The sequence below is a fragment of the Talpa occidentalis genome, unplaced genomic scaffold, assembly GCF_014898055.3.
Source record: "Talpa occidentalis isolate TD23 unplaced genomic scaffold, MPIMG_talOcc4v2.1 talOcc4.6, whole genome shotgun sequence".
NCBI lineage: Eukaryota > Metazoa > Chordata > Mammalia > Eulipotyphla > Talpidae > Talpa > Talpa occidentalis.
The window spans coordinates 9,199,799-9,689,534 of record NW_023604972.1 but is presented as its reverse complement, the minus strand read 5'-3'; the positions used below and the strand labels follow the sequence as shown (position 1 = coordinate 9,689,534).

The 489,736-nt window shown below is 39.0% G+C and overlaps 1 protein-coding gene across 2 annotated transcripts; it reads right to left on the bottom strand.

Annotated features, from left to right (window-relative positions):
- Positions 1-2,352: 2,352 nt before the first annotated feature.
- Positions 2,353-307,842, bottom strand: SLIT2 (slit guidance ligand 2). 2 transcript variants are annotated; one of them, XM_037530425.2, is made up of 37 exons: positions 307,040-307,842; positions 304,222-304,293; positions 303,013-303,084; positions 291,144-291,215; positions 129,849-129,920; positions 117,411-117,482; positions 111,927-111,998; positions 108,898-109,061; positions 106,533-106,671; positions 92,074-92,145; positions 91,517-91,588; positions 84,174-84,245; positions 80,385-80,528; positions 80,109-80,272; positions 79,164-79,187; positions 75,560-75,710; positions 72,942-73,016; positions 71,172-71,315; positions 67,435-67,578; positions 65,638-65,804; positions 64,637-64,769; positions 61,185-61,253; positions 59,089-59,160; positions 58,516-58,587; positions 56,931-57,002; positions 54,748-54,911; positions 45,118-45,242; positions 44,882-44,979; positions 43,522-43,661; positions 24,723-24,816; positions 19,629-19,766; positions 18,668-18,908; positions 17,257-17,387; positions 9,383-9,537; positions 7,140-7,431; positions 6,258-6,469; positions 2,353-4,588 (listed from the first exon to the last, which is right to left on the bottom strand). In XM_037530425.2, exons 1-37 carry the CDS (start codon positions 307,216-307,218, stop codon positions 4,347-4,349), a joined length of 4,593 nt encoding a protein of 1,530 aa, XP_037386322.2. In that variant the 5' UTR covers positions 307,219-307,842; the 3' UTR covers positions 2,353-4,346. The 2 variants fall into 2 exon arrangements, with proteins under 2 accessions (XP_037386322.2, XP_037386324.2); XM_037530427.2 differs by lacking the exon at positions 79,164-79,187.
- Positions 307,843-489,736: the final 181,894 nt, after the last annotated feature.

Here is a 489,736-nt window from a genome sequence, read left to right as displayed (position 1 = left end):
TGGACTTCCCCTCAAACCTGTCCCCCACCATCTCTCCTTCTATCTTCGTTCTAGATTCTACATTATCCTTCATGAGCTTAAATGTCACCTCCTCAGTCATTCCCTCGTCTTCCAGGATGAATGTGATTCAATCCCTTTGCTGTGCTTTTTTCTAGCATCCCATCATTTTTTTCAGGGTGTTTATCACATCTGAAGTCATGTATGTTTGTTCATTTTGAATTCTATCTATTACCCACTGTCACCTTATCTCCAACTGCACAGAGTAGCTGCTCTAACTCAGCAGAACCAAGATCTGTGCCATCTGAAAGATGTAGCAAAGGTTTAGCACAATTTCTTGCACATAATAGGCAATAGGCAATAAAAATTTACTGTTCAATCATGTCCGAGTATAAAGAATTAAGAATGAAAATAACTTCTGTATTTTATATAGTTTTATACTCTTTCTAGAAAGCTTTATATAATTTTTATAGCTTGCATACTGCCACCAACCATTCTTTTGAAATAGTGGTCATTCTATGAGGCCAATGATACTATGATTCTCAAAATCTGTCCTGATTCTCTGACAGTAGGCTTTTAATCACTTTTTTAAAAAAAATTATTTATGCATACAAGAGCTGGGGTACAGGCCAGAGATGCATGGGGTGAGAGGACTCCCCAGAGACAGAGTAGGGAACAGAACAGGCAGACTGACTGAAATACACTGCTGAGGGGAGCAGCAGGCAAGACAGGCAAGGTCTGCCTCGCCATGTGGGTAGCTCCCTGGCCGGCCGGGGATCAAATTCGTGCTGCAGAGGCTGTGGATTGCCTCATAGTGCAGTGCTTAACCCCTTGAGCCACCAGAGAGGCCCACTTTTGGTCACTTTTACAGAAAGGATGCTGCTGATAAATCAAGTCATCCAAAAAAGAGGAAGCTCAGAGCAATTCTAAAGCCAGGGTTAATCTATTATTGCTTAGAAATAATTTCAAGAAATGCATAGTCAAAACTAGTTCCAAAGATTGAGACTGTTTTTACTTAATGGATACATCTTAAAGTGAACACATGTCAAATCTTAATGATGCCTTACCCAAGTGACAATGTAAACACATCAGAGATGGTTAATCATTTATCATTTCAGGCAAGAAATGTATATTATTAGTGTAGTGGCTCTGATTCTGAAACACGCAAATGTTTTTAGTTCTAACAAATTGAATTTTGTTGGAAATTGCTCAAGAATTGTTAGTTTTCTATTTAAAGCAATCCTATAGACAAGGCTTTATAAGTAAGGAGTCTTTTATAACATGAATAATTTCCCTTCATTTGTCTCATTTGCTAGTAATTATTTCGTTATTGGATTTTCTCAAAGAAGAACTCATATGCAGAAAGTAGTCCCATCACGAAGTAAACAATCTCTTAAGAGACTTGCTAACTCAGCCCAAATCCTAGGCAGGCAAACATAATTCTGTTTTGTGCCTTTATAAGCAGGAAGGAGAAAAAACACAGGCTGTGAACTACAAGACTTCACTTTTTTTTTTTCCTTTAAAAAAACAAAACAAACGTGTCTAATCTAAGTTACTTAAATCCAGATGATCAGTGGTGAGAATAATTTTATTGTGGACATAAGAATCCAAGCTTTAACGTACCCTATTAGACATTGGTAGTTATTGAGCTGCTGCCTTTATACTTTGTACACAGATACCGTGGTCTGAAATGCCTTATGTGCATTTAAGCTCCTCTGTTTTTGAGCTATCCCTGCCTGTATAAAATAGGACACACAATCACAGAGGTTTGTAGTGGGAGACAAATGGGATATTTCATACAGGGGCCTTGGCATGATACCTGACATGAATAAACCCGCAAAAGAACAGTGGCTATTAAGGTAACACATACCTATAAACATACCTAAATCATACCATCTACACAGGTGTTTCTTTGCTTAATGAATGATCCACAACCCTTGGGGCGGGGGGCAACCAATGAGAACAGATAAATATTTTACAATGATTACATAATATTTGCATAATTAAAATGTAGAAAAAAAAATAAAATGTAGATATTTTACACTCAGACTATGAAAAAGAGAGTGGCTACTAGATGGGAGGAGAGGTTGAGAGAGGATGTGTGAGAGGGTGTTGGCTCTGGAGGTTTGGTGGAGGAGGGTGAGAGAGCTATGTGCATGTGTTGAGGGGTGAAGTTTATTCCCACAATCACAGAGTTATGTACATATAAACTGACTGACAGAAGCCTCCTATCATGCCAGGCTTCTATCAAGCCTTCTAAGGATGGTTTGAGAAGTGTAAGAACAGGCAAAATTAAAAAAAAAATAGCTATTTTTTTGAATAAATAAATAAATGATTTTTGATGAATAAATGATTGGCATTTGTGTACGTGAGACAGAAGGCGTGTGTCTATGAATGATTTTCTTCCAGGGAAATGAAGAAATGTTAGCATGGCAGTGAGCATTAATATTCTATCCAGCCATGTTCCTTGTGGTGAATTTCAACGTTACTTAACTCCTGCATGAGACTGCCTGTGACAAAGACACTTATTGTTTTCCAGCTGGTTCCAATTGAGGGGAAAAGAAGAACAAAACCCAAAACACCATTTATTGTTCAGTTAGACTCTACCTTATAATTTTTTTGGTAAGAAATTAATTGAATGTGCACTTTTTCCCCAGCAAAGATGGTGTTCTTTTAGCTCTCTCTTTCATGTGGTCATTGCAAACTTCCCAGTTAGGACAATAAGCTCATCTCAAAACAGTGGTAACAAACAAGTAGAGATTTTTTCCCCCCCAGCTCTTTGTCTCACTCTGATGAACAGATTCTTAAGGAGATGGCCCTAAATATTGCACCATTTCTAAGAAAACCACCAAGCTGTTAATGAAGTAAATATCTGTTTAATTTACAAACATCAGTAGTGTAACTGATATTAGTCTGGAGAAAGACAAAGCACACTGAATTAGACATGTACATCTAATTTCCTTTGTAAAAAAGCTTTTGGAAAGACACATTTCCATCTTTACAGGGTACCCTGGGATTTGAATGAGGGAAAAGCACAGTCCACTATAAATCATTATTAATTCTACATTGTAATTTAGCAGCAAACATGTTAACATAGGAACATTAAGGTAATAAAGGCGCTTTATTGTTTGGGAAAAAAAAAATCACAGTTCTTGACATTACAGCCTTTTCTCTTCCCAACCCATCCCCAATAAAAGGGCAAAAAACATCAAGGAAATATTAATTTGTAAAGATCTACTCTCTAGTGTTGATGCTGCACACCATTTCTGTTGTGAGAAAAGTGGCAGAGGGGCCACTTCTTACTGTACAAGGACGAGCACAGACTATCTCCTGTCTGCCCCAGTCCCGGATGAAGCCAGTAGGTCAGTGACACCAATGGTCAGATGTCAAGGTAAACAAACAGACCAATACATATTTATCCCGAGATAATATCCTATGTTAGTACTATTGCCAACCACCCCCCCAAAAAAAAATCCTGATTTTTAAGTTTGAAAAATGTACAAAAATATCAGGACAATTATAAATTAATATATATTAAAGCATCAAGAAACAGCAAAAAGATGGCCTAAAATGTTAAGTACAATGTACTTTGATACAATAAATATTTCTCATTGAAACTGAATACTGTATAGGGTTGTTTAGAACTCATAGAAACAAAAATTCATATTATTACTAATTTATTTATCAATAATCTATTGGTTCTTTATCATCTCCTTTATCATTTATATTACAAAAAAAATTAATACTGGAAAACGGTAGATGAACACTTTTGTGTGCTTCTGCTCACATGCTGACATTTGTAAAGAAGATAACATTGATTTCAGCTCGCCCATCTCTGCCCTGGGAATCGAAGACCCCAGAACACTTTCTCTTTTGCACCAAATACTCCCCGACCCACTGGCTCTGTGTGGGAATTCTGGGGTTCCAGTCCTCTGCTTTTACCCTCATTCACACACCTGCGCTCCATCCGTCCTGGTGAACTCACAAACCTGAGCGTGCAATCCCCCTCAGGCACAGTGGCTGTCTCTCTCTCTGGCGACGAGCTTCTGCTGTCTTCAGCATGTTAGACGAAGATGAATCCGAATTGACTGGTTGTCATCTAGTCCTGATACCTCCAGCTCTTTCTTGATCCTTCTCCAGCGGAGGAGAACTTGAGTTCAAGCATTTCTCTCTTTTTTTTTTTTCCAAATGCAGAAAAAATTCTCTATTCTCATAATAAAAATAAGTCTGTTCTGTATTTTACAATATATTTCAAATATTTCCACTAGGAATCACTCATTCGTCCAACAGGGTCGAGAAGTGTACATTTTCCAAAGCCCAAAGCTGCCCAGGGTCGGGGGTGGGGGGATTTAGGAGGCGCACTTGGTGCAGCCACATTTCACCACCTTCTCGACCTCGTCCACGAAGGAGGAGCCGTCTGTGCACTCGAAGGAGTATTTCCTCCGCTTGCTGCGCAGCGGCCCGCAGCACTGCCCTCCCGTGCACCCGCCCCTGCACTCCAAGCGGGACACCTTCTTGGTGGTCTGGCAAGCCGCGTAGCCCTGCTGCTTTTGGTAATAATCTCTTATCCGCTCCCCTTGACAGGAGATTTCTAGAAAAGAACAGAAAGCACAGGCACCTTAAGCGCAGGGGCTGGAAGTCATGCAGAGTGAACTGGCAACTCAACTTCTGGAGGTGTCGCTGGCGCTTCTGTTGGGAGCTGTGGCTAGCCCTGCAGGCGGTCATTTCAGGTTTTGGGGCCTGGTCTCCCAGCCAGGACCGGACCACAGACTGTGGGGCTGAGTCCCAGGCACTAGACCACCACAGTTGGGGTCTAGAAGCCCCAGCAAGAACTTCGCTGACGCTCAGGCAAGCGAGCGCAAAGACGCAGATTTGTTTAGAGAAATAGATATAAGAAAAAGTTTATTAAGGAGAAAGGAACAGAAACAAAGTGTGACGCCCAGGCCGGTGGAGGTGGAAGCAGGCCCGGAGGGGCAAGGAAGCTGGAGCTGTGCCTGGGAAATTCTCTTCTTTGTCTGATTATTCTAGAGCCCCGATCTCTTTGTGATTGGTTAGTTCCCGGTGCTCTCACTCACTCTGCCTTAATGCCTCTGGCCCAGAATGACATCTTGCATCTCAGCCCATATTTTAGAGTCCATTTTCTTTATCGTCCTTGTTGGGAAATGTCCTTTTGCCCCCCTAGTCTGGAGTTTGATTAGTCCCCTTTGGAGTTTGTTGCCCTTATCTCTGGAAACTTCCCTATTCCTCTGAGGTTTTCCCTGTTGTATTCTGACCCTAGAAGCTATCTGCTTGCCCTATGACTCAACACGTTCAGGGTTATGCTTAGATTACAGGGCATAGCCTGCTGTTCTCTGAAAAATACTCCTTTTTTGGTCTAGCTTTTCGGCAAAGTGAATGCGATCTATGTGGACTATAAATACTATGCTATTGGACTGACAAGAAAATTGGATTCCTAAATCTTTTCCTTTATTGCAAAAAATACACATCTCTTGTTTTTACACAATGAACAGCTGGTTTTGTTTACCACGGGGAGCAGTTTCAGAGAGTCTGCAATTTAATTTATTAGACCTGGAGTTTAATATCATTCAATCTGTTACTTAATACAAGTAACATTCCACTAACTTCATAAATTACCCTAGTACAAACTAGTTCAAAAAGAGACATCTGCAGAAAGCCTCCCGGGCACGTTCCTCTTGTCACCTCCCTCTGATACACACAACAAAATCCACACAAGCTGGAGGCCAGGCATGCTCTGAGCTTGCAGACAAAAGAGAAAGGTGGGCTAGAACATCAGCCGGCCTGACCCTCTCACCTGCATAATTTATTGCGAGCAATCAGTGGATGCTCAGGTCAAAGGGAATTTTGTCCTAAAAACTAGATTAGAATGATAAACTCCCTCGTCTCTGGGGCAGATGAATCAACCTCTTTATGCACAAAAACAGTGGGGAGAGTTAAGAAATGAGCCAAGTAGATGGGCTTCTACATGACATAAAAAGGAATAGTTTCACAGCCAATCAAGTTGTGAGAAGCATCCAAAGGCTTTATGCAATCCTGCAGTGGGGGGTTAAGGTATTTCATCTCTGGTGCCTTTGTGGGAAATGATTCAACAGCAGTGACTGCAAGTAGCGCAAAGATCTGGCATTCCTGACATTCATTACTCCAGCTCTCTGTCTCTCTGTCCATGCTCTGTCTGTCTGTTTTCAAAGATGGGGTCCCTTCTTGCTTTGCCATGAAAGAGAGGTGCCAATGGGGTCACATACCTCGGTCACAGCTGTCCCCTGTGTATCCACTGCTGCATTCACAGTAGGGCTGGCCAAGGCCCGAGAGCCTGCATTTCCCATGCTTACACTTGATCGTCTGGCAGGGGTTAAACAGATCCTCCTCTTCATCACAGAGGACGCCCCCGTGGCCCTCCAGGCACTTACAGCTGTAGGAGAACGCATTGATGGGCAAGCAGGTGCCGTGCACGCACCTACAGTGAAGAGGAGGAACACCAGGATGGAGATGCCTCGGGCCAAAGAAGATGTGGTGCATAGACACAGTGGAATACTACTCAGCAATAAAAAATATTTCAAGGAACTCTTGCCAATGGCAACAACATGGGTGGAACTGGAGGAGCTAATGCTAAGCAAATTAAGTCAGAAGGAGAAAGACAAATACGGGAAGGTTCCATTATACGTGGCATACAGAGAAACAAAACAAAGGCCAGACTAAGCCAAACCAATAACCAGCCCTGGACATCAGACTGAGGAATTCAGGCATCCAGAGGGGAAGGGGTAGGGTGGAGAGCAAAGGTGGGGAGGGCACCCAGTGGACTAAGGTGGAGGATTTATGGGTGCCCTGGTGGCAGGCTGGGTGCGGTGACGTACACCTGAACAGGTGTGATCCTAAACCCTGAAATCATATAGATTCTTGTAAACCAATGTTGCTTCAATGAGACGAACACATTTCATCTTAAAGACAGGAATGTAAAGAATGGAGGGCGGATGATGGAGGAAGAGGAGGCGGGCTTTTTACTCTTCCCTCTCTCTCAACCTCTCTCCGTCCCTTTCTCTCTTGCTCTCCTTCCCTCCCTTCCTTTCTTAGGTCTTGCTTTGAAGGCTGGGGTCTATGTGTTTAAGGACCAAGCAGCCCAAACTCACTTGTTTCCAAGACAGGGGTCGTTGGTCCTCTGGTCGCAGAGGGGCCCGGTCCACCCCTCCTGGCACTCGCAGGTGAAGCCCGCTGGGCTGCTGGGCTGGCACGTGCCGTGGGCACACACCCTCTTGTGGCAGGGCTCACAGCCAGGCAGGATGCCGGCTTGCATGGGCACCTTCCGGAAGTCCTGCAGCTCGCTGTCGATGTACAGGTTGCGGATGCAGCCGTGGAAGCTGGTGCCGTTCTGCCCGGGCGCCTGGCGCAGAGCTGCAGCCACTGTGTTCTTCCCGGGCATACCTGCGGAGGAGACCAGGTCAGTGGTCAGGGGTTTTGGGGGTCCTCAGCCCTGTACACCCTGTCCCTCTTCGACCCCTGCAGGGCGGAAGTTGGGACACTTTTCTATGAGAATCAGTGCTGAAGAGCATCCGTGCGCGGGCCGCTACTGTGCAAGCTGGAATCACATGGGGCTCTGAAGAAATACTGATGTGTGGGCCTCACCCAGAACCTCCTCAGTCAGAGTATCCAGGTGGGGCAGGGGAGGGAGGGGTGGGGGTTTTGTTTTTTGGAGGATGCTCCAGGCGATTCTCATGTACAACTAGAACACACACCTAGTTTGTTGGTGGTCAGTGTTTAATTTTAAATTTGCTGCAAGCAAAACCTTACACAAAATATATACACACAGCACCTAAAAGTAGAGCTACTGACCCTAAAGGCAAGATTAGGAGTAGGGATGGAATCTCTCTCCCTCCCTGCATGCCAACCTTGACATACCCCCCATAAGCCTCCAGCTCCCACAGCACAATCCTGTCCCTCAGAGATGAGGCCCAGCGCCCGATCTCAGGCAGCTGCTTGGCATCTCCCAGTAAGCATGGGTAAGTATTAGACCAATGAACTCCCTCAGTTTACCGTTAGGGTTCAGTTCATTGTGTTTTGAGGGTGAGAGCTGGAGTCCACAGTGACCATCACCCCTCACCTGCCAGATTCTAAGCTACCAACAGCTCCGCACACCCCTGCAATGTCCCCAGTTCCCTCGTGGATCCGCTGCTTGAAAAGCTCACCCCTGCTTCCTGTCAGGTCGGCACTTCATTCCCTTCATTTTTTTTTCTTGCTAATTGAGAGTGAAGCCTTCATGTTTCCAAGAAATTGAGAATATAAAAAATTCCTCCAGAAACAAAACTTGCAGTCTTTGTATATATTCATGCCACTCATCTGGGAGCCCTCATTTGGCAGGGCTGAGGAATCTTTCCATGGCCTAGGCCAGACCCTGAAATAGTTCCTGGATGCCATCCTACATGAGGCCAGCACCAGGTCGTTGAGGGAAGGGTGGGTGTGGAGGCCTCTGTGCAGCTTGCACTCCCCAATCCGGCTTTCCAGCTTTTCTAGGTCTGAACCACAGGTTAAGGGGGTTCAGGCTGGGAGACCCCCTGTCACTCTCCAGGGGGTTGGTTTGTTGTTGATAAAGACCAAGGGCCTCACACTCTCTGGGTTTCGACTCATGACAGATCTCTTTTCCCATTCCCAGGAGCTACGTTTGAGTTCTAGAAGGCACCCAAGCCACAAAGCTAGCTGCACAAACCATAGGCTAGAGTTCATAAGTTTGTTTTTGATCTGTGTGCACTTGAGCCAGCCCCTCTCTTGGCTTTATTTTCTCATCTGAAATGTGAAGGGCTGGACTAGAGCAACAGTTTGTGACACAAGCTCATCAGACATCAGGCCCATCAGAGCTGCATGTTCAGAAGATTCTCAGGCCTCATTGTCTCCTCACCCTGAGATTGTGGCTCCTAGGACGGGGGGTGGGGGTCTGAATGGAAGGGGGAGAGCTCAGGTGATTCTAAAGGTCCACGGTCCTATTTTACAGGTACAGGATTAGGTGTCTTGGCTTTGAAAGTTTCATGGGTTCAGGATTGAATCTATGTCTGTTTGACCTTGAAACTGGGTTGCTTTGTAGAGGAAGGTCAAAAGGACAAAATGTCACACTTTCGAGAGAGGACTAGCGGCAGGAGCTTTTTGTGCTGGAGTCAGGTCTTCCATCATCTCCTTCAGCTGTGAGCTCCATGGAATCAGAGCCAGGACTACAAATTGCTCTCTTAGCACCCATCCAAGGTGCTCTCTCTTCTGTCCCTGTTGTCCATCTTTCAATGATTGGTTACTGCTGGCCCAAGCTGTGACACCAGGCATCAACAGCTTCAGAATACATCTGTAAGGAGAATCAGAGGCTTTGGGAAATGGATATTAGAAGAGAACTTACCTCCTACATAGAGTGGGGAGTCAAAATTCAGAGTCGACTGCTTGGACAGGTTGGTGATGACTTTAGGACTGCCTCCATCGACGGAGAGGGAGAGACTCTGGTCCAGGGCGAGCAGCTCCACAATATGGAAGTTTCCATCATTGATGGTCTCCACGCTACAAAGGAAAAACAGCTTAGCAGAGGCTTCCATTTTCTACTTATTCAAGAAAAAGAAGTTACGACAAACCAGTAAGCACTCCTTGGGAAAAGATACGCTTAGTGAACATTAATCGAGACCAACTCTTCATTAAAAAAATGAAAGTATTTTCAAGGATATATGATCAGTTTCTACTTCATAGGTACATGTGCAAAGTAAGTTTGGTGTCCCCATGGAAGAAGTGGAAGGACATTCTCCCAATACGTAGAAATTACAAGGAGTAATTTATGCATTTGCATTTAAATACTTCATTTGTTCTGATGCTGTTACTCCAGTTGTAATAAAGATGAGGAACCATGCTTGTATCTAATATACTCAAAGACATTGCTCTTAGGGAATCACTGGCTTCTTCTCTCTTAAACACAGTAAATTAAGTCTTATCATAATCAAACATGCACACAAATAGAGGAAGAAGCAACTAGGTAGGAGCTCTGTATTTTTAAAAATGTGCTAATGGATAACACATTCTTATATTCCTTACATTTTTCAGAGGGATGCCCATCAAATGATACTGCTGGGAAGACGTCTAGGTCAGCAGAGGGGGCATTAAATGACATCACATAAGATGCCCGACATAGTCACAGGCAGGGGGTCTAGTGATGATAGTGCTTCCTCAATTTCCCTTGTAACTTTCAAGAGTCAGGTTTAACAACTAGTATTGTCACCTGCTAAAATCTTTGAGAGGGCTTATGGCTATTTGTAAAAGGATAAAACCAAAGGATTAAGAAACTGAGACAAATGGAAAATGAGGATTGAAAATAAGCTGAAGTTGGGTGCAGCTACTAAGTAAACCTACATAATAATGTTAAAGTGGGTCGTTAAGTCTAACAGGCATGTTACAGCAGCAGAGATGAAAACAGGGCCAGTGTTAAAGAATTAGCAAAAAAGCAATCAATACCTAGGAATCTACTTACCTTTCATCTTGAAGCAAAATATGGTAATAATGGGAGTTTGGGTCAAAAGTAGGCAGTGAATATTAAAATAGCTACTGCTTGGGGTATCACTTGGAAATATTTCAAAAAAGCCTCAATAATAGAAATAATGGGACCATATGATAAACAGATGTGAATGCCTCATATTCCCTATATTAGACAACTACTTCACTTTCCAGACATTGATATTTAAACTCACAAATAGGTCAAACTTGGAAAAGTACAGAAATATGTACTGGTATTTTAGCATAATTCTCACCACAGAAATCTAACCAGATTCACTGTTGCCTGAAATAGAAAATGTTTGTGATTTGACAACAATATAAACCAATCTGCAACATGAAATTCCAAATGTGAAAATATCTGAAGTTAACTTAAGTGGTGGGAGGGTCTCTATCTTTGAGTCTATCTCAGATATCATCTTTTAAAAAACAAATGTTAGATAAGTCAGCTGTGTCCATCAATATGGAATGTCAGCCACATCATCTACACATTTAATTCCCTCAACACTTCATTCATCTAAAATCAACAGAAGAAACAATACATATGGAAATCACTTTCTAGAAAATCTTGCACATCATCACTGTCTTCATGATGCTGTTGTCCATGGGGGAGCTGAGTAGGAACATCCACTAGCAGTTAAGTAGGCAGATTTTACAGTCAGATAAACATGGATTAGAATTTGAGTCTTGCATTTATTAAATGTTTGACCTCAGATAAGTTCATTGCTAATAGATTTCATTTGTCCCTTGAATAAATACTGATAAATATTTCTCCCTTCTGTGGCTAGTCTGGAGGCTATATGAAGTGATCTTTTAAGAACGCCAAGTGTCTACATGTAGAGAGTGCAAATTTAGTTGTTATTAGCATCACCACTACTATTGTCACCATGTCAATAACCCAATGTTTACTACTAATTGTAAGATAATCCTAAAGATTAGCAGAAATACAATAACTCCATTGGGACATATTGCCCAAGTTACTGTATGTTGGAGTTAAGTTAAACATGAAAATAAAGATTAGACATACACAGGGGAGTAGTCAGTTTGTTTTCCTTGGTGACCATGCACAAATCTCTAAATGGTTTTATAAGAATATTGTAAGACCAGTGACCTTAAATAAATTATTACTGTCAATAACGAGGCTCTCCTTTTTCTTTTAGAATTGCAAAGACTCACATGTCCTGGGCAATGGGTCCCCGTGGTTACCCACTATACCCACTGGTCTTAGACAATCAATCCAGGCATATCATTGTCAGCACTGGTATTTGGTATGGTACAATGGAATAGCTAAATACCTTTAAAGGTTCATTCACTTTAACGCAGTGTTTCAGCTGGGAAGCTGTGGTCACAGGTAGTTTCATCATGAACTCCATTACTCTTTCCTTTTTTCTTCTATTATCTATTTTTGAGGGCATGTCTTTAACACCTATGAATTGTAAGCTATGTTAAGTAAGGGCCATGTATGATTTGTGTATTCTTTGGTGGATCAGGGAATGGCTGGTAAATAGTGAAATAGTGGACACCTGATAAATATATGATAATATAAGGGAGTGGTATTAAGGATGACAGATTTTTTTTTTTTTTTTTTAGCAATACCAGCTATATTATAGTTACAGATAGTCCAAAGGCCTCAATCACAACTAAGACAGGATATCTTTTTGAATTTTCATTTAATTACAAATTTTGGAATTTCCAGTGGTGATAACCTGGCGGAAGATCAATTTTGCTCAGCTTGCCCTAGCTCTCATGACATGTGTGGTATTGGGCTAGTGTGACTTCATTCAGGTAACTTTTCTCTGCTTCTTTTTCCTCATTAGTGAAATGCAAATACAAAGACCAAAGAAATACATAGCACCATTATGGGTTGGTTCTCTTCTAAGAGCTCTGCATACATGCACCTTCTTTCAGACTCGCAACAATCCTAAGAGTTGAGCACAGGGTACCCAAGGTCACGTAGCCAGCAACTAAACAGACTTCAAGTCAGGCTCCAGAGCATGTGCTATCAATGATTAGGCATCACTTTTATAGTCCAAAGTAAACTGGTGATTGTCAAGCCAGTTGTTACATGCTAAAACTGAGCCATCATCTATTTTGCAGCCAATCACAGTTATCTTCTTCACCACTTGCAATTTGTAACATCCCATAAGTATTGGTAACCTCTCGCTACTCCCCAGAGAACTGTTCATTTGATGACTCACAAAAGTTGCAAGTGAGCCAGTTAACCTTGAGCCTTTCCACTGGGCACATAAATTGCATTTATTACTGTTATTATGTAATTTGGTTTTATTACACTCATCTATTACCTGACATTTTGTTTTCTTGAATTTCTAAATGGATGAATTAAAACAAAGTGGTGACTCAACTATGTCCTGTGGTTTGCTACAGGAAAAAAAAAAAATAAAACTCAGGGTTTAAGACAAGAGGGAATCTAAATTGTCTCTGATTTTTTTATATCTCAGGACACATTAATGCCATTGTTGTATTTCTCTCAACCATAAATCATTTCAGCAGTTTAACAAACAGGTCCCTTTGCTGATGGGAGCTCCAGTTTTTTGCCTTAAAAAATATGAAGTATCAGTTGGCATATTCTGCGCAATGGAGTAGGTTCAGAAGCCACACAGAGTCAATGAATCATTTCATTTTGATATTTCTGGGCTGAAGATACTTTGTCACGTCATACTTCATGAAGCAGGGATGGCCCTAAAATATTTCCCTGTAAGCTTCTTTACATCAATGGACTAGGAAGCCAGGGGGAATTAAAGATATTTTTGTATATGCATAAGTGTTTTGAAAAGGATATTTCATAAAATAGCTTTTCAAATAAAGTTAAATTTTAATAAGTGCTTTTGAAACTAATTAGTTAAATAATATTGCACTAAAACTGAAGGACACTTATATTTTTGAGCTGTGTTGAGAGCAGTGACATTTGCACTTGGGTATTTTTTTTTAATAATTTTTTATGCATATAAGAGCAGGGGTACAGGTCAGCGGTGTGTGTGTGGGGGGGTGAAAGGATTCACCAGAGACAGAGCGGGGAAGAGAAAAGGCAGATCGACGGAAGTACATTGCTGAGGGGAGCAGCGGGCGAAACAGGGGAGGTCTGCTGCGCCATGTGGGTTGCTTGCTGGCCAGGAATGGAACTCATCCTGCAGAGGCTGCGGATAGCTTCACAGGCTGCGTCTTAACCCCTTGCACCACTAGGGAGGCCCTACACTTGGGTATTTATTCTTTAGTATTGAGATAAACTGAGCATAATGAGTATCCTCAAAGCTCCAGAATTATGAATTTCTGTGAGCCTACTATGTGCTGAGCCCAATGTGAGGTGTTGACATTACCTCCAACTCTCCTAATCATATATAAGAAACAGCTGTAATTTCAACTGCTCAGATAAGGATACTAAGTAGAATAGGTAAAGTTCAAGAGTATAAGCTGATGAAAGGGTGTCTTCCCACTGGCATATCAACAACTGCTGAGAGTTTATCAGGCAAATGAGAATAGCGTCATTTAGTGTTCATTTGTCACGCATTGATTCTTCCTCATTCCCTCCCTCCTACACCCCTGCTTCCAGCTCTTCTCTTTTTTCTCCCTCTCCCTTTCTCTTGTGATAGTAACATCCATTATGTGAAAGCACCAAGTTTATTTTTCAATAAAATTTGAGTTTTTTCCCCATAACTTTTATTTTTAGAACCAATGTCTCAGGGTGAATGACCTGTGCACGCAGCGTTTTTATGTCTTCAGGTGGATCTATAGGATAAATTCCCAGAATGAACTCCATAGGTCACAGAGTAAATGTGTTTGTAATTTTGAGAGCTCCTTCCAAACTGCCCTCCACAGAAATATGAAATAGCCTATATGTCCAGGGGTAAAGTGTGAAGATCGAGGATACACTTCGAATCCGCTAAACTCCAGTAAGATACACCAGAGAAATCCCCTGCATCACTAGAGGGCAGGTGAGAAAGAAGATGATGTGGATGAGGAGTGAGGACAGGGCTGAGTTGAGTATTAATTCTCACAGGGGCCTTAGGGGGAAGGTGCTGTATTATTTACAGCTATGGATTCTAAGACCAGAAAGATTAAGTACCTTGCCTAAGATTACATACAAGTAATTAGCTGCGTCTACATCTAAACATCTATCTTAGTCACTATATTACTACTTGTCAAATAGTAGATTCTTCTAGTGTATTGAAGTAATTTGCTCTCTGTAGTCTCTATTTCACAAAATTGGAATATTGATACAAAATATAGTATAGGTTGCATTTGTATCAACTGATCAATTAATCAACTATTTTACCTAATTCTAGTTAATTATTGCTATTATTCTTTTACTTAAAAAGAATGTGATTCCTTTTTCTCTTGACTCTTGGATCATAAACTGAAACCAAAAATTAAATGAAAGCTATACTCCCTCTGGACCTCACAATAGATTAAATAACCAGCAAGCAGAAATTTCCACTGGAAGTGGACTTCTGGTTCATTTTTATAGATGTCACAGGGGGATGTCTCTGCTGTTTGTTAGGGGGAAAGGATACTGTACTCCAGCTCATAATAAGCTCTTCACAGTAAGTCCTCATTTAAAAGATCACATGGGTTTTTGCATCTTCTATGGAAACATGTTAGCTCCATTTTACACGAACACCAGGCTAACCTCAGGAACTTTGCTATGGTTTCTGAGAGTTCTATGATGTTTCACTTCATAAAACAAAACAAAAGATTCAATAACAAAAATTAACCACAAAATAAATGCTCTGAAATCTTTTTATGAGCTGAAACAAATTAAGGCTGTATAATTCATGGTCTAGCAATATCCAAAAAATTGGCACTAATTCATCACCACTTGGTGATGAAATAACTATTGTATTCCTCTTGGAAACCAATAATTATATGTTCGGTACCATGCTCTAAATACCCCCAAGTGGGTTTGCTTACCAGCAAAGGGTTTATCAAATTCCATTCAAGGCTATAATAACATCTACTTTCCTGTAACTATTATGAAGGATCAAATAGGAAGTGAAGGCTGTTGAAGCATGTGGATAGAATTTGCAATCAAAAATAATAACATCAATACTATAAAGGCCAGTATTTCCGCTTTATATCCTGATCGGTGGCCATAAATTTGTTGCCAAGTATGTTTGGTCGACAGGTGTGTTTTGTTTCCCAACTCGGTGGGGTTGGGAAAAAAATGATTGCATATCAATATTTAAATGAAAGACTCTGTATTTAAAAAGTCCAGATTTCTGCCTTTCCTTAAATATTAGGAGTTTCTGGCAAAACCTGGCAGATCTATTCACAAGCCAGCGCCTGGTAGAAGTGAATTGGCTATTGGTCCTGTTTTGACAAAAATTTGCTTTGTGTTCTCGTCAGTTTCAGCAGCTCCTATTTTCGCCACTATCCAGGCTACTTGTAATAGAGGGATGCTTCTCTCAAAGGTTAGAGCTTTTCAAAAGTCACACGATGAGAACATATTATTTTCTTGCAGCTGGTCTGCTTAGTTCCTTTAAGTTACATGCCTGGAAAGAGTTGTGTCTAACTGTGTGACCTTGCTCTACAAGGGGGTCATTATTTCTACATGGGAAGGAATGAATGAGGTGACCTGTCTGCAGACAAGAGAGAATGGCTGCTGAGCTCCCCCAGAAGGGGCTCTGAAGTTTCACCTAATGCAGAAAGCACTTTTATAGAAAACGTAGGCCTTATAAATACCATCCCTTCCATGCCCTTCACGTAACATTATTACCATGGTGTTATTAGAAAAGTTCAGAAATGAATGAGATTATCTATTGGATGTACCCGTTAGTTTGTTATGTGTAACTCCAAGGGCTTTGCTCTTGAAAGCTCAGAACAGTGAGCTTTCAATAAATATGTGTTACATGTGTGGCAATTGTAAATTACTGGTCTAGGTGCTTGTAGCTGTTTTTTTAGAGCTGCGCTCCACTCAATTCACCCAGCTCTGCACCCTGGAGGTTCCCATGCCAGCTAAGTACCAAGCTCCGCAAATTCCTTGTTTCCTACAACTGTTCTGTCCAAAGCTGGGCAGGAGATTGTTGGGAGAGTGAGGCCAGATACTCAAAACCAAGGGTCCTGGGCCTCCCTGGTGATGCAAGGGATTAAAGACAGTGCTATCAAGCTATAGCCAACCACTGCAGCTTGAGTACAATCCCTAGCCAGGGAGCTTCCCACATGGCACAGCAGACCTCTCCTCTCTGCCTGCTGCTCCCCTCAGCAGTGTATTTCAGTAGATCTGCCTGTTCTGCTCCCCACTCTCTCTGGTGAATCCTCTCACCCCCCACACCTCAGGCTTATACCCCAGTTCTTATATGCATAAATAAATATATCTTAAAACAACAACAACAACAAACAATCAAGTGTCCTTTCTGAGGACTGAAAATGCCCTCCACAAGGTCACAGCTCTTGCAGGCTGTCCTCTCCACAATTCCTTCCCTGAGCATGCATTTCTAAACAGCTCCCTGCCTCACTGCATCAAGCATATGCATAGTAAGAGTACCCCCCATTACCAGCTCCAGCCTAGTCTACCATCCACACCTATCCTTGTGAACAGTCCCTTTATAAATCTTTCCTCAAATTAGCACCTTGAGTACACCATCTTGTCCCGCCAGACTCCTCACAAGCACACTTATCCTAAATCCTGCTGCAGCCAAGTCATTCCCTGCCCCCCATCCCAGCACAGCAGAGAAGCAGCTTTCACTGAAACAACTGTTTCACCTTTACCAGTAACCGAGAGATCTTCACCTGTAAATGGCAGACGCGGGGTGGGAGCCGGTGTCGTAGCTGGCGCGCACGCGGCCCCGGTACAGCTCCACAGCGATGTGGTCCTTGTCCCCCTTGTACAGGAGGATCCCACTGTCCTCATCGGTGGCGATCTAGGAGGAGGCGTCCTTCACATTAGTAGGACATAGCATCATCCGGACATAACTCATCAGAAAGGAACAGTCACATAGTGAAGAGTTCTGACTGGTTTATTTTTATCTGATGGCCACAGGAAAATACTAATGCATGTTGTCATTAGTGGAAAGGTGACCTGCTCCTAAGCTATGCTGCTGCAATACACTCACAAGGAACTTTGAAAAGAACACTAAAGAATATTGGTGTAACCCCACAGGGTGTGCAAAGGACTGGCTTTGCTGGATACATGCAGCTACCTGCTCTTTTTGCTTCTGTTAGCGATTTTATCGATGGCACATGCAAAATTGACTACATTGAGGAAGACTGATGTTCAGTCCATATAGAAAACAAATAATTTATTATTGTGGCATGTACAGAGGGAAATTTCTGATGTTTTTGGGCTTTTGAAGGACAGTTAGTAAAAGTTAGGACTTAAGGCCAGCTACCACTGGTTACTCCCCCAAACAATCCAGTGTGGCAAAAGCTGCAAGGTCAGGGGACAGGCTTTTTGAGAGAAGACTTGCCTGTCTTCTGGGATCTCTTACCCATATTTCTAAAGAATTCCCAGCCTCACTGGTGGGTCAGGTTAAACCAAATAAGGGTTTACAGGCTGTTGGCTGAAGTCATTTGAATTCCAAACATATTAAAATATCTTTTTCACCAGGTGAAATAAATATGCAGCCCCGATTTGTCTCATGTACACTAAAGCTGTCCCCTCAATCTAGCCTAATCTCTTCCCTCAGGGTCTGAATGGCCTGCATATCGGTACACAGTGACTTAGTCAGAGGACATACAATGAAGCTTGAGTTTATTTATTTCATTCCAATTCTTAAATGAGCTAAAAGGCACTGGCTGCATGTGTGGCCCAGGTGTGTTCTGTCTCACCTGTCCTCTTCTCCCCTGCAGGATTCCTAAGAAAGGCCTCCCCTTGTGCACAGTCTGAACCATAGAGCATAAAAATAAATGAATAAAGTGCTTTTATGTTAGCACAAAGCAGAAAGCTATCTTGTTGCTGTGTGTGTGTTTTTCACCAAGCAGTGAAAAAAAAAATACCTACATCCCCTATAATTTTGAAAAACACAGATATTAGAAGAATATCTGAAGCTTTTCACACAGTAGTATTTTCTGTATTGGGCTATAAGGCTTGTCACTGTGTATTTTACAAACAGTACCACTTACAAACTACCAGAGCTGCTTATACTTCAAAGCTTAATTGGCATAAAACCAGGTCAGTTCTTGCTAGTGAGGGAAACCTTACCTGAAGGGTGATATTGGTTTGGGGCCGAACTTTGGCTGAAGGGATTTGAAGATAAGACTCTTTGTTGACAAAGTTCACACTGACCAATTTTTCACACTTCTCTCCCTGGTAGCCAGGCAAACACTGGCATATTGGCTCATTTATCCGGATGATGCACTGAGCTCCATTCTGACAATCAAAATGATCACAGGGGCTGGTACGAGGGAGGACCATGGGCGGAGAGAACTCACAGAACAGGCCACTGAAGAACAAACAGGAAAAAATACACTGATTATTGTGAGTTGAGTGATGTAAGATCTTAGCTCCATTTTGCTGTGCAGAGCCTTTTAGTGTGATGTGGTTCCAGCTATTTGTCTTGGCCTTTGTTTTCCTTGCTTCTGGAGATGAATCTTCAAAAACATTTCTGAGGCTGATGTCCTGGAGTCTTTTGCTCATGTTCTCTTTTATATATTACATGGTGTCAGGTCTTATATTCAAGTCTTTTATCCATTTTGAGTTGATTTTTGTGTATGGTGTGAGACAGTAGTCTAGTACATATACACAGTGGAATACTACACAGCAATGAAAAAGAGAACTCCATGCCATTTGTGGCCACATGGATGGAGCTGAAGTTATTATTCTAGCCAAAATAAGCCACAAGGAAACATATAAATATCAGATGGTTTCACTTATATGTGGAATATAGAGAAACAAAACGAAAGGTCAAGAAAAAACAAAACTTGCAAGCTGACCATAGATCTGTGGCATCCAGCAAGGGAAGGGTGTCATAACAGAGGAGAGAAGAGCATAAGGGAATATGCTGATGGGTCATAGGTGACATTGTGGTGGGAGAACTATGGGGGAAACACCTCAGGGGAGTAACTGATTACTGTACAAATGAACAATAATATGATAAGTAAAAAATAAAAATAAATTTTTAAAAAAGACCGAACTCCAAATACAGATACGTGCTTCCACCCACCTGTAACCCTCGGGGCAGGTGCACGTGTAGCCATTGACAGCGTCGGTGCAGTGGGCTCCGTTTTTACACTTGTTATCTTGGCAGTCATCGAAATCAATGTCGCAGTGCTCGCCGATGTATCCAGGTGTGCAGTCACACCTGTGTGAGCAAGCAGGTAAAGTTCCAAACCCAACTTAACAAGGATAAATAAAGTGGCTGCTTATCATCTAGAAACAAAGTGGCACCATCTTTTAAAGGACCTATTTAGAGCAGGGTCAGGGAGCCCCCCACGGAATGGTGTCTAGAAAACGGCCCTGCTCTGAAAGTAGTCCAGGCTTCTCACGGTGACGCCCCAGGGACTGCTGTTTACCTTAGATGATATGAGTATCCATAAGCCAAATAAGAATAGAAAATTGCACTTTTTTCCTTTTATTTCTTCTTCTGTTTGTTCTAACCCCTTTCTTTTCTCCTTCCTTCCATTCTTTTCCTGCTTCCTCACCTTTTTTTCCTCCTACAGTTTAGTTGCTTATGCTTTTCTCCTCTATGTCATTTGAGCCACTGAGATGATAACAATGCTCTGTTATAAAACTTACGAAGATTGTGAAGCTTTTTTTTTTGTAGGAAATAACTTTTTTAAACTTTCAAAGAAAGTATGACAGAATTTTATGAGATTCCATTTCATAAAACAGAATTTTATGAAAAATAAATATCTTAACATGGCAACAAATATGTTAACATCTAACTCGCAAGGAATCCAGATAATCAATACAGCAGAACAGGGCAGCTCTTACAAGGTGGGGTAGGGAACCTGATAAAGAATTCCAGAGGCTGAACTTCCAGGTAGCTTTTCAGTCTGTCTGTCTGGTGCTGTGTGGGCAGGAGGGGACCTCAGGGGCATTGAAAGGGAAGAACTCGGGGTGACTATCCAGCTGATTTTCCATGTACCAAACCTGGTCCCAGACACTGCATATATGGTTCATGGACTCTCCCAAAAGCCTGTGCCATTGGAGATCCCCTTAGCCCCACTCTGTGGGCGAGGACACTATGGGACAAAATAGCTGCAAATTTCACCCAAGGACACTTAGCTTGTGAGAGTTACCCCCAGGGATTGAATCCCATCTGACAAGAGTCTGAATCTGACTCCTGCACGGTGCTGTCAGAGAGCGGGCTCCTCGGGGCTTCTTTTTAAACCTGTCCTTCTGCAGGGCTGACCACTGGCTTCTCCAGTTATGATGCCCCAGGCCAAGCAGGGTGGCGCCTGTGGTGGTTTGTAAACTGTGCTTTGTGCAGCCACAAGAGATTGTGGACCCCTGTAGATAGAGCCTTAGAGCAGGAGGGGGCTTCAGGCAGCTTCCCTCTGCCCTCCGCCTCCCCAATACTTTGCTGCTGTGATTTATTAGTTTTACACACCGAGCTTCCATGATTGTTTCTATTTTAGATTTAAGAAAAGGTCCACTGGCTTTAAAAAAGAAATAAATCAGACAACTAGTTTGGCTTTTGCAGTTAGAACTGCCTGTGTATCCCGGGTTCATCTCAAGTGTGTATAATCCTGATGAACATGAATCCTGTTTGCTTCCTCCTCTGTAACAAGAACATAATAATTTCCATCTCCTGGGTTGAAAGATGAAATAAAAACACTATGTACAGTGTTTAACAGAATGCATAATCAATACATGACAGATATTTCTCAATTATCTTCCTGGTTTAGTATTTACTAATTATCCACTTTCCAATTTCAAAGCCATTAGGATTTAAGTGAGTGGGGATCATCTAAGACACCCAGGTGAACATGGACATTACTGAAAGGGAAGGGTTTTATCTGAAAACGCAAAATCTGGATTTAAGAGCTACTGGCGAGCAGATGCAATAAAATAAATGGGAGTGCATTATTTTTAAGGGGAACAAGCAGCTCCATGTGTAAATTAAGAAATAAGCGAAGTTTATGGCAGATGCATGTTTGTTCCACAGCAAGTGGTTTTAATGCCAAGTCATAACCATACAAACAAGTCTGAGTTAAATGGATCCTAAGCGGCCATCTATGCTATCAGCTGGACAGACAAGGCCTGGGAAGGGCTGTTCCATCCATGTTGCTATGCGCAGAGCTGGGAAGTGCTGAGCATTAAAAGAAAGGAGACGTGGTTTGAAACACTGAATTATTTATCTGAGAAAAGAAATCAAAGCCGAGATAAGAGGAGCACACAATCATGACAGCCGTCGTCTGAGAGCTATTTCATATTTCCTTCTCGACAAAGACTGCTTTTTCAAGTCCATTAGAACTTGAAGTCATATTACGACCAGCACTTTGTCTTTCTTTTGCTCTGCAGACTGAGTTTCCAAACAGGAAGAAAATATTTAAGAATTCCTTAAAGTTTGTATGATCAACAAACCTATAACACTCCCTCAACTCGACTGCTGGTCAAGGAGTGGGAGAGAAAGCAAAGAGTATAAAACATATGGTTTAGAAGCCCAAAAGCTGACTAAGTAAGATGCATGCTGGAAAATACTGTTTATCGCATATCACGGTTTAAAAAGATCTCGAAGCAATTTAGGAGATTTATGAGGAATATAGTAACGGAAGGGAAGTCAAACCAGCTCTGTGAGTAATAAGAAAATGAAGCTGAAGCAACAGTACAACTGGCTCAAGCAACATTTGTCAAGAGCAGCTTCCTACAGTTTTGGTTTATATGTCCATTTGCTTTTTGCGACTTCCTTTCCATCAACTTGCAAATCTTTCTAAAATGGGAGGAACAGCACACACAACAACTTAACCTGTTTTCTGCTGAACTACACACAGCTGTAAAAGAAGTTCACAAATGATCGCCGAAAACAATGAATTCCCAAATCAGCCGAAACGCCACGCAACAACATTTAATTGCTTGCACTCTAATGGACAGCAATGCAAGATACTGAATTAGGCTGGTTTCTGGAAGATGAACTCCCTTATTTTAGAATGGTTTCTATGAAGTTTTACTGCTACTTTATCTTATAATTACAATGCAGTAAGCCCTGTGTAACCTGAACAGCAGATAAGCAGTTCTTGCTCTTCAAGGTAATTCCGCTGAGAAATGAAAATATTTGTTATGTAAGTGATGCACTTTCGGTTTGCTAAATTCAATTGTGGCCAAATCACATTAGGACTTGAAATAATTTACACACAGGAGGAGCAAGTGCAATGCAGAATGCTATATAAAATAAAACTTTTAATATGACTGTGGATTTTTTTTCTACTTCTGTGCAGGGTTGTAAATTAAAATAGAATGAAAAATAGAACCAAAAATTATTTTCCTTTTCAATGATGCATCAAGTGGGATCAGCAGGTGATGACTAAGAATACCTTCAAGTTTGTATGATCGCCAAGCCTATAATACCAGTGTGTCTGTATACTCTCAAATGATGAATTTTAAACCAAATCAAATTTTAAAATTTCTCTAAAGAAAACTTGAGGATAAGCATTTCATTCAGATTCGTATTTGAAAGGCAGTGGGGACATGATACTGGCCCTGCCTCCCTTCCTGACCAGAGTAATTTTTAATTCTCTGAATGTTATGGGGCTAAATTGGCATCATATCATTGAGAAGATGAAATATGTGAAAGCGAGTAGCTACAAAACACTACAGAAGCATGAGTGTAGGGTAAGCAAAAATTATCAGGATTTTCTGCCTTCCTGCCATTACCATTAATGATATATCTCTGTGGTCCTACATGCATGCTGGATGGTGGGCACCTGGAGTAGGGTGTGGGCATGCATAAGCGGGTGCACCTGGACTGAGAGACTGGGCTTATAAGGGCGGTGTCCCAGGGATGTCCGCCAGCAGAACAAGAATAAGAGCAGAACCAGTAGAAGCAGCAGAGGAGAACAGAGCCCATGAGAGAACGCTAGAGCGCCCAGAAAGAGTGAAGATTCACCAACTCCTGGCCCTCTGCTTGCTGTGCACCTGGGTGCCACACTACAAATGGTGTAAAAACCTCAATAATAGCCTGAAAAATCGACCAAGGGTTCCAGGACTCCCCTTTACCCGTCTGCCTAGATCACAGAGATCCTGCCCTGTGCCTTCCTGCCCCTACAGTGTGGGAATAGGATCACCACCGGCCCCGGCCCAGGACAGGTACATGACAAATAGGAGGCAAAGGAACAAATAATGCTACTTGCTATTGGTTTCATGCAAACACAGCCAAGCCCTGAACCTGCACATGTCATTCTTGAGCTTGCATCAATATAAGAAATCAACTAATGTTAAGAAATGACAAAAAGTCCTAGAGGTGGCCTGCATCTGAAAATCACCCAACTGGGAAGTGCAAAACGCAGCTCCAGCTCCATGCAGTTCCAACTCCAGCTCCTCCAACCTGGAGGTCTCTGGACCCACGTTCGACCTCTCTGGGCCCGGGTTTCCTGATGCTTATGATGAAGACTTTGAAACAGAGGGCCCTAAACTACTGCCAACTCTCAGAAGTTGCTGTTGGCAGACCCCCAACAAACCTCAGGATGGCAGCAAAAAAGTTATGGAATAGGATGCCAAGCGCATCTCAGGAAGATGGCTGCAGAGGAAAAAGAAATGATTTCGAAGGTCTGAGTTCCCTGGAGGGAGCCCCCAACCGAAGTGATGCTTTCTCATTCCAAACAAGACAATCAAGGGGCACTACTAATAATCACACGGAGGCCACAGACACATAAACCTTGACAGGTCCCGGGCCCGGGGACATGACTATAGGGCCACTCGGTCCACCTTGCCTTGGCTAACGTCCTGCAATAGGGCATCACGTTCTTAGTTTTATTCACTTAGATTCCCTATTTTGACTTGGACTTAGCTGCAGATAATAAAAGCACCTAGCAACTAGGACACATTTGTTTGGCTTTCAAATAAATTTGAGTAACAAAGTCAGGGGCTACTTTACGTCATAAATGGAGCAAAAGGAGACACCCCCTTTTATTCTTCTCAGTGTACCACTCAAAGGCCCGTGCTGTATGTGAACATTCATAAAATGACCACAGACAGTCTGTTCCTGTCTTCCTGAGCAAGGATGTGAAGACAGGTCTGGAGAGGAAGGTGGAGACAAGGTGTTTTTAAAGGAGAGGCCCATTCCCACACTGTGAGTCCCCGGGGGACTCTGACTTACTTGAAGCCCTTTGGTGTCAGGATGCACTTGGAGTCGTGCTGGCAGGGGTTCAGGTCCTGGGCACAGAAGTCCAGCTTCTCCTCACACAACTCCCCTGGAACATGGCAAATGGAGTTAGTCAGCAGAAAGGGCTCACAGGCGTCCCTCCGGCAGGCCGCATGTGGGCCTCAGAGGTGAGCGCAGCTTGTGATAGGATACTAAAGCCACCCAAGACATGGAAGCAGAGGATCCAAAGTGCTGGTTCTGCTGCCAGGTTGTCTTAGGGCTGAGGCCATGCAGCCATTGTGACGTGTGAATACTGGGTGCCTGATAGTTCAAGAAAATGCTACTGGAATCAACAAAAGGAAATTCAAATATTTTACATTTCTATTGTTTTAGTTTATTTTGGACTTTTAATTGAGGTATAGTGCTTACCGAGAGGATAAAGGAATAGTAAATGAATATTTACAAATTGAACTTATTCATGCAGCCAGCAGCTCTGTCTACAAACACACTATCTCCCAGCACCCAAAGGCCTTACTCCAAGCGTGATGACTATGGAGAGCACCATAGGGGGTCATGCCTGTGATTAACATACATGAAATCAACTGGTATACCCCTGTTATGTCTGACTGCTTCTTTTGCTTGTTTTAGATTTGAAAAAAGAATCCTCAACCTCTCAGTCTCAAATGTTTTTGTAAGTCAAGAAGACTTCACTGTTGTTTTCTTTTTCCCCACTGCTTTGAGCATTACAAGAACTCAATGAACTACGCTTTAGCTACATTCAACCAGAGAGAAAGCAAAAACCAGTAAGAGAATCAGTCCAGATAGAAGACACTTTTGCTGAGTATGAGCTAGCTCATAAAGCAAAACTGTTTGTCAATCAATGAGTATAGCCACAAATATTCTAGACACTGCTAAACGGCAAGTCTGACAATGTCTTAGGAAATTTCTTCAGATATAAATAGCCTGGTTATATTTTGTTTTCAGATGATTATCATTTTAGGGAGAAGACTTCCTTAAATATTTAGGTGCTGCTGGAATGATATAAAATAAAGTTTCTTCTTTTCTACCTTCTAAATTACAGTTATTTTATAAGCAATAGATGGATGAATAAAGTTACATGTCTATAGGCTGCTGTTAATTTCTTTCTTTCTTTTTTTTTTTTTTTTGCATTTTATAGCACTGTTTTATTAAGAGTGAACCCTTACCAGTATTCTTGAAGTGTAAATGATGGAGAACTGAAGTGTCAATACATTAGGGATCATGTATAATAGATAACATTCCTTAAGTTTTCTTACTGACTTTATACAATCAATGTATGTATTCAGGCAAACTGAATTCCTTATTAAGCAAACATTTTTGCATATGCTGCTTTCTCTTCATCTTTCTGTGCCTTTATCTTTTGTTTGACTTTCAGCAATTCCACTTGGATAGCCTTATCTTCTGGTGCTATCTCCTGAGCTTTCTTAGGTCAGGCTGCTGTTAATTTCTAAGAAATTAGTAGAACTTTTGTTTAAAGTGGGTAGATTTAAGCAGCACTGGTTCAAAAATAAAGAGTTTGTAGCAATGGCCTCTCTCACAAGACTGTCCTATGGTAGTACTTTTGTTAATTCTGTAGAAATAGCTGCTTGACAATTAAAATGGAGTCATTTACACTTCAAGGACCTTCTTCTTTGATGCAAATATACAAATGCACTCATCTAGTTGCTGCGTTTATTTGGTGTATGATAAGTTAGATTTTTTTCCCTGCCTTTTAAAGTGAAATAATTACACAGAAAGTCTCAGATATTTCTTCTAGACTTTTAATTTTTTCTTTATCTCTAAATCTGTGATATAAAAAGTTTTTAACAATATATATATATGAGCTATTTTTAAACAGGGTTTATTTAAAGCTTTTCATTTTCAATTAGTGTTACCTTTGGCCATACCTTTTGATGGAATTTATTCATTAGAATTTTTCAGCCTGCCAGGTTGAAATCATTTTCAGTTTTCTAATCAGGTCTATCTGCTTGGATATAGGCTATTAATAGTATTCTATATCCAATGCAGTTTGTAAAAATTGCTGATAGAGAAGGACCATTTGAAATCTATAATGAGTGTCATTCTACGTATTTTTCACTTTATACTCAAATAAGAAATTATTTTAAAAATGATAAGGAAAAATGTTTCACTTTTTATTCACTTTGATCCAATCCAAACCAACCATACCCAATCAAATTGAGTTCAGCTAAGTCAGAGTTCATATGGATTTATTATACAGTGCTGTGCTAGGTCTGGGACTTCAAGGATGGATATAATAAGACTCTGCCCTCAATCAGCTTCCAAACACTGGCAAAGAAAGTCTAAGCTGGAGACAGAATATAGAGAATTCCATGTTTAAGAGAAGAAAACAGAGTAGACCCTTTACTCTCAACCAGGCATTTCTTTATAAACATGATATGGAAAGGAATTAAAAAGAAGAGGGTAAATGTTGGCTAACCAGACTGCCAAATCTTTTACCAACAGCTTAGACTAAGAATGGCAATTTAAATTTTAAAAACTACATCATTTTCAAATATTCTTTCTGTTATAAGGAATCTCTTTTAAGACTAGCATAGCAGAAATATTAATCCTTGCTAAATATAGTGCATAACATTGGTAAAATTGGTTTATTACTTTATTTATTAAAGGGGGGGATTTTATACTTCTAAAACACAATGATGCAAACCAATGTTTCTTTAATAAAAAAAAATTCTTCCGGAACTATTCCCAAACATTATATTAACAAATATTACAAAAGCATTTTGTGCATCCTGTTACTACCTAGCTCATCATTATTAAAGCCCCATTTTCTACCCTATGGACTTGTCATCTGTACCTACTCACTACTTTGTGAATTTATCTGAAGTCCATGCCTGGGCTAACAGTGTTTATTTTTTTCCTGTTTAATATCTTTAATAAGTTCTGTTGTCCATTTTCCCATTCCATCACCCCTTCTTAATGAAATAGCCTTAGATTTTTTTCAGCCTTCCAACATTTACATGCCATGTTTGCTTGAGCCTGTCTTATGACACATATATTAATAATTTATTACATAATAATTATTTATACAGTAATTACTATATGTTAAGACTGTGCCAGACAGTTTTAAACAAGGTAAAACCATAGAATCACTTAATAGCCCTGGCAGACACCCTATAGGTAAGCTGTAGGGCGGTGGTGCTTTGCACGCACTGGATTCTGCTGACTTTGTCTCATCCCATCTTTGACTGAGATCACTGAGAACACCATCCTTGGCATGCTTGACTTGATAGCTTTCTAGAGTATTCTATGGTGACAGACATAGTAAAGTAATAGTTATTGAAGGAATGATTGATGCTTTTTAAGAATTCTATCTTGTTGATCTGAATTAAACTTGGACATTCCTTCAGTCTTTAAACATTTTTTTTGTTTCATCACTGCTTAATAATTACTCATAATTAATACTAAAATAGCTTATGTTTCTGCCCTTTAGACATTACATTAAATTTTCCCAGAATAAATATTAAAATAAATGTTTTCATTGGAGTATTTTTTTAAATTTCTTCTAACTATATTGGATTATGATATATTGGGGTGGAGGGAGTAGCTTTTAAGTCTCAAATTGTATCCCACTGTGGAAGATTTAGGGGTTTGGTAGAAAATGGGGAGCACAGCATGGCCCATGTTTTATATCTACTTCTTAACTGGTAAAAGAAGACTGAATATCTGCAAGCTGCATTGGTTTTCCAGGAAGAATGGGATTAAAATGAACCAATACTCATATACATTCAGTAACTATTAAACTATTAAACTCTTTTTCCCCAACCTCATTGTATTGAGAGGGCATTACACAATTTTCTTTTGGTTTTCATTTTTGATATATGTGTACTCAGAGCCAGTCCAGAGTTAGTGGGGAAAAATATCAAAGAAATATAATGGAAAATAACCGAATTTGCTTTTGGATCATCCTGCATTCCCGAGATGATAAAGGAGGGGCTGACAGAAAGGAAAGTAGGAGAGTCCTTCATTCTACTGCACATTGTCAACAGTTGCCATCTGCTACCCTCTAGGCAGGTCTGTATGTTTGACTTGGCACCAGGAAAATTAATCAGCCCATTGGAGTGGGTAAGGGCAATGTGGTTAAACAGAGATTAAATTTCATGAACTCCTCAAGAGAGAGGTGTCTACCCACACCTCGACTCCATAATCTGTTTCTAACCCACTGCACTAAGTTGCAGGAAATCCTATTTATTGGCTTTCAGCGTGATGCTTCTCAAAGTCCCTAAAGACAAAGCAAAAGCAGTAAACACAATGGTTGCCTGGTATTTGTGACTATCCTTTTGATCAAACCAGCAAACTAATTTCACTCATGGTTCTAGTTTTCAGCTTTCTGTTCATGAGAAGTTAAAGAGTGTGGGTCTATATGTTTGTGTATGTGTGGGTGTGTGTGGCTGTGTGTGGGTGTATGTGTGTGGCACACACACAAAGTGGTCAAGATGGGAATTTATTGCTTCTTCTATAGAACACGAGATTCATGCACGAAACACTAACTTGTGAAGGAAAATTAACACAAGACCTAAATGGAGGTGACATTTTTGCAAGAAAAGTGAGGTCCATTTTCTTTGACCCCTCTTCCTGGTTGTGTTTGTTGGGCAGCTGTAGCAGAGAGTGGGGCTGGAAATGGCTCTGTTCTAGTTATACCAGCATAAGCTTTAATCAAAGGAGGCAAGAGTGATGGCTACCTCCTAAAAGACTGGGATTCCTCGAAGTCCACTCTGGAGGAGTAGATAAAGTTTGTTACTTACTGAACATTTGTAAACATGGTTTTTCTGAAGAATATGAGGTAGTGGTAATGGAAACACACTTCCTGGCTGGCTCTGGCTTATTAACACTTTTGCACCAAGGTAACTGCCAATAGTGTCCTTAGGCACTCACACGGATGTTCTGGTTTGGGTGGTAAATCTTAGGTCATGTCTAAGATGGAGCAGTAAAGGTGGCTCATCAAAGTTAACGTTCTGTTGGATATGAAGAGTGAACAAGCATGGGGAGATCCTAGGGAAAAACTACTCTTTCTGACTGACAGCACATTTGGGCCACTGGGTTATAACTTGGAATGGTCTTGTGTAATTTATTCAATATAAAACAGCAGAATGGTCACAGAGAAGTGAGCCATTTTATTGTTCTAGGTCCATGTTTTCATCTGTAAAATGAGGTTTTGAAATTGAAGATGTGCCAGGTCAACTATGGTTCTAAAAAGTCATGAACAATAATGAAAATACTTCTAAAGAGATGGATAATGCAGATGGCAAGATTCCAGAGGGAGCACCATGCTTAGCTGTAGAAACGTTTGTTACTCCATCCACTAGTAAAATCAAAGCATCAGCCTATGCCTAGAGCCATGAGGTGCCCATAATGTAACTATCACTGCAAGAGGCAGGAACTTTAATGCATTTGGGGGTAATTATGGGAAACTGTACCTGGAGTTGGCTTTGACTCTTGCTTCATTTCACATCCATGAAGTTAGATGATTTTAATACCCCTTCTTTCTTAAACATAAGGAGCCTATCCTTCTACCTTTTTGTACTTCCTTCAAGCATCTTAAGTCACCTTTCTTCAAGTATCCTAAGTTTACATTTCTTATTACTAGGTTTACTGAAAGAGTTTTAGAATTATTTTACAAACTTCTTTCACGATACCTAGAGGGATCTGGCTATAGTTTTTTTTTTTTCAGATTCTTACTATCACCATCTATTCTGAGTGCCAACTATGTAAGAAAGTCTGTGTTAATGCTATGAGTATAACTGTAAACAACAAAAAAAATGATATCTTTATTAACATGGGGTTCATACATAAAAGGAGAAGGAAAAAGATTAATATTTACTAACATAAAACTGCCTCTGATGACTGTTAAGCAAAAAATTTTCCTGGTGCTCTAGAAAGGGAACTGAGTGTGAAGGTGGCATTTCTGCCTGGTGAGAGTTGGATGTGAGGATGAAGAGGATGAAGCAATGGTGGTGCTCTATGCCGGAGGCAGCTATGAGAACATGCGCTCTGGAGCTGGGAGTGTGCCCAAGAGAAAATGGTGCCAAGAAGGCCATCGAGGTTGGCAGGGCCCAAGTAGTACAGTGTCTTTGTTCTATGAGAATGGATGACATTGAAGGGTTTACGCTGGAGGATGACATCTGCACTTTGAGAACATTCTGCCTTCCATGGAAGATGGATGGCAGAAGGGCAGGTACACCTGGAAATGAGAGATGACTTCGCTTGCACTCAGGTGATGAGGTACAGGAGATACAAAGGGCATGGAGGGATGCTTAGGAGGCAAAATAGGTGGGACTATGTGATGGATTGGTGGGAGTAGGGGGAGTGTGGGAGTTGTGTGGGGTTTTAGGTTTCTGGTATGTGTATTTGGAAGTATCTACCAGTGACACAAAGAATGCTGAAGGAAGACCAGGCTTTCTAGTGCAAAGATCAAGAGTTTTAAATGCAGTGGCATGGTATTAAGGGTGGAATTGTGTGCTCCCTGAGAAAAAAATGTTCGAATTGGTCAGCACCTCAGAATGTTGCTATATTGAGAGGGAGAGTCTGTATGAGGTAACCAGGTTAAGAAGAGGTCTTTATTGTGGGTCCTACTCCGTTATGGCTGCTGTCCTTATATAAAAAGAAATCTGGCATAGAGGGAAGACAGAATGAAGAAATTCAAGGACACCATGGCTAATTATAGGCCAAAGAGAAGATTACAAGATATTTTCCTCAGATGCCCCAAGGAAACAACACCGCTGACACCTTGACCTCAGACTTCCAGCCTTCAGAACCTCAAGACAATAAATTTCTGTAGTTTAAGCCACCCTGTGTGGGGTGCTTTGTTAGAGTAGCACCAGCATATAAATACGGGTGGTAAATTCTATTTTTGTGCAGGTTTCGTGTAGGGAATGAAACTTTTAAGATGCCATTCATTTTCTTTTTTTATTGTTGTTCTCATGTGTCTCTTCTCTCTTTTGTCATTCCATGTGGATGTACTCTCTTTTGTCTGGAGTTTTCTTTCACGTGTCTGAGCTTCTGCGACAAGGGAAGGAATGTCCCTGATCATGGTCTCTGGGCTTCCAAAGAGCCAAGGGCTGAACCTGAACACAGCACAGCAGAATATGAGAGACCTTAGCTGCTGCTGAGGCCAGAAGATCTCTGCAAAGCATGTGAATCTTGCTTGTCTTGGACCAATTGATCCTTGGCTCGTCCCCAAGGGGAGTTGATGTTAACAGCTATGGTGTGCAGAATGGGGTACCCAGACAGTGAAGACCCTCCTTTCATGATGATGTTAAGGTAACAAAGGCATGAGAAGAATGAACTACTGTTTTATTCAATGTGAAACAGCAGACTGGTCACAGAGAAGTGACCCATTTTATTGTTCTAAGCCCATGTTTTCATCTGCAAAATGAGGTTTTGAAATTGAAAGAAGGAAGATCAGGCTTTCTAGTGCAAAGAGCAAGAGCTATAAATGCAGTGGTATGGTATTAAGGGTTGAATTGTGTGCTCCCTGAGAAAAAAATGTTCGAATTGGTCAGCACCTCAGAATGTTGCTATATTGAGAGGGAGGTTCTGTATGAGGTAACCAGGTTAAGAAGAGGTCTTAGAGAGGAGAGAGTCTAATGCCTTGTTTTATCAACTTTATAATAAATTTGAAGATTGTCTTGGACTTGAAATATAAATATTACAGTCCTGAAAGTCTTGTATTATTAACTTAAAGGATCAAAACTCCTAAGTGGAGGATACTTGAATCTTGTCATTTCTATCATTTAAATTTTCTGCACACACAGTCAGCTTCTTAAGATTGTTCTTTAGAAATGCTGGATTAACACACGGCACCGTTGAGAACACTTAACTGTAGTGATTTTCTGGCAAATCAGTGACTAATGGACATGTCATACAATCCATGGGATTTAACAATCAATGTTTCCTGAAACTAACAAGAATAGTAGAAAAGGAAGTGGACAACTTATAACAGGATTCAGTTACATGCATTCTGGTGTGACAATTTTTTATTGGACTAAAATTAAAAGCTACTTTAATAATTTTCATTATATTGGGAAAATATTTTTGGAGAACTATATGTTGAGCTGGGCTCAGCAAATGAATAAAGGATGAGAATGACAAGATCCTTACCCTGTTGAATTATGATCTAGACAACTTACACAAAGATGACGATGAATGCCTACCTTTCCGTTAGTGACTAGATTATGGCAGAATCCTGACTTAGAAACTGTTGGAATGACTTATTATTACTTTTGTTTATTATTGAAAACACAGTCCCCACATTCATTTCTACCCTAAAGAGATTTGTTCTCTATGTAAACTGTGTTAATCAGAAAGAGGGAATGTCTGAAGTCATTGGATGGATGATTAATTGACCTCTATCTACCAAGAAACAAGGACACTGGCATGCCTCATCTAGACTTATTCAGTTCTCAAAGTCAGCTTAACAGAAAAGAGGGGGATTTGGCCCTGGATTAATAGTTCTAGAATTTTCTGTTTCAAATAACTCTGTTTGAAAATATTCATTTGGGCCTCCCCGGTGGTATAAGGGTTAATTAAGTCTCAGCACTATCAAGCTATGGCCAGTCACTGCAAGTGAGTTCCATCTCCAGCCAGGGAGCTAACCCATATGGCAAAGCAGACTTCTCCTGTTTTACCAGCTACTCCCCTCAGTAGTGTATTTCAGTAGATCTGCCTGTTCTGCTCCCTACTCTCACTCTGTCTGGTAAATCCTCTCACCTCCCCTACCCCACCCCCACCAGTTGTTGTAAATAAAAATCAAATAATAAAATAAATAAAAATATTCTTAAAAAATATTCATTGTATTACATGAATGGAGCCATAGGAATACGAGTAGATTTTAATTAATATGTACCTTTAATTTTTCAGAAAAATTAGTCTTTTAAATTCAGGTTGGGCAGGTCTATCTATAACAAAAATAATTTTCGATATAGGTACATGGCATTGCTAGAATATTTAACTGTGGCTTCTGCTAATGGAATTAGATTAATATTTTTTTCTCTGAAACAGAAAAAAAAAAAATCTGAGTCCTGCATTCATGAAAGGAGTGAGGAGGATTCTGGGGCTTCATAAATGATGCAAAAGTATTTTTTTAAAAAAAGTATTTTTTTAATAGGAAAGGATCATTAATATTGATAGAAATGGAAAGGGAACTGATGACAGCAATCTGAATAACTGGACCAGAATTCCAGTGTTAAACTTAATCTGTTGTGACATTTTCAAATATACTTGTAACGAGGGAGGAAGTCTGGTTGAATTCCTGACAGAATCACCAGGATACAGACTTTTGGAGGGTCAAATGCATCATTCTTCAAATATTTGCATTTTAACCCCTTAACTTGGCTTATGAAGAACCTGAATAATGGTGCTAATTTTACTCTCCTTGAATTGGGACAGCAAGGGAAGGTATCAAAAAAGCAACGCATTGAATAAAATAAATAAGATTCAATTTCTTTAAGGTATACCACTCTAGGATAAGGGATAGATATCTTTATGTTTCTGTGCTTCTTCCTGCCCATTGCATTAAACAGCAAATTGTCTGGCACAAAGTAGATATTCGATGGCTATGGAAAATATGTAAAAAATAGCATTTATTTGATTGCTGCTTGAAGGAAAATACTTTCTAAATGTTAATGAAGGAGACCCAGCTGGCATAAGGGACAGTGAAAAGAAGCAGAGAGAATAAAGAAAATTGGTAGCAGATTTGCCTTCTGAAGTTCCAGCCTGAGGAATGTCTTTGCAGGTAAGACTAGAAATGTGATCTCTTGGCCCTCAGACACCCCTAAAACTCATCTGCTAAAGAATGACCAGTTCCACACCCAGAGTATGAGCTCAGGATGTGAGGAAGCATGTCAATGCTTAAGTTTGAGAAAAGTTAAGATACAAGGATTTGGATGATTCCGAGGACAAAATTTTAAATATTCCATCCAATCCTATAAGAAAAATCTGCACATTTTCCATTTGTTCTTTATTTGAATTAAAAAAAATAAAGCTGTCTCCTTTCCTTTTGAATGTATCAAGGAGCCCGATAAACTGTGGAAGAGGGTAAACAAAGCTGATGGGGTTATGAGAGTCAACTCAGGACAGGTTAATTAATTTAGACCAGGAAGCAAAGTGTTTATATTTTCTCCTCTTATGCTGAACCAGGTCAGCTCTATCCATTACATACGTCACCTCCTCAAGGTTATAATCCCAGGCACCAGAACACATTACCAAGGGCAAACACCCATCTTCAATCTGAACACTGGGTGCCCTTATCAGTGATGATGGTAATAACTGTCTTCATATCCATCAGTAAATAAAGAATAATTAATGGACAGTATGTTACTGTTTCCTATGTTTTTGCAAAGCCAACTCTTACTTCTTGATTATTTCTATCAATAATCTGATAGGCTCTACTTATACCATCCTGAAATTTGTCTGATCGTGTAGAAATAGTTAATTGACCTTAAAAATATAGTCAATAAACTATCCAGACCACCCTCACATCTCTAAACTTAATTAAATCCCGTCATTAGTCTAGAAGTATAAGGAACTGATCTTGAGGGGCTGTGAATTCTTGAAAATCCATTAGCCATTGATAAATGGCCTTTGCTGGCAAAGGAGTACAAAATTCAACATGTGCATGAAGGGGACCTTGCCACAGAGTAATCTCAGGGGATAAAGTTTATTGTAACTTTAGGAAAGCTAAAGAAACAGCTGAGCTGGATATTTCAAACAAGGAAAGTCATTTTATGTTCCCAACTTTGTTCTAGATGATATGAAATGGATTACTCCAAAATAATGCCTCTTTGCCAGAAAGTTTGATTAGTCTTCCCATTCAGAGGAATGTGTTTCTCTTTATTTACATGCTCATAATGGAATTATATTCTGCTTCTAACTTTCTTGGGATATGAGAAATGATGGCTTTGTACTGGAGAAATAGAACTGACCTAATCTGAACTTGCAGTGAAGGATGAAAGCCAAAGTGTTGACCTGGTGGACAAAGGTAATGTTTTATGCATTTCTGTATGACTTTGTATGTTTAGCACTGTGTCCTCCATAAAGTATTTTCTCAATAAATGTCTTCTGAATTTTTCAAATGGTAAAACTTAGTTCCCAAATAAATAAACCAAAGAGAAGGTGTTTTTCAGGACTTCTTCACTGGAACATTGAGGCTAAATAATGCAGCCAATTCCAACAGCTTCTGAAACTGCAGAAATACTGAACTCCCCTTTCAAAATAAATAAATCCAAATTAGGTTGAATAAACTTGGTTAAGCCCAATTGTTCTCTGGGGCTCACTGAGCCCTTTCTACTAACTAAAGGGTAAACAGGATTTTTAGAATGTTTCCTGAGATTCAAATGCATTGAAGAAGGCTTTGAACAGTTGGAAGATACCTTCAAGCCCTATAGTATCAGGAGGCTGAGAAAGTATCTGCTCTACTTAAAATAGGCTGTGGGTATGACAGTAACTATACTGACTTTGGTATCTAGGCCTGGAACTATTAGAGGCAGGATAGTAACAGGAATCACCATTATTAAGAGCTCATAAAAATAACAAAATAATACCAAAATCTAAAAAATACAGCCAAATCCAAGAGTTCCTTAGCTTTCAAACACCTTAACAAGTCAAAGGTGAACAAAGGGATGAAGTAAAGCTAAGATTTAGTCCCAAAAACATCTTCCCACTTAAAGTAAGCATGGAAAAAATAATTATTTAATAAAGTAGTAATGAAAAATACAGAGAGAAGTTTCATTCACATTTTTTTTTTCATTGTACTTAAGGGAGAGGTTTTTTTTTTTTCCTTTTTATCAAAATCCCCATAAAAATTCTTAAGCCATTAGGAATGGCATCATCATTTAAACCAAGTTACCTTCATGAGGATGGTTAAAAATAAATGATGTATAACTTAGAGATGTCACACAGGGCAGAGCCTGCCATTTCTGGAAAATATACATTTCACATTTGAAAGTGTTTTCCTAAACATTCTTTGATGTTACTCTCAAACATCTATGTGAATTGGAACAGATGTCATTATCCCTGTTTCACAGAAATGAAACACCAAAACTTCAAGAGGCTCCAGAGTTGATAAATTCTAGTGCCGGGAGGAGAAAACTGAGTTTGTCTCATTAGCTGCACAAATTCATCAGTATTCTACCTGCCCCAGTGAGGGAAGGTGGCCTAGGCCTCAAGGGAATGAATTCACTCATTGTACAGGCATTGATTAGGCATTTGCTTTTTTTCATGTGAAGATAAAATAGATGGGTTGTCTGACTCACAATGTTGTGGCTACAGTTTTACTCTTTTCAACCGTACATAAGGGATAATTTCTTAGCACAAGTTGAAGAGACAGCAGAAGAAAAACTCCTGGGGCTCAATCATTAGTCAGAATCACTGTGGGTGGGAAGGGATGAGTCTGGAAGATGGCATCAGATCTGAAGGGGCTGGTTCCATGGGCCTCGCTGCCCTGGGGACACTTAGGTATTGGTGTGCGCAGGATTCCTGTTTACAAAGCGTGTGTCCTCAGTTGCCCGATTTTTCTTGGTTTTAATCACGTCCTTAGTCAAATCATACATCCCTGAACTGTTTTGCACGAAAAATATGTCAGCTAGTAACAAAGCTTCTTTTTAAGAAAATGACTTTCAGTGGTGTGAAGAAATTGAAATTTCTAGTTGTTTTAGTTTTAAAAATCAAGAATTAAAAAAAAAAGGGTTTGACTGCTTTTTAAAAGCAAATTCAGTCAGAGTGAATTCTTGGGAAATAAAGGTCACCTTTTATAAACATAAACATGAAATCTAGTCAGCACTGGAGACCATGTGGTGATTTAAGACCCTCTCACACAGCTGAACTTGTCTTGAGGGTATAGACAACTATTAAGGATATGCTCAGGGCCTCCCAGGTGGTGCAGTGGGTTGAGTGCCGCACTGTGAAGCCTTCGCAGTCTCTGCAGTGTGGGTTCGATCCAGAATCCCACATGGTGCGGCAGACCTCTCCTGTCACGTCCACTGCTCCCCTCAGCAGTGTATTTCTGTCAATCTGACTGTTCTGCTCCCCGCTTTGTCTCTGGTGAATCCTCTCACCCTCCCATGCCTCTGGTCTGTACCCCAGCTCTTGTATAAAAATAAATAAATCTTTAAAAAAAAAAAAAAAGGACATGCTCAGTGACACAGTCATTGCTACTGTGTTTCTCAGACAGAAGCAGATCCTAGAGACCCTTCCCCAGACCTCCAACTGCTTTAGTACTTGTAACAAGACAAGATGACTTTTGACCAAGGCTGGGACTGGAAGCCATAGTCTGCAGAGAACTGCACAGATTATAATTTTTACATTCTAAACTATGAAACCATTTTCCACCTTGTTTCTCAACTACTTAACTCTGCACATAGAAAGAGTCAGTGGCTAAAGTCAGTAAATCTCCCAACAACACAAGAGAAAAAACAAAGTCCTTAGTGAGAGGAGACCTGGTGCGGCAATATAATGAATTTCCACATCAGCGTGTAATCCTACTGCAAATGCTTCCTGCGCTCCTGGAAATGTCAGGATGAGAACACATGTGCCCCTTTTAGCATGCTGGGTCTGCACTTGGCACTGGAAGACTTTTGGTAAGCTGAATGAGGTAAAATCCAATGTTGTTATTAATAATCAAGGGTCTTCCAGATCAAATTTCACGAAAGTTCCATGATGATTTCCCAATAGACATTTCACCCCAATCACACTCAGATTTCCTTCTAGGATGCTGATGAATTCGGGAAGCCAGGTGGGCCCTGCCTAAGTCAATGTGTAGACACGGATCCTTTTATATTTTAAAAATACTGCCTAATAATCATGTAATGAGTTTGGGATTGCCAATTTGTGGATCACTCTCTTGGGCTTTGTCATATCTATTCTATAAGATATTTTAACAAATATTTCTATCTTTCAGTATTTTTCATGTTTCAATTTACTAAAGATAATAAAGTTATGGGAAAACTCCCATTCTGAAAAAAATTCTATCAACAGTCTACTTTCTATACTAAACGACCTACTTTTTTTCATTAAGAGATTAATACATGTTTTTAATATCTTTTTAAAAAGTAAAAATTACATAGACAAATAGAAAGTATGAGTCTATCCTTTTAGTCACTCCTTTCTCCTAATCAGAGAGTTCCTTGTAGACTCTATTAAAATTAACCAAGTATTTCAGTTTTCCTTTTATAGTGCTTTAGAGTGGCAGGACTTCCCATCTATCAGAGGTCTGGATGATTGACTGGACATATTGATTACAGATTTCATATTTTGTCAACATTCCTATTACCATACACACAAGAGAATCTATGAAGCTTTCTAAAAAAAAAAAAAAAGAGGGAGACTATAACAAAAATCGTAATAGACTTAAAAGGCAACTAACCTTTTTCCACCTCATTCAGATTAGCAGCTGGCAGCGACAAAGACAGAAGAGACAAGAGACTTTTTACATTGCAATACAACAGTGGAGCACATGGAGCCGGTGCGCAGCATTAAAACACAGAAGCCAGAGAAAGAGCAAACTGAAGCAGGGCTTGGATTTCTTACCTACAGGAGGGCCAGACGCACAAACATGGAAAAGGTGAGGCAAAGGTGAGGCCATCGCAGGGGGCTAGAGACCTGTGTCTAAACCAGGTGATCAACAACTGGCAGATTTGCCATTTTAAAGTGTTTTAAGGTATGCACTTAACAATTTGTGTGTAGACACTGGGGATTTGGAAAAAACAAAGAGATAGTGGTACAAAAAGGAAAAAAATTAAAATGGTCTGAATATTTTCCACAAAATAATATCTAAACCATACTCTGATCAGCTTGCACGGAAATTTTCTTTTACTATATTGATGCAATCCCACTAGACGGTACCATGGTATAGAATGGAATCAGCTTTGGATCACTTTTGAAAGTAGTCCAGTGAGAGCAGGGTTAACTAAGAAACATAATCTTGACAGAGCAGACTGACTTATGCTCTCAGGAAACGTGCAAAAATACATCTGTCAATTCAACACCTAAATTCATACCAGAGTTTAAGAAAAGGTGTCAAGATTTTCAACGTGGAAGGGGTACAAGATTAACAGTTTTCATTTTTTATAGGTTTTGAGTTTGTGTAATTTAAGGAATCCATGGAAAATGTACCTCCAAGAAATTACTTATATTTAGAAAGGATACAGTCATGATTACCAAAGAAATCACAACCCAAACCAAAGACATAATCTCTCAAGCTAAACTTAACACCCTAGAGTGGATTTTACAATTATTTGTTTAACCATCCCAAGCCTTATTTCCTCAACCCTTAGCCTAATGATTTTAATTGAGAATCACAGTGAATTAAATTTTCAAATCTTAATTTTGTCGGAAACCTATTAGAAATTAAGTTATGTGTCATATACAGCTTGAAGGGGAGGTGATGAATTGACTGAAGCACAAAAAAATAGTACTTAAATAGGATGACTGTTTGATAAAGCAAGGGTTAGAAAATAGAAAAACAACAATGTCCATTAAACTTATGTTATTAATCCCTGAGGTAGAATAAAAGCAGAGTTTAGATAGTCTTTCAGTAAATCAATAACTATAAACCATGATATTTGGTCACAAGGGCTTAACTAATAAACTTTAATGCATTCCCAACAGTGGTTCATTTTTGTTTGGAATATTTCTAGTTGTGTTTTATAGCTTGCCCATCACATCATGTTTTCTCTGTCAAATTTCTTGCAGATCTCTGAATTTAGTCCATCAACATTACATCCATTCTGACTCCTGATGTGAGTTCAATCTAAAATCTTTCATGATAATAACGAACAAAATTTTCCCACAAAGGTTTACTTGCTACCTCTGAAAGAGTTTCAGTTTTTCACTGTCTGCCTTTGGGGTACAGAGTACAACAAATTTCAAACAGTAAAGCAACTTATGACTTGAATGATTTTTAAACAATGGCAACATTATTATTATATTCCCTCAGCATGTCAGGGTTTCTGTTCCCAAATCTCATGCTCATTAATCAGATTCCAACCTTAAATCTAAGACAATATGACCCTGTTATAAGAAAATTCCTCCCTAACTACTTGGGTGAGTAGGCAATGAAATTTTCTAGAGTCCACTTACTACTTAAAATTAAAGGCTGTTTATGTGTCACTGATTTTAGAATCTGCAGATGGATATTTGATATTTTGTAAGTGAGCTCACTTCACATATGGAAAAAAATATTAGTAAGGAATAAGGCAGAAACTTGCCTCTTTGATATCTGCTCTAATGTCAAACTGTCAAAACTCTTTATTGCCCACAAGAACCAGCCCAAAGTTACAGTGGTGGTGTCTTCATGGTTCGGATGTTATGAGCTTTCTGTAAGTTCGATATTTTTGTTTATCCCTTGCCTGAATGAAGACAAATTGATATTTCCAACTAAAAATACGCCAGAAGTCTCAGGATATGCTGATAAGCACATGGCTCTTGAGAGACAGCTGTGGCAGGTAGCTTTTATAGATGTCACCTCTTGCTAAGAAGTCATTCTGCTTAGGTTTTACTTTTATGATATTTCAATGAAAGATATGACATGGGGAAATGTGACTTTGCAACAGTTCTCAGGGAGATGTATTCCCCTGGATCCTGTCAGATGGAGAAAACATGTTCAAGAGGATCAGGGATAGGGAGGGAGTTGGGAAATGAAAGGTGAGAAGGTCAGACACAAACACAGAAGAAATGGGTAAGGAGAGCAGATCTAAAGCAGATGCAGGCAGTCCCCCGCAAAGCTACTTAGAAGGGTCTGCCACCTTATATAAATTATCATCAAAAGGCAGGTGAGCTCCTGATCACAGGAGTGCTTGAAAGTCCAGGTTTGTATGAGGAAATCAATTCCTGGTAAATTCCAGATAGGTTCCTGGCTTCTGTGCTCAGAAGGCACTGGATAACCAAAGTGTGTTTGGATAGCATGGGTCTGGTGCGTTCTGCTCAAAATACATTGGTTTAAAGGGGGGCCTCCAAAATTATGTGAATGAAAGCCTTTCTATAATGACTAGAACAATGACAGGAAAGGACTATTCTATCCTAAGAAGGGGCAAGGTGACAGATTTGAGAGCAAACATAGGGGTTATGGGGACAAGTCTACTTTAGCCCACCCAATAAAACTCAGATTCTCAGGAGAGTTAATAGTGTCCAGAATCTGTGCCTGCAGGATAATGGCAAGTATTCGAGGTATGATACAGTCACACTGGAGTGAAGGTCAAAGTTAGGTAATGCCTCAACTCTCCACAGCCACTTTAGAAGGGGTGCCTCGGGAACAGACTCACTAGCCTTTAGGGCAAAATATCAAGAGCATTCAAATTCTGCCCTCCAAAAGAGTTCGGGCTTCATGAATATGTAGTACAATACTCAGGGATACAATATGTTCCAGCGTCTACTGGAGATTCAATCTGATATTTCTTCCTATGACATCAGGTGCTTCACTCATATAAAACAATCATATCACGGAAAAGGCAGTTTCACAGACCCTCACAACAGAACCCCAATATTCTAGCTAGCATTTTCCCATCAATGGATGGGCCTGTAGCCTGTGGCGTTGGCCCCTCTCCCTGGTTGCCAAGCTCCTCAAGAGTCGCAGTGACCAGTCAGGTCCAAAGGGTCTTCATGACTCAGGGGCCACTCTCCCCATCTCCTATGGTTGTCAGGATGCAGAGAAGAAAAAGCTGTTTTAAGAGGAGGAGGGTCCAGTTTGAGGGACCTCTCCATTTTCACCAATCTCACTGTTTAATACCCTGCTCCAGTGTCTGCCTCTGCTTATCAATAGTTTTCCGGTCGCTGTGACTCTGAATGTCAGATTTGAGCATTCAAAAAAACTTAAATTTCAATAATCTTCTAACTTATCCCTGAAAAAGTTCATCATACAGATGTGCTTTCACCTTTCATGTTCAGAGATGTTTATTTCAGTCATGTACATGTTTTGTTACCCCCTGCTATTCTTAAATATGTATTAAATTATGTGAAGGTAAATATCATGAATGAAAACCCCCAGCAAAATGAAAATGGTCATTTTAATAAAGTAACAGAATAGACTTCTCCATTTTTTTCTTACAAATAAAATTTATATCTTTTCCTTCTCTCTATCAACTTTAAAACCAAGTGGTTTATTAAGAAAATAGGATTGTAACTGAAATTTCTTGTTTAATCACAAAAATCAATCAAAATATATATGCTGACATGATAGGCAAGTCATAAACTTGATGTTGACTTTATAGCAAATTGGTTTATCCAAGGAATAAGTTTAACAATTTGGATGGCCTTAGGAAATTCATCACCCCATTTTTCTGACAAAATGTCAGAAGAAAGTAACGGTCTCCTAAGAATATCCAAAGTGCTCGATACCTTGCCAATTGCATTTTATTTTGAAGGATGTGAGTTACTAGAGGAAAGACTCACTAGTAAAGAAACAACTGATCTCAAATACTTAATTATGTTTTGTCTATGGAAAGAAATGCCCTTTTACATTAGCACTGGTGAGCTGACTAGCGCAGGGCAAGTGCTTTGCATGAAAATCACATTTGATTGTGGGACTGAAAGCTATAGAATTGCTTTTTTTGGTTGGAAAGCAATACTTGATGATAAATGTCCATGTTCTACCTGAGCTTGCCAGGTGTTTTGTTTGATTGACATATTTTTGCTGTTTACACAATATCTGGTTTCCAAGACATCTACCAAGATAATGCAATGGTTTCTTAACCCTATACTGCACCATGTTGATGATGCTTCATGTGGATATACTCATCAATGGCATGGCCTTTCTCATTCCCCCTACCTGTGTACTCAGGTGGACAAAGGCATGTGTAGTTATTAATTCCATCGACACATGTAGCATTATTTTCACAGTCATTATCTTCACAGTCATCAATGTTGACTTCACAATTTTCTCCTTCAAATCCGTCAGCACAAATACACCTAAACATCAGAAGACAAGGCAGAGATCATCTGCTGCATCTTAACATCATACAGTCTAAATCTGGGAAAAAGTTAAATGTTCTCATTAACTACAGAGCTTTTCACTACAAAGAAACTGGCCCTTAAAATGCCTTTAAAGGACATAGTATAAGCATTCATTGAGGGTACTACCCTGAAATCAGAAACAATATGAAAATGCATGCCAGCAAATGGCCCATGGTCTTTCAGTCAATAGATGCAGTATATATGCAGGTGTAAACACACAGGCAGCTTACCCTACTGCCCTGACTATCTTTATTTTAATTTGTGTTCTACAACCCTAGGTTCTTTGCTCATTAGAGAGGAAGAAGTGGCTCTGATTTTTAAAATTGTGACAATGATTACGCTTTGTGTCTCAAGTAAAAGAATACATTGGAAAAGAAAATGTTGTTTTACTTAAAATTATGAAACCTGAATATTCTCTGTAAGTCTGAACAAGTACGGTTTTTTCACACTGGCATAAATAAAGCACTGGGTGTTTACTACTGAGAGCTGTCAGGTTGATCTTTGAGTAAAGTCTTGTTGCAAAGATAATTTCATAAGGGGATGCAGCAATGAGGTGCATTTATTATAATAAGTGATATTTCTAACCAGTTTTAGTGGTAGATCTAGCATTCTTATGAGAAATTATTAGTGTCATTATAAGATGTACTTCATGAATTATGAAGTACATCTGAAGTAATTGTTCAGTATGATTAAATAACTCCAGATTAAAAATGTTCACAGCATGTTTTTCTACTCAGATTGTGGCTTGGAAATGAATCATTAATTTTCTGTTTCAGTGGGACCTGCATCTTATCATTACATACTGTCATTAAAGCAATACACAGAACAATAGATGGATATATAACTTGCAGTAAGGGACTAGTTGGCTATTAATTAGCATAAGAGAGCCACCACTTTGTCTTGACCTAATCTGATTTGATTAATATAATGTATGCGTGGGCATGTTTTTACATTTCTTGGTTGTGGACCATTCTGAGCTAAGCATACCATAATGTCTCCATTTGTTTTTAATATTGTAGTATCTCTGACTGGGGATAATACATATTGTCCCTCTGAATAGATTCCTAGCATTCTTTTAAAAATAATCTCCTTTCATGGAAAAGAAAAATGTGTATTTGCTTAGTTATTCATGCTTCACTACTTTAGACACAAAAGATCACAGAGGAAGAACCTACCAGAATCCATCTTTGTCTCCTTCTTTTAAGCGGCAAGTTCCTCCGTGTCTGCATGGGTTACTGATACACGCATGAATTGGGACATCACAGTCCTGTCCCTGGAGAAGCAACAGCCAGTGGAGTCAAATGTGAATAAAATAGTTCTCAGCACACAGAGAAAGCACAATAGAATTATTAAGGGTCACCTAAGAAAGCCATGTTTTCAGATTGTGGTCCCCGCAACAGCTTCCACTGACCTTGAAACCATATGGGCAGGTGCAGCGGTAGAAGTCCACGGGATCACTATTACAGGTGCCATCGTTTTTACATGGATTTGACAAGCAGGGATTGCATTTAGCTAGAATATTGACATCCACGGGACCTAAAAAATAATTGAAAAATGAGAAGCTGATGCTTTCCATTTTGATGTACTTAAAATGTCTCCAATGACTTCATGTCAGAGTAAATTCTGGATAAAAATTATTGGTCATATAGCTATGTATTTGTCTCCCATGACAAAACCAGAAATCAGCATTATTGTATTATGTTCATGAATGCAACAGGAGGTCATCTCACTGGGAGGTTCTGTGAGATGATGTCAGGTGGGTTAGGAGGCTAGTTTTTGACTTGAGTGTCACAGGGTCCACCTGCTCATAGGCCAGTGACTGATGTAGATGTTCCCAGGTCATTGCCTTCACCTGAAGCTCAGGCAGTAACCATCAATTCAAAAAGAGACTTTGAGTGTGTGTGTGCGTGTGTGCATGTACGTGCATGTGTGTTAGAAGATGGTTGGAGAAATTTTATGAATAAATACAAATTCATCAGTGCAATTAAAAATATCATAGCATGCATCTGCCTTCATAACCTCAGTGCTGTGTTTATATGGGAGATACAAAACAGCGCCACTTCTACGCAAATTAAGATAAACCAAAATATTATCACCATCATTCTCCGCAAGTCCTTTTGATTTGCTAGCACCTTAGCACAGGTGTATGATGGGGGATTTCTGTATCTTCTTTGAGATGATATTTACTTGCAACCTCATCTTTTTTGGGATACACTTTGAAAATCCTGTGAGCCATGAAAGATCTAGACCACATGCAGATTCAGTTGTAATCATGTTCCTCTGGTGGAACATATTTACTCCATAAATGGCCACCAATGTGAAAATTGTACTGTCCTCAATAAAATATGTGTCACTGGTGTTGCTTTCTGCTCGGCTTGTGGTAACTCATTAATCTGTTGTTAGGGAGCGACTGATGACATGCTGCCCCTGCCATCCTGTACATAAAATACAGTTTACAGCATAAACATTAATTATGCTTTTGCTATCACCAGCCTCTCAGCAGCTTTATATCCTCATTGGAACAAGCTATGATAATTCCAGAGTCGATTGTACAGAAGCCCCCACACCCCCAGCCTCCATGCCCCGCACACCATCAAGACCCTAACCTTCTAAGGTGCCTCTATCCAAAAAGTGGTGTGAGTGCTGCTCAGATAAACTACAGTCTGTCCACTTTTCTAAGAATAGAGTTGGTTTGTGAGTTGTTAGTCTAGTGATAGAAACTCAAGTATGAAAGACAATGAGTAAATCTGGGACCCAGAGAGTCCTCAAATCCAAGTGCTATCTGACCTTGGGAAATACCAGCAATTTCATGTTGTGGTTTGGGAGTAAATTCAAAGATGACAGTGTTCTCTATTGTTTAGTTTTTCTATGAACATCCTTACCCCGTAGAATTTTCTACATCGAGATTCCTATTTTATAATCAGCTCAATTACGTTTCTAAGGTCGACTATGTTAATGGGAAGGAGTGGTGTTTGCTTCTAGTGACAACTTAGTCACTGGGGGTAGGAGTCTGGACAGTGTCACCTTTATTTATTCTTGGTAACCAGAATAATTAGCATCACCTCTATATCAAATGATAGTTGGAAAGTTGTTAGGATTAATACTGAAGTGAACCACATAGAAATTTAATTTCTCACCCCTTTCCCAACCTACCCAACCTATTTAATCAATTAAGGGCAAAAATGGATCTGTTCAGCACACTGGGGATGAATGGCGGCAGTTAGTTCCATTAATGGAATACCCCACAACAAATGGCTTTGGTTTGCAGAAGTTATCTTACTTAGCCTCAGCAACAGAAAAGGAAATTGAACTGTTAACGGGTCCCTTAGCCAGGCTAGGAGAAAGAAGACTCAAACTTGGAACAAAGGTGGGAGATGAAGCAGCGAGGAGTGTATACCAGCAAAACAGCCCCTTTACAAATGTTAAGGCTGTAGACACCTATCTGGCTGCTTCCCAAGACCTTGAGAAATAGTCTTTTGGTTTGTTTTCTGTGCTTTCAACCTTGTAAACATGTGGTTTGAATAAAGGCGCTCAGGGTTGGCAGGTGCTATGTTTATTCTGCGGAATGTGACATTTTTCAAAAATTCCATGTGATTTTTTAGATGAGAAAGTAGAGACTCAAATAGGACAAAAGCTAGTTATGTTTTGGAGAATTTAATATCCAGGTAACAAAAATGCCAGGCTGAAGTCATCCCTGCCCAGTTTGGCACATTGTTGAGATTTCTTAAAAAAAAAAAAAATATCCACTGAACTCTTTTTTATTAATAATCACCATTTGATTTCTCCAATTTTTTCCAGGACCAAATTTGCTTTTTTGTATAGCTAATCGTACCCGTTCAATGATTTTCACTATCTGGAGTTTCTTCTGGGTACATAAATGAGATGGGTGACTCTGATTGTTTAATTGAAGGACTCAAAATCACAATCTTTCCTATGTTCACAGCCTCTGCTGACAATTTCCTGAGATCACTGAACTATTTTGATGGCAGCAGGATTGGGAACATATAGCAAAATACTGAGTGTTAAGTTCTTCATGTTGGTTATGTTCACAAATATACTTGACTTTTTATTTTTCCTTTTACCAAGTCAGCTCTTCAATGATAATTTATTTCTAGTACACCAGTTCTGAGTCAAGGGTAATTCAAAGATGTTTGCAAAAGTCATTTAAATTCCAAATAGCATTTTCTGATATGCCCAAATGTGTTAACATACCATTAATTTCCCTATTTTATTTAGATAATAATTTCATATAACTACAAATGCACCTTACAATGTGATTTTTACATCTTCTAAGTTTATGTAAATCTGCTTATTTATATATTCAATCTTTTGAAACTATCTCCCTTGTACCTAGCACTTGCCCTCATTCATCATCCCAGACATAATTCTTCTTCCTTTTAAGTTTATCTTCTATCTTCTCTTTACATTTATGATTCATTTTTCACCAGAGACAATTTCTGAGATATTCTCTTGCAAAGTTCTTATTAAAAGGATATGACATCTTTAATCTGTTTCTACAATAAGGAGATTACATCAGAGCTAAAGGGAGAAGCTAAATAGAGTCATATCAAATGGCAGAAGAGTTAGCATAGCTTTCTAGATGCCAACACTTGTTGAATTTTACACACTTGATTAGTTCTAGGTGAAAAGAAAATATCCAGGGATAGTATATAAAAGTCCCTTATCATAACACATTCATCTTGGATAGAGAAACCAACATCCATCAACCCAAGTTAGTAATGCAGATTTGTCACTAAATATGAAGTTAGGAGAATAATACCAGCCATTCCAATGGGTGGGTTTAAGCATTTAATGAGATACTAGTGAATGCTGAAGATGGTGAGAATGAGCCCAGGAGTCGCAGGAAGTTCTGATACTCTTCCCTAGACTTCCAAAGAAGGTAGGCAGTGGGGGGAAAACATAAAGTGATTTACTTTAAGAAGAAAGCCTTCCTCTACTTGTTTGGCCTAATTTAAGCACAAAGGCAAGTTGGAGTTTGGCATTTATTCACTCACCCCAAGTTCACTGGCCACCTTCTGTCCACACCAGGAACTGCTGCTGACTTTGGAGAAATTGTTGGGGAAAAATTATCAAAACTATGGGGCAATGGATGTGGGTAGCAAAAGACCTCTCCTGAGTCACAGTACCCAAGGTTAATGATCTTATGCTTTTGAGGACTGCAACTCTGATTTGTAGGGTTGGGACGGCATCACCAGATTGAACAGTACAACATTAAGAAGAGGTCTCTTTGATATGGCCTTAATATCTGGAAAGGAGCTGTAGCCTGCTTGCTGATACAACTTCATTGACCATCAATCTTTCCTCCTTCCAAAAGTTAAATGGCTGCAAGAAATGTTAAATTATTGTTGACACATTAGGCCTCATAATATATGCACTACAGAGGAGAAAAGAAATCTAGTTTTAGGGGTGCAGATGTCACTGAAATGAAGGAGGCCAGTCTAGGTTAACTGGGTTGATTTAAGATTTGGAATTGATGCACGAAAGCTGTCTAGCATCAGCTATATGGATTGGAGGTGTGTTTAGCTTAATAATTCAAAAGGAATATGAGCAAAAAGTTTGGTTAACAATTTGTCTTTGTCAGGTACTTTCATCTGTAATGGAAGAACCGCTGGACCTCAAATCCATTAAAGCTTGTAGGCAGACTTGCTTACTTGACTCAAATCACTAGCTATGCACATGACACCAATATCGCCACCCACTGAGAATTGTATCTCACTTTGATTTATTACTAAAAGCTCCAGACACAAATTTCTAACTATATCCCAGAGTCTGCCTTCATTCTAGCATCCCTCAGAAACATGACTCAAATTACAAAATCCTCTTGCACCGCCCTGTATCAAGTCAGAGGCACATCAAAAATAACAGCATTTCAGAGAAAATGAAGGGAATATTTGATGTTGAACATAATTAACTAAACCAATGAGTCTATGCTCCACTTGCTAGCACAATACTGCATCTCTTAAGCATTTGTATGAAATGCATATTTTAACATAATTCCATCATTAGGTCATTCATTTAACAAATATTTATTGAGAGTCTACTTTATGCCAGGCACTAGGATAAGTTTTGAAGATTTAAGGGTTCAAAGCCAAATGAGATGTACAAATCTTTGGCAAAATCAAGGCTTAGTAGTAGTGATACACGTGTGTGTGTGTACGTATACACAAAATGCAGTTGTACAAGAGGATGTGTTTGATTGGGACACTCATTTTGGAATATGTGTTTTATGTTTCTGCAAGGTTGAAAGAGAGAAGAATTCACAAAGTAAACAGGGAAGTGGAAATATGAATCTAAATTTCAAAAGAAAAGTTATAGCTAAATATTTGAAACCATAGGTTGAAATCAGCTGAGAATAAACAGACACAACTAAAAAGAGGCTGTTGATATTGGCAAGGTGGTTTCAGGGGAGGGTGGAGTTGGTCTCCATAGGATGAGGCATGAACATCAACATCCTATACATTTGCATTACATATGGTTAAACCAAAGCATATGGCTGAGCATGACCCTTTGGGATCACAAGCCTTGGTCATTTCCTACATACAAATGTGACTTTAGGCTAGTGAATAACTTCTTGAGCCACAGTTAAAAGGAGAGTAGCAATAATTAATTTATGGCGTTATTGTATCAGAGAGAATAGGGGCATCAATTATTTAAGAGCAGAAAACTAATTGCTGGTTTGCATCACCTATTAAAGTCTGGTAAAAATTTCCTCATTGTTTTCAAGATTGAAAGAGTACAATGAAAAATAGCCCTTTTTTTAAGATGACATTTTTGGCAATCATATACCAATCTGAATATTTTCATTGGATAATGATTACATCATAATCCCCTAAAGCTAAGGTTGTTTCAGTTATAATTATGTGCTAGTGATACTGAATCTGAAAATGTATAAAACATTTGATCAAGTTATAAGCAATGCTTAAAAATTGATCTAACTAGTTAATTTTTCTTCTCTTCCAATTTGAGCTAAATTATTTCATTACCTGCACACTTTCATTCAATGACTAAGGATAGTATCAACGTAAAATTCTGAGACACAAATAAAAAAGACCTCAAGCTTATTGAGATATGCCTCTACCCCCACCAAGCAAAATGTTAATTTTGCTGAGAAAAATGACAATATTACAGTATTATCACTGAGGTGGGAAATTTCCCCCAGGAATTACAGAATCCAGAGGCATCTCAAAATATAAAATTAGGGAAAGAGATCAACCATGTCAGGGTGGAATGTTCACCATCTTGAATCTATCAGCTCTGGGTTTCCTTGACACTATGCTTGGCCTTTAAACATCTAATAATGAAGTCCTTGGGACATCGTCTTCCAGATTCTTTATATCCAAGCCATCACACATCCTCCATTTATCTTCTTCCCTCCTCTGCACAATCCTCTCATTTACACCTGACCCATAATCTTCTGGTGACTTCACAGACACAGTGGTTAACACCTCATAATTGCTTGGTGTGGATATAGATCGTTGGTATTTTGTACATACGTCTATCATTCAACTGCCATATTGCCTTGGAATCATCTATTTCATTTTATGTGTTAGAACATAAGCTCTATGAGGGCAGGACTTGTTCTCTGTGTTCAATACCGTATTAACCCCTCGGGACCATGACTGGGGCATAAGGAGCTTGATATTTGTTGAATGAAAGAAGACTGCACATTCATTCCCATCAGACTGCACAAAAGCAGTAAGAGGAAAGCAGAAATGAACAGGATTATGCATTCTAACCTGACTGACTCAATCTAAACTCAGACTAGGCAACAACCTCTGTCTTACTGCCGATGTTTTGATCTCTCTAATTTTACCTGATGTTTGGAAGATGGGGTTAGGACATTTGGGCTACAACATCAAGTTGGGACCACCTACTTTCCATTCAGGAATGCTCTGACCTAGGCATTAGCTGAACATGCTATTGATACACTAGTTCACCCAGTTCGTTTATTTCTATTGCATACTGAAACTATGAGATTATACCGCACAGGAAATACTCTGAAAAATGTAGGCTAAAAACTGTACTGAAAGAATTAATTACTCCAAGTAATAGCGTAGCCCTTCCTAGCAGAGAAAATATTTAAATTATATTTAAATATAGCTATGTAAACATGTCTTCAAAGAAATAATATTTATCTTCCTGCTGTAATTTGAAATCTCATATTTACAAACCTTAATATTAGGAGTATGTATTACATGATTTTCATGAATAAAATTAAACATTAAACTGGCATAGCTAAGGGACTAGTTAAATTAAAATATAAAAAACACCTCAAATTATAAAATATTGAAAGAAGCATCAATTTATTGCTTTCAAGCTCATAAAGTATGTAAGCTCAAAACATCCTACTCACTAGATCTCCTAGGATGAATGATTTTAATTAATAGATTAGAATGCTTTGCCTTCTACCAATTCATTTCTTATGAGTGTACATCATTAGCAAAGTATGTGAGGGTGGTTCAAAGCATCCATTTTCTAAGTATATTTCAATAACAGACTGGTAATCTTATTTATATTGATAACTTGTCTTGAGAATATTTTTATCGAAAATTATAAAGTAAGCTCTGCAGTCAGAGCTTTAAATTCCAGTTAGCTGTTGTTATTTTATTGCTATTAGTGACAGTAGCAGTGGCAGAGATTCAGACTGAATTGTCATAAATCTTGAATGAGAAGAGATTTAAATAAGATAATGAAACATCACAATATTTTGGCCAACACTAAGACAAATGCTGACAAAGGGAATTATGGATTTCAGTGCTTGCTAACACTCTGAAATGAAGGTGTAAGAATGCTGTCTAAATCCTGAAGTCTGCGGAATGCACTTACACTGCATTTGTTGCATTCTGAATGTCTACACTGCTTACCCACTATCTTATACCCATGCTGTTCGCTATCTGGTTTAGAGCATACCTTGAAGTACATGCTGATTGGATGACTTAGTAAATACTAAGCTGCTAGAGTTGAGTGAGAGATCTAGGGCTTTATATCAGCTGTCAATTAGCAAGTCTCAGCTCAACTGTTTCCTGGTGGCCCTGGAACAGCTCCAGCATTTTCCCACCGCACAGTTCTGCTCCAGCAGGTCTACCCGCCTTCAGCACTGTCCTCACACTTGTCTGCTAGTCTAAACAGCAGACTGACTCACTAGCAAGATTCAACCTTTCACAGCCACCTCTGACATGACTTCTTCCTCTTATTGCAACCACACTATCCAATGTGGTAGACACATGAGGCTATTCAAGTTGAAATTAAAATTAAATAAAATTAAAAGTGCCATTCCTCAGTTGTGTTAGCCACATGAGCAGAGCTCAAGAGTAACGGGGGACCAGTGGGCAGTGCAGACAAGAACATTTCCTTCACTGCAGAAAGTTCTTTCAGGAAGCACTGATCTGGATGAATTTTCTCTCAAATATATTTTCATCCATGCTAAAATGCAAGCACACAAGATGCTACAGTCATTAAATTAAAAAAATCAGGTCAAATTGGCTCGCTAAATTTTGAATTAAGCAGACGTCTATGTGTGCATGTACGTATAGATGCATTGGATTATTGAGAACATTTAATGAACATTTAACAAACAAATGTAAACTATGATGCTCTGAAAATAGAATATAAGTTTCTAGCTTTACTCAAATTTGTGTTGTCATAGCCTATTTTTTTTACAAGAAATATTCCCCAGGGGACTCTAAGCTTTGAGATATGCGGACAAGCACCAGCATTTTTCAAAAAGTGGATGAGATTCTGGGAGTGGAAAATTGTAATAGTTTGCTTTCTCTCGATTTCCCCATATCATCTTTCTAAAACAAGTTTGCCCAGAAATAATTGAGCTTTTAATGCCAGTTTCTCCTTGTCTAGGTCCTCACTGATAATCATCTCCACTCTATAAAAGAATCACACACCTCTCAGCCCACTGGAAATTATCATCATCTTTCCCCCAGGTTTGCCAGCCATGGAAGGTGAGACGCTACTGGAACCTTCTCTGTGCTCCACACCAATAAGGATTTAGTTTTACGCATAAAACCTGTTTAGTGAACAAGTGTTGACAGAATCTTCAAGAATTTCTCTTTACCCTCTGATGAGGAGTGGCTCTCTTGAAACAAACATGCATTAAGAACAATAATAACCTCCCATTCTATTTTTTATGCAAGGAACCTCAATCCATATATATGGCCAGAAAAGGTGGAAAAATAAAACGAATTTAAGAGTGGTTATCTCTATGTACTGAGTCTAATGTTTTAGTTCTGGCAGTAATAGAATGCTGCTTTTTGCTTATATTTTCCTGTTTAGATTTTCTTTATTGGGCCTATAATACTCTTGTAACAAGAAAAAAAAAACAAAAAAACTCTGTCCTGAAGACACTATTTAGAGGTCACAAATACATAAAACAAAGAGAAAGAGAGGGATGAAACCAAGCAGGACACACACAGAGCCACCTGGAAGGCCCACAGTCAGGAGGTAAGGCGGGAAGGTTTGGCCCAGACACTCGTGGAGGCTTATTTTTCCTTACCCGGCATCAGGAAGCCACAGGGCCCTGGCAGCCCTGGAGCAGGGCCCACGCAAAAAAGGCACAAGCAAAAGCAAAATAATTCACTTGTTAGAGGCCACGAGAGGAATTTCCAGAAATTGTATACTCGTCATTTTTTTTTTACTTTTTTTGTAATATTAAATATGCTATTTTATTTATTTATATATTAGTTTACTTTTTTGTTCAGGTAGCATTGGCTTACACTGTTATTTGTATTTTGGAAGTAAAAGACACGCCTCCCATTTCTAGTGCCATTACCATAGAGCTTCCACCACCAAGCACCCACAATTATTTATCTCCAAATTACTATTTCTGAGCTCAATTCGAGGCTCTTCACTTGCATCTCGCAGCTCCCGCCCAAGCAGGGTGGAAACAGTCATTAATGATTGGAGCTTTTCAGCTGAACCTTCACATTCCAGCAACAAGTGGTTTTCTTTCTCACCTTAAATAAGGCAGACAACTATTGTATACAGATGTAGAAATGATTCCAAGCCTTACCTTGACAGGTAAACTTTTTGGAGGGAGTGGTGAGTAACAGCTTATCTGCCATTTCTCCAGGCCCAGCACAGCGAGCGATCCCCGGCTCTTTATATTCCGACTTGACCCAGTCGGACAGCCACTGCATGTTACAGTCACAGTAGAGTGGGTTGGCTCCAATAGCTCTGAAAAATACCACCACAAAAGCACACATGGTATGGAATGTTGTTATTTCCCAGGAAATGTAACTCAAAGCGATGCCCCAGATAAAATCTCTGTGGATTTATTGACAACGCCAATTCAGAAGAGCATGGAGATACTATACTGTTCAGTCCCCATTCACCTAAATTATTTCAGCTGAGATCTAGTGCGTTGCCACTAATGTTCATGCCTATCTGGACTTTTGAAGGTCTCCTTCCTTCTTGCACCAATTACTTAGTAAGTTCACTAAGCCAGATCCTGCAGATCCAAACGTGAAGACCACATTTCTGTTAACTCCAAAGAACTCTTTTCTGCCAAGGGATTACCATATTTTCATACACGTGAGTAATTTTCACTGTAAGTGTAGTTGGAAAGTATTTACAGGATGACTACGAAGAGAGGGTAACATTTCTGGGGACTGATGGTTAATCAAGTTAATGCTTTTAGCTAATTAGTTTCAGTTGGGTAGAAAAGGTTGTGGTGGATGATTCAGGATAAAGGAACAAAGTCTCAGTGTGTACAAGAACAAAGAGAGGAAGATGAAAAAGGACATAAACAATAAAGAGGCAAAGCTGGTTCGCCAGAGCGACCTGGCCCTTCATTGTCCCTCTACAAAGCCTTTCATTTCAGAATTTTGACTCCTACTCACATGAGCAATAGTAACGACAGTAAATATAATCAACATAATAGCTAACATTTATTGCATCATTACTGTCTGACAGAACTGTGCTAAGCTACTGACGTGAAAAATCTCATTTTATCCTAAATAGCAACTCTGTGAAAGGTTATATCCCTATTACTACAAACCCATGTTACAGATTAGGAAACTGAGGCCAGGTCATAAGTAGTAGATGCATAAGGTAGCATTTAAAAGCTGATTAGTTCTGATTTATCATGAACTCCAGAAGAATGACATTTCTGTGTCTGGAGTCTAAACAAAATTAACCTTATTATTTGTTAGAACCCTCCTCGCCAACAGTATGCTTGTAAAACCATGATACTTTCTACTTGATGATGCTCAGATATAGCCAGAAATTGACGTAAGCCATATAGTAGTCTCATATGTATATCGGATTCAAACCCTTCCTCTAAATTAAAAATAAGCAAAAAGGTGTTTTTGAGACATTTGATCTCATCTCTACTGACAGTCCTTACTTCTCCTGGAGATGCAGGTTCTTCCAAACTTGGGTTTGGTGAATTTTGCAGAGAGGGCAAAGCCAGGAGAGAAAACAGCAGGCAACTTCTGGGGAACTAGAAGTCAACTGAGAGGGATGTTTACGCTGAAGCAGATTCTTGCCACTAGGTGGTGCCAACTTCAGCTTGGCTGGGAAGACTGGATTCTATGGCTGTTACCTGAACTTGCAGGTTTGCCAATGTCTTAATATTACTGTTAGATCCCATTTATTACATATTTTGAAATCGTTTAACGAGATTTCTAGAAATTGTGGAGGTTCAAATAAGTCATTATGAGAAAGAATGTAAACGGAAACTTCATCCAATGAGCCCAGGCTACATTCTTCATCCATGTTATAAAGTCTTGCCCCTGTCTAATTTATCCTGACATACTGCCACACTGAGAAATATCTGCTAAATAAATGAATTAGCTGGAGAAAATCAAGATAGGCTTCGTGGAGCAGGTAACATCTGGAATGTGAGTTGGACAAGAAATGTCTGGACAGACTGAATTAAAGGTGAGCAGATTTCTAGAATCAGAGAACAATAAGAGAAAAGATATAGACTAGGAAATTGAAAATCCATGTCTATAAGAAAGGACACTTTTAGCTAAGCAAAAAGAACTCAACTCAGAGGACTACAGGTCGGAAGGGTAAATTAAAGCTGTCTTGTAGAAGTTATTGTATCTAGGAAACTTTAGATTTTCATTAAAGATGGAATAGATCACATTGAATGAAGTTATAATAAAGGTGTGAGAGAGGACTATTTGTTCCAAATTCACGTGCCAGGGTGTTTGACCCTACACCCATATTCATGAGCAAGGTACTCACAGGTGTGATAATGCAGAAAGATCATTAAATGCACCATCAGGCACAGCAGAAATGTCATTTCCATGCAAGGAACTAAAAGAAAAAAAAAAGAAAAATGAAACCTTTTATATCTTGGAGCATTCACCAAAAATGTCCAGCATGTGTGAGACTATAATAGACATTTAAAGTCAGTGCAGAAAAGATGATCTATTCAATAAAAACAATTGGTACAACTGGGTTTCGATTTAAGAAAACAAAAAGTTCGTACCTACCTCACATCATATGCATAAAATAAATTCTAGATGGAAGAGTTAAAAGTAAAAATAAGAGTAAAATGTATTAAAGGAAATCTAGAAGAACTCCTCTTTATATATAAAGAGCATTGGAAAGCATTACCTAAAACTCAGAAACCATGATGAAAAAGATAAATTTTGGCAACATAAAATACATCTCTAATATAAAATATTCCCTATCAGACAGATAATGGGAAATATTTGCCACATAGAATACAAGGATTAATTTCTTTTTAAAAAGACCTGCAAACTTAAGAGTCAGCTTGCAGACACATAATAACATCCATGTTAATAAGGAAATGACAAAGTAACCACCCCCCCAATGGGAATGATAGCATCAGGCTCAGAGAAAAGAAACACAAATGCTCCAGCAAATTAAAACAAGAATGGAAAATAATGTCCAATGTGTCCTATGTCAAAAATGGAAAGATTAATAATACTCAGTATTTGCTAGTGCGCTTTGAAATGGGGGCCCTATTAAACAGCTGGTGGAAAAATAAATTTGTAAATTGAGCACAGGTTGTTTGGGGGACAGCTGGATGGTTGCTTTTGGTTTTCACCAACGTGCCTGATCCCAACCTCCCCGTGCAAATCACTGTTGACTTAGCACAAGTACACTGAGATGAACATGGAGAAGATGCACACAAGTACTTATGGGATAGTGCAGAGGTGGATTAAACTGGGTGAGAGTAAAATAAGGATCATCAGATGAAACCACTTACAGTTTCTTCACCTGATGGAAATTCTATCTCTGAAGCCATGGATATGATACATGATGAAATGGAAAAACTCTAAAGTATATTGTTAAAATCAAGTTAGCCAATGCAGGACTAGAACAAATGCAACTTGTGGTTTTTAAAACTAATACAGCCAGTGGCACGCATATATCACTATATAAAAACAAAAGCACATAGAAGAGGACATTATACTGTTAATATGAGGGCAGAGGATTGGGATTAAGGATTATATTTTAGATACTTTAGAATACATTTTATAGTAAAGATTGCATGCATGTACTATGTATTGTAAAGAGGTTGAAATGTTCTCTATTCTTCAAAAATGCATTGGACCTATACACAACATACATGCAGTATTATACGTTCTCCAAAGACAATATTACAGATGTTGTCCAAACCAAAACTACTGAGCAATGATAAAGTGTGATTTTCCTCCTTTGCAGCTTGTGGTGAATCCTAAAGTATAGATGGTAAACTACTCAAAGTCAACAAAGAAATCAGATCTTTAAAAAGACAATCCAATCCAATGAGGAGATCCCCGAAAAAGGGTCCTTTCATCGAACACATGATGCTTACAGTAATCGAAGAGACTTCAAACCGTCGAAGGTTCGAGAAGGAATACAGCGCAGCCGGTTGTAACTAAGAATTCTGAAAGCACACATAAGCCCATTCGTTTTACTCAGGTTTTCCCCAGTGGGGATAAAAAACAAAGCAGTCAAGAAAAGGGTTATTTTGGTATCTCCCAAATTAGGCATATTGACACATTTTATATACATCTCTGATCTTTTCTTACTTAACTCACTAAGGCCACACATCAGTATTTATTCCCCAGACAGCCTGGCACACCGCCTGCTTCTGCCTGAAGCTGATGCTTCAACGAAGCCCCCCAGAAGAGGCCGCCTGCCCCCCAAGCCTTTCTGAAGACTCTCTCCCAAACCCATCGCTCAGGCTGACTATTCTGTTTTTCCTAGAACCTGACACTTCTTGTAACATCTGTATTTGCTTATACAAGTTTGACTCGACTGTTCCTCCCAACAGCGACCGCATTCCCGGAGAGCAGAAACCATCTGTCTTGTTCCGGGAAAGCCAGCGCTCGGACAGGCCTTCTGTCCACTGAACTCATCCAGCATCCCGCACGCCCACACTCACAAGGTGAGGAGCTGAGTCATGTTGCTGAAGCTCTGGTTAGACAGGGTGCTGATTCGGTTGTTACTTAAGTCTCTGCAAGAGAAACAGAAAGGGCGAGATGAGACTCCTGGCAAGGAGGCTCTTCTTGGAGCGGATCCTACAGCACTGCTGGAGCTCAGCTGTCACCTGACACAACGGGGCGTGGGAGTCCCCGGGACGGTCTGCAGTGTGACTCATGATGTGTACACTGGCCTGCTGAAATGAGAAGGGGCTGGGTGCCCTGAACTGGCCATGAAGTGTGAGCACCAGCACGGGTTCACCTCTGAGTAGCATTAGAGAAAGGGTACCTCTGATATTGCTGTGTTCCCCCCATATCCCTGTGCACCCCCTTATCTCTCCACTCCCCCATGTCCCTCTTTTCTGTCTTCTGCGGACTTGACATTCCCCAGCGGTTCAGCTGTGCGCCGGTGCCAGAGCAAAGGCATGTGAGGGCCATTCACAGCAGATACACTTTTATGGATAAGAAAAAAGTCCTTTACTTTTGAAAGTTATTTTATCTTCATTGGTACTGATGCTCATTGATATACATTCAAACTTATGCTGTCCATAAATGACCCACTTCTGTTGATGTGACCCTTTGGAAATTGCAGCAATTTAATGGTTTACTTAACAGAACAAAATGTACATCATCAGGGGCCTCTCTGGTGGTGCAAGGGGTTAAGTCTCAGCACTATCAAGCTATCACCAGCCACTACAGCATGAGTTCGATCCCTGGCTGGCCAGGAAGGTAACCCACATGGCACAGCAGACCTTTCCTGTCCCACCCGCTGCTCCTCTCAGCAGTGTGCTTCAGTAGATCTGCCTGTTCTACTCCCCACTCTGTCTCTGGTGAATCCTCTCACCCACCGCATCTCTGGCCTACACCCCAGTTCTTGTATGAATAAATAAATAAATCTGTTAAAAAATGTACATCATCAGTTCTAGCTGCTACCATAGAGAGGCAGAGTAAGACATCTTAGGCGATAGTCTCATGTTCTTAATTCAATCATTTGTCCTTTAAACAGTCCTAGATACTTGCTACAAAGTGTTGGACCTGCCCATGATTTTAAAGAATACTGGAATTGATCTACAGCATTCTGACTAACCTCAATATGCCCAGAAATGTGATAAATGTGACATTTTCTGCTACCAGTTTCTCGAATTCACTAATTAGGAACAAGACTTCTTATTCTAGGAGTAGCACAAATCTGCCTCCCAAACCAGCCATATTTAGTCTAGAATCAGATAAACTTAAAGCTATTTTCTCTTTTCATACACGATCACTGATTTTTCTGTGTTGTAAGAAGCTTAATTAATTATCAACAAGGCAATTCTAAATGTGATATTATATATAATAATGTTTAAAAAAATAGATTGTGTACACAACTAGATTGAAATGTTCATATATTTAAGTATAATATTGTATTCACAACCTGAGGGCAGTGAAACCTTATTTGTTTTAAGGAAAAAAGAGATGTTATCTTAGGACAGCAAACCAAACTGAAAAAAAAAATCAATGTTGGGAAATTTATACTCAAAATGTCAGCATCTTTGTCATTTACTCAAATATTGTATACATAAATACGGATTTTATAAAATAATTTTTCATACTGGAAGTCCATAACTTAATTCATAAAGTATTAGATAAGGGAATCAATCCTAATAAACTAGATTTATCATATACATTCAGAACAGTTATTACCATCTACCATCTTTGGCTTAAGAATAAAAGATTATTTTCTGTATTGTTTTTCCTTGGGTGGTCATAAAATAGCCCATTTTCATGATCAGTAAGAGATCCAAATTCACTGCATTTTTATAGTTCTTTGATGCTTAGGCTTGATCGTATTTGTACTTGGAACAGAAATAGAGGCGGATCATTCCCCAAGCTGCACCACGGTCTAATTTATATTCAATGAAGATGTAGCTGGTGATCCAGAACAGCAACCAGCAAGGAGAGAAGCCTCTCACTGTAAATGATTTATATTATCTGAAAGGTACACTAAATCTTCTGCCCCCTGCTCTCCCCCATTTTCATGAAACAGAATAAGGCAAAGATGCAAAATTACATTACTTACATAAGTGTTAAGTGTTTGTAGTTAGAGAGGTCCTTGGGAACCAGTGTGAACTGATTCCCATCCAGATACCTAAAGATAAGAAAAAAAGATTATTTTTCTAAAAGTAACCAAACTGGTGCACCATAAAAGTACTGACAATATTTTACTTTGAATTGAGACAAAGAAACACTTAGCAATTTTTGCTTTAAGATGTTATGTCCCTACCTTATGGGGGTATGCCACTGTTACCTTAGTTAATCATAAATTAATTTTTTAAGATTTATTTATTTATGCATACAAGAACCAGGGTACAGGCCAAATGCGCGGGAGGGTGAGAGGATTCACCAGAGACAGAGCAGGGAACAGAAGAGGCAGACTGACGAAAACACACTGTTGAGGGGAGAAGTGGGCGAGACAGGTGAGGTCTGCTGCGCCATGTGGGATTCTTGCCAGCTGGCTGGGATCGAACCAGCACTGCAGAGGCTGCAGACAGCTTCACAGCACTGTGCTCAACCGCCTGCGCCACCAGGGGAGACCCATACATAAATTAATTTTAAAAAGATGTTGTATCCCTCCCTGGGATCATTATTTAAAAGAAAAAAGAAAAGAAAAAGCAGAGTGATCCCAATCCAGTGAATTCTTTTGTGGATCAGTAAGATCAAATTATAAACCCACAGAAAGGCTGGCGTGTTCAGCTCTTTGCTGTTTATCTAGTAGATGAGACATGTATCCAACCAGTTGTGTGTCGGTAAGAAAGTCCATTCAATCAGACACATTTTTTAATCAGTCACCACTTCAGATGTGTTTATATGAGACACCATCATTTTGCATTCACTATCTTCAGAACCTTATTTCTGAGGGCAAGACCACTCTTTCTGCCTTAATATGTATCAAAAGACATAAACAACAATGGATAGTTTGAAAGAGATATTTTGGGATTTGAGCATAAATAGATTGAAGTTAGAATACCTTAAGAGTAGTTTTACCACAATCCATCTTCTTGGTGCAAGTAACTTTAAGCAGTTTCATAGAAAACCCTAACATTTACCACCTGCACCACGATCGCACAAATATGTAAAAGTAATAATCAACTAACCATCTACAAGCAAAATTTTCCTTTCTAATTACAGTAGCAGAATAATCAGAAAACAAATAGACTTTGGGCTAACTAGAAAGACATAAAACTAAAGGATGCTTTCCTGTTATACCCATAATATTATAAAAAGAAAAATCCATCTCTTCTCAATCTGCTCTTTACAGACACCGATGATGAAGAGTAATGAGGTCTTTCAGTGATTTGGCTCATCTGGCTACAGATGTGCCCACGAAGCACCTGGTCCCTCCTACCCCTACGTGGTGGTCGATCTCTAGATGTGAGGTTGCAATGAGTATTTTTGCTAAATGTAGAATAGCTGACACATTGCTTAAGATACCAATTTACCGCAAATATTTCAAGATGGAAATGGTTATCCAAAAGGAACAAGTGATCAAAATATGTGAAAAATATTTGTTTACCATGTATATGTTACGACTCCTTAAGCGTACTCAAATTTTCTGACTTATTTCAACTCTCCCTTTCTTTTCGCAAGCTAAGTTTCTGGTACCAGTAGAGGGCAGCATAATCCTATCTACTTCAGCGCATCCCCTTTATGCCAGAGAATATAACAACACTAAAGAGATGCAGAATGCAGGCTATGGGTGTTTACACGCAAAACAATCTAACAGGGAAATTATATGGAACTGATTAAAAGTAATGGGAACCATTTGTTCAAAATTGCTCACCAATACATACATATTTTTGCCAAATTCTTTAATAATTTAATGTAATATGCACACAAATTTTTCTAATACATGCACATGTGTTACTGTAGAGAAGGATCCTGCCAACTTGGTATGGGGTCTAAGAATAAGCTGTTGGGGAGGTAAAACTAGAACTCACCAGAGATAGTTAATTTTTTTTTTTTTCTGATCTCTGTAACACTGTCTTTAGAAACGAAAATACTGTTTTAGTAATTTGTAGAGGAATAGATTGGAGATTAGAATCTGATAAAAGAAATAGACAGCAGAGACAGGACATGAATTAAGCAGGTTTTCATATGTCATTTAATAGGAAAATTAAAGAACGTTTAAAATCAGCTGGCGGGAATTAGGTAAAAACTAAACAAAACAAACTAAAATGAGGGTCAGTCAAAATCACAGAACCAATTTAGAATCAGGGATGATCTCAAAAGTTTTAGAGTCTTAGGTGGGGTTTTTGTAGAGTCAATGTTCTGCTTATAGAATAATCTATAGGTACCCAGCAGGATGGAGGGTAATTTTCTGACATAAATACACATTAAAATAAGAATTAAATATTGAATTACACACACACACATACCGGTACTGATAACTAATTTACAGCTCCAGTGGCAGCAAGAGAAACTGAACTCTTTACAACAATTCAAATCTAAAAATCATACCAACTTTCTCTGTGCTGAATGCAGGATTAGGAATTACAGAAGTGCACATAATTTGAAAATAAGTTCTTTGAAAACTGAAATGACATCTTAAACCTCATGATGCCGCACTTTGCTCATTTGGAACATTTAGATCCATCTGCACCCATTACATTTGTACTTAAATCACTCTCGATACATAGTTCCATATAGACAAAAATAAATGGAGGCAGAATGACTCAGCTGCCTTCCAATAAGCATCTGTATATGCTGATTAGTGTACGGATAAAGGCCTGGAAGGAAGCATGTATGCACCACATTCAATCAGTTTGTACTTTGATTTATATTCCATATAAAGCATGAGGCAGCTAAGGAGGTGTGGGTAGGGTTAGGATCTAGATATGGTATGTCAACCATGTAATTTGTGGTTAAATGTCAGCTATGAAAATGTTAGGAAAAATTAGCCCCACATCCTTTATGATCTAAAGGACTCTGATTCCAATCCAAAGGGCAGTAGCTCTTTTTAGGGGTAAGGATTATGCCAGCTTCTTCCACATCTCAGATATTTATGTCTTCCAGGTGGTGAGCTCTTCTCCCAGGGGACATAGTGGGAAAGAATAATTAACCATATGGAATATCCCAGATGCAGTAGATAAACTAAAATACAGCATTTCCCAAGGTGCATTCAATGCAACATTAATCTTGCAAAGCGCTCTGTGAGAAAAGGGCTATTGGGACAAGCAGGCATGGGAGCTGTCTTCTATTTTACTGTCCTCTCCTGGAAGCTCACCGTACACCTTAGGATAACAAAGGCACTGAGAAATCCTACAGTGAAGAAAAGAGAAACACTCAGCCAGCATTTCCCAAGAGCATCTGAGCAAGCTTTTATAGTATTTGTTTAGGGTTTTCCATGATACTAATTAGCGCTCCTAGAATGCGGTTTGCAAATAGGACTCTAAAGATTTTTGCCCGGTCTCCATTTCCCTGGGTGTATGAAAGATTAATGTCTAAGGAAAGGGGAAAAACAGCTCTACTTACAACTCGGTGACATCTCTTGGAATGCCTTTGGGCAAGACCTTCAAGCCCTTGTTGCTACATCGGACGACGGTGTCCAAGCAGGTACATTCGGTAGGACAGCGGGAGAGCGGGGAACAGCTGTTGTCATCATTTCCTAAATGACCAAAAGAAAAACAGGAAAATCCAGATTGGTGGCTTTGAAGATGCTAGAAAGAATCATGTTCCTTTAGTTTAAGGGATACAAGAATCTTGTGTTATCATGGTTCCAGGTACAGGCCTTTGTGTAGTTATAAACTGACACTATACCTTCTGTTTCGAACTGTTTTCAGACTGGCTCGGGCAGAGCTCCAGAATATAATTTACAATTTGGATTGTCAATATGAGTATAATTGTTTTTTTTTTTTGTTCAGTAATTTATACAAATTATACTGAATTCTGAAGAAAATTATATGGAGACAAACATGAAGAGACACTGATTAATTTGAAACTGAAAGCAAAATTCTTTGGGTGTCTCATTTTAAAATACAAAGTTCAAATAAGAACTCTATTTTGCTGACAACAGAAATAGAACCTGTTCTCCTGACTTCCAAGTTTTTATGAGAATCAAATGTGACGATCTACATAGAGAACGCTGAGAACTGAAAACTACTACTTTAGTAGATGTATCAGAACTTCTATTTTATAATGCAATTCATTTCCTCATTTGAAAATGATAATTCCTAAAAGGGATGCTTAGGATCATATGTTAGAAAAGTTCCATAGAAGCTCTGTAAATAGTATCCACCACCAGCTGGAAACTGGAATATCTTCTGAAACCCACAGAGACACAACTGGACAGGGATGGAGAAGTGCAGTCTGAGAAAGCACGGGTGCCAGGTCCCGGGCGGAAACAATGCAAAAGCAGGACACAGAGCCAGAGATACCCCATTGCCAGCTGGGGTCTGCAGCACGCACACAGGATGCTATCCAGGAGGGAAGTCACGTGGACGCTGGCGACGGAGGATTTGGCCCGATTTCCTTACCATCGTCACATGTGAAGTCCTGAATGGCCACGTCCTGGATGGGGATTTCTTTGAGGAAGTATGGCTTCTGACATCGAGGGTTTCCGGTGACAATTCTTTTCTTCCTCAGCCATTCTCCCAACCACGCCAGGTAACAGTTACAGTTAAAAGGATTGGCCAGGAGATTTCTGAGAGGGGCACAGAAACAAGGCATGGTTGAGTTTAGAGTTTCACTTTCTTACGTCTCAAAGCCCCACCATGGCGGTCGGGAGGATTCCTTCTCATTTTTTGCATCTCACCCCCTCATACTCAATCACACATAACAGATGGGCCGCATTTTTTGGCTAAAATATTTCTTTGGAGCTTAAAAATTAACAACAACACTTTCATTTAAGAACTCTGCAAATAAGGTCTTGAGGAAAAATGAACTGAAGGCAGCAATTTAGGGTTTAGATGGTGGATCCTGATAGGTATCTCATTTAGAGATAATTTAAACATGTCAGAGATCTGACTTGCTGTCAAACTTCCCCACAATGATAATGCAGTAATTTAATATAAAGATGAAGGCTGATTACCTTATATTATTGAGTTTAACCTGACAACAGCTATTTCATTAATTTGTCATTTCAAGATTTCCATCTCTTATTTGCTCCAGAGAATAGGTTTCCCATCTAAACTGACAGCTGAGTTGATTAAATGCCAGTTATAAAAATGAATTTACTTCTCCAAATCTCAATACTTTTGGCATCTGACTACTTCAGCACAAACCTATTGACAATCCCATTATTTATAAACATGCCATCTTTAATATGCACAAATTAGTCACTCCATGTAAAATGTCACATTTTATGGGGAAAGAGGATTAAGTACTTTGCTGATGGATAGATGGTTCCCTCACATTATTTCTTCAGTGACTTGAGCTATGTTTAATGCAGGTTTTTTCTTCTCTAAGTACCTTTTGAGGTAGATGAGTATATTTCGATGCCGCCATTACTGGGAAATCTTATCAGTGATAAGATACATAATTTCAAACACTGCTTTTTCAATACTGACATACAACAGATATGAAATGCATTGTTCCGAGGTGTTTTTTTCCTTTTATGCTTTCTGAGTTCTGTCTATAGACCTATAAATATCTTTTTTTTCTCAAACTGTCTACATAAAATAGTCTTGTCGACAATCTCAATGTATTTGTTCAATATTTTCCTAAATAATAACTGCTAGTGAACAGCTTTTATTGTTGGTCTGGCTGTCCTAATGTATCTCCTGTCATTACGAATGATGCTTTCGAGCCCAATCAGAAGCAATGTCCCATATCAACTCTGTTGTTTAAGATACTTATATTGAAAGGATACGCATGAGAGACCACCGGGGAAAATCTGCATTTCCTGTATTTGCAGCACAATCATGTTAAAATAAGATTAACATTTAGAAATCAGGCTGTATCATATTATTAAGAAAGAGTTGATGGAAGGATATATAATTTTTGTTCAATTTTAATATAAATGGCAACATTTTTAGAAAAATAATATTAAGTTAAACATGAAAACATGGTCCTGATACATAAGTTCTTGATCACTTTGATAAATTAAATAGTATTTTTTACTATGTTTATAGAGGTAATATTGGTTTACAACGCTGTTTTACAACAAGGGCATGCACAACTCTATAAATGTATGCTATCACACCAGGCCTACGTCCAACGTTTGAGCACATTTTTTGTGATATGCCTAATAATGCATTAAATGCTATCACCAGAAGCAATAAATATAATACACTGGCTGGAATGCACACATGCAGACTATGTTTCATACTTACAGAGTAGATAAAGAATGGAGAGTATCAAACGCCCCTGGTGCAATCGTAGTAATTTGATTATCATATAAAGAAAGCAGACGCACAGAACTGAGTCCTATGAAACTGTCATTCCCTACACAGCTTATGCGATTACTTCTCAACATCCTAGGGGGAAAAAGAGAACATTGTTATGAAGATAAAGCATCAGGCAATCCATTTTGCTTACCTGAGGACCAAAATAACCTCTCTTTGTAAACATGTAGCATTCATTACTGTTCTCAGAATGTTCTCTTGTCACTGGCAATTGCTGTGGACACACACAGACTCTTGTGCGAGCATAATACATTCAGAGTTGCCAATGATGACACTCAGTTACAGAAAGCACTGTGAGCCTCAGCATGGCCTTCAATCCCACCTGTGGGGGCAGAATGTTTTCAGTTGATGCTGTATTTGTGTGTGTGTGATTATGTAATGTCCTAATTCCCCTACAGCTCTCCAAGCCCTTGAGGCCCTGTCATTTGTGTATTTACAGTAGCTTTACATCTGAGGTTGAATGGAAAAGAAGTAGGAAAGAATCAATACCCACAGGAGATAAATAATGAGGGTATCCTCAGGATATACACCCAAGAGTCTGTGTCAGTGTGAGCCAGGGGAGCAAACTTAACTGAGCATCCACAAAGTTTGCACAAATTATCTACGAAAACTATTTCATTGTTCGATGCTGAGACCCTAAAAGGAGGCATGAGCTAACAGGTTCCAGTTGTTTCCCAAGAAATTTAAACAGGTTTATCTTGCAAACGTTCTGACCCTATTTTTTCGGTCCCTGTCAGAATGGGATTAACACTGTTGTCATTTCCTCAGCATCACTGCTAAAGTTTTGGCTCCACTCTCAGTTCAAACTTTGCTGAAATGTTTGTTTCTGGGGCTTAGTAAAGGAGCCCAAAGCTTCTAAAGCCCATATAAAAATGAATAGTAGCCATAAATCTTATTCAGAATTGCTGAAAAGTCTGCTGATTGACCTTAGTTTTTCCAGACAAGGAAAGCAGTATGTGAAAGACACCCCAAAATACATTAATAGAGATTTCCCTTAAGTTCCTATACTGCGCTGTAGTAAATAAGATATATCAGCTTTTGTATTTTGCTAAGTCCCAGATAAGAAGAAACGATGTTGCCCTCCTTATCAAGGCATCCTTTTATCTTAGGAAACAAAAGTGCAGCAGCAAAGCTGCTGTCCATCCACCAAAGCGTGTCCATCCACCCTATGCTTTACCATCAATAATAAAGAGTGCTGGGGCTTCATGTTAGAGTCACAGACCCTGGGAGGAGTTGAAGAAATCTTTGCTTTCTGTTTCTGGAAAAACCCATAAGCACACATACGTACTTTATTTTGCCTGTAACACTGGGGGGCCAAAGACTCATCCAAATACGTACAAGTACCAGGAAGAGGATTATTTGTCCTAAAGCATTAAAAAGTCTAGGGCTTGGGTGTCTTGTCAGAACCTTTACAACTCTAAGCTGAAGGATACGCTGACAGGAACTGATATGTCCTGGTGAACCTACTATGGGTCTTTGGAAAGTGGAGCTTGGTTTTAAACACTCTATACTGCTTGTTCCGGCAAGTGGGATTCAGGGGCAGGACCGTGCTTGGGTGGGTGTCTAAAACACATGAGCACAAAGTCATCAGAAGAAATATAATGGAGAAAGTGAAAGTAGAGCTTGTCTCAGGCAGAGCCCTGTGAAGGGAGCCTGGCAGAGGAGACCACCTTGGGGTGTGTCAGAGGCTGAACTGCATCCTGCTGAAATTCCAACCTAAAAACCCTAACACCCAGTGGGGTAACCATATTTGGAGATAGGGTCTTCAGGGAGGTAATTAGGGTTAAATGAGGTCTTGTGGGTGGGCCCTTAATTGGTAGCACCTGAGTCCTCATAAGAAGAGGAAGAGTCTCTTGAGCGCTCTCTCTCTCCCGCCCCCTTCGGTCTCTCTCCCTCACACATGCACAGAGGAGAGGTTAGACAAGGTCATAATGAGAAGGTGGCTAACTGTGAGCCTAGCAAAGAGCCTCCCTGGACGTTCTCTCTGCACTGTGATCTGGGACGTCTAAGCTTTTGAACTGTGAGAAAACAAGTATCTGTTGTTTATGTCATCTGGTCTCTGGTTACTTGTAGTGGTGGCCAAGGCAGACTAATAGAAATGGAGGTACAGGTTCTCCTCCCCCAGTTCACTCCCCAACAACCCCTTCAAAAGTTTCCAGTAACCAGGAGTCCCCCAGCTGCCCTATAAGAGGGGAGACTTGTGCCTGCAGCAGGATCTATGTTTTGGGGGTCTCCTGCGATGATCTGGGGGCGGGGCCCAGAGCACTCAGGGACATGCAGCCCCCTGCAGTGTGTGTTCTTGCCTTCTCCGCTTGCTCCTCAGTATTTATACAACAGATCAAAGGCCCCTTGGAAGGGTCAGCAGGTAGCAGGCTGGTCCTGCTGGAAGATTCAGTGGTTTGATTTCAGCCTATCCCTGGATGCTAAAGGAGCACATTTCATGTGTCTGTGAGGCTTGTTCAGCAGGATTTGAACTTTTTTTAAAGATTTATTTATTTTTGCATAGAAGAACTGGGGTATCTCCAGGGGGTGGGGTTGAGAGGATTCACTAGAGACAGAGTGGGGAGCAGAAGAGGCAGATCCACTGAAATACACTGTTGAGGGGAGCAGCAGGTGAGACAGAAGTCTGCTGTGCCATGTGGGTCAGCTTCCTGGCCAGGGATCGAACTCCCGCCTCAGCAGTGATAGCGCTAAGACTTAACCCCTATGCCACCAGGGAGGCCCAGGATTTGAATTTTTGATGCTTTAGCACCTCCCACTGGCTGGGGAAGTGCCCTTCCCTTCTGCATCTGAAAAATAGCATGGGCTGTTGTAAACTGATGGGCTTCTGGGCCATTAGTGACCCAGGTGCAAGCCTCAGGGCTTATGGGGTGGGGTAAGGGCATTGCTCCACTGCCCTCACCAAGGGCTGTTTCTCAGTTACACACAGTTTCCTTCATGGCTTCCAAAGATTCTTTGGTTTGCCTCTCTTCCAAGCTTCAAACCACCACTTTTGTGAATTACGTAATTGCAGACTTTAGAGATAATAAAATCTACATAAATATTCTGCAGAAAACTGAAGTAACTCAAAGTGCTATCCTCCTGTTTAAACCAATCCTCATCTCCCTGGGTCAACAACCAGTGTTTTGGAAAAACAGAGGATTTTTTTCCCCCAACCCCTCCAGCCCTCTGCAAGTAGACATAATTTGGCATACATATATATTTGCATATACTTGAAATACATAGTAAAAAGCTCTGTCACCAGCATGTCTCTATTTATTTTCACTAAGACCTTGCAGGGGTAGACACAGGCAATATCCTGATCAGCTGGGATTCTGCCAGGGCAGTTAGAGCAGATGCTGAATTTATGCTAGATGGAGGCATTTGAAGAAAAGGAGAGCATGATAACTCTGAGAAGAGAGTGGAGCTAGATCTCTGCAAGATGTAGAGGAAGGATGGAGTTTTTCACTGAGGAAGCAGCAGCCAGAAGAGACTCTGGATCACTTGTAAGAGGCATACTGAAGTCAGGGGTATTAAGGAACAATTTGCATCCATAAAATGTGTGTGTGTGCGCACATGAGAGAGCGAGAGAGAGGTGTGACAATGAAAGCAGGCTCTCTCTCTGTCCTTCTACAGTTATGCCTACAACTCTGTGGTAGAGAAATCACAATCCAGATCATACTTACAAAGTTTTGAGGCTTTCCAATCCCTTGAACATCTTATGCTGAACATTTTCCAGGCGATTACTCGTGAGGAGAATTTCATTAACACCGGATGCTCCTTCAAATGCTCCCTCTTCGATGTCTGTGATTTTATTGTTGCTAAAGTTTCTAAATAAAAATGGTCGAAGCCAAGATTTTGAGCAATGTCTTTCTAACAATGAGGACAAGGAGACAATATGCTTGAGCATTTTCTTCTACTGAACAAAGCCTTCCACATTCTCCAAGCTCTTCATCACCCAGCATTCCCAAGACTCTGAAAACACACCCCCTTCCTATCTCATCAAACCAAAGTAGTGACACCACTAAGGGGACATTTATGGGGGAAAAACACCAGCACAATCAGTACCGAGATGGCCCAGGGATAAGTATAACATTCTTGAGGTCAGGTAGTGAGTTGTGTGAGCCTTTATGTCTGCCACAAAACTGATTAAGAAGAAACAGTCCTGATTAAAACCGTGGAAAGGGGCCTGGCCTGGCCTGGTGGCGCAGCGGTTGAGCGCTGGGCTGAGAGGCTGTCCGCAGCCTCTGCAGCGCCGGTTCGTTCCTGGGCCGCCGGGGAGGGTCCCACAAAAAAATAAATAAATAAAAACCGTGGAAAGGAGTAGAAACTAAAAGAAGGCAATTGCATGAGAGAAAGACGGACAAAGTGTGTCAACATTAAACAGCATCAGAAAGGTATCTGGAGATACAGAGAGGTCCTGCTGGAAGATTACTGGTAACTTCTCAAGAACTCATGAGCCCACACAACCAACTAAACTGTCAGTATTTTGCCTGATATGAAAACATCACAGCACTTGCCCCAAGCACCAGAGGACCCAGTGTAGGGAACACATTTTTGTACATTTTTTTCTCGTTCCTCATTGCTTGCTGCAAGGCTAGGAACACCTCCTAACTAGAATCATTTTTATATATCATTTGAATTCCTCTCAGAACACTGACTATATAGTTGCTGGTTAATAAATATGCATTGAGTTGAAAGGCATTTTATAGCTAAAAGAAAGAACAGTCGGTGAAAAAGGGGGACAGTGAAGAAGTCAGGTCTTTGGGAGCAGCTACAAGCAGCTATAACACGGAGCCAAAGTGAATCTGTCTGCGCTGATGCTTGTGGTTCTGTGACTGGAAGCCACTGAGTATGAAAGGGGCCTCCACGAGCAAAGTGCCACTCCTCAGATGTGGAGGGTGCTCCTTGGCTCTCCCCCTTGGCCTCTGTCCCATCCCTGCCCTTCCTCCTCAGCGGAAGGAGGAATGACTGAGTGTTGTTGAAACTGCTGAACTTATAAACTTATTTTAAAATATGAGTTGTGGACATGTAGTAACTCGGCTGAGTTACCAGGGCAGCTTAGCAATCTTTACATTTGACTATCTTCTAATGAAAGTTTAATGAAGCAAAAAGTCAAAGAGTTGACATGAATGTGCTGAAAGAGAAACAACAGTGTGGTTTGGGGAACAGTCAAGGAAGTCACAGAACATTACTGAGCCCGTCTCTGAAGTGCTTAGATGGCGGATTCCTGCTGTGGCCACATCACACCAGCTGTCTCAGTGAGGAGACGTGGCTGGCATACTAGGAGAAGAGAGGATCAGGGTCCTCTCAGAGATTACCCTAAATTCATGTCACTGTATGGAAATTCTCTGTGTCTTTTCTAATTTCCAAAGGAATCTAAGTAAAACCACAAAGGATAGGAAAAATACAACAAAACACTAAGAATTTAAGAAGATGGCTAATGCACGGCTTACATTTTACGTAACTGAGGAAGTTTCTTGAAGATTCCTGTAGCTTCCAACACTGTGAATTCATTATTATTCAGACGCCTGGGGGGGAAAAAATTGTCATTACCAACAGTGAGGAGGGAATTAATTTTATTCCTCATACAGAATGTTAATGATTTTCCTAAAGAAAATATAAGATACACACATAAGAGGAAATTTGTGGAAAGTACTTATATTGTTCCATTTTGCTCAAAGGATCCAAACAAAACAAAGTATGTTAAAAAGCAAAAATTCAATACTCTGTAGAAAAATTTTCCTCAAACTTTTTTAATTAATATCCCTCCACCAGAGGTGCCTTGGACCATTTTCTCCTAATCAATTTCTTCATAATTTAATTAATAGCTTTATTGAAATACAACTCACATGGCTTAAAGCACGTCCTTTTGAAGTATACAATTCGGTGGCTTTTAGTTTATTCCCAAATTTGTGTAGTCAATTTTCAGAACATATTCCTCACCCCAAAACCCCAAATGTACCCACAGGCCCTCCCTCATCAGCCCAGTCCTTGTTCAGCATTAATTCACTTCTATCTCTGTGGAGTATCTTATTCTGGACTGACAGGTAAAGGGAATCCTACAAATGACCTCTGTCTTTTGGGTCTGGCTTTTTTGACTTTGCATAATATTTACAAGGTTCAACCAGGCTGAGCAAACATCAGTTCTTCATTCCTCTTTGTGAGGGGTAAGTTCATTGCATGAACATACCACATTTTAATTATGCACTGATCAGTTGAGTACTCTGAACATCATCAGAGTTGGGTTTGCTTCTACTTTTTATTATTATGAATAATGCTGCCATTAACATGGCTGTACAAGTGTAGGTGTAGATATTTATTTTCAAGTCTTGTAGAGATCCACAGGTGTGGACTTGCTTGGTAAATCTGTCCCTCACACTAACAGCAGCTAAATTATTTCCAAGGGTTGTGCCATTTTACATTCTCCCCAGCAATGGATGAGGAGGGCAATTTCTCTCACCTGTCATTGTCCTTTTTTTGTTGTTTTTATGGCCATTCAAGTGACTGAGAAGTGTTACCTCATGCATTTCTCTAATCCTTAATGATGTTGAGTATTTTTTTCATGTGCTAAGTGGCTTCTCACAGTTCTCCTTCAGAGACACATCCATACAATTAATTTGACTGTTTTTTCAATTGGGTAATGTACATTTTTTATTGTTGAGTTATATGAGTTTGTTACACATTCTGAGTATGAATTTCTTAGCAGATATAAGATTTGCAAGTATTTTCTCCCCAGTACTGATTTTTAAATGTATAATAAATTCTTAATTTCTTCAAATCCTCACAAAACCTCTACTGAAGAATAAATTAGGCAATATTTTTTTATAAAATTCTTGATTGCCAAGTAAGCCTATTTAAAGCATTATCACACTGAAAAGATATAACTTGCATTATTTGTAGTCTTATTGGAAACTAGCATTATTCCCTACGAGATCATATAATTTGAGTGCAGGGCTTTTCTTGCATGGTCTCCAAACATTTCTGAAAGTACTAGAGCTATGAAATATTCATGAATTAATTGAAATAAAAATACATCACTATAACCATAGAGTAGTTAGCTTCGGCCATCTGTTTGAAAGCATTACAGTATTTGTAATCATCCAAACTCCTTAAAATTCATCAAGGACAGGCGTGAGTATAGGCACAGTGGAGATAAACTGTAAAACACGATCCCAGTAATCAAGGGGATATCACCTAGTTGAAGATAAAAGGATTCCATAGGCACCAAGAGACAACTAACTTTACAAAGCAGTCAATGCCAAACACCAGATTGTGCTATGCAAAAACATGGCTAAGATGTTCAGAAAACAAGATTCCACCAGGTTTTCCTTGAATTTTTAGAACCCCAACATTAAATGTCTTATGATTATAAATAAGAGCATAGCACATACACACAATTCAACAAACAAATACAGCACCTATTATGTGTGAGGCTCTGTGGTAGGCTTATGAATACAGGTGCAATCACAGTCTGCCTTTTCAAATTTTCCTACTATCTTCTATGCTATAGGCTGTTCAGTAAAACAAACAAACAAACAAACAAGCAAACAACAAAAAAAAACTACCCTCTGTTCTTTCATGCCTGATAGTCATGAAATCCTTCCACCCAACTGTGAGTCAATGAGTAGTAAAGCAGATCAAAAAGAACCCTCTGGTTGAATTCATAATAAATATATTCAAAATGGTGATGCCTAAATTACTTTATTTGATTGTTATAAAGATGAAATATGTTCAAAAATCTATTGAGTCCTCAGAAATGGGCGTGGGTCTAAGTAACACCCAAGAAATACATGTCAAGTGAATGTTCTTCCCTAAGCAGTATTATGAGCTAATGCAAACTTCGAGAAGCTAATTAACATCTGTGGTTGTATATTGGGCCAGAATGATGAAGTATGATAGCCTCTAATCTATTTTTGCACAAAGAAGAGTTATGCCAATGTGTGTTCATGAAGATTAATGCAATGATTGAGCCTGGAAGGCCAAGACAAAAATTCCAGCGCAAAATTCCAGTGCTTACTGATGCTCCCATTCCCTCCCTCCCATCTGGGATTTTGTCGGGAGTTGAACTTACAGCTCTGCAGTGTACTGGGGAATGTGGTCTGGGATCTTGGTGAGTTTTTGATTGGAGCAATCTACAGTGGTCCCTTCACAGCGGCACTTTTCAGGGCAAGCCAAGTCTGCAAAGCAGTCCCCACTTAATTTTGATCGATAATCTTCTGTACCTATTGAGGATTCAAGTCAAAAAAGAAAGGATACTGAGTGGAAAGGTTAGAATAGTTGTTAATTTGTAGGAAGAAGAAAGTAAGATAACTATAGATTATGCAGCAGGGAGACAACTTGGGGAATTTTGGTCAATGGATGTCAGGAGAGGGTTAAAACAAGGGCTTGGAATTTGCTGGAAAAAAGAGTAACCAGATTCACAGGACAGGAAAACATTCATAGAGTTGAGCTTTTCACAGCTGTACTTTCTGCTGATCCAGTGATGAGCCATTCTAGCCTATCACACGATGGCTATTCGTTGTTAAAAAGTTGATTTTTTTTCTCTGAGTCGAGAATTTTAAAATGTGTCCAGTAATAAACATCGTCCTAGATATCATTTTAAATCAGGGCTTTCAAGGCAAATAGATGTACTCAGGTTTTAAAATTTTCTATGGACTTTTATTATTCTCTCCCTCTCACATAATCTTCAGAAATGCCTAAAAAGCCCTCTTTTTTTATTTGGATTTTATAAAAAGAGACAAGTAAATCCTGATTTAAGCCTCAGCAGCTTGTCATGCTGTAGAAAGCTGCGTGACGTTCCATGGTGCTTGACGGAACCATGTTTTACTCATACCTGGCAACCACATGGTTAGATCAAGCACAACAGAAAATCTCGCTACATAATCACTACACCATCCACTAGGCCAAGGGGAAGACCGAGAGGGAAGATGAAGGAAGCAGGAGAAAAGCTACAGACGTTCTGGAAACATAATACTGTTTACATGACATGCATTCTTCCCGCAGAAGGTTTACGACCATAGTAAGAGTATTACTACCGAAGATTTCCTGGAAACACAAAGAAGGGGCTATACGGAAAGATGTCTCCACGGTTCCTCAGAACTGCAGAATGGAAACAACAGCTTTCGGGAACAACATCCGGGAAGAAGTTCAAGGTGAGCTACAAGGACAACAGAGAAGCTCAAAAGATCTGTGGTTTCTTCTTGGGGGAAAAAAAAAAGGTGCAAGAGACTGAGACTAGAAGAAGGTACAGCAGGATTGAAAAGGGAGGACATTATGTTTCAGATCAGACACATTTACTTACAGCCAAAATGGTGAATTCCTGCAAAAGTAAAGATCACCAAGAAGGAAAAGAAAGACAGAGCAATCCCAGTTTAGAATAATATGCATTTATATATATCTTTATAAGTAAGGTTTCTTCCTTCTTTCCTTACTATGGCAATTATAAGGGAATAGCATGAAATGACAGGGATTGTCATGCTTTGTCAACTTTCATAATAATTCTTGGAAGCATAGTGGTCTTATAAGAAAAGCAGTGGCATACAAGATGCATAGCACAAATTAAGTTCATGTCGATTCCTTTAAAAGATGAACTCTCTGCAAGATAGATTTTCTTTTGAGTTATCACTGCAATATCTGGAATTCCATAGAGCATGGTGGCAGGCAAGTAAACATGTACAATTAAGTGATAAACGAATCCTGGAGCTCTTCAAGGACTATCGTTAGCACACTGGATGAGTCCTTAGGTTGGGGCTTACATGTTTTTAATGACTTTTCCACTTTATAAATCATGTCACTTACTGGAAATGGAATCAGAATCTCCTAAGAAGCCTGCAAAGCTGAAAATAATAGTTTCACTACATTTGGCAATTAATGCCACACAGCATTATTGCGCTCTGTGTTGTGTTGTGGTTTAAGATGTAGCTTTAAACGTGCAATGAGCAAATACTGGAACAAAGTACATTAAGTATCTTACATTTAAAATAATCTGCATTGAATGCAATGTTAATAATGCTTATTTTGGATTGGCTTTTTATGCAGGCTCAAATTTTAAATAAAATTCTGGGGGAAAAAGTGAGTGGAAGTCCAAAGAATTATTTTGAGTTCTCACTTGTATAATTATTATTTGAAAATACATAAATTCAATGATCAGAAACCGACAGTTAAATTATGATGTCTGATATAAAAGACATTTTCCAAAAACTATTTTGGTTGCTATCCATAAGAAGGCAAAATTGTATTAGAATTTATTTAAAAAAACCTTTATTTTCTTTATTTGGTGAACTGGAACTCTTAGTCTCTAAATTGTTAATAAAACATTTAAATATAATAGAGTGACTAATTTGGTAACATCTATATTAAATGTAATTTTGGGGTTTATGTCATACTAATATATTTATTCTGTGGGTAGTCTGGTGTTTAGAATATGTTTTTTTTTTTTTTCCTGAGTAAGTAATAGCTGTCAGATAACTGTTTAATAATTGGGTAAAAATAATGAATTCTAAAGACCAATAAAGATCACCAAAAAAGGTCAATCAATTGTTCTTTTCAACATGTTACCTCTCATGCAGTCAATGCTAACATATAAAATATTATTGGTCATTCCATCTCAAAATAACTACTAAAAAATCTGTTAAATGCACAAATTATTCAAATTAAAATTTAATACTGGCAAATGATAATAGAGGCCAAAATAGAGACTAAACCCAGGGCTCTTTTTCAGAAAATAAGTATGGTTTGTAGACTAATGCTATAGAAATAACTTTTTATTTATAGCTGTTAAAATGTCATATGGAATATACCCAGGAGATATTATAACTAGTCAATTACCAACATATATTTTTATATAAAGGTTTAAAACAAACAAGGCAAGAGGCATTTTACACAATTGGCAGGCAAGGAAAAATTAAGTAAAGAAACATATTTCAGAGAGCTAGTTCTAGAATCATCAGCCTTAACAGTGTTAAAGCTGTAAGGGTAAAACTTTTCCATCACTTCACTAGCAACATTTCAGTCAGCTACTTCTGATGCTTTCAGCAGGAATGTTCTGGGAGTTTATAGTGTGACTCCAGGTAAGTAAGGGTGTGAAGTCACAGGCAACTGACAGCTGCTTCTTTTCGATAGAGAGGGAAGCAAAAGGAAGCCAAAAAAGCAAAAAGGGACACATTTTTAATATGAAAATGTATCTGAAAAGTGAGTCTCCAGATTGGAGATGCCAGTCTCTGCGTGGTGACTGATTTCATGTAGAACTAGCTCTTTGACAATAGAAAGGCCTCTGTCTTTAAAACCAGCTCAATAAGCTAGATTTTAAAAACAGTTGGAAAGGTCAGATATACAACAAAAAGAGAGAAAAAGATTTAAATAGAAAGCCATAGGTTCAAACATTTTAGTTATTGTGATAAATTTTAGCTCATGTGCCAAAGTGAGAGAGAGGAAAAAAAAAAGTGGGCGTTTAATAATAATGTATATATGTTTAATATCAGAAGCTGCATGCAAAGGTCAGGTTTGTTTTTTTTTTTTTTCAGGAAACAGCTACAAATGATCTATGCAGAAGGAAATCTAGCTACAAGAGTACCCACTGTACTTTCAAAAGCATGCATATCAAAGTCTCAGGAGCTACAGTTTATAAGGTGAGGAAAGGGTGTCTGCAGTTAGTCCTACTACCGAGCAAAACCTACCTGGAATGAAATACTGCTCTTTAGCTAAATAAAAAAAGAGAAAAAAAATAGAAGATGCACCTGAATGTCAGCAAGCAGAGATATGAGTTATATTAGATTAAGAATGAACTAAAGTTACTATAGATAATTAAGTGAAAAATGTCTATTCACAGCAGTGGCTGAAGTACAATGTACAGTGAGTAGTAAATCTAGAACCATGGACAATAAACAGCTTTATTTTGATATTAGCTTTTTAGTATGAATTAACTGCCGAATGTGAAATATGCCTGGAATAGTCAGGTTGCAGACTACGAAAAATACATACAATGCATTCTCTCATAAGAAAATGAAAAAGATTAGGCCATAACACACAGTGAATTTCAATGAAGGGAGCTTTCTACTTAATATTGGTACAGTGACTCTATATTTAGCCTATCATAAATAAATGTAATGGCCCCCAAATGTTTAAAGATGGTCTTTTAAGAAAAAAAAATAGTCACAATGCCAAATAAGAGAATGCAAAATGAAAAGTGGCATCTAGGGTGAGAAATAAAAGATCAGGGTCATCTCCCCTCTACCTTGTAAAGTCTCAGTTCATTTTCTGAAGAAATGATTGATTACCTGAAGTTGCTCACTGGAGAATGATACAGTAAACACGAGATTTAATAGGCTGAAAGGACATTCTGAAAGATCTAAAATCTCCCGTGGAGTTTGAACCACGGGAAGAGAGTATGAAATATCCAGGCATTGTTTTCTCTTGGCTGGTAGCCTACTTCTGCTGGATAGAGCATTAAACTGTTACCTAGAGAAGTGCTATGAAGATATGAATTGTTCTCTCTACTTTTTCTTTATGGACTGAAGGATAAAAAATTCTACAATCTTTGGTAATTCAGTGGCAAGCCTAGGTCTCACGTAACCACTATTTTTGGGAGCGCTGGGGAAAGGCCACGCGAAGGCAGAAATTACCTGAACAACGGAATTTCTTGCTTTTGATCTGTCCGATTCTTTTGTTTGCCAGACGCCGGGGGCTGGTGCAGCGGGCACCGCTGGTCTCGATTGGGTTGGTATGGAGATAATCCGCCAACCACTTGAGATGGCAGTCACAGATGAAGGGGTTCTGGGCCAAATGCCTTTCAGAAACACACACAGGACACTTTTATACATGACTTGCAATGGAATCAACTCTCAAATTCAAAGTGAAAATGAGCATCATCCAATTTGGCCCACTTCAAGCACACATACATTGTCTGGATGGCCCGGAGAGGCGAAAAGGTCCCCTTGGCGATGGTCTGGAGCTTGTTGTCATATAAGGACAGAAGGTTCAAGTTGTGCAGGTCCTGAAAGGCATCTACCCGAAGGCAGTTTATCTTGTTGGCATTCAGTAATCTGTTTGATCAAACAGTTGTAGAATTAAAGTGTAGCATCTCATTAATCCACCTTCACCATTCAGTGCTTCTTGAGAAAACCCAATCAAGAAATAGATTTCTTTTAACCATAGCACTAACATTTTGTCAAAATTTAGGTACCAGGGACAGAACTGGGATGATGCCTGATGTATCAAGGGACCTGTGGTCTAATGAATGCCTAAGTCTAGTGGTACTTGTACATTGATCCATTAAACTTATTAATTCTATTCTACAGAAGGTTCAGATTTAGAGCAGGAGATAATGACAGGTGAGACCTAGCCTCTGCTGTCCAGGATACCATCCAAATATCACAAGATTGGATCCTCTCATGTCACTCCATGAAAAAGAAATGTTCTTAAAACAGCAGGCCACAGAGATTCTCCTAGAATTCACATCAGATATGCTACTGCTCTTGGCAGGAGTTTCTCAGTGATCCTGCAATGTGCAAAACTACACACGACTTCCAGTTTATGGGGTAAACTGAGTCCCTACAATCGCCTGGAGGACCCTGTAGGTTCCTTGGTGCCTCATAGACCTGCCATCTTCAAGTTCTCTCCTCCCAGCTAGTTCAGCTCCAGCCACACAGGCCGCACACTGGTCTACCTTCCCCAGTGCGTAGAATGTTCTCCCCGCTGTCTGCCTTGCGCTTTGCCTTTTTCTAAGCCTGCTGTAATCTGGTCTTCTCAAGTCTGCCCTGACCTTGCTCTTAAATGCAGTCAGACAGTCTTTGCCCTGCCTCAACCTATCACTCTCAATTCCTTTAGTTTGATCTACTTTTTCTATTAAGTGCATATTTCCTTCTGCAATATATAGGATTTCTATCTTTATTATGTTACTGCTGTCATTTGCAGGTTCCTTCCCCCAACGACACCCCAGACAGCAGGGATATTTGTCTACCTTGTTCCCTGATAGTTCCATGTGCCTGGCACATACTTTATGCCCAATCAATATTCACTCTTGAACGGATAATCTGCATTCCTCTTGGAGTGACACAGAACATGGCCATATTCAAGGCTCTCGAAGTATGTTAGAAATAGCCATTTAATGTGGTTTAGCACAATATCCCATTAACTTATTTTTTTCCTCTTTCAATATTCTCAGTCCATATTCTTTGGCACTGGCGTTTTCAGATCAAACTTGGGCCGGCAACATTCTTACTGGACATATGTGATTGAGTCTAAGCTTTCATTCATGCTCACCCCTGGGAATATACTTGCCCTGCTCTACACTTTTTTCCACTTTCTTGCTTATTATCACAGATAATAAGATATCACAGAAAATAGAGACTTTTCCAGGACACAATTTCCACCCAACTAAAAGAGTCCTCTCTCCAGCCCCAAAGGTATCATACAGTTCAACCTAGTCTTGTCACCTGTTTCATTTAGGTCCATTGATTTCTACAAAGGCTATGAAGTCTCCATCGGAAGTGATTTTTTTTTTTTCTGGGGGTAAGGCGGATACCTTCCTCCATCATCATTAAGTTCAACGCTGTGATACTTAGGATTTTAATAAATATTTAGTTAGTAGTGCCAAAAATGTGCGCTATGTGATTTGGGTTATATGAGTTAATATCTAACATTGAGAAATACTATCTCTTCTGACCACAAAAATATCTATCTTTGATTAATATAGGGAATTCCAGTTTTCCTTGCTGACTTTTTTAGGAATTCCATGCACATGAAATCTGTGATTTCCTCTTGGTGATTCTCATGAAAATACTTTTTTAAAATCCCCCTGTAAGAGCTATAGTTTTTTTTTTTTTTTTTTTTTTTTTTTGGATCTCCACAACAGTTTCTTACAGTTTCTTAAAAGCTTAGAGGCCTAATTTGAGGTCTGCACTGATTAATCTCTTATCTCTCCATACCGACAGCTCTGTATTACATCAGCTAACTGAAGAAAGGCGCTGGAGAGCAAAATAATTAGGACAAGGAGAAAGTAGGAAGCCTGAGGACAACTGGAAAATGTTTTGAGCATTTTGTACTTAACTTTAAATGTATGTGGCCCAAAAAAATTATGGGGGCGGGGCGATAAGAAACTGGTACCTTCTTTTCCTGTTGTCACCTGCCTGCTCCCAATACCTCATCATTTCAAGCAGATCTGAGATGCTTAACCTAGCCAAGTTCTCAGATAACTTTCAAGAGACACTCATATCCTTTTAGACCTGGCAGGCTGAAGTATTGGATCTTAATCTAGAGATACAGCATTATTCTGAGGGACTGAGCTGGCTTTTTAAGTAAGGCTTAGCTACATGTAGACCCCAGGGTCTCTTAACACGTTATGTCAACTATCAATAGATGTGTGGAAATGGAAAGAAAGTGCCATCCTGAGAGTTGGTACCAGGCAGGATAGTGGGAGCAAACGATCCCAAGTCAATGACAAGGAGAATAATGCTAAGGAAGACTAGAAGAATGACAGAGACATAAATAACAAGTAGGCCCCACTTGGCTATAGTATCGAGCTACACCTGTGATATATATAGAACAATTACATTAAATTTCAGAAAGAATATTTGCTAACTCCATTGCAAGGCTTACAAAGTAATTTGAAACTCAATGTCATTAGGTCACAAAGGTCAATATTTATCACTCCTCATTGTTCCTTTATAAAATCAATGTATTGGATTATGCGGTATTAAAGAGAGAGAGAGAGGGTGGAGGGAAGCATGGAGGGCACTACACAAACTTAAATACTTTTATTAACAATTTGTTGTGTGTGTCTATATATGAGAAGTAAGTTGAGATATAAAATATATTGCTGGGTGATGAGAAATGTTTACAATGTGGGTAATAGTATGCAATTATGATCATGTTTATTAAACAAGAAAAGTATTTAAAGAGTTTGTGGGATCAGGGATACATTTTTACCAAAGAAACAGTAATAACCCTAATGTCAACAAATGCATATACCTGAAAAAGAAAATAACATTGGGAATTTAAGATTTTTAAAATAGGCTGACCGTGAACTAGTTAGGAGAAGAAATGGCAGCATACTTATCTTGTTTTCCACAATTTTAGGCCTTGTGTGACCCAAATCAGGACTCTGATACATGTTTGGTGATTGGAACAGAATTTGGTGACCCAGTAGATTAGCATATTTTATGTTAGATTAGCATATTTTAATTTTCTTTATATTTCCTACTGTCTGACCAGCATAATCTTGGAAGACATAATCCAGGGATTTATTGATAATTCTTTTACTGAAGACTAGTATGAATATCTCAGCTGTGTTCTGGCCTACTGCCCCCACTTTTATGCTGGGGAGCAGTTTTAGCACTGCTCCTGCAGGTTCTTTGGACAAAGATGGGTAAACAAATCACACTCCTTTCTGACTACTGTTAATTCAAAAAGAGAATATTCACAAAGAGCAGGGATTGGACAAGCTTTAAATGATAGGATGCAGACATTTACGCTGGCGTGGAAATGAAAGATTGAAACAACTTCAAAATGTTGTCCCTTCAAATGAATAACCATCGTTAATGTGAGCTCCACCAAACTAATTTTTTCCATTTCATTAAACTATGTTATTTTGGGTTGACTATTTCTGAAGTCTCTGTGTAATAAGAGATGGTACACTGACCACAACATAATACTTAAGTTCAGCAGATAAAAAATAATCAGATACTCACAGTAGCTGTAAGGAAAATAGTCCTTCAAATAAACTTTTTGGGAGTTCTGTGATTTTATTTCCATAGAGGACACTGAAAAAACATAATTTAAATTAAAAAAAAAATCAGACACCAAACCAGCATACCAAATTCATCCAAAACATATGTATTTGGGTATATGGGAGGTTAGTAAGAACCCTGTAACTCATGAAAGTTATAGTCAGTAAACAAATTTCAATTTGCAATTTTTTTTTTTTTTTTACTGATTACAGATCAAATGTATGCTTACTGTAAAAAGTTCGGAAAATATAGAAAAAAAAGAAGCATAATATAAATGACATTAGCTTATATTATAATTGTATGATCCTTTCAAAGAAATGTCCACTATTAAAATGCCATGTTTCTTTACACACACCACACACACACATTCTCTCTCTCTCTCTCTCTCTCTCTCTCTCTCTCTCTCTCTCTCTCTCTCACACACACACACACACACACACACACACACAGGGTTCCTAGGTAATGAAGGTTTACTGTATATAAGAAAGGAGAACACTAAGTGTAGAATCTATTGCTCATTAAATGGATGGATTTGGGGCTTATCATTTTGGTAAACAGAAGTGAAAGGAATCTACACAGAGATAAGGTTTTTGCTTGACATACATATGTGTGCTTAAGAAATGTTAGATCTGTGAAGACATTAATCATTAATACTAACACAGGGAATTTCTTCAATGAACAGTCCTTGTGAAACATGAATAGGAATCTTCACCATCTCTACCTGTGATCAGTTGCCAAGTGATCAGTTACGAAGTGATCGTGACCCAGCCCCTTCAGTACACCTGGCGTCCACTACAGGCTTTGGCAGGTAGTGACATTACAACATTGATGAGTGAAATGAAGACAAATTAGCAGGGGGGAAATTAAGGAATAAATTAACAAAAGGGATGAATAGGGGAATTTGATTGACAAGCAAATGGAAAGGGACTCATCATGTTGCCTATTAATAATAGGTCCATATGCAATAATGCCTATCTGTTTTAGCCCACAAAATAGGAGACCACAGTGATGTGTAAAAAAAGGTAGAAATTATATATTTAAGGGAACAATTTTGACATGTCAAAACTCATAAAATGTTTATATTGCACTTTTACTCTTAGGAAGTTATGAAAATAATCAGAGACAAATGCAATATTTATATATAAAATGTTAATCATGGCATAATCATGACAGTGAACATTTAAGTGCAAATAAAATTTTTCCAAATCCCATACAAGAGAATGGGTTAAAATACATATTTCAAATTCATAAAAAACATGTTGTGGAGAATAGTGACATGAAAATGTTCATAATATAAATTACGTTGAGAAAATGTAAGATAAATGTGTCTACTGCAGTATGATTTCAATTTTGTTAAGAAAAATACATACATGTCTAAATACACAGGCAGAAAGTGGAAAATATCTGGATGGTCAGTGATTTGCCATCCAGAGGTCATATGAATTTGTGTCTGTATTTTTCTTTATTTTCATAGTTTTTCTCAAAGGAAATATATCACTTTGAAAATGAGAAAAAACTTTGGGGGAAGAAATAAATACGTAAACTTGAAAGCTAAAGTGAGACTCAAAATAATATATTTGGCAGCAGTACCTGATTTCTGTTAGAAAAGGAGGAAAATAACAATACAAGAAAGATGAGTAAGCGTGAGAGGAAAGCTGTTTCCTTTTAAGACATCAGTGAGTAGTGGAACAAATATAAAATATGAAGAAAATCCTCAAGGGAATCAATAAAACTGCACGCTATGTTACATTAAGTAAAAAGACATTCCACTTGTATATATTCCAGTGGTACAATTATAAAGAAAAATTCATATGTATTGAATATCGATGCTTTTTAAAAAATGTATGTTGATTAGAGAAGTAACAATGAAAAAAAGAAATCAAAGAATAAAATAAAGAATTCCAGAGCATCAGGGTCAAGGGGGTAAGGGAATTAAAAAACAAGAACAGGGCCTCCCTGGTGGCACAAGGGGTTAAGACACAACCTAGAGGCTGTTTGCATCCACTGCAGCATGAGTTCAATCCCTGGCCAGGGAGCTACCCACATGGTGCAGCAGACCTCTCCTGACTCGCCCGCTGCTCCCCTCAGCAGTGTGTTTCAGTCAATCTGCCTGTTATGCTCCCCACTCTGTCTCTGGTGAGTCCTCTCACGCCTCACACCTCTGGTCTCTACCCCAGATCTTGTATGCATGAATAAAAATGAATCTTTAAAAAAAAAAAGGCAAGAACAAATTTATCTGTAAGATGAGGAATAACTAAGAGGCAGGCTTTAGGAACACAAATGAGTAGACCAAGATGGCTTCCATTCAATCCCTTCATTTCACAATAGATATGAGACACATCTTACGTGCCAGGAACTTTGCCAGGTTCTAAGCTTGGTGCCCAGTTAAACTGAAGCCAACATTATGATCAAATGTTTGTTATCTGTCCATGTCCCAGGCACTGGTAATACAGAGATGAGTAAGAAAGGGCTCAGAGAACAACAGCAACCCAAAGGGCGATTTTGAATACTGAAGGGATTTTGTAGTTTGAATCTACTGAGATTTAACCGGAAATGAGGTGCACATAAATTGTGAAGTATGCACACAGAAATAAGGGGGTGAACAGTCTCAGTATCTTCTTCCTTTGGGATTTTTCTTCAAAGGTTGGTTCAAATAGCATGGAGGAAGGACTGTTGAAGAGATGAGTCATGTTACTGTTGCAACATTTTTTCCCTAATAAATCATTGTTTTCTTTAAGATCATGTCAAGAGAGGTAGGTGATTATTGTCAGTGAGACAACTTCAGCACACAAGTGGAAAAAAGGATGCAGGCAATGTACCCGTGTAGGCGTTTTCGGGTAGAGGGGCTATCAATCATAAAAATATTATAATAAAAATGCTTCAGAGATGTGATGGGAATGAGATGTCTCCACAAAGAGGCCTGAGTAGTTTACTTAATCACAGTGCAATCAAAATGGTAGCCAGGAAAAAGGAGTTAAAATATAAAACATTCAAAGATGAGGACAAAGACATTGGACCATAGTCAAGAAAACAGGGCCAAAAGCTATAAAAATGAGGGAAAGACATGTCATCTCATAAAGATATAAACGACAAGAAGACCAGTGAGAATTTGTGCTACAGTTATAAGAGGGAAAGAAAATGTAAAAAAGAAATTGAAAGATAAAAATGAATTCAGCTGAAAAGAAAATAAGTACATGAGGGATTTGTATACTATCATTCAAATGCCAAGAGTGACAAATTGGGTTGCTTCTCCATAGTTGTCTTATGCATGGCTTATATTCAGCACATTGCACGGTGTACAACTATGCTGATAGAGCTATTTTTATCAACCTTTGGCACAACAGGGAAATATTAAGGTAGCTCTTGTAACTGCTACTTGAAGAAAGGGCAAGAATGCTAAATCCAGTTTCACCCTGATGAGTTTCAAGATTATGAGAGTAGGATATATATGGCCGGTCTTTGAATTGTCCTATCTTTTTGGCAGAAGACAGAATTCTGATGAAGAGAAGTAAGTCCAAAATGGAAATGTGCTCAATGGCTCCCATGAAAAAGATGCAATAGTCAGCCTTGACCAAATAAGTGTGAGAGAGCTAGCCTTACAAATGAAGATAAATGTATGTTTGAGAATTAAGATACTAAGCAGCTTTTAAGAGAATCCATTAAAGAGAAAATAGAGGATGCTCCATGTTCCTTTTTACTGCCAACCAGTAGCAAACGCCAAGATACTAAACAAGAGATGAACACCTGTCCTAGAAAAGACTAGAAAATGCAGCCATCAAGTCTGGCAGTGGAGATGTGGTTGGAATTTGGGAGCTAGTAAGGGAAGCAAAGAAATCAGAAGTGATCTACAATCTTTTTCAAAGAACACATGGGGAAAAAAAGGGAAACAAGACCATGGTCTGAGGATCTTGGGCATAAAATTTCTCTGGAATGAACACAATCCAGGCACATATAAATTAGTAAATAATAAGGACAAGAGTTTGCTGCATCTAGGTGATTTGTTGGCTCTTGAATATTTCCGCTGTTTTAACAAAACCAGTTGGGTAATAAGTGTACCCCCAGGATAAGGCCCAAGGAACTGCTATCTTTTCAGTTATGTGCCTAGGAAGTGTTAAAGCCAGTATTTTTCTAAAGTCGTCTAGTGTCCAAAGATAACCCACTGTGCCACTGTATCTCTATGACATCCTATTTCATTAATGTGAAGGGAGGTTTCCAACTTGTAAATGGAAAACAATTAAAATGTTTATGGACAATGCTAAATAAACTAGTATGTACTGAGTTGTTAGGAAATTACTATTAAATATTGCAGAAATTTTGTTGATGTCACAGTGAGAGCAATAAAATGTCCTGAGGACAAAATGGTTCAATATATGCACATCTTCTGAATGATGATAACTTGTTAATAATATGTAACATGTTAATTAATAAAATATATTAATATATAATATAATGTTATGTAATAGTGTAATAAAATTAAAATATTCATAAAATAAATGCTAATGCATTTATTTAATAGAACTTTATAAAATATTCAACAAATCAAATCCAGCTTTCTCTAAAATACACTATTTTGGTAATTAAATAACAAACATTTTAAATAAGATGCAGTGGAGGTATTTAGCATCCTATCATCTTTAAATATTTTCCCTTTTTAACAAATAGAGTAATTCAATGAAACTGGCTCTCTACTTGAGTTTGTAATTTCAGAAAGACATGGTAATTAACCTATCAGGTTGAAGAGAAACTAGTGTAAGTGCAAATTTGATTTTAAAAAGAAGCACAGTTCTTGCAGTTGTCTACACACTCCAGAGTCCCCTCACGTCTATGTGGCTCACTATTAGTGTCTCCAAGACCACGCCTTTCCAGAGAACCTATCAACACATTACACTCCTACCCCTTGGCCACATCCTAAACCAACCATATTTCTCCCTTACTTTAGCTTCAAATATCTGCTCCCCACCAGCCACAGTGGTTTATTTATTTTTAATCTTTCTTGAAACACCAGGTGCCCAGCTATCACAGAGCCCAGGATCGAGCTGCTCTTTCTGCTCTATCTGCACAGGTCACTGCTATGATTTGAGTCTTCAGTCCTTTGCCAGATATCCTTTTCTTGGGAGGAGCTTGTTGATTCAAAATATTTTTTTTAATTTGTAATTCTTTAAAATGTCAGCATTCCCCTCCCTGGCCTTTTTTCATCAGATCTACTGAGAGCATTTTTTCATCAGATCTACTGTGCTGTTTGCCTATTATCTGGTTATCATGGGTCCAGTGCCACGAGGGAGGGGTTTTGTGTTTGTCCACTGGAGCTTCTTCAATCTTGACTAGTACCTACCACACACAGAGGCTTCACACACTATTCCACATTCCTGTGGAAAAGCAGACTGTAGGTCAATGGACAGGACTGCTGTCATTCTGTGTGGTGCTAACAGATTTTATGTAGGTGAGAAGTAATCTTTGGAAGGTCCATTCAAAATGTGAACACAATGAGGAAAATGATACCAGGTCAAACACTTGGACTTGCTCTAAGACAGCCCAGCTATTTGATTCTCTCCTAGGCTGTGTCCCTCGCAGGGCTTGCTATGGTTACCCCAACTTCTACAAAACAGTTCCCACTCTACTATGCACTGCTGTTTTGAACGACAATGTCTCAGACTGAAATGTAACTGCAAAGGAAAGATCATGCTTTTCTGCAGTTTTCCAAAAGAACTATGTGACTCACAGCTGTGATCACGAAGATGCAAATGCCAATTCAGCAAGCATGTTCTTCTACACGTGCTATTTCATTTCATTTTTATTTGCTACTAGTTTATTTATTCAGTCTACTACATAACATTTTATAATAATTCATTATAACTATATTTACCTCAATACATATAATCTATTGTAATAAAGGGCAGTATATTCTACTTATTATTTCCTTTAGTTTGCTTCTGATTATTATTTATTTAATTTTCACAATCACACAATTGTCAATTAAGGCAATAGAGCTTCATAATAAAGTACGCAAGCGAGCAGATATAAATAAAGATTTCTCTACCCATTCCTGTCTTCCTTTTCTTTGAGGTGCAGACACTTGACAAACCAGGGACTTGTATATGGACTTGAATTTTGCTCTGTTCTTCTGGACCTTTTCTATCCCACATTAAATACTATTATTGTCCAGGATGGACTGCACAGCACTTTACGGACAATCTGATGGGGAGAGGTACTTGAGTTTTGTACTGAACTTGGTTATTATAGAATCTGACAACCCACCCTGAGAGCAATTCATGACTGCTCTCTATATTTCCTGCCAACAATTGTTCCTCTGGTCTTGGACTTACTCTGGTTAAAAAAAAAAAAAATCCCAAGACAAAAACCAAACAAAATGAATCTCTGCACATATTGCAGGAGAAGTGACAGTTTTCTACTTTCTTTCTTCAAGGAAACATGTATCTTTCTGACCAGATACCTATGTGCACAGGTGGGTGTGCCCCCAAGTCCTTCCCTTAGTATGAGTGAGCAGAAACTGTTGAGCTGGGTCCTGTGTTGGTGCACTGTGGGATTCCACCGGGACTTCAGAATCCCTCAACCTCTGAGCTAATTTACATCAATAAGGGCACTTGCCTTGGCGTCAACTCTACAAGCAAACCAAAACCACAAACATGCTCACCTCTATTTTCTAACTTAAAAATTAAAATTGGAAATAAAACTCACTTTGCTTGGTAGATTCTTGAAGATTTCTTCACCAGTGGGAGGAGTAACAGTTTTATCCATTTATTTTAGAACTTCTTTAATTTATATAGTTATCTCCCTGAAAGTCCTTTTGACATTAAAAAGCTGTCATACTTTCTTTATCTCTGCTCTTTGAGATTAAAGCTGGCTCTTTCACGAAGGGGATGAGTAGGGAAAAGTAAGCAGCTCTCACTGGTCATCTTTAACTATTCACCTGGCATCATTCTAAAGGGGACTGATACTGTCTCCAGAGACTGGGGCTATCTGTTTAGAGATTATAACGACACTGGTCAGAGTGGTCTAAAATGAACATCTCCTCTTTATTTCCAGAAAAAAAAAAAAAGGCCAATAAAGGGGTTGAGACTTTTGCTCTCAAAACAGCAAAATTATCAAGTCCTAAAATACATACGCCTAAAAATGGGCTGAACGGAGTGATAGGTAGCAGTTCTCCATAAAGATGACACAACTCATTCATGATTAATAGGACATATCATTCACATTAAAAACTTTAAGAAGTATTTACAAATTTAAAAGAACAGAGTCAAGATTAGATGGACGATTGCTCCCCCAGGGATGTGGTCAATACTCACAGCGAATTCAGAGAGCGTAGACCTTGGAAAGCATCTGGTGCTAGTTCCGAGATCTGATTATTGCTTAGGTCGCTAAGATTAGAAATAGGGTTAAATTGAATAGAATGTCAGTGAGATTTACAGCAGGAGAAAGCTATTTATTGCCTTCACATGTTCATTTTACATCTGTCCATACTTTATAAAATTTGTAACATGAAACTTCTGAAGCATCCTAAATTATTTTAAAAATCACACATTTTAATCAATGGTTGGCTAATTGCTTAAATTATTCTCAAAGATGCTTATTTTTGAAAACAGAACAGCTAGACTTGGGTTGCATAAAAGCTGACCACACACAATCAGAGTTGTGTGAATCGTTATGTTAAATGACAAAAAAATTTTTAAGTGCACAGTTTAGCCTTTAACATTAAATAGCATAGAACCTGTCATCAGGCAGGCATCACACTTATATATAATGTGCCAGACACTTAAATCTTCATTCTTAAATGGATGTCATGGTATGGGTGTGACATAGATAATTTAAAAATTACATATATTCCAGAATAGTATTTACTCACATTCGTCTAAGCTTTTTGTAGGGTGAGAAAGCTCCAGGCGGGATGACCTTGATGGAATTCTGTTCCAATCGTCTGCAATGAAAAACCTCCATTTTTAAAAGGCAATGGGAGTGCTCTGATTTAAGCCCAGGATTTATATCATAAAGCAAATGACATGCTCTTCTCGAGTGATATTTTCTTTTTATCCTCAAAAATAATTCAAATTATGGGCCTCCCTGCTGGACTAGGGGTTAAGAGTCACCACTATCACCTTTAAGGCCCAAGTTCGACCCCCGGCCAGGGTGCACAGCAGACCTCTCCTGGCTCGCCCGCTGCTCCCCTCAGCAGTGTATTTCAGACAATATTCCTGTTCTGCTCCCCACTGTCTCTGGTGAATCCTCTCACTCCCTGCACCTCTGGCCTATATCCCAGTTCTTCTATGCAAAAATAAATAAATAAAAAGTCATCTAAAAAAAAGCTGAAATTAGTTGTGCTCTACACATGACTGGGAATAAAAACAAGGAGATTACATAATACAATAAAAATATTCTGATTCTTTGGCATTACTTTAGGTATTATTTTAGGCACTATTTAGGTCTGACATTGTATAAAAAGGAAAACACTTAGAAAGAACTAACTTTTGAAGTACATTTTAATAACCTCAATATCAGTAAGAAAAGTATGTAGTAACAGAGAAGAGAGGTCTAACATGGTTTAGAGATAATTATAACTCTTCCACAAAGGAAATTATTGTTGGGGATTAAATTTTATAAACCTTTTATTTCCTCTATAGAAAGAGTATTATAGGTTGAAATAAAATATGTGGGTTGCAGAAATGTCATTTGAAAGTTCTTATGCGACAAAATCTTCAGTTCTAAATCCATATGTGTTATGGGTATTTTCGGTAAGACTGTCTGGACTCCATCAATTCATTATGTGAATACTGCATATGAAAATGACTGCAGCAAAGTGCATTCATACACAACTGAAGTAATTTTATGATGCACTAAAATCAGAGAGTTGAAAATGACTCTCTGCTATTATCTACTCTATGGTTCTGCTACCAGAGAGTGACAAGATTTTATCCACCCAGCTATGAAAGACACAAAGTTGATTTCATTAAATATTTTCTTAAATATTTCAGTCCAGAAATATTTCAGTCTATCAAGAAGTGTTGGCAATCAGCCTCATTTCTATCCTAATGGATACATTTCTATCTCATTAATACATCCTAATAAACATTTTTCATCCCTTTCCTCACTTCTCTTCTGATCTATATCCCAGTAAACTGACCCCTATGAACCACACAATCCAAGTTCACTTCTCAGCTGGTCCCAGTGAGCCTTGGCCCATGAGAGGCACTGGTGGAATACTGAAAAATGGGAAGAGGGAAGAAGTCAGGATGTTTTCCCCTGCTGTCCCCAGGGATGCTGTCAGCAGGTTCTCATCTCCTTCTGGGACACCACCTTCTTGTGACCTTGGGGTACTATGGCTTCCTAATCTCTCTGTCACCTACTACAGCTGTTTAATTCATTCCTCATACCAATTGTGAGTTCCATTGTCCTTGGATTTAAATAGATACACATTTATGTATTTAAAAAAAACACATCAGGGCCTCCCTGGTGGTGTAAGGGGTTAAAGTCTCAGCACTGTGAAGCTACCCACAGTCACTGCAGCATGAGTTCGATTCCCAGCCAGGGAGGTGACCCACATGGCATAGCAGACCTCTCCTGACTTGCCCACTGCTCTAGTCTGCCTTCTATGTTTTCCCACTCTGTCTCTGGTGAATCCTCTCACTCTCCCTTGCACCTCTGGCTTGAACTCCAGTTCTTGTAGAATAAATAAATAAATCTTTAAAAAAAAAACTATATCAACAGAAAGGTATAAACAAAGACATGCATCTATGTATCCATAATATAAAGGTATATACAAATATATTAGGCACATTTTATATATATGCATAAAATATGTATTGTAAAATATGTATTTGTAGAAGACATATATTATCATTTTTATTGAGTGCAGGTAATCCTTTAAAATGTATGCATTAGCAATATTTAATGGACATCCAATCAAAACAAACACAATATACTTAGTAGGTTAAGGCAAAAATTGGTCTTTCTGATCTCCAAGTCCTCCTCACAGGATCCCCAATTCTTTAACAGTCTCAGCATTCACTCTCTGACCTCATCTTTATGAGCAATGGCTTCTCAATCTCCATTGCTCTTGAACCCCTGTGGCATTTAATATCACTAACAATTCTTCTTCCCTTGGATGTGACACTGTCCTTGGTTCTCACTCTACTTTTCTTTGCAATTTATGGTTTCACTTTTTAATACCCTAAATTGAGTAATCTCAAGTTTCTTGCCCTTTCTCTATCACACAAAGGTAAAATCTCTTCTCTCCCACCTTCAATGCTGCTCATGATATTCTATTCCAAAAAGCAGAAATTCTGCATTCACATTAAAGAAAAAGCTTATTTACAAAACATGAAGGGGAAAAATGAAAATCACCCATAATACATTTGGAATAGTGAATTTTAGAGGTTTTTTTGCACACACATATCTTTTATACAATTGAAGTTTCATTGCATAATTCTGAGTTGCAGTCATTATATCAAATACATGGTGCTAAAATTTTTGGAAGACACTTTTAGCATGTTCATAATATTCAACTATCGAAATGGACTATACATCTTTAATTCTTCCTTATTAGCCATTTTGGTTAATAATAATTTATACAACTTTAATACTGTTCAATTACTTTAAGATAACTGAAGTGTGGCCAGCCTCCTTATGAAGCCTTCCTTTATTTTCTCAGGTATGATTAGTTGTTAGTTTTTCTCTACAGACCCAAGGGCACCCTCTTCTCAATGCCTCTGTTCTTATCTCACTGCAGGCTAATCATTTTTCATTTATCCCTCCTTCACCAGGTTGTTGGCTCCCAAGGGAAATATTTACCCCCAGGAGACAAGAAATTAATCATATAAAATATGTGAATTAGGTATCCAGATTATTTATCTAGGCTTTAAGAAAGGTACTTTTTTCAAGAGTTCTCTGTGTAGCAAAAAACATTTAAATCATCTCACTGTTACATTATTGACCAGAACATTATGAATTGGTGGTTTAAAGACACATTATTTTATTTTTTTTGCCATGATCTATTCTTGCAGTTAGAGTCTAAGAAGTTTAAAATGTAATCAATGAAAATATAGTGAAAATAAGCTACAGATGGAATTCTATTGACCAGAAGACTTTCTTCAACTGTAGGTCAATGAAACCTCATTTCATTTTGTTAAAAATGTTTTCAAAATAATGTAGCACTATGATAAGGAAACAGTAAAAATGTAAGGTACTAATACATTTTTTAATAGAAATGTGAAAATTAGTCTTAAAATTTCCTTTCATAAATAACATTTCAGGTTCCTGAAAATAATATAAAGAACCATAAATCATTCATTCATTCATGCTATAAACATTTAATGGCTACTCTATGCAAGATATTATGGTACATAATTAGAATTCAGTGGTGATTGAAAGCAGACAGGTTCATATTCTCATGGAAGTTTTATTGATAAGCATTTAGTTTTGCAGTTAGATTTCCAAGCTAACCTAAAAACACATTTTTAGAGAGTACTAAATTCTCATATTAATAACATAAACTCACAAATGTGGCCTCACTAATTCTATCATTTAATCTAATTGAAGAGCTTCCTAAGAAACTTCAAATTAACATTTATGATTTTAAAGTCAGAATGTAAAGTACTTGCAGTGATCATCACTCAACTACACTAAGTTTGTGTTTTGTCTACAATTAACTTCACTGATAAATAATCCTACTAAAGCAAACAAACAGATATAAGTGAGACTAGAAGCTGTATGCACATTTATTTAGAAAACACACATTTAAAAAATGTTAAAAAGAATTAATGATGAAATAATATTAAATTGTATATGGAAACAAAATCGTTCAAGCATAATGGAGTGACACAGCATATCCTGTTCATGATTGCAAAGGACTATGACTTAGTCTTCATATTGCAAATCATTTCTTTGTAACATATGGACCAGAAAGCTAAACAGTGACATGTACAATGGATTTGCTTGCTGTTTTTTTAAAATTAATCTATTTACTTCCAACCTTGTTCCAAAAAAAAAAAAGTGTTTGAAATAGAGCTTATATAGTTATTTACATTGACTCAGCAGCTAATTGGTTTTTATGGCAGTCTCAGCAGCCCATTAAGGCAGAACATAATTGCCTCCTTCATTCAAAGAGACAGATTCTAAAGCAACAAAATATTCTACTACTGACAGATGTCAAACAATAAATTTTAAAACATCTCAAAATGTCCATTTTCTCTTCTCTTTCGGAAAAACAACAAACAAAATGGTACTTCCTGTCATTGCTTGGTCTTTAGGACCTCACTCTTCATTACAAGAGCCTTAGGATAAATTTTATAAACTACAAACAAAACATCACAAATGGCGTCCTTTGTCCTACTCTGCAAAGAGTTTGGGAAAGTATTTAAATCAGGTTATAAAAATAAGCAAGTGAAAATGTTAGACTTTTCAGGTAAAGGCTAAAACAAGGCAAGTGAGATTCATTTTCCATCTTTGCTATCCTCTAATCTTCTACTTTAATAGCATAGAATCTGCTGAATTTTATAGAGTGCAAATTTGAACTCATTGTTCCATGAAGAATCTAATTAAAAACATTCCAGGGTTACAAAAACAGATAGCGAGATAACAAAGATAGATTTGCATGCTGTGGATAAAATTCACCATCACTAAGAGTCTTCCATAGTCTGGTCCTTCATCAAAAGAAAGTTTAATATTTTGAATTCAAAGAAAAAATAGATTTAGAAAACTGAATAATGGAAGAAGAAAATTCTAAAATAACACATAGTATAAAGAAGCCTAGGCCTTTTTTTTTTTTTCACGTAAAAGCCTTTTTATCCACAGAAAATATGTAAAAAATTCCAAAATATCCCATCATCGTATGGGCACAATATTCCAATGCATTGATAATGTACACACACATTATACAGTAGTTTGCTGTTAGCACGTCATCAAATCCAGAAGGAAATTTTAGTGAGAAGTTCAATGAGATAAAAAAAAAAGTTTTCTAACTACTCCAATCAAAAAATTGCCAAAGTATTTTTAGCCAATAAAGACCTTTCCTCTCTACTCCATATATTTTGTTCTCTTACTTTCTAATTACTAGCTTTTAAAAAACTCATGTGTCTTTATACTTTTAGAATTCCTAAAGAATGAACTGCAACCAATTGCTTTTTGCTGTCAGTTTCAAAGATTTCATAAAATAGAAAATTATCAGTAAGTCTTTAATATTGCAGACTCCTAGAACATGGAAATGATGTGCAGGAATAACGGGGCTCTGTGTCATAGAAAATATTGACTCTGGTTATCAGTGAGCAGATCTGACCTCAGTAGACTACAGCATCCTCTGGAATGTGCAATTAGAAACTCCAGCTAGTTCTCAAGACACTTATAAGATATTAAACAACATAGTTTATGTTAAGTGACAATTTCAGCTCACTAGTATTCACTTCCTTGGCATCCCTTTCAATATTTTTCACATCAAATTATTTTGACAAGCCATAGTAAAAACAAGCAAAATGGCATTCACATGTCGAAGCTAAAATAGTAGCTCTTCCCAGGAGGTATTTAACTTTCATATGTATAATATTTTAATCACTAAAATGTGTAGTGATTAAAATATTTTTTATACAGATTTGGATTAGATTCAGAATCTGCCACTGATATATATTTGTGGACCTTGCAAAAGTTGCTTTGCTGCTCTTTGCCTCAGTTTATTTTCTGAAAAAGGAGGGAAATAAACCTATATAAATATTTTGGTAAAAATTATGAGATGAATGAAAAAATATAGTATTTTTTTACTAGCACAAAAATGGTAAAAGAATAAAAGTATGAGTTTATATACGTGGATATATGTAATCACACATGTAATATATGGCCTCATTCTAGCACAACATATCTGTTATTACATGCATATATTATCACATGCATAGGTGCAACACATTATATAAAGGAATACATCTGATACTTGATTTTATATCTAATGTGAAATAAATACCTATGGCTCCAAAACAAATTAGTGGTACATTTTTGCACAGAACTCCTTAACTGTATACAAAGCACATGGACCCATACATCATTCACACTGAGGCTTGGTGGCCATTTCCATGATCAACATGATTCAAATAAAACCTTTTGCCTCATTTAGAAGTTGTTTCAGAAATTCAAAAAAGTTTTAACAACACCGGTGAAGTAAGAGTTTGGACTGACTCTATCTGTAACAGACAGCCCAGATGCTGATTTTCATGGCAATAAAACTGACAGTTCTTTGCATTTTCCCCATCTGCTTTTAAAATAAATGGCAAAAACAGCTGCGAGAGAATGCAGGCTAGATTTAATGGGGTGAAGGGGGCTTGCAGAAAGACTTTAGCTTCTGAATCTTGGAGTACAGACATTCTCAACATAGGTAACATCAGTTCAGCACTTGGAAATGAGGCAGCAATATTGCTCTGACATTAGGGATTTTCTTGCCTAGTATATAATAATTCTAAAGTAAGTACTCTATATTTCTGGAATGTTACTTCTAACTCTAGCAATGAATGCAGGCTACTGAAATCCTTCATAGATCCCTACATAAAATGACCCAAGATACTTTAGATTGGAATATTATTTCTGTGATGTAATTTCAGTCTCCAGAAATCTGTAAGTTTAATAAATATTTTCAGCAGCTGAGTGAATATTGGCCTCTAGAGGGACATTCTTTGTATGTAGCTAGCATTTTTGCCTTAGGACTGTGTCCACACTAATTGATTTTCAGCCACCCTGTGTTGCGGTGACTTGTGTTGCTGAAAATTGTCCATTTCCTTAATCTTACTTCATTTCTTGTGATGTCATTCTAAGGTACATTTCCCTGAGTGCAAATTCAACTGATGTCTTTATAGTAGAAATAACTCTCCATCTGGTCTTTAAGCATTTAAAGCGAGACAAAAATGGTGTGTGTGAGAGATAGAGGGAGAGTCTATCGACTGTACATTTCAGGCAATGACCTTTTGAATGAGTGTTACCGTTTTCATGCATATTCATATTCACGGCCCAAATGCACTGCCTATCTGCAATCGCATGGCTTAGATTTAGGGAAAAATGGGCTTAGGCACCTGGATCACTGATTTCAGGACAGTGTATAGACAGATTGCCCTAAGGCCAATAACAAAGATTACATTACACTATTTCATTAGCAGTCCAAGAATGAAAAACATTTAGAAGTTCTGCTGCTTTGTTATTCATTAATAAGTAAAACCTCTTGGACATTTTCCACAATTCAGGAACTGAGCTAAGTCTTCCATTTGGCAATCATTTTACTTTGAAAAACAATCTGCAAATGATCTTTATATAATACTTTTGAAATAGTATTACTCAATGCATCAGTAGCACCCACACTGAGTTATTGTCCAAGCAGCCCATTCTCTTCCAAGAGGTTAGATAACTGTGACCACTGGAAGTATTTGAACTATAGAAATTTTAACTGCCTCTCTTCAGCTGATTATTTAATCATAAACCTATACCTTAATTCCTAAAAATCAAAAGGCAATTTCATTCATCTGAGAATACTTTGATTATGCCCCAGCTGTCTTCATTTTTAATTTTAAAGTCTACACAGATCTTAGGTTACATCTGATGATCTGATGGGTTTCCATATTTCCTGTAGAGGTTTATAGAGAAATTGCCAAACAGCATGAGAGTCATTTCTTCAAATAACCGCCTGTCACTCTCTGCTGCTCAGCCTGCCTCCCCCCAGCGCTACAGAGAATGTTCTTCTCATTCCCAGTGGGCTCCTTCCCTCCAAACTACTATGCACTTTGTTAGAGTGATTTTTCTTTCTTTTTTTTTTTTTAAGATTTATTTATTTTTATACAAGAGCTGGGGTACAGGCACAGGTGTGGGATGGTGAGAGGATTCACCAGAGACAAAGCAGGGAGCAGAACAGGCAGAAGGACCGAAATACATTGCTGAGGGGAGCAGCCGGCATGACAGGAGAGGTCTGCCTCGCCATGTGGGAACTCCATGGCCGGCTGGGAATCCAACCCGCACTGCAGAGGCTGAGGACAGCTTCACAGTGCTGCGCTCAACCCGCTGCACCACTGGGGAGGCCCTAGAGTGACTTTTCTAACTAACAAACCTAACCTCATTATCACCCTGTTCAAAATGTTCCCGTCTATGCCACTGCCACCAGGACAGGTAATTCTTCACCATTAGGTTATACTTTATGTCCTACCAATTTATAACCATTTTAATTTCTCAAAGATAAACCACCCCTCATTTGTGGCCTTTGTACATGCTCTCTCTTCTGTCTAGAAAGCCTCCAATTCCTGTGCCTGCAAATCACCATCCACATGCTTGAAGATTTTCTGACTCCCAGGCTAACCAAGGTATTCTCTGTGTTCCCTGTGCATTTTATCACTTGCCTGCAAGTAATAAAACAAGTAGATTCTGAGTCCTAAGAAAGTCAACAAGAGTAAAAGCAGTAGAACATAAGGATAAGCAAGACATACTAAATTGTTACAATTTACGGAATTTTCTATCATGGTTTGAAGAGGTAACATGTCAAAGAAATCCACAGTAGCTTGAGGAGAACTAAATGTGCATTAGAGCAATCTGACAGATCTCACTAAAAATTTTATACCTTCAGAAATTAATTCTGAGGATTTAATATACAGAGAATCAACAGGCTATGAATGACTGTTGCCATGGATGAGAACAGGTAACTTGCCCCAGGCATCACATCTGCAGGAAGACAGGTTTTCAAATGCAGATTTCCAAGCAGCTTATAGGTGGCAAGATTCCAAAGGAACCACCATTTCATTCCATTGAACCTAATATTCTGAGAACACCTTCTATTTTTCCCATTCTATCTTCTATTCATTATTCCATATTCCTTTGCCGATTTTTTTTAAAGATTTATTCATCTATGCATACAAGAACCAGGTACATGCCAGAGACATGGGAGGGTGAGAGGATTCACCAGAGACAGAGTGGGGAGCAGAAGAGACAGAAGGACAGAAAACACTGCTGAGGGGAGCAGAGGGCAAGACAGGAAAGGTCTGCTGCGCCATGTGGTCTCTCCCTGGCCTGGTCAGTAGTCAAACCCTTGCTGCAGAGGCTGCGGACAGCTTCACAGCACTGTGCTCAACCCCGAGACACTGGGGAGATCCTTTTTGTCAATTTTTTTTAATATGAAGAATGGAGGCTTGAAGCTTCTCCAGATTGTGTGCTCCTGATCCCCTTCTCCTGCCCCCAGCACTGTCCTTCCCCTACCCACTATGCTAAGTGTTTCCTAGGGTAGTTTAAAATTAATCAAAATAACAGATTAAACTGTGGTTCATTCTATGCAGACCAAATCCAGGCAGGCATGAGAATAGGTGGTGAAGAATAAGAAACTGACACAGTAGCTCTAGATAAGGAATAATATGAAACAGCTCTTGTTTTTGAAAATATTCCTATACCTTAGCACCCTGCTCTCTTAGGTTTCTTCTATTTACTTTTCATACATAGTTTCTTCAAGTTTCCCTGGTCCCGATGTCAGCAGCCTTTCTCTGTGGTTTTTCAGGTATCCCTTCTCTTATATGCCATCAAGTTAAAGTCATGTCTACCTTTCATTTGCAGCTGGATCGAGGAAGCAACATGATCTTTTGAGTCAAATAGATAGATGACTGAGGCCAGGTTAGCCACTGAGCTAACTTTTTTTTTTAAACAAGATTTCTTAACTTTTTTTGAACATCATCATTTTTTAAAGAACAAAAGTCGTCAGTGTTTGAGGGATTTGAGGTGAATGTGTTGAGGCTTCATTCTGCAGGAGAAATGACCTTACAGAAAGATATCTATGATTTATCTCTAAAAGCAAATTAATTATTAGAGCTAAAAAAAAAGAGGATATGTATTAAATACTGTGTTGGTGAGCCTAGAATAGAGACACATGTACAGACTGGAATCCAAGCCAGCCTGGGAACCGGGAAATTTAACAAATGCACTTTTAGTGCTACAGCCCCAATTTAGCTCTTTTCACTAAACGTACTATTCATTTAACTTTGCTCTTACAGATTTCACACTTGCAAGGCATCTTATTTTCCCCTACCTAGGGAGAACTGGCTGCTTCTTCAGTTTTTTTTTTTTTTTTTTTGGCTAGTATTATTTAGTACAGATCCAGCCTCTGAATCAATGAATTTAGTGTTTAATTTTAAATTATTCATTCAATAAATATTTATCTTCTATTCATGAAGAGTCTACTATGTCCCATGTACTAGATTTGTTAATGGGTGTGCAGTGTTGATCAGAACTGGTTCCTAACTTCACATAGGACTACTTTATTAGGAAACAGACATACTGACACTCACACGATTACAGAATAATTAAGTGCAATCAAAATAAAAATCTATTCCAAGCCTAGAAATAGAAGGGAAGGGATCATGGACCAGAGATAGATCATTAGGATAATGAGGCCCTCTTTGAGAAAACCATATAGCCTGTGTCTCTTCATTTGTTTCAACTTTATTTCATTTCCATAACCACCACAATCAAAGGTCAATGAGAACATCAAGTGATATAATGTATATACCACAGGCATTAGATAATAGCTTTTTTCTATTCCTACTTCTCCAAATTACTCCAATTATGACTTCTAAAGATTTTTTCCCTCTATATCTTAACAAATAATTACTTGGGCAAACATCAACAGCATGAAATTGTAGTGCAAACACAAAGCAGAAGAAAGGCTGTGAAGAAATTATACTGATAAACTTTAGTAAAATCCAGATTTTAAAATTCTTTGAAAAAATAATATACACACAATTTTCCATTCATCATGTATTAAAACCTGGAATCTATAAAAATAAAAAAGCTTGATAGCTTTATTTCCACATTTTATGAATCCTGCTGATGTTCCCTATTCTAATAAAAATATAAAACAGTAATAAAAGAAACTAAAGTTACTAAGCTGGTAAGTTATGCCACTATAATGAACTGTAATGGGGGTATTTTGTTTGAGTTTAAGATCAATATGATTTATTACCAGATGCTCTACTGATAAAGCTGATAATGTAGTAATCAGAGAAGTAAAATTCACCTAGAGTTTCACATATGTTTTCATCTCTACTTATAAATTTAATTTATTGTAGCTTTGCTTGATACACCAGCTCCTCAGTGTAGGAAAACCCAATGGGACACATTATTTAGTACCGCTTTAATGTTACTAAATTCCACTATTACACAAAATCTATAGAGCATAAGAAATGGGAAGAAAAAGCTCTATGATAAAGAATAAAGACTGTATGGGATAAACAATTTTTAACGCCTCCTATTATTTTCAATCTGTTATATAATTCACTTTCCTCCTTTTGTTCCACCACAACAGCATCTTGCCCTCCTTTTCTGTGATCAGAACTTGATCTATCCCCTCCAGTGTCCAGAATGATCTTGCTCCCACATAACTATCAGCTAACTTTCATACTCTCATCGCTCAAAACCCATTTTTTCTCTCTGACTTTCCAATGATTGGAGGCTTCTACATTTTAAAATAAATCCAAGTCTGTCTTTTAGAATGAGAGTTATCTTTCATTTACCTATTTTCTCAGCCAAACTCTTCAAATTCTTCCTATCTGCTCTCTCCAGTATTTATCATTTACATCCTCTCTTTCCTTAATACTCTGAAAAATGACATACTTACCTACCACTCTTTCTTGAAGCCTCCAAGAGCTGGTCCTATTCTAAGCCCCATTCTCAGTCGTGTGGCTGGCTCACCAGCAGGAGTATCTGATTCTGCAGAATTATTTCTCCCAGAATTTCCTTTGGCCTTTCACCACAGTGGCCCTCTGTGGCTTTTATTGACTTCTTTAGGCTTCTAAATTTTTCTTGATCTCATTTCCATTGTCCACTGGGTCATTTTCACGATTCTCTATGTTTTTTTAATAATATTAACTACTCAAAAATTGTTGCCTTAAGTCCTCCTGCTCCATATGATTTTACTCTGTATTAATTTAGTTCCTCTAAATATGTCATTGGAACTTCAGAATAATGCACATTTTGTTAATCACCATCTTCCTTTCTAGTTTTGGTCTTTTTTCTCAGCTTCTTATATGGGGGTGTTACAAGTTCCATCTCCTCCTCACTCATACTGGAAATTCTGGCACCATCTTTGATTCCTCCTGACCCCATTATTCCATTATCTCAACAGACACAAAATCCCATTAAGTTTGATCTCAACTGGGAGTCACATCTGCTTCCACATCATCATCCTATGTCACTACTAGGTCCTGCTCTGATGGCATCTCTTGAGCAACATAATGGCCTCCAAAGTCTGTTGTCTGTTATTCCCTCCTTTTCAAACCACTGTGCACAGCTCTCAGATAACTTCTTTTTGAAGATCCAAATTAAGACTTCTATGTTCAAATGCATTCCAATAGAAGACAAAGATCCTTCACCATCAAAGCTCTCCAAGAATTGGTTCCGTTCTAATCTTCCAACTATTCTTTCTTACACAAGTACCAGTCTAATTGAATTCTTGTGCAGTAAGTAATGTCTTGTTCTTCCATCCTTATTATCTATGCTCATGATGTTCTATTTGAAAGCCATTTTCTCATGTCTGTCCTCACATCATACTTATCCTTCAATGCCTATTTTATATGCTACCTTGGACGTGACGGTACCATTTATTGAATGATCATCATGTGCTAGGCACATAAAGCTCTACAGGTGTCAATCATTGTATTTTAAATTGACAAACAACTCCTAGTTTCAGATGGGGAAATAGTCTCAGGAGAATGAGCAATTTATTCAAGGCATCCCTGTTGGATGGTAGGTAGGCCTGTGATTCTAAAACTTTCTGAACCTAGTTAACCACTGTAACTTGCCCTTCACTTACTGCTCTTCATAAATACCCTCAACTTCATTTGTTTTTTATAACATTTATTACTCTGTACCTCATTTCATGGCTTTAATTTACATGACAAATGTTCTAGTTACTATGTGGACGATCTCTGGAGAGCTCGTGTCTTTATATATTATGTTTACTTCATAAATGCTTATGCCTGAATGGGTAAATTTACTATTCCTCTATTAGAAATGTACCATGTGTTTCTACTATCCACTTCATCATATATTAATTACATCTTCTGATGAAGTAATCAGTGATTTTGAAATTAGATGCAAATGTTTATTTTCCATGATGTCTCCACATGAACCACTACTCTAAATAAGTTCAAATGTACACTCTCTAAAACAAAATGCCCATTGCCAGCTCTACCTTTACTCTTATGCTTTGTTTTTGTGGGCTGTCACCTGCCTCTTCCCAAGCAATGCATGAATCTTTTTTCAAAGTTCAGCAAAAGAAACTCAAACTTACAAATGTCTCCATAGGCAAGTGACTATTACATTGATAAATATTTGGAGAGGATAATATTATTTTATGATACATTATTCAATAGCTGTCAAATCTCCACAGATTCCCAGGTCTCTACAGAAGTTCATTCTCATATTGCAAAGCTTTTAGCACACTTGTAAAAATTACTAGTGACTGTTAGTGGGTCTAAGCGTATGAATGAAGGTTATTTTCATATAAAGTAAACTAAAGCAGTTAAATCAGAAAAAATGGATAAAAAATTTTAAATGACTTAATTGTTTGTGCCCACTCTGTAGGGCTGTCACAAGAAGTTGATCCTATACTATTATTTCAACAAAAAACACACAAAACTATTCATGGAGTTAAAATTTAAAATTGGCCTCTAAAACAATACCATGATTTTCTTAGTGAATACTGATCTCAAGTGTTCAGTTCTCAAGATGGCAAAAACAATCCATTTTACATCTTATGTGACCTTGTCTTCTCCATGTGACTTATATCTGGCAAGGACATAGAGATGCGCACAGTAGCATTTATAATATTATCCTTCTTTTATTCTTCATGGTGGATGGTATGAGTTCAAACAAAATAGGGAAGCTTCATTTTAGAATGAGAGCTCTGGAGTTCACAGAATATCATCAAGTTCTCTCGTTTTCTATGATGCATCGTGCGAGCTCAGCCCTTATAATCCCCTGACTCTAAGCTAGAAATTTACAGGAGGAGCAGGTCTGCAAATTTCTAGTGGTCGGAGTGTGCACAAACACTCCTATTTTCCTTAAATAGCCTTAGTAACACCTTCTCAAGGGAAAGGCAATCACTGCTTAGCCTTAACATGCATTCCTTTTAATTCTACCTGTGCTAAACCAAACCCTAGTCACTTCAACAAGATATTTAATTAAACAGAGTCAAGGTCAATACAATTCTGAAAGGAACATTTGTTTAAGCTAATTGATCAGATTTGCCTTTGATAAGCCCAGCATGTCCTAAAGAAAGTCACAGAGAGGCACAGGGGTGAGAGGGGATTTTGGGACACATACATTTCCGTGATGGTCTCTGGCAGATTGGTGGGGATTTCAGTGAGACCTTTCCCTCGGCAGTCGACGATATTATTACTACAGGTACAGGCAGCTGGACAGTGCAAAACACTGCAAGAAGGAGCCATAAATGACTGGTGACCTGAAAAAGAAAAAAGCAGCCAGCAGTTGTACTTTTCCTCTTGAGTACGTAATTGCGAAGCATGCAAATCTATGTCAACGAACAAGGCATGTTATTAAATGGAAACACATTTCTCTAAATGCCTGATTATAAAGCAATCCAACGCGACTAAAATACATTTTAGAAAACATGGATTTGTATGTTTCATGGAGATGTAGATGAAGCAAATGAGACTTTAAAACTACTTACGACAATGATTTCTACAAGACAGGTAATTAATTGTGAGGAAGGCTAAATTCCAATTCAAAACTAGAACTGTAGTCAAAATTAGTCAACATTCCAAAAACAAGGCAACGATTTCAGACTAGATTTCATTTCTAAAAAGCTTAATAGAACTTGATCTTTATTGAACTTATATAGCTTAACATTATCTCAAAAAAAAAAAAAAAAGGAAAACAGTAAAATTTCCATCTTGGTAGATGTAAAGGTTGATCTAATGAAGTAATCATGTACCAATTAAGGTGGGAAAATGAAAGCATGCTACGTTTGATGTCTTATTTTGAAAAGTTTAAAATCCCCACTTTTCTTTGAAGTTATTTATTATAATAATTTACATCGTGTCATTCTGTGATTGTTAATCTACATGGTCTAAATGTATCGGTATTATGAAGGTACATACTCCAGGTACATGTTTTTATGACTCAGTATTTGAAAACAAAACTAGTTTGAAAGGAGATTTTACTGTTCGAATGACAGGGGGGTCAGCAGTGTCGTGCCAGGCCTAGTGACCAGCGCAGGGACAGAGCCTTGGCCAGGGGACACCCAGCCAGGAAGTCTGCAGCCAGTTCCCAGCTGGAAACCTGGCCACAAGCTCTGGAACTTTACATAACAGTCTCAGTCTTAAAAAGAAGTGTGAACTTGCCTTCTTCCTCTTCTATAAAACGGGAAGGAAAAAAGCGAAGAGAGAAAAAAGTGGTTAGTAACAAATTGTTAGTTGCTTCATTTAAAAAAAAAAAGAAAAGCAATCAGATTTATTGAGAACATTTCATGACACTGTAAGAAAATTTTCTTTGGATTATAAAAAGTTTGGGAAATACATAAGGCCCAAAAGATCACAATGAAATGGAATCTTGTACTAACTCATCTCCTTCCTTTAAGAAATTTTATTTACTACTTAGAATGTACCATATATTTAAAAAAACGTGTTTTATTATATTTCAAATAGACACTTCTGAAACAAAAACAGACCCATATTTATGAAATAAATTATATCAATATGGATCAATATAATATTAACATAATTTTATAAATATGTATATATGTATGTATTTATGCACATACTCTCCTTGGATTGAACTATAAAACCTTGGACAAGGTTGCATAGTATCTCGTTCTCAGCACTTTAATCTCTAATATAAAGATAATATATTTCTCCACAGGTGTTACAAGGGAGGTGAAATGAAATCAATATTTGTGAAATATTTACACTGGTGCTTATGCCCACAGAGAGAGCTAAGAAAACCTCACCTGCTGACATTTCACATCACCCACAGCTTAGTTTATAGTTTTCAGGTGTTTGTCCCTAAATTCAGTGTGTATCTCTCTGACGCAGAACTGAACCACCACTACATCTGCAGCATACACAAAAAACTTGTCACTGCCACTCTAGCTGAACAACTTTTTTTTAAAAATATTTACTTATGCATACAAGAACTGGGGTGCAGGCCAGAGATGTGGGTGGTGAGAAGATTCACCAGAGACAGAGGGGGGAGCGGAACAATTGGATCCATTGAAATACACTGATGCAGGGAGCAGCAGGCAAGACAGGAGAGGTCTGCTGCACCATGTGGGCCACCTCTCTGGCCAGGGCTCAAACTCCTGCTGTGGTGGCTGCAGACAGCTTCATAGTGCTGCATCTTAACCCCTTGCGCCACCAGGGAAGGCGCAGAACAACTTTTTCAAAATGTCTAATCAGGGAACCAGGATTAGTGGCTCATTTTTCCAATTGTTAAAATCAAAGTGGACCTAAATTATTACTTAGAGGGAAAATACTGAGTAACAAATGGAACTACAATCAAAGAACATCTCCCAACTTCCCCGGAGTGAAAAGCTTAAACATTTTCATCCTCACTGCGGTACAAGACATCAGTCTTTGCCCACTGTTCACACACAACTGAGGAGGTGCTAAGGAGGGAGCAGCACACAATCGGACTGGGAAGATGGACCCAAAGCCTCTTGCTTTCTTACCACTGCAGACAAATTCTCGTTTCTGGACCTCGGCCACGTTGTGGCCCCGCAGGTGGGCCGGGCCCATGCACTGGGTGTACAGGCCTACGCGGGGCCTCTGGCGCAGCCAGTCGGACAGCCAGGCCAGGTGGCAGTCGCAGTACAGGCTGTTGGAATGGAGTCGGCTGCATGGGGGAAGGGAGTTGGGAGCGAGAAGACAGAAAACAATTATTTCAAAACGAAAACGTGGTGAATCACGATTATCACTTTGTTTCTTAACACAGAAGAAGTTAAAGCTCAGCAAGTTCTTATTTTTTTTTTTAAGATTTATTTATGCATACAAGAACTGGGGTCCAGGACAGAGGTGAGGGGATTCACCAGAGACAGAGTGGGGAGCCGATCAGGCAGGCTGACTGAAACACACTGCTGAGAGGGCCAATGGGTGAGTCAGGAGAGGTCTGCTGCACCATGTGGGTCGCTCCCTGGCCGGGGATTGAACTTGTGCTGCAGAGGCTGTGGATAGCTTCATAGTGCTGTGCTTAACCCCTTGCGCCACCAGGGAGGTCCTCCGGCCCCCGCCCCGGTCTAATTATTTTTCTAAAAATTAAATTGGTTTAAAAGTAGAGAATTAAGCCTCTCTTCATTTATCTCTAGGCTAAGCAAATATACAGGAACTTGAACATGGCCATAAAAACCTTTCAACCCATGTTCATTCAAAGTGGTAAAGAGAAACAAATACAAGAGTCCGCATACTGGACCTCAGTGGGGCTGGGGCTGGGGCTGGGGCTGGGCATGGGGTGGAGGGCGAGGCAGGGGAAGGTGTGTGCATAGAAGTCGTGGCACCCAGTTTGAAATATTAGTTAGTCTTGTCATTATCAGTCTCTGCAGAAACTGCTTGCAAAATCTTTTTAGCAGGTCACTTTCATTTTTTGCTGAACAAGTCAGAATAATAATTCAATATAAAACACTTCTTTCACATCTCTAGTCTGATTTCCTTCTTTTTGTTTAATCGCAGAAAAGGGGATTAGCTGCTTTTTGGCTCTTTTGAACTTATCCTCAAAGAGCAGGAACTGAAATTAAAAGACATAAATGGCTGGGAGTGAAGGAATTAAGTGAGACCCCTCTCGCCTGGCAGGAATCCACGCCAAACCATGGATATCTTCCAAACGGCAAATAGCACTTCTCCATTAATAAAATATCAGACAAATGTATCCACTAAATTAGGTAAATGACTTCAAACTGGCTTTTATGTTTTCGCAAACTAAAAAAGGGACATCCAGAGCTATAAATCAAAGCATCATTCCCAGAACCATCTATGATACAGTAATACCATTTTAGTTCTTTTTAGCTGATGTGCTCAATTCTAACCCAATAACAGTAATGGATATGAAAACATGGAACTCAGTCCAGGAAGGTAATTGGAACATAAAAATGGAATTTTTAAGTAGCAATGATAATACACAATAATGAAACAACCAAAGCAAGGAGACTGGGAGTTAGAGGAGTATTTTACATTCTCCTTGCGCTGGTGGATAAGGAACAGACTGTCTTGTGTCCAAACTGGATGGTGCATTTTGGGAAAGCTGGGTGACCTCCAGCCTAGCTTGCTGGGGAATCAAAATACCACCCATTGGAGGTGACAGTAGCAACATTCCACAGCATTGTTCTCTAAATATTTCCACCTCATCCAAGCATATGACAATGACTCAATTAGGTGTGCACAAATTTGAAATGAATAAAGAACATAAACATTTAAGAAACCTGACTAGTAAGAAAAACTATAGGGGATTTCTACAAAAAAAATAAGGCACATTATAAAAATTGCAGGTGATGGATGCTTTCACAGTTTTAGTGGCTTTATTTGTGTAAGGATTGAAAGCTGGATCAATTTGTTTTCTAAAAATGAGTTGCAGTTAATGAGAAACCAATTTCATCAAATATAGTTAGAATGAACTGGACAGATCTGTCAATCTGATAGCCTTGAGAAAACAAAATTTAGTTAAGTCTGCATACTTTTAGAAACCTTTTATTTTGCTAGATCATATTCCAAGGAAATGATAATGACATGCTATTGCATTCAGAGATATATTTAAGTGAGAAAAACAATCTAAAGTTGGTATTACCTAATTCATTATAAAATTAGGTGTACACAGATTTGAAATGAGAAAAGAACAAAGTTAAGTGAACAAAACAATTCAGTTGATGTGTTTTACTACAGAGAGAAAATAAATGTAATATTTTCCAGTTATAAACTATAATATAAAAATATTTTGAAAATCTAATAAAAATTTATTTACCCTCTTCATAGACACATTTTTCCCCCAGGAATTCCAGTGTCTTTTTTTCTGTTTCTTATCTTTTTTCACATATTTTATACTATATATTTTTTTAAATCAAGGTGATTCTGAAAACCAACTCTAAAGGGATATAGCTCTGAAAATATTTTAATAAAATAGCCCCACCCTGGGTTTTTTAGGATTAATTTTCCTCCAACAGAAGAAAAAATAGCTGTAATAAATGTTTTATTAAGGAACCATTTTTATTCACCTAAACATATATTTTAATGTCCATCTGTAACCCCAGAAAAGATATTTTTAAATATAAATGCTGACACAACCTTAATTACAGAGGCAAAAGAGGTGATGCTGTTATTTTATGTTACAAAGAATGTTGGAGAACCAGTTTAGCTTTATTAGGTCTGCTTGCCATACAGTAATAAAATCATAAAGATTTACCATTTATCATTTCTGACATCCAATCAAGGAGTCTTCCATTTCTTAATGAAATGTGACCTCCACAATAGCTCAAAGTAAATGTTTTTGCTCACCTCCAAACTTCTCACAACACATACCAGTTTAAAAGAGAGCTTTCAAGATTGCAGAATAATAGTACATTTACTCCAATCTCATATCTAGAACTTTTTTTAAAGTAGTGTTTTCATTATCTATCCCACAACAAACTAGGGGTCCTGTGTTTGCTTATGAAAAATATCACTTAAGGGGAACCCTGAATTAATTACATTGACCTTCAGATATATTGTGACTACTTACAAAGTCCGAAGTTTAGGCATATGGTTGAAACTGGCCACAGAGAGTCTGGTAATGTTGTTATTGTTAAGAGTGCTGTAGAAAAAAAAAGTAAGACAATTTTAGATGTGAAAGTTTATTGCTCATTCTACATGTAGAAACAGGGAGAATTTCTTATCACTATGGTTAAGCAGGGCAATTACCCAGCAGGGATGGCATAAAGGCACTGAATTATACACAAGATGACGAATGCAATTCACACTTTAACATATTAACATGCATTTAATTTTATCAAATATGTATTTTAAATTTAAGCCTTTTGCAACAGATCTTTGCCTATGTACATGTTTTACATACTATATGCCTGCATGTCTATTTATGATATTGGTTAAGGAATGAGCACAAGACCATCATGATTGGAAAAAGTGAGCCTTCAATGCACACTACAAGTGTCCACTGACATATGAATATATTTGAATTCTCCAATTGAATTATTGCAGCAATAGCATAAACAGGGACCTAAGTCCCTGTTGAAATTTGAGTAGTAAGAACAATAGCTATATTTGCTCCCTGCATTGGCTGGGGACAGAGTGTCATGATGTGGTGGTGCACTCAAAACTGTAATCTACCCCACCAATCTTTAGTTGCAGCTGCAAATCCTGCCTTTAGTGTAGTGCTGTGTGGGAGTGGTGTCTTGAGTCGGGAAGGTGGCATTGTGGGAGGCAGAGTGAAGAGAAGTATAATTCTTCCACGGTTCAAATTTTTCCTACTTTTCCCCTAAGACAAGAAATAGTCATTATATTATTGTTATTATTTCTTTTTATTCTATTCTTCCTACTGCTCCTCCTCCTCCTCATTCATCCATCAAATATTTCCTGAGTGGCTTTTATTTTATGACAACGTGGATTATTATAAAAAATAAAGAAATGAATCAGGCATACGTCCTGTCCTAAAATAGCAGATGGTTCAGTTGGGGGATGTACTGCAAGAGTCACAAAAACTTAGAGTTAATAAGATTCAGAAAAGAGATACATTTATTTTTCTCCATTTGGAGAAGTGCAGCTGTGACAAGCACATGAGAAGACAGTTGTGGCAGGGGTGTGTGGGCAGAGGGGAGGTGGGCATAGCTGGAGCATAGAGGAGATGCTCTATGCAGGCCGAGAAGCTCAGGGAAGTGGACAAGGTCAACGGTGCAGCTGGATGGAGTATGAGACTGCAGAAGAGTCTGGAGAAGAGGTTGGAAATCCCCTTGTCTACAGAGGCCAGGTCGGAAACATGAATGAGAGAAGCAGGTTGTGTGTAAGGAAATGCCATGGAGAAAAGACAGATGGAGAAGCCTCGCAATGGGGATGAGCGGACCTGTGGAAGCCAGCAGTGATTTGTCCGTCGTAGTAGGTATCAGGCAGCTCCAGTTGACTGCTGCTTTGCTGTGATGGAAGGCTGCCGAGCAATTTGATTTTCCCAAGAGAAGCCAGACATGGAAATTTTTAGATGGACCGTCCTACTATTTAAATACCGGCAACTGACTCAAATATTTCAAAGAGTCTGCACACCCGGTCTGTTTGGGCTCAGCAAGATACACTGGCCTACTTTGGGCCAGTTGGTGGCAGTGGTTATCAATGGAGGGATATGAGATGTTTAGGGTCTGAGGGATTAACTTAAACTTCTCAGTAAAGTAGGGCACTGTGGCTACAAGTCTAGAACACATACTGTCTTGCATTACTATCCAGTTTTGCAATGTACTGAATGATATAAGAACTAATCCAAGTGATTTGAATTAAGTCTCATAAAAAAAAAATCCCACATTAAGAAAGACCTATAAAGCATTGAAGTTGTTGGCTCACGTTATCTAAAAGCCTCTAGCATTTTCTTGCACTCAAGCAATATGAGGTGTTTTTTTTTTAAAATGCCATTAAAATATATCCTGATGTTTGAACTAAAAGGTTTCACTTCTCAAAGGGATTTGCTTTTAAATGACTCCATTCCCACCCTGAAAATTTATGCTGACATTCTATGGCTAAAATCTTCACAGTACAAAGCATACTGAAACGTGACTTTGGGGCGAACATTTTTTATAAGTAATTCATACTCAGCAGACATGCATTAATTTTGAACTATCGTTTGTTGTGAATTACACAAAAGAGAGTTTTCACTGAACACTGAAGCCAGTGACTATCGATTTGAAGTCTTTCCTCAAAATGCGAATTCACATACAGTCATGAAAGAAATAAATTATCTTAGTATTTTTATGTAGTATGCAAATGTATATATTGACCTATATATTTGTGAGCATTTTTTCCCTGTATACAAGCAAGTCTATTTCTATGGTCAACCTCAAGATTTTCTCTTTGTAATGAGAATGATTTGCTGTACAAAGGACATTTCCGCGCGCTAATATGAAAGGCTCATCTTGGTAATCCTGTAGGCTTCTTGAACTTATGTCTTGACTTATTTTTTATATCTTTAATGTCAAGCACAGGATTTGGCAGAGCGTCTGATATTTAATGGTTAGGAATCTCTCTGTTTCAATTAAATGATGCTCATTCTATGGAAAAGAAAAAATAATAAGCCATCTAAAATTAGTCATTCAAAGGATATATTATTTCGTTTCTGACATTAGAAGCCAAGAAAAAGAAAACATAGACTTATATTCAGTTTGCAATGTTATTTTTGACATGGTATCTGCAAATTAAGAAAATAAAGTTTGAAATCTTACCAACTGGAATTCTGCAATAAAATCATTTTGCAATATTACCATGTAAGCGCTAAACAGCCACTTTGCTTTCATGTACCTTAACTTTTCCTTCTTAATCTTTACACCCTCTCTCGCCTTCTTTCCATCCTTATGCCCTCTCTCCTTCCTTCTCTTCTATCTGTCTCGACTATCCATCTTAATCTAACATATTTTTTATTACTGCTGCAGGAGATTTACCCCCATATTTTCCTGTTTAGCCTCAGCATACTCACACATTCACAAATGGTTCATGGAGCTAAAATTTAAAAAAAAAAAATCTTATACGTTGGGAATCTGAAATTTTAGGTGATGTCCAATTTAATGCTTCTTTATAATTTTCACCTAAGAAGAAAATTGCCCTAAGAGTGATAAATGATAAAATTTGAGGGTAACTTTTTTTAAGAAGCCCCCAACCAGATCTTTACAATAGGTGAACTTTTGATTTACTTGACGAGAGATTTGGATTTGATAAAATCCAAATTGTCTAGTATTTTATCCAATTTTGCCTTAAATTTTTCATCAATGAATTTTCCTCAAGGTGGTATATTATTATGAAGATTTTAAAAATAGCATATATTTGAAATACTGCTTGACTTTAAAATTTTTAATATAAAATATTTAAATCCTTTTGAAAGAAATTCACATTTTCTTTTATCATGTGCTGATTTTAGTTAATTTCTTTAGTAAACAACCATTGACAGTTCTATGTCTCTCTGAGAACTATATATTAAGGGCCTCAAAAAAGTTCCCAACATTTTGGGTTTTAATTTTAATTCCATGAACTGTAAGATGTTTATCACTCTTTGGTGTATTTCATGATAGTGGGTCTTGTTAAAGTCACATTTTAGATATTTTGCTAAAACCATGAACTAAATGTATGGGGTCACTATGTTTTTATGAACACAATCCCTCTAAATAATGATATTAGTTGGTAACAAATAAGCAAATGCATAGTCATTGTGTTCGTGGGTAAAGGCCAGCACATACTGGGCACAGGGCAGGCTCTGTATTTATATATATATATATATATATATATATGTGTGTGTGTGTGTGTGTGTGTGTGTGTGTGTGTGTGTGTGTATGGAACTCAAATATCTGAATATATTTTATATATACACACATATATGAAACATCCCACAGCTAATAAGTATTTAAGCTCTTCACTTAATAAGAACGTGCCTTATGGCATTTTAATCCATCCACAACATTTAGAAAATTTTCCATAAGTTGACTGACCGCGTTCATATGCCCAGTTTGGAGCACTGGATTAGTAAACATGTTTGAAGGTTTGATGAACTTCGTCTACTTACATAACACCTGCGGTGGTCCCGTCATATGCAAAGTGAAATGATACTACGATTTTGGTACCAGACTACTATCATGAGATCATTGTTGTATCTTAATTATTCTGACCCTGAAATAATACCGATGTTCCTAAATTTAAGATTTTAAATTTGAGATTTTAAATTTAAGATTTTAAATTTAAAAAGTGGCCCCATAATTAGCATGGACATGGTAAGTACTTTGAATGTTTTTCCTGTAGAATAAGTTAGACTGTAGTCTACAGAAACAGAAGGGACCTCTGCTGTGGTTAGAAAGCAGTGTATGTTCTTACAAAACAGTATCTGAGTCAACGCGTCCTTACATGTCTTTAAAAATAATAACATCACATGATACAGCTAGAACTTTGAATAATTTTTACACAATTCAAACCAAAATTATACAGAAAATATTGCTAGCATAAGAGAAATATTAAACTTTTCCAGAATGACATTCTGGTTCTCAAACGCAATTTACAAAGCAATGGAATATTTTTTCGAGGATTTAAGAATTCTGGATAACTTTAAAAGTGAACTAAAAATGTAAAACCTCTTCACACGGAATTTAATTTTGGATTTCTGAGTAAATTGAGTCAAGGGTAAATTATGACATAAAAACTATTATATTTCGGGGAGAAATGTATAAGTATATAAACTAGAAATGTTAATCTTTCAGAAAAAAAATCCCATGAATATATTGGTGGCTTACAAGTTCTTAGTAACTCTAGTTTCCATGAAAATAATTTTTATTATAATTAATCATTTCATTAAAATTGTTTTCTTATGTCAAAAGTCTGTAGAGATTACTCAGTTGGCTCTAACCAATTTTGTCAGCCATGTCTACCCAGCAAGGAAAGAGAGAAGAAGCCAATTACAATTCAAATCTGTGTGTTGTGCTTTACAAAGTCAGTAGGGAAGACTTTAAAACGGGTCAAATGGGTGGTTTATAACAACTAGCAAGTACATTCCAAAATAGCCTTACAAAGATGTGAACCAGTTACCTGGTTAAAAACAACAATTTAAAAGGAGCAAACATCTTTATATTACATAGACACTGAAAATATACCAACATGTCAGTTACTAAAAGGTTCATTTTTTTTGTTTTCATTTTCCCTAAATATGATGTTCTCCTCCTATACAGCAATTCAGGGATTTCTCACACATCCCATAAATGAGAAATGCTTTATTGTAAGAAGAAACACTTCAGGGAGAATATGCGTGACTATCTGAGGATCCTTCTTAAACAGTCATCTCTAGTTAAACATACAGCCACCAGGTTTTGTCCCTACATTTCAACTCTGGTCTATAGCCTCCCTGCATTCATCTCTGTAGGAAGGTTTTGCTTTAGCAGATCATTTCAACACGAGATTTGAGGCTGGCAGATAAGCTGCCACATTCATATTCTCCAGACACAAAGCTCCTGGTGCAAGAGTAAGAGAAACAAGCAGTACTCACAGCACTTCCAGGTCCCGGAGAGCTCGAAATGCCCCGTCTTCGATACAGCTGATCTGGTTGTAATCCAGTTGCCTGTGAAATAGATTAGAAGAATAGATGTAAAAACCTCAGACTAGCAGGGTTTGGCGAAAGCCTGTCTCCTGGAGGCTCCAGGAGACCCAGGCCACACGAACTGAAATGCTCACACACACACTTCATCTGCTTAAGAATGTCACAAGCCATCCTGGTCTGGATGCCTCCACTGAAATCTCTTTTTGTTCTGAACTGTCTGTGCAAATAGCAGCCCTTGGAAAGCTCCAGTAAATAATAACTGCACCTTATATTAAATGCCATAGGAATGCAATTTCATTACATCAAGAAAAGCTATCCATTAAGAGCTTTCAGCGTCATCTTGCTGAAACAATTTCATTAAGGTAAAGGCCTGTAAATCACTTAATGTCACAAGCACCCCCTCAGTGACCTAACGGAATCCATTTATCAGAGAAGCCCAGCTGCATGTTAATTTCACTATCCGTGGCAAGAAAAAGCAAGACTACTTTTAGGTTTTCTTCTTTAAAAAGCAGTTTTCCTTCGAAAACTCCAAATCGAGAAAGAGAAACGACATCCCTTAGAGCTCCCTGCTCTTTCCAACCAGAAATATACTTTCAAAAGCTAACAGTTATTCTATAGGAATATAGACTATTCTCATTATTTGCATTATATGGCATTATATGTGATTTTAAAACATAGTAAATACAGTATATTTTTCAGTTAAATAAGCTTCCCAAATTACCCCACTCTCTAGAAAGTACTTTTTAAAATAAAATATCATGCTTTTCTCAAAGATGCCAATTTCAGCCCAAATAGTAAGAAACAAATACTACAGCAACATGGTTAAAACACTACTTATATGTAGGGTAAAAGTTTAAAAATTTTATCGGTTTATGCTAAATGATAGAAAATTCAAATAAAGGAACCTTCTCTGGTAGTTCAAACACATTTGTTGTTAAAATTCAAAGATGAAAAAAAGAAAAGCTGTTTCAAACTTGGTCAAGTCTGCTTTTTTTCTGCCATTTGTCTTTGGAATTAGAATTTCCTCATTCATAGTTGGTTGAAATGAATAGTTAAGTATTCAATCCTCTCTGTTATCCTTTTATTCTCTACAAATAAGCTGTTGTGTTTTAAATCAAGTTGCTTGATGCTTAGCGATATTGTTATTCCAGTAAAGAAAAAGTGCTTTAATGCTTCACTTGAGGTAGAAACAAGATGTTTGATGAAATAGGTGAGTTGTCAGCTCTAAATGCTTTGGGAAAGAATGTATATGGCCATGCTCATCATAAAAATGAATCCGGTCCTGTTTCAAGTTCAGAATTCAGAAAAAGAGCCAATTCACACTTGACTTCTGTTCTAAAAGAACAGTTTAAACATTCCCATAAAATCTGTTTCCCTTACAAAACTACTGAAAAAAGGTGCAATGATTTTATCCAGTGACTTTCAGTGGGGCCTCCTCAAATTCTTTACTTTAGAAATTACGGACATAAAGAATCCCTCATGAAATATACATCTCATTTTTAAGAAGGTCTCTAGGGGCCACGATCTTAGACAGGATGTCATGCAAATGGTACATTGTAAGACATGTGATATAAAAAAAAGCAACCCCCAGAGAAGTTGCCATTTTATTGCTTTTATAACGTTAAGGTTTTCTCCAAATAATAACTACCATCCTCGCTACTGTAATTGCCTAAAACATTTTTCTACTTATTAGGAAGTAATGCAGATGTATAATTTTATTTTCTAAGACTTTTAAAGCCTCATGATGTAATATGACTGTTGCAGTTCCAAGAAGACACTTACATTTTGGAGCACTTTTGATTTTTTAGATTAAATTCATTTAACAATTAACTTAATAGCCTTTTTATTTTAAAGTTCTAAATATATATCTACACTACTATTCTCTAACCTCTTGAACAATTTATCAAAGCCATTTAAATTAGTACAATGGCATGAAGTGTTACCCTTGACACACTACAAAAGAGAAATTGTTTCCAGACAAATTGGCAAAATCTTTTAATGCTATCAAATTTGCCTAATGCAGTCTCCAGGTTAATCTGTAAAAGGGTGAGCTGTGTGTTTGCCCATATCTTATTATCCTTAGCTGTCAATGTATAAATCAGTGCTGACACAGCTTCTTTTAAATCATGCACACTATACACAAAGTGGAGCTCCGACCAAGCCAGAAAGCACTCAAGCGGATCTTGTCCTACAAGGACGGAAAGGCTCATGATTTCAGTCAAGCACCAGAAGTTGAGACACGGCTTGAAACTTTGGTGATTTCATCCCTCTTGAACACTGCTCCTAGTTACATGCTTCTATGGCTTCTTAACAGAATCCTAAGCCCTGATTGGCGCTACAGCATTAAGAATACTTGATTACTCACATAACCACAGTTGCCCTTAACAGTTTTCAAAATGCCATCATATCTCAGTTTGTCTGTCTTCCCAGAAGGCAGGTATGGGATGAAAAAGTTACCCACAAGAAAGGGCAATCCAAAGCAAACAAGGGAGTTATTTTTTCATCAATTGGTGGCTTTTGTTATAGTCGATGGAATGTTTATGGAAAGTGATGGGCTCAGGAGAAAATCTCCCACACAAACCTCCATTTGTCTGCAAATGGCTCAAGGTAAACAGTGTCAAACCTCGGTCCAAGCACAATTTATTTCAGGGTTTCTGGACAGTTTTTCTGCATCTTGTTTCTCTCATTCTGCAGCTTCCTTCTTCACTACCTTTCAATCCCTGGGCACTCTTTCTGTAAACAGGAAACGGTCTGTTCTCAGCCAGGCATTTAGTGAACGGGCTGACCTTGGAGATGCTATTTCCAATTGTGCCATGAAATTATTCTGAATTAAGGAATGGGCAAGAGGAGAGATGTTTTTCATGACTCCAAAGAGTGATGTTACAAATTCTAGAGAGGATGCATGGTAAATTTGGGAACTTGGGGATATTATGGGCATGAAGGATAACAGAGAGAGCTTTGAGATTCTTTTCTGGTATAAGGAGACTTCCAAAGGGGAAGCAAAACAACATTTCTCTATTTCCCGGAGAGAAAGAATGTACAGTGAGTGTCCGCACAGGGTTCCTTCAGCTCCCCAGGCGAGAGATCCTGGCACAGATTTTCTGTCTTTTCATCCCCATTTCTTAGCTCCAACCCTCCTTGATTCTGTTCATATTCTAAATGCTTTCTCCATCTAAAACTCCTTCACCATCCTAGTTTGTAAGGGTGTATTTTAAAGCAACTGCTGTATCTTCAATTTTAGGAAAATGACTGTGTTAAGAAAAAGAAGAGCGGCTCTTCAAGCTGGCTGTCGGCAATCACATTTTATGATTCTCTTTTCAGGGGCAGCTACTCCTCTTCTGATGCTCTAGAACAATTTTCATGTTTACTAGCACTGGTAAATTTAGTCTTAGACATTGAGTGTGATCACAGAATCCCTACCAGCAAGAGGTGTTACTCTGTGCTTCACACAGTCATTATTTCTAAGGCCTGTCTGTTTTCTTTACACTAAAAATAATTTAATCTTGTTTTAGATCTTGATTAATTCTAGGTATGAGAGCATAGATGTAATGTCGCTAAATATAAATTTTAAAAATAGGGCAGTAAATGACAAAAAGGCTGAACAGTTACTTACAAGGCATTGTGAAATATTGTGGAGAAACTCCCTCCTTTCCTTTAAAGTTTTTTTTTTTTGGGGGGGGGATTTCCTGTTTTCATTTTTTTACAATTTGGAGACCATATTGTGTTTCAGTACATACATAAAACTTACCTTCCTGCATTAACTTTAGACAACACATATTTCTTAATGCAGCATCTGAATAATAAGATCTTATTACTAATCGTTTTTCTTTTGGTAAGAATTAGAACACTGTCAATACATTTAATTCTGAGATAATACTGAACATGAAAGGGCTTTAGTGATTTCTAAGCTAGGCCACGGCTCTCAATGTCTCAACAAAATTAGTCTGGCGGTGTTCTGGTGTTCCTGTTTTCCTTTAAGGTACTGGAAATAGAAATTCATTTCCACATTCCTATTGCTGTTGTAATATGGCAAGTTCCAAAACTTTAGTTGACACAAAACACATTTAATTGATGAGAACAAATGTGAGTGAATAACATTTTGCTACTTGCAAAGAACCCTGATGAAACACATATTTTGAAAGGCAGAACAAGAGAAGATGCCGTGAAGGACACCAACACATTCTGTGCCATTTCTTTCCTTGTATGTATCAATTCAAGTCACTGTAGTGCCTAATGCACCAGTCTTATGCTGATCGTGATTTAATTCTGAGATAATACTGAACATGAAAGGGCTTTAGTGATTTCTAAGCTAGGCCACGGCTCTCAATGTCTCAACAAAATTAGTCTGGCGGTGTTCTGGTGTTCCTGTTTTCCTTTAAGGTACTGGAAATAGAAATTCATTTCCACATTCCTATTGCTGTTGTAATATGGCAAGTTCCAAAACTTTAGTTGACACAAAACACATTTAATTGATGAGAACCAATGTGAGTGAATAACATTTTGCTACTTGCAAAGAACCCTGATGAAACACATATTTTGAAAGGCAGAACAAGAGAAGATGCCGTGAAGGACACCAACACATTCTGTGCCATTTCTTTCCTTGTATGTATCAATTCAAGTCACTGTAGTGCCTAATGCACCAGTCTTATGCTGATCGTGATTGTGTAAGAATAGTCTGAGACCTAAGTTATAAAAATAGAGTAAGAATACTGGTGGTAAATCCATATAAATGAATCTCTCAGGCGTTTCAGCAGCCATATCTCTGGTCTCAACACAACAGCAGTCAGTGTTAAGCTGGGCATTGGTAGAGAAAAGCAAGGTAAAGACTATACTGAGGAATCAAAAATAATTAAAATTATTTGAGAATTAAATAATGTTTCAAGTAATAATTTGGTTTTTTCCCACAGGAATAAAAATATCTGAATTTTTTACTGGGGTAATTTATTGCATAAAGTTATATCCACTTGCTAATATGTTGGGAGGAAACTAAAGTTTGCTCAAAGAGAGAGAACAGAAATTGGAGGAAAGATAGCTGAGTTGAACTTCATGTTCTGATAACTCTAAGTAAACAAACCAAGGTGGTAGAAACTGAAACTGACAATAATAATCGCTAATATATACTGAATACAGGGCAAATGGCAGGGGCATTCCATTGGACATCTTGTTATTCCTCATGATAACTTCAACAGATAAATATTATCATCATTTGGATTTTATAGATGAGACAATGAACTTCACAAAATTCAATAACTCATTCAAAGTAGTAGTTTTGGTGAAAGCTTGATTTGAATTTAAATCTACGTATTGCTGAAGCCTCCACACAATACCCAAGTTGGTAGGGAAACGGATTCTGGAGCTATTCATTCTTCAAAAGGGAATTTCTGTTAAAATCACTAATGGTCAGGTTTAAGGATAAAACCAGTAGATGAAGAGAGCTATAGAATTTTAGAGAAGGAAGAGATTACCTCAGGCTGAAGTAGTTTTGTGAGGAAAAACCTTATCTTTTTTTTAAGGGGGTAAATGGGTAAAATGCACTAAGATTGACAATAAAAGAGAGATTCCATATAGGAAGGGAAGTTTCAGTTGCAGAGTTGTAATGAGAAGCACAACAATGTTCACAGGAAATGTTTGCAAGAGAGAGGCCATTCTTACTTGAGCAAAGAGCAGATTCAGTGGGAGAGGGAGCTGATGTCTGGACTGAAGTGAGAATTTCAAGACTCATCAGAATGTCTGAAAAGACTAGATGTTATACCATTCAATAATAATCACTGCTCTCTTAAGGAAGAATCTACATTCCTAGAGATCACAGAAAACTATGGCAATATTCTGTTCTATCCCCAGGGTTTTATCACAGTGTCTGTACCATTTTCTTTTTAACCAGTAGTGATGGAATGAGAAACAGTGCCCTGTGAAAACAAATTGAACTGCAATGTTGAAATTACTTAATGAGAATATACACTGGAGATCAAAATTCAATAGCAGGCCCTTGCGACGTTTCAGAGGTAGCGAAGTGTGCTGGCAATGGAAAAGCAAGGACCTACAGATCTGTTCAGTCTCATGGACAACATGGCAGGCGTTAAGTTCAAGCCAATTCTTATTTTATGCATGTATGAACTGGATTCCCAATTAATCGACCAAATCTTATGTTTTGTTTGTTTGATTTTGTTTAGGAAGTGTCTATGAAGATATATGTATAGATTAATTTTTACATCACAGATGCCATCATTGAAGAAAAAGTAAGGTGCCCTAGATACAAAGAAAAATGCAAAGTTGAAGAGCTTATTAGTAGCCAATTTGGCAGGACAGGAGGAGAGTTTCACAATTAGCATGCTTTTAGAGTGAGTATAAACCAAGCAAATTACAGGACCAGGGACAGCTCCCTGGGCGCTGAGGGTGGCATCTTCTGCGTTCAGATAGTTAAGTATCCACACAATGGATGGCTATGGCTCCTGCCCACAGGGACTATTCTGGGAGATGGCGGGAGGGAGCTCTTGTCTTCTAATATGAAACCCAACTTCACTGATGAGCCATCAAAAGGAAGAGTCAACACTACAGGTTTGTTCATAAGGTTCTGTGTCCCACTGAGGATCTAGGGCTTTTAATCTGATATTAAGGATGGCAAGCCCCTTGGGCATTGACCCCACCTACCCTTCAAAGTCATTTCTGGCTCAGGTTTATGGAAAAATACTCTAGGGAGGAGCTGGGGCACTAAAAGTTACAAGTCTACTTTAATATCAATGGATCTTATTTTTGTGATAAGCATGTAAATATGACACAAAATGTAATAAACTAAACATGAAAACGACCTGATTACAAGAGAAGTTTTTATAATCATGATGTAACTTATATGACAAAGCTAAGGTAAGCTTTGCATTTGCATGGTGAAATAAATGATACACTCTTTAATTTGTTCCCTATTGATTCCAAATTATGAGAACAACACTGGTCCCTTATCATTATGAACTATGAAGATGATAGGGGAAAAAGATATCTGTGGAAAGATATTTAAAACTAGATAAAGCATAAAAAATCAAATGCATATTTCTTTTTGGGTCTCATATACATATAGAACTGTGAATTTTCCTCCTATATTTTTACTCAATCCATCAATAAAATGAATAAAAGGTGATAGAGTTCCAGAAAAAAAGAAAATTTCTAAATAATATAAATAATTATGTAACAATATATACAGATTGACTCCCTTTCCCTGTAAAATCTTGCTGTTGCCAATAATCATTGCACCCCAAATTGGATGATTTGTTTCCTAGAAAGTCATAACCATATATACTTGTTTCCCAAATGACACCATGACTTACTCAAAGAGAACCAAGCTAAATAATATTATCACTTAAGCCCTAGTCTATAAATTAATGAATGTGAAAAAAGGATAAATATAAGTATTTTCCCTAACCTATTTTTTCCCCTAAGCAATTTTCTTAGAAAAGGAGAGTAAGACTCATTATAGATGTAAAGTTAATGGAACTGACACAATGCAAGCAAATATAAAGTGGATATTTAGTCTCAGCACTATAACTGTTATGGCCTGAGTTAGATCCCCAGCCAGAGAGCTGATCCACATGGCGCGTCAGACCTCTCCTGACCTCTCCTGTCTCGCCGGCTGCTCCCCTCAGCAGTGTTTTTCAGCAGATCTGCTTGTTCTGCCCCCCACTCTGTCTCTGGTGAATCCTCTCACACCCCATACCTCTGGCTTACACCAGTTCTTCTATTCATAAATAAATAAATAAATCTTTAATAAGAAGACTACACTTTGAGGCTGTACTGCAAAGAAGAAAAAAGGCAGGTGTGGTTTACTTTAATACAGTATACCTAAAATAAAGCTTGTTGGAATTTAAGTATTCATATTAAACTCACAAAGGAAATTACCAGTCAAGTGCATGAGTTTTTGTGCTGTGAATAAGTCATTATTTAATGTTTAAGTTCACATATATGTGCACTTGTTTTGCTTAAATCTGGAAGAACTATAACTAGGAAAGTAGTTTCATTAAAATAAGAGATTTCTAAGAAAATTTTATACTCATAATGTACATGCTTGGAGAATAAACTCACAATTCTCAACAACAAAGCAAGATTTAATTTGAAAATTCTTCTGTATTATTCAATTAAATAGAACACCATGGAGATACTTGTAAACCAAAGAGGCACAAGGTGGTTTGTCTCTGTTCACGATTTGATCAGAGGCAGCCAAAGCTTTACTGCACCAGTGTTAAAAATACTAAACATATAGTCAAGGTTTATAAGAAAAGCCCCGTAAACACTCATTATCATCATGGCGAGGCGATGGTTACTAATGATATGGTATCAATACTTTAATTCATACTTGATTGAGGATTACAAAAACACAGATGTGAATCTTATGAAAAACTGCCGCCACTGACTATTACAAGCACTATCATTTAGTTTGATATCTTAATACACTCTTATTATTCTCAGAGCTCACCATCTAAAATGTCAGGAAAATAAAGTAGTTTAAGTTGCAGCGGGTTTCGGTAATAAAATAAAATATGAAGGGCTTTAACTCAGTTAAGAAATTAATAGAGATAAGCAAAAAAAGTTATGAGAAGTCCTCCCTGGAGATGGTTAAATGCAAGACAAATGTCCATCTGTCTAGAACAGTTTGAGTGCGTCTTTGCCTAGAGGAAGGGGAAGAAGATGTGCTAATTTGCAAAATTTTTACAGCATCAATTTCTTATTGTCAGGAGGCTGCCTTGAGCCTATTCAGTCAATCCACATGATTAAAGCAACCGCTTCCAGTGACAACCCTCTGATAACGAATTTGCTTTGAAGAGGCCGGAATATAGCAAAAACAGTCAGGCTCTTGCACGGCCTCCAACTGTCCCTTCTGACCATGCTGAAAAAATACTGTGGGAGGCACCTGAAGTCCATATTCGTTCTGGAAAGCCCTCTTTTTTTTTCTCTTTTCCTCTCTGAGTGACTCAGAACAGTAGTTGTCCTGTCAAGCAGGGCAGTCAAAATTGCAAATTCACGTTCACAGCATATAGGACAAAGTACTTCTTCCCGCACTGAATATTAAAAATGTTAATGTCTATATGTCTATATTTATGGGCTTAATTTATTAAGTTATTACTTGACTGATGGTTACTATTTTGATAATACTAAGAATTAAAATCTACCCTCAGCTCTAACTATATTTTACTCGATATGTTTCTAAACTTTCAATGATAAAACTCCATCCAAAGTCTCAGGAAAATGAACTCTTTAAAACCATGTAGTTTGAACAATTTTTAATGATGGAAAAATGCACTGCAACTGTAAAATTCTATAAAATTGCAACTATGATCATTAATTAAATAAAGATATATATACACTGGGATAGTTCAATGTTGCTCTCCTGGGCTTTGGTGTGAAAGGCAGACAGAATAATGGGAATGAATTGTTCTTTTACCATCAATATCCAGTATCCCATGTCCTCTTTAACTAGCCCTTTTCTTCCCTGGGAACATAAACCTCCCAAGTTGGATGCCACTATATTTAGTTTGCTTCAAATCCAAATTTGGATTGCCATGCTTCTTAACACTGCTGTAATCCAGATAGTACAGCTTCACCTTTAAAAAGGGGGCACCATTCAATTCCTTACAGCCCCCCCCAAAAAAAAACTGCACTAAAAACTGTTTTAATCCTCCAAACCAGTCAAAACCCTGAAATTAGGCCTCTTAAAAAGTTCTAACTTTTCAATCCACCCTTATCTGCCACTTGTCAATACACAATATGCACCAATCTCCTCAAAGATTTCTTTGTATTTTTTTCAGAAACTTATTTTTATAGCATTCTCTGATAATGTCATATAATATTTTTCTTTCTTTTTTTCTCAGCACCTAGAACATTTAATAGCTTGTTTATAAATCACTGTCTTATGTATGTTCATTCAGTGCTTTCTGATATATTTTCTCTTTTTTCTTTTAGCTATATGCTGAACCAACCCATCAAAGACTTGGGTCTAACTTACTCATTGCAATGATGCCTTATTAATGTTCAACTTTTCTGTCTCCCTTCTGTGCCTTTTTCAGTGCTAACTTATAGCACTGACTACTGATTACTTGCCCTGGGAAACTGTACACTCCATTTCATTGCATTTTAATATTGTAAAAGGTCTCTCACAGATCTTCCCTCATAACCTCCCTATTCCAAACAATTATTAAATTCATTTTAGAAGAGTGAAAACTCAGTCAAGGTGACTTTACTGATTTGTCATATCTATAAATCTATAACTAAATACCCTGAGATTCCAGTCCTAAACTCTGATCACCATATATATAGGAAATGCCTTTGTATTTGAGGGAGAAAATGATACATGTGGGGAAAAGAGATTTTCTAAAATTCTGCTAAGTCAACCTTGCATGCTGGCTAGCATTTCACTTTTCCTTTTATCTGCAGTTTTAAAGCCACATTTCAATTTTTTTAATTTATATATATTCTATATCTGTTCATTTTGAAACAATGTTTGCTCCACACCCCCCCCTCCAGGGGCAAAGAATGGGAAGTTCTCCCCATAGAATTTCCTTCACCAATTCACCCGTGCACCATCACCACAGTCCCCTGTGCTCCACCAGCCCCTCCCTCCCTCTGATCCCTCTCCCCCCTCCTCCCCTGCAGGATGTCTCTGGTTTATAATTGTTTGTAAAACCACATTTTTAAAGCATACTGGAAGAGGAAAAGAATTCCACCATGACCAGCAGCTCACTCCTAAAAGTGTACTTAACTATGGATTGCATATGGACTTGGATTCCCTGAATGCTTTTACTAAGAAGATTGAAAGCCACCTGTTTGGGGGATTTAGAGAGAATGCTATCTTAAGGTTGCAAATGGCATTCCCATAGGGGGTCAACTGGAGCCAGCACTGCCCTTTGACATTTGACAGTGACATGACATGAAGGGGACCTGAGGATGTGTTACCTCGATGTCCCCCACACAGAGGCTATCGATACAGAGATCATCATATTGTTCTGTCCACACGCCATGCAGAAAGGCAGTTAGAACACCCTCCACCTCCCAGAATCTACCTGAGAACCTCTCCACGCCCTCCCTAGAGAAGATAACATGAAAGCGAATACAATGCTTTTATGATATGTGAGCGCTTGTAAACACTTTGGGCCAGGAAGTGAATGGCTCTACATATTTATACCTGAAAGTGTCTTTTTCTGCCCCTACTTGTACATTTAGAAAGTACACGTTTACAACAGTCAGAAGCTGCTGTGTTGTGAATCACTGTCTTTGACGAGGGAAAACATCTGTGTCACTTTCACTACTGGAAAAAGTAATGTTCTTCTCACCATGGAGAATTCGGAATATAAGTTACTTCTTAAAAATGTGCCTGCCTGGCTTTTGACCTGCTAAGAAATATTGAATTCCTGACCGTTAATCTCAGCACACAGACCATCTTCCTCCGTAGGGTCCAGTGAATGTAAAAGTAAGGAAAATATTCTGTTCCTGTACTCATAATCAAAACCCATTATTTTCAAAAGCTAATATTATGATTTAAAATATAAAAGAGTGTACATTAACAATATTAGGATTGCCACTGAGATTATTAGGGCTACGAGCACATAAAAAACACACAATCTATAAAAGATATCAGATTAAAAATTTATCAAGGGAATATACAAAAAAAGCTTTATTTTTCTTCTTTTTCTTTATAAAAAAGGTGAAATATTTTTTCACAAAAGTAAAAGGAGAAAAATGTAAGAAAAACTACTTACACAAAGAAAAAATACTTTTTTTTAATTCTCACACATATGGTTCTTTTTTTTTTTTTTTTTGTGGGACCCTCTCCAGCGGCCGGCCGGGGAATGAACCGGCTCTGCAGAGACTGAAGGCAGCCCCGCTGCCCAGTGCTCAACCGCTGCGCCACCAGGGGAGGCCCTCACATATATGGCTATTAATTAAAATAGTGATCTAAAGCCTATTTTTAAAAAAGTGGTGGCTCTGGGCTACAGGTATCTTAAACAAGAAAATATTATCTCCTTTTTCCAGAAGAAAAGTTTATATTCTCCATTTCCAACAAACACTGATAACAACTGAAGAGTTATTAAAGCAAGCTGGCAGTTAAAAGGAAGAAAATGCACAGTAAATTCCTTCTAATCAAATCCTTTCCTTAGATTTCCCAAAATTAATCACAAGGTTTAAAGAATGCATTTGATAAGTTCCAACTAAGTTCCAAAACATCTTCTAAATGAGAATCTCTTTAGATAGCTCAGGAAGCAATTTAAAATTTATTGTTAATAAGCTCTCCTAACCGAGTGTAAAATTATCTAGGCTTTCAACATTTTTCATGACACCTTATTTAATATAAATTTACTTTGAAAATGAATAACTTCTAAACACCATTTTAAATCAAATAAAAATACTTACAGGTTTTTAATGTCCACCGCCCCACGGAATGCCTTCCTTGGAATTGCCTGTATTTGGTTTTCACTGAGATCACTACAAATGAAAGAAAAGGAAAAAGATGATGCAATTTAATATACAAAATTATTTCATCAATATATTTGAGAAAGGGTAGCACACTTCTTTAAAAAAAGCCAAAAGAATACTAAAAGGATCATAATTAAATCTGTAGCATTAGATACAATTTTAATACAAATATTTTTATTTCAAATATCAACTAAATGGTTGGACTAAAAAGTTTCTTGAATGACTTTTCCAGATCTTTAATTTCATAATAAATTATAAAATATGGGTCTCTTAAATTTAAGAATTGGTTCAATTCCGTGTAATAATGTATTTCCTTAAAGCAAATAGTAAGTTGTTCATAACTCAATTTTAAGGTGTTCTAAAGTTTTAGTACCTGATTTTTCTCCAACATCTCTGACATAACTTATGAAGTATATAGACAATCTGCCTGTTTTAATGTCCTAGAGAAAAGTGGGCAAAAACTGGTAAAACCTCAGCAGTGTGGCTAAGATTTCATAATATTTTAAGTAATATTGAAAATGCAATGTGGCAACAATGGCCGACAGTTCCTACATGAAAAATTAACGTCAGGTTGATTTAAAACATTTAAATAATTCTACTGTAACCATAAACACAGACTGTCTATATTTGCATTTTAATTTAATTTAGAAAAACATTTTAATCAAGCAAAAAAGCCCTCTCTGAGTTGGCACGAACTTTGTAAAAATCACTCATGAGCTAGACTATTATTTTTCCTTTAGCGTTCCGAAGCAATCTTCTGAGCTCACACAGTATCGTCAGCTTTAACAAGGAGGATGTAAATATACACGGCAAAAAAGGTCTATGAAAACAGAAAATGTTCATGGAGTTTAAGTACTACTCTCACATAGCAGCAAATTGACATCAAATGGATAAATGATTAGAGCAAGGATGATGCTAAAATTATCTTGAAGATTCTAAGGAAACTGATGCTCATACACAAAAAAAAACAAAAACATGAAGCTACTGACCACGGGCACAGCTGGTGAAAAGAGAGGTGTTCCCCAAGTACCAGGAGGCCTGCTGCACGGATGCACCCGCATCCTCTCCCCCAGTGCTGCTTATGACTAGAGCTTGCTGTTCACACACTTGTGGCCACACGATAGAGAGAACTGGCAGGTACGGAGATTTAGTGTGTGGTCTTGACCTCATTAGCACCCGGTTTTAAACAACTGAGGTCTGCATTTATATCTCAATATCTGCAACATGCAAATAAAAAAAAAATGTTTGCCAAGCAAAATTTGTAGAGAAGGAAATACCACACTATTTAAAGGGTAAGGGTCTTTAGCTAAAAATAAATAAAAAATAAAAAAAGAGGCAAAAACCCACACACTTTATTTCAAATAGTAAATGTGCAATATGTGCTTCTGCAGAAGATAAAACAACTCTCCATTTCCTAAGTGATATGGCTCCATTACTGCTTTCAGGAGTTTTAGTAGATTCCTAAGAGTAATAAAATTTCATTTCCTTAAAAATTGCTTATTTCTCCAGCTTGTCATTGATTCAGACTGACCTCCTTCCTTCACTTAATTAACACTATACATTTAAAAGCCCTGCTGCTAGAAACGGTGTTGAAAGGGTTGCCAAGAAAGGAGAAGGTAAAGCAAGCGAGCAGGAGAAAGAAAAATGAGAAAGCAATGAAAAATGGGAAAGTGAAAAAAGGCTGAATTCAAACAAATTTGAACCTATCACGTTCCTAGAGCGAACAGTATTTCTACTGTAGTGCTGCTCAAGTGAATATGTTCTCATCCCCTTATTTTTGCCACTTCTTCTAACACAAAGACTGTTTTAGAGACTGTGTAGGTGGGAAAAAAAATGGCAGATATTAGCTTCAGACCCTGCCGCTTCCCACCACCAGCTAGTCTCAGTGCTGCTCATTTGCAGGCAGTTTTGACCAGGTTTGTTTTTTAAGGGATGTGGGGGAGCTTTGAGGTGGTTTCTAGAGACATCACTGAAGAGCAAAAACACACAGAAGCCTGTTCTTATTTCAATCTCAGTGCTTCTGGTTACCTTCAGCAGAATTCTAGAAAATAAACGGGCTTTATTCTGCTAACATTTTCCAATTTTTTCTTTTTACAAAAGAGAGAGAGACTGTTAGTCTCAGAGCCTCCTCATATGCCTAAGGTCAATGGTTTATGTGTGTCTCCTCCCCATGCACACTCCCTCACAGACCATGCTACGGGCTCTCTGTTCTGTGTCCACCCACTCGAGTGGACAACTCTAGTTACAGTCCCTTCATCCATGACAGGAGAACGGGACTGAAGACATTTTCAAAATGCATGCAGCAGTCAGAATTTTAGAACTATTACCAAATTTGATCTAAATTTCCTTCGGTCCCCATAAGTATCTTGTGAAATATGAACAGCAGGTCCTTAAGCAACACCCTATTGCTCAAAATCATTTTGTTCGAATATTAATGAGACAAAAACAATCCTGGCCAATGTAGAACCATTCAACCTTACTGTAGGGATCTGATTCCCTCTATGTGGTTTCCTTAAAGTTGTGGTTTCCAAGAACCTATCAATGATGTTAAGTGAGGCCTTTCTGTATTATTATCCTGGTTTTACAGGTGAGGAAACCCCTTTGGAGATATGAGGGACAAATGCAAACACAGAGATAGTTTGTTAAAGTGAAAGTACAGATACATGTGGAGTCAAGATTTGGGTATTTCTGAAAGTGAAACCAGAGGCTACTTAATCACTTTTGATCAGGTCTTTCTGTGGCATAGAATCATGAAGGCTGGGGCCTCTCTGGTGGCACAAGGGATTAAGTAGCCACTGCAGCACAGCATGAGTTCGATCCCTAGCTGACCAGGGAGCTGCCCACATGGTGCAGTAGACCTCTCCTGACTTGGCCACTGCTCCCCTCAGCAGTGTATTTCAGTCAGTCTGCCTGTTCTGCTCCCCACTCTGTCTCTGGTGAATCGTCTTACCCCCACACCTCTGGCCTGTACCCCAGTTCCTGTATGCATAAATAAATAAATCTTTAAAAAAATAGAATCCAGAAGCCTTCTGTTAACTCAGGCACTTACTTTTGATGGATTAGAGTATATTAGATCAATGTCTTATAATTTCTACATATAATCAAGTGGGAACTACCCGTTATATCAGTCGAACACAAATTTATTTCATCTACTAGCTGCAAGGCATTGGCTGATGTTGCAAGAATTACTGAATGACATAAGGTCCATTTTCTTGTTTCAGGAATTTTCAAATCCAATAATGAAGATGGGGCAACTAGTCAAATAAGAAACCAAATAAGAAACCAAATGAGATAACAAATTACTGAGAACCTAAAAATGTAAGAAAACAGAAAGAAGAAAGGTGACGTAAATGTGTCATGTTGTAAAAGTAGAAGGCGGGGTGAGGGACAGCATTTCTAGTTAAACACATGAAAAACCCAGGCCCAGAGCTTTTAATGGGGATAGTTTTGGTTTGGTTTGCTTAGGAGGTATAACATATAGTGGAGTGACAGGAAATGAGGTTGGAAGGAGAAGCCAACGGTGTGATGGGTAGACATTCTGGTACCAATCTGGGGAGTGAGTTCATATCAGCAGACAAATGGCAGGGAAGGGACAGTGGAGGATGCAGCAAGACAGAGGTTCTTGTCTTGATTAAAATGGTGATGGCATTTAGACGACCATACGGAGTCAGAGACTTGAGGTTGGAAGACCAGAGGCAAGTCTTTTTTGCTAGTTGAGGAAACAAGTGATAATCTTGAGCAACATAATAACCATTGCTTGCTTGCTCTGGGCAAGATAAGGGATGCAGCATCTCTACTGTACACATAGAAAAACTGCAGAAAATTAAGAGTGCTGTCAGGAATGCAAAAAGAACCAAAATCTAGAAGTTGGCTGTATGTGGCTATGGATTAGGCATGGGGAAAAGAGAAAAGTTAATTTCAATTTGGACTAGAGGGATGGTTACCAAAATGAGGAAATCAGAAGGGCAATTTGCAGTATTGATTATAAGTTCAGTCTTGGAAATTTTTTTCAATCTAGTTAGGGAAATGTGACATACATCAGTTTGATGACAGCAAAAGTAGCCTATGGTAATAAAATATAAGTGATCATCTCAGAAGGATGATAGAGGAGATAAGTAAAGTAAGTCTTTAGAGGCTTGATTGATTAGGCTACTTTCAATACAAAATGGGATCTTTTTGGATATTGATGAAAATATGATAGGACTCAGTAATTCTCAGCCTCTCGTGCAGGAGAAGGAGGTGGCAGGTGGTGGGTGGAAGGAATCCAAAGAGAGAGAGGCAGCATGTCAGAGAGTTAAGGGTGTAGATGGGAGACCCTGACTACCTAAGACTGAATCCTAGCTCTGCAACTTACTAACCACGTGACCATCGGAAGGCTGCTTACACTTTCTGTGCCTCAGTTTATTCATCTGTGAAGTGGAACAGTAACAGCACCTACCTCACAGTACAGTTAGGTAGAATCATAATGTTCATACTCTTAAATGTTCATAATCTTAAATCACGAAGTACATAGTAAGCATGACAGGGGGTTACCCTTATTCTACTCGGAGACTGAGAGGTGCCCCCGAATGTATCAGCTCTATTGCTTGGGGACCATCGTAGGCAATGTGAGATGTCACTGATGGGAATGCATTGTTCTGTGAACGTGTGGAAGGAGAAAAATGAGTTAGAACTACTGAGTTAGTGGGATGGAGCTTCCAAGGGAAGAGTTTGTAATTATATCAGTCTAGGTAATCGACTGTAAAAGTGTGTTCGGAGTAGGAAAATGGTTTGATGGAGGTTGATTTCTGGGAAGATTAATCTGGAAATTGAATTCTGAGCAGGCAGGGACAATGGGCAGAGACGTGGTGTTGAGTAGTGTCATAGCAAAATGGTGAGCCACCAGTGAACTAAGCAATACTTTTGGGAGAAAACTAAGTAATAAAGTTGAGAGTGGGGCCCAGGTCCAAATATAAGGTTTTTGATATGTTATGGGGTTGTCATCTTGGGGAGAGCTTAAAACCACAAAACTGGTAGGAGTAAGGGAATAATAAAATACAAAAGGTGTCTGGGGAAAACAGGGAAGCAATTGGAAAGGTGAAACTGAAGTTGGGCAACTAGATTGGTTTTGTAGTTTTGGGGACACAGATAAGTGGGAGGATATTCCACGCTCACGGAACAGTAGCATTAACATCATTAAATTGTCCACACTACTAAAAATCATCTACAGATTCAGTGCAATCCCTATCAAATTCCAATGGTATTTTTCCACAGGAAAAAAAATAATACTGAAATTTGTATGGAACATAAAACACCCATAAAAGCCAGAGAAATCTTTAAAAAATAAGAACAAAGCTGAAGGCACCAAATTTCCCAAATTCAAATTATATTGCTAGAGTAATTAAGACTATGGTATTGGCATAAAAAGACACATCCACCACTGGAACAGAATAGAGAGCCCAAAAATAAACCCAGACATCTATGGTCAATTATTTTATGATCTAGCAAATGCTGGCAAGAATATGGGGTTGGGGGAAAACCTCTTGTGCACTGTTGTTGTGAAAGCAAATTGGTATAGTCTCTCTGGAAAATGGTATGAAGGTGTTTCAAAAGATTAAAAATAGATCTACCACATGATCCAGCAATCCCACTTCTGAGTCTATAATCAAAGGAAACGAAGTCATTATATCCAAGGGATAGCTGCACCATGATCACCGCAGTATTACAATAATCTAAACATGGAAACAATGTAGGTTTCCACTGATGGATGAACAGATAAACAGATACACACAGACAAATAATATAAGTGATATTTTCTTTTTTTAAGGTTTTATTTATACAAGGCTGGGGTACAGGCCACAGGCACGGGAGGGCGAGAGGATTCACCAGAGACAGAGTGGGGAGCAGAACAGGCAGACGGACTGAAGACGCTGCTGAGGGGAACAGCGGGCGAGACAGGAGAGGTCTGCCACACCATGTGGGTATCTCACTGGCTGGCTGGAAATCGAACCAGCGCTGCAGAGACTGCAGACAGCTTCACAGCTCTGTGCTCAACCTGCTGCACCAAGGGGGAGGCCCAGTGATATTTTCTTTATAGGTAATGAAATTATTCATATGTTAATAAATATTATTATAATAAAATATTTTTATATAATGAAATAGTATGAAGTCATTAACAGGCAGGAAATCCTGGTTTCCAACAAAATGGAATGAATGACCTTGAGGGTATTATGTTAAGAGAAGTAAGTCAGAGAAAGACTATGGCAATACTGTATGATCTCACTTATATGTGGAATCTCAAAAAAAAAATCATATAAAATGAGAACAGATTTGTAGTGCTAGAGGGGTGGAGCTTGGGGAAAATGTAAAGCTATAAACTTCCAATTACATGATTAATAAATTTGGGGCAAAAGATGTATTGACTGTTGTTAATGACACCATGTTATGCACCTAAAAGTTGCTAAGAAAGGAAATCTTGTCACAAGAATAACAGCTGTAACTATGAGAGGTGATGGATGTTAACTAAAACCACTGTGGTCATCATTTTCAATAGATGCACATCTCCAATCATTATGTTGTATTCCTTAAACTGATACACTCTTTCATGTTGACTATACTGCATAAAACTGGGGGAAATACCTTTAAAAAGGTTACTGCAGGACCTCCCTGGTGGGGCAGGGGTTAAAGACAGCTCTATCAAGCTATCACCAGCCACTGCAGCATGAGTTCGATCCCCAGCTGTCCAGGGAGCAACCCACACGGTGCAGCAGACCTCTCCTGTCTCGCCCGCTGCTCCCCTCCGCAGTGTATTTCAGTAGATCCTTCTGTTCTGCTCCCCACTCCCTCTGGTGAATCCTCTCACCTCCCACACCTCTGGCTTAAACCCCAGGTCTTAGATGCATAAATAAATAAATTTTTTTAAAAAGAAGGTTCTTGCAAAAGCTCAGGCATGGTCATTTGAAAATTCCCACTAAAATTAAAAATCTTGACGTTCTACCTACTTTATTCATTTTGGGGAAGGACAAAGATGTGAGCAGAACTGGAAAGACTGTCCTGTCCTGACAGTAACCTTGATAGGGAAGCCACGAATGAGGGTCAGCACTCAGCGGTTTCAAGTAGAAAAGGCTTATCATCTCGCTCTTTACCCAGGTGGAATGACACAAGTCAGAGAGCCAGGTCTGCGAAGAGGTCCTCGTGCTCATCAGTCAAAAAACCCCAGAATCTCCCAGGTTTGGTCCTCTTGTACTTCATTCAACCCAATTCCCTTATCAAGCCCCTTGCTCCCATGCTTCACTGCCATGGTCACTGGTACCACATCCGTCACTGATTCACACATGACAGCCTGCAAACTGATCTTGGTCTTGCTCTATGATTCCTCCATGTCCTCCCTCCACACTGGCATCACATTTATATTTTCAAAATTGAAATCAGGCCAAACCAGCTCCTCCTTGACTCTTTCTCATCTCACTTGAGAGACCAGCCTGACAGTTGTTCAATCCCAAGCTGTGGCGTCTTCTTTGCTATCGCATATGCTTCCACAGCCCACGTCCAACCCACCAGCAAATCCTCCTGGCTCTCTCTTGAAAAGACCTTCCAAATATGACAGGTTCCCCTGTTCCCCTGGCAAAGCCACCGACCCCTCTTGTCTTTAGTTTCCCTATGGCCTCCAATTCTGCTTCTCCCCTAGAGCCTTGTCTCTTCCCACATCGCTGATGAGAACTCTTCACTGGTGTCCCTTCTCTCTGCAAGAGAATCACAAAGCATCGCACTGGCCTGCAAGTCCCCCAGATAAACAGGGAGGCCTCGCTCCTTCTATGGCTTCACCCTATCTCCTCTACTCCCTCCACTTCACACTCCTCCCACCACACGGAACTTCTTGGAGTTTCTTAAAAACTCCAGACAACCTGTCACTCCAGGGACCCTCCCTGACACTGGCTGTGCCTCCCTTTCCACCTTGGTTCATTCAGGAGTCCCATGTTCTTCCTCACCCTTTATAAAATCACCTTTCCAAATCGCTTAGCTTTTGCACACTCGCTTCTTGTCTTAGGCAACTAGTTTCCATCACCATGAGAGGGGGAGTTATACATTGTTCAAAGCCCAGAACAAATAATGTCTTCTTGAACATAGTTTTTCTTCAGTTCTCCCAAGGAGCCTTAGTGCTTAAATCTCTGTAACTTATTAGTTGGGATGCTACTTGTGATGCGATGCAGGGCACTTACCCTCTGTCCCCTTGTTTATTTGTAAAACAAGCTAGTATAAATAGCTCTTAGGGTGATCCTGCCTCATCTCAGCAATAATATCATCACTAATACAAATTAGTGCTGACATAATGAAATCTAAATATAATTATTGCATAATTATAAGGAAATCACAATTATAAAATGTATCGATTATTAGGGAGTCACTGCTCACTCGTCTGTGTCCTTAAAGGGAAACACACACATTTATTACAACACTTGAGAAATTTTAGCTGAATTCTCTTCTTAGATAACTTTCTTGCTAGTGCTAGACAATATGATAGATAAAGGCAGGGGTTTTAGGTCATCTCGTTTCTGTAGAATTGCTGGCATATCACAGGCTAGAAGAAGGCGAAGATTCGTGTAAATGAGGTAAGGAAAGAAAAAAAAATTGACAGAAGAAGCTCACAAAACTTGGCAACTTGCTGGAGGTGTGCAGCGAAGAAAGAGAACTGCGAAGTGTAAGCCTGTGTGTGGAATCCTGATGAGTAGTAAAATCTAGTACTAGAAACACAACAAGGAGAAGTCAGGAAGGATTACAGAGCTTCTGCGAGGACTTTAGATACACCGGTGTCAAGGCAACAGAGGGGAGGTGAGGGGTAATGATTTATAAAACCCATGATGTGAAACTGGAGCTCATCAAAGAGATCAGAGAGAAACACAAACTAGGTTCTTTGGGCCACGTTGAGAACTGAGCTATGCACCACCTATATAAACCTCCTTACAGCAGGTCTGCAAGGACAAATTTCAAAATTTCAGGTTGTCATCCCCATGAACCGATGCTTGTTGTACCCAGAAAAACACTTCCCAATGCGTGAAGAGGTAATCTGGAAGGTGGCGCGGAGGGACGGGCTTGGAAGAGGGTTGGGCTGGGGTAGTTGGATCTAGTTCATAAAACCATGTCACTATGTGAACCTAGTTAAGTTGCTGAGATTCTTTGAATCATATTTTATTATCCCATACTCTAGGAAAACTACTGAGTGCTGCTGGGGCGGGGGTGACTGGGAGGACAGAGCAAGGTGGTTATTCCACGTGGAGGGAAGTGCCATGTCAACCTTAGCAAAGGCGCTCACACACGATCCCTCTTGCATGCCCACCAGTGCATCTCAGTGCACGTCAGGAATTATTTGTTCAGGGCCATCCCTGTGACACAGGGGTTAAGTCTCAGCACTGTGAGGCTATCTGCAGCCACTGCAGCACAAGTTCGATCCCCGGCCAGGGAGCTACCCACATGATGCAGCAGACCTCTCCTGAGTCGCCCGCTACTCCCCTCAGCAGTGTATTTCAGTAAAACTACCTGTTCTGGTCCCCACTCTGTCTCTGGTGAATCCTCTTACCAACCTATACCTCTGGCCTCTACCTCGGTTCTTGTATGCATAAATAAATAAAATAAATCTTAAAAAAAGAATTATTATTTATTCAGGGCAGTGCCAAAAACACTGTAGTTCTTAGAAATAAAAGATTAAAAAAAATAGCATGTGTCAGCTCTCAAGGAGCTCAAATTGAGAAAGAAAACAGACAGGAAAGGTAATTATACTTCTGAACTGGTAAAAATATCAGTAGGAAAATATACAAAGTCTTAAAATAGTAAAGGAGGAAATATTCCTTTTGCTACTGCTGTGTTATTGGGAATGATAATAACTTCAAATTTTAAAAAAACAACTGTGTCAGTTTCCCAGTTTATGTATGAATGGAGTCATATTAGATCTAGCTGTATATCTATGTATGCACACATAGATGTGCATATACTATATACATATTTTATATGTACACCGTGCATGTGCTCTAACATGCATATACATACATTTTTCCTCCTCAAGCCTTTGTACATGCATGCAGCCCTGCCTGGAATATTTGCATGTTATTCTTCACTTGTTTAATCCACTTGCCCATCCTTTAGGGCAGAATTTAAATAGTCTTCCTTCTGAAATTTTTTTCTGAAATACCCTAATACTGGAGTGGGCTGCCTTCCTCTTGTTCTTGCAGTGTTATATTTAGCTGACCTATTGGTTTGTAACTTCTCCCTTACTTTATGACACATCCATCCCACAGAGCTGAAAATTTGATTGAATAATTCATAATTTGTCCCTAGTGCCTAATACAGTGCCTGGCTGTAGTCACTAAAACATCTATAAAAATGTCCATAACTGATTATCAAATTAGTACTATATTTATTGACATTTAGATTCTCAGGCACATTACTTATTTAACAGGCAATTGATGTCTTTCTTAGTATATATGAAATGTCATCTTCTACTCTGGTAAATTAAGACCATGATGTACTTATTCCCTGGCTTCCAAAGATATGGTAGAAATATTCTGTTGGTGACCCAAATATCTTTACTGAGATAAAGGTAATGAAAAGGTACAACAATTCCTTAGGTTAGGTACTGCAGATTTTAAAGGGAAGGTAGTCACAGAAAGACTTAATTTAATCTAAAGTATAGTCTCCATCTTAGCTGATGGACTTAAAAACTCATTCTTTCAATACTGGGTCCAGATATATATGTGAGTTCCATGATTTAGTCACTAAAATATTAATGCCAACCAGAAAACAGTCATTAACTGAACACAATCCCAAGCCTTCATGTCAATAAATGTGCTATTCATTTACTGAGACATATCAAAAAATGTAATTCTATTTTCTTATCAAACTAATTACAGTAGAGTAAGGAAGATCAGGTTTGTATGTAAGACTTCTGTATAGAAGCAAAGAAGAACCTATGTTGGCATGCAAGTATAAATAAAATAATGAGATACAAGGGTGAGATGGTATTGAGCTGATCTTAGGAAAAGTGCCAGGGATGGTTTGGTAAGAATGGGATGTCACTTCTAGAAAGAGACCAGCACAGGAAGACCCAAGACAGAGGTATGTAAGGGTAACATCACTGAGGGTGAATAGAAATAAAGTAGAATTTTGCTCCATTTAACAGTTAGAAGGAAAGACAAAGGGCTGTGTTAGGATCCCCAGACATTTGAATGAGATGACTGCAGAGTTCTCAGTTAATCTAACACACAATAAGAAATAAGATGATCAAGTAATTAAATAAGGATCAAGTAATTAAGTAAGAGTAAGCAAAGGGTTCAGGAATCTATGTGCACCACTAGAGCATAGAGAGCTTCAGACAGGCACATTTTGTTATTGTTTCTCCTCTCTAGTTGTTCTGAAATGTGCATACGTCAATGAAAAGTCAATGTCATTACATACACTCAATTCTTAGCTTAGACAAACTTACTTCTTGTAAAGAGAGCCAACCCATCAGTACTTCTTCCAGAATTTACAGATTTCTAATAACTAAAATCAGTAACTAAAAAGTTATAACTAAAGTTAGAGTTTTGTTAAATAACTAAAAAGTTATTTTTAATAATTATGGAAGTTTTCAATGGAAGATGTCATAGAAAAAAACACCTATACAAATCAAGCATTCATAAAGATAATTGGCAAAACATCAGATTTTGACCCCTAAGAGAACAATTCTAAAGTGCATTTTAACAGCTTACCAAAACATATTTTTTTAACCAGTAAGCTTTTACCAATTTAAACTGTACAACTCAATGGCTCTAGCTTATTAATAGAATTGTGCACCAATTACCATAATCTAATTTCAGAACAGTTTTATTACCCCCCCAAAAAACTTTCTACTCATTAACAGTCATTTACCTCCCTCCCATGTTGTATCACTTTATTTTTTATTACCCAAGAATGTTCCAGTGAATAAATATACTACATTTTTTTGATCTGTCCTTAGTTGATAGATGCATAGATGCAATGGACTTTGTAAAGCAGTTTCAAAGTTGATAAATACCTGTGTTGGAGACTAAAATATTTACTCTAATCTTTGGGTCCTTCTTGGAAGTTCTGGACCTGCTTTTACATTCCTTAGTATCACAGGAGTCTGACAGTTAGAGGACAGTCACCAGGGACTGGCTACTTATTCAGACCATTTGATCCTCTCAGATACCACCCTCCCTTTGAAGACCTTGTTTGTCTTAGGTTTAACTCTGTACATCCAATTATAGTATTATTCCCCAGATTTACAATGCATGTTAAAGTCTTCTGATATTGCTCAAAAAACAAAAAAGTATAAACTATAGAAATAGCTCTTACATGTTTTGAACTTGGAGTAAAGCAGTTTTCAAATTTGGGAATGATGTATTTTACAGTCACTACTTTCTCTCCAATTAATATTTCCAAATGACAGAGTTAAAAAATTTGAAACTGCATATATGTGCTACACTATATGTACACACCCATATACGTGTGTGCTTGTGTATATCCTAAATGTACATGTGTGGCAGAGAAAAAGAGAGTGAAATAGAAAGAGATAAAGACAAGGAAGGGCGGAGAGAAATAGAGAAAGAGAGACTAAGAAACTCACTATATGCAAATGTCATTTTATGTATACATATTTATATATAAGATATATATTAGTCACATAGATAGCTTATTTATATACTGCAACTTAGAAAGGAAACTGTAAACCACAATCCAAGAAACATTTTTTTTTTCATTTTAAAAAGATATGAATGACTTTCAATTTAAAACAGTGCTTTATTATGTACTTCCTAAAGTAATTTTACAAGACTCACTTGAAGTAGTCTCTGGAAACTTGTCCAGAAAAAAAGGAGATAGGAGAAAATAACTGTCAAATATGTTTGTCCTAAGTACTCTTTATAGACTCTCCATTCTATTTCTAAAAATAAAATAAAGGCAACTTTCAAAAATATGCTTTTTAAAATCAGCTTATCTTTGTTTTCCAACTTGTAAAGATTTTTGAAAGGTAGAATGTAATGGAATGGTGTTGAAATACTGCATCAGCTCTTAACAAAGAGCCAGTGCTGCAATGCTGCTATTTTATTGCATGCAACGTATGGTTTCCAGTTGAGTATCCCATTAACCTCAGAGTGTAATGATATCATTTTAATTATATAAATTGAAACAGCAATGTATAATACCTATATCATGTAAAAATGGATTTGCTTTATGTGAAAGTGTCTAAACTATCTTTCACTCTGAAGCAATAAATTTGCTTTAGATGGCAAACCTGCCTGTAAATTTAATTACTGGTAATTTTATTTTCCTCCATGGTTTAACCTCTCTCAGAGTCTGACCAGGAATATCATAAATCTGTATTTCCATAGACCACTCTGAAAACTACTGAGTCATGATAAATGAGTATTTGCACAGATTTTAACTTAGAAAAGCAAATAAACATAAATATGAGTGGGAAATAAAGTCATTAGTACTGAAATTCCTGTTTGTTAAAAAGCGTAGCTTAATTAATGAAACTCCTTTCAATCAAATAGATAATCATAATAACACATTTCATGGAAAAGAACTCTTTTCAAGTATCCAATAATCCAAAAACTGTATGGGAATATGGGGAAAATATAAGAGAGAGAGAGGTTTGTGCTCATTCACGAGAATAATTCATACGTAGCAAAATTTTGTAACACAGTCTGAATTACTGGGAATTGGAAGAGTAGCTCCAGGGTCACATAGCAAGGAAATCATGCAAGATTTGGGGGGCAACTGGGAGGCACAGATTTGCTCCCCATCAATGCTTTCTATCCTTCCTTAGAATTCCCAACAGAGTAGCTATTTCTAAAGGGAAAAGAAAGGAAATGTGGCTATGAAGAGAGCAAGTCAGTGCATTTCACTGTTAATTCAACATGACACACACCAGGTGAGAACAATCCTGGGCCTTCCTGAGAGCAGAGAAGGGGGTACAGGGTGCTCCAGGGTCAGGCCACACAATCCAGGAGGCTGAAAACAACATTTGGGTTCTGACACCGACTGGCGTCGTTACTTGAAATGTCATCCCAAGTCCGAACCTTCCCTCCTTCATCTGTAAAATGGGGCTGATGAGGTTATTGCTTGGAAGAGCTGAGATGAATCTGTGCCAATCTTTGCAGAACCCGCAGCAAAGAACAAAGCACCTGACAAACACAGATACACCTGCTGTGTGTGGTTCCATCTGCTTCTGTCTTTTTCCACCACTTTAATATGGACTTCTTGGGGACTTGGTCTCTACCTTCATCATACAAGAGTTTTCTCCTAGATGTGCCATTTATTATGTCTATGACCTTGAACTCATTTTTCTTTTTTCTTTTTTAACTTCTCTAGCCTTCAATTTCCTATTCTTTAAGACTAATATTTAGAACACATTTCATAGGGTGGTGGGGAGATTATATGAAATATTTAGCACAGGCTCTCATACATACTAATAATGCTCCATAAATGTTACATATTGTCATGGCAATGTGGAAAATTATAGCAATAGTCAGGATTCTGGAAGATGAACTATAATTCAGGTAAAATTTTCATGCAACAATTATATCTATCAAGGTAGAATAAAACAGAAAAAAAGGCTTTTTCCACTTAAACACAGTATCTGTGAATTATATTGCTGTCATTATCAATAAATACTTAAAACAATCCCAGTAAGCACTGAGCTATTTTAAGATACATTTTAAATTCAGGAAATTTAAATTCATCATATACAGTTTCTGAATTACAAAGGATAAGAGGTTCATAACCCATATCCGAGCATGTCATAATAGTCTGAATGTAAAAAGCCATTTAATAATTTTTGAAAGGCAATCTTAAGCTAATGTTTCCCCTTAATGCACAAACCACCCTTGATTATGCGGCTTGCAGACATTTTGAGGGAGATCCAAAGTCACAGTTTCAAGATAGCAAGATTTCTGAACTCTATCTAGAAGAGAAGGAACCACAGATCTGAGATGAAAAGGAACTTCTGGTTCACAAGATGGGGATCCACCCCACATGAACCTTCATAGATGGAAAGAGTCGTGAGCCCAGGTCTCCAGCACCCCTGCCCAACGATGCACCCCCCCTTCTACCCCCAGCCCCAGTGGACTTCCTCCAGGCAGGGAAGGGAGGGTGCTTCTCATCCACATGGCCTGCCTGCTCAAGTTTACTGCATAGATATGCAAGGAGAAACCTGCCAAAGCACAGAAAGGGAATTAAAGATGTGGCTGCTGTAATAAGAAAGAAAGGGAGAAGAGCAGAGAGTATTACAGAGAGTGGGCAAGACAGAGGTGGAAAAAACAAGAGCGGAAAAGCCTAGGAGAAAAAAAAGTATGGCAGATTCAAGCAAAACAAACAAGACAATAGCAACACCTCCAACAGAATGATCAGCGCTGCATCAGTGCATTTCTTTTATATACTTAGACATAAGTCTTTACATTGAGACATTGTTCTATTGTTTGCCATGTCTCTCCGATTTAAGATCCATACCACTGAGAAACAAGTAGTATTATCTCCAACACAGAGGGGTAAAATGATTTTTCTCCAACACTGAGAAAGGTAAAATGATTTAACAAGTATTGACATTTCACAAGTTTTGGGAATATAGAAATGAACAGGACGGAGCCCGGTTCCAGGAAGCTAAACCGAAAATCACTGGAACTGTATTTGTTCTGAATTTGCAAAGGTGCAAGGGTCTGCATGAAAGAAAAAGCAAATGTTCCTGAATGATGTATATTTTTTAAGACACTTCCACATCCACTCCCTAACGCTTCTTTATTTAACGATACAGGAGATTCTGCAATTAGAACAACTAATCAGTTCTACTTGGAACACCTGAAGATGATACAATTTCAATGAGACACAATTGGTTTGAAAATTTCTAACATGACTCAAAGACTTAGGATGTTGGCGAGCTGTCCAAGGGGTGGTCACTCATTTGAATGAAGGTCTTTTAAAAATGTTCATCACAGCATTCAGTTTAAACTGATGAAGAATGGCGCTTGAGCACCAACCCTTCCGATGGTGCACTTTCAAACTCTACTTGGATGCCAGGATACACCCAGACACAATTTTGCTGTGTAAGTCAATCTGCTGATCACCAAGTCAATTCTGCCCCATGACTGTTCCAAAAAGACAAATATATCAATTGGCTACAAAAGTACCGCGTCAAGTGATACGTGCACAAACTACACAAACTACACGTAGTTATAGTTAAAATGAACCCCAGCAGAGGCAGGGCTCACATTTCAGCCTGCGAAAAATATTCATTGATAACGTTATTCCTACACATACTTGTCCTTTACTTGTGTATCAGCAGGAAATTAACTGACAAAGTATGAATAGTTTTTTTTTTTAACAAGATGTTGGAAATTTTTATACCTCTTAAAATTCAACCTATCCTTTTCTGACTAGTGGTATTTCCATTTGCTGCATTTGCAAGGAACAGAGGGACCAAGTGCCAAGAAGCAGTGTCTGCACTGACTGATTCAGACTAAACAAAGTCTGGGGATTAATTCCTAGGAAATGATAACCTTCACGTTGAGAGGGGAGCGGAGGGCTTTTATTTACCCCTCACCAGGAAAGTCCTAAGATTCATATCAGAAAGTGGAACTGAGTGACAGTGGCTGACAGTGGGCTGGACTTCAGGAGAGATGATAGAGGGGCAGATGTCTGCTGAGATGGCAGCAGAGCTGGAACTATCGAGTTTCAGACCCTGTCCCTGACGAGGGCTGCGAGGTGACTTTTAAGACTAGAGAGAAGTAAAAGCTTTCCGTGACAGTTAAAAAACATGGGTATAGATACACCCAAAAACTAATACACTTTTTAATTGATTTAATTTTTATTGAGGTTATGTTGGTTGACAGCACTGTATTTGACTTAGCTTCATGTCTGTTCACTTATGTGTCCTCACGCACACCCACCACAAGGCACCCATAACCCTCTACCATGGTCCACTGGGTCCCCTTCCACCTTGTTCGTACCCCTCCCTACCCCCTCTGATGGCCCCAGATCCGCAATCCTATTTCTAAGGTTTGCTTTAGTTTAGTTTTATCTATTCCTTTATTTTGTTTCTTTAGATTTTTGTTCCCTCCTTCTGACTTATCTGTCTATATTAATGTTAAAGTTCTTGGATGAATTTGAATATGGGCAATTTTTTTGTATAGATAGATTATGCTGAGACAAATAGTGGGATTTTGTGTTTCTTTTTATTGAGTTGCTCAAGTTAACTTGCCCCCAAACATGGATTCAGATGCTCCAACTAGATTATAAATTTTGAAATACACAGTACATATACTGTGTTGAAGGCAGGGGTGTATAATTCCAAATCACATGATAGAGTAACTCTGTGGCTTTTCCATATACACTTAAGAAATAAATAATTATCTAGGTACAAGTCTTTATAATATTTTGACTCAAGAGGTAAGTTTGCTAACATTAGGAAAAAGTAAAATAAATTCTATTTGTATGATTTGCATAAATAATAAAATTAGTATACCCAGCTGGATCAAGTTTTCCTAAATCAGGAACATAAGAACTAGTTTCCTGTAGAGATCTTTGAAGATAGCACATGGTCTCTATCTAGATGGAGTCACTCATTACCTGAGAGAGGGGTAGGATGGGATAAAGGGCTAAAGATAGGTCCAGGTTCTTGCTCCAGTGGTTATCACTTGCTTTTCCTGATACTGGTGACATGTACCGCCAGACATCCTGGTAGAACACAACTGAACTGTAAATGATTAAAATGTAACTTAGAACATCAAACTCCGATACAAAATTATTTTGTTATGTTCTGTTTTTAATGACCACACAGCTTGGTCAGTTGGATGGGATTTCACAATTACTCTTTTTTATATATATTTATTTATTTATACAAGCACTGGGTACAGTCAGAAGCGGGAGGGTGAGAGAATTCACCAGAGCCAGAGCAGGGAGCAGAACAGGCAGACTGATGAAGTACACTGCTGAGGGGAGCAGCGGGTGGCAGGAGAGGTCTGCGCGCCATGTGGGACCCTCGCCCAGCGGCCAGGGATTGAACCGCTGCTGCAGAGGTTTGCAACCCAGCGCTTAACCGCTGCACCACTGGGGAGGCCCTCACAATTATTCTTGTAGCATCAGGAGAGAGAATAAGCAAGGAGACATTCATTTATAAAGAAGTAGGATGAACAGACAATGAAGATTCAATTTCCCAAATGTGATCAAGTTCAGACTTTAGCTAAAGTACTTTTTCTTTATTCAAGAAACTAAAGTTGATGACGTTGAAAAAAACAGCTATAGTCTCTCAGTTACTCTTTCTGCAGGTAAGACATATCCAGTCATGTTTGTGGGAATCCAAACAAAAGCACTGAGCTGTCAATCCAGAAGTAATCACAGCCATGGGCTCCAAATTCTATTTTAGATTGTTTAGCAGCAGTTTTAAATTAAATAGCTTCAATAGTTTTATTTTTAATTTAAAAATATGCTAGTGTTTATGCCTGTTGTCTTTTCCCTATAATGTTCCTAACTTTTACTTATCACCTATTATTAATTCATTAATAGTCTAGTTAATATTTATACTCTCAATGCCCTATTTTCTTCTTTTTTAAGTAAATCAGTTAAAAGATATGTTTTCTCTGTTAAATTAGGAAACAATGAAAGAATATGAAACTCATACATTGTTGCTACTTTTTAAATAATCTCTCTGAAAGAATCAACTATTTCCTATGGACAAAATTGTCCACTTAATAAAAATAAAAATAACCATCTATACTAAATTTTCTAATAGACCTACCTAGATTTCTTTCAAACCGTAGGCATACAGTATATTTTTGTAGCTGCTACTATTAACAATTAAAAACAAAGTACTTTTCAATGAATACACACAATGAGTAAATTATATGAAGTAATGAGTCTTCATTGATAAGCAAGGAATCTTCACAACTCAACATGTAAATTGAAACTGAAAATCCTACTGGGAATCTTATTTTTGAAGGGAGGGTAATTCTTAAAAATCATACTTTGGGATACTTCAACAATGGCCATTGGATACAGGTGTAGCTTTTACATAAACAATCAGGATTATTGGTCCAGGTAAATCAGAGTGCTTTAATAGCACATTGGCATCAATACATATTTTTGAAAAATTAGAAAATTCCTATTTTTCAAATCTTCCCAAAAGACAATGAGAGCAAAGTTAAGCAGATGAACACTGACCTATGCACTCTCTTCGCTCCCAAAGTGTAGGTACAGAGTTAGTAAATTCCCACCCTATAAAATTTGTTTCCTTTGGACCAATCATTTCTCTTTCTTCATCTTCTCTTTCTTAACATCTCCTCAATGAGGGAGTTTTGTGGATTTCTCCAACACCATCTCCCATTCCCTTCTCATCAAACATCCAATATGGAACTAGTTGAAAAATTCCAATGACTCTCAATTGATTGCTTTGGTAATCAATTGCTTCTGAATTCATTTCCTGCTTTGTTTAGTCTGTATGTGTGTCAGAGAGAGAAACTGAGAAACTGAGAGCAAGAAAGACACTCTTTTAGGTTTTACTTCTTTCTGAAAAATTGATTCTTTCAGCAAGTTATGCCATAGCAACCAAAGATAATCACCCCATATTCTCTGCACCTTTTCACCAGCAATTTGTGACCTATTTCCATCCATGAAACATAGAACATGGTACCTCCTATGAGAATTTCTTAACTATTGCCTCCATCTTTTCCTCCCCTAATCAAGAAAGGATGTAATTATAAACAGCCTTATAATAAGGATAAACTTTAATAAACTTTTCAAAATGAAACTTCTTGGCTATTATAACTTTTAAATCACAAACAACATACTTCACAGCTGATCACTACAGAGCCAGTGAAAAGTCTGACTCTTTCTTTGGAAAGATGGTTCCATCTGCCTGATCCTTCTCTTGCTCATAGACACACAGTTCTCTCGCACTCAGCCCTGGTTGCTCAGGCATTATGCTGCCTTCTCAGTTGAAAGGGAAACTGGGGACCTCCCTGGTGGTGCAGGGGTTAAGTCTCAGCGCTATCAAGCTATCACCAGCCACTGTGGCCAGAGTTTGATCCCCTGCCAGGAAGCTGACCCACATGGCGCAGGACCTTGCCTGTCTCGCCCGCCGCTCCCCTCAGCAGTGTATTTCAGTAGATCCTCCTGTTGTGCTCCCCACTCTGTCTTTGGTGAATCCTCTCGCATCCACCCCTGCACCTATGTCTTAGACCCAAGTTCTTGTATGCATAAATAAATTAAAAAAATCTTAAAAAGCAAAGAAAGAAAAGGAAACCATTGGGCTTGAAGCTTGCTGCCAAGAAAACTAGGCGTCTTTATGGGGAGTCCTAGAAAGTCAGAATCATATGGATGGTATGTGACTAACAGGGAACATGTCGGTCTGTCCAAAAAATGCCTTCCAGGGAACAGCTTCCTCACCTGCAAGTCACCTTCTTAAGCAAGCATCCTTTGGGGCCACCCGCTGGTTCTGTCTTGCTCACAATTGCCCTTTATTACCCACGCCGTGGCTCAACCCTTCATTTTTCTCCTGCCTTTGTTCAGGAAAATATTCACAGCAATTAACAATAACTCAGAACATGTAGAAGATATTTTCATCTATGTTCTCTTATTTGATAAAGAGGAGCTGGGTGTATATTGGATATTGCGAACATTGTTTTAATGGAGTTACCTATTCACTCTGTTCATATGGAAAACAGATCTTGATTTAGGATTGTAATACTTTGCATCTAAAATTTAATTAATGACCTGAACAGATAATTGGCAGAGGGGTCTTTTTGATGTAGCTATTCATGTAAAATAATGCAGTTTCTTTTATCTGTTCTTAATTTACCAATTTGGATTTACAAAGTCCCTATGTTTAAAAGCTGCCTGATTCATTTCTGGTAGAAAAGAAATATTCGGATAGTCTGTCTTGCATACTGAATTTGCTTTTTCTTGCCTCTAGACTGGCTGGAAATCCTGGATACAATTTCAAACACTTTCTCCAAACTTCCCTTACTGTTGCTGCCTTGCTTTTTCTGCATAATCCACCCCTTAAAAGCATCCTTTCCTTAGAATCACTCCCCATTCCTAGGAGGAAGTGGTGTCCGGGGCTGATGGGAACCAGGTGTCATTGCATTGAGTGGTTTCCTTCCTTACTGCAAAGCAGACAATCTGAGCTACCAGACTAAAAACAAACCAAGCAGAAGAACTAAGCTCAGGGCTGAGCTCTGCTGTTCGTGGGCTTCCTGCCTCAACCACTGGCCTCCAGAGACGTCTGCCTTAAGTGGGCAAACCACTGAGAAAATTCCCATCTGACAACTGCTGCGAAGAAGGGTCAAAGGAATTAACCCGCAGTTAAGGAGGCAAGGGTTTGCTTAAGTACTTGAGGCACAAAGGCAGTTGTGCACACAGACTGGAGCAGCTGGTTTCTGTCTCTGATGGAGAAAGAGCAAGAGAATGATGACTTTTAGACAAGAAGGGAAAAGTCTCGATGGCACAGATGAAACATCCATTATGGGACGGGGCTCTGCCTTCTCTGCCTCGTTCAGCCCACTCCACGGCCTTAGGGGCGTCTAGAGGAAACCAGGGGGGTAGGGAGCGGCTTCATCTGTCCAAGATTGCAAAAAAAATAGGAGTAGAACTTGCATTTGAATCTAATGTTAGAGAACTGAAAGTTCTTTCCAGTGATCCTTATGTTTTATGAGGAAAAGGGAAACTTAGAAGTCTTGGAAACTCTTACAAATTCTGTGGACCTGCTCCTGGAAAAATACACATGGACACACCCAAAAAGTCACATTCATGTTTGTAGCTGGGGCGTGAAGTCCAGACCCTAATAAATCCCCTGAAAATAAAATGCACTGCTGTTAATGGGATAACAGCAAAAACTGGCTGGTGACAGGATAGAGACAATAATGTGGAGAAGAAACTGTAATGCGTGAGGGAAAAGAGATGGCATAAGTCTCTTTCGGTGTTTTGACCCTAGGTAAATCCTTTTCAACATGTTCTAGAATGTACATCCTTACAATTCCTTTTTTTCTTTTTTTTTAAAGATTCAATCATCTATGCATACAAGAATTGGGGTACAGGCCAGAGGTGCGGGGAAGTGAGAAGATTCACCAGAGACAGAGTGGGGAGCAGAACAGGCAGACTAACTAAAATACACCACTGAGGGGAGCAGCGGGCAAGACAGGAGAAGTCTGCTGCGTGGGACATGGTTGTGGGCCATCTCTCTGGCCCACAATCTTTACTGATCTTAAAACATTACAGTCTCGATCGTGGGTGTTTTGGTGTTGGATGTGGTGAGGTAACATATATCTGAAGAGGTGTGGACTTAAGCCTCTAATCACATATATCGTTATCGACCAATGTTAAGTCAGTAAAAAACAAAACAATTATACAAAAACTAAATAAGTGAAAAAATCTTTTTAAAATGGATCCAAAATAATCCTAAAAACCAGTAGTGAGATGCTGAAAATAAGATGCTCAGGTCAGAAATAACTCCTTTTAAGGTAACACATTAATACAAAAACAAGATTCTGGAAAGTAGTCATCAAGCACATTGAATTACTAAAGCAGAAAACAATTTATCATTTTAATAGCAGATAATCTAGTAACAGGGCTGGGCACAGAGCTCTCTGCGTTAATGGCAGGAGAGGGACGAGGATGGAGGAACCAATGTGATGGTTAGCAGGCCGGGCTGATGGTGCTGCCAGCACTGCTGAATCACCCCACTGCAGCTCCTCTCATGGCCTGGAGAGGGAGAGGACACTTATTTATTGTGTCCAAGTAATGCGGCTGATGCATTGCAAATAAAAAGAGAGGACACGTTTTGGTGGCTAGACAGTATGCAGTGACATCTCAGAGGCTGTGACTCAGACAGGCAGTGGGGAGCAAGTGCAGAAACAGTGGCCTGGCGGTATCAGGGAAAGCGTCATGGAAAATGTGGGCCTGACACACCAGTAATATTTAAATGCAGGGGAGGGAAGAGACAGAATGAGAAACTGGCAAGCTGACTTGAAAGAATTTTTCTCTTAAAAATAAAATTGAAAAATAAGTACATTGTGATTAAAAGAGTGATTAAACCTTTCTCACTTCGACTGTCTGGGGATATTACTGTTACATCACTGTACACTGACCATTCAAATCTATCCATGCACCCATTCTCTCTTCCTCCTTCCATCCATCCATCCCCCCTCCCTCCATCCCTCCATCCCTCCATCCATCCATCCTCCATCCATCCATCCCTCCATCCATCCATCCCTCCATCCATCCATCCATCCTCCATTCATCCATCCCTCCATCCATCCATCCTCCGTCCATCCATTCATCCATCCTCCATCTATCCATCCATCCATTCTCCATCCATCCATCCATCCATCCTCCATCCATCCATCCATCCATCCTCCATCTATCCATACATCCTTCCTCCATCTATCCATCCATCCATCCTCCATCCATCCATCCATCCATCCTCCATCCATCCATCCATTCTCCATCCATCCATCCATCCTCCCTCCATCCCTCCATCCATCCATTCTCCATCCATCCATCCATCCATCCTCCATCCATCCATCCATCCATTCTCCATCCATCCATCCATCCATCCATCCCCCCTCCATCCATCCATCCATCCATCCTCCATCCATCCATCCATCCATCCATCCATCCATCCTCCCTTCATCCATCCATCTATCCATCCATCCATCCATCCTCCCTTCATCCATCCATCCATCCATCCATCCTCCATCCATCCATCCATCCTCCCTTCATCCATCCATCCATCCATCCATCCATCCATCCATCCATCTATCCTCCATCCATCCATCCTACACTGCAATGTGATCACAATGTTATCCATTTGCAGCTGTGAAGCCCCGTCATTTACAGTTTATGCCAGGATTCTAACATAGCTGCGGCAGCTGAAGACCAGAAAAATATACCAACTTGGGTAGTTATCACAATTGCAAAACCTGAAAGAGCTTTAAACACCAAGTAAGCTGAGATCCCTCCTCCCCATACACACATACCAAAGACAGCTTTTAGAGAAAACAGGAGAATAAAAATAAAACCAGGTAACAACATTACTAGGCATTGATGGCTTTCTCTCCCCGTGGCCTCGATGGCCCTCCTTATTTGAGCCAACCTTGTCCTTTTCCATTCCCTGCAAAGGCAATGTGGCCACGCTTGGGTCACATAATCATTCTCTATAAATCCCCTCCTGAATCTAGGAAAGTCTGTCTTCCAATTCATTGGGAAAACAGAAGCACTTGGAAGAATCTTCCATTCCTTACCTTTCCACATAGACAAATGTGTCTCTACCTAAGTAGTCCAGCCTGGTTTATTCTCATCTTGGAGAATAACATCCTTTGCCCACATTAATTAACACTGACCTATTCTGGCAGGTGTGAGCTAGTGTTCCTTTTGTCCTTTATAGGTAACTGATGTCGCTGCCAAATAATAGTTCCCCATCAATCCAGCAGCTGACACCTTTGTCTCCTGTGTCTTCCATGAATGTCTGTCTGTCCTTATCTCCTGGCTCTGTTCTCAACACACTGGGTGAGCCATTATCACCCCCATTTTCTTCCTTTTTTTGTAGGAAAACCATTCCATAATGTCACTCTGCAGGGTTTCTTCACTATCTCATTGTTGTCAAGGCTCCAGTTATTCTCAGTTATTACAGGATACCTTCTCGAACATATACTTCTTGCACCTCAGACCGACTAGTATATAGCAAATGCCCAACACACTCTTACTAATCATGGTTAGTAAGTCAGGTGTAATCCAGTTAAGTCACATTTTTAGTTTCTATTTTTACCTTCTCTTCTATTGTCTCCCAATAACTGTGGCCAAGATACTTTAACCATGGTTCAATAATGTGTGATGAATGAATGAATGACAGATGCACTCCATTGCCTTGAGCTAAAAGCCATCTGCTTGGACCAAAATGCATTTAAATTTTATGAGAAAATGTATCATTTCCATGTCTTGTCCCCTAAAGCGCCTACCTCTTGAATCTTTAGTTTCTAAGGTTCTGTCCCAGAGAAATATTTTAGGTCTTTTCCAAGAAGGCAGCTCTCTCTCATGTGAAAAGAAATTAAACCCAATCTGTTTGTGTCTGCACACAGGGAAATGGAAGTCAAAATTTCAGTGGCCCTTTTAAAAAGACCAAAATGAATCCTCTGTGCCATACTCAATATTTCATCTTTTAATAAAAGACTTTCTAATCACCAAAGCTGTGTGCACATGCACAAATAATGTGAACAGTATATGCTGAAAATGTCACTGCATTCCCTGATATATTTCTATAAAGAACTTGGAGATTTCCCAGGCATGAGATGACCTATGAGAAACCAAATTCTATTCAATTCCAAGATTCACATTCGAGAGACTTACTCTAGTAACTTCTGAACAACTGGTGCAAGGAAAAGCAGCCTTTCTCTATTTCAGTAAGTTATTATTAAAATGTTCACTTTCCTTTATTGCCCTGAGCTCTTGCTCTTGTGTGAAATAGACACAGCCTATTATATGTCTAAACATTGCCTAGAAGTTTATCAAGGACACACGAAACTTAAGCATCATCTCAATAGAAGGAACAATTCCGTGGACTAAGCTGGCTATCAGGCAAGCCTTCCGAAATCTTTTTCTTCAGGCTCAAGAGACATCTCACACTGAATATGACAAGTCTGCTTCTAGTCCACGCCCATATCTCTGACCCCATAGCACTTCAAACACAAACAAAGTCATCTCAACCCTGTAATACAGAACTTCCCAAGTCTGCAAGGTGTGAATTTGCTCCTTTTCCAGTTTCACATAGTAGCTAATCCATGCTCCACAACCCTCATGAAACTGGTCCCCATAAAACAGCCCCCCCATTTGGCTAGATGCCTTTGTACATACCACCCTGTCTAGCTGCGCCTGTCCCCACACACACCTCCTTTCACTGACAAAGATCACAAGCTCATTAAAACCCTATGCTTTTCCAGCCATTTCCCCACCCACCCACCCACCCACCCCTATAATATCTATGTTTTTCTTCTTTTATTCCAGAACAGCAACTTATGCATATCTTGACTGAATCATTTCCTTGGTTGTAATGTTGTGATATTCTTGTTTCATTAAAATGATTTATAAAATATGGGGTGGGTTCTCAGACTAGGCTAAATTATACCCAGGACATAATAGGAGGTACATGGAAAAATATTTTTCTCAATAATTTTATGGTCCTTATAGAGTGGAAATAAAATAGTTAAAATGGAAAGTTCTAGGTTGTTGTACAGTAGATGGAATGTTTGATAATCTACAAGGGAATTATCACAGCCAGTGACTCGTGAGCAGAGAGGACAAACTTAAATAAAATTCTGTTATGCAGGCTTGGAACTAATTCTCTTCCAAGCAATTCTCAAGGGTTATGTAACACCGTTAACTCAGAAAGACAGAGACTACTGACTATGAGTGTGTGCGTGCAGAGTGTATGTATGTGTGTGTGTTTTGTGAGTGTGGACATGTGCACATACATGTGTGTATGTGGAAGGGAGAGAGAAAGAGTGTGTGTTTGGATGGGGGCACAGAAACATTGATTACCACTACAGCTATTATTGTACAGCAAAAACATGTTGAGAGCAAGGGAATCAACCTGGACATACTGTTATTGGCATTAAAATTGCATATTTGGGGCAATTTTGAATAAAAGATTAAAAATGCCCTGCAAGAGCTACAGAAAGTTGATTTAAGGAAGTGGCCATTTGTGTGTGAGGGCACAAAACGTATCAGTATAAATGACATCAGTGACTGTCATAAAATCCAGGCTGTTAAAGAAGTGGATCTATCTGCACCAGGACTATTACCCTTCTTTGCGATACTGACCACCCCAGGTGGTGAGATGGAGGCGAACTTCAAATATTCAATATTCATATTCATATTAAACTATTGTAAAATCATACTGTTGAATAGTTAAAAGTTTGCTGTTTATAAAGATAATTGTTTTTCATATGGAAGCTTCACTCATTTTAATTATTCCTGCTGTGTCCCTGAGTACATAGTCTTGTTAATGCAAAATTAGATATTTTAATCAGGGGAGGGGCACAATTTCAAATGCAGGGAAAATCTGTGCTCAGATGTAAGAAACTATTACAATAAGTACATTTTGAGTTTTGTCTGAACATTCCAGCCCCTTTAATAGTGAATCTGCTAAAAATTATGCCTACCCCCCTCTGAAATGGTATAGTATAATTAAATGCATTTTAGTTGGAAATTTAAGAAATGAAACACTCTGAATATCAGCTTACATCACACTTTACAACTAAACTCGATCTGTATCAATAAATTGAGCCACAAAAGAAACCTCTAGAATTGGAAATCACCCAGTTTCTGTATCCATCTGAGAAAATGGCAACTTCCATGGAAGAGGGGATGTTGTTCAAATGACTTTCTTGAAAAGACGAGATCATTTGAGCAAATTTTGTGCATTCTCTGTTTTATTCTTTGTGTGGCTTTCTCTTGCCCCGTACTTCAGTATTTTCTTAGGCTGTATGCATCGACTGAAGTTCACAATATACTATGCTATTTACAGACCTGCAGCAGTCAACATCTGTAGAAAGGTTTCAGAAATTGATTTAAAGTCTGCAACATAAGCATATCCAATTCTAATGGCACACAAAACTATATATCTTCTTTGGGAGACTGACACATGGATCCCTCTCTGACTGGTGATAATGCATCCCTGCCAAGCCCAGATGTAGTTTCAACTCCAGGGAGATGCAACCTAATGATGGATTGGTATAACCTGATCATGCTAACATTTGTATTTGGAAACCCTACAGTGTAGTACTTGACAATATATATATATATATTTTTTATTTCCCTAACCATGTTTCTTCAAGTATATCAAGATGTTCTGCCAGGATGACAAGCATATGATTGAATTTAATGGTATATAAAGATATGGCAGACTGCTTTCCAAAGCAAAATTTCATAGTTGGAACTTTTACCAATTAATTGCACTTCTGGCAACCCCACTGAAAATTAAATTAAATGGTGGAACTATTTCATTAGAAAGCTTTGGCAAAATAAACCTAATGGATGGAAAGCTCGATGTAATTAAAAATGGCAGGTGAGTTGCTTGCTGGGTATTTTTAAGTCACAGGCTTTTTATTTATGTCTTTCTTTCCTGCTATGTAGTGAGCTTCTCAAGGGCAGGGTCTGAATTCCATCTGTAGTGCATAGCAAAGTACACCATACAACATAAGCATTTAATAAATATTGCTAAATCCATATATAGATTCAGATATCAGTATATTATGAGTTTTGGAACCCAAGTAGAATCAATGAGTTTTGGAATCTAAAGCTCCTCTATTAATGGAATTAGTGGCTTTTATGGATTGAATTGTGTTTCCCTAAAATTATGTTGGGCTTTTACGCCCCAGAACCTCAAAATGTGACTTTAGAGAAAGGATCTTTACAGGGGTAATCCAGTTAAAGTGAGGGCATTAGGGTGGGTCCTGATAAAATATAATTGGTGTCCTTATAAAAAGGGGATGTTTAGGAAAAGAGACAGATCTAAACAGGAATTTCCCACATGAAGGTTAGGACAGACACACGTGATTTTTCTGTGCAGCCCAAGCAATGCCAGAGACTGTTAGCACCTGAAATAAGGGTGAGAGGCATGAAATCGATTGTCCTCTCAGCCCTCAGAAAGAGCTAAGCCTGCTGACACCTTGATCTCAGACTTCCAGTCTCCAGGACCGTGAGATACTAAATGTCTGTTGTTTAAGCCACTTAGTTTATTATAATTTGCTGTAGAAGCACGAGCAAATTAATGCAATGGCGTAGAACAAGTCACTTAACCTCTATGAGCCTTATCTGTGGGATGGAAATAGTACCTCAGCACTGTGTTCAAAACACGGCAAGTACCCACTAAATTATGGTCTTAAAAATAATAAAGACAATAATATTCCAGCCTTTTATGAGCTGAATGCTGCTTTGCTTTTGGAGAGGTAAGACTTCATAAGCAGGTAAGACTTAACAATTAATAAGACTTAACCCCCACAGGCTAACATTCTAGTGAGAGAAAACAAACAACTGCAGTTAAGTAAACAATAGAGTATGGTAAATGATAAGACATCTATGGAGAAAAATAGAGCAGGGAAGGGTAATATAGAATAAGGTGTGGAAGAAATCAAATTTAACAGTCTCGTCTGCAATGATAAAATCTGAGAAAAATATCTTAAATCATAGGAGAGTAACAAGTCATGTGATTAACTGGAGGAAGAACATTCGAGAGAGAAAGAACAGAAAGTGCAAAGGCCCTGAGGTAGAAATATCCCTGACATATTTCAATGACAGCAAGAAGGCAAGAGTTGTTAAGCAAAGACATCAGATTGAGAGCTAGAGGAGATAAAATCAGAGATAAAGTCTGTGAATTAGAAAGAGATTATGGGAGTTCAGGTAAGGCAGCAACCAGTGGTCAGATGGAGCCATGAGGCTGTTTGAAGTCACGGCCAGGTTATGAATGGAAGAGCGGAGGACATGGACTAAATTGTATTAAGCAGAATTATTCAGGGTACTCTTTGGAAAATTACAGGAAAGCAGGTAAAGTAGAAGCATAAAGTCCAGTGGGAGGTTATCTGGACAACCAATAAAGCAGAGACTTGTAGCAGCCTGGAACAGGCAGTGGGGATGGTTATAAGCAGTAAGATTCTGGGTATATTTTGAAGGTAGAGCTAGTGGATCTGCTTTAGGATTGGTTATGAGGTTCATGCTTTTAAACAGAAAGCCAAAGATGGCTCTTGGCTTTTTAACTCGAGAAGCAGAAAAGTAAGTAAGGCAAGAGTCTGGATTTTTAGAGATCAGGACCTGGCTAGAGATATAAATTTGGGACTCATTAGAGAATCCAAATGCAAGAAACTGCATGAGATCACTAAGTGAATGAAACAAAAATCTTACATTTATTAAGTGCTGACTGCATTCCAGGCAATTTCCTAAATGTTTTACATATGTTATCACATTAATCCTTGTAGCCAACCCTAGAGTGATTCAAGAGCTTGCATTTTCCATTCCCTCTCGTTTTTAAACTTTGCCTACTTGGACAAAAAATGCTGCTTGTTTTTCATCAGTTTAAGTGTTACTGATCTTGGGCCAAAAGAGGACAAGAAAAATGTTTTGCATCTGAAATCGGGGTCAGCACACTTTTCATGGAAAGGACCAGAGAGGAAAGCACCTTAGGCTTGGTGGTCACCCTGGACTCTGAGGCTGAGAAACCTTCCTCAGACTGCATGTAACAAAGTGAGCAGAGCTGTGTTTCATTGAAATTCGCTGACAAAACAGTCTGCCTGTTCTGTTCCCCGCTCTGTCTTGGGTGAATCTTCTCACCCTCCCGTGCCTCTGGCCTGTACCCCAGCTCTTGTATAAAAATAAATAAATCTTTAAAAAAAATTCACTGAAAAAACCTGGCAAAGTGCAGGATTTGCTTAAAGGCTGCAGTCGGCAGACCCCTGATCTAAATGAATGATCTGCATTAAGGTGATGTTGCATGTTGATAAAATCAGAGACTCATATTCGGAAAAGGAGTGTGACATTTTTCAATGAACAAACCACTCTTAATACTGAGTTACATGCTTTCAGATTTCACATTGCAGTGTTCTTAAGACTTAGAGAATCCCCAAATCCAGGAAATTTCATCAAAAATATGACCTGGTGGGCCCCTCCAGAGAACTCCGGATTTTTCATACAGAAGGGTTCAGTGATGGAGAACTATAGAAGAAAGGGGGGTTGGTGCAAAAGTTGATCCCTTCTTGCCCAGCAGTAATGCAGTTTTACCCAAAGGGTTTACAGAGGTGGTGGAACACTGGGGAAATTAATGGACATTTTTGCACAAGATCATTTTGTGTATTTGAGTGTATTGAGTACTGGAAAATTATCCATAATGTGAAATCTCACAACATGAGGACTTTTATGATTTGGATGACTCCCATGAGCAAACAGTTTTGTTTGCTTGGATCCTAAGTTCAACTTAGTGAATTAAACTCTGCAAAAAACATGGCACATAGCCTGGTACAAAACAGACACTCCACTGACTGGGTTCATGTGCTCACTCATTGCAAGCAAAATCTGCCTTGTGCAGCTCTTCCATCCACTCTACAATGCAGTTCTTGATTAACTTGCCCTTGTTCTGGCTAATCTGTATATAACTTTTCTTCTTCTTTGTCTGCTAACCATTCTACAAATGCCCAACAAATTGAATTTCTGACTTTTGTACAAGATCTGCATTAGTCACATTTTAATGCAGAATGAAATTTGCATTTGGCCACAATCCATTTTTACCTACCTGAATACCTATGGTTTCATGTTTTGCCCAGCATGGGCCACTATGGCAAAATACCATCGTCTGAGTAACTGAAGCAACGATTTTTTTTTTTTATTATTTTTTATGGTTTTGGAGGCTGAGACATTGAAGATCAAGGTGTCCTCAGACTTGTTCTTGGGGAGGGCTCTCTTCTGGCTTGAAGACAGCCACCTTCTCACACTGTTTACTACAACCTTTCTCTAAGAGGTTAAATTTCAAATTGTATCTTAAAACTTAAACCAGAGACTAAACACGTGATGATGGAGTCTAAGGATTTGAAGAAGGAAAATGACATGAAGTTTTATTATGACATAAAAGAATAGATGGATTCTGTCTCAAGGGGAGAAAGGAATATAAACAAACCAAACTCCGGGAATCTCAAAACCCATTTGGGTTCTTTCTTTAAATTAATTAATATGTCCTATTTTAAACACACACCATTATGGAGGGTTCGCTGTTTTCCTTGTCCAACCAGTCCTTTTGTCAATTTGTCTTTTACCTTTAGACTGATCGTGGAAGTCCTGTTAGTATGAAGCCCCTGGACAGCTCATGAAGCATGAAAGCCTGCTGTCTCCTGGGCCGGTCTTAAGCCAAAGCCAGGCCAAAGGCACCTCATAGGCCTAGCAGCCTTTGATTTGCTGAAGATGCAAAATTCAGAAAGTAAGTAAATACAGTATATGGTGTCCACAAACACAGAGCCTCTGAGGACCTGACTCCTACTATTCCTTTAAAAATATATTTTAATTTACAAACAGTACGAGTACCATTGAGATCACAAGTTTTTAAGAAGTGGGGAATGAGAAGGGAGAATATAATGTGGCTATAAAGGAAAAAATATTCACTCTGTAATTTTTTAATTCAAATAGTTCTTCTTAAGTGTATTCCACCACAGTGCAGACTCTCCAAATGAGAGCACACCAACCTAAATAAGCACTTTCATTACACGGAGAACACACCCCTCCCGTTTCTGTTTGCAAGAGTCTTTTTAGCAATTAAAGTGATGAATTTATTCAAGAAAATCCTATTTTGTAAAGCGTTCTACTTGTGTATTTTTTTTTCCAGCCTGTAAAATGCCTGATAAGAGCTCTTCAGATTTTCCAAAACATTCTCTTTATATCACCTTGTGAGAAATACTTTGAAGGCAGCATTTACCCACTTGGAACACAAGAATCTGGGTCCAGGAACAACACCCTTTACTCAATAAAATTAAGTCAGTCACTTTTCTTCACACCTCTGGTGGCCAAGGCTTTTTAATTTTTTTTAAAGGCAAACAGTCTACAGCGATGAATGAAGCCCCGCGGCCCTTTCATAACATTCGAGCTGATCAGGGCCCTCGTGGAGAGGTCTTACCTCATTTCCCACACATTTTCTGACCTATTTTGTCTGCCTTTTCTCAGAAGGATTTTGCTTGCTCCACTGTCGACTAAGCAGTAAACTAATTATCTTGTTCAAATCCCTTTGTAACACCCCTAATCCTATTAGTTATAAGAATGTCTGAATACTGATTGCAAACCTTTTTTATTCTTTCTTTCTTTTTAAAGAGAGAGAAAGGTCCAGAGGTTGGGTCTGGGGGGAGGGGGGAGGGCCCAGCCAGTTCACTGGACTGAAGCAAAGGCAATTCTGGTCACTCAACATCCCAGGCCACTGAGCCTGCAGAAAACATGCTCAGTCATTCACTCATTCATTCACATCCTACGCCCCCGCCCACCCCACTCGCTCACAGTTGGGATTCAATAATCATTTCTGTCCATCTGCTCAAAGTCAAGGTCTGAGCATTCAGACGAGAGCTCTGTGAATCCTCCCTGGCCAGAGACTCGGCTTCACTCTCTTTCTTTTATCACCATTTTAATGAAGAGGGTGAGGCTATCCCAAGAAGTCAAAGAAGCCATACTAAGCAGAGGAAATGAACAAATGTTACGACAGACCTCTAGCGGCCCTGCGAGTATTAACTTCTTGTCTTCAAAGACCTCTCACAAGCCTTGTTAAAGGACTCTCTCTCCCTCTGTAGAAGACGCCAGACCCCTTGCCTCCCGCTGTCTATTACTGAGGGAACTTTAATCACGTTTCCTTTTTTGTTCCCACCGGGGTAGGAGCCAGACTCCGGGAAAGCCTGCAGTCGGAGGCAACGTTAAGGAGCATGAAATTTATCTGACTTCCATAAAAGATGGGCTCTGCCCTTCCATTTCTGCTTCTGCCGGCTCTGTCTAGGAAAACACAAATACTTTATTCACAGGCATGGCGCTACCTCCAAGGATCTGGCCGCCCTACATTTCCTCTTCTCCAAATGTTCTCAGCATCTAAAGGCCACATCTTTACATTAATAAAACAGGGTCTGTCCCTTGCATGGCTTTTTCCTGACAACACCAGGAAAGATCCTTGTAGGAACTATCTGGAGAGAATACGACATGTGTTAGAAGATGATCGCTTCTTTGACAACTTTCTGGGGGCTGAGAAAAAAGTGATAAGTAAGAGGAAAATGCAGGTTCCTTACCCCCTGCTGAGGATAAAGACTGCCAAGATGGCATATTCAAGTTCTAAGTGCTTATGCTGTGTCGTGGTTGTTATCTCTAGTCACCAACAGAGTCTGCTTCCCACACAAAAGGTTGGGTTTCCCCTCAATATGCTCTTGGCTAAAGGAAAGAGTTCCCTGGGTGTCCTTTTGTGTCCAAGGTGCACACGTGGCTGTCCGTGTCAGGGAGAGGGGCTACTCGTTGTGGGAAGGAAGGCTCTGCCACTCCGAACCATATGGAAAATGAAGGCCTAAAGAAAGAGCTCAGTATCCTTAGCAGCAGTTTTACAATAATGAAAACGCAGGCCTGGAGGTGGTGAGCAAGTTTTATAGATTCTGTTATTTGACAAAGAAAGCCTTCTATACATGCTCCAGAAAGCTGTGTACAACAGGATGCACGCACACACAAGCAACTGTGGTAGGTTACATTTAGGGCTGTTCGTTCTCAAAAGATCTGGTACCGAGCAAGAAGGGACTTAGTCCCAAGACCCCAGCAAAGGAACACCCCGTCTCTGAGATGGAGCATGTGCCTGAGCTCCAGGGTGCACAGCTCCGCTGCTTTCTCCCTGATGCTGCAGCAGTGAGTGCATTGCTGGAGAGGCCCTAGTGTGTGTCTTCAGAAGCATTTGCAGGCGGGTACAGAGAAGGGGCCAGAGCCACATTTCACACCATGCTTCAGAAAAGTCAAGGCTTGAGCTCAAGTACTGAGGTTGGCTCCAAAACCGCACGCATGATCGTGCACACGGCTCTGCACTGTTCTAGCTTACTGGAGACTAACCAAGTCTCAAAAACTGTGTATGTGTCAACAAAGCAAAAACAGATGAGCTTTGGGGAAAGGAACTGAGCTAAAGATAATACCGTTTATATTGTACTTCTCATTGCATGGTTTGTGTCTCTTCATTTTTGTGTGTGTAGAAGAACTGGGGTGCAGCCAGAGGTGTGTGTGTGGGGGGGGGTGAGAGGATTCTCCAGAGACAGAGTGGGGAGCAGAAGAGGCAGATCTACTGAAATCCACTGCTGAGGGGAGCAGCAGGGAGACAGGAGAGGTCTGCTGCACCATGCGGGTCAGCTCCCTAGACAGGGATCAACCTCAGTCTGTAGTGGTAAAAATGCTGAGACCTAACCCCCGAGGCCACCAGGAAAGCCCCTAAAGACAATGTTTTAAAAATCATAAGCCGGGCCTCCCTGGTAGCACAACGGGTTAATACGCAACCAATGAAGCTATCCACAGCCACTGCAGCACGAGTTAGGTCCTGGCCAGGGGAGTGATCCACATGGTGCAGCAGACCTCTCCTGACTTGCCCGCTGCTCCCCTCAGCAGTGTATTTCAGTCAGTCTGCCTGTTCTGCTCCCCACTCTGTCTCTGGTGAATCCTCTCACCAACCCCCATCTCTGGTCTGCACCCCAGTCTTGTATCCATAAATAATAAATCTTAAAAAAAAAAATCCACATGAAGACATAGCTGTTTAGTATTTATTTAAAACAAATGGTTGATTATGACATGGCAGGACTAAAATACCCAGGGAAGGCTGCTGTCTGCAGAATGAAATCTGTAAATGACCCAATGGGGCTCTACACCCCCTTATTCACTCCCCAAGTTCACATCTTCTGACTTTCTTCTTCACTCATTAATCATCTTCCTATATCTCAGATGCACCAGCTGCATTTACACTGCTGAGATTTTGCGTTTTCTGGGCTCTGTGTGATAGTATTTTCCTCCAGGAGGGCAAATGCTGTTCGATTTTTGACTCATTCCACACATGTTCAACTCTGCTCACATCCTGTTCTCCGAGAAGTCACCCCTGACCTCATCAAAAATAGCTCTTCCCTGTTCCCACTGGTTGCAACTCAACAGTTTCTTTTCTTTCTTATTGTCATCTGAAATGATCTCAAATTGTGTTTTTTGAGATGTACCCGCTTATTTCATGATGACATCTGGGGTCTCCCCTTTAGAATATGCATGTAACTTGTAAACATGTTCCTTGGTGGCCAACACTGTCATCTGCTTCTGTCATGTTATGATTTCTACCAAAACAATTTGCTGAACATTTGCATGAACCAAATTTGCCAATGAGAATGACTATGTCTTCCAACCACAGGGTCATAATTTAAATTAGAATCAACTTCTCGAACTTTAGAAAAGTGAAGGTTGCATGCGGGACTCCACAGGACCCCACGAAAAAGGACTTTCTGCCTTGATTACAAAACCAAGGAGCCAAGAGACACCACCAAGGGTAAAGTCTTAAAGTGACATTAAGTTACTTGCCTTCTATTTTCATGACAAAAGCTCCTCCTCAGGCCCAGGAAGGACCCACAAACTGCATGTGATTAGGAGCTGCCTGATCCTAGGAAGCAGCTTCAAAAAGAGTCAAAATCAAAACAGCCATCTGTGTCCTGAAAGGAGCTGACAGTTCCGAAGGAAAACGCAGCAAATGCGCTGGTTTCTAAGACACTAAGCTCCGTAAACGTGAAGGAGAATTGAGGCGTATTCGCTGAGTGCAGGTCCAGGCCAGGGCTCCTGCCTAATCCCTGACTGATAGGACAAGGCAGTGACGGGCAGACACGGCCGTGCTGAGGGGTCAGGGGACAGACAGCCAGTTGCCAGTAGGCACATCCTATTTACAGTGAATCTGCACGGATGCTTTTCTTGCAAAGCCAATTCAAATGGACGGCCAGGGAGCCCTCATTTAAAGAAAAGGAGGACACAGAAGGTCCTAGAAGCAAGGCCAGGAATCAAATGGAAATCCAGCTGCTAGTTGCAAGAGTGCAAGTTATGAAATGTTGTATTTTCTTCACCAACGTGCCCCGTGCACCATCACCACAGTCCCCTGTGCGCCTCCCTCCCTCCCGTTGATCCCTCTCCCGCCTCCTCCCCTGCAGGATGCCTCTGGTTTATAATTGTCCGTTTTTGCCTTGTTGTGTTTTATACTGTTATTTTTTCCCCTGATGTCTTATTTGGTTCCCCTATATTCCTCCTAGAAGTGAAACCATCCGATATTTTTCTTTTTCCTTCTGAGTTATTTCACTGAGCATAATTCCTTCTAGCTCCATTTGGGGTGGGGGAAGCAAACATTGTTTAAAAATGAAAAATGATGTAAAAAATACATAATCTTTTAAAAAAATTGAGGAATAAATTTTAGTATTAAAAAAAATAAAGGGGCTTCCCTGGTGGCACAAGGGTTAAGAGACAACCTATGAAGCAATCCACAGCCAATCCGAGTTCGATTCCTGGCCAGCCAGGGAGCAACCCACATGGCGCAGCAGACCTCTCCTGACTCGCCCGCTGCTCCCCTCAGCAGTGTACTTCGGTCAATCTGCCTGCTCTGCTCCCCACTCTCTCTCTGGTGAATCCTCTCACCCTCACCCCCCACACCTCTGGCCTGTACCCCAGCTCTTGTATGCATAAATAAATAAATCTTTTTAAAAATAATAAAGTGTTGTATTGTCTGTTGTGGCCACAGAGGGGCACTCTGGGCTGAGAAATGGCTCTCTGAGCCCAGATTTTAAGTCTCACGATCTTGGGCTGAGAACAGCCAACCATGGATCGTGGGCACCTCCCTAGTGGGTATTAAGCTTCTCCAAAGGTGACTGTCTTCTTGGCTGGGTAACAAAAACAATAAAACTTCAAAATATGTTTTGAGGAGAAGGAAAACAAAGACGTGATTACCATGAATTAGAAGAGTATGTGCCTCCAGGTGGGCAGAGGTGAGGATGCGAGGGGAAAACCAGAAGTTTCCATCCCCTCCTTGAATCGTGGGTCTGCAGGCGTTTGCTTTAAATGAGTCTGAACATTGAATTATTATGTCCAGTGCATATGTGTGTGTGTGCTTATGTGCAGATAACAAGATATTAATTCTCCCGATCACAATTACTTTTCACATTAGGAATTATGAAAATACATATTAAAAGTGAATTTAAAGGCAGTGTCTTGAAGCACAGGGGAAAAGCCTGGTGTTAAGTGTCAAACACGAGGTTTAAATGTACCTCCTCCGTTTCCCTGTGAGACTCTGCAAAGTTACTTCATTTTTCCAGCCTCGGTTCTATTTTCAGTACAAATGGATGTAAAAATACTGAGTGTGCAGGGCTCTGCGTGGATTAGATGAGCGTGAAGGCAATTAGCGCAGCATGGGTCACGGAATGGCCTTGAAATGGGTTTGTTTCTCTCTCCCTCCCCACTGCCCTCTTTAACTCCTTCAAGTTAGTTTAGAAGACTCAGAAATGAATGCAAACATGGGTGAGAGTAGGACAGAGGCCATGCCTGGGGGCAGAGATCTTATGTAACATTTTTTATGGGACTGGGGCACAAAAGACGGAGCCATGCCCTGTTCATCGGACCTCATCTGTGCAGGCATATTTGTGCAGACGGCTGATCCTCTCTGACATTCTCATGGGGCTTCATTGCTAGAGAAGAACGCAAGCTCACCCAGTCTCTCTTCACTTGCTCAAAGACACCAGCAGCATCGCATCACGGCAGCCCCCGTGGAGGCGGGCTGCAGCTGTTATTAACTAGCTAGGATGAGCACACCACATTCAGGCAGCCCTGATGCAGAGAGGTTCCCCACCTGTATCCACTGTCTTTCTGCTTCTAGAATCCACAATGAGAATGCTTCCCCAAGCACCTCTTGCTTTTTTAGAGGTGCAGGCTCAGTATGCCAGAATTCAATTCCTCTTAGGACTTTAGACTTTAATGAAGTGTATGCAGCAGGGGACTGTGTGTGTATCTGGGCAAGTGCAAACTCATGCACACTTGCTGGTGAATGAAAAAGAGTGCCCTGAAATTCTTTTCTCAAATAGGATGCTTCGTGGAGTAGAATGGTGTAGTGGAAACTGTGATGCATTAAGTTCTTGGTCCAGGCTAGGTCACGACCATTTGCAGATGTGGCTACCTGGGATTTTCCCTCTGTTTCCTGCAAGCCTTTGTCTTTGCTTCTCAAGTGAGGGTGATCATACTCTTCCTGCTTATCGACTAGATTTTCTATGGCTCAAAGGAGATTTCATGGTTTTGTTTTTAAAAGAGGCATATTTCTGAAGACAGCACAGCCATGCCTCAAACATGCCCCCGGGTTTGGCTAAAGCCTACGCTAGCCTCAGAGGTTGTTAGGACCCTCTAAATTTGGCTCTGTTTCCAAATTTACTAGTTCAGGACCCAAAGTCAGTCCCTTCCTTCTTCCTCACTGTTTGCTTCTCTGGGATAACAATGACCTCTTCCACAGACAGCTGCTCTGAGGCGCAGATGAAGTAGATGTCTCCACTATTTATCGCCATCATCTTCATGATTAGATGTCAGATAATCTTTTTATTCTGCATCAGTGGCTTTTCAACCAAGTCTCATTTCCTGCTTGCCAGGTCTTCTTTCTTAATGATGAAGGTCTTCCTTCTTTTCCTTTTCTTCTTCAATTAACTTCCAAAACCGAAGCTACACTATTTATCTGTTCTTGACAATTTAAGTTCTCACCTGCACGTAAAGGACCCTCCCTGTCAAACTCTGGAGTCCTTCCCAGGGACACATGACTGAACGTGAGTGTCTCCAGGTCATCTCTGACAACACTACCACTGCCACACCAAGTGCAGCATGATTATTTTGGGAAATGTTTTCTTCTACCACCTTCCCTTACCTGCATATTTTCTAAAGAGTCTGATTCCCCAGTCTCCATGTCCAGTCTTTCCGACCTTTCACTTTGTCCTCAAATAGGGCATTCTAGATCAGCCTCTTCTATTCTGCTTCTGATTCAGTGAAGGTTTTTGTCAACACTGTGTCCATCGGTCCATCGTGCTGGTGATGGTCTTTCCTTCTTTGTCTTCCAGGATCAGTGTCCATCCATGCATGTGCTGGGTGAATGGCTGTTGGCTGGCACAAATCTGGCCCACTAGGCATGGAAGAGGCACGGAGGAGGCAGTGCCCCATCCTTGCCCACATGGAGTTCACAGTCTAGAAGGGAGACTGATGGAAACGTCCTCACATGAGTATGATGGGAACACACAGGTTTTAGGGGAGGAACCAAAGGTGACATTAAAACCCAAAGGCTCAGGGATGGTGCAGAAGATGCTAGAAAATATATTTTGAAGCAAAGGTGGGGACAGGAGGGAACGGCAGGCAAAGCAAGGGATACACGGCAGTGGGGGACTCTCAGCGTTGTTGGAAGTCGACCTGACCTTGAGCTTCTCCGCACACTAGACAGGCAAGTCCCAACACAGAGTATCTGTGTAAAATCTAGTATCTGCTCTGATTTTACCAAGATTCTAAGCATTTCTTAGGAGTTGAAAATTGAACTTGCTAAGTAATTTCTAGTTGTTGAAAGTAGACTTTTCTCTCTGACAAACCGATCTACGAACAGAATGATTTAAACTATGTTGAAAAAATAATATCTGATGCATTTCCATTGTATCCAACCAATAAGCTGTATTTTTCAATGGGAATTTTGCTCTCTACAATATATACCACACACACCTCTGTAGACATTTTTTTTCTGTAACTATTTCGCTTATATGATATTTTCACTTAAATATATTTATATATATTTATATATATATTCTCATATATCCCTGCTTTGCCTGCCACTCCCTCCTGTCCCAACCTTTGCTTGTGTAACTATTCACACACTCACACACACACACACACACACACACAAATAGTAGAAGTTTGGCAATGTTTTTTTTTGGAAGTGATGTTATTTTCTTTTCTGTAACTTTTTTTATTGAGGTAACATTGGTATTTATTTTTAAAAAGCTTGTTGAAAGTTCAGGGGGGTGGGAAACGCCTACAGGAAAAAATATTGACATTTACAAAACTTCAAAGGAATAACAAAAATCCTTCGAAAATGCAAACAAAAAATAGAGCAAAGCGTAAAACTTTGTGACAAAATAATAAAAAAAATCCATTTTTATAAAAAAGAAAAGTCACCTATTAAAAACAAAGTTTTCCCAAGTCTGTCAAGTGAAGGTCAAAAACAATCTAGAAGAAGCTAAAGCTGAAGCAACATTTCATGGGCCATATAATGAACTTCAAACATCTTAAATTTTACAAAAAGTTCAGGGAAAATAAGCAAACACAATTCCTTGGGAAATAAACAAGGGTCCCCAAGGGGTGAACCCTACCTAATAAATCAAAAAAAGCACTTAGCAAAAAAAAAAAAAAATGAATGTGAACAAGGAGAAACACAGACATATGTTAAGACTTGCCAACCTAGTAAAGTCTCGTTCACTTTTCATAACTTGAACTACTGTGGTATTGGAGCAAATGAGGCCACATGGATGTGAAAATAACTCCTGGGCCTCCCTGGTGGCGCAGGGGGTTGAGCACAGCGCTGTGAAGCTGTCCACAGCAGAGTTCGATCCCCGCTTGCCGGCGAGGGTCCCACATGGTGTGGCAGACCTCTCCTGTGGCGCCCGCTGCTTCCCTCAGCGGTGTATTTCATTCTGCCTGTTCTGCTCCCCACTCTGTTTCTGGTGAATCCTCTCACCCTCCCACACATCTGGCCTGTACCCCAGTTCTTGTGTAAATGAATAAATAAATCTTAAAAATAAAATAACTCCTAAGGGGCATCTGGAGATGGAGAGCATGGGCTAAGACCAGGGGAAGTCTCTGGAAGCAAGAGGCTATCTCACAATATCCTAACCAATGCTTCTGTAACTATTTATAGACATATATAAATGTCCAGTAAGGGGATGTATATATTGACATAAAATGCTGCTTAGCAACAAAGAATGCATTTTAAAAAAATTCAACTGGCAACTGAGCTCTACAAAGTCATGTTGGAGTACTATGCTGTAAATTGTAAGTATTATAATAAGTTTAGCCAATAATATGAAATGAAATTTGAAATCAGAAACAGCTATACAACATTGAACATTATTATTTAAATTATTTGAATATTTTAAATACTGAAATATGCCATATACCTTAATAACAAAATATGTAGATATTTGAGTACAACTAAGCATGTTACTGATGATTAAGAAATATCAGTTTATAACAATATATGGCAACTTTTCAAACTTTATTTTTAAATAAATGGCCAGCGCAGTATTTGAAAAAAAAAATCCTTCTATGTGAAAATATTATTATATTTGAAGCCATAATAAGGAATGACACATTTCATGGGCCTTTTGAATCCTTTTAACTTCATGATTTATTTTCTTAAATTATTTTTCAAAATTTGTCTGTTCTAGAATTTTCAGCTGGAATTCAATAGATATTATGACGGGCAGGTAACCTAATTCAAAAGTAAGAACTATCAGAGAACAACGAGACTTTGTCATTTTCTTGAAGTTAAGGTGCTCTGAAATTGATAAGCAGATGAAAGTGTTTTATGACTAGTTTTACACGCTTGATTTAATTTAGCATTCCTGGAAAGTGGCAGTAGTCGATGGAAGAACAGCCAATAAAAACATTGGTCTCCTACAATGTGCTTCTCTGCCAACTCCGGGTAACTCAACAATGAACAAGTGTTTCTACTGATATATTTCAAACACTAATTCTATGAAGCCATGTGAAACATTACCTTTGCCTGAAAAATCAACCTGAAAAAGTTGACCAATAAAGAGAGAAAGAGGTATTACAAGAACCTTAACCATACCGGTGGTATATCAAATGAGCCATATAATTAAAAGTAAAAACTCAAACTTTTAAAGGAACCCACAGTCATTCCTTATGAGTGGTATAAAAACATACATATTAAGCTTACAACTTTGCTTACAAAAGTAACTTTAACATGTAGCATGATGTTTAAACAGGTATATCGGCATCATATTTATCAGTTATAGTTTATGCCACTTGTGCATTCAGTAAACACCTATTTACTGGATGTCTATTACATGCCAATCCCACTTCTAAAGGCTTAAGAGAAAGATCGCCATGAAATTGCAAGCAGTGAGAATTCTACCATTTAGCCACTATCACCAAAACAGTGCTTTGTTCTTCTCCTTGAAATGCAATTTAAATTCTGCTCCATAAATCTGTGTATACACATTAAACACTGTATTTCCCAAACTGTAATTTACTTAGAATTACAGAACTAGAGTTCTAGGGTTCTTCATTTTCATAAATATTCAAATATGTGGCAAAAATGTAGAGAACGGGCATTTGTGATATGTTCCTTAAAGGTATCTATTGATATTTGTAATCTTTCTAAGTCTTTGCCTCTACTTTCTAAACATCTCCCCTTCACCCCAATAAAGCTGGTTTCAGGAAATTAAAAAAAAAAATTAAGGCCCCACCCAATTTTATGATGTCAGGCTGTGAATTCACTCTGGCTATGTCACATGTGCAAGCTGTGAGTTTGCAGGGGTGGAGGTTGGGGGCAGGGATTAAAGGAATAGGGGGCAGCAGCAGCAGCAGACACCAGACAATAAAGAAACTCAAGGGACATGAAACAATAGCAAGATGAAGAAGTTAAGGACACATTATTAAAGCATCCCCCCTTCTAGTAACTTTAAGTAGAATTGCTTGAGGTTGTAGTTCCAAAAAGAAAAAGATAGTGAATACTGCATGTTCATTTCACAGCCATCTTCACGTCTAGCCACTGTGCTGTGTCCTCAGAGAGGCGGGCCCTGGTCAGACATCAGGAAGAACCTCTTCCGCCCCCTGCTGCTCACTGTCTTTCATTACATGGAAATTCTCTAGAGGCTGACATTGAGGGCTCTTCCTGGGAGCAGGGACCAGCCTGATGTGTCCACACCAATGACCCTATTACTTATAGTAATGCCTATGACAACAGGACAAGGAAATGGAGAATTTAACAGAAACACTGACTTTTATGATTATCTTTGCAGTAAAACAAAATCCATGCTTTTGCATCAGTTTCAAGAATAAAGACTTAAAGTGGGAGACTCACCAAAACTGTCTTACCCACAAGAACAATACACAGAATCCTTAGTTATGACTCATTATTTCTAATGTAAGATGCAAAAATATCACTAACAGTAAATGCTCAGGGTGTTATTTACCAAATAGAGCTTTCGCTGGCTCCGTGTAAACAGCAATATCCCTTACCAAATGCCTTCCATACTGTCTTAGCATCTTAGATCGTGCATTCTTTATTACTGGATTTTTTATAAGTTAACACCAAGAAGCTGAGAGTTGATATAAAAAAAAGCGTACATCAAAAATCAAATAACCCAATAAAACACAAATTATGATTGCACATGTTTATGCTTTAGCATCCAATCACTATTTAATATGGTTTTCCCTTCCCATCAGCGCGTCTCCCTGGGCGCCTGAACTTGGACACTAGTCTGGCCATGGCAGGCAGGAGCTTGGGCTTTGGAGGCAGCAGCCTTCCCTGGAATGGTATTTCTACTGCGCGCTATTTTGTAATTCCCTTTCCCTCTCTTCTGCTCCATTCCTTCCCTACCCCTTCCCCTCCTCCTAATTTCCTTTTTTTCCCCCCCGCCTTATCCTCTGCATCTTAGTTTCCACATCTGCAATCCATAACCTCTAGCTCATAGAGTTCCACAAGGATGAAATTAGGCAATGTTTGTAAAACACTTGATGTTTTCAATAAATGATGGGTAACACTTTCGGGCAAAGCTGAAGGCCCCCGAGGGCTCACCACAGTGGCTTACGTAATACTGTGCGTACGAAGTGCTCTATCAATATTTGCTGAATAAATTAATGAATGAAAGACTAGTGATTTGGAATGGGAAATATGACAAGAGCGCCCATAAACATAACATGAATCCCAAAGGCCTCTCAGCACCACAAACTGCCAGAACCCCAAGGAGCCAAGTCACACACCCACAGCAGGAGCAGAGGGACATAGAGGCCCTACGCACAGCATTTGCTAACCCTGTGTGAATGGGGGTGGGGGAGATATGGGTTATTTGGGGGTAATTATTTAGGAAGATGTTGCAATTAACTGTGAATCTACTGGAAGAGGATGAGCAGCAAAGATTAGGATACTAGAGGCAGTGGCTATAGTTTAGTCAGGAATTCTCCATGGAAAGTGCTTGGGCTGCCCCATCTCACTCACAGGACCCACAATGACAGCCACACAGACCCACGCTGACAGCCACACAGGAGCCACAGGAGCCACATGTGTGCTGCACTGAGTTACTTTGGGAGCTGTGGGGCTCCCAAAATAAAGGGAACACAGGCCGGAGGAAATCTCTGGAGGCTGTGACTTATGCAAAGACGTAGAAAACTGTGTGAGATCATAAGGCACATTATAATCAATCCCTGGCTTTTAAGACTAAACTTTAATACATGTAGCCCAGTGACGATGCAGGCACTGTTATAGACTGTGTTATCTTGCGTGATCTAACACACAACGCCTGTTACAAATGTCAAAGGTGGTGCCACGGAATTGCATTTCTACCTGTAAATATATAAATTTGGACCATTTATACTATTTCACACACACACACTTGTGTACACATGCGTAGATCTAGGTGGGTCATTACAGCAGCACTGCCAGGAAGGTGCCATCACTTCCGTTTTGAATACGAGTTTCAGAGTCATTATGTCAAAGTGCTTTAGGTCACACAGGGAGAAAAGGGAGGGTTGTGGTCCTGTTTTTCTGGAACTGGAATCACCATCCCATATCCTTCTCATCAGAACAAATGGGGCCACATGATTTCTGAAGCCCATGGGAACTTTCAGTTTTTCTGAGGGTCTTGTTAAAATTCATTGATAATAATAATTAGCAATGGGGGTTACTAAATGATGTAAACACTTACTAGTGGTAAGTTGATAACCAACCTTGCAGATTCAAGAAAATCAGTGTTTCATTGATGCCAATCCTTTCGCTTCCCACCACAATTCCCTGTTATCTTCAAAGTCATAGAAGAGTGATGAGATCATGTTTAAAATAACATGATGACCTACGCAGACTACCTACCATTAAACTACTATTCCTGGGGTGGCGGGGGTGGGGGGGGCATATTTTCTTTTAAAAAAAGTGTACATAAATCTTTAAAACACGAAATGTCAGAATTACTTTTTAATTACTTTTTAAAATCCTTTTTTAATACTAGCAGAATTTGACTAGATATTACTAGATATTGGTAGTAGACACTAGATGTTGATATTAGGTAATATTATAGAGAGCACAGAAATCCATGTATAACACCCTGCAACTTGCAGAGAGTCCTACTTTGCAGGTCTAGAACAGAATCATCAGTTAGTCTAGGAAGTACGTGTGCAGGCAGGAGTCTGAATAGATGGGAACTCAGCTCTCCAGGCACAAAAAAATGTCACCTTCACTGTCCCTCTCCTTTCCCCATGCCTGGCTACAGTATATTTGGAAAATGTGCGAGAATGTGAACAGAAATATTTTTGAAAAGTTTCAGAATGTGTAAGGGGAGAGAGAAATCAAGTGTACATAGATGCTTTCACATATATGTAAATTTAAAACTACCAAAAATTACGAGCTATGAAAAGCATACACACACAAATTGTGACATTTTTTGGCTTTTAATCCAATCCTGCAGATACTGTAGGAGTATTTGTTTTCCAAGGCAACACTGAAAGTGTTACTATGATGCACTATTTGCAAATACATGGAAACTGAAAGCTTTTCCTAGCACTGCAATCCAGGAGCCTGTGAGTCACAATGGCGCCATCTACTGGAAAGTTACTGAACTGTAAAAAGAGATAACACCATGGCAAGCATTTAATGTATCAGAGAGTAATAGACACTAAATCTTTTCATTAAGAAATTCCAATAATAAGCATTTTCTACTTGAGGGGTGGGGGTCTGAATGTGTAGATGTAGAGTTCTGGGGAGCAAAAAGTTGCCACCATAGTTCGCTCACACTTGTTTTTCTCTTTTAATTTGACATCCTTGTATTATTTTGTTCTTGAGCCAGAAATAAAAGTGACTTTTAAAATTATATTTAATTACTCAAATTTCATGTTAATGAGTAGTTAAAAACAAATTTTGATACGTGAAAACTTAGAGGATGTTCTCAAGGATAACATCCAGTTACTTCACACAGGAAATTCTCCAGTATTTAAAGTCTTTGATGTCTAAGTCTGCAAAACATATAATGTCAGCTTTGAGTCAGTGAAATCAACCTCATGCTTTCACTTCTGTTTGTCAAGGGATCATCTGACGTTTTATATCAAGAGGAAACTATTCAATATATTACATGGTAGACCTAATTGTTACCCTCATCCTGTAACTGGGCTTTTGGAATAAGAATGCGGGTGACATGGTGCATTTCTGAATCATATAGTGGATGACAGATAGCCGCTCTCAATTAATTATGTGTGTTTTATCTATGTTGTAAATTTACTATAATTCATCTGGATTCCACATTTCAGTTTCCATCAATACCCAGAATGTTTCTAGACTACTTTATCTACTATGTATAACCTCAGAGAATTAAAACTAATAACAGTCCTAGAGCTAAAACATGCTGCTAAGTCAGATAAAAGATGTTTAAATTGCTATTTATTTTGCTTTCTAGGTGTAGATTCATCCATTCATAAACTAATTCAGCAGGTATTCTGTTCAAACCGCATAGCATGCAAAATATTGAGTCAAGACAGAACACGTCTCTGTCCTCCCCAGTGGAACATTCTAGGGGGCAGTCACAACAAACACTTAAGATCATTTTGTATACAGGGTTGTTTCATCTTATTGCAAATCATTTTGTTGTGCTTGGCAGATAATGCATCTTTTGACACCAGCAAAAAGATTATGACTTGCTGAAGGCTCAGCTGATGGTTGCATTTTTGAGCAATATTTTTAAGTTAATGTTTGAACAATGATTTTTATACTTTTTTAAACTGAGGTAACATTGGTTTAAATGTTGTATATGATTCAGAGGTATAGGATGCTACTGCACACTTAATAGACTACAGTATAATGACCCCATTTATATAGTAAAGCCCTGAACTCCCAATGTTACCACATTTGGTGAGAGGGCCTTTAAGGAGATAATGTTAAGTTTAATTGATTTATAAGGGGTGGGGTCCTAATCCACTGGCATCTTTGTGGAAAGAAGACAAGACACCCCATCACCCTCCCCTCTCTAATCATTAAAATCAAAAGACAGAGTCACAGGATGGAAAAACAAAACAAAAACATGATGTACAACTATATAAAGACACTGTAGATAACTGTAAATGAAACATAGACTTCCGATTAAAAAACACAAATGAGTTGAAAGTAAAAGTATGAAAAATATGTGCCATGAAAACTTTGCTCATGAGCTCTGAGGTTGCTAACTAGCACCTACCAGGACAAAACAAGACATTAAGACAAAAACTCACCAGTAAAAGAGAGGGACACTTTATAATGATAAAATGATCAATCTACCAAGCACACACAAGATGTTTAGCTGGCTTGCATAGGACAAGCTGTTAGAATTCTGCAATCAAATTCTCCAGTATTGCCTACCAAGTAGCAGTGCTCAGTTAGGATAATGTGGGGGTAGCCAGGCCAGTGAAAGGAAAGATATTAATTGGTTAAAATCAAAGAGAAGAATCCAGTATGTCTATAGGTCAGTTTTGTGCTTCAAAACTTTTGCAAGTACGCTGACCCAGATCACACATATCCTCATCAATTTCTATTGATACTGTTCTCTTTGTTTTCCCTAATGACAACACCAACCAGAAACTAAAACAGAAATTAAGAGGGATGAATAGGGATTGGAGAATTAACTTCTATTATTTGGAAGACAAGCTGACAGTCTATGCTTTTAAAAGCTGTTCTCATCACAACACAAGTGAATCATGTACACACAATAATCTGTATCCCTTTAACTTCTCCCAGGGGAGCAATGATGTATGTTTTCAGACAGCAGCATCCTGGGAATTTGAGAGAACATATGTGAGGCAAGTTTAGAACATACAAAATTCTGACTTGAAATGTAAAGAGTTTGTCTGGTTGGAGAGGAGATGTTTCTAGTGTAATCATCAAAAGAACCTATTTTAGAATAAGTTGCTTACAGATTGTGTTGAATTTTCCATCAATATAATATACATACCTGAAAGTGCACATTATAAAAATACAGCTCAATAAAATTTACAAAACAAATACGTCACATAACAACAGTAAGAAAAGAAACACCACCTATAACTTCCTCCTTTACATCTCTTCTCAGTCTTTTATCTCCCTAAAGAAAACCACAATTGTGATCCTTTTTTGTGATTCTTATTATAGATTAATTTTCTCTATTTTTCAACTTGGTATACACATACACACACACATTGGAATACTATATACCCATGAAAAAGATGAAATCCTACCATTTGCAATATGAATGGACTTGAAGGGAATTAAGCTTAGTGAAATAAGCCAGAGAGAGAAAGACAAACGCCATGTGATTTCAGATTATTACGTAGTATGTAAAGAAAACAAATTGATGAACTAGACAAAACATAAACACACTTCCAGACTATGAGACCAATTAATGTTTATCAGAAAGGAAGGGAAGGGAAAATTGGAACAGAAGGGTAATTGTATGGCGAAGGGTAGGAAGGGACCCTTAAGGGTAAACTTAACCCAGTGTGTGTACATGTGTGTACATGTTGATTCTCAATGATGAGCACCTGAAACTTAAATGATGTTATAACATGTCAATAATTTTTTTAATTAGATGAATAAATAAAATTATAACATACACACAGATTTATAGAAAAGAAATCATGCAGTCTGTATCTATTGCACCTGGCAATTTTTTATGCAACACTGTAAGTGCCCATGGAGTTGTGTGTGTAGTGACAACAAATTTTTTTATCGCTATATAGTAATCCATAGTTTATTTTATCTGTCCCATCATTTATGGACCTTTAGGTTGTTTTCCACCAGAGGCTTTAAAAATACTGCTATTGTAAATATTCTGACATACATCTTTTAAAATATAAATATATATGTTGAGCATATACAAGTGGAATTTCTAGATGATAGGGAATGATCAAGTTTTAGTTATAGTGGATATTACCAATTTTTATCTCCAGTGACAATTTTTGAGAATTTCAGTAGTTCTGTGGTTTCTTGCCAAATACTTGGTGTGGTCAGTTTCTGTTACCTTTGGCTTTAAAAGCCATACTACTGAATAAGTGGTAGTATCTCACTGTGGTTTTAATTTTCATATTCCTGATGAATAACATTATTGAACATTTTAAAATGTGTTTGTGGGCCACGTGCATGTTCTCCTGTTGAAACACCTTCTCACGACTTGTCCTCTCTCTTTTGTTTTATTGGGTTATCCGCTTTTCCTTGTCAGATTATAGGAGTTCATTTTTTAGCATATAATCTGCATATGAACGCTTTAGTGGTTACATGTATTACCAATACTTCTCACACTCCCATTCATGAAATGATATTTTTGATAAAGATGCATTTTCATTTTTAATTGAATCTCAGTCTTTTCCTATGTTGGCGCTCTGTCTCATTTTTTAAAATTTGCCTAGCCATAGATTTTGAAAACATTCATGATATTTTCAAGAAATATTATGACATGGCCTTTCATATTTTAATCTTCAATCTACCTGCAATTAATGTTTGAGTATATTTGAGATAAGGTGTAGATAGAAATTATTTCTTTCATTTGTAAATCCAATCGACATGAAGACTATATTGAAGTAACTATCATTCCCTTGTGGCAAAGGAAGAAAGACCAGGGCTAAGTCAATTCAGATGGGATACATTTCATGTGTTATAGTCACCATTTAGGAAACTGAGCACCAACAACAGCAAATGAACTCTTTTGGGTGTATTATTGTCATCATAATATTTGCCAAGATATTGGCAAGATATCTCTTAATATGTGAAAATAAACTTTCTGAATCATTTTATCATTCAAACATTGGGGAGATTAAAACAACAACATACTCCTCTATAAGAAAGCAAACAATACAAGTTGAGTTTGAAGAATTAACTAAAGGCAGAAATAACCTGTCATATGGGGTGGTTTCCAAAAAAATACGAAACAACTATTTTAAAAAGTACAGCTGTTTTGAGTGTTGGCATACAGATCAGTAGGTTGTAACTGTATAGAAACGTGCTCTGCTCTTTAAGAGCATAAGATTTATGATTCTAGGTTTTCTGGCCAACACCTTCTCTTGTCTTTTTCATTAATTCATTTATAAATTCTTTATCAAGCACATGGCTTGCAAGGTTTTGTGTTAGATTATAGAGAAATAGATATAACGGCTAACACCCACTGGGCAATTCTTATGTACTAGGCAATCTTCCAAGAGCTTCCTTTGTATTAACTCTCATTATCCTTATTAAGTTAACCTTATGAGATCCAGAGAATTAAGTTGTTTGCCCAGGGTCACTAAGCTCGAGCTTAAAGACAGAGCAGGAATGTGAATCAAGGTTGTGCTGTTCCAGAGTCAGAATTTACAATCACCACACTTTTCTCTCTTTTGTTTTGAAAGAGAAGCAGACTATGGAACTGGTGTTTTAGAAAACATTTATAGCTTTTATAAAGAGGCCTTGCTATGCTTGAGAATTTGCTATGACACAGTAGAAACTAGCGCTAAATTCTAAAAAGATGTAAAATAAAGATATCTGACTTTGTTCATCATCATACTTAGGTCTCATTATCTCTGTTGTCATCTAATAGTGTGCCTATTAATGAAAATTGAGGCCACTGGAAAATTTGAAGGCTTTGAAACTTAAGGACAAGTTGTTCAAGTTCATGCTCAAACCCTGCGCTACTATGAACAGTGCAGGGTTCGATTCATCTTTATTGGAGAAAAATTAAAACTTCAGGTTTGCATGGTCCAAAGAATAAATCTTCCAAAATTCACAACTAGTAGGTACTTTTTTTTTTTTCACTAATAAACACAAGGCATTGACTTGTTTTCAATTTCTGCTTTGGGTGATTAACAATTACTAAAACTGTGAACAGCTCTAGCGTGGCAAATTAAAATGTGATTGACGTTTTACACCTGTAAAGGACCCTGACTTTGAGAAAGCTCAAATGCTTTGCTAACATAACAGACCTTATGCCTCTGTATCAATAACATGGCAGACTCTTACCTAGTAAAGTCTTTCCTTCTTTCTTTGAGAATTAGGATATTACTACATGCATGCATACATGCACATGCATACACATGCACATATGTGTGTGCACATGTGCACGTACATGCATGCACACATACACTCATGCATGCATAAAGGTACTGTTACAGTCATGAACACTGAATGTTCCCAGTAGGTTGTCTTCTCACAATTCAGTTTTCCCAATGGTACTAGAAACGGAAATGAAACAACAAATTGTACTCCTGATGAACTAAGCAGAAACTGCTATTCTGTAGGGAGTCCTGGGAGGTCAATTAGTCCATCGTGCAAATAGAATAGCAATCCAGAACGAATGCCCCAACAACAAAGGCACCAAAAAGAAAAATCCTATGGTCTTTTGTAATACTCTCTCCAGTAGAAACTGCTGGAAATTGGTGTGTTTTTTAATATATGAATTTAAGTTGGGATTCATGATAAATCAAAATAGGAGGGTTACTGCATTGCTACATATTAAAAATCTACATTAAAAGATTTCCCCTCTATATGTGGTTTTCATTTAATGGAACTTACTTGCATTTTCTGAATCAACCTATGTAGAAAAGGTATAAATAGCAATATTTTAAATTAATATGGTTTCTTTTTAGTTCTCAAATTGTATTTTTCTTAACTCCAAAACATAAAGTATAGCTAGCCTTCATTTTTAATACATTCAATCACTCTAATCATGTATAATGACTACAAAACATTAACATATTGGGCCTCCCCGGTGGCGCAGCGGTTGAGCGCTGGGTTGCGAAGCTGCCCGCAGCCTCTGAAGCGCCCCTTCGATCCCCGGCTGCTCCCCGGCCACCGGAGGAGGGTCCCACATGGCGCGCAGACCTCTCCTGCCACCCGCTGCTCCCCTCAGCAGTGTCCTTCGGTCCTTCTGCCTGCTCTGCTCCCCGCTCTGGCTCTGGTGAACTCTCTCACCCTCCCGCGCTTCTGACTGTACCCAGTGCTTGTATAAATAAACAAACAAGCAAATCAATCAATCAATCAATCAATCAATCAAACAATCAATCAATCTTAAAAAAAGAATATTAAAAAAACAAAACATTAACATATATCAGATTAGTTTTACATTTACTTACATTAATCAAAGTGTGCAATCACCTGTGAAGTAAGGAACTTTTACTAGCTCCATTTTAGAGATGCAGAAATCGAGGATCAGAGAGTGTTGGAATTTGCCCAAGGCCACTTAGCTCACCAAAGGCAAAGCCAGGATTTATACCCAAACCATCTGGTTCCTGATTTAAGACTGTGGTGTGGGCACCCTTGTTCTAATATAAACCCAAATAGTATTTCTTTTTTAATATTCACTTATTTATGTGTAGAAGAACTGGAGTGTAGGCTAGAGGGGTGTGGTGGGGTGAGAGGATTCACCAGAGACAGTGGGGAGCAGAACCGGTGGATCTACTGAAATACACTGCTGAGGGGAGCAGCAGGTGAGACAGGAAAGGTCTTCTGTGCCATGTGAGTCAGCTCCCGGGCCAAGGATACCCAGAAAGTAGCGGTCATAGTGCTGAGACTTAAATCCCAGGCCACTCAGGCGGCTCCTGGAATAGTATATTTTTCTTAAACCAAATAGCATAAGATTTAAAACTTATGCTATTTACTTCTGTCCTCTTACAATTCAGTATGAAAAGAATGAAAGTATAATAACCTATTAGTGAAACATTTGAAATAAAGAACACATTTCTTATCAATTTTTACCATGTTGAATATTTTTGTATTAGTCAGCTTAACATTAAGCTGCTTATTTATTTTTAGAAAATTATTCATCTGCCATAAAGTACATTTGTATCATACTAAAATTAATCCTTTATTTAATGTTCTTTATTTTGATTCAGTGATAACCTTATGTGTTTACCATGGGTAAAATGTTTAATGAAGTTAAAATATAATCAATTTATAATGCCATTAGGACTTTTGCATTATCCAAAGGCTAGATATTATTGATTGAGCTAAACATAAATAAAATTGAAATATATCCTGGATGTTATATAAAATATAATTAAATATACCTGATCCCAAGGTTGCTGGAAATTCTAATTGATAACGGACAGGAATTCGAACTAGCAGAATGGAATGTATGTATAAATAGCAGAACTAAAACCTAGAATCAATCATACAAATGAATACTATGTAATTTATATCAGGAATTATGGAGCAAAAAAAAAAGAGAGAGAAAACAGTTCATATCTGGGTACAAACCAGCGAATGCCATGAGGCACTTAGGAAATAAAATCCTGTGAGAAAGTCTAAATGATAAAAGACAGCCTGATTTAAAGTCCACAAAGCATTCTCCCAATTCGGACCATAATATTACTGTTACCTCCCTAATGTTCAAACACTAAATTCTCTGTTCTCCTTTTCAAACTCCACGTTCTGGACATGGTACCACCTGTCTCTGCTTCTTTATGTCCCCCCACTCTTGAACGCACTTCAGACTGTGCAGCGAAGCCGGGCTGGATTGATCAAAGCCAGCACAGCCAAAGCCAAAGCTAAGGCCCCTTTTCTCCAGGGGCCTCTCTGCAGAAACAAAACAAAACCAACAAAACCCTGATTTTTCTGGAAACATCCGCCTCCTCCATTGTCCTTTCAGCTTTTCCTAGGTGCTCTATTGGGTTCTTTTTGTTCAGGGCTCCACAGCACTCCTTCAAGCTCTCAGCTACTTTCATGCTAATCACTCTGTGATGTCTCTTTTCACTCAAGAGCTCTTTCTCCTGAGCTCTCTGATTTCATGCCAAGTGGCTCAGGGGCCAGTAGCCATGGGTATCTCGCAAACGCCTCAAACATATATATATCAAAAACTGAAATCATCCTCTACTCTCTCAATTTGGATCTCTTCCCTGGAGACCTACATGAATAAATGATTGTTCTACCCATACAAGTTACACAAGCTAGAAATTTGGGTGCCAACTTTGACTCCTTCCCTTGTTTAGTCTCCCTGCAAAGTTGGTTCTTGATGACACCTAGAATTGTGTGCCCAATTTTGACAACTGCATGTGATTAAAAAAATAACAAAAAACCTTGGAACTCTGTGCAAAAAAAACAATGGATATATGGATATCTTTCTGTTCAATTTTTCTGTATAATTCAAAGTGCTCTAAAAAAATAAAAATTTTTTTTTAAATCAAAGATCAAAAACCTTCAAGAAGCCAAACCACAAAATCATTCCGTCAACACAGCACTTTTGGGGTTAGGAAGTGTTTTCTCTTAAGTATAACCTCCAGCACAACTCTGTTCCCAGGTAGGAAGACAAATGTTCTTCCTGCACTTTTCAATGGGCAATGGAGACAATGAACCTTCGAGTGATTTGGCCAAAGTTACTTGGTAAGTTCCTGTATTCAGCAGTTAAAGAATTTTCAGTACACAGTGGGGTCTTACCTAATTAATTCTCTAATCCTGGGGTCACCCACCAGTATACAATAAGTGCTTAGAAACTGTGAGTTGGAGAAATAAATTAACTGATCATTTAATGCATAAATCAAGTCAGGTCCTATAAAGTCTTAACAAACAACAGGGTATAATCAATGATTAGAAAATAACACAAAATCATATATGATATAAACATGAATTATAGAATTATTCTTTTTTATTTTGATAGGGATTTGCCCTGTATCTATAAATCACTTTGAGTAGTATAAACATTTTAACAATATCGAATCTTCCAATTCACAACCACAAGACAATATCTCCCCATTTGTTTGTGTCTTCTTTAATTCCTTTTCCCTTTTACCTTCTTTATATGTACGCTGGAAGAGATAGAGGACCAAAGAAATACCAGTTCAAGTGATCTTATGAAACTGCTTCCAGAGAAGATTTTCCTTTTTCCTCCTCTCTGCACTCTCTATGTCCTATAAAGTAGATTTTAACATCACATATACAGGCAAAATGCCCCTAATGATGTCTCTCTTTTTTAACACTTTATATGTACACGCATATACACACACCACAAATAATCAGATAAAGTTTAGAAAGAAGGTTAGAGCCAACACATGTCCTGATTTCAAAATATATTCAACAGCTACAGAAATCAAAGTAGTATTGTTTTAGGGCAGCCCCGATATTGAACGGGTTGCCTGGCTGTGGGTCCACACCCACACGCTTACAAGGGACTTATTACAAGCCACCTTCCCTTTGGTGGTAATGGGATTTGGAGTTCCCAGTGTCTTTGGCTTTGGCCTGGGGTCGGGGGTGGAGTCCACAAAGCCTGTATGGAATTAGCTTTAGGACAGCCTTTTCCCCCTAACAGTATGGCATTGCCATTAAGACAGACATATAGACCAATGAAACATAATAGACAGTCTAGAAATAAATCCATGTGTATGTACTTAACTGATCTTCAATAATAGTGCCAAGCTACACAATCAGGAAAGGATAGTCCCTTCAACAAATAGATAGGAAAACTGGACATCCACACATAAAATTTGATATTGAACCAATATCTTATACATACACACACACACACACACACACACACAAAACTAAAATGGATTAAGAACTTAAAAGAAAGATCTGGAACTCTGAGACTCTTAGAAGCAAACATGGGAGAAATGTTTCATGGCATTGGTTTTGTCAAAAATTTTTTGGATGCAACACCAACAGCACAAACAACCAAAACCAAAATAAAGAAGCGGAACCACATCAATCTGAAAAACTTCTGCACAACCAATAGAGTGAAAAAGCAACCTACAGAATGGGAGAAAATATTTGCAAACCATATATTTGGTAAGAGATTTAGATTTAGATTTAGATTTAATCTCTAAATTACAAAAATAACTTCCATAAACCAATAACAAAAAAGCAAAAAAGTACAATAACCCAAATATAATAGTTAATAAACTTAGGGGTTAAGGGCTTCTCCAAAGAAGACATTTCTCCAAAGAAGACAAACAGCCAACAGGTATAATGACAAATGTTCTTCCTCACCAATCATCAGGTAAATGCAAATCAAAATCACTAAGATATTACCTCAGGTGGTTACTACCAAGAACAAGTGTTGGTAGGGATGTGAAAAAACTGGAATCCTGTACACACTATTGGTGAAAATATAAAACGTCACAGCTGCTATGAAAAACAGTATGAAAAGTTCCTCAGAAAATTAAAAACAGAACTACCGTATGATCCAGCAATCATACTTCTGGGTACTTATTCAAAACCATGGAAATCAGGATCTCAGAGAAATGAGCACTTCCACATTCTCAACAGCACCAACCATAGCAACCAAGATGGGAAAACAACTTCAATGTTAATTGACAGGTGAATGGATAAAGAACATGTGGCATATGCATATAATGGAATTTTACTCAAAGAAGGAAATCCTGACCTCTGTGACCACATGGGTAAGCCTTTAGGATATCATTCTAAAAGAAATTCCTGTACAGAATATTTTTAAAATTCCAGCATCATATCATAAATAGTTTTTAAAATGTGGGTTTTTAATGATTTTTTTCATAATTCAATGAAGGCATGAGGTGAGGATTTATCTTATTATAGGATTCTTATTTTCAACAAAATTTGTTCTATCGGAGACCAGTTAACAAGTTAAAATTGTAATTATCTATGTTAAGACCTAGTATGAGTCACCTTTCAAAGATAATATAAGCATTTTTCTTTTATAAGTCAATGATGCCAGTATTATTTCAACTGGCCAAGCAAGAGAATAAAATAATGTCTCACCTCCACACTATTTCTGGAATGCTATTCCTGATAGGTAAATGTCACTCATCTCAAAATAAAAAGAACTTCTCAGCGGTCTCTAAAGTCTACAGGACAAAATCTCAATTCTTTTATTGCAGGACCTTAATCAAGACCCTACCTTTACATCTTTACCTTTAGAAATACCGCCCCCTACAGGTGTCTTTCAAAACAGCCATCCAAAATCTTGCATTTTCCCAGACACATTCTCTCCATTCTTCAAAATTCCAAGTGTGCTGGGATGTGCCAACATGTTCTATGGAACCTTCAAGTGTCAGCTCAGGAATTACCTTCTGATTATGTGACCAAGCAAAATACAAGCTCAAACATGTTTAATGTTTACAGAATTTAGAGAAATTGCAGTTATTCTTAAAATGGCAACAAGGCCATAATTTAAGATCAGTAGATTTCATACTGTTAACTTCAGAGTAAAAGATGATCAGGGCAGGTGGACAGGTGAGTATACAAATAAAAAGCAACATTTCTCCCAGAGACTCTCTGAGCCATCATGGTTCATGATCCAAAAAATCCAACCATCCCACCAACCAAGCCTTGAGAATATATCATGACCAGCTATGAACTATCAAAATATAGAAGAGAAGAAATTCCTCTGTCCAAGACAGCTGCCATCAGCTATTACAGAATTAGACCTCAGGGCTATTTTTACAGCACTCTCTATTGACAAGTGATAAAATTGTATAATGAATAAACAAATGTCCTTTCAAGAATAAATTTTGAGAGCTGTATTTATAATAATACCTTCTGGGTGAATTACTGATATGCAGGGCACTGAGTGTCTGGCGGGACAGTAACACACGGGGTTTTGCTGGCTTTTAATGGAGTCAGTCTTCAGTAACATGGAAACATTGGAAGCTAATGCACCATAGGAAGGTTCAGGTGTTTCCCTCCATATGGCTTTAAGAAAAACAGCACATGTGTAAAGTAGTCTCCATTTATTGAGAACATAGGGCTTTAAAAAACTCCCATTTGAATTGACAAGACTAGTAAATTGTTTGGAGAGGTGTCATATTACAGAACACACAAGGTGTGGGTGTGGGGGTGTGTGCATGTGCATAAAAGCTTGCACTTTTGAAGTAGTAATCCAACTAAGATTCTAAATGTGGTATTTATACAAATTCACATTTATTAAAAGAAACCTTTTAATCAACTTCTATTATCTCCAAGGAAAGACAGATAATTTTTTTAAAAAATTAACATGTGTTCTTGAAATGTGACTGTCGTAAAAATTTTTGAAACTTTCTCTTCCTTGGAAGCTATATACTTTCAAAATTCTTTACCCTGCTGTTTATCAAAAACCCTTTCTACCTGCCTGAGTTTAATCCAAGGCTGGTGAAAACACCATGGGAAGTAACCAAGTGATGGCAGTGCTCACTCTCACCGAGAATTCCTTCATTGTGTAGTTCAGGCTGATCCTGATGCCACTGAGAAAAAGCCATAGTGATGATAATAAAATAATACACCATCACCACCTCTTATAAAGTCATGCTGTGCCAAGGCCATCTGCACACAGGTCCAGGCACAGCAGGATGTGACTAATTCAGCCCTGCTGCCTGCCCTGATACAGGGAACCCCCTCAGCCCACTGATCACCCACTAGCAAATGTTAATGCAGGTGGCTTGGAAAGCAAACAGCTCATCGCAGTTCAGCTTGACAAGCCATGAATTGTCAGTAATGAGCATAAGCATTCCATGTATAAAAATGATGACGGCTTCATCCTCATAGGGAGGAAGCCCCTGCAGACAGCATGATGAAAACACACAGCCTCGACTGGAGAGTCTGGGAAACCCATAACTCACATGCTCAGTCATTTAGTTGACTGTCTATGGACACACAAATGTGTTGCCAGCTATATTGGGGGAGGGGCAAAAAAGTTAGGGTAGCTTCTCTAAATCAACCTAGAGGGTGAATTATGAAACATGAAATAGTCAAGGTTTAAAATTTTTTTCAAGATGCTACAGCCAGCACATCCCCTTGGGTGACACTTGCTAACTGCAGGTGTTAATGCCAACACTTGGACTTGGCTTGCCAGAGACAGTCCTGCCTATGCATCTGATGAATGCTTCCCACCGAGCCCAGAATTCATTCCCAAGGGTCTTGGCTGAAGGAACTAGAAGCGAAGAACTCTAACCAGACTTCAATTTGCTCCACAGACTTTCAAAATGGAAGAAACCAAGAGAAATGCAAACAGTATAAGCAGGAAGGCATTTATATGTCTTTCTGAAACATGATATTTAAGCAAGGCTGGTGCTGAAAATTGGGGTACAATCATTTTCACATGAGCACACACTTACTTCATCGAACTGACAAGAGAGAGCAGAAACCCCTTAAATTCCCGCATTCCTGGCTCTGCTTCAGTACCCTGTTAAATCCTGTAGGGGTCAGCATACTAGTACTGTCAGTGATAACATTTGGATGTGTTTTCCTAAGTTGTCTACAAAACAAATGAAAGAAGTGTATGGACAATAAGAAGTTTTAAGTGAGTCTACCTTGTAAAGTGATCACCTTCAGAAACCTCTCCTGAAAACGTGAGTCAGTTCAGAAATTCTCAGAATCTACAATTCAGCAAGATAACTAAGGCATCAGTTTACCCAAATGTTCTTTACCCAAATATTCTTTCATCAGTACTATAGAACTGAAAAAATCAGAAATCATGCTAAAACATACTTTAGCCATGTACTTAAATTACGCATATTTTAAACAATATGTTTCACAAATTCATTGTGTCGGGAGAATTCCAGGTTCAGCGTAACACGTCAGCCATAAAAGCAATTGATTTGCTGAATAACACAGTCGGCATCTATCAAGAATGTCCTTCTGTGCCAAAGATGATTATGAGACTTGGTCCAATGAAATCCTGGGGCTCTCTGCTCCGGATTCCCTTACCTGTGACCTATCCACTTCACACACTTTGCTTATAGTTCATCACACATCACACATGCCAGGATGCATGTGTTATGTGAGATGGGTTATGTGAGATGGGTTATGAGATGGGTTATGTGAGATGGGTTATGTGCACTGTGGCCAATACACGTTTAAAAAGTACCAGGTCATCACCAACAAGAGGCACCTGAGAACCACATGGACGTTTTCAAAATGCACCAAAAACTCAAACTCAGAGCGTTCACACAAAGGTTTTAGGTCTTTAGAACCAAGTAGATACTTGTGATTAAAGTAACTTGTCTGGACCATGCCTGGGGTAGAGTGTCTTTTCATTCCTTAAATGGATTATTTATGGGTACTATAATATTACCTTTCTGGAAACAAAATTACCTAAAATTATGAATTCTGGGAATGTGTGTCTTATGTTTCAATTAACTTGAAACTTAACTTGAAAGTAATCAGGTACTGTTTTAAGAATGTGGTAGCATATAATTAAGTAATGAATTTTGATAATTTTCAATGAAATAACAAAAATAAAAGCACTCTTTCAAGGTATTATATTTTAGGAATCATATAATTAAGTTATTATATTATAAAAACATGAGCTCTTTCCCAAGATGTTCAACAATTATGAATTTGAAAAATAACACACTAGTATTTTCAAAGTTAAGTTTTAATTATACTTCCTTTTCATACATTTTAATTTTAAAATGTCAATTAAAGAGGCACTACTTCTAGACAAAGAACAGAACAAAAAGCTAAACAAGTTCATTTTTCAACACAGAATGATAGTCATTTTTGTGATGTATTTTTCATAAGACTTTTCAACTCAACCAACTAGGTGGTTTTAGAAACTCAGTCCTGGAACTCCTTTGTCAGAAGATAGCAAAGCTTATACAGCCTGCATCCTAACACAGTCTCCACATCATTTTTTCTATAGTGTTTTTGCAAAGCATTAGCCTTGAAAATGCTGATACTAACTTCCAATCCATGTTAGCGTTTTTATATTGAGAGATGCTTATTGGTGAAGGATAGCTCCATAGCGCCACTTATTAAGAGCATTGCAGCATTCCTCTGCAAACATGACTTACCTAGAAAATCTTGCACTTCTATCAGACAGCTGACTTTGCATTTAATTGGAACAGTGAGGTTACATTTTAAAATGATAAATTCTGATCAAGCAAGATTTGTCTAGTCTATAAAACGGATTTACATTTCTGGCAGGGAGTATTTTGGGGTTATATGCTCATTATTTTTTCTTGATGGGAAATAAGATCAAAGAAATGTGAAGACCCCTAGAGAGTTCTGAACACGATCTTCCTTCCTACAGCACAAAACTTTATGTATCTGACTGTATGCACAAAGCTAGCTGGTGTCCTTAGCTTCAATAGAACGTGGGATCATTTAAGCGAGGAGGTGATCTACTCAAGAGTGGAGAACCAAGCTCATATGCAGGTAAGAACAGAGATATTCAAGGTTTGTCAAAAATCAGACATCCGCCTGGTGAAGAAGCCTCTACTGAGAACAGGACAAGATGAAGGCACCAGTGTGCTGAAATGAACTCTTATCTGTGCCTCATTCTTAACATTCATTCTAGGATCTAAACCCCAGACAGGAACAGCTAATAGGCTGCAAATAAATATTATGCTCATATCTAGTTACTACAGTTTCAAAGGTGAGCTTCTGGATCTTCCTATTTCAGTTTTGAAAAGTGGAACATGCAGGATGAGGCTACATTGTGCTGTTGTGCTGCAGCAATGAAATATTCCTAGCATAGTGAGGACCCCTCCTCCCCCTGCAATGGACACAGCCCCTCCCATTCAACATGTAAAAGGGGAAGAGATTATCTGAGCAGGGCCCTAGACTGCCAGGATCTGCATGTTTAGAACTATTTTCATCCTGATATTAAGAAGTTATTCATCTGCTTTTTGTTGTATTTTTATGGTGATATAGTAGCAAGTCCTCTTTAAGAACAATAATTATAATAATAATATAACTCCATAATAATAATTAAAATAATATATTGATAATGAAATAATACCTCTATGGCTGATTACAGTTGAAAATTACACTCCCATGAATGACTGCATTTGATTATCATATAATTGAAACATAAGCATCAATAGCAACCCACCACACACAAGCACACACACAATAAGGAAACCAAAAACTGGTATTTTAAGATCAACTTAAGAAGAATTAATTTCATTTTTGAAATATTTCACTTTGTTCCTATATCCACAGTATTAGAATGCTAGTTCGAGAGTACACTTCTCTCTTTTCAGTCTGTTTTTTTTTTCTTTATGTTAGTGATTTAAATGTATTGAAAATTTAGCTCTAAAGTCACCACATTTCATTAGTTTATATTCTTATTTTTGAGTTTTGTGAATTCTTTATGTATCCTGGATACAAGCAATCTTATCAGAAAAAAAAATTGCAAATATTTTCTCCTAGCCTGTGGCTTGTCTTTTCTTCTCTTAAAAGTTTTTAAGACCAGAAGTTTTGAATTTTACTAAGGTCCTGTGTTTCACCTTGGTCTTTCAGGACTGTGTGCAAAAGCCTTGTGCAAAAACAATAAACATAGAAATTATGACCAGGGATCCTGAATTTCTCCATGAAATTTCTCCATGAATTCATTCAACAAATAACAAGTACAAACAGCAAGTCACTGTGGACAAGAGATGAAAGGAGTCATCTGCAAAGAGAGAAGCTTAAAATACTTTTATAGCTGATGAAATAAGACACTAGTAATGGTTTATATTCTAAAATGCCAGTCAGGCTACTTTTACCAGCTACTTCTGATAAAAACTGCCATGGATATAAGCCACGATCATGATTGTGTCATGCCATTTTGTTATACCTGCCTGCACCAAGTAGTGCTGTCACCAAAACAACCTTATCCCCTGGGCAATGCACTGATCTAATAGAGATCAGTGGGCATTCTCTGCATTGGAGAATGGACTCACGCAGTCAATCAAATCCTGGCTCAAGAAGTCAGGCTGAGAGGTATCCAAAAAGAGAGCCCCAGGCCAAAAAGAAAAAGAAAAATACCGGATGGTCTCACTCATAGCAGGAATCTAGAAAACTTAAATAAGGGACCAGGAAAATGAATAACTATAAGAAAGTGAAAATCAAAATCAACAAAAAACTATGAACCAGAGACAGTTTTTGGGGGGCGGGGGGCGGGGGGTGGGAAGGAGGGATTGGGGTCAGAATGGGGGGTTTGCAATTGTATGGGGGAATATAAAAATAAAATTTATTATTTAAAAAAAAAAAAAAAAAGAGAGCCCCAGGAAACAGGAAACAGAAAACAGACAGGCCAGCAAATGGCTATAACGACTTGGGAAGTTCTTCTGCATTCTGAACAGTCTTCCAATTTGTGATGGTGTCTGTCAAATACTCATGAGCACATTTTCTTGCTCCCAAGGCTAAAACATGTCTCAGGCCTTATAATTTTTCAAGTGATATGTGCTATATTCTAACATGTTTTCAAAACTGCAAGGCATATGTAAATATGTATGCATACATATATGTACACATAGATATATACGTACACATATGAAATTTGTGACCACCCTTTTAATTAATAACAAATGCTTCTGCTTGTTCCAAGTTCATTAAATAACAGAAGATTTAAATTTGGGCAAGAATATTCTGATCTCTTTAAGCAGCTCTGTTTCCAGGATTATCTTTCAATGGCTGCTTTCTAAAACAATGTTAAACTCTTTTCTTGGTTTGCTTTAATCCATTTATCAGCCTACCACTCTGAATCAATTACTGAAAAATATCCTTAGTGACACTTCTGTCAGTATAATTAAGATTTATCTGAAAATAGAATCGTGTATTTTATTTTTACTCAGCTTTCACAGAGGCATAATTTATGAGAAAAAAATTAACTAAATTTAAGTATACATTTTCTTCCAAGCTTGCGTTAGGTGTGGGTGAGAGAGCAGATAAACTCTAGATTTCTCATTATTCAAGCTGTCCTAAAAATATTCAAACTAACTTCCCACTAAAAAAGAAATGTAATGAGGCCCACATCACAGTGACTGATAACCTCTTCCAAACCAAAAGGGGAAACAGAGGTAACAAGACAAACAGAAAAGTGGTCACAGAACACCTTCTCATTTCTATAATTTTACTCATTTTTGAATCTGTTCTTCTTAAGTATGTAAGCTTTGTCTACTTTTTAAAAATAGGGTGCATATAATTAAAATATGTGCAAACTTTATGAATTAGAAAAAAATTAGGTACACATTTCAAAGAATTTTAACAAATGCATGCAGTTTTAGATTGCCTACTGCTTTATTGGGTTGTCTTCTTATCATTGAATCTTAAGAGTTCTTTATATATTCTGGATAGTTTTTTATCAAACTTTTATTTTTTTGAAAAAAATATTGTCTCCCAATTGTAGCTTTCATTTTCATTTTCTTAACAGAGTCATTTGGAGAAGAAAAGAGAAGGTTTCAGTTTTCTGTGTTCCATAAAATCTTTGCCAAAGCCAGTTAGGATTTTCTTCCATGATTTCTTATAAAAGTTGTGTAATTTTAAGACTATGAAGTCTTAAATAATTTTTTGCACATGGTATTAGTAAGGGTCCAGGTTTATATTTTACATATGAGTAGCAACTGTTCAACTACCATCTGCTCAACAGTTTATTATTTTTCCCATTTAACAAGCTGGTAATTTTCTTCAAATGGATTAATATTTATGGATATATTTCTATACACTTTTTTCTATTTCACTGATATATATATTTATATATATATATCTTTGTGCCAACTCTACAGTGCAGTTTTATTTTACATTAAATCTTAAAATCAAATTGTACATGACCTCAAACTTTGTTCTTTTCCTTAAAAACTTTAATGACTATTAACAGAATTTTTTTTACATTTTTATATTAATTTGGCAATCAACTGGTCAATTTCCACAGAGATAGCTTAGTGCTATTGAGTGGAACCTCACTGAATATATAGATAAATTAGGGAAATGTTACCACAGTAACAATAAAATAATAAAACTAAGTCCTCAATTTGTGAACATTCCATTTTTGTAAATTTAATTAGTCATTTTTTACCACCGTGTTTTGTGGGTTTTAGTGTATAGACATTAGATATACTCCGTTAAATCTATGCACAACCATCTAGAAATAAATCTTATCTTCTGGTTCTACTAATAAATGATATTTTAAATTTCAGTTACTGATGGTTCATTACTAAAATATACATTTTTTATATATCAGCCATGCATATTACAACTTGACAATCCCACTTATCAGAGTAGTTTTTTGATGATTCCTCAATATTTTCTTCAAAAGCGATAACATTAGAGAGTTCTACTTCTTCTTTACTAAGCTGTATGATACATTATTTTTAGATTGATTGTACTGGTTAGGATATTCCTAACAGTGTTGAACAGGAGTAATGAGTGTGGTCATCTTTACCTTGCTCCTAAACTTAGACGAAACACATTTCACCATACTGGCAGATGTTAACTTCAGCTTTCTCAATGATTCCCTTTGGCAAAACTTTTCTTTCATTTACTTTGCTGAAAGTTTTATCATGAATGAGTGATAAGTTTTGTTAAATACTTTTTTAAAAATCTTTTAACATATTGAATTGCAACAACAGATTTTTGAAATGTTAAAGCAACGTTGCATAAATCTTGGGATAAATCTCACTTGATCATGATCCATTCCTTTTTATTTATTGCTATACTGAGGCACTAAAATTTTTAAAACATGTTGTAAATATACAAGAGGAAAACTAATCTGCAACTTTCTTTGCTTTCTTTCCATTTTCTTTTTTTTTTTTTCCGCTAACGATTTTGTCTGATTTTGACAGCATAGGATGTGTTTTGGAAATATTCTCCCTTCTATTCTCTGGAAGAATCTATGGAGATTTGATATTATTTCTTTTTTAATGGTTGGTAGAATTCCCCAGTGAAGACATCTGTCCTTAAGGTGTTTTTCTTTGTATTTGCAGGGTTTTGTGGGGGGTGGGGGGTGGGGGAGTTGTCTTCTAGAAAGCTATAATTTTCTACATATTTTAGCTGAATTTTTTAGGGATGTTTTAGGTTCACAGTATAATTGAGTAAAAGGTACAGAGACTTCTCCTATACTCCCTGCCCTCACACATGCATAGCTGCCCCCATCATCAATATTTCCACCAGAGCAGAATTTGTTACAATTGAAAAACCTATCCCGAATACATCATTATAACCCAGAGCCCGAAGTTTACATTAGGGTTTACTCCTGGCATTGTATATTCATTGGGTTTGGACAGATGTATAATGTGTATCCCTCAATACATTAGTGTATATAATAGTTTCACGATTCCACTACTTATACACCCCCCCAAAGTCTCAAATGGACTTCATACCATCTAACATGTAAAATTAGCCCCTGTATGTGTATCAAAATACTAAAAATGTATTTCTTAATAAAACATACCTATCTGAAAAGATACGTAAACTGTAATCACACAGTAAAGTCAGCACCAAGAAATGCCCCATCCTGGTAAAAGCTGATGGGATTCCTGTCTCCTCCACATAGGTATTAATTATTTCTATTGTGCAATCTGCAAGTAAATTTTATTAAACAATGCTATCTCTGTAAATCTTATTTTTTATAAGCTGCATTTAGGGCGTTGGAGATACTGAGAAAATTGGATAGCTGATGGTACATGGCTTGCAAAAAAAAAATTATGCTTTTTCCAAACATAACTAATTCATTTGTAAACTGTACATTAATCTCTGTGTCTCAATGTAATAATAAACATCCCAGAAAGATTATACCCTTATGCTCTGGGCACTAGGGGATTACCAAAATTGCTTAGCATTTTATTCAAGGTTTCTTAATATATTCATGAAAAAGCAATGAAAAATGAGAGAGGAAGACAGGGAAGGAACAGACAAGAGAGACTGGAGGGAGAAGTAAAGAGTAGAGACTAGAAAGGGGCAGAACTGTTGGGTCACACACCATGCATGGAACAGGGGAGGATGATGCTAAGTGAAATAAGTCAAAGGAGAAAGACAAACACTGGATGGTGTCACTTACACGTGGTATATAGAGAAACCAAAGAGTCAGATAAAGTCAAATCAGCAACAAACCCTAGAAATATGATGTCAGAACTGAGACTACACAGGACCTCCACTTGGGGCCTCCCTGGTGGTGCAGGGGTTAAGTCTCAGCACTATCAAGCTAAACACTGCAGCATGAGATGGATCCCCAGTCAGGATGCTGACCCACATGGTGCAGCAGACCTCTTCTGTCTCACCCACTGCTCCCCTCAGCAGTGTATTTCAGAAGATCTGCCTGTTCTGCTCCCCACTCTGTCTTTGGTGAATCCTCTCACCCCCCACACCTCTGGTCTACATCCCAGCTCTTGTATGCATAAATAAATAGATAAAATATTAAAAAAAAATAGAATTGAGGCTACCAGAGGGGTACAAAAGGGGGCCAGAGATAAGGCGGGGGGGGCGTTAGATGACAGTGGAGAATTGTGTTTTGGTGGTGGGTGTGGTGTGATACCAACAGTTCAAGGGGAGATTCTATACCTCTAAATCACATACAGTTTTGCATATTACTGTCACCTCAATAAAAGCCAAGAAAGAGTGGAAAGCAGAGGAGGAAGCAAACAGTATGAGAGGATATCTCAACGAGCAAAAGACTCCACTCACCAACTAAGGGCAGCAGGAAACTATTGACGTTGAGGCTGTAAAAAGCACTGACCTGCTTTAAAAAAAGGCTATTTTGATATCAAAGAACAGAGAGATGGTTCTCTAGATCAAAAGTCCAAAGGCAGAGTAGTGAGGGCAAAATAGAAAGCAACAGATTAAAGCAGAATTTGACTTCCGTGGCTCAGGCAGCAGCCTTTTCTTTACACAAATAATCAGCAGATTAGGAAAGTCAACCATGCCAAGTCGCCGAGAGCAGACAGCACAACGCACTCCCGCCCCACCTGGTCCTCTTGCCCTCATGGCTGTCCAGGCCAGAGGGGCAGAATGGCTGCAGATGTCAAAGCCACTTTCCTTCACCCCTGGGACCTGATTTCTCTTCTCTCTATGAGTTGGTTGGAATTACTGATTCCAAGTCCCAGCACAGGTTTTCAATAAAAGGCAACCAAAAGTTGAAATTTATCTTTAACATGGGAAATGAGAAAGCTAGCCAAGTACATAATGAAAAGTGTGACTGGAATTTTTCATAGTAACTACCAAAAATATGGCCAAACAGACCTAAGCGGTGGTTGTTACCTTCCAAAGGGCAGCTGCTTCCACTCAAATGTCCCTTCCTCCCCACCCACCTGGCACAAAGCTTTACCTGTTGCACAATACGAGCACACACTTTGTTAACAGGCGCCGCTGTGGTTGAAGAGCGTTCCCCGCCCCTTTCATCTGCGGAAGTTCTGACAGTCCCCAAAATGTGGCCTTGTCTGGCATCAGAGTCATTGCAGGTGTCATTAGTAATGATGAGGTTGTTAGGGTGGACCCTGAAGCCATGTCACTGTCCTTATACAAAGAGGCTATGTGGACAGAGCATGCACAGGGAGGGTTCAGGTAAAAGATGGTCACTGAGGAAAATGACAGAGGACAGAGGCTGGGTTTCTCAGAAAGAATTGAGCCTACATGGGCCTCCCTGGTGGCCAAGAAGTTAAGTCTCAGCACTAAGAAGCTATCCGTAGTCTCTGCAGCATGAGTTTGATCCCTGGACAGGGAGGTGACCCACAGGGCACATCAGACCTCTCCTGTCCAGCTAGCTGCTCCCCTCAACATTGTATTTCAGTAGACCCACCTGTTCTGCTCCCCACCGTGTCTCTGGTGAACCTTCTCACCCCCCTGCACCTCTGGCCTGTACCCCAGTTCTTGTATGCATAAATAACTAATTTTTTTTTTAAGATTTATTTATTTATTTATATAAGCACTGGGTACAGTCAGAAGTGTGGGAGGGCGAGAGAATTCACCAGAGCCAGAGCGGGGAACAGAACAGGCAGACTGATGAAATACACTGCTGAGGGGAGCAGTGGGCACAGCAGGAGAGGTCTGTGCATCATGTGGGACACTTGCGGGCGGCTGGGGATCGAACCGGCACTGCAGAGGCTGCGTGCGGGCAGCTTCGCAGCCCAGCACTCAACCGCTGCGCCACCAGGGGAGGCCCAATAACTAAATCTTAAAAAAAAAAAAAAAAAAAAAAAAATCAGCCATGCAGAGAACTTGGTCTTGGGCTCTGACTCCAGAATGATAAAGCAAGAGATTTCCTAACAAGGTAATGTGAGTGCTGTCTGTGTACCTGTGGCCAATCTTCAAATCACCTTGCCTATATCATTACATAAAGCCCTTCAGCGGGTATTATTCTCTAACCAGCTTTTACACTAATGGGAAAACTGAGTCACAAAGCCATCCATAAGCAGCAGAGCCAAGTCAAGCTCAGGCAGTTTGCCATCACACACACTGCCTCCCTAGAAGGAAAGTAATTTCTAGGAGATAAAGCATCACTGGGTTTTGCTAATGCATCTTTCTTCTATACCTCTCACCCCTGCCCAAAGTCCTCTGGAACTAAACAATTCCAACTAACTCCTAATTCCAGTAGTCTGTCCTGGAAAGGGCTGTGTTACTTCAGAGAAGCACTGTGTGTCACTTCCAGTGTTACTCCACAGAAGCCCATCCTACTGGTATTGTCATTGTTAATTGTTTTACTCTCTCAGTACATCCTGAGCTCTGGAGGAACTAGAACAGGGTGATCCTTGGTCACCTCGATAGCTGTGGCTTCTGGAAGCAAGCCTGGCACATCAAAAGAATTCAACACATTTGTCAAATGAATAAATTCACACTGAAGGAAGCCCTAAGGAATTCTGTAGGCGCTAACTTTATTAAACACAAACCCACATTCATCATATTAAAGGACACTCTTTACAAGGGTTGACACCTTCAATACCAGTCATCACAAAACTTTTATATGAGAAGGGAAATACATTAGTTTCTTTAAGACTTTCCTTCAAAGGAAATGGAATAGACTATCTCTGAAATATTGCAGGCACTAATGAGTTCGGCATTTCAAACACTGTAATTCATTTACACAGCACTGTACATTGAAATACAGAGACACTGAGCCAATGAAAGTCAATGGCAGAGTTAAAATCAGTGACAAAAACTGGTTTCCCTGCGTGTGACAATTGAGGCAGAGTGAGTTGTTGTTTTCCTTCTAGCAAAGAAGAAACATTTGATTCTCCCAGAAAGCTGCCAGACCTCTCTGTTTGTGTTGCCGATCTCAGCTCGCCAAAACACTTTGGCCTGATATCAGTGTTCTCCACACGAGAAGAAGAATCCACAGAGGGAGGCACCCGGACACACTGCTTTATCCCAAGAGCAGGTGCAGAGAACTCACAAGGGAAAAGTGAACTTGGCTTTGGACCAAGATTTAAGTCCTCAAATTTGCATCTCTCTTGGCAGGTTCTGCCTTCCTGAGTCCATCAGCTTTGTCCTCAGTCCAGTTTTCACTGCCTCCCTCCCCAGATGGATACAGCAGTTCCAGGACAAACAGTGGCTTCTCCCCGCTCAACAATCTCTCCTTCCTCTGGTAGCCATGTTTCTTGAAACAACACCATTCCCTTTCCCTTTGAGTTAAGGTGTGGCTCCTTCCTGACATGCAACTCAAAAGTTAGCTCAGACTAAAGATTTGCACATCAGTTAATTAATTATTTGGAGGACTGCAGACTCACATGGCAACACTAGGCAATTTTCAGCCATGATAGACTACACGCGATTCTCTTTCCTTTAAATAAGGAAAGTGAGACTTGGAGAAGTTAAATAACTTGACTAATGCCATTCGGTCACTGGCTAAAAGAGCTGTACAGTAGTGCTCATAACTTTCAATACTTTGTGTGCATTTATTTATTTTTTTCTTTATATGTGTGACTAATTCTATAGCTCAGACGTGCTTAAAACAAGACACACAAACTTTTTTATGTTGGATTAGGGGATCCATTGTAGTTAAAATGGTGACCTTCTACAGTTTACTATGGAGCTGTGAGATCAAAGAGATCCCAAGGTGAATACTCCCTCTCTGCTTGCTGATTTTTGGGATGTGAGCTGGTCTCCTTAAGCCTCAGTCTGCCCATCTGGAAGCCAAGGATGCTTCGTAAACCAGATCTTCTCAGTCTTGGCATTACTGCATTGATTGTATTTTGGGCTGGGAAATTCTTTGTTGTGCAATAAATATCCTGATAGGATGTTTAACAGTCTCTCTGGTCTCCGGCAAGTAGATGCCACAGCACCTCCCCTCAACAATTATGACACCCCAAAACATCTCCAGACTTCTCCTGAATGTCTCCTGGGTGTAAAGTCATCAAGTGAGGAACTGCAGCAGTAAAGATCAATGACTGTGTGGTCATCGAAGTCTTCACGTTGTGTTGGTTCAGCCAACAGCTCAATGGTATCCGTATCACTGCCTTCCGCATGCCCATGCCCCGCACCCTCAGGATCAGCTTTATCTATCATCTTCCCCACACTTAAAGGAGAACCTCTGTACCTATAGGAGAACCTCTGTATCTGTGTCTAGGAAGGAGAGATTTGCTGGATTTGAAACAGACAGTGAATCAGTGTTTCGATTGGAAATCCCCTAACAACTCATCACGGGGAGAGAGATCAGTGTTAGTAGAAGATGACCTGAGGTTAGAAACACTGCTTCACATGTAAATATAATGGCATTTAGCCTCTAACACCTATTATTTACAGAGAACTGGATAGGTAATGGGAAAACAATATTTGTGTATGTAAGTACGCTTGTAATATATCCACATCTGGTCGTTCAGGAAAAGGCAACTTCTTCTTTCCTTAGGTTTATAACATGATGTTTATCCCACTGTAGACACATTTCAAACAAAATGGTATTTCATAATAAGAAAAATATCATCTAAGAGGTCTTTTCAAACTCTAGAGATAAATACTACTTAACATCAATATACTTGGCTTTGATTTTGGTACCAGGATGTTTGAAACCAAGGGTGGGTCAAACATCTCCATGTCCACCACTTTGCTCTTTATCCTACTCAATATTTATAAATACCATGTGTAAAGCTGAGAGAGAGGAAGTAAATATACCAACAAACATCATAAAAATGGAAAATAAAGATCTTTCTGCCATGAAAAGGTCAACATTTAGCTGGATCTGTACTACAGCACAAAGTAAAACACAAAACTGAGAAAATACCATTTTTAGTTACAATGAGAATGTTAGCATTGGAAGTTAAGAATTGGTATGCACTTTTTATACTTTTTAAACTGAACATGACATTATATGTTTTCCATCTGCATCACTGAGAATCAACTCATCTCCGGTGGCAAGGGAAATGCAAGCAAAATAACCAAGCAGGACAACCTGAAACTAGAAAGATACTGCAGTGTGGAAGGAGCCAGCATCAAAATGAAAGGACGTCCTACTAATGGGAGAAGATCTCATGGGCACATCACATATCTGGCAAGGGGTCAATGTTCAAAGTATACAAAAAGCTCACAAAACCCAACAATACAAAATCCAACAACCCAATCAAAAAATGGGCAGAAGAACTGAATATACAAGAAAGAAGATTTTTAAACATATTTTATAAACTATATAAAACCATGATTTCTTTAAAACTTGAAAGAATGGTTTATCAAACTCTATTTTCTCTTTGGGTTCCTTTTTCACTTCATTTTTTCATAAAATTTAATGAGACCAAAAAAAAAAAAAAAAAAAAAAAGGAGTAGTTAGTAATCATGGTCATCAAAATGCAAAGCTCTAAAAGCAGATGAACTTAGATTTGAAGTCATTCCACCCTGTATGTACCAGTTCACATCAAGTCACTCCTCTCAAAATATTTTTTTTTCTCTCATGGATAGAGTGGAATAAAACTTGCCCCATTCCCAGGACTGGCTTGAAGCTGAAACTAATTTAGACTCAGCATTATCACAGAAATGCCTTAAATCAGTTAAAGAACTGATTTCAAATAAATGGGGTTAAATATCTGAACTAACTTTCTTAAGCTTCTTATTTCCATATACTGGATTTGAACACAACATAGCTTTGTAAGACACTTTAAAGAAACAAATGGCTCCTGACTATAACTGCTAACTTTATATGACCTCTTATTTTCTTTATCATATGAACATTTTTTCTATAGAGAAAAACATCTCAATTACCTTCACTGAAAGAATAAAACATATTTCCAGTTTGCATGTTAGCAGTATTTGCTGAAGAAGCCATGGCAGAGATAATATATTTTACTTTGGATGTGATTTTGAATTGCAATTTCGTACTTAAAGTACTGAATGACTCTGCTAGGAATTCATATGAATTCAAAATCTAAAATGGCACTGCCAGATCTAAATACAGCTCATGAAACACTGAAAAGCTGGAGAGCTTTCTCCTCTTACTTATAAGTCAACTCAGTTTTTCTCCTAGCTCATTCCTCATCCACTTCTTCAAATACTAACTTAGATCCCAATGACCAACTCAGGGGCCTGCAGAGGCAGTGAAGGTGCCTGGGACATTAACAGCTATTTTGCCTGCCCAGCATCACATACAGCTGTGGTGGAAGCATCGGTTACATTCCCCCCAACTTCAGGGCCACCAGAACCATCACCTGCCCTAGCCGATCGTAATATTATGATCTCTTCCATGGTGACTGGCCAGAGGGCAGAATTGTGGCCAACAGGGCTAATCACATTCCTTCCAGAAACCTTTGCTAAACACATTTGTGAGCCATTGGGGATTTGACATAATAAAACAAACAAACAAAAAAAACCAGGTAAATTTCAGAACTGCAAATGGCAATCTTCTGCACAATGTGTTGAGGACCTGTTTCGAAATGGATCAAAGTGGCATAAATAACTGGAGAAAGAAAGGCCAGGGCAGCATGGGGCAAGAGAGAGGACAAGAAGAAGGAGAACACAGAGATGAGCACAGAATGACAACAGACATGAGTGCTGACTACAGCAACAGCTTCAGCCTCAGGTTCAGCATGTGCTAGAAGCCAGCTGACCCCAGGCTTCCATGCTACATGAACCAATGAATCATGGAATAAATGTAACAAAACTATATTTCAACACTGGCCAGCGAAGGGGTCCTGATCCAAACAGCCTTCGACCTCAAAAGTAAGACACAGTTACAAAGAGCTACTCATAATTATTTCACCTTTAATTATGAAAATTATACAGTGATGTCCATAAGAAAATAACAATTAACAGGGGGCCTCCCCGGTGATGCAGGGGTTAAGTCTCAACACTATCAAGTTACTGCCAGCCACTGCAGCATGAGTTCAATCCCTGGCTAGGGAGGTGACCCACATGCCCCAGCAGACCTCTCCTGTCTTGAGCACTGCTCCCCTCAGCAATGGATTTCAGTCAATCCACCTGTTCTGCTCCCCACTCTGTCTCTGGTGAATCCTCTTACCCACCCCACCTCAGGCCTATACCCCAGTTCTTGTATGCATAAATAAATAAATCTTTTTTTAAAAAAGGAAATAACAATGAGCAGCTCCTGGGGCCTTGGCCAGCACTGGAGGAAATGGGCCGCCTTTACAGAAATGAGGACGTGAGGGACAGGTGAGACCACGCAAGGAGCACTGCAGGTGGAGGAATGTGTGTGATGGAAGGGAACTGCTGGGAAATGTCTTTCCAGTGACCCAAGACCACCTACTTCCTTCTCCTCTGCCATGTGCCAGGTAGGGGCAGCCATGATAGAGCCAAAGACAGCTGGGAGAGAGCTGCTATGTTACTGAAAGGAAGAAGACACATTAACTGGCACATTTCCTTGTGTGGAGTGTGATGCAAAGCTGGATGTACAGCACACAATATTGTGAACCTGAGGTGACATTTTGGAGAATAAGAGTCAACCTACCAGGGATGGCGTATATAGCAGATGGGCAGAAGGAGCGATACCAAGTTCATGAAGGCACCACTGAGGAGTTGTACTAGCCCTGATCTACCTGCTGACCTCTAGAACTTTCTTACATAAACACCAGCAGTGTGTTTAAGAAACTGCAAATTTTATGTTCTCTTCCATGACTCATTCTTAACAGATATAGAGGATGTTGGGAATTACAGAGCACAGATTAGGAAAAATGAGGGCTGATACCCAGAAGTGAAACATGCATTGGGTGTACAGACACGAATGTCTGTTCTGAAGAGTTGGTGCTTGTGCTGAAGTATTGTAAAATGATTTGAAAATGATCATTCAACGTAATGTTTAGTCAACTGATAGGCATGAGGAAATAAGAGGGGAATCTGGAGAGAGATTGGGACCAGATTGGGGAAGACTTGAAATAGGACTTGGAATAATAGTATCAATTTATTCAGCAGTGAGCATATAAAATCTCAACCCAAGTGTGAACGAAACAGGCTACCTTAAAGATGACAGTAAGAAGAGCTTCTGGAAATTCTGTTACATCCGTTTGTAAAACAGAAGCACTTCCCAGTACACTGCACTCAATAGTTTGATTTTGTGACCTCCTAGCACCTCAACTCACCCCTGAAAGTTTATTTTAAAAATTAACTTTAAAGTATTTGAGTTATAAAATTCAAAGCCCGGAATTAGTTATTAGATCATTGAAAACACCTGGCTTCTCGAAGAAGCTATTTGCTAGCACTAGATAATTTACATATGTGAATGAGAGAAAATGAAGTTCAAGCTTCTCTCAAAATAACCTACAGAGCAAGAAAATGTCTTTCGTGAGGAAATTTTAAATATAATTACACAAAATGACAGTTAAGGCATTAAGCATAAAATTTTGTAATTAAAGGAAAATGGAAACTAGAATGGCAAAATGTGATAACATGGTTACCGTCTGATTTTAAGGTTATACAATTTAATTTATCTTAAAATATTTTTAGATTTTCTTATTCTTAACTACCTACTAACTTGTTAAACTGGATAGTTAAGATTTCTTTTCCTCTTTGCAGTAGACAGCCTGTGGGTGAATGTTCCAGCAATCCTGAAAGGCAGACTCTATTTTTCAATGACTTGAACCATTGTTGGAAATGAACACTTCTACTTGAATAAGTGCAGGCAAAAAGGATGCAGGAAGCTGGCTTGGCAGATGCATTATTCCACTTGCAAACACTCCACAGGGCACAGACACTCTAGCTTGGTATTTCTCTATGTGCAAAGTCTGCTTTTCAGAATAAATCATTTGTACACAAGTTGACAGGCATAATACCCTGATGGACAAGAGCAGAGACCAACATTCTCTTTCTTGTCTTTTCAAGATGAAAAATCAGTTGAAGATGCCCTTTCTGATCTGGTTTTTGTGACATATACACAAGAAAATAACTTTCCCTGTGGCTAACTTAAAACAGAAATTGGAAAACATTTCTTCAAAATACTTTTGCAATTGTTCAAGCAAAAACACCTTTTAAAATTCACAGCAATCTTTGTGCAGACAAACGTTTCCAGCTCATTAAAAACATAACTCTGTAATGATCTTTTATAATGTGTTGTAGGAAAATGCATGAGCTAATTTATAAAAAATAAACAGGAAAGTAAAACCTCCTGTAATGTTTCAGGAAAAACATATGCTCACGCCTATACATTTCAAATATAGATTTAAATATTTTAAGAGACTATTTTTTTAAGAGACTATAGAATTGTTGGGGACTGAAAAAAACACCAAATTTGTAAAACAAATTATAAAGAATTAAAACACAGCAGTCTCAGACTACAAAAATTAATGTAACTGAAATGTACATAAACCACATCAAAATACAACAACTTGCAAATCTATTTAGAAAAGTAATACTTGAGGGGAAAAAAAATGTTCCTTCCCACCCCCAACTCACCCTCCCCAGATCCACAGAAACCAGCCGTAGTGTTCAGTCAGTGCCCGCCATTTCTCAAGTGCCCAAACCTTCATTATATTCTGGGAAATTCTGCTCAGTGTTCTTGTTAAGATATACAAAGCCGCACCTCATCGAGTCTCTATTCCCCGACTCCAGATACCACCAAAGTTGCAAGTTAGGTGAGTAGAACTGGCTTTAATGAGAATGTTTAAATCTTCAAGTGAAACCCATATGTCTTTGTTCCAGGGTCTCTCACCTTTGGTCTCAGGGTCTCTGACCTACCTCACGCAAGATGCCATCCAGTGTAGGGGAGAAAGTAGGTGAGGGAGGGTCTGTCTCTTGGACAGAACTTTTAATCAGAAGAAATCAGTCATTTAACTGGTATGTGTTGGTTTTCTTTTTTTGTAGTAATGCAGAGAGAAAAGTTATGAACTATCTTTGTGGATCTTTCAGTGGAGCTTGTTTAAAATGAAAAGAGAGGAGGAGCAGGGCACTGATGGAGGGCCAGAGCTGGAGGAGGAGATGAAGACACTTCTATTCCTCATTTTCACACCCAGGACTATGTACCTTTTCTCTACCGTGTGCTCGCTGAACACTCCCCCTCACCAATCATCTCACCATTGCCTCCTCTAAAGCAGGGTACTGTTCCTAAGAAGAACTATTTCCTCTCACTTCGCCTTCCTAGCAAGCCATCTCGGCCCACGATGATAACCTGCTTCCTGCTGTCACAATCCATAGGTCTGTAAGTGGAGGGACAGCTGCCACCAGGAACTTCAAGGCATTCACTCTGGAATGTGTCCTCAATGGGACTCATTCCTTTGGGAAAATTAAATATAAAAAGCTGAATGCCTTGTGTGGCAAGCATGGGCTTTGTAAAATGTTTTATACTCTTGTAACTGACACTGAAGACTCCTGAGCATCTTCTTTAGTTTTATTCCTACACTTGGTTCATGACTTTGAACACTGCCTAGAAGCTCAGTTCCTTAGACTAAGGTAACAGTATCCCCACTGATGAGACTAACTCCAACTCACCATATCCTCTTGATGGCCACAAATGCAGTTTTTCCAACAAATGAATCTGAACTTTATCATTAAGTGATATGTAGATCGCCTCTCTTCCCAGCCAGGTGGCAAGTGTAACCTCAGCAAGCCATGTGAGGTCCTTGGTGATATTGGCTCATGAAGTTAACCAGAACACACTTTTTTTGAAAACACACTCTTTGTCCACCATGTGGAACTGTTTACCAACCTCTCTGTGCCTTTACCACCCCTTTCTTTCACTTGTGGGGCACCATATTCTTTGAGACCCCTCACCTCCTCCATGAAGTCTTCCATGCTCCCACTGCATTTAATATTCTGTCTTCACAATTATCATTAGCGATTACGACTTTTTCAAGTTGTAGTTCTCAGAGGCAGGGGTTCTGCCACGGTGTCAGAGATGGTATGTTAACTTATCTTCTCATCTCTTATTGTGGACCTTGCACATAAGGATCCTCAGAAATCCAGTGTATATTTCCCAGGTTTATGGAACTATCAAGATATTTGTTAATCATAATCTATTCCTATTAACTCAAAACTAGTGACCCCGTTTTACAGAAACTTTAATTGTACTCTAGCTGTTGCTTTTCACATGGTGAATATATTATTCTTTAGCAAACTGTTGATTCAAACAGTCAAAAAAGTTGGCATTTATGTTTCTCTATCCTTAAAATGATTACTTTATATGCCACCAGTTCTATCATCTCTTCCTATATCAGTGCAGAAATTAGAAGTGTAGAGGACATGCAATTCCTTGGGAATTAGACACATCTGGGAGAAACCTGAATTTAATTAACCTCAATAAGCATAAGTGTCTAGATTTGTAAGATGGAAACAATATCACCTAAGTCCCAGGGTTAGTCCTTAGGTAGAGAGAGGTAAAATAAGTAAAGCACTCTGGAGAGAGATTATCTCACACAGAGTTAAGTACTTGAACTCTCTCATCTTTTTCTTGATAATTATTTTAAAATCACCATGATTTGCTTATTTTGATATTCCACCTGTTTTTCCAATTTAAATTCACGTGAAAATCACTCCCATCCCCATGACAATGAGCACACCAGGCTTCTATTCATTCCTGTAACTTGTAGTCCACAATTAACTGTTCTGAATTAAAAATAGAGCGGATGAATGCTTTAACAGTAGAGGATGTCTCCGCTTGATTCTTCTGCTTGCTTCCCAAATTCTAGGTAATAAAACGACTCTCGTCATTTTATGATACTAAGATCTAACTTACATTCACTGAAAAATGTCATCAGCGACCGACAAGCACTTCCAATGATCTGTCCAGAGAGACATTTAGGCTTAAGCGATATTGAAGAAAAGAAAATATGAAAGACTCTCTTGATTTTCTTAACTTCAGAAACAAAAGAATGAAGGAATCCAGATCAGTAAACCATCCACAGCTCATGCAGGACTTTCAGCAACTAAAAACTCCATGCAACTGGAGGAGAAATTACTTTCAATAAATAAGTTTGGGGGGAATATTCAGGTGAATTTGGGAGGTTGTGATGTTTACGGAGAAGTTTATGTGATGTTTATGGAGAAGTTTCAGTATCTAACAACCAATTTAATCTGTCAACTCCACCAAGAGAGAGCTGTCAAAGGGGTATTGTTGGGGAATGTTAGTATAATACAATAAACGTTATTCACTGCCAAAATTTGAACACACTCTGGAAAAAAAGGAAACTGTTAGGAGACCAAATTCTAACTAATTTTAAATGTAGGCAAGACTTATCCGATGATGAAAGGCCTTTCAAGCAATCTTTCACACAAGTTTCTTTATTTGGCCTCTATTACAAAATAGTAATGTCTTACTATTTACAGAAAAAGAAAAAGACTGAAAATTATTGAGTAGTACTACTTTTAGAAAGAATCTTTCTTTTTAGAACGAGGGCTACTATTCAGGTATTAAGTAGTGGCAACTATAATGCATTTTGATTATGTTTCCATTTTATGTGGAATACTGGCTTAATAAAAAAATCATATTGCAATTTCAAATTTTAATTCTCTGTTAAAGTTACTAAGTTAGACTTTAAAAGCCTCTTGAGATGAACTTAAACAAATTTAACCAAGGAAGAAAGTGAATAAAGACTCCATCCTCTTACCTAATATTGCTACGTATTTGTTTTTGTTCTAGTTGAGGTAACACTGGTTTATAACACTGGATATGATTTAGAGGAAAAGGTTCACACCTTCTCAGATGGATGTTCCCAAACCACACTCACCACTAAAGCACCCTTATCCCTTCACCCTAGACCACTGGGGTCCCTCCCCACAGCCCTTGTCCCCACCCAAACCCTCCCTCCTCCTTCAATAACATAATTTCTACAATTTGAAGACAGAGTGAAAGCCTGGAAATTCCAAATCCAAGATCAGACTTTCAAACTTCCCAATTTAAAGGGTTAATGGCAACAGGATGCAAACTTGATAGGAACAGAACCCACTGCCAGATGGAGATTGTGATTAAGTGTCAATTTTAAATACTGCCATATAATACTGCACATTACAAAATATGGGCTTAATAAAATTCTATGTCAAGGTCACTTGGGAAACAAATCTTCAATTTGTTTGAACTTGGAACAACAACTAAAAAAATGTTTTTTAAGTTTTTGTTTTTTGCTCTAAGCATGAGTGCCTCCTAGCTTGGGAAGCTGGTTTTCTATTGTCTACATTTACAAGATTATTAATTGACTACAGAGATTTCAGAAAGAAGCACCAGTGGCTGGATTTCCTGAATGTTTAAGCCTTGACCTGGGAGGTATAGAAAGGGGCTGGAGAGCTCTGCCCTGCAGAAGGAGCGTTTCCAGGCAACCTGGCAGCATGGAGCAGCCACCAGCCGCTGACACAATGGCCCACACTGGCAGAGATCCCTTAAAGGGGAGTCTACAGAAATGCACTAAGGATGGGTGTGTTTATCCTTTCTTTCCAAAGAACCACAGTTAAATAGGAGCCAGAGTTACTAATAAAGAGAGAACTATCGTAGAAAACAGTCTAGAGAAAATCAGTACATTCACCATGTTCTTTTAATGGTTTTCAAGGCAATGGACATGATTTCAGCTATGCCCACCCATTTTTATGAAAAAAACCTTCACCTCCTATGTAGCTGACAACCCATGAGTAGACTGCAAAGTGATGGGTTCCATTTTATAGGGCACTACGTGACCAAAAAGGGACCACTGGCAACCTCAATTTATGTTGTACCTGTTTCAATTGAAAATGGAAAGCTACTGGGCCTCCCCGGTGGCGCAGTGGTTGAGCGCTGAGTTGCAAAGCTGCCCGCAGCCTCTGCAGCGCCGGTTCGATCCCCGGCTGCTCCCCGGCCACCAGAGGAGGGTCCCACATGGCGCGCAGACTCTCCTGCCGCCCGCTGCTCCCCTCAGCAGTGTACTTCGGTCCTTCTGCCTGCTCTGCTCCCCGCTCTGGCTCTGGTGAATTCTCTCACCCTCCCGCGCTTCTGACTGTACCCAGTGCTTGTATAAATAAATAAATAAATAAATCTAAAAAAAAAAAAAAAAAAAGAACACAACTTTAAAAAAAAAGAAAATGGAAAGCTACTGAAATTAAAAGTGATGACATTTAAATGATAACGCATGCTGGGATATCTGGTCAGGATGGTGGAAGGAAGAGAGTGGGAAAAGACACATATAGCCTGCCTTTCATCTGTCTTAGAAAGCCAAAGGTCCAAACTCCCAAGCGCTAAACATGTCTTCTTAGGCTAGATTTTGATCACTGATGTTTCATTTCATCATCTCACGCTACCAAGTGGCAGAAATAACAAGTCCATTAAAAACAGAGACTGAGTAATGAAAACATTTACAAGATTTAGTCTATAATCAGTTGGCTGGCTTCCCATTTAACAATATTATTTACAGCACTACTGGATCGATATATTTTAAACATAGATTTCTTATAATACTCTTGGCAGTGCCTGAAAAGCCTCAGTCAAATACTACCATCAAGTTTATAATTTAAATGACAGTGGATGACCTAATAATAATAGCAATAAATATGTAAATGAACTGTTCTTCATGCAATATTTAAAAAATTTTAAGTTTGATACAATAACACATATATAAAAGGTAATACCTGGAAGAAAGATAATCAATCACTTACTTGCTTATTCAAAAATGGAAGTACATTTGAATAGACCATCTGGAGTATTAGAGACAATGCAAAGTTTAGTTTACTAAAACATCATGGATTATCCTTTCTCCTTAGAGTTGATATATGTTAGAACACTGTATGTTTTAATTCAAAGGTTTTATTTCATATATGCTTCTTGCAAAGACCACCTGCAGTTCTTAGGAACAGCATTTAAGATGCACGGTGTTCTTCAAAAAATGTTTGTTTTTTATTTAATGTCATCTGTCAGGAACACACACTTTCAACCAAAAAAAAAAAAGGCAGTGGAGTCTCTTGGAGAGAATTCTACGGAAGGGAATGTGAGCAGTAATTAAACACATCACTTTTTTTTCATTAAATGAATTAAAACTAGCTTTCCATCAAGTGCTAATAAATTCAGAAAACCCTCAAAGGCACAAATTACCCCATTCAATGGCTTTGCAGTAAAAGGAATCTATAGAAGTAGGATCAATTTACAGGCCACGGCCAAAGCTTTCTGTGTTTACCAGCAGAGGAGGTGGTAAGCAGTATGATTTAATATTCACTCAACCGGAAGAAACGCACTGCACTTTGAAGCTATGTGCAATGGTGATAATTACACACCTGTTGCCATGGTAATTTTGGAAGCTGCTGTGGATATAATTAAAATTCCAAACCAATAAAATCATCTTACCAAAACTTGATAACTTGAATCAACTCAAAAATTGGAAAAATATCTTCCTAATTATTTTAAACAGTAATTGCCAAAATGAGGAAAAGTAAAAAAGAACACAAAATGCTATTTCCCCCTTTTTTCTTGCCCCCCCCCAAGCTCTCCACACATGTGCAGTTTTTTTCAAAAGGTTTTTTTTTTTTTAAATTCTGACAGTAATTGTATTAATTCTGTTATCATATTTCAGCAGATGGTGACAATATATAATTAGATTTGGTAGGCTTTGCTCACTGAGATCAATTTCTATAGTTTCCTCTACCATTTAACCATTTAGATTGTTTGCAAACCCAACTTAATAAAGAGTGAAGACATTCACAGCGTGCTGTGCTCATTCATGCAAACATATCGCTGGTATTTTGTTTTTCTTTTATAAGCTGTAAGAGGTACCGCCAGGTGCTTTTCCAGGCACAGGCACGAAGAAAAGGCTTGCATATTTTTGTTTAAAACAGTCACCAAAACTTGGGGTATTTTTAGTGTCCTTAAAATGTGCACTGTGATTGCACAGCTGGATGCGAATTTGGTGCCCTTGGTCAGCCAATCAGTCCGGACCCAGATCAGGACTGTCAAGTTGAGTCAGGACTTTGCAGTGAGTGCTCAGTAGAGAGCCTTTCATCCCCCAGGGTTTTCTCGAATGTCACAGCCATCTGCAGGAAAAGAAGCTTCCCTGCTGGGTCCCAATGACCACAAATTACTTTCTAAGGAGAAAGACAACAATAGCAGGCAGTTAATAAATATTTGGTTTTTCTTCCAGAAGGGGAAGGTAAAACACTACTACTACCTTTCCATCTTAATTTAGCATTAAATGCTTTCCTCCCATAAATGAGCAAAGAGCGCCCATCCAGTTTTTAACATCTGGACCAATGCAAAAACTCATCACAAAATTCAAGAATCATGTGAGAGCGGGGCTGAGTGACTATTCATGGAGTGCTCACTCATTTGCAATTTCTTGAGCACTACAATTGAATGATTGAATCCTACATCATGGCTGTGCTTGCTTAAAATATGAAATGTGCACATTATTCCCGGTCCCATCTATTTCTGAAGTTGAAGGTGCAGTGTTGCTGAGAACTTAGTAGCTGGAGTTCAGAATAAGCTCAGGTTCAGTGTAACGTTTCTTCAGAACCCCCACTGCAAGATCTAAAAAGAAATCTGGTTCTAGTTTCCTGGTGGAAGGATGTGACTCTAATCCTCTTCCTTATCTGGCATAAGAAAGACTTGGGAACGCAGCTGCACTGTGCCGTCCAGTGCAGGGACTGCAGCTGCGCCCAGAAGCTAGAGGTACTGATGTCCTTACCTGTGCTCTCTGTGTGCAAGAGAAACTCAAAAATAGGGATGTGAATTATTTTGTGTACACTGAAGCTAAATGATGCATGGTGCCTGCTCTCGGTCAAAAGGCTGCTTTTTTATTATTAAATGTTCTGCATTATTTGCACTGGCTCATGCCTTTGTGGTTATGTAATTTGTAAAGATATTTTTCATAATATCTAGATACAGTTATCCACTTTATCATTTCACAATTAGGCTTCAAATGCTTGTCATTAGACTTATTTTTTTAAAGAGGCCTTTCAAAAGAACCTTACGGTCAGAATTAAATAATTCAATTATGCATTAATTCTATAACTTTATTTTGCTATAAAGTAAAGGACTTTTTTTTCTATGATGTTAAAACTTTAATTTTCATGAAAGCCTAAAATTTACTGCAGTTAAGAACTAATTGTCCATCAAAAAATGAAAGCACATAATTTCATAGCCCCTATAAATGCAACCCTAATCTGAATCAGTAAAACCAATTTTTCTTTATTCTTCCTACTGTCCTACCTCAAGGCAAAAACAGGCTCTAATCTAGAACAAAGGCAAAATGTGATATGCCTGGAGAACTCATCAATGTTTCTCTCTGATATTCTGCTACTTCCAAATGGTATCTACTCATTCTACAGCAAATTTCATAAAGGTACTTCATGCATACTATTTTTTCTATGTTACTGTAAGTGTATTTACTGACTCAAATATTTCCTAAAAAGCAAAACAAAGTCTGTTGTGAAATTAACATACTTTGATAAGTCAATTTAAGGTTCAAGTTAATATTTCTTTTCAAACTGTCAAAATATTAAGTACTATTTATCCAATTTGACATATTTACATGTCCAAAACTCTAGCCTTGATGGTTCAGATTTAATATGCCTTAATTTCTGTACTTTTTAGCTTGTATGAGTGAAAAGACATCTCAACTCCTAATGATAAACACCAGAGAAATGATAACAAATGTTCAGTTAAAACATGGGTGCAGTAAACTATATGAATGAACTGTATTAGGAACAACTAAACGGTGAAGAGTGGCTTACATTCTTTCTGCACAATCAGCAGGTGTGACAGGACCCGTGGAAAATGAGGAATGTGCAGTGACCAGCCAGGGTGATGATTCTGAGTTGAGTAAGTGCCACGTTAAGTACTGCTATCACACAGTCGTTCAATCAATCATTGGCATGCTAAGAGGAAAATGACTGTACAAAAGAAAACTCACATACAAAGAGGATCTATTGTTGACATTTTGCCAGCCTAAACTGAGATTCTCCCCCACAAGCAACAGATGAAGTGCCGTTCTCATTCTAGAAAAGCAATTCTAATATCGGTATGATAAAAACACAAATGGCATCTAGGAAAGGGACTGTCACATGTCATTCGGGAATAAATACTAAGACAAGAACCAAGGAAAGCTATTAGGGGTCCCCATCAGAAAGACAATCATCCAGCCACCAGCAGCATTCTCGTTTATGGAACTCTGTTGACATTTGCAATCACAAACAAATTCAGCTGCCTGTGCAGGAGGATTTTTCAACACCTCATTAAAGCCCCATTGTTTATGTGATGTGGTAAGTACTCCCAGACACTTATTACTAACACATGTCCTAAAATATCACAGGGTCAAAACTATATGCCAGAGCCATGCGGTGTTTATGCCATCTCAGAAATACACAGCATCAACCTCCAAAACAAAGAGCACCATGAGGTTGCACCTCAAAGGCTACTCAGAACAACTGTCAAGGTTGTGCTGGCACTTTTCAAATATTTGATCTGCTGTATTAAAAGAAATGAAAAAGACAACACAAGGAAAAAAATAGCAGTCTAATATTGTGTTCCTTTTATAGATAAAAATTGAAGTTAACTGGATCATCAAAGAGAAAAGCAAGTGTTTCTATGGCTAATAATCATCAGTAGCTTTTGCTACTTCATTTTACAAAATTAAATATTCACATATTGACGGTGGACTTAATTTTCTCACTACATTTTATGTTCTGGACTGTGGGAAGAAATTGGAACAGATTATCTCACACAATCAGGAGGAATGACAAGTTCATGAAGTGATGAGTGATAACATAAATTAGAGTGATGTAATGATCATATAATGACGACCTGTTATATCTCATGTCTGAACTGAGGAGATAGGAAACTGACTCTGGTAAAATGAAACATGTGTCTGCTTTGGGAAATCTGCTGTTTCTAGATTATATTTAACCTACAAACTATTTTAAATTAGTTGGAGGATATTAGCACTAAACCATGAAAGCAATAAACAAAGAAAAAGCATTACCACTGAGAAAATATTAACTTTTTGAAAAGGAAAAATGTCACTTTAAGATCAAAAGGATGCTCTGCTTAGTCCTTGTTAATTAAACTATGTCATAGGTGGTTAAATTTAAAGGAACAAAGTCTGAAACCTTAAGGGCTCAAACTTGAATGAAAAACACAAGATGACCACGTCTCAGTTACTTATTCCAGCATCTGACCTATCCAGAGCTTACAAGACAAAGCAGTCACTACTGTTACAGTCCATTTTAAATATAAATGTAAACAGTGAGATGAGCTGCTGCATGGGGGACACTAGACAGAGTCAGGACTTGTGAGAGCGAAGAATACAATATATAGGGGATGGGAGGCTGTTCCATGGCCAAGCAGACACATGTGATGTTTCTCCCTTGGGACGCATCCTACAGCGCTCTCTTGGCACCAAGATGCAGAAGGCATCAAGTCTTTATGCTCAGTGATGCACCAAACATCTCTCTTACCTAAACTCAACCCAGATAGGCAACGTTTGATGCTCCATCTCTCATAGATGTTTACAGGAAACTCAAATATAAAATTTCTAAGACCACGGATCCTAATTGAAACTCATCTTTTGGAGGGTACAACCAAAATTAGCTTAAGGTTGTAAGGTTTGTGGTGTTCAAGCTATATTCTTTTTGATGGCATCATCTATTTGCAAAGTTGGGGTTTAGAGATTGCTGTTGGAAAAAGGGGAATCACAGCACAAATATCAACTCAGAACAGGAAATGAGGATGGCAGTATCCCCCAATTTAAAATGAGGTCAGGAAGTGGTGTGTAGCCCAGCAGGTGTACACATTCCCCGAGGAAGCAATTGTGGTTTGTAAGAATGAAACAAAAATATTATTTTTCTCTCAATTCATATGAATTGTTTTATCAAACAGCCACTTAATAGCTAGGACATAAATCCTATGAAATTGTTTGAACTTAACTCCTTAAGAAATAGAACACCAGTTAAGTTGCTAGAACATAAATCCTTACTAAGTTCTGAGGTCCTAACTACCAAATAAATTATCTGTTAGGTATTTCTTTTGGACCAGGTCATGAAGAGAAAAATTCCTAAGAAATCAAGAACATTTGGAAACTTCTAGTACACAAGCCAATCACCAAATACAGTAGAAATCTAATCCCCTTTTCCATTCAACATCCTGATTTTCCCCTTGTGACAGTACATTCTCCACTATGGGTCCAAGCATTTCTACCCCTGATTCTAGGAATCAGCAGGTTAACTGGGATAGGATAGTTCTCTTGCCACTGTGATTGGTTCAGAAGCAGACATTCAGCTTGACAGCAGCTAAGGTGGTGTCCTAAGACTCTACTGGAATTGTAGGAACAAGAGGCAAGTCATTTATTTCTACCAAACTTCAGTCTGGGAAGACAAGTTCACAGTTGCAAAGGGTCACCATATGGAACCAGAAAGCAAAACCAACAGAGGAAGGCCAAAGCCAGAGAGGAAACAGACCGAACTCCTAATGGCAGCTGAGAAACCTACACTGCAGGCACCGGGGCCACATCTTCACCACCACCTGCCGTCACCTTGCTGCTCTGCCAGTATCTGGCACAGTGACTTCCTTGGAGAACTTGGTACTCACAATACTGCCCATGGGCCAGGAGCATAGGCACCACCTGGAGTTCATAGGAAATGTAGAATCTTGGGCTTCACCCAAACCTACTCTATCAGAAGCTGCATTTCATCAGTTGGTTTTGATGCACAAATGAAAACAAGGGATAAAAGTAAAAAAACTAACTACTGGCATCACTTCGGTGCAAGACACCCATTTTCTTTTTTTTTTAAATAAATTTTATGTTTATATTCCCCATACAATTGCAACCCCCTTATTTTGACCCCAATCCCTCCCCTCCCCGCCCCCCGCCCCCCATAGAGTGTCTCTGGTTCATAGTTGTTTGTTGATTTTGATTTTCACTTTCTTATAGTTATTCTTTTTCCTGGTCCCTTATTTAAGTTTTCTAGATCCCTGCTATGAGTGAGACCATCCGGTATTTTTCTTTTTCTTTCTGGCTTATTTCGCTGAGCATGATCCCTTCCAGCGCCATCCATGTTGCTGCAAATGGCATGTGTTTATCTTTTTTGAATGCTGAGTAATATTCCATGGTGTATATGTACCACATCTTCTTGATCCAGTCATCTATTTTTGGGCATTTGGGTTGTTTTCAAAGCTTAGCTATTGTAAATAGTGCTGCTATAAACACAGGGGTGCAGGTGCTCTTTGGAATTGATGTTTCTGTGTCCTTTGGGTAAATACCTAGGAGTGGAATTGCTGGATATATGGAAGCTCTATGTTTAGTAGGTCAAGAAATCTCCACACAGCTCTCCATAGTGGTTGGACCAGTTTGCACTCCCACCAACAGTGCAGGAGAGTTCCTTTTTCTCCACATCCTCGCCAACATTTGTTGTTGCTAGTTTTTTTAATATGTGCCATTCTCACTGGTGTAAGATGGTATCCCATGGTAGTTTTGATTTGCATTTCCCTGATGACAAGTGATGTTGAACATTTTTTCATATGCCTGTTGGCCATTTGCATTTCCTCTTCAGAGAAGTTTCTTTTTAGCTCTTCAGCCCATTTTTTGACAGGATTATTTTCTTTGTGTTGTTGAGTCTCATCAGCTCTTTGCAGATTTTTGTGATCAGTCCTTTATCATTAGTGTTGGGTGCAAAAATGTTCTCCCAGTCGGTGGGGTTTCTCTTTGTTTTTGTTATTGTCTCTTTTGCTGTGCAGAAGCTCTTTAATTTGATGTAGTCCCAGCTGTTTATCTTTGCCTTCACTATTACTGCTTTGAAGACACCCATTTTCTTGATTGAGCATAATAGTAACTCAATCCTGCTTTTCAGCTATGAGTCTGCATGTTCCAATATCCACATTTTAACACCAATAGTTCGGGTTTTTCCCCTAAAACACATCTTGAAATGCTATCATGTGAAATCTTTCCATGCATCCCCCATGGCTCAGAGAATAAAAGTCAAAGCATGAAAGACCTGGCCACCAAATCCATATTCAGATCATTCCCCTTCATGCCATGCTTTGCCTCTGTTATATCCACCAGGCCACACAACCTGCAGATGCCACCCTCTGCTTCAGCTCTACATGCAATGGCTCCTCCTTAAAGGTCTTCCTCATGCTGATCTTTATCCACTCAGCTCATTCACATTCTACCCCAGATGCCCTAACTTGTCCTAAAAGAACCTGAGTCTAGCAAGATAACATAAGCTTTGGGCTAAGCCCAAAGACTATCTGATCATAGATGCAGAGAGTCTATGGAAGGAAAAGTCCTTAAGAATCCCTTTTTGGGCCTCCCTGGTGGTGCAAGGGATTAAGCACAGCACTGTGAAGCTATTCGCAGCCTCTGCAGCAGCAGTTCGATCCCCTGCCAGAGAGCTGACCCGCATATGGCATAGCAGACATCTCCGGGCTCGTCTGCTGCTCCCCTCAGCAGTATATTTCAGTCAATGTGCCTGTTCTGCTCTTCACTCTCTAGCAGGTCCCCTTGCCCCCCCACCTCTGGCCTGCACCCCAATTCTTGTATGCATAAATAAATCTTTAAAAAAAAAGAATTCCTGGCTTACCTGCTTCACAATTTTAATGAGCTGATGGATATTTTACACTTAACTTCTTGTTGGTAAAGTATGTTTATACCTGTTACCTACAAAATGCCATATTACAAAGTAAGCAGAGAATGTAGCTTTCTTAAATATGGACTAACATCTTTGATAAAGTAAATGGCCTAGCTGTAATTGTTGATAAGATGAAAAGTACTTGGATTCAGAGGTTGGATGATTGTGGCTTTGAAATCTGTCTGCTTTGCCTAACAGACAAGCAGCACTAGACTGGAGTTCCAGCATCTGTAAAATGTAAGTAACACCTGGTGACACATAAAGGCCCTCTCTCTTCCTTTTTACCATTATCTTCCATTTGGCTATGAATCCAACTAATATTCTGATATTTTTCTAAAGAAGATTTATTATCACTTAACTATAAACTGTATACATAATATAAACTGTACATATAATTATATACTGCATCTGTATATTTTATTTCTATTTTTAACTTATATTTTATGGAGAGCCTTGCATAGCTCAGTCAGTTTGAACTGTAACAGTGATTAATAACCAGGGGTGATTCTGCCTCCCAGGGTTTATTTGGCAGCATTTGGAGACATTTTCAATTATCACAACTTGGGAATGATACTGGCATCTACGTGGCAGAGGCCAAAGATGTTATTAAACATCCTGCAATAAACAGAATAGCCCCCACCAAGAAAGAATTATCTGATCCCAAAAAGTCAAGATAACTGAGGTTGAAAAACTTGGGGTCACAGGTGTCAATGCAAGATTTGCCTGCAGACTTCTTTCTTATAGCGGTCTCTTGGATCGACCAAGCTAGAAGAAACAGAAGCAAGAGTTACCATATAGGAAGTAGAATTTAGTCCTGATGATGAAAGGGTCCTTAAAGCATCCACGGGAAGTGGCAAAACTTCTGCAAAGACAAAAGTATGTTGTGGATGCTGGCCCCAGCATGCAAGTCCAGTGCCTCTGAAAAAAAGGATGTTCCTGTATCTTAGTAGTGGCACCAAGTCAAAGAAGGGCAGGTTTTCAAGGAGCCACAGGGATGTAGGGAAAAAACATATCAACACTGACCAAGATGCACTAAGGAGAAAAGTCCGGCCATTATTGTCTGAGTATTACCCAATACCCAACATTCTTACAGCATCCCGAGGGATGCCATTGAGATTTAGCTGAGATTTAGCTTCCTAATGGCCTGATGGGAGGTGAATTTCAAATCAAATTTAATTACATTTAAAAGACAGAAAGTGGCATTTCTTACAAAAATGAGTTAACACTATCCACATCTATTCACCTTCCACAAACAATTAATAGCAGATAGCACCAATATAATCCCTCCCCAAATGAATCGGAGTGCATTTATAGAGTGCTTTTATATTCTTGGCAAAGGTAAGCATTACAGAAAATAAAATTAACCATGGTTGCTTGCCTTCCAAACATGCATTACAGTGGAGGAGAAAAATAGCTTTTGTGTTTAAACACAAGCAAAGTCACATAAAGGATACCATCCTAACAGAGTGAAGGATTTTAGAAAGTTAGGGATAGTTATCCTTTAGCCTCGTGCCTCTTAACCCACAGAGGTTAATCAGGATTAGCATGATTAAAGGTCCTTGCATTTGTCTGGATGGAGGTCAAGGGCAAGCATTCAGAAAGTAGTTCACTAGTGTGGACAGAGTAAAATTCTCCAGAGTGTCGAGCAGGGAGTTCAGCAAAGGATGCAAACCATGTGTGGGGAGTTTGACGGTCAAAGGAAAGGAAAGAAGTACTAGCTACATGATGGCCTGTGGCCATCAGCAGACAGATGGCGTTTCTGGTCATCTAAGCCTTGAATGTCCACACAGTCAATATCTTCAAGATAGTATTTCGGTGCACAGAATCGGGGGAGAGAGAATATCTTCAAATATTGAAGAAGACACGAGATCTCATTAGATTGCTCTAATCAGAATGAACTCACACTTCCCCATCCCACAACACGTTGCTCATTTTCTCTTTCTAGTCCTTCTACTATTGCATCTTTATCAGAGAGCATTTCCATGTGTCTGGCCAAGCTGCTCTGTTAGATTATAAACTGTGATGACAAAAAGATCCTATTTCTGTCATTGAGTATTCAACTATATTTAAAAAGATACTTTGCATGAACTAGGTCTTCAATTACAAACAAAAACAAACAAAAAGATGACTGCATTTTGCCAATGTAAAGTTGTGGGGAATATTTTATGGTTCTGAAGACCAATGCCATTATCAGGGATAGAAGATTGATTGGTTTCCTGACATAAACATCTAGAGAGAGCTCTTGTCATTAGCTAGTCCATCCACAGCCACTATGCTGCTGATGGTGCCTGGAACAGCACCTGGAATAGCACCTGGAACAGCAACCAGAGCCTATAGGTGCTCAGAAAAGACTGGGTGAACTACTGGATGAATGGCAGGGTCAAGTCAAATGATCATAAGACAATGACTCTAAAAGGCTAAAAAAGAAACAAGTAGATAAATCATTATTTTTTATTTTAAGGAAGTATATTCGAAGTTGTATTCTGGTCCCAGATTTATTAAACTTGCACAAAATATTCCTATATCAGTAAAACTCAGTAAGAGATATAGACCAGATTTAGATATAGTGTTGTTTAAATCCCATGATCCAAAATCCAAAGCTATGGAGAGAATCTATGAAGGGAAAATGACAAGGGAAAGCCCTATTACGTACATGATGAGTCTTGCTTATTTCTAATATCAAGAACAAAACAACCTTGCAGTTATTCATTTTGTGGTGTGAGCACAGTTATCGATTATAAAATATTGTAATTCCATTATTTCCATTATTTTAATGTTTCCACTAATCAGAAAAAGGTGCTTGTGCAATCTGCATTATTAATCATAGATTTTGGCATACAGTCTTAACAGATGTTCATATAACATGGGATGAAAACTTAAGGGAAAACACTAATTTCCTAGAAATGTGATTAATCATGAGTAATCATAAATTGTACACATTTCTAAAAATTACGTCCCAATCTTCCCATTTGCACAAAGAAATTTAACAACTGATTCAACCCACTGAACACAAAATATGTTCTATGGCCTTTTTAATTTAATACCATTACTAACAAATTTATCTTTGATTTTTGACTCCCAGAAACAAGAACAAATTCTATGAAGTCAGCCATCTGGACCAAAATGCAATTTTATACTAAAAACTATGCAATTTCCTCTTTCATAAATATGAACTCAAAACAGAATCTAAAATCAGCCCATGATACACAGTAAAAAAAATTAGGAATGGGCCTCCCTGGTGGCGCAAGGGGTTAAGACACAACCTATGAAGTTGTCCGCAGCCTCTGCAACATGAGTTTGATTCCCGACCGGCCAAGGAGCAACCCACATGTCACAGCAAACCTCTCCTCACTTGCCCACTGCTCTCCTCAGCAGTGTACTTCAGTCAATCTGCCTGTTCTGTTCCCCACTCTGTCGCTGGTGAATCCTCTCACCCCCCATACCTCTGACCTGTACCAGTTCTTGCAAGCATAAATAAATATATATTTTTTTAAATTAGAAGTAAAAGGCACCAATTAGACAAGCTACCTCACACCAAAAGAAATTATTTCAAATACTTAGTGTGACATCCAAGACAGTTAATTAATAATGAACCTCTAAAAAGGTATGTCAGCAAATAGTGAGTTGATTACATACTGAACTGAAATTATTTTTGATTTTTATTTTCAGACACACACAAATCTCCAAGGGCAGGATGCTTACTGTGAAGAGTGAAGTCCGAACACTTTCCCTTGCTATAATTACTTCTGTCAAATGATCACACTCACTGGTGTTCTACTAGATTAACTTGCAAATGGATTTACCCACTCACTCCTGCTCTGCTCCAGGTTCCCCTTGAATAAGGAATGACAAATGCCTTAAGGAAATTTTCTTTCGCTCCCTTTGAAAACAAGTCGATTACTGTGTGCAAGAAAATGGCATGTGTTTAAGAAAGAGCAAAAGGTACAGTAAACAAAACAGTAGGTGGAGCTAGGTAAGCAGCTTAGCAGCAACTTCACTGTCTGCCTGAGGGAAAAGAAGTTGTTGAGGTCTGAACACTGCCTCAGTATAATATCTCTTCGAATTCTTTTTTTTATTTTAAGATTTATTTATTTATGTGTACAAGAACTGGGGTACAGGCCAGAGGTGTGGAGGGTGAGAGGATTCACCAGAGACAGAGTGGAGAACAGAACAGGCAGACTGACCGAAGTACACTGCTAAGGGCTGCAGCGGGCGAGACAGGAGAGGTCTGCTGCGCCATGTGGGTTGCTCCCTGGCCGGGAATCGAACTCGTGCTGCAGTGGTTGCGGACAGATCCATAGGTTGCATCTTAACCCCTTGCACCACCAGGGAGACCCCTCTTCCAATTCTTTTTCACCCAACAAAGGACACATTCTCCATGGTAGGGAAGCAATTGTACTTTCTCTTTGCTAAATTCTATGCTTCTAAATGGAAGAACAATACAGTCCTTGCTCTCAATTTCAATACACCTTGAAAACAAAGTACAAGGTCTTCACACTTGAGGTATCAGAGGTGGCTCTTCATTAGTGCCTTACATTAGCTGTCTTCTCTGCTCACCCCCAGGTATCTGTTTGGAAATCTCCTCCACCTTGAAGTATTTGTCCACATGGTACCTTCTCAGTAGCTCCATCCAGCACCTACTCTATTTGAAATTGAAATTGATCATCCCAACAGATCTTATTCTTTCTTTTCCTCCCATGAAATTTATGTTTTATTGGGGCCCAACAGATTATGGTGGAGGATGATGGTGCTTTGGTGGTAGGTATGGTGTCGTGACATACAATACGTGTGAAGAGGTACAAACATATTCCCCTAAATTATAGACAGTGCTGTAAACCAATGTTGCTGCAACAAAAATGTTGCAGAAAAAAATAAAATAAAACCGAAGATAAAAAATATATATATCATTTTTTAAAGTGTCATACAATTTACTTATCAATTACTTGAGTGGTTATTATCTGTCCCCTCTGGTCAGGAAGTAAGCTTCCTGAGATCAGGTGTATTTGCTTATTCTGTTCACTATTTTATCCTAGGCATTTAGAAGAGAGGCAGCACTAAATGATTTTCAGTGAAAATTTAATGTGCAAGACAAGAAACCTTGGGTTAAGAAAGATGACAACATATGAATGACAAATTATAATACACAAGTGAATGTGTCAAGGAAATTTTTGGTTTTATGGTTGTCATTGCCTCCTAACTGCTCAGTTTCAGAGAAATATGAAAAAAAGGGGTAGCAAGGGAGAGACAACTTTAATTAAGAGAGAAAGAGAGGACAAAGGAGAAAACAAAGTTTTAGAATAGCTAAGATTTGTGGTGAGGTATTCAGGGTACAGGTAAAGGGGACTGGCAATGAATTCTTAAAAAATTACTAATTCTTAAAGATAATTATGATGATCTTACATTCATGTGCTGACGCCTTAGGCATCCCTGAAGCTGACACAGAACGAGGGCCCTAGAGCGATATTGGGACTCTAGAAAGATAAAGACCATCTATAATGGGATAAGAACTAAAATGCTATTTCTGAACTTCAATTAGGTCTTTTGCACTGATTTTCAAATATTCTGATGATTTAGGACCTTCAGGATAAAAATCTAAGATCCTGGCAGCGTACAGAGGCCATTTCAGGACAACTTCCTGGGCTGCCTGTAGAATGGAGGTTCAGAACTTGTCACTGCCTCTAAGACCAACGGTGTTGCAGTCACATCCATTCCCTTGCCGTATCTAAAAATGGTAATGCCATTTCATGCCTCCCTCATCTTTCACTTGCCACTGCATCTAGGCATACAAAAAGCATCCACGTATTCATTTGCTAAGATTCCTTGTCATCTTTTCCTCAGACAATTCCCCCAAACAGTCCAAATGGAATCAGGAATAACCCCTTTTTCTCCTGAAATCTTTGTGTGTGTGTGTGTGTGTGTGTGTGTGTCTTGATATTGAATTTTGAGCTGCTAGAAAGCATGGTGTGTGTTCAATTATTGTTTACACACTGGCACTAAGAGTCTTTCTGGCATACAATGACTTTTAGCAAATACTTCTTGACTAAGTGAGCAAGTAGACTCCTGAGAAATCATAAAATCCTCAACTGCCTTTTCAGAAACTCTATAGCCCCCCCCCAATAAAATGAAAAATTAAATGAGGTTCAGTTGCACTCTCATGTTAAAAAGTTGGTTATTATCCTTTCCATATTATAAACATTTGCAATCCATATGGATTGTATAGGGTGAGTCATTTTATCAAAACACTCAACTAACCACAAGGGTCTCTATATTGATCAAGGGAACAATAGATGCTGGTATTTGTCCTCATAAAAAGCGATTATATAAATAACAGAGGAAACTCTCCCTGATGTCTTCTAACAACACAGTCAAGGTTGTTTTTTTCTGGAAGATGTTCAGACAGTGGGCTCATGAGCCCAATTTTCCTGAACATATGTAGCCATTATCCCAAAATAAGCTTCACTGTGTGTGTCAGGAAATAATGTGAGTTTGCCTGGTGCAGGGTTTCTTGCCCATTTCTATTATTTACCATGAGACTCCACAGGACTGAGATATGTAAATCATGTTAGCAGATACCGTCCGTATTTCTGACTAAATGTGATGCTGGGAATATCCTGCCCCAAAGATGACATCGTGGAATCCTGTCCCGAATCTTTCAGGGACAGATGGCAGCACACGTTTCATTCACTCAAATATCTTAGAAGCAGTTTTTACCATCAGAAAGGAAGCCGCAGTGAGTGACTGTGTGTTGATAAGATGAAACTGACCAGGGCAGGCAAGAGAGTGCCTGCCTCCTGCCTCGCCTCGCAGGCAGCAGATCATCTAAAATATTTCCTTCCTCTGTAATTCCACCACCAGAGGAGAAAAATCCTTAGGCGCAACCCTCCTAAGGAGGGTGAATGAGAAAACTTTAAAAATGTATGAGACTGAAAATGAATCATTTAACTACAGCAAAAAAAAAAAAAAAAAAAATCCTTACTTATGAGTGATAGCCTTGAAAAATTACTTAGTAATTTATCCAAAATGAGCATCTGTATTCAAATGAGTGACACTTGGCAGGATTTTTTCTTTTCCCTTGGATTTACAACTGATTTATTAGGCAGTTTTCAAGCAATTGCTCTGAATTTAGGGTTTTTGATCTACCAAAAAATCTGACATATTTAGTGGCATCTTTTTTTATTTTAAAATATAAATCATCTGGTTTCTCCACAACTTTTTTTGCCTTTTTAACCTCAAAGAAGCAAAGAGGAAAATTTATGCATACAAGAGCTGGGGTTGAGAAAATAATGCAGAAGCCTTCTGCTGCCTATGGAGATGGATCATTGATTCCTAGCTCCATGTTAGCCTAAAATATTTAGGAGTCTACTCTGGCTTGGTATACATGGAGGGCTCATCACCATCTTTTAACAATGAGCTCCAAAGAAACAAATGAATTAAATGTTAAAGGACTGAAGTTCTAGACTTGAGTCTACAACTAACAGTCCATCTGATCTAGTGGTTGTTATTTAAAGTCTTTTCTAGCTGACCTGCCCACTGTAAACAGCACCCCCCATCACTGTTTTACAGTCATTAATTGAGAGAATTCTAATAAAACATTGTGAAGGGGCCTCCCTGGTGGTGCAAGGGGTTAAGCACCGCACTATGAAGCAATACGCAGCCTCTGCAGCACAAGTTTGATCCCCGGCTGGCCAGGGAGCTACCCACATGGCACAGCAGACCTCCTGTCTCGCCCGCTGCTCCCTTTGGCAGTGTGTTTCAGTCAGTCTGCCTGTTCAGTCCCCTGCTCTGTCTCTGGTGAATCCTCTTACCCCCTGCATCTCTGGCCTGTACCCCAGCTCTTGTATGCATAAATAAATAAATCTTTAAAAAAGAAAAAGAAAAAGATCATGAAAGCTCTTATGAGAGATTAGACTCCTGAAACCAAACTGTGTAAAATTCTTAAATGCTTTCTCAGGATTCAACCCCAAACAAGAATTTATAAGAAGCACTAAAATGTTTAATAAGAAAATAATGTGGAAGTCCTAGGCGGTTATCAACACTTTTGAATTAATGATGCTGCAGCTGTTGATCAAATGAACACAGTCATGATAGGGGTAGGAAGCATTTGAGGGGTTAATGGGGTGCAGACAGCCATCTTCACACTTTAATGTGAAAATTATGCATCAGTTGTGTTGATGTGAAATAGATATAGATACAGAAATAAAGATATCAAATGCACATATCAATATAAATACATATATACACACATATATGTGTATGTATACATATATCCACATCTTCACATTTTAGGGAAGAAAATAATTTCACCTCCTTAGGCTAAGTTTGGACAACAGAGGCAACACAAAAATGGACTAAGCTGATGAATATGTTAGAAATAGGTATAAACACTGTTGTGCTAACAGTCACCAAAGGGAAGAAGTCACACACTATCACCCTATATATCTGGAATTTAACTTGATGGGTTTTTCTTAAGATAATTTCTCTTTTAGTTATACCAGGAATATACGTTGGTGGCTGAAGTCAGTGTTTTATCTCTTTCTACATGTCAATGGTTAGGAGCACACAATGCAGCAGAATAGTGTAGGTCCTCCCTTGATAGACCAGAGAAATTAAGCAAGAAAGTAACCAAGTTCTCTTTCCGGCAAGGCCTTCGAACTTTGCTTGTCCTGCCTCAAATGTGCCTTGCCCAGATATTTCAGACTTTTTCAAATTTCACTTCTTTTAAAAGACCCCTCAGCACATCAGTTCTGAACACATCAAAGGAGATAACTCAATATTGGGATTAAAGAATAAATGTCTGGGGCCTCCCTGTTGGCGCAACGGGTTAAGACACAAACCTATGAAGTTGTCTGCAGCCTCTGTAGTATGAGTTTGATCCCCTGGCCTGCCAGGGAGCAGTCCACATGGCGCAGCAGACATCTCCTGACCTGCCCGCTGATCCCCTCAGCAATGTATTTTGCTCAATCTACCTGTTCTGTTCCCTACTCTGTCTCTGGTGAATCCTCTCACCCCCTACACCTCTGTATGCATAAATAAATAAATCTTTTTAAAAAAGAAGAAGAAATGTTTGAATTATTATGATACAGGAAACTTCTCTTTGTCCACAGTGATGTGACTTGTTCACATTTATACCTCTCATGCTTATTAGTACATACCTGGCACAAGTAATTTTTTTTAAAAAAATGAATGCCATATTAAAATGGCTGACTGTTTTGCTTATGGATTAAAACATACCTAAAAATCTAAAACTATACCAGCAAGAATAGATCAAGGATTGCGCTCCCTGCTGTGTAGCAGGGACACATGAAGACAATGATCCTTGTTGCAGACAGTCTGCACCCGATTGCTACAGGTCATGCCACATGGGTTGCCGATCAAGCTGTCGTCTCTTGAAATTTTAAAATATTCAATAGATGCTCTTATTTTGAGAATTCAGAATATCTACTTTTGTAGGCACATTTATGAACATTACCAACACTACTGTATTTTACAAACAATGCAACTGTTTTTTGCTTATTATATAACCAAATAAGAATGAAATAAAAAATGGACCACATCCCTTAAAGAATCTTCTCAAGTTTCCAATATTTTGATAGCATTAAAGAAATAAGAGAAATGGAATATAATTGGGAATACATTTAGAAATACAGGTTTGGAAGTTTCTTAAGTTTAAATTTTGATAACCATTATAAAACTTTTCTACAAATTGTATACTTAATTGTATTCAGAAACTCTGTACAATTGAACTTCCCAGTGTATTTATGTACACACATCTGTTTGTGTGCACATATGTCTGTACATACATGTCTGTGTGCATGTGTGCATACACACACAACTCCATGAATATTCTCTCTGATCTGACACAAGGTCATTTGTGAATAACTTTTTTAAGCCTTACCAGAAGTGATTTCTTACATACAACCTTAAATTCCAGGAAAAGATGAGATAAAATAAAATCATGAATGTTTTAGAAATAGTTTTATACAGAGAGAATACAGAACCTGCATAACTCAGTGGAAGCACTGTCACCCCCAAAAAAGTCAAAAATTGGTTTCAAGGGACACAGAAGTCTTTCAGATTTTAAGTGTCAGTGACTTTCTAAAGCTCATCTCAATGCAACAAAATCTTTCACTTTAGTATTTAATTTGTCTAGAGTGGAAGAACTATATTTAATAGAACTTTTTATCTAGGAGGGAGCAATAATGAAAAAAAAAGATTGAAAATACAGATGCATGCAAAGATTGAAAATACACATGACATACAAATTTTGGAATTCTCTTATTCCTTTATCAAGTCAATCACAACAATCTTAGAAAAAACAGCTGAAACATATTTCAAAAACTACAAGGAATTAAGTCAACTGGCATCAGTTTTTGGAATGGGAACCTATTTGTTACCTATTAAACAGCATTCAAAAGTATATGCAACTGAATAGCTGATGAGACTCAACAACAACAAAGAAAATAATCCAGTCAAAAAATGGGCAGAAGAGCTAAAAAGAAACTTCTCTGAAGAGGAAATGCAAATGGCCAACAGGCATATGAAAAAATGTTCAACATCACTTGTCATCAGGGAAATGCAAATCAAAACTACCATGAGATACCGTCTAACACCAGTGAGAATGGCACATTAAAAAAACTAGCAACAACAAATGTTGGCGAGGGTGTGGAGAAAAAGGAACTCTCCTGCACTGTTGGTGGGAGTACAAACTGGTCCAACCACTATGGAGAGCTGTGTGGAGATTTCTGGACCTACTAAACATAGAGCTTCCATATGATCCAGCAATTCCACTCCTAGGTATTTACCCAAAGGACACAGAAACATCCATTCCAAAGAGCACCTGCACCCCTATGTTTATAGCAGCACTATTTACAATAGCTAAGCTTTGGAAACAACACAAATGCCCCCAAAATAGATGACTGGACAAGAAGATGTGGTCCATATACACCATGGAATATTACTCAGCATTCAAAAAAGATAAACACATGCAATTTGCAGCAACATGGATGGCGCTGGAAGGGATCATGCTCAGCGAAATAAGCCAGAAAGAAAAAGAAAAATACCGGATGGTCTCACTCATAGCAGGAATCTAGAAAACTTAAATAAGGGACCAGGAAAATGAATAACTATAAGAAAGTGAAAATAAAAATCAACAAAAAACTATGAAACAGAGACACTTTTGGGGGGGTGGGGGGCGGGAGGGGAGGGATTGGGGTCAGAATGGGGGGATTGCAATTGTATGGGGAATATAAAAATAAAATTTATTATTTAAAAAAAAAGATAATGTAAAAAAAAGGAAGTAAGAAATAAAAAAAAAGTATATGCAACTGAATAACTATAGCTATGTATAGCACCTCATCAAGTCCCATTCTGAGCCCATTCATAACACTTTGTCCTAAATAATCGCTACCTAAACACATGAAATAAAAATAATACAAACTGTATACTGGACCTGTTTTCTTTTTCTAAACAAATTAACAAAGGAGCTTTCTGTGGCTCAAAGCCTAAAACAAGTTCTGAAAAATCAACTTCTTGGCAACTTCAATTGGCCAAAGCATCTTCTCTCTTTGTCCTATGCAGTCGCAGGACTACAGAGAAACATCTGTCAGTGAGCACATTTGAGCCCAGGCTACACTCTTGGTTCAGATTTACTCAGAACAAATAAGTTTCTCAGCTGCTGGAATGTGACTGGCAAAGCAAACCACAGAGTGTTTCCAAGTCAATCTGTTCTCAATGGAGGGAGAGGAAGAGAAAGGAAAGAAAGATGCATGTAGTCATACATGACTTAAGGAAGAGTGCTTAAAGAATGATGTAGGGGCATATTCTGGATTAGCAGTAAGAAAATAAAGTTAATCTTCAGGTTTATTCCACCTAAAGAAATACCAATTATTTACAGATGAAACCTTCTGATAACCAGAAAGTTAGGACAAGTCCAAGTTGTCAGCTCATATAATACAACATTAAAGGTGTGTCAGTCAATTATCAATACAGTGAAAGTTTTGTTTCTTTGCATTTAACAATACTATAGGTTTAATGGCTTGAATTTTAGATTCGTATGCCTCGGGACATTCTCCTTTAAATATTTTTTATTTGCATTTACTGTTACCTTTCAAAAGGTTATTAAATAATTTTGTAAGTGGAAACCAATACTCTTCAAAAACTCCATGTTTAAAAAATTAGAAGTCACTATTGGTGCAACTATTATGGAAAGCAGTATGAAGATTCATCAAAAAAATTAAAAATACACATTCCATATAATTCAGTTATGCTACTTCTTGGTATTTACCCCCAAAACACAAAACAGTAATTCAAAGAGCTTAGCACCCCCATCTTATTGCAGTATTATTTACAATAGTCAAGAACTGGGAACAACCTAAGTGACCACTGACAACAACAACAACAACAAAATGGAATACTAGTGAACAATATTTAGAAAAAATGAAATCTTGCTGTTTGTAAGACTATGGATGGACCTGGGGGGAATTAAGAAAGAAGAAAGTTTGGTGAAAGAAGAAAGACAGAGAAAGACAAACACTGATGATGTTTCACTTGTATGTGGAATTTAGTGAAAACAAACTAGTGAACTAAATAAAACAAAAATAACCTTAGACATTCTACTGGAGATTCTTGCTGAGGCAATGAGGCAAGTAAAAGACATCTAGATTGGAAAGGAAATAAATAAATCCACTTCTATGTATAGATGAAATTGGTCTTATATATAGAAAATCATACAGAGTGCATGTGTGTGCACAACACACACACAAAATAATAAATTAACTCAACAAGGTTGCAGGGTAAAGGTTAATATACAAAAATCAATTCCATTTATATATACTGGCAATGAGTTAGTGTATGAACAATATGAAATTAAATTAAAAAACAATTCAATTTGCAACAGTATTACAAATGTTTAGGGATAAATGTAAAGGGAGAAGTACAAAGTTTATGCATTGAAAATAACAAACCATACATTGATTGAAATCAAAGCACGCCTCAATAAATGAAAAGATATCTCATACCCATGGACTAGAAGACTTCATATTATTAAGATGACAATATTACTCAAATTGATCTACAGATTCACTGATCAAAATCCCAGCTGTCATTTTTTTTTTTTTTGCAGAAATTGACAAGCTGATTTCAAAATTCATGTGACTACACAAAGGATCAAGAGTACTCAAGTAATCTCAAAAAGAAGAACAAAATAGGAAAACATATACCTCCTGAGTTTCAGTGACTACCATAATCAAGACAACATGGCATGTAGTAACGACAGACATATGTCAAATGAATAGAACTGAGAGTCCAAATATAAAACCTTAGAGTTATGGACAGTTGATTTCAATTGGGTGCTAAGATAATTAAGTTCTGAAACACAGCTTTTCCAGAATTGGTGGGGGGATAACTTGCTTTCCACATGCAGAGAAATCAAGCTGAACCCTGACCCCCCCCCCAACTCTAGACAAAAATTAACTCTAAATGGACTTACTTTTACGTAAGAGCTAAATCTATAAACTGTAGCAGATACATACAAGTATGTGACTTTGTAACTTTGGATGAAGTAATGGTTTCTTAGATAATGATGATAAAATACACATTAAAAAAATGTCAGGCATAAGAAAAGACAGGAAGAAAAACCACTGTCTTTGACATTATCACTGGCAAAAAATGTAGAACCACTTTATAACACAGTCCATTCCCAATAAAAGGTTGAATTTTCTTACATTCAAGAGTTTAATTGGGGTTTGCTTGTTTTTTGTTTGGTTATTTCCAACTGTCTTTCTGTCTTTCAAGCTTACATTAAAGAGAGTTGCAATTGGAAAACAATTTTAATCTCAGTATTTGAAACTGTCTTGCCGCTGCAACTTAATAAATTTACCTACTGCTGGAAGTGTTTAGCTTTCTTGTCAAAAATTGGACTACATGACCTGCAAGCTTCTTTTAACTCCACGAGGTCATGATTTGACATATGAACTTGACTGATTATCTTTTATTACGAATTGATTTTCAATATACCACGTTTCTCCTACATCATCATATTTCTGGAGTAAGGAAGCAAATATTCTTTCCAACTTAAACAAGCCCTAAAACCGAGTGTGGGAAATTAACAGTGAATGAGTAAATGCTAACAAACATAAATAACTATCTTAAGGGATTATGTAATTATTATGTACATGACACATTATGCTTTCTAAGTGTTTTAAGGCTATTAATTAGTTTTTCCTTGCACACATGCTATGAATCATCAAGTTACTACTCTGTTCCTTGTAGGACAGAACCCAAATAAAAAGAACAACTGGTGCCTTAAAATCCAAAATTGATACTGCGCTATAAATGAGGAGTAATTCAGCATTGTGCTAATCTAACACCAGCCACATCATTATCGCCAAAATGTATGCTTTTTATTTCATTCTTTGCCTACTGACATTTAGATTACAGTAGCATTTGGAGACCTCAAACCAACAACAAGTTTGACAAGGAGAGGGGTTTGGAGCCCTGTCCGAATTGAACTGCTGTGTTTCCTGGAATATGGATTTACTCCAAACAGGTTGAAAAGAAAAATCTATATACTAGCTGATGAAGAGAAAAAAACTACCAAATAAACTGACCAGTCAGCTTGATTGGCAGCCCCAATGCTGCTAAAAGGAGAAAGTTTGCAGAGCAGTGCTGAAGGGTCAGGTTTAAATGGCAAGGAAATAAATTAAACAGAAAAACCTAAATGAAACAGGAAATGAAAGATACAATGAAGAAAATAAAAATGATTAGAGTCACCATAGAACTTGACAAGACCATGATAAACGTGGGCAAGTCAAAATGGCCTAGTCCTCTGAAAAGCAGCTCACGCCAATTCTCAGAATGACTGGGACACAATGAAAAATGACATCAAAATAGTGGGGTTAGTCATGATCTCCAGCATACTACTCACAGACAAATTACTACTGCTTATCTGATTATCTTCATTGCCCTTGGTCTCTCTGTCCATGTACTATCAACTCAGCTCAGAATCATATAGGCATTTCCTAACAAAAAAGTCAAAGGCTGACTTTGAGAAATATGAGCAACATACATTTTTTTCAGTTCAAATATAAGCTTAATGGGTATCTTTAGATTAAACTTCTTTCCATGTTTTAGTAGTATGCTAGCAGTGACTTCCACTCTACCCATCAATCTTCAGCACAGAAGCCACTCTATCGTGAGGTCTTCCAAACAACAGAAGCTGCCCTTTCTCTAGGCAATAATCACACTTAGCTAATATCTGCACTAAGACAAGTCTCTATTGAATTATAACACAACATAATTTTGTTACAGACAATTATAAAACTTCATTTTATCATGATTACACAGCAAAGATTTTAATTAAATCTCATTTCATAAACTAGTATTTTTCTCTTAATAACTAAAGTGTTTGCTTGCATGTCAATCCTTCTAATGGACCATATTACATTTCTTAAGTAAATAATCCATGTCTTTTCTCTGTGTATTTTCTTTCCAAACATACTGACTGTTACAAAGCCTGAGGCATAGCTAACACACAATTATAATTAATGGATGGATGGATGGATGTATGGATGGATGTATGGATGGATGGAAATGGCTAGATGAGCAAATATCTATTGCTTTAATCGCTTCCCTGAATGCTAAACTATTTTCTAACAGATATATCCATGGACATGTCCTATTCTCCTATCCTGCCCCATTCTCCAGCTTCTATAACTTGGTTTAGCATCATTATGAATCCACAAATCAAAATTATTCTGTGTCTCTACCTATTTACCGTCTCTCTAGTTTTCTTGCACCCTTTCCTGTCAACCAGATACACTCATCTTCCTGGAACATTCTCATATTCAGTTCAAGGTCAACCTCTTCAGTTATTTATCCACAACAGTATCTTCCTCAGTATATCACAGTCCAATTTTAGGTTGCCTTCCCATTGAATTGTGAGTTCCTTTGTCCAAGAGTCCTTATGTTGCTTTTTTATTTTGAGTTCTCACATACAGAAGAGTGCCCATACATCACTAAAATCTAAAAACTATTGTTTAGATTTTTTTCCTTAAAATTCTACATATCTAAATTCATTTTTGTCAAATGTTACTTGTGAGCCTCTTATCCCATCTGACTTCTTGTGGCAAGACAGACAGTTATAGTTAAATACAAATCTAAAATGGACAAGCTGCAAACAAAAACGCAGTTTATTCACTAACTTTTTGAAACCTTACAGCAGACATTAGGAGTTTGACATTTTTCTACCGCTTCAATTTTAAAACATATTTATCTTTTAATATTAAACAGAGGTTCCTCCTCTTTACCTAAAAGGTGCTTGCAGTAAAAGATGTAATATCACTACTAAATCCTAGTACTGGGTTCAAGTTCAAATGTTAGCAAAATATTTTTTATGGGACAAATTATTTAACTGATTTGGACAGTTTCTCCTTTATAAAAGAAGTTACATGGGCCTCCCTGGTGGTGCAGGGGTTAAGTCTCAGTATTATCAAGCTATTGCCAGCCACTGCAGCCTGAGTTCAATCCCTGGCCAGGGAGCAACCCACATGGCGAGGCAGACCTCTCCTGTCTACCTGCTGCTCCCCTCAGCAGTGTATTTCAGTGGATCTGCCTGTTCTGTTCTCCACTCTGTCTCTGGTGAACCCTCTCAACCCCTCATACCTCTGGTCTACATCCCAGTTCTTGTATGCATAAATAAATTAAATCCATTAAAAAAAAAGAAGTTATAGGCTCTTAGTATTCAAATTTTACCAGCTGAACCTATATTTCCATTAAAACCACCCACACAACTTAAGAAGGCAAAGGTCGACCTGTGGCATAAAGGAGACACCTCAAGTCATATGTGTCAGATGTTCATTAGCGGAGAGGGCAGTCAGTGCCAGGTGTTATATAGCTTCATACAATTTTAAACTTTTGATACATATAAGCTTAACTTATATTTAGGACATTTATTATTCAAATTTGAACTATAAACTTTTTTTTATTTCATCATTTAAGCACCAGTGGGTTTTCCAGTGAAGAGAAATAAACTGTTTTATTTTAAACACTTCAGTAAGTCCTTACCTATAAACAACAGACCCACTGATTACAAATAATGCCTGCCAATTCATTAAAGAAGAAAAATAAGGATTTGATGATACTTCCAGTCTTCAAAGTAGTAAATAAAACACAAGAAAGCTCTACTGATTTATTTTTAAATAAATAATTTTAGAATTTATTTATTTACAGAATTTTACTCAGTGTGGCTATTGATATTATGACCAGACTGATTTACACTAAATTACATGGCTTCATTTTATAACCAAACCTGACTTGTTTCCTGGAAAATAAATAACCAGTTAGACGGAAAAAGGTTTCATTCCCAATTAGTCAGAACTCTGCTGGCCCACATTTGACGTCACAATGCAATACAATAATCTGGCAAATGTTGCTGTTAGGACCTCAAATCACTAGAAAAGTCAGGAAAAGGCTGTAGTTCTGCATGTCCTCAGTATATATGTGACAATTAAAACCACATGCCAGGAAGAAAATGAACAATAATAGGAGAAACAAACAAACGAGCTCAGAAACGTGTTGTTGTTTGGAGTGGTTCAATGTATGACTCTTTCCAAAACTGGGCTGGCTAGAGTTAGGAGTTTAAATTTAAATTTGCCCTAAGCCTAATTTAAAATTTTTAGTTTAAATTTAAGCGTAGGGCCTCCCCGGTGGCGCAGCGGTTGAGTGCTGGGTTGCGAAGCTGCCCGCGCCCGAGGAGCGGGTTCGATCCCCAGCTGCTCCCCGGCCACCGGAGGAGGGTCCCACGTGGCGCGCAGACCTCTCCTGCCGCCCGCTGCTCCCCTCAGCAGTGTGCTTCGGTCCTTCTGCCTGCTCTGTTCCCCGCTCTGGCTCTGGTGAATTCTCTCACCCTCCCGTGCTTCTGACTGTACCCAGTGCATGTATAAAAAAAACAAACAAACAAATAAATAAATAAAGCATGCCTCTATTTAAAAATAAATAAATAAATAAATAAATTTAAGCGTAAACTCTAAGTTTGTATTTAATTTTTTTGGAAACAATGCTCTCAATTCTTTGTAAAATGTTTATTAAAACAAACATCCTTGATATTCTAATTTTTTTTTTTTTTAATCAGAGAGCTTTAGAAACCAGCAGAATGTAATAAGCTTCCCTTCACCCACAGAATACCGAACTATGTGGTTGGAGGATAATATAAAATGGAAAAGAAGATGCAGTCTAAGAAATAATTAGCAAGTTTTTGAATTGGAGAGCCAGAACTCGTTCTTGTGCTTTCAAAAAAGGCTTCAGAATGCTTTCAATGTGTCATACAAATAAGGGAAAATTAATAGATTAAAAACTGAGTAGATAATTCCAAAGAGACTTGGAAGAAGAGTCACTTAGAGTTCATTAAGTAAGTCTTACCAAAAGAGGTTAGACCTAAGCCAGGTTTTGAAAGACAAGACAGAAATGGAATGGTTAGAAAGCAAAGAGTGGAAATAAAGCATGCAAATGCAGAAAGATCCAGAAGAATAAAATATGAAAAGAACAAGCTAGGAAGCTGTGCTTTCTGGGCTATGGGAATATATATTGGGGCTGTTACAATTTAGAAATGTTAGGATCTGCGATGGGATGAGTTGAATGGCCTTCCAATATCTGTTAGATAAAATTAGTCAAACTGAGTCACTTTGCAGTTTGGGATAGAGAAATGTTTTGATGGAAAGGAAAACAACCATAATGCAAGAACACTTAGTGTCTTAGAAGAGCTGTGTGTTGACCAAAATATTCAAAAATATATTTAGCTAGCGATCCACTAACTTTGCTTGCAGACTGGATCATTCTTAACATGGAATTATCCTTACAACTGTAAATGTCAGAACATGCTGCTTATTTTTAAGCTATTTATACCCCAGCTATACTTTCAAAACAGTTTTTTGAAGGGCATAGATAGAGTAAAATTATAAAAGAACATTAAAATAGTAAGGGAGGATGAGCATAAATATAGCAGGAACATGTCACCAAGAAAGACACTGCCATTTAGGAAAAAAACAGCATTTAATATCTAGTAGCCAAAGAAAAAACTAGGTAAGGTGAATTTAGTTCATTTCTTTATTCTATCCAGAAGCGTAGATACTGATCACACAGCATGTCCACAATTATAGTCAGGTATATAGAAAAGAACCAGTTTACCAAGAGCTATTTTTTTCTAGTTTTGAATTCAAAGAGGAATATGTTGTTATATAAGTCATCAGCATAGGGAAGGAACGGTGTCCTTTATGTCAAAATTATGAAAACAGCAACTTTCTACATAGGATTATTTTTTAAAACAAATTCTGATGAAAGATAGGGCAAAATAGTTGTAAATATTACACAAAAGCATTTTTTAAAATAAACAATGCAATTATACCCAATTTTAATAATAGGATATGAAATTTCAGAGAAAGGCTAGTGCCCTGTACAAGACAATTACAAAAACAGTAAATGTTCTATGTAGGGCTCATAACATGTCTTGGTGAGGCCAAGGGCAAATGTCCAGTATAATTAATGTAAAAGCAAGAAATATATAAGGGCCTCCCCAGTGGTGCAGCAGTTGAGCGCTGGGTTGCGAAGCTACCTGCAGTCTCCGCAGCACCGGTTCGATCCCCGGCCACCAGGTGAGGGTCCCACATGGCGCGCAGACCTCTCCTGCCGCCCGCTGCTCCCCTCAGCAGTGTCCTTCGGTCCTTCTGCCTGCTCTGTTACCTGCTCTGACTCTGGTGAATTCTCTCACCCTCCCGCGCTTCTGACTGTACCCAGTGCTTGTATAAATAAATCTTTAAAAAAAAAAAAAGAAACAGATAAGTTTCATTTTGGTAATGTAATGCATTAGGGAAGAATGAATGGTGTAGTGGACATTTTCAGAGACGAAATTATTTTGTTTTTAAATTATTCCCCCCCCCCCCGTATCCTTCTCTCCTCCAGCATATAAGGGTGGGTATGTAATCAACAGTAACATGTGATTGGCCCTGACTGAGTAGATCACACTGCACCAAAGCTGTCCTCGATGGTGCTTCTCAGCAGACCATAATTCTGAAACTTTCTCACTGAGTTCAGGCTCGTCCTTTAGGCAGAAGAGAGGACTTGAGAGTGGTTCCAAAGCCATCGTGGACAATTGCTGCTATTTGTACTTGGTGAAAGATAACATGGGGCAAGAGAGGGGGAAGGAGCAGAGAGGGAGGGGGGCAGATGGGGAGAAGAGCACAGGAAGGGAGCACAGAAAGGGAAGAGGTGAAAAGGAGAGAAGGAAGAGTCTGGAGAGAGCCAGAGGCTGCCTACTTTCCTTCCAATGGCTTTTCCATTCTAGATTCTACTTACAGGCTTATCGAGGACTTAGTTCTTTCTCGTTGGTTATTCCTACTATTTTATTATTTTTTTTAATTTTATATATTTTTTACATCATTCTTCATTTTTGTACAATGTTTGCTTTCTCCTCTCAGGTGTAGTCCCTATAGAATTCCCACCACCAATTCACCGGTGCACCGTCTCGATAGTCCCTTGTGCTCATTCCTCCCCTATTTTGATCCCTCTCCCTCCCCTGCAGAATGTCTCTGGTTTAGAGTTGCCCATTGATTTTGATTTTTAATTTATTATAATTACTTTTTTCCCCTGATCCCTTATTTGGTTCCTCTACATTCCTCCTATAAGTGAAACCATCCAATATCTTTCTACTATTTTAAAAAGAACATCATCATCACCACCACTGCCTGGGCTTTGACAGCAGTGGAGGTAACAGGGCTACGCTGCTCCGGCTTAGCAGCACCTTCCCAACACAGTCCTCAAGCTCAGGTACATGCCTCCAAGCACTGGGAACATCGAACAAAGCCAGTGCTGTCTGGGCGACAGGAAGGTGACTTGAGCCAGGGGTTCTACTCCAGGGACCTCACAGGCCACACTGGTCCTCAGACCTGTCTGCTTGCGTTGTCCTGATGGCCAGCCTGGCGTGTCCTTCAGCAAGTTCCATGTCATTGCTCTTGACCTGCCTTTCATTTTTCTCCATGACCACTGAAGATCTTATTCATCCCCTCTTTATTTTTTTAAAGATTTATTTATTTATGCATAAAAGAGCTGAGGTACAGGCCAGAGTTGTGGGGGATGAGAGGATTCACCAAAGACAGACTGGGAACAGAACAGGCAGATTGACCGAAGTACACTGCTGAGAGGAGCAGCAGGTGAGTCAGGAAAGGTCTGCTGCACCATGTGGGTTGCTCCCTGGCTGGCCAGGTGATTGAACTCGTGCTGCAGAGGCTGCGGACAGCTTCACAGGTTGTATCTTAACTCCCTGCACCACCAGGGAGGCCCTCAACCCCTCTTTAAATGTTTAATGATTGTCTTAAAAAATTTTAATTGTTGATCAGAAGTTGTCCAAAGCTACTAAAGGGTTATGTTATGAATTTAGAAATTGAGTATGTTATTTTAGAGATAAAGTAAGTGATTCAGTAAGCATAAAGTGAACACAGGTTATGTGCAATAATCTGTTCAAGATGTGATGTGGGGTGGTAACATGCTAGCGAAGAGGTGGGAATCCAGACTTCTGAATCATAGACAGAGTTGCCAACCAATGTTTCCACAATGGAAAATTATATAACTTTCTTTAAAAGATATGTGTAAAGAATTATAGAAGAAAAATCAACAATTTGACTTTTGGTAATGCACAACCCCCATTAAGAACAGTATCACCACTGCAAGAATTACTCCCTAGGATTTCATTTCACAAGAGCTTCATGGAACTGAGATGTAAGCTTGGATCGAAAAGCCATGATCTTCTGATGGCGAGGGGGGTTGCCTCAAAACAGCACATGTGGGTCCAGCACACAGTGGACAGGGAGGCCTGGGGCTTCGATGAGGACGGGGAAGGTTACAGGGATCGGTACCTCACGTTCATGAGCACAGGCTGACCTGCCAGTGGAGGCGGTGGGAGAGAGAGGAGACTCAAAATGCAGGAGGGGATCTTCCACGAATTACAGAAACAAAGAAGAGGAAAAGCAGCAGAGAGGCTGAAAAAGGAAAGCGATTTAGAGATGTCAGATTTGGTGATAATGAGATAGGTGAGTTTTGGGATCACTCAGCTGATTGGTGGGGAGAAGAGTGAGCGTGTGATGAGGGGGTTGGAGACAAGCAATCAGTAAAAACTGGAGCAGGGATGCGAGATGAGGGAATGGAGGAAAATGTTGTGGAGATGAGAAAGGGGAAGCCATGGCAGGTAGAAGGCAAGATGCCTTTGTTGGTTCAGATGGTCAAGAAAATCTTTTTTTTTTTAAAGGTTTATTTATGTATACAAGAGCTGGGATACAGGCCAGAGGTGCAGGAGGGTGAGAGGATTCACCAGAGACAGAGTGGGGAACAGAGCAGGCAGATCTACTGAGATACACCGCTGAGGGAGCAGCGGGCAAGACAGGAGAGGTCTGCTGCGCCATATGGGTAACCCCTTGGCCAGCCAGGAATTGAATCCACGCTGCAGACAGCTTCATAGCACTGCACTTGACCCTCTGCACCACCAGGGAGGCCCTCTAGAAAATCTCTGTATGCTGAAACAGGAGGGGAGGTAAAGGCACTTGAAAGAGCAAGAGAAATTTTGAGGAAAATGGAAATATTTCAGGGAATGAGAGCAGAGGCTCACCAAAATAAGAAGAAAGCAGGAGTATCACTGACAGTGAGAAGTCAGGGCTCAGTTGGTCAAGGTTGGAGGGGCAGGCATAAGGGACAGTCGGAGCAAGCCTGCAAGGGCAGAATAGATGAGGGTGAATGAGGTAGATAAAAAGGGGGACAACCACCCTATTTTCTGAGTTTTGTATTAACATTGCTGCCAGATGAGAGTGAAACCTGCTGCAAAAATTGCCATGTAGGGGCCTCCGCTGGTGGTGCAGGCAGTTGAGCACCTTGCTGTGAAGCTGTCTGCAGCCTCTGCAGTGCCGGTTCGAAGCTGGCCGGCTGGCGAGGGTCCCACATGGCGCAGCAAACCTCTCCTGTTGTGCCCGCTGCTCCCCTCAGCAGTGTATTTCATCAGTCTGCCTGTTCTGTACCCCACTCTGTGTCTGGTGAATCCTCTCACCCTCCCACGCATCTGGCCTGTACCCCGGTTCTTGTATAAATAAATAAATAAAATCTTAAAAAACAACAAAAATTGCTATGAAGTCTCAATAAATTAAAACAATAAATATGTATGCAGCAGACTGTCTGGTATTCGTATTTGATCATGATAGCATAAGATAGATGAGTTGATTATAATCATAACAAGAGTGGTCATATTTAAATAGTTTACCTCATTTAGGTGAGTTCTCACACAAATTCTAAGAGCTCAGTGCTATTATTATCCTCATTTTATATCTAAGGTGCCCAGGGCTTAGGAAAGTTAAGTGACATTTTTTTAATTATTATTTTATTTTATTTGGGAGTGTACATCTTTTATAAATTTGTCAGTCATTTACATGTTTATATAACTTCGAGGTTACAATTTTACTTCTCTCCAGGTGCTTCACTCTCCTCCACCAAACCTCCCTTGCCCACACCCCATCTCTCCCTTCTCGATGCCCCCAACCCACCCTCCCTTAACAGGCCAGAGCTGCAAACTCAGGGCTGGGTGATTCCCTGAGATATCAGGGACCCTCACTTGTGCTGATGGAGAGATTATCTACAGTCTTGCATGTGAGAACTGACGTGCACTGTGTGAGATCCAGAGGGAACTGGATGAATGTGAAGGAGTTGGGGATACAGCAGTTGGCATAAAATAGGAACAAGCCAGGAGAGGATTCATAAATAGACTCAATTCCCTCACACCAGCCTGACCCTGACTGAGTTGATAGGAACTATGCATGTCTACACCACAGACAAGACAGCTGGCCACTCTATAGGGTGCAGCCTCCCTTGAAACCAGGCACTGGGTGTGAACAGATCCTGTGATCGCTGGTGCAGATCCCACAGCCCAAGGGCCTCCCAGCCCTGAAGATCCAGATCGCTGGAGAGACAAGAAACATCTTTATCAGAAAGAAGACATTCCAAGCCTGGTCTCAGGTCTCTCTGAAGGTCTTCCCAGGAAGATTTTCGTTGTATTGGTTTGCATTTTTGGTTGTTTCTTTCTTTCTTGTGTTTTTTTTTTTTTTTTTTTTTTTTTTTGGTGTTGGCCCAAAGCCAATACTGCACTGTCTCCTCAGACTCAAAATCAAAAAGGAGAATCCTGCAAAGCTGATAACTGGCATGAAAACCTTTCCATTCCTTCTTCCCACTATTTTTACTGAGTGTAAAACACCAGCAGTGGGGATTCCTGGACATTGGGAGGGCGACCCTGGTAGAATTAATTAAAAACCATAAGAATAAATATAATTCAAAGCTAGTTAAGTACACAAGTGGTGTTATTTTGTTAAATTGCACTTTATTTTCCAAAGTTAAATCAAGAGGATGCATTTGTCAATCATGTTTAATGTAATGCCTCTCCTCATTTCAAGTCAGATCTAGAAGACAAACAAAAGGGAAAACCCTCAAAACATGAGCAGCATTAGAGTTGAATGAGCACAGCTCATCTTACCACCTGTCTTTGAAAGCCTAGATAGTTTTAAACAACATTTGTTAGCACAATAATATGTCCACCCTTGTATAATGCATCTGTGTTACCAATTTGAAAACACAGGAGCTACTTAAGAGAAATATTTAGGTTGTGTCTAATTTAAATAGGTAGTTCACTGGGCAAGCACCATGTCTAATTCTATCTTTGGGACAGCACAGTGTAAAATGTTGGCACTCAATAAATGTGAAATAATAACAACAGTCTTCTCCTCTTTAAAGTAAGTAATTACATCTACCCCCTACTGTGGCCAAGCCCGGTGACAGATCTTTTGTTTATAAAACCCACAGCCCTGAAGGCACACACAGTACTGCCACTTCACAGCTTTAGGTGAAACTTGAAATATCTGCAAATCCCAAAAGAATATCTTAATTTAGCCAACCAACATCTATATGACTTAACCACGCACAGGAAACTTGGTCTAAGCCTCAAAGTGGAGTCCAAGCATGAAGTGAAAATGTGTTCTCGAGTTAGTCTGGAAATATGTCATGGAGCGAGATCACTCTGAGCTAATTTACCATTTCTCTGTCCTAAAGGAACATACTGGGGAAGCACCCAAGGCTTTTTGCAGGGCACCTCAATTAGTTCCCAGGCTTGCGTTCCAAGCGTGCTATTATCCAAGTAGCCTGAACTGAGGAGGGGAAAAAAAAAAAAAACATGGCTCATGTTCAGCTTTATTGGAGACATTTGCACTACAATGAACCAGGCAAAGCCACAGGTCAAGTTAAAAAATATTGCAAAAAAGCAACAGCCGCCGGAGCTCCTTGAAGGGGAACTGTGGATCGGAAAGCACTCTTGCCTTGTCGTTTGGTCGTTATTTTCTTCTGGTTTCCCGTGTTTGTATTTGAATGCTTGCACTTGAACCTTAGTTTCACAATCACCTATTCTCCATTGGGGATGGATGAAGTTCAACATATGCTCAGCAATTCACTGCTACTAAAATAAGAAATGCAAATTCAGTGGAGGGCGCTCCCGCCCAAGGTTAAGCTGGGCCGGCGCCTTTGTAGTTTTGTGGAGCATTATCATTAGCAGAGGAGGGTTAATGGCAAAGGCCCATGATTGTTGAAAAATTCACATTACCAAAGTGGATTACACTGCCTCTACTGAGGGGATCAACAGTGTAAGCCTACACTAAGCCATTATTGCAGAAACAAAGCTTTCATTTTAAGCCTTTGGAAACAAGCATAAAATGGACAAAAGAAAAAATTCTTCTGATGTCAGAACAAGGCAAGCACCACATGCTTTTTTTCATCTTTACTCAGTTTTAGAGGCACGTTGAACATGCAAAAGATGGACCATCTCCTCAAAGCACGCATCAGTAAATGGTAACAGATCAACATTTTGGAGAAGGTGTCTTCTCCATAGCACAAAATCCAGCAGAAATCCTTTAGTGGAATTTCTCTCTCCCTTTTGTTGAGATTCAGTTACAGCACGGAGGTGTACATTCTTTGGGATTGTCGTCGTAGTTCCTCCTCTCTCTTCTAATGAGAAACAAAAGGATGATTTTGAAAAATACATCCGCAGAATCAGCATCACAGCACGGCCTCTGGAGTGGAGTAGAATCCATCACACACAATATCATCAGGATGTGTAACTTACAGCTAACCCACCAGCTACTGGGAGACAGGGTTAGTTCAGGCTAGATGTGCCTCACCAGCATCATTTTCCGCAACACGCTGATACCCCATCTTACAGATGGACAAATGGAGGCTCACAACAGTTAAGTCTCAGTCACTCTAAATCACCCCATACAGGAAGAATGATTCCAACTCTGTCCTGATAGAAACCATAGTCACCATAGCTCCAATCCCATAGAGCTTTCCAGTGATGGGAGGAGTTCATGCAAAGAACAGTCCCTTAATAAAGTATCTACAAAATTCTACATGGATTTTAAGCCTCTCAGATAAAATGCTTTTGTTACAAATTTGAGCTCAACAGTGAAGCCTCTTTTCAGTGTCTGTAAATAAGGTCTCAATATATCCTGTCATTACTAATTTTCTGTGACAGACCTGTGGAAAGCAAACTTCAAGAACTTCAAGACCTACAGCACCTTAGTAAATACAAGGACATATTAAACTCTCCCTTAATGTGACATATATTCAGGGTAAATCATCTGACAGCTTTAATTCCTCAGACTATGGATGAGAACAGAAAGGAAAACAAACAATATCAAGGCCCCCAGTAGCCAAAATACTCCACACATTTTGTACACTGAGGTCACTCATTTTACACAGGAAATAGCTACAGGCCCTCCTGGGTCTATTAATACTTTAGATATAATTCAGGAAACTGGCTTTCTGATTTCTGTGCTCACAATAAACTAAACCCAATGAATCAAAAGACAAGAAGAATTCTTAAAGACAATGAAAAATCCAAAGTCTTGCCAGAAACATAAGAAAATAACACTACCCAAAGAACTCACAAGAATTAAAAATGTGTAGTATACCAATGGACATCTGTTAAAAAAAATAACTGGCAGTTATTCTGGCATTTATTATATATGACATATATTATATATTATGATTATATTTATAAACTATTACAAAAGAATATCCAATACAGGGCCTCCCTGGGGTCCTAGGGGTTAAAGTCTCGGCACTATCACTGCAAAGGCCCAAGTTTGATCCCTGGCCAGGGAGCTGATCCACATGGTGCAGCAGACCTCTCCTGCCTTGCTGCTACCCCCTTCAGCAGTGTCTTTCAGGAAAATTCACCTGCTCTGCTCCCCACTCTGTCTCTGGTGAATTCTCTTACTCCCCACACCTCTGGTTTATACCTTAGTTCTTCTATGCAAAAAATAAAAAAAATCTTTTAAAAGAGTATCCAATAGGATATAAAAACAATATAAAAATAACACATTTTATTTTTATACTTTTAAAATAATTGTATTAAATATTGTGTTAAATGTAGTTAATATAATATTGCTGTATTATATACAATACATAATTTTATATTTTTAAAGTTTAACATATAAAAATGTAAATATAATAAAAGCTAACACTGTCACAATGGGAATCTTGGGAATAAATGTCTATCTGAATACTTTTTTCGGGTTAGAATCCTTAGCTTAAAGAATTGAAGCTTTAGCAGACGAATTTAAGTGAGTTTTGTTAAATTGGAATGTGAAATTCAAATATGATGGGATTCAACAAGTGCAATGCCCCCAGAGCTATTTTTACAATTCATCTAAATTGTCTTCTGTATCTTAGTTACTGTTTTTTTTTTTTGTTTTTGTTTTTTTTTTACCTATCTCCTGTTAATCCCTCAGCAAGTTCATGCCCTGCTTCATCTCCCTCACTAAGTAATAAGTATGTAAGGGTTAGGAAAAGGGGGGGCTTTGATTTTTGTGTAAAAGTTGATAATATGTATGTAATAAAATTTTAATCTATGCTGAAGCAAAAAAATTAAGTGACATCGAATTGATGACGTGTTTATAACCTGCAGAACTGTAAACTCCTTGTAGGTAAAGGACCTATGAATAAATCTTTGTTTCTCCTGCAAGGCTTAGTAAGCAATAAACCTGGGGCTCACTAAGTGAATGAAGGCATAAAGTTCACTGTGCTTTACTCAGCTCATGTTTTTGGAGGCTGTAGCAAGTCAGAGGGAGGTGACTTTATTACAGCCTCTATTGCTAACCTTGCTTGGCTCATTCCCACCTGCAAGAAAATAAAAATCCAAATTCAACAGGTATATCAATTTGGGACAGAAGTAACTTGCCTTGAAGGTACTCAATATATAGTACATATTTGAATAAATATGTGACATTATTTTATATATAGACACACATTTATGTTATAAAAGCCTGTGGATATAGAGTTCTTTATACATTTTTTAAGATTTATTTTTATTTCTTTATGCATACAAAAACTGGGGTGTAGGCCAGAGGTGCGGGAGGTGAGAGAATTCACCAGAGACAGAGTAAGTAGCAGAACAGGTGGATTGAATGAAATACACTGCTGAGGGGAACAGCAGCAGGTGAGTCAGGAGAGGTCTGCTGCACCATATGTGGGTTAGCTCCCTGGCCGGAAATTGAACTTATGCCGCAGTGGCTGGTGATAGCTGGATAGTGCTGAGATTTTAACCCCTGAGCCATCAGGGACTCTTGATACATTTCAATTAATAAATCATGGACATATTCACTAAATACATAATGAAAATGAAAGCATTACAGGAAAAACAAAAAAAAATTTAGTAGTTTGAAATGTTAGTTTTTTCCATTTTTGTTTCTTTATTACATTATACACGATAAAACTACTAAAAATGGTTTTTTGCTAAACAACCTCCATGAACAACCTTCTCATTAAGATAACTACCACTACTGAATTTGAATCCATTCTCCTCTATCTTCATGTTCATCTAACAACCTCATATATGAAATGACCATGGGGGTAAAATTATTAAATGTAATGAAAAAAATGTAATCCTAGCTTCATCACAAGCCTACCTGACGTTCTCATCTAACAATATATCACAGACGTCCATTAGGTTTAGTGCTGGTTCATTATTTTAAATATTCATGCTGTGGGATCACCATGCTTTGCTAAACTACTCAATTACTGATGAAAATATGTTTTTTGCAGGTTTTTGCTCTGGCAAACACTGATGATGAAAAGCTTAAACCTGCATTGCATGTATTAGTACATTTGTATTGAAATATCCTTTTATTGACGGGCATGAATTTTCCTTAGAATCACACAGTGTTGGTGACAGAATTTTACATATTGGTACCCTTATTTCTTTTTTTTTCCCAAAGATTTATTTATTTATGAATACAAGAACTGGGGTACAAGCCAGAGGTGTGTGGGGGGTGAGAGGATTCACCAGAGACAGAGTGGGAACAGAACAGGCAGATTGACTGAAATACACTGCTGAGGGGAGCAGCGGGTGAGACAGGAGAGGTTTGCGGCGCCAATTGGGTTGCTCCCTGGCCAGGGATCTAACTCGTGCTGCAGTGGCTGCGGATTGCTTCATAGGTTGTGTCTTAACCCCTTGTGCCACCAGGGAGGCCCGGTACCTTTATTTCTACAAGATAGGTTACTAAAAGTCAAATAGGGAATCAGGAGGATGAGCACTTTTTTTTAATTTTTAATTTTAATAGCTAATACAGATTACTTTCCAGAAAAGTTACAATTTACATTTCTATACAGAAACGTGCTTGTTCCTCCTGTCACTTCACCAACTTTGGATGATATGAATATTGTCCTCTTTACCAATTTTATGAGCAAAATGCCACATATCCTTTTTTTTTTTTTTTGCATTTGACATATTTCTGGTGACTTGGGCAGTTTCCCATGAAGTTACTAGCCATCGGTAGTTCTTTTGTATGTTACTTTTAAAAATCATTTACTCAATTTCCCTATATTATTTGTCTTTCTTGAATCAATTCAAAAGCCCTCTTTTTATATAGGAACTAACTCTTACCCTATGTTATTCTGTTCTTTCCACTGCTTCATGAGGATGTACATACAGTGTGAGCCAAGAAAGAAACAGGCAGGACTGCTGGGTGGGCTTAACATAGACATTAGTGACACCAAAGGTGTCAAATTCCAACACAATCATATACAGACTGTCAAAGACACACATTTAGCACTAAAAGCATAAAATTCAGTATAAAATGCTGACCTCCACAAGGACGGGTGTTTTATTAAGTCATGAATCAGAGAATCTAGAACTCAGTTGCAAATGATCAAATTAAACATGCATTCAATAAAGAAAAGTGTCTTATACACTGCAAAGACTAGTCTTCCATGTGGGAAGGGAGGGTGCTGATGCGTCTAACACTCCCCACATCTTCGTATTATTTCATTTAATCCTGAGAGGCAGGTGTTGCTATTTTCGTTTTACAGATGAGATAATCAAGACTCACAAAGTTGCCCAAGATAACACAGCCAACAGAGAACTGGGATATAAATTCACAGACAGCTATTTCTATTACCTTAGCCCGCCTTCCAGCAGATATATCTGACCTGGGGTTGGCAGATATACGCTTAACATCCAATTTTCAATTTTAATTGTCTGGGGCTGAGAAATAATATAAGATCTGCAAGCCAAGAAGAACATCCTAATTCCCAATATAATATATAAAATATCTATTTTGTGACCATAAAATATCTAAAAGAAGGGGGTTCTCAAACACTTAAGCAATGTAGTATATCAATTAAAAATAAAAAGGTTGCAGAAAGTAATCAAAAAGCTACTTTCTATAAAAAGCACAATATTGTGTCAAGAGACTGCAGAGAATATGATTAACTAAATCAATATGGTTTATGAATAAAATTCTGCAACCAGTCTAGAAACACCATGCCAATCACAGAACTGAAAAAACTCTTTATCATGTCAAATTCTAACACAATCATATACAGACTGTCAAAGACACACATTTAGTAATAAAAGCATAAAATTCAGGCTAATAATAACTTGAAATAATTCAGATATAAATTTTATTACCTAAGCTTTTTATTATGTGTATGTATGCACACGTGTGTGTGTGCGTGTGTGTGTGTGTAAATTGAACCTCAATTTCTTGATAGGAGCGTTGTAAAAAAATAATAAATTTAAACTCCTGACATGGTATTATTTAGTAATTTCTACTGAATAAAATTTGATTATCACTGATTAGAGCCTTATCCATACTCCCAGAATGTTCTTATTGATGCAGTAGAATCATTAATTTTTTTCTTCTTTTATTTTTTAAATCCATTTCTCATAATGATTGCCAGAATTATGACTGATTGGCAATCACAAATTCACTATGTGTTTCCAGATAGTGGATATAGTACAACATTTCCACAAGAAAAAAACACATTTTTACATTGGATTTTCTTTTACAATTAAACTTAGTAGAGTCTGCTTTCCCTGTAAAGTTAGATCAAAATACAAGCCTCTCAGCTAAGAAAGTAAGAATCTGATAAAAGCAAGCAGAGACACAAAATATGAACCATTAGCACAAGTACCAATGATGACTGTACTGGGGTTGGGGCAGTAATTACTCCTGGAAGGCAATGTTGCCAGGAGCACTGACCAGCACTAGGAAGGAAATGCCAATCTTTCCACCCCCAAGCCACATACTTAGCAGTGACAATTTAAAGCCTTTGGTCAGGGTTACATTGCTTTCCTTTTATTGTTAATCTTCTATGAAGAGAATATTCTTAGACAACAAGAAAACTAGGATGAAGGGCTCACACCGACCAAATAGATTTTATATAACTGAATAATCATTACTTTATTGAAAATTTAGCATAAGATTATAACCATTTTGTTAGACAGAAACCAATGAAAATTATCTTTAGAATAAAAGAATAATTGTTCAAACCAAGAAAACTTGTCACTTGGAGATGAAAATATTAATAATTTCTATTCCAGATAATATTTTGAGATTTATCCTTCAATGTGCATTTTTTTATCAAAAACTATATCATGTAAGTTCTACAACATTCTATGAATGGATAGTACTACTGAAAATGCTCAGTAAATGTAAATATCAAATGATTTTCTAAAAAAAAAAGTGTATTTCTCCCAAGATACAAACATTTCTATTTTCAAAGCATATAACATAAATCCACAAAACTTTTATAGATTTTTGATGTAAAGGTGTAAAATTTATATAAAACAAATAAAAGACATTTTATCTTTTCTTTGATGAGGAACTCATAATATGGTTTAATCATGAAAAGGAATGCTTATCTGACTATATAAAACTAAATACATTCTTTGTAATGTTCTTTCACAACTGCATCTGCTTAATTTTCATGAAACAGTGTCTATTCTATAAAGAGCTAAAATGACTAACACTGTAACATTCTTTCCCAGACAATGTTTCTAGTAGTTGTAAGAAGATGTTTTTTATATGAGTATTTTGCTGCTTTCCTTGTGCTTTTAAAAGATCTCACAACAACAAAGACACATTTTTTTTTTTACATTCTTTAAAAATGGAGCCAAATATGCCATATCCAAAATCCAATCAGGAGACTAAACAACTAACTTTGCTCCTCTTGGCCTGAGTTTTCTTTTTGACCAAATGAAATTGCTGAGACCAACTGCCTCAGAGAAGAGAATGTTCCAGACTTAACCTCTGGTCCAGCCATCCCAGAACAGAGCCCCCTCCTCTTCCGTGACTCTTGCAACTGCCTGGCCCAGCTGTCCTACAGCAAAATGTGCATTTGGTAGGAGGAAGACTGGGATTGGAGAAGATGGCAACTGAGTCCCTTAGACATGCTGAGAAAGATGAAATGATCAAATCCTTAGAATTTCCCATGGAATAAATTTACAATCAACATCATAGATGCATGACAGCTTTCAATTATAATGACTAAACTTGTCTTGGTTCACACATTAAAATACATAATGAGTGCGTAACTGAAGTTTCTAATACTGTAACTTAAAACCAGATATTTAACACAGTTAGTGGAAACCTAATATTTGATCCTATAAGAAAGAGTTTCATTTTCTTTAAAATAACACTCTGAGAAACTGTTCTGAAAATACAAACTTCTCATGTTGCACACCTAAACTGACATGGTCATAAAACGCGACTGAATTCTTTAGCTAATCTTACTGGTGAAATATTTCATGTGCTTTTAGAAAACACCACATTATGGCTAAACACATTATTCCATTATGCCTGAAAATAACCGGTGGCTTACAGCAGTAAACAATTCCGATTGCATTCCTTGTATTCGAAAGCTCAAATACTTAGAGAAATAGAACTGATAGTGAAAGCTCAGAGAAACTCAATATGTTTTTATCTGAATACTAATGCAAATAACTTACTGGATACACATTTAGAGTGACTTAATAGACTCTATTTCAAACAAAATTATTAATTTTGCAAGCAATCAAGCCTCAATATTCTGCATAATTCACTAAATGTTCTATAAAGTCGAGTCCATTTTCAATTATAATAGTAAGACACAAACAAAGCTCTCCAAACTAATAATATTCACTGTAACAATATGTAATATATCTGAGGGAAAAAATTGCTCAAATTTTAAAATACTAACTTATATTTAAAATGCAATCAGAATGGCCATCTGCAATCCATCAAGTCCTGTACTAAGATTTTCCCCTCATATTTCAGTTATAGCACTACTATCCAAATACAATGTAAATATATTCACATTTTATCACATTTTCAAAAAAGTTATTTTTGTAAACATTTACCAGCATATAAATACACAGACACACATATACGAGGTATAGTGTTGTTATAGCAGCATAGAGTTTTAAGTTCCCAGCTGTTCGCTAACTTCCTAACTTTTCCTATATATTCATTTTTTATAACTTATTCTAGTATAAAATAGTGAGTACAGCTCACAAGGATTTGTGGACTATCTATCTTGCAATAGGTTCTGAGAATACAAATAAAAATAAATTCACTTCCTTCTTTGGGAAACTTCCAAGTAGAAACTATGTTGAAATTAAGGTAGAGAATGAGGCCAAGCAGCATGAAGGCATATTTGGGGAAATCACATGGGAAGACAGTTTGGGGCATAGTGCTCTGCAGCAAATGGAGAAATTCATCGATTGGATAGCTTTAGTCAGCAAGACTATCTTAAGCCAATAATAACCTGAGACAACAGGGACAGGATAAGAAAGGAAGAAAATTCAAGAAATACCTAGATGTCAAAATTTCCAAGGATAAAAGTTACTTGAATTTAAGATGGTGAGAAATGTCTCAATCTGAGAACCAGCTTTGTGTCCTGGGTAACTAAGGGAACGAGGGTGACTTGAACCGTTTCATTTCTTGAACTAAAAAATGAAATGGAATAAGTTTTTTTTTTTTTTTAAGAGTTTTATATATTTTTTACATCATTTTTCATTTTCGCACAATGTATGCATTTTCATCTTGGTTATAGTCCCATACAATTCCCACCCACCCTTATTTGACCCTCCTCCTGTCTTACCCCCACCCGCCCCCCACCCTGTAGTGCTGGTGGGAATGCAAACTGGTCCAACCACTATGGAGAGCTGTGTGGAGATTCCTCAACCTGCTAAAGATGGAGCTTCCATATGATACAGCAATTCCACTCTTAGGTATTTACCCAAAGGACACAGAATCATTAATTCAAAAGGGCACCTGCACCCCTATGTTTATAGCAGCACTATTTACAATAGCTAAGCTATGGAGTAAATTCTTGAAGAAGAAAATGAGCAGCATAGAGAGACGCAAAAACCTTTTTGGTGCTATCTAAATTTGGGTGCTAGAGTTCCACCCAAGTTGGTGTGGATTAGAAATATTTTCATTTATGAAGTTCTGTAATGGATTTTAAAGTTGTCAGTTGGATAGTTAAAAATTGGTGAATTTGTCCAGAATGTATGTATAGAATGATTTTAAAAATTAAATAAATATAGCATGTATACACTGATGTACATATGTATGTATATATGTATGTATATAATTGGAATATCGATGCTACTACATGTAACAATGTAAAGAATACACAGTCTGAAAGATTTAACAATGCTTTAACATTTTTATAAGTATATAGAGGTATAGAAAAGCGAAAGCTGTATATAAGGTAGATACATCCATTCTCGAACCCCACCACAACTCTATGTGGGAGTCAGTATCCTCATTTCACAGAGGCACTAACTGAAACTCAAGGAAGTTGGATTACTGCTGGTGAAAATCATGTAGCTAAAATTTTAAAGGTGGGGGACCTCCCTGATGATGCAAGGGGTTAAGTCTCAGCACTATGAAGCTATCAGCAGCCACTGCAGCGTAAGTTGGATGCCCGTCCAGGGAGCTGACCCATATGGCGCATCAGACTTCTCCTGACTCTCCCACTGCTCCCCTCAGCAGTGTATTTCAGTCACTCTGCCTGTTCTGCTCCCCACTCTGCCTCTGGTGAGTCCTCTTACCCTCTTGCACCTCAGTTCTTGTATGCATAAATAAATGAATCTTTAAAAAAAATTAGAGGTGGGATTTAAGCTTCTTCAATTTTTCTTCAAAGGCCCTGCCTTCTTATCATGTCAATTCCTCTTGCCTATTTCTAGTCTAATATGGCAGATTCCATATATACCCTTTTTGGATAGAAAATCCATAGACTAACCCTGTATGTGTATGACAAAACTCATCAGATTGCCTATGTGGGCATCTTGTGCCTCAGTGGGTCTCAAACACCTAGGAGGCGGAGAGGGCATCTCCCACTCCCTTCTCCCCAATATACTAAGTTGGAGCCTACCCCCACCCAATGACCTGATGGTGCTGGACTATACCCCCCAATCCCAATCTTAGACATCTTCCTCAACTTCTTCCCTGCCAGTCCTCTAAGACCCTGTTACATCTCAAATCTGATCACCAGCTGTCCAGGAGGGGCAGCTCTCCAGGCTGAGCTAAAGTCCCCTGCTTTATACCCAAAGGATGCATTAAAGCACTTACTACTCAGAATCATAATGATTACTTTAATCTCTCCCCTACTGGAATGTGAGTCTTTCAAAGACAAGGACAGCATTCTATTCAATGTAGAATCAATAGTTCATAAAGCAGCGAGTGGCACGTCACTGATAACAAATAACTTTGTCGTCTGGTGAAAACATGAGCAGCGGAGGAGGTGGGGGGCAGGCGGGTGGGTCTCAAACCCCTGTTGTGCCTCACACCATTTGTGTGAGCTCGGACAGCCCAGGGCTCCACATTCTCCTCTGCGGGGACCTATGACCGATCTTAAAAAGTTGCTATGACGACCTAAAGGGAGATGACAAAAAATCAGAGACCCTGGCACACAGCGACATCTTTAATAAATGTTAATTTCCTGTCCTTTCATCCTCTCCTTTTTGAATGTCGAATGCAGAATAGGTGAAGATTCAGCAAGGATTAAGTGCATTTACTGATTTGAGCAAATATTATTTGAAAGTGTAACAGGAATCCAAAAATACAAAGTGATCTTTGTATATCAGAGAGATGAATTTCTGCACTCATAAAGTTGATAATCCTACAATAAAAAAATAATCTTTTCCAATAATGACTTTTTCAATAAGGTAGAAAATTAAATACTATAGCAAAATGCAGGGATACTGGTAGAGGAAATGCAGAGGAGGCACAGATGTTTGGTGAGGGAAATACCAGAATGGTCACCGATAATCTGAATCTCAAATATGTTTTGAAGAGTCGATTATAAATTGGAGTAATGGATATAGAGGGAAGGGCTCCTAGGCAAACGTTCAGGGTGAGCCAAGGCAGAAAGGGAGCAGAGGAAAGAATTTCTCTGGGAACAAGGACTGGTTTGGTTTAGCTTGCTAGCACACAGAAGCTTAAGAAAGTGTAGTTGGGGATAAAACCCCCAACTTCAGAGAAAAGAAACCAGCACCCTTATTGAAAAATCAGACAGTTGATTCATTACCCGGTTGGTAATTCTCAAGTTTCTTAATTTGAGTCCGTCTATCCTACACATTAGGATTTCCCAACCAAGTTATACACAAGAGGTAGGGGGAATCAAAACTCAAATTGGTATTTTATATTGTGCATGCAAGCAAACTGTATTCCCTGTCTTGGTTGAGAAAGGAGTGAAAGCAATTTTTCTAAATGGGTGGATTTTATTTACTATTAATGTTGACTGTATGTAACTATTCATCTCCCGCAGGACTGTAAGCACAGGACACAGAAATAATGATCACAGAGAGTCTTATGCATTAAAAAGTAAGTAAAACAAAAAACACTTTCTGAGAGATGCCAATGTTCTTCTCCACTGACCTTCCTCTTTGCTTCTTTTCCATACTCAGCTACTGCCCCCTGCTGCTAAACATGGCAGAAGCTAAAAAATGTAAGGGCCTCTCATATCTCGCTGATTTAACTGATTCCTTCACTTCACATTTTTTCCCCTTTCCTCCCAAGACGATCAAGGTATTAGAGCTTGTTTCTTGCCAAACGAAGACTCTGATAGCACGGAAGGTGTAAGAATTATGCAAAAATGGTAGGAAGAAAGTAGAGCCGTGGAAACTCAGCTTCCTTAAGCAATCCTATGTGGCCATCATCACTTACTGAGGAGCTATCAATTGTAGATTTTCATCAGCAAGTACGCATCAGTTGCCTCCCACTCGGATGGAACCTCAAACATTGCATGGCATGGATGCTACAAGTTGCATGTATAATTAAAGGTTTTCCATACAAGTATTCTGCATAGGTTAGATCAGATGGATATAAAAGATAAACCAGGCTTGTCCTATGTTACTAATGAAATTTGTTTATTAATCTCAGTTTTTTCATAAGTGGTGTAGAACTTATGATTTTGTTTTTTTATATATTGTGATCTGACCAGTTTCAGTTTAAGAAATATTTATCTTCCTTTTTAACACGAAGGGAGGGACCTATGTGTTTATATTTCCTGTTGCCATTCAGTTTGTTTGGTCACAGGGATCTATGATAACCAAACAAAAATTGAAAAAGTGCTCAGTCTAAGAATGATCAAGGGGAGCATCACTATCTAAAGTGTGACCTTCTTTCACTACTGCATTCAGCAAAGTTTTCAGGACCTGCTGTGTACTGGAATGCAGTGAATGTATTTACTCCTTTACTCTTTGCAGTCTCATGGCCAAGCAAGGTCACTCCCTGTGCATTTCTGATCTGAGTTCAATGAACGGATCATCATCCACGGACAAATTCAGTGCAGATACATTAAAGTTATCCTTCAGTCCTGTTTCAGTTAGACTTTCCTACCTAACAAAGCACCCCACAACTAAGTAATTTAAAATGATAAGCAGTCATTATCTCTTTAAAATCTTTGCTCTGAGTGGGCAATTTTTATGTTTCTTCTACTGCATTGGGGGTGGCAGGAAATTGTAAAATGGCTAGAAAACTGGGGCTGGAAGGGGAACAAAGATGGGGTTGTTGGCTGGGTTCTCAGTTTCCCTCCACAGGGACCTCTTCAAATCAATTCTTGGGCTTCTTCATGACACGTGGTTGTTCCAAGAACGTGCACCGTAACTGCAAGGATTCCAAGAGGGTAAGCCTGAATGCAGAGGCATTTATCCACCCTCCGGGTCCATCTCACTTGCTAATGTCTCATAAACCAGTGTTGGTCTCAGGACCAAGCTCAGATCAACCAAAGGGAATGCACAGGCCATGAATACCAGATGGTAGGATTCACTTGGGCCAATTCCTCTCCTTTGAAATGTTCTTCAAGTGTACTTATATTACCCATTTTCATTGCTTTGGTTAATCTTTAGTTTTCTTTCATCTACTCTTCTTTTTCTTTTGTTCCTCTTTCTTTGCATTTTTTTTTTTTAAACTAGCTGGGCTTTTAACTAAGGCAAGGGGGGAGAACAGTGACATTCTTCAGTGAATAGACATGTACTGAGTGGCAGGACTAATACACAATCGTAGGAACTGTATGGGCCCCAAGACTGAGCAAGATACTCCCTCTGCTTTCAGAACTACAACTGCAGGGAAAAATAACATATGCCCTCTACCTCCACCCTGCTGTGATCTACTTATTTTCCTAGTTTATGGATTTCAAGATGTCACGACCCTTCTTAAATGTTTTTCATGTTTCCTCGCCTATTAGATGAGATCCAAACAAACTATGTCACACTTCATATCAGGCCCCTGAAACTGGCCTTCCCAGCTCTATTTCCTATCCCTTTCTCCCCTGCCCCTTCCCTCTCATTCTCTTGTAGGTCTGTGTCTTTGTCCTGCTGTTTCATCTAACTGGTAGGTTCTTCCCTGGTCTTCATCACCATAAATATGCAATTTTGTCTTTATTTTTTTCCCTAACAGCTGCCTGACTACCCTCACTATAAATGAAGTTCGCCTTCTGTTGAACTTTGTATAAATGGAATCATGGTCTGTGCATTTTATGGCATCTGCATCTTCCTTTCAATACCTGATCTATGAGACTCGTGTGAGTGACACAGCAATGATTCATGTCTTCATGGCAATGTGGCATCCCCATGGATGAATGTCCACCTTTATTCACCCTGCTGCTGATGGCCATTTGGCACAACAGAAATATTGCTACTATGAAATTCTTATACCTCCCAGCTACTGCCAATGATTGCAATTCAGTTATGTGTAGACTTCTAGTCAAAGAGTATGTGTATGCTGAACTTTAGTAAATACTCCCAAACATTTTTTCTAAGTGGTAGCTCTAATTTACACTCAGCCAACGTGGGAAAAGAGAGTTCTGATAATTCCTCAGCCTCGATGACACTTAGTATTGTCAGTTTTCCCTATCTGCTTATTTATCACTCCTGTGAATGAGCATTGTGATGGTACTTAAAATTTTTGTTAATTGCCTCCATCAAATCACCTGTGTCAATATCCCATCTACTTCTGTGCCCTATCCCTTCACCCTTCCTCTATTCCCTCTGATAATCATTATCTTCTTCTTTCTCCAAGTTCAAATTTTGATTTTATCTACTGTTTATGTGTAATTATTATCATATTTTTTGGTATTTATATTCCACAGATGAGTGAAACCATCAATATATGTCTTTCATTTCTTGGCTGATTTCACCCAACCTGAACACCTCAAGGTCTATCCATTTTGTGCCAAATGCCACCATTTCATCTTTCTTCACAGCTGTGTAGTATTCCATTGAATACATCTACCATAGTTTCTCTATCCATTCATCTGTTGAAGGGCACTTGGGTTGGTTCCATGATTTGGCAATTGTAAACAATGCTGCTATTTACTTTGGTGTAAATAGAGTTTTTGTGTTTATTTTTTCCATGTCATTTGGGTAGATACTTAATAGTTATATTGCTGGGCCAAATAGGATTTCCATTTGTATTTTCTTGAGACAGCGCCTATCTTTTTCCAGAGAGGCGGTACTCAAAGCAATTTACAGATTTAATGCAGTATCTATCAAAATATTAATGATTTTTTAAGGAACTAGGAAAAACAATTATCAAATTTATATGGAATCACAAAAGGCTCCAAATAGATAAAACAACCTTGAGAGAAAAGAAGAAAAATGGAGGAATCACATTCCCTGTCTTCAAACATTATTACAAGAAACAGTAATCAAAACATTATGGAGCTGGAACAAAACAGAAACTCAGATCAATGGAACAGAATTAAAAGCCCAAAGACAAATCCATATAAATATGGACAGCTAATTTTCAACAAAGGAATAAGACCACACAGTGGAGGAAAAATAGCCTTTTAAATAAACAGTACTGAGAAACATGGATAGCCACATGCCAAAAAAGTAAAGTAAAACCCATATTTAATACCATACATGAAAATCCACTCAAAATGGATTAACAATTTGGACAGAAGACCTGAAACTAGAAAGTCTGTAGAAGAAAATACAGGGTACACACTATAGGACATCTACCACAAAGATGTATTTGGGAACACAACTCCAGTAGTAAGGGAAACAAAAGCAAAAATAAGTAGGAAGCTATCAGACTTAAATGCTTTTGCCCCTCAAAAGAAACCATCACAAAAACAAAGAGGCAACATATAGAATGGGAAAATATATTTGCATACCATACATATGGTAAGAAGTTAATTTCTAAAATTTACCAAAGTACTTATGTAATCCAACAAAAAACAAAAAACAAATAACCCAATTAAAAAATGGGCAAAGGACTTCAATAGACACTTCTCTATTTTTTTAAGATTTATTTTTTATTTATGCATACAAGAACTGGAATACAGGCCATAGGTGGGGGTATGAGAGGATTCACCAGAGACAGAGTGGGGAGCAGAACAGGCAGATCTACTGAAATACACTGCTGAGGGGAGCAGCAGGTGAGACAGGAGAGGTCTGCTGCACCATGTGGGTCAGTTCCCTGGCCAGGGATCGAACTTATGCTGCAGTGGCTAGTAACAACTTGATAGCACTTAGACTTTAACCCCTTCACCACCAGGAAGGCCCTAATAGACACTTCTCTAAAGAAGACATTTGGGTGGTCTACATCACTTATACAAAATAAATGCAAATCAAAACCACATTGAGATACCACCTTACCCCAGCGAGATTGGCCAGTATAAAAAAGAATAGGATTAACAAAAGTTAGGAAGGTTGAGGTGAAAAAGGAACTCTGATCCAGTGTTGGTGGAAATGAATTTTATCTTTAAAGCCACAGTCAAGGGGACTCCCCGTTGGCACAAGGGGTTAAGACGCAACCTATGAAGCAATTCCCAGCCTCTGCAGCATGAGTTCGATCCCCCGGCTGGCCAGGGAGCAACCCACATGGCGCAGCAGACCATTCCTGACTCGCCTGCTGCTCCCCTCAGCAGTGTATTTCAGTCAATCTGCCTGTTCTGTTCCCCACTCTGTCTCTCGTGAATCCACTCACCATCCATACCTCTGACCTGTACCCCAGTTCTTATATGCATAAATAAATAAATATTTTTTAAAAAGCCACAGTCAAGTATTTTTCTATAAGGTTTCTACAAATTTCAAATCACACTTGTATGGCACCACAGACTGCAATCATACCTCTAACTCAGTATGGATGCTGTTCCACTCTTTGTACATTTGGCTTTTTAATGGACGGAGGGTTCCTCCAGGGTGCCAGGTTTGTGGTAATACACCTGGCATTATCTACTCCTAATCACAGCTTGACACAAGGGGAAAGAGAGGAAGAGGTATCTCATGAATTTCTTTCATTTCTAGATAAAGTATGGCCTTTTCATGCCCTCTCTTCAAAATAGAAATATCTCAGTTGTATGTACAGCTAGAATTTAAGATCTCAGAGTTTCTCCAGAACAAAATGTGCTCTAATGAGAAATGGAAGCTCATAAAGAAGTTCTTGTTCCATAAGAAAAAATAAATAATTGGAATGCAAATATAAAGAGCCACTCTACTTTCCTGTTTCAAAGCCTTGGGACAAGGAAAATGAGTGACTTCAAGGGTGTGAGTAAGATAAGGGTATGCTCTGAATCTGGCCACAGACAATTGTTGAAATAAATTCTACAATTGTATGAATAGAATCCAAACAGTGAATCTGTGTTAAAAGTAAGCTTTACACAGTACAAAACTAAAGCATGCCTTGTAACATTTTTTTTCATTTAACATTCATCAAAAGGATATATCCATTGACATTCAAAAGTATAATATTTGAATTAATAATGGATAAAATATCTCACATTTAACTTAAATTGTTATGTGGGTACAAGATTCCCATAGTGGATGGAGTTTCCATACTCATACAGATGATGACAGAATGTGAAATTCCCTCATGCCAGGTCCCTGTCATATGTCATCAGATACAAGCAATGTGCAATTCAATAGGCCATTGAATTCATGCTCAAAGATCTTACTGGAAGATCAATGTTTGCTTTAAAAACACATCAAAGTCTAGAATTAGCCCCCACTTAACATTCCACCTTATGCCCCAATCACTAACTCTTCTCTCAATCCCTCCCTGCACGGGATAACACATACCAAATCCTTCAGTGAATGTCACTCTCCCAAAATCACGTCCGTGCACAAATACACCCCTTGTCCATGAACCACCTTACACGTCACTCCTCCACACAGCCCTGAAGATCCCTTTATCTGGAGACAAATGTTCTCAGTTTAACATCATCTACCAACTTTGATTTCCATACTCTGCAGGTTGACAAATACTTTCTTCAGGGGTCTTTACATTCCTCCTGGAGGAACAGCATTTTACTTAACCTTGCCACTCCACACTGCCTGGAACATACTAGGCACTGGATAATGCTGGATAACTGATACAAGAAATGACTTCACAGAATGAAGTTTGAATCTTCAATTTAATGTGAAGAGTCATTTACTCAAAGTTGCACACACAAAAAAAAATGACTGATGTGTGTATTGGATATTTAATTTTAGCAAAGTCTCCATTCATATACTTTAGAATAAAATATTACACATTGAAAAGATACAAATTCTATGATATAAAAAAATAGATAACATGAGGGAAAACACAGTTCTGGAAGGTGTCACCTATTCCTACACCCTTTGGCAAAATGATGAAAAAACCAATCTGCCTTTCTCTAGATCTATTTTTGTGCTTATTAGCTATCTACTCTTTCTGTAAAATTAGGTCAATAATATTTCCTTTTCTTACTTCTTAAAATACTAATAGGGAAAAGTATATGAAAATCCTTTGCTTATGTTAAAATGTAAAGCCTTTTATTGAGCCAAAAAGTTGACAGTCAGTATATTTTTGCACTAGAAATGATTGAGCTTGATGAAGATTTAGCTGAGCACCGTCTAGCATACTTAGGGAGAATTTTCCTTTGAGAAATAAAATATTCATCATTTCTAATTATAAATGGTACTGTTGTCAAGACAACTTTTCTCTTGAGAGATAGGATTATTCTAAAATAGTCTTCTTTAACAATTTTTTTAAATCTCAATTCTTATTTACAAATGAAAACCCATCATGCCTACTAATAACTCATTAAGCAAAATACTTCTCATTAATTTGAAAGAAATGTTATTTGGGAAATATTTCAAAAGATTTCTTTGCCTTAGCCTTAGTTCTACTAGGGAATGAGAATTCATGACATGAAAATTTAACTATATAGCACTTCAATTAAAAGCAGGGAGTCTGGAACTAATGTTACATAAGTAGCAGGCACAATAGACTTAGCATGTTCCATTAATGCCTGGTCATGGGGGCAAAATGACATTTTGAAGCATGAAGACAAAAGGATAATTGGATATAACAGGGATCTCACTTTAGAAAACATGAATCTACTTGGCCTTTCCTGTAAGTGTGGTTCACTGCAACAGTGCAAAAAAAGAGACATTCTTATACTGAAACGTTCAAATAGGAAAAAAATATGCTCATCTCTTTCTTAAAATTATAATAAAGATTTGCCCAAAACACTCAATATTCTGAATGCTAAAATGGTAGTATTATTCATAAGTTCACATTTACACAATATTTATCATTTTAAAAGTTCTTCCATACCTCACACCTGATTCTCCCAGCAACCCTGCAAGCAAACCGGGCAGACAGCATCTAATTTCAGATTCAAGAAAACAGGCATATCACCTATTCAAGGCTCTGTGGCCAATAAGAAATCACCCATTCATTCTTTGACTGTTTATCTGTCGTTTAGACAATATGTGGCAAACACTGTACTAGATGCTGAGAGTATACAAGGATTATTGAGATTAAACTTTTAATGAGAAAATCATATACAGCAATTCAATTCTTTAAGAAAACTGCAAATTCACTGAGTACTACTATATTTTATTTTTCTTAAAGATTTATTTATTCATGCATACAAGAGCTGGGGTGTAGGCCAGAGGCGCAGGGGGTGAAAGGATTCACCAGAGACAAAGTCAGGAGCAGAACAGGTAGATCTACTGAAATCCACTGCTGAGGGGAGTGGTGGGTGAGACAGGAGAGGTCTGCTTGCGCCATGTGGGTCAGCTCCCTAGCTGGGATCGAACTCATGGTGCAGGACTGCAGATAGCTTCATAGTGGTGCCTCTTAATCCCTTGCACCACCAGGGAGGTCCCCTACTGTATTTTACGCTGCAGGCAGCATAATGATACTCCAGTGCAAGGGTTTGCATCACAAAGGTGAAGTTTAAAAAGGAAACAAGGAAAGTTTCACATATGTATGTAAATTTCTTCTGAGGCTCAAATCAAACAATATGCTGGAGATTTATTTCCCTTGACATTTTAAATAAGCAATCAATCATTAATCAGGTACATAACATATAGTATACATCCATCACCATGTGTGTTACTAAATATGCAGGAAGTAATGTCCAAAGTTTCACAGTCGTTGAGAACAAAGAGGGTATGTGTGTGTGTGTCTAAATGCAAGACAACCCAAATTCATTCATCATCTATTATAACAGAGGGTAAATACACATGTAGTTAACGAGTTAATATTTAAAAAAATTGTAACTGCCCAGAAAATTATGAAATATGTACTCAAAGCTATGAAAACAAGTCCTTGCACAATATAATTTCATGACCTTTTTCAAGAGAGATGTAAATATCAGACTGAAAATTTTTATAATTTCTGTGAGAATGTCTTATGACAAAATATACCCTACAGTAATTCAACTAAGTAAAACCATTCTGCTTTCTTCCTTGAGAATAGAATACAGAACCAATTATGGAAATTCAATACCACCCTAAATGATTCATTGTGGTGGACCTTGAAACTTTGTCGAAAATCTTTATTTTAAAGAAAGCAAGGTATGTGGGTTTTTTTTTAAAATCCATATAATAGAGTCATGTGATTTTAATTATTTTTATAAATTTGGTTAGCTTAAAAAGCAGGAAAGATATTTCCCATCTTTATTGACCTAATCATCATATACTATTTTAATGGATTTTTGTGAACATTAAAATCTTCTGTATTTTCTAGCTTGATTTTTCTTGTGAAATGATTGTAAGGTTACTTGACCTTGATTCAAAATATCATACATAATAATGGCCTTTATTTCAGACTTTCCTAAGGATGACCACAATACACTAATAAATTTAGTATTACAGCTTGAAAGATAATTAGTATAAAATACTGCATCATTTTCAATGGAAAGCATCTGTTACAGGGATCTGTTGCTGGCCAAGGTAAAGAATGTATTTAGGCTTTGACAAATGGGCAACCTCAACAGAATACGAAATGGGCTTCCCCCGTTGGGCTAAAAAACCCACATTTTTGACCATCACATCACAGATCTTAAAAGAAAAAATAAGCAAAATGAACACTGTAAACAAAATTCAAAGATGTTTTGTGCATTAGAAATCTATGTTTAACCATACTTTTTTCTATTTAAAATAAATTATGAAGTACATAAATTCATAAAAATACAAATTATGTATTTTTATATTATATATATATATATGTAGCTGTTCTGATTCAGTCATTGAGGGGGCTCTTTATAGCCTCCCCATTGAATGACAACTGTTGTAGCAGAGCAAAAATGAATATAAAGCAAAGAAAGCTATAGAATCCCTATTCTCTTATGAATACAGAATAGTGGAGAGAGCATATCACACAAAATAATGCAGTCACTGAAATATATGTAACATTATGAGTACAGCAATTTTACACTATTTAAAAAGATTGCGATAAACAACAATCCCCAATATGCAAACAAAGAATTTATTATCTATGTCTCTGACACTGCCTCTCCTCAACAATGGCTCCACACCGTCATGTGGTGGTTACTATAAGAAAGTACAAAGTTTTGATAAAAATGAGGCATTTTGAAGAGCAACAACAAAAATTAAAATCAAAACTAAGAATGAGTTTATATATCCAGCACCTTGTCAAGATGTTCATTATACCCTATCTTTTATCAGACTTTGTAATGTTTTTAACCTTATTTTGGTACTTTTCCTAAAATGTGGTCATTTAAAAGTTGAAGTTAGTAAGTCTTATCAGAAGGTTTCAGAGGAAAATGCCATAACTAGAGCTAATCTGCTGAAGTCAATCACTTTTCCACCTGCAGGTGAGCTGGAAGCAACTTGAGGGGCTCTTCCTTCACTGAGGTTCCCGGAGACTACTGAATGAGAAGGGGAAAAGAATAAAAATAGTTCCTTCTGAAAATACTATGGGACAATTTTCAGAAAATGAAAATACTCGTCACAAGCTCTTTCCTGCACATATAACATATTAATGGCAGGACTCAGAACTCAAGCAAACTGTGGTACTCTACTCAGACACATACGGGTGAAACAGGCTGTTTGCACTGGCCTGGGAACTGGACCAATATTACAACATTGTTTCTATGGGAAAACATGTTCCAAGTTCTAAGTCACTAACATTTGGAATATACTGATATCAAGTGTTTTGTTATGACATGTACTGTAAAGACAGGATATAGACTGCAGTTAGCTTGAAGTCAGTTCAGGTCGACCTTTTTCACCTCCTACTTTTCCTCCAGGGTGTGACAAAGGAATGAAAATGTCATGATTTGCCCAGGTTTATCATTTTTATTTAGAAAAACCCTATGAGATTTTAAAAATTAGTAACAAGAATACATGATAAATCTCTAGCAACTTTAATCTAATTCCACCATAGTCACCCTATCGTTTTTCAGTTAGTCTACTGACATTTATTAGCTTGATGATTTTGCCTGGGGAATCTCAAAAATGTGCTTTTCCAGATCTTGCTGGTTAGCAAACACAGATTTTACTGTGCTTGTTTTTTTTTTATCTAGAATGAATCGTCATCTGCTGGTAAAAAGCTCGTTTAAAAAAAAAAATCCAAGTTCTTAGCATTAGAGTTGAAGTTGGAAAGAAAAAAAAATTAAGAAGAACATTGTGCCTCCAATCTCCAATGCAATCATGAGAACATTTTTGAACTATAAAAAGGTTATAAACAGAAGAACTTCTTCGTAACATTAGAAATCAGCAAAACACAGTTTCACTTCAGATAAATTCTTTACTCTTGAATACATTGTGAGCAAATGTGAGAACAATTTTTAAAGAATCAAAATTTATAAAAACATCCATTTATTACTATTTCAAAATAATTTATATAAAAACATGTAATGAAAGATTTTTTTAAAAACAAGGGCCATGAAGTACAGTAAGAAATGCACAGAACTTAAGAAAACATTTGTAAATAAGTAGGAAAAAAAGTTTTGATCCAGAAAAGAAAAAAAAAAAAATGACACTCTTTAACATCAAGATATATTAACATTAAACTACTTTCAAGGACAATTACAATAGCATCTGGTCACATAAAACATAATGTTGTGTGTCCAAGCTGAGCTGTCACCTTTGCATTAGCACAGAAGAAAGGACAATTTCACACTGACACTGCTAAGTCATAAACAGAAAAAGTTCAAGTTAGAAAATGTCATCCCTCGCATTCACTTTAAGATAGCTTCAATATATTTGATGAAAGTGCACTTTGCTTTCCTTTTTCAAAGTTTAAATTTAGGTAAACATATTAAAGGGAATTTCTCATTTGTTTATTTCACAGATATTCCTTCACACTAAGGATGATGGGGCAGTGCAAAGAAAGCAGTGCATTTACACAACTAATGCACACTATTGTTCATATCCACAAAGCCAAGTATTTAATAAAAATTGGAAGGTGGCTTCCTGAGGCTTACATAGTATCTATAGTCTGGCATGGCAGAATGGAATATAAGGGCACAGAGGGGTTGTTTACCTGTCAATCACTTGTCAGTTTCCCCAGATCTCTACAAATAGCCCTTGTACTTGCAAACTTCTTTACCAACCCTTGTAATTAGAATTTTTAAACACAGCAATAGACACTTTTCTAAAACTTCTAAATTAAATCACCAGCAGACACAAAAGGAAAAGTAACACCATGGTAACTTTTCTGCCACTGAAAAATTATATTTTTTTAACTTGTTTCCAGGTCAAGTCATTAGTTTATTTTTTTATTTTATTTTCTTTGTTTAATGCCACATAGGATGTAAATGGTCAGTGGGCAACAATTGGTAAGAAATGTGTCTGATCATACTTCTGTAACTCAAGCACTTCTCTGGATTAAATAGATTTCATGTATGACAGAGCCCCTCATATAAATATAGTGAAGGTGTCTTCTCTGGAGCTACTATATCAAAAAACACAGTCATTTGAGCATAGAACTCTGCAACACTTTTTTAAAAATTATCTGTCCTTTCTTATTTTCCATTCATATTTTATTTTGGAAAGTGATCTGTGAAGAAAAATCAAGCTCTAAAATTTCCTTAAAATTACATTTTAGCAACTGAGTATGGATTTAAGATTTTTAGAAGAAAGTGCTGTGCACAGAAAGGATATCTGAAAACACCTCCTTTAAATTCTTGAAAATAATGTAAGATTTTGTTTAGTTCTGTTTCACTTCACAAAGTTAAATGACTTCTCAGGCAGCTCAAATCATTTTTAAGAGGGGAAGGGTGAGGACTGAACTGAAATGGCACAAATAAATAGAGTTGGATTGAGTGGTTATTGAGATACTGATGGATTTTCTAGCCAACTACAAACATAAGTGAAAATTTCCCCCCGAAAGTCATGTACAAATCAAGAGTCCATAGCATAAATTGATCTTGCTCTACATGAAAGTTAAATTAATATCTTTCCATTGGAATAGAAATTGGACATTATGTAACCTCATAGGTTTTCAAATTAAGATTACAGCATGCACAGTGTTCCAGAGAGGGGCCTGAGGGAGCTTTCTAGAGTAGAGAATTCCTGTATCATTCTTGTTTTAGACAAATTCTGGCTAATCTATGGTATATATTGCCATTTTTTTAAAGGTGGAGAGGCAGATTTTTTTATTATTGATTTGCTATTGGTTGACAATACATATAAGTTTGGGGAGTATAGCTTCACAATACTGTCATTTTGTATCACATTTATTTTTAAATGGAGTTCAATGGCAGAAAAGTTAAAGTTAGCAGCAGTTTAGACACAGTCCCTGTGCAATCTTCCGACAGGAAAACAGGGTGGAATATCAGGGCCCCTTCTCCCCAAGGGCATTTTGTGGCCAACAGTTACTTCCAATGCCAGAAGAAGTTGATCTTTCTGAGCCCTTATATCATTCAGATCTTCCCAGCAACAATAACACCTGAGCTGTGTTGAACATGCTGATTAAGTAGCAGCTAGAAGGCTATGCCTTTCTTATAAACATCAGTTTCTACAACTGTTCTCCTATGACAGACCACTCAGACCTTGGAATATCTTCAGCATTTTTCTCTGGGAAAAAGTCAACTCTGCCAATGTCAAAATTTTGATGTCACTTCTCAAAACCTGATGGCCTATTTTATAGACCTGAGAAGACATTAATTCCAATCAGGGCTTGACATTTTAGTCACTAGGCTTGTCAATTTTTAGCTGTTGACATCTATAAATTAAGGGATATAGTTGCTTCTTCTAGAAAGAACGTCACATGTATAAATGAAAAATCCACACAAAGTTTCTTGCAAAGGTGTCAAACGACACATGAATTTCCTTTCCTTTTTTTCTTAGAATCAAAACTATTAGCTATTTGCAGAATTAAAAAACAAAACAAAACATAAATGAGAATGAAGAACTTATGAAGGACATTTGTACTTAAGCATTTACTCCAGCACCCTCAGAATATAAACTTAATGTATGAAACATGCGCAACAATGGAGGCTAAATTCTTTGTACATTTATCCAGTGTTAAAAAGAGCCAGAAAAATGCCTTTAAATGTGGGTACTTTGTAAAGACAAATAAGGAGGAGGAGAGTAAGAAAAGGCAGAAGAGGAGGTGGAAGTGTCATCGGCAGCATTTAAGTAGTTCCAAGAATTTCAGGGAGGTGATTTTAAATAAAAACATATGCAAATAGTGTATTTAAAATGGTGTAAAAAGAAAAAAAAAGGGGGGAGAGCAAGAAGGAAAAATAGGACCTGGGTCGCTGGTGCTGGCAGCCAAGGCAGCAGCAGTGCTAGGGGGACTTTCGATGGGGAGCTGAGCCAAGACCCACAGTGAAGCCTCCTCCTCTATAAACTGGGCGGGTCATGTAACCTATTTGGGACATTGACTTCACCCAAGCGACTAAGGTCCTTTTCAGCAGGGGAAATATATTATCGTTTCACCCAAATAGGAATCAACTTCTCCTCTGGATGGAGAAGACAGACAAGTGACGGCTGCATTAACATGGGTGGGGATAGCCTATGCATTCAAGGCAGGGGAACCACGGCTGAAGACTTTATCATTTAGATTATTATTAAGACATGAAAAAACAAGGGCCTAGTGCAAAATCTAGCCTCTCTTCTGCAAACCATAAGTGTAAGATAGTGGAGAAAAAATGTCAAAGTTGGCTGACGGGACCAAGTTTGATGGTGTCTGTTCAACTCATATTTACTGAGCACCTGGGATATGCCAGATGCTGGTCACACTTTAGGAAAATAATGAATGAAAACCCACGAGTAAACCAGGGATATGAAACACGACCAGCAGGAGGAGGTAACAGGAGGCTCCGTGGGGAGAGCTATGGGTTTAAGATTCTGCAGATGCAAAGGCCCTGTGGCAGTGAAACACAAGGCATGCCTTGGGAACTGCTTGTGCCTCCGCAGCACAGAGAGCAGGGAGGAGAAGAGGAAAGCAGGATGAAGCCAAAGAGAGAGAAGAAGGGTATGCAGGTCACAGAGACCCACTAGGAAGGTGGGTTTGTATCACAGGTGCAACCTGCCCAACTAAGAGTCCTTTAACCTCTGCAGGTCACACTCTTCTCCCACCGCCCCCCCCCCGCCCCTTTCAGCAAACATTGATCATGCACTGATGAGTCCACCATGTGTGATGTACTGGTGACTGAAGATACAGCAGTGTAGAAAATAGGTTCCTATCCTCCTGACTTAACATTTTAGAGGAGAGTGATAAAGAGATCTGTGAAAAAGCATAAATAATAATAACTATGTCATATTGATAAGTCTTTTCTTCAATAGGGCTACAAAGCACCGTATGGATGAAGAATGTAAAAAATGGGGCCTCCCTGGTGGCACAAGGGGTTAAGCACTGCACTGTGAAGCAATCCGCAGCCTCTGCAGCATGAGTTTGATCCCCTGCTGGCGAGAGAGCTACCCACATGGTGCAGCAGACCTCTCCTGACTCTCCCATTGCTCCCCTCAGCAGTGTACTTTGGTCAATGTGCCTGTTCTGTGCCCCACTCTGTCTCTGGTGAATCCTCTCCGCACCCCCCGCATCTCTGGGCTGCACCCCAGCTCTTGTATGCATAAATAAATAAATCTTTCAAAAAATAAATAAAAAGAATGTAAAAAAAAAAACTGGAGATGAAAAGCTGTAGTCCAAATGAGACAAAAATGAAATAAAGAAATTCTCACCAAGCAAATACAATAGCAATGACAGAAGCATTTTTTCTTACCCAGATTTCATTTTTAATCATCTCAAAATCCTGAAAGGGAGATTTTAGTCTCTATCCATGTGAAAGTGAAGCACAAAGAAATGAACAATTTCAAAAGGTTCCATTTTATGCACATAAAGTAAAACTTGCTATAATAACAACTTTTCCAAATTCTAACATGAACATCGAATGAAAACTCAATTTCTTTACTGCAGTGGTTACTTCCAGACACCAATTAGTGCCACTTCCTCTTTCCTAAAAGAATCTGATTGGATTCAGTCATCCATCCCTTCAAAAGTCCAGAGAGAGAGCGTCACTCGTTTAAATCAATCAGCAGATCACATTTAGAACCACCTTTAATGAGTTAAGAACAAGAACAAACCTTATTCTTAAGTTATGCACTTTACCAAGTTGGCTCAATCAAAGGAAAGGATTTAGAATCCATTGAGGAGGGAGATACCGTCTTTCTTCTCCCTTTCTGCTTTTCTATCTCCCTCCTCCCGTCCCTTCCACTGAATATGAGCCAGAAAGTAAGGAGCCCTCCTTGGCACTGATGCCACATGGCGAGACCAAGAGTAAAAGCCTTAAGACAACCTGACATTGAGGATGATGTCATTAAGGAAAAGAAATTAGAAACCATAGCTTAACCTACCTCTGAACTTTTTGATCTGTGAGAAAATCATTTTTCTTATTCTTGAAGTCTTGTTCTAACAGGTGATAGTTACTTGTGACTGAGAGCTTATTACTAATGCACTAGCCATAACCACCCATTCTACACTTAAAGATCTGATATCTTCTGGACAAATTAAGAAAACAATACCTGAAAATTGCAGAGTCCCCTTCCATAAGCCCCCACATAAGCTGGCTGACGTGAAATATTATCAGGATTATCTGGAATATAGATGCCATCACTCAGCATTTCAAAAAATCAAGTGGAATGTTTTAATTTTCAAGTACATGTAGAATACAAAGTCACAAAAATGTCAGTGTTTCTAATAACAACATACAAGTCATATTGTTGAGGCAATTTATTAAGGGTAAGCCCATTTGATGTCACAAACTCAGCCTTCACAGCAACACTGTAAAATTTGTAGCATATTATCTTCACTTAATAGGTGAAGAAACCAAGGCAGGAGGGTGCTTCTCAACTGACATGCAGCTGAGACTAGAACTTCACTAGAACTTGACCTTCATCCTTTCTGCCCACAAAACCAGCTTCCTTTACAGGGCAGGGTGCCACCTTTTTAAAAACTCCAAAAATGAATGACATAACACTTTTCCCTGATAAACAGGATACACACAACTGCAGAAGATTGTTTAGTGGACTTTGTGCAGACTTCTCCATCCAGGCAAAACATGCTCTGTTTTTTTCAAATGTGAACTGTCTCACATTCAGATACAGTGTTACATGAAGTAGCCTTCATGTTTTTCAGAAGCCAGTTTTCTGTTCCAGTAATAGAGATTTGACTTGGAGGGAAAGAATGAAGAATTCTTATTATACTAGCTATTGAATAAGCATTTATCAAGCCTCAACAATATGGACAGCCCTTTGGTGGGTGCTTTGGAAAGTGTGAAAATGAAGAAGACTTAGAACCTGCTATCACAAGCTAGGATTCAAGAAGAGAAACAGAAACAGAATGATAGAAGACAGCCTGTATGTAAAACTTAAGGAGATCTAAGAAAGACTGCAAGACAGAGCTGCAAAGCACCGGGCTTATGAAACAAGGCAGGAGAAAGACAAATACTGGATGATATCATCCATATGCGGAATATTAAAAAAGGGACATAAATCACTAAATCCACATAGACCCTAGAATTCTGACTGCAGAACAGGCTATCAAAGAGGAAGTGTGGATGGGGGTGTGGGGAGCAGAGCAGGAGGGGGGTCCAAAGGACTATAATGGAGGGTTATGAGCCTTTGGTGGTGAAGGAGGAGGTGTGTTGACATATTTACAGAGGTGTGAGCCTACACCCTTAGTCATATACAGTGTGGTAAACCAATGTCACCTCATAAAAAATAATTTAATAAAACAAATTAAAAAGAAGCAGGCTTAGATTAATAAAACTTCACAGAACACATCTGTGATCATTATGTACAAAACTAAAGGAAGTAGTTAGGTTCATTTAGTTAACAAAGGAAACTGACAATGGTTGGAACCAAAGGTGATAGTGTGATAAATAAAATATAATCCCTGCTATAATAGTCTCTGGAGATATAAGGCATACTGTGGGCAAAAAGGCAGATGAAAGTTATTCCATCGGCCAGTGAAAGAGAATGAAGAAACACTGCAGGGAAGAGGCCCTATTTGGACTAACCTCGTGCATGGGGACTTGTAAATGATTGTCAGGCTTTTCTGCCCTCCTGCCATTAGGATTGATGATGGATCCCTGTGGTCCTGAATGCATGACAGGCCCCTGGAGTAGGGGTGGGCATATGTAAGTTGGTACACCTGGGCTGAGACTGGGCTTATAAGGGCGGCCTCACAGAAGTGAGTCACCAGAAGAGAAGAGAGAAAGAGAGAACAGAACCAGCAGAGAAGCAGAGACCACGAGAGAAAGCCTGAGGGCCCAGGAAGAGTGAAGATTCACTGGGGGTTGGGAGGCCTGCCAGCTTCCTGGCCACCGCCACCCCCCAACCCCTGGCACCCCTGCCTGCCATGTACCTGGTAAAATGACAATAAAAACCTAAAAAGGGCCTCCCTGGTGGCGCAGGTGGTCGAGCACAGCACTGTGGGGTTGTCCGCAGCCTCTGCATTGCTGGTTCGGTCCCCACCGGCCTTGGAGCAACCCTCATGGCGAGCAGACCTCTCCTGTCTCGTCCGCTGCTCCCCTCAGCAGTGTATTTCGTCAGTCTGCCTGTTCGGTTCCCCACACTGTCTCTGGTGGGTCCTCTCACCCTCCCGTGCATCTGGCCTATACCCTGGCTCTTGTATAAATTAAAAAAATTAAAAATCCTAAAAAGCCACCGAGGGCTCCAGGACTCTCCTTTACCCGTCTGCACAGGTTCACAGAGATCCTGCTCCGTCCCTTCCTGCCACCACAGTCCTCCAAAAGGAGAGCATGGCTTGCCGGGGGCACTGAGAAAATGGGGTCACATTTTCCTGGGAGAAATCAAGTAGGGCGTCGTGGTAGAGATCTTTTGGTTGTGAAAAGAAGTTCCTAGTGAAGAATTCAGAGGGAATATCAAAGCCAAAGTCACGAGACTCACAAGTAGTTACATTCCTTGGGTGACTCATCAAGTAGATGACAAAATGAGGAAAAAAGCAGGAAATAAGAACAATAATTCAGAGTCACTGGGGGAACTGCAAGGCCAAGAAAGGAATTAAGATCACATTCATGGGTATTGGTAAAGGTGTGGAGGAAGAGAATTCTGTTATTTACAAGCCTTCTAACTCAGCCAGCCACTGAGGGCCACAGTTATTTCATCTGTAAAAGTGAAGCAGTGATATATATTTATTAGACTTCTTTGTATGTAAGATATGGGGAAATGCTTCACTAAATCTAAAACCACTGTGCTATCGTACAAAATGAGTTTGGACTAGGGAAAGGATGCGATCCTTGCTGCGCTTTGAGGAGATATCTTTGGCCATTGGGCAGAAAGGATGGTGAGGACGGAGAATCCTGGAGCAGAGACGCGTAGGTAGGAAGTCAGCTGAAGAAAGGAAAAGGAAGAGTTGACTGGATGTGGTTTCCTGGAGGTAGAATAAGACTTGACAGTGGTGACAAGGGAGAGGCACTAAGTCAAAGTGACATAAATTTCCCTTTTGTATTAGTGACAGGGCTGGGTGAGGACGAAGTGACAAGTTCCCTAGAAGCACCTATGCTGCAAGATAAGGATTTAAAGTAGATGACAGGATTATACCTTTCTGGTATTTTTACCTAATTAAAAGAAACTCTTATCCCCAATCCAGTTATGTGATGAAGAACACTCCAGTGTATTCAAATGCCAGCCACCACATCATCGTTTTGGGTCTGTTTTCTCAGCTGTAATTTGGTTCTCTTTCCTGTTGTTGAAGTGAGTAATCTTAATGTGCTGAGCACCTGAAAGAGCTCCAGGACCACGCACTCTGGGAGTTACACAGCTGACTTCAAACTTCCATCCTCATCACCACCTCTTCCTCGGATCAGAACCTATTTCTTGTCCTGGAATGAAGGCTGAATTAGAGTAAAGCACCCAAGTTTCCACATATTTGTTCTACAGCTTGCCTGCAGCGATACACATGAAATGTCAGTGTGCTTATCCGATTCAAAAAAGGGCTTTGATTTGGGGCAAGAAAAACAACAAAGGGTAGTGTGGTCTCTTGAGTAGTTTCTATGAGCTACAACTAAATCAAGATGAGAGGCAGACACGCGCCCTGAATCTCAGCTTCAGCCTGTCTGCTAAATGGACTGTCAGGCGAGGATCAGCACAGGGTTGCTAACCTTTGCTGCAGCTGAGGGACTCACCCCCCTGTGCCACTGGCCTCAGCGTGGACACCCTCCACTTTCTTGTTCTCCATGATCCAGTTCCTAGTTCCCAGCCTCCCGGCTCAGCTGTCATGATCCACTGTCTCTGCAGGGCTGGATTTGCTAAGATAATGGCCTTTTATGTACAGGTGCTGAGTTCTTCTTCACCTCTTGGACAGGGAAGACAATTTAAGTGCAAAGGAATAAATCACTGGATTTAATACAGTGGCCAAACACAAAAGCCTAATAAAAATGTCAGAAGTACAAGCTCCAGAAAGGCAGAGACTGGTGGAAGCACACTGAGTGAGGTCAGCTGCGCCTTCACCACCCCTGGCAAAGACATAAAATGAGATGAGACCATGGCCTCAGTTGCTTCCTATCATTTTAGGGATTTCAAATCTATAGTAATTTGATAACCACAGAGCTTTATTTGCATAGTAAACAAAATCACACACACACACATGTAAAATATTAGGAAAGAACTGAAGATACAAAAGCTTGGTAGATAAGTCTTCAGGTTATTGTAGATACAACAGACATCATCACAGTGAGGAAATTGGTACAGGTCACCTATGTCCAAGTGTAGCTATTGTTATAAGACACATTGATTGAACAATGGACTGATTGCCACTCACTTTAAATGTAACCACCATCAAGGAGGAAGAAATTCAAAGACAATAAAACTCCTCTGTCAAGGACGGGGCACCTGTGCCTGTGTGTTCACTGCTTGGAATGCTCCAGCCTGTGACTATGAGCGACCCCTACAGGTGACTGCTCCTTGAAGAACTGACACCCGACTGCCCTAGCCCTCAAGGGGTGCAGAACCAGGGAGAGGCTTTTGTTAGCAACCTAACAATCACAATAGCGAAAGTAGATCATTTCTATAATACACTGGGTTTAATTAAAATTTGTTTCTTTTGATTCTCTAGGTGAGAAGGGTACAGGTGAACCATGTTACAAAGTGAAAAACACCTGCACTTTGGAAGGTGTCATGGTTTGCTACACAGGGACCCTAGGAGGTAGGGTGCCAGGTACGGAGGTGGGGCCCTCTGAATGGCAGCAGCCTTTGCTGAGAGGAAGTAAAATAAGAGCAAAGGGAGGTAGATCAGGATCCCAGAAGCTGGACTGAGAAGACAGCGGCCCCAAATGACTAGCTCATGAAACATGCAGAAAGCAGAAAAGAACAAATAGTGGCAAAGTTGCAAAGTTGGAGTTTTCATTCTAGCTGCAGGTTGGCGGGGGTAACTCTTCCAGTCCCACAAAACAATGACAAAGGATTTTTTACTGGCAGAGATTCCAAATCTGGCAGTCTGTTGCCAAGTCCGTGACCATTATTTCAACCGGTTTTACATGCACACTCTGCCTTCATGAAACTTGCATTTTAATTGGGAGAGACAGGCAACCAGGAAAGTAAAATATTCAGGATGATAAATGATGATGGAGGCTAAAGAGAAAAATGAATCAGTGAAATGAGAAGAGGGCCCGTCCCGCTTGCTAAATCTGTCACTAGGAGCCTGTTAGTGCAACTCTCTGCCTCAGTATCTTCTTTAAGATGAAGTTATTGGAACATCAGTGGCAGCGATCACTGGGAAGTAACAAAAGAATGCCAAGTTCATCTTCAAAGGCGGGCAGAAAAGAACAGATTTATCAAGCCAATGCAGTACAAAACAGTGTTTATCTGACCACATTGGTACAAAAACTCAATTAGAATTAATGAAAAGTATTCTATGGAATGGCTGTGGATGCTATTTGAATTAATTGGTGTTAAGTGGGGAAAGTCAAGAATGAGAGGGGGTCTATATAGTCAAAAACTGGGGGGAAACAAATTTTTGAAAGTTCAACAGATGTCTTTATGGTGTGATGCCTTGGGTACTAGCACAATAGTGTACACTGCAGTCACCAAAGAGGATGTGACTTTCATTACTTCCCAACACATCTGACCTCAAAATACTTTCTTCTTGGATCACTAGAGAGAGCACTTTAGAAATCACTGCTTTGAAACATACTTAGAAAATAATTAGCATAGCAATAAATGCAAGGCACTGAAAAAAAAAAAACATGCTTGAGAACTAGGGAGAAGAGCTTCACTTAAAAAAAAATCTAAACCCGAATCATCCTATAAAAATATAACAAAAGTGAGTCCCTTAGAATAGCCATCACATTGATAATGGGAACATAAAATTTGGAAATAACTAGCTTACTATTAAAACATGTTAATCTACACTTTTAATAGTGTTTTTCAATCAGATCATATACTTGAGAAAATCAAGCAATATCTGGACTCAAATGTTGTTTTAAATTCACTCTTCTCTCTTTACGTTAGCATATGGTTTCTGAATGCAAAGAAATGGAAGAATAACTTGCCTATTTTAAAAATTTTCAGTCATATTTATAGTTCTTTTTAAAGCCCCTGTCATATTTAAAGTTCTTCAGCTGATTTTGATCTAATATCCATTTGGGTCAACAGAATGAGCTGTGATAACTCAGAATAGAATGAAAAATAATGCTAATAAGATTGGTACCGCCTATTAAACAATACTTCACTAAGATTGACAAGAACTAAAGAAAAATTATTTCTAGAACCCCTTAGGTGAAAACTCCTGTCTTGAAATATGATGACTGATATACTTTGTGAATTTTAATGCAATTATTGTAGCTGTAAGTGTTCTTCTTGTTCATACAACTTCACTTTTCAACACTATTTGCTGCAGTAATTTCCTGAGTCAACTAAATTCCTGAGGATTACATGGTGGGTGGGGAAAGGGAAAAGGTATTTCCTTTTATCAAATGTAACTATGTCGCTTTCTCATTCCATCACGTTCCTGTGTAATAAAAGAAGAATCCAGGGTGGTCACTTGGAGTACCTGATTAACAACTTTCCTTGAAACTATTCATTAGGTGTGGAATTCATTCCCCTTAAAGAGAGGGAAAGAAAATCACACCAACTCAGAGTGTACTTGCCTTTTAAAAACAGTCTCCAGATCTAACTTGCCTTCAGGGTATTCAGGTTCTATACATTCTATTCTCCTCAAAAGGTCAGGAAAATAAATTTGTGCAGGGTACACAATGCATTGACTAGGGAGAATTTAAAAAAATAATGGTTCCCTGCTCGCAAACCTGTTACAATCAAAAGTGGTAAGAGATATGAACCTAAAACCTGCAGCAACCAACTTCATTATTCTCCCCGGACCTGCCTTGTTTGATTTTGAATTCACTTCTTCATAGGCCCATTAGCGATGTTTGCAAGGCGGGTGGTTATTGAAACACTTACCTCATATTGAGGGCTTATCAAGTATCAGGATAACCACTTAATAATGCGTAACTATCAAATCTCCTTTAATCGTTTATATTTTTCCAACCTAAGTGTTCAAACAATTTACATGTAATAGCAAAGCCATGCAAAATGTAAGCAGGCTATATTTATCCAGTAAAGAAACTGCCTTTATTTTTTAAATTGCTAATAGGACAGAGAACAATCTCAAAATCACTCATCCGCAACCTAATTACCTAATTCCTGGTTTATTGTCATGAATAATTCCATCATTAAAATTCTTGTAAGTCCTGGGACAAGTTCTCCATTAATTTTTGAAAAGGAGTTAAAGCAAACCTTTGATATCTTTCTACCTCCTCCGCTCCCCTCAAATTCGCTGCAGCATCCACCCCCGATGACGTTGTGCTATTCTGGTGATGTGATGGTGACCACAAGGAATGTGGTCTCTTTAACTGATCCAGGATATACTTTTATAGACAATGAAACTGACCCTCAAAAAGAGCTAGGGACTTAACTAATATGCCCCTTGACTTCTCCCCCCGTGTTATTTCCTCGCCACCATGTACTTCTTCCAAATTCAAGCTATATTTAGTCTCTTTCAAGCTTAATTTCCATCAAACATTTAGTCAGAAAGAATTTATTAGCATACATGTTATGATCACAGAATATGTCACAGCACATTCAATGAGACAGATAATACAAGTAGCAGAAAATAAGATAAAGTTAAATAAATAGCACTTACTATGTCAGACATCATAGTAAGCCTTGTTCATTAGTGAATAATGCATCCCACACAACATCTCCAAGAGGTAAATTCTACCATCTTCCTCTCATAAGGGGAACTGAGGCAGCAGGCAAGATCATTCAGCGGCATTCCCAAGGTTACCCAGGCGGTCTGAGTCAGCAGTCTGTACTCATAACAACTACATTATAATGAATGATCATTTAAGAGGCAAGTGAAGCAGTTGAGGACGTTTTGATAGAGGAGGTGAGGTTAATATGAAGATAAGTGATGCTACTATAAGCTGGAGACAGAAAAGGAGTCTAGAATATACTGGGAATTTCCAGGCAGTAGCAGGAAAATCTGCTTGCTTGGCATATAGCATATATGCTGTGACAGCAATGAGAACCGCTAAAGAGGTAATATCCAAGTAGATTACCGTGCATTTTAAAAGTCAGGCAAAAGAATTTTACACAAAAGGGTAGTTTTCACTAACCTAATCACTGCAGGGTAGAATGCCCAGGATTTCTAAATATCCTGCCTCCCAAATGCATTATCTGTGATGGTTTCAATAGATGAACTATCCACTACATAGTTTGTATTTCAAACAGTTATTTCTGTTTTTTTAAGAGGCAATCCTGGAGACCTTATCTAAAATAACTCCCGTAATCTTTCTTTTCAGTTTCTAGTCAGAGATCCCAAATAACATATAATATCTTAACACTGACTTTATCAGCCTAAGAGCAGATCAGTGGCTTTTGTAGGTAAAAGTCACACAATTATCTGTTATATGACATTTTCTATCATTTTTCTAAACATTTATTCTTCAAGTATTTTGAAACTCAGAGTTTTTATGTTTCTCTCTCAGTATCCTCACCACACACACACAAATACACACACGTGCACACGCACACCCTGGAGGACCTGGAATTGTGGTTGGCATGTAGCTAGCTGTATGATGAAGAATATGCAGGCTATCCATATGTTAAACAAACCCATCTGTCCCTCGACTCTTTCTCTTTTCTACTTTTAACTTCCAAGCACTATTACGTAAAGGAGACAAACATTGCAATATTTCTGCTGTGGATTTCTGATATTACTAGAGTGTGGCTGGAGAAGCAGCTTTCAGAAGAAAAAGATCACTCCAGGTTTTAAGCAAACAAGGAAATTCTGGAGAAAAGCTGAAACTTGATAGAAGTAAGGAAAGAATATAGCAGCATACAAAGTGCCCACAGAAAGGGCAGCAGCATTTTGTGAATGAGAATATAATTCTTAGTTCAAAGCAGGGTTGTCTATTAAGAGATTTTAATAACATTCAATCCTGTTTTCCCATACATAATACAGAAAGCAGGTTTTATCCTGAGGCATTTGAATTTAAACTTTAAAAAGGGGGTAACTTTTTTTTGTTTCAGTATGAATAAAAAATAGTGCACTTTGGAAAAACAAGCCATTTCAAGTGTTTCACAGCAGAAAATTTAGTATGTCAGTTAGATAATATCCACTGTTTACCCAAAAATAAAGTGTTTGATTAAGACATATTTTTCATATAGTAGTCTAAAAAACCTTTTAAACTGAACATGTTTTAAAGCGTAATTCACATTAATATTTTAGGGAAAAAAAGGGTCAAGGTTAAACTGTTTGTCTTCCTTAAAAAGTTTATAATGTCTTGTGTGTGTCTACTTACAAAAAGAAATCTCAATGAAACTTGGATATTAAAACCTCCCAGGAAACCAACAATAAAGGCAGCTAAGAATTTCACAAGTTTTTTTTTTTTTTCCTTAGGTGTTAATTAAATGATCATTTAACACTGAAATGTAAACACAACATTTTCATCTCCTGACAGCACAGCCTATTATAAATCCGGGTAATAAAAGTCTGGGTGTTAACGCTCTGAACCAAGTTCCCACAACACTCTGAGATGCCTTGTCGTGTCTAAGGTTAAGCATCTAGACACAAACAAAGCTCGCGCCTACTCGACTTCCAGTCCAATTTTCCCATCGCCCAGTGACCTAGGTAACACTTTGAGCAATAAAGAATAAATTTAATTTCTCCAGCATTTTGTGAGGATTAGGAACAATTGTTGGCTTGCAATGACTTTTTATCCTCGGATTCTTTTTCTTCCAGAGCATTCCTCGGGCCCTAAAAGAGAATTCTGATGGTTTAAGACATAGAACAAACAGAACTTTAAATTAGGCTTTTTTCAATCAATTGGAACTGTTGGAGGGGAAGCAATCAACCTTTTTCTGTGCTGTTCTCAGCTATTCACATACTTCAAGCTTTAATCTTTCACGAGTAGCAGAAACCTATCGTGACGAGCAAAGCTATCTTTTCCCATTCTGCTTCCAGACTTACTTATTTCACTTTTCTTTAAGTTTTTTTTTTTAAACACTTAAATAAGGTTGCCATATTTAGCTGTACACATTCATTTGGTGGACACTTCAAGGGGCACACATGTTCTCTTAATAACATTTTGTGCAGAAATGTTGTGCCCTAGAACTCGGGGGGGTCGGGACTATCACCAACAGACCATTTCATTTTTCATAACTTCCTTCTCTAGAATGTAGGTTCTTTTGGCACATCTGCCCAAAGTGTATTATATCACCATTGATCAAATATCTTATGGGTAATACTCTATGTAAAGAATTCAATGATAGCAACTAATTTTGTTATGGGCAACAGGCAGTGAAGGGACAAACACGCACCACAGTCATTCATGCCAATGTACTTATAGGAGCTATTGGCCTGATGATTAAAACAAAGTAACTTCTGCCTCAAACTTATTCCATTATCAACTACTGTTTAAATCCAAAGTGTTAAATTGTTTATAATTCACACTGCATTTTAACACAATATTTTCTCTAAAAATGCACTTAAAGGCACATATGCAGGTTATTTACAATGACAGATTAAATCATATTTGTATGTTATAAGAACAAGGGCATAGTTATCTTATATTTTTTTAAAAACTGAAACTGTAATTGGTCATAAAAATGTTCTTTAGCAACTTAGTGAGTCTTCTGGAAAACCCGCAGAATAGTTACCCACCATTTGAGGGGCTTACTCAGCAATTTTTACCTAATGCTTATTTTCCCTTCATGTTGTCATTTAGGACATCACGGTATTAAAGCAACAATGTAAACATGAGGGCTGACATAAATATTCCTGAGTCATCATCTCTTTCCTTCCACCTCTAATTCATTTTCTATAGAAATTTTAAAACTGTATGAATCATCACTGAAAAAGGGTGAAGAGATCTCAGTAAGGGCATTCTGGCTATACGGTGTCTTCTGCAGCTAAGCAAGGAGGAATAAAATGGTACAGAGGTACAGTTTTATCAGTTTGTTGTGGCAAAAGAATGAATGTGGCTAAGCTTACGCACCTGTTATCATACTGAGAATGATGCAACAGGGGGTGACAGAACCAAGGACAGTTGCTGACAACAGTGGCAACAAGCAAAGATAGCTGTGTGACTTGTCATTTTCCTTTGCAATGAGAGGACAATAATAATACAAATGTAGTTTCTTTCCTACATGGAAAGTTTAAGATGCTCTTTGGAACAGAGTCTGAATTATGTTTTGAAATACACTTGGGAGATAAATATTATACTCATTTCCATTTAACAGATAAAGAAACTGGACTCCAGAGACTCAACTGATTTCCAAAGAGAGGAGCGCCACCAGCATTTCATGCCACCTCTCTTATAAGATCACTGATTTCAATGTCTTAAAAAATGTAAATATATTAAAAATAGTTCAATATAACTAACACCCTATAGACAGTTATTTCTAGAAATAATATTTACGTAAACATCTATCACCAAATTATATAATCTTGAAATTGCAGTGGCAATTTTATAATTTATGAAGTTTAAAATATTCCTTGATGATTTATATTCAATTATATCTTTCTGACACGAAACCTATAGACTTAAAGTCGTGTTTCAGAGAACAGAGTCACCCTTGATGAACACTCATTGATTGGCTTATTAGCAGTGGCTGAGGTCCACAAATATCATATACTGTGCGAGGTCCCTTAGAATCCAGTTTTTCTCCCCAATATCTCTCATAATATTCTCCAAATCCAAGCTCCACAGCATGAGTACTGACTGGCAGAGATAGATATGTTTCCATTTGGGAAAGTGGCCATTGAAGCAAGCACACTTGAATGGTAAAGACTTCCTTGCACTTGACTTTCCTATGTCACCAAGTAGACTGCGGACTTTGCACTCACACAGTCTATCTAATCTGCAGGTTGGCCACAGCTGAAATCTGCCAATCTCTGGCTTTCTCCAATATAATGTCTTCTGCTCTATTTGAAGTAAAAACCATCAACACAAGGCCTGGCAAAATCTCAAATGCAATCTTAATCTTCACTGGCTTTATAACTATTAATCATAGAATTACATGTTGATTTCAAAATAAAACCAAAAGTAGATCCTACCCATTAACTTGTCTTCTTCTTTCCCATACATGTGGTAATGAATATTCTGCTGGATCTGATACCCCTATTACAAGTCTGTGTTTACTGATTTAAAAATGAACCTTACATTAAGTAATAAGAATGTCTTTAATTGAAAACTGCACAATATCTCCATGCTCTACGTGGCAAGAGCTGAGTCCCTGGGACCCAGTGATCCAATGGTATTAAGGAAGGAACAAGTGACTTCACAAGTAATAAAGTACTCAGTGTTGGGACCACTGAATGTTCATGTGTTTCTAAGTTTGATCTTTCATTGGTCCTTTTTTTGCAAAGTTAAAAAGCCCGGTGCCAGTAGGGAAGTATCAGTATTAAGAGTATAAGATAGTGCAGCCTTCACCAAACCATCACGCTGACACAACGCCTCTGAAGGGCTTTCATCCTCCACACTTGAGGCTCTTCCCAGCCTTGGAGATCAGTGGTAGCCATCAGGGCCACTGGCTGATGAGTAATGATGTCAGTCTGGCTGGACAACGGTAACCGTAGCAACTGTAACCTGCAATTCCTGCGCCACTGCTGTGGGATTTATTGTGGCAGGGGCCAAAGGGGCCAAGAGTAAAATGAAGCAGGAAACTATGGCACCTGACACCTCTAGGAGCGCACACTTTAATCAGAGCTGGCAGAAATTAATTCAAGAGGAATTTCTACCTAGGCTCCACTGTGGTGTTCTGCTTTCATCCTTGAATACGAAAATCCTGCAACTAAACCGACATCAGAGAACAGGGGTATCCATTTTAAATAAGCATAGTATTCTGTTCAAGGAAGGCAAATTTTCTTAGGTGAAAAACGGAGCACTTTTTTTTATTTTGCTGTGTCTACCAAAACCCTTCTGTGCTGAGAAAATCTAAAGGGACTAAACATTTAATTAGCCAAGTTATCCTTTAAATTTAATTTGGCTCTTCATTATTCATATGCCTTCCAGTGCTACTCTCTTCTCATTCAAGTTACACACCCTGAACCCGACAGAGATTTAACTCAATACATCAAACACTTACTGAGAGCTTCTAAAGGTCAAGCCTTATATTAGACCCTGGGGGTATTAAAAAAATGTTTTTGTAATACATGTGCACCAATATTTATATGCATAAACACAGAGAAAGGAAACTAAGGTAATAATAATTGACAGTAAGGATACTAATGGTTCTATCTGGTTAAGATAGTGGATTCCTACTTGCTCTTTTATTATTTTTCTGAATCATAGAAACCTCTGTAATATGCGCATATGTAACTCATAACTATTAAAAAAAATAAGGTCCCTTCGATGGGAGTGATTGAAAGGGAAATAAACTCTGCTTAATTGCATATTATAGTTAGAAAATTAATTTTCCCCTAATGAACAAAAAATTAAGTTCCCCTCTACAAAAGTCTCAATTATTATCATCAAAACAATTTTGAGAATCTGAGATGCTATCTGACAGCAAATGAATTTGGACCTGACCAAGCAAATTAAGTGGTCAAAATCTAATTGCCTCAGGTCATTAGTCACTGCACCACAAAGAGAGTCCTTGGCTTTAAAAATACTATTTATAATGCTAGAGAATTTATGGCTCCAAAGCCCAGTGTGAACCAGAAAGAAAAACTTTTTATTTAAGAAAGAAAATTAATCACTGGAGCCTATGTATTTATTTTTGATGGTTAGCATTGCTTTGCCTCAATAGATACAAGTGAAAAATAAGCTTTTGCATGTGCTCTGGATACATTAGCTTATGTTAGAAACCTGAGTAAATATAATAATACTCAAAGAAATAAACTGAAAACCACAAAACAAATATTTATAACCAAATGTTCTACCACAGCACTACCATTGAAATCCCTCTTGAATAAGCCCAGATTAGTAGTTGCAAAGTCAAGTTGAAAAGTGAGAATCACTAGTGACTCACCTTTAAGGTTACATTTATCAGAAAGATTAACATATGCTACCCAGACACATAACTGCTATGCATCAATTTCCATCAATCATAATAGACCATCTCACACATCACTGAAAGCTGTCAGTTAACCAGCTCTTGATTGCTCTGAAAAATCACTTTCTCCACTTTGAAATTGACAATAAAAATAAAACCTCAGTTTTGGAGTAGGAGAAAGGAAAGGATGGAGTTTCTACTTAAGTTAAGAAAACTATGGGCTGTCTCTTAACCTCCAACCCCTCGCCCTTTGCTTTGCTTTCCCTTTACTTACACTTTCCATCTGTCAACAACTGCTTGTAATTTTATTACACTGTCCTGTAGTTGATGCAGAGTTGGTATTATTTTACAGAGTTCTGTTAATGGACTGGATAAATGGTAATGCTATTTAAACTAGTCTCCTGCTCCAACAAACACAGCTGCAACTGTACTACTATTTCTGAGCAAACATCTTGACCTGAACATGCAGTGCTCTCCCAATCCGTCCACAGAGAAATTGGAGCAGACAGCAAAGGAAAAGCATATTTGGCCGCTAGCAGCAACCAACCGTGTCGGATCATAATTCATATACAGTGTACCCTCTTTTCTTTTATATTGCATTTAGGGTCCCCCCCAAAAAAACATGTGCTTCTTCACCTGGCATCTCATTTTCAGTTAAGAGCCAAATGGTGACTTTTCATGATAAAAGTACAATGAAGAGCTGCATCAAGTTCAGTACATGAAACTAGCTCTAACCAAAGCAAAAAAATGATAAAAATGAAACATCAGTGTATGAATTATGTATTTAACAAGTTAACTTTGTCGCTGTTTGATGCAACAGGGGAAAAAAGCATTAAGGAAGAGTGAAAGGCACAATAAACTTAAAAATGAAATAAGAGATAGAAGTTAGCATTATGAAACAATTGATAGAGAAAATAAATTCTAGATTTGTTTCTTTCTTAAATTCTAGAGCTGCATGGCTGTGCCACCCTACTCAGTGGGCCAGCTTACATTGCCCATGCAACAAACCAAGATTCTCCCTGTCCCAACATACTTTTCTTGCTATTTATCAAAAGTCCCATATCTTTATTCTTTCACTCATTCTTCCTGCAAAAGTTTCATTTTTAAATGAAATCATTCTCACATGTAGATTTGTGCACATTTTCCATCTGTGAGAACATTTGTTTCAAGAGAACGACAAGGCACCTGTACCCTAGAAAGAAAATCTGAACTTGTGTCCTTCTGGTGGAAATTACAGCAGATGAGCAGTCAGCTTCACAAACTTTTTTTCCTTTATTTAGTAAAGGCTCTTCAGCAAGGATGTTGATTCATTAGCAATCACCATCATCAAAAAGTTGTGACAGGTCACTTATAACTTATCCTCTGAAGAGAACAGTCATCACTAATCATTGCTAAAATCTCATTAGAGTCAGCCGACAGCATCTCAACAAAAAATGATGAAATCTACACCTCTGTGTTTCTCTGTTTCCAATCAATATTAAACATCAAGTCACTAAGATCTCACTCATTTCAGGATTTTGATACCATTCAATTTCCTCTTGCAACTAGTCTTATCTAAGAAACAAAACTTTATCTCCCATCACACACCCCCAAAGGACCCTCTGAGCCAACCAGACACATCAGAGCTCTGAACACATTTTCTAGCTACTTGTTGCCCAGTTTTTAATATGCTTTTAATTCACTAGCAAAGGCTACCTTATATTTTTATGGGATCTGTTCGTTTGATTCACTTCTTAAAGTTTTCAAGTCTCTTTCTTTCATACAGCAGCTTCATAAAGTTTTAAAATCATAACAAAGCATAAGAAAAAAATTCTCATGGTCCACTGTGTGATAGTTTCAAAGAGGACAAAATGTGAAAAAGAATATAATCTGTACTGGATACCACCACCTGAGGCCTCCTAAAAAATTCAAACAGGGCCTCCCTGGTGGCACAAGGGGTTAGGACGCAACCTATGAAGCAATCTGCAGCCTCTGCAGCACAAGTTCAATCCCTGCCCAGGGAGCTACCCACATGGCGCAGCAGACCTCTCCTGACTCGCCTGCTGCTCCCCTCAGTAGTATACGTCACGTCAGTCAATCTGCCTATTCTGTTCCCCACTCTGTCTCTGGTGAATCCTCTCACCCTCCACACCTCTGGCCTGTACCCCAGTTCTTGTATGCATAAATAAATAAATCTTAAAAAAAAATTCAAATACTTCTAGACTAAGAATCAAATATTCTCAAGAGAGATTTAAAGTTACTTCCTGCACACCCCCCTTCAGCTTCATAATTTTAATTCTAGATTGCAGTCATTCTGTTTATCCTATATCTTCACAGCTACAAGGAAAACACAATTTCCTAGAAAATGGGGACTGTTTTTATATGTGTAAACAATTAATATAAGTAGTAGTTTAAATAGTACTTATTGTATATTAGCATTAAATTTAATTCTACAACACACCCTCAATCATCAAAAATTAAAGCAGTAAGTAGAATACTATTAAAAAAAAAATCTCTACGACCATCCTCAGAAACTATGCTCACATACTTAAGTCTCAAATTATATAAATACCTATAATCTTTCTAACAGTGTAAATATTATTTCCTTGGTAAAAATAGTCCCCAGAAAATTCTTGTTAAAAAGGCAAACTTGAGGTTTCTTTATTTGACTTTTAAACAGTAATTTCAATTGAGCCAATCAGCCGGCAGGGAATAGGGAACACAAGGAAGAGGAGAAATCCTGCTAGGTGCCTTTGGGAAAGGGCAGGAACAGTAACAGAAAAGTCACTCTGGAGAGAAGACCTGGTGTCAGCTGACAGCCCCCTAGTCTACTGGGAAAACTCCCTACTGTGAGCTATGGTATCAAAAGGACCTAGCAGAGACCCAGGGGATGGGATGATATCTTCCGACTTCTGGAATTGACAACAATATTGATCTAGCAGGCTATGAAGCCTTTGCCACAAAATCAAGTTCAAGAAAAAGCAATCTGCTCACCTTGCCTACAAACATGACCATGTGGGGCTTCCCCAGCATCCAGGCCGGAGCTGTGGTGAGCAATCTATTCTACCTATGCCACAGTCTCTTCTCAGCACCCATTAATATCAAAAATCACTGCTGTTGATTTTCCCAATTCTTTGTAGCTTATTTTCCATCTGCAGAAGATCATTCCTATAGCTGCAAATCTAATTTTAAATGATTTCAGAAATGTGTCTTCACTAGTACACCTGAGGTGTGTAAATAAGCTGACCAGGGAGGGAAAATTGATTCTGCCTAAAACCCACATTAAGTTCTTTCCAAAGGAAGGAGCATTCCCAATTGTCATCCCTGTCACATTTCAATATGAAATCCTTGCCTAATTGCAGTCATTCATATTGCAGATTTTGGAATTCTGGCTTTAAAAGGAACATTTAAGAGGAAATTTACACCCTTTTAAAATACCTTATAATATTTCCAGACCAGTAAACTACTTGAGTTCAGAAACAATATCAAAAAGCTGACATTAAGAACTCCAAACTTTACAAGAAAACACTGCCAATTTCCTCTGGAGAGGAAGCAGCACAAGCTTCCCCTTCGGAGCTTAATCAAAAGTTTCCCAAAAGAAGTAAGGCACATCTCTCATCGGCGAGTCACCAAAAAAGAATATTACACAATTACAATAACACATCAATCAGTAAATGCTAACCAAATAAAACAATCGGAACCACTGGAAAACCAATTAGAAATTTCCATACCAAAAAAAGGGCATACTTTTAATCCATTAAACTATTGGGGAAGCGACTCCAAGAAAGCACAGGGAAACAGATCCAAAATACATGCAATAAAACACAAAGCAACAATAACCGTTTTGTCTACTTACAGTCTGTATAGCTTCGCAGTCCCAAGAAACAGCAATTCAGGAAACAGCTGAAGGTGATTTCTGTTTAAACGCCTTTTGAGAAAAACAAAAACAAAGTGTATGTTACCTAGAAAATACCCGGCAGTCAGATTGTGATGTAGTAGTGTCATGCCTCACCCTGTATTGCAGGAAAGAATGAAAAGACATTCAAGAGAATTCAAGCATTGCAAATCAAAAGTCGGTTACACCTTTTGTTACATGACTCCTTAAAGCAATTTTCCATTATGCTTACTCAGAGGATGATTACTGCGGCCTAAACTCTAAAATCACATCCCATGCAACATCATTCAACCAGAATATACACAATGAAACAAGATTTCTTGAGTCAGACTCTGGTGTCTACGTGAGGTGAGTTAGGGAAACAGTAGAAACTCCACAGTGACTGGCGCCCTAATATAATTTAGACACTGTCCCACAGGACCTACATTTTCAGCCAAGTCTTTGTGGGGAGATGATAATTTCAATTCCATTGGTTTTTCATTTAGTTTCAGGGAAATCCATGCAAGCGGTATTGGTGTAGTTTGTTTCCATAGGCAAAGTCAGAAGAAAACCAGCAAAGTTTAAGCCACAACTGAATTTGAAGCTGAGTTGCAAGTAATAGTAGTGGGGAAAAATGTTTAAATAATGATTTTTAAATGGTTAACTGAATTGAAATGTTTTAGAAAAGAATTTAATAGCAACTCTAACTCAAGCCCCAATGCTTTGTAACTAAGTTCTTTTGAACTACACAAGTGTAGGGGCAGGAATGACACGGAGCAGGTTTTCTATGATCCAGCAGACCGGGTAAAGGAGGAATCGGAGTCCTCAGTGGTTTTGCAGGCTTTTATTGGGATTACTAGGTACACGGCAGGCAGGGGTGCTGGGGGGCTGGGAGGCTGGGAGGCCTCCCAGCCCCCAGCAAGTCTTCACTCTATCTGGGCTCTCCGGCCTTCTCTGCTTCTCTCTCGGCTTCTGCTACTTCTTTCTCAGCTTCTCTTTCGGCTTCTGCTGGCGTCCCCATGACTCCGCCCTTAAAAGCCCACAGCTTAGCCCAGGTGAATCCCATCTACCTATGCCCACACCCTACTCCAAGTGCCCGCCATCAGGCATGCATTCAGGACCACAAGGATCCATCATCTATCCTGATGGCGGGAGGGCAGAAAAGCCTGACATTTTTTCCTTACCCTATAACAAGCATGCTGAAGAGTGGGCAAATTCATCCCAGTCCCATCAAAATACGGAATTTACCATCTCAGTAAAAATAGGTAACTGTCTCTCTCCGCTTCTCCCAAATTTAAATACATTGATGACAAGTCATGCAAAAGGTACTTCAATGATTTATAATTTGTTATAGCTCTAAAGGGGAGAAAGGAGGTCAGGGATCTAACATCACCCTGGAAAAAGTGGAGATATTTCTGAAGTCCTAAAGATAATATTAAAGAGCTAGGAAAAGGGGGCATACAATCGCGACATATTTAAGTGATCGCCAGGTGGAAGCAGAATGATATATATTTTGTCTCCAGCAGGTAGAAATGGTACCAGTGATTAGAGTGTTTAAGATCATAAGGTAACTGCTTCCAAGAACAAGAGACATTAAGAAATGGAATGATGGATCTGTCAGGGGAAGCTCTCAACTCCTTATTCAATGCAAGTGGACTCTGCATTTTTTTCTTTTCCTGCAAGGATGTAATAAAAAACTGCCTGCTTGATGTGAAAAGTTGGACCAAGTGCATTTCAGAACTTCTTCCAACTCTAAAAGGCCACAAGGCAATGATGGTAATCATAAAATTTGCTTGATCAACTCCTACTATTAGGAAGTTGGTCAGCTACAGAAACATTCCCAGCACTTAATAAAATGTATGCTCATAAAAAGTACACCAAGACAATTAGAGGAAAATGGTAAAATTACTGAAAGGGTGAGCTTATTCCTACTTATATTAATTCTAATGAATGAATCACATAACAAGGTTAAATTTAAAGGAATACCAAAAGTTTTTATTTATTTTTCATTGCTGGGCATGATTCTGAGGAAAGGGTACTCCCAGAGTCTACCATTCTAGAACTTTAATGAAATATAACCAAATTATGACCTTATTATATTTACTCTTATAAAGAAAATAGACACATTCACAATAACAATCATCAGAATATTTTTAAGGAAGCAATCATTCTCCAAAAGAATTCCACTCTTCAAAGAACCAATCCCAATTTGTAAGAGGGCAGAGACCTGGGCTTTTATAATGTTTCGATTTATAAAGTTTTAAAATCTGAGGGTTGAGGGCAGGAAAAGAGTATGCAATGAATGAAGGACAACTCAGAGGGGAATGTCTGATCCAAAGCAGTGGACACCCCCACAGGGTCCATGGTCTCCAGCCACAAAACTCACTCCCTCAAATGCAAGTCTCTGCAAAGGCCAAGTTCTATACAGACTGCCTTTCTTGTTCTCCAAATGGTACTTTTCTTACATCCTCACACCAACTTATATTAACTCATGTACTGGTCGATCTCCTACTAGGCTGTAGGTTCAAGTACAAAGACCCTATCTTTGTATTCCCTCCCTTTTCTCTGGCCCTCAGTAGGTGCTTGGGAAATAATGATTGCAAACAAACTGTCCTCTATGCATTTTGATACGGTTCAGCAAAACCTTAGCATATGTATTTTATATTTGACCAATTTTCCTCCAACGTGCTCCCTGAGGCACCTGCCCTAGATTTTCTCTCACTACCTGGCCAACACACCCCCACCCCCCAACCAAGACTGCTCTCATAGGTTCTCTACAGCTTTACCTCCTTTTCCCTCCATCAACCTCACTCTCCTCACCTGTCAACATTATCAAGAAGTTGGAAGAAATTCAGGATGTCTAAACAAATTCAGACAGATAAGGAACTAACACCTGCAACTCAATTTCTTCAGATATTGTGAGAAAGCAGCTATTTGAAATTGGGTACAAGCAGTGTCTTATTCTTAAGTATTATTAGTTATTTCTTAATTAATGTTCTCATGTTACCAGTGTTTCTTAATTCACTGCAAAAGTAATAGCTAACGTGTGTCAAGCTTACCAAGTGATGTCAGTCATGAGTATTATTCATTCTTCACAGCCATCCCAACATGAGCAGGTACCATTGTTACACAGCTCATAGAAAGTTAAACTAAAACTTGACTCCAGAATATACCCTCTGAACCGGTCCTCTCAAAAAGACACAGTCTAAACAGTACTCAACAGTAATTCAAAATAATAGCATGGGGAGATTTTCCTTTTCACCAATCTCCCCTTGAAGAAAACAATCTTACATAGCCCACTTCTTAAAAATCAGCCCATTTGTTAAACATTTATTAGCCAACCACCGAATACCAAACACTAAGTTTTCTTTTTAGAAAAAGTAGCTCTATGGTTCACTCGTGACTTTAAAAATCTATTTAAACAACTAAGTGGAGAGAAAAATGAAAATACGTATGAAATGTTTTTCTCTGAATTCAAGTAGCTTATCATGATTCCAAAAAATTATTATGGTCTAAATGTGTCTAGGCCAACCAAGCATGTGAAACAAAGTGGTATTAAGAAAAAGTGCAGAGGGCCTCCCCGGTGGCGCAGCGGTTGAGCGCTGGGTTGCGAAGCTGCCCGCAGCCTCTGCAGAGCAGGTTCGATCCCCGGCTGCTCCCCGGCCACCAGAGGAGGGTCCCACATGGCGCGCAGACCTCTCCTGCCGCCCGCTGCTCCCCTCAGCAGTGTACTTCGGTCCTTCTGCCTGCTCTGCTCCCTGCTCTGGCTCTGGTGAATTCTCTCACCCTCCCGCGCTTCTGACTGTACCCAGTGCATGTATAAACAAAACAAAAACAAACAAACAAATAAATAAATAAAATAAAACATGCCTCTAAAAAAAAAAAAAAAGTGCAGATAATGATGTTGTGATTATATGCATGGAAAAGAGTGAACAAGTCCCTTTCTTTAAAAAAGCACCAATATAAGGCTTCCCTTGGTGGCGCAGGTGGATAAGTGCCATGCTGTGAAGCTGTCCACAGCCTCTGCAGCACCCGTTTGATCCCGGCCTGCCGGTGAGGGTCCCATATGGTGAGACAGACCTCTCCTGTTGCGCCCGCTGCTCCCCTCAGCAGTGTATTTCGTCAGTCTGCCTGTTCTGCTCCCTGCTCTGTCTCTGGTGAATCCTCTCACCCTCCCGCGCATCTGGCCTGTACCCCAGTTCTTGTATAAATAAATCTTTAAAAAAAAAAAGCACCAACATACTTCTGGTTGCTGATTCTTTCTCTTCTGCACTAAGAATAAATGGAAACACAAGCCTTAAAAGAAAAAGTGAAACTCTTCCAAAATAGTCAATGAAAGAAAAAAAAAATTAAAGCAAGTTTTTTACATGATGATCTAAAATTAAATCCCTTAAACTAAAGAGCATTTTTTAAAAACCATCTAGACTTACTTTAATGGCTACTGAGGTGCATAACAATTTCTAAAGAGCTGAAGGAAACAGGACGTCACGTGTTGATGTTGCAGAATACTCTGTGCTTAGACATCCCAGTATCACAATAGTAACTGATGCAAATGAGATTTAAAAGTTAAAATCTGATGGTCCTAGAATAGGAAAACAGTAGTAATGAAAAATATGAAGTGAATCCTCAAAGGAGGATTTACAGGACCAATATGTTCACTCCATTAAGCTGAACAAGTGGATCAAGTACCTTTAGGCAGAACAAAGATAAAAAATGACATCCAAGGAGAGGTAAAATATTACCTCACTCACCTCTTGGGTCATCACCAATTACGCAGAATCTGGCTACAAGATATCAGGGCTGGCTGGTGGAATTCTTTAGATGGTAATTTGTGGTTTTAAGAAGGTATGTGATAGGGGTCTCGAGATTTTTTTTTTTCTTTTTTAGGGCAAATGAGAGATATCCCAGTGGCCATGTCCTGTCCTCTGTACTGCTGGTGACTTTTGAGCTTGACCTTCAGTGGGGAGAATGATCTTTCTGTATTGCACAAAGCACCACAGGTCTCTGAAATGATGATTCTTAACCCGCTCAGTCTGAAGAGCAACCTGAGCACAATTGACAAGCTCTGTTCAAATTATCATCAGTGCGCTGTCCACTGGGAGAGGTTCAGTCTCTTATATTTCCAACTTTCACCTCAAATCAATTTAATATTTTCAACCTCCACCCCAATCCAAAATATAAAATGAAAACAATTTTACCAAGAGCCAGGGAACAATCTGTGCCCACATTTACCTGTCTTGTAAATATAAGGTATTTTAACAGCATGCCCTCTGTAACCAGCCACAGACAAATCCTGCCTTAGCAAGCGCTATCGTCTACAAGATCCTATTTCTCATACATAAGTACGCCCTTCTCAGGTAAATTTCCACTTGTCTTTTTAAAATATTTTTATTCTTACATTTTTAAAGCAAACATGCTGAACATTTAGCTGGGACTAGATGCATACCATGAAATTTATATTTTCAGCAGTGATATTAATGAAAAATTCATGGGTATACTCTGGTAGAAAAATAGATTACTATTAATCTAAATGTTGTTTCCTCTTTACATTCCTCACTTCTCAGTATTTACATGTAGATTCAGAGAAATAACAAGAAAAAACTCTGAATCAAAATTCAAAGGGGATTTTGTACTTTCTATATACTCTTCTATTGATCATCTCCTATAAGAAAAAAAAATCAGAATAAAAGTCATGGTAAATATGGAGGCATAAGAGTCAGATTCATTGTCCACATTTTATTGTCTCCATAAGTTAAAGTAAGTCCTTAACTCTGCTTCTGAGAAAGAGGAAGATATGGAAATGAAATGTATAATCAGCATCATTGCCAAGTATGTGAGAAGCATCTGGTGAAACGTGTACCTTTTCTTCCTGAAACCATGTGCTGTCACCCTGAGCCATCTTGATGATCTCAGCTCTCAAGAAGTTTTGAAAGACAAGCAATTTGACCCAAATCTCACATGAGATTGAAGCCAAGGATTTCTGACTGTCACGCTTACCTACTGGTTCTGATTCTGAAAGGGAAAGAAGAGAGGTGTTCCTCTCTGTTCAGAAAACATCATCGACAGAACCGCCAGAGACTTTCCCCCATTTTTTTGTGGAACGCCAGGCAACAACATATAAAATGAAATGGTGCCTGAGCAACTTGTGCTCCTCTGCCAGAGTTTTCAGCAGTTGTACAGTTAAAGCTCCAGAACCACCTGCCCGCATTCAGGGTAAATGGTGCAAACAGCACAATCAAGTAATTTTTTGTAAATATTATCTAACGGCGATATTCCAATTGTATCAATAACCAAATCTTCATTCTCAAAGTGTTTTCACCAATATCACTTCCTGTCCAGCAGACCTTAAAGGGCTTTGAAAATAAGAGCAATATATATATGTATGTATGTATATGTACATATAAAGTCCCTGCAGAAAAGTCTCTCATGCCATGTAAAATTGTGAAAGTCAGTCTAGAAGACATGATTGAAGCAGAAAGGTATCCAACAGGAATGAAAGACTGAATTCAATGTAAAATATTTGACATTCGCTGCTTCCACAAATACATTGCAACAGTGCAAACTAAACGAGGCATTTCAGAGGAGGTATAAAGGACACAGCATCCAGCAAACACTGTTACAAAGGATGAGCCCAAAACAGATGTGGGAAAAATAAACAGCCTTGCTGCTTCAGAATTTATACAACAGTCCACAGAGAGCAAACAGGCCTTCTCACCACCGCTCAATGTCTAGGCCCATAAAAAACACTGCATGAGAAACCCTCTCAGATGAATTCCATGTCCTGCTAACCTTCTAAGAGTGTACTCGCATTAAAGTTTTATATGATGTAAATGTAATTTAAAATAGTCCCATGTATTAGAAACAGGTGAGAATAAGGGACATTTAAAGGCTTCCTAGATTACGTGAAGCATATGCTTGATCATCTAGAGCATTTTTATCTCATGTAGTCTACGCACTGCCTGTTAGTAAGTCTGATGTGTTCTTAAAGAAACTTTCCCAAGAAAATATCTCAGTGACTTTAAACTTGGCTGTAAAGACACCAGGAAACAATCCTTTTGAGATGGGCTCCCAGTCTTTCTGGGGAGATTAGCCCTGTTAGGAAGTGTTGGGTGTTGCCTGAAAACTTGGGAGGATTAGTCAGAAGAGGGATGCGTTATATCCATGATGAAGAGGGGTAAGGGGTGCTTTCCCGCAGACCTGGGCCCAACATGCTCTCCACTTGAACGCTTGCAGCAACTGACAACTAACCCCAGCACACGACGGACTCAGCCTGACCCAGGCTGGTGACTGATGTTGTGCGTGCAGACAGTGATTCAGAAGTAAACTTGTCTTTTCAGAGACTCTTTCACAAGAGTGCAATAATGTATGTATGTACTTACAGGGACCAAGAACTTTTGTGAGCTTGTCTGAAACCTGCAGCTTTTCATAGGATTACACTGCAGCCATTAAAGTTCTATTTATGGCCTTTTAAGGAGATACAGGCCACTTCTTGCTAACACAAATGCAAATCCATCCAATGTAGGTTCTGTGGTAAAACATTTTCGAAACTGAAATGAGTATTTTCTTTATAGCAACTTAGTAGAGACTTGAAGAGAGCTCAGTGAGCAGGTTTATTTTCCAGGATGCTTACATGTCTTTATTTCAGTCATGATTTCAGGACTCATTTTTCGAGAAAAAAATGAACATCAAATGACAAAGAGGATAGAACAAAATGTAATTTCAAATGCCAAGTTTTCAGATGAAAGATACTAAAACTTTTAGAGGATAAAGCTGTTTGTCTTAGAAGCACACCGTTATCAGTAGAAAAGACCAGTATAAGCCCTTACCTTTACACTTCTGCAATTTCCTTATACAGGTATAAGATGATCAGAAAGTGAATGAAAAAAATCTACCTAGATTTTCTATGGTATGCTCTTGGTTCTCCTCAACATAATCAAGGCATAAACCATATTTCAATGCGCATATAAGCATCTCCTTACAGCTATGACAAAAGATCCAAAAGGTTTTTTTGACAACCCTGTAAAGTTTCAATCACTTTCTCACACTCTTGTATTTGTGTTAGCAAGATATTTGCAAAAATAAGATGATTCTCACTAGTAAAGCCCAGAAGTGGCCTGGATCTCCTTAAAAGGCCATAAACAGAACTTTAATGGCTGCAGCATAATCCTATGAAAAGCTGCAAGTTTCAGACAAGCTCACAAGTTTTTGGTCCCTGTACATACATATATATTATATATTTATATCCCAGGCCATTATGCACCAGCCTAGAAATACCTTGAATCGATAATTAATAATTCTGCATGGAGACTTATTTGCAGGCATCTTCTGTAAAGTATATAAAAGAAAAATATATGTCATATATGTTCCAATTTTTCAATGTAGCTTCAATGTAGTTTATTCTTCTTAATTAATATCCATTGATTTAACTAGTCCCTTCATTACATTCTGTGTCATTTGAACAGTTTGATTAAGCAACATGAGACCTGGGAATACAACCTATGTGGTGCCCATTCTCAAGGCTTTCATCCCAGGTAAGCAGGTGCTACTGCATCACTGAGCATCCCAGGAAGGCTGCCACTCTGCACTCTGCTCACGTGAAGTCTAGGGGTACAGCAGCAAACTGGCAAGGCAGGAAGTAGTGTGTGCTCACGGTGTGTAGGCGTGATTAAAACTTATTGCTTTCACAGTGATTCAGAACCATATTCTCGTGATGAACAAATCATCTCATGGTGTTTTCCATACAACAGGAAGAAGGGAGGAGGGACAGAGGGACAGAGGGAGGCAGGGATGCTAGAAAAACAGGTGAGGAGGAAGGTAGAAAGGGAGGAAGGGAGTACGTGAAGATGTTAATACCCATATATTTCTCAACATTTTGATCGATAATCTTGTATTTCACAGATTCTCTGAAGTGGAAAAAAATCTTCCATTTTATACTTATAATGCTTATATTTACAAAGAATGGCTTTTTCATTCCATGCCAAAGTTAAGTTCCATTTCATAACATGATCTTGTTTCTTACAGATTAAAAGTTGGATTTCTAAAAAGGTATAGGATTTCTTTTATTTTTGGATTTTTCTTGTTTCTCTAGCTCAAGTTAAACTATCAACAAAAAAAAAGAAAAAACGTATAATTTTAAAATATTCACAAAATATTTGAACTTATTTTGATTCTGTCATTTTAAAATGAAAAATAATTAGAACCATAAATTGCACACAAATAAAATTCATGTTTTTATTTTGTTTTGTTCTTCACACAAAGAATAAAGATGAACTACTATATATATTGTATAAATGTCATTTACAACATAAACCTGCATTTATACATCTTTTCATAATTTAGACTCTGAATTGAAAACTTTACATCTAATATGCTGGGAGCACGTAAGACAGCAGAACATATAATTAGTTAAAAGTTAATTCATTGATACTTCCTAGCTCTTACATTGTCTCTTGCAGCATTTGAAAAGAAAAAAAAAAAGCATGTGATGCTAATGACACCACCTACAAAAATAAGGATATAAACCACAGGCCATAGTGATTTGATTATGGAACTCTCTATGTAATTTTTTTTATTATTTATATTTCTTAAAACAATATCTTGAACAAAACTGAAAAGAATCTGTTTCACAACAACTTAAATGCATTCTTTAGCAAAACTACCTTGCCATTTCATGTATGTAAAAAGAAAATAAATATTTGAAAAGTATATCCGCAATGTTCCTAAGAAATAGTTTTGAATTCCAGAGTCCCAAGGAGATGAATTGGCTGTCAGATAACAATGTGCTTCCATCAGATGGACTTGGCAGTTGTAAACAAAAGGAATTTTCTCAGCTTTTCCTCACAAATATGAAATATTTGCTCTCGACCAACAGCTGGGGTGATTTAAAGAAGTCCTGCATATATATTAGTTTTCATTCAAAATTACAAATCCTCCTTTACCCCCCCAAACATCTGACTGCCTCTTAGTAGAGTAGAAAATTGTTCTGAGATGAAGTGACATTCCCAGGGGAAGTAAAAGTCAAAAAACTAGTACCTACTTACAGCTCTAATCAAGTTTCAGATCAGAAAGCATCTAGTTAATAATTTTTGGAAAAAAGTTAATTTATTCAAGATGAAAGTTCAAATGATACTCCAAAGTCACTTGAAAAACAGGGAGGAAGTTTGTTTTGTTCTAGTGTTTCGGAAACATTTAAAACTGTAATGTAACCAAAACAGAGGCTTCTGAAAAGACACTGAGACCTCCTCATAATTTGGAAGTTGTTTCAGAGTCAAAGTACATCTGTTCCATGGGATGGTCAAAAGTTACTCCTTAAAAAGCTGTTGTGTAAGTGATCATTTTAAATTATGTATTCATCTCCCCAAACCTTGAAGTTACAGTGATAACATTTTTGATGAGTGAATTAAAATTACCTTTGAAAAATACCTTTGCAAGGTACGCGCTAGGAATTATCTATTCACATGTGTCCACGAGAGAGATCAAAGAATACGTATGTTCGAGTACTCTTATAGATTAAGAGATAGGTTGTGACCTTAGGAACTGTGTTATGAACTTCACCAAATGTTTAGCTCATTTTTCTTCTCCCTCGTGCCCCTCAAAACCAGCTCCGAATAGTGATTTTAAATTTATTTCGAATCCCACAAATATTCCCTATAATGCGATCTTTATCATGGACAAAGTTTTCTAGTAAAATAAACTATAGACATCTCTATGTTGCATGTTACTTGTGGTAAAAATGTAGCCTGCATAGTGTATTCACAAGTATCTTACAGTTTACAAGCCCTTTTTCTACTTACAGACAAATGCACAGAATTAACGCCCACCCTTGGGTCTAATAAATCTGAATGTGTGCCATGTCTAAAATGAACTGTATGTTTCATTAAGTAAAATTTTTATTTTTACCTAAAGTGACTATTGAAGCAGACGTGGAAACTTATGAAAATAATTGTTGCTACTTTCAATAGCAGTTGCTTGCCCTTAAAATGCAAACCTTATTAAGCTGGAATTATCAAGACATAGGAGACCAAATTCGTACTTTGGATCACAAAATCTACAACATAGTCTAACTCCTTCAGACAGAGATTTTGTCTTTTGTAGATATACATTGTAGACATAAAGCAACAATGACCTTTAAATAATGTCTATCAATCCAGAAGGTTTTGTGTCTGAAAAAAATAAAAATATATTTTAAAGTCCAAAGTCTACAATTGTTCTTCTTGGGAAAAAGAGCCAGTGCAAAAATATCCACTCGCTGATAACATAATTCTTACTTTCATTTCTTGAAATTCCTTTTCCAGTGGAAATATTTAGCAAGCCAATATAAAATAATGAAATCAAACTATAAACAGCAGCTATTAGCAATGTTCATCTTAAGAGTCAAATATCAGGAAGCAAGTCTTTTTCACAAAGAATTTAAAATTGTTCTTCAGAGGTCACTAATGACACACAAAGCAAGGGCATGGGAATTAAAATAACTATTAGCAAACCTCTTCTTTTCCATAATCCACCACAAATGCAAATAAAACACCACCTTTCTTCACACATTAGCATATAAAAAACCTACATGAACAATATGAAAAGCATGTACACCTCTGAGCAGCAAAGCCATGGCTGTCAAAGGGAATAAATGTTTCAGGAAAGTCAATCTGTATATTTGAGTTTTACTACAAGTTAGTACTCTTCATGCAAAAATCCCACCATTTCTAAATGATTCCCAAAACCACTTATTCACCCTCTTTTTCCTGTCAGTTTTTCAAGACTACCCAACATGAAATTGAAGACAGGATCCTTGAAATGCAAGTGTCTTTAAAGCTATAGTTAATGTTGTCATAAGTTTGGAATTGAAAATACTTACAGTCTCTCAAGTTCTTTAAGATCCTGGAATGCTCCTCTTTCAATGGTGCTAATCTTATTCTCCATAAGCTGACTGAAATGCAAAGTATACCAGGAGTCTTAATGTTACAGCTCACCATCTGAGTAAGTTTCAATTCAGCAACTGAAAACTTGGAACCACCTTCCCTTTGTAATGTTAACTATGACAACTATGACGCGGGTTTGAGATTCAATATCAAATGAATCAGAAGGGGAAATAGTGTCCATATCACAAAACTCTCTTTAAAAATGCTAGCACAGTTTCTCACAAAATTTCCTAGTTCTCTAACTCTGCACTTAAAGGACAGTTAAGTCCTAAAGCACGACAGCAATGTGGGCTGTTTTGGGGGAACTGAATTCTTACCCAAATGTGTCAATATATAGTAATTCATCAAATAGACTTCAATTCACTTAAGGACACATCAGAAACTGCAGGAGTTTATAATGGTCAAAATGTCTCCTCTAAAAGATGGCCACTGAATACACAATGAACAAGAGTACATGTTCATTGTGATGCAAACATTTACAAAGCTGTGGGTAAGAACAATTTTATAAGACTCTGAATCTCAAATGATGGTGTACTCACCACTAATTTATCCAACTCATTAAAGAAGTAGTAACAATGCAACAAGTTTATAATGGCTACAAAAACATAAAATACAGGAAATAATTCAAAAAAAGACCAATGGATTATTCCAGAAAAACCTTTTCCTCCTAAAACTGCCAAAAATGGGTGGCTTGACTTTAATGTTAGAAATTGTAGCTAATTGCTATTTGTTAGAAAAGCCTGAACATTTTCATATTAGTAATAAAACGCAGGCCCACTTAAATTTTTCCTAGTTAGTCTCAAATCCTAAGTGTATCGAATGTCTCACATTACTTATTCATATTGTGAAAGCAATTATTCTACATTTTTATAAGCATGAGGCACTTATGGTATGGTAGAGCAAACATTTGAGGTCATTTTTATAATATTGTTTCTATGGCATGCATCCAGTCTTAAAATAAAACCCTACCTTTTTATTAAAAGTTGTAGTACAGTGATAAACAAGAATAAAAAGGAAACCAAAATCTAAACATTTTTTGTTTCTGTCACTGGGACTGTTTTAAAAGCGACCTGTCATGACTCAAAAATAGGAAACCTTAAAAACAAAAGAGAATTCTTCAAAACACAGAAGAAGAACATACTTACAGAACTCTTAGATGCCGAAGACCAGCAAAGTCCGTCTTGGAGATCCGGGTGATGTTGTTGCCATTCAAATCCCTAAGAAGAAACAAGAAAATGAAAGCTCCGTTTTATTTCTATCAATACCTGGTTCAACAAAGGGACATCTAAACTACAGTAGAACTTTAAACATAAAGTGGTTTATGCAGTACAAGTCAGAGAAGGAAATAACATCTGAAAGGATCTTTTTTTAAGTGATTCTTAAGTTTACAGAGCCCATGCTTGCTGGCATGTGACAGGAAAAAAAGAAGTGATTACGTGAGCCCTAAACAGTCTCTTGCGTATGTATGGGGGTGCTGTCAATGTTTGTTTTTATAACGAGCTGTATATTAATCTCACAGGTATTCTGCTGTTTTACTATCATTGGCAAACCCACCTCCCCCCTTATAGTCCTGGTCAGGAAGTTAACCTAACAATTCCCCAATACCATCCAGGAAGAAATTTAAAAAAAATTCAGAAGCCCTGTCCTTAGGTGGCAAGGTGGCTAAACTTCTGAGGCAAAGAAATAAAGCTAGCCTGCCATCAGAAGGACTCACTTCAAAGATTTGCATTCACAGGCATTTACCTTCCAACAACTCCATGTTTGTGTGAAAACTAAACTCTTCATTTGTTGTTCAGGGGCCCCCAGCTGGGACTGTAAAGTGAAATCTACTAGCCAGAGTCATCAGGGAAACAGTCGCCAGGCCCTGACATTTTTGTCAGATTTTACCACCCAGTTCCTCCCCCAACAGACCCTTTTCTGGAATCCTTGGTCCAGATCTAAACTGGCCCTGGTTCCCAGCGTTTCAAGTAAAACCCAGCTTTGCTGAGGTTTCAACATTCTCCTTCCTGGAAGCTGAGTTTTCCTTTACCTTTGACTTAAAAACACTGGGTTTGAAATCCGTACTCAAAGTGTTTATTTGGCCAGAGATAGAAATGGATAGGCCAGTATACTAAGTAAACTATTTTCTGAAAACTTGAGATCCCTCCCAGCATCATTCCCCGCCAGAACCTGAAACTCAACTGCTGTTTTCCGGAGTGCAAACGCTTTTTAAGTAAGACGTGTGAGTGCTTACACTTTAAACCCTTCTGAACGGCATGAAATGACACGTGCTAGGACCCAGTTCTGTACTGCTGCCCCCCCCCCTTGTCCCCCAGCCCACTTTCAAGGATGAGCAAAGTACCATCAAGTTGTTCTGCCATGATAGGGGCCTCTTACAAGCTATCAGATTTAATTAACCTGAGTCGATGACCGCCCCTCTCCACCCCCAAATGTGAAAAGTGGTAGTTCACATTTGGACATTTGGACAAGACAGCCTTGCTAGGGTCCCCAACTTGCCCAGGGCCACAGGCCTGTAAAGGAGGGAGAAGAAGTAGGGGGGCGGCCTGTGAAGGCAGGGGCGAGAAGCCTTTTGCAAAGGTTCACGGAGACTCAACTCTGGCTTTTAAACTGCGGGCGACCACATTGATCATTAGCTCAGAAGAGGCTGGCAGCGCAGTGGGCCGCGCGGGTGGAGACGTGCGCTACGCCCTGGGCATCTCCGCCGGGGGCAGCCCTCTCACCCCGAGGACGAGGAGGCCACCGGACCCAGCCCGGGGCGACCGCCCCGCGCCCCGCGCGCCCCGCCGGCCCACGCGCCCCGGCCAGAGCCGCGCGCCCAGAGCGCCGGGGCAGCGCGGGGCGGCGGCCTCGGCGCGCACAAAGAGAATGGCCTCCGGGCTCCACTTGGCTGCACTGGGGGAGGGACGGTGCCCGCGAGGGGCGCGGGGGCCGTCAACACGGGGTCTGCGATGACTTCTTCATTAGAGACTCGCAGAGACGGGGAGGCGGGGATGTCTGCGGGCAGCAGAGCGCGAAGAGGAGGAGAAGCGGCGCCGCTGCCCTGTGAAGGGGCGCAGAAACTGCCAGAAAGGTGGACTGGGGTTACTGGGGCTCAGCTGGAAAGGTCGGAAGAGGCAGCCGAGGCCGCCGGGGAGCCGCAGCCGCCCGCCCCGACCGGCTGGCGCGGAGGGAGGCCTGCCCCAACTTCGCCTCCACGAGGGGACTCGGTCTTACACTGCAGTCACCACCACCCGCCCTTGGACAGGTCCCTGGGGGCCCTCGGCCGCAGCCGCCTCCTTGGGGCGCTGGGGGGCGGGGGAGGAGTTGCGGGCGGCTGCGCAGGGTCCCTGCGCTGTCCGGAGAAACCCCTTCCCGGCGCGGCCTGGGCGCAGCGCCCTCGGGAGGACGCGGCCGCCCCACGACCCTTCTCCCCTGTCCACATCCCCAGGAGAGCGACCCCAAACCAGAGAGTGGAGGCTTCTCTCTCTCTGGGGACCCGCCGCTAGGACGCCCGCACCGGGGTCCGCTCTCCGCTCCGCGCGCCCCCAAGGCGACCGGCGCCGAGCCTGTGCCCAGACACAGCCCCTCGCGCGGTGCCAAGGTGACTCCGTTCACCGAGTCTGGGGGGCCAAGTCGCGCCTCCCTGGCTCTGGGCCGTGCGCTCGCGGTGGTTCCCCATCCCGCCGCATCCGCAGCCCCCACACAACTCCCGCACCTGGCTGCGCGGGGCCACACGGGCACCCGCGCCCTCCGACGGCCCAGCGCAGCCGCCGGCGGGTCCGCCCCTCCTGGGGCAGTGGCCCCTCCCCGGGCAGCGCCCTCCCACCCTCCCCGCTGCCGGAGAGTTCGATCCTCGGGCGCGGGTATCCGCGAGCTAGCGGGGGCCACCTCCAGGGACAGGTCCCCGCGCCTCTGGGGCCCTCCAGGCTCAAGGCAGGGGGTGCGCGGCGCGGTGGGGGAGGGGTGGGGGGAATCCATACTCACAGCCTCTCGGTGTTGCGGGGGATATTCCTGGGCACGCTGCGCAGCGCCAGCCCGTGACAGTCCACCGTGCTGCCCGAGCAGGAGCACTGCGCCGGGCACGCCTGCGGCGCCACCTCGCCCAGGATCGCCAGCACTAACCCCAGCGACAGGGGCAGCGTCTGCCAGCCGACGCCGCGCATCTTCCCCCGTCGCCTCCTCGCCCGCTGGCGCCAGGGGTTTTCTCTTCAGCGAGCTGCTCCGCGCGCAACGCGCTGTGTCTGCGGCCCAGCGCCTGGCGCGAAGCTCGCAGCCCGGAGCGTCCGCGTAAATGTGCACAAAATAACACGAAGTAACAGCGATAACGTTCAAAGCAGCAGAGTTGACACAGGTACACGCCTCCCACCTGCCCACCGCCCCCCTCCAGCAGGGTTGGCGCTCCTGGGGCAACTTTAGGTCCGGCAAAAGCAACTGGCCTGACCCAGGCTACAAGGAGACCCCAGAAGAGCCGGGGAGCAGATCACGCGTCGGCGGCGTCTGTCTCGCAAAGATCAACTTGGCGGTAAAAGAGCTGAGGCTCCCTGCGGCCGCGAACGTGCAGGGCCAGTCGCGCCGGGCTGGGGAATGCTCCGCTTTCTCCGGCTCCCTCTGCAAACCCGATTCCAACCGGCAGGTTACGCGAGACAGAGGACAGGGGTTCAGCAGGGATGGTGCCCTTGGTCCAAGTGGGCTCTCGGAAGCTAGAACACGCCAGAGCCCCGCGGGCCGCGAGTGGAGCGCGCCGAGCGACTGGGCATGGCGAGCGCGGGGGGCGCACAGGGCTGGCGCGCAGCCCAGCGGGGCGCGGGGCGGCGCTGCGGGGATCCCCCGGCGGGTCACTCACACGGCCTCCCCCAGACCTGAGGCTCCACCGCCCCCGGGACGCGTCCACGCCGTCTCCCGACAGCCAAGGGCAGTTTGCAAACACACATGCACTTCGCTTGAAGGTGTCTCGGCCAGGCCGCTTCCCGACAGGCGTCCTTGGCGACGCTCCGCACGAGGGCCTCCCCGGAGGTCAAGCAGAACCAGACAAAAGGGCAGCCGGGTCGCCGCAGCAGCCAGCAGGGATATCCACTAGTCACCTGGCGGAGCAAATCCAAAAGGCCAAGTTGCAAGTCGCGGGCGAGAGCTCCAGGAGAGCGGCGCGGGGGCCGGCTGGCCGGCAGGCCCGAAGGAGCGCAAAGGCCGAGGTGGACGTGTCCGCGCCCCGGGTCCCGCCGGGGTGTCCTCGGGGGTGGCGAGCAGCCGCGGGCGGGCGGGATCCGCTACTCCGAGGAGCGCCCTGGAGGCCGCCGGATGGCCGTCCCGGGGGCGCGCGCGTGCCAGCCCCTCCGGCGCCCGGATGCGCCACGGCCCCGCCGCAGACACCTGATGGCAAAGGTGGCCAAGACCCGGGCCGGCTCCCGGGCGGGCGCAGCCCCTCGGCCGCCGCCCTCAAGTAGTTCCTCCTCCTCAAAGTGCAGGAACTTTTCCCAGGCTCGGGATCCCGGGCCCCGCGGCCACGGCGGGGGCCCTCCCGCGGGCGCCGCGACGCCGCCGGGCTCCGGGCGCTGCACCTGACTCGGCGGCCGCCGTCCCGAGCCGCCGGCTCCTCGCAGCCCCTTCCCCGCTCCCGGCGCCTCCCCGCGCCGCGCGCTCCGGGGAGGGAGCTGGGGTGGCGGCCGCGCGGCTCCGAGCTCCTGGCAAGTGTCTAAACAATAGGACGGACGCGGCCGCCCGCGGGCTCGCTCCGCTGCGGGAAGGTGGCCGCGGGCAGCCCCCGGAGTCGTGGGCTCGGGCCGCCGGGCGCCGAGCGCTGCAGAACAAAAACGCGGCCCGCGCCCCCCGAGCCGCCGGCGGGCCCCCGGGCGCTGCCCTCTGCGCTCAGCACGCCCGCCGCGCCCGGCTCGCTCGGCAGCTCCGTCCTGCGCCCCGGAGCCGCGGCGCTCCCATCCCTGGCCGCCGCCGCCTGGTCTGAAGCGCCGCCCGCGGCCGCCACCGCCTGCAACGCGCCCCCGCCGGCCTCCGCCGCCCGCGAGTTCCCCCAATAAATAACCCCAAGTCAGAAGTTAAGCCGGCGCCGGCCTTATATACCCAGCGCTGCCCCCACCCTCCGCCCCGCCCCGCGCCGCCCGGGCCCGCCCCCCGGCTGGGGACCCGCGCGCAGCCCGCACCTCGCCCGGGAGAGGTGAGGCCGGCGGCCGGGCCGAGGGGCGCGTCTCCGTGCGCCCCCCGCGCGCCGCGCTCCCACGCGCCCGCAAAGTTGGCGCGGGGAGGCGGCGCCCCAGACCCCGCCCCGAGCTCCCGGCCCCCGGGGTGACCCGGGCTCGGCGCTGGGGGCTCCCGCGGGCGCACGGGGGGAGCCGGGCTTTGCGCGCGGCTCATAAATAAACAGCGCTGCCAGCGCGCGGCGGCGGCTCGGGCCACGCGTTCCGGAGGGGGCTGCTCAGTGTTTGCAGCGCAGCGAGACAGAGCGAGACGGAGATTAGGATGTGCAATGGCAGAAACAAAAAAGCCACCGAAATAGAGCTGTCTGCGCTCACACGCACACACACACACACACACACACGGGCGTATTTTGGGGAGCTGGAAAGTTCAGAGTTTTTGCGAGTTGGGAAACAGTGTTTTTCAACATTCTTGCCAGGCTCGCTCATCCCCCAGCCGCCTCCTTCCGTTTAACCCTCTCTGGACCGGCTCGCCCTCTGCTGCAGCCGGCTCGGTAGACCCACACACAATGCGCTCGCTAAACCCTAAGGGCTTCGTGTGTCTGTGGGATTTTACTCTCTTAGGAGGGGCGGGAGGGGAAAAAATAAATCCCCTAGCAACGCACGCTGTAGCAGAAGGTTTCCTTTATTTCAGGGAAGTCCTGGCTGGTTTCCCCACCACCGCTTTGCTTTGGAAGACAATTAATTTCCTTGTTGTTTCTTGTCTTCTCGGTGAGATGTGACTACACGCGCCTGCTTCCCCACCCCCACCTCCCAGCAAAAACCGGCGTCACTGTGGGTTTGAAAGGACAGCTAAGGAGTCAGTTTCTGAGCTTGGATTTAAGACATCTCAGCTCTGATTCCCGGTCCCACGCCACCGGACAGGTCTTTCACAGAAGGAGTGCAAGCCCCCAGCCTCACCATGGCCTCACCACAGGAGCATTGTCTTATCATTAATTATCTGTCACCCCCTTGACAGCCAGAGATCCTGCCAGATTCGTTTTTTGTATTTCTGGCAGCTGTAGTAGGCCTGGCACATAGTAGGTGCCCTAAATGGAGCCATTTCTTTAGCACAAGAATATACTCCATCTGAACTTCTCCCATTAACTTTTTTCCTAGTTAACATGTGCAATATTGTGTTTTCATTCTGTCTGCCTCCACCTATGTCACTTTGCTCTAAAAACTGAAAATCATTTTGAGGACATTTTCAAAGATAGGGACCCATGAGATGACTGAATTGTAAGCCTTAGCATTAACTCATTTTAATTACATAGATTCATATTGCTCTGTCCTTTTAAAGACTTCAAAACATTTAAAAATTATTAACTTGTGTGTCTTTCTACATTTTAGGTTAAAGGTCTGTTAGGTAACTTTCTTAAGGAGAAAGTGGACATAATAGCTGCATTTTCTTGTAAGGGAAATGAGATAATGAACAGTACCTATCACTGATGAAAAGTGTTCTCCACCCACCTCCCCACTCCTGTGCCTTTTCTTTCAACTGTACCAGTAAATTATGTAGTTAAACTGTTTACTACCCCACTAGTTAATTTCACAACTGCAATACCTTCTCAACAACGAGATGTGTGTTCAGTTTTTGACATCACACAGAATTATTGTTCTCCATTTTAATTGCAAAAACATATCCTGCATGCCAAATATTCATAAGTAATATTTATATCATTGCATCAATAAAAACCATAGACATGAATTCCAGTTTGATTCTTTCTCTGACTCATTTTCCAGTCTGTGTAAAACCAAGAACCGAAAATAACATTCATAGCCGCAAACCTATGGAAACATATATTTTAATTTGATATAAATTTAAATAAGAAGATATGTCCAAAGGATTTCATTCAGACAACTAAAAGGAACAATGTAATTCCTGAGAAAACTGGCACATTAATTTTGTGGTGTCACCAACTTTTCAGTTAATAAAGGGGAATTTAGACATGCATAATCAGGTTTCTTATTTTTTAAGATGCTCTGCTATTATTTCTTCGGTATTGTTGCAGGATATTTGTGGAGGCCTTGTGCGGTGCAGTACCATTCACTTCTAGGTCTTAATTCTTTCTGGATTATTTTGCTCCCAAATGAGTTTTGATTTTCTCTTGACTCTGTTGCACTCATGCTGGAGGAAACCTTCTGTTGGTGCCTCTTGTCACCACATGAGGTCTCCATAAATCCTGACCTGGATTAACCAGAAGTGGAATCCACCAGAATCAACATTCAAACCTCCTATTATGGTGAGAGAAAAAAAAAAAATCCAGTTGTAGAATAACTTAAGAAACAATGTATACATTTACAAATCTGTACAGTAAAAAAAAAAAAAATATTTCTCCCACTTTGCATTTTCTTTGGAGAAACTGGGAAATATGGAGGGAACAAATAAGAAAAGAATTGATATAAAAGAGATAAATATCAGTAAAAACATAGCTATGTTTAAAAAATAAAGGTAGATAACAGTAATAGCATGAATCAAATTCATGAAAGTGATAGAATAACTGTGCATTGACTGCCTTCATGCTATTTTCTTGTTTCACACCTACTAAGTGTCACACTATTTGATAGAGTCAAGAGCACGGTGTATTCTTGATGGTTTTATTTTCTTTGAGTTCAGGTGAAGATGTTGGTCTTAAACTAGGTCTGCTTATATATATGGCAGAGCTGAAACCAGAACCTGAGGTCTCTGACTTCAAACCTACTGGGGTTTTCCTACAACCAACTATATCTCTAGAACCTCTGGCACTCCTGGAATCAAGGAATCTTCATCACAGGAATGAGTGCAATACACATGTACACATCTCTAAACACTGGCCATGCTCATCAAATACATGGTGAGAGCTGAAATCCACAGCACTAGCATCCCAAGAACAGTGAAACTCAGCTAGCGTCTGGAGCTGGCTTCATCTTTGAGATGATTCTGGAAGATGCTGTTTCTCACTGTTGGCCCCTGGTTCAGCCGTTTCAGAAACACCAGGAATGGTCATTACAAATATCAATTTTCAGACCCCATCTCAGATCACAGAATCAGAAAGTCTAGAGGTGGGGAGTCAGAATTCGGTATTCTGGTAAGCACTCCAGTGGTTTTGATGCTTATTGAAGTTTGAGTACCGACCTCTGCTCTCTGGAGCTACTCTCTGGCTGTAGATGACCACCTCAGTATGGAGAATCAAGAGGGCAATGATAGAAGGTACCTGCTGGTTGGTTTCAGCTTCTCCTTCCCAGGCTTTTGACAATTGCACATCCCAGATGACCTCTAGGGGGCACCAAAATATTTTCGTGTACAGCCCCTTAGAGGAAACAAGAGCATGAGCTCATTTCTCAAAGAAATGGCCTTGAGAAGTGGAAAGAGTTTCCATCTCAGGCAACCTGCTCTAGTTATTACATCTCAGCTGAGATGTTTCCAGCTTAATGCTACCTGTGCACAGAAATAACCATACCTCCTTTTCATAATGATTGTAAAACTTAAGATAGTATCTGTCAAAGCAACAGTCCAGTGTCTGGCATAGAACTCTATGCTCATTAAGTAAAGAACAATATCATTTTTATCATTACTACTACTATTAATAGGTGACCATTTGTAAAACATTTTGTTTGCGTTGTGAGAATAAATCAGATATTTCCATTAACTCTTACTGTGTTCAAGTCGTTTCCAGACTGAATCCTAGGAAACCTAGGAAGTGCAGGTTTGGCGGTGATGCTTTAAGGCAAGAACAAAGATCAGACCATGTCCAGGCCTATAATAGTCCACCTACGAAGAGTAGAGATGAATGCAGTTAGTTTCATGATAATTATGTCCCACGACTCTCTTGAAAGGGTGACGTTGGTTCTCCTTTGCTTAGTAAAATAGGCTGGGTTAGTGAAATTAAAATGAGTTTTAGAAACTGGATATGCTGCTGTTAGAGGTATTTCCATAAAAATGGGAGGTACCATTTTCCCCACTCCCAGTTAACTAAGGTTGAGCTGAATGGGCCTGTAAAGCTATATAATGTGGAAGGCAGCTGGGCTCATGTTTCCGTAGTTTTCTTGTACCTTGGTAGCACCGGGAAGGAGACATGGAAGATGAAGGGAGAGACAAGTAGAGACGTGTAGAGACACTTGGAAAGGATGCTTGGAAGGGACACATCAGTGAAAGGTATGTGGGGAGGCTGGCAATAGCAACTTTCAGGTGCTTCAGCACCTCTTTCCTTTGGTTCCTTGCCAGAAGATGCCTTAGACTTGTGGCAGCCTTTCAGGCCTCAGTGGCCCTGCTTCGGGTCAACCCTGTTTGTTTGGACACTTAGCCACAAGAGGATGGGCAATTTGGGGTGATTTACTGGGACACTAATAGCCTTTCTTCCCTCTCTATGCCCACTAATTCCAGTTAAAAATTCTTTGACACTAAGAACCTTCTTTGCCTTTTTTTTTTAAAGATTTATTTATTTATGCATGCAAAAACTGGGGTATAGGCCAGAGGTGCATGGGTGTGAGAGGATTTACCAGAGACAGAGTGGGGAACAGAACAGGCAGATTGACTGACATGCACTGCTGAGGGGAGCAGCAGGTGAGATAGGAGAGGTCTGCTGCACAATGTGGGTAACTCCAGTTCCTGCTGCAGAGACTGCCGATAGCTTGATAGCTTCGTAGTGCTGTGCTTAACCCCTTGCGCCACTAGGGAGGCCCCTTATTTGCCTTTGTGTGCACAGATGGCCAGAACCCTTTAGAGTGTGCAAGTTTGTGGGGATCCCTGGGTACTCTTTGGTCACTCATCAACACTGCTACATAGGAATGATTGGGATGTTTGGATATATCATTTAGATTTTCTGAACATGGTTTTTCTCATTTATATAATACTGGGATTAGACCTGTTAAACCATAAATCCTACCCAGTTCTTAATAATAATGCAGCTATATTTATTAAGTAATGTCTGTATTCCAAACACTTAGATCCTTTACTTCTAATGACAATCCTGTGATGTAGAGAGTATTTTGATTGCCCGTTTACAGTTGAGAAAAGAGGCTCACGGCAATTCATTCAGTGGATCGTTATCGTGCAGCTACTAAGTGGCAAAGTAGAGCTTAGAATTCTGGTCCAACACCAAATCCCCTTTTAAAAATATCATAATATACTGCTTCTAAAATTCTATGACTTGAACACATTATGCAGTGACTTAGTTAAATAATTAAGTCAAGAATGTATTGGGGATTTGAAGTTGGAGTAATGTGACATTTGAATATTAACGTGTGAGACACTTAAGCAAGAAGAAAAAAAAGTAAAAGAAATACTTAATACTCAGTGGTGCAGGTTAAAAGACACATTAAAAGTATAAAGCCTCAGGGAAAAACACAAAAAATATTTTAATAGTTTCATGAGGTTAAAATCAATGTGCAAGAATGTAACTGTTGGGGAAAAGGAAATATAGTCGTAAATAGTTTGAAATTGCCTCATCTTTCGACTTTACCAGGTTTAAGAATGTACCCCCTGAGCTTTCACAGGAGAAAGAAAAATCTTCCTGTATTACCTGGGAAGAAATGACAAGACCCCCTCACACCTTCTCCAGGTTCCTTCTGCTTATCCAAACAAGGTAGATCCTCTTCCTGCAGGACAGAAAATCAAGCTAAAATAACAAAGACATTTGTTCTAGTCTAACATGAATCAAAATAAGTATTTTCAAATGCCAAGATAAATAGGATATATTTTTCAAAAAATCACCTCTGATTAACAGAGGTAATTCACAGCCACTGCTGGAGGACTACAGTTCAAAGTCAGTGCCTGCTCGCTACCCAGAAGCCATGTTCTCATACACTTCCTTCAGTGTCTTAGCCTAAGATCTGGCAAACTTTTTTTTTTTTTTTTTTTTGGTAAAGCATCTGATTTTCTGTAAAGAAACCAGATAGTTTTAAGTTTTGTCAGTCAATAGGCCAAATCAAGACTATTATGTAGATACTAATAAAATAAAGAGGGATCAAGTTGCCACAAACATTTCACTAACATAATTAAAAACAGCAGTAGATTGTAATTTTTTGCAATAAAGATCTAATAAGAATTATGGAATTCTTTTCAAGGAGATAACATTTCATTTAAATGGGGTCTACAGTCAGCATTCCTGCTCATCAAATCACTTGCTAACTTTAAGTTTTTATGGAAACAATTTTCAGCTCCCTGGCAATACAAAAAATATGTAGCAGGTCCAATTTGGCCTTTGTCCAAAGAGTGGTTATTCATGCAAAAGGCCAGAGTGTCCTAAAAGGAGATGCTAAAATTCTAAGGGATGTTGTAAAGCTAAGAGCCCTCCGCGCCAAAGTGGAGACAATCAGCAAAGGTCTTCGGGATTATCGACTGGCCCTGTCTATTTCAGTAGCTCTGAAATGCAATTCTGCAAAAGCATTTACATTTTTAAAATCATTTTGTTTGAGTGTAAAATAAATTAGTAAAAGATAGGCTGCAGATCCATTTCTTGCCCATGACCTGTGCTTCTCTGTTGAACCAGATGTTCTTCATGTATAAAATGAGATAACAATAGTATTTATTAAGCATTCGCTAGGTGTAGGCATTAGTCCAAGTGTTTTGACTTTATTTCCTCATTCCATCTTTCAAAACTGTTCTACCTTAAAGATGAGGAGATTTAGTGTCAGAAAAGTTGAGTCACTTGCCCACATTACCTTAGGATGAGGAAAATGAAGCCAAGAAGATGAAATATACTGCCCAAGGTCACTCAGCTAGAAAAAGGTAGAGTAAGGATTTTAACCCAAGCTGGCAGAGTCCAAAGCAGTAGTTCATGAACCATAGGAAATTCATCATAAGAAAATGAAAATTATGGACATGAAAAAAACTATATGAAATAAAAATAAAATTATTAATGTTCTTATTTGCCTCATGTTATTATTTTAAATTGGAGGCGGTGAAGGCAGCAATGTAATTCCTTTTATCTCCTTGCTGTGTGAATAGTTACTTCCTTTCCTTTTCATAACCTGAGATGTACTCTCCTTAGCCACATAAGCAAAGGAGTATTTCCTCCCAAATCACCCTAGATGTGTCTGATAATTGCTGATAGAGATGAGGAAACTTCCATATGCTCACATTAGAACTGGGTCCAAGAACTTCACCAAGGTTTAAACCACCTTTAAAGAGACTTGTATATGCAAGAACAATGCCAGGCCATGATGATACTTCACTAAACACATGTTGGAAAAAATTAAAATAAAAAAATTGTGACAGTATAGACATTTGGCAAAAATACAGGAAAACCTAATACATGCATTGAGCATGCAAAATAGTTTAGTATTTTTGTCAAAAAAAGAAAAACTAAATATACACCAACTGTACAATCCAAACCTCATATTCCTAAATATTTATTCCAGAAAAATGAGAACTCATGTCCACCCAAGGCTCTGTACACAAATTTTTATAGTAGTTGTATTTGTAATGAACCAATACTATAAACAATCAAATTGCTGTACAATACATAAAAGGTTAAGCTTACTGTGCTGTATCTCTACCATGGAATATTACACAGTAATAAAAAGTAGCAAATGACTCATAAGCTATATGGCTAGATCTCAAAGGCATTAAGGCCAAATAAAAAAGCTAGTCTCAAAAATTTCTATCTAGGGCCTCCTTAGTGGCGCAGTGGTTTGAGTGCCGCGCTGTGAAGCTGTCCGCAGCCTCTGCAGCGCAGGTTCAATTCCCCGACGGCCAGGGAGAGACCCACATGGCGCAGCAGACCTCTCCTGTTTCGCCCACTGCTCCCCTCAGCAGTGTCTTCCATCCGTCTGCCTGTTCTGCTTCCGGCTCTGTCTCTGGTGAATTCTCTCACCCTCCCGCGCCTCTAACCTGTACCCCAGTTCTTGTATAAATAGATAAAATCTTTTTAAAAAATTCTATCTAAATTTATAAATTTTGACTCACATTTCTAAATTATTTTTGAATTAATATCTTTATAAAAATAGAAAATTATAGGAGTTTAAAAAGAAGAAACTTAAGGTATTCAGTAAAAGTACAATTTCTTATGCAACTGTGACTATACCATGCAACACTTGTAGAAGGTGATTATCACTTCCACACTAAGGGATAATCTGATTTAGTTCAGTATGGTTCCATTTCAAGAGTATTCTCAAAACGACAAAATTACAGAGATGGAGAACAATTGGGTGGTTGCTAAATGATAGGGATGGCAAAGGGAAGTGGATGTAGCATGAATTGCTAACTCAAAGGAGACCAGGGTGGTGACAGGATGGTAGTGGTAACACAAATCCACAGCGTAAAGCTTTGCAAACACACTGTGCAGATGTGTGCAAATATTTTGGTATTTCACCATATTGATTTGGATACAATAGTCTAGTTCAGAGGTAACCACTGGGGGAATTATACACTGGAGCCCTTTGTGCCATCTTTGAAAATGCCTGTGACTATATTGTGATTTCAAAATGAAAAAGTTAAAAACCAGAAAGCTGACAATATCAATGTCTAAACGGTGGTTATAGTTCAGTGGCAAAGTTCACTGGCTTTGTGCTTGGTTTGTCTGCCTTTCAATCCAGGTTATACACTTTCATAGTTTCATGACCCCCGACTTACTGTACCTCCATGTTTTTTAATCTCTAATGCTAGGATCATAACAGCACCTTTTTCAAAGTACTGCTGTGATATTTTAATATCACAACTAATATAAATAGTATTAATGATGTTAATTAATTAATATAAATGAGTTGCTTACAATGGGGCAAGGCACAGAAGAAATGCCCACTAAATGTTATTCAGTTTATTCACTTGTATGTTAAAGTCATCAGGAAACACTTTGAGAGAAAATTCCAGAATAATGTTTGATGAATTATCTTGGTACCTACTGTCTCTCATATTAACACAGCAACTTATCACACTCTCCAAAGTATTTATATTTAATTGATTCAGGGTGTGCGTGGGCATCAGAATTTTCCAAATCCCCTGCATAACTTAATGTGTAGCCAAGATTGAGAACCACTATACAAGAGAGTGGTTTCCCTTTTAGGGGATTAGGAGAAAGTGCAGACTGAAACTAAGGTTTTCTATGTTAAGTAAACAGTCTTTTTTCCCCTCAACTTCCTGATCCCCTTGGTATCAGTATTTGCTAGTTTGATATACAATAGAGGGGGACAAAAATCCTTTTTTTCCTGTAATTTGGAATTCTTGAAGATTGAGACAAAGGTAGAGAGAGAGAGAAATAGGGTATGGTTGGGGGGGAAATCTAGAAATCAATGTACCATTATAACAAAGATAACCACATTCACTAATATTTTACTTGGACATTATCTTCTTTTAATATAATACACACAAAGTTTTACTTTGAAAGTACAGCAGGAACCAAATGATAAATCTTTACTCCGGAAGTACAGAAAACATTGCTCCTCTCCAGCCTCCTTGTAGGAAAATAAAGATGGTGAAGTAATTTGATTTACTTAAGACTGTAATGAAATCCAACATGAGCCAAAGTTCTTTTATAAAAATACTTCTTAAAAAATAATTTTGTACTCAAACATGTATATCTGTGTTTTTAAGAAAACTTCCATTTGAAGATTTCATATATATGTTCACAATTGATAAATACATAAATATATCATATACAGAAAATTTTTATTTATATGTTCCTGGTAAGGAAATACAATATTTTGATATTTACCTATTTCCCCTAGCCAGTATCTATTCATTAAATTACAGAGATGATTTTTCATGGAATTATTTGCTTGATATTCCTATGAACATAAACTAATATTAACATCCACACAGATATGAGATATTGTACTTTCCTTCAACTTTTATATAACGGCATTTATTTTTAATTATAATTATAAATGAAAACATATTAACCCTCTCTATTCAGGGAAGGACTGTGAAGATGTACTGCTAATATTTAAGATGCTTTTAAAAACACCCTCATTTTAATCACAATATGGATTCATAAATTAAACCTGCTTAATCGGCAATTAAAAGCTGTAGGACAAAGTTGTCTCTGTATTTTCAGCATTAAGTTCCAGCTGTTTTGAGAAAGCAACCAGAAGACTGAGAGAAACTGCCAGGTGTCCTGGGGAGAGATTGGAAGTAAAGAGCCACATTAGCTTTCATTACTCTAAAGTCAGTGTGCCAGTTGCAGGAACTGTAAATACTGTAGATGGAAGAAAATAGCTCCTATTTAAAAGTTAACCTGCTTTTCACATTTGTGTGTCTGAAATCTATCATGAAAGCTACGAATACCAAAAAATAAATTTGAGATATTAATGTTTCGCCACCAGTTTAACCATTAAGTGTTTAAACATTTAATTTGGAGGAAAATTTATTATTATGAAAGAGGTTGAGGTGTCTAATGTCACCATAGCGCCAGCACCGTCTATATTATAATGTTATAAACACTGCTAGTGATCATGGAGCCTTATATAGCCATGAACACCCCATTGGGAAGTGCCAACCCATTTCCATCATAACTGTTGCCAGACTCGGTCACGTGACCCACTCAAGGAGCAGGATGTGATATATAACCCTCCACTGATATATAACCCTCCACGGGTTCAGGAGTCTGTAAGCTGGAAAGACTTGGTGAACTGCCTTGCAAACGATTGCTTTTGTCCTTCAGGTTGCCACGTATTCAATTCATTCTACCACCCACAGGCAAAATATATACTCAGTCCTTCCCTACAGAAGCCGTAGCATCAACCGCCAAGCCTACACTCTCTGATACCTGGACTCCACATCAAATCTAAGCATGATTTTTCTTGCTCTGGGCATTTGTGAATTAAAAAGTTAATTTTCCATGCTCTCTGATATATAGGAGTTGAACAAGGACAGGATAACTGCATTAAACACTTCTGTTTAGAAAAAAGAAAGATTAGGGGATACATGGTAGAAGTGAGCTGAAATCCACAAGGTATTGGGGGTGAGGACTATCTACATAGAGAGCTAAGAATGAGACAGCAATGCATCCTGATTAGACTTTGTTTCTTTTTGACTTTTTAAAAAATATTATATTTACTTCGCATAGAAGAGCTGGGTACAGGCCAGAGGTGCAGGGCGGGGGTGGGGTGTGTGTGAGAGGATTCACCAGGGTAAGAATGGGGAGCAGAACAGGCAGTCTGACTGAAATACACTGCTCAGAGGAGCAGCGGGCGAGTCAGGAGAGATCTGCTGCGCCATGTGGGTTTGAACTCCTGCTGTGGTAGCTGCAGACAGCTTCATAGTGCTGTGTCTTAACCCCTTGCACCCCCAGGGAGGCCCCCTGATTAGACTTTGATTTTTGCCTTCCAGAGAGGAGTCTCAAATCACTGTTTTTCTTCATGGTCTTTGACACTACCCTATTTGCCACAGCTATGGTGGACATTAGGTAAGAATATACCTTTCTCTCTTCCTTCCTCCCTTTCAAACTCAACCACTGATTTGCATAGGTATAATTTGGGGAGTATACAACTTCACACCTCCATGTGCATTACTCTTCTGAAAATATTCCATATCTTGCCTAATCAAATCTAATTATTTTATAAGTATTTAGTGGAACTTTGGCTATTTCCAGAGAGTGGGAGCAAGTGGGAGGGTTGACTCAGGGCTTGACCCTTGTGGTCCTAAGACCACAGCTCCAGGCATTACATCACTATACAACAGTTTTCAAAGGTTTGAAGTGAGGACATTGACATCCCTTTGTGCCTCTTTTTAAGTGCAAAAACCTTTTTCTAACCACTCCTACCTTCCCACCTGTCTGCGAGGAGACTTTCTGTCACATCTCTCATTCCTGAGAACCATATCACAATTATCACAATTATCACAATTGGCTTGCCTTAGTTGGCATTTATCTCTGGATTCCTCTGAAGTTCACGGCCCCTGATGCCCGAACAGAGCTGGCAAGGCGTGGTAGCTGCAACCTAGATTTCCTGTGCTGAAACTCCCTTCCCCCAAGTGATTCTGAAGACAATATTGTTGATAGAGAATGGAGGAAGAACAGAACATGCCCCACCAGTGATTCTATTATATTGTCCCATCAGCCCCTAAATCAGTGAGATCACGGTTTAAATCTCTCACTGGGATTAAGATGATGTAACTTCCTTTGAAGCTAATGTAAGCCTGGAACTGGGAGCTGGAGAAACTGAAAATCTACAAAGTATCCTTCTGTTTTAGTTAGATTGCTCCCAAAACTAGACCCAACTCTCTGAGAGATGGCCTAGTTCTTAGGACATCTACCTCCAAGTTAGGACAAACTTTCCACAATTTAATGGAATAAAACAACCAATTTTTTCTCCACGCAGATTCCATGGGTCAAGAATTCAGTCAGGGTGCAATGGAAACTGCATGTCTCTTCCCTATAGTGTCTGGGCCATTGCTGGGGATGACTCAAAGCAGTGGGTGATGAGATGGCTGGGGCAGGATCACCTGGAGGTGACTTTACTTATAAGTCCTGCAGCGATGCTGCCTGCCAACAGGAACACCTACACGCACCCTCTCCATGTGGCCTGAGCTTCCTCATAACATGGCGGCTGCCTTCTCAGACCCAGTGTCCCAAGAGAACGCTGCCAAAACTTGGTGTGGCCTTTTCCATTGTAGTCTTGGAAGTCACATGGTATCATTCTTTTGACATTCTTTTTGCAGGATCTGTCACACAACCCACAGGGAGGGAAGGGGAAAGAGACTTCCTCCTGATGGAGGACTAACAAGGTTCTAAAAGAGCACATGGGGTGGGAGATACTGTCGTGACCATCTTTGGAAGATAATCTTCTGCAGAAGGTGATCCTAGAAAGGCCTGGAGAAGGGAGAAATGGCACTTAAGGGCAGGCTAATATGCAGGCTGGCATGGCGGGCCCTTAGGGAGCACTCCTGCTGGGGACCCCAGGCACCCTACTTCAGAACTCTCTCTCTGATGGATGAGGCGGACTACATATCTATCCACTGACTCCGAGCTCTCTGCAGTGGGGGTGGCCGGACAATGTTAAACCTCTGTCATTTCTGGACTGGTCTGTGCTCTAACTGAACAATCATCTGGAGGACCCAGAGGATGCTGCATTCCGCTTGAGGTGGCCCAAGAGAACAAGGACATCAAAAATTCCTTTTCTGTTCGATAAAGAAATAAAATTATTTAGTGGGCATTATCATTATGTGTCCACATGAAATTTATATTGAATTTTCATTATATTGAATGTTGTTATACTATTATATTGAAATGTGTCAGTATGTTTAATCTGTTTTATCAGGTGATTTGTCCTATTTGTGGGGGGGACAAAATAAAGTTGTAGGTCATCTCTGGATTTTCCTAGTGAATTTAATTACTGCTGTTTTTGCTGTATCCTAGCAACAAAATCTAACTGTATGTTATATACATTCCTGGGTTTGGGATCCAAATTCTAACTTCTAACCCAGATTTCTAATTATCAATCATGTTAACACCATTATCATAACCATAGAAAGACTTTTAAATCACTGCAGAAAACTATTTTCTTGGTTCTTCCATCAGAATGCATTTTTTTTTTTTTTACAACAGGTGCAAGAGCAATGAAATTACTATTTTCTTCTGGGTGCTCAACAATAACTATAATAAATAGAAGTTGCTTGACACAATTTTTGTGCCTGGTGCAATCAAGTTAAATTGAATGATATTTACTTTTTATTTCTGAATAATTTCACATCTTCTTTATTACTCATTAAATTTAATAATCTCAAGGCTATTTCTCTTAGTAAGTAAAACTCATTTTAAAATTTCTTTTACATGATCAGCTGTGCTTGTAACACATTTGGAAATCATTTATAATAAACTAAAAAACTTTGCGTTCTGCAAATTGTTTTTTGAGGGTCATCAAAAGCATTATGCTCAGCTAATATCGAACATATGATATTATCTTTTATTTGCATTATTATGTTGACATTTATTTCTCTTTTTTGTATTTCTCTTTTCTGAATGGTAGTTATTGACTGATGTTTAGTCTCTTTGAGTACTAGTAATTTCATTTGAGAATTATTTTATATTTTATAGCGTTTCCCTTCATACCTACTATCATTAACCACGGCTGGACTTGATTCATAGGGAGACACATTCATGTGGTAACATTCTTCTTTGTCATTGATTCAGAACACAAATGCCAAAGTCTACACTTTTTCTCCACTTAAAATAATTTCAATGTAAAATTAAATACTAAATTGTCTGCTGTGTATATCCAACGAGAAACCATAATCATTAATTTGAGTCAGATTGTGTTTTGCTAAAACACTCTTGTGTTGTCAGAGGATATGACAGCCATTTTCCAGGATCGTAATCCGAAAAACGAACACTCCAGAGATTTTTGCCTTTTTCTTTCAATCTGCATATTTTATCAATGTATTTTTTTTCATCCTTTTTCTTTCAATCTGCATATTTTATCAATGTATTTTTTTTTCAGCCTTTAGTGGGGGAGATCAGAGTAGTGTTTGTTTCTTCTTAGTTTGTGTAATTGTTGTGAATAATCTTTTTCACTCTCATTGTTTTGTGCTGGTGTTTACATTTACAGTTATTGAAGAACATGAAATTGGGATTGTTAAGCTCCTCTGTTTAATTGTTGATTTGAGGAGAAAATTTTTCTTGCTCATTTTATTGTTTTGATCATTAAATCTTCATTAGATAAAGAATATGGAATGTCTTCCTTGCACATTTTATATGGAGCAAACTCAAGAAGAATCTCACTTCCGTTGTTGTTTCCGGGGTTTTTAAAAATTTGAAATCAACTGCTCCTTTGAAGATTTTATCTATCCTTTTTTGCTTTTCCAATTTATGTTTATGTGTAATTTATTCCTATTACAACCACATCATGTATATTTTAAAGGATTTAAGGTAAAACATAACTTGTTAATAACTTGTTACAAGATGCACGAAACGTAAAAATTTGTTTAAAAACGTGAAACAAAATGAAAAACGTTGAAGATTATAGTTATAGTTTCCAAAGGACATTTTTTTAAAACATTCAAAATTATAAGTGAAATTGAAAAGAGACATGGTATTTTGTTGCATGTATGATGTGTTTTAATGTAAAAATCTTTGAAAGTAAATTCAGTGCCCGCACATTTGGTGCCAACACAAAGGATCAGTGTCATGTTTACAAGGAATGCATGTCTATTTAGGCATATAATATGCAAAATATATAATGACATGCATATATATTATATATACATATTTTTAATTAATATGCATTTTCAATAATTGGGAAGTGTGATTTGATGATAAGGAACTCAGTCATGTAAACCTAGACATGGCCTGCTCTGTTGTCAGGCATGCCCTCTACCCACATCTAGAATTACATATTTGTGCATTTTTGGTACTTTTTGTAGTAGTTTAGCTGCCTAAATCTCTGAAAGACAGAGAAGGTTTCAGTAAATTCCAAACCTATGGTGATATTTGCTATGTCTAGTTGACATTAGTTTATTACTCACTCACATCTGTTCTTCCTCACATCTTCCCTAAAGATACTTGGATGCTCATTTAGGGTATTTATTGCAATGTACAGGCATGGGGAAAAGATGACCATCACTACAAGCTCTAGGGACAGTCTCTAATTACCTCACATAAATCATCATTTTCCAATGCCATGGCCTCACAACCATTCAGAATTAAATTCAGACTCATGCCTAGAATGGTGGAACAGAAGTTTTCTCTCCCCACTAGATTGAAACAGCTGAGATCTAATTACCTATAGAAAGGGATGGGCGGAGCAACATGGCGGCGAGGAGACGCTGCGAGTAAGATCTCCCATTAAAAAAAGTGAATAGGGAGGAAAAGCGGCAGGTCCCAGTGAGAACTGAGACACGGAAGATAAACGGGTGACTCCAGCAAACTGCCCGAAGAAGAAAGTTGCCATAAAAGAGGACAAGAAGGGAGGGAAGCGCAGAACCCTGCTCCCCTCCCCCGCCCACAGAGGCGGCACTCTCCGGCAGAGACGAGGGAAACAACAAACCAAAACGCCCAACAAGAAAAACGGATGCAGCAAGTGGGACTGTGAGTGGAAAGGAACTATTTCAGCCACCACACCCCGTGAACGGGAGCTGAGGCGAACCCTGCAGGATCCGCCGCGGAGGTGAGCTCCAGGCACCATTAAAGAGAGCCCCGCCCCCCAGAAGGAGACCAGCACCAGCACACAGCCCCAGCTGCTGGGTAAGCTTGCGCGAAAGCGGCGCTCGGATTGCAGCTGCCCAGGGCCCTGCGCCTGCGACCTAGGCTTGCGGGGAGACGGCGGAGGCCCTCCCTGAGTGAGCAGGAACAAGGTGCCCAGGCAGGGGAGCGGGATTCAAAAGGCGCCATTCCCACGCCACTGATCTGGGCTACAGCCCGCGTCCTGGAACTGAGGGCTTTGGAACTGAGACCCGGGCGGAGGCCCTCCCTGAGTGAGCAGGAACAAGGCGCCCAGGCAGGGGAGCGGGATTCAAAAGGCGCCATTCCCACGCCACTGATCTGGGCTACAGCCCGCGTCCTGGAACTGAGGGCTTTGGAACTGAGACCCGGGGCACGAAATTAGGGGCGTGGGTTCCCCACGACGGTGGGGCACAAGGCAGACACAGCACCCCAAAGCCGTTGAGGTGTACCCTACCATCCCCGCTCTGCTCCCTGTCCCACGGGGTGGAAAATCAGCTCCCCAAGGGCTCTAGGAGAGATCTCTGGTGCCACCTAGCGACTTGACCCCAGCACAGGCTACTGAAGGAGCTAGTGGCCAGCTGGGGAGTTAGCCCACACCGGGCCCCTTCTGAACAAGTAGTCTGAGCCCACAGGGAGAGCGAGCACCCACAGCCGGGGCAGACCAGGCGCGCAGAATAGTGTGCCTGAGACCAGAAGCGCAGGGAGTGTGTCCCACATCACCATTTTAGAACAGGGACATTTCTTCAGTAAAGACTACCTGCAGAAGGCTTCCTCAGGAGCCAGAGGTGAGCGGGGGAAGTTCGCCCACGCCAGACCCCCTCTGGCCTGCAGTCCAAGCCCAGAGGGGAGCAGGAACCCACCGCCGGGGCAGACCAGGCACACAGGGGAGTGTGTCCCCACATCGGCATTTTAGAACAGGGACCTTTCTCCAGTAAAGGCTGCTTGAAACTGACAGATGACTCCTGGAAGAACCAGAGGGGAACAGAGAAGCCCACCCAAGATGCCGGCAAGTCCCAACAACACAGTGTCCCAACGCATACGGCAAATTAGAAAACAGACAGTAGGGAGGAGAAGAACCACACGCAACCTAGCAACTCTCCAGAGAAAAAGCACACCACAAAAAGAAAGCCAGCCCCCAGATTGCAACGACAATAACTTGGAAGAATTTCTGAGCCTTCCAGAAAGAGAATTTAAAATTGCCGTGATTAAAAAACTGACAGAAGTCATAAAGGAAAACAATGATAAGGGAAAAATAATCAACGATCAGAAGAATGCAATTGAGTCCCTAGAGAGGGAAAACAATGGTCAGAAGAAAGAAATTGAGTCCCTAAAGAGGGAAGTAAAAGAAATGCAGGAGATCAAAGAATTAATGGAAGAACTAAAGAATTCTGGGAAAAGCAATGAAAGCAGAATAGATGAAATGGAAGAACGAATAAGTAATCTTGAAGACACAGAAATAAAAAGAACCAAAACAGAGAAGGAAAGAGAAGTACGAAGGAAAAAGAACGAAGAAAGACTTCGGGAACTATCGGACTCCATGAGGAAAGGAAATATAAGAGTTATAGGAATACCAGAAGGAGAGGAGAGAGATGTAGGAACAGAGAAAATATTCAAAGAGATAATTGAAGAGAACTTCCCAAATGTGAAGAAGGAGCTGAAAATTGATATACAAGAAGCAAGAAGAACACCAAACTTCCACGACGAAAGGAAAAATACAGCAAGACACATAATAGTAAAGCTCCCAAGAATCCAGGACAAGGAAAAAATAATGAAGCTGGCAAGAGGGAAGAAACAGATAACATTCAAAGGAAAACCAATCAGGCTGACATCAGACTTCTCCGAAGAAACACTACGGGCAAGGAGAGAGTGGAGGGACATAGTCAACAGACTCCAAGAAAACAGATGCCAACCAAGAATACTCTATCCCGCAAAGCTCTCCTTCCTCTTTGAAGAAAGAATATGGACCTTCCCAGACAAACAGAAACTCCGGAATTTCATTGCAACTAAACCCCCACTCCAAAAAATACTACAAGGAGTTCTAAAGCCAGAACCTCAGAGCGACGAATAACAATGAAAGAAGGCCAAAAAAAAAAAAAGTTATTAAAAGAATAAATAAATAAAATCAAAGGAAAGACAAACACAATGGCAAATACAGATGTTAACATATCAATATTAACTCTAAATGTAAATGGACTAAACTCTTCAATAAAAAGACACAGAGTTGCAGCCTGGATTAAGAAACAAAACCCAACCTTTTGCTGTCTCCAGGAAACACATTTAGCTACAAAAGATAAAAATAGGCTCAAAGTTAAAGGATGGAAAACAATCCTACAAGCAAATGGACCAAAAAAGAAAGCAGGAACAGCTATACTTATATCAGATAAAACAGATTTCAAACTCAAAAAGATAAAAAGAGACCCCAATGGTCACTACATTATGATCAAGGGGACAATACTTCAAGAAGAAATAACACTCATTAACATATACTCACCAAACGAAGGAGCACCAAAATATATCAGACAACTGTTGTCCTCTCTGAAAACAGACATCAGAGAAAACACATACGTAGTGGGAGACTTCAACACACCACTATCAACAATGGATAGATCAACAAGACAAAAAATAAGTAAAGAAACCAAAGCTCTAAATAAAGACCTAGAGCAATTGGGCTTAACAGACATCTATAGAACACTAAACCCCAAAAAAACGGAGTACACATTTTTCTCAAGCGCACACGGATCATTCTCCAGGATCGATCACATACTGGGGCACAAGACAAACATCAACAGATACACCAAGATTGAAATCATATCAACCATCTTTTCTGACCATGAAGGCATCAAGCTAGAAATAAACCATAAAAAGAAGGCAAGGAACTTTCCTACCTCATGGAGATTAAAAACCACACTACTGGAAGACCATTGGACTAATGAGGAGATCAAAGAAGAAATTAAAAATTTTTTGAATTGAACGACAAGGAGGACACCAATATCCTAAATGTATGGGATGCAGCAAAAGCAGTAATAAGAGGAAAATATATAGCAATAGAAGCTCACATCAAGAAACAAGAAAGAACGCAAAGAAACAACCTAATCTCGAAGCTCAAAGATCTAGAAAAAGAACAACAAGAAAACCCCAAAACCAGTAGAAGAAAAGAAATAATAAAAACCAAAGCAGAAATAAATGAAATTGAAACTAAAAAAACAATCCAAAAGATCAATGAAACCAAGAGCTGGTTCTTTGAAAAAATCAATAAAATAGACAAACCCCTAGCCAGGCTCACAAAGGAAAAAAGGGAGAAAGCACAAATAAACAGGATCATCAATGAAAGAGGAGAAATCACAACGGACACAGCAGAAATCAAAAGAATAATCAGTAACTACTATGAACAGTTATATGGAAACAAGTTTAACAATCTAGAGGAGATGGACAAATTCCTACAACTCTACAATCACCCAAAGCTAGATAAAGAAGAAATAGAACACCTAAACAGACCAATTACAATTAGCGAAATTGAAATGGTAATCAAAAACCTCCCCAAAAACAAAAGCCCAGGACCTGATGGATTTACAAATGAATTCTACCAAACATTCAGAGACGAATTAGTGCCTATCCTTCACAAACTCTTCCAAAAAAATTGAGAAGGAAGGGACAATACCAAACACGTTCTATGAAGCCAACATTACACTAATACCAAAACCGAACAAGGACAACACAAAAAAGGAAAACTACAGGCCAATCTCCCTAATGAACACTGATGCAAAAATCCTCAATAAAATTTTAGCTATCAGAATCCAACAATGTATCCATAAGATAATTCACCACGACCAAGTTGGATTCATTCCAGGGGCACAAGGATGGTTTAACATCCGAAAATCAATCAACGTTATCCAACACATCAACAAAAAGAAATATAAAAACCATATGATAATATCAATAGATGCTGAGAAAGCTTTCGACAAAGTGCAACACCCATTCATGATAAAAGCCCTTGAAGTTCTTGGGATACAAGGAACATACCTCAACATCATAAAGGCCATCTATGACAAGCCAACAGCCAGTATCATTCTCAATGGTGAAAAGCTGAAAGCAATTCCATTAAGATCTGGAACAAGACAAGGATGTCCACTCTCACCATTGCTTTTCAATATAATACTGGAAGTCCTAGCCAGGGCAATAAGACAAGAGAAAGACATCCAAGGAATCCAAATAGGAAAAGAAGAAGTCAAACTATCACTATTTGCAGATGATATGATATTATACATAGAGAACCCCAAAAACTCCACAGAAAAGCTAATTCAACTCATCAATCAGTTCAGTAAAGTGGCAGGATACAAAATCAACACGCAAAAGTCAGTAGCCTTCCTATACACAAACAATAAATCTGAAGAAGAAGAAATCGAAAAGACCATCCCTTTTGTTACTGAAACAAAAAAAATCAAATATTTGGGAATAAATCTAACAAAAGAGGTAAAGGACCTATACAAAGAAAACTATAAAACACTGTTAAAAGAAATAGAAGAAGACACAAAGAAATGGAGAGACATCCCCTGCTCATGGATTGGAAGAATAAACATTATTAAAATGGCCATCCTTCCAAAAGCAATATACAGATTCAATGCTATTCCAATCAAAATTTCAATGTCATTCTTCAAAGAAATAGAAAAATTATTGATGAAATTCATATGGAATCACAAAAAACCCCGAATAGCCAAAGCTCTCCTGAAAAAAAAAGAAGGGAATGGAGGCATCAGACTCCCAGACTTCAAACTCTACTACAAAGCCATAATCATCAAAACTGCATGGTATTGGAACAAGAACAGACATACAGACCAATGGAATCGAATAGAAAATCCAGAAATAAACCCACAGATTTATGGTCAACTAATCTTTGACAAAGGAGCAAAGACTATGCATTGGAGCAAAGAAAGTTTGTTCAATAAATGGTGCTGGGAAAACTGGGTCGCTACATGCAAAAGAATGAAGCTTGACCACCACCTCACACCATACACAAAAATCAACTCAAAATGGATTAAAGAACTAGACATAAGACCTGAAACCATAAAATATATAGAAGGGAATATAGGCGAAACACTACGTGATTTGCACATCAAAGACATCTTTACAGACACATCACCCAAAGCAGTGATAGTGAAGGCAAAGATAAACAGCTGGGACTATATCAAATTAAAGAGCTTTTGCACAGCAAAAGAGACAATAACAAAAACAAAGAGAAACCCCACCAACTGGGAGAACATTTTTGCACCCAACACTAATGATAAAGGACTGATCACAAAAATCTGCAAAGAGCTGATGAGACTCAACAACAACAAAGAAAATAATCCAGTCAAAAAATGGGCAGAAGAGCTTAAAAGAAACTTCTCTGAAGAGGAAATGCAAATGGCCAACAGGCATATGAAAAAATGTTCAACATCACTTGTCATCAGGGAAATGCAAATCAAAACTACCATGAGATACCATCTTACACCAGTGAGAATGGCACATATTAAAAAAACTAGCAACAACAAATGTTGGCGAGGGTGTGGAGAAAAAGGAACTCTTCTGCACTGTTGGTGGGAGTGCAAACTGGTCCAACCACTGTGGAAAGCTGTGTGGAGATTTCTGGACCTACTAAACATAGAGCTTCCATATGACCCAGCAATTCCACTCCTAGGTATTTACCCAAAGGACACAGAAACATCAATTCCAAAGAACACCTGCACCCCTATGTTTATAGCAGCACTGTTTACAATAGCTAAGCTTTGGAAACAACCCAAATGCCCAAAAATAGATGACTGGATCAAGAAGATGTGGTACATATATACCATGGAATATTACTCAGCATTCAAAAAAGATAAACACATGCAATTTGCTGCAACATGGATGGCGCTGGAAGGGATCATGCTCAGCGAAATAAGCCAAAAAGAAAAAGAAAAATACCGGATGGTCTCACTCATAGCAGGAATCTAGAAAACTTAAATAATGGACCAGGAAAATGAAAAACTATAAGAAAGTGAAAATCAAAATCAACAAAAAACTATGAACCAGAGACACTTTTAGGGGGGCGGGGGCGGGAGGGGAGGGATTGGGGTCAGAATGGGGGGCTGCAATTGTATGGGGAATATAACAATAAAATTTATAAAAAAAAAAAATTAAAAAAATAAATCCACAGTCAATTTAAAAAAAAAAAAAAATAATTACCTATAGAAGCCTAACAAAGCAGGTAGTCGGTCTTACAAACTCCAGGGGCTCCCTCCTTAAAATGAAGCTGACACTTCATCTCGGATGGCAGATAGGATGGACAAAATGCAAATGAGACAGTGTTTGTATTACTGAGCCCCTAGCAAGGACAGGAACCGACCAAGGCCAAGCAGATGTGCTCTCTTTTGAATTTCAAACTTGATTAGAGTGACTGCGGAGTGCAGTGGTTGGTTCATTTATCTGAAAAATGGTATAGAGAGACTACCTTCTGGTTCCCCCACATAAACCCCTACATTTGATCTGTTCCTTTCACAAATGTCATTGTTCAGTTTTTTCTTAGATCCTTCCCATCTTGTCATATCTTTTTGATACTTGATTTTTGGCTTAAGTTAGAATCTTTAATGGTTTAGATTGTTTAGTAAATATATTCTCTTGTTTCCTCCCAGAATAACCACCATATATTTCCTCATTCTGTTGATAGTGATTTGGCTGTGTGGCTTGTGTAGGCTTAACCAAACCCTTAACTGATCTTCACAGAGGTGAGCACAGATAAATAATTGTCATTTGAGCTACCAGTTTGGGATGATTTGATAGCACTTTTTGACATGGCAATATATAACTGGGACAGTTTATGATAATTGCAAGGCAGTGGCATGACAATTACTTTCTTCTGCAAAACCAGCATTGCAAAGGGATGAAAGGAAGATTGAAGCTTGAAGTCACACTATCAAATTCAGCTCCAGCTCCTGCCATGAGATGGACCGGTGTCCAAACTGTACTTTTTATGTGACCAAAACACCAGCTGAAATCTCCAGTCAGTTTCCAGAACTTTTGCTGGAGCAATAACTTCACAAAACTTATCTCTCAAGAAGTCTTGCTACTGTGCTTATAAGAGTTATACAGAGAGAAGAGTGATGCCTCTCTTCGAGAGTTCTTCACTAAAAGCATATTTAGATTTATCGTCTCAAGTAAAACATGTTACTCTAGTGTACCTTTAAAATATTCAGCTTGGGAGAAGCAGCTAGAGGAGACTTTTAAAATGTTTTTAAAATGTGTTTATAGACACATTTGGAGCAGAGAATCAGATGCTATTTCCATTACTACATGCTTAGTGGAATGAGGGTTAAGCTATTTGCCATGTTTAGATTTTTCTCAACCTCTCAACTATTAAAAAAAAAAAACAAAACCAGAGTGTTATTGACTCAAGGAATGATGTTTGATGATTTGGTAAAGATATTTATAGATTTGCATAAATTAGAACACCATTGCCAGAGTGCGTAGGACTGTCTAGAGGAAATTCAGGCCTAGACTTGATGATATTTCCTGCGTTGTGTTACCAAGGACATCCTTGATGACTTTTGACAGAGAGTGCCTTTTATGTCCTTCTGCTTGAATAACCTACTTAACAGTGTTCCACATGCATGTATTGTTTCAGAATTGTAAGGGAAATGCAGTAACTGTGTTGTCCCCTTTTAGAAGGGACTAAGAGGCATGAATAATGCAATCCAATTAATTATATGTGTTTGGCTTTAGAGTTCATGTAGTTGGACAAAAATATTCACAAATGGAAGTCGATGTGGGTTCCCGATCTTGCTGTTTCAGTTCATGTGTATGGAAGGCAGCTGTGGGTGTAAGAGTAGTTTCAAGTAACCAGAAATGATTCAATAACTGCTTACCAACTCACAATTCCATATTTCTCTAATTACGTGTTTACTACATTTGAAGAATGAAAGTATAAAATTCAATGTGATAGTCTCCCTCAGTGATTCTCACGCACAGCCGGTCTTTACTGCGCCTCAGAGCTGGGTTCCAATGTTCTCTGTGTCCATTAGACCCAGAGATACCACTGCTGGTTTCTTTCACTTGTGCCTGTCAGGACAGTTGTCAGTGTTTGAACAGTTGCAGTCCCCTAAGTAGGACCATGCTCCTTTCTGTTGCTGGTGGAACAAATCCCCACTAACTTGATTGCTTAAGACAATGCAATTTATTATCTCATAGTTCTTGAGGCCAGAAGTCCTAAAACAAGTTGCAGGCTGCATTCCTGCTGGAAATTAGGATGATGCTTATTTTGACCTTTCCAACTGTGAGAGCTACATTTGCTGGCGACCCCCTCCCTCTATCTTCAAACTGCAGTGTAGCACCTTCAACTCTCCGGCTTCTGCTTCCATTGCCATAACCCCTTCTTTGGCTCTAACTCTTTGGCCTCCTACTCCTCCTTATAATGACTTTTGGGGTTTTACTAGACACACCCAAAAAATCCTGGATAATAGACCCACATCAAGATCCTTAATGGAATCACATATAGAAAGTTCACTTTGGTATGGAAGGTAACACAGGCACGGATGCTGATGATTAGGGCATCTTTTGGGGGAGACATTGTTCTGTTTACCATAAGGACCAAGATCCCAACCTTGTCACGAGGGGAGAAAAGGGCAAGGAATTTAAGCCAACCATCAATGTCCAATGATTCATTTAGTCATTTCCATGTAATGAAGCCTGGATAAAACCCCAGAAGGATCTGGTTTGAAGAGTTTCCTGATAGTGAACTCATGGAGATTTGGGGACAGTGGAATGCTTGGGAAGAACCATTCCTTATGCCTGGTGTCTTCCGTTTGGATGTTTGTCTGTGTCCTTTATCATTCCTTTTATAATAAACTGGTAATTCAATACATAAAATGTTTCTCTGTGTTCTGGGTCATTTTAGCAAGTTAACTGAACCTGAACGGGAGTGCTGGGGACCTCTGATTTATAGGCAGTAGGTCAGAAGTATGAGTAACAAGCTGGACTTGCACGAGCATCTGAATTCCAAGGAGGGAATAGTGGGAACCTCCTGTCCAGATTTGGTAAGGCAGAAGCACAGCCAACAGCCAAAACATGTGATTGGCAGCTGCAGTAGATCATGATCATGTGTGTCTGAGACTTTAAACTGCAGAATCTGGGCCTCCCCGGTGGCGCAGCGGTTGAGCATTGGGTTGCGAAGCTGCCCACGGCCTCTGTGGCGCCGGTTCGATCCCCGGCTGCTCCCCTACCACCGGAGGAGGGTCCCACATGGCGCGCAGACCTCCCCTGTCGCCCGCTGCTCCCCTCAGCAGTGTACTTCGGTCCTTCTGCCTGCTCTGCTCCCTGCACTACTGGCTCTGGTGAATTCTCTCACCCTCCGGCGCTTCTGACTGTACCCAGTGCATGTATAAACAAAAACAAACAAATAAATAAATGAATGAAACATGCCTCTAAAAAAACAAAAACAAACAAACAAAAAAAACTGCACAATCTGATCCAGGGTAGATGGTGTGCGAATTGAGTTGAATTGCAGGATACATGACTGGTGTCCAGAGAATTGTGTGTGTGTGGAAATCTCTCCTAGCACATTTGGTCAGCAAAAACTCCATCAGTGTGCCAGCCATATAGAAATGCTCCAGAAATCACTTTCCTTCATGAAATCCTGCTCAGCCCATCACGGATATGTGTGTGCCTTCCGATGTATTTGTTTTAGAAATCATTACTTTAGGTACAATCCTTACCTCCTAGACTTCCCTTTTTGTCCCCACCAACATTTTTGATTGGCCAATTATTTCTCATCCTTAAAAAATCAGTTCAGGCATTGTGAGCTACTTACCACGGATGAACCCTCCCCGCTTACCTCTCAGTATTGACAACAGTGTGTATTTGCTAGGGAAAGGGAACTTGTGCTAATCATCTTTTTATTTATTTATTTTTTATTTTTTTGTTTATTTATTTATATTTGTACAAGCACTGGGTACAGTCAAAAGTGCGGGAGGGTGAGAGAATTCACCAGAGCCAGAGCGGGGAACAGAACAGGCAGACTGACGAAATACACTGCTGAGGGGAGCAGCAGGCGGCAGCAGAGGTCTGCGCGCCCTGTGGGACCCTCACCCGGTGGCCGGGGAGCAGCTGGGGATCGAACCAGCACTGCAGAGGCTGCGGGCAGGTTCGCAACCCAGCGCTCAACCGCTGCGACACCGGGGAGGCCCTTGTGCTAATCATCTTTAACCCAGTATCTCTCCTTGTACCAGAACAAGGTAGAAGTTTAATAACCATTTAAAGGAAAAATATTTTTTTTAAGATTTATTTACACATACAAGAACTGGGGTTCAGACCAGAGGTGAGGGGCTGGTGGGGAGGGGTGTGAGAGGATTCACCAGAGACAAAGCAGGGAACAGAAGAGGCAGATCGACTGAAGTACACTGCTGAGAGGGGCAGCGGGCAAGACAGGAGTGGTCTGCTGCTCCACGTGAGCAGCTACCTGGCCAGCCAGGGATGGAACCCGTGCTGCAGAGGCTGCAGACAGCCTTGACCAACCCCTTGCACCCAACCCCTTGCACTGCGTCCAACCCCTTGCACCTCCAGGGAGGCCCCGGATAAGTACTTTTAAATAGGGCCAATTCCTTTACTTTACCTTCCAGACACCATTTCTCCTCACCTACTGAAGAATACCGCTCCAGTAAGCTTTCCCATTAGTTCAAAACACTGTATATGATACAGAGATACAGGCCCACACTTCTTAGCTCTAGTCATTTTGTTCTCTTTTTAGCATCATCATATTTCCCTTTCTTACTGAATTATGGCCGCCAATAAACACACATGTTGCAATTTCTCCCATCTAAACAAATAAAAACAAACTGAAAAAAAAACCTGTTTGACCTCATATCACCTTCCAGCTGTTCCCCTTAAGCCAAAACCCCTTGAAAGATGAGTGTAGACATGTCTTCAGTTCCTCTCCTGCTATTTTCCCCTGAATGCACTTCAATTAGCATTTGACCCCCACAACTCTCTCCAAAGAAGACTTACTTAGGTCATCTGTGACCACAAGTTGTTAAACGCAGTGGTAAATTCTCAGGCCTCGTCTCAGAGAGACTCTCAGCTGTATTGTGTCACTGAGAGCTGATCACACCATCCTTAGAAAAATGCCTTTTATACATCGCTTCCAGAGAACATTGCTTACCTGATTTTCTTTCTGTTCCACTGGCAGCTAAACCTCAGGATTCTTTGCTTTCTGTCCTCGTAGCCCTGACCTCTAAACAGGTGGTCATCAATATTTTTGTTCTTGTACCTTCTTGCCCAATTTTTAACTGATAGAGATATTTTTATCTGAAGCTTAAATAGTTTCAAAAGTTACAAGGGCCAAGGTATTTTAAACATGGTCATTTCACACACACACACACACACACACACACACACATCAAATCAATGTATCCAGTAAAATCTCAATGCTATCATAATTTGATACATACATTTATCTATTTTAAAGGATGTGAAATGATTTTCTCTAGCATTAGGAAAATTATAAACCCTTCTTCTTTCTCCTCAGGCGATTATTTCCATTGTGTTCTCGTCATAGAATTTTATCCTAGTGTAATTTTGAGCCATTTTATTGTGAATTGCATCTTTAGAAAAATTCGCAAAACAAAGTCGGACAACTCAATAATTTATCACAATGCAGAGACATGTAACCACCTTCCAGGAGACAAAATAGAACATTAGCAACATGGGAGCCTACTCTTTCCCAATCACAGCCTTTTTTCCCTTCTCCAACATAATCGCTTGCATTTCTCAATGCTTTGTCTGAAGCTATCTTTGTTATTAGTTCATATAGCCATCAGAGATTATTACTTATTATTACCCTGCTTCACTGTTATTCCTCCTCATTGTTATCTGTGTGTTCCCTGACACACTTCATTCACATCGATGGGGCTGCAAGAGGTTTCCTTATAAGAATGTCACTTGGTTTTCGACCACCTTTCAAATGAAGTATACCCAAATTTAATGATCTATCATCACAAATTACTTGTAGCAATATTTTTGATGATAACTCTGTTACAGCCCCTCCCATTTTGTGCCAATGGAAGCACTGAAAACCATTTGATGGATACAAAAATGTGTTCTCAGTCCTTAGAGTCCAATTAGACATGGATGCTTTCTACTTGCTCCTTGTTTGAAGTCCAGAGGTGTTAACACCTGGGGTAAAGCAACATAGGAGGATTCACAGTGTGCCAAAGGTTTATTATTTGTTTGTAAAGTGAATAAAAGGGACATTTTTAAAAGAAGAGATGGGAATTAACAACACATACAATGTGCAAGTGAAGGACCTTAATTTACTCAGTTCTAGTCATGATCAATTATGTCAAAGTTGAATATATGAAAATGGATTTCCCCAAAAGTATCCCAGGCTGAATTTTCCTTATAAATCCTTGTTGTAGCCCCTGGATACACATAATCCAGCTTGGAATCCAAAGTGGACACATTTGATTTCCACAGTTGTACCTTTGGTTCATTTCTCTTTCTTATAATATTCCCCTTTCCCTGGCATGACTTTAAATCTCAAGCACAACACACACATACATACACACACACACACACACACAAGCTGAGCGCTCCTAAATCTATTTCTCCAGCCCAAACATCTCCCTTAACTCCAGATGGCTATAGACAACTTCATATTTGAGATCTCCATTTGGATATCTAATAGACATCGCAACAGGAATACTATCAAACCTGAAATTCTTATGTCCATCCCACCCCAAACCCTGTCCTGCTTTAATCTTCCATTTCTCAGTGATCTAGAAAAGCCATCATTCAGGTTACTCAGGCAGAATACTTTTGCTGTTCTGTGAGCACACCAGCCATACTTCTGGTGCATGAGTTTGTGTGAGTTTCTTGGCCATAGAAACCCTCCTCCCAGAACCTGCCAGTCCTCTTCCTTCAGTACTTTACAGTCTCTGCTCAAATATCACCCTGTGTCTGATGCTTTCATTAAGCATCTTACATGCTGCAAGCCTTTGCTAACTTACCTCTTGCACACTCTCCTTTTCTGTCTTTATTGTCCTCTAGAACATGAATCTGACATGTTACAAATTTTACTCATTTGTTTATCATTGTATATCTTTTCCCACTAGAATGAAAGCTAGACTTCTTGTTTGTTCATTTCAGTCTATATTCCCAGCACTTAAAAGAGTGCCTTGGCTATGACAGCCACTCAGAATTGAGGAATAAGTAAAATCATTAATGGAGAAGTCAACAAAATTATTCAAGTTCTCTGCAAAAAGTTTGTGGGATGACTTGAAGTTCTTGACTTGATGCTGGCAAAAAGGATATGAATACTGAAACAGAGGGGAACTTGTAAGATCTACATGTCAAAAAGGAATACTGACACAGCAACATAGAAAAAATGGACATCAAATCCACTTGAGTTACTGCTTAGAAAACATAAATATTCATGGAATTGTGTTAGCAGGGTTTGTACAACTTACTACATGCAAGGGAACAGCAAGTCTGCAATACTGAAGGTGTAAGATCTAACACGTGGGTTCCTATGAGCTGGCTATGAACTGGCCACTCACGGGCAACTGTGACCTATTTGCTATCTGCAAATCACAGCAGAGCATTCCTTGACCTACAGAGAACAGCCGCTGTGGACCTGACTACATGACTACCTCCATCGTGGCCTTGGGCTAACTCTGCCTGTGATGACTTCCAACACTTTGCTGATGCAAATGTCTCTTGACACATGGTCACAAGGTCCCCTTCCCTGTCCCTCATAAAACTTTGTCCCCCATTCCTATCCCACCCTCTGGACTTTATTCCTCATACCACTGTCTCATGATCCGCTTTTATTAGCCTGTCTGCTTTCAATAAATGCACAAGAACTTCTGCTCAAGGAGCAAGAGTCTTGCCTTGCAAACCTGCTCCGCCACTGCTGTGTCCCTCATGGCTTTCCCAGCTGCAAAGCGGCAACAAAGTTCCTGCCCCAGCATTACACAACATTACACATCTTTAATAAAGCTCATCATTTTTTTTTAGTACCAGCTCATATTTGAACAATCAAATCAGAAATGTTAACTGGAAACAATGCTGAAAAGCAAATGTCTCTATTTTTTTTCAGGTTCCATGATCAATTCTGGTTGGCCAAATAGAAGTAATGATACCAAGAATAGCAGGACAGAACAGGGTACCAAAAATGGAATGGCTAGCCTTTTGTTTAGCATCACAAATTTACTTTGAAGTAGGAAATTGGACAGCTGGAACTTTCAGAGAAATTACCTTACTGTGCTGCAAACGTTCACTTCTTTGTTCATGCCAATCAAATTGGCATTTGAATATTTGATTAGTAAGAGAACTTGTTACATTTTGGGATCAAGCAATTTCTTCTTTGTGTGCATTTTGTTGGTGCAGGTCTTGAAGCATTGGAATTTTGCTTTGTGTGTGTTTGGATCACAGAGACAACCTTCTTTTATCAAGTTTCAGTGGAGTATTACAAGGTGTTGACTTAATAGAGGCTGAAGTCTCTTCTCATCAGGATGTAGCGCTGGAATCAATGGGTAAACTGTGACTCACTTCCATAAGTGGGGTAGGATTCTATAGTTTCACAAAGATTTCCCTGGAAAATCACCCATGCTTTATTGTTTGTATAATTAATTGCTATGACGTTGGCACAGATCATCTCTCTACCCAGACTGCCTGGCACTGTATATCTGAATTTTGGCAGTTCTCCATGCTCTTAAACATGCAATTCATTTGGAGCATGCCCATGTGAAAGGTCAATATTAGATCTGTCGCCTTCAAGTTAAACATCACAGCACTTTGCCTGCAATAGGTGTTCAAAACACATCAGCGCAGCGCTTTGCATGCAATAAGTGCTCAAAACACATCAGCTGACTTTCTGTAAATATGGGAGCTAGACATTTGCTGGCCTTTTCAGAAAATAAAATTCCCAAATTCTTTGGTGAAGGGCAGAATTTTCAGACTGTGTTTGGACAGATGGAATAGATAATGCCAGTGTCCATGACCTACGTGTAGACCAAGTCAATTCTATGTATTCAGAGAAGGAGCAATTTTTTTTTTTGCAGCACCAAACACCCTTGGAAGACACTGTTGTATAATCTTTCTTGAAGTTTCAGCTGCAAATTTACGTCTGCAAAATATGTTCTTATCTCTATTTAAAGTTAGATATTCTGGGGCTCTTAGGGAAAAAACTGGTTTTCTTCTTCACATGAATATTCTCTTTGAAAAATAGCATTATAAATAAAGTTAGATATAAATAATGCTTGCTTAAAATTGTGTTTACTAAGCCAAAATGGCTTTGGTAAATTATGTTTAATTTTAGCTTTGGGAAAACTTACATAACATCCACGAAATTGGATTGGCTCTTTTGTTGAGGATTGCTTATCTTGATTCTGAAAACATTTAGCAAATAGCTCTCCCACATATCATTAAACAAATAAATCACTATCACTACTGACCATACAAACAGGAAAAACAGTTCATTTACTAATTGCCTTTTGCATTAGTGATCTTGTGACTTTTCAGGGGGTTCTTAGAAATCACGGTGTTCTCTTTCAACTTTGTTTTACTTTTAATCAGCCTGAACTATTTCAACAAATTTGATGAAAATTCATCTAGCCTTTTTGTACATGTGTATACATTAGCAGTATCAAATAGAAAATAAGATAAAAAGCTTTTTTTCCACCAATACAGATATTTATCTTTATTATTTTTTTTCTGCTTAGATGAAAGTCTAATATCATACTAAAATATTCATTAGGTTGAGTACTCCCAGAACTTAAATTCCTTTTTGGCATTTAGCATCCAATGCTCATCCTGACAAAGCAGATGAAATATCCTGAAATCTTCTTCAACCACAAGGCAGCTGACAACACATTTTTGGGGAAGAAACACATAATGATGTATGGCTCTGTTTAGAAATTAATGGAAAGTCTGGGGAGAAGTGAGGGGTAAAAAAATAAGATAACATAGGGGTCTCCCTGGTGGTGCAAGGGGTTAAGTCTCAGCACTATGAAGCAATCCGCAACAACTATAATGTGAGTTTGATCCCGGCCAGGGAGGTAACCCACATGGTGCAACAGACCTCTCCTGTCTCACCAGCTGCTCCCCTAAGCAGTGTATTTCAGTGGATCTGCCTGTTCTGCTCCCTGCTCTGTCTCTGGTGAATCCTCTCACCCCCAAACCCTGCACCTCTAGTCTGCACACCAGATCTTGCATGCATAAATAAATAAATCTTAAAAAAAGTAAAAGAACATAAACCAACAACCTAATGGAGGACAATGTGTATTGGGGTGTTGAAAGAGACCAACATTTTAAATCTCACTAAAGGAGTTATTTTGTAGTGTGGGGGCTGAGGGATATTTACCTTTGTTGAAAAAAGATCAAGAAACTGACAAACAGGTGACCTCATATTGGTGGGTGATTGAAGACTCTCCCAGGGGACATCTGTCTAGCCAGAGGGGGTCATAATTTTGCTGCCCAAGATAACAACTGAATTTAAAGAACTTTGGATTTCACTCATGGAGGATTGCACCTCAATCCTGTACTGTAGGAATTACGACATAATTACAAAAATAGGAACTCAGGACAACCACACAACACTAAGACATAAGGAAACAAATTGCCATGAACTTGAGTCAGCAAAAAACAGTGGAGGGGAACAATCAGTTCAAGGATACAAGGCAGTGTTGACACTATATTGGAGATGGTCTCTATCTAATTTACTCTTTTTCTCATAATTTATGATATCATTTCAAAATTTTTTAATTTAAGACATTTATCAAAATATTAAAAATAATTTTGTCATTGGCATTGTGCTTAGATCTCCTTCAATCTCCAAGCATGTGGATAACAGTCACCCACAAAGATGAAGAGCGAAACACAACCTGAGTTTCAATGCCCTTCTCAAAATCTTACAGTGTGACAAATATTAATCCCTGTTAGATTAACCCATGGCAGTCAGATTTCTGTACCTACAACTGAATATAATTTTAACTGCAAAAAGTCATTAATTTATACAGGTTTTCAACCTTTTCTGGAGTCAAATTTAGTAACACACTATTATGCATTCCTGATATATTGAAAATTTACACAGTGATATTTTTCAGTTTTTTTTCACTTTCTTATTCTGTTAAGTCCATGATTAGATCTCTATTTTTATTACTGTTTTTATAGTAATGATTTTATTTTTCCCTTTAGGCTTCTATGCAGCATACTTTTTTGGTTTTATTATTTCTAATTTTCCAAATTTATTTATAATATTAATTTTTCATGCTTTCTAATTAAATTGCTTTCTCTATTACATGTGTCCTGATTTTAAATTAGAGATTTAGTTAATTTAATTTTTAGGAATAGACTATAAAAATATGGCCTAACAGATTTTTCTTGTATAGTTCATTCTAACTCTCAATTCTCTCATTTTCCTTCTTAGCCTCATCCATTTTATTTTCTAAAGATTTTACATTTAATTTTGATACTCCTCTAGTTTAATTTTGAAGGATTTATTCCCCACTGCTGTCGCATGCAATTCTTTGATTATTTTCATGTTTTATTGCCTGAAGTCCAGAGAACAATCTGATTTCTTCGTAAGACACATGATATTTTGGTCGGGTTTATATGTTTTTATTCTATATGTACTTGAAAAAAAATCATTTGAGGATGATATGTTTTAACTTACATAATACAAATTAATTTTATTAGTTATCATTTATCCCTTTCCCCCAATTATCTTCAAATTAAGATCTACTAAGAAGTTCTTGATTTCTTCTGAACTTTCTAATAATTTTGCTTTATATATGCAGCAAGTGATAAAGCTATTGCACTTTGGTCTTGGGGTCTAATATTAGGCTTTTATTTCCCATGTCTGTTACAGGAAAGTATGAAATTAGGGCTGGCTGTCCTCCCTTCTTTAATTTCTTTTTTCCTTTCCTCTTGCCCTCCAGGTAAGTGTCTTTAAGAATCTACAGAATATTCAGGGCCTCCGCTGCTCCCACCAGCAGTGTCTTCAGTCCGTCTGCCTGTTCTGCTCCCCGTTCTGTCTCTGGTGAATCCTCTCACCCTTCTGTGCTTCTGGCCTATAACCCAGTTCTTGTATAAAATAAATAAATCTTAAAAAAATAAGAGTCTACAATATATTAAAAAAAGGTTACTTTACTTTGCCTTGGGGCAGACAAGTGAGACTAGGATAAAAATCACTCTTGCCTGGTGACCTCCATGTTGTGGCATGACCTGGACTCTTGGTGTGTGGCAGCTGAGGGTTGCTTGCAGTCTTTGTAATGGATGCCCTGGTGCCCAGCCTGGAGCCTGTTGAGACTGAGGTCCTATCTCAGATGCTCAGTGATTGCTTCTTGCAGGTTCACAGCAGAGACTCCCCGCCAGGAATTGCCCTAAACCAAAGTATCTGCCTCCTCCAACGTGAGGCCCCTCACTAAGGACAGCCCTACCCAGTCTGATCTGCGAGTTCTGAAGCATAGTTATAGCTTCAAAGCTTCAGAAGGCAGAGGTTGAAACCTTTGTTCAAGCTGCTTAGAACTTTTGTTTTCTTTTGTTTTAATTTTTTAAAAAGATTTATTTGTTTATACATACAAGAACTGGGGCGCAGCCCAGAGTGGCGGGAGGTGAGAGGATTCACCAGAGACAGAATGGGGTGCAGTACAGGCAGATCTATTGAAATATACAGCTGAGGGGAGCAGCGGGCGAACCAGGAGAGGTCTGCTGTGCCATGTGGGTAGCTCCCTGGCCAGACGGGGATTGAACTCATGTTGCAGTGGCTGCAGATAGCTTCATGGGTTGCTGAATTTTTGTTTTAAATTGAAGAAACAGTGTATTGTAACATTCTGTGAGCTGCGGGCTTGTATCACGGAGAATCAACATGTGTCTGTGCTACATTAAACTCACCACTAAAAATCTAAATCTATTCTCATGGTACCATTGTTCTCTTCCCCCTAGTTTACCTACCTTACTTTCTCCTGCCCTTGTGCCACTAATTGGTCTTATAACCTAAAAGTTTATTTTTGCTTTTCTTAGTTGGTCTGTCTATTTATATCCCACATATGAACAAAATCATGCAGTGTTTGTCTTTTTCTGTCTGGCTTATTTCACTACATATAATTCCATCTAGGTTGATCCACGCTGTTGCCAATGGCAGGGTTTCATATTTTTTATCATCAAATAATATTCCCTTGTATGTATAAACCACCTCTTTTTAATCTATTTTTTTCACCTGATGGACTCTTAGAGTGCTTCTAGTTCTTGGGTATTGTAAATAGGACTGTAATAAATGTGGCACATCTAGCTCTTAGAATTACTGATTTGTATTTCTTGGGCAAACACCCAATACAGGGATAATTAATTATGTGAAATTCACATCCTCCTTCAGCCCAGTCAGACTGTTGTCATCTCTCCGGACACTCCCTGGTGCTCACAAGTGTGCATAAGTCTGTTTCCTGGAGTGTCCTGAGACACCACCTCTCTAGGATAGGGCTACACTTCACACTGGCAGATTTTTAGTTATAAAATAATGATCTTCAAGATCGTGCTATGAGATAATGCAGTGTGTTTGCATTTTCTTAGAATCACCTTCTTTTGTTCTAGCCCCCCTCCCCATGAGGTAGGCCCTCTTATTCCCATTTTACCAGTGAAGAAATGGAGGCTTACCGAGGATAAATGGCTCACTCACTTTCACATCCCACATCCAGCTTGGTCTTCTGTTGAGAGATGAGTCAAGAGACAAGAATCTCAAAAAGGCCACAAATGCTGCATCTGATTATGTTTAATCCACTGCAAATAAAAGAATCCCAAGTAGAGGTCCTCATTACTCATGCAGAAAACTCTTGACTATAAACCTTGTCTTTCTGAAAAGGGATGGCTATGATGTTATGCCAGAATTTTTTAATACTTCCTGCCATTCTGCATCACTTTCTTGGACAGAGTAGTCTGAGTCTGTCTTTCAATCTGTCTCCATCTGTAATATACTAGTCAAAATTCCTTGACATTTGTGTCTGATGCAGTTGCTCCTTCATTTCACTGCTGATTAAAATGTCCCACACCTTTACTGTCTGTGGTCCCTTTGTTAGCTTTCCTGAGAGGGCTACACAGGGCTTGACACTGGCATTGAAACTGTCATACTTTGTAAGTGACTTGGCTCTCGTTGTGAAATGCAATTTTGCAAGACTTTGCTTTTGTCATTAGCTAATGTTTGAAAATAAAAATTTCCACACCGATTAATTAATCTCCTCCTATTGATGAACACAAGGATTGTGACTTTTTCCTTTTTCTTTTTTATTGTTTTAATGATCATATGGCACACATGCTTGCAGATATATATAATTTGCATCTCTTAAATTTTAATTTAGGGTAGAATCCTACAAAAGGGATGACTGCTCCTAAAGGTATATATCTGTTGCTATCTTTGATACATAAATGTTAAAATTCTCTTCAGAGTTTTGTTTTTGCAATTTTAAATTCATTTTTACCATCAATATATGGAAACATTTTGCCAGGAAAACAAAAGCATGCTACATCAAATATATTTATATGTTATATTTACAGTTTTCCACTTATGGTCTAATTTTTCTTACTGACCTTTTATTCATTAAGCATATTTACTGCTCACAGGGCATTCCTTTCTCCTGTGTGCGTCCCCCTTTGCATTTATCTGTGGTTTGGATTTTGATGAGAACCTCTCACTGTTTTGTTTCACTGATGCACATTCAGTTCTTACACAGAGCTACACCCTTTGGATCATTATAACTTTAGAGGGCACTTTAATATCACCAGGATAAATTGTCACTTATTTATCTTCTTATCAAATTATTCACAACCATTCTCTATGGTTTAAACTTCCAGATACATTTCAAATTATTATAGTTTGGTTGCTATAAAATACCCAAATTAGGGATAAATGGTATTTTGCCTATATGTGTGTGTGTGTGTGTGTGTGTGTGTGTGTGCAGCATATGATTGACAAAATAAAAAAGAAATAGGCACAATCTTTGTTCCCATCAATAGGGGGATATTAGGTAATGAATGCATGAAGGAATTCTTGAATGGGGTATACTAAATTTAATGAGTATAAGGAATTTATAGGTCATTAAGGAGGCAGCCTTATTGGGGGAGTTGGCTCATATTCACAGAGGGTAAAGGATTAGAAAGGAAAAGTAAGGCCAAATTATGGATTTCCTTGAAAGACAGAAAGGAAGTTTTGGTTTGACTTGAAGATTATGGGAAGCCCTGAGAGACTTTGAATAAGTGACTGCTGTGTTGAAATTACCATTTGATAATGAAAAGAATTCACATTGATTCTGTCTTTGTTATATGGCAGTTCTTCCAACTACTTTACAAAACCATTTAACCCCAGCAAAAATTGCCACATGGTCTATTACTTGTATCCCTCTCCGCATATGGATATACAGAGACACTGCCGGTTCAAGCAACTTTTTCAAGTTGCACAGCTAAAAGGTGGCACAATATGGTTGCGGAGCTCACACAATTTGCCATTAATTTACACTCACAGTAGTGGACTCATTCTCTTCTTTACTATCCTTCCCCCAAACTCAAACAATTATAACAAAAAGAAAACAAACAAATCTGTAGCCAGAATACAAGAAGAGTTTTTCAAATACTTTTTTCCAATATCATTTTCTTCTACAAGAATGTCCATGAAGGGCCTCCCTGGTGGCGCAAGGGGTTAAGCACAGCACTGTGAGGCTGTCTGCAGCCTCTGCAGCACAAGTTCGATCCCCGGCCGGCCAGGGAGGTACCCACAAGGCGCAGCAGACCTCTTCTGTCTTTCTCACTGCTCCCCTCAGCAGTGTTTTCAGTCAGTCTGCCTGTTCTGCTCCCCACTCTGTCTCTAGTGAATCCTCTCACCTCCCTGCATCTCTGGCCTGTATCCCAGTTCTTGTACGCATAAATAAATCAAATAAATCTTTTTTTTTTAAAGTTAAAAAAAAAGAATGTTCATGGAATAGAACATGGTCAACCTAAGTATTAAAACTCATTTGAGGAATCACCAATATCATAGAATTTTGCACTGTCATGTTATGTTTACAAGGGGGAGAGAGCCTCCCTGGTAGCACAGGGGTTGAAATGCAACCTATGAGGCTGTCCATAGCCACTGCAGCATGAGTTCAATCCTTGGCCAGGGAGCTACCCACATAATGCAGCAGACCTCTCCTGTTTCCCCGCTGTTCCCCTCAGCAGTGTATTTCAGTCAGTCTACCTGTTCTGTTCCCCACTCTGTCTCTGGTGAATCCTCTCACCCCCACACCTCTGGCCTGTACCCCAGTTCTTCTACACAAAAATAAATAAATCTTAAAAAAAAAAAGGGCCTCCCTGGTGGCACAAGGGGTTGAGACAACCTATGACGCTATCCACAGCCTCTGCAGCACAAGTTCGATCCCTGGCCAGGGAGCAACCCACACGGCTTAGCAGACCTCTCCTGACTCGCCTGCTGCTCCCCTCAGCAATGTATTTCAGTAGATCTGCCTGTTCTGTTCCCCACTCTGTCTCTGGTGAATCCTCTCACCCCCATACCTCTGGCCTGTACCCCAGCTCTTGTATGCATAAATAAATAAATTTAAAAATGAATAAAAAAATAAAAGGGAGAGAAAGGCAAAAGTAAACTTATGCTTGTCTGATTCTGTGAGATACGGCAATAGGGCTTTCTAAACTGGACCCAGGGCTCAAGTTAAGCCATTTCATGTGGCCCCCGTGTTGTTCCTCTGGTTTCTTAGAAAACAGTGTGTACTTATACATAAAGCGCTAAGAACAGGCTTTATAGAATCTTTTAAGTGGTGCTTCTCAAGAGTTTTGCTTTGTCATGACTGTTTCTCAGAGAGGCTCTATTTTTAAATACTCTATATAATTTATGTTATTCTTATTATTTAAATATGCTGGCTGTTTGTCTTACTGAAATCTCTCAAAAGGCAAATAAGACTTTGAAAAATGTGCTGACTGAAAGAAATTTCCAGGAAATAATCGCTACTCTTGAAAACACTGTAAAACTACTAATGAAGGGGGCAAAATTCACCTTACAGCAATTCACTTCTAAATCTGTATTCTGCATAATGTATATCCCTGATTTTTGTTTCAAGTAGAAATCAGAAATGAAATAAAGTGGCTGAAATTCCAATGGTCAATAAACATTAATTGTCATAAAAATAAAATGAGTCAAGAAATCAGTCATAAGATAGGAGACTGGTATGTTCTAGAGGGATTTACAAATTAGAATAGGGCCTTTTTCTCAGGCAAGGGGATGACATGAGAATGGTCTGCAAAACTCTTTTGGAGAATGTGATAGGCAACACCTCTAAAACCGAGGAGTCCCACAGCCTCAAGTTTCTAGCCTCATTTCTCTTCCAGTTCTGATCATGAAGCATCAGCTACCACCCATTGCTTTATCACTGCTCGTAGATAAGCTCTTTCTCTTTTTCTATTACCAATCTCACTAATGGACAAGCCACCCATTTCCACTAAGACAATAGAGAGCCTTCTCACCTCATCTTTCTTCTTTCCAAATACCCAAAAGCACCTACTGACACCAACTCACTTGTCTATTCAGTTATATGTCTACTTGTCTGATTGAGGAATAGCCAGAGGTGGTAATAACCCAGCACAGGCTTGGAAGTCAGTCTACTATGGCCTATATCCTGGTTTTATCACTTATTAACACTGTGAGTTTTCATAATTTGCTTAAACTCTTTATTCTTCAGTATCCACTCCCACAGCATGGGGAGTTATCTTAGCAAGTAGAGGGGAGTATACAATGAAACATTAAGACTAGAACATGGCATAAAGGAAGACTCGAAAAATACCAGCTGCCTTTCATTCATTCAAAGATAGCCAAGTGCTTAACAGGCATCAAACATTGTTTTTGACACTTGGGCTGTAACACTGAGAAAAAAGAAGATGTTCTCAGATCTTCCACAGTGGGGTTGGTGAATGAGCCATATCCTAATCAATGTAAAATCAGAAATAGAGTAAAATAATCATGGTGTTAAGTGTTTCAAGGGAGGGGTAAATGGTGTCGTGGGAGTTGAAGCCGGGATTTGACTGAGTCAGGTTAGCCAAGGGAGGGTGTCACAGGATATATTTAAGAGTGATTTCATAGTGACCATCAAAGAGGAGAGAAAAACATTAAAAACAGACTTTTTTGGAACTAATCAACCACAGTAAAATAAAGGCATAAGGTCAGTGAATCTAGCACAAAGAGAGCAAGGTGAGGCTGAGAGATGGAGGATGGCTGAGCAGGGGCATCTCAGGACGATGTATGATGTATTGAAGTTATGAGAAGCTGATCACATTATCGGATTTCATGTGAAGGGACAGGATTGCAGAAGGGGCCAGACTAGCTGACAGTGGACACATCACACTACAGCCACATTCAAACTTAAAAGACAATGGATGCTTGCTTCAGGATTGTGGTGATGGAAATGGAGAAACATGGATTCATTTAAGAGTTATCTCAGAAATAAAACTGCCAGAATGTGGAATGAATGGTATGGGGGCAGGAGGTCGAGGAAGAGGTAGCAGTGATGGGTGATTCAGGTGCCTGGCGTGTGGTGCTAAGACAGAGCCGATGTAACAATGGAGGGCCTTGTGCTCGATATGGGACATTGCGCATTTGAGTCACCCAAGAGAAAAAAAATCTCAAGCAGCTTTTCATCAATTCACTTATTTTGAAGACTTCACTTTTAAGTCCAGACTTGAATGATTTTACCAAATCCAAATGGTTCCGCTCTTCCCCTCTCTATTGTTTTCCCAACCCAGCCCATCACTGTCTTTGAACATTTGCTTAATTGCTCCTTTTCTTCCCACCTAGTCATATTTCATTTCTTTTTGAGATTGTTAAAAATTAATCTTTGTATGTTATGAGAAATACATCTGATTATAATAAAAGTCATTTCAACCTCCACCCTGATGCCAAGCACTGTAGTGGTTATTTATAACTAACTGGCTTTGTAAGATCATTCTTTCCTTAGTTCACATGTGCATTTTCTATCTATATTTGTATATTACTTAGATCAGGGATCAACTCTTATATTCATTTGCCATTTATCCTTTATTTCTTAGAACAATTTGCAAAGTTACTGGAACAACAGGAATAAACAATTTGCAAAATTACTAGGACCAAAAAGATACTCTGTTTTCTGACCAATGTTTCCTAGCTGGATGGGAGGAGATAGGAAAATGGCCGACTAATGTATGGTTTGCCCATTGTCTCAAAGCCACAGAAATCTTTCCCCACTATTCTATTTCTAATTCCTCCCTCATATCCCTTTCGATAGATGGAATCCATTCAGAAATTTCAAAATATAATAAGCCAGTATGGTGTAGAGAATGGGCATGATTTTTGGGTTCAAACAGCAGGTTTTATTTATCCCTAACTGCATGACCTTGGACTTCATTGCTTAACATCTGAGTCTGAATCTCTTCAACTTAAAAATGAAAATATTAATATATAATCCACATACTCATGCACAATCTTATTTGGCCCTTCAGATCCTAGTTTCATTATTTTCCCATATATGTTAGTAACTGCATAAATGCATTCATACTCTAAGCATGTATTTATAGTGGATCTTGATGTTTCCTCATATTAGTATTTGCAGAAAGCAAAATTCTAAACAAAGGTTTAATGCAATGTTCAGAAATAATATTAAAATACAATAAGTATTCCAAAACTTTTTATAAAGGTCGAATAGATACTTTGAATGCCAAAATATTCTAGAACTGGAAAGTGACAAATATACTAGAACACCCACAGAGAAACCTGTTTTCACTTTGGAGTAAATATTTTTTTCTCATGAAAAGATTGCTGTACTGAATGGTAGAAAACTGCCAAAATTTAGAGGAAGTTAAGCAATGTCAGTACGCAATTAAAAATAAATTAGTCATAACTGTGACCAAGGGGGTTTCCGAAATACATTTGAAAAGATCAGAAAAATTAATAGTAAAACTGCCATTAGAAAGCAAAAAAAATCATTTTAAGTAAGATCTTAAAAATTTGGTGAAGATAGGGGATGAAATTCAATCTTTTTTAACATGTCCCTTCAGCATACACCAAATCAACCAATGTACAATTCAGATTTGTTCCATGTTCAGGCTATGGAATCATCAGCACTGAAAAATCTAGACTATTTTGAAGTAAATCCTCAAGGTTTGACTGTCTCATTGACATTCAAAGGCATTAAGTGATCCAAACAAGATTTCTTTAACCTCAGAAGTAGCAATTCTGCCTACGTTAATATAGTCACCCCACAGAATCCAAGGGGAATTTGCTCCAGGATTCTTGCAGACACCCAAACCCTCAGATGTACAAATGCCTTATACAAAATGGAATCATAAAGGCATATAAACTACACATGTCCTCCGCTATATTTTAAATCATCTCTAGATGATTTATAATACATGGTACAAAGTAAACATTGTGTACATAGTTGTTATTCTGTGCTACTTAGGGAATAACAACAAGTAAAAACATGGAAACAGTAGCTTCCCTGGTGGCTCAGGGGTTAAGACACAAACCTGTGAAGCTCTCTGCAGCCACTGCAGCACGAGTTCGATGCCCGACCAGGGAGCTACCCACATGGCTCAGCAGACCTCTCCTGTCTCAACCCGCTCAGCAGTGTATTTCAGTAAGTTTGTCTGTTCTGCTCCCCACTCTGTCTCTGGTGAATCCTCTCACCCCCCCCACACCTCTAGCCTGTACCCCAGTTCTTGTATGCATAAATACATCTTTAAAAAAAAGTGGAAACATGCTTAGTATAGACACACATCAATGACCTAGGTATGTCTTACCTATTTTCAATCCATGTTTGATTGTGTTGACCGCAAATAAATAAATAAGCAGCCAGTTATTTCCTCAAAAAATGAGGTCATTTAGAAACAACAACAAAAAGCAGTTTGGAAGTATTGTTCTTAATGGTGAAACAAACACCAGCTCCTCTCGAAAAGAAGGAGGAACTCTCTTAAAGGCTTTGGGGAGCTGCTGGGAACAAAGAATCCTTTGGAGGCACCTGGACATAAGAGGCATGGCTTGTCATTTGCTGGATGTGGCATTTTCTGATTAGCTGAGCTGCTGCTGGACTAGTTGACTGATGTCTCCTTCCTCCTACCCCTGGTGAGCAAACTGCTTGGCTTTTCAATAGATCACCAAGGCCAGTCTCTCTAGTCAGGTTCGCTAATGCGTGCTTATTGCGCATGAGCAAGAACTCTGTTCTGGCCTCCCAGCATCATATAAATAATGTATCTCTGTATTAATTTTCACAGTTGGATTTGTGGATGCGAAACCCACCCACGGAGGCAGAGAATTGACAGTATTGTTTTATTATTGTTTTGCAAATGTACTTTATAGCCCTGAGGAAAATTTTAAAGGGTGAGAATTGGATTTTAACTTGGAGAAACAGATGCAACTTATCACTTGGGCAAATTTTGTTGCAATCCAAGAGGTTTTAAAAGGGTTCTTCTCTAATAGCCAGTAAACATCCAGTTTTGGGCTTTTATCTGGAGAAGGAAGTTGATGGGAAATTGGTAGGAACCCTAATCCCAGAGCTATCAGGATGCTTGCTGAGGTTGCCCTTCTTGACCGCAGACTAGCCTGACCTGGCTTCACCTGTGCTGTGTCCTGGGGCCTTAAATCAAGGTATTGCAGGCGCTGCCTGCCCCAGCCCCTCAAGTCAATGCCTGTTGGTTTGATTGCTCCTTCTCTTACACCTCAGGTATAGCTGTGCATCTGTAATTTTTATTGAGGTCACGTTGCTGTACATTGTTATTTGTTTTAGAGCTCCCATTTCAAGCTCATTACCACACCCCTAAAGCACCCACAGTCTCTTTTGAACTTCCATTTATTTTTGAATCTCCCCCCAGGAAACTACTGTCCTTGGCTGCAGCTAGAGACCTGTCAAGATCTCAGGGTTGATGTCTGATTGTCTCAATTCACATCCAGTCTCCACCAGCCTTTCTTTTAGGAGACTCTTGGAAAACTTAAAAAAGAGCTTTAGTAGTTTATTTACCCGTCTGCTAAAAATACAACTGACAATAGGACCATGTGCACTGCAGGTCTGTTGAGTAAAGTTAATTGAATGCATGTAGTGTCAGCCCCGCCCACACTACTGAGGTGTATGCACTTTTGTTACAGGGCAGGGAGAGGGGCACCCCAGACCCCGCAAACCTGTCTGCTCTAAAGAGGTTCTGATATCCGCCCATCAACACAAAACATAGGAGACTTTAATGGGAAGGAACTTTAATACAATTAGGAAACAATACAGGAAAGGCCAAGAATCTAGTTTCTAAATCAAGCACCCAAAGTGACCCGTCCCCTCGTGGATGAAAATCCATCCAAATGTGACTGGCCCAGAGCAAGTCCCCAAAGCCTGCCTGTAAGGGCAGGACTGGACACAGTGCAGGTTTTCTGATCCCATGCAGATCGGGTGAAGGAGGAGTCAGAGTCCTCAGTGGTTTTTGCAGATCTTTTATTGGGGTTCGCCAGGCATATGGCAGGCAGGGGTGCTGGCTGGGGGGCTGGAAGGCTGGCAGGCCTCCCAGCCCCCAGCAAGTCTTCACTCTGTCTGGGCTGTCAGGCGTTCGTTCTGCTGCTTCTCGGCTTTTCTTTCGGCTTCTGCTTTGGCTTCTTTCTCGGCTTCTGCTGGCATCCCGGTGACGCCGCCCTTAAAAAGCACAGTCTCAGCCCAGGTGAATCCCATCTACCTATGCCCACACCCTATTCCAGGTGCCCGTCATCAGGCATGCATTCAGGACAAGGATCCATCATCTATCCTGATGGCGGGAGGGCAGAAAAGCCTGACATTTTCTTTACCCTACACTGCCACAAGTCTAAAGCATCTTCCAGTGGGGACCCACAGAAAAGGGTCAGAAACAACCAGACAAGTCTGGAGGGAAAAGAACAAAATCAAAAGCAAGACAAAAACCGCCATTGTCATCTCCCCACGGGTCTCTCACTAACATCTGTGTCACCCAGTCCACCACCAAAAAGCAAGCGCAGCTTCTTCACGCGTCTCTCTGCTCCATTGCCTCCCCCAGGTCTCCTTCTGTCTCCCCATCCTGTTTCCTTCCTTCCTCAGTCTCTTCTGCAGCCTCTCTCCCTGGTCAGCTCCACCCTGCTTTCGAGGTGGGGCAGGGAACCTGGAACCTCCCCCTTTCCTGGGGACCCCCCTGTTACACTTTGAGCAGGGTCTGATGTCTGGACGTTGGTGCTCTTCGACTCTCCAATATACCCACATTGGATATCATTTCACCCAGGGCCCCTCAACCTAAAAAAAATCATTGATTTTGAGATATTGGCCGCTTTACAGGCTGAAGTAGGCCAGGAATCAGTCACCTGCTTTAGTGGCTGGGCAGGACCTGCTAGAAAAGCAGAAACATATCCCTGCCTTTGCTTCGTGGCCATCTGGATTCCCAGTCTAGCACAATCAAACCATAGAAAATAAACAGTCTTTTGCTCTTTCACAGGGGATAAAAACTTAAACACAATCTCTGAAAAATAAAACACAAATCATATTACTAGGCAAACATAGACCTCTTGCTTAAGAACTTGCAGAGAAAAATCACCAAGTATTCGAAAAGACTCTATAGTCCAAACGAAAGGAGTGCTGAGGAATCAGTACAAATTCAATCCTGTGAAATGCTCCTACTTCCTGAAACAGGGAAGAAAAACAAAAAAATTTAAATATACTTTATTTACAAGAAAATTTGAGAAACATTGTGTGTGCCAGCCTGGAACAATTTGAGATTAGGAACTCTTATTCCTGAGGAAAAACATAATTACTAAGGTTTTAAATAAAACCTCAAACAAATAAGAACATGTCATGACAATTTCAATAACTGACTTAAAAAATAAGCTTAATAAATTCTCCAGAAATAAATCCAACAGACAAGGAAGGAAAGTTAAGTTATTGAGCATAGTTTTAAGAAAATCAATGTATTTAAAACAAATATCAAAGAATAAAAAGCAGACTAAAATGAATAAATAAAGTCAAGGAAGTAATAGAAGAAAATTTTTCTGAGAGGAAGACTATATAATATTAAGATTCAAAGGCACTACTAAAGAGTAAATTCATGGACCTACAAGATTAAGTCTGGACTTCCTATGCTATATTTCTTTTATGAGAGAGAAATAAAATTTAATGTATTTTAAACCATTTTTCATTTGGGTTTTTCTCTTAAGGTAGTCATTCTTGATCCTAATTAATACATCAAAGAGGAAGAAGTATTCACTCCCATGTAAGGTTTCATAAATTAAAGAATCTTAATTTATTTTATAAAAAATATTTAGAAAATTACTCTGACCATGTGAGAAATGAATAAATATTTGATCTCAAATATAGGCAAAACAGGTTGAAAAAGAAGTGGCTATAAACACAGTGAAAACCAAGAGTTGATTTCTAAACAATTGTCAAGACTGGTTATAACACAATTGCTAAATATATAACATAAAGATGAAATTAACACTAATATCTGTAAAAGCCAAACTTTTCTGCATAATATGAGAATTATAGAATGTTTAAAAATATAATTTACAGGTTTGTTCTGAAATAAACCATTATATTGGAAAATAAAAAGAAGTTTTTATTTGTAAATATATGGAGATCCAATACAAAAATAAAAAGAAGTAAAGGCTTTGTACCTTTGGAGTTAATATATAGCTATGGGAATATTGAAGATATAGCAAAAGATAAGCAAAGAGAAAACAGCCAGACAGTGCAAATTGCCAGAAGTATGTTATAAAGTGATGGAAGTAAAACATGGCTAGTGAGAATTGTTTGGAATGCCAATGAGAGTGGTTTGACTTCAAGTTCAGAGACTCAGTTTAAATTTGTTTAGGTCAAAGTCTCAAATTTACTGTTTCATTTTTCTGAAAAGCCCAGCAGTCTAGTAGTCCCTGATGCCCATTCTCAAATGAGGAATCTCTTACACTTCATCTCTTCTGTGTGCCCTGTGGAATTATATACCAAACATAGTTACCTCTTGGACAATGCATGGTAAAGAAGTAAACCAGAAAATTTAGGTTCACTGCAGGAGTTAGAGAAAGAAGTCATCTCTTTCCGTATCATAGCAGAAAGAAGAGTAAACATCTAATTCACAATGAAATAAAAATATAAGGGCAATTTTCCCACCTGATTTATTTTCTCTACTTTATAATTTTGCTTTGAACATTTATGTACTCCTCTATCTTTCCAAAGCACAATTCTCACCTTTCCATAGAGTTCTTTTATTTTCCTATAACCTACTACTGCCCATTCCAAATTCTTAAAGCATTCCATGTCTGTGCCTTATAAGTATATGAAAAAAGTTACATGAGAAACACCATAACTGGAAACCCTGTGGAATAATTGAAAAGGCTAAACTAAGACATGATGTGCAATTACTGAAATTCAATTTTAGAATAATCATACCATGCACAGTGCATAGGATGTAAAACAAGACTATCACTAGAGCCACTAGTTAGGATATAGTTGTACTAACTCATATGGGAAATCATGGAAGTCTGAAGTAAGGGATTTATCAGGGTTGACAAAAAAGTGAATAAATCTACAATGTATAAGCGAGGAATCACAGGACTGAAAATTAAATTATGTATGGGGTTAGAAGTGTTAAATGGGTAGATAAGGGGCACCTTGGGATCCCCAAACCTGTCTGCTCTAAATGGATTCTGCATTCCACCAAGCAGAGACAAACATACTCTTAGTGCTTAAGATATTCAGTAGCGGGCCTCCCCAGTGGCGCAGCGGTTGAGCGCTGGGTTGCGAGGCTGCCCGCGGCCTCTGCGGCGCCGGTTCGATCCCCGGCTGCTCCCCGGCCACCGGAGGAGGGTCCCACATGGCGCGCAGACCTCTCCTGCCACCCGGTGCTCCCCTCAGCAGTGTACTTCGGTCCTTCTGCCTGCTCTGCTCCCCGCTCTGGCTCTGGTGAATTCTCTCACCCTCCCGCGCTTCTGACTGTACCCAGTGCATGTATAAACAAAACAAACAAACAAGCAGACAAATAAATAAATGGAACATGCCTCTATTAATAAATAAATAAATAAATAAATAATTAATTAATTAAAAAAAAAGATATTCAGTAGCAAAGAACTTTAATAGCATCAGTGTGCAGTAGAGAGCAAAGAGAAAAGAATATAGTTTTCCAAGAAAACACCCAAAGTTACCCATCCACTTGTGGATAAATGCTCAGTCTTGGCCAAAAGCAGAGTTACTCAAACTTGCCACATGTCCAAGGTACCCTCTGGCCGGGAACCACAGTCAAGGGGCAGAAAGGGCCAGCCAAGTGTGGAAGGAAACGAGCAAAATCAAAGTACAAGTTAAGGCCATTGTCAGCCTCCCCACAGTTTTCTCAGCCACTTCTCTTCCAAGTGTCTCTTTCCATGTCCCCCAAGTCCATGGTGCAAGCACAAGCTGGGAAGCACGTGCAGCTTCTTCACACGTCTTTCTGCTCCACATGCCTCCTCCAAGTTTCCTCTCTGGCCTTCATGCTCTCCTGTGCTTTCTAGCTTCCCTTTGCCCATCAGCTCCACCCTTCCTTGGGTGGGGCAAGGAACCTGGAACCTCCCCTTTTTATATTTCACTGTTAGCAGGAAGAGGAGCTATCATGGTAATGTCAGATTTCTGGCTTCAACAACCTAAATGGGGGTTTCTTTGCTCTGCTAAGGAAGATGGATGAAGGAAAATGTTGGATAATTCACAGATATATTGCATTGTTTTGGGTAAAAATTAGTAGTTTCTAATAATTTTTCAGGTAGGTGAGGATTATAGGTATTCTTCACTCCATCTTTTTCCAAGGTTAAAAACAAAGCATTCTCAGACAAATGCTTCCATATATCAATACACAGTCATTTATTTATAATCAGGCTAAAAACTTCCCAAGGCTAAAACGCAGACGTTCAATCTGTTCTGTAAATGTAAACAACTCAGATATTGCTCCTTTTAGGGACTCCAAAAGCAACTTGCAGAAAGATTCACTTGAGACAAATGGACTAATATTCCAGTGGCAGGACTTAACTAACCATTTAATTATCTATAAGAATCTTCTGATGAGTTTTTGGATTTAAACCAAAGGTACTGTTCTTAATGGTACAGACTACTGGTCTCTTTAGTTTCCTAAAATGTGTTCCACCACATTTAAATATCTTGAATACAATAAATTTCAAGAACAAAACCTTCTTTTTAAAGTCCATTATTTTAATTAACAAAGCTTCTGCTCTTTGGAAAGAAAGATAGTTGAGTCACTTGATGGAACCACTTATTTTCATTAAATGCCAAGATCCACCCAGGAGTGTTTTCTCTGTAAGGATACTGACTGCCCTTAGGGTGTAGATGAAAACTAACACACACCTATCACAGTGACAATGCTGAAGTGATTTAAAGATTGCAGACAACATAACAGAGGGAAAATTGTGCGTTCTGTTTGGGACATGTTTAATAGGGAGTAGAAGTGGAGATATGTCAGTAACATTCAATTACACAGGTCTGATCTCTGAATAAAGAGGATGGTTACAATTTCAATCAGGAAATCACTACAGTATTGTATGTTTTGGTTTATTAAAAATTATAAAAACTCAGGATCTTTAATTCATGTGCATGGAGAGAAAAGAGAGAGAGAGAAGGAAGGTTTTCTTAATAAAACTTTGAAAACCACCCATCTATTTGTGATGAAATACTTGGCCAAACAGGCTCAGCTCAAAACAGGGCTACTGAGGCCTGAAAGGTTACCACAGGTCTAAGGCATCTTGTGATGAGGAACCATGAGAAAGGGGTTAGTCAGGTTGCAGTGAGCTAGGACAGATGGAGTGACCTGGAATTCAAAATGTACTCTGTAGTCCACCAATAGATCAAAATAATGGCTGCCATTGTTTCTGCCAAGACCAGGGTTTAAACCAAAGGCACCCACATGTCTCTTTTCCAAGACTCACTTCCAAATATCTCCTCCATGTGTCTCTCCCCTATGTGTCTCTTTTAAGTGTTCCCTTTGATGTGTCTCTTCTCCAAAGTCTCTCCTTTCAGTAGTACACCAGGTGCAGGTCAGAGCTGAAAAAGCAAGCAAGTCATATCACACATGTGTTTAGTTACAAGCCAAGATGGACTGCTTAACTCCACCCCTAGTTCCCACTCACCTCCTGTGCAGGAATTCAGGTTTATGGCATGCTGGGAGTTGTAGTCTTATCCACATGGCATCAGGGTGGAGTCCATAAAGCCATCAGTGGATGGAGCCCACTCAGGAAGCCATTCCATTTACTGGCTCAGAGTTTGCTCCTACTGTGCCACAAAGGGAAATAAGGAATGAAAAACATGGAAACCAATGGAGCAGCTCATGTTTTAGATGAAAGGTCCATGCAGGAGGCCGGAATGCAAAAACCCACCAGGAAGCCCACCTGGGAACAGGAATGAGGAAGCCTGCCTAGAGGATTCAGACAACGAACCTCCCTCACCCTACAAATCTTTTCTCAGACAAAGAAAACTCCCCCGCCCCCCACAGCCCTACAAAGTTTTTCCCGCATAGGAACCCAGTCTCCCACCTGACCTCTCCTCACCGTATAAAAGCCTGCATCCCCCTGACAACGTGCGCGGCTTCACTGACCCCCACCTTGGGTCCATGAGGTCCGCCCGGGGTGCAATAAATTTTCCCTTCCTTTGAGAAATTTAGCCTGGCTCTCCTTTTATTTACTGTGCCGAACCTTTCATTAAGGAGAATACCAAGTGTGGACGTAGGATATAAATTTTGGAGGTTTAGTATAAAGTAGTCTCTCCCAATCCCAATAAAGAGCTGCAATTGAGAAAAGATCAATTTCTTAGACTCTAACCCTTTAAAGGTGACAAATGATATTGGTAAAAATTGCCAAGAAAGGGGCTTCCCCTGGTGGCGCAGGAGCTGAGCACTGGGCTGCGAGGCTGCCCACAGCCTCTGCAGCGCCAGTTCGTTCCCCGGCTACCGGCGAGGGTCCCATAAAAAAAAAATAAAAATTGCCAAGAAAACTATGCTAGCTGCATTTAATATTTTTTAGGGTACTTTGTAGGGAAGTCACCTCAAGTGTGGATTAGACAAGGAATAACAAATGCTGAAGGGGGTGTGAAGAAAAAGGAACTCTGAGGCAGTGTTGGTGGGAGTGTAGATTGGTGCTGTCACTATGGAAAACAGCATATAGGTTCCGAAGAAAATTAAAAATAGAGTTAACCTATGATACAGCAACTCTACTTCTGGGTATATAGCCAGAGGACGTGAAATCACTATCTCAAAGAGATATCTGAACTTCCAGGTTCATAGCAGTAGACTTCATAGTAGCCAAGGCTTAGAAATGATCTAAGTGCTCACTGATGGGTAAAACATTAAGAAAATGTGAAATACACACACACACACACATACACACACGAATATCACATTACAGGGAATGTTATTCAGTGAAAAATGAAGGCAATCATACGACTGTGACAACACAGATAAACCTTAAGGTAGGGGGAGGAGTCTTATGCTAAGTGAAATAATTCAGACAAAGAAAGGCAAATACTGTATGACACATCAAATTCATAGAATGGTGATTGCCAGATGCTGGGGACTGGGGGAAAAGGGAAGTTAAATAAAAGAAACTTTCAGTTTCAAGATGGGTAATTTCTAAAGTACTGCATGGAGACTATAGTCAATAATGTATTTTACACATGAAAGTTGTTGTGACAATAGTGTTTCATGTTCTCACCATAACAACCAAATGGTAATTATGTGAGGTGAAGGGCTTGTCAGCTGACCTTTTTGTGGTAACCATTTCTCAAGATAGCAAGTATCAAACCGTCACATCCTGGACTTTAAACTTGCACAATATTTTGTGTCAATTAAACTTCAATAAAACTGGAAAATTAAAAAAAATGGGACTTTGAAAAAGGGGAATTTGAAGCATCATAGTAACTATCTGTGGTTCAGATCTGATCAGAGTGTATAGGCATCTCACCTGGCAGATGCTATTTAGGGCAGGAGGTTTCACTTCTAAGGAAGCGAACACATGAAGATGAGCCTCCAGGTGTTTTAACATGGTAATAATTGGCTGAGAAATTAATTTTTTTCCATTAAGAAATTCTAACAAAATTAATTGCTCTGTGATTTAAAATAATGGGAGTAAGTAATACAGATTGAGTTCTCACAGAGGGGGAAATTGAGGTGCAAACTTGTCATTTGAAATTGTAAAGCTAAGTAAAGAAATGATTATATATGCACATATGTATAGATATGTGTATATACATGTTTTCACACCACATGTGTGTATATTTATTGGGTTTTTTATTGGGAATGGTAGAACCTAGTCTGTTGTGAAAACATCTTGAATGCCTTTGCAAATGTTACATAATTTCCAAAGCTCTTTTGCCAATCACTGCTTCTTAATTTTAAAATTTAAATGGATGTCAAGGGAAATATAATCCTTATGTTTCTGATTCTCTTATAGGCAGCACATCCAAGTGTTTCATAAGAATCACTTGATGTCTAAAGAGTCTTAGAGACTTTTTGTCTCAAGCATGTTTAAGATGATTTATTCCGAGTCAAGTATCATTTTATCAGGTTCAAATGGAAATAAAATTCAGAAAGTCTTAAATTATGTTGAAAAATTAAAGACTAAGCAACATCCTCAATATTTATTTAGCACTGGAAGGTCTACTTTGGTCAAATATAGACACACCAAAGGGATCTTAGATAACTTTCTACATTTTAAAAAATATATACATTTTCTATATTAAAAAACAACAGAAATTCAGACAAACTGTCATTTGAACAAACACCAAGTTGGACCTCACATGGTATGAGCTGAATGGTCCTGCTGATGGTCTAAATACAGTACATGAGGATATTTTCCTGGCATCCAAAACCATCTGATCATTTCTCAAATCAGTTACTGCTCCCTGACAGGTCCTTTGGAAAAATAACGTGTAGAACTGTAGCTAGCAAAGGATCTATTTGAATACAAATCTTTGGTTCACAAATTCAACATAAAACTCTATAAACCAGGGCCACCACCTCCCTGGTGGTGTAGGGGTTAAATCTCAGCACTATCAAGATATTGCCAACCACTGTAGCATGATTTCAATGCCCAGCCAGGGAGCTGACCCACATGGTGCAGCAGACCTCTCATGCCTTGCCCACTGCTCCCTTTAGCAGTGTATTTCAGTGGATCTGCCTTTTCTACTCCCCACTCTGTCTCTCGTGAATCCTCTAACCCCCCTCGCCCCTGTACCTCTAGTCTACACTCCAGTTCTTGTATGCATAAATAAAATAAACCTTTAAAAACAAAACAGAACTCTATGACCCAAGCTGAATCTTGCATAAATAATGCTTTTTCCTCACTAGGGAGTGAGTGTGTATTGCATGGATCCTTGTCGGTCTTATTAGGTTTGACTGTCTTGTTAATCTATCATTGGCTAACTTCAAGATCTAAAATAAAATGTGTCATGAAGTTCTTGGATTCTTGACTTGTAACAAAAGGATCATCCCAATTCCTGCTTGCTATGGTACCTGTAGTTTATCTTAGAATATTTTAGTGTAAGTGCAGTCAATAGCACATTAAAGAATGATACACATTCCGGAATCCATATTGAGCAGTGGTTAAGTAAATTCTTCTTTGGGGGGCGGGGTCAAGCAACATAATGTCCTTTGTTAATTAGCATGGTGAATGTCAGAAATAAGTTGTTCTTTATAATTTGGTGACTTGATAATCAGAATGATAAATGCTAAAAATGAGCTTTAATTAATAAATGTAATGTTTCTCAAGATATGTGGAGTGACTTAAATATTGGAAATATACAGCCGACGCTTTACACTTTTGCACAAACAGGATAGAAGAATCTAGGGAAGCTGGGAATCTTCACCCCTGGGCTTAGTGTCCATATGGTCCTTAATTGGTTTGGGGCATTTCTTTAATTGATGCTGACCTTCATGTTAATGAAACTCTGCCTTTAGAATATGTCATTAACTACCGTAAATAATATACTTCATGTTGGAATTTGGAACAACTCAAAGGACATACATAAGGCTCATCAAATCTACAGAATAGATTGTACAAACTGTTCTGTACTTGATAAAAATAAATGACTTTCACAGGTGGCAGAATTTGATCTGAGATTTCACTATAATAATGTAGATGCTCAGACAGTGGCTAATTTTCAGTTTAACTGCTACTGGGAACATTCCCTACTCAAAGAATGAATTAGTTTTGCATTACCTTGGCTCATTGGTGCTACGGTTGATGTGAGTAATGAGGAAGATATCCAGGTGAGCTCTCAGGACAATTATTGGCAGAGTGAGGACTCAGGAAATGGTAGTTACCACATGGCTGAAAGTATCTGGAACCCAAACAAGCCATATTCCTCCCACTTCGTTGAATTCCTATCAGAGTTTACCCTTCTGCAGAGAAGAGTCTTTTTCAGAAAGAACACATGTGCCTGTGCCAATGCATTGAAAAGGTGGCCCTGTCACCCACAGAAGACTCCTTAGGCCAGGCACAAACTCTGGGCCTGTTGTACTTTGTAATACATTTGGAAGGTAGAGAATTTTCAGAGTAGAAAATGTGGAATCAAGGAGAGGTTTTATTTCTCTAGCTTTGAGAAGCTACAAAGTCCTAAAGTTCCTTCCCATGCACAGTGAAGTCCTGAGCCTCTTGGACTTAGGCCTCATAAGCCATCATGGAGTTTAACCAATTTGCATGTCTTCTTGAACAGGAAAAAGGACACTGAAATGGCGTGCTGTAGGGTACAGGAATGGACCAGTGCAGGTTTTCTGATCCAGCAGACCGGGTAAAGGAGGAGTCAGAGTCCTTAGTGGCTCTTGCAGGTCTTTTATTGGGATTTACCTGGTACACAGCAGGCAGAGGGCTGGGGGGGCTGGCAGGCCTCCCAGCCCTCAGCAAGTCTTCACTCTATGGGCTCTATGGGCTCTATGGGCTCTATGGGCTCTATGGGCTCTATGGGCTCTATGGGCTCTATGGGCTCTATGGGCTCTATGGGCTCTATGGGCTCTCCGGCCTTCTCTCGGCTTCTGCTCAGCTTCTTGGCTTCTACTGGCGTCCCCGTGACGCCACCCTTAAAAAGCACATTCTTTGCCCAGGTGAATCCCATCTACCGATGCCCACACCCTATTCCAGGTGTCCGCCATCAGGCATGCATTCAGGATCCCAGGGATCCATCATCTATTCTGATGGCGGGAGGACAGAAAAGCCTGACATTTTTCCTTACCCTACACGTGCATTGCGGTGGTGGGATGGCACAGAGCAGGATATCTGTGATCTGAGCAGATGGGTAAAGGAGAGTCCTGGAGCTCTCAGTGGCTTTTCAGTCTTTTACTGAGATTTTACTAGGTACATGGCAGGCAAGGCTGCAGGGAGTGGGGATGGTCAGGAGGCTGGCAGGCCTCCTAGCCCCTGGCTAATCTTCGCTCTTCCTGGGCTCTCAGCGTTCTCTCATGGTCTCGTTCTCTCTTCTGCTTCTCTTTCATTGTGGTTCCATTCCTGTGACGCTGCCTTTATATGCAAGTCTCAGCCCAGGTGTACCCACCTTTGCATGCCCACACCCTACTCCAGGTGTCTGCCATCAGGCATGGATCTTGGATCCCAGGGATCCATCGTTAATGCTAATGGTGGGAGGGCAGAAAAGCCTGATAATCACTTACCCTACAGCATGTTCCATGCTTCAGATAGTGACTTGAGGCCTCCCTTGTGGTGCAAGGGGTTAAGATGCAACATAGGAAGCTGTCCCCAGCCTTTGCAGCATGAGTTCAATCCCCCGGCCTGGAGCAACCCACATGGTGCAGCAGACCTCTCCTGGCTCGCCCGTTGTTCCCCTCAGCAGTGTACTTCGGTCAATCTGCCTGTTCTGTTCTCCACTCTGTCTCTGGTGAACCCTCTCACCCTGATGTCTCTGCCCTATACCTGAGCTCTTGTACACGTAAATAAATAAATCTTCAAAAAAAATTAGTGACTTGGGGCCTCTCCGGTGGTGCAGCGGGTTGAGTGCAGCGCTGTGAAGCTGTCCGCAGCCTCTGCAGCACCGGTTCAATTTCTGGCTGGCCAGGGAGAGTCCCACATGGCACAGCAGACCTCTCCTGTCTCGCCCGCTGCTCCCCTCAGCAGTGTACTTCATCGGTCTGCCTGTTCTGTTCCCCGCTCTGTCTCTGGTGAATCCTCTCACCCTCCCATACCTCTGGCCTGTACCCCAGATATTGTATAAATAAAAAATATTTTTTAAAAAAGTGACTTGACTGATGTGATGCATTAAACTATAAATGTGTACTATTCAGATAAACAGTATATTTAATATTTCACACATATACATATATATGAATATCTAGATACACATATACATGACATACGGACCTATGAAAAGATAGATTATAAAATAAGGTTGTTCAATTTTTGGTGATTTTAACTATTGTGTTACTTTGTGCCAATGTCTGTATTTTCCCAATGAACACAGATAATTAACGTGGTGGTATGGGAGATGTTTAATAATGGCTGAACCCACAACAATATGATCCTTTATATTATGTCCCTTTTTTGATTCTCTTTAATTTAAATACAGCAAACTTCCATTTTTTGAAAGTTTGTATTATGCCAGTTGGTTTTTTTGAAAGACCTATGTTAGGAAACGATCTTGCTCACTGAAAGAAATCCAAAGAGGATTTTCACTTAAAATAGTTGGGATCAAAACCCAAAAGTACAACCGGTGCTCAGCTGTCTGGGGCAGCCAATGTAACCATGTAACCTTGCCGAGCTCCTTCCCCAGAACTACCTTATAGACACTGTGTAGGTACTTGATCACTCCCGCTTTCACTCTATACTAGTGATATTTTAAGTTCTCTGTGCTATTTAGTATAATTTTGTAGGCTATTCTGGAAGCACACAAAAGTTTTTCCATATAAATTAATGGCAGTGAATTTTTTTTTTTGCATAGAAGAATTGGGGTGCAGGCCAGAGATGTTGAAGGTGAGACGATTCACCAAAGACAGAGTGGGGAGCAGAACAGGCGGATTGACTGAAATACACTGCTGAGGGGAGCAGCGGGCGAGACAGGAGAGATCTGCTGTGTCATGTGGGTCAGTTCCCTGGCTGGGAATGGAACTTAGGCTACAGTGGCCGCAACAGCTTAATAGTGCTGAGACTTAACCCCTAGGTCATCAGGGAGGCCTGGTAGTCGATTCTTTACGCCATGTCAGGTTTCCAAAGGTTTCATAAGAACAATGTCCTTTAGGAGGGAAGGGGAAACCTGTGTACCTGTTCCATGGGGATGAAATTAAGGGCAGGACAAGATTAAATGACTGTCTTTGTCACAGTGGCAGCTCTTTTGTATAATGAGTACATGACTGAGAGAGGGGGCCATCTCCTGATTGTTCAAATCTGGCGCAGCGCTGGAGTGGTCCAGGGCACTTGGCGAAAGTTTGATAGTGCCTCGGTTTTTGCTCATTTTCAGAGTGTAACCCTGAGTCATTTTGCCTAAACCAAGAAGCTATTTTTAGGGTCAGAGCATTCGTGCTTTTCATAAGCAGCAGAAGTATTGCGTATCTGTTCCAAGTCAAATTTTGGAAGCAGTTATTCTTTTTGAAAGTTATTTTATTTTCCTGTGGCATTTCATGGAAAACACTTGTTCCAGCCAACAAGTTATGGATATGTTTTCTTAGACTGAAAAGACTTTTAATATGAATAAGCTAATTGAAGCCATGGGAATAAGTGCAATTAAAGAATTTTTGCTTTATAATACAATCTTGTAGCTGGAAAGAATCCTGAGAAGTCCTGTACCCAATTTTGTATTTAGACTAAAGATTATCCCCGTCTCACTTCTCCCAACAAAACATTATCTACCACGTATTTGAGTCGATTTAGGAAATGTCACAGAATATACCTCCATGTCATGTGAAGTGACCCCGGATGCCATAACTGGACTTCTTGAATGGAGGCAGCTGGGAAGGAGCAAGGTGAACATGTAAACAGAGGTGGGAAGAAGGTGAGACCTGTGAGGGAGAGATACTTGGAGGAGAGGCTAGAGAGGAGACATGTGGGTGAGAGACACATGGAGAGGCTGCTCTTGGGACTTCAGCATTTTGGCAGACAATGGTAGCCATTATCTTGACCTCCTGGTGGATGATCTTGATCTCCTGGTGGATGGTCTTGACCTCCTGGTGGATGATATGCTACATTTTGAAATTTGGGCCTGTGGGACTTGCTAACCCCTCTCTTTGTAGTTCCCTGCCAGAAGGTAATTTAGCTCTGTGGCAAGCTTTTGGGACTTAGCCACCACATAGGGTCAAATTTGTTTGGCTGGGCATTTGCCCATGAGGGAGATGTGTAATCTTTGGAATTTGTTGTTATTTGAAATTCTCTCCATCTCTCTTTCTGTCTCTAGCTCTGTCTCTGTCTCTGTTTTTCTCTCTGTCTCTCTTGGCATACAAATTAAATATTTTTTTTTACACTAAGGGTATGCTTTTTTATTTATTATTTTTTTAGATTTATTTATTTATTTATACAAGCACTGGGTACAGTCAGAAGCGCGGGAGGGTGAGAGAATTCACCAGAGCCAGAGCGGGGAGCAGAGCAGGCAGAAGGACCGAAGTACACTGCTGAGGGGAGCAGCGGGCGGCAGGAGAGGTCTACGCGCCATGCGGGACCCTCCTCTGGTGGCCGGGGAGCAGCCGGGGATCGAACCGGCGCTGCAGAGGCTGCAGGCAGCTTCGCAACACAGCGTTCAATCGCTGCGCCACTGGGGAGGCCCACTAAGGCTATGCTTTCTTTGCCTTTTTGTGCACAGATGACTGAGCCCGTTTAGGATGTGCCCCTTAGCAGTTTGGGGTCCCTGGTTACCCCTCAGTCACATGGTTAAGAAATACAGTACAAACCCACCAGGTTAATTCTGTCTTCTAGTAGTTCTTATGAATATAGTTTTTTGAGTATATTTTGCTGCACATATAAAACACCATAAAAATATAAGCCATTTTATATTATTATTATTATTATTATTATTATTATTATTATTACTATTGTGTTATCATTTGTGATCTGATTCTGGGATCTCCATATATCTTCCCCCTACTACATCTACTATAGTCTTTACTGCATAAATTAGTGATTATTTGTTGTTATCATTACAATGATGCACTGGAGTTAGTACCACAATGTGATGATGTTGTAATGTGCATGTATAGCTAAGGGTGAATTACATTTTCCAGAATGCCTTTTAAAGGTTTGTTTCATTGGCATTGGATACAAAGATGTTTATCTTGAGAACCAGAAAGAGGAAGGCAGGACAGTCACATGTAGGGCACCCATATTGTTGCTGCTCTGCTGACTTACCTCCTTTGGGGTGAAGTAGCAGCTGGCCTGCAGTGCTCTCTTCTCCCGAGATATTTTACTTCTCTAACTTCTTGGCTATGTGTGTGTGCATGCATGTGTTCAACTCCTTGAGGAGGGATAACAGCTTCTGGGAGATACTCATTACAAGATCAATAGCTCAAGAATTAAGAAAGAAAAAGGGGTCCGTTACTTTTATTATAAGAAAAGCACAGGGAAAGTAGTAATAGTTCTACAGGTCACCAGGGAAAATTCAGAATCAAACTGTAGGGTAAAGAAAATGTCAGGCTTTTCTGCCCTTCTGCCATCAGGATAGATGATGGATCCTTGTCCTGAATGCATGCCTGATGGCGGGCACCTGGAATAGGGTGTGGGCAGAGGTAGATGGGATTCACCTGGCCTAAGACTGTGCTTTTAAGGGCGGCGTCATGGGGACACCAGCAGCAGCAGTAGAAGCAAAGCAGTAGAAGCAGAGAACGCCAGAGCGCCCAGATAGAGTGAGGACTTGCTGGGGGCTGGGAGGCCTGCCAGCCTCCCAGCCAGCACCCCTGCCTGCCATATGCCTGGTGAATCCCAATAAAAGACCTGCAAAAAACCACTGAGGACTCTGACTCCCCCTTTACCCGGTCTGCATGGGATCCGAAAACCTGCACTGTGTCCTTCCTGCCTTTACACAAACTTTGAAAGTTTGTGGGCCAGGGAAGGGGTAGATGACACAGGCTTCCTCCTAGAGTTCCAGTTTACTCTCACGGCGTTCCCATCTGCTGGGGACATTTTCTTCCAGGCTGTGTGCCCTGGGAACTTCAGGTGCAAGTGTTAGCTGTGGAGACAGACTTGTGGAGACTTCCTAGCCAGCCCCCCAAACTGAGTAAGCAAATTCCCTAGTCAATTCCTTATTACACACCTAAATATCTTATTTGTTCTGCTTCTTGGTCAAGCCCTGACTGCAATAGGGAGAAAGCGGAACATCAGGATTAGAAATCCAGACTTCTCCTTTCTGTCCTTCCAATCTGAAAGGATTGGTGTGGTAAAGAAAAGGAAAGCCTGGCTAAGTTTCTCATAGGCAAGAAATTTATTGGGCTCCCAGGCAAAGTTCCCCGACCCCCGCAGGGGTCGGAGAAGTCGCACCCATTGGGGAATAAGGGCAAGCTTTTATAGAGGGTCTGGCCTTGGGGGGAAGTGGAGAATGCTGAGTTGAAGTTGCTTTTCAAAGAAGTTTTTTTCTCTTGGAACTGTTTGTTCTTTCAGCTGCTTATCAGGGCCCTTGCAAACCGGCAGAGCTGGCTCCCAGGATGCAGGTGGCAGCAGTTTCAAGTCCCCCCACTCTGAACCCCATCTTTGCCCTGGCCTCGATCTTACACAATCTACTTTCAAGCTTCATTTTCCTTTTTATACAGCATGCCTGGGCATCTCCAGTGCCCTGAGAGTTCAGAGACTCACTCAAATATCCAATTCCTTCACTCAGTGTCTATCATTCTCTGATGACAATTTGTAACTTCTCAGGCAATAGACTGTTGGACCTATTGGAGTCATATCCTGTAGCCTTGAGCAATTCCTGTGTCCAGGAGGCTGGCTGTGTGGAGGGGGTGCACTGTGTCTGCCTTCCTGCACTAGTTCACATAATTGCGTCAAGTGCTGCTGAGGTAGGTTGAGCTAAAGTAATGCTGGGGTTCCAATGGAACTCAGCTGAGCTGAGTACTCTTGGCCAGAACTGATAGTGATCTGGTGGTGTTGATTGTTGTTTATGGCTGGTGTCCACTCTAATTAACCAGCATCAATGCCATATGTGTTACAGGGCAGGGTGAGGGGCACCCCGGGAACCCTAAACCTGCCCGCTTTAAATAGGTTCTGCCATCTGTCACATCAAGACAAAACATACTTTAGTGTGTGAGACATTTAATGGAAAGGGACTTTAAATATGATTAGTATGCAATAAAGAGATGAGAAGGGAAAGACAAAGAATATAGTTTCCAAATGAAGCATCCAAAATTACCCAACCCCTTATAGGTAGATGTGGAGCCAAACAGGGTTGGCCCAAAGCAGGGCCTCTGAGGCCCGAAAGTCTGCCACACGTCTAGTCTAAGGCACCTTCTTGTGGTGACCCTTAGGAAAGGGGCAGAAATGGCCAGGCAAGTCCGGAAGGAAACAGCAAAATTAAAATCAAGATATATGTTGCCATTGTTAATCTCCCCACGGGTCTCTTGTTTTGAGTGTCTCCTTTCACGTCCTCCAAGTCCTTGGTACAAGTCCAAGGCCTAGAACAAGTGCAGCTTCTTCACATGTCTCTCTGCCCTTGTGCCTCCTCCAGGTCTCCTTGATCTCCATCCTTTTTCCTTCCGTCTCTCATCTCTCCAGCTTCTCCTCCTCCCTGCTCAGGTTACCCTTCCTTGGGTAAGGCAGGGAAACTGGAACCTCCCACCACCCTGTTACATAAGTTATTAACTTTTTCCATCTTTCCTGCCCATTGATTCAATTCAAGAGTTTCATTCTTTCATGCAAAATACACTCCTGGAGTTTGTAAAAGACCGTATGCACAATATCGCTGTCAGGGAAAAAATCAGGAGTAAGGTTTGCGGTGTAATCATACCTTCCTTAATTTGACAGTTAATTCGCCCAATTATGTAAATATATTTTTCAATATTTAGCCTTTCTAACATTTGTAGAATTAATCCTGTTTGATTTTTTTTTTTTTCACTCTTCTGGATTTCAGTACAGAAATGTATTTAAGATTGAAAAAAAAAATCTGTATGCAGTAGGTATGATTTTGAGCAAAAATTCAATTGTGAAAGAATTATTATAGTTTAATTATCTTTCAATCAATTGGATTCTGATTGATTCAAGAACATATGCCCCTAGGTTGGTAGAAAGAACAATACCAGTTATTCTTGAGCCTCCTTTCTATTACTAAGATGGTGTAAGGTTTCAAAGGTCTCATGAAATCCATGGTCCACACCTCCTATTATCCGTCATCTCTGCTCTTCTGTTGCTCCCAAGCCACCAACTGTTGGGTCTCAGGTCACCAAACTACTATTTCCTCAGAGGTTTTACTGCTTCTTAGACCATGCCAGGGCATTGTGCAGGCACTCACATTTTAGGGAATCATAAATCTCCTTCCTCCCCACTTTCAGAGAATTTTCTGTCTTCCTTCAAAGCAAAACCTGGTTGCCACCAGGAAATAAGTTAATAATAGTCTTTTCAATGAGATTTTGCAGAAGAGGAGAATCACTCAAAAAGAAAAAAAGAAGAAAAAAAAAAAACCTTGAGGCAATGAATTGCAAATTATAACACCTTGGGGCTGGCTGGGGGCCAGGAATGGATAAGAGAAGAGCAACTTAATCTGATAACGTGAATTATGACACTTTACATTTCTTGCAAGGTCTGCTAACAGCACCAGCTTATCAGTCCTTCTCATAGTCTGGAAGGGTTAAAAAACCATCTGAGCTTCCTGTCTCTTCAGATAATAACTCTTTCATGAGTCTTTTAATTTTTTACACATCTATTGGCATATGCAGAGTTTCTACTTCTTTAAAAGTCAATTTTTGCAATTTTGTAAGAGTGCAATCAATCCCCCAAGAAAGGGTAAGTTCCAGCTTCCCAGTCCCACCTGCTGAAGGGTGGAGCAGCGCATTCAGAGGAGATGAAAAAGACTTGGAGGAGGCCGGTGGAGCAGAGGCATGTGAAGAAGAACCCCGGCTTATTTCTCTGCCAGGGACTCCGGGGACATGGAAGGAAACACTTGAAGGAGACCCAGGTGAGAGACCCTTGGGGATGTAGCAGGGAGGTCGCCAGGAGTGGGGGAGGTTCCAGGTTCCTGCCCCACCCAAAGAAGGGTGGAGCTGAGCAAAGGGAGGAGAAGAAGCTGCAGAGGATACTGAGGAAGGAAGGAAGCAGGATGGAGCCAGAAGGAGACCTGGAGGAGGCACAATGGAGCCCAGAGACATATGAGGAAACTGCACTTGCCTTGTGGTCGTGGACTGGGTGACACAGATGTGGGTGAGACCTGTGGGGAGGTGACAATGGCGGTTTTTGTCTTGATTTTGATTTTGCTCTTTTCCTTCTAGACTTGTCTGGTTGTTTCTGACCCTTTTCTGTGGGTCCCCACTGGAAGGTGCTTTAGACTAGTGGCAGGCTTTGGGGCCTTGCTCTGGGCCAATCCCGCTTGGGTGGACTTTTACCCACAAGGGGACGGGTAACTTCAGGTGCTTGATTAGAAACTATATTCTTTACCTTTCCTGTATTGTTTCCTAATTGTATTAAAGTTCCTTTTTATTAAAGTCTCATATGTTTTGTGTTGATGTAGCGGATGGCAGAACCTGTTTAGAGCAGGCAGGTTTGCAGGGTCTGGGGTGCCCCTCTTTGCTGCCCTGTAACAGGGAGGCTGACAATCACACTGTTACCCTGATTTGCATTTTTTCTCCTTTCCTTCCAGACTTGCCTGGAGCCTTCCATCCCTGTCCTATGGGTCCACATAGCAAAGTGCCTTAGAAGGTACCTCAGGCTTGTGACAGGATTTCTGGCTTCAGTGGCCTGGTTTTGGGCCAACCCTGTTTGGCCGAGCATTTACCCACAAGGAGATGGGTAACACCGGGTGTTTCATTTGGAAACTTTATTCTTTTTCTTCCCTTCTCTATACTGCACACTCATTCTGTTCAAGTTCTTTTCTACTAAAGGTCTTACACATTTGAGTATGGTTTGTCTTTTTGTGGTGGATGGCAGACCATTTTGAGCAGGCAGGTTTGGGGGTCTGGGGTACCCCTCAGTCTGCCTCCTAACAATTTCAGTTTTCTAGAAAAAGGATCCATTTCACTGGGATTATCATGCGTAGCAGTGACTCATGAATGATATTGTAGCTTTTAAAATCTTACCCTTTTTTTTTTTTTTGAGGGGGTGTTATGTTGTTGAATGACAAAAATGAGCCTAGTTAATTTTAGAGATGTCATTGAATTTATTAAATAATTCATAATCATGAAGTATTCCAACTAGCAAGTACAAGGTACAGGAACATTTTATACAAAGTGGAAGATTCTTGTAGTTGAAAAGGGGGTGGGACATGTTATTAGCCAAATAATCCGTCGGAGAAGGTGGGGTGTGGGGGGAGTTGGTAGGGGGTTTGTATTACCTCATAAATGCTGACTCCAAATGGACTAGCTTTTCCTCTGTTGGAATAGGCTGAAACTGAAAATTGGTTAGTATGAAGTCTTGGTGGGACTTAGAGTGAAGGACTACATTTTGGGTCTGATTTTTCTTTTTTTTGTAGCAGTATATTTTTCTTATTTCTAAATAATAATGTTTTCACTTTTTACTTGGTTAGATAACTGAGACAGTTGTGCCTTTTGCTGTTAGTTTTCTAAGGTTCAGCTTTGGTGTTTATTAATTTTAATTTAATTTTTCTGGTTTTATAGTTATTATTCTGGCTCTTTCCTCCTTATTCCTGAGGTTTGTTTTCTTTTTGTGACTTCTCGAGTTGAATGCTCTGTCCGTGTCTGTCCAAAGACTCTTGTTTAATAAGAAATGCACTAAATGTTATGCATTTGCCTTTGCTCCCATTTGATTTGATGTGGCTTGCTATCATTCTACTTTTATGTTTTCTTGTCATACTAATTTACATTTATTGACCAAACATATTTATATATATTTTTGGGAATATCCCAATTTCTCATATATTCGGTGTATTTGAGTGCTTTATATACATACTTTTATGTCTACTTTTATTGAGGTGTGATTTGCAAACATATCTTTGGAATTTCAATTTTGAAGAGTTTATAGCAATTGTATTTTGAATATAAATGACCTGTTTTAATCTCTATTTTGTTATCTTCAAAGACTATTCACAGCCCACTCATGTGCTTGAACTAAATCTGTTCTGCAGCGGCTTCTGGCTTCTTCTTGCTTCAGGAATGTCATTGTTGATTGCCCTTTATTCCCTTATATTTTGGCAGAGTATTAGTCTGATTATTTCATGAAACCTCTACATTTGAATCCTAGAACATTTGACTTCATTTCTCTTTTTACCTCCTGTACTAGTCTTCCTCAGGCATATTATTATAATTATTGTGATTATTTCCCTCTATTGTAGTTTTCAATGAAATTTTTATTGGTGGTCCCCTGCGTCTCTTTCTACAAAGCCTGTTTTTGTTGAACAGGCACTTTTGTTTCTGTAATATCAGCTACTTGTTTTAGATTATCTTATCAGCGCTTTAAGTCCATCTTCACCTCTGATAACTGCTTTCTGGGCAGAGTCACTAGAATATAGTGTTATCTCCTTGAAATTAATATAAAATCAAATATAAGTTAATAACAGAAGCACAGTAAATAACATAAAGATAACAATGGAATTAAAATACCTTCGAAGAGTTCAATCATGAGTCTATGAAGTTTCTTGATTAATAAAACATCAGCTATAATAAAGGAAAAGTACATCATTATATATATGTGTGTATATATATATATATATATATATGTATATATAAAACAGAAACTCAAGAAAATGATGCCCTTGAATTCATGTAGACATATTACCAATTATTGTCCATATTATTTTTATTACCTGAAAAATAAATTCAGGTAAATTTATTTTTTATCTAGATTTCTTTGCATTAAATGTTGTTATAATCATAATTCAGTCTAATGAATGAGAACTCTGGGCTTGTTGAAAAATATGCATAAGATTATGGATAATAGATATAAATGCAACCAAGACTGTAACTTTGACTTCTAAGAAACATTGATAGTCATGTTTCTTATCTCCAAAGCCTTTAGTGAACACCATTTGCCAACCAGCTATGTATCAGCTCAGCAGGTATATGACATCCCAACCACATTTTCTTCATTAATTTATGTGCTGCATGACATACAATGTTTCATGGCAGAACCAATGTTTCATTAAATGAAGCTAATTTAAGTATTTTACCCTTCTGAAATCTCCCATGCCTATCAATCTTCAAAACTAAACTAGATTAGTTGAACAGGTGTGATCTTTAGTAACCACAAGGGGAGTTACTGAGTTTCTGATTCCTGGTGATGTTTTAAAATTCATCTCAAAAAGCAGCGTAATCTGGATCTCTTGTTTTCATGTGAATATAAGCAAAACACACATTTGAACTAAAATAGACAATAGTAAGTGAGTGGATATAGTTAATAGATAGGTATTTACAGGAAAAGCATTAATAGGGTTCTTAAAATAAATCACATTGTCTCCTACTTTCTTTTCTCAACCTCTTTATCTGGCCAAATATACAAATTCACAGTCACATTCAATATTTAACAGCTTGGAAGATGATACATTAAAAAAAATTCCGCTGGATCTGCTAGAAACATTGATGATAGGGCCTCCCTCGTGGCACAAGGGGATAAGAACAACACTGTGAAGCTATCTGCATCTTCTGCAGCACAAGTTCAATCCTTGGCTGGCCAGGGAACTACCCACATGTCATAGCAGACCTCTCCTATCTCACCTGCTGCTCTCCTTAGCAATGTATTTCAGCAAATCTGCCTGTTCTGTTCCCCTCTCTGTCTCTGGTGAATCCTCTCACAACTCCCCCTCCCCCACCTCTGGCCTGTACCATAGTTCTTGTATGCATAAATAAATAAATCTTAAACAAACAAAAAAACACATTGATGATCATGTAACTGGGGGCTGAAATCAGCATGTTACAGGTGGCTTGCCCTGGAGGAAGGTGCTGGTGAGGATCAAAAGCCCCAGGGAAATATCAACAAAGTATTGGTGGGGGTGGAGACTTTGATAAGAAATATGACCAAAGAAGCAGCCCAGGGATTCAGTGTTTGGGATGCAGCTTTCAGGATTTTGGGGTTTTCACATCTTCAGCAATTCTGGGATCAGTGATTTCTAGCCCCGCCACGTGCATCTTCCACAAGCCTGTTGCAGGCCTCTGAAGGACGCGGAGAGGCTTCCAGCAGCCAATCTCAGGGAAGAAAAGTTTGGAGGCTTTGCAGGTAGGTAGCCAAGGGACTGAAACAGTTCCCAGCTTTGCTGCTCTTATAGCCTGGAAGGGAAGACCCCAGTACTGGGCGCCTCTCTGAGCTGCATGAGTGTGGCCATTGTCGGTCCTTTGGCGACTGTAGCTACTATTTATGGAGTTTTTTGTCGGGTGCTGTGCTGGCACATCTCAGCAGCTCGGGGGAGCCTCTCCTGTTGTGTCTTCTGCTGTCTTCCTGAGTTGGATCCTGGCCTTTAGTCTGGCTGCCGGTGCTCCAGGCCCTCAGTGGTGGGAAGATGCCATCATGGGAGCCTTTGTGTTTAGGACTTTAAAACACGGGACATTGCTTCAGGTGAGGTAATCGGCCCTTTGTGGCCTCAGTAACTCTTTGTTTTCCCTGGTTTGTTAGATAAATCCAGTTATTGTTGTTCTCTGAACGTGAGTAGTCTTGCAATTGTGCACATGGGTGAAAAACTCAAACAGTGGCCAGCAAGCTATTTGGGCACTGCCCTTGGCCAATTTTAGTGCCCCTTGCTGCCCGGTATCAATAGCTTGTTGCCCTAATTGTATAAATCGTGTGATATTGGAATGTGATATAATGGCATAACCTCTGTCTTAACATTGTACATCTATCTGGTTATTAAAAGCATCATTTATTAACTACTCCTTTGCTTGCTTGCCAAATGACCAATTATCTATTTACCATTTCAATCTTGCAGTCAGATGAAGGCATCCAAACCAGGAAATTCTGTGCCTTTACTTGAGATGCCTTTTTAAAAAAAATTAATTTATGTTATGCAGCTATGAATCAAGTGGAGATGATAGCAGTCATCATTCTTGGTTTATAACGATCTGGGGAGAAACATGATTCGTGATCAAAGATTTCAATGAGAGAACATTCAGGTTCTGCAAACAACAATTAATGGCTTATTTTTGTTTGCCTTTTGTCTTTATTACTTAATTTCATAGATAGTTTCTGGATGAGGCTGAGGGAAGGTGCTTATTACTCAAAGCCTAGTGAGATGAATAAGTGGGCAGATTCAGTAAGCATTGTCCTGTAAGAGAATAAAATCAAGAGTCAGGAAAATACTCAAAAGAAGATAGAACCATTTTTTTGGTTTTTTTTTTTTTCCCCTCTCAGTCTTTATTCCTGTTACAATATACTTAGGAGGATTTTTAGGGCAGTTAAACTGCTTCGTTTGATACTGTAATGATGGATACATGTCTTCATACATTTATCCAAACCCACAAATTGTGCAACACCAAAACTGAACCATAATGTAAGTGATGGACTTTGGGTGATTATGATGTGTCAATGTGTGTTTACCAATTGGAAAAAAAGTGCCACCATGGTGGCAGATACTGATTATGGGGAAAGCTGTGAACGTGTAGCCTTAGGGGTATAGGTACAAATTCTGCTCAGATTTTAATGGACCTTGAAGTGTTTTAAAAAATTAGTCAAAAAAATAAAATTTATTCATTAACAAAACTTGCTAGAGTTTGGAGTAGCCAGAGTCACCATTAGTATGCTATTATATGTGGGATTTTGGTAGATAAACTTTATCATTTGAAGAGGTCTCCCTCTATCTTTGGTTTACTGAGAGTTTTTATCATGGGTATTTGAATTTGTGAAATGCTTTGTGCATCTATTGCTATGATCATGTAATTTTTCTTTTTTAGCTAGTTGATATAATGGGTTACATTAATTGGCTTTCAAATGCTGATCTCGCCTTGAATACCTGGGATAAGTCCCACTTGGTTGTGATATATAATTTGTTTTCTGATTATCAGATTAAATTGGTGATATGTTATTGAGGATTTTGCAACTATTTTGAGGAAAGATATTGATCTCTTAAATCTCCTTGTCCAGTTTCTGTGTTGGGGTAATGACGGGCTAATAAAATGAGTTAGTTAGTATTCTCGCTACCTTTTTTTTAAAATCCTTTGAATGAAATCTAAAAAATTGGCATTTCTTTCTAAAATCACCCATTTGATGGTATTGGAAAGAGGTCTTTGGATGATGGTACTTGGGAGGTGATTACATCATATGAGTGGTACCCTTATGATTTGGATTAGTGCCTTTATAAAAAAGACTTCTAAAAAAAAGACTTTAGAGAGTTCTTTTTCACATTAGTCCAGGTGAGGACATGGTAGATGGTTGACTGTCAACCAGGAAATAGCTTTCACCAGAAACCAAATATGCTACAGTTTTTATCTTGAGCTTCTCAAGTCGCCTGAATTGTGAGAAATATTTTTTTCATTGCTATACGACTCAGTTAATTGGTATTTTTGCTATAGTAGCCTGGATGGACTGAGATAGGTACGATGAGAAAGTTAAAAAAAATCCTATTCCTAAATTTCTAATTAGCCTAAGAAGAAAAGTTCTAATTGCTCTAATTCAGTTTCCCATTAAATGACTTTCTTTCTTTCTTTTTTTTTTTGCATCAGATCCTTTAATATTACAAAGGTTCCATCTCAAAATTAAATACATATCTAGCACTTAATTTTTTCAATATACCTGGCAGACATTTCTAGTTATTCCTTTGAACAAGACTATGAAGCAAGCTACTACTGCGTTGAGAATATTATAGATGAAGGAGATAAAGTTTGAGAGATTGCCCAAGGTCATGTAATATATTAATGACAGACATGGGATTAGAATTATGTCTCTAGTGTCTCTGCTTTCATAAAATTAGATGGGTTTGAACTGAATTTACATTAAATGGAGAAAGAAGTTTTAAGAAAGGGACATGTGACTCTAGCCTGAGGAATGAATGGCAATTTAGTAATTTAGTAGATATGATTTTAAAAAATACATTTGTCTTCCATCCTAACATGGATTTCTTTATTACTCTTCATAATTCCTTTTGTGATGCTCTTACTAAGCAGAGATCTCATGTGAGAGATAAGAGATGTAAATATTCTAATATTAGAAGTAGGTTGCCTCTTGCAAACAAAAACTGGGTGAAATAAGGAAGCATTTGAAATGATGGTGTATTTAATATTGTCCCTCTTCTGATTTCAGTTTTTGTTAGTGACAAACATCTTTTCCTCAAACAAATTCAATTAGTAATCTAGAGTATTCTATGGGGTGCTTATCAAATCACCATTGATAATATGCATTTGGTTATATATAGGATCCTTTTGAAAGAATATCAATTTCATCAATTTCCTTTTTGGGGCAGATGGATAAAGCAAAGTATCAAAGAAAATAGTATAAGACTAGCATCTGAACTTCTATTTTTGTTCAGTATTTTGTTTATTTTCATTGATTCATTTTAGTAATGTGCTCTAAATTAATTAGCTGCCTCAGAAACTTTGAATAATTCAAAGAGGCACTTTAGGAAAATTGCATTTTTTTCCAATTGACTACATCATAAGTTTGTTATGATGAATAATAGTGAGGCAGCTGTTTGGGTTGATTTATTGTTCTTACATAAAAAATTCATATTATAATTTTTAGCTGAAATGAGCCTATTTATAGTAATTACCTTTTTCAAAGACATCATTGCAGAGATGCAAGAAAATCCACCATTGTATTCATTATTCCAAAGCTCAAAAGATAACATGTACTACAAGATCAAAAGGCAACAAGAATCAAAGCTATACTATTCATTCCAGACTCTTGGAGCTGTTATAAATATGTTAACTCTAAGAGCATTTTTAATATCTTTGCTGTTACTATGGTTTTTGATTTGAAGCTTTTTTTTTTGAAAATGTTAATTTTCTTAATGTGCTTCCATTGAGTCTTTTGTTTTTCTTTCCTTTTTTTTTAATATTTATTTATACTTACAAGAACTGGGATACAGGACAGAGGTGCAGGGGGTGAGAGGATTCACCAGAGATAGAGTGGGGAGCAGAACAGGTGAATTGACAGAAATACACTGCTGAGGGGAGCAGCGGGCAAGCCAGGAGAGGTCTGCTGTGCCATGTGGGTAGCTCCCCAGCTGGGGATCAAACTCAAGTTGCAGTGTCTGTGGACAGCTTCTTAGGTTACATCATAACCCCTTGTACCACCAGGAAGGCCCAGTCTTCTGTTTTACATTTTGTTCAGAAACAAAATCAGTTGAAAATTATTTCCTTGGAGTGCTCATTTTTATCTATTTGCTCACCTTCCTCTCCCCTCCCACCAACCCCACTCTATTTCCTCATCCCAACCATGTTCCAGATCTCTCTTTGCTGGTCTCTGCTTTGTTCTCTGCCCTAGAATTCTGACTTCTGCAGATGGTGATCTCCTGACTATTCAGCCCATTGGATTCTAGTTGTGTTTGACCAAGAAGGCACAGCGAGGAATGGAAAGATGAGTAAGAGAGGTTAAAATGTTGAGTCTTCATTCTCTTACTTCTTGCCCCACCTCCAATGGTGCCCTGGCTTAGCAGTGCCAGGTCTCACTGGTTTGACTCTACGTCATGGAATCAACACTCAGTGATAGTGATTATCAGATTTCCTCCTCTTTGGTCCTAAGGATAGCGGTGGCTTCTCATTGGCAACAGCTGGACACGTTCCCATTCCTTGTTGGTTTTGTTATTTCTGCCCACATCTCTGTAAATAGACCCTCTCCTGTAACTTGTCTTATAGCCAAGCCTCTGAGCTCTATCTACCCAGCGGCTTTGGAAGATGGGTGATTTGCCAAGACCAGTGAATTCCATGAGCGTGAGCACCATGCCTTATCAGTTCCAGAGGAAATACATGGAATGCTTGGCGAGCATTGTTGCGTTATTCAAGTTCGTAGTTGTGATGACGGCTGAAGTGCATAGGCATAGGTAGGAAACCCATATCCAGTGGATATATGGACAAAGTTTCTGCTTTATCCAACAGATGATTATCTGATTCCCCATGAGGATACTGCCATTTCAGGATTCAGAATTGGATCTGGCTGGCTGGGCTCAGAATCTCTGCATACCCTCCTGTGCTGTGGTCATCGCTACATTGTGCTTGGCCTTTGAAGAATGCTGTGATTTCTGGGAAGCAAATGAGAATGATACAGATAGGATAGACATCTTGTTTACCTGAGTCTCAAGCTCACAGTGGGCAGTCTTTTTCTGGTCAGACTGGCTAAATATTTCCCAATTTTCTTGAATTTTCTCAATGATCAGGTTTTGGATCCCTAACAGGAGGTTATGCAAACAAGGTCTAGCCCCTTAGTCCTAGGTGCAGGACTGAGGACCTGTACCAAGGACCCCTCCCATTTCCCTAAACCTTCACCATAGGGTGATTTTCCATTCTGACTACACATGAGGTGACTTGGGGGAGCTTCAGAAGACCTAGTGCCCAGGATGTACCTCAGAATGACAAAATAATACACTATGTGGGGAGGACCTAGATATTAATTTCTTACAAGTTTCTTCTGTGATTCCATGTGCATCCAAGATTGAAAGTCACTGCATTATGCCAGAGAATTTCTAGCATTTCTTCCTCATTAATTGTAAACCACCATTGAGACCAAACTTCAATTAGCTAGTTTGCATGGGAACCCTGGATACTTAAGTCCAATATCTTACCTTTCAAATCTCAGGTGAGAATGCCTGGAATTTGGAGATTTAAATTCTTGTCCTTTCTCGTTTGCCAAAATATCTTATAGTCCTATTCCTTTCCCATGAAGGGTTTTAGCATAAGATATGCATTTATTTTTCTTTTAGCTGATTTTGACAAGTGTGCAGATACATTCAGTCCTTGGGCTTGATATTTGTTTATCTCTGCCCTGAGACTGCTGGAGGTGAGAGTCTCCTTCAGGTTTCTATAGATGCATTCTAATTTTTTCATTCCTGTTCTGAAGTAGACCTTCCATTTTTTTCTTCTTGCTTGCTACAGTCCTTGTAATAACCATTGTTGCCATAGAGACTAAGTGTCATAGCCACTTGATCTCCCAACACCTTTGTTGCATCTGTACTTCATCTTGTGCCACCACCGGTGATTATTTGACTAATCGTCGTGTCACAGCATGCCAGAGATTATCAGTGTCCTATTTCCTGAAGCAAACACTATCGGTGAGCCCCTCAAATGTGCTAGCCACCCAATCCCAGAAACCTGTTTTAGGGGTGTTTCCTAGAGACATGCCCTGTGCCAATTACTGCATAGCTCAATACCCTGACAGGAAACAGATGGTGAATTCAAATGGACCTAATAAGAAAAATTAAATAAATGACTATTTAATGGAAGTGTGGATAGGGAGGAGAGAAATGCAAAAAGATAGTAAAGCACCCTGGGGCTAGCATAGTGGGAAGCTCTTTACCCTGTAGAGCCTCTGATCTCCTGTTACCTCCACTGGGCAGGCTTGAGGAAGATTACCCTGCGCAGAGTTTAAAAGATATAGTTGATGCATCTCACAAAATTAAACTTCTCTGAACTAAAAAGAGAAGAAGGATGTAGGGTAGATAAAATGGCACAAATGGAGAAAATCCAGCATCATTACCAAATCGAACGTGTTGTCTGAGTTCCCCATATATAGTCATGATTTGACATCTGCCACTGGATGTCTAAAAAAAATCTCAGACTCAGTATACACTGAAGCACAAATCCGTTGTGGAAACCTAAATCCAGTCTGCTTGCTGTTGAAAAGGCTATCTGCCTGATAGCAAAAGCTAAAATTAACCCTAAAGAAAATTAACCCTTTTCCTAAAAAAAAGTAACCCTTTCTTTTGCTTTCTAACTCACCCCCAATTTGTGTTGGATTTTAACTTCTTAATTATTTCATGTATCTCTTCTTTCCATGACTGCTAGAAAACTGTCACTTTTGAAATGCTTCCAATAATACTTTTTGTAATGAGTAGTAAAACATGTATCATTATTTAAAACAGTGGTTTAAATTTTGATATAGAACATAGACCTAGAAATAGGCACCAACCCTGATTGTACAGCTCAGGGAGTAACAGCAAAGTGAACACACAGGTGACCCTTACCTGGCCAAGAGATAGGCCTCATCAGCACACCAGCAGTCCCCTCCAAGTCCATGCAGTCACTTGCTCTTCCTCTCTCCCTGAAAAAGACCTATTAGTTTGACCACTAACACACCATAATAGTTTAGTCTCATCAGGTAAGCCATTTAAGAAAAAAACAAAACAAAACAAACCTTTATTGATATATAATTCATTTATTTTTATGCACCCCAAAGAAATTCTGTCTGCATTAGCAGTCACTTCCCATTCGCCCCCTCACACACACACCCACGCCCCATCCCAGAGTCCCTGACAACTGATAATTTACTTTTTATCTCTATAGATTTCCTCATCCTAGATAGTTTCAAAATTAGAGTCTCAGAACTCACGGTCATTTGTAACTGACTTCTTTCGCTTAACCTAGTGTTTGCAAGGCTCGTCCCCACTATAACCTCTTAGCAAGTTGCTCCTTATAGCCTGATAATATTGCAGTGTATGGAGACACCACATTTCATGTATTCATTTGTCAATGGATGGAGTTCTGGGTTGCTTCCACTTTTCGTCCATTATGAATAATGCTACCGCACACATTAATACACACGTTATTTGTGTGTGGCACAATGATCTTTCTTTTTACTTGGAGCATATCAATAGGATGATTCACCAGAACGTGGTAAGGATAATGGCCCTATAAAGATGGCCACTCCTCCATGCCCACCATCTGTGACTGTGTTACCTTTCAAGGCGTTGGGGACTTTGCAGACTTGACTAAGATCATGAACTTTGAGGTGGGGAGATTATCTTGAATTATTAGGGTGTGTCCTCACCTTCCCCTAACCCTCTTTCTCTCCCTCACACCCCTCCCCTCCCCTCCTCAATTTTCACTATTTCATAATTGGGGATCTGCCAATTTTGTCCATCTGCCCAATAGCCTATGTCTCACTCCGTATATCCCAAGAACACTGTTCTTTATGAGATACATGAGCTACATTCCTTGACCTCTGACTGGTGGTTCTGGTTAAGTTTGAGGGTCATGATAGATCACTGGTACTGAGGATGTGAGGAAAGTAAAGCTGAATTATTTACTCCTTTGGCTTTCCTTTCTGCATTGAGTTTGCGGTAAGAGTTTTTCTTCTGTCTTCTTTTCCTGGAGACTTTTAAAAGAGATTGATGCTTAATTGATATATGACACTATATTCACTTCTGGAATACAGCATAAGGATCCAATATTTCTATGTATTGCAAAATGATCACCACAGTTTGTCACCTTTTTTGAAAAAAATATTGTTTCCCTGTTCAATTATTTGAGCTCTATTGTGGAAAATTTTCTGGCCATAAAGTGGAGAGTTTACTTCTGGGCTTTTGATTCAGTTTCATTTATTTATGTATATATCATATGCCAGAATTATAATGTCTTTATTATTGTAGTCTTGTAGTAAGTTTTGAAATCAGGAAGCGTGAGTCTTTTCATTTTGTTCTTTCTTCCCTCTGCAAGATGGTTTTGATTATTTTGGGACCCTTGTATTTTGAATTTTATGAATGTTAGGCTCAGCTTTCCATTTTCTGCAGAGAAGCCAGGTAGATTTTGTGAAGATTGCACCGAGACTGTAGAGGAATTTTGGGAGAAATACCTTTTATCAGAGTTTTTAGGTCTTTTGATCCCCAATTATGAGATTTTTTTTTCCATTTAGTTGGGTATACTTTAATATTGTTCAGTAATGTTTTCTAGTTTTCAATATACAAATATTATGCATCTTTGTCCCAAGTATTTTATTATCATTGATTTTATTCCACACTTTCAGCTATGGTTATTTTTGTGTCTCAAATATTTATTAGGTCAAGGCATTCCTTTCTATTACTGGTTTGTTGAGTATTTCTATCATAAATGTCTCTTATTAAATGCCTTTTTCTACATTTATTGAGATGATCATGTGGTTTTTATTCTTTATTTTATAACTGAAGTATATCAATTTACTTTTTTTGCAACTTTGCATTCCTGGGATAAATCCCACTCGCTGATGGTACGTGATCCTTTTTTATATGTTGCCAGATTTGGCTTGCTAGTATTTTTGGAGGATTTTATGTTTCTGCTTTTAAAGGAACTGAGCTATAGTTTTCTTATGATCACATTGTCTGCTTTTGGTATCAGGATTTATTGCAACCAAACAATAAATTGCAAAGTGTCCTCTGCTCAAGCAATTTGCGATGAATTCGTGTTAATTCTTTTTTAATTATTTAATACAATTCACCAGTGAAATCATCTGAGCCTGGGTTTTCCCTGTGTTGAAAGTTTAAATGTTACTAATTAAATGCATTTGCTTCATTTCTTCTTGAGTTATTTTTATCATTCATTTCTTCTTGAGTTATTTTTGTCTATTTAATAGTTTTTCATTTTGCCTAAGTCATACATTTTTTAACACGTCCTTTTACCCTTCATTTTTGTGTCATTGGGCTTAAGGTAAGTTTCTTCTGGATAATATATAGTATACAGTTGAGTCTTGCTTTTCCATTTGATCTGAAATATTTGGATTTTCATTTGGGGTGTTCAGGACATTTATATTTAATGTGATGGCTATTATGCTTGCATATAAATTTATCAACTTTTCATTTGTTTTCTTTTTATCATATTTTTTTAGCTACTTTTTTCTGCCTTTTATATTAATTGTACATTTTGTATGGTTCATTTTTATATTATTTTTAGATTTATAAGTTATACATTTTGGTTTCTTCCATGTTTACACTAGAATTTTTTGGTATATATCTTTAGCGTATAGTTTATAAATAGTAAATTACAGTTTACAGTTTGCCTCCAAATAATATTATGCTATTTCACATAGACCACTAGAATCTTATACCAGTGTTCTTTGATTTCTCTTCTGGCTTTTGTGTTATTGTTGCCATACATATTACTTCTGAAAATAGTATAAAAATCCCACAATGCATTTACAATTCACTTTTTAAAAACAGCTAAATAGGTTTAAAATATTTTAAAATCATTAAAACTATTATAAAATCATTTATATAGAACCACTAGTTATCTTATCATTTAAGTCACTGTTTCTTTATATAAATTCATATTCCAATCTGGTATTTTCTTTCACTTTTTATATTGCAGGTCTACTGTTTATAAATCCTCTCATTTTCTCTCTGTCCAAGAAAATCTTTATTTTGTTTTTATAGTTGAGATGTTTTTGTTAGATATAGACTTCTGAATTAAAATTCACTTTTATTTTAGAATTTTGAAAGTTTTCTTCATCTGGCTTACATTTTCTTCTAGTAAGAATTCTTTGTCATTTTTATCTTTGTTCTCCTTGAAGTAATGTCTCTTTTTTTTCTGAGGCTAATTTTAAGGTTCTCTCTTTAGCATGACTTTTAAGCTTCTTAATCACAGTGTAGTTTACTTATGTTTCTTATGCTCGAATTCCATTGGGGCTCAGATCTTAGGGTTTATAGATTTCATTAAACTTAGAAAATGTAAACACTTGTTATGCCTCTGTCTTCTTTATTCCACTTCAGGGACTTTAATTAAATGTGTATTAAGCTGGTTCAAGTTGTCCTAAAGCTCACTGAATCTTTGTTCCTTTTTTCAATATTTTTCTTTCTGTGTTTCATTTTGGACAGTTTGCATTACTTTCACTTTAAGTTCATTCATCTTTTCTTCTACAAAGTCTAATCTGCTGTTAATTTCATGCAGTCTATTTTTTAAAATTCCTAAACATCGCAGATTTTATCACTAATTCTTTCATATTTCCCCCTTACTTTTCTTCTAGCTTCCTTAATGTGTAGGATATAGTTATAACTGTTTCATTGACCTTGCTTACTGAGTTAATATTTTGTAACATTTGGTGGTAAGTTTTGAAATACTAATCTTTCTCTTTATCATGCCTTGTATCTCTCTGCTGCTTTGCATGTTTATTAATTTCTTATTAAATAACAGATATCATCCTTTGGGGTGCTGGACAATTTCATTTTGTTTTAATATGTTTGGCCTCATTCTGTTTCTGGGATATATTCAAATTATTTGGAAAGAGTTTGATTCTTGCAGATTTTGATTTGCAGCTTTGTACTACAGGATGACAGCACCATTTATCTCTGGGCTAACTTAGCCCCCCTACTAAGGTTCTACCATGATTCTGCACACTCACGCTCCCAGGAATCATACACATTCCCAGTCTCGTTGGTGGGAACTGAAACATGACTCTGCCCTGTGTGTCCAGTTGGATTCGAGACTCAAACATACTCACCAGACCTGGATTTCTGTCTCTGGGTTTTACACAGTTTATAATCTTGTCTCTTTCAGACTTCAGGATGTCACCTTATAGCAGCAGCTGTTGACTTGCATCCTCTCATTTCAAGCCCAAGGCCATCTCAAATATCCATTATTCTTAATGAATTAGTTCAGTCACATGTCTGCAGCTAAGCTAATCATGAGTGCCAGAGTAATGTGTTTAACTGACTCAGTCCCCAGGTGCCTACTTAACTTATAAAGGTCAAACATGGGCTGTCACTGAATTCTAAATGAGAAGTGTAGAAATGTTCACCCATCCATTGCTCACATATTTTTAAAAATATTTATGCATACAAGAACTGGGGTACAGGACAGAGGTGCAGGGGGTGAGAGGATTCACCAGAAACAGAGTGGGGAGCAGAACAGGCATATTGACTGAAATACACTGCTAAGGGGAGCAGCGGGTGAGACAGGAGAGGTCTGTCGTGCCATGTGGGTATCTCCCTGCCTGGGGATGGAACTTGTGCTTCAGTGGCTGCAGATAGCTTCACAGGTTGTGTCTTAACGCCTTGCGCCACCAGGGAGGCCCTCCACATATTTATTGAACAACTTTTTTTTTTTTTTAAAGATTTATTTATTCATTTATACAAGCACTGGGTACAGTCAGAAGCACGGGAGGGTGAGAGGACTCACCAGAGCCAGAGCAGGGAGCAGAACAGGCAGTTTGACGAAGTACACTGCTGAAGGGAGCAGCGGGCGGCAGGAGAGGTCTGCGCGCCATGTGGGACCCTCCTCCGGTGGCCGGGGAGCAGCCGGGGATCGAACCGGTGCTGCAGAGGCCGTGTGGAGCCTCGCAACCCAGCGCTCAACCGCTGCGCCACCGAGGAGGCCCTTATTGAACAACTTTTATGATCAGGGTCCATTCTAGATGCTAGGACAACAGCAGGTCCAAAACAGAATCTCTGCTCTTTTAAATCTTATATTCTAGAAGGGCAAACATGCATGAAAAAGATACAGGCATAAGTAAATATGCAGCTAACCAGCTAGACATGACTGGCGCTTAGTAAGAGGCATAGTGAATTTGATGGTGCTGGGCAGAGGGTTTGTTGTTGAATGGCATGGAATGGATGCTCTAAAAGAAGAAGGATCTGAAAAGAGGATACATTTTTACAACTATTTGAGTGAAGAAGAGCTGTTCAGACAGCGGGAAGTTTAAGGGTATGATCTGGTAAACTGTTCTGTTTGAAGAAAGAATGGAGAACTGTGGGTTTGAAACAGAGTGTACGAACAGAGAGAGGTAACACATAATCCGGATTTGGTAACAACTAGATAAATAGGGTCCTGAAGGCTGAAATAAAGATGGTGACTTCTATGTTGAGTGAGATGAAAGTCAACATAGGGTACTGGGAAAGGAGTCATGGGCTTTGATTCGTTTTTAATAAACAGTCTTGCCATTGTGTAAATCGTATACTGAGAAGAGAAACAAGGTAGGTAGATGGATTTAGATACTACTAACATATTCCAGGCAAGATCATCTTGCCAAATAACACCTTTTCCTATAGTGTTATTGGTTGGAGTGTGGAAACGTGGTCCGATCAACATGATATATTTTGAAAACGGACTTGACAGATATGAGGTGTGTAAATATAAAGCAGAGTTATGGATGATTCCATGGTTTTTCCTTTATGAACTGGAAAATACGAGGTTTCCATTTACCAAGATGGATGATATTGTATGAAAGGCAGCTTTGGAGAAATAAGGATCAAGTTTTAGACGTGATCATTTTGAAGTGCTACTAATGATTTGACTGGAGATATCAAGTAGGTAGTTGGATATATTAGTACAGATTGAGAGCAGAGTAGTGGGTAGAGTTAAGAGTCTATGTTTTGTCTGCATATAGAAGACAGCTACGCCAAGAGCCAGACTAAGACCTCTTAGATTGTGAATATAGATAGGAAAGAGGAAAAAAAATAAGAACTGATGCCTGGACGCTTCAGCAGTAAGTTTATGAGAAGGAATGAATAGGGATACAAAGGTGAGTTGGCCTGTAGGATTGAAGAATAAACAAGACAGTGCAGTGTCTAAGACTCTAAATAAAGAAAAGCCATAAAGACAGTGGAAGTGAATGCTTGGTCTAAATATTTCTGATAAGTCTGCTTAGATAAGGATGGAGAGCTGACCACTGGCTTTAGAAATGTGTAGGTCATTATTAATAAACAAATGGTTGTAAGTAGAATGAATGAATAAATGAATTAATGATTCAGTAGACTTGTGGGAGGGAAATCTCACTTATGGGAATTTAAGAGGATGGAATACAGATTATGCATATAAACTCCATTTTCAAGGATTTTTTTTGGAAAGAGGAGAATTGTGGTACTTGGAGAGAAAAGGTGTCATGAGAGATTCTCTTTTAAGATGGTCAAAATAATGTGTTTAATGTATACACAGATAAACCAGTAAAGAAGGAAACTTCAAGGATACCACAGTGTGGGGAATAATCAAGCACTGTCTTTGAGAAGCCAAGAGGCAGTGGGATGGCCCCATGGAGCTGGTGTTAGAGGAGAATATGCATGGTTTCTTTGTAATAATACACAAGATGGACAAGACAGCATGTATGGATACAGATGTAGGCGGGTGGGGTGTGTGTGTGTGTGTGTGTGTGTTTGGAAACCTGGAAATTTTAGTCATTTCTTTATACTGTTGTTAGTGATACAGCTTTAAATGATAGTGAGGATGGAGCAATACAGGAGGCAGGTTGGAGAGAGAAAAAGGATATGGAATCGTCAACTGGGGGACTGGGGAAATTACTGGCAGCAGCAAAACTAACAGCAGTGTTGAGTGTCTGTAAGGTCCCTGTTGAGCTCAGTGGTTTTATGCACATAAGAGCATAGTTTGTTTCCCTCAGGCGTTTCCAGCTGGGTAAAGGAAGGTAGAGTGTGTAGAAAGTTGGATTTATCCAGCATTGGAGTTTCTAGGTACTAAGAGTTTAGCGGGGGGAAAGGAGTTGCATAAAAATATATGTAATAGAGGTGGCAGGAAGAAAAACTGAGCGAGAGGAAAGTGAGCACCTGCTGTTGTCAGAAGGAATAGACATGCATTCTGGGAAGGGCAACAACACTTTTTTTTTAAGATTTTTATTATTATTTATTTATACAAGAACTGGGGTACAGTCCAGATGCGCAGGGGGATGAGAGGATTCACCAGAGACAGAGTGGGGAACAGAACAGGCAGACAGACCGAAAGCATTGCTGAGGGGAGCAGTGGGCAAGACAGGAGAGGTCTGCTTCTCCATGTGGGATTCTCACCGGCGGCCAGGATTGAACCTGCACCACAGACAGCTCCACAGTGCAACAGAGCGGGCGCTCAACCACCTGCACCACCAGGGAGGCCCCAACAACACATTTCTATTGCAAAATTCATCTTCACTGGCTTTGTAGCCAATGAATGTTATGGCAAATAGTAAATTTCACAGCAGACACATATATGTTATATGAAATAGGAATATCTCCAAATTACACTAAAGTATAATCTCATAATGCCTTATAACAATTGAAAATACTCAAACATTAATTTGTTTATTTCTTTATTCCATGTCCATGGATCATAAATAAGAACAACATAATTGTGTGCATTTTTGGAGAAACAGAATTTGAGAGCAAACACCTTCTCTTGCAAAAACTACATTAAATATTGAAATTTATAATAAGTCAGAACTGAAAGGGTTTATTGATTTTTTCAATAAAAAGGGGGCCGTAATTTTCCTAGTAGGAAAATTATTGATATCCATAGAAAATGATAGAAGGTGACATGAGTGATAAGGACGTCCAGATTAAACAATTTGATGATTCAGGGGAATAAATTATTCCATTGGGAAACGTAGTATAAATCCAAAAAGAAAGAGGAAATGATACAGCTTCATTTTATGAAATTTAATCAGTTTCTAAATAACTATATTCAAGCCAATTAAATTTGGATTTGACTAGAGAAGATGGATTTTTTAACAGTTAAAATAAATTGTTCACGTTGTTATTTTTTTCAACTTCCTCTAGTGTTTCTTCTTGGACTGAAGAAGGTAAAAAAATAGAAATTCAGTAAGCTCATTTTCACCAGGTTCCTGGATATGATTAAGGACCTGCTAGACCAAAGCATTGCCCAGGATCTGAATAGAGAACCAAGGGACAGTGGAGCAGAAGTGGATCTCCAGTCATCGTTGGCTTGTGGGGGTCTCCGCAAGGAAACATGGTTCCCGAGTGGGAAGCTCACATATCAGTGCACTGGCTTAGCTGCTCCCTTCTCTGTCTCTGGAGAGGCAGAAACACCATTGTTGTTCAAATTGGCGGTGTTGCTTTGAGAGTTGTTCGTTTTCTCTGTCTTATCCTGCTTCCACAAATTCCAAAAGTCATTCCACTAGCTGGGATGGATTCTGTTCCACATCGCAATCACCTTGAATTTAGATGAGAAAGTCACATTCTGGGATGCCAAAGGGTCCGAGGAGTCTCTATTTTGAACAAATGCCCCTCTAGGATTCTGATGTGGCCAGAACTGTAGAGCAGTTCTGTTGGCATCCATTCATCCAGAGAAATTATTATTATTTTGAAAAGATTTATTTATTTATGCATACAAGAACTGGGGTATAGGCCACAGGTATGGGGGGTGAGAGGATCCACCAGATACAGAGTAGGGAGCAGAGCAGGCAGACTGAAATACACTGCTGAGAGGAGCAGCAGGTGAGGCAGGAGAGATCTGCTGTGCCATGTGGGTTGCTCCCTGGCCGGCTGTGTTTGAACTCATGCTGCAGAGGCTGTGGATTGCTTCAGAGTGTGGGTGCTTAATCCCTTGTGCCACCAGGGTCTTTCCACCCCCTTTCAACAATCAGTAACTATTTTATGATTATTTACCAGTATATTTTTTCACACAGGGAGGTAACACTGATATCTAAAGAATATGAGTCTTTAAGCAGATATTGCTAATTACAGCATCTGCAGTCTTAGGCCTATTACTTAACATAATTAAATCCATTTTCTCAACTATGACTAGGTAAAAATTATAATTTGGGGGTTATTTTCAAGATTGAAGGGAATGCTTGTTAATTCCCCATGTTATGAATACTCTAAAATAGTCATCATTATTATTATTAATCCTATTGAATGTTTGTTCATAATCTCTATTCAATGTAGTTTTAAATTGTGTCATTTTTATATATTATAGATATCAAATCTTTTTATATTAGGCAAAATAAAAGAAAATTTATTTTGAACTAACAATAGGAAAAAAATAACACTAATGAGAATTTATTCAAATAGTTGGTGATTAGATTGTTAAATGCAAGTAAGCAATATACAATTCCCTTGTAAATGCACTGCAATTTAAAAAATAGCAGTTTAGTGCTTTTATAATAAAAAAAATCTAATTATGTTTCAAAATACAGTTGATTAAAAATAAGAACATTTATGTATAGTAAAAAAGACACAATGATAACAGATAATTTTTGTAGTTATTGAAATTAAAAGAATAAAATTATATCTTTTGTACATAGTTTTGAATAAAATAAAGCTGATAGTAAGAATTTCAATAAATTAAAATACTATATAAGTGTCTCTAGGGAACTTTATAGAGTAAATTTGAACATATAATAACATTCAAATGTGGTGATGGGATCATTTCATATTAATAATTTTGCCTGTCATGGGAAAAAAAGCCCCACAATTTAAAAATTATAATTATTTTCTATTATCAAAACAGAATTTCAATGGACAGATTTTCTTTCTTTTTATCTATCCAAATGTATGAAAACTGTATGCATGTAAACATGCTGATTCTATCCTTAGCAAACTTACAATATTCATGAATCTAAAATCACTCCTCTTCATGTTTATTCCAATAATGCCTCTTGTTCTCTCAAAGAAAGCGTCATATCCCCCAGATGTAAACATTGCTTTAAGAGCCAGGGCCATATGCTGACAGATGGCATGCCATCTGTGGTGCAGTTATTAAAAATAAATTTCTTGGCTATGTTCAATAAATATAAGATATTCTTATCCATTTTTTCTAGAAATGTTTAGTTTTCAACCATAGGTTTAGCAAACCAGACCACAAAGCTCAATCCTACATAATAACTTCAGAAACAAAATAAGCTCCATGTTAGACAAAAACTATATATTTAGGCCAAGATGTTCAGAAAAAAAATAGAAGAAAAAATGTAAACTGATTACTCTAAGTATTTACTTTCGATTTGGCTCAGCTATAATGGTTAGATAGGACATTTTTTAAAAAGGCACTCAGCTCTAGGGGCGAAGAAGTGGGTGGGACCATGAGATCCCAAAACAATTACACAACTACCCCTTGCTCAAACTCCAGAATGCTTGTCAGTAATTCCTTTTTTGCTGTGTCTTCAAACATTCGACTTAATCCTTCTTTCCACATTGTTAGTGTCAAAGAAGACTCTGAACATAGGAAATATAATAAATTTCCACTCGTCATGAAGTGACAGTTTTGTTGGAATGATAGAAAAAGAAGAAAGAAACTTGTATCCCTGACAGGATTTAATAACATAGGTTTCACACATACAACTTTGATAACTAGTGATCTCAGGAGAAAGTGATTTGAAGGCAAAGCAAAAGGGAAAAACAAGAAAGAGAATCATGTTTGATTTTCAAAAAAGCAAAAACACTTACATGTGGAAGATTTCAATGTCTGTAGTCATGGTTTTCCCCCCCCTGTAGCTTTTTTGTCTTGGTGACAGAAAGTGGAAATTCTGTTCTTTCCTTCCTTATCTGTTTTTCTTTCCCTTTATCTGTCCCCCCTTTCTAAATTGTCTTTCCTCCTATTGGTTGACCAATCGATTGATTGAGATGTAAGTAATACAGCATCATGCAAGAGTGAGGTGCCCTGAGTGTTTCGCACACTTGCATATTACAATATGATCATGATAGTCTTATCTAACACCTCTATCGCATCATGTAATTACCACTTCCTTTTTGTGGTGGGAACAATTACGATCTATTCTCTTAGCAATTTAGAAGCTTATAATACACTATTGTCAACTCTCATCCATATGCTGTGGATTAGACCTCCAGAACTTCTCTCTTAGTTGCAAGTTTGTACCCTTAAACAATAGCTCCCCAATTTACCTTCCTCCAGCCCCTGGCAATCACCATTCTAGTATGATTTTGTGAGTTCAGTACTTTTAGATTCCACATATAAGTATGATCTTGAAGTACTTTTCTCTGTCTGACTAATCTCAGCACAATTCCCTCAAATTCCATCCATGTCACAAATGGTAGGACTTAGTTTTTTTTCCTTGTGTCTGAATAATAATCCACTGTATCATATATAGATATAGAATATATAACTAACATAGTATTCTATTTCATTATGTCTATACTATCTATCTTTCTATCTCTCATCTCTACATCTCACATCTTATTCATCCATTTATTCATTTCAGACATGTAGATTGTCTCTATATCTTGACATGAGTATTGGGACTAATCCTTCAGTGTCTTCCTTTCTACCAATAGTTATAAAGGGCCAGTCATGGAGCTATGAATTAAGTGATCAGTAGCTCCTCATCTCATGAATTTTATAGTCTGTTGGTGGACATAGGGAAGTAAACAGCTAAGCAAAATTGCATCAAAGTAACATTTCAGAGATAGCTTTGAGGGCAGGAGGAGAGAATAGAAAAGAGTTCCTAGAGAGCGATCAATATCCAAATGATGAGTTTTTCTCTAAAATCCCCTTCGCTCTAAAACTCTCTTTAGATTCTGAAATAAATGGCAGATTTTGACCTTAATTTCACTTTTTTGTTGTTGTTGTTGTTGAGGTTTGCAGGGGTTTCCTTCAGTCCCTTTCCACCATAAGGTAACAAACAAGATGCTCGTCTGCATATATACTGAGGTTGCACGGTGTAAGAAGAGCCCCCAGCTTATGACACTCAGAGGTACAGAAAGGCTGAGAGACCTTTACTCTGGAAAGTAAATAAATACTCCTGGGCGTGGGGAGGAAGGTAAGGTCTCCATGCTGGCATGTAAGTAAATGGCTCCGGGAAAGAAAATTCTCTAAAGCTCTCTGGAGCACTGCCTGTAACTTTTAAGTCTTATTTGTCATTGTCTCGGCAAGTTTGCCATCACTTTTTGCTCAGAAAGTCCACAGTTGGCAGAAACATGAAAATATTCATCAGAAGTTGCCTCCCAGCAGGAATTAGATATACAGAGAAATTCAATCTAAAATGGAAAGTGACATACCAATCTCACTTACAAACTTACTAAGAAAATTCCTTGCTAAGTTTCAGAAACTGAAGTAAGCAGAATTTTAAGATGACCCTAAGATTTAATCTTGTTTTAATTTCTTACCGTGAAAGCAAGTAGATCCTGTGATTATAATGGGGTATTATCCCTATGTGTTTTTTTAACATCATATCACAGTGAAACCAGAATTTTGCACATATGAAACAAGTTCCTCACCAGTTTATTTTTTTGTTAACCAAATTAAAATTTTCCAGGTAGACCTGATCAAATTGAGTGAGCTCTTAAATGAGAGTCTCTTGCTAGGTTGGAGTAAGTCAAGTCTTTAAGAATTGAAAATGATCTCAACCAACAGAGAGAAAAATCTGTGGACTCATATAGCCATGCAGGAGTGAATTCTACAATTGGTGAACTTGGCAGAGGACTGCATACCTCAGCTGAGGTCACTGCTCTGACCAATGCCTTGATTTCAACCTGGGAAGACTTGAGCATAGACTCTGTTCATTGGAATCTGGGCTGATTCATGGAAACTGAGATAATAAATGTGTATTGGTTTAAGTTACCAAGTTTGTGAAAATCTGTTATGCAACAATAGAAAACTAATAAGCCACATAAACCAGAAGTATATAAAATAAAATCTTCATTCATGTGGGCTAATAACTAATCAATATTAGTATAATTTACCATAATTTAATAGATAAAATCATGTAATTATCTCTATAAATGTAGAAAAATTGATAAAATTATATATACAGCCATTAAAAAGTATTCATATGAGAAACTGAGAGGTGGTCCTTATCATAGATCTGTTCAAACTGGTGTAGGAAACAAACTAACACATTGACAAAAGATACAGAAATCAAGGATGTAAAGTTTAAGAAAAGATGAAATTATTTTTTGCTACCGATATGATTAATTCAGAAATCTATAAAATTTTATAGGTTTATTTTATCATTTATAAAATAATTCAGCAAGTTTAGAGAATAAAAACAATCGATTAAGTCTCTTGTAATTCATGCATAACAATGAGCTGCCACACATAAAAAATATAAAACAAACCACACCATTTATACTAGGACAAAACTGTAAGGTTACCAGTAAAATTTTATCATTTTGATTTCCACGTCATCTTTAATGTATATGATATTTATTTGTATATGTAAGAATTTTTTTAGTTTCCCTCCACCACACTGTAAGAATTTTTCTACCTGAGGTGTCTGGAAGAAAAATTGTTTTGCCTTACTAGGTAATGCACACTTCAGTGTCCTCACGGTTGAAAAAGTGATTGTATCAATTTGTACCTGTAGGGAAAATCCTTTATTGTGAAAAAATAAACAAGGATGTTTAAAATGAATATAGAGAGTAAAAAATTAAAATGAACACATGTCAAAAAAAAAAAAAATTCTTACAGCATATGCACACAGGGGAATTATGCAAAGACACTTATAATACTGTCATCAAAACTATGTCACATAATTCTGAGATGTAAGATCCCCAAAATCATAGACTAGGAAAGAAGTGCCCAAATGATCTCTATGTATAAAACAATATGGAATGACATATGAATGGATAACTATGTGGTAAAATTGCACACAAATTTCAAGATAATGGTAACTCTGGGGGTTATAATAAGGACAGGGTGAAGCCTTCACTGTATCATTTACATTTTGATTTCTGAGAAAAATGTGTGGAAGAGAAAAAGAAAGGGAGGGGAGAAGAAAGAACAGGTTGCACTAAGATAGTATTTATTAGCGACTAAGTGTATCTATTACTGTTTTCTTAACATTTTTGTAAAAGTGGGGAATTTCATGATTAATTTTTTAAGTCATATAAGAGGTGGTGTTTTAGAAGGTGTTAAAGAGCAATTAGAGGAGACATTGAAATTCTTAAATTTTAGGTTATGACTGGACCAAGAAAGGCACGTGACCTACTGACCCATCATAAGCAACGTTTCATAAGACACTACTTAGTCCTTGCTTGCCTGATGCACGAGATTTTCCTTTCTTTTGTTTTACTTTATTAGCTCTGTTACTCTATGATGTGCTTCTGGAGTTATACTTGCTATGTTATGTCATTTATTCTCTTCTATTTCATTAAGAAAACGTTAATCTGGCCAGTTATATTGACTTTAAGACTCCTGAGTGGGTCAGGGGCAAAGTTGTACAAAATAATCTACTGTTGTAACTCATGAAAAAGACATTTGGATTGAATCTGCAATTTATTTCTGACTTTGAGGTTTGTAAAATCTTGGGTAACTCACTTAAGGGTGTTAGCTCAGTCTCAATCGCAATGGCATAGGGGCCCCTCCGTGAATTTACAGAGCATCTACCAATGTCTGATCTCAAATACTATGGAATCAGGAGAGTAGACGTCCATGGAGGATGCTTTACGTGAATGAAAACATCACACTATTTTCATTATTTTATAGAACAGCAAAATACAGATTCAGCAAAATATAGGCAGCCAAATATAGAACCTATCTCAATTAGACCAAAGGATTTTTATAAGACCTCAAGGTCCCACATGTAGTCCTCTGGAGAATTTCAAACATATAAACATTGAAAATAAAATGTTTTATAGGAAAACCTTTTTATGGCATGTATTAAATATGAATTGTACTCTAATTCCTTGGTGAGTAAAAATGTGGTAACACTTTTCAAATATCAAATTAAATCTCATTCCCAGCTTTACCTTACTAGAAACACAATTTAACCTAATTTGTGTTTAGGTGGGGGGGCGGGGTGAGGTTGACAGCTTCTTCCCTCCATTGAGTCATATTCAGGGGGAGGTGCTTGTGGTTTTTAGAAAATAAAAGAAGGGGCTTCAGGCTTCTGCTCATTGGCCCTGTGGCTTTGGTGTCCTCTGATCCAATCCACACCCTCCCCCACTTTGTCAGACTGGAACAAAGTGACTCTCTTGAAGCTTCCAGGGCTATGAGCCAACCTGTCAGAGACAGTACAGGGGTGTGAATCTCTACCACGTAGCACCTTCCCAACTCTCTCCACCATAAACTCACACACACAAGCACCACCTCTGTCTGATTTGGATCCCTCTGGCAGCACCTGCCACCCAGCCCTCCTACTCTCCATATACTCCAGTGCCTCCCTCTACCTTGGGTCCTAGTATCATTAAATTATTTTTTGAAAAACCAAACATCTTAAGTGTGGCCTGAGGAAAAAGGTCTCCTGCACTTTATTCAATTCAAAATAGGTACATGGAGAAGTAATTCTTAGTCCAGATCATTCCACAGCTGCAAAGCAAAACATGAATTGCCATCTCAATAAACTGATCTGACATGCGGTGTGATATAGTTTGATAGGTAGCCATAAACCCCAATAGGAGACAATGTTTCTACAGGTAACATTTGGTACTGAAATATTTCTTTCTTTTAAAAATTATTAATATTACCATTTCTAATGATATACTCTGCTCTCACCAAAAACAGGGATTCATGCTGATATATTTACTATTACTCAACTTGTGTTCAAATCTCCCCTGATGGACTTAATCCTCTCAATTTTTTCATTAATTCTGTTGAGAACATTAAGTGGGTAAATTTTGGAAGATTTTTGTTTTCCTTATGTTGATGCAGTTTATCGTAATTCAGAGGTCCTTGGTATTCATAGCAATGCAAGTTGTCTAATTTGTGACAGGTACAGGTATGGTGACTGTCTTGGCTTAGTATTTGTCTGATACACTTTTTCAGCCCTTGAATTTTCTATGCGCTTTGCATATCCTTGTGTTAGAAGTGTATGTCTGGTAGATTAGTCTCGAAATCCGAATGACAGACTCTGAGCAGTAAGGAGTCTATTCATTTTCCTTTAGTTACTGATTTTGTTCTTTGATTATATTATATGCTTTCTATTTACTCTGACATACGAATGCTTTTCCATGTCATTCCTTCCATGATTTCCTGAAGTCTTCTTTCCTTTATTGGTTTGAACCTTTTCAAGTTGTATTTTTATTGTAACTTTAGTTACTATAGTATATTTACATATAAATTTATATTATTTGCATATTTACATGCTTGCAAAATTTATATAATAAAGCATAGGTTAATAAAGATCTCTAACCCTCTCCTGGGTAATATAAGAAACAGAATTCATTAATTATGACCAACTTGCTCTCAGTTTTGTCCACTTGATGTTTCATTTTCTTAAATTTCCTCCAAATTGTTATTACCATCTCAAATGGTGAATATTTATTTAGATTTACAGACACATATATATTTAAAATCATTTAGTTTTACTCCTTTTTATCTTGCAAATTGCTCTGTTTTCTACCAATAGATTTAGTTTCTGTCATTCTAAAGTATATCCTGTCAAAGCATTGTTCAAAACAATGACTTAAAAAAAAATCCTAGAAAATAGTTAGCATGTGACAATGTTTTATTTTATTCATTTACATCAGCAGATATCATGGTAGGTTCAAGAGATGACTTCAGGGCCTCCCCGGTGGCATAGTGTTTGAGCGCTGGGTTGCGAAGCTGCCCGCAGCCTCTGCAGCACCGGTTCGATTCCCCGGCTGCTCCCCGGCCACCGGAGGAGGGTCCCACATGGTGCGCAGACCTCTCCTGCTGCCCGCTGCTCCCCTCAGCAGTGTACTTCGGTCCTTCTGCCTGTTCTGCTCCCCGCTCTGGCTCTGGTGAATTCTCTCACCCTCCCGCGCTTCTGACTGTACCCAGTGCTTGTATAAATAAATAAATAAATCTTAAAAAAAAAAAAGAGAGATGACTTCAGAACCTGGGCTATGTGGACAGTGAGAAAAAAGGAATGCTGAGGTGAAATGCTATGTTAGATGCAAAACTATAAGCTTCAGAACAATGAAACTAGAACTTAGGTGATAGGTTCTGTAATTGTAACAATGCAATCTGAAAAGGGGAGGTTCCATATTTCCTGACCCCCTAAAGATGGGTAGGGCAGAGCAGCCAGGGGAAGCTCAAAAGGGCTTGGGGGAGAAGACTTGGAGGAGACACATGGAGCAGAGAGATCTGTGAAGAAGCTGTACTTTCTTCTTGGTCCTCAACTTGCATCAGGGACTTGGGGGGCATGGAAGGAGACACTTGGAAGAGACATGGCTGAGAGAGCCTTGGGGAGGTTGACAATGGCAGCCTTTATCTTGACTTGTACTTTGATTTTGCGCCTTTCCTTCCAGACTTGTCGGGTCTCTTCTGGCCCTTCTTGTGGTTTCCAGCCAGGAGATGTGGGCTTGGGTATGAATAGCTTTGGGTGTTTCATTGGGAAATTACATCCTTTCTTTTCTCTTTCTGTTGGACACAAATTCTGTTAAAGTTCTTTTCCACTGAATGTCTTACACACTAAAACAGGCTTTGTCTTTATGGGGTGGATGGCATAACCCATTCAGAGTGTGCAAGTTTGGGAGTCTCTGGGTGCCCCTCGGTCTGCCTGCTAATACGATGAACAAAAACAAAAAGTCATTTTGCCTCAACAATTATAGGAGGGGTGAAGGGGTGAGTATGAGGGTTGCGGGAAGAAAGGGAGAGAATGTGTGTGTGTGTGTGTGTGTGTGTGTGTGTGTGTGTGTGTGTGTGAGAGAGAGAGAGAGAGAGAGAGAGAACACCTCAGTTTGTTAGTTTTCTTAATCTGAAGAATGAATAATATGGATCAAAAATAAATGGATAAATGACAAATAGAGAATGACCGTTACGAAAATTATGTGAGGTATTTTGTATGAAAAATGATTTATAATCTCTAAAGATCTCTACAAAATATTAGCTCTTCTTTGCTATTACATGGTGCTTAATGACATTTTATCTTTTTCACTTTCTGCTTAGCAAAGGAGATTCAACCTTGCTAAAATTTTATAAAAGTGGAAGACAATTGTAGGTCTTCAGTAAGAAAAAAAATATCTACACTAGGCTAAATAGGTAAATGATAACATTGAGGCTACTCAGCACACACAAAAAAAGTTTTACTAATAGAGAATAATAAAAATAGCAAAAACCAACTGAAGCTTAATGACAATTTCATTTCCGATAGGTGGAAGAGTAAATATTGACAGAAGTAAGTATGGCTTTTGTCTTAAATTTGAAAAATATTACTTTGTTCCTGCAAGCACACTAGTAGGGAAGAAATTATTGGGGGAAAAAACTAGGTTTGGCTAAATCATGCTGGAGTATCTTCAAGTCCCAGAAAGAACAGGGGCAGTTATTCTGTTTGATGTGCATGCATAAATGAAATGAAGTACAGGCTGACCTTTTCAGTCCAAAAATATTTGAGTGTTCGCAACCAATTTATTATTTCTTTTCACGTCTACTGCTAATGTGATAATGTGGATTATTTTCATCAAAAAACATTATATGCTTTACTTTCTTGCCTAAAAATTGAATTATCAACTTCTGTATGCTACTCTTATGGAAACCTTGGTCTAAGAACTCACAAAGTTTGATTGTTTTGCTAAAACTCCTTTATCCAGGCAGATATTTCTTCTCCATGCAGGCACTTCCTACAAAATCTATAGGTTGAAAGGTTTTGCTCTGGGAGACAGAGTGTAGTTAGAATCTGGAGGCTGAGAGTGTTTTCTTTTTTTAGTTCTGGCTTATTTTGTCTTATTTATATTTTGTCACTATTTATGTTTGAAATGGTGGAATTTGCCGGAACCAGCCTTTCCTGGAAAAGTCAGCGCTGATTTTCTGCCTCCTAGAAATAGAGCTGTGGTTTAGGAAATATATCTTTTTATCCTCTCTCACTTATATGTATATTTCTTTTAGTCAAGAACTTCTCCTTAGATTTAAAATCTGCACTTTTGAAGGAAATTCTCATGGGCTTAGGAGGTGGTGAAAATATATTAATATTCAATAACTGCACCTGCTGAGAACAATTAATGAGCTTTTCATCTTGTGTGACTATTTTGAGTAGACCCAAATTGGCAGTGGTTATATTGTCCACTGTGTCCTTCTTGGGATTTTGAAGTACCCCGTTTTTTAAATATCCTAGCAAGGAAAACTTTTTCTAATTCTTTAATAATTCTTTTTTTAAATTCTTTAATAATTCTGATTCATTCTGAAATAATGTTCAACATGCTATGTTTTGCCTTAAATGAAAGTTATGTGTTAATTTAATTTGAATCGTCATTGTTTAGAGGACTGTTAAAACCAATGGCTACCACTGGAAACAAAAACTATGGAATAGGGGTTGAAATTTAAGGATTTGATCCTTAAGGAATATATTAGTTTTTGAGATTTGTCACAACCTTATTTAAAAACATATGAGACCAGGAAAAAGAATAACTATAAGAAAGAAAATATCAAAATTAACAAACAACTATGAACCAGAGATACTCTATGGGGGGTGGGGGGTGGAGAAAGGAAGGCTTTTCTTAAGCTACAAAATAAAGAGGTTGTAATTGTATGGGGAATATAAAAATAAAATTTAAATAAAATAAACTTAAGTTAAAATCAAATATAAAATTTTTAAAAAATGCCATAAATCCATGTGAGTAGATACTACATTTTTTTCCCCATCACTGTGACTATGCCTTTTAACAATTTTCCTGCTATATAGTACATGTTTATTAAATATTCCCCCAAGATTTGTCGTTGAAAGAATCAATAGAGGGATCTGGATACATATATGTGTAAATGCATAAAATGTCGCAGCAGAAGGGTTTCTTCTGCCTCATGTTATTGGTAAAAATGCTACCTTCATGTCTTAGGCTATAGAATAAAATAACATTAAAAAATAACTACAAACTCTTACCTGGCCTGATCTATCCCAAACCATGGTGAAGCTAACATTTTAAGATGAGGTGTGAAATAGCAAGGAAAATGGTGATAACCAGGCTCTTCTGAAATGACATTCCCACAGTATGTAGGTAGCTAACATGATCTGGTATAGAAAAAGCATGTTTAAGAAGCGTGGCCTGAATGTGAAGATTATTTGCAGAGATTTCAGTTTGAAGAAATTCACTCCATATCTAGTTGAGAGATTTGTCAGGGCCCCTTTCATCTAGAAGAATTTCTGTAAACCTATTTCCATAGTATCTAGGCTCTCTGAAGCCTAGTTTTAGCAGAAGACAAAAGCAATAGTCAAGAATATCCGGGTGATTTCCATCAGGATCTCGTCACTGAAAAACATTTGGCTGGCATTCTGCTCCTCTTGAGAAAGAGGCAAAGAAGAAGCAAAAGTTCTCCAACAAAGGAACCCTCAGGATAACCCCAGGGTGGGAAAGACATGAGAGTGATAACAGGGTAGACCTGAGGTTTAGAAGCTCCCGCCACTACAGAACTGCCATCTAGGACAGAGGGAGTGAACAAAATTCATCTGTTGGTGATGTGGCAAAGCAATGCAGGAAACAGTTCCTTTTTTGGGAGAATGGCTTTTTACAGTCGTGTGAATGGAAATGGGAAATTTACTGGGTAAAAGTGGCAGAATTTAGAGGCATAGGGAAGAGTAAAAATCAGCACACAGAAGTAACAAAAGGGATGGGCTATTCAGAATAAATGAATTAATGAAGACACTTGGTTCCTTTTTTTTTAATGGAAATGATTTATGAAGACAACCTATACCTAAGGGAACATCTTCATTGACTGGCCGTCACATTGCCTGTTCAAGTATGTGAATGTGCTTTCCAGCCCATGAATCTAGTATTTCAAGAGGACATGCAACTTGTCTCTATGTACTACAAGTTCCAGGAACAGCCAAATAGCTACAAAGGAGGATGGTCCAGTTTCTCTTTTAGCTCATCACAAGATATGAAATGAACACCTGTTTGTTTATATTCCACTTAACCACTAGCTAACACTGCAGTGTATGCCTAAGTCCTCAGGAGGTAGATAGTACAGACCTGACCTGTCTATCTCTATTTCCATCTCTCTTGATTTGTCTGTATGTAGCTTCCACAGCATGCTCATTGCAGGCTGAAGACCGAGGAAAGTAGGTGGGATAATTCAGCCCAAGGTCTGAGAACTAAGCGAGCAGGTAAGGTAAGTCCTGGCATTGGGGCAGAATGAGATGAGATGTACCAGCTCCCTTAGTGAGACAGGAAAAAAAAAATTTTCTCCTTCCTCCACCTTTTGTTCTATTTAAGCCCTCAATGGAGATGATGCCACCCACGTTGGGCAGGGCAGTCTACTTTAACTAAATCCATTGATTGAAAAGCTAATCTCACCTGGAAACACCCTCCTAGACACACCCAGAAACAATTTTAATCTGGGCACCTGTGACTCATTCAAGTTGTCACATAAAATTAACCATCACCTGAAGAGAGAAGAAGGAAGAGCCACATACTGTTTTCTTAAGCTACAAGATTCTAAGTGGAAATGAGGTATTTTCTCTTGTCTACTGATTGGACATTGGCATCACTGAGGGAACATGCACCTTACCTAAACAGCCTATCTGGCCACGATGCAATTAATCCTGTGCTCCAACTTCTTGTGCTTCATCCAGGGCTTTTCCTGTGATTCATCACTTTCCCTCACAGAACTGTGAGTATATTAATGTTTGTATGTTCTCTGAAGTGTCATCTGCCATCTGTGACTTATGTCTTGGTATATCACAGTCTGTATGACACCTTTGCTCAAAATGAGTCACTGCATCTTTGATTACTATACACCAACTTCTTGGCCCGCAGCCATATTCCTCAGTGTTTTACAAGCGATGCCACATTGCCTTGTTTGGGGTTTCAGCAAATTCAGGGAGAAGCTCTTAACAGAATTCCTTTTTTGCTCTGTGTCTGAGCTTTGCAGTAGGATCTGCAGAATTCAGGATGGCTAGGTGAAGCTTTTGTAGACTTTAAGTTCACTGAAATCCTCAAAAGTTTTACTGAGTTTCTCTCCTAACCTCTACAAATTACAACCTCCATTGCCGGTGTCTGCGGCTTTCTTTGCTGACCACCACTGAATTTACATCCCATTTTTGCCATGTTTCCATGGGAACCTCACATGGCATTCAGGCACCTCAGCTCCAGTCTTTCCACATACACTTCTATGCCTTTCTTAAGTCTCAGGGCTCCTCATCATCCCCACTCAGACTTCTCCCTCTGCTAGAGGCAATTTATCCTTGTCTGTGTCTTCCATCTACTCTGGAGTCCTCCTTGATTTTTCTCGCATGCCCTCTCTCAAATATTTCAGCACATCCCATTGGATGTTCCTTTTAGAATAGTTCTAGAAAGCATTACTTTCACTACTGTTGCTGTGATTCTGATGCTGTGCATCAATATCTCTCACCTGTACTTTTTCAGCCAATCAAATATCTGTTCCATGGCTTCTGACCTTGTCTTTCAGTCTAGCATGAGAACAGCCAACACAATGGTTTCAAGGCATTTGGAATATTCTAGCTCTCCTCCACAATCTGGAGACCCTTCTACCTGGAATACTTATCCCCCAACACCCACATGGTTTATTCTCCTCTTTCTCTCTCACTTTTTAGCCTGGCTCCCTGTTTTAAATGTATCTCCTGCCAGACTTGCTAGTTTCCTTCCCTGACTAATTTTTACCTATGATACTTAGTATGATCTAATATTAATTCATATGTATGTATATATCTACTTTACAAATTTCTATTTTTATGTTTTGTACTTTTATGTAAAATGTGAAGGAGTCATTGCTGTCTCTTGGGCTCACTTTCCTTTCCCCAGTGCATATCGTGTTTTAGAAATTCAATAAAAATTTTCTTCTGCAAAGGATGAAATAACAGGGGCTGGGTTTACTCTCACTGAAACAACAATGCAACAGAAAGGTATATGAAAAAGCAGTTTACCAGATATCTGCAATAAAGGACAGGAAGCAATAAGTTAAATCCTATAATTTTCCCAATTTACTATTTGTAGAGTCTTTAGAGATGGTGCAGAGGAGAAATGGAGATGGGGAATGGTGAGCTCTTTTGAGTTTCAGGTTGGAGCTGAAAGTTCAGGAAGGATAAGGAAGCTAGAATTTTCAGGTTAGAGTGTCTAGGAGAGACATGCACATAGAGAGAACCTCAAGATTGTAAAGGGATCCTTTCAAGAATTTACCTGAGTACCATTCAGTGCCTGCATGTGAGGAAATTAAGTGAAGCCTCGGAAACAACCACCTTCAAAAGACTACAAGAAAGATTGTTCAGGACTCACACATTTCTGGGACTTACACTTTCTACGAGCAGATTGGGGTCCCTCATAACTTGCCAGGCATGAGTAGAGTACAGACAGAGTTGCCTCTGTTATGGAGCAAAGCTAGCTGCAGACAAAGCATTATTGCTGCCTAGCACATCTTAAAAGCAAGACTTGAAAATGCCCACTCTTTTCAACTAACTAAAATGCTGCTTTAAAATAAAGCCTGATAATTTCAGGAATGTAAAAATATCTATTACCCAGCAAGCTAAGGCATTTCAGGAATGGATCAAAAATTACCAGACATGCAAAGAAGCAGAAAAATACCACCTCCAATGAGGAGAAAAATCTAATCTGTAGAAGTTGACACCAAATCCACACAGATATGATACTTAGTAGACAGGGATGCTACTGAGGTCACTATATCTCTATTACATATGTTTAAAAGGAAACTTTGTGTGGGGGTGATAGATATATTCATTTTGTTCATTGTGCTGATGGTTCCATGGGAGGATATATATGTTTAAATATGTACAGTTTTTTGTATGTTACTTATACCTCCATTTAAAAGGTGAATAAATGAGGACCTCCCTTGGAGGCACAGGGGTTAAAATCAGCACTATCAAGTTATCAGCAGCCACTGTGGTATGAGTTTGATTCCTGGCCAGGGAGCTAACACACATGGCGCAGCAGACCTCTCCTGTCTCGCCCACTGCTCCCCTCAGCAGTGTATTTCAGTAGATCTGCCTGCTGTTGTGCTCCCTATTCTGTCTCTGGTGAATCCTCTCACCTCCTGTATCTGGCCTACAACCCAGTTCTTGTATGCATAAATAAAAAAAATAAATCTTTAAAAAAATCTTAAAATAAATAAATGAAACATTACCTTCTACTTCAACATTCATCACTTACTGTTTGTAGTGTTCTTTTATGGTATATTACCTTGTATATCACAGAATCATTGCATAAGAGAACCAATAATATGTATCTATAATATGTCCTTTATGATATGAGTTTATACAAAGTTAAATTTAATGCATATTTGACAGATACCCAAATTAACAAAGTAACATTAAACATCCAAATAGATGCAATTGTCAAGTATAAGATGTTTTGCTCTTACTGAACTGTCATAGAGTTACATAGTTGACCTATTACAGGGACCTATTATGAAATGGTCAATTGAGACATTTTGAAATATGATTATTTGAAATTTTGGAGCTTTGAACATGCTTTTCCTCTTCTTGGAATATTCTTTGCTTCCTCTTACTAGTTCTCTTTCATTGCTTACTCAAAAACAGTTACCCAAGAGTTAGGTCTTCTGATCTCCAGCACTGTATTTTGTTCCCCATTGTTTCTCCTGGTCACCTGGACTTCTTCGTACTACTGAACCACAATTGAAACTAAAAATGCCAGTTTTAAGTACCTATTTAGTGTTTGTATCCACTCACTAAATGTAAGTTACATAAGAGGACTGTGTCACTAACCAGTATGTAGCCAATAAATACTCTTTCTATGTGGTAAGACACCACGGTTAAGTGTCCACTGAATACTTTTTCACATACACATCCAGGGAAATACGAGAAGGCCCTCATTCATAGGCAAGATGATTTAAAGAATTGACATGGAGACAAGATGTGAGCAGGATTGCTTAGGGTGAGCTGTACTGGATTTCATCTTGTCAGGGAGAGGTGATGCTTCCCAACTTCAAACCTTGGAGAAAAGAACTAAGAATTACTCAGAGACTTTGATATGTGCTTTGTATGATGGTAAGACTATTTTTCTGGAGTCTTATAAATAAGATACATTTTCATGGAGGACTTCCTGCTAGAGTTAGGAACTCCAGAGTGAGAGGCTGTGAGTTCCACTGGCAGGGCTAGAAGCTGAACAGTGGTGAGGTACAGCCGGAAGATGAGGAGGTGTCTCCATCATAGAAGCTAAATTTGAAAGATACAGCAAAGAAGACTGAGAAACCTAGGAAAATATGTGGCAGAGGAAGAGTTAGTGATCTACCCTGCCAGAGAATACATAACCATCTTACCACAGTTCCACTCAAGACGTTCCCAGTGCCCCTCTCGCTCACAGTGTTTCCATGTCAACTCTCCTGTTGTAGATACCTACACACCATCAAGAGGAAGCGGGGAAGAAAAGGAGTAGAGAAACCGACACATCCCCTTCCAGTTGGCATTTGGCTTCTTTTTAACCAGGCTTAGCTGAGAAAAAAGGAAAGGCACTTACCATGGGATGAGGATTGACATTTTCATTACTGTTTTGGACTAAAAAGTCTAATTTCTAAATTTAGATAATATTTTGAAGTCTAAAGTTATCACAGGGCTTCCTGTTACCTAAGTCAGACCAAGAAATACTTTCATCTTACCCAAATTCTCAATGAGGGCAGAGCAATTTCTCTCCATGAAAGAAGATTTGAAGGAGAAATGGAAGACAATAATAGGCTCTTTTCTTTATATCACTCACTGAGTCGGGTTTTTAACCTTCACAAGTGAATGAATAACTTAATCAAGTGAGTAAGTGCTCCCTGGCTCCCCCAGTTCCCTCTTTAGACAAGCTTATTTAACTCTAATCTGGTCATTTCAATTCAAATGTAGGGCTTACTTGTTCCCTCATATTTAACCACCCCACAAATGTTTCAACTGATACTGCTGTTATGAGAGTTGGAACATTTTGAACAACTCTACATGAAAATACCATGGGCACTTGGAGGCTCTAATATTGGAATGGATATTTGTGACAGACTAGGATAAAATTTACTCAATGAAGAATAGTTCATATTCCAAATTTTGATTGTAATTAGAAGTAGTTTCAGATCGCATATGATTCCAGTAAAGAAAATCATGTTTACTGATGGCAGTTAATTATGGAATTGTGGCAGAAAATAAATAGAAAATATTAAAACTATGACAATAAAATGAATTGTTTTACTTTAAGGAATAAAAATACTTCATTATTTTTATTATATTAGAATTTTTTTTTAAGATTTATTTTTATTTATGCTTACAAGAATTGGATTGTAGGCCAGAGGTATGAGTGGAGTCAGAAGATTTACCAGAGATAAAGTGGGGAGCAGAACAGGCAGATCTACTGAAATACACTGCTGAGGGCAGCAGCAGGTGAGACAGGAGAGGTCTGTCTCGCCATGTGGGTTAGCTTCCTGGCCAGGGATTGAACTCATGCTGCAGTGGCTGCCAAAAGCTTGATATCACTAACTTTAGCCTCAGTACCACCAGGGAGGCCCTGTCATATTAGAATTCTTTACAAATACTACTCCTTTGTCTGTTTCATTCTAATGGGCTAGTTAAATGTAGATATATACTACATATATGTTATATACATATGATATATAGGCTAAATTAGGATGATAAATGAATATAATCTATAGAATTATTTAAAACTTAGGAAATATATATTAAATTTGGGGCTATGGCTTAACCTCTCTGATTCTCAACTATGAAAGGAATATACTTAATTAAAATTAAACTTGAGTCTGTTGTTAAGTTAGAAGCATGGTGTGGAGCTCAAGTTTCTAGTTTAATATCTTATCACAGTCACTTTCTGGATTTTCTTGCCTTGTCTAGTTACTTAATAATCTCTGTACCTTACTCTCCTCAACTGTACATTAATTTCAAAAAAAATCTCAAAGCTTTACTACAATATATATTCATAGACTCTTAAGAATATAGAAGTAATAGGTTGAAATTCCCAAATTTATTTAACTATGAACTCCGTTTTTCTACCAAAGAATTATATGCAATACAATGCAACTCTAAGTACTGAATTTGATCATTTTTAAGAACAGATATTTGTAACTATGTGTCACAGATGGATTTCAAGGTGATCTAGATATTTCTTACAATAATTTAAAAACTATTCATATTCTTCTAAAGGAGGTGGCTTTTAAAAGACCATAATACTCAAAATTTAACATCCCCAATAAAGTGTTTGCATCTGAAAGTTTAAAAAAAAATTCTAAGTATACAAAGTTCAAGGAATAGAACTATATGTTTTTTTGGCTCTTAAAATAGTCTCAGATACCAGACTATAAATGAAAAACAGAATAGAAGCAGAGGTTTACCAAAATGAAAGATGGGATAAACTTGATCTGTAAAGAGTTGCTTTTATGTCCCACAGAAGATAGTTTAAATTTTTATCATGTTGGCATTGAGAAAGATTTGAAGAATGGGAGAAATTAGTATTAATAAGAGAGGCAGTTGAAAGACGTTTACACCTAGTTCAATCTTTTGCCTGGACCATTGTAATCACCTCCTCACCATCTTCCAGCTTCTACCTTACATCTATTACCTTGTCTTTTTCATTCACAGTAGTAGCACATAACCTAATATATACTTATTTTGATTGTCCTTTATTGTCCACCTCCTTTCTCCACTAGGATATACATGATTATGAGAACAACTTTTGTCTGTTTTTAATTCATGCATATCATAATTACTGAGTGCTTTCTATGAGGCAGGCACTATTGTGTGAATTGGCAACCTAACAGTATTTCTGCCTTCAAGGAATTTACATTCAAATTGTGTTTTAGTTTTATTTGCTGTTCTGTCCACAATATTTGGAAGAGTGCCTAGAAAATAGTAGAGACTCAGTGAATGTTCACCGCATGAATGTGTGATTAAGAGTTGAGGCTCTATAAGGGGTCTACTGGAGAGAAATTTTTGCATATATATAGTCAATAGGTCACAGTGACCAAATGCTCGTGAGAGGTAAGGGAGAGAGAATAATTTAAGATGGCTGTCAGTTTTCTAGCTCATAATGTTATTTGAACATTATGAATGCTCAAATGAAATTGTGTTACTGGCTCATAGTTATTAAAGTGAAGTTCTTGGACTGCCAAGGCATTTTCCTTCGATATTGAGATTTTATATCTACCCATTTATTATGATGGATATGAGAGTGAGGGATAGAATCTCAAAATCAAATATCATGCTTCAAGCTGAGAAACCAGTCAAATACCATTGACAATTAAAAAATACTGCCAATCTAGTGATTTGTGAATAAATATGATGTAAATGAACATGTTCAGCTTGGATTGTGTCCTCTGCATATATGTGGTATGATGTCATGAAGTATCTTTCTCATAAAGCAAAAGGCAAAGATTCTACTTCTTTTCCCACCTTCCTTCTCCTTACCCCCTGTCAACTACCACATCAGTCTTCTCACCTTTGCAAGAAAGCATTGTAAGAAATTACTCAAGGTCATGTCTAGTCATAAAAGGAGGTGTTCTCAGTTCACTGACTAAGCACTTGTGATTCAAAATAGGGCATATAGGGGCCTCCCTGGTGACACAAGGGGTTAAGACACAACCTGAAGCAATCTGCAGCCACTGCAGCAGGAGTTCAATCCCCTGGCCGGCCAGGGAGCTACCCATATGGTGCAGCAGACCTCTCCTGACTCACCTGCTGCTCCCCTCAGCAGTGTGTTTCAGTTCATCTGTTCTGTTCCCCACTCTGTCTCTGGCAAATTCTCTCACCATCCACACCTCTGGCCTGTACCCCAGCTCTTTTTTGTATAAATAGATAAATCTTTAAAAAGATATATGGCATATAGTTGAATTTAGCCTGAGTTTTATTGTCTGCACAAGAGGTATTATTACCTACTTCCTTATATGATCAAAAGGAAGACATCGGGAAATAGGTATGAAGTGCTTATCATAGTGCCTGGTGTATAGTAAATGCTCAATAAATAGCAAAGCTTTTGTTATTTCTGGAAATCTAACCTGAGCAGCCCAAGATGCCAGGTATATTACTTGTTTGTACATTCATAGAAATTCTGCTGTGTCACATAGCTCAAACTTCTTTGCATTGCTTTTGTCTGACATAATTTTGTTAGACTATGATTCAAAATATTTGATCACTTGGGAATGATTTTTAATACCAGATAGGCCAGAGACAATCCTCCCAGAAGGAAAGGAATTGTTTCTGTGGCACTGAAAAGTAGCTTTGCCGAGTACCAATCTTGAACTCTATCCATTATAGTCATTGACAAACCTCAGGGAATCCGAGGGCTCTTTTTTAATATTCTCTGCATATTATACTTTGGATCAAGTGGACACGAATGCAGAGGCCCAATCTGGAATGTACACTCTTATCCATGGTATAATAATCCACTGGTAAAAATATATCCCAGGGGTTGATCTGGCTCCCAGACTTTCTGAGTCATGGTTTGAGAAAATTACTAATTAGCTAAACTTCCTTTTACAGGATACTGAGAAAAAGAGCATAAATTTTAGTTACTTTTAGTAGCTGAATAGCAGTTCAGTGGAACTTTTGAATGGACATACAAAGATTTTGTTCTAACTTGATTATGCCTCCACATTGGTTTTGCATTGCTATCACATGAAGACTCCAAGTCTTCATATGGAAAATTTGGTATTAATCTACTAAGGGCTCTGAAGCAGTAATATCTAGTATTCATTAACCAAAAAGTAAATGGAAAAAAATGTATTTTATGCCTGCAATAAAATGTACTGAAATTTCCTTTAAAATACACATACCAAAACTAACCAATCTTCACACACACACACACACACACACACACACACACACACACAGTCTAAGATATCAGATGTTAATGGACAATTAATCTAGATAAATTATCCATTGTCTTTGGGTCTGGGCTGATCTAATGAAAATTGCCTAAAGAACCATAGTGGACTCTTTAATACTGTCAAGCTATCTTAGCAGATGGAAATGCAATTAGTTCACTTTTAAAAAAGATTCAAAATAAAATAAAAAGGAACCTGAATTTCAACTAAGTTGGCAGCAAAATAGGATTTTGTAAAAATCAATTTAGCACTAATTAAGGAGGGTGAATCCCTTGGTTTTAAATAGATTGCTCACTGTTTATTCTTAAATTATCTCCTATTACAATTCCCAACCCCCAGTGTACCCATAAATGAAACAAACTCTGAAGGATCTGGAAAAAATAGTGTTTTAATAAAGATATTTTAAATGATAAAAGGAGGTATATATATCCTGAAAGTGAAAACCAAAGTGCAGAGGGGGAAATCTGATTTTACAGAACTGCATTGTAATATAAAACCAGATTTGTATACTTATAAATATAAGTTGTGTGCATTATTCCTCTGCCAGGAAACTACATTAGACACATCTGTATAAAATATATTTCCAATTTAACCAGTCTGGAATGACCACATTCATTTTCTAGTTCACTGCAAGGGTAAGTAACATAATAAGCACAATGTATTCTCCAAATTTAATAATTTAACATGCTTGCTTAGTTAACTTATTATTACCAATGTAACATCTTGGGCTTTGTTTCTTTCTATGTAAAATAGAAGCACATTGAAGATGCTTGCAAACTTAGAATTAAACATTTGTCTTCTTTAAAGGGAGTTTGTGCAAATGGAATTTTTCCCTTTTTTACCATTAAAAAGCTTTTATTTTCAGTAGAAATCCAAATTTGATAGTTAATCATAAACATACAAACATTTCTGAAAACCCAAAATGCTTTTCCTCTAAATGGAATAAAATCAAGTTAAACAAAGATCTAAAAACGAAGTCTGTTAAGATGTTTATATAGAGAGAAAATCAACTTTAAAAGGAGCATGTGTGTGTTGTAATTATAAAATAGGCTATGGTTGATGGAACACAGACACTATGGAGTTACATTTTTTATTGTGTATTTCTTAAATGCAGGAAATATAGCCCACAGAGATGTACTATGTCATTTCCAGAGGGGGTCTTTTGGGCTACAGCTGAAAAACCAATATTTAAATACATGAAATATGCAATACTACATGAAAAACCAAATTAGCTGAAAGCAGGTGTAATTTTCCCCCCATATTCCCATTCTCAAAGTTTATTATTAATCAGATCACAATACAAAAACGGAGAAACCTATACACACTGAACCCCATTAATGTGTGTGAGATTATGATGGTATTTTTAAATATTTTGCTATATTTCCCAACATTTTAAAACTTTTAACAGTTTCCAAATTTAATTATATTTTAAACATTTCCAAGCTTATTCTCTCTGACGGAAAAGTCTCAGCATTGTGACTTCAGCGTTTGCCTCCGATAGCTCTTGGCTTAAATGTGAGAACTTCCTGACTCCTTCTTCTCAGAACTGCAGCCAGACAATCCCAAGACTTGGTTACCCACATTTTTTCTCCCTCTTTTCTGCATAACTTTTCTCCACTGTATATGCTAGTTATTTCACTAATTTACTATTTATTGCCTCATCCTGTTAGCTATAATTAGCATGATAATTAATTGGTTAAAAAATTCAAGAGGCTTTAATTTTTTTTATTTTCTTGTGATTTAAGTCAAATAAAACTTGAAAATTTCTTCTATAGCTTATAAATCTAAAGGCTTCCTTTTCAGCATATTAATCTTACGATCATTCAGTCTATCTCCCTTCCCTTCTGTCATCCTTTTCTCTAAATATCCAAACCATACTTCTTTCCTTCACATAAAACCCAAAGAACTATTATTTGTTACTGAGAATACACAATGATTTTTTGAAATGTAAAATGGTTGTATGTACCCCAAGTAACAAGCAGTTTCCAGTCCTTTTGAGGAACATGTTTGGCCACATTCTTATTAAAGAATGTTTTAGGGCCTCCCCTGGTGGTGCAGTGGTTGAGCACTGGGTTGCAAAGCTGCCTGCAGCCTCTGCAGCACGGGTTCAATCCCCGGCCACCGGATGAGGGTACCACATGGTCGCAGACCTCTCCTGCCACCCGCTGCTCCCCTCAGCAGTGTATTTTGTCGGTCTGCCTGTTCTGCTCCCCGCTCTGGCGCTGGTGAATTCTCTCACCCACCCACGCTTCTGCCTGTACCCAGTGCTTGTATAAATAAATAAATAAATCTTTAAAAAAAAAGGAATGTTTTAGATTATAAAGTCTAGATTAGAATTTTCATCCTACCTCTTCTTAATTTAAAACTAAACCATTCTGTAGTAATTAATTTAATTTTAATTCCTATGTATATAAAAACAGTGATAACACGAGCTTGAACCAAAGACAAAGGAAAATGTTTGTTATTTTGAGGATTCCACAAAGTCATTGTTAGTGGTTTGTTAATCTAAGAGATCAGATGTCTTTTTCTGCGTGACTAAGAGTCCTAGAAGACTTACTGTCCTAGGTCAGGATTTGTCTAACTGCTGTGGATGTCATGTGTGTTTATAGAGACGAATCATGACAAGTGGATAGATTTATTACATTTGCCCTGTCCAAGCTCAGTGAATGTTCTGCGGATGTCCCAATAAAACATGATCTACAGTCCTTTGTAGGCTACCTATAGCAGTGCGTCCCTAGCTGTCTGAGTCTGAGAGAACTCACATTGGCTATGACAGCCCTTCTATTAGTGTTGAGAAAATATGAAGTCATGATTAACAAAGGAGCAGTTTCAGATGAATTTGAGGTTTACTTATGATGACAGTATTCACTTGTGTTTGCAAAGCTGTGAGATCTGTGTTATACTATTGGTTGAGATTCCTGTGAGACATTTTAAATTATTTATATTACTTGGAGCTCTTCAATTCATTTCTACTATAAAATTTGAATAGAAATTCCCTACTTCTTTCTAAGGCAAAAACTTACATTTCTTTTCTTTTTTTTTCTCTCCATGAACTTTTTTTTTTTTTTTAATTGAGGTAACCTTTCCTTATAACACTGTATGTGATTTAGGCGTCTAGGTTCACACCTTTTTGGATGGCTGTTAAACCACACCCACCCACAGAAGTATCATAGTCCATTGTCCTCCCCACTCCAGTTGTCCTGCTTCCACCCCCTTCCTCTAGAGGCAGCAGTCCTGCAGTCAGGATTTATGTTGCCCATTCCTTTGTTTTGTTTCTCTGTATTCCTCATACCGACATATATTTTCTTGATTCTGTCCTTCCCCATCTCCTTTGTACTTTCTCAGTTGATTATTTGCATTCTTTTCCTTAAGTTTATCTGATCCTCCTGATTCTGAAACTCAAAATTCTTAAAAAAAAAATTCAACCTCTTCAAATCAGTCTTTCTAAAACATCCAAATGGTGTGTCCCTGCTTATCACCTCAGATTTATGCAAAACATCAACACACCTCCTGGGCCTGTGAGCTATGTCTGAGTTCTGTTTGCTGATTTCTAGTCATACTTCTCCTCCTAGTGAATCATTGTTTTGGCTCTGGAGGTCGCTTTATTCTCATTTGAAACTCTCAGGAAATTCAACCCCCAGACAAGTTTTTCTGCAAGCAAACTATTTTTAAGGGTTGTTTTGAAATAAGTAATGTCCACAGTTCTGAGTCTGGGTTAGTTCTTCATCAAACTTGAACCCTTGGCTGGAGTGAAGCACATATGTATAGATCGAGCATTCTGGAAACCTTATAGTAGCAATTTCACATTGTTGTGAGGATGAATTGAGTCCCAAACCCTAAATTCTTAAAATATTGCCTGGAGGGCCTTCCTGGTGGTGCAAAGGGTTAAGATGCAAACTATGAAGCTATCCACAGCCACTGCAGCACAAGTTCAACGGCTATCAGTGACACTATAAAGGTTGATTGTATTTAAACATTTTTGGGGCCCATTATCATAAATAATCCACAGAAGACTAAACACAGTAATGCAGGTTTTGTTTGAGGACAGTAATTTATAAAGCATTAACTCCAGATCAAGCAAATTTAATAAAATCATTTAGCGTCATTTTTCTAGATAGACAGGTGTAAATGGTTTCAGAAAGACCCAGACTGCTCCAGTTTAAATCTCGTTCTGTCATTTATTCTTTGAGTTAACTTGGATAAGGTGTTTTCTGTCTATTAGTGTTCTTATCTGTAAAGTTTAAGAGGAAAAGTATTGCTTTAATGACTAAATAAGTTAATGTAAGCCAAGTAACTCGAACTCTTGTTATACTGTATGCCCTTAAAAATGTTAAGAGAGACATAATCATATTTTATAGAGTATCTTGGACATACTCAGCACTTTATATGTTCTATCAGCACTTAAGTAAGGGTAATTTCTAATGTATAGTTTGTAAGTCCAAAGTCACACACACACATACACACACACACACAGAGGCTTTAACTCATAATGAAAACTCAATAAACACAGAACCTCTAGAATGGACAGTGGAACTGATCTAAGGATGAATTGGGTTTCTGGAAAGGTTAAAGAAGTGGAGAACCCAGTATTTATCTGAAGCATTCTGGAAGTTTATGTCTTTGAAGTTTTTATCCAAATAGTTATCTTAAGATTGTTAATAAATACAATTCTGGATTATGCAATAGATAGAACATGGCTAGGACTTCAAGAAAGTAGGTCAGGATCTCAAGATGGGGGGGGTATTTCTGGAAGGTATTGGATATTGAAATAATTTTTAAAAGCACTGACATGGTATGAGAGAAATGAAATCATTGCGAGTCTCACACTTATTTCACAAATAACTAAGTCTATCCCTGTATCTCCCACTATAGAATGTTTTATTTTCAATAATCCATTCAAGATGCCATAACCTTCTCAGTATGTGGGGGTCTCTAAAGAGCATCATCTGGTCCAGAAAATCAAGTACAAATCTATGGAGCACATGACATGTGGACCAGACATTAAAGTGGCTCAAAAGGCACACACCGTGTTGGTGTTTATGTGAGGGTGCTTCACGATCGTGAGAATTGTGCACAGGATCTTTAGGGCACATTTCACAGATTAGACATCTGCTGGCCACATTCATTCATTCCAAGATATGTTAAATATTAATGAAATGCCTGTGTCAGGCCCAGTTAGGAAAGCAGAAATTACACTAGCTCCCAGAGACTTTTGTAGAGGGATTGGGCTCGGAGATCAAAGGGAAGAGACTTGGGTGGTGAACAAGTTGGGGCCAGAGGGCGGTGTGTGGATGTGGATGGAGACAGGACTTGGTGAGAAACAGCCTGAGGAGGCAGGACTTGCAGAGCTTTCTTCATGGAAGGGCTGCCCTTGGCAGGGGTCAGTATCTGATGAGATTTCATGAAGCTGGCTGTGGGAATGTGGAAATGAGCTGGGAACCAGGATCAGCTGCTACTGCCAGAACAGCGGGAAAAACAGGAAGAAGCAAGTCCGTTCTCCATCTTTCTCTTTCCCAGTATCTCGCAGTTCTCTTGATTAGCAAAACCTACACGGAATCCAGCCGACAATGAAGAGCTATCGTTTGCCAAGTTCCAGTCTTATGGAACAGAATTTAGAAAAACAAGCTTCAAATCCCGCAGGCCTACTATGTGTCACAATTCACACTAAATACACAGCTGAGAGTGAAATAGATCCTCTGAGTTCATAGAGCGTATATTTTAGAAACAATAATCAAACGACAGAGCAAATGGATAACATTTTGTCAGATAGTCGTATACCCTGGAAGAAAATAAAGTCAAAAGGGAGCGAGAGAGCAGGGGGAGGGGTGGGAAGCAGTAGGAAAAGAGACCATGTCAGAGAAAGACAGAGTTCACAGAGAAGCAGCTCTGTGAAGAGCTGAGACAGTAGCATTCCAGCAAAAAGACCAACAAATGCTAAGATCCTACGTCCGAAAGCACCAAGGCAGAGAGGAAACAAATCTGGAAATGCAGGCATGAAACAGGTCATAGAAGTCTGGAGAGAAGGTTTAATCTTATTCCGGGTGAAGTGGGAAGATGTTGGAGAATTTTAGCGATCTGATTTATGCATTAAGAAAAATGTTTTGTCTGCTGTGTGGAAAATGAATTGTAGACAGGCAAGGCAGGCCAGTAATGCCCACAGATGTGTTTCATTTACCTCACACTAGCTAAAAAAATGAAGCGACACTTCCATGTTGGTAAATTTCTAATAGAGATAGAGTCTCTGGCTTCTGTTAAAAAAGCTGAAGATCTGCATTCTTGGACTCAAACATGGAGACCATCTGTTGATACTAAGTGACCCCTGCATTTCTCGAAGGAGCAGATCCCTATGCAGGGGAGCAAGAATATGCCACCCCAAAATAAGAGGGTTATTTATGTGAGGGCCTCTGAAGGCTGGAGGGAAGCTGCTTTTGATCATTTTTCTCTGACCTTTTCTCTGTAAGGGTATCTCCCAGGAAGACCTGATCTCCTTATCTCTATTCAAGGGGGAAGACAGAACTGAAACTGCATACATTTTCTTTACTGTAGTTTCCCCAGTAAACACCTAACTAAATTTTCCCTTTTCTTCTCCCCAACTTCCCTTGTCTTTTTAAAGCTATTTAAGTTGGTGTCTAAAGCCACATGAGTAAGTTCCTCAGCTGAGCTGGGTCTCTCACATGTGCAAGAGGCGTCCATGCTATCGTCGAAACTTCCTTTGGTTTTCTTTCTTACCATGCTGTAATGTTTGTTTGATCCCTTGCCAGTCTAGAAGCACCCAGAGGGAAAAGGGATGATTTCTCTGTGCCCCAACAATTTCTATATACTCACTTATCATTTTATCCCTGACAAGCCCATTGCCTTCCAGAATATTAACCACTTAAACTCTACAAGCATTTGAGTTTGTGACTTGATTTTTTTTTTCTTGCCCTCAAGCACACATTTTCCATCCCTCCTCACCCACTCCTCCCCTCCCCCCGCCCCTTTGTAGAAATTTATTTTTCTTCAGTCCTGAGGTGTGTGACATACTCCCATAGTTGGTCCAGGTATTGGCTACTCTTACCTGGATTAAGGAGGGGAGAGGTATCACCTGAACTTGAATAAATATTTCATTGTTCCACTTCCAGTTCCTGCCCAAGAAAGAAGAGTAGATCCTCTCTCAACCCCAATTCCACATAACCAGTAAGCACTCAGTCTCCCCAGATTTTTAGTACAAGTGGATCTTAGGGGAGAGAGCTAGCAATCAGGCTGAGAAGTTGGAAACAGACGTTTATATATATATTTTTTAAGATTTATTTATTTATACAAGAACCACGTTACAGGCCAGATGTGCAGGAGGGTGAGAGGATCCACCAGAGACAGAGCAGGGAACAGAACAGGCAGATGGACTGAAATACTCTGCTGAGGGGAGCAGCAGGAGAGACAGGAGAGGTCTGCTCACCACGTGGGTATCTCCACAGCCAGTGGGGATCGATCCGGCACTGCAGAGGCTGTGGACAGCTTCACAGCACGGCACTTAACCACCTGTGCCACCAGGGAGGCCTGACATTTATGTTTTTCTAAAATTTAAGTCAGCCTCCTACAGAAATGCCTTAATGTATGAACAGAGGGAATAATTCTTCGTGCTCTCATATAAATAATTTAAGAGTTCATTCTTTGGGATACTTCTTTACTGTTAAGTATTTTCCTACACTCAGATATCAATTTACATAAAATTTGACTTGTATTTTAATATTTATTAATTTATAGAAAAGTAAAGGCAACTTAAAAGGTTCTGACATGTTAAGAGTAAAGTACTTTTGTAGGACATTATGATTTATTCCATATATCACTTATTCATCCAAACATCAATTAATTTCACTAATTTTATAGACTTCTATAAATTAATTATTTGTAGGGTATTAAATCCCATCTCGCATTGGACATATGAAGGACAACATAATTCAATGAAAACTAATTCATGGAATTATCCAAATTACATCTTAGACAAAACTCTGTGAATATTACTATTACAGTGCAAAGAAGTCTATGGAATCATATGGTGCTTGATATACTTCATGTATAATACAAAATGACTGTATGAAAAAGAATGTATCAAGTAAATAAAAACCTGATTCCATCCTCTTAAATTTTGAGAACTCCTTTTTACTTATTTTCAAATTGAGGAAATTTCCCCTTATCCCAAAATACTTTTTCTAAACAGATTATTGGGAGGAAATGGAATTTATTTTTAGCATTTTCTATGTAGATTTAATTTTTTATTCATTATTTAGTCCAATTCCATCATTAAGTAGAGTTCTAAAAAATATAATGTAAGCAATGGAGTTTGTTATAGTCTGATTTTCATCTGGCTATTTATAAACCAAGGACTATACTATGGAAAGTTAAAATCAAAGTTGTCCTGTTCCAAAAATAAACATCTACTATGGTGAACACTCAATTTTCTTAATTCATTTACAGCTTGAAATAGAAAGTAAGGAAAATGTAAGTTTCTTTATAGGAGCGATTGCTTCTTACTAATTGTTGTATCTACAAAGTCAGATACAACACATGGAAGCTTTTCAATAAATATCAACTGGATGACTATTGAATACAAATAAGTGTCTAGATATTTTTATGGGTTATATTGGATATACATTAAGGTTGTTATGAAATGGATATGGACAGATGCTAAAACCTATTAATAAGTAAGTCCAATGTTGACATCAACAAATCTTGGGGATGTCCTATTGACTCAGATTATTATATATTCTTAAAATGATTTGGAATAATGGAAGTTCATGCAAAAAAAAAAAAAACTAACCAACCAGCAAAAGTCTAAGACATTGTTTCTCCAAATGTGGTCTTTAGACCATTTATATGTTCAGCTCTGATTAGTTAAGAAAAGACATTCTTGAAAGGAAATAAGAAAGAGCATAAGGTGCCATGGATCCAATCAGACGAGGAAGGGTTGATGGTGAAGCTTCTCAAAGACAATTCTGAATCAGCAACATCATCAACACTTGACAAATTTTTGGAAATGCAAATTCTTGGACCTCTTGTCCCTCCATACATATTCAGTCAAAGCTCTGGGAATAGAACTCAACAGTGGATATTTCAATAGGTCTTCCGAGTGATTCTGATATATATATTTAAGATTTATTTGTTTATTTATACAAGCACCGGGTACAGGCCAGATGCACGGGAGGGTGAGAGAATTCACCAGAGACAGAGCGGGGAACAGAACAGGCAGACTGATGAAATATACTGCTGAGGGGAGCAGTGGGCAAGACAGGAGAGGTCTGTTGTGCCATGTGGGACCCTCGATGGCTGGCTGGGCTCAAACCAGGACTGCAGAGGCTGCGGACAGCGCTGTGCTCAACCGCCTGCACCACCAGGGGAGGCCCGATTCTGATATTTTTATTTTAAGTTGGATTTTTGATATTCACTGTTTCAGGTATTGAAGAGGTTAAACCAAGGAAAGAAAATTGAGGGAAGGGAGGTGAAATTGAGGACTAACTTTAAGAAATTATATTGATTCTGAACTTCCGATGGGATTATGAGCCACAGTGATTGGAGGAAATAGCATGGCTGATTTTGACTCATTGATTTGGGAAGTATTTATTGAATTCTATCTATGTGCAGGCTCTTCTGTTAAATCCTAGGAAGAAAAAGACACAAAAATATGATTATTTTGTTCTTTGTTATCACACTGTTTTTTATGACAAGAAACAAGCATTTGTGTAATATGTGACAAGTACCATTGGAACAATCTCTCTTACTGCAGAGCAAGTCAGCTATCAATAAGGAATTGGTCCTAGAACTAAGTACTCAAAGGCAGGCAGGTATTAACAAGAAATGAATGGGCTTCAGTTGAATTAGATCTGATCGAAGGTAAAAAGGAATAAGAGGAGTAAGGAGACAGGAGAGGGGATGAGGATAGGGGTCAAAGAGAGAGGGAGAAAAAGAGAACATAGGAGAGAGAGAGAGAGAGTGAAGCTATCAGAAAGTCGTTAACTCTAGCTTGACTCTAAAATGTTGTTTATTTGTGAAACAATAAATCTTGCTCTTAGTTGAATGATGTACTCAATGCCAATACTGCCCTTCTAGAACAGATTCTCTGTTCCTATCAACCCAGCACAAGCATATAAAGTACACAAACAATCATCTTTGGAGCCTGCAGTCTTTTTCATTTTATTAATGCCATCTTGCTCAGTGTTGCCCTCCTTACCCATCACCCCCACCACCTTCCTACCTCCCACCATTGACAGCCTCTTCCAGGTACTAATGGCTAATGAAATGGTGGAACATGATACTTTCCTGCAACTCGCTCTGGTAGGGGCATTTTGCAGGGACTCTTCAACAAGAAAAGGCTTAGTGTTCAGTCCAGAAATCTCTTTATTGGAAATATGCAAAGCAGTGTAGATGATTGTAAAAGACCAATAAAGCATGTGCAAGAGGACTTTAAGTAGAAGTTGTTACTACAGTGTGCTTCAACTGACCAACGCTCTTTCTGCGTAGTTCACCATTATTGTAAGAAAAAACACAATTAAATATTCTTAGAAATTATTAGGAGTTGAGTAATAATGAACAGAGCTTTACTCTCTTCCCATCTTGTGGTTTGGACACCAAGAGATCCTTTGTAATCTGATTCTAATTGGACAGGACAGGTGAGGGACTTGCTAAAATCGGAACACAAAGTTTGGTGACTTGGTAACATTATCTAAATATTTTTCTCATCCAAATATAGCAGTTGATTTAAAAGTGATTGAAACATTCTATGCAAGTAGTAGCCCTAGTACAACAGTGCCAATTTAGTGGTATATTAGAGATAAACAAAACCAAACTGTAATCAACTTCCTTTCTTTTTAGTCTACTATTTGGAATCAGAGTACAGGACTTTGAAAACAAACAAACAAACAAACTTAGGTCACCCATGCTTCACACACACACACACACACACACACATCTATATATATTGTCTATATATGTTGAATTTTGAGATCTAACTCAGCTAGTTTAATCATTCCAGGAAAAAAATCTTTGTTTTTCCTCTTATTCTGCTATATCCCAGATGTCCCTCTAGAAAGGGAGTTTGGAACTGGAATGGTATTTTGTGTGAGCCTATGTCTAAAAGTTGAGAGAAGTTTGCAGACATAAGCAGGCTTCATGAGAACTGAACCTCAAGTCAGTTCTAGTGACTACAGATGATTACAAAAGACCAATAAAATCCTTGGATGTTTGCCATTCTGGAACCAACACAGTCCATGAAATAAGGCAGAGATTCAAATTCTGTACAGAAATGTCTTTTCCCAAATGCTATGTGCCCTTGGGCAAGTTGCCCAGCCTTCCAAGACTCAGTTTCCACTTCCAGTCTCAGCCTTAGTGTCTATATTTAGAATCCTAAAGAAATTATTGCTCGTTTAATCATACCAGGAAAAGCAAGATTTAGGTTTAATCATTTCAGCATTTATAATCCTTTGAGGTATAAGACTATGTTAAAAATCATTAAATTTATTGGACAAACATGATGTAACATGGTTTATAGTTAACTTGTAAAAATCTTGGGGAAAAATTTCTTTTTGGGAAAGCAATTCCCCCAAAGGATACATATTAAAGACATGAGGCATCCTCAATGTAAAGGACTCTATCAGAAAGAGTTGTGCAATTTGATCATTCCCTAGAACTACTTTAAGTTATAACCAGCATAGCCTTGTAAACTGCCGCTGCTGAATTTCTTCCTTATTTAGTGATGTATTGATAGAACAATCCTTCAAAACCTCATTCAACAGTCAGATCAAATCTCATGTCCATTTACATATCTATCCTATCACTGTATAAAACCAGTTTGAAGAAAGAAACTAGATGACAGGCATAAGCACAAATTCATATGCATATATGAATTTGATTTGAGAGCCAAAATTAAAGACTAGATCTGGTGCTGTCGAATTTTGGCTTAAAATGGAACATAAAATGACCTTGCCACTATGAACGTACGTATGTCATGTACCATATATCCTTAGCATGTAATTCAGACTCAGTTGTACCTTATTCCTGATTCTTCTGCTGATTTTTCTATTGTAAATGCCAATGGCTAGGACATTCAAAAATAGCATAAATATACCTAGGCTGTTTATCTGGTATTTTCCTATCGCTTTTGTTCAAAGATAAATGCTTTAGTGTAAGACGGCGTATATAAGGAGGCTCTTTCTAAACATTTAAACAACTTGAAGAGGGATGAGACAGATATCTTAAGGGACTCCCTCCACAGCAATTTCTCAGCAACTCTTTGAAGACCATAAACATGTATTGGTATTTCCCACATTACCCAAAGGCTAGTATTTACCATCAGTGAACAAGAAAAGACCCCAAACCACATATTATATTTTATAACTTTTCAGTGTTCACTGTAAATGAGAAACAGAGTCCTATTTCATGCAAGATTGGTGTGTGCCCAAGCTCTACCCTTGCCAGAATTTGAAGGCTAGATTGGCTGGTGAACAAATCTGCCTTCTGCTTTCTTTTCAGTTAAAATAAAAAATTAAATGAATATGTGCAATTGTAAATCCTGTCAACAACATTTGTACTGTATTTTTAAGATACAGTAGCACCGTAGTTTGAGTGATTTATCTTCTAATTATTTGTCAAAACGATATGATTAATATCATACTCCATTATGGGTTTCATGTAAATAGGCTAATGAGCCCCACTCAGGTTCCAAAGGGCAGCTCCACATAATTTCTGGATTCTAAAGAGAGACAATTTTCTCCCTTTGCCTCTTCATAAAAAGGCTACTTCTTTCTCTTTCCTCCTGTGTAAGATTTATGGGCTTTAACTTCCAGCCCATGGGGTAGAAGATCAGGCTACAGGCCTTCATTTACTTCTTGAAAGTTATTGCACATTCTCGACTCTAACTGCCTTGCCCTTCAGGATGCCATAGGTGAAGTCACATAACTCTATATTAACATTTGAAAATGGTTTTTACCTTTTGGGTCATTTTATGGTGTCATTTCAGTGAGTTCCCCATTTGGAATATTACTTTGCTGTATGGATAAAATACTCTTTCTGCACTGCCACAAAAGAATTACTTTGCTTTTGATATAATGAATGCATTTAAATTTGCATAAAGTTTCTACTCAATTGTTTTTCCTCCATGGTAGGTTTAGGCACAGGAGAGTGATGTGAAAGGAAAATTGACTTGGTTAAGTTCCATGAGAAAGATCAATATCATCCATAACCTTGAATGCTGCGGTGAATTATATGGAGAGCCATGGTGTAGACGTGTGGAATCAAGGGAGACAATTTTACCAAGAGTCACTAGTCAGGCTTTAGATGCTACATCAGATTACATTCTTTAAACCTGTCAATACACATTGTCCCTTTAGCTTGTGAACTCACTTAAAATCAGTTTTTAATTTGAAACATATTTCCATCACCTAGGGTTATGGTATTTCTCAAACCTTCACATTATTAAAAACAAATTCAAAAAAAATACCAAATTTGGCAAGTTAAAAAGGGAAACGTCAGTATCTCTCTCCCTTGTAAGATTTCCTCATTCACCCTTTTGTGTGTCTTTCAATATGAAACAAAATCAGAGGCTCTTATTAAATATATTTTAACTTTTATTTTAGACCAGGTCAAGTCTTTTAGAAATGCTTAAAGCTGTGGATTGAAAACTAGAGCTAACTTTTTCATTTGTTTGAATAATTTAAGGGCTTTTATTCTGAGTTTGTTTTAATCTAAATTGCCTCCAGCTAAAATTTGCCTTATCTCTTTACACAAAACCAAATGATCACAGCCCAAATCCCAAGAATCTTTTAAGCCCCCCCTTTTTTTTCAAAGTCAACCAGAGGAGGGACCATCTCAGCAAAAACTCCTTTAGCAATGCAAATGCTAAATTCCTCTGACATGGAAAGAGCAGAGTTAGCAAAACAATAAAAAAGGAAAAATCAGGAAATCTTTGGGCTCCATCATCTTTTGGAGGGTTTTGAAAGGCAGCAGGACTGATGCCAGTTCAGCAATAATTTGTTTATTTTGCTTATCTCTGGTCAGAACTAATCCTCTTAATGGGTTTGAAGAGACTTCCCTGGTCCTGGGTTGATATGGCCATTTACAGATTAATGTATCTCTTTGCAAATGATCATATTTCCACATATCATTTGTAACATATACACTGTAGGTTGTTACAAGATTTGCAGTCTAGTGAAATAAATACCATCCGCTTTTAAATCTTCAGAGCATATTGTCACAGCGTCAAGCAAACATATGTGAAGGCCTTTTCAAGTTTTGTTGCTCATTGACAGATATAACTGAGTCCCCATGGGTAGCATGGGCAGAAACCACACACACATTATAATGAACCGTAATTCCAGATTTTGATGGCATTCTCTCCAATTTGAAATTTTACAAAGTTTAAACAAATGCATATAAAGAAATGGAAAATACAGTGAAATTCAGTACTGAGGAAACAGATTGAAAGGACTGGAACATTTTGTTTACATACAGTTACACATGCATAATTGGTAACTTGAAGGGAAGAATCCAATAAATATATCATCCTTGGGTCCTACTGCTCTGAAACAGCTAACAACTCTACCCTCCCATGAAGGGGAGACGTAAATAGTTTTGTAGACAACTGATTCAGAATCTTGGCTCTGCATTTGATACCCATAGGGAGCTTTGAAAATTCTACTAGTGCCTGAACCCTAATAGATACCAAGTAATTGACTATCTGGGTCCCAGAATTTGGTTTGAAAAGCTGCCCAGATATGACCAATGTTCAACCAGAGTTTACAACCAAAATAGAAGACCAACAATTCTTACCACACTTGTACTTGAATTCTTTTCAAAGAAATGTAACAAATATATTTTTTAAAATTGCCGTTAGAGACAGAATTTTACAGACTGTCAAATCTGGGAAGGGAATCGGGGTGGAAGATAAAGTCTGACTTAACAGATTCATGTCCTTTTTTAAAACATGTCACAGGACTGAACCTTCATTAATAATGGGAAAGAGCAAGATGAAACTTAGAGGGTTTTGAGCAAGAAACCATTGGGTCATTTAGAATTCTTCCAAAACACACTGGTGATTTTTTTTTTTCCCACTTGTTAAAAATCTCCTTTATGAACTCTTTGGCTGTTGTCTAATGGATGGATCAAAACTTGTGTACATTTTTGAACCATATTCCTAAATAGTCACTCCTAAAATAGATTCATAATGTAACTGACATTTGACTACAGTTAGATAAACTCATGCTCTGTGACTGATCCTTAACTCTGTAAATTGAGGAAATAAACATTTATTTTGTTCTTAGGAGTGTGCATATGTGTTTGTGTTTTCTGAATTCTGGGTGTGGGCTTGGATTGGTTGAGGTGCCTGGAAAATATATGATTAAAGGGGATAATATAGGGAAGAGTAATTTTATTTCTGCTTATAGTCTCTATATTAGCTTTCTAGGGCTAATATAAGTAAAAATGATAAACTGAGTGATTTATTTAATGGAGAAAACAGAAAGTAATTTTCTCACGGTTCTGGAGGCTGGGATTCCAAGATCAAGGTGTTGGCAGATAGGGTTTCTGCCCCTCTCTATGGCTTGCAGGTGGCTGTGTTCCTCTGTCCTCACCTGGTCATTCCTTTGTGCTGTCTGGATCTTGTAAGGACCCCAGTGATGTTGGATTAGCACCCCCACCCCTGCCATGTATAACCTCATTTTAACTTAATCACTTCTTTAAGGGCTCAGTCTCCAATAAGTGACATTTTGCTATTCCTGGGGCTAGAGATTTAACATATGGATGAGAGGGTGGGGGACACATTTTGGCCCATAACACTTTCTAATTTATAATGAATATAGCTCTGATGGTTTATAGAAAAGTAACTTGTTTTTGCTTCAGAGATGCCAATTTACAAATCAGTATCCCTTTTTCAATGGTGACAAAATTCAGGTTTACAAGTCTTATCCAAAGTTATTGGGTAAGAAGCTTACTTTGTATTAGAATTCAGGGTTTTTCTGTAATTTTCTACTCAATCACCATGCCACTTCTTTATTCCAACAGAAAGAATGATAATGCTATCCAGAATGTGAAAGCAGGGAAGATGAAAGAGCTGGGTGACACTGGTCCCTGCAGGGGAGAAGGCACAGAGAGAACTGAGGATGGACGCAGGACATCGGAGACAGTGGCCTTTTCACATGGGTGAGTACACTGGGTGCTACAATATTTTACCAAGTTAACAGTTGACGTTATACTTTTACAAGACTTCGAAAGTGACTCAGTAGTTCCAATTTGGTATTTTACTTCAACTTCACATGCCAAAAAAATAAATCCACATCAAAAGCTTAGTAACACCCCAAACTGCTAACTTAACCAATATTTAGTGGTGTCTTTCTGATTAGCACCATCTTTTTGGTCTAGTACATTTAACACAACAACAACCAAATATAAATATGGAAAGAAGAGAGGTCCCGCTTGCATTCAGTCCACATATGTGCTGCTATATTATTCATAACACATTTTAGGGCCCTGCTTAATTTAATATGTTCTCTAGGCACACTTGCTAAATAAAAAGTGATATCTTGGAAAAGCATAAATTCAGAATTACTAAATAGTGTATGGGACAGAAAGCAGAAACCATTTTAGGTCGAGCTAGTTATGAGGAACTTTTTCCTTCCGAGTTTTCAAATTAAAATTCTGAAACTGGGCCTCCCTGGTGGTGCGGGGTTTAAAGTTTCGGTGCTATCAAGCTATTGCCAGCCAAGGCGACCTGAATTTGATCCCTAGGCATGTAGCTGACCCACATGGCACAGCAGACCTTTCCTGTCTCACCCACTGCTCCCCTCAGCAGTGTATTTCAGTCAATCCGCCTGTCCTGCTCCCCACTCTGTCTCAGGTGAATCCTCTCACCCCCGCACCCCGCACCTCTGTGTACACCCCAGTTCTTGTATGCATAAATAAAACACATATTTAAAATAAATAAATAAATGAATAAAATTCCACAGACTTGGATAGTCCAATAGGAAGGATGAAGCTGAGCAGATCAGAATGCTTTTCAGCTGACTCCCTTGTTGTGGAGGAGATTAACGGAGCACACAAGTTAGTGGAGGTTTTCATATTCTTTGATCCATCTTTAGCTTTTCAAAATATAACACATCTATGCAAGGGATGAATTCTGACTTTTAATGAAATAAAGAATAATAGCATAAAGCAGGAAGAGCACGTGAAGTGAAGATATAAATTCTGACGCAGGTCAAGGGATAGATAATAGATTCCAAGGTGAGACATTAAATCTTAAGCACTTTCTGGCTGACTGCTGGAAAGGACACAGTGTGTGATGAAGCACAGGCCCAAAAGGGACACTATTCCTTGTTGCAATCAGAGAGAGTAATTGTGTGCATATGTTTGTGCTTTACAGCATTTTGATACTAATCAGTGTGTATTTCTATATATGTAAATATCAGATCAATGAAAAGTCCTCCATATGTGTGTGTATTTAGCTTCATGCATCTCCTTAGTTAGATATGTAGATAAATATACACAGAGATGCTAATTGAATATGAACAAGAATCTCAGTTAAAGTAACATGGGTCAAAAATTGGCTGCCACAGGTTTGGAATTCAAGCACTCATGCCTACAAGTTGTAGCATTTTTTCTCACTATATTATTGAGATTGGGAGTTGATCCAAAGCATAAACAGCAAAGGACTGAATTACTGCAACATGATCTACTTAGAGATACTCGGAAGGCCACCCAGAATCTCCTGTTGATAGAGGAATCAGCCCCCTCATGAGCCCCACTGGTCCCAAATGGTTCCCTGCTTCTTTCTCAGGACAATTTGAGGTTTGGAAGTTAGTACCAGAAAACCCACGGCAGGTTAATGTGCTGAAATGGGGCTCTGAGAATAGGAAGCACAGGGAGTGATTGAACCCTATGCCTGTCTTCAGAAATCCTTGTAGTTTATCCTCCTGGCTTGCAAAAACAACTTGGAGAGATGTCTTCTTTTCCTTCTTTCACATACGACATCTTCCTCACCTCTTTCTCTCATACACCACTTTGCAATGTTCGGATTCATCAAGGAGAATATAAGACAAAACGCTTTCGGCTTGAGGTCTTTCTCAACACCGTCTCTGACTACATTAGAACCACATGAAATGAAGCAAGGGTGGGGAAGGTGAAGACTGTTGAATAGGACGTGCAGGATTTGGGATGGCTGAGCTCATTTACTGACTGGTTGAGATGATTTAGCGAGACTGCTGCACCTTGAATGCAGCTACTTTGGGTTTATTTCATGTGGCTGAGCTCGTTAGTTTTGTCAGTTCCTTTGAAAGTTCGTGCACAAAACCTGTTTTATATTGTGGGGAGACCTCAGGAAATAGTCTTTTGTGACTCTTCTTTGAAACACAATTTTGAAAATTTAACACAAATTCTGTGCCATATTTACTTAGCACAAATGGAATTGGCCTGAAAATATGCAAATGTTTTTATAGTGCATTTTTATAATGCACTCTTTTCTATAGTTTCAGGTAACTGACATAGCAAAAATGATTTTTTTTTACCTCTTTCTTACCCTCCCCCCATCCTAAATATATCATCAGAACTTTATTCAGTGATTCAGAGGAAATGTGAACATTGTTGGTTTATAAAATGGATATTCATTCTGGAGTGAAGTTAACCTACAGAATTTCTTTTTAAAAATTCAAATATTAAAAAAATATTGTACCTAGTCATCAACATATTTTAGTGATTTAAAAATGTTTGACAAACCCATAAAAATTCTTGGGCAATGTAGCTATTACTGTTTATGAATATGACTTAGCTTATAGCACACCTTCACCTTTCAAGGATTTTGCTTCCTCTCAACTTAAAACTCTTGCTATAAAAGCAGCAGCAGGATATTGTGGAAAGAACCAGGACTTTGGAATTCCATGAAAACACCCTTGAAAAAAGTTATTAAGCTTACTAAGCTGTAATTCCCTAATTGGGCAAAATGGACATACCTTGAATTGTTTCTAAAGTTTAGAAATGATATATATATATAATGTCTAACAGAGTTCCTGGCTCTTAATGTTTGAACTTGTGCCTTCTCAGAGAATCGTAGTATTCTTTAATTATTGTTTTCTACTAAGTTTCTACATACCTCTTAGATAGTGCTGACAAAAGATTTGTGTCTGCTTTTTCACATGGTTATTTACCAAACATGATCATTGTTATTTGTTCTTTTTTTGAAAACAACTTTATTGAAATGTCTTTGACATTTATAGAAAGATGTGTAATTTGATATTTTAAGACATCTCAAAGATCACCACAACGAAGATAAATTACTTATCTATCACCTCTACATTGCTCCTGTGTGTATTTGCACATACAGTCAATATTCTTAACTATATTGTACATTAGAGCTCAGGAATCTACTATCTTTTAACTGAAAGTTTGAATCCTTTGACCGATATCTCTCTGATTCCCCATCCCCCAAACCCTGGCAACATTGATTCTCTCTGCTTCTATGAGTTTGCATACTTCAGATTCCACATAAGTGAAATCATGCAGGATTTGTCTTTGGTGTCAGTTTATTTCACTTAGCATAATGTCTTCCAGGTTCACCCATGTTGTAAATAGCATTTTTGTCCTTTTTTTAGGCTGAATAATATTCCGTTATATGTGCATACATATTTTCTTTGTCCTTTCATCTCTTGATGGACATTTAGGTTATTTCCATACCTTGACTACTATGAATAATGTTGCCAGGGCAATGAGAATGCAGATATCTCTTCCAGATGTAGATTTCATTTCCTATGTAAACCAAAAGGCACTGGTGTCTGTTCTTGGTGACCATTTGTCATTTCCTCTCTGACTACACAGCTTCTAAGGCTGGCAATAGCAACATCCATTTTCAGAATGGTTGATTACTCTCCTGTAAAGCAACCAACCCATTCTGAGCAGGTTTATGAACGGTTTTAGCAGCCACATGCTCTTCGCCGTGGTTTGTAGTCGCTCCAACACTCCTTCGTACACTCCACTCCTCCACCCTCGACACCGCACTACCATCACACCGCACTCTGCTGCACCACCCTTATAAATCAGTCTCTTAGCTCAGGTGGACCCACTTCAGGTGCCCGCCATCAGGCATGCACCCAGGATCACAGGGCTCCCTCATCTATCCTGATGGCGGAAGGGCAGAAAAGCCTGATACCTTGTACCTTACCCTACAGTCCACCCCCTCAGGGTTTTCTGCCATATAGTCCACGTATATACAATTTTTTAAGCAAACATAAACAGTGCAGCCATGGACCACAAAAGCAAATACATCACAAAATGACTAAACTTAATTTTCCTAGGGGCGGAAAGACAGAGAAGTTACCGGTACCAGCAATGGGAGATCCCTCCCATCGGGCAATATACATGCCAATTTGGCATCCGAAGACAATATTGTCGCTGGCATCAGTGGCCTTCCAGGGCGTGAATACCATACTCGCTTTGCCAGTGAAGAGACATCAGTGGGTTCTGCATGCAGCAGGAGTGGAGAGCTCATAATGGGCCATAGAGTCATTACAAATGTCCCCTTGAGGATTGCCCGCTGATCTGCCACTCCAGGGTGGGTAACACGCACCCGTGGCGGCCACTGCGCACTCACCCATGGTTTTATCTGTAAATCGGCCTCCAGGCCACGACCCCAAGGGGTTATCAGAGCCACCCACCGCATGTGGGGAGCCTTCACTGTCCAGGGCCATTCCCAGTCCACAGTCTGCCCTGGGTCCACTCCAGTTGGGGCTGGCAATAGGATGTTGCCCTGCTGTCCAAGTCCCGGTTTTAATTAGACGTCTGACGTCTTTATTTGTAATTGGATGGGAGCAGCGGCACGATGTAGCAATGCCTCCACTGGAGCCAGGCTGCCTCTCCTGCTCCTCTCATTCAATGTCTGCAACACCTCCCATAGACGTCGGCTCCACCCAGCGAGCGTCTGAGTGGGGGCAGTGGCTCTTAGTCCTTGCTTCAGTAGGCCATTATACCTCTCTATAATCCCTGCAGCTTTGGGATTATAGGGAGTGTGAAACTTCCATTCAACACCCACGTTCTTGGCCCACTGCTGCACCTGGGCTCCTGTAAAATGAGTCCCTTGATCGCTCTCCACTACCAGCGGACGTCCATATGCAGCACATAGGTGCCAGTGCTGCCAAAACTGCCTTTTGGTCCGCATGTGGAGCAGGGTAAGCTGCCAATAACCCGGTAGCAGTGTCCACACAGGTGACAGCATATTGTCCATCGGAGCGAGGTAGTGGTCCAATGATGTCAATCTGCCAGCGTGTCAGGGGTACCTGCCCCCGCAACACCTGGCCTGTAGATGCAAAAGGTCTCCGGGGGTAAGTTCTAGAACATACTACACATGTTTCACATGCAGTCTGGATTTCTTTTAAAGTTACAGGTAGACCCCAGGCACGCACAGTGGCCCACATTGTCTTCTGCCCTGCGTGGAGCAAGCGTCTGTGTAGCCACTGCGCAACATCCCGCCCTGGAGCAGTTTCAAGCCATCGAACCCGGGCTAGGGTATCTGCCTCATCATTGCCTGGTGAGGCTAATGGGGCATGTCCTGTGACATGATAAACAGTCACCTGCTTCTGATGCCCCAGATCCCATAGATCTTTCCATAGGGCCTGGCCCCACAATGGCCGATGCATAACTGTCCAGTCATTTAAATTCCATGTGGAAATCCAGTGTCAGACCCCTGTACACAGCCCAACAGTCAGTACAGATTACTAGAGGGGAAGGCTCATGGGCCACCACCATCCATACTGCTCGCAATTCAGCCCACTGGCTGCTCTGTCCCGTCCCGGTTTCGAACCAGATAGTGTCTGTTTCTGGGTGTACAGCCACCGCTGTCCAAGAGGCTGGCTGGCCCTGGCTGGAGCCATCTGTATACCAGGCCTCTGCTGGAATCAGTGCTCGACCCTCCTTGTAGGGACTAGCTTCAGGTTCGGCTTCTATACAGGCTTCTGAATTTGGTTCCATACTAGTATATGTCACAGGACCAAGAACCTCCTGCAACTCCGCCCTTAAGGGGCTAGTTGACAGGGTGCAGCGCTGTTCTAAGTATGCCCCCCACTTCGCCGAAGTGGGCGTTTGAGCAGTGCCACTATGGGGCTTTGTTGTCCAGTCCCGTACCCATCCAGCTATTGGGTAAGTGGTTCTCACTGCGACAGGGGCTGTGGCAGTTATACTTTCTGTGGCTAGTAAGGCTGAATATACCGCAGCTAACTGTTTCTCAATTAAAGAATACCTAACCTCAGCCCCCTTCCAGAGTTGGGACCAGAACCCAATAGGCTGTCGTAGCCTCTCTGATTTCTGCCAGAGTCCCCACCCGAACCCTTCCTGAGTAACATGTACATCGAGCTCACAGGGTCGGGCTGGGTCAAAAACCTGCAAGGCCTGAGCATTCTTTATAGTTCGTTTGGCCGTGGCAAATGCTGTGTCTGCCTCAGCTGACCAATCCCACCTGGCTCCCTTACGTATTAACATGTACAAGGGTCGTAAGAGCTGGGCCATGTGAGGTATAAATGCCCTCCAGTAACCCAGCAGACCCAGAAAGGCTTGCAGCTGCTTCACTGTGGTTGGAGTGGGGTAAGCTTGAACTCTATCTATCACAGCTTCAGGGATAACCTTTGTCTTACCCGACCAAACAACTCCCAGGAACTTAACTGACAGTCCAGACCCCTGCAGTTTGCTTTCGTTGATTGCCCAGCCGCATGTTTTCAGGTGTGTTAATAAGAGAGGTACCGCCTTTTCCAGATCTGTAAGAGAGTCACTTGTCAATAAAATATCATCAATATAATGGTATAAACGCACTGAAGATGGCCTTTCCCACTGGGCCAAATCTGCTGCCACCAGCCCGTGACACAGAGTCGGGCTGTGCAGGTATCCCTGTGGCAGCACAGTGAATGTCCACTGCCGGCCTTCCCAGGTGAAGGCGAACTGGTCTTGACTTCCTGGGGCTATATCTATCGAAAAAAAAGCATTTGCCAAATCGGCTACAAAATGGTACATTCCCAGCTCATGGCTCAGACGATCCATCAAATCTGCCACTGAAGGCACTGCAGCATGCAAGGGGGGAACTACCTTATTCAATTCACAATAATCTACTGTCATGCGCCAAAAGCCATCGGGCTTCTTCACCGGCCACACTGGTGAATTGTAGGGGCTGTGGGCAGTACGCACAATGCCCACTTTCTCCAGCTCTGATATTGTGCCTGTTATTTCTTTGTAGCCTCCGGGCAACCGATATTGCTTGGTATTAGTCACTGGCCTAGGGACTGGCAGTTGTAGGGGCGGATGCTTAGCGTGTCCTCTTACCACTGCCTTTACCACGCGCACTCTAAGGCGAAACTCTCCGACTGTGGTTTCTAGCCATAAGCCACGTAGTACATCCACCCCCAGGATGTACTCTGGGATGGGCGATACATGTACTTTATACTCTTTCGGGGGTCATCGCCCAATCCCCAGAGATAGTTTTACTGCTGTCACCTTGACACTCTGGCCTCCATAGCCATCAATATAACAAGTAGACCCATGAAATCTTTCCGGATTTCCATAGAGCAGAGTACATTCTGCTCCTGTGTCTACTAGCGCTAAGACCCTTTGTACGTTAGTCGGGGACCAGTGGATGGCAAGCTCCACATGTGGCCTCCGGTCCCCGCCCGGCCCCTGTGGACGGGTTCCTTGGCCCTCACCCTATTCAAAGGATATCAGGCCATCCCCCGAGGACGGGGCTGGCAGCAAGTGGTCTTGCAGGCGCAGGGCGCGCGCCTGAGGCCTGGGGCTCCCAGGCTCCCCCTGAGCAGCAGTCCTTCTCATGGGTGTGAACCTCTGGTCTTCTCGCAGCTGCTGCCATCATTCCAATAAATATGCATTGGGCTGTGCGTCTATTTTAGTGCCATCTACCCCCGCTCTTATTAAATCCATCCACATTTGTTTACGGGTGACTTTTATAGGTTCTGTGATGCCAAGAGGCTTCCTTGCCCTCCTTGGCATTCCTTTTGACCTTTCTGAAACTACCCGTATTCCTTTCTGAGAGCGCCGGCTCTCAACTTCTCCCAAGCTGGCTATCATGGTGGTGACGTCACGTATCTGACGTCCCACATAGGGGGCTAGTACTGCCATGAGGGATCCAAATGTAGATGAGGGGGCATTCTTTAATACCAAGTCTCTCATTCCTGCTGTGAAACGCTCGTCGTCAGGACCACGCGTATTCACATTAAACATGGCCTGCCGCATCCCCAATGCCCGAAGTACCTGCACCAGCTCGGCGTCCATCTGCCATCCACTTCCTGTCTCCGGCACGTCTCCCGCACCAGCCCAGACTGTTCGTATGGCAGCCATTATCCACTCCAGGAGGGTGTGGTCGCCCTGGCCATACCGCCGGCTGTTCTGCAGCCTCTGTCGCAAGGATGGGTGTGAAGTCACGGAGGCCAGTCTCTCCAACTCTTGAGCCGTGCAAATAATCCCATCCACCCCCAGGTCCCATAAATGTAGCAGCCAGGCTGCCAAGGGTTCCCCTGGTTTCTGGCGGAACTGTTTGCCCAAGTCCACCAGTTCCGCCTGGGTGTAAGGTCGGTAGGTAGTAAATTCCGTCATCTGTGGTGGTCCCGCAGCCAGACCCCCAGGGGTCGCTGCCCCTTCATTTTCTGAGTCACCACCGGGCGGGCCCGGAGCATGGGACCCACCTCCTCCTCCTCTCCAGAGGAGTCCGGCATCTCCGGGGTGGCAGATTGGTTTGCCACCGCCGGTTGGAACTCAGGCAAAGGTTCAGCCTCCCTCTCCTCCTCTCCTGAGCAGGGGTCTGGCATCTCTGGAGTCGCAGGCTGGTTGGCCACCACCGGCTGTGATTCGGGCAAAGGGCCAGCCTCCCTCTCCTTCCTTCCTGAGACGGAGTCTGGCATCTCCGGAGGGGTGGGTCGGTTTCTCCGAACTTCTTCCTCCAGAATCCTCAAATGTTGTTGCTGTATCCGCATCTCTTCTCGCATCTCTTCTCGCATCTCATCCAGTACTTGCTGGATCCTAGATTGCTCTTTCCGCCTGGACTCTTGCAGAGCCGTGAGAAACACCCATCCCACGGCTCCTGCCGCCTCGCGGGCGCTGCGTCCACTCAGGGTTTCTTCTATTTCATACAGGGCCTGTTCCAACTGCCCTGGGGATCCATCTACCTCTGGCCATTCCTGGGGAGGTGCCCACTGGGCGAGGAGGTCGGCCACCCGGTACCATCTGCTCGTGGCCGGCCATCCAGGGATCCCTCTCCAGATTTCAAAGGGTTTCGTCTGCGTAGAGCTGTCCTGTCTCGAACCGTCCTGCCGTCTACGCCAGTTGTAAAGCAACCAACCCATTCTGAGCAGGTTTATGAACGGTTTTAGCAGCCACATGCTCTTCGCCGTGGTTTGTAGTCGCTCCAACACTCCCTCGTACACTCCACTCCTCCACCCTCGACACCGCACTACCACCACACCGCACTCTGCTGCACCACCCTTATAAATCAGTCTCTTAGCTCAGGTGGACCCACTTCAGGTGCCCGCCATCAGGCATGCACCCAGGATCACAGGGCTCCCTCATCTATCCTGATGGCGGAAGGGCAGAAAAGCCTGATACCTTGTACCTTACCCTACATCTCCTTTCAATGGACTGATGACCCCTACTCTCTCCGCAAACAGCAAAAGGACATTAAAGGATGAAGTGCTATGAGATACAGGCAACCAGGGACCAGGGAGCAGCTTTACTTTACCAAGACGATACCTATAGAATCTAAAATCTCTTCCAGAAGAAAAACAAAGAAAAAAAAAACTGAGTCAAGAAGATATTGGAAATAATATTTAAACATTGATATGACTGATTACTATTTTCTGATTTTTTATACATGGGACATTTAGTGCACACATTTAATGAGCATACATTGACTCACATTCTCCATTCATTACCAGGATTTATTGACCCTAGAAATTAATATTGACTGGGGCACAACAGCCACTGACTTCTCTTTCACGTCAATAAATCTGGCGATGGAGGAACACCAAACCAGAAGTCAGTGCATTTTTTCTTAATAGTTGTTTTTTTCCTTTGCCCCAGGAAGAATGTCAGTGCAGCTGCCTGCTTCCAGTGGGCCTATCATGTTTTTAAAAATTTAGTAGCTGGCCTTTAGAGTCTGTTTCCAATTTACCTTGTGTACTAATAGGGCTTGAATATAAAATTTCCTTCAGATGCATTAATATATGTAGTTATAATGAAGCCAAAGCATATTTATCACAGTTAAATTTCCTAAATAATGCCAGAAGAAAGACAAAAATGGTAAATTTAATACATGTGACAAGAACTTAGAAATTTTACACAATTTGATTATGCATTTCAGAAGATACCTGAAATTGAGTCAGGTCACGCCATGTCTTTCTGAATTTCAGTTCTTTATTCTGCAAGATGAGGTGTTTTGTAATTGTTTTTGGATCTCTGTATGCTCTAAGATCCAAAAGCTATGAATGCTTTGTAAATATTAGATGGTGTTAAGATAGGTTCTCTCAAACTGAGCCTATGGAGAAACTATTCAAAATTTGGGAAGAAATAACAAAGAAGCAAGGCACATCATTTTTTTCTTTTTTCCCAGAACAATTTGCTTTGCATCAGAGTGAATATTTGGAGCTTCTTGATAGAAAGAGAATGAAACCATGGTAGATATACAGTATCTGAAGTTTAAAGATCTGGGTTTGGAGCGCCTAGAGCTGTCCTGAGTCTGCCCTCATGTGCGTGCATGTGTGTGAGTTCAATTAAAATAAATTAGCACCTCCTGCATATGGATCATTTCCCAAGCTCTCAGTCAGCATGATACCTTGTGCAGGCTTGTGTTTTTCATTGGCAGAGTTGACGTTCAGAGAAATTGAGTTGTCTGCCCAAAGTCAATAGCTGGCTGTCATTTGAATCGCTGCCAGTTTGGCTTCAAAGACGATGCTCTGAACCATCACTCAGTTTCTCTGAATCCCTGCTCCCTTCATCACAAAACAAGCAACCCCCTTTTATGGGGGAGAAGGCCCTGGAAGGTCGCATGCCTGCAGAGTTCTACATAAATGTTGCATGTGAACAATGATCCTGGGGATAAACATCTTATCTCAAAGACCATCATTTGCAAATATTTCCCAATTTAAAGGGTCATCATGAGAAACAAAGAACTTAAAATTATAAATATATCTAGGTCTTTTGAAAAATGCTTCAGAAATCCCTCTGATAAAAATGCCAAGTATGTGGAATGTGTAAAGAAATAAAGTTCTCGACCTTTTCCTCCATTTAGCAATGTCCCCTCTTCTGCCTCTCACCTGGTTGCTCAGGCCTTTCCAGCTCCCAGGCCACTCTAAAATCTACCTAGTTATATATTTATAACATCTGCGGGCAAGTCAACTAAGGGGTGAGGATGTGGGTTTTACACTCATAAAGACTTGGAATTGTATCTCAGTTTTGTTCCTTGTCAGCCATTAAATTTTAAGAAATAATATTCTCAGCATCAGTCTTCATTCCAGGTGACGTGAGGATGATAGTACTGACCATATGATTGTTGAGAAGATAAATCAGGCTTCACGTAAGGAGCAGTGCCTGGCTCACCCAAACTCCTAAGAAACATTGATTACTGATTGTCAGCACCTAAAAGGAGACTTCTCTTTTTAAAGGGATCAATGGCCTTTGAAGGTGATCAAAATCAAGAGTAAAGGTGAAGATGAGTTCGGGCATATTAGGAACAAAGTTGTCTTCTCTTCCCAGTGGTCCTCTGTATATGTTTTGGCTTATAGGCAGTGCTAGCTCTGGTCCTGACCAGTTCTTTTGTACTAGTACCAATAACGAGATTCCAGTACAAAACAGAATCAAGCCTTTTACTAGCCATATCATTTTTGCAAAATTACTGCTGTTGAGATCTTTTCTATAGCAATATGTTGCCTGAGCTGTCTGCAATGCAGAGTCTAGGAATCCCTGTCTTTACAACAGCTGGACTGTCCATCAATATGGCTAGGAAGATGCATGTGGTAGGCAATAACCAGTGGTCTGAGAAGTCTGGTAGTGTCTCTTGCTTTGTGAGTAAACCTGAAGGGGAAGGCTGAGGGATTTCATTATCAAAAGTCTCTTGTTTGTATTGGGTAGTGACAATTCTTCTACATGGGCATTTTGAGGATGGTCTGTCTTCTCATCTTAGATTCTTGTGTGGAGCACATACTGGGGGTTGTTTTCCTTCTTTCTTTTGTTCCTGTTTTTATTCTTTCTTTGCCTTTGTCCCTCCCTCCTGCTCACCCTGCATTTATTCAATTCTCCCCTGTCAACTGCCAGCTGTCCCGGGACTATCAACTTCCCCTGCAATGAATCATAGAAGACCCTTTACTTTCTGTGTTGGAGAAGTCATTGCAGGCCGAGGTAACTACTTTTAAAAGTGCCTGGTTTCTCTGCAGCCAAGTTTCTACTTCAGTGGTTGAACTATGTGTCAATCTCACCCTGCATGGTGACTGACACATGGCAGAGATGCAACAGCTCATTGTTTTATCAGATCCCAAAGAAAAATGGTGAACAAGTCCATAAGCTCTCACTTTCTGACTGCCCCTGACAATCATTCTGTGTATTCCATTAATCATTACTCAATCATCATTCATTTCTTAATTCTACAATCTTAGAGCAAGCATCTGTGTCAGTTGCCATCTGGAGATATAGGACAATATGGATCCTTTTTGCTGTCAGGAGCGGATATTCCTGTGATTAGGGACTGATTATGAACAAGATGGGACCCAGTGTAGGCAAGATGGCTCCAGTGTGAGCAATGGCCCATGTGTGAGTAAGATGGCCCCAGCATGAACAAGATGGCCCCAAAGTGAGCAAGATGGCCCCAGTGTGAACACGATAACCCCAGTGTGAATACCATGACTCCAGTGTGAGCTAGATAGTGCCAGATAGCTATCTGAAGAGGATACAGTAGAGTGATAACATAGAATAGTGATTGATGTGAAGAGGTGCTAATGAGGGTGTGTTTTGGGATGGTCTTTCTGAGGAGGTAATATTTGCATTGAGACCTGGTGACAATGTGGGGCAGCATATACGTTATAAGGGAAATACATTCCAGGCAGAGGAACTAACACATGTGAAAGTCTCATGTTTAAAGGAAGCTTGGATCATATGAAGAAAATAATGAGGCCCTTGTGTCTGGGTTGTGTGGGGTAGGGGTAAATGATAGGTGTGAGGTCAAACAGGTAGGCAAAGGGCCTTACAACGTAAAGCCTCTGGGTGTGTCTCTTCATCTGGTCTCTGTCAGGTTCTCTGTGCTCAGTTAAACCATTGGGATTGTACTCCATGAGCAAGTCGCTCAGTAATTGAAACTCAAGGCAGACTGAAGAAAAATGTCCATGCCTAAGACCTCTGCAAAAAACAAAACAAAACAACAACAAAATGAAACAAGAACAGAACAAAACAATCCATGTCGTTCACAAGGCAGGGGCAGAAAGGAAAGGTGTGGAGCAGAGTCCATTTCTATAAATGGATTTGTTTTCATAAAGCAAACATTTTGCCCAGGACTGTTTTCCAGACTCGGTTGGGTATCTCTTGCATGAAGTGAAGACAGGCTGAGACAAAGGGAAACATCAGCCCATGCCTTACTCTCCCAAAGAATGGCCTGTGATCCTCACTCCGGGGAAATGATGGGCAGTCACAGATAAGAAGGGACTGGGTTCCACATTCCACAATTTTATTGGAGAAATAGTTCCCGTCGGAAGATTTCCTTAGCCAACAAATGGAGAGAGTAAAGGAAACACATTTTTGCCCAACGTTTTTTTTAGACGCAGTTCTCGCTCTCTCTCTTTCTTTTACATTTTTAAAATAAATGTGTGCACTCCTGTCCCAGAAGGAAAACACGATAGAACCGACACCTTGCTCCTTCATTGCTTTCCTGCTAACCTTCCACATTTTTTACTGATGTTGTCATTGGAGAATGCCAGGGAAAAAGCTTAGTACTTTCTGTGAAAATTGTTTCACTAAGGGGAAGCAAGACAGCTAAGCGATAAGATAATTTAAATGGCAGCAGGAAAGACACTTAAAGTGGCTGAGGGTCTAAATGACAGAAAGCGCAGAAATGAGAGGTTTGCAGGCTGGGCTGTGGCGGCAGCCTGGGGGAGCGTGGGAAAGAGCACCAGAGCGGGGTAGCATTTTGCATTTCCCTTTCTTTCCAGAGCAGGAACTTCTCATGCTTGGAAATGGAGAAGACAGCTATTGAAAATTAATCTTTCAAATAAAAAGAAATGTAAAATGACTTCTTCCAGGGAAGAAAGGACAAAGCGTTTACTGGGTTCCTGTTCTGGGTCAGACTTTGTGCCTGGTGCTTTGCAGGTGTTTTCTTACTTATTCCTCACTCAACCGCATAAACCAGGAAGCACTAATGCCTGTGAATAAAGGGAGAAATTAACGTTCAAAAAATATAAGAAAGTCATTCCAGTGCCATGCTGCTAGTTTGCCGCAGGGCTCCATTTGCTGACTGAGCCAGGCCACTTGAGATCTGATTTCTAGCTGTCACTGGGTGCTGTTGTGATTCTTCCTTAAATGCACTAGTGCAGGAACTCATATTGGGGATATGCAATAAAAAATAATAATCATAAAAATAACAATAGCAAAATCTGACCTATTTTAAGCATCTATGGACTCCCGCCAGCCAGATCACTGCTCACTAATGTCCTGGTGTGTTATCTCTTGGTCTGTTTGCCCTCAGAACCATATTTGGCTCTTCATTTGCTCATGGTTGAATTAAGAGGAGTAGGGGTGCTGATTTCTCAGCCTGGGAGCAGACAGCAGAGAGGGGAAAAGGAGAAGCCAAGGCGTTTTGTTTCTTCCTCTTGTCTCAGGTATCTGCTCTACCTCCAGCATTTCCTCCAAGGCTCCGGTTCTGCCAGGTCCACCTGTTCTAGCTTTGTCTAGCTGAGCCCTGCTCCTGGGCTCTGGAACTGCTGCCACGTCCCTATGTCCTTGTGACTCAGGAGAGTCAGGGTTTCCCGCTGCTGTTGCTAAAGTCTCCGTGTCTACCCACACCCGTTTGACTTCTCAGCTCTTCCATCAGATTGTAAAATGGCCCCCACCCCTCTTATATGGTTTCTCTATCCCATGAGGCTCTACTTTTCAGAACTCGAAACAGAGCAATGCTTTACAGAGTGAGAGAAAGCTCAGGGTTTCTTGCTTAGGCCCTACCAGGGCCCTCTGCCTTCTCTGCTGGCCTGTCGCACGTCTCAGTGGCCCTTCCCCCTGGTATTATCTAACCTTGCTTCCCAGGAAAGACCTAAAAACTTGGCCAAATGAAGGGTAACAAACCTGACTAAAATTTATCCTTAGAATGTTATCTCTATAAGTAAGTCTGCAATGAAGGGAGATTAGCACCTGCAGTTACGGTAATGCAGAACAAAGGGGAAAAATTTCTGCTCTCAGTCAGTTATGGAAAAGTCTGTTCAAATTAAATGATATTTTATCTTAACCCTAAGAATGGCAATAAGTACAGAGCAGCTTACTACGATGTAAGTCCATCTGGGGGCCAAATTTTTATTTTATTTTATGCATGCAAGGTCTGGGGTACAGGCCAGAGGGGTGGTGGTTGAGAAGATTCACCAGAGACAGAGTGGGGAGCAGAAGAGGCAGATTGACTGAAATACACTGCTGAGGGGTGCAGCGGGTAGGCTGGAGAGGTCTGCTATGGCATTTGGGTAGCTCCCTGGCTGGGGATCGAACTCATGCTGCAGTGGCTGCGGATAGCTTCATAGGTTGCATCTTAACCCCTTTTGCCACCAGGGAGGCCTGGGGGTCAAATTTTTAGCTCATCAAGGAAATGATGTATAATAAAGAAGAAGGTAGCAAGGGGAATAAATACAAATGTGTAACTATGAACATTTAAGGGGCATGTGTTGTATGAGACCCGGTGCTAATTGAGTTACATGCAGCATTTGACTTAATTGTCACAGTGATCTAAAAAGGTGGGTACCAGAGTTAAATCAAAATAAAGAAACTGAGGTTCAAAGAGGTTAAATAACATGTCAAGGTCACAGTTAGTAAATTCTGTAGCCAGGATTGAGGCCTGCATCTTCCTTTCCTGTGCATGTTCTTTAGTGTTGCAAGGTACATGATGAACTGTGTGGATGGAAAACACATGCTCTGGATTATCTGAGAGTTGTTTGATTTGGCCTGGGAATGTTTAGAATATTTTGATATATTGACTATTGGCTTTGGGGGGAGTATGGGGTCCCTGATGGACAATAGTCCTCATGCATCTTCCGTGCCTTTCCATCCTCCCTGACTCTTCTTTTCTTCCTTCCTTCTTATATTTCCTTCACACATCTCTACATGGGTTTGCATTTCCTTGTGATCTTGCATACATTGGAGGCACCTGCTGAAATATTTGTGCCTGGCACTAGTTCCTGGAAAACTGGGGTTCTCTTTCCAGTTCTGTGAGTGAGGAATAATAAGTAATAATAAGTAAGTGCAAAGAGCAGTTGAAATTCTGGCTGTGCCATGTTCTAGCTGTGTAACCTTGGGCCATCGACTTAACCTTTCTGTGACTCGAAGTCCCCATGTATTACATAGTTATGTCTTTAGTACTTATCTCGTACTATTGTTATGAAGATAAAGATGTTGTTAAAAGGAGCAAAAAACAGTGCCTGACTCCTCAAACATTCATATGTGTATGAATATGCATGTTTACTTTTAATAATAAATTACCTTCAAGTCAGTGTGTGTTAATGGAAAGTCATTCAAAGAGTCGGTGAAACTAAAAAGTCAAAATATTCGACATTCTGATGTCTTTGTTGCAATATTGCTATCAGCACCATTGCTAGGGAGGTGAGAGCAAAATTTGACATATATATAGTATTCTGCAACCTTGAAGTACAGAAATACACAATGGTGTTTTAGGTTTAGCTATGTGGCCAATCAGCCCAGATGTATGATCAATCTATATGTATTTTACAATTATAGGTCCTGGATGGGGGTGATTAAGAGGTACCAACCATGCTTCTTTCTGTATAATAGCTAACAATTCATCAGGATTTTAACAATTATTATAAAATTCTAGTATATAATTCTAGTAAATAATGTCTTCCCCATTGAGGTTAAAAACACCTTGATAAAACATAAGTCAAATCCCATCATATTTCTTTCTAAATCCCTCAGTTATTTCATTTTATTCAGAAGAGTATTCTGCAATGTGCTTTTCACTTTAGAGAAATAGGAAGAAAAAGCATCGAGGCATTCTTAATGGTATTTCATACAAGAAACAAAGACAGTGACTTTATAAAATCTAAGGGTTGCCATTTTTACAACATCCATGTTTTTAAATTACTGTAACCTTAGTAAAAATTGGTGGCCCTCTACAGTCAGTCTGTGCATGGAGTGAAGTTCAAAGAATCCCAGTCTAGATACTTGTTAGCAATTAAAAAGTTATAATCTTTATCTTAAGCTCTCAAAAGACGGAAGATAATTCAATTCATAGCCTGCAGCAAACTGTCAAAGCCATCTCATTCTCCACTCTGCCATTCATTTTAACCCTCAATTATTCCAAAGTTTTCATCAAAAGAAATCACCAACAATCCCCCAGTCCCAGTTTGTGAGGCCTTTCTCATTATACCCAAACCCCAAATCTGTTACTTATTTTCATTGTACTATTGCTTATTGAGGTAATGCTGGTTTACGACACTGTATATGAATTAGGGGTAAGTTCACACCCCTTTAAATGTGTGTCACCACACCATGTCCACCATCAAGTGGACCACACTTCACCAAATGCTATTATTTAGAGCAAGTAAATTTCATTGCTATGTCCTGTTCTCTTTTCCCCTGTCTCTCAGTCTTTTTTTTTTTTTTAATCTTCAGTTTCTTCAGATCCTAACTTAAAAATAATCAAAGATCTTAGCAAGCAAAAGCAATGTGACTTTGTTTTTCTATCTCCAAAAGTGAGGAGAATTGAATATAACCTAGGTTACTTTCAATTATAAGCTCGTGGCTTTGCTTTCACCTCCAAAAGTGATAGAAACTCAGATTCCTAAGTGTGTATTTTAAATAAAACACCATGACCAATGTCATAGTTATCACTGCTACAAACATGAACATCTTCCTGTTCACCTTCATCATCATCATGTTCACTTTCTCTTTCATTGTGTACTGTATTCGAGCTACCATCATGTTTCACTGTATTGTTATGTTTCAGGCATTATGACCTCTTGTCCATGGATGATAAGTTCCACAATATCCGGAAACAGGTTCCTCTTTTTCACAGATATGCCCTCCTCATGGCTCAAGATGAATCACATCTACATTTTCTCCAACAGCAGAGATGGATGGGAAAAATAGAGGGCACATATCTTTGTGAAGGGATAACCTGAAAGTTGTCTCTTCTATTTAATTAACTAAACTCAAGAGGTTTTCTTATATAAGGAGATAGTGGAGAAGCAGGGCCCCTGACACTCATTACTAGAGAGTCTCATATTCTCTTTCTCTCTCGGCTTGTGCCCTAAGCTTGATATTAAATGTGTGTCCTGTTTAGATCTGTGCCCTGTTCTATCTTGAGTTCCCTTTTCTCCTACTGTGAGAGTTCCTCAACAAAATGCATTTTCACCTCTTTAACTTCCATTCAGCTCTGCATTTCCTTGACGGGACATGGGAACTGTCAAGACGGGGAGAGGCTAAATCTAGACAATAGAACTTTGATTTAATTTGTTAGGTGACCTAGTGAGGTAGTGCAGGTTCTTGATTAAAGGAATGTCACAACCCAAATCACCTCTTCATTTAGGTCCCCTCAGCAGGGTGTAGGATGAATTGGAGTAGAGGAAGATTAGATATGTAGTTAGGAGACAGAAGAGACTTCTTGTTGTTTAAATATAAACATGAAAGGTTGAATGAGGTGGGAACAGAGAGACTAGCAAAGCATTCTAAAAAAGAGAACTGATTTTTTTTTTTTTTTTTGGCGTTAGTTGTTGAATCTGGTGTGATGCTTCCAAGAGCAGTTGAAGATGATATCAAATTACCTAATATTAGAGGCTTGGAGAATGCCAATGTTGATTCCAGGAAAGGGGAGGCTACAACTGAAATAGAGATGCCTCCGGGAGAAGATAATGACACTGGGATAAAAATTGAACATCTAACTGAAGTGTCTGAATTTAAGTGTAAATGTGAAGAAGGTGCAGATGAGAGGTCTGGAAATTTGACCCACAGGTGGGAGGATCAAGCCTGCAAAGGGCTATTAGTAGAAGCAATTATTACCTAACAGCACGATTCTCACTGTCTTTGTACAAGACACACATTCACTGTAGAGCTCAAAATCTCCCGGTGACAGAGCCGGTACCTAGACTCACTGCTGCCTGACCTCCAGCTGGAGTTAATACAAGCTCAGTTCCGTACGAGGCCCTCCTACTGCCAGACAAATCACTTCAGTTGCTGAGGTAACTGGATTTACTTTTTTCTCCTTTGTTTTCAAACTAGTTTTGGAACTCCTGTCAGAACTATGTGATTATTCATAGGCTCTACGTGAGTTTTTGCAGTGCTTCTAAGGTGACTTCTGTGTCAGCCACCCTGGACTTACGGGTTTATTTTAATAATAAGATGCTGATTAGGATTCCATGATCTGTGGCAGTGAGCCTGTCTGAATGCATCTTGTAGGAGTTTTATTCGCTCCTCTTTTTAGGTCCAAATTTGTAATACTATACTCATCGCTTTAGAGACAGCCAGAGTAATCCTTTACAAATCTAAGTGTGATTTCTCTGTACAAACACACCCAATTCTCCATTTACATTGTTCTCATGCTGAAACTAGTTCTCACTGACTAAAAGACTGAGTTGCCTGGTCCCAGCTTCCTCTCCGACCTCATTTTCTACCTCTAGCCCTGCCAACCTCAAAACCACCACTGGTCATTTTCTTCCAGGAAAATGTTCCTCTCAAGATATGCACACAACTTCTTCCCTCCACAGACTGAAAATTCTCATTGAGTTCTGTCCTGACAAATGAAACATGGCAATCCCAAAGTCCCACCAACACTTTGTCGCCCTCAACTGGTTTTATTCCTCTTTGTAGGACTTATCACCAACTGACATGTGTATTGATTGATTTACTTGTTCATTGTCTTGCTCTCTCCCCCCAAGGGAATCTAAGCATTATGAAGGTACTGACTTTAATCCGTTAATATAAAGAGTTAGTATAAACTGGTTTCTAATTCAAGGAAAAGTGTTTAGAATCTAGTGAATATCAATATATGTTTGATGCATGAATATGTTTGCATAAACAAGTGTTGGAGTGAATCAAAGTTGTTTGGCTTGATGGTAAATAGTCTAATCTCTTGTTACACAAATCATTCTTCAATCTCAAGTTCACAAAGGACCACTGTTCTTAAACCTTCTGTAACATCCCAAACAGATGTGGTAGCTTTCTCCTTTTATGCATTGTATCTAATTCTAACATGACTTTCTATGTGTGATTTATAGTGGTGTGGACTTGTGTTTGTTACTTACAATGAGCCTGAATTCCATCATCTGAAAAATAGATAATGCCATCTCTCTCATGGTGTGTGATAAATGAAGATAAATGAGGTAATCCAAGCATGGTGCTTGGCATGTGCTCTGGGAAGTTCTTCCATAAATGCTGCCTAAAACTTTCAACTAAGTTGTAGGCTCTGGAGAAGCAGACATTATGAGTGACATGGAGGAAGGGTTGACTCACTATCTTCTCCACACAGCAGTGATAACAGAGGCTGATGTGTGGGATGTTTTTCTGATTTTGTGTATGGAAATTAATCTTGAAATCATTTTTTAGAATTGAAGGTGGCAGGGTCTACAGGAACTCCAGCAGTGTGAGAATACCCCACATATATAAGGACCAGAGATTTCATTTCATTCTTGAAAATATTCTGGTGCTAGGCTCTGGTTATTGATGATTGTGGTTGCTGAGAGAAGGATATGTTAGCTTTAGGTCTTAAAAAAGATCCTAAAGGGTAATATTATCTGATTCTCAACTTTAGGCCTGCCAGAATTGAAACTCTCTTAACCATAATGACCACCAAGCATTAGTTCTGAAGCTCTCCCATGCATAGGAATGTTTGGGATGCGATTATATACAATATGTCTCCTATATTAGTTAGAAAATGAGTCAGAAAAGGGAGAGGATCCCCTAAGTCAGAGAACAGGAAATGTAAAGCCAGAGCTCGCGACATAAGATCACTAGAGGAAAACTGAAGACATGCCACACAAAATCCAGAAGGCTTTCTGCTTGTCACCTGATAGAACACTCAAGTCTTGGGGTCAAGTTCTTGCAAGAATATATTGACTTTAAGACTCTGTCTTCGTAAGCTACCACACCATTATCTAATGCTTATAGCAGGCTCTAGGTATAAAGGAAGACTTGGCTCTACAATGAGAACAAATGAATCGAATCTTTCCAAACCCTAACTGTAGTGTAGATTAATTGACATTCAGCTTCTTAATCTTAGCCAAAAAGGAAGGACTAACAAAATTCCCCAGTGATTCCAATTATTCACCATACGTCTAAAGGTAGCACATTTTCTGAGTCCAGGTATATGGCAGAGTGAGTATGCTTACTCTCATCCACAGTTGAGGTGATGGGAGTGACCTCATCTTACTTCTTAGTTGTGGGAGAGCTGAAAGACTCACCAGGTCGCTAAGATACAGCTAAGGAAAAAGAGTGTGTTCCAAGACTGACAAGAGTGTGCTCTTTCCACAGTGTAGCCATGTGCTCCCCCTTCAGAATCAGAAACCACTTATCAAGGACCCTGCTTTTCCTTCTTTGCCACAAAAAAAATGTGATAAATACTTCCATCATTTCGCCACATAAAAATGTGTCACTGCAGGAATACATATCATTTTAGGTGAGTACAAGGTTAGCTGTGCTCTTTCTGTATATAAATACTCACTTCATCATTTCTCAAGGTCAGGTAATAGCAAGTCAAAAGAAAACTTCTAAGGAATTTTCTGGTGTGGGATTGAAGCTAATTAAATAAACACGACTCCTGGTGTTTTGAAATTGTGTCTAAATAGAAGATATTGATAAAGGAAAGCATATTGAGAAACCTAAGGCTTTGTCTTCATTTATTTAAGCAAGACATTACTAAACACTTAATTTGAGGCAGGCACTGTGCAGATGCTTGTGAGTAACTGACTACTTGGAAAAACAGATGTGCACACAGAGAGGCACAGAACAAAACAGAAGTAACAGGCGCCATATTGGGTTAATGAGCAATGAAAGAGGAAAGCAGAGAAAGGAAAAATAGATTTTCATGACATTCACTTCCTATTTTTTTTTGTTCCATTCATCACAGTGGTAATTACTTATCCAAAGTCTGTTTCTCTTCTAAAATATGAAATCCAGGAGGGCAGGAGGGGGTGTGCTGTTTCTCTGCTGTGTTACCAACACTTACTTTGGTGGATGGATTTCGTCAGGGTCCTCAGTCTTGGCCTGCCAGCCTAGCACAGACCTCACGAGCTGCAGGGAGACCCCCTTGGCTAAAGCTATCATGGTGAGCAGTGGGCACGGTGGGGCTGCTGACAGTTATTTTCACCTAGTGGGCAGAGAGGCACAGAGTCTGTGTCTACAGAACAGTTGGAAAAGGCCAAGAGGGCAAAACAGAATCTCAGGGGAATGGTAAATGGAGCTGCTCAAAGCACCTGATGAAATTCTCACCCCACGCAGACAGGGAGATTGCAGAGGGATATCTTCATGGGAATTGCTGGTTGAGGCTCGCCCTTCCTATAAAGCTTATCCCTCTCAGCTCTCCTGGTTTGTACAGCTGTGTTCACAGAGTCAAGTTCAGGGATCCTTTACTGACAATAAAGGAACTTGTATTTTTCCCTTTGCTTATTAATATTTCCCCCCAGGGTGAGTCACCACTCACTAGTACCTTCTAGACACTTAAGTGTTCCATAAGCAATTTTTGGATGAATATTATATGGATACATTTTCTTATTATAAAATCCTTTATGAGGATATTAAAAATTAGAGAATGCAAAAATGCAGGAAGACTATTAAAATCTACTCAAACCTGAAAAAATAAATGAATAAAATCTACTCCAACCTATCAAGCAAAGTCAAAGTTATATAGCATTCAAATATGTCATTCTAGATTTTCTTTCTGGGTATACACATGATTATGTATAAATAGCAAAAGAACAATGTTCCTGGGATATATGAAAGAGATCTCCTTTATAAAACAGTTTAAGAACTGTTTTAAGAACATGATATTTGAAGTTGGGGCTAGGAAAAATATAATTGTTTTCTTTAAAATCATCAAATTTTATGGTTAAGGATTATGGGGATTTGGTGGTGGGAGAATTATGGTGACCGTGCTTAAGGGGAGACATTCTTTATTGTGAAAAAAATAAATAGGTATGTAAAATCACTGTAGTTCAATTTAAAAAAATCATCATATTGCCTCTGACATTTATTTCTTGTCTAAACTTGAGAGTTTTGTTAAAGATTCTGACAATGATAGGGGTTCCCAGATTTTCCTAGAATTTCTAACAATTTCTTGGTATCTAGAGTGAAAAGTTAATGGTTTTTGAATTTAATTGTTGCTTGTGCCTCTGAGGGTGTTGCAGTGCTTGAAATTGTTTGAAATCAGTCTTGTCATCCCTACATTTCTTCTTAACTTTGGTGAATTTGTGTTCATTTTTATTTTAACTTTCCTATAAATTTAGAAATAGCTCAAATAGCTATTTTTTTAAATGGTTTTGTTTCATTTTCTGTAAAATGGGAGCATAAACAGTCCTGCTCAGAGGTTTTCTATGAGACTAAGTGAATCAATACCTGCAAGCAATGCTTGCCATCACAACTTGTGATGTAGCTTTGGTTTATGTCTTATATTTTGCCTCAATCCGAGGATCCTGGCCCTTTCATAAGTAATTTTTAAAAATTTCCTTTATTATTAAAATTTATTTGGTTAGTGTTAAATCTTTAATTTTATTTAATGCTTTAAAATACCTATACTCGGGCTTCCCTTGTGGCGCAAGTGGTTAAGTCTCAGCACAATGAAGCTATTTGTAGCAACCGCAGTACAAGTTCGATCCCCCACCAGGGAGCTGATCCACATGGCACAGCAGACCTGTCCTGTCTTGCCTGCTGCTCCCCTCAGCAGTGTATTTCAGTAGATCTGCCTGTTCTGCCCTCCACTCTGTCTCTGGTGAATTCCCCTCCCCCACAGCTCTGGCCTTCACCCCAGTTCTTGGGTGCGTAAATAACATAAATCTTCAAAAAAAAAAGTACCTGTACTCCCAACTTCAGATCTAAGAAGACATCAGAAGAGGCTCTTTGCTTTGCTCCCCAGAGAATCAACTAGGTTAACCCAAAGCATAAAGCTCCCAGAGAACCCCATGGTTTGGGCAAAACTAGACTACCTCCTGGACACAGACACTAGGGAGACTCACCAGGAGGGACATGGGGGAGCTTCAGTCTTCACTGAACAGGAGGAGGGTGAAGGAAATGCCCGGAGGCTGTGGCCTCGGATGGGTGACTTCAGTATAAACTGCAGCGCTACCACTGGGCAGGCCACTTGGCCAGTGGGTGGATCCTCAGTGAAAAGAGCACGGGCAGTGCCCTGGGCTGTGCTCCCTCCCCCAGCCCACAGGACTGGCCCTGACCTTGTGAAGTGCAGTGAGAGCTCATCCTGACAGCTAGTTCAGGTCTGGAGTCCCAGAAAGGAGAACTCTCAGCGGTGCCATAAATACAAACTTACCACACTCCCTCTTGGTCCCATGGAACCAAGTAAAAAATTTACCCTAGAAATATGACTGTAGAATTGAGGCTAGCAGAGTGGGTAGGGAAAAGTGGATTTAGAAGTGTTTGTGTGGGTGGGTGGGGGACTCAAGGGACTACAGTGGGGGACTCTGGGTGCCTTGGTGGTGGGTGAGGTGTGGTTACTGAAGAGGTGCCGTCCTAAACTTCTGCACCATGTGCAGGGTTGTAAACCAAACACTTCTCAATTACAAAAAAAAATAATAATAAATAAACCCATGTATTAGTTATATTTATACCTAGAAATAAAAATATGATATAATAACTTTTCTTCCTTTAACTCTATAAAGCATGTTTATTTGCATTTGTTTTGTAGAAATCTGGAAAATATACATCACGTTTTAACCTTTTGGTGTGAAATAGTGTTTTAAAATATATATTAAAAATGTTTTTAGACCTCATTTGTATGAATATCAAAGCAAAGGAAAATATATCTATTTTTCTGCTGTCTGTATGAAATAGAATTTATCACACTTTGTCCACGTGACTGCTTTCTATCACCTAGTTATGTTCATTTAAATATGAATTTGGATATCTGTTGTTGCTGTCAATGATAACGTGTATTGTCCATCAAGAATGATTTTTGACGTTGTTTTCCTTTCACTAACAATATTTATGATCAAGAGCCATTATTCCTTACCAATTTCTGTGCTAACTGCCACCTCTTATAAATTACTTTCCTTGCTATTGAATCCTCGATTTTGACTCGTTTCAGAAGACATTTCTGACACTCTGCATTACTTTCTTTGGACTTTGTACACCGATAAAAACTTGTAAGATATGAAAATTTATGGATCACAAAATTTTTTCTCATCACAGTTTCATGAATGTTTCTTTAGTATATTCTGCTATTTAATATTATAGGGAAGTTTGAGGAAAGCTCAATGTTGTTCCTTTTTTGCATCTTTTCATTTCTTTTGTTTTCTTGTGTGTTTGAGTGTAGGACTTTTTCTCTATTATTGGAGTTAACATTTCTCTGTGTGAAATGTCTAGATGTCCTGTCTTTTCATGCATTGCCTCAAATGTGCTGATCTCTTATCTACCATCTCAGGACATACTTCACATGCTAAAAATTTCTCTTCAAGTATAAAATTACCTTTCCTCTCTTCAGTTGTCCTGGTTCACTCTGGGAGGCTGGGTTTTAGCCTTATGTGCTTCCTCATTTTCTTTTCTCCACATCCATCAACATCACTTCCATGATTTCATCCTTGTAGCACCCCCCCCACTGCTCACTCCCCACTGACATACAAACCACCTCCTGATTTAATTTTCTAGTGTCCATTTCCTCCATGAAATTTTTCTACAAAGATTTTTATGTTGAGGTTCTAATTTTTTGAACTTTATCCTTCTCACTTCATTCTCTAATTATATCAACTTCTGTCTTTGTGTTGCTCCCAAGTATTTCATTCTCTCTGCTTCCCAGATATACTATCTTCTTATCTCTAAAAAAGCCCTATGATTCTGCTCTTGTCACAGAGGCCAGGTGATGATGCTGTACTAGGTTTTTATTGCTTGACCCAGATAAAAACCTCTCCCTGTTAAGAGAATGCCAATGGACCATTTGGGGAACCATTTCTTCCCATCACCTCTCTCTTCCCCTTCATCCACATGGTCCAAGTGGAAGCTTTCCTCTTCAAAGTGTTCCTCCCCTCCCTCTGCCTCTACCCTGTACACCATCTTGACCTTGGAAAGGCCATGCTCCTGATGAGTTACCATCCTTCTGTGACAGGGAAACGGTTATCCACCTGTTTATGTTTCTCTCATGAGGATCTAAACCATGAGGCCAGCTTGCCTGCCCTCCACCCCTGGCAATCTATTGAATTAATTGTCTTATAATATACTGTACCCATTTTTATGAACAAGTGAACAAAAACAAACAAAAAAAGGCAAATGAATGAGAAGTAGCCTTCATCTTTACTTACTCTCTTGGAGATGGGGCTAGTCTGGCTTAGAAAGGTGCATCACCAGCTTGCTTACGATGGATTTTCTTATCTTGAGGTCTTCTGCCTTACATTTTGTGAAAATGCAGCTCAGATTCTGAGGTTTAGTTGTCTGTCAAAATGAATTTTGGGTATTTTTGTGACTGCTACTGCTTCTGTACATTTAAGTGTTCAGGCTGTCTATAGTCTTTTCAGTGGGAGGTTGGAAAGACTAAAGTGGGGACTAACAGCCAAAGTTCATTTTTCAAGAGAAATCAGTTTTATGGAACTGGTAGTGATGGAGGTAATAGGATAGTTTCATGGACCTAGTGGTATTTAGTTTTAGGGACTTGAGTGATTTATAAAATTGAGAGTCTAAGAAGCAGGAAAAGGCATTTCAGACCCTACGTGATTATCCGAGTACTGGTTACATACATTTAAAAGCTGGGAAGAAGAAGAATCCCAAGAGATAACTGGGAAATATTTGAGGTTTTATAAATCTGTGTAATCATAATCATATTGTAAGCTAGAACTCGCTAAAACAGGCTTAGGTCTGAAATGTTTAAACATGCAAAGATCATCTATTTTGATGTGTGTGTGTATAAAGACTAAATAAAGCAAGTTTCAAGCTTATCTATATTCAGGGTACTACAGAGCAATTTGTGGTTTGCCTACCCTCTTAAATAAGGACAAATGCTCCTCTGTTTATGTGGTTTGGTCAATGGAATCTTTGTAATTAGATGTATAAGCTATGCCCATATCAGCAATTTGAAAAAGCTCTGATGATTTTATTTGAGAATTTGACTTTTAAAAATGTAGCAGCACCCCCTTGATTCTTTATATTTTCCACATTGGTTGCATTATTTTATTGATGACAATTTGCTTCTCATTGCCTGCAAATGGTTACTTTATTTAAAACTGAACCTAATGCATTTTTGGTAGTACCAAAATGTTCACTCTTTAAAGCTGGTGACATTAAGTCATATTGCTTTCATTTCAATGGTTGCTAGGAAAATCATCAACTTAAGCAGTACCAACTGTATTTCAATAGACAAATTAATCTTTTCTTGAAAGCCTCATCTAATCTCCCTTGTTCAACAGGAAGTTTTCTGCCTTGTAGGCATTTGTGATCTTTTGGCAGTAAAGAAGAAATATGATCTTTATAAGTAGAACTTAAATGATTTTTTTTTTTAGAGAAGGAACACATGAATGTTCTAAAAATAAGATTGACTCTACTTGAATGCAAGTTTCAAAGGGAATGGATTTATAAAGTATTTATTTCTGCTAGAAATATCATTTGGCAGAAAAAGCACTTTCTTATAGCAGACAGAGAATAAGATTGAGAGGAAGCCACGGCAAAACCGTAATTTATTAAAAATAACATTTGTATGTTTTCAGTCTTCTGACCTTGAACGAAAACCTGTGTATCCAGATTTTCCTATCTATAAAACGTACTCATTCTTTCTATCTTATTTGGAAGGTCATTATGAAGATTAATGATGGCTTTTCAGGGATAAGTTCTGTGTAACCTCTTTTAGCAAGAAAGGATGAATATTTTACTCTTCAATGAGGTTGCGCACACTGTCGTGGCTCAGCCAGTATGCTGTCAGACGCTGCCTGTCACCAGACAGGGAGTTCCCAGGAAGGGTTTTGGGGTTGCTAACAATTTCCTGAGGACGATCTCCGTGTCACTCTGTTCCTAATTACTCCAAGCAGTGCTGTTTGTTTGCTCTTATTGTTTCTCAGAAATCCACAGCCAATGAAACAGATTTGGAGTTAGGTTCCAGTGTGAATGGGACATTTCCAACTGTACCACACAATTTCAAGTGGCAGATGCTTCTGTGTATCCTGCAGCAACCTCTCCCCAATTCATAATTCCCAGCAAGCATAATTCCCAGCAAGCATCCATGCCCTTCCATAAGCCAACTTATTGTAGAATTTTAAGTTTGGTCTTGACATTCCACCACAAGTAAAGCTAGAGGGAGCCACCCAGTGCCAACTAAAACACGAGGTGTCTCACTGCAACATTGTTCAAAGATGGAAAAGTACTACCTCTCCGAAAGTCAGAGGTTGAAATTCAGAGATGACCAGAAAGACCTGGCTCTTGGACATGCAGAGCTTCAATCCAAGTGAGGAGACAATGCAGTAGTAATTTAAAGTGTTTGAGTAAGATTAGATCCATTATAGGCAGACTCTGAAGCTCCTCCAATCTTGCACTCTTTATTTAAAACAAGAATACAAAATTAAGTTTGAAAATGAATCTTTATTTTGAAGGAGAAAAATGCCTGTGAGAACTTCAAAAAAACCTGACATTTACCACAAATACAAGAAAAAGCAGAACAATATCATACTACATGTATTGAATGACTGACTGATGTATTGCTAACTATCCAATCTCCCCCCACCCTTTTTTGCTGTACACTTACTTGCTTGTTCCTTTTTTTATGGGAGACTGATTTGGGAAAATTATTACAAAGAAAATTGACAGATAATTCAGGTTCCTTTTACAATGGTTATCAAAACATTGCTTTTTGTTTGGAGTTTTGAGATGCATAAAACATACAAAATCAGAATATCATTGTTTTGGATAAATGGTGTTTTGCTAAACTTGAATCACCTCAGATCTACTGAGTGTCATCCACCCATAAGTTCATGTTGTGATGAACTCAACACACGATACATCAGCAGCATTGCATTTTGGGGCATGAAAAAGGCCTGACTCTGATGATGTTAATTTGAAGAAAGAAAACTCGAAAGAAACTACAGGGGGAAATAAACAAACACGAGACGAGAAATGGAAATGGAGGAACACTGGAGAAAGAAAAGTGAGCTACATATTTTTTGCTAAGTACTGAAGATGCACATACTATTAATAACGCCTTGACATAGATTTACCTTCCTGATTTTGCAGAGAAGAAGACACAACAATTTTAACTGACTTGCTGATTTTCATCCAGTTAGTGCAAGTAGGGGCCAGAATTCAAGCCCATGTCTACCTAATCTGGATTATTCTCTCAATAAACATTTGCTGTACCTGCTATTTCCTAAGGATGGGGGGATAAATAAAGAATAAATAACATATACTCGTGCTTTCAAGTCAGTTACTATGTCCCATGGACAGCACTTAAAGAGTTAGTAGTTTCTTACAAGGTTGAGGAAGGAGAAAAGTAGTTCTAAGCAATGATATACACAACCAAAGACAAAATTAATCTGATAGGGAGCAGTATCAGCAGCAATTTCCTCAAAGTGGGGAGGATGATAGGAACATTACTGTCCCAGGTTACTATAATCTTGTGCACAATTTTTCACATCATGGCTTTTAGCTCTCACCTTTCTTTTTATTATTTTCCTGTTTGGAGGTGGATCGTTATGTTGTTAGAAAAGAATCAGAATAACAAAACTCTATCCCAGCGCTTACGGCTTTCCATGGTATATTTATTAAATCTGGTACGATGAGGGAATGGATGCAGGGAGTTGTTAATTCAAATTAATTGTCATTTCTTGGGGTGTAGACATTGTTACAGTTTTTTAAAAGGCACAAAGCACTTAGTGGCATGTCATGATTCTAGCACATGCTTTCAACTAATTTAATGATGGTGATGAAGATGAAAGTGAGTGCTATAATAATGCACATTTAACAACATTTGTTCCATTATTGTAGGCCTTGATTATCTGAAATGTGAGCCCAGTAATAGATGCCATTTTGATTTGCACTCTAGGACAAGTCAAATAGTTGCTTGTCAAGTGGGATGAGATATATAGAATGTGTTAAACCAATCTTGTCATTTAATATCTGATGAATTATGAGTGATCACCCTTTCTGAAATATGTCAGTTTCTGCTGGTAGCACACTAGGTATTATAGTTATAGCCTGTACAAATTGCTGTCTAAATGTATGCTCAATTTAACAACTGTCTGTTAAAGTTATCAACACATTCCAACATCCATTATACAAAAGAACCCCTTCATGCATTAAGGCACAGTGATTATCAAAATGATGCAGGAAGGGGAAATATCCTTTGGTGCACCTTATAAAACTGCACATGCAAGAGTTGGAAAGGCAGGCATTTTTATAGCACAGGGATATACAGTATAAATTTGATGTGGCAATAAAATTTAAAAAAAGAGAACGTGAGCAAAGAAATAAAAATCTTTCCATATTGCACACATGTTAACCCCTGCTCTCTGAACTCATAAAATGCATAAAATACCCAGCAGGTGTTTTAAAACTTAAATTAAATTAATTGCCAACGCATTATTATTAATTTCAGAAATGCTGAAAAGGGAAAATAAAAAGTATGTGTTGACATAATGGTACATCAGATATTTGAAAAGAAATAAAAATCACAAATAGGTTCAATTGGATGTATTTTGTTCACAAAATAACAATAAATAACATATTTTAGTGACTGGAATATTGAACTATTAGGTCATAGATTATTTCAGAAGGTTTCAGGGGCTCTGGATTGGTGCCAGAGAAGGAAGAGAACCAATTATATGAACTATTCCAGAGAAAAATGGTGGTGGGTGACATGTTGGAATGAGAATATTAGTAAAATATGCTATATACTATGCTTTGTGTTATGTGCATATAGGGATGTACATATACATATATCTCTAAGCATATGTTGACACATACAATTAGAAAATAGAAGATAGTTTTTAATTTATTCATATCTCTTGAATTAAATTAGACACAATTCAGTAAATATTAAATATGTACATGCACCTGGTGTTAATGCTAGATGCTGTGGGAAATAAATATGATGCTTTCTCTACATTTTTGCAAACGTGTAAATCTAATGATTGCATTTTCCCAGTATCCCCTAATTGTGTGACCATTTATAGGAGTTACAAAGAATGGAGTTAAGTCCTCTGATGTGGAAAACATGTCACCCGGGTTCAAATCCTGGTTTTGCTACTGACTCATTCTGTAATGTTTGGCAATTTAATCTTTCTGTACTTCTATTTTCATAAAATGAAAAAAAAAATGGTCTTAGTTCATAGGATTGTAAGGATTAAATAGGATTGAGCTTTAGCCCAGTGCTTATTAAAGTCTCAACAAATGAGGTGATTTATTCACTCGCTTGTCTGCCTTCCTAGACTGTGCATGCCTTGAGGACTGTCCTTGTTGCTCATATTGCACATCTTCTAATGCATCATAGACCCTGACGTATCCATCCAGTGATTGACACCCACGTGGATCTTACAGTTACCTATTTATAGAATGGATGACGAATAAATAAATAAATACAAATACAAAAGGGCCGTTTGTATTTGTAGTGTATGGTTTCATCGGAGATTTACATATCATTTATATTTACATATCATTTATAGCAAAAGAGAACCTGGGGTACTCACTGCTGTGCTGTTCCTTGGAGCCCAACATCCCTGGTTATTCTGTTTTCTTCTCTCTGTCTTTCAGAGTTTTGTTACAATTGCTTTATATATAGTGTTCCGGAATTAGCTGTACTTCGCAGGAAGAAAAGGAAAAGTACATCTCTTTCATCTTCCTGGAGGCATAGTTCTCTTGTATAATTAGATTTTAATGAACAGTATTTAACAGTGATATCAGTGGTGTCAGGGTCAGCTAAGACCTGCATCTGAATGCTGACTCTGTTCTTTAAGCATTGATGACAGGCATTCACCCTATGTGATAATTACTATTCTTACTTGGAAATTTCTAGGAATAATATATGCTAATAGATGAGCCTCAAACCTCAGTGAAGGTACATGGGACAGCACATCTTCTATGAACAGGATACTCATGTTTGATGGCCATATAAATTAAAAAAAAATCAGTAAAACTTGTTGAGCAAGCAAGTCTACATTTAGTAGACCTTCTCTAGATCATTTGGTCATAAGAGCCCTAAGTAGGAAGCTCCAGGGCCTCAGAGAAATGATCTCTCCAGCCTTGATGACCTTGGTGCCTCAACTGCCCACTGAAATAAACTCTCGATTAGGCAAAGCTGGAATTATTAACCCATTCCAAAGAGGGAGCGAACCAACTTAACTGACTTTTATTTGTCTCCCAAAAAGGGGAATTCAAGGAGAATACTTACAGGGGGTAGGGTCTGGGATCAAGTGGCGTAAAGTAGATAATCAGAGTGAGTGACTGTATTCAGATCTCTAGAGAAACAGAATCCATAGAATAATACATTGGGGATTCATTAAAGGAATTGGCTTGCACAGTAATGGATGCTGAGAAGTGCTGTCACCTGCTGTCTATAAGCTGGAGAACCAGGAAAGCAGGTGATAAGATTCAGCGTGAGGTTGAAGACTTGAGAAAGGAAGGTTGGGGAGGTGCTAATTTAAGTCCCAGCATCTGAAGTTTGAGAACCTAGAGCAAAAGCAGGAGAAGGCGGACATTCATTTCAGAAAGAAAGAGAAAATCATCCTTCTTCTACCTTCTTGTTCTCAAGATGATTGGTGATGGATTGGTCAATGCCCCCCACACTGGTGAGGACACATTTACTCAGCTTACTGAGTCAAACAGTAAACTTTTCTAGAAACAAATTCACAGACACCCCCATAATAATGTTTTGCCATTTATCTGGGCACGTTTTAGCCCAGTTAACATAGACAATGAACAATCACCAGAACAGATGGTAATTGGGAAAAGTTCATGAAGTAATAATATTAGAATTGGTAAGAAATATTAGATGAGATTCTGTGGTGTGGTAAGCAAGCTCTTTGGCCAAGTATGTATTCTGTTGTATTGCTAATAGAACCAGTAATCTACATGAGAAACTCTTTATCCAGATATTTGTTGGTGAGAATTCCCTGAAACAGTGAAGTTATTTGTTGGTTTATAGCCTTATCTTCCTGGAGAAGAATTTCATAGAAGAAATAACTCATGTTCCCACAGAAGGGCCCTGTCCTGGCAGTGAAACCTTGTGGATATAGGTGAGTTAATTTTGAAAGTGGTTTAAGATGTAAAGATATATTCAAGGTAGAAAGGAAAAATTTAAACAAATAGACCCTTTTATTGAAACATCACATTTTAGAAAAGATTTATTTATTTATACATATAAGAACTGGGGTATAGGCCAGAGTTTTGGGGGATGAGAAGATTCACCAGCGACAGAGTGGGGAACAGAACAGACATATTGAATGAAACACACTGCTGAGGGGAGCAGCGGGTGAATCAGGAGAGGTCTGCTGGGCCATGTGGGTAGCTCCCTAGCCTGGGATTGAGCTCATGCTGCAGTGGCTGTGGCAAGCTTCACAGCTTGCATCCTAATCCCTTGCTCCACCAGGGAGGCCTGAAACATCACGTTTTTCTGTGCACAACTAAGGTCCAATACATATGCCTCCTCATCTACAACACCTCGTTATACTCTCTAAATTAAATGAAGTTTTCCACCCTGTATATTCTTAACAATTTTCATCTCTTCATTAAAATAGACATACATTTTAGCAGAAGGTTTTAAATCTTTCTAGTTTTTTTTTTCAAAGAAAGGTAATAGAATTAAATTTTGTTATCACCAATACAGCAATCACTTATTTTTGCAATAAAATTATAGTTTCACATCTCATCAAATTATTTTGTTTGGACATCTTAAGGGCAATTATGGGTTTACACAAAACTGAGAGAATGTACAGAGTCTCCCACATACTCCCTGTCTGCACACACCATAGCTTTCCCCATTATAAATATCTGCACTAGAGAGATATTGGCTATAATTGAGAGATCCACATTGGCACTTCAAAGTCAATCAGAGTCCAAGGTTTACAATAGTTAATGTTGGTGTTGTGCATTCTGTGGGTTTGAAGAAACATGTATAACAGGATTCAATCATTATGATATTATGTAGAGTATTTACACAGTTTTAAAAATCTTCTACTTTCCTTTATGGTTCCCTTTTCTAGTGTGTGGCTGATCTTTTTCCTCTCTCCATCATTTTCCCTCACAGAGTATGTTACCTTTCCTGACTGACTTCTTTCACTTAGTAATAAGCATTTAAGTTTTCCCATGCTTTTCATGGCTTGATAGCTCATTTTTTTTTAGTGCTGAATCACAGTCTATTGTCTGGATACACCACATTTTATCTATGCATCTGCCTACTGATGGACATCTTGATTGCTTCCAAGTTTTAGAATTATGAAGAAAGCTGTTGTAAACATCCATGTACAGCTTTTTGTTTGTGGCTTTATTTTTTATTAATGATGAAAAGTTGTTTATTTTTTTTATACTATTATGACTGCATCATCCCCAGAACCTAATACAGGACCTAATAATGAGTAAGGACTACAAGTTCATGTTTTTAAGTCAATGAAATTCTCAAACATTGTTGGTATATTTATGTCATAATTTGTACTCAAATTATTGCATGTGGGTTTCTTGAGTATGAACTTCCAGAGAGTAAATCGATATTTCCATCCCATTGCTCCTCTATTCCTATTAGTCACATACTTCTCCCACCCCATATTTAAAACTCAAAAATGCAGGAAGTGTCAAGGAAATTGAAAAGAGAGCCAATTTCAATATTTATCAGGACTTTTTAACTCATAGCCTGTATGATTCACTAAGCATTTTAGGAAAAAATATGTGGCCTCTTATGTTTATGATTTCATTGAATTTTTACTCTAAATCTTCTATAGTATAATGAAATACATAGAATATTTTTGGTTTGATTCAAGGTGATTTTATTTAGATATTGAATTATTGAAGTATAGTTTCTATAGAAACTGTACAAGTATGCTGATTCTTAACAATAGAATTGCAAATATTTATTGGTTGGAAAAAATTGTTGTCATTTCTAACAACTTCATGGCAGTGAACTTCAGGACTCCAAAATCCTGAATATTATAATCCTAGAATGTATTATAATACTAACATGATAGGACAGACTTTTACTGACAAATATTCCCTTTTGCATGAAGAATAGCTGTTTTGTTTTATGATAGTGATAAGATCTGCAAGGAATCTTTGGATTAGTTTGCAATTCATATAAATTTGTTTTAAATGTAAAATTTTAGGTCAATATTAATGCTTAGTTTAAAATTCTGTGTTTTGCGATGTTATTCAGAGGACAGTGACAGACTAAGTCTAAGGAATAGAATTTGGGAAAATTTTCTTCTTTTGAGTCTGATGCCTAAATCTTTTACACATCTTATATGTTTTTTTTTTTTTCCCTTTTCCATCTGGGATTAACCATGTGAAAGGTCTTAGCTAAAACAATAGCAAATGTGAGTATGACTTGGATGGATTCATAGGAAACCCACAGAATTTTAAAGAAAGTAGTAAGGATCAAGTCACTACTCCTTGTAGTGAAAGGGAGAATGTTGATTCAAATTAGAAAATGTTTTGGGTCCCCAATTTTCTGCAGATAGGAAGCAGGCTGAGCAAGTGTTTCTTTTCTAAAAGGAAGAATGACTTCAAGGACAGAATTGAGAACCACAGGGAAAGGAGACTGAGGAATTATTCTGGGGAGCAGATGTGAACCTTCATCAAAAATAACTCAGGACTTGATGCCATGTACCAGGCTAAATTTTACAATTGCTGTCGACCAGGGCCCACTCTTCCTACTTCTTTTTTGGGGGAGATGGGAGGAAACTGGAGTGTCAGATGTGATTATTCTGTCCTGTGCAGGACAAATAACACGTTACTGAAATAATAGTCGATTTATCTTAGGACTCACATTCATTTTAGACCACATATACAACATGATATACTGGGTTTTGAGTCTGATACTAAAATTTGTTGACCTTTTTTATTTTTTGGAGTTTTTTTGGAGAGGATGAATTACTTTGAAAGTAGGAGGAATGAAAAAAAAATGTGGTCACATGCTGGACTGTGGTAAAATGAAAAATAAAATGGTTTTAGCATAGCATAGTTTTAGCTTCTCTTATCAAGAAAGAGAGTCTATTTTTCCATCCTGTGAATTATATTCACCAATGATATACTAGCAAACATTGAACAAACAGGTGTTTGTACATGGGGGCTTTCCTTGATTGGATGTTTTTTGAATATTATCACCATAAGGGAAAACTGGGCTCATTTATAGGATGATGAGATATGAGGCCTGGTTGCCTCTTATCTCTCCAGAAAAATCCAAGCATTGACTAAGGTCATTTAGACAAGCCAGAAAAAAATTCACATCTGTTGAAACTTACCTGCTGCTTGACAACTGACTACAAATGCACAAATTAATCCATTTGACAACCCTGGTAAGAATTCTCACCTGTGCCCTGACCCTAAGAATTATAAACAAAGATAGAGCTACTGTTTTAACACATTATAGTGGGAGGTGTTTTTAACATGGCAATAGATTACTGGTACATTAACTGATATAAGCAAATCTGTTCTCCTAGTTAACAAATTTTTATCATTCACCCATTATACACTATTTTCTGCACTGGTTATTAAAAAGATTTTACTCAACTAGATTATTGAATTTGATGCTAAAATAAAAAAAAACTTAACACATAAAATTACATGATCTAAGTCATGAATGGTTTCTATATTCTAAGAGAGTTAGTGACAGTCTAGTTGAGGAAGGACTTTAAAAGCATACTATCTGCTTACTATCCACATCTCCTTCTAATTAAAACATGCTAATTTTTACTGCAAAAGAACTGTTTCCCAATGTCATTTTATGTTTCCTGAGAGCTGATTTTACCCTCTTCTTCAAAATAGAAATACTGCCAAGTTAAAATGTTGTCCCCAATCCAGGATATGCTTCAGGGATGATCTTATTCAAGTCAATTCCTGTGAACCTCCATCCTGGGACTTTTATTAGAAAAGAGAACCTTGTCTCTTTTGAGTAACTGAGATGATGGAATTGCTTGCTGTCACCTGGCTATTATCTCAGGAGATATTGATTGAGTAGAGACTCAAAAAGGAATCATACAATTGAAATGGAAAGGATAAAATTGAATCCTGACGACAATTTTGAGATTTTAAACCTAGTTTTGTTTGAAACCTAATTTGCCGTTGCAATTAGGGAAAAAAAAAATTGAGGTAACAATGGCTTATAAAGTTGTTTGTGATTTTTTTTAAAGATTTATTTATTTATGCATACAAAGACTGGGGTGTAAGCCAGAGGTGTGGGGGGTGCGAGGATTCACCAGAGAGTGGGGAGCAGAACAGGCAGATCTACTGAAATACACTGCTGAGGGGAGCAGCGGGTGAGGCAGGAAAGGTCTGCTGCACCATGTGGGTAGCTCCCTGATTGGGCATTGAACTGGTGCTGCAGTGGATGGCGATAGCTTGATAGCACTGTCTTTAACCCCTGCACCAACCGGGAACCTCAAAGTTGTCTGTGAGAGGTAAAGGATCTTTCCCTCCAAGTGTTGCTACCGCACCACAGTCACTACTTCTTTTTGTGATCGAATGAACTCCTTGAAGTCTAATTAAATTGGATTTTCAGAATTTGCAACCAAAATAGTTGGGGCTAGTAACATAGCCTGGTTTGAAAGTTTATGTGTTATGGCTGATGTTTGACAGAACAAACACCCTTTCCAAAAGAGTATCTCTCACTCCCTCTTCTTTCTCCGAGTTGGTTGTTACTTGAATAGACCCTTTGTAGGGGCAGGACTGGACACTGAGCAGGTTTTCTGATCCAGCAGACGGGGTAAAGGAGGAGTCCTGGAGCCCTCAGTGACATTCGCAGGCTTTTATTGGGATTTACCAGGTACATGGCAGGTAGGGGGGCCGGGGGGGCCGGGAGGCTGGCAGGCCTCCCAGCCCCCAGCAAGTCTTCACTCTATCTGGGCTCTCTGGTGTTTTCTCATGGCCTTGCTTCTCTGCTCTCTCGTGGTTCTCTCTCTCTCAGCTTCTGTTCATTCTTGGCTTCTGCTGGCGTCCCCGTGATGCTGCCCTTATAAACGCAGTCTCTCAGCCCAGGTGTACCCACTCCAGGTGCCCGCCATCGGGCATGCATTCAGGACCACAGGGTTCCCTCATCTATCCTGATGACGGGAGGGCAGAAAAGCATGATACTTTTTCCTTACCCTACACCATTGAAAGCCTTTCCTGGTGTCTAGAGACCACCTTTGCAGCATTGTGTTCCTGTGAGCACTTCCATCTACTCCAACCCAAGGCAGCTTATTTGCAGAGTGACACAGTGAGAACCACAATCTCCTTAATAGAAAAATCTATACCTTTTTGACACTACATAGGCAAAGGAGTAAAAAATTGTATTTCACTCTGGACTGTTGCATAAGACAGAAACTCATTTTACTTTCTTTAAGTAGCTAAAATTTAGCCTCTCTTTGTTACAGCAGCTCAGCATAACTAATAACTAATCCTGATTTTTCTTTGAATGTAGCAGTGTATTAAATATAAAATATTATTCTACCAAACAGGTTTAATGTAGGAACCTGACGGTATGTCAGACAGGATGGAATTAAATACTTAGGAAATTGTTGAAAATTTAGACAGGGAACCCTACTAGACCTCTGGTTTTAAGGTGATATCACTGTAACTTTGATAGGAAAAATGAAAATCCCAGGTCACAGGTCTTTATTTGATAGAAGATTTTTCCTTATTTCTCTCTTCCAAAAATCCTGCAAATGAAACTCATTAATGGAATCTCAATTGCATCTTAATTCCTACCTAAAGGGTATCTTGAAAAATGCAGTCTTTCTAACCCCTCTGAAGTAGAGAGAATATAGAAGTGGGCATGGATAGCTGTGGTGAAAGTAATTGCTCTCTGCTTATCACAGGAGTTCTTGGCGGAGTGGTGGTTAGGAAGGAAGAGAGAGATGAAGAGGTTTTTTTTTTTTTTTTTTTTTTTTTTTTTTTAATTCTTTTTTTTTTTTTTATAGAGGCATGTTTTTTTTTTATTTATTTATTTGTTTGTTTGTTTTGTTTATACATGCACTGGGTACAGTCAGAAGCGCGGGAGGGTGAGAGAATTCACCAGAGCCAGAGCGGGGAGCAGAGCAGGCAGAAGGACCGAAGTACACTGCTGAGGGGAGCAGCGGGCGGCAGGAGAGGTCTGCGCGCCATGTGGGACCCTCCTCCCATGGCCGGGGAGCAGCCGGGGATCGAACCGGCGCTGCAGAGGCCGCGGGCAGCTTCGCAACCCAGCGCTCAACCACTGCGCCACCGGGGAGGCCCTTTTTTTTTCCTTTTTTTAATAAGGAATTTGTTCACATGATTATGGAGGTTGGCAATTCCAAAATCTGCAGTAAGGGCTGTTAGTCTAGAGACAGAAGAAATCAGTGCTGCAGATAACCTGAAGGCAGTCTGCTGGAACATTCTCCCTTCCTCATTGAGGTAGCTCATTTTTTATACTGAAGTCTTCAGCTGATTGGATGGGTCGCACCCCCACTTTATGAAGGCAATCTGCTCTACCAAAATTCACTCATTTAAATGTTAATCTCATCCAAAAACATCTTTCAAGTGGACACATAAAATTATCAACCACATCCTCTAACCTTAAGCATCGAAGAAGATGGTATTCCTTTTCATTGTTGAAGGTACTAATTCAAAACAGTGCTGCGTACAGTAGATAAGTAATACCTGTGGTGTCTAAGACAGGTACCTCTTGCAGGTAGCTATTGACCAGTGGAGATATGGGCATTCATCTTTGTGATGTAGTTTTGAAAACATATACAAAAATATAAAATATGTCATTAATAATTTTCTTATTGAGCATGGCTATTAAGTATTGATCATAGGCTGAATATGTTTAATCAGATAGAATATTATAATTAATCTCACCCAATTGTCTTACTTTTTAATGTACTTACTAAAGAGCTCATATTAGACCTCTGTTGGACAGTGTGGAATTAGTTGATGGCCCTGTAATAAAAAATAAATAAATAAAAAGGAAACAAGAGCCACAAAAGATTCTGAATTTCAGTGGCACAGTCTTGTGATAGTTTGCTTTAAGCTTATGTAAAAACTACAGAAGACCATGTTTGCTTCATGACGACTTTCTAGAACAATTATCTTCCAGCTGGTCACTACCACCTCAGTCCTACAGCTCCACTGTGTCATAATGAGACCTTCTAAGTCCCCAAGAAGATAGCACTCTCTTGTCTTACTCTTGCAATTAACTGCTTTCTCCCAAAAGTGAAATAAACACATGAGAGGAACGAGTCATATGGCCTTGCTATTACCATAAAGGGCCTGGACAATGTCGGGAAGTTCATAAAATATTTGGGAAGAATTATTGTTTTTGTCAGTCTTCCCAGCTACATACAAAGTATATCCTTATACTTTTCTCATTTAGAGAATATTGTTAACTTCTCCCCCGAAGAGAAACAACCCACGTGACTTGCCCAGGGTTAACTCAATTCTAGGACTTCTGGGTGGTGACACAACATAAGGGGTGAATGTGTCTCCTCTTGGTCTAGAAATCTGTAAACTAACACAATATCACCCCAAAGCCAGCATACATTAGTGAAACAAGATCAGGATTACAGCGGTGAAATTCACATTCAGCAAGGGGAAGAAAAAAAGATGCCCAATCACTAATCCATAGCAACTCTGCTGCACTAGAAAGATGTGGCTTAGTGCCCTTCCCTTGCAGTGTGGAATATTTTTTGATTAGTTTCTGCTTTTGAAGTTAGAGAGGAAATCCCAATTTTGTTCTTTGTCATCTTTGTCCACCCTCTAAAAAGCTTTCATTATTGTTTTCTTTCCATGTTCATTTGAAGGGGCTTCTAGGGAAAAGACTTCCCTAGAGGCATGAATTATATTTTTCCCTATGCTGCTAGTGGACCTTTAATTTTCAAGTTGAATTATTAGGTTTGAATAAAAATGTATTATTTCAGTGCATGTTAATGGTTTATTTGCAGAACAACTTTCTAACAGTCTTAGTAGGCTTCTTTTCTGTTTGATTCAAGTCAACCCCATGGACCAAAAAGGAGGAACGCAATTTATTTAAAGACGTAATTTTTATATCAGTTGTATTTCTTCATGATCTCAATTATAGACCTGTCAGAGACATCTTGGGTTATTTTAGAAATTTTTGTGGCAGGAACCTCACCCTGAATTTCGGAGTTTCATTGGGTTAAGTTTACCACCCTCTTAGTGTAATCTTTACTGAGACGGTATTTAATCAATTAGGTTTACTTGAAATTTTTGTTCTCTTAATCTTCACTCTTTTGCTGTTTGGAGGTAAAAAGCAAGTAACTTTCCTATCATTGCGAGGTTCTGAATTTCAAACTCTGTCTTTCCCATTTCCATTTTGTTTGCAAATCGGCCAATTCTGTTTACTTTCTTCCAAGTTGCTGGTAGTATCCAAAAGCAATCAATACACACTACTGGGAACCAGCCTCTTCATATAGATTCAGACTCTTCCAGTAGATCCACAAATCATTGAAGATATAAAAGTTTTGCCAATTACATTTTGTCACTACATAAAATTGTCATATGCCAATATCCAGCTAAACTCTGATATCATTTCTTTCTTTTTTTATTTTTTATTTATTATAGAGGAATGTTTTTATTTATTTATTTGTTTGTTTGTTTTGTTTATACATGCACTGGGTACAGTCAGAAGCGCGGGAGGGTGAGAGAATTCACCAGAGCCAGAGCGGGGAGCAGAGCAGGCAGAAGGACCGAAGTACACTGCTGAGGGGAGCAGCGGGCGGCAGGAGAGGTCTGCGTGCCATGTGGGACCCTCCTCTGGTGGCCGGGGAGCAGCCGGGGATCGAACCGGCGCCCCAGAGGCCGCGGGCAGCTTCGCAACCCAGTGCTCAACCGCTGCACCACTGGGGAGGCCCCTGATGTCATTTCTTCATCCCTTGCTACCCAACTGCTAAACCAGTATCATGGCTGCATCCAATTTTGCAGGAACAAAATATCCCTAATCTCAGTACTGAGCAAAATTGTTTGCTTCTCCCTCATATCAGTCTGTTTTGGATCCAAACATTTTTGCCCTATAGTCCTTTATGTAGGAACTCAATGAATTATTAAAACAAAAAATATATAACATCTCAAGTTCTCATGTTGGCAATTAAATATTTCACCTAAAAAGGACAAAACTTGCTTCGGTTTCCACTCCCTCCCCCCATCAAAAATAATTGTGAGCAAAAATAATTGTGGTAATTTTTTGAAATACTTGTATGGGGGAATATGCATATCGAATCATAATTATTAGTATTACTCATATTCAACATGGGGGAAATATTCAGATTCATTTTTAACAATTTCATTTGTCAGACATCTAATTGTTAATGGTCATCATATTATAAATCATCTGATCATTGGGCATATGTGGATGTTATAAACAATATGAAGAGAACTGTATTCTTCTAAGGTATAACAATGAAGGAAAGTTTTAAGTTAAAAATGCTGAAATATTAAAAATATTAAAAAGATTTAAAGATATCATTTAATTAGAAAGAAATGCAGAAATACCATGACTGTGTATGGGCAGGTGGGTGGCTAAGGGTTTAATGAGGTTATCAAAGACCCTTCCCCTCCATTCTTTGCTTTCCATGTCCGTCATTGTAAGGTGGGCTCCTCTTTGGGTCCTAAGAGACTGTCAGACATCCTTAGACTACTTTCTTCCTTGCGTGGAAAAGGTCACTTTGCAAAACTCTTCCATACGGGAAGCTTCTTTCCCAGAGTCTCAGGCAAGTGTCTTCTTCTACATGTTGTCTCTCTTTAATGGTCACGTACATGTTTGTAATAAATCCTTATGCTAATTGTTTCATCCCTGAGATATCTACCAAGACAGGAGCTGAAAGATTGGTGTGATTAGTATAGACTCCGTCAGTCCCACTCCTGGAGCTGTGGTTAGTTCCTCCAGCTGCATGAATGGATGGGGTGGAGTTAATTACAATGTCAGCTAGAAAATAGGCTCTAGTAATGGCCCTAAAATTTCTGTATTATAGCTGGTTTTCTAACACCTGAAGTCTGTATACAATTAGTAGCATGCTGAAATGTTGTGCTTTGTTCAGCTGAAGGCAACTATGTGAATTTAAGTGACCTGCTTCAGATCTCAAAAGCCTATGCTGGACTTTCTCTGCAAGCTGGAATCCCTTTCAAATACAGGGATTTCATAGTTCTCTAACTTTGGCTCTGTACTAATGCCCTAATATGACGAAAGACACAAGACTATGATTCCAGAATGAAAGAGTTTGAAAAGTCCAGCCTGAAAATAAAATACCTTATCTACTAGAGGTATTGGTGTCCCAAGAAGAATAATGAACCCAAAACTAGTACTGAAGGGTAGGGAAAAACAGAGGGACATGCCAAATACATCATTTACCAACTTTGCACAATCCCCCTAAGGCTGGCTCATGGCCATGTTTATGCAAAATGAACAGTAATTGACGATAACCATGGTTCCCCGGTGTGACGTGTGGTCTCCAGTCTTGGCTGGATTATCTCTCTTGAGTATTTAGTCATTTAAGTAATGGTCACAATCTAATTCTTAAACACTCTTTCAAGATGAATTTAATTTCTTTGTAGCCTCCAAATGATAAGACAGAGAAAGGTGGGGTAGGGGGAAAACGGAGAAGTGATTCCTAAAGTACTCTTCTCCGAAGGAAATGAAATAAATGGCATCCAGATGCATCCAGATTGCTATAGATTTTTAAGTCAAAATGCATAAAAGTCTACAAAATTGAATGGGTTCCCTCTAGATTCCATTTATCCTAACTCTCAGGAGAGAGCGTTTGGATTGTGGCTATATCCTGGAGGGGTGCTTGCTGTTCTGCCTTTTGAAGCATCTCGCCTTAAGGAAGTGGGCTGGGGAAAGGCTTCCTTGTGGATGCTATCTCTCTGAAAAGTGAGCAGCCAAACAGTTGAGAACCAGTTAACGAAACCTCAAGGAACTTTCTGTTATGATAAGTGCAGGGGAATTCTATTTAAAGGTCTAAGATATTTAGGCTGTATCACAGGAATTTCCATCCCTGTACAGAAATACTGCCCCATGGATCTGCCTTTGGTGAGTATTCAGAATGGCCCATTTGTAATAGAGGCATCTCCATAAAGGGGGGGTACCATGTTCCCCCTCCCCCCATTTATATACAGTCACCTTGGACTAGCTACTGAGAACAAGGGGGTGGGCTGAGCGGCCATGCTGGGCTATCTAACATGCAAAGGCCCTGCTTGCTTCTCTGGCTTTGAATTTGTGCAAGATTCTTGGGGGGCTCGGAAGAGACATATAGAGAAGAGACATGTAGAGACACTTGGAAGAGACACGTCAGGAGGTTGACAATGGCGACCTTAATCTCTATTTGTACTTCGATTTTGTTCCTTTCCTTCCAGACTTGCCTGTCCCCTTCTGCTCTTTCCTGTTGTTCCCCACCAGAAGGTGCCTTAGATTCGTGGAAAGCTTTCAGGACTCAGTGGCCAGCCCTGTTTGGCTGGGCATGTACCGACAAGAGAATGGGTAACTGGGTGTTTTGTTAGGAAACTGTTACCCTTTCTTCTCTGTGCACACTAATCCTATTAAAGTTCTTTTACACTAAGAGTATGCTTTGTGTGCACAGATGCCTGGACCCCTTTAGAGGGTGAAGTTTGGGGGTCACGGGGTGCCCTTGTTCTGTGTGCTAACACATTTCTGAGCAAAATATCTGAAAGGCGCATGCTGAATGCTTTGTCTAGAACATGTGCCACCATTACCCAATGAATTTGTGCTCAAAAACTGGTATCAATCCTTCAAAACAAACAAAAACAATGTAGACTATCATAATCAGTTATGTATCGAGAGCAGAGTGAAAATATGAAAAATAAACAAAAATACAGGTGCATGACTCAACAAGTTAGGTTGTCCACAGTATCCAACAGCCGCTTCATCACAGTGCCTCAGATACACGAGCTTAGTTCTCCTCCCTACGCCGGGACCCCTGCAGCCAGCCAGGCAGATGCTCCAGCCAGCCAAGCAGATGCTCCACCTCAGCACCTCATCTTCATGCGCGAATGCGAAAGCAGGAGGCCGGCCCTCCGTCCTGCAGGAGCAAAGCAGCCAAAGCAGAAGAGCAAACATGGCCTTTTGCACAATGATTCTGGAAAATGCCTCCTGGAGAGATGTCTCACTCCTGTGTCCATTCTATAGGCCACAGCAGGTCACATGTCTGCCTCTACCTTTAAGGGGGTGAGAAATGTATCCCGTTATTGTTCCATAAGGAGAACAGGGAATTCTTAGGAAACATCAATTTAAAACAAATGCTGTTTACTTCAAATTATTAACACACTGTTTTCTGGAAAAAAAAAAAAACGGACAGGCTGTTACTACTAGAAACCATTAAAACACCATGGTAACAAGTTTAGCCACTTAATTTCCCAGCTCAATACATTTTAGGAGACATGAGTGCTTTTCATTTACTTTTTATGGAATATTTTTAATTGAGGAAAATTAGGATACCCCCATCAGGTATTCCACTGCTGTAGTGTATCTGCCACCACATCACCCAGAGTCCTGCATGGCAGTACACAGCTTGGGAGGCTTTAAGTTCTGGATCAAGATGTGGACAGCATTGGAGTCTTCTGGGGTCTCTCCTTGGCTCTGGTGACCTTCTTCCTGTGTCTTCATGTGGCCTCCACTTTGTATGTGTCTGTGTCTTCACCTCCTCTTCTTTACAGGGACACCAACCACACAGGACCAGGGCTCAGTCATGCCTCATTTTAATTAAATTACCTCTTTAAATGTCCTGTCTCCAAATACAGTCACATTCTGAAATCCTGAAGGTTAGGGTTTCAATTGCCTTCAGTTCAGCCCTTGACACGGTGTAAGTTTATAATTAGTAAATCAGAAAAGAAAAAGACTAAAAAATATAGACTCAGAGGTTGAGGAAAATCAGGGAGTCTGGTATTTTTTTTGTAGAGTGACACCTGTCATAGGAAACTTGCAAAAGTCAGTCCTAACCACAAGATGCTGGGCCAGAGGCAGTGTAATATGTCGTTCTTTATTGGGGAAAAAGGATGAGTGGGAGATAATAACTGATCATAAAGGGAGGAAAGGAAGAAGAATTCATGCTCATTTTTCATCCATGTGCTCCCCCAGTATTTTCCAAACAATTTTCTGATAGATTTGTTCTCGCTGATAAGCTGAGTGAGCAGGAAAGAGAGCCAGGACAAAATGGTCCAGGCAGAGGAAAGCAAGTCTGGTGGCCGGAAGGAGGGTTCAGGTTAATTGTACAGTTTCTTAGACATTTTTTTGAGTTCTTCCCCCAAATGTATCTGAAGAAGCCGTTTGAAAGTTGAAAACTGAGACTGCCAATCTCTTACTGTCTCAAACATAATATTTACAAATTCTTGTCAGATATTAATTTTTAAATTTGGGAATGAGAATAGAATTCCTGGGAATTTGTAGGAATTCTCAAGATTTTTTTTTTATTTCTTAGCATTCTATATTTTTATTTTTATTTTTTTAAAATATGTTTTCTAAAGATTTATTTTTTATTTATGCAATAGCTGGGATACAGGCCAGAGGTGCGGGAGGGTAAGAGGATTCACCAGAGACAGAGTGGGGAACAGAACAGGCAGACTGACTGAAATACACTGAGGGGTGCATCGGGCACAACAGCAACATGGAGCAGCATGTGAGAATCTCCCTGGTGGGCCAGGAATTGAACCTGAGCTGCAGAAGCTGTGGACAGCTTCACAGCTTCACAGCACTGTGCTCAACCTGCTGCACCACCAGGGAGGCCCCAGCACTCTATATTTTTAGTGATAATGAGTGATCATCAAAAAGTGAATGTCTTTTTCTGCAATTGATTTACATCGTTCATGAGTTTTCTGTAAGATACAATTGATAAATTAATAAGTATGTGGCTTATTATTGTTATTAACCAATATATTATGACAAGATTTTATTTTTCAATGACATGTTTAAATGAACTTGACCTAATATGTATATTTCATAATAAAAAACACAAAAAAATAAAAATAATATAAAACAAATGCCAAATAAAAATTTTTAAATGGAAAAACAATATGAAATATTTCATATTTATAACAAATATGTTCATTTATAAGTATTTTATATTTAAGAATTTATCATTCTTAAAATAAAGTTTTCCAACACTCAAGAGTTAATTGCCATATTCAATATAATTAATCTTTGCTTTGTGATAAATATTCTAGAGTGAAAAATATTTTCTCTACCTTTGAATTGATGTTGTTCATATAATTAAACTGTATTTAAAAGCTATTTAAAATCTTCAGATTGGTACATAGTGCTTCACATGATGAGCTCATTTCTTTGTCTAGCAATAAAACACTTTTGTTTTCTTGATCTGATTTTTATTTGCTATAGAAATTAATTTTGCTTTGAAAAATTAGCAAAGATTTTAAGGCACTTTCTCATTTTGTATTGGAGTATTCCACCACAGTATTTACATCTAGTTTGCTTGCAATACTTCTGTTACAGTGTTTACCAGGAGCCCATAGCTAATATTCAGAAATTGAGGAGACCAGTGAACAATAGGCAGTATTTAAATAGCATAACTTTCAGCTTTCCTATCAAGGTTAACAGCACTACACAGAAGATGTTGAGACTGCTGATCACAAAACATGTTTTGTTTCCTGAACATGTTATTTTTTTTTTGTTTCCTGAACATTCAGTGAACTTGCATTAAGTATACAATGCAGGCAAATATTATTTCTGATTGCAAGAATGGTTCACCATTAGCAATGGATAGTGTCATGAACATAGACATACAACAAAACAGTAGTTAAAAGTAATTGTGGGGGACCTCCCTGGCAGCACAGGGGTTTAAGTCAGTGCTATCAAGCTATTGCCAGTCACTGTAGCAGGAGTTTGATCCCCGGACAAGGACCTAACCCACACGGTGCAGCAGCCCTCTCCTGTCTCGCCCGCTGCTACCCTCAGCAATGTATTTCAGTAGATCTGCCTGTTCTGCTCCCCACTCTCTCTGGTTGAATCCTCTCACCCCTCAACCTCTGTTATACACCAGTCCTTGTATGCATAAATAAATAAATCTTTAAAAACAAAAACAAAATTATGATCTGTAGTGCAGGCTGCACAGAGAAATTACCCAATTATCTTAATAGAGGACCTTAATCGAGGTCTCCTCGATTTCTGAATATTAGTTATGGGCTCCTGGTAAACACTGTAACAGAAGTATTGCAAGCAAACAAGATGTAAATGCTGTGGTGGAATACTCCAACACAAAATGAAAAATTGCCTTAAAAAACTTTGCTAATTTTGCAAAGCAATATTAATTTCTATAGCAAATAAAAATCAGATCAAGCAAACAAAAGGTCCTCACATCTATATGGTACATCAATGTGATACAATAGAATATGATCATATAAAATAAGCAAACACGTGTGGGTGTATCATTGCATCAAGGTTTTGCCTTCAACTTTTTTTAAGGAGCAACATCCAGAGATAAGACACCCTCTTTTAATGCGTCTTCGTGTTTTGGTTAGTTGGTTGTTGGTAGTCAGAGTTGCTTAATCTTTATTCTAGGACTTGTGTAAAGGAACAGGGTATTTCACACAGTCCACAACAAATAGTTGCTTCTGTGCTGAGGGCATTTCAGCAAAAGAATCATAGTTTTCTATCTCAGGTTTATAGGCCAGCCCATTCATCAGGAAACTGAAATCAGAAAATGCTGGCATGGGTTCACTGAGTACGTGTTTTAGTCCTTTCCCCAAATGTACCCCAAAAAGTCGTCTGGAGATGTCCAGGATCAAGCTCCACCCTTACTGATGCAGTGAATTTAAGACAATAAAAGTGCATTCAGTTTTGGAAAAACAGATACATTTCCTTGAATGTGACCCTGCTTGTCAAGTTGCTGTCATCTGAAAAGCAGTAGTTTCTGTAACATCTACTGATACAGTAAACCCAGTGACTTTATTTTCCATGTAACTTTAATCCTCAGCTTGGGCCACAACTATTCACAGTGACTAATGCCAACCAAGACATACCGTTTTTAGCTGTTTTCAAGAAAAGTATCAATGTCATTTGTGGGAATCTATGGCAGCTGCTGAAATGGATAAAATTAAGGGTTAAGCTACCCTGTGGCCCAGCCATTTCCTTGGGTGCATCTCGTTTAAGAATAATTCATCTGCCCTTGTCACTTAGCAGCTCCCTCACTCTGGGATGGCAGGACATGAAATGTAACAATCCAGGCAATGCTTGATTTGATTAATATCATTTTCCAAACAAATAAAATATCACTGTCTACATGGAGATATAGAGATACATACATGTATACACACATATTCATTTTTTCTGTGTGCTATGTTAGCCTCTGTAACAGATTTTATTTCCTCCCTTTTGTGTTAGAGTTGGCAATGCATAGTTTTCTTTAGTTATCCCATTGCATGATGTTTTTGGGGGGAGTGATTATGTTTATATTTTAACTCATTGCAGCATTTTGCACAGCACTTAAACTTATAGCAAGTTATTGCATTGTTGAACTCCGAAAGTTCACTTGAGAAATCAGTAGCATTACCACAAACATATAGTGATTGGTAAGTTGACACTTCAGAAATAATTATATTATTTGAGTATTGTTTTAGAGGCTTTACCAAATCTGTAGAGAAACCCTATCCCCCCCAAATATATTTTTTTTCATTATTATCAAGTTTTCTACTGAAAATTCAGACTACAAAATATAGGGAAGAGTTCAAAAGATTTTAATTTTCCTTACAAAACAACAGGCAGATTAATAGCTGTTACCTACTCTGGTGTCTCAGTTTTCTGCTTTGAAAGAGGTGTTTACTTGTTAAAAACAAGCAAACAAATAAATAAATTTTCAAAATTTGAAGAGAGGAGATAACTCCTCTTGGGGACACATTCAAAATGAAGATGATCTAACAATGGTGTTCAAACCTTTTCATATATCAGAATCAGAATCACCTGAAAAAATTTTTTGAGGCAACATAGGTTACAATATTGCATATGGCATAGGAGAACAGATTCACCTCCTCAGATGTATGTCCCCATATCACACCCACTACTAAGGCATCCAATGTCCTTTACCCTGGACCATGGGGCTCCCCTTTTGTCCTCATTTCCCATCCCTCCCCTTCAAGTAGCTTTGATTCTGCAGTGAGGTTTCTAGGGTTTGTTTGGTTTACTTCTGTTAGTTCCTTTTTTTCCCTCAATTTTCCACACATGAATGAAATCATTATTTATCTTTCTCCTTCAGTCTTGTTTCATCTAACTTACCATCTATATTGCTGCAAACAGCAAGAGTTCATCTTTAATAGCTGAGTAGTGTTTCATCACATATATAAGGATATATGCATACATATATATGACTATATACATTACATCTTCTTAATTCACTTCTCTCATTAAACACTTAGGTTGTTCCCATTACTTGGCTATTGGAAATAGTGCTGCAATGAACACAGAAATGCATATATCCTTTTGAATTAGTGTTTGCATTCTACCTTAAGATTTTTTTGCCCCTCAGATTGCTGGCTTCCACTCACAGAGTTTCTATATCACAAGGTCTGACGGAGTCCAAGAATTTTCATTTATAACAACTTCCAAGGTAACACTGGTGCTGCTGAGAAGGGGCCCTGCTATGAGAACCACAAATCTAATTTAAAGTTCCATTATCTGACTTTATAGTTTATTTCATTTGAGTTAAGTAACTTGCCTTCTTTCATACTTCAGAAAATAGTGTTGCTATTACCCATTTATAACTTTTCTCATATGGATAGGTTTTCCATGGGAGATTTCACTTTCCAACCTTATTAGGAAGTTTGTAGTATTTTCCAAATCCTGAAACTTATGAAATATCTGTTAAGAAATTAAAAAAAAACAAAAAACAACCAGAGAAAGTGTTCTAATTTGCCTACAAGAATCAAAGCTCAACTAGCAACATGGAAATGGTAATGGTCCAAGGAAAAACACTAGCTTGAAAGCCAAGGCTGGAGACACTGACATGTTGAGTCAAAGATGGAGATCAACACTTCCAGAAAACAGGCCACCGCCATAGGGGACCACTGTTACTTTTTTATTTTTATTTATTTATGCATACAAGGGGGTGAGGCTGGGGTCCAGACCGGAGGTGTGGGGAATGAGAGGATATACCAGAGACAGAGTGAGAGCAGAAAAGGTGGATCTACTGAAATACACTGCTGAGGGGAGCAGCGGGTGAGATAGGAGAGTTCTGCTGCTCCATAGGTTCAGCTCCCTAGCCGGAGACAGAACTCATTCCACAATGGCTGCCCATAACTTGGCTGAGACTTTAACCCTTGCACCACCAGGGAGGCCCCAGTTTTAACATTTTAAATAGTTTAAAAAAAGAATATTTCATCACATATGAAAGTCACATGCCACTCAAATTTTGGTGACCATAAACCAGATTTTTCTGGAACATGGCCATGAGCCTTCATTTACATACTGTCTATGACTGCTTTCATAGTTGCCACAGAGAACATATGACCTATAAATTCTAAAACAGTGATTTTCAAGCTGGGCTGAACGTGCTCCTAGGTGCTTGGGGACATCTGAAAAACTCTGGAGACACTTCTTGTTATTAAAACTGGATGAGGTATCCAGGAAGGGAGGGGAAGTGGGGGCAGAAAATGGGGGAGTTGAGCACTGGACTCTGGTGGAGGACTGTGGGTGCCTTGGTGTTGGGAACACTATGGTGACCACACCTGAGGGAAGAAAGCCTATGCTGTGAAAATTCAAACAAGTTTGTAAAATAATGGTAGATTAATAATAATAATAAAATGAATGGAAATAAAATAAAAACAATTATGTTGAACTTTAAAAAAAAAAACCTGGATGAGATGTTTACCACTAGAATCTTATGAGAGGACATTGGGATGCTGGTAAATAGCCTTCAATAAACAATTATTTTGCACAAAATGTCAGTGTTGCTAAGAATGAGAAACTTTAATATAAATTATGAACTTTTGGGTTCTTTGCAGTAAGTGTTCGCTATATAATGACTTAGACTCTAACACAAATTGGATGGAATAAAGTTTCCTCTAATTAGAAGATGTGTCTGCTCAAATTTAAATACCTGCTAGTATGCATTTAGGCAATTTTACTGGAATTTCTTTATGAAACAAATATCAACATGACCCCACCGAAGTCCAATGGTTTCAAGTGTCATCAGTAACTAAAAATATCTGAAAAGAGACATAAATGCATACCTATAAAATCAATAGTTTGTTTTGTGATGTGTGCGATTATAATCTTCCACTTTCAATGAGGTGGTGATTTAATACAGAGATTAAGGAGTCACCTCCAGCACCAGGGAATTCTGAGTCTCATACTTCAATAGCCCTTTTGGAGCTTTTCTTTTTAAAAATGTGAGTGTGACCTTTCTAAATGTGAAGGCCTATTCCTATGTTTCAAGCCAATTTCTGACATTACATGCAAAGACCAAAGAGACTTTCGATAGTAATTGAGTCTTTAGTACTAAGAGGCGGAGTAATAGGAACCATGATTGGGGATTTCCGCTCTGATTTATAAGGTTCTCTTATCAAATCACCTCTGAAAAATCTACGCTGATAATATATGACTAAACTCATTGTCAACTGGATTTTATTTTCACTTGACCTTTTCACCCTGCTTTTTGATTTTCAACAAAAGCACAGAATGTGTTCTCTTTTGTGGCAGAAGGTAGGAATGGGAGAAGGTATCCGTTCCCCTGTCCATTAGGTCATAATAATCACATACCTTTTCTATTTAGAAACCTGCCTTTGAGTGAATATATACTCTTCTACATGTCAAAGATGTTAATTTTTAATTTGAAACACTTGTCTTAATAAGAATGGGTGAGATCATGTTAGCTAGAAGTACCAATGGAAAGAAAGTGATCTTGCAGTGATGTCTCATGCTAGGCAACAATAATAAGAACTGGGCCTCCTTGGTGGCGCAGCGGTTGAGCGCTGGGTTGCGAAGCTGCGCGCGGCCTCTGCGACGCCGGTTCGATCCCCGGCTGCTCCCCGGTCACCGGAGGCGGGTCCCACATGGCGCGCAGACCTCTCCTGCCGCCCGCTGCTCCCCTCAGCAGTGTACTTCGGTCCTTCTGCCTGCTCTGCTCCCCGCTCTGGCTCTGGTGAATTCTCTCACCCTCCCGCGCTTATGACTGTACCCAGTGCATGTATAAACAAAACAAACAAACAAATAAATAAAAAACATGCCTCTATTAAAAAAATAATAAAAAAAAACAATAATAAGAACTGACCCCAGAAAAATTGATATCAGATTCCACTTTTTGTGTGGTGTTCAGAATAATCTGGCATAATGTGACGTCAAAGAGAATAAAGGTGACTCTGAGAAATTCAACTAATTGTTTCCAACTCACTGGGATGTGATGATTGGGATGGTGCTCCAGGGATGGGAAAGACCTAGGTTTGAATATCATCTTTGACCTTTATAAGCTGTGTGATCTCATGAGTTTACTTAACTTGCTCTACAATTATGTTTTCTTGTTGGTAAAATGAAGATAATAGTAACAGGCACCTCATAAAGTGTCTGGGACGGTTAAATGTCATGACATACCTAAGAGTGTTCAGTGTTTGGAAACTTTAATGACCATAGCCCAGATGCCACCTGTGGATACCTCTGTGTTCCAGAATGGAGTGGAATTTATGTCAAGTTCATGGATCTTGCATCCTTAGATGAACTACCCTCAACCTCTAAGCTCTTGAATTCTAATGGAAAATGTCTGCTCTCCAGGCCAATTCCTTGATGCAAAAATCTTAAGTGTTCATGTACAAGATTCCACTCATGCAATGCACTTAATCTGAAAAATTGTTCAGAAGATTTTGGAGTGAATGTGGGAGCACGCAGGTATTGAAATCTGGGTGCCAGCTCATCTCTGACCTCTTCCTCCCTCTTATTTTCTCCTTCAGTTGCCATTTTGCTCCAGTTGCCTTACCTCCCTCCCCTGCCTCCTGGCCGTCTTCTTCCTCTTCTCTTTCTCTTCCTCTCTCTTCCTCATTCCCTTTTCCATTATTCCTCTGCACTGCACACCACCCCCAACCCTTAGGGGAGAAGGATGTACTGAGCAAACTCCATACAGGCTTTGTGGATGCCAGCCCACTCCATCAAGACACTGGGAACTACAAATCCCATGATCCCCTAAGGGAAGTTGCAAGGAACTGAGGGCAGAGTTAAGCAGCCTTTTTCTCAGTTTGTAGAGAAAACCAGTCATGTTAGTGGTGTCTGGGGCACTTGACTCATGCTCTTGTCCAGGAAGGTTTGGTCTCGGCGGGTCATTCGGGATTCCAGGTCGGCGGAACGGGTAGGACACATTTAAGAATTTATCTCCCTCTTTTCTCCCTGAATTGTAGATTTCCTCATTTCCCTTCCCTTGTAAATAAACCATTTATTAACCTTTAGTGTGTGCCTGCAGTGTAAGTCCCATTTAAGTGTGTGGGTGAGGATCCACAGTCAGGCAACCCGTCTTATATCCAGGTTGTCCTGTAACAATCTCAGTTTCAACTCCCTCTGTTTCCATTAAGCTAAATAGCTTCTTTTTTAATATATGAAAAAGTATAATTTCAATAAAAGTGTAGCTTCAGGTCATTCTTACACATCAAAGTGTTTTAGTGAAAACAGGCACATATATATGTCCTTAATAGCAAATTCTGTGTTCCTACTGTGATGATATTTATGTATTATTTTAATTGATACCCCCCATAAGGTATTGCCACCACAGTGCACCCACCACCAAATCAGCCACAGTCCACTGGGTCCCCTTCCCTCTTTGTTCTTACCCTCTCTCAGTCCCTCCCTCTTGGTGCTTCATTTCTGTAATTAGCTTTCAAAGGTTAGTTTTCAAGCTGTCTTTATCTGACTCTTAGTTTAGTTGCTTTATTTTCCATACATCAATACTCCTTTCTTAAACTCTTGTCGCGTTATTTGCACAGTTTCTAACACTAGCATTTTCCCTCTGTGTCCCACCTCTTCCCTCTACCTCAAGCGGCTCTTCCATCTTCCCTGGCCCCCATCTTGCTCTGCTGGCACTTTCCTTAGGACCTTTGCTTCCTCATGCTTTGTGTTATGATGATTTGTGAATATTCCATTTTCTATCATCATTTTTAGCACCGCAACTATTTCTGGTTCATCTTGATTTCTGCTGGTGTTACTGAATAATGTTGCACACGATATTTGCGTTGTTCTTAAATAACTTATAACTTTTTTAAATGTAAAGATGGCTGAAAGCAACAATCTGTAGCAAAATAGCATGGCTGTGATTATCCTTAGTTCACTTATTTGCTCTGCGGTCTTGGTTGTATGTATCAGTGAAAGTTCAGATAAGACAGCAAAGCCACAATGAGTATTAAGGGCGTGAGGAAATTATAAGAATTAGACTTCAGATCACTGTGGGAAGAAGTGGGGCAGTGCATTAAGCAGCCTTCCAATTACTGGTACAGGTTGACCAGCCAGAGTTTCACGGAATCTGAGAAGTCGAGCACATATGGCTATTTACATGGAAGCATGAAAGGGAATTTATGGCAATAGAGCAGTAGCTATCTGGAAAGACATTTTATGGGCTGAGTGGAAATGCAGATGATCATGCTCGTAACTAAACTGAGAGCTATTAGAAACAGATCATCCTCCATATATTCCACTTAGAAGTTCACACATCATGAGTGTTGCAATTATGCCCTCCATTATATAAGCTTCCATTTTATTTTCTTCTTTTTTTTTAAGACTTATGGGGTACAGGCCAGTGGCATGGGAGGGTGAGAGGATTCACCAGACACAGAGTAGGGAACAGAACAGGCAGACTGACTGAAGTACACTGATGAGGAAAGCAGCGGGCAAAACAGGAGAGGTCTGCCGAGCCATGTGGGTTGCTCCCTGGCCGGCCAGGAATCGAACCCACACTGCAGAGGCTGTGGACAGCTTCACAGCATTGTGCTCAACCCGCTGCACCACCTGGGAGGCCATAAGCTTCCATTTTCTTAAGAATAAGTGGGGCTTGTGCTGTAGGTTATAGAGTGTTCTCATTGCAGAGCTCTGAAATATCTCTTAAGTCAACATATGCCTTAACTTTTGACTCTTGGCTTCCAGTGTCATTTCATAGAACTATTCAATCTGGCATGCAGTTATCACTGCAGATAAATCTGCGGCCCCAGCTAAGTGGCAATCCACTGTAGGAGAGAGGGATGGATGAGATGATGGTGAGCTTTTGACAATTAGGCTGGAAGTCCAAAGCGAATTGAACTTGGTTCACATAGGACGCCAAACTTTCATGTTTATCACTCATACTTTCAGAAGAGGACTTGGCAAAAGAAAGAAATTCTTTGTTTTCACTTGTGTTGAGGAAGGTTGTGCAAGACTCTCAATTTTTTCCCCCCGAAATTAGTTTTTCCTTTTCTTCCTTCCCCCCCCCGCCCCTAAAAACTAGTTTTTCTTTTTTTTTTTCCTTTTTTGTTTTATACAATTTGATGCTCACCCATCAAATGATTGTATCTCCGGGTATATTGATGAGCTTCTACAACATGACTTTCCCCAGACCAGCCAGTTCATTGGATTATAAAAGTTGAATCTCTTTTTATATTCTTGAACATAGGGAAGAATGTTCTCCCATGTGATGATATATCCTCCAGAACAATGACCATTTTTTTCTCTATCATCTTTCCATATTCAAATTCTCGTGAAGGAGGTACCTGTAATCTCACATTTGCAGAAGAAAAGCAGATGGCTTTGGTGGAGGGTGAGTGAAGCATGTATACATGTTGAGGTGGGAAGTTGTAGTCCCCAGATTACAGGTGTGTGAGCAATATGCAAATTGATAAAATTAGAAGAGAAACAAAGAATGCCAGGTGATACCAATGTGGGGTTTTGTGGAGCAAGAGGTAAAAACACATTCTATGGATACTTAGATAACCACTTAAAAATGTACCTTTAAAAGCTGTAAAATGAGATTACTGTCTATAGTTTGACATGTGTTTTGGTCTCAACTTTCTCTTTGGTTTGACTTCCCTCCAAATGTTGGTCTTATAATTTACTTTCGGGCATATCCTGACCCCCCCACACACCCTCACCCTCCATTTTATAGTGATATTCAAGAATGGTCTGAATTGTCTTTCAACACTGACAAACCCTCAGGCAAGATATATTATTATTTTATGATTTCAAAGGTGGTCCTTTTTTTAAGTAAAATAAAACGAAAAGAGTAGATTTCTAATGACAAGATATATTAACATTTGAAATAAATTTGCAAGGCTATCAGGCAGAATGGATGTAACATAAAAAACATACAAATCTGCCCTGACCCAAAATATCTTAATAATTAATAAAAACTTGTTTCCTGAGCCTGAGAGTCACGATGACTTCTCTTTGTTGTCCTAGACCATTAGCATTTTTCCCTCTGGCATTAATTCATTCAATGAATATGTATTTCACTTCTACAATGTGCCAGAGATTCTACTACACACTATCAAATCAGAACTCACAGGCCCTGCTTTCAAGGAACAAGAAGTTGAAGGAACAAGAAATTGAAGGAAAGAGAAATCCAGAGAATATAATGTAGTGTAGTATATGATAGAAAAATAATGGAGTCCCAGGTGCAACCCCTGGGACTGGCACTAAACTAGACAAAATGGAGTCTTTGGTGGCTTCCCATAGAATTTGATATCTGATCTGAATCCTAAGCCACAGACATTTAGCACGGTGTGGAAGAAAAAGGGTGTGTTGTCTGCAGGAAAAGGAAAAGGTGAAAAAGCACCAAAGCCTTAGGGACCATAGTCTGTGAGGGACTATGCATGATTTCAAGAAGCTGGACTGATGAGAATGAAGCAGGTAGTGCTGGAACCATATCTGGCACAACACTGAAGCGTGGTTAGGAATAGTTGATGGGCTGAGTGCCAGATGACCCCATAGAGGCACCCAGGATGGAGCTAATCCTTGAGAAACTAAGCAAGTTGGATTTTATCCACCAAGCATGATGGGATTGTGTAAGTCATCTGACGTGATGATGGTATTTGGGTCTTAGAAAATTCACTATGGCCACAGGAGGGGATTGGACCAGAACTGAAAAGCTATGAGCCGGAGAGAACAATGAAAAAGTTGTTTTCGTCCACTAAGAAGGAAGCGTTGAGTAACTGGATCTTGGAGGTCACAGGGGGGTGGCCATGAAGGGGAGGCTCTGAGAGACTTCCAGATCTCCACTCTTCCTCTTTGTTCTGTTGAGCAAATGTCAAAACAAGAAACCCCCATTGTGTCTCTGTAGCCCATACGGTTTGCAAAATATTTTCATGGAGTGATTTAATCAGTCTAATGCCACAGTCTTGGTGGAGTGGACCAGAGAATTATAATGAAAGAAAAAATAATGAATAATATGACACACGCACTGACACTCACAATCTAAGGCCAGGTTTTGTTCGTGATAACTAATTCCTACTGATCACCTAATTAATCCCAGTGAGATCTAAGGCTTGAAAATGCAAATATTACACTTTTCATTGCAAGGTTAATTTGTATTTACCATCCACAGTTTGGCAAATGATTTTCTGTTTTCACCATGAATATGTATGGCTTGCTTTCAGCAACCAGAAACACTTTGTTTTTTTATATTCCACTTCATGTTCTGCCTGCAGCAGGATTGACTTGGGGAGCAGCCTGCTAATTAAGACTGGGTAAATTATAAATAGCAAATTTAGAGGCAATTGGTTGACAGAGAAAATATATACTGTATACATTGTGGGTCCCAGCAGACATTGCCAAGCATTCATTTTACTTTTAACACATAAAAGCCATGGGACTTTTGAGTCTACCCCAGCATCATTACAAGAGTGGTTCAACTGAAATTAGGGTGGCCATTTAATGGGTGCTTAAGAAGCAGAAAGCATGAATTAGAAATTCAGTCTCCAACATAATAGGATTAAATGTTCTTCCTTTGTATTTCCTCCTTTTAAAATGTCTCTTATAGAATCTCATAGAAAGAAATTGAGGTACATATGTTGCATTATAGCTACAGATGTCAGATAGTTACTCTGTTTAATGCCTTAATTTTACAAGTGCAAAATAGAGGGACTGAGAAGTTACATGATGTGCACATTAAGAAAAAACCAGAGTCTTCTCACTGGAAATCAGTGCTTTTTCTCCCAAACACCTTGTGATGGGGTTATCACCTTTTTGCCAGTTCCCTAATGGCCATTGCTATAAAGGGACTTACTTAGTTTAACCTTGAGTTTACTTTTAAAATTATATTCCAAAGGACAGGCAGTTTAAATCTGTAAGGATGATCAGGCTCTATACCTTTTAGTGTGAGTCAGTCATTTATATTTCCTGGAGAGTGGATTTTAATCAGAGAGATACCAGAAAAGAACAGTTAGGAGGGATACGGAGAAAGTGTTTCTATGAAAAAAGAGAAATCTAGAAAACAACACCAAAGCTCACTTTCACATATTGGATAAAAATTGAACAACTTAGATACCTGCTTTAGAAGACAATTTTTTTTTAAATCTTTTTTTTTTTTTAATTTTATAGAGGCATGTTTTTATTTATTTATTTGTTTGTTTGTTTTGTTTATACATGCACTGGGTACAGTCAGAAGCGCGGGAGGGTGAGAGAATTTACCAGAGCCAGAGTGGGGAGCAGAGCAGGCAGAAGGACCGAAGTACACTGCTGAGGGGAGCAGCGGGCGGCAGGAGAGGTCTGCGCGCCATGTGGGACCCTCATCTGGTGGCTG

Coding starts and splice junctions, on each gene's coding strand:
- SLIT2 (XM_037530425.2), bottom strand. CDS start 307,218: ATGCGCGGCGTCGGCTGGCAGACGCTGCCCCTGTCGCTGGGGTTAGTG. Junction 57,003..58,515: donor TTGAAGTCTCTTCGATTACT/GTAAGCATCATG, acceptor TTTTTCTTTTAG/TTCCTTGCATGGAAATGACA. Junction 24,817..43,521: donor TTGTCCACCTGAGTACACAG/GTAGGGGGAATG, acceptor GCCATGTTCCAG/GGGAGTTGTGTGAGGAGAAG.